This window comes from Nyctibius grandis, chromosome 12 (genome assembly GCF_013368605.1).
Source record: "Nyctibius grandis isolate bNycGra1 chromosome 12, bNycGra1.pri, whole genome shotgun sequence".
Lineage (NCBI taxonomy): Eukaryota > Metazoa > Chordata > Aves > Nyctibiiformes > Nyctibiidae > Nyctibius > Nyctibius grandis.
The window spans coordinates 11,659,026-12,235,741 of NC_090669.1; the positions used below are offsets into that span (position 1 = coordinate 11,659,026).

The window sequence follows — 576,716 nt, forward strand, 5'->3', positions numbered from 1 at the left end:
TTTGAATCACTCAGGGAATAAATGAATCACCAGTGTATTAAAAAGTCTATACAAAACTAAACATTCCAGATCTTAGAATCTTTTTTCTCTCAGTCAACCCTTCATAGATATTTTCTATTTTTCTATGTATATATTTTTTTCCTAAACATTTACTTTATAGGTAACAAAGTATTTTCTGAATATAAATAGAAAAACTCTTGTAATTTTCCAAGTGAAAAGTTCCACTGAGATTTTTATATTAAAAGCCTTAAAATCATGCAGTTTATTCCTTAGAAACAATAATCTCAAAATATTTTAGTAAGTGAATGTATTTAATATATGTGTATAAAGAGCAGGCATGACATATCTGCTCATTAAACACTAATTTTTAGGGTCAAATGAATAAAATATATATTTTAAATGAATTATTTCCTTCAAAACTTACATTGCACTTCACTTCCTTTAGGTATTGCAAACAAATATATAAACTACAGAGCATGAAGTTATTGAAAGGCATTCATGTGATTCTTTGACACAGAAATACATAGCCCTTAAACAATCATTAATGCTGTATGAGAAAATACAAATTTAAAAAAAAATGGGGAGTGTAAAGATACCAACGTGACACCAATATTAACGTTTCTCATATTTAACAGCATTTTCCTGTAATAAAGATTACAAGTAGCTGACACTACTGGAGTTCTGCACATACTCACCACAGTGACCAAAAACTTCTGTTTTAAAAGGCTTAACAAGAAAAGCAATTTATCAGTCATACCACTAAGTCTGACTACCATAACACTGTAAGCAGCTTACAGGTATTCTAAAATTAATCACCATTTTAATTCATAATCACAAGCAAGTATTTCAGCAGTCATACATTATCTGACTACACCTGTAGGTGACATAACAGTATACCCTGGCAATCTACTGTTGAATCTGTGCCCTGTCTGGCATCTACAAAATAGAGAAACCTAAAAAAATCAGGATTACCCTTGCCTTCTGGATTAGCTGCAAAGGTGAAACCCATTTTTTTTTGCTTTAAAGCATAAAGCAAACCACCACGCAGAATTCAAACAAATGTGTCAGTGAGCACTCAGGAATGTATCACCACAGATACTCGAGCTATCAATATGAAAAAAATGTTTTGTAATTACTCTGTGAAGATAGTGTGATCACTTGTAAGTTCCAACAAGTAAATGTAAGGGGAAAATTATTACTTTTCATTTCCTCATGATTTTAATTTAGACACATCTGCAGAACATTTATGCATAAGACAAATTCCTATAACTGAATACATTCAGTTCTCTCCATTTTTTCTTAAAAGTAAATACAATAAACTCTTACATACATAACAATGTATTTGCTCAGTTATCAGATGTTTGTTTATAAAGCTTTCACAGTTACCTAGCAGGTTCAACTTTAACTCACAAAACATTAATAATTTAGCTTCTGAAACTTTGTGTTACTTGCCATAAAAGACATTCACCCACATCTACAGTTCAAAAGGTTTAACATTTTATTGCAGCATTATTAAGGGTCACGATGGTAGCTCCAACCAAATTAGGAAAACAGCACTGCTATTAATTATTATTATTTACAGTATATAGTAGTAAATTAATTGGGCAATAAAAGGTACTGCTATAATTTATCAGAGTATTAAAACCTCATTCAGTGGATTTTTTTTCCTACTGAACTACTGCATTCATTATTATAAAGCAAGCTTTTTACCTTTTTACTTTAATTAGGTGACTTGGTTTTGGAGAAAGTAAAATGGAGTTCTTGTGAATATTAGTGAGAAGAGAGTAGAAGTTCTGTTATCATTAGAAAAACAAAAATTCAGGGTAAATATTTTAAGAAGATTTTCTTCATCTTACATTTATGCAATTGCAGAAAATCCACCAAAAAGATTGTTCAGGAAGTCCAACATCTAGGAAACTTAAAGAAAACCTGGACAAAAGACAAAAAATACAAAGTCCAGCTTTAAGAAAAGGAAAACAACTGGTAACCAGATAGGTTTTTCTCATCGTTACTTTTTATAATTTATGAAAAAGTATTAACTGACAATGACATTGCATTTGAGTGTCAAAAATCAATCTATTTCTGCTTCATCACTACTCTTTTAGAGAATTTTTCAGACTATTCAGACTATTACAATGGGAAAATGTAACTAATATCTGGCAAACGTTGAGATAGTAACATGTTCATTATTATTGCACAAAAAATTAATGAACTATTTTCCATTTCTTATTATTAATACTGTTTTTGGAACTACTACCTTTGTGCTAAAACTGCTAAAGCAGCCAATATGGTACAGAGATATAAAGACCTGAATTACTGAGCTCAGCACTTTTTCCTGCACAAATACATTATATGTAAGAAAAAGAATGTATTATTGCATAACATTCTTAATTGCATCTCTCCCTGCAGGACTCCATCGCAACACGGCATGTTGTATCTTTATAAAAAATATTATGTATAAGGAATTTAGAAGAGAGCTAGTAACTGATAGCCATTGCACATATAGTTACAATGCATTATGTATTTAATAACCTAAATTTTTCAGTAGACAGTGCAGATTTTTAGTAAACCTAAATGGACATTAACTCCACATGTTTACATGTAGCATGATCTTTACCTGCTCTTATAAAGTAGATAAGCTACTAGCCCTAATTACAGGTATTGTTTCCATGCTCACAAATACTGTCTAAATATCCCTTCAGTTAAAGACATATTTAGAGTTTATTGCTTTCCAGATTTGAAGTTACTTAAAAGCTGGAGAACAAGGAGGTTTTCTGAACTAGGCTTCCAGGGGAAGTGGGTGAGTTTGTTCTCAGAAAGTGCATTATCAGTGTGCTTCCTGGGGGAGAGGAACAAAAGAACATGGCATGGGAAGGGCATCTTCCTGAATGGCATCCCAAGATTGCTGTGGGGACATCGTCTCTCATTCTGATAATTCGCCAAAGGTCTATGCTATTTAGAGCATGCATGTGTAACAAGAGAAAAAACATATTTTAAAAAAAAAAAATTCTGACTTCTGCAGATAAAGTGGATCCTTCGGATTTGTGCGCAAAACCACAAAGAGACAAACTTTTCTATCCTCTAGTATAGGAAAGTTTCATTTCCATGACAGCAATTGGGAACCAGCTCTTGTTCAGTGCTTACAGGAGGACTACTTCACAGTTTTCCTGTCATCACTTTCCCCGTTACCCTTGAAACAGGCAGGGACAATCCAAACGGCACATTTGCAGTGGTCAGAATGCTGTATTGTGAATCTATGACTGTTGTGAAGCAGGTCCTTCAAATGTCATACTATCAAACACCTTTTAAGTTGGTTTCCCTTTGAAAACTCTGGCTTGGGCAGAAGGGAAGGCAACAAAGGAGGTGAAGAAGGGACGAGAACAGAGATGCTGATGGTTAGATTTGTATTGATCCTCCCAAGGTTTCTACCCACTTAGTGGAAGCCTTTCCACCATACTGTCTGCTCACCCATCTACCCTCCTTAATACAAGATATTATTACAGTATATCAGATGGAGAGAGCTTGTAAAAGCAGCTGATTTTACCTCAGTCAATGCAGAAAAAAGCCCTCATTCCCATGGTGCTGGTCTAGAGGAAAGTGTGTCAGGAATTTCACGGAATCATAAAAAAAAAGTCACTGCATCTTCCTTGACAAAAAAACAAGCTCATTAATATCAGTGGCAGTCTTACACAAATAAAGAAATTAAGAGGTAATTAGTACCCAGCGCTGGGTGTTCGCGCCCAGGTTTCCTCGCGGGGCTGCAGGGCGGGTCTCTGTGAGGAGAGGCCGCGGCTGCCGCGCGCCAAAGCAGCGCCGGTTCCCGCCGGTTCCGCCGCCGCGCGGGGCACCGCGGAGCCCGGCAGCGAGGCTGGGGGTGGCGCTGGGAAACGTGTCTGAGAAAGGGCGAAACGCTGCCCGGCGGCGAGGGGAAAGTGTGAGGGTGAGCACCGGGAGCGCCGAGCTATGGGGAGAGGTGGGGTGGAGGAGGTGCTCCAGGGGCCGGAGCAGGGATTCCCCGGCAGGAACCACGTGGGAGCACCCGGACTGCAGCCCGTGGAAGGCCCCGGGCCGGAGAAGGCAGATGTTTCCTGAAGGACCTGCTGCCCGTGGGGAGACCCACACTGAAGCTGGGGAAAAGCGTGAGGAGGAAGGAGCAGCAGAGATGAGCTGCTATTGACTGCCCACAACCTGCCATTCCCAAACCCCTGCCCTGGTTGGGGCTGGGGTGGGTAGGGGAGGTGGGAAGGAGTGAAGTTGAACCCAGGAAGAAGAGGAGGGGAGAGGAGGAAGGTGGTGTTATAATTTTGACTTTGTTTCTCACCATCCAAACCTATTTTGTTTGGCAATAAATTAATTTTCTCCAAGTCTGATTTGCCCATGCCGGTAATTGGTAAGCGATCTTCCAGTCTTTATCTTGACCCACGAGCTTTTTCATCTTATTTTCTCCCTGTCCTGTGGAGAAGGGAGATAAGAGAGCAGCTGGGTGTGCGGCTGGCTGCAGTCCAAAGTCAACCCACCACATCCCCAGGCCGATGAACACTACTGACTGGCAATTGAGGGGGCAACATGACAAAAAGGGGGGGGAAAGTTAAAGGTGGTAAATATAAAAAGGGAAATATTAGATTTATTTGAAATCTTATCCCTACCTGGATTATTGTGGACTTCAAGTTCTGCAGTCAGTCTCTGACATATTTGGATATTTTGATCACACATCCATACTGCCAATATTTATTTTAGTGACATATTTGGGCCTCTGTACTCGTTTAGTTCTATTCTCAGCACACAACTGGAACCCTAAATATAGTCCTAGTCTGTCTGTGGGTATCATGCTGAGTAGCTAAAACATGCATGCTTTACTGTAGTAACCCTTTCTTCTACTTTTGAATTGTGTAAGCACTTGAAGGATCTATACCTACAAATGCTCAATTTCTTTTATTGTGTCAAATCCTCTATATATCTATATCTATTTATAGGGAAAGATGTGAATGAAACTGTAGGGATATTTGGGAAGGTTACATAAAGAAATGTGCTTTCTAATAAACATTATATTCATCTGACAAGGATTACATATAAAACAAAAAAAAAAGGAAACTAATAAAATACTTTTTTAAAACCACAGTATTTTCAGGAGATATATGCTGACTACACCTTAGGACACCTCCAGTATGCTATACTTCTAGACATACCTTTTCCTGAGATGCATTTAGTATCACTGAAATTTATTATCAATTAGCCTCCCTTTGAACTAAATATCTTTCCATATCGCACAGTTAATTTGTGGTTACAGCTCTGCTGATGCTACCTTCAATGCCAGGCCCACCATCTTCCCCAACATACAGAAAAGTGACATTTTTTTTTCTAGACAGCTTCCCCCCTTCCCCGCCAATTTCACACCTCCGTGTCTCCTTTCCTTAAGTAACCATAAAATTCAACCAAGAATGTTCAGTAAACTTCTTGTCCATCAGTAATGATACTTCTGACTGGCTACTGAAGAGTACCAGTCCCATTCTTACACACTCCATTTGTGCAGCAGTTGTGATACTGATCTAACAGTCCACAAAAACACAGCTTTCAATGGTTACAATAACTGAGCAAAACAGGTCCATTCTGAAATTAATAATACTATCACAGGAAGATTAATTTCCTTTTGATGTTCTTCTATCAGGAACACTACTTTGATTCATTGATGTCACTGAACAAATTAGTGCAGTACATACCCAAGCAATACAATATTAAAATCGGACATTATTCTGCCGCTGATATCAAACAATAAAGTAGCAGATGGCTTTTTTTTAGAAATGGCTTTCATGTCAGAGTAAAAGGCTGCACAAACCAAAATTATTTCTTTTTCTGGAAGTTGTTCTTGTTTGGGTGCATGTCTGGATCAAAATCTTCAGTGTATGAAAATACTACATTATACGATAAAAGGTCAAACATTCAATGGTATACAGAAGATAAGAGATTTCATAACTTTTTATGTTTTGGCTCTTCAGCATCAAAGTGGCAACAAAACATAACGCTTGGTGAAAAAACACTGCCCAACTTGTGTACTTTTGGACAAAATATTTGCCAAACATTCAATTTTAACAACATTGTCTTTTTATTTACAAAATTTACTTGTAACACGTGCTACGCTTGCTCTAAAAGGAATTATCCCTTCATAACGAATTAAAAACAATGATATCTACACTGCCATCAAAACTGGGTTTGTAAGATCAAGTTCCAGTGTTCCAATGTTCTTCATTTCTACACTAAGCCTGAACTTGCTTCTCCAGTGAACTGAAGACAAATGTTAATGATTTTGTCATTTGTTTCAATGGGAGGTAAATGCAATTCAGTGTTTTCCTTCAAACGTGTCTTCCTATGATACTACCAGTGTCTTAAGGACACATTCTACCTCTCTCCATTCAGCACAGCTGCTCTCTTCAGAAATTAAGTCATGGTATTTGAATACCCAGGCTTAGGGACAAGTTTCTTTGTTGAGGAACAAACCAACCCATAGATGATACATTTCCCCCTACCAACTGCTGGTAAGCATATGTACTGTAAGGAGGAGAAAAAGACCATGTAAAAAACAATGTTGTCTGTGACTACTTTTAAATGAATGAATTAAACAAACACAAAGCACAAAGGTTTGTTTCATGTTGCGTCTAACGCTGAAAATGACAGGTAATTAAATGTAGGTTTTATACAGCTATTCTTACCCACCAGCAGATGGGTGGAACACCAGATACAGCAGAACCCTTAGAATTTCAGTTAACTACCCTTTGAATTTCAGTTGCACAGATGAGGACAGTATATGTAATGCATTTCCTGTACATCAAGTGGTCAATTCTATAGCTATAGCTTCATACAATACAGTTTGCAGGGGCTTAGGAAAACAAGCAAAATAGCACCACTTAACTTTGATCTCAGCCCATGGGAATGGGAAAGAAAGAGCAGGCAAACATACTTACTTTAGTAAAAACAGAAGAGTCAAAATATAGAAACTAAAGAAATCCATAGAATCTCTAGAAAGGAGTAATACTTCATTATTTCCTAAAAATCCACCTTAACAGAGACATAGGAGATGCTGCTAAGTGGATTAGCTGCAATACAAATCCTATTGAACAGAACAGGCCTTCTAACAACTTGCAATTTGCATTTCTCCATGGAGGACTGGTGATTAGTTTTGCATTAATTGCCACAACCTGTTAATACTATGCCAGCCAGGTTCCACCAGCAACCAGAATCACTTTATTCATTATCAATTCTTATTAGTTTTTGTATGTATTTAATGCTAACCTATCAGTCAAATTCAGTTTTCCTATTGTTCTCAATACCAGATCTTTTGAAAGCTTGGACTACTTATGAAAGAGGTTTGTGGGGGCTTGGAGAGGATTAGCCATAGTTTGTATCATCTGTCTTTGAGAAAGTATCAGCACTTGGGTTTTTTCAGTCTCGTAAACTCTGTGCCATGATGTGACCACTTGTTAAAAGGCAGACACTTAAATTCACTTAGAAAAGTGAAAACATTACAAGTAAGTAAATAACACAAAATCCAGATATTTTTAGAAGGTGCTGTATTTTTAAAGATTTTCTCTTTTGTGCAAAATGTTTAACAAATTCGTATCACTTTTCGTATATTCATCTCCAATTTCAGCAAAATCCTTTGAAGAAATAAGTATCGAACATGCACAAACATGGGATAAATTTTCAAGTTATGTTTCTGAGTTGCTGTCTCCCTTTCTCTTCCACCCACAAAACACCCTAAAAATTGTATTTACCATCATTTTTAACATAAATTATGTTTACAATATATCATGTTTAATATAGTGAAAGCTTTTAACAAGGCTAAACTAACAATGAGGTCTCCAGTTTTCAGAGTTAAAAGATCAGTTTCTTTTTTTATCAAATTAAATGAATGACCAGTAAAATTGTAGGCACAGAAAATGCATTCTGTATTCACTCTAATAGTGAAATATTTGGTTTTGCCAGCAACAGACCAAGTACTCTATTTTATGTAGAAAAGGATGTGGTTTGCTTAGTTAGTTTGGAAATAAAGTGAGTGAAAGAGTGGAAGCTTTCAAAACACAGAGAGGCACAACTTAGTGCTGTTTTCCCATAAAGCTGCAGAATGCAGGTCCTTTTCAGCTGTTAAAAGATTGAAGAATGACTTGGAGTGGAACAATAATGTCAGAAGAACAGGGAAGTGCACACTAGACAGCCATAAGAACTTCATTTGACTTGTATTGGCAATTGATTTAAATGGAATTGCAACTACCCATCAAGGTCAAGAGTGCTTTCTTGACATTAGGGACCTCTGCGTCAACTCTAAATGTACAGTGGTCATCTATTTTTTACAAACATGTTCAAATCATTATAAATCATGTTTTAGAATGATTGTTTTAATGTTCTAGGTAATGTGATTTTACCAAACAGTAGTATTGCTAACTGAACAGTTTGCAATATATTCTTTGCTATACAAATTATTCCACGAAATAATAAAACTCCCTTTATCAGACACTACATAGCTTAACCAAAAGAGACAGATCACATCAGGTCCCTTCTATTTCAGTAGAGCAATAGTACTTTTAAGACAGCGTGTTGTCATTTCAGGACAACAAGGTCTTACAACAAGGTCTCGCTTAACATTAATGCATGAACATTAGGCAAATGTTAAACTAACGCTTGAGTAAATCCTAAAATACTGGCTCCAGGTCAAAATCTCTGGAATATTCTGCAACACCTATAATAGATCCTTCTCCCACCGAAGTTGAGGACAACCTGTTTATTTGAATTTTGTATACTTACAAAGAGCCCCCACTGTGACAACTGTAATTTTCTTGTTTCTCCAACAGAATGTGTGTTTATGGTGCTTTAAAGACAAATAAGAGGCACATCTCTGCTCTTGAGATACTGAGAATCTAGGTTCCTGACCTACAGAGATGAGGGGTACCCTCTAAACCTCATTTCTGTATATTTCTAAGAAATTACTCACATTTGCTTCCATGCTAACTATGTTCAGTTGATACACATTGTAGCCTTACTTTTATTTCTGAGGTAAATATGTTTTCATGATAAAGAGCCATAAGGTTAAAATCAGAACGAAAGAAGAAAGAGGATCACAGTGAATTGCATTCCTCACAGGAATGCTGTTGTTACCTCAGTTGTTCTGCCACTTTGTCACTCACTGCATTCATACCTTTGGAAATTTTGTAACATCATCTAAATTAGCTTCAGAAACAGCGAAGTGTGACAAAGAGAAAACTACAGTAAAGATCAGAAGAAGTAAAACACCAGATCTATGCCTTACTGAAGTAATAGTATTTGTATTGGCTTTAGTAACCACTGGCACAGCCCAGACAGCATTCCTGCGTTGTAATCTCCATTTGGCTTGTGGTTTGTGATTCTCTATCTGCTTTTTAAATCTAATAACACATCATTCTGAAGCTATAATTCAACATACATTTATATTTTTGTTTATATACTTCTATACTTGTTTATATTTGTATTTCATGAGGAGTTGAAAAAGTTGTCAAGGTACAACCGGTCAACAAACAAAACAAGTGAAACATGGGTAAACAGTATAAAGGTAAACAGGTCTAAATATCATACCTTAATATAAACATAAAACCCTAAAGATTAAATAAACCCAAAACTTAAACAATCAATATAACTGTATTTTTCATTAAATTACCACTCAGTTATTTTAACTGTTACATAAGTTATCTTTAATCACTTATTTGGGACTCCTTTAGCAGCAGTTACATAAAGGGTTTCCTTCAAATCAGTTTTTGACTGATGTATAAACATATTACTAGCACTATTTTTCTCTATTAGGGTAACTACTTTTGAATGTTGTTTCTTCAACATCATTAGGTTGCACAATAGATACCTCTTTTGACTTCTAGTCCAAACTCGTGTTAGTCTTGCAGAACAGCAATACCTGAGCAGCAGTGCAACCCACTCAGCGAGATCATTGTGGAGTATTACAACATGCCAACCAGCTTCCCAGCCAGGAGTTGTTTTAGAAGTTTGTAAAAACAAATGCTTTTAACCTTTTCCTCTAGTGCCTCCTATTTTGACTAATTAGCTAATAATTATTTAGTAACCTAATAGTAATTGACAACACAGAAATGCATAATAACCATGTCCTGAAAAATGACATGAGCAATATTATATCACCCAGTATACTGGCTTTCATACAACTATTTCATTACTTGCAAGCTTCTTGGTAATGAATATGCTATTAAAAGTGTTTTTTTTTAATTTTCATGTTTCTCATGTTGTAATTCTCCAATAAATTTCTCTGACTTCCAACATAAATAAGTTTCATTATTCCTCATTATTAAAAGAAACAAACATATTCTCCTTCACTGAAAGGGTGTCATATAATTAGATGACCTTCCTACATAAAATCATGAATGAAAAAGGACCTGACAACTTGCAGGAAAATATTTAATCAGACATTAGGACATTAAATGTAGTTAGTCAAGACACAAGACATTATTGCACTAACAAATGCTTTCAGAAACAGTCTTTTACAAGAGATCAAAACAGACTTTAGTTTTACTACATCATTAGATAAGTCCCAGCTTTCCAACAATTTATCACTGATTTCTTCATTTGGTTGCTTTAAACATGCTTTTAAAACATACTTGATAACTAGTAAAAATTGTATACAATGCAAATGACATTTCAGATAAGTTTTATTGACTTAATGCTCTGGTAATAAAATTATAACAATCAGTATTATTTTGATTTATTGCAAATTTTACTTTCACCTTCAATGGACTTGGTGTATGGCAGAATTGAATGTAATGCTGCTGCCACCTCAAGGTCACTACAGGAAAGTGTGATGGTTCATTTCGGTCTACTCATATCTAATAAATAGTAGCAAGATTCAATAACTAAGAATGAACAGACTCCTTTGTTTTCATGCAGTTGTTCGATGCTCATTGTGTGCAGATTCCACATGCATATTTGCAGTGAAAATATAATTTTATGTCTCTGTGTACATGGAAGTGCATGCACAGGGAAGTGCAGGCACCTGCAGACCTGCATGCACACACAGTGCTAACTAAAGGTTAGAGAAAAAAATCTTTGGATATCAAGGAACATTCATAAAGTGAGCCCAACCATGAGGTCCTAATTTTACACAAACTCATGACAAAGAATTCAATTTAGTAAAATTGAAAAGGAAATTAAAAATTTGGTCCAGTACCTTTCCAGGGGTTTTGTTTGTTTGTTTGTTGCTTTTTTAAACTTTCAGATTAATATCACAGTAGGATGTAGAACTCCAGTTTGTCACATTTATGTTAGTATACTATATATTGAGGGAGCAAGTGCGCAATAAGTTCTGTAGCACAGATAGGAAAGTTGTGTAAATATTCTTATTTAAGGTTTTGAAGGACAAATATTTTAATGAAGAAAACCGGACAATGTATTTATTGGGTACTGTGAAACACCTGCAGTGTTGTGTGTTTGTATGGAGGCTCAGAAATCATATAAGTTTGTACTCCTAAAAGTTCTACAGGAGCATAACAGAAGCCTCACACCATCATACACATGACAAATATGTGGTCAGCTATATAAATTTTGCAAAATGTATGAAGGTTAGGTTAACGTGACTGCTACACTGAACTGACCTGAAAAATGTCACAATCTACTGCTTAAAACCCATCTCAAGCACCTATGTGTCTAGATTTAAAAACCCTACCTAATCCCATTTGGCAAAAACCAGATTGCACTTCAAGTAAAAAAGTCTGCAGGAGGAAATTAATCTATGGAACATAAGGAAAGTTGCCAGGACTAGCCAGACTATTCACTGAAGGACAGATGATTGGTCCACAGTTCCCTTTAATGATATGATAAGTACTCCAAAGCACTTGTTATTTTTTGATTTAAGTTATCCAGTTTCCATGCTGAGCAGGAAACCTTAATTCCTTTATTCTGGCCTATATTGGTAAATGATACTGCCATTAAGTCATTGATATACCAGAGTTTCACACCTGACTGGATTTACAAATTTTTGGTGGTATTATATCCTTTGGGAGTTAGCATATAGTACATATTCTAGGAGTGCTTTCTTGCACCAGAGATTAGTGTATTTTAGTCTGCAATGACTGATTTAACAAGGAGGAAAAAGTAATGCCTTTTAACTACAACTGTAAAAAAAAAAAGCAATTAAATAAATTACAGGAATATTAGCTATATCAGAACTCCAGGGAGTCCAGTTCTTTTTAGGGGATCTCCTTTTACACATGGAATATTAATTTATGTAATGTAGGATCTGATTCCAGGCTTACTGCAGCTTATCATTCACAAATGAATTCTCTTGAATGTCTAAAACACACACTGAAGACAGTCGCTGGGGCATACGTGAATGGCAAATGTAACACCTGGGATCAGTATGTACCTGCTATAATGCAACACTTCACATACAGCTAATTTCTCTTAAGAATGCAAAGGACACTTCTGTATTTTCACTGACTAACAAGAAAAAAAGAGTGGTAGTTTGCTGTCGTTATAGGAGTCTTTTGTGCATGACTCCCCTTGCTACAACTGCCAGTAATAAATCACATTCTACATTCCCTTAATTGGATTACATACCTAAGAAAGAACTGTTTGGTGTAAGAGCTGGCAAAAATATCAGTATCTATGCAAAGTAATAAAAAGGGAAAATAATAATGGGCATTAAAATATAGTACATCATGTGGCAAATCTTTATGAACTGCTAAATAATTTTTTGTCCCTGTTCTAAGTGGAGTTTCCCCATGGCCAATTCAGAAGTAAAAACCAATCCAAGCTTTCCTTATGATTTTCGCTAATTGAAAACAGATCTGTCCTCAGTACATACACACAGACCACACTGCCTTTACATTAATACAGATGTAAGAAAATAGCATATTCTCAGGGCTGGGAGAAACCCTGGGTCCTTTGAAGACAAAGGTGAAACATCTCTTAAGAATCACACCTTCTAATTTATCATTTCCCCCAATCATCTAACAATTTTTCCTGCAGTGCCCTGATTTCAGAGGATCCAATGCTCTTGATTCCATATTTTGCCTTGAAATATGAATTGAGTATGGCATGGTTTGGCTATTTTTTAAATGCGTGTTTTCAACAGCAGAACACTGGTGTTTGAAGCATTCCAAGTCATAATGCATCCTGCTACCTTCAGTCACCATTGCAAACTTGCTCCTTTTCAATACAGAATCATAAAATGACATTTTTTACATAGGCAAAAATATAGATTAAAAGAATTGTTACTTTTTTTTTTTAAGAATTTTATAAATCTTTCTCTCCTGTTTCTTCCTCCAATCCTATTCACACTCAACTACAGCTCAGATTTATCCTCTTCTGCTTCACACTCACTGCAGACCTTCCAATGAGAGACAAATATGTCCATTGTGATACTTTGACCAAGTCTGTAAAAAACATCTACTAACATACTAATAGTCATTAGGGATGTGATTTCTGGTGACATTCTTGTGTAAGATTTAATATGGAATGCAGTTAATAATTATGTTTTGCCAGTATCACTGACAGAAACTGACTGGCATGTTCTATGAAAATACAGCTGTAAGTTTTACATTTTAGAGCACCTAACAGTTAGGGTTCTCTTTGGTTCTCTCTTTTCTCCAGCTGTATAAATTCTGATGCAAAATTCTCTGCTCAACTTAGTAACACTCTCCCAAAACCACAAACATGACTTCAAAATTTTAAGGACTTTCTTACACTCAAGAGTTCTTATTCAGGTCTTTTCTCAATATCAATGAAAAGTCAGTATGTTAAAGACAGTACAATATATTCTACAGAATGGCATGAGGGCAATTTTTCAAAAAATTATATTCTCTTATTCCCGATAAAGAAATATAGATTTTTTTTTTTTCCTGTAACAAGCAATTCCAAATAAGTGACTTATGGTCAAATAACTAAGATCCAAAGGAAAGAAAGTAAGTTCGCAAATAATAGGACAGATGCTGTTAAATCATCTCTAAATTGCAATTACATATTTTAAATATATACTTACTTGCACACATAAAATTGGATTTACGTATAGCTTAGAGGTGGCCCTGAATCATAGGGTTTAAATCTGAAGTCAAACCTATATCTGCAGACCCATAAAGCTGGGGAAGAAGGGGATTCAATATAGAGATTTTTGGTCTCATTTCCTGTACAAAGTAAAGTACAAGTGATTTTAGGAGACAGAGTAAGTCATGTAAGAAAGCAGAGTCAAAGAGATCTTCCTTTAATACATAGAAAAGTATACAAATACAGTGAAAAAACTCTCATCATTTGATAACATGTCATGAAAAAATACAAAGTCTAAAGGAATGAGAGAGATTCACTGATTTGCAGTGTTAGCAGTACTAAAATAATTAAAAGATCAAGGAAAAACAAAACACAAAAAATAAGAAGTTAAAAATGTCACAGCTATTCTCTGAATATATGACATATATCAGATTTACAGCTTTTTAGCAAATACTAATAATTTAGATTTAGTAAACATATTAGTAACCATCTTCTCAAAAAATAGGAGATACGTATCTAAATTAAATTAATATAAATCAGCCCCTAGATGTCATTGTTGCAGCTGAAATATCACTTAATACAGAACTTTCCTCATTCTGTAGTAGAAAAGGCTGTGTAAAGCAAAATAAACCATCTAAGTAATATAAATTATGATCAGTTTTAATGCCTCAATGCCAAAGTACAAAGACCTCTGAGGCTGTAACAAAAAAGATAACTAACTATACAAAAGGGCTGTATAGGACATTTGGGTTCTGACAGCAGGTAAGCACAATCACCTCAAAGGACATTGCAATCTAAACCTCATAGCATAGAACATCATATACCCCTTTCACAAGGGAAGATTCTTCGTAACTCCTATCAATGTTTGCCTCAATACTAAAAACATTGACATTTCATATAGCTAACACATCCCTAATTCTATCTGCAACAGATGTACATGTTCTCTCTGTACAAAAATTTTATTATTGTTATTTTAAATCTTACAAAATTTTTGTTTTCAATATGTCGTAGCAACGAGTTCCAGAGGTTAATAACACATATATAAGGAAAAAAAAAATACTTCCTGTACCTGTTTTGAAAGTGCAACCATTCAACTTCACTGAATATCTAATTAGTCTAACAGTAGAAGTATATTTAAAGTGTAATTTATTTTCTTTATGCTATTATATATCTATCACGTTCTATTGTATTCTCTCTAAATGAAGCAATGCAGTGTTCATTCTTCCCTGTATAATTTTTCAGTACTTCTAATAATTCTTAATCCATCTGCAATATTTTCTCTCAGATTATAATATAGTCCTATTTCATAAACAAATAACACAGTATCTTTTTTTCCTATACAGTGTTCTTACCACTCTTCTCTTATTCTCTGCATTTTCATAGATTATACGCCAGGTTTGCAAACATCTGTATTTACAGGGTTAAAATGTCCCCTGTGTAAGGCCCCATTTCACAGGAAGGACTCCCAAAATGCCAGCCTGATAAATCAAAGTAGCCAATACCTATGCACCTATGTAAATATATGCAAATTCTTCCACCATTTTATGAGGAACTCCCAAAACTTTATTTTTCATGTGGTAATCAACTGTATTTTATGCACTCTGCACTTTTTTTTTCCCAGAAACAGAACAGCTATGAGCAGATAAACCTAGTATGCAAACACAGACAATATGAAACAGATTCTATCATCAAAAAAGAATGAGAAAAATAATTCCAGGCTCATGTGTTGTAGCTAGTCTATAAAGATGGCAGAAAAATTCCTAGTTGCCAACAGCGTTGCAATGCTACTGCAAATTTCACTTTTTTATGGTGGATCTACCTCATGATAGATAAAGGCCACTTCCAGGCTGACAAGACCTAAAACTGAAGTGAAATATAAAAGAAAAAAACCTACTTCTTTACGTGCCACTCAAAGTGCTCATACAGTACTCTCGGTCACTGTTTACCCAGGAAGAGGTGTACAACCCAAGGCCTCTGTTCCAACCAGTGCTCCATGCAAGATTCACTTCTGTTGTAGATAGAGCTATGAAGCAGTTTATTTAATCTCCATTTAGGAGATTCAGGACCCCCATTTATATAATACATTATAATAATGTAAAAATTATAAAGCTTTTGGAATGGTTTTGGAACAGCCAGACACGAAAGTGTAGAAAACTCATGGGCTAAACTGAATTTTTTATTGACAACTATGTAACTCATTGCTGTACAAGTCATTAATGAAAATAAGCCTAATCATTAATCTTGATGACTGAAAAGAGTTTGAGACTGAGGCCACAGAGAATAAACAGACACCTTATAGGCAAGTTACTATATGTAGATTTCTCTTATTTTAAAAGTGTACACAAAAAAGTGTATATACTTCGCATGTATTTATTTCAAGATAGCATCTTTGCTGATGTAGATCTAAATTTCCTCGGTGTTTCTAGACTATGTATTACTCTTTTAAATTAAGCTTATAATGTTTACCATAAAATTCATGCCACTGACATTCTGTACATATATACAGTAATTACAAAGCAATTTTATATAAACTTTTACAAAAACATCAACATCCTGAACATATTATGCTCAGTACAAGTGTGTCATCTCTACCACTGTGGGATAGTTGCCTTATCCAAATTTCATTTGTTTTCATGTCTCCTTCAACTTGAAAGCAATGAAAATGAAAAATATGGAAAGAACTCTGTGAATTAACAAGCCTTTCAAATTAATGTAAAAGTGTAAAATCTAAATCTGGTTTTGTTGTATAATCATACTTACACAGAGAATGAAATCTTTAACTTAGTCCAGCTTTAATTACAACAGAGAAGAATAACAGAGTGTATGGAGACCATTACTCATTATCAACCCAGTATTTTTAATCCAGACATATCAGATCCTAGCATATTTTGATTGGAAAAAGAAGGGTGAGAGTTCTGTATCCACAAGAGTGATTCAGTTGAGATAACTGGTTAATTAAACTGTGACAAATACAGAAGTGGAAACTGAGCTTTTAAAGGAACAGGGTCCAGGAAAAATAATCAAATTTCTATGAAAAGGCTCCATTTAATATGGCTGAAAAAGCTGAAACAAGCTGCTATTACTATTACTACTGCTACATTTGACATTGTGAATACCATGTAGCTTCAATTTTTTTTTAAATGAAATATATTTTAGTAGCTGTTAAGAAGATAGGTTGTATCCTTGCATTTTCCCCACAGAAATTTCTTTCAAAAAAAAAAAGTCTTACCAAAATCTTACCAAAGTTACCTTACCAAGTCACAGACTGTAGGATAAGGTTTAAAGTGTCTTAAAACTTCACACAATTGAAGAGAGTTCCATAATTCAAGGAATCAAAGTAGCCAAGTAAAATTAGAGATTAAATAATGCCTATAGAAACAGGCTAAATCCATCTCTTGAATAATACCCTATTTGCCAGTATTTCAAACACATCTCCTAGCTCTATGAAACAACATACAACTAACAAAACTCCCAGCTGTGAGAGGAAGTGAACTTGCAAAAAGTTGCTGCGTCTTTACCAGGTCGCCCCCAAATCCAGCTGTAGACCCATCCACATCAACACACTTCAAGCCCCTTTCTGGAAATGAACATTAGATTTTACTTGCCACCACCAAGCCAGGAGCCACTTCTGAAACTCATTATTCCCCTGACTTCTGTTTGTAAGAAACATCTCATAAATTCACAGCATGTAACATTTCTTGTATGTAGCTTCTAAGGTTGCCCCCAACATGCAGCGTACACTTTCCACTCCGTATTCCTGCTAACTTAAATTGTTAAACCTTCTTGTCAGTTCTCTGCAGTTTACGCTTGGAAACATTTGCATTGATTTGCCTTTTTAGACCCAAAACATGGGGGTTGTTGTGAGTTTGTTTTTTTTTTTAACTATAGATATTTACCATTTGAACACTGTGCTGAAAGAAAATACCTTTTGGGAGACTATACCGTTTCTTAAGGCGTGTTGTACTGCCTGGCTTGGCATTGGGTACTGGACTATTAACAAACTCCTGACTAACTAAGGCGAGAAGCCAGGAGAGATCACCTAAGCACAGGAGTCGCAAGGCAAACACCAATTATTTTGAGACTTTGAATAAAACCACCAGCTCAGCTGCACTGGGCCATCATGAGTAACTGTGCATTGCTGTTGGGTCTCTGCACTGAATGGAAATTTAAGTTAAGATGATGAACGTATCGATGGAGCCACCTACACTAGTGCTGCCCTCGCAAGAGGCCGGTGGCAGCGGCCTGTGGAGAGGGCCAGACGGGCACAGCCGCCCCGCGACACGGCTCCGTCTCGCCTTGGGGACGGAGCCAGCGCGGAGGCGAGGGGCCGGTGGCGGTGTGGCAGGCCAGCACGGTGCCAGCCCCACCAGCCTGGGCACCTGGCGCGACGAGCCCTCCGGCACGGAGCAGGGCCGACGCGAGCCGCGGCCATGGCAGGGCCCGCGCTCGCCTCCCTGGCAACCGCGGAGAGGGGGGCGGCAGCGCGGTGGCAGCGTCCGCTCGCCGGTCACCTGACCCGACCCGCCGGTCACGTGATACGGTCTCCATCGTCGCCATCTTGAAGCGGTGGCCAGGGGTAAGGAAAAAAATTTCTTTTTTTTCATTAAAGCTCCGGTAAAAGGCAGGGCGGGCCCTGCGCGCCGGCGGGCAGCGGCGGCGGCCCGGCGGAGGCCGGCCCGCAGGTAGGGCGCGAGGCGCGGCGGCGGGCAGGCCGGCCCCGGGGTGGCACACCGCAGCCCATGTGCGGCGCCGCGGGCGGCTGCGGCTCCCGGCGGAGCCTTCCCCGGGCCGGGCCCAGGCCGCGGCCGCCTTCTTCCCCTGCCCTCGTCACCTCACCGTCTCGCCTCCCCGGCGGGCCAGCTTCCCGCAGCTCGGCCGGCGGAGCGGCGGGCTCTGCTCCTCACGCCCCGTGTAGCACCGGGCCGCTGCTCGAGGGCCGCGCCGGCGGCACCTGCGCGGTATAAAGCGGGGGCCGCCCGGGGAGCGGCGGCAGGTGTGAGGGGGCCGGCGGAGAGCCGAGGGGTCCTGCCGGAGGCTGTCGCCGAGCCGCAGTCCCGGGGCAGGGGCTCCGCGGTCCGGGGGCGGCAGTCGGCGGCACAGAGCTCCCACGGATGGAGTTTCTGTGCCCTGGGGAGCCACGATGTGATCAGACGGGCCGCTCCGCGTTGGGCGGTTGTGCAAAGCGGTGGTTGGCTTTTCCTAGACCTGGAGGCATTTCACCCTGCCTCTGCCGTGCTGCTCGGGTCGGGGTTTGGCACAGGTGGAACGGGCAGCTCCAGCGCAGAGGCGGTTTCTTCTGGTCTGGCTCTTCCCCTTCGGGCCCTTTGTCATCCCCGGACCCCGCATTGTAATTCCTGTGCAGGTCGCGCAAAGGGTCTGTGCGGCAGAGCCGTTTGCCAGGCTGAAGTTTTATGTCGTGGGAGACTGAATCATCTTTGTTCTTAGTGAAAGCAATCGAGTTAATAAAATCCAGATATTTGTATACAATTCTTATCATCCCTCTAGAAACCAAAGTCTGCAGCAGTAAGCATTAAGCGTGCTCTAAACAAAGAATGACATAACACATATAGACCATAGTTACACATCTGATAACTTACATCAGCTACAAGCATCCTGGATAAATACATCTGAAGGTACCCTCCATTTTCATTTTTGACATAGCAATAGTATATGGCAGCATATTACTTAAATAGTCTGTCTAGGATCTTTCCTCTTAGTTTCTATGCTGCTTTCAGATTAAAAAGGTAGAGGAAATATTTGCCTATTTAGCATTACTTACAAAGTTTTAAAAGTACCGAGTATAATTTAAAGTAGCACCATGTGCTTATATTTTTCCTTAACTCATTCTCAAATTGAAAATATTTCAAGTAGACATTATTGCTTTGAGCACTTCATGTAATGGTAAATGTGCTTTCAGGGGAAAAAGCACATTTGTTTACTTTTCATAATGTTTTTTTAACATACTACAGCCAGCATGAAACAAACAGCAAAGTATTTTAGTTTAACTAAATAGGATGGGTTTCAAATAATAACCCTAAACTTCTTCTAAGTTAATATACAATTGGGGATATTACATGAAAGTATAATTTTTCCTAATCACATAGACAAGAGTTAGTCATTCAATATACTGTGCCAAACACATAATAGAAATAGAAGCAGAAAATGCACATTAAGAAATCTACTGTTTTATATTTGGAATGTTAAATACTTGGATGTTTCAGTGTAATAGTAACTCTGTGGATACATACTTTGATTCCTATTAATAAGATGATACTGAACTTGAATTAAATAAGCAGACTATTTGGTATACTCTTACCTAAAATGATACTTTTTTTGTTTTAAATATATTTATTTTTAAATTTCTATCTCCTACAATTGATCTATTATTGCAGTGCAGTATTGATCATTTTTAATCTGCTTACATAGATCCAGCTAACAGCATAAGGCCTTAAGTAGCTTAGTTTTCTAGTTATCCTGGATCCAACTGCCCTATGGCTTTATTTATATTTTATTAATTTTTCAATTTTAATATAGATTTTAGCCATTACCAAGTTTATAATCTTTAAACTAACACTGAAAAGTAATAACATTGAAGAGAGTAGTCTTGTCTTTCTTAATGATTCAGAATTGACAAATATTGCTGCATTTTCAACTTGAAATATTTTACATGAGCATATGAGGTGTGAATGATACTGACATTGCTTATATTGATAGTTCTGATGATAACCTGAATTGTAAGTTGAATGGCAAATAAAGGTAACTGGAGCAGTTCTGCCCAGAATTTTTCTGTAGTGGGAAGGGGGCACCACAGAACCCACTCTCATATGTCTGTTCATTATATTGCTATACTAAATCCGTAAGTAGAACAGAGTGGATTTCATGGGTCTTTAGGACCAGTTCTGGAAGTTCTGGTTTGGCCTGTGTATCTTTCTTGCAAAAAAAATAATCCACATGAAAGAACTTGGGATACATTTTCAAGGATGACTGATAAAAGAAATAACCGGCATCTCTTTATGTTCTAAATTTTATATATAGTATATAAAAATACATATTGTGTATAAAATATATGTGTGTATATATAGGGGAATTTGAACAGGTTATTTTTAGACATTTTTTCAGAAGTAAATGTCACTGTAAGGCTTTTTGTCCGGCTCCTCCACTCCTCACCCCACAGCTTTGTCCACATCACGAAGTATGTTTTCATGTAAATTTATACATATTGGCTTCTAATTTAACCTCCAACAATGCCACGTTATTGCCTGTGGTTTATGGTTAGATATGTTTAAAGGAAGTGTAAGTGGAAATAGTTACTGCCTTTATCTTTCCCTCAAAACAGAAAAAAATTGCTTTTCCTTACTTTAGTACCAATTGATTTTCCCTACAATTAAGGAACTGTAGAAAAAGCTACAATTAGTAGCTTTTCTAGAAAATTACATTTATAATAAGAAGTATGATTTGACATTTCAATAGTCTTTAATATAGTCATAGCAAAATGACTAATGCAAGTAAATATCAGAATTACTTTCTTTTCCTAATGTTTCAAGGAAAAAAATTGCTTCTTTTGTAAAATAATGTTGTTGCAAATTGTTGTTTGCTTTAGGAGACATCTGTGTATCAGAGTAAGTATGTTAGGAATACATTTTCATATCATATAATGGCTTTTAAACATAAATATGCCAGTTATTATTGATTGGTATGTTTTAAGTGTCTAGCATTCAAAAGTGTAGTCCTTGTGAAGAAGACGACAACAGCTGTAACAATGCCAATCAATCAGCCTATACCTGAAAAATATTTATCTTGTCTGTGTACAACTTGGAGATAGGCTGTTATAGGCTCTCTTGGAATTATTCTGTCCAGCTGTATTGACTAGCATCTATGCTATCCACTAGAAGTCCTCAAAATCTTTGGCTATTTATATAGCTATTCTGAAAGTTTTTATTAAGTCAGTGGCATTAGGCTTCCATATTCAGTAGAGGTAGAAATCTAAAGAGTACTGAGTTGTATTTTTATTATTGTGCATGTATAAACTTTAATTTTTTATAAAACCCTTTCTCCTAGGTATTATGGAAGAAGGAAGCAGTGTTGCAGTATTGATGCCAAATATTGGGGAACAGGAAGCTGTGCTGATTTCTGAAACAGTCATTGGCCCAACACTGCAGAACAGTGAAGATCAGAGAAAATGCAAAACTGATCCACTAATCCATGTTATTCAGAAACTAAGCAAAATAGTTGAAAGTGAGAAGTCACAAAGATGCCTTCTAATAGGGAAAAAACGTTCCCATCCTAATGCTTCTGCACAGTCCTTTGACGCTGATGATCTTTGTGAAATCCCAGCTAAAGCAATTGAGCTATCTGTTATTGCTACTAAAAAGACTGAAGAGTTACAAGCAGATTATTTTGTGACTGAATGTCTTCCACAAAGCAAAAAAAAGGTGACGTGCTACCAGTGTAGTCTATGTAAATTTCTATCACCTTCTCTCTTAACACTACAAGAACATATAAAACAACATGGGCAGAAAAATGAAGTGATATTAATGTGCTCAGAATGTCATTTTGCTTCCAAAAGCCAAGAAGAACTTGAATCCCACTTCCAAAATTACCATGAGAATGACGGTAAAAATAGCATCCAGACAAAAGTGCAGCAATGTGTAAATGTCGCAAGTTCATTTTTGCAAGGGCCAGTGGAAGGAAGTGTCAAATCAGAGACTGATCAGACAGGAAATCTGGAATGTAAAGATATAACTCAGTCTACTCGTATGCCTGAAATGGCTAGGAGAAAATGGTATACTTACGAGCAGTATGGCATGTACCGGTGTTTAATTTGTCGGTACACCTGTGGTCAGCAAAGAATGTTGAAAACACACGCTTGGAAACATGCAGGTGAGGTTGATTGCTCCTATCCCATCTTTGAGGAAGAAAATGAAACTACCAACTTGTCAGAGACGGTTGTAACTCACACACCTCATAGCGTGGATACAGTTGTTCTTTCTTTGGAAAACAGTGAACTTGATATCAATAGCGAACCTTCTCTTCAGCTTCAGATTTGCAATTCTGAGCAACTGTCATGTAAATCGCCAGTAGGAACAAATGTAAAAGAGGAAGAGATGTTAAATCAGTCTGTAGTGCATTGTCCTGCTACAGAGGTTTTAGAGGAGACTGTATCAGATACAGAACAGGATAATATAACTGATAGCCTACTTTCATCAGCACAGAAAATCATCAGTTGTAGTCCAAATAAAAAGGGTCACGTTAATGTAATAGTAGAGCGTTTGCCAGGTGCTGAAGAAAGTGTTTTGCAGAAGCCTTTCTTGATGAACACTGACATTGAAACAGAAACAAAATTAATCTCAGAGGAGTCCCATGTTACCTGTGAAGAACCTGATGGAGTTTATCATTCAGATGAAATTCAAGAAGTAATAGTAGGATGGAATAATACCGAGAAGAAAGATAATGAATTAAGCTCTAATAAAAACGTAACAACTGATGAAAATGTGCCTCCTGCACGAAGAAGGACAAATTCAGAGTCTTTACGACTACACTCATTAGCTGCAGAAGCTCTTGTTACAATGCCTATCAGAGCTGCAGAGCTAACAAGCTCTAGCTTCAGGACTCTGACTGGAGAAGATGCCGTGGATGCAGGTGCAGGACAGGGAGAAGCTGATGGCCCATGCATTGCTCATTCTAAAGTGGTATCCTCACTTAAGAATCCTTCAGAGGAGTTTAGTGGCTTAAACCAAAATGGATGTGCAATAGTTGAGATACAGAAAGAAAGGCCAGAGTTATCAGAAGCACCAATCAAAATGGGCATCAGTATGTCACTGCTTACTGTCATCGAAAAACTGAAGGAGAGGACAGATCAGAATGCTTCTGATGATGACATTTTGAAAGAATTACAAGACAACGCACAATGCCAAAATGCAAATGATGCAAATATTCCTGGAAGTAACCTAGTAGAATATATACCTAATGCAGATCGACCCTACCGCTGTCGCCTCTGCCATTATAGCAGTGGTAATAAGGGCTACATAAAACAACACTTGCGAGTCCATCGTCAGAGGCAGCCATACCAGTGTCCTATCTGTGAACACATTGCTGACAATAGTAAGGATTTAGAGAGCCATATGATGAACCACTGCAAAACAAGAATGTATCAGTGCAAGCAATGTGAAGAATCCTTTCATTATAAGGTAAAGTTCTTTCCTATGCCTGTCTATAATAGCTAAATAACCTGTTTTGCTACTTTTTTAATAACTGGTGATCCCTCTTTCTAACTTAATTCAGTCTGACACCCTGGCTTCATTGTCATTGCGACTGGGGATTATTGCCAGCAGCACTTTCCAAATACACAATTCAGCTATAATTATTCTGCTTTACCCACTGAAATAAACTTGCTTCCTCACATAAGTTATTTTCCTGAGAACCATCCGACAGGCATATTAATATCACGTTGTTTTTCTGCCTAGCTGTAGCAACTACAGGAAGAAATGGAAGCATCAGAGAACTTAAGGGTTGAAACTCTAAAAGAATGCTCAAACATTCACTAGTTGCGAGTGTGTGCAAAAGTAATGGTGGCATTTGGGGTAACCTGAGACACTTTGAAGCGGAAATTCTTTTCTTTTTTCCTCTGTTGTTGTGTTGGTCGGGATGTTCCGTAGAACTTGGATCTGAAAGATTACACACCAAAGCAGAACAATATACTTCTGCCATTTTTATAATTGCTATTTTAAGCTTTAGGGCCGGTGATTGTGTTCCTATGTACTCAGGTCAGGACTCAGGAATACAGAATAGATAGCATCAGTATGTAGCTGTACAGCTGAAACTCTTCTAGGCAATGGTAGTGCAAATTTTCTCACATTTACTGTTGTTTAGTCCTAGTTTGAAGTAATGTACAGGTAGGGTAGTAAAAGGTTTTCTCTCCCCTCTCCTCTCCAAGCAAGCAGAGACAAGAATAACATATTAAGTCACTAGGCAGTATGAAAATTGAGCCAATTTTCACACAAGCCATCCTCTAACCTTTAATCTAATACTAAGTATAATAATTTAGGAGGAAGAACTATTGGCCACTTGTCTATGGGAATGGGGGAAGAAGGAAATTTATTTTCTAAATAAACACAAAGCATATAATCCTCTTAGTCACTCTCATCAATCCTTTGTTATTAATTAATGTTATTTATTTGTTTTGTTTCTAGTAAGATTAAGAAGGATAATCTGTATATATGTTAACATACATTTTATAACAGTTGTCATTAAAACTTGTGTAACGTCACAAATGATTGCAATATTTGAAGTGACTAGTGTATGTTTGTGGTGTATATTTAAACGTGGGAAATTGTTTTTTCAGAGCCAACTACGAAGTCATGAAAGAGAACAACACAGTCTTCCAGATATCTTTTCAACAGCTACATCTAACAAACTAATAGTTTCCAGCGAAGCAGATGACAGAGAAGGTACTGTTTAGATTTACACTTGAAATTACAAAAAGTCACTCATAACATTACTTCTGTTTGCTGTATTTGTATACATCTGGTTTTAAGATCTCGTTCATGCTGAAATGTTTTCATGCCTGTCCATAACCTTAAATGTATGTTCTTTTCAGTGTGCAAAACTTACCATAGTCAGTTTTGAGATATCTTGCTGACAGTTATTGGCAGGTAAGACTTTTTTAGCCTCTGTAATTGGACCTTGTATTTCTTCTTATGAAAAACAACTGGTGTGGAGTATTAGCCTGAATTTTTAAGGAAAAAAAACTTTTTTTCCTTCCTTCAGTAGCTACAGTATTCTCCACATAACCTACAGTAAACAAAAGAAAGCCTTTTTCTTAAACTCACTGTGGTAATGTGGTTTCTGTCAGCATATACATACAATACCATCCATTCTGTGTTTAGAAACTTCTGTTTAATTATGGTAATGTCCAAATTGAGTCATTTGTTTTAGCCCTAGAGAGGCAAACATAAGGCATCCTAAAAATGCAACCTGTATTTGTAATAGTTGCCAGGGTAACAGTAGGTATGCATTTTCTAAATGTTTGTTTAACTGTGTATCTGCTTATAATTTAATAGTGTTTGTTTTAAAAACAACAACAACAAAAAGCCCAAACCCTTGATGTGTTAAGGTAGTGAAATAGGGGGAAAAAATAGCCAAATTTTGAAGTTTAGGAGAAAATGTGGTCTTAAAATCCTTTGAGTATCCTGGAGGCCTGATATTTATTATTGCAACTTGAATGCATCCTCTTCTCTGGTGGATTGAAGTTACTGAAAATATTTACAGCATTTTTATTCTGAAGGCAACAGTGTAATTATTAGTATTTTGCAATTTTAGAGCACTGTGGAAAAATACTAGTAATTATATCACCTGTGAACAACTGTGGGCTGAAGTATTTCCATTTTGTGCACAGAGCTGTTTTCTGTCCTAATTATGGTCTCTTGTTTGTTTAGATAGCAAAATGTGCACTGTAATAGTACTTAGATTGCAGTTGAAATTTCTGGGTTCTACTCTCACCTCTACAGCTGATCAGTGAATGCGAAAGCAATCGTTGAAATTGATGCAACTACTTGTGAAAAAAGGCACTAACCAGCATGAGCCAGGGTGTACGGCTTGAACCATTCATGATTTGTCCAAAGCAACATGGTGCAATGTCAGAATAGAATGAGATCTTAACTCTTGACTTCTGTTCTCGTAGCTCACGCTGCCTCTTTTCTGGCTTTCAGTATACAAGTTAGAAACTTAGAAGTTAATTACTCTATCAATCAGCCTCAGGTATAATGAACCCCTCCCAACTCCTTTTGCTCTCATGAATGCAGAAGGCATTGAAATTCAGGAAATTGATCTGTGGTGCTTATTACATCCCTAAGACCTGAGCCTGAGCGAGCCATCTGAAGTCAGGGGGAGACAGGAAAAGGGCTAGGGGGGCGCTGCTGGTAGTGGGAACGTTCCCCATTAAGTAGTGGGGTTCTTTCTTCAGAAGAAATAGCAAAAATGTTTTAATGGAAGTGATAGGAAATAAAACATTGTTAGTTTAGCTGGTTACAAATATCTACGAGCACAGCTTGGACTATTACTTCTGACAATGTTTTGTTTGTTTTAAACCACTATTTTAAAATATGTCATGCTATAGGAATAACTACCTTGCAGCGCCTGAAACATGTCAGATTTTGGGGAATACTGTACCTTTGGAGCTAAAGTCCTGTTAAGGTGACTGAAAATCAAGATGCCCATTTGCTTTCGAAAATGCTATGTTTTAATAAAGTGGTTTTAGAGTTTATATCTTGATCTTGTAACTTAACTTCCATGAAAGAGGAGCCCCTGTTGAAGAAAACTGCCTGCTTTCAATTTAATTACTTCAAAGATCTTTTTAAAAATATTTTTTGCTCATCATTATCATATAAAAGTATTACAGCCATGCACTTTAATTGATTGTTTACCCCACATGAAATTTAGTAATGTGGCTTGAATGAAAACACTTCTCCTTTTAAACTTTTATTAACTCATACTCTGGAATGCTTAAATTATTTCAGAACCACTTTATAATCAAATTGCAACACCACTGCAGTACAGCAATCTCTTGTCAAACAGATGTCATCCCTATAAAGCGACACAAAACAAAGAAGTTTATGGCATAGCATCTGTTTATGCGAAAGAAGCCTGAGCTGGAACAGTTTCAGTTCTTGTTTATGAAATAGTTAGTCCTAAAAGTCTCTTTATTCATCATGGTTGTACAATAAATTAAAAGGCAGCATTATGACACTGGATATGATCGGATTGTAAATGTCTAATAATGAAGGAATAGGGTAATAAGCAGCATTACAGGAGCACCTGTTACTGCTGCCAGAACAAAGATCTGTCATTTCCATGTTCACTTTTAAGAGACCTGATATCCTCCATCCAGAAAGCAAAAAAGGCCCCAAACCCACAAGAAATTAGCCAGTGAAGGGGGTGGGGGACACAACTGCTATTTTGCAACAGCGAGAGCTTGTATGATGTATTATAATTTATGTGCATTTTGTTGAAGGAATAAATATAAATTAGTGATTGGTATAAACAATTGCTCCTAAGTGTGTGCTACTGGGTGGTTAGCCACTTACAACAATGCAATAGATAATACGTTTGCATAACGCTTTAAAAATCACATTAGATACTGTTTGTTTTAAGCTGCCTGCCCAATAAAATACCAAATTCCTAACAGAAAAGACATTTGGAAGCAGTTTATTCTAAAGTTGCAGAATTTAAGATGGAAAACCCATTCAAGTAGAGCATGCAATAGCTTAACCTTCACACAACCCCTGCTCGCCAATACCTCTACAGCCCCGTAAGTGTCTCATTTGAGGTCTTCTACATAAATGTGCCTTCATAAAAGAATAATTGTAGACATATAAATTCCAGAGTCTCCAAGTAGATAATTAAAATTGTTTTGATAATTTACATTAAAGGAAGAAGAACTTAATAGATTTTACTATACGAGCATATTGTAGGAAAAATTCTGATCTATTTTGCTTTGAAGTTGATTTGCAAAGAGTACATGTTATATATTACTTCCATATTATTTTTTATAAGAATGCTAGAAGAGCGAGCACTGTGTCCTGTTTTAAAGTAAAAAATATAAAATATTTTTTCTGTTATCTTGGTACACACAGAATTATTCAAATTGTATTTCAGATTGTATTCAGATTGCTATTTTATTTTATATTACATACTATATATTCTTCAGAATAACCCTCTGGGGCAGCCCTACCTAATTACTTTGTATTTTGGGATGAAAGTTTAATAAGTGGTAATTTTCCCTTAGAGTTAAAGTTAGGTCTGTGACTGTATCCCTCAGAATAATATATCTAAAACTTTTTTTGACGTAATTCAGTGCCCACGTGTGGAAAAAGAATCAAAGTGAAAAGCTGAACTTCCATTTTGGCTGATTCATTCTACTAGTTTATTCTGCAATGTCTCCTTCAAAGCGTTTTACCATAAAAATTCTTAATTGTTGCTTTGACAATGAAAAGATTCAGTCTGTGTTACTGGAATCCAGCATCATCAAGAGGAAACTCCAGAACAAAATTATCTTTACAAAATGTGTTTAGTATTTTGAACTCAGGAGATGGAACTTTGTTTTCAAGATAAACTCTGAGTTCAGTCTGCTTGTCTCATTCCTCTCTTCTTTAGCTAAAAAGAATTGGAATTCAGGAAGTGATGAAGCAGGGGGTTTTGGTCAGTTTTTGTTACTCCAAACTGAAAAGAAGTTCATGGTATTCGGACCTAAGCAGAGATGTACCTAAAAAGTCTACTTTCCATCTTTTTGGATGGCCACTTATTTCAAATTTCAAGCTTGTCTATATTTTCAAACTGCAAGTCGTAACAGTGCCAGACAGACCCTCCTCTCAGTGTGACACAGATCCTTCAGGGCTCTTGACCTTGACAAGCCTTTAACAGGATTCTTCAGGGTTCAGAATAGAGGGAGCCCATTTGGGAAATCAGAACTTAAATTTTTCAAGGAGGGTAGTTATTTTTGGTTTGGGGAGGAGCTGGGAGGCCTGGGAAGTAGATTACCTGCTGATATTATCAGAGTTCTTAAGGCAATACCTACTAAAAAACATCCAGCTAATACACCCTTTTCTGTTCCACCTAGGATCTTCTGGTGTATCCTACTAGTAGTAAACCCCTTCACAACACAAACTAATGATTTGTTTGTGCTGGAGATGTGCTTCATATGAGCATGAAGAATTTCTGAAGTTTGTTCTTGTAAAATTTGAGCTTTACTTTGTCTCCCAGACATTATTTATTGAATTGCATTTTTATTTTGGTTTAGGGGTGTACTTTAGTGATGATCTTTACCCACCAGAGAAATTCTCTAAGGATCTCTATGAGAGTTTCTTCAAAGCTCATGTACGTAACTGAGAGTAATGGCTTGACTGTTCAGCCAGCTAATAAGAATTTGGTGTAAAGATAAAATGAACTTGAGCACCTTACTTGCACCTGGAGAAAAAAAAAAGTAGAATTACTTAGGCTAGTGAAGAGGTTAGCTGCAGAAAGAAAACCCTTTGAATTTAGGTTGATGTTTCTTTTGGCAGTAGTGCTGATCTAAACTGCTCCAACCTTGGTGTTCCTTCACGTTTCTGCTGCTCCCTCATTTGGGGAGTGCATGAAGGCTGCATGATAGGCTGGAATGGGAAAATGACCTGCATAAAAAATACCATCTCTCCTCCCAAATGTTAATATTTTAACCCAAATCAGTTCCATTATTCAGTGAGGGAGCAGGAATAGGGCTGTTTAAGTCTACACACATCTCAAAAATATTCAAACTGTGCACTTGTGGGCCCACATTTTCCTATGTTAAATTAGTCATTAGCCTCTGTCTCTGCAACCATTAATTTTTCAAGAGTCTCTTTAATTCTGGAAAGAAAAAAATTATTTTTGCTACAATTGCTTTTTATTAATTTGGAGAAGTTCCAAATCATTTCTTAACAGATCTGGTCAGTATCTATTTTTTTAAATCATCTCAGATCCTTCTGAAAGTGTGAGTGTATGTGGATGATAAAGAGGATTTAGATGCTTTGGGAGGCCTTTTGCTTTTCTATGTTTGCCGGTTTGAAACTTGTCCTTTCACACTGCCCATCTTTTCCTTTGATTTGATCCATTCTGCAAAGCAGTGAAACTGCTGGTTTCAGCAGTTTCCACACTTTATCACCTTTTGCTGTAACACAAGATTTTAACCCAACTGCAAGAAGGGAAGTGTCCGCAGAGAGAGAAAGAACGTGTTTTCCTAAAATTTTAGTAATTCCAGTGAATGGTAGGGTGAATGGAGAACAGCATGGTAAATAAACTGTACCTTTATTATCTCTATGTCCATTGCCAGTTTGCTCCAGATACTTTAAAAGTATTAAATATTTCTAGATATTTAAAAGTATTACTTTAAAATGTTAATTCATGTTTCATAATTCACTTGTGCGGAAATTATCACCTGAGAACTCCTTACAATGCTGAATGCAACTCTAAAATAATGGACTTTGTTTCACATAGGAAATAAGCCTTCAGTTCAGAAACTGTATAGATGTGATGTGTGTGACTACACAAGCACAACTTACGTTGGTGTACGAAATCACAGACGAATTCATAACTCTGATAAGCCATATAGGTAAGTGTCTCAATTATTGCTGGCTAATGCCACGTGCCTGGTTTAACTTGCTTTAACTAAAAAGGTTGCTTAATTGCTCATGCACTTTTGAAGAATTAAAGAATTTCAATTACATAATTTTACTGCAGATTTGAAGCCACACTTGCTGGTTGACTGAAACTATGTAATTAAGATTTGCTAACTTTTCCAGGATGCATCTTTTGCTATAGCAGTCAACTGCTTGTTTTCAGTTTGAAGAATTCAGATGTGGAAAGGGAAATAATGACATTGTAATATTGAACTTTGGCCAATAGTAATAATGTATTTCTCAAACTCCTTGCACACTGAAGTTCATTTTGGGTTTGCTTTATTGCAAAGTGTTCTCCATTGTCATATTGCTACTTTGTGCATCAGCTTCTACAGAGTGTGGCAAAATTCTGCCCTTTCTCTTGTTGCCAGTCCCCTCATCTTTGTTACAGGTTTCAAACAATATCAACACACTCACTTAGGATCAGATTTTATAACTTTCTACAAGGGTGTTACATGGATTTATATAGAAAATTTGATACCGAAAATCATGTGTAATACTATAGCTCAGGTCCCCAGCAGAAAAATAAATCATGCATTTTTCTGTTGGTTGCTGCATAAATTCCTGCAAATTCAATCTGTGCTCATTCAGTGTGGATCTCTGTCCCTCTCTAGTGGCTAGAAAATAGATCTGAGTTAATAGAATTTTTGAGCTAATATACTTCTGTCTTTTTAATACAAATTCTGGAAACTCAACATCTTGAAATGCTGAGCTCAGCCAGGGACTTTCTCTTTTGAATAAACAAACCCAGAAGAAGAGTTGTATTTTGATTTGTGCATTAGAATGATATCCCATAACACTAGCGAAAATATGCAAGATGTTTACTCAGAGAGCAAATGTGGAATACAAATAGATTTTTTTTTTCTCCTCAGAATCTTCCCTATTGCCATTATTTCTTACTTAGTGGGGTTGGAACAGCAGATACTGTAGAGTGTCTTGTATGTGGTAGTTTTCTGAATTGGTGTTAGCCAGCCTGTTTGATTGAGGAACCCTTGAAAATTTTCCATTGCTGATACAGACTGCTGCATACTAAATTTAAGCCTACTGTTCTGGCTTGCTTTTCTAATTATTTTTTTATAAACCTCTTAGACAAATCTGCAGACCTGGTAGGATACTTAAGCCACAGCCTAAAAACCATAAAGATCCGGTATTTATGGTATTTCTCCTTCTGAAACAAGTATTCCTTAAGCCTTTCATAGTATCAGATAGCAACCTACTATATTGCTGCCATTTTTACAGCTGTAAACATATTTTATATTTGTTTTGACAAAAGTTGCTGCAAATTAAACTGTATAGCCTCCAATGATGCATTTTTGTAGATTTGATACCTTCTGGATTTTAATACTGCACAGTTAAGTCCTTTCAAAAATAAAGTGAGTAATCCCAAAGTTAAGTATCCTGCAGTCTCAAACTGTTTCACACCATAGACCAGACTTAGTAAATATTGGACACTTACCACTTCAAAAAAAGAAACAACTAAAGTCCTAATAAATACACAGATCTTTAACTGAGCTTGATGGCTTCTGTTTCAATGTGTTATATACAGGAAGCTTGTGTGGTAGTATATTGATATTTATGAATAGCATAGTATATTTTGTGTAATACTTTGGGATCCAAATCCATGGATCTAAATCTAGATACAGACTGTTTTATGTACTGTTTTTATCCAAAGATATTGTGACAGAAGTAAAAAAATAAAAATTTAGACAGCATGATGTGACTTAGGGCACTTGAATCTACATGTGTTGATCTTGTCCCTGACTTCTGTTTCAGATAGAGTGCTCTGAAACTTAGATGTTTTATTACTAAATAGATAGTTTAGCTTTTAAAATGTCATGAGAAGCATGGCTGTTGCATTAAGTAGAACACATGTTCTTGAGGAACAAGACTCACTTCTGAATACACTATGTCCCCTGTAGCTCTTATGGTCATATTTTGCCTTTGCATAACATAGCCAAGCAACTTGCATCAGGGCTGCATCCATTCAAGTGCATCCACATCTACCTTATACTTCATGATGCTTACCAACTTCAGTAGAGGTGCTCAAGATACATGTCAGGAACAAACATAGTCCATATGCCTAGTGATTCTTGCTCAAAGGTGGAGGCTTTTTTGGGCTGCAACAGATTCTCACAGTCCAAAAATTGAAAGTTAATGTAATCACTTGGACTTCTGTAAATATTGTTAGCCTTTAACTGCAGTCTTTCCAGATACCTTTGCTGTCTCATAGATTTTTTTTTTTTGGAATAGTGTTAGCAGTTAATTGTCAGATTAGTTTACTTCTTGTTGTCTCTTTAGATGTCGAGTATGTGACTTCGCCACCACAAATATGAATAGCTTGAAATGCCATATGAGGCGCCACCCCCAGGAGCATCAGGCAGTGCAGCTAATGGAACAGTACAAGTATGTAACAGTTCTAATTTGCCAAAAGCTGGGATAGTAGTGATTTTGTTATGTTAAAATACAAAGCAGAGTTCAGATTCTCTTCTTTTCCCTTCTAGATTCATTCTTTGTTTCAGTGACTTCTTTTTTTTGAGAGAAAGAGATTTGATGTGCATTCCTAGGTGATGTTTATGCTAGCTAATTAAACATGTCCATGACCTCCCTCTGGTACAGTATTCAGATTTTTCTTTCCAGAATGGTGTGGTTGCATATAAACTGCCTATTGCAAGTAGTTTCTGGACCATGTTAATTACCAAAGCATGCCTGGAATTGTTTGGGAGACTACATGTGCCAAAACCATACCAGGGGCACTTATAACATTTAATGTTATAGATTGTTAAATTCCAGTACCCAGGAATGTTCTCTGGCTTTGTTTAACACCCTACTCTAGGCACAGCCTTTGCATATACATGTTAGAATCCAGATTGGCATCATACTGCCCTAGTTAAGAACTCGTATGAATAGTCATTATGTTTAAGTGATAAGTGTCCTTTATAGTCTGTCCACAGATATATATGGGGTTTTTATACATACATATATATATATATATATATGAGAAAGTTGGCACAAACATGTGCAATTGTTTACTACTAATTTGCAACAGAAAATCAAGAATATTCTGAACATTTCTTAGTGGAAGATTTTAAAGGCAATAGGAAGAGTTCAAATAAAACACATTCACATAAGGGTTTCTTCTCAAGAAAATCTGCTCCTACAACTTCAAAATCCTTCCACTGCATTTTTTCCCCAAAATGTTCCTAGTAGCATTAAGTTCTATTTGCTCTGCTGTCATACTTCATACAGTATTGCTGAATGCTCTTAGTATTACCGAAGATTACTGAAAATGTCCACACTTTGGTCTCTAGACCCCAAGACTGTTTCCCCAAGGAAACAGTCGTATCAAAAGCTGCAAGATAATTGTTTCCTCAGTAGATAATTTAGCATACACTTGAACAGTAAAGTTTAATAATTCAACATAGGTCAACCAGTAGGGCAAATCGTCCTATAGAATTGAAAGGGTTCTAACTACTAAACTCAATGGTAAATAATTTTGTTTCTCTGGACATGTCTTGCATATACTGTAACTATACATTAAGTATATGATCATAAAGCGTAGTCCATCAGGCTAAAAGCTGTTGAGTTTCTGTATCTGATTTGAACTGTATGCAAAGCTATCAACAGAATTTTGCTCATGATACTGTTCTCAGCAAAGTAAATCTGATTAGTAACTCACCTGAGTAAATTAATGTACTTCAAAAAATGAGACTGTAATTAAAAAGGGATAAAAACAAACACTGAACTGTCGCCTCATTCACTGTGTTACCAACCCACGGACCAAGCTGTGGTAGTGGTGCAGAAAAATCATATATAATAAGATTAGTGGAATACATGTGCTTATAGAATGGAATTGAGATTATTTGTTGATCTTTTGTGTTTTGCAAAAAAAAAATATTTTGGCCTAATTTTATCTATAAATTAACTGTAAGGTCTGCCTTTTATCTTATTTTTAATGATGCCATTATTTTGTAACAGCCTTATTAGAAATATTAAGATTCTCAACCTGAGAGTGAACTTGCCTATATTTGAAAGCATCCATTTTCTTCATAAGGCTTCAAATTAGAAGGAAAAGAGAAAAATAGAATAGTACATTCCAAATCAAGTAATCGAGAAAAGTGAGCTAGAATGACATGTCTGTTGTACCCCAGCAGGACAGAATTATCTTGCCACATAAGCAAGGTAATCTACCATGCCTTCACCTAACTTGTGAGATTTTTGCTGTTGTCCACAATATTCTGCTGAGCAGAAAGTTTCCTGTATATGAGTATTTGCAAGGCATTTAAGGACTATATCCTACTGTCATTAAGTGGTAAAACCTTACTGAATTGTAGTGTATAACACGGTTTTATGTAGACCTTCTCGTGTTTCCAGGTGATATTTCTCAAAAGGTCTTAAAAATTTACAAAAACTTACTAGTATAGTAGTCCTATTAACATACTCATCATAGTGTAACATAGCGGGATCACATTGCTTGAGCAGAAAACATCTTACTCTCATTAAGGAATGAGATAGACTGAAACACATTCCTAGCTATGATTTATTAGAACAAGGTCACCTTTGATTGATCCTGGTCTTTTCCATGTGATTTGAGAAACTGAAGACTTCCAAAGTAGCAGGTAGCTGAGCAAAATAGCTTCCTCATCCAAAAGACAAAGAGGAGAGGGTTGACATGTACCTCTCTGTTACTCATCCTTTTGGAAGAACTAATGCATTACTAAACGAATAAAAAGTAACTTAGAAATGTTTCCCTTTTTCCTTCTCCACTTTTTTTTCCCTAGATGTTCTCTCTGTGGGTATTGTATGTAGCCATCCTCCATCCCTGAAGTCCCACATGTGGAAGCATGCAAGTGACCAAAATTATAACTATGAACAAGTGAACAAGGCTATTAATGATGCAATTTCGCAAAGCAGCAGGTATGTCTGATTTACTTTCAAGCCCTACCATCTAGAATTTTCAAAGGACCCAACTTTGATCCAAACTAAAGTTCCTGTCAGAAAGCAACAACTGTATGTTTTGATATTTGTTTCAGTTTTTATTATTCTTTCAGGTTTCAAGAACAGCTTGCTGACAAAACCTTATTAGAAGGCACAGACGAAAGTACAGTACCTATACTAGGAAGTTCAGACAACTTGGTGTCTCTTACAGAGTCTATTAACCAGACTACGAATGAAATTTCAGGTTCTGATGAAAATGAAAAACCTAACTTGATGAATACCTCATGCAGTTTAGAAAAGAACTCCACTCTACCCCATCTTGGCACAGAATACTGTGTTCTTCTCTTCTGCTGCTGCATTTGTGGTTTTGAGTCTACCAACAAAGAAAATCTGCTGGATCATATGAAAGAACATGAGGGTGAAATCATAAACATCATTCTAAATAAGGACCACAGCACAACTCAGAGCACAAACTAGGTGAAGCAGTAAGTTAAAGAGAGGGTTTTCTAGAGTGAATATTTTCTTTCTTGCTAATTTTTGCCTGAGAAACTTGCTAAAGAGAAGAATTGCAAGCAAATCTTGATTTCCCATCCCGAGTCCTTGTTTCAGTAGGGGTACAATATTTTAACCAGGGACCGATGAATCATATATATAAGGAGTGGGCAATAGAACAATCCGTTTTAACCTGTTATTTCTCTATATGGTGCCAAGAATGTAGGATTATTGGGGTTTTTTCTTTTATTGTCAGGTACTAGTCAGTAATAATGCATTAGTACAGTACATTAAAACCCAAAGGTATGAAAGCTTTGTATCAATTGAAAAGCTTTTTTCTTTCTCCCTCTTTGTTGTTTTCCATGTATTTCCACAAAGAACATTTTTACCCTCTTTTTTGAAACTGGCAACAGACCAATTGAAAATTTTACAATATGATCTCATAAACCCCACTGCCTGGATTCTGGAAGGTAGGGAGAGGGGACGTGGGTGAGCGTATGTGTGTGTTTGCACACATAGGCTTTTCATTTTTCCCAATCTAATTTTAAGGCCTTACAAACTCCAAGTCGTCCTTCAACAAAGACTGCAATCCTTTCTATCGATTTAGAGCAGCAGGAGCCGAGGAGCCTAGAAGCATTTTGCTCATCACTGTTTGTCTGATTGGATCCTAACTAAAAAACTGCTATCTTTTGAATTGATAGTGTGTAAAAGATCCTTTATAATAATGACCTGCTGTTTCTTAATGGTTTTCTTGACACATTCAGCAGAACTATTTAAAAAAAAAACCGGCTTATCATATGTCACTTTTAATTTGTGACAATTACTTTGCAGTATGTATGAGCAATGTTTTTTAATGAGAATAAGATATTAACAATAATTGCAACAAAGAGATGTAGATTAAACCTAGGTAGATTCCTAAAGATGTAGGTGAGCACAAAGTAGGATTTTGAGAAATGCCTACATGCCTTGGAGTTCTTTGAAATCCCAATCGCTGTCTAAATTTCCCATTTGTCTGGCAGAGCTGTAACTGTAGAAATAATTCACTGAAAGAATAATCTTCCTGTAGAAAACATTTTTTTAAAAAAAAGGCAAACTATTTTAAGCAAAAACTGTATCCAGTCACTGGTAGAATAAATTTTACTCGTGCATATAATACGGATTCATAAAGGGAATTAGGGATTACTTTGTTTTTTAAGAAACACATAGAAATCCCTCCCTTTTAAAGTCTTTAGCTTCTAAAATTACACTGCCCTTTTTTTTTTTTTTTAACAGTTACAGGAGTTTGCAGTAAAAGACATTCATCTATGTATCAGTTTGGAATATTATTATACTGGCTAATTATCTGGCAAACTTTGTTGAGGTTATTTATAAGTTGGCTACTTAAATTGTTTGAAACGCATGCTTCAATCAAGTGAAGTAGCATTTCCAAAGAAGCCCTTAGCAGCCAGATTTAAACTTCCTAGTTTAGACATGTATTCTGCTTTTAATGAAAGGCAGCTGCACAGAAGCGTGCCTAGATCCTGACATGGGGATACAGTTACCTGATTTTTAGTAGCTTATTACTTGAAAAATTACTTACTCTTAGAAAACAGTATTTTACGGTTACCTTACTTACACATTTCTGCTAGGAGAAATAAGCTACAACTGTAAATCTAAGAAGGTGACATATGTAGTGTACAGTCTGTTGCACTGAGTAGACGTGGCAAACAGGAAAGAAAACAATAAGTCTTGTTACAACTTTGTGAAGCAGAAAAAAAATCTAAAGGCCAGGGTAGAGGCACTAAGATTCCAAGTACATTTGATGATTTTGTTTTCAAGTGATTTCCTCAATTTGACTTGTTTCTTTTGGGTTAAATATCTATTGTTTTGTTTATAAATTACATAGCAGAAGGTACACGTTTTACTTTAAAAAATTGTCAGGATATAATATCAAAGAATTTTGTGTCAGATATTTAAGATATTTTAAATACATATGTGAAATAAGTGTACATTATTTTCAGGTTAAAGTTATTTTTCATTTTCCTACAGATGATTTTACATTTCAAAAAATTTATTTACATGACCTCAAATTCAATTAGAGAGAGTAAACTTCTAATGGGATATTCAATACTGTCTTATTGACACCAATATTTACCTTCAATATAGAATTCATGTGAAAATAGTACATTATCTGGAATAGATCTCAGCTTTCTCATTCAGAGATTCCATTTGTTGAAAAAATTAAAGGTACAATGAGACCCGTAGTAATGCTAAACTACCAGTCAGTATTCACAGAAACAATATTTTGCCACATTGTTATTTTTGTGTAAGGGATAATTATTTTAAAGTTGCTCAGCTAGTGAAAGATAAAAAGGTGAAAAACTTGCATTCATAAGCTAGGAAGGAGATGGCAGTGAACTGAGACTTAAAAAGCAAGTAACCTTGAATCAAAATTAATAATTTTGGTGTATGTGCAAGCCACACTTGCAGCATTAAGTATAACGCACCAGGACTCATTGTAATGGGATTATTAAGCAGGATGCATCTATTCACAGTTGTTCCTTGCCATCTTGTTGCTTTTTTCTTTTTGACCATGTCTTCCTATAAAATAGTAGTTGCCTCTAAAAACCATTCACAATCCTAACAAATGCCAGCAAATAATTCTTTCCCATATGCACAGAGATTTTTTTTTAACTGTCTCCATGCTGTTTGCCATTAGTTACGTACTCACAGTTCCCATGGACTTTATCAGTTCTGCATGTGAATCACAGAATCACAGAATGTTAGGGATTGGAAGGGACCTCGAAAGATCATCTAGTCCAATCCCCCTGCCGGAGCAGGACCACCTAGACCATCTCACACAGGAACGCGTCCAGGTGGGTTTTGAATGTCTCCAGAGAAGGAGACTCCACAACCTCTCTGGGCAGCCTGTTCCAGTGTTTGGTCACCCTCACCGTAAAGAAGTTTTTCCTCATATTTATGTGGAACCTCCTGTGTTCCAGCTTGCACCCATTGCCCCTTGTCCTGTCAAGGGATGTCACTGAGAAGAGCCTGGCTCCATCCTCATGACACTTGCCCTTTACATATTTATAAACATTAATGAGGTCACCCCTCAGTCTCCTCTTCTCTAAGCTAAAGAGACCCAGCTCCCTCAGCCTCTCCTCATAAGGGAGATGTTCCACCCCCTTAATCATCTTTGTGGCTCTGCGCTGGACTCTCTCTAGCAGTTCCCTGTCCTTCTTGAACTGAGGGGCCCAGAACTGGACACAATATTCCAGATGCGGCCTCACCAGGGCAGAGTAGAGGGGGAGGAGAACCCCTCTCTTGACCTGCTAACCACACACCCTTCTAATACACCCCAGGATGCCATTGGCCTTCTTGGCCACAAGGGCACACTGCTGGCTCATGGTCATCCTGCTGTCCACTAGGACCCCCAGGTCCCTTTCCCCTACACTGCTCTCCAACAGGTCTGCCCCCAACTTGTACTCATACATGGGGTTGTTCCTGCCCAGATGCAGGACTCTACACTTGCCCTTGTTATATTTCATTAAATTTCTCCCCGCCCAACTCTCCAGCCTGTCCAGGTCTCTCTGAATGGCTGCGCAGCCTTCCGGTGTGTCAGCCACTCCTCCCAGTTTTGTGTCATCAGCGAACTTGCTGACAGCGCACTCTATTTCCTCATCCAAGTCATTAATGAATATATTGAATAGAACTGGTCCCAGTACTGACCCTTGAGGAACTCCGCTAGACACAGGCCTCCAACTGGACTCTGTCCCATTGACCACCACTCTCTGGCTTCTTTCCTTCAGCCAGTTCACAATCCACCTCACTACCCGATCATCCAGACCACACTTCCTCAGTTTAGCTGCGAGGATGCTGTGGGAGACCGTGTCAAACGCTTTACTGAAATCGAGATAGACCACATCCACAGCTTTACCATCATCTATCCACCGGGTTATGTCCTCATAAAAGGCTATCAAGTTGGTTAAGCATGACTTCCCCTTGGTGAAGCCATGTTGAGTGCCCCTAATGATCCCCCTATCCTTGATGTGCCTAGAGACAGCACCAAGGACAAGTTGTTCCATAGAAGTTGTTCCATGTGAAGTAATTATAGACTTAGTTTTTCTGAAAGCAAATTATTCCTCAGGTTACCTGCTTTAAAAAGCAAATGGTTGGCTTCGTTGCATGTTATGCAAGGGGTTTTATGCACATTTCAAAGTCACCAACACTGCAGTCTTCCCCTTTCTTTAAGCTTTTAAAATATTTTCAGATCTTCTGTCACAGCACCATCAGATGATCAGCTATTCACTTGCTGTTTGTTTAAATTAGATTTTATTCTGTGATATGAACTGCAACTTGCAGCTTTGTTTTAAATGCCTATACTTCTGCTAAAGAGAAAACTTCATTCATACTAAACTATACTGATAAATAGGTGCATATTTCATCTTTCCGATTTATACTTGGCCTCGAAAAATAGAGTGGGATTCAGTCAGAATGATTGTATTTTCCTCTTTCAGAAGCACTTATTTAATCATTTTTGAAAATGTACAGTTGGTGCTCAAAGTAACATTTGTTAAGATATATTTAATAGAAATTTACATTTGCATTTGATATTCATGGACATGGGTACATGTATTTTTTTAAGAAAAGGTATTGTAACACTATGGCACTGCTTTTATAGCCAAAGTATAAAAAATTTAGAAAACTGACATATAAAGACTGCAGTTAATTCTGATACTGTATCTTATTAAATAGGATGACTTTCATTTTATAAAATTATCCAGCACATTAAGCTGCATGCCTTAAGCTCTCTCTAGGATTGTGTTCCTGATAGACGACTGTTTGGAACTATGAAGCAAAGTCTGTAGTACTGCTTTAACTACCTTCTGAAATACTGTACAATGTTAGAATAATTTATTTTGCTTTACAGGAGTTTGTCACGTATTGACTTTAATATTGTATTTTGGTAATAAACTTTTTTTGTTAAACACTTTAGTCACTGTTATTTGACCTGTATGAAATGTGAATATGGAAAATTCAAACACTGAACCAGTGTTTAGAGAGATGGGAATCTGTTTAAATCAAAAGTATTTGAAATACTTTACTACCATTTCTCACTCTTGTGTCAAATTATTACAGTTTTAATACTGTTAATACAAGTTTTATAAAAGTAGCTATAGTGATGAAATATGTGACTATTAAGTCAAAATACTTGTAAGTGTGCACGCAGTTATGATGGGACAACGCTGAAGGACAGAACTGTACTTTCAAAATTCATAATGAAGCTAGTGGGAATTTTTTCCCTAACTTAAATGGAGTGAAAGCCTTATGCAGCTTTTTTCAGGTAAGTGATTGATTCTTGCTTATCCATCACATAAGCTAAAACATATCTTGCAACCTAATTTTAAATATACAATATATTTCTTGGCCTTGCTGGAGCTATTCCCATCTTTTTCAGAAAAAAGAACCCCAAATCTAACTCAATTGCTGTTGCTGGCCAAGGAGAGAAAAGAGAAAGTACCACCAGAGTACCTGTTGCTGGTATTATCATGGTTTACATTGACATAAACAGGCTATTTTATATCATTTTGTTGTTACAGTTATGGCCCTGGGCCAAATACATTGAAGTAAAAAAAAGCTGGAACTACAAATGGGTTTTAGATGCAATGCTACAGAATGCTGTGTCATGCAGCTTTTTCACATTTTCTCTAATGCAAAACCTGGGAAAAAAGTCTCTGTAGTAAGATGTGGCATCCAGGTATTATCCTATTCACTGGGCTAAAATACCTTGCTCACTTCAGCTTAATAAAGCAGAAGAGCCTCATCAGAGGTTGCTTCCCCTCATAAATAGCCTGGTCATGTGTGATCCAACTGGTGTCCCAAAGCACCTTATCTGCTGTGAAGCATGTCTTATCAGACACCTTCCCTCCTCACTAGTGCTGGCAACCGAGAGCGGGGCTGCTGCTGCCAGTAGAAAGGGCACCGTGCTTGCTAGTGAACATTACAGCTTCTGCAGAAATGGGACTGGGCACACAGCTTGTTGGGACAGAGCTGCACTGACCTAACATTTGATGGTTTTAACACTCTTGGGGATTAGGAGAAAATAGTTTAGAGCCCCGCCACACATCAGTGGGGTTTGAATAACATCTACCCAAGCTTTGGTTCTACAGAGAACAGGCTTTTAGTGGTCCCAAGTTCATTGAACATGCATAATTACTGGATTTCTAAAGCTCTTAAATGATTATGTTTTCTAAACTGTTTCCACAACTTTTTGTTTGGTGTAATTTTATTTTGCATTGGCCTTTTTACAGGTAGTGGATAAACAGAATTTCCATTATAGGAAACATCTTCCACAGCATTCCCTTTCTCAGAAATTTAAGTACATTATCTGACCTCCTTTACACAAACACGTACACACACTGAAGGTATTCTTTTCCTTTATTTGTACTGTAAAATCACTTGTATGATCTGTATACAATATGTTCATTTTAAAAAAAACATGATGTGTGATGTGATAGCGACACTATTAGTGGTAAAGAGAAGGTAGATCTAATGCCCATTGTAAAGCCCGTAATTCTTCAGTTTCCATGTTCTTAGTTTAAGCATTGCCCACAAATGTACCACCTGCCTTATTGCTCAAAAAAATAGAAGTATGTCGAGTCAGTTTGTTGCAAATTGACTTACAGTAGAAATTTTTACCTATTTGGAGAGCTTAATCAGAGGAAGAGAAAATAGTTTGTTCTAAAAAAAATACTTTGAAAACACTAAGTGTGCAAAGACAGATACTGAAAAAAAATCCTGATTTCTAATGTCAACAGCTTCAAAGCTCTGAATTACCAGGATGATTACTAGTTACACAGTTTGCTTGGCATCTCTGAGCTTGTTTTCTATGAATTTCATGCCTCTGCTCAAAATACCAACTTTGCCAATGAACCAAGGTTGTGGAATGAAAAAGACAAAAAAGTAAGTATTGCTGGTCTGTAAAATGGTGAATAGAAAAGCAACTGAATATTGTCCTGAAGAAGTGAACTCTATCCCTGCCTGTTCCACAGAATTTGTATGGATTGTAGGAAATGTGCTTTCTGTGACAGATCTGGGGAGTTTTTTTTTTCTACAATAACTAAAGACACTGCACTACACTATTTTGTAAATAAAATTTACAATAAAGAATTATTGTAAGGGTAGGTTGTAGCTGTTAATTAGAAAGAAGTCTGGTGTTGCCGTTATCTTTCTGCGACAGAGATAAAGGTCTTTTTCCCCCCCTTACAAGTTTATGCTGCAGTTGATCAAGAAATACCATGGAACTTATAACAAACTGAATACAAAATACACTTCGACTGTTTAGGATTCTAATTTAAATCAAAAAATCACTTCACATGTATCTGGAACTACATCTATTTGGAAAAAATAGCATCGCAGGGAGGTCCCATGGCAGGGCAGTTGGAACTAGATGATAACTTTAAGGTTCCTTCCAACCCAAACCATTCTATGATTCTAGGAAAAACCACTACCAATAAATGCTACGTCACTATTTTAGAAAATCTTCCACGCCGGTGTAAGCCCAGCGGGACAGCAGGACCCAGCGCCAGGCGGCAGGCGGGCGGGCCCTGCCGGCACCGCAGACCCCGCCGCACCGGTGTGAACCGCCCAGCATCACCCCCGGCCGCGCTGACAGGATTTCCCAGCCCGGCGCGGGGGCAGCCCGGGGAAGGCTCTCGCCCCGGCCCGCCGCAAGCCCGCCTTCTGAAATTTAAACTACTTAAAACGCTTTCGGAGGGACGAGTTTGATACTGGGGCGGTTTTGCCCGTCTCTGCTTTCGCAAATAACCTTGTCCCCGCCGTAGTTTTTTTCGCACACCTCGAGAGCAGCGACACACACCAAGCGCGCCCGCCGAGCCCCACAGAGGCCGGTGCCGCCCCACGCCCCGCCGCAGGGCGCGGACAGGCCGCCCCAGCCGCAGCCCGGCCCCGGCCCTCAGCCCGCCCACTCCCCACAGCCCGCAGCTCCTCCCCGCGCGGGCCTCCCCCGTCCGCCGGCGGCTGCCTGCCCACCGGCGCGCCCCTGTCCGCGGCCGAGCCCCGCGCCCCGGCTGCCGCAGCCCCTCCGCGCCGCCTCACACGGGCGAACAAAAGGCGCCGCGTCCGCCCCCGCCCCCACCCCCGCCCCTTCCCCTCCTCGCGGCGGGGCCCGGGTGGTTCCGCGCAAGTAGCGCCGGTAAGAGAAGCCGCCGCCCCGCTGCAGCGACCCGCGGCCCTCGGAGCGCCGGCAGGTATCGGCCCCGCCGGGGGGGATGCGGAGGGGAAGGGGAGGAGACGGGCGGACGGCGGGGCCGCTGCAAGCAGGCCGCACCGGGCTGGGCCGCGCAGGCCGCAGCGGGCAGCGCGGAAAGGCGGCGCTGTGTGGAGCTGCCCGCGCCACGCGGGGCCCGCCCCGGCCGCCGGGGGAGCCGCGGCCCGAGGCCCGGCCCTCCTGCCTCCCCTTCCCTCCCCTGCCCGGCCCCCGGCGCCGCTTCCCTCTTCCCCGTCGGCCCGCGGCGCCTCCGGCGCGCTCGCCCTCAGCCGCCTTCTCGCCTGTCCGCCGCGCTGCCCCGCCGCCACCGACGGCCTCGCCCCGACTCACATCGTGCCCCCGGGCCCGGCCTGCAGCCGCAGAGCCTGCCCCCGCCCCGCTGCCCCGGGCCTCACCTCACCTCGGGCAGCTGTGGGGACGGAGGCGGGACATTCCCTTCCCGGCGCCCTGTCGAGGATTTCCCCGCGTGTGCCCGCCAAAGCCGTTCCCTCCGTCATGAGGCACTGAGGAAAGCTGGCTGAGACTGGCCCTGCAGAGAAAGAGCATGGTTATGATGACCATCTTGCCTGTATTAATTAATTGTCAGGTTTTCTACAAACCAGCTATTTAAGAACATCTTAGATATATGCTCACATAGTTCCCTCCGTGTGTTTCCCCAGGCACGTGGGAAAGAGATGAAGCTAATCCACTGCTAAAGCTTTAAAACAACAAAGTTGTGGGCTAGAGGTGTATTTCTTAGAGCATTACCATTACCAGTCAGTTACACCAGTGGTAACGCAAATACCAGTGTTTGTGCTCTGGGAATGGTAGCAGACTTTTGCATTCAGGATGGGACATCATTGATTTTCAAATGCAGAATGGCAGGTTGAAGCAGTTTTATGTATGGACCATGCCTGGGAATTGACAAGGGAATGGCTAGCAGCTCTTCTGTCTTTTTTGTAATGTTCTCAAATTTTATGGTGCTTTAATAGTATAAAACGTCAAGGACTTTTTTAATGCTGTCTCTCTAGTTCTTTATAACACATATTCTCTGGCATAATTTTTCCATCTTACAGTCCCCTTTTTTGGGATTTCCTGAAAGCCAAGGTTTAAACAACTGGCTTTCTATTTTAGGTGCCCAACTAAAATACCTTAAAAGGACTATTTTTTCTTTGAAGGGCTTACACTTTTTCGAAGAAGTGGAACCTGGTGTCTGTTTTGAGTCAAGGCCCAAAAGTGAGGGCAGTCAAAGTAATGAATTGTTCTGAAAACCTATTCAAAAGTATGTAAAATTGTGAACTTTAGTCTTTACAAATTTAAGATAATGTTTTCTTAGTTTCATTTGCATTCTGAGTTGTAAGAATTTAAAAAATCTTTCATTTTTGTAAGATACACTTCAACTACAGAATAGTTCTGTAAGTCAAAGTCTCCGATGGCAGTAAAATATGGTTCTGTTTTCAGATATTTCATGTAGTATTAAGTGACTGTTTGGGTAGGAAGATGCATTGCTCATATGTGTCCATTTAGGAGTCAGACTGAAGAATAATGAATTAAAGTGACTGACAACATGACAACCGTAAGACAGAGAAGGGTTGGAAAAGGCGCAGAAGCAGCTGAAGATCAGCCTTCAGAGGAGAAGAATGTGAAGCCTGATGGGAAAATTCTGTCTGGTGGGTGATGAAAAGGGTTGTAACATTATGGCTTTTTAGTAGTGTTTAGCTTTAGGTATATGTCCTAAGCACAGGTTAGAACTAGGTATGTAACAAATACATTTTCATACTTGAATATCACCCAAATTAATTGGATGAGACAGAAGGCATGCAGATTATTGCATGTCAGTCTCATCTGTATTTTAAAATCCTAATTTAAATTGGTGAGAACAATTTTTTTTCAATTTAGTGTCAGTGACACACTATCAGATTTCATACAGCCATCGCAGATTCTCAAATGAATCACAGTTCAGTCATTGGTGACATAAAAGGATTTGAAGATCTCTGATGAGTTATACTTAAATATGAGCAGATTGCACATGAGATCTGAATTTAACTGCAAACCCTTGCTTTTTGACTATAGGACAGACTAGCTAGGTAAATTTTTAAGAGAGACATTAAGTGTCTTAATTCGAGGATCTGTGTAAGTAATGAAATACTGACAACATTTTTGTTTGGAATTGTAACTTTAGAGTTGGCAAAGTTTGTTGGGCTTGGTTTATTTACCCCCTAATATTCTATGATTCTATGATTCTATTTTAATTCACTTATTTTAAGGGATGTTTTGATCTAAATTCTGAATGTTTCTGTGTATGCAGTTTGCATAGATGAAAGGAAAGTGACATTGTTGTATATACAGAATGGGAAAGTGATCATAGTTCTCATCCAGCCCAGCCCTTAGTTCTATAATTGCATATTTGGTACCCATTACGTAGACGTCACACACAGTATGAAATAGTCATTTCAAAGATATAATTCCAGATCACTGTGATCCATATTAAGCCTTATATCAACATTAAAAAAAACCTAGGACTGTAAGTATACAATAAATCGATTGAGCTATCTAGAAATGCAACCTTTCTTTCCCATCATTCCATCTATAATCTTATTCTGATGTCAACAGGAGGTCATCTGCAATTCAAAGCATGACACCATTATCAAAGGCTGCTTTGGCCACTGTTCAGTCTCTTCGTGGGTATTTAGTGAGACTTCTGAACCTACCATGTTGCTTTTTACAAAAACCAAACAACCGCCAAAAACCAGATGGCTGTTTTAAGAAGTGTGAAGATTTTGATTTCTTACTTTGTGATCTAACAGTCATCCTGTATTGCCTTAATTAAAAAAGTTGCCCTGAAAGATATTTCAATTTAGATTTACAAATTAAAAACGGTATTTATCTAGATTTGTATAGGATCGTGGTGTTCTTAAACTATCACCAGATTTTGTCACTTAAGGCACACCTTATTTTACTTTGCATGTAAATAAAATACTCTGAGTTTGCTATATGAGAAAATAAAAACCACATCTCCCTAAAGACCAAGTGTCCTGTTACCTACAGAATGTAAACTGGAGTAGCACAGGCAATGTATAAATGAGTTTCCAAAATTCCTTTCAGTTGAATTATGTGTTTCACAATTACAATTACAGAGTGAAATATTTTTCTTCCAAGATCATACAGGTGGAAAGCTGTGGAACATACTCTCAATAACTGTTGGTGGAACTGTTGCCATCTCTCTTGGACTTCTTACTTCTGTTTATGTTGCTACACTGCATGAAAATGACCTGTGGTTTTCCAATATTAAGGTAACAGTCATTTTCATAGTTTCATCAGTGCTTTCATAGAGCATTAATGAGTGTTAGTTGAAATTTCATTTATTTATGTATTTGTGTTGTAACTTGCTCAAAATCGTAGAATATTTCATTTTTTAAAAGTCAATTTAAGAAAAGCTGTGTTTCCCTTCCCACCACTTTTTAAATACTTGATCATTTCTATAAATACCTTTCCCCAATTTTTCTTTAAAAGCATTGCTACATAGCTCCTGCCTGAGTTGTTTCTTCCAGCCATTGATCATTATCTAGAATAGTATTTCAACAATCTACTATATGCTGCTCTATAATCATGTTTCTTTTATCCAAAGCAATCCAAATCCAAACAAAAACAGTTGAAATAAACAATATGCAAAATCCTGGCACACAGTTCTTTAATTGTATTTATACTGTGATACTGTAACACAGTTTAGGCACAGTCTCTTACTATTCAATACTGATATTATATAATGTTATCCTAAATGTGCAAACCTCGAAACATGTTTCAGACATTCACCACTGTAAAACCAACCATTCCCAAGATCCAGGACTGACTAGTTTTTTCCTAGAATCATTGCATAGGAAAATAATGCAGCTGTACGCATACCTAAATTTAACCAGAGAAAATAAACAGGTGAGTCATTTTCCTTTTAGACGGGTCAAATTCACTCTGCTAGGTCTATGTATTATGTTATTCAAAGAGTATGTATATTTAATTGGAATACTTGCATTGCAATATGTCTTTCCTATACTACGCACTTTTTCTGTCCTAGAAACATTTATATCCCCATAATAAAAATAGCTGGCACTATACATATAATACTGTTTTGTACCCACTCTCATCTTTCTTTGAATATATGGATAAATTGTATACATATTGAAGGTACGCCTTAGGTTTGCCTTCTTCCAAAAGCAAGTATTGATGAATTTCACAGGTATTGTATATTTTGAAGTACAAACAGGCATGGAATTGTGGCAGCGTATGAACATAATGGATACAGCATTTTTAGTCTGTTGAACTGATACAAAGGGACACAAAGTTCACTGAGAGAAGCAAGTCTGTAGCTGCAATTAAGTTGCCCCCCAATGGATGAAATGCTCATTTTATTTGTTAATTACTTGTTTTAAGTACACTAGAATGCCATTAGATATCAAAACTGAAATAAAACCCTCTAGATATTTTTAGTCTGGATTCTGTTGTCTCTGTAGCTCACATTTCATCCTATGGAGTTGATAGGATAACTAGTAACATTGGAACATGAGCAATTTCAGCCAATTTGACGGAAAAACTCTAAAAAGCATTAAGTTCATCTACCAGTAGGTTAAAGGACAAAGAGATGCAAATATTCTCTGATCTCACATTATACCTTCTTCAGTAAGATGTGAACTCTACCAGAGAATGCATGTGGCTACAGTGCTAATTTTAAACTGATAACAACAGGAAAAGCTTTAATGAGATTTCACATATTATTAGAGATTAAATAACCAGTCGTAACACAGAGCCAAAAGTGATCAGGCTTCATACATACTACTGCTTTTTGGAGCTATGTGTTCCGTGAGTGTATAGTGGTTGTGTTTTTCATGTACTCACTGTTACATTGTTTCTAAGGGTATCTTCCCAAATCAAAGGCTGTAGCTCTAACCTGATTGGTCAGACATGTGCAATTTATTTTGTAAACACTTAGGTCCCAAGCGAGATTCAAAGGTACTTTAAAAGATTTGTTCTCAAATTATTTATTACAGCTTGAGACCAAACAGGTAGTATCCCCTGCAGTTTATTTGCAAATACAGAGAAGGTCAGGGATGAGTCAAGTCTGATCAAGTTTTCTGCGATTGTCTGCCAAGTCAGATTTCACTTCGGTTAACACAAAGATTTCCAAGGCTTTACTGTTAACTTATAGTCTAGTCTTGTTTTCTTACCAGTATGTGTAGCAGAGCATTTAGTGGCCGCAAGTGAGAACAGCAAGATAAGAAATTTAAACTATGTTTTATATGCTTTCTCTTAACTAAGCAGAGAAAGAATACATGGATGAGAGAAAGTTTAAACAAAAAACTGTTTTATGAGTAGTATGGGGAAGAGAAGACTACATATGAAGAGCCTGTGAAATTTCTGCAAAGCTGAGACAGGAAGGCTCATCCTAGCTTCTGTGAAAGAGTATATAGACATCTCTGTGTCTATACATATGAGCGGACATTGTAGTATCTCCAGATGTATGTACATGTTTTCCAGCATTTCTGAATTGGCTAATCTTATAATTACAGCACATACCATATACTAATAAAAGACAAGAACAAAATACACTATGGAACAATCCGAGATCCTCAAAAATTATGTTGAAAATAAAAGGAAAATTTGCTTTTTTTCTCTAACATTTTATAGTTTGGCCAAAGCATATATTTTTGCATAATATTAACTGAATTTTCTAGAAATTTGGAAAAGTACGTTTTATTTTAATGCATACCCTGGCACATACACTTGTAGTGATTGCCTTTCTGTAATTTCAATTGCAATTCATAGAAAGCAGTTCAGTTTTGGGTGTCTTCCAGTAATGGTTCACCCAACTAGAAAAACTGTTCTGTGATTGTTATACTGTTTACTTACTATTTTCAATATGGCTTTCAACAGTGCATGGATTTCAGCTGCTGCAGTATGTGTGAATCTTGTTCTTATTTGCTAATAAATACGCCTGCTATTATAAATTTGTCATAGTCATTGGAGAAAGATATAAAATTGTTTTCTTATCAGAAAAACTGAAAATGCAGATCTTGAAGACTGGTTTATGCTATGAAAGAGGTACATGATTGGTATTCTTTTTTTTTATTCCAAGACTTCCTGAAAGAACAACAAAAAAAAAAGAGAATACAGAATACCATGTCACATAGTCAGAAGCTGTGTTTGTGTACAGTTCCATCAGGGATCACAGAACGTTATAATCACTTATCTTGACCAAGCAGTTTTGAAGAAAAAAGTTTGAATCTCTTCTCATATACATTAAACCCCCAAAGATTTCTGTTTATGATGGTGAAAGCCAAGACAGATTTCTTATCCAAAAATCCTTTCTCAGTTTTCTGAAAACTTTCTGGCACGACACATACAAAATGGCTAGTCTATTTTCAGTGATTTTGAATAGTGGTTGGTTACTGCCCCTCAAGTATGGTATCGTTTAGGAACAGGATCTACTATGAAAGTAAGAAAATGGGGGGGGTGGGAGGAGAATTGCATCACCTCTCCTGTCAGCTGTTGTATCATTTGTTCAAATGCAACCTCTGAAGAAACTTTGAACAGGAATGAGCCAAGGCCACATAGCAAATTAATACTGTAACACAAACAGGTAAACTTCAGAGCTTTCATTTGTTCTTCATCCCTTCTGAGTGAGCGTTTAGACTACTATTACTGAATTTTCCTGTAATAAAATTGCTACTTGCAGGAAGTCAGGAATAAAAATATCAAATTTTAAATCTTTCAGACATGCAGGATAAGAATCCTAGGATTCCTTCTCTGAAGTGCTTATGTTTTCCCTTTTTACATTTTGAATGTAAAAGAAAAATGGAAAAAAGTAGGGAAACAGGTAGCCAGCTAATTAGAACTCTGCAAAGTGAATGCATAAGCCATGAAGAGAAGGGGAGCAGTCCAGTACTTTGGTGGTACTTTTCCAAAGAAGTACCTGTTGAGTTGTTATGGGGTACTCTTACTCTGGATCAAAAGTCTGATTCTGGATAGGAACCATGCCATTCTAACAGATGGGCATGAGGTTAACCAGCCAAAAGACCATGTACAAGGATTAAATACGTGTGCTAAAGGCACGATTCTCAACTCGGAACATTGATAGCAGCTGTCTATATTTATGAGTTTCCACTTGTATGGTTGAAATGATTTTCAAATCTTTCTGATCTTAATTGAACAACTAAAAATATTTTCAATTACACAAATTGTGTTTTAGTTTTGTCAAAAAAGAAAAGTAATTGGAGCTTTGCTTATGCTCTTTATCAAAAAACTCAACTCAGACTTTGGCTGCTTGCTCAGTATTCTGAATGACTTGGTTAAGGAGTTTGAGGAAACCTAAGCTCTAGAATTTTGCACTGCCCTTGAGAGGAAGTCCTCTGTATTTTGCTTTGAATGCTTAATATTATTAGGATACAGTTGCATAAATTGAAATCACATGCTACTCTACCCGTATCCTGGAGGATAGTGGTTTTTTTCCTTGGCACAGTGATAACTTCTTTGTTAAAGACTCACAAATTGAGTATACAGAAAGATAAACATGTGCCTCTTATACTGCTTACCCATAAGTCTGTATGTTTTTATTAACATAGAATACTAGGGAAAAGTATAAATTGCTGTAGAACTGGAAGTATTGTGAGTGAATAAAACAGATGTTATCTTAGCATGAACAGATGTAAAACTCACTAGTGTTGTCTCATAAAGTATAGCATTTGGTTGAATACAGCTGGTGCCAGGATTACAAATTAATCATGTTGAATGCATTTTGCTAATTAGATCCCCCTCTGTGACTACTCTCCCCCCTTAATAAATTCCAAATGTTAACATTCCTTCTTTTTCTATTCTTTCTTTTTTTTTTTCTTTTTTTTACATGCACTTAGAATCAGCCACTTTTTGGTATTAGAAACTCTTCAGTAATGATGCCATTTGAAACTAGAGCTTGTTCAAAATACCAGCATTCTCATTTTGCTAAGTGTGTGGCTTTCAGTATTTAGTGCCAATGTCAGTTTCTTCTGCTGGTATTATAATGATTTGTATGTCGTAGAGCAGCTGGAGAGTTTAATTGTGAACTTTCATTGAATCAGATGCGGTTTTATCAGTTTATTTTTCTCAGACCAAAACTAATATTGGTTCAGTTTGTCAACAGTTGACTTCAATAAAACACATGTTTTGACATAAGATTCTATACAGGGCAGTAGAGGAGGGAGGAGCATGATTTTTTTATCTAGCTTTATGTTAGCTCTGAAATAGTATCGATTCTGTTCCACCAAAAGAGATGGGATTGTATAAGAAAGATGAAAGTCTTGAGATTCTCTGCAAGGTTGCATTAACTAGAATGGCATTCATAAAAATCTCAGAAAACAGTAACATTCTGTTATTTCATTAATGTTCTTTTGTAAAGAAAGCTGAATTAATAAGATTATTTTTAGAAATCTCACTTGAATTTCTTAATGAGTTGCATACACCACATACAGGAATCACATTGGATTTTCAAACCTGGATATTAACCTTTTCTAACTTACTGCTTATGAGAGAGATTTGCTGGGATGTTTTTATATAAACTACTAAAAAGATCACTAATAATAAAACAATTTTGTATAAGATGCCTATTATTTCTCTTCAGATGATTGGTTGTTCATGCAGTCTTATTTTGTTTAAATGTGGTTGCCCAAGGCTCTGAATTTGTTAAATTTCGTTAGGTCTTCAGAATTAATGAGTTAACAAAAGGAAGTGAATTCCAAAGCAAAGATCCTGTACTGAGAGCAGTTTTCTTTAGGAGAGTTTTTGTCTTACTAGACTCCACCTGCTGCAATATCAGCTGAGAAAGAGGCATAGTTTGAAGTGTACCTAGTTTAAATAATTTGAACATTTTAAAAATAATAACTTTACCCACAACTAAAACCGAGTAAAGAATCGCTTTTCCTTTAACCTATAATTTAAGTATGGAGTGATGAACAGCTGGCTTCCTGAAAGAAATAGCATTTAATGAGTGGGTAGCAGCATACCCTGCCAGCTGAAATATCAGAGTGGCATTATGGTGCAGTCCTAAGTATAGCGTGCTGCATTAATTGAGCCTTAAGGTGGCAAAGCCATGGAACACTACGGGATATCTACATCTGGAAGAAAAGGTTAAATGCATGGAGCAAGCATATGCAGTTTTAAAGTCCAGCTGTTGGCCACTAACCCTATCTAAACATTGAATATTACAGAAAAATAGTAAAAGATCCAAAGTGTTTCCAAACAGCATCTCAGAATCACAAAAGGCATATGCAGTTCCCCAGTTAACAGAGGCATTGACACCTCAGCCATTTGCCTCTAACCCAAATTTGTCCATGTATTTTACCTTTATTTGAACTAAGTTGCATAGAATGCACAAACCCAAAGACTCAAGCCACTGTATAGGTCAGTTTCCCTGATGCAGCAAGAATTTGAGTTGAAGGCAGCTTCATATGATTGTGAAAAGTGAAATGGAAAGTTAATTTACTATTGAACTTTCACTTGCAGGAAGTTGAAAGAGAAATTTCATTCAGAACAGAATGTGGACTTTATTATTCCTACTACAAACAGATGATTCAGGCTGCTTCCATCCAGCAAGGTATTGTAAACTGTAAAGTAAGTTTTACTTCTTGTTGCCAGCTGACTTTTTTTAATATTTTTTCAAATATAGTTCAGAACAAGGAATACCATAACTGTGAAAGACAGTGTAACAATTGTACTGGAGATTCATTCTGTTCATATGCCAGGGAGCCACTAAGTTATGGACACAATAAATTTCACAATGATACATTCGTTTCTGTGCCGCACCTTCACCTTCTGATGAAGGCAATCACTTTGAGGGACAACTTTCATATCTGCTAAGGTTTCAGCCTTGCTGGTTTATTGAGTATATTACTTTCATTTTTGTTCTCCTCTTGTTTAATTTGAATTATGAGCTATTTGTGGGAAGGGGCAGATTTTTGCTGTATGCCTGGACAGTAAGTGACACAATGAGCAGCTTCCAAGGAAACCATATACAATGATGGGGTTTTCTGTGACAGTCTCATGATTTCTAGATACTTAACTGTTGCTCCCTAGCAATTTTGCTTATACTACACATTCATCAACATTAACATCACCTGTGTTCAAAGTACTGACAAGAATGGTTCTCAAGATCCAGTATGTACCACAGATTCTATGCTAGGAATGTAAGTGTAAAAATAAATGTTTTATACATTACTAAATATATAGTACTTGAATTAGCACTCTGAATCACATTCAAAGCAGGGAAACTGAAGACCTCAGACGGTCATGTTGATTCAGAGGTAATGTGATCTGAATCCTTGACTCAAAGTTTGCAGTTTTTGATGAGAGATCCTAAAATACCTTTGAAAAAGTTATTCACTGTTCAAATGAAGATGGAGGGGGAAAATGACAATCTCCTATTTCAATTTCTCTTTATCGTTAAGGTTTACATGGTTTAGTATATGACAATAAAACTGAATCTGTGAGGACAATTAACATACTTGAAAGAATGAATGTTTACCAGGAGGTGTTTCTCAGCATTCTGTATAGGATTCTTCCAATTCAGGTAGGCATTTATTTATGGCTTTAGATTGTAAGTGCATTATGAAGATTGCGCAGTGAATCATAGCTCCCCTTTTTAGTTATTTTCTAATTAGAAATATTCCTGATACCTTTTTAATTTGTAAAAGCAAAACCTAATTCATATTAAATATAATTCCCCCCCATGAGTGTTTTATGTCAACATCAGTATTCTTGTGTTTTACAGCAATACCTAGAGCCCGTTTATTTTTATATCTACACTTTGTTTGGACTTCAGGCAGTTTATGTCATTGCTCTGTATGTAACAAGCTGGCTTCTTAGCGGAACATGGCTTTCAGGGTTGTTGGCAGCTTGCTGGTATATTACAAACAGGTAAGCGAGATTAAACATTTGATCTTTCTAAAATTGTACCTCATGTCAAAGGTAAGGCATTAAACCTTCAAATGCATGATTAATTGGACAAAAAATGAAACTATAAGGCCTCTCTCCAGATTAGCCAGAAAATAGAAAAAAATGTTTAAATAATACAAAATAATTAGAAAATAATCAGAAATGGGCTGACATTGCAGACTAGGATTTTAAAGTTTCAAGAAGTTTGAGTAGAAAATTTTGGCTTTAATTGGTCTCTGAAAGTGGACTACATCTTTCAGATGTGTCTGGATCTCCAGACGATGTACCCTGTCTTCTCCAGCCTAGGATCCCTTAGGTGTTAGACGCCTGCATATATGCCTTTCAGGTCTCTGCTCACTGCCCCACACCCAACCTCCAGGGATTCCTTCAACAACCTAAGATCATCAGAAGTTCAGCTTCTCTATTCCCTTATTACTGTAGACATCTGCACTAAGACTCAGACAGAAAAAAGATGATAATTGAGCTGTTCTAGTGCTTTATCACTTGAAGAAGTCTCAGTTTGGAGAGAAAAACTAAAGAACTGGCTTTATGCCAGCAGTAAGCTACTGGCATGAAGCTAAGACTGGTGACATAGGCTGTTATCTGTAAATTAATAAATAAAAGTACAGTGTCAGTTCTATCAAAACGGTTTGATATGTTAATCAGCAGCTGCAAAGAAGTTTGTCTGCAAGCATGTCCATTACAGAATAATTACAGGTATATAGTGGTAAAACGTTTCTTTCTCCAAAGATGAAAGTAACTAAAAAATACATGCAATGTGCAGTAGTTCACATGTTTATTTCATGAGGTCATCTTTTCCATTTACAGAATCTTTGGAGCAGATTTGTTTTGTCCATCTTTCTAATAATTCATGAACAATGAAAGCTTGATATCCTGTATGCAAATAGAATAAGTATGTGGAATTGATTTGGATAAAGACTTTCTCCAGATTAAGTATATCTGAGGCTACTCAGTAACTCCATTTTAGCCATTTTTTTAATCCAGCTAAGCATGTCTCAGATGTGTTGCTTACTTTCCTTTTTAGCAAACATTTTCTCTACACAAGAAAATAGGGAATTATTTTTTCGTTTTAACTTTTAATTCAGGTTTTGTAAATGACTGTCCTTTGGGGAACTTTTACTAAATTCCGTCACATACTTTTTATGTTAGAACATTCAAAAAATGACCAGAAGTTCCTAACCAGTTTAGCAGTATTCAAATCCAATGCACTGGGATCACAGTGAAGAAATTGATACCTATTTATTCTTCTATGTGCTTTTTGCAAATGAGGTAAAATTACCTGTGGTGTGAATCACAGAATCAATGTGAAAACTCCACGTGCTGGATTTTGGGAGTGTTTTTGTTTTGAGGTTTGCTTGTTCATTTTTAAATTACACAAGCTGTGCTTCATAAGTAAGATTTAATCCATGGTATAAGTTTTTTAACAGTAAGTGAAGCTAAAGTACAACATCTGAGGTACAGAAACAATGGATCACTTGCATAACCTTCATAATGATGTTTTTTCAGAGCCAGGCATGTTGAAAAAATTAGAGTGTAGAGCCTCCATTTTTATCAATAAGTAGTTAAAATACCACAAAGATGCCTGTCATTGCAACCTCTCCATCACCAAGTTGGTGTTTTATTTGTTTTAAATTTATGAAACTGTTTGTTTTGTACAGAGTAGATACTACAAGAGTAGAATTCACCATTCCTTTAAGAGAGAACTGGGCACTACCATTCTTTGCTGTTCAGATAGCAGCCATCACATACCTGCTCAGAACTCATCTACAGCCTGTTCAAGAAGTGAGTATTTCTAACAAGTATGACACAGTAAAATTAGTATCAGAAAACTGTTTGTAAAACTTAGGACAAAATACTTAATAAGGTTTATAGCAGTGGATATATACACACACAAATCACAATGTTGAAAACATTAATCAGATGAGCCTTCTGTTAATTTAGATGTAGTTGAAATACAAAGGAATACACATGCTCAGCACTGAAAAAAAATAAAGGTAAGCTCTAAAAAGAGTACAAGACCACAGTACTGTGTATTTAAGAAAACATGGGAGTAACACAAAGTGGGCAGGAGAAAAGCTTGTAAAGCACAAGGATTAAAGATTTTCTTTTGATTTCGTTTGTTTTACAAATTTAAGAGGTTGTCCTGATCTGCAAGAATAAAAGCAATTTGGTGATACAGTTTCTTTGACAAACAGTTCTTAAGTTACTATTCCTCACTTTGATCAAATAACTGCTATTTATAGCACGTACTGCATGTTAATCTATGGGCTGAAACTGTTTGATATCTCACCCTTTTCCTGCAAGTGGTATTACAATGGTAAAATAAAGACATAAATACAAGTACCTGTAACTCTAAAAAATATTTATTATCCTCCAATCAGTTATTGCAGTTATAAAACCCCTATTGATGTTTTAAAAATTGATTTAAAATAAAACCAAATTAAGGTGGCTTTTGGTTGGTTTTATTGGGGTTTTTTGGGTGGGTTTTGTTTGGTTTGGTTTGGTTTGTTTGTTTTTTAAAGTTAAATAAAACTTCATTCCGCCCTTCTAGAGATGGACACTTATGGCTGTATTCATAGCAACGTTTCTCTTTAGCCTGACTTGGCAATTTAATCAGTTTATGATGCTGATACAAGCATTGGCATTATTCATACTGGACTGCTTTGACATGCTTCCCACAGCAAAGGTAAGATTATGTTTGGAAATAACCACATTTTTTTCTATCATAAAGCTAGGCGGTTTGGAGGTATTTTACTAACCAGTGGCCTGGATGCCCAAAGTAATACAGATTATACCCTGTGTTGCTTTGTGCTTTTAAGCAATAACAATGTATATATTGCAAGTGTGAAAATGAATAATCAACACCGTTTCTGACTTTTTTCAGCTGATTTTATTTCACTTTATGTAATTCACTTCCATAGTTTAATTTTTGCCTAGTTTTGTTTAGACACAGTTATGTTTTGACACTATTAAGGGATTGCTTTTAAACACAATCATAACAGTTGATCTAATACCACAGCTTAAGCAGGTCCTCTGGGAGTGGGCAGAAGAAAAAAAAAGTAGCACAAGAAATCTTTGCCTAAGCTGAATTTTGCTTCAAGTATTGTGCATCCTTGTTTGAAAGTTAGGTATAGGCACTGTACCACAAAGAGAAGGAAGAAGATAGACCAGATTGCTCAAGAGAAGCAGTTACCTTTCATACATTGAAATTCACCACAAAATAACAACATTGGCACTGCTGTGTTGCTGAACTCAATGAGCCAAAAAGTAAAACAAGTGTTACTAAGAAGATAAGGGATCATTTACAGTCAATCTTAGGAAATATAAATATACTGTAGAAGATGAAAACATTGTCTTTGAATTTAATGTCGCTGTGAAATTCTACCAAGATGATTTTAGCCCTTGTAAAAGCTTACACTAGTTGAAAAAGGTTCTAACTTTATTTAAAAGGAAGGTTACAGTAGGATGAAGAGTAATTCATGTTAATTTCATTTTAAATTTGAAGCAGACTTGAATGTTAGTGATTGTATTAATTTAACTGAAAATTAGTATGGTGGCTGCATATCAAAATAAATGCGGTTTATTTAATAGTTTCTAAACTCGTGATTGTATCTGCAAATGTAAGATGAAGTGAGCAATTAATGTGACTAATCAACTACCTTAAAAGCTGGCAAATTGCCAGCTTCATCCTGACTTACACTAAAATGGACTTACTGCACCACTCTTATTCATAGAATCATGGAATGTTAGGGGTTGGAAGGGACCTCTGGAGGTCATCGAGTCCAACCTCCCTGCCAGAGCAGGACCAATCTAGGGCAGGTTACACAGGAACGCATCCAGACGCATTCCATATTAATTTTCGAAAAAGCGCTACTTAAAAACTGTTGGAGTTACACCACTGCTGTAACACAAGACTGAACTCTTTGTGTCAGGTAAAATTTGTGTTTTGGTACCACTGTATCAGAAAATCAGCTGGTTTTTAGTGTTTGCATTCAGCTGAACATTCATAATAGTTTAGCATAGCTTGAAAAGGACTATACTAAACTATTATAAAAAAGTTAGAGAAATCAGCTGATATTTGGTTCCTGAGCTGCACTGAGCCATAACTCTTTAGTCTTAAAGACATTAGAGAGGCTAGAGAAACACTTCTTTGCCTAAAGAAAATACAGAACATCTTCCAAATACTAAGTAATTAATATCTTCCTCACTCTGCAATTGTTTATCTGCTCTGTTATAGCTCTGTTATAGTATAAAACAGGTATAAAATACTAACCTAACTAGTTCAGGACGTAAATATAGAAAGGATATAGTAATGGCTTTAAGTGTAATGATTTACTGACTGATGATACATTTTTTGTAGAAATTGATGTTGAAATAAATTATAAAACATATTCAAAGAAAGCAGCTATGACTGTAAAGTTTTGTAGGCATAAAAATCTCATTATTGTTACAGGTTACGTGGCTCTGTATCATTCAGATTTCTGCATTACTGCTAGTCTGTGTCCTACAGTTCTTTAATTCTATGATTCTTGGATCATTACTTATAAGTTTTAATGCTTCTGTCTTGATAGCAAGAACAATCCAGGTAGGTACCGAAATATTTTTGTAGTACTAAATTAAAGTGTGTCATATATATGTAAATGAGTACTTTATATGCATAATAATCTTAAATTACTAATACTAATTAGAGGAATTATTATAGCATAAAGCAACAAAAGTATTGCATGATCAAATAATGAATTCAATTACACTAACTGCAGCATAACCAAGCACATCAGACACCATAATTCTGTGATTGCTATTAACATTTATGATTGTGCGAACTGCAGTTTGGATCCTGCAAAAAATGCATAAATGGACTTTACGCCTGTTTCAGCAGGACTTGCCTTGGATTTATGGATCTGCCTCCAACAAAATATTCTGTGAGAACTAGGCACATGTCAAATTCAGCTTACTGAAATCTATTGTTTCATTCAAAGATTAGGATTTTTTTCCTGTATTTACAGTTCTCTTTCTGGCATTGATAACAGCCTCTAACCAGAATATATGAACTTACAGGGCCAGTCCTGCTGTCTCTCACTCGTGACCTTTTAAAATCAGGACTCTGCTTTTTATAGTTAGACAATGTCTGCACCTATTCCAGGTTGCTCAGATCTGGAGCTTTGAACTGGAAAATTGCTCAAAATCCTATCAGCTAACAGTTAGAGCCAGAAGAGAGCTTTGCCATATTTAGGTGGAAGGCCTAATGAATAGACATTCCAAAAGGCACACAATATTATTGAAATTAGGGGAATCATGGAAGACAACCACAGTTGCACTGGGTGCCAGCAGTTGTATAATTATAAGGCGGCCACCTCTGAAGGGAGGCTGTTTGGCTAGTTACAAAACTCTGCCAGATCAATACGCTGGGAAGTTTTTATGATATTGTCCTCTCAGTTTTGTGGAAGAAATATATCTTTATTCTGGATACTTGGTTATGTATGCATTTTTGCTTACATGAACCTAATACAAATTTGATCTTGATCAGGCCTAGCAAATAAGCTATTTCAAATAGTCTGGGTTGCTTTTGTTCCAAATATGTACAGATGTACTGAAATACTAATATTTTGTTACAAATACATACAAAAAAGTACTGAAGTACTATTATTTTATTCTTTCTAGAAAAACCTAAAAAAGGGTGGGTTGCTTAATAGGCTTGGGAAACTTATCCTCCACGTGCTATTAGTCTTGTGCTTGACTCTCCTAATAAATAAATTCATTAAGGTAAGCAAATAATTCGTAATATTGAAACTTCCAAAATGTATTATGTTAAAAGCTATTTGTTAACCATCTACAGTAATATCATTAAATAAAAATTGCAATGAGATTTCACTGCATTTCAGAGACTGCATTTTAGAAATGAAAGATCATTTTGCTAATCGTTTTGGTATATAGATTTTAAAACATATTCTTAAAACTTAATAAATTAGCACCAAATATTCAAATACATATTTGTAACTTGAAGCTCACCTGTAATTTTATAAGAAGTGTAGATTTATAGTGCATTCTGATACTGCTGAGCATTTGCAAAGTTTTTCATTGCATTTACTTTTCAATTAATGCCGTTAAAAATGAATACTTGTTATAAAAATTTTGTAGACCATACCATACTTTAGTTCCTTGTTGTGCACAGAGATGTCCGCAGACATTAGTGACAGTAACACTTTTTCTGCTTTTGAGTTTTAGTCTCTTCAAGAGATCTATATCAACAGATTAAAATTTAGTACGCATGGAAATTAAAAGTATCACAGTAAGATATGATAAGTCATTGAAATAAAAAATACAGCTAAAACCAACTTGTCCTGGATAATATTTATCTGTAAATAAGAAACTAACCCTAACAGATATTCTAAAAAGTAAGTAACTTGCCCTTTGGACCACAGGACCATAATTACAAACTGAATGCTTATTTGATGCGAAGCACCCTAGCTCAGACACTGCGTCACAGCTTCATTTAAATTATGTAAAACCTGTTTACTGTGTAAAGCTTATTTTTTTTTGTACTTAAAATATAATTACCTTTCTTTTTCCCCCTTTGTAGAAAATTCTTAATCTTGAGTCAGATGAACATATATTCAAATTCCTAAAAGCAAAATTTGGATTTGGGGCAACAAGGTACGATTTGGCTGCAATTTTGCTTTTTTCTGTGACTTCAGTAAGTGAAGCCTGCAGGTTGTTCTCATTTAAAATCTTGGTGATTAATCATGGATTTTTACCTCATGTTTATGTCATATATTTTCCTTCATAATAATCTGTACAACTATGGCTTTATAATTTCTTGGAAAAAAAGGAAACTTTGGTCCTTTTTGACATCAAGTTATGAAATACATGATGACAAGGATTATTCTTTTTTCTCTAGAGATTTTGATGCTAACCTGTATCTCTGCGAAGAAGCTTTTGGTTTACTACCATTAAATACTTTTTCAAGACTCTCAGATACATTACTTTTTTATGTCTACGTATTTGTTCTCTTCCTTATGACAGTAGCAGCTGTAATTGTTGCCTTTCAGAACCTCAGGTAAATTATGTTTTTAAAATAATTCACATTTTTATCAATTTTCTCTTCTTCAACAGGCTGAGGAACTGATAGTTGAATGCAGCAGCATACAGTATTACTTTCCACAGGTACTAAAGAAACAGTAGGACATATAATAGAGAGATCAGGCAAAATAAATAACTTCCTATTAAAGCTAAAAATATAAAGGATGTAATGAGACTAACCAAAGAAACTTTCTTCCCTAGATTCCTTCGAGCTCTTTTGTTTGCTGTATGTGTGGGGTTGGTTGGGTTTTTGTGGGGTAAGGAGCAGCAGGGGAAGGGTCTCTATAGAAAACAATATTAGTTTCTTGAGTTCAGCCCATTTTCCCTGTGCAAAGCACTGGCAGTCAAAGATTTCCCTGGTGGTATTCTCAAACTGCCCACAAATGAGCAAGGATAGTCTGTGCTGAGCTTCCTGTGATCTGGGTGAAGAAGCAGGAGTGGTAGACTGCAACTGTGCATCAGTACTGCCAGTTCCCATAGCTAATATGTAGGATTTGGAGGTATTTACAGAACACTAGAAGAAAATTATTACTGAACTGCTATTTAAAAAAAAAAAGTAAATGGTTCATTATAGACCTCTCAGTTTTACATTTACAACCTAGGCTAAAGTTAGAAAGGATGATATAAAACTTGATTAAGCAAAAATTCAGGGAGTGTCACATAACTAATGCCACTCATCGTAGATTTTATGGAAAACGGGATAAAAGGGGGAGAGAGAGAGGGAGAGGATCTAAGACATTCTGAAACTATGTTATGATAATTGTGAAGTCATAGTCATCTGTAAGGCATTTTGGTACTATTCAACCAGCCTCTTAAAAAACTTACTGCATCAATCAATTTTAAAAACAAACAAAAGACTCTGCAGCTCTAATTTTCTGTAATACTAAATGTAATCCCAAACATTACCCTAATTTTTAACACTGCCCCGTTATCTCAACTATCCCCGACCCAAAAGAACAGGAAGAAAACCCACACACATTTAAGCAGCTTCTTTTTTTTTGATCTGCCCTCCACATACATTCCCAAGACTAGCCACATCACGCAATAACCAGTCCTTCTCAGCACTTCTTTCCCGTAAATTTACTTCCAGTCTATGGCTTTAGTAGCATCCAGACATACCAGCACAACCCCACAAAACACAGTTAAGTTCTTCACTCTCTTCAAAAGCCCTGTGAATCCTGTGGGAGTAGCTGCTTCAAGCAATAAACCAAGCATGCCTTTCTGTAAACAATTTGATCTCGTTCTAAACCAGCTCGTTTAAACCCATTGCATTTCCAGAAAACTAGACATAAAAATAAATACCTGATGCTGCATCAAGTTGGTGCTAATCAGGCTTATTTATATCATAGATACAGGAGAAGATTGTGGAGTGATAGCAGTAGTAGTGCTCTTTAGCATCAGAAGGATTAAATGCTTTTTAAAATACAACTATATGAAGTGTGTTACAGAACTTAATATAACACTTTTTATTTCTTCTGTTTAATTAGCGGTTCAAATCAAGTCCAGGTCATGGAAAAAATGGAAGAATGCACAATAGCACTGAAGCCTGATGCTGCTTACAACTTAATTCACTCAGTTCTTTTTGGATGTCTGGCATTAAGCACAATGAGGTATATTTTTTTAAATTCTACTAAAGGCTTTTTTAGACAATTGAGTATATTTTTATAAGAGTATAAAACATGCTGAGCACAAACTGATAGGATCGTGAACCTTCTTTCTCTCCCTGGTGTGTTTCTGCTTGTAGACTGAGGCATTTCCCAAAATTCTGCCAAAAAGAATGTTTGGAAGTTTGGGAGCAGAGATGTTCTCAAAAGCACGTAGCAAAGCACAAAGTCAGTCATTTAGTCCGTTATTTCAGAGTCCTGAAAATCCAAGAAAACTATGTTCAGAATTTCTCTAACGTAACTGCTGTTATCAGCGTGGCTTAGCAGAGCTCCAGATAATCAGCAAAAACTTGTCTGTATTCTTCCAGAATGAAGTACCTCTGGACATCCCACATGTGTGTATTTGCATCTTTTGGCCTGTGCAGTACAGAAGTGTGGAAACTTACCCTGAGGTGTATTCATCTCTACACATCACAGAGGGTTAGCACTGTACTTACAGCATTTCATGAAATTTGGTTTTGATTTATATCTAAACCAAATCAAGACTCAGAATTATAAAACATCTGAAATGAATATTGTTTGTAGTCCTCTTAAACTGGACATCTCTGAAGTACATTTGTATAAATTTAGTAAGTAAAATCTATTTTCTAGTGGTTTACGTATTAATTCCATTTGAATACACTAGATGGCAACATAGATGTGGCTATGAAAAATAACCACGATTTTACTAAAAAAGTCTTAGTCACCATATTAAGAAGTCATCAGTGGTCTTGAGAAGAACTTTACAGTCTATTATACTGAATGATACAGTATTTTCCACTTTGTAGAAGATAGATTTAAGTATATAGACATAAATCCATAATTTTTGATGGGTCTGTAGTAAGGGTTTTACTTGAAAACAAAATCAGAATATGGTCTTAAAATTCAAACTTTGTAAATTCCACCACATGATAAATATGTTAGATATCAATATATTAAAAATTAAGTCTATCCAAATAAATGTATCATCAGAATAACCAATATTTTTTTGTGTGATTTCTTTTAGACGCATGTGATTAAGTATTCTATACCAATAATTACATTACTATACATTTCATACAAGGTAAGAAATTTTATTCCTCAATGTTTTGGCATTTTTTGGTTGCATGGAATTTTCCTTTTCTCACAAAGGGATGTTGTTTTATAAATAATTACATACAAGATTTGTAGCTGAATTTTAAAAAATTGGGCTAGAATACCTGAAGTGCAAGTACCTTTATGCATGTGAAATTGCATGTAAAGGATCAGTTGGGCTCATCTGATCCAAAGTAGTTGTTCATAGATACAAATGTTTGTCTGATTGTATGTGTAAGTTTACAGGCATAATTTTATGGAAATGCAAGTTGTCTGGTTTGGTTTTATCTAAGTCGCAGATAAGATGCAGATTGTTAAATTGTGTAATGATTCATTGTAGGAGCAGAAATAATCATAACGTTCTATACTGCTGTGCCTCATCTCATATGTTTTAAAGTACAGAATTGTTGAACTAGTCAAGTACTTATGTTATCTTCAGTCTGTCCCAGAAGCAAATTATTATTATGGTCAAATGTTTAAATGTAAACACATAAAACATATTTAAAATAATAACATGTACAAGATTATTGGTCTGTCAGTCTGTCATAGCAGTGAGATTTAGAACATTAATTTAAGGGGCATACCATTCTTTTAATCTGTATTTACAAAGACAGAAAATTCAGATGCTACTTTGATGGAGAAGTTATTTCTCCAATACCTAGCGTGAGATGAGAATATTTCTGTTAAAGAATTACCTTCAGAGAAACTCAAAGTGAATTTCATTATTAAAGTTAAAAAGGCAGTAGTAAAGGGTAACAGTTAAGAAAACTGCTAATAGAGCTCACTCTGGAAGTCTGTTCCCTGCTGTTTTAAAAGCAGTGAAATGAAAAGTCAAAAAAGATTGTAACAGCTTGTTTAGTAAAGTCACACTGATGTATTCCACTTAAATTTTCTTATTATTCTGCTAGAGGACTTCTTAGGATTTTTTTTTCCCATTGGTATGCTGGTTAGGGCAGTCATTTACCATTTTCATTCTCTCTGAAAATGATAGAAATAATGCAATTTCTTTTGACATGGGTGATGCCAAGAGTATAACATTCTAATAGATAGTCTAATGTGACAGATCAGCTAGCAATAATTTTCCTCCTACTCTCCATGAGCAGAGGTGAAGTTCCTAAATCCTGTCAGATTCAATTCTGAAGTCAACAGAAGTCACTGATTTTGATTGGCTTTAGATCAGTCATTAGTTGTGCTCAGTCTGCCTGAAAAGCATAATTTTTGTGTTTCTTCTAAATATGGGAAATAATTTTTATTGACATAAAAAAATATAATTTTTCAAAGTGCTCAGTGGGAATAAAGAAATACATCACCCCTCAGTATTTTTTTGCCTTAAATCAGGTCTTGCAGTTCAGCTACCGGAGGAGTGGATATCTTTGTGTGTGTATGTCTTTTATGGAAAGCTGTAAGAGTCAGTGAGCCTTCAGGAGAGCAGCCTACCTGACAGATAAAACTTGTCACCAGATTCCCTGGCAAGGGTCAGAATAAAAATTCTTACAGAGAGATCCAGAAAGTGTCTGCTGCTTCTGTGAGAATGTGTTTATATATTCTCTAAAACCTTTAGAAACAAACTGACAGTGCAGGTAGGTTTTGATAACAGAGACTTACTTATCTTTCTCCAAGTAAGAATTTATCTGTTCATGCACTGTGACTGCTCAGATTGCATGAGCAGCTTGCATATTCCCCACAAAGTTAACTGGCCATCATGGCTAGTTTTCTTGAACTAGTAGTAGGGCAATTTTGTATTTCATTATCTGTTACGGTTATGTTTGTCAGAAGAACTATTATTTACTGCCATTCCTCAAAATAGGAGTTTTATGGGATTATTAACCTAATCCTGAATAAGCTAATGAAAGCCTCTTTTGAGGGCACGTGGTTACTACAGTCCCAAATACATCACTTGAACAATAGTTTATTGACATACAAATGCAGCTACAATGATAGCTATCTTTCAGATTTCAGGTACCGATTGTTTTAAAACCTATAAGATATCTAAATGTCTATTTATGCAAGTTTTCTTCATTTGTATAGTGCAAACATCTTTTAGATAAAGTGAAAGTGATGAAGTATTTCCATGCATACTTCAGCTGTGCTGCAGATAACACAACATGTATTTAATGCAGTACTAAATATTATTTATGTTTCATTTCATACTCTTCATAGGTAGATTTCAGCTGTATCTGTGTCCATCATATTTAACTTCTCAAGAGGATAATACCCATCAGTTTGTGTTTGTATGTTAGTCGTTCCTAAATTAATTGTTGGTACTTAAAATTAGTTCCTGAGCTTCAGCAAGTCTATAGTTCCCAGTTTTGCCAAATAAGCCACCTGACAACAGGCTTCTTCTCCTGAAGACTTTGACCCCAGAGCATGTTACAAGTTGGAAACCTCTTTTACATACCACTCATTATTCTGAACAGTTTGTTACATCCCTGATATACTCCATCTATTCTATTCCTTGTGTCACAGTACACTTTTTCTCAATCTGACATATACTTGATTTACAAGACAAAGTTGTTCTCAGTGTTATTGGTCCATATTTTTGTATGCTTTACTTTTTATTTACTTTGTCATTGTTATTCTGTTGTATTTGGAACTCCTGAAGTTCCTCAGTTTTCTCTTGGCTTGACTAATTAAATGTAGCATTACCTGAAAATTTTGCTACCTCAGACTTCTCTTTTTCAATTCAGTAACAGCAAGCCCCACCACCAAAATTTTCCTCCAGTGAAAACTGTTTGTACTCACTCAAGAGTTGCAGTAGTATGACATTGTGACTTGAAAAACCTATGCATTCAGCAGGCAGCAGTGTCTTTAGATTCTCAGTACATTGCAGAGCAGGTTGGCAGCATGATCTAGAAGCAAAGCAGGGCCCATTTCCTTCTGTTTCCAGCCTGAAGGACTCCTAGCTCTCAAAATGTTTAGCTATCCAAGGTAGTTTAGTAATGAAGAGAGGAAATTTTGATTCATTATGAGCCTCTACAGTCTCATTTCACAACTGCTTAATTTATTTACTAATCTCTTGAGCGATCTTCTGAAGAGCAGAAATGTCTATTATAACACTACTGTACTTCCCAAAACTGTAAGGTTGTGATACTGCCATAACTATCTTTTAGATGTTTCTCAATCTACCAGCCCGTGTTACTTTAACAAACGTATCAAGTAAACAGTTAAACTAATAAGTATCTTAATTGGCCCAATTATATCTCCTGCTCCTCAGTCCTCCTACATAATTACAGTTTTAGTGCAAGAAAGCATATTTTTTGCTAAGTAGCTCAGCAGCATCACATTCAAATTCCTTCTGAACTCTTGGATGAATATTATCTAAATTAGATGATGTATGGCTTTTTAGATTATCATCAGGCACGTTTTCCTACACTTTTTCCTGTGACATTTCACTTTGCAAGCCAGAATCCTTATTATCTAAAGAAAGCAGGTTTGGAATAGGTTTCACCATAACATCCTCTGTAGTAAAGACTGATGCAAAGCAATCAGTTAGTCATTAACATTGTCATTATCTCTCTTAATTGTTCCCTTTTGTCCTTAAATATTCACTAGCTTAAACAAGAAGAAACCCTTAAATAAATCTTTGATCTGTTAGCTTTTTTGGGGGGAGGGTTAAGCTTTTCAGAATCAATTTCAATCCTTATTTCTCCCTTCCAGATTTGATTTATGTATTCCTTGTCTTCAGTAAATTTTAAAACGTTTCCCTCCCAATAGTCTATTGGATGTTGACATTCAGTCACACTTTTCTTTTTTGCTTCAGTGGTTCTCTTTTAATTCAAGCTTCTGAAATGTCATTAATAGCATCTACAGCACATCTAATGATTTTAACTTCTGATACAGATTTCCTACCTTTTTTTTTTGTTAGTTGTAAGTTGCCTTTCCAAACTTAATATTAATTCCTGGGGCCTTTCCTTCTTCTGTAATCACAGGCATTATTTAATGGCTTGGCTGTTACATATGGAACTGTTATATGATGCCTCTTTATCTTGTTCCTTTTCTTAAAGCTTGGTCTGTCAAGAAATAACTTAAAACATTAATATTCATCCTATAGTCCAGGGAACTGAAATGGTTTGCTTGTAAAGTAGATACAATGCACAACAGTCATATTTGGTGGCAACTTTTAGTTTCCCATCAATTTTAAGATACAAACTGATCTTAACTAAAAGAGTTCTGGAAACCTCCAGTGAGATGCACATCTCTGTGCATCTGAGAAAAGCTGTTCTTCTCAGGCTCAGCACACCAGGTAGTCTGGCAGGAGCTGCAGATCTCAAGCTCTGACCCTGTGTATTCATACTGCAATGACGGCCATCTGTCCTTCATAAGAAGGGTAGACATGCTTATGTCTTGCAACTTACCCATGAGCTGGACAAGATCAGTTGCCAGCTAAGAGTAAATAATATGTTTCAACATCCAGAACTTTTGTTCATTCTGTCTTCAATTTGTTTTCTTTTGTTTTCATTATAGTTCTGGCCAGGAATAATGGATGAACTGTCAGAGCTGAGAGAATTCTATGACCCAGACACCGTGGAGCTGATGAACTGGATTAAGTAAGAGGATTTTTTCTCTAAGTTAAATGCTATTTGTGTAGATCTAATGTTCTTAGTTATAGTGTTCCCCTTATTTGTCACAGCTCATCAGTGAGCTCTGGTGACCCATGGAGATAGTTAAGGATGAGTGGGCTGTCAAGAGGTTAGCGTATTAATGGCTGTGGAGAACAGCTATATGCAAAGTCCCCCAGACTGCTCTGCTCTGGTTCATGCTGCTGTATGTGCGTCAGGGAACCAGTTTGCTCCCATAAGTACGCATAGTTTTCCCAGCCAAAAGAGGTAAATTTGGAGGTGTCAAGCTTCTTCCATCATATTATAACTACCTCTTTATATTAGTAGACCTTTGCAGTGAGATAATTTTGTTTTTATTTTCCCCCCCCAACCTGGTGTCCTTCTCTTTTTAACTTTATAATTTTAAAAAGCTTGGATGTACAGTTGTAGGGCTGGAAAATCTGTCCTCTACAGTCTGTTTCTTGAACTTTAAAATAATTTAAATTGTTTATAGTTATTAAAATTAATCCCAACATGTGTTCTGAAGTGTAAACAAAACATTTGTAATTGAACTTGAATTTGACACAGCTAAGCACAGGTGCAAAGTCTCTTTCAGGAGTAAGAGTTTATCATTCCAACCCCACCTCATCACTTCTGCTTTCTCATAGAGGATAGGAAGGTATTTTTTTAGGTGGAAATAGTTTGGAATACTGCATGTAGAAGATCCTGAGAAAAAGGGCCAGGTAGGATATTTTTCTGGAGGACTGTGAATTTAAGGGATATGTTCTCTATTAACATACAGTAACCACTAAAAACTTTAAGGTTAGGTTCTGAACAGAGATATTTGGAACTCTTGACAAAGATTTTTAAAAAAAAAACACATCAGTTTCATGTTCTGGAGGAAAACATTTTGAAAGTAAATCTGAATTTACTACATTTAACATTGAACTATTTGAAGTATTATTTACTTGGAGCCCTGTATTTTGTTTTCGTATGCAATGAACGTCAGTGAAACCAATCGCCCAGCCTATTCTACCCATAGCAATATATTTACACTCCATAATGTTGTATTTCTTTAATCCATAAAGTAGAAGGAGTAATTTAGAAGTAAAATATATTACAAGCCTTCACTGACTTATTTTGAAAGCAGGCCATGTTTTTTTTTTCCATCATTTAGAATCTTTGCAGTCATATTGACACATTTTTGTGACTAATGTTTACCAGCCAGCTCCATTTAGCACTACTGTTGTATTAAAAGATGGTAAATGTCTGATAGTTCAGGTCTCCTGTGTACAATATATAGAGTTATATATAGACTTATACATCAACTATGCATGTGGAGTTATTCCCAGCCATGAACTGCATTTGACTGGATCCGATGAGAATTATTTTTCCTACGTTCTTAGTGCTGAGAATGCTAAACTGGTGCTTGTCCTCTTTTCATTTTAAGTCATGACAATTACAGAGGGAAATTTTCTACTTAGAATTTATTGTGTTTAGAAATATTATTCCTGTAAAGAAGAGTTAATTATCTGTGCTTTAAATACAAGAAAACAAAATTTATGGTAAGTTTCTCAAAGTGGGACAGATTTTCTTAAGTTTTGATGTGTAAGAAAAATATTTTACTAGACTAACACTTGATAGTTCTGTTGTAGTTAACGATCTGTCAAGGCTGGTGTCAGGAACTAATCATTCATTATTAAAACTTAGTATGAGAAGCTCTAATTTGTCATGTATAGCAGTGAATTAGGAATAACTTATCTGTCTTGAAGTCTCTCCACAACAAGAAAACCCTTCTATCTGCTTAGATCTAAATGCATATTAACTTGTCCAAATATACAATCTGAATAATAGCCAGCTATTAGTCTGTCCACTGTGAAGTGTCTGCAGCTGTATTTTTCACTCTTCCCCTTACTAAAATTACCATAGCATTTCCAGGAAGATATACTGGTTTATATCTTTACAATAAAGTTACTGCATAGTATTGGACTGCATCTATTGCAGAGTGCTATTTTTTACATAATGATCTTGGATATCCCAGTTTCTTGCTTCTTCCTACCCACCACCTCATTTTCTTAGCTTTTTTTTTGTTAAAAAAAAAAAAGTAGTCAAGAAGGTCCTGCCAGTGACCCAGGGATAGTTCACAGCTGTGTTCCCAGATGAGAGGTATATTAAAATTCTTAGCTTTGGTCTTTCTCCCTAAGACAACAGGAACAACATGCTCATTTGTGAGATGGGGAAGAATATCAGTAGAATGAGCAAATCAATAGCGTGAACTTCCCTACTCTGTTTACTTCTGGTAAGTGTTTAAGAAGCAATGTCTTCTGCCTTTAAAGGGGAAACCTATCTAGAATTGTGGAATATTTCATAAGCAGTTACCAAAAATCATAGAAAAACTTAGAAATCTCGGACAACAGCCAAAACAGTGGAAAAGTTTACTGAGCCTGAGATTTGGCAGAGCATAGTTGTACGTCAGCTGTATTTGAATCAGGTGTGGGGGACAAGCAGGCAAATTTTTATAATAGTGGAAACTCCACAAATTTCCAAAAAGCTCCTAAGGTTACAAAAATGGAATACCCATGTTTCAATGGTGGTTCTTTCATTTAGGAGTTTATATTAATGGCTATATTTTAATTTCAAGCCAGCTATAAATTTTAACTCTTCACTCTTACTTACATGCCTGATTTTCAAGGGTAATCACACTGAAATCAACACATATTCCAGACTTTAAAGGCAATATTACACTTTTTTTTTTATTATTGTTCTTAAATTCTTGGGCTTCTCCTTTGTCATTGACTGATTTGTCAGTAAAATTCAGGCATGAACTTGATAGTGCCTGAGAACTAGGCTTATACCAACTGTGTAGGTGCACTCCTTTATGTGATCAAAAAATGCATGCACAAAATTGAGTCTGGGACTAACAAAAAATGCATCTTGTTGCTCTTTCTTTGTGGCTGTCATTTTCCATTTTTGCAGTTTTCAGTCTTTCCAAACCAGAGGGAAAAAAAAGAACATGAGAGTTTGACTGAATATGCTTTACTGCCTATCATTTGCAGCTAAACCTGTAATATTTTAATGTAGCATTCTGCAAATAAAAAGACTTTCTTTTAAAGAAAAAAGAAAATCTAACGTGGCATATTTGAGAACACCTTTTCAGAATCTCCTTTTCTCAAACCCCTTTGCTTTGTAGACTCGTATCAACCCAGGCGCTAGTAAAGGAATAATCTGAGATTTGTCAGATTTTATGACTTTGAAAGCCAACTACAGAGCTCAACTCTGGGGGACTTTTAATAGAAATAGCCATTTTATTTCTAATGATGTCACTTATAATTGCAACATTGACATTTCTGTAGGGCTTCCTTAAAATCACCTCACAATAATTCTTTAGCAGCTTAAGAGAAAGAATTAACTACCACTTCTAGAGTCTGTGCCAGTAGTTCCTGTAAAACCCTTTTATATTTATTTATTCTTTCGTATTTATATAATTCTGTAAATTCTTAAGTGTAGGTAAAGAAAAGCTTCATACGATAAATTATAGTGCTTAGCTTACCCATTAGTTCAGCTGTAGTTAACTTGTTGAAAGCTTAGAGCTTCAAAAATAAATGAGATTATTTGTTCAAAATGCCATCAGGTCTGCTTGGAATGACATTTAAATTACATAATGTAAATCAGTTTGACCTGTAAGTCCTTGTCATTATTTAGTGACATTTCGTGCAGAATAAATTGTTTGCAGGTTGGGCAGTGTGGTATGGAGCTCGGCAGAAAGCTATAAAAACAAATTATCCTTTAATTTTATACATCATTTGTTCAGACATTTGTAAAAATTGCTTCTTTTTTCTATAATAGAGAAGTGTCACTCAGTGGTTTGAAGCACATTAACTGCCTTGGATACAACCACAGCAGTTAGTGTCTGACTCAGGTAGGAGTAGTAGAGAAAGACGCTTGCATGAAATGTAGAAGTCATCCTGTACCTGAAGACTATGGGTTGATTGTCCTGTCTCTCTCTGGTGGCTGTTCCAGAAGGGAAATGCTCAGTATCGGCCACCAGCTGAAGTTCATTAAGATGTAGTTAAGGAGGGCAGACATTGCACAAAGCTCAGCGTCACCTCCCAGCTTCCAAGTGTCTGTGCACAGCAGGGAAATCCAGTGCCAGGTTTGTGTTCTTGGCATTGCCAGTAAAGCACGGGAACAGAGTGCTGCCAGTAGCTCTGGTGGCAGCACACGTTGGTCTGGGAAATGTCTGAGCTGGGCCCAGTAAAATATGGACAGTGATGTGCTTAAGGCATATAATTTTCTAGGACTTCAAACATGTAAATCTGAGTCTCAGGGAAACATCTGCCTTCACCTGGAATACCTGATTTTGAACTCCATCCAGGACCAAGGCTTCAAAAAGCAAGGCTTGCTTTTTGAAAAGCAAGCGAGGGTCACTGCATTGCTTTTAAGGTACAGGAAGAGGAGGAAGTGCTGGTGAAACTCTTAACACCGGATAAATAAAGAATGCTCTCAGCTATATTTCACCCCTTCTGGCCAAGAGCAAATACTTTTAGAAAGGGGAGGAATTGAACCCTGCATCTTCTACATTTTTGACAAGCATTTTTACCAGTAAGTTATGGAAAAAGGCCACTACCACCATTTTCTCTAGCTTTCTTCTGCAAGCAAAGAGGCTGCAGGCCGTCTCTTGGGAATGTTTTTTTGTTGTTGTTTTCGTGTGGTTTTGCCTTTGGTACTTGTGTTTTGTTTTGTTTTTTAAGAAAGTTTGATTCTGCCAGTTTGCATTATATCAGGCTCTTTAGGAATCAGAGGTGCAGCATTGCCTCGACAAGGCCAAGTCAGGAGATGAGTACTGCAGAGCATTACAGAATTTGAAGTAATCTTGAACAAACACAGAAGCAGACTTTTCACACTAGAAGTTTCCCGGCCCAGGCATGAACACAGAAACATGTTGAAGGTGCTTTGAGAATCATAATTTTTCATTTAGGTGTCTAAGCTCTACCAAGTCCCTCTGTGAATCTAGTCCACGTTCTTTTCAGCTTAGTCTAAAGAACTGTGCTTTCCTGCAGACCCAGGGATGAGTCCTAGCTGACAGCCTGTCAGGGCCATTATATTTGCATAATATTAAATTCTAAGCAAATTCACTTCTTTTAATGAAACATTTACTTCATGACACTTGTGGCTTTGAATATTTTAAGTAAAAAATAAATTTTTAAAAGAGATTAAGTCTTTTCAGACTTTAAAATGAAACTGGTTTATAAACTGCTGAAAAACTAGTCTATCACTAAAGTTGAACTGACCTATTAAAAATACTATCTCTGTCCTTCCTAGGTGAGATTAATGTACCAGTGCAAGAATTTTTAGGAAGGCTTTGTAATTATTAATTTATTTGCTAAGCATAATCTCTTGAAAGGCAATAGTAAAATTTAATACTTGTTTCTCAACATTTTTAAGCCAATTATGGAGCTTAAAGAAGACTGAATTGACACCTGCAGTTTCAAAAGGCTCCCTAAAGTGCACCCCAAAGTGTCACAGTGTCACTACATAGGTGCCATATGTGGATTAGGCAACTATTCACATTCCTTTCTAATTTCACTTTACTTGATTTAATGTATGCTTCTTTCTGTTGTTTTAGTCTTCATAGAACTTGTCATGGTTATATGCCTGCTAAGGCTAGAAAACACTCAAGCATACTATGACCATTTTTTAATTAGCCTAATTATAGTAGTTTCTGTTGCGTGGCATTGATACTTCATCTTTCTGCTATGCCCTTCTGTTGCGTCTTTACATATATTTTAGATTGGAAACTTGTTGGGGGGAAGGTGAGCAAGAAAACCATTTTTTTATTATGGGTGTTTTAAACAATCCTGAGATACCAGGACTGTTATTTAGATAACAATTCTAGACATTGGCTTTGAATTTCAGCCGAGATTACAGTACCAATAATTGACAGCATTTCTATCTGGCATCTTCTGCACACACCCTCCTCCCCCCCTGTGTCTTGCAACTGGGGTGACTTTTTTCACATTTCTTTCCCCCAGTTGTCAGAATAGGAGGATTAAAGTCTCACATAACAAAGTTTTCATTCCAAGTGAATGGTGAATGCCAGAACAGTAAAAAGAATTTTTAGTGTTCAGATTAAATAATCCATTTTACATAGAATACCTTATACATCAGACACAAATCTAATTCACAATAAGTTTCTTGAAATATTAAAAGAATTAGGATATAGCAATTTACAAATATTCAGAGGCTATATGAACCCAAGAAATATAGGAAATGTGGAAGTAGTTTGAATTTTCACAATCGTATTTTACCTAAATTTCCTCATAGAGCATAGTAAATTTTTTATTTGCAGTTAGAGAATATTATCATGATTTATCCGCTTTGTCTTTGAAGAAAACACTTGCCTGAACAGTTTGCTCCCTAAATAGAGGAGAGGCAGAAAAATATTGTCTTTTTTTTCCTTCTGATCTGTAACAAGCAATGCAAAAATGCCCCTACAGAGACTTCCTCAGACTTATCAACATTTGTTTAGGTCAAACACTCCAAACACAGCAGTGTTTGCTGGGAGCATGCAGCTATTAGCAGGAGTCAAACTGTGCACTGGACGGACCTTAACTAATCATCCCCATTACGAGGATAAGAATCTGAGAGAGAGAACAAAACAGGTAAGAGTATTCTGGTTGTTTAAGCTAATTCTTATCCATATCAGTGGCTCCATTCCAGAAAACACATGCAGTCTCTGATGGCACATTGCAAGTGACATCATGTACTTGACTTGCTGAACTAACTTATTTTCAGATACAGTTCCAGAACTTAACTACTTCTGTGAAACTCGTACTTTGGGAATCTGCTACCTCCTTCTGGCAGCTGGTGTATGTCTGAATAACTGTACCCAGGTACTCAAGCTAGTTCTGAGTGAAGTGGCTTGGGTACTGTTGGCATTAATAGGTCCTACTGCCCAGTTGGGCTGTTAAGCCCACATGGAGCATTTCCTGATTTGCCTGATACTCCCTTCAGTTCCCAGACTAGCACATAACATTTTATACAGAAACCACCTTGAGAAACTCCACACAAAGCTGGGGAGATTGATTCAAACTATCCTTTCCTATAATTTAGACATTCTGAAAGTTTTACAGGCATCTGCCAAGGCCTTTCTGCAGACAGCAGCACCATCCAGTGTCCTTGTAGTCAGCAACAGTACTACTGATGCACCATAGCAGCCATAACATAGAAACTCCTAAGTGGCTACTGAATAAAGCATTTTTATGTATATATTTTGAAAATATTTAATTCAAATCACATGGGTTATCAATCTCAATTCTTTCTCTGGTTCAAGATCAAAGAATCATGAAAAAGCAAACAAAGAAATAGTGGTAACATAATGTGTCTTACAGCCTAGTTTTCTTCTTCTACAGATTTATCAGATCTATGCCAAGAGATCTCCTGAAGATGTTTACAGAATACTGCGATCCTTTGGCACAGACTACGTGATCCTAGAAGACAGCATTTGTTATGAAAGAAGACACAGTAGAGGCTGTCGGTTACGTGACTTACTTGATATAGCTAATGGCCATGTAAGTATTATACACAAGTTTTATAAAGAAAATACATTTTGCTTAACTTCTTTTTGAAATACAGTTACGATTTGAAGTAGCTTGGGTTATTTCCACTTTGTCATGAGTGTGGGAAGTAGAATCTAATGGAGCCTTTAGACATTCTCAAATCGCCAGATTGAACACTGCTTGCTTTTAATGGTATTTGATAATAAAAAAAGGAGGAACTCAGCCCGGGCAAAATAAGTAATCACTTCCTGATGAGCTTCAGGTTAGCAGTACACAAGTAGTGTTCCCTTTCAGAGTGTGAATCACTTCATAGCTTCAATTCCCTCAGGACCAGTGGACGGTTGTATTAGTCCATTGTGTCAGAGGAGTTTTCAAGCATTGCTGGGGCTAACATGGAACCACAGCAGACCGCATAACCCAAAGCGGATATGTACCCGTGACAAATCAGCTTCATCTATACTAGAGACGATACTATAAACCCTACTGTTTTGACCTCCCACTTGTTTCATACAGTCACTGTTAACAAATCTGGCCAGCCTGACCCTTTGAATGTATTGTCGAGGTTGTTTTTAGTTTCTTGTTACTGCCTGTAACTGTGAATTGGCTAAAGATATTTCACAAATATGTTCGATTTCATTACAGATCATGGATGGTTTGGGAGAGAATGAACCTGATTTGAAACCTTCGTTGTATCCTCGCTTCTGTGAGGAAATTAAAAAAAACCTGCCTTCTTATACCATACACTTCACTAGAGTGTTTCAAAACAAAACATTCCATGTTTACAAACTTGCTAAGCATAAATAACGTTTCCAACCATGGCGTCAAGTTCAGTATTTTAATGCTAGGACCCACATTAGAAATGCAGAAGAAGTTTATGAACATGTTACATTTGTAAGACATTTTACATTGATGGTTTCTTGTTTAACTACTGTGATTCTTATTTTTAGACAGTTTAGTTTTGATAATGTTCTTGACGTTGCCAAAATTTTCATAGATTCATAAATAAATGCTAGCAGGGACCATTTTGATTATAAAGTCTGACCTTCTGAATACCTAGGAAATAATTGCTTTCCAGTTTTACCACCACAGAATAGCTAGCCTATGAAGTCCTGCTCAGCAGTTTGGATTTCTACTATAAAATGATAGAAATTCAATGAAAGCAGGCCATGCTGCTCCTATACAGAGTATGCATTACCTTTGTGAATCCTCCAAATAGTCACAAAAACTAGGTTTTGTCTTACAATCTGATCCTCTTTGACAGATCCTTGTGCTCTTTCCGTGCCTCTTTTTTGAATTCTTTGGGAATGTATGCAGATACGAGTTTCCAAGCTTGTGAGTGTGAGTGCAGAATCAGTGAGTGCAGAATCAGCAAACAAGTTTGAAGAGTAGAACTTCAATCATTGTCCAGCATGTTTAGTGATACAGAAACATACTGTTTTATAACATAAAGCATTTAATGATGGAGTGTTATGTATTTCTAATGAGAATAAAAGTTGGAGCATGCTTGATACATGTTGCATGTTTGTATCCTCATAAAATGCTCAGAACAAACAAAAAAAACCCCAAATTTCTCAGCTTGGATTCTCACACCACTGTTTTCTGTATTTGCTTGCTGAACTACAGGGGATCCATTTTCTCCCTATGTGAATTCTAGTAGGATACCAAAATTGAACACTGCCAACCTTACAAAAGAAAAATTCATCTCTAAAATCAGCAGGAAACTTAGGTATTTAAAATATGTTCAGGTATTAGAGCTTTGCTTTACGTTATTTCAGACACAAAACTATATATTTTAGCACAAAATCATCGTGTCCTCGTTCTTTACCCTAAAAAAATAGACTACAGTTATTTTAAATTCACTTGGAAGATTCAGTGAAGACAGGCTTCAATCCTGAGAATTTTGTGGTTTGTTTGAACCCGTTGTCTTTTTACTGGCTGGAACTTTGTGAGTTGTATTGACTTTCTAAATGCTGTGTAGCTAACACATAACTTTTGCTGTGTTTTAGCACTGCTTTGGTTTTGTATTGGAATTAGAGATTAAGTCTGATTGAAAGTCTAACAGTACTCTCCAACTTTAATTAGACATCCACTAGGATCATTTCTTTCCTATGAAAAACAGAATAGTAATAATCAAGTGCCTCTAGGCCAATGTTGAATTAAAATTTGAACACCTATAAGAGTGTTTGTGGCCTGTGCAAATAACTCAGTTACAATAATTACCACTGCAATTAATTTCTAATGATGGGAAACTTAAAAGTGCTGCTGATAGCAAACTCCACATTTAATTTAATCAAGATGTGTAATGAGATTAGCTTTCACAACTGAGCTGTGTTCCAATTCCAAATGATTTAAATGTTTTCCCTTTTCAGTTGTACTAAGGTAAATTACTGAAGAGATGGAGATGGTTATGTCACATGCTCAAACAATTTTCTATTTGGTAAATACTCATTAAACAATGGTCAACATCTTTCTGCACTTCCATGCTAACACAAAAGCAAAGTGTGCTTTAATCAGAATGTATTTAAATCAAACATTGACAGTAGCTAGGTTGTTAAACTGAGCAGCTGAAACTCCTGAGTAATTTCTAGCCTGTGTCCCTTAATGAGGTTGCAGTGAGACCACTGCAGTTTAACATAATACAATAATAAAACATTTTAATCTGTATTAAAACTTTAATTAGGCCTGTAATGATGCTCACCTGTTCTTGCTGAAAGCATGGGTCAGTGAATTCCTCAATGAGTGCCTTACAGTAATTAAAAACAAGCACACATAAGGTGAAGTATGTCTGGGCTCTGTTGCCTTATTTTAAAATGTGGTTGTATCTTTCTTTAAAGGTGCAGTAACTTTCCTCTGATGGAAGGGAGAGGTTCCAAGACCCAGTGGTACCCTGGCATTGTCAGAATGTAGTTGTAGGTAACAGCTGAGACTAAGAAGTCCTGATTGTAACAGTAGTTATTTTTAAATAGACTTTTTTTTCAAAAACACAGTCTCTAATGTTGCCAAGGGAGAAATTTAACCTTTTGTAGAAACTACCAAGTGCAATTTTTTGTTTTGGTTTGTTTTTTTTAAACAAAATAGACCCCAAGCTACAGTAGGTCTTGGGAAAGCATAAAAACCAACGTCTGTCATTATCCAGAACCACTACAGGAACATAGTTTCTTCTTGCAACACAAACATCCCCCAAAGTAGCACACCAGAAATTTTGAAGTATTAGATACAAAGTATTTTGGAGATTGCTTAACTCTTGCAGTTCAGAGTCTTTAAAGCCAAGGTAGGGAGCTTGCAACACTTTTACACAATTCCAACAGGTCCTGTATCAGAACGATTCCATACTAAAGGGGAGGGTGTATTTCATTGACTGTAGTACAGCGTTCAGAAGACCAATCTCCTTAAAAATAGTGAAATAGAAAATGCCAAGGAACAAAACCACTTACCAGCTCAGAGGAAAAGCAGCACACGCATCAGCACAGCACTCAGAGAGAGGGAGCAGTTGCTTCCCTGTCCCTGATTTGAAGGCTTGCCCACCCGAGCAAAGCATGCTGGGGTGGGCTGGAGCTGCCCTGAGCCGTGGGTGCTGGCTGAGGTGTGAGGTGGAGGTGCCTCTTCAGAGAGGTGGGGTGTAAGAGTCGAAGACTTCGAGGAGGTAAGTGGTGGTTTAGTCGGCTGGTATTTTCTCTACTTCCCATGTCTTGCGGTGATCTATAGTCACTACATTAACAATGTGCAATTTTTTAAAAAATAACTTTACCTATTCCTGAACTACACCATCCTGATGTACCTTATTGCCAGATGGCTGCTGTGCCATCACTGTGTCCTTGTATTAAGCCACCCCCGGGACAACCCTCATGGCAATGCATTTACTGAAATCTTACCCATAACTAGCAACAGGAACGCACCATCATGCCCTCTTGCGTATGTTACCTGCTGTCCTCAAGGACTTTCAAGCTGTGCGGTATCAGGGGAGTTGTGGTGTGGATGACTTTTTTAAGGTCACAGAGCCAAAATGTTATCAAGTAGCCGGAATGTTTTTAGGGGAGAAAAGCCTTTGAGATCCATAAGTGTATTTTCATTTCTTGTGTCAGTGTTCTGCTGGTGAGATCTAACATAGTTATTTTATAATACGTTGTTGTAAAAAGATGTATTGACTATTGTATACTAAATAAATTGTGTAATTTGAAAATCACTTTTTTGGTTGTTTTTGTATAGGGAGGGATGGAGAAAGGTACAGGGAATCAGCTTTGTTTCAGTCCATGTGGAGGAAAGCATTTTTCAGCAGTAAGTTTTGACTTTTCTCAATCTTGTTACATTGCGTGTCTCACTGATTTTTTGAATCATCTTTGTGTTTTAACAGCTTTCTGGACTTCCTTCCTCTCTGTTACAAGTTAAGGTGCATCAGCCATGATTTTTCCCAGTCATCCCCCAGTACGCTTGAACTTTAGCAAGGTCAGTAGACTGAGGCAGTTACTCTGTTTAAGTAAATATAATTTGCTTTGACCAATAGGGATTTGCTTGTTTCCACATTGTAGCTCAAGCTTTAGTATTCTTCCTCGATGAACAGAAACATGTATTTTTTGGGAGAGAAACCTTACAGGTATCAAGTGCTGTATTTGACTTAGGAGGTCCTGATATCGGTTAGCTTTTAAACGTCTAGGCGTTGTTGCAGCAGGGAGAAGCGGGACGCGCAGAGCTGTGCGTACGACTGCCAGCGTGGCTTCCTCTCCTTTGCGGTGCCCGAGTGCAGACACGTCTTGGCATGCACAGTACTACTCTGAACATGAGTTTTTTGGGAGCATTGTCACCGATGTTAATTAGGTACCAAAGGACTTTCTGTAAGAGTCATTTAATTAATGGAATGTGATCAAAACATGGTGTGCTTGTAGAGAGGGGATTCTGGGTTCCAGAGAAGCAGGTTTCTCAAAACGCCCTCATTCATCAACAGTCACCAGCAGCGCAGTGCAAGCTCTTTATTTAAATCCCCAGGAAACGGACGTGGTTTTTATCGTTTCTAGAATTAAGAAAATGTTCAACTTTCTTCTGCTCTCCTAATCCTGCTCCTCTTGCAGCCACGGTTTCCCTTCTAAACCTGCTGGTACTAGCCAGTAGGTCAGACCTAAGGACAATCGGCTTTTGCATGGCTTGGCTACATGTTATATACTTGGAATGTTATTTTAAAAGGGGAAGACCACAAAGATTAATGTAGTTGACAGGCAGACAGATTAAATACTAATATCCACATGATTATTTAAATTTCAGACCTTTACAAATATATTATACTAAATAAAGTATTCTTACTACATGTTTGAAGTCTGTAAAGAACGTGGAAGAAGATTAGTAAAAGTACCAGATTACTGAAAATCCCACTACCTAGGGACCCAATGATTTTTTTTATTCAATTTTTTTTTTCTCCCCCCCTCACCCACTGCAAAGCTGTCTGTTGCCCAGCCAGCTGTCCCTGCTCTGGAGCACTGTCAGTGCTACACTGTGGTAAGCTTGTCTGCAGAGGTACTGAAATACTTGTATGTGTCTGTGTAAATGTGGAACAAATGAAGATATGATTTCAGAAATTGCACAGTAATTAAAAGAGCAGGATACAAATTAAAACAGCTAAATTAAGTGAACTAATTAGTAATCCCTAGCAAGAGGAACAGTAGGTTTTAATAGGGTATGACCGCCGCAAATGAGTATGTCCTAGTCCTGAGATTGGACCTATGCAAGTTCCTACAGCAGTTTTAAAATGTTTTCTGACCTTTTGTTTTATACTGTACGTTCTATAAAATGGATGGCTAACTGCAATTACATGAGCAGCTCTGAGGTTGTGGCTGTTAATATTATGTTTGTTTGTTTACAAATTAGTGCCAGAGCTGTAACAAGGATCACAGTGCGCGTCCTACTCGTCACCTTCTTCTCCACGCCTAAAATCCCAGAATAGGGACTAAGCCTATGGGTAACACAACTTCAGTAATTCTGTTGAATGTAAAGTTAAGGATTTCCTCCTTCTTAGACTAATTGTCTGTCTGTTGCAAAAACCACAGCCGTGCTGCGTGCAAGAAGCACTTCAATATCTGAGAAAAGGACTGGTCTGTGGCCCCAGCCAACTGCAGCCCTTGGGGAAACTCAGAAATGGTAACGTGTCTGTTGAGTGCGCAACTAGGGCTTGAGGCCACGCATCGATGCGAAGCAGCTGCTGCTTCCCTCAGCTTTTCAGACAGAACAGCACGCGTGACTCAGGGCTGTGGGAGTGTCTGATCAAAGCTGAGAAAGAAAGAATTCAATAGAGTCCAAGCTTTAGTCTACCTCAAATATATGCAAGGAAGAGACATCATGTACAGAAGGCTTATTTATTATTTATGCAGTGCCTTAGATACGCATGACACTTCACAGGCAAATAAAGATAGTCCTTGCCCCAAGAAGCTTACAAGCTAAACTAAATTAAAGCCAGCCAAAATGACAGCAGATCCATAATTACGGAAAGAACACAAGGTACGCAGTCAAATGACTGCTATTTGGGGAAGGAATAGGTTTTTGTGAAGTAAAATATATTTATTTCATTTTCCATATCCTGTCTGTGACTGCTGTGATCGTTAAATACAGAAGCTGACACACCTGACTCGTGAACACTGCAAGGTATTTAACCTCTGTTTCCTCACAGGTAAACGTATCAGTAACATTACAACATCACAGACTATGTACCGTCTGTGAACCAGAACCATCAGGCCTGGGTAAAAATGGCATTTCGCTTTTCCAGATGAAAACTCGGCATCACTGCAGTGTGTAACCATAAGCTGATTGTGTGCTTAAGATTTTCCAAAGTGTGTCACAAACGCACACAAGAACAAGACACTGTGTGAACATATCTCGTTCGGGAAACGTGCAAATTATTCTAGCCTGCAGAGTGCATTCACCTATTTGTTTATGTTTTTTTAATATATATATAAAAGCCAGACCTCCCAAAACAAGCTACTGATGCAACTGTAAGCAAAGCAGTTTGAATATCTTTTATAATACATTGTTTTAATGAAACAAATTCAATTATCCTAGAATCTATATGATATATTATCAGCTGATAAGATCATATATGATTTACATATTATAATAATATAAAGAAACAGCACAAAACAAGACTGTGTTCTTGCTGCACTTTACACAAGTGGTGTCAATTTAAAAAAAAAAAATCAAAATTAATTTTCTGGAGCCTTCCCTCTTCCAAATATTGTCACGTTTTAAAAAAAAAAAATCCAGCATATAAGCTGGACATTAAACAGTCTGAAAAAGGGATTTATAATGTAGAGCATAATATTCCACCCCCTGCAACCGCTGTTAAGTTTTTCCCTGTGTTTCCCTGTCCCCAGTTGATCATGATTTGCTACTAAAATGTACCTGAGGGAGGCCTGTATTATTACGCGCTGTCAGGCACAGGTTTTTGGAAAATTACCGTCTTTGAATTATTACGAGTTTTGGCAGGGTTTTGTTTATCACAGGATTTTAGTTTTACAAGTCTCAGTGGTGGGTGAAGTTCTTTTTTGGATATAGGAAAGACCTTCAGTCTTCTGCCATCCTAAAGACACGAGGTCTTCTGATGACATCCAAGGGATAGCGAGTCTTTTCTTCACTGAAAATGCATCTGTATCTCCAGGCAGCTCTTCCTGGCAAGGCAGTACTTGCCTACAGTTGTAGTTGGTCAGCGCTTCTATTAAAGCAGTCGATCTCCACCCTCTCAAATCTCATTCTTGCAATGCTTCCAGCAAAGGAGGCTTAGTAAAACAGGAGGGACAGGACTGTAGGTGCACATTACATGGTTGAGGCTGGTCCTTAGTTTAGGCTCAGTTTAGTAGCCCATTAGGAATGAGAGATTATGGTGAGCTGTGGAGTTTGCTACTGAAATTCCTAACAAGTGACCTTAGAAAACCTGGCCTTTTAATTAAGAAAAGTATTTAGTTGCAAGCAGCTGACTTGACGTGTTGTGCCTAAATTCAGTTTCTGCATTTATATGACTGCATGAAGGGATTTCATTAAGTTATAACTGAAGTTAAAGATCACCATCCACGCTGCTCATGCCTTTACCTGGATCCATGGACTCTCATCTGCACGATGTTCAGTGGGCAGGTGCTGTAACTGAGGCTCAGTCAGGGAAACAAGATGGATATAGTACAATGGGGACTTTATTTCCACAAGAAAATGTGCTTTTTTTTCTCCAAATAACTGATAAAGCTCCTACTGAAAACAGTACACACAGCACGCTTGCTTCATGCTTTGAGCACCAGCTTAGCTGAGGTACACAGGATCTCAGTCCTTCATTAAGAAATAAATATTTTTGTCACCAAGGTAAACACTGTATGTGAATGACTAAGTACCCCAAGTTCTCCCTTTATACTTTCCAGTAAGTTTATATCCCCAAACCCACATGTCCAGCATGTCCCAAGATTAGCTCCTACTACTAAATTTTTCAATTAGATGCAAAGTGTGGCTCGTGAGTGGGAATCTGACCCCCTCTCATAACAGGTTAAAAAAAAAAGGGGGCGGGGGAGTTAGTACATAGCAGGAACATGAAAAACTGTCCTTCCCCCTTGCTTCTGAAACTTTGAAAATAGTAGACTTGCTAATCTACAGGTCTTCTGCATCTGTGAGCGAGTACAGTTCACTCAGTTTCTCAAACTTTGGTCCCCACTCTCGAATGTCGTCGTACACGACACCCTCATCCAGTCCAGCGGAGCTCAGGGCACTCAGACTGCTGGCAACCGAGCCTTCTCCTTCCGTGCAAAACACCTGCAGCGAGTCGTGGGGCACAGCCTGGGGACCACAGTCAGCATCTCTGACAAGACCTGACAAGTACTGACCAAAGTCTGCGCTAGCGAAAGAGGCTTCTGTAGTCGCTGATGTTTTGGTCTGCTCCTGCACGTCCGGGGACGCATCACCAAAGAAACTGTGCAGTTTTGTTGGGTTTTCTTTCTTCTTGCAGAGGGAATAGGCTGGGCTGGTTTGAATCGACACCTGCAGTTCTGCCATGTTGTACGCATCCTGGGGTGAGAAACCATTCCCATTAAATTAATATTCTCTATAGGTCCCAAAATGTCTAGTGGAAATAAAGAAGGAACAATCCCAAAGCAGTCTGTTTGGTGTGAAGATATTTGAAATCTGGGGACAAGTCACATTTAATTTTTTTTAAATCACTGGCTTTTTTTGATCCATCACATGAGTGCCCTGACTCTTACTGCCTCTGCAGAGTCACACCACCTTTTGAATCCATGAAATGAACAGTTTCAAAAGGCAGCAATGAAGTTCCTTACCTTTTTTTAAACACAGCAAATGTCTGTGGGCCAGAAAATAATCTATTTAAATTACTCATCTATAGTATCTGCTATTTTCTTTCCAAGTTCTGGCTTAAACTGACATGTAGAAATCCTTAGAACAGCTAGCAGAAATGTTACCTGGTTTGGGTATAATCTGGTCTCCTGTAAGTGTAAACACGCCTTGTGTTCACTAGTGTATTTCTCTCCAAAACAGAAAAATGCCGAAAGGTTCTTCCACAACCAGTGCTTTAGGGCTTAAGAGGAACACATGTAGCACCTCAGTTTCTGAACAAGTCAAGTCTGAGTAACTGCTGTGAGCAGCCTCCAGAGAGAGACTGTCCATAATGAACAGTTCACATCAGGCTCTTGCAAGCCCTCAGCACCACAGCAGGAATTACCACTGAGAAGGTCAGCAGCTCCTGAGCTGTGAAACCAAAACCATCAGCTGTTAGTTCTTCACTGCTAAACTCACCCTACAAGCAGTTTTAAGTATCACTTGCTTTAAGACAAATTAAAAACAGGTAGGCACTTATCTCTGCTTAAGAAACATGCACCCTTGTGTACAGAACCTTGCAAATAATCCATCTACCAATTGCAGTAATGAATCACCAGAACAAAGGCTGAGGTCCTCAGCTACAAAGGAAAAGCATAAAATATATTTTCATTAGCATGGTTAGTCACCAGTCCCCACTTAATTGTAACGTAACACAACGATCCTTACTTGGTCTTGTTCCCCACCGCCTTCTTCATTGTAGTTGAGGATGTTTTCTCTGATGTCCTCCAAATCCTCATGATGCGCAGACACGTGGTAAACTCCTCCGTTCAGACCTTTGTGAGTCTTCCAGCGAGCCCACAAGAATACAGCGCTGAACAGAGCTGTGTAAACACAGGAGCAAAACAGAGCATCATTCAGAAACAAATAAAACCTTGATAGCCATAGGCACTGCCGGCCGGCTCAGACAGCAGCCGTTCCACCGGAGCACTGCAGCACTAGTTCACAGTCAGAGCCAAAGGTTGTAGTTTTGTGTTTCTCAGCAAGTGTTGGATTTTTGCACTCATCAATGTAGTTACAAGTGAACATCAAAGAAGAAAAGGCCTTTAAAGAGCACTTTAAAATACCCTTTGAAGTATAACTTTGAAGTTGTTAAACACATAACTCACTGAAGGACTGAATGACCCAAGTGCTGTTCAGAGACCTGTCTATTTAATGTATTGAGTTAAACTTTGTAGGAGAACATGTACACAAAGGGGTAGCACTGAAGTAACAGTGTGTTGACAGTAACAGATACAATGACACAGAAATGAAGCACAAGAAGACACTAGACCAAAGAGGAAATTACTTACACGTTTTACTAGAAAAAAAAATCAGGCACATTTTGCCTTAGCATCTATGAATTTAAACATTTTCCTTAAATGGTTAGGTGCATTTTACACACTGACAGTTGTAAAGCTTCAATATCAGATACTGAACATTGTGTAAATAGAAATGTGCGTACCACTGCGTTATCAACTCTATAAAAATTGATAAAAGCTCATAGTAAGACCTCAAACCATTGGATACCATAAGCTAACAATGCAGTGAATTAAAGAGACTAGAATCTCTTACAGAGTACGCAGCAGAGTGCAGTTCTGTGCAGTGGCATCTAGATGAGCTTGGGTCTGACACTGGTGTACCCGGAGGGCTATGCCCTGCGCTGTGTGGCTACACCCTTCAAGCCAAATCATGCCTTTGAGATGTATGCTTACCTTTCCTCCCCCCATCCCCCAAATTTACAGAATTGTGTCACACAGATTTTCATACACAGTAACTTCTTGGCAAAGTCATTTTTTAGCTGAGTGGGTTTTGAGATACTCAAGAAGTCTTTTAAATGTTCTACATCTCTCCTTCCTTTTACACTGACTGCTAATAAAAAGCCAATCCTTAAAATGAATATAGCCCATGTTCCAAGAGTGTAACAAGAGTGTAAATCAGAAGTACCCCCGCTGCAGATAGTATCTCTTCCATACAGATACCAACAGTGTAAGCTCCTGCCCGACTGTCATTAAACAGTGCTGTCACTAAGAGCATTCTATGAAGTTTATTGTTTCTTTGAGCCATAGCGTGAGGGCAGTTGCAAGCTCCAAAGTATCACTGTGCCTTTAACTGAACAAAAGGAGCTGAAGTCCCCTCTGACAGGGAGGGGTGGGAAAGGTTCATGTGATATTGAACCAACATGAAGCCACCCTGGTATTGATTTACTTACTAAGCGGTTCCATATTTCAGTTTGAAAAATATAATCGGGTGTCAGAAAAGAAGCTTTTCTAATCTATTGGAAACTTATAAATTTATAATTAAAATTGCATTAATTAATCATTTTTAAGTGCATTACCACTTTCTGAAAGCTGTGTAAGAGAAAGGGCATCTGAAATCTTAAGAACAAGGAATTTTATTAAAAATTCTCCTAACAAAAGTTAGTTGTGTGGTAATACCATGGTTAACCACATCTACTAAAACTTTCCACAAAATTCACACCACTTGGTTAAAAACAACCATTTCTAACTCATAATTTAGACCTGAAAGATTAGCAGGATTATTAGGTAAAAGTTATTGTTGTTTTTTCAGTATAAGTTCAGTCAAGTTCAAGCAGCAACACAAAGTCAGCTCACAATAAAGCTGCTCTGACACAGCAAAAAAAAAACCCCTCCTTTAACTAATGATCTCTGAGCAACTTCAGCTAATGGGGATTCCACAAGCTGTGAAAGCAGTGAGCTTCCCAGGTTACTTGCTCTTCATATTTGCACGGCAAACATAGTAGCTAGCAGAGTTTGGGAAAATGATGGTATCTCAGGTATCTACAGGTGGATGCAAAATAGTCCATAATACATTTCCATAGTCCCTCTATGACTTCTGAATGAAACTCAATGCTGTCGAAGCCATGAGAAAAATCCTATGTCCTTACTCAGGCAAACTTTTGTGAAATTTGAATAAACAAGAAGGACTCAAATGTGATCTTTCCTCACTAGTGAGATCCTTCTTTGTCCTGCCTCTTCTTTTTGAGACCCAATGCCTAAGCCTGAAGATGGCTAAGGAAGCCAAAAGCAGCTGTTAGGAGTTGTGACACAACTGGTAAGACACAAGAGACTGCTCCTGTCTGACCAAGTATTTCTACCGGACAATATATTTCTCCTAGACTGAAAAATGTGTTTTCATGCTCAGCAGTATTTTAAACAATGCTTATCTGGTAGCAATTTCCACTCTTCTGTTCGACTGAATTTGCTTCCAGTTATGCATCTGAACAGTTCCCTAGCGTTAAGTGAAAACATGCAGAAAATAAAACTGCAAAGACTTTCCATCACTCACAAACGTTGATTCACTTAGTAATATATGCACACAGGGATGAAAATTAAGTTACTGATGGAGCAGGGACCGTGGCAAAGAAATGAAGGCAGAGTCAAGTCTCCGTTAGGAAACTGAGTTTTTCAGCAGGAGGATGGTGACGACTATTCACAACAAGATGGATAAATGAGTTCACCAAAGGTAATGCAAGATGTAGTTGCCGTAACTACCTAACAGCGCCAAAAAGCAAATGCAGATGGCAAACATGGAACTAAAGCTCAGGCCAGTGTCCTTGTGAAAGATCGCCAGGGTGATTTCACAGTTACGTCCAGTATAGCCATCAGGGCAGTGACATTGGAACTTGGTTGGTGACTGCGAGATGCAGGTACCATAGTTACAGGGCCTTTTAGCACACGCAGTGTAGATGCACTGTCTGCCAGTGGCATTCTCCATGACCATGTGTCCCGGAGGGCAACTGAAAAGACGAAGGCGAAATGAAACCATTAAACTTTGCGAAAAATAGGCATGAAAGACAGCATTTAAGATCTTAGACCAGTCTTTGATGACACTCTATACACAGTTTCTGAAGTAGCTACTAAAAGTAAGTTACTTAGAATAATTACAAGATTGTAGTCTTCTCTAAAGCAGCCATACAACAAGCTCTACAACTTCAAACCCTTACGTCTGGGGCTTTCAGAACTCAGGTAGTTCCACTGGCTTCTGCAAGATTACCCATGCGGAAAATAGCTGGATTAGGGCCTGCAGTTCTGCCTAGGCAGGACAAGCTATGCTATGTTCTTTGAGTTTCCATCACAGCGAATTTCCAGAAAAAAATACAACTCTAGAAAACTCCCTTTGTGTGGACAGTGGCAGTCAGTAATGCTTAAAGCGTACATTTTCACAGCACAACTATCCTGAATTGGTGTTGTCCTAACCTCAGCCCCAGCTACCCACAAGAACTCTGAGCGTAATGATGTGGTGCTTCTGACGCAACTCATCATGATGCAAGTGGCCGGTAAGGGAAGAGCAGCCACAGCTTAAGACAGTATCAGAAGTCAGACCCTAACAAAAGCGAGCACATCTACACTGTCCAGCACGAGCTTCACAAGACAGCTAGCCGTGCTGGTGTTCCGCTCCACTCGAGCTAACGTACCGTCTTTTCCTGGTTTTCAGGGTTTACAAACATTCTGGATTTGCTGCTATTCTTTAAACATTTTCAATTAAGACAGGCAGCCGAAACTGTCACAGAACCAATGGAGATATGCTGATTTACATCAGCTAAGGGCAGTACCTAAAGGGACAGTGTTCTCTCAGTAACCTGATGCCTACGCAGGCATCTAGCTTAGTGTTTCACTGTGGTTCCACTGATTTGATGAGATGGCCAGTGGCAGCCTTCAAGTTGCACGCTTCTTCAGCACCCACCCCTTCCCACCTGAATCTGGAGGGTTTTGTGCTTTTATTTCCACCAATTACCTGCATTCATGCATCATCCACAAATCAATACAAATAAATTCCTGGTTACAAGGGTTATTCCTACAAGCCTCTGAAGAACAGCCTTCTTTGACGCCTTGGGCACTTAATACTGACACCAGCTCCTTCCCGTGAGCATCCAGAGGGATCCTGTAGTTGTTAAATCTGACATCCTTCATACAACCTGAGGCAAGGCACAAAGAGACTGTTTTAAAAGCCACTCAGCAAGAATGATTTGAAGCAGCTGTAAGATTTGGCAGTTTATGTTTAACAAAGGACCCGGGCTACCAAAGTTTAAATCTACGACTGAATTTAGGTAAACTTTCATAGCATTGTTCTCCATTTTTTGACTGAACTTGTTATAAAGTTTTCATCAAGATTCCCAGTGTTTTCCACAAGACCTGCTGCAGGCCCCTATCTGTCTGTGTTCAAGACAGGGGAACACATACCCCTTGACTATGTTTTCAATACAGAAGTCCAAATATTGTGGAAAATCTGTTATATTCTTCAATGTGTACCAGTATAAATTGTGTTTCGTTGATTTTAATTGTAGTTTACAGGTTAACTTTATAGAAGAGCAAACCCCAAATAATGGTGGAACAGCCTTGGGTCACTAATAGAAATTTTGTACTGAAGACGAGTGGCATTAATTTCGTATGCATGAGATGCCTCAGCATAAAAGCTTATACCTTGATGAATTAAGTACACTTTATAACTTCAAAGCCCTTAAAGTTTCAGCTGCTTAGCAGCAACATTAACTGTCCTAATTAAAATGAACTTCACATAGCCATTTGACTTCAATCTATTTACTTAAAAACAAATACTATTATTCCCATAAATAAAAATTCAAAATATGGTCCCTAGCTCTCAGCATAAACTTGAGTTATCGGAATACTTCTAGTGAAACAACAGAAAACAATCTTTTTCTAAACAATTTGCAATACACTTCTGCTGTAAGCTGTTTTTCTATTTAATGCATATGCATTTTATGTGTTTTCTCCTCACACTTTTGTGTTACTCGCTGAAATACTTTTCTCTGGTGAAAACATTACCACCTCGTTTCAAATGGATTTACTAGAATCCGGTTAAAGGGGTGAAAGGCATGGGAGAGAGAGGTGACAGACATACCAGGCGCATCCAACCAAGTAATGGTATGTGCCTTCCTTGTCAATATAAAAGATGTGCTGCATAACTGTGCGTTACTTACACTGTGATTTTAGGCGAAGCGTGAGCTGCCAACTGAGGACAGAGTGGAAAGCTGTTATGGGTATCTTAGCCTTACATTTCTCTATATATATTTCCTTTGTGTAACTCTTCAATTTCCAGGCTGAAAACTGATTTGTTTTTTTAACAGACATCATGACTTCATCCACTCAGTTGCCAAAAATTTAGATTGTTAGCTCTAAATCAATAAACCATTTCTAATTTTATTTAATGCTTCAACTGACTGTAAAGTCCAATAATACAAAGGCAGTGTGCATAAAGGTGATAAACCAGAGTTTGTTGTGTGCTATGCAATGCACGTCTAAAATGGAAACATTCCTTGCAGCATAGGGACAGTTGTATCTGGTAGCGAAGGACAGCTGCTGAATGGACTGGATAGAACCATGCAATGAACCAGTTCTATGTATCTAGCGCAATGAGCCATCCACAGTCCACCTGGGAGAAGCCTGTGGATCTCCAGTTACAAATACTATACACACAGTTGTGTGAAGAGGTTACCATCTTTGTTCAAAGTCCAGTAGCTAGCAGTATTTGCACATAATTCCCTGCTCTACCTTCTTCCTAGTCAGAACAGTTTAGTTGTCCCTTTTGCAAAGTGTCATGAAAGAAATTTGTTTACTTTGGGCCCTATATAAACAAGAAAGCTTCTCGCAATGTGCCCATGTAGTACCAATAAACCTTCCTTTTTACAGGTCCATATTCTGAACAGTGAGATCAAGAATTCCTCACCTTGAAAACTCTTGTTTTGATTGAACGGGTAGGTGTTTCCAAGGACCAAGCTGCTGGGGTCAATCACAATCTCTTTGTATACTCCTGCTGCTTTCAGAATTTCCCTCTTTCCACCTCCTTCATAAAGGCGAAGAGTAAATTCATTTTCATTTCTCTCCAGGGTGATATGATGCCATTCACCGTTATCAATGTGGTAGGAGGGAAGGCTTACAGAATAGTCTCCATCACCCAGATTATATGAGACCACTAAGAATCCCTGAAGAACCTTGTGCATAATTAGCAAAGCGGTAAGAGAGAAAAGTCATTACCTGACATTTTGTATTGACCTGTAACTGTCACATTACTTGAACTAAGACTTGTACGTAATCATCAATCCTAAAGCATTTGTTTAAATTTAGGGTATGTTTACACTGCACATACTGTGCAATACAAAGATACTTCAGGTGCTACTGAACTAGACAACCTAAATATGGTAGCGGTGTACGCACTGCAGTATGTAACTCACTCGGAGTAATTTTACCCCACTTCTCTCTTGGACAAATTTATGGGGTTCTTCAAATGGTTGAGTATCTGGTGTATCACTTCTACACTGACAGCTCAAACTAGCTTAGCTGAAAAGGTGACTGGTTCAGGGGTATGTATAAGATGAACAGGTTGTCATTTTGAGAGTGCTACAGGCACCTTTCTTGGCAGGGCCTGAACTATGCAGAATCGGCCACTCATGACCGCAGCTGAATAGGACACTGGGGCAGACACACTAGTCATCCTATTCTGTACAGCAAACTACACTTCTCTGTAACTGGCAATAAATTCATTTGAAATCCAATGGGATACCATGGTTGTGCAGTCAGTATCTTAAATGAAGGATCAGATCTGTAAGTGTCCATAAAACAAATTCCAAAGTTTTTGTGCTTAGCATAAGGTTTTCGGTTCTATTTCCAACCCTTAAGCTAATGTTTCTCTGGGCTAACTGTTCACTGGCATTGATTTAACTTTATGCTATTACTGCCTGGGATGCCTTGCTCACCTGTAGGGTGATGTGTTCATCCTTATTTTGAGACAACATGCTCGTGATGATGCTGTCAGGCTGCCGTGTCCTAATCATGGCTTCAAACAGCGTCCTACGGGCAGGCACACTGACGGGAAGCTGATAGCGAATGTGACTGCCTGGCCCAAATGTATATTCTCTGGCAACTAAAAGTCAGGATAAAAACCTTTAAACCATTTTGGAGGGAGAAGGAAATATTAATGTTTCCATTATTTTCATAATAAGAGTTGAAAGTAAAAGAAAAAATTGTAATGCACAGCATGGATCCATGAGACATAACTTGTCTTTTGGAACATGGCCCTTTATTTATTTCCACAGCTTCCCCATCACTCTCCCACTTCACCTTCCTCTGTCTTCCTCCTGACTTGATCCTGCTAATGCTTCTCCCTACAATGCTCACACAGGATGACAGCAGGAAAGCAGAAGCTCTGACCAAGACAAAAGAAGAGACTGCAGACAAAATTTTAAGTTCCACAACCAATTTTCACAACATGCTATTTTATAGTTGTCTTTTTGCTGCAAACTTTGGCTTCACGAGGGCTAAAGAAAAGATCCTACTATACCGAAAGCAGAGATCCTTAAGCCAACAGAGTCTCTTCCAGACACCAACAGAGCAGTAATTTCTAATTCTAGTTGTGTAGTTCTAATTCTGCACAGTAAGTGGTACTGGCACACTCACATTGAATATTTCTGAAAGTGTAAACAAATGCGAATTTAAAAAATTGTAGCGAGAACAAATAATTTTGTTCACAATTCTTTTGTCATGCAGTCTCCATTATACAGTTATTGCACAAACACCCTCAGGACTAAAGAAATGATCTGATAGTGAGAAAGTAATTTCTCAAAGGGAATTAGAAAAGAAATTGTTAAAAATCACAGGCAACTACACTGAAACATGGCTCTACACCACGTAAACATCAGAAACCACCTCAGCAATGATTACGCACAAACATTTTAAGTTTTCCGTATTATAAAATTTACCAGCCTATCAACAATGTAACAGAAAAACCAACTTCACCTTTATCACATCGATAGCCATAGTAACCCGGCAAACAATGACAAGCAAATGAGCCCCACTCTCCAAGACACCTCCCATGAATACCGCAGGAAGATGACCCCATGGTCTCACAGCTCCCATCCGTAAGTGTGCAGCCAGGGAAGCTATTCAGGGACTCTGCAGGAGACTGAAGGTCATATACCTTCAAGAGAGAATTGTATGACACCGAAATATTATTTAAGATATTTAAGAAACACTTACACTTCACTCTTACACAGAAATAGCTATACCACATAACAGTCTGTTCTTCATCTGCATTGCTTAAGATGCTAGGTTTGCTTTTTTACATTCAGATTTCAACTTATTTTATCAAGACCATATTTTGCCTTTGAATAAACTCAACTGACTATGAAAGCAAAAAGCCCCTGATATTTCCTAACAAAGCAGGCAGCTGTCATAAATATACCATTATACAGTTGCCATTCAGAAGTTCCCTGAATGTGCAAAGAAGCTTCGAAAACAGCTGCATGAAGTAGGGGATAAACAAAGGCACAGTTTCTGGCTCACAAATACATCTGCTTGTAATTGAGAAATAACTTTTCAAGGTAGTTATTCTAATTATAACAGAAAAATCCAGAATTTTCTTGTATTTTACACTGACACATACGAGCATCGAATAGATTAATTGAAGCAAAAGTTTCAGGTATAACAGAAACCTCCCAGAAATTTGATAAAGAATTTTACTCCTTTGCTAAAGCAAAATGTTGTTACACTTCTCTTACCTGAGTATCCAAGATGAAATTGCGCAAACAACCAGAAAAGTGTTTGTGTAGCAACTGTGGGTAGGAATATGGTAACGATTCTTTTACACCACCCAGCTGGAGAACATGGTTCACATTCCAATACCTTTAAAAATTATATGAATAATAAAAATAGAGGTGAATTTACCTTCAAACAGAGGCATTATATAATAAGGTGGATAAACATCTACACTGCATTCCCAAATAACACAGGCTTTGTAAAATAAGAAAAGAACGTAACTATTCTATCTACTTCTTTCTCTGAAATACAGTCAGTGTGAGCAGAAGCCGGATCTTTAAAATAAAGGGTAATTTATTTTTTAAACATGACAGTGAAGTCTATTGGGAGTTTAACTGGGGGACACTACTACAATTCAGGTATGTTTGTGTTCGAGTCAGGAACAGCTATGATATTCCAGACACCATGTTCTCCCTCAAGTAGTAACCAAGGCAGTAACCTTGGACCAAATGGAGACTCTGAGGTGTTAGTCTGCCTTAATACGTTCACCAAAGGTTGTCAGTAGAAGCCCTCAGACTTATACCAATCAGATAGTAAGACTGATTGAGGATCCAGAGTTATTGCCATTAAAAAGTCAACTAGCCTCATTTTGTGAGGTTTTCAAGAACAGGCTTACAGTGACTTGATAAATAAAGTAAAAGGAGAGAAATCCTGTGGGTAAGGGGTGGTACACAGTACCCACAAAAGCTCCAGTATTAGCCACATAGCGTTCAGAGGTTGTCATTTAGTATTGCAACACTACTCAGAGGAAGACTTGTTCCTTAAAATTTGCTTAGTGCTTTAAGGTCCAGACTTGGCCCAGAAGGTCCTAGAGAAAAACAAATGCTTTTATGCTCCTAGTCATTAAGAACTTTGCTTCAATTTGACAGGGAAAATGTTCAAAGGCCTTAGAATCAACTCAGTGAATCTCCAGAAATGTACCTTGTCCTTCGCGGAGCAGACCCAAAGACTTCGCAATTTGTACGATCTTCAGCGGACAGCCATTTGCCTACTCCTTCTATCTCTGAAACAGCAGCTGCACTGCAACGATCCAAAGTGAATCGAACGTCCTACACCAAAACAGAGGATTATTGAATTAAGAATTTCTGTAAAATTTAATAAACAAGTTATATCAAATTTTCATCTTTTTGCATACCATCAAGCAAAAAGGGTTGGGTTTGCTCCCTGTTGTTTTCCATCTTGCAATAAACAGTAAAGCCAAAATGGAACCATTTAACAAAAGAAGACACTTAACTCTGCATTTAATTTATGCTTCTGAGTAGTTTAACCACTTTCACAAGAACTGTAACTGCATTTGCAAATAAATAATCATCTGCTTTTTGTGCCTAGGTAATTGATTTCAGTATCCAAATGTGTACACTGAATGTGCAAATTACACCTAAGCCTTTATGCACATTCCACATGTGCCGCAGAGCTTAAGAAAACAGGAAAAAAGATTCCTCTGATCACAGAATATGGATTAAAACATAGGTAGATTTGGAATTCACAATGGTGTCTTCCCAAAATTCCTATTATTCATCAAATCTACAAGCACAGTTAGTATAATACATATAATTACCCAGTCTGTTTTTCCCACCCTCCTGTTTCTGCACAGACAAATGCTACTGGAAATATAAATATCCTGATGTGGAAAAAAATCCAATAACTGACCTGACCATTGGTTCTGACTTCTACTCGATGCCATCTTTTGTCTGCTACATTCAAGTGACTTGGAAACTGCAGCATCACAACACCTGAGCCATGGCTCATCTTCAGCACAGGAATACCACCAGAGAGCTCTAATACAACATGAAAAAGAAATTAAATTCAGCTATGAGAATCTTTCCATTTTGCATATTAGCAGTTAGTGAACGTACTGATTTAATGGTTATTGCTAGTCACGTAAAGTGGGGTTCACTGTAGAAATAGCTAGAATTATATTCTATTACTTCTGTTATGCAGAAATATTCATTCCATACAGTATTTATTTTTATACTTTAGATTGTGCCACTTCTTTGTCAAAACACTGGAACTAATTTCTGTTAAGCAATGTGCAATTTTATGATGTTCTAGAACAATTAACACATGCAGGTTTTACTCCCTCCCATCTCCTACTCAAATTTACAACTGCAAAACAAAGCAAAAAAAAGAGGCTAATGATTAACAATATCTGATAACATTACCATTTAATTAATTAGGAAAATATAAAATACCAACCATACTGTGCATCCTGTATATTAATTCACAAAAAATAAGCAGTAGTAACCTTTTAAATATGTGTCAACATAAAGCAATGAGTTCCACTTGTGTACAAATTTTCCTACAGTGGCATGCTGCGGCTGGATTCATCCATCAAATCACTGTCTGCTTAAAAAAAAAAGTGCAAAAATGCCCCAAGACTAAAAGCTGTTTAAGTGGATTTCTTTTCTCACCAAACTAGATAAGAATGACATGAGACTAAGACTGTATTAATCATGTAATACCTATCTTCAAAGTACCTCAATTCCTTTATAGCACTACAGTTTTCCTAGGGGGATTATTTTTTTATATATATCAATCTGTCTATTTTGTTTTCCTCTTGATTTGTACAACTCTGTGTTGGACCTAAAGCCATAGGAGCAGGCTACAAAAATAGACATCAAAATAAGTCAAACCTATTAGGAAATGTTTCAAAATATTTTCAAACCAGAAAATAAATAATCTCATAAGATGGAAAGACAGAATTCATACTCTACTACACTGTTCAAAGGCAACCCGTTCCCAAAAGACATTTAATTTTTTCACACACTATTGCAGAAGTACCTATTGCAATGAAGTTTTCCGTACTCCCAGGTTCTGGATTTGATAAAGGACCACTGTATAGTAAAAGTCCATCTGGAACCATGGTAATAAACTCCAGAGAGAGTGAGCTTTCAAAACACGGCCTGATGGGAGGAAACCATGCATAACCATTGCCATGGAAACTGTGCTTAGTCTGCTGGCATTCTGGTCCATGAAACGAAGCAGGACAAAGACATCTGAAAGAGTACAAACACAAAACATAGTCAAAATTCCCCAATGTTCAACCTTCTTTTGGTTTTACATGCAACAAATGTAGCACTTAAATCACAGTAAAAAAAATAACAGTGAAACAATAAAGATTTTAGCAGAGTCTCAGAGGTGCTTGGCAATTATTAAAATACTTTTAAGAGCACAAAGCATATTTATCCACTATACTATCTCCATCAAAAAAAGTATTTTTGAGGCCATGTTTTCGAGAATGATGAATTATTTCACTAAATAAGTAACACAGAACACTAAACATCAATTGGTGAATTTATTACAGAAGAAACTCAGGGACGTTAATTCCTAGCTAGAATAAACCAGTACACTTTCACTAAAGGAATACTAGTGCATGCCAGGTGATGCTATAATAAAGCAGGTTTCCTATCTATGGTTTCTAAAGTCCTTATTACCCATTGTTTAAACTACATTTCACTCCCCCTACATCCCTGCTGCTATCACTGATATTCACCTTTATTATTACTCTTCTGGAAAAAGAAAAAAAAAACAGAGCGCACTTCCCATTCCTTCATACTGAACTAGGTGCTCTTAAAAAATGACACCTTAATTATATCACTCTTCTTTCCCCAGGATTTTCTTTCTTACTCACACACTATTCCCACCACTTTCAGGACTACAGCACCATTCCTGGGCCGTTAGTAAAGACCCTGTTGTCATTAGGTTTACACTCCACCGCACTTGTGGGTTTTTTTGTTTCTCCTTCAGTCAGAAGCACATTTATCATTTTTTTAGACCTGTATCTTGTAAGCTCCACTCGACACTTTAAAAACAGAAGGAAAAAAAAGGAATAGAATCTGCAATACAAGCTTTCTCACCTGTAACCATTCAAAGTGTCAATACATATCCCACCATTGAGACAAGGGCTTCGAGGGTAGGAGGAACAAGACTGATGAACTCGGTCCCTAGCCGAACAGGTGCAGACTGCGGTGATGGTGGTGAGTACCGAGACAAACGACACGCTTCCAGTATCCATCACTGTTGGGATGTCACCCTCGGCGAGGTAGTTTGTACAACCGTTGCCTTCACTACAATTTGCACTCCTACATTCATCTACATTGATCTGTGAAATGTTCAATTGTAAAGCTGACTGGATCTAAGAGAAAATACAGTTTTAACACATCACTAGTCTCTTCCTAATGAATGCTTTTACTTACTTGTCAATATCTGAAAGATCTAAGCCATCATAGACCTAACAGAATGCTTTAGTTTCTTGAGTATTAGTAACATCCCTGACTATACAGGCAAGCAAAATGATTTGACGGATACAGAAAAAATTTGAAAAACTTTACAGTAGCAGTACTTCCTAAAAACTTAACCATTGACACGATTGACTGTGAACATGTTAAAGCTGTACTGGCCTACTAACATTACTTCCAAGGACCAAGGCTCTGAGAGCAGTGATACTCCACCTCCTGAGCTGTGTCGTCTCTGTCACACTTCTCTGCACCCTGATAGCAACAGGCACATTTTAGCTCAAGCCAGGATAAATACTTTCTTAGGTTCTCTCGCACATAAGGATACAGACACAGGAGAATGCAGGGCTGAGCTGCATTCAGTAATAATGTCCACAGACAGTGGCCTGACAAGACCACTTCGTACCAACTGGGATTCAGCCTACTGCTTCGTGCCCCATAAACTTGCCTTTAACATCAAACTGCCTGAAACAAAATGCAGTCAACTTGCCATACTGGATGCTGCATTCTGTTCTACATTAATCTTTGCTGGTTCATTGCTTTTATCATTAGTTGGGGTTGCACCTGAAAGATCAAATACCCAAATAAAGAGAAGAGCATCACTGTATGTATAGGTCTTTTAACGTAGTAACAGTGTCTCTGCAGTTTGCAACTGCTAATCCAAACAGACCAAAGCAGAACCAGCCGAAAGCACGAAGCAGAGAAGCTGTTCACAACACGCCTGAGGACAGTATCAGGGCTGCCATTAATTCAGACCTTCTGTACTTCAGCCAGGAGCCTACCCACTGGACTAAGGTATCAGTAAGTTTGCTCCCTGGCACAACAGATTTCTTCTTTCTACTTGTTTGGGGATTTTGCACAGGTTCAGAATTTGATTTGTATTTGGTGATTCAAACACATCAAAATGATGTGCATTTAGGGCCCAAACCTGAACGCCAGAGACCTCACTACTCTTGCAGTGGTATACACTGAGGTATACAAATGTAAAACTAACAACATGAGATCAGACTTAGACTCTCTTTATTTATACATTTAATATGTATTTTTTCAAATTACAAAATGAATGACAATTATCTTAAAAATAAGCTTTGAAAAGACCAAAACAAATAGATAAATACTAAAGCGCTTCTGTTTTTTTTCACTTGGGCAGCCATCTCAATTCACCACTGTAAGAACTCTGACCTTTATAATCAATTGTCAGTATATTCTCAAGCATCATAACATGTATTGAAAAACATGTCCCCAAAGGCATAAAATATACTTTATAACAACATGATGCATCCTGTCAATGCAGTTTCGGGTCTGCTGCTCACATCTGTCACCATTAGTGGAGAGTCTATAATGCACATCTAGACAGCTGTGTAATACTGTTACAGAAAAACATAGTGTATATAAACAACCTTGGCTCCTTTACAGTATTAGGATGGATTATTTTTCTGCTAAATAAAAATAGTTGTTGTAAAGCTATATCCCAAGGAGGTAATGCAAACATATTATTTATTTAGCAATTCAGTGAATAATTCCCATGCTAATTACTTGTTTTCTATATTTATAGTTAAACACATGTGCAAAAACTACTGGAGAAATTATCCAGCTATGATTGGTTTTCTGTAAACTAGTGGTGCTTACTCACTAGAGCTATTCATTAAATATTGAAAGGTGATACATAATTAATACAAACATATTTTTTCATTAAAATATGGGAAGCAATCCCCTCGTTACCACTTTGATGGATTCACCTGCCATATATTATGGCACACAATATTTGAAATCTATGCAATTTTCCATATTATTGTTGCAGTAATGCAATAAATATGCGAAAGAAGCAGCCCTTACACTTCACGAATACTATCTGTCTCTGGTATTTCCTATTTGGTCACTCTAGAGTCTCATAATCCACACAACTATTTAAGATACAGTAAGATGTACACAGGTGGTAAGTTAAGATACTCCCATTTGGTTCCCAGAATCAAGCAGCCCCTACCACATTCACACAAATGGAAAGTGCTGTTTCCTCTTCAGGAAATATCCACCATAAGACGTACCACATATTAAACCCAAATATGCCCCCATAGCTACAAATGACATGTCAGGAACTGCTGCCTTGTCCAGGGCAAGTTACAAGCTGAGCAGTGGCATCTTGCCTTTGTGCAAAGCAGCAGCTTCACTGTCTGTTCAGCAGCATCTGCAGGACTTCAGCAAAGCCAAAATCTGGAGGACTACAAAAAATAAAAGTGGGGCTAAGACAGACTGTGTCTGGGTAACTGAGTTAGGGCGCATGCAGGATCTGGTAAGAGAGGAGGACAGTTAGGGAACACCAGGAAGGCAAAGAAAACATTTTACATTCAAAAACTATTTCCCCTTGTAACAGTAAAGAAGTTGGGGGAGGGTGTCACTTTGTATTTAAAGTTGTCCTTTGGTGAGTCAAATACAATCACAAAATTGGTTGTCTCCATCCCACTTATCTGTTGTAACTGTTCTTCTAACCTGCATATTCCTTTCACCAGGATTTTTTTCTATGGAGTGTCATCTCTTTGTACAGTAGTATTTCCATCTGGGTGGCATCAAGCCCCTACTGTAAGTTTCTAACCACCAGCTGATGAGTTGGGTATTTCCATCAGCATCTGGAATGTCCCAAAAGCTGTAATTTTCAAGACATTCTCTGTACTACCGTACCACTTTGGCTTCTAGGGTTTCTTCTGATTTCATATTCAAAAGTCTGATAGATTACACAATGAAACACTGACTGAAGAAAACACAGGCAACAGTAGTACCATGATGGGAATGGAGAACCATCCTTCTGAGAATAAAAAGTTGTTATATTTACTGAACCAGAAGTTAGTACAACCATATAATAATTGTATGTATGGGACTAAGAAGGGAGAAAGCTTGAATTATGCACTAGCTTGACAAGTGGTTTTGTCCCATGGGAAGCAAAAAAAACCTTTTCTGTAGATCTACCATATTCTTCCACTGAGGTTTGGGATATATACCCCACAAACTCAGTATCTGGGTGAATTACATAGATGCACAATAACCCTAGAGAACATACCTCATTTTTAAATGCTGCCATCTCAGCATGCAGCTTCTCAGGTCTGTAATATGCCGAGCCGTCACGGACTGCAAATCTTACATCTGTCTGTTTTCTATCAATGTTCACCACACTGAAGACAATGACATCACTAAGCTTAGCAGGTAATATTTTTGCTAGTAATTCCTTGAACTTGCCATGGCTCGTTTTGCCGTGTTCATCTCTCCTTATGAACTCCTCTGCTGTGACATCTGAGTTTGGTATTCAAAAATAGACAAACATGAAATACTGGGAGACCACAGGTTAATTTCGCAATTTATTTCTTATTTAACAGTATGGAAACATACCAGAAAGTGCCCTACAGTGATAAGTAAATCAAACACAGATATAGTAATACCTACATCACATAATCATTCAGTTATAGAAGCAGGTGATCTAAACTCTCACCTACAAATAAAACTAACCTGATAGACGCACAGTGGCTGAGTTTTGTATGGCTTCATTTTCCAGCTCTTTGACATGGATTTGTACTGTAGATATAACATCAGGACAAACTCCATCAGAAACTCTGACTTTTAAGTTGTATATTCCTTGAGGAATGTTATCCACCATCATCAAAGAACCAGTCCTCTGATTTAGCCTGAAAGACCTAGACATAAACCTTCAATTAGGAAACCTTAATAAATCAAAATTGAGCACTTGCTTTATTCATTAATGTAAGTCAGAATGCCTTAAATGTTACTATGAAGGCTATAGGATCAAAACTTATGAGAATTAGCAAACCACCTCAGAAAAGCACCAGAACACCTTAATTCAGAAATTACAATCTGCAGAGCTTATAAAAAGATGTTTCTGCCACTCCCAAACCCCCAGACTTTCCCAAACTTGAATAAAAGCAGCGTTTAGTTGAACCACGGGGTTCAAAATAGTCATCATGGGTAGGTCTTCGAGATAACTAACAGAAAGTGACAAAACCACACAAAGTCATTCCAGATTCTCATTTATCCATCTGGAACAGAATAAGGTCTGTATGAAATCTCTGATACCATCTTCATTTGCCACCTCAAAGGGACAGTAATCAGTAATTATGGCAATATTCCATGACCACTATTCTGGAACAGTAACCTCTTAATATGGAAACAGGCCCAGGGGCTGCTGATGGACAGAAAGTTGGGCTTTAATTTTGGGCTACTTAAAGCTTTTAAACTCTCATTCACAGCAGAGACAAAAATTCATATTCATTTTCATATCTATTTTCTGTATTTCAAACAGCATACAATTATGCTATATGCCATCTCACTTTATGATATGAACAAATAATGTATAAGTAGGAATTAAGGATCCAATTGAACACTTCAATTAACAGAAAAAACTCCACTAATCTGAGTCACATTTTTTGCATGCAATTGTGAACTTAAGTTATCAATGGAGATCACCAAATTCCCTTCCACTTTTGACGAAATTATTCCATTCTGCCCTTTTAAATTTGGGATTTGTATTCAACCAACTCTAACATTTGAGAGCAAGTATTAAAAACTCTGCCTATTTTTAAATTGGATCTTACAGAATGCACATTTTTAAATAAATTAATGATGACATCTGACTAAAAATCAACATCATGGTGTGATCCTGCATTCTCCTGGAAAAAATATTTCATGCCTTAATTTCTTAATATCTAGTTACCCAAGTAAAAAAAAGAAAAAGAGCATTCAGAAGGTACCTTCCTTAATACACTCAATAACCCTGGCTTTATGCACATCCTGAACACAGAGAAATACATGGTGAGTAAAGGAATTACAGAAGCATAAATATTACTCATTTTGACACAAATACAATCCTCACTTGAGCAGTTTTCCTTCAGAGAGAAAGGTTTTATTGTCCCAGTCATCTTGATCTGGTGCAAACACTTCCCCAAGCACTGTTGTTGACCATTTTCCTGTTGACATAAATTGTAATAAATCTGCATTTAATTTTTGCTTTTCAGTGCACTTTATATTCTGCTGCATTCATTACTGCATTTATTATTTTCAGACTCCTGCTCAATTTGGTGATGGTTATGACCCAAGATTCTTAAAATAATGCATAGCCTGTCATATGATTTCTGCCAGTTCTGGAAAGGTGAGTACACTATGGATGTCACATGAAAGAAGAAAAGCTGAAAACAACACAAACCAACAGAATGTCACCGAAACACAACTCTATATAAAATTCTCAGACAAAAAAAAAATAAATAAAAACCCCCACCACATCAGGAGTTAACCCTCAGATGTTTCATTGCTACACTACTGTTTCAAATGGCTCACCAGGGGAATCCAGAAAAAGAGGGAGAGCATCTTGTGGAGTGCAGCTGGGAGAGAAGAACATGACGGAGAAAAGGAAATGGGCAAGAAGCCATCAATCTGTGCCGGTTCTTGGCCCCTTTTTTCAGGCCCCTGTGGACTGTCACAGAAGTGGAACATCCAAGCAGCTGTTCCAAAATAGCAAAAGGAGCAACTCCAGGGAAGGAGGTCTTTGAATTCCACAGCCAAGATCCAGCAACATGGGAAATTTTTAAGGTTCAGATCTGGAGCCAGTCCACCCTAGAAATTTCTTTCTCTCGTATCTATGGTAGGATCTGGTCACACCTTTTTCTAGTTTAGGCGCACTGAATTCAGCAAAAATAACTCACTGCAAAAATACCGTATCTGATATGATATCCAGATAGCACTTACCTTTGTAACTGTACACATAGACTTCCTTATGGCCAGATTCATGGCAGTTGTCATTTTCATCACCAACTGTTATAGTTAAGGTATTTGTAGAGCTCATAGCTGGAATCCCACTATCTGTTATAATTATTGGCAGATGAAACATGTTCTGCTTTTCTCTGTCAAAGGACCTCAAAGCAGTTACAGTTGCTGTGTTATTTCTGTTGTCAGTAAGAGAAAAATCCAAAGAATTCTGATAATCTGGTGGCAATGAAAATGTAAAGGGTGGCCCGTTTTCCTCACTGTCTGGATCAAATGCATGAAGCAGTTTTGATGTATGGTTCATATACACTATTTCAGGCCTCAATATATTTTCCCAAACTACAGGCATGTACGCTGCCTCAAACCTTGGTTCATTGTCATTAACATCAAGCAAGTTAATCAAAACTGTAACACTTCCAGTGTGGGCAGGTGTCCCTTGATCTGAAGCTTGTACAATTAAACTGTATTCTTGAATGACTTCGTGATCTAGTGTATTTGCCACAATCACGTGACCATATTGGTCAACCACAAACTGTCTCATAGGATCCGAATCTGACTTTATAGAATATATAATGTTTCCGTTCAAACCAGAATCCTTGTCTGTAGCTCTCACTGTGGTTACTGTAGTACCTACAGGCACATTTTCAAAGAAAGGGCTTGTCCGAATAAACTGAGAAAGGAAAACTGGGCTGTGGTCATTAGAGTCTTCCACTTCAATCAGGCACGCTGCAATGCTAGAAAATTCAAGATCTTCCACTGTAATAGTAAGATTAAACTGCCTTTCATGTGCATTCTCAAAATCCAATCTTTTTTTCAGTCGAATAGTGGCACATTGCCATTCTTTGTCATTCCCAATATAAAACTTCTGATCTGGGTCTCCCCCGATGATACTGAATATTAAGTCACCATTTTCCCCAACATCTGCATCTGTAGCACACACTTGCAGGACTTCTGAGTCGATGGCACTGTTCTCAGGAATTACTGCCTGCCACATCTTTTTTGTGAATTTAGGTACATGATCATTGACGTCTGCAATCCAGATAGTGGCAGTGCCAGTTCCTGTTAGCCCTCCCCCATCTCTTGCTTCAACAGTAAGAAAATAATTTTCAGTCCTTTCTCTGTCCAGTATTCCCCCGGCTACATAGATTGTACCAGTATTGGGATTGATATTAAACATGTCAGTACCAAACTCACTTTTTACATTCTCTGTTATCCTGTAAGTCAGGACAGCATTAAGACCTACATTTGGATCGTCATGATCAACTCCACCCATTTCCATGACTAACGTGTCTGCAGGAGAATTTTCAAAGACACTCCCGCTGCAATCATCGGGCATGCACGGGAACATGGGCGCATTGTCATTTATATCCCACACATTAATAATTACATCAGCAAATCCTGTAAGTCCTTCTCCACCTTCATCAGTAGCCAATACAACAAATCTCCACAGTGCTCTCTCTTCCCGATCCAGCCTCTTGCATGAGTAAATGCTGCCTGTCTTCTCATCTATTGTGAAAATATCAGCTGCACCATGCCCATGCAATGAGTATCTCAAATCTCCTTCATCCACATTACTATCAGGATCATTTGCCATAACCTACAAAAGTTTTGAAAACAAAGAGAAATTACAAAACATGCACTGATTGCATTATATTCTCTATGCTGCTACAGTCTAAAGGAGTCCAAGCAAAAGTATATGACATGCTATTAATATGTGCATGCTAGATGAATGGCAAATGAGAGGTGGCTGAGAGACAATTCAGGGTAGGTAAATATGCTTTGCATTACAATAACAATGTAGATATTCTAAAACTAAAATTTTTTTTTCATATTTGTAGAGGTAATTTAACTATGCTATTCCGATAGCTATTTTATGATGTTAATGATTTGCTTTTTAGGATCACAAATGATCCATCCTGCTTATCCTCCTCATTGTCTTTCTAATTATTTTTCCATGAAAGTCCATTTCTCTTCTTCCACTGACAAGAAAACTCGGTAAAACTAAATTTCACTAATATATCTGTGCTGGATTATTATTAACATAATTGTACCAGTGTAATCTCTGCCCTTTCACTGAAATATCATAACCTCTGAAACTGCGTACACTACCTGAAGTACAAAGACTGGCAACCCATCCAGTTCTTCAATTATACTTCCATAGTATTCATTGATAGAGAAAACTGGAGTCTCATCATTTTTATTCATTACATTGATGATGATAACCGCATAATCTTCCCATTTCCCGTCAGAGGCCAACAAGTGAATCTCATACATTTGTGTTTCTTCATAATCCAGTGGTTGGGCAATAAAAATGGCTCCTGTTTCTGGTTCTACATCAAGTACTCCTCCTGTGTTTCCAGCTGTCATCTGATACCGTAATTTAGCATTTGTTCCTGTCAATTACCGACAGCGTCAGAAAACACGCATTTCTTGAAGTAGATTAAAACATGGTATGTTAAGATGAAGTACAAATCATATGCTAACTGTAGTCTTTTAAAACATGCAGCTATGTCAGACTACTTACCAGTATTTTCAGTTCCGGTATGTCCAATTGTAATTTGTGGCTACGTCTTTAACAATTTACTTTATTAAGAGGACAGAAATGAAGTGCCATATATCCATCACATCAGCTACCCCGATCCAACACTATGGAGTAGATTTACAGGCAGCCTAAGTAACAAACTAATAGTTCCTTGAGTAGGTAAATCCTTCTTCAGTACAACTTAGCCACATTTGCCTCAACCTCCCTGAGTGGCTGAGGAATCAAATGCAGTCAGGATGTACTTGCACTTCACAGACATACTGACAGAACAGTTCTTTGGGACTTGTGCAACAAAACCAGTATGGTGAAGCCATAGCAAAGCCAAATTAGTAGTGCACCATGGCCAAAAGATGGAAGTCTGTACTGTTCCCTCTTCTCATTTATGAGCATTAGTTATGTACTTATTTTTACATGACTTACAGCTGAATTCCTGACTGAGCTGTAGATAACACAATATAGCTAAGACGTAACATATGCATTTAGGAAGTCTAGATTCAAATGTGAAAATGTGTACGAAGAAAAAAATTCAACAATACGACTATATTGCTCATAGAGAAAGCAAATGAATCTCACTGAAATCAAGCTTGATTCATTCCAGTTAACCAGGACATTTTTATTGGCGCCCATTTGTAAGAAAATGATGTGGCCTATAATAAATTTGTATTTGCTGACACAGAAATTATTTCCCATCATCCCACATTAATGCATTGCCTCCCGAAATAAGTTATTTGACTTATGCCTCACAGCTCCATTATAAACTAATGTTCATGCCCTATCAGTTGACACTTAAAAGAAGTTTTAAAATCGAGAGACAAAAAGACATTTTCCTTTCTAACACCACTAAATATGTCTTGGTGTGCTGAAATTAACTCATTAATATTTTAGACACAGCTATGGGGAATTCCAATACTTTACCTTCATCTTCATCATTAGCACTGACTGTAATGATAGTCGAGCCCACATCCTGGTCTTCATCCACATTTACTTCATAGACACTTTGCGTGAAGACAGGCTTGTTATCATTCACATCGCTGATAAAAATGCGCACGTAGGCCGTGTCTAGAGAGACAAGAAACAAGAGATTAAAATACTCAGCTGTGCCACTTCTGTCAGCTACAATTCCTTAAACTGTCTAGCTGCACATTAAATGAAGACGAATATGCACACAATATAGAAACAAACCCTTAGGGTTGTGGACAATATATATACCAACATTACTCAAAAGCACTTGGATATCAAATGAATGTCACATTCAATTTGTTTAAACAGATAATACGTGAATAATTGATGCTTAATACGGCAATTGTACAGTTTTTAGTCATAACTTCTTGTCCTGAAGCCATAAAAGCCTAATTTTAAGTCTTTATTTAAGCGCAGCTGTCAACTGAGAATGGGATTTTCCATCTTGAACTTTCCTGCTTCCGACTTCATAATTAATTTTGACTGAATACAGTACCATATGCACTTCTTTGAGAAACACCTCCACTATCCAAAGATCTGCATCCTACGGATAATGGGTGCATCTTTGCTAGCTAGGAAATAATCTCTGAACTCTAAATATGAAGCTCTACTTTTAATTTCAGAACAAAAAAATTGCCTGATCATCATATAAAATATCACTTCCAGCTCTGACACAACTGTTGCACATCAGTAAAAAAAAATACCCCAAACCAAAACAGACACTCTTTCACAAGTGCACTTGAAAAAAAGGAAATTAACATTTACTCTTGCATTTCAGAGCTTCTGTTTTCAGAGACCAATCCAGGTAAAATAATGCTTGTCACAGACATCTGTCTCTTACCAGAGTTTGGCTTCCCACGTTTTCCAGGTCGAGCTGATTCAGAGCCATCTACTGATGTGACTTCTAGAAGATAGGACCCCTTCTTCTCTCTATCAAACACTGAGGCAGTGTATATTGAGCCTGTCTGTGAGTCCAAGCGAAAATATGTGTAGTCTCTGCCACTGTCATGTAACAGGGAGTAAGTTATCTAAAGGATTAAAAAGGAGTTGTTAATCTACACTTTCCTGCTGTTGGATAGTTCACAACTAAATAAGTACTTAAAGAGAGAAGTAAGAGTCTTGTGTTTGAGAACTTCATCAGGGCCAAGAAAGCTGGGTAAAACTGCCAGCTTAAGCAATTTAGTTTAAAGTCAATTAACTTCCTTGTATGTTGACTGCCGATCTGTAAATTGAAATAAATTTGTCTTGTCTAATCAGTTCCTGAGTTCACTAGCTCACGTTTCCATGGTGCTTGTGCAACAGCACTCAAATTCAGCTAAAGATCCCAGGTACTAACATAATAATCACAGGTGAGCTGAATTTGTACTTGCTCAGTATCATGGACCATGTTCTAGTCTCTATTATATGTATGCTTTCGTGCATTTGACTTCAGGTTGCACTCTTGTTCTAAGGATATGCCTACTTTCGATTTTTAAAATCAATAATGAATATCTCCACTTTTGGTGTTAACTTGACATATTTTGTAAGGATTCAGTTTTCAGCACCCCCAATGATTTACAACTCACAGAGGCTTTTAACACATTCTTTTCTTCCATTAATATATCCAATAACATTTTAGGTCTATATAGACCTTTCCAAACGAGAGCATTCTATAGCAAGTTTTTCAACTGAACGACAGGTTGTATAAATATTTCTTTTTTCTGTCTCACATCTACTAGTTTTAGCTGCATTTTTCACATGGCAAGACAGAGAAATACGTAATTTACTTTATTTCATCTCATATTTCGCTATTAATCATCCCTTTTCTAGGTTGAAGGCTTCTAGTCTATTTAGCCATTGTTCATACTCCATACCTTTCATAACGGAAGATGTAGGTCCCCACTTGCTTACCTCACCATTTTGACCAAGGTCAAGGTCAGTGGCAGAGACCTGAACAACGAATGTCCCAACACCAGCTCCCTCTGTTATCGAGGCTTCATAAATAGATGAAGTGAAGAATGGGACATTGTCATTGACATCTAAAACATCAAAAAGAGCACATAGAGAGAAAACTATAAAACTTTAAAGAAAAAGGAAAAAAAATATTATGCTTATAGTATAACAACACTGAACAGCTTACACACCTGTCACATTAATATAGACTGTAGCAAATGCTGCCAGAGGAACTGCAGCAACATTCTGTGCTCGAACCCTCAGCAAAAAGCTCTTCGTTGTTTCATAATCTAGTGGCTCGGCTACCAGGATTGAAGCAGAACCATCGTGTCTGTTTGGAGTCAGATAGAAACGAACTGGCATGTTGGTCTTTGGAACAAGCCCCTCTTCTAGGTTATAAGTCACACGGGGATCACCAAGGGGAGAAGTTGCTTTGATTGTCTGCACAGTTCAAAAAGTTTGTGTAATCAACACTTTTGTAAGTACAGTAACATTTCTAAAAGCTTTTGTATATTGACTCTCACAGATCTTCAGCTCTCAACTGAAAACAGTCTCAACCCTGTGTGATACACCTCCAGGCCACAAACAGCTGCAGTCAAAGGTTACCAGACATTATATGTTTGGTTACTCTCACTGTTATCCTATAAGTGTATTTTGGAGTTACTTCATAAAGCTGTTCCGATTACTCATTCCAAGCAATTAAACTGAACGATTTTAAGTACTGTAAGCCAAATAACCACCTCAGGTAACACAGCAGCATTCAAAAAACTGGAACACCTACAGCGTTTTCCAAATGGGAAGGAAATTAAATAGTGGTTGCACACATATACATTAGAGCAAAAATGCTGGTTAACTTCAGCATTTCTGAAAGAAAACTGATAGCAGATCATTGGTCCCTACAATACACAAACCTGTTACAAAAGCTCACTGTATTTAAGCAAATAAGCAATGTTCAGTTACTCTATAGCCTTAGAGCCATAGACAGACAAACATGTCTGCCCCAACCTTACCAAAATTGATGCATCTCGTGTAGCATTCTCTGGAATAACAACTTCATAGCTGTCTCTTTCCCACTGTGGAGGCTGGTTTTTTGCACTGGTAATAGTTACCGCAAGTTCAACTTTACTGCTCCTATTACCTCCATCTGTGGCAATAATCTCTCGAATTACAGATGACCTCTGAACAGTAAAAAAGTTTTCATTACAGAGGGTTTTGATCAGGGCTCAGATAAGCGGGTCTTTTTTTCCCCAAAAAAAAGAAATGAATATGTAAAATTAAAGGCACACCTAAGAAAACCTGCACAGAAAGAAAACATCCACAACTGGAGAATACTGAGCTCCGAATACGAAGTAGGTGCAAGGTTGCTGAAAATTCTGCTATTTGCTTTACTTAAGAGTGTTGGAAAATGTTGCTATTCGTCTCAATAAACCTCAGCAAATTTCACACAAAGTTTAAAACAAAACCAAAAACACCCACTTTGTGGAGCCCCTGAGTTCTTAAAGCTTACCTATCAACAGTTTTTGTTATTAGGTCTGTAGGGTTCTTAGATTCAATAAAGAAAATATATTAAAAGGATATACCTTCACCAAAGTTTTGTGTGTCAGTTACTTAGAATTTAAATTTCAATATCAAAAATATTCTGGGTTCTTGCTCCCCTGCTTACAGTCTCAGCCCTCCAGTCCTTGGTATTAGTATGCCAAAACTAATGATATGAGAAGAACAAGTTCTCAGAGGCAGTGCTGTCAGCTGCTACTTTCCAGCTGAAAGCAGGGCTTGCTTATTCATAGTCAATGAACTCATCAGCTAAAAGCCTTAGACTCATGTTTCATTTAAACATGACATATTGATCCTTTAACGTGAAGGGGTAACATGGAGGTAAGGACAAACTCATGACCTCAGTCCCTCCTACGACATATTGAGACAGCCAGCTTAAAAAGGAAAGCAAGCACCATACCTGAGATATGGGTTGGTTCACAAACACCCAGCCTGTAGTAGGATTAATTTGTAAATAATTTGGTTTCTCATTTGCTATCGAATACGTAATGGCAGCATTTGAGCTGTAGTCATCATCATGGGCTGCAACACGAAGAAAACTGGTCCCAACTCTCGTGTCCTCTCTTAGGAAATCTAATGTAAGGAAAGGATATTTCAAACATCATTAATTCAACATTAATTCAGTAGAGTACCATGAACATCTTACTAAGAAATGAAGAAATACTAAAGTAATAATGTATGGAAGCTATAACTTTATCATCCTTGGAACAATAGCCATAAAAATCAAACTGAATATTTTAAAGAGCTGCTATCACTCCAGAGCTATGGATCGCATTTGGACTTCATATTATCACATTCATAACCTGGCATTCTTCTGTCTTGTAAGATACTAGTTTTCTTTTTGTCTTGTATTTTTACTAAGGGACTAATTGCTCTGTATGAAATATACATAAATGGAATTTTAATTTATTGCATAAAACCAGAAGGACCACATTGTCAGAAACTACCTTCTAGGATTTGCATAGTATAACTAACTGAGAATTATCAGTCTTCATTTTTTTAATGAATAATATACATGCCTCTGGGTGTTTATTCATAAACAGGAAGGTTTTTTTGAAGAATCAAGAAGGAAAGGTAAAACAACAAACAACGAAGAATGATGAAATTCAAATGGGAAAAGTATGTAATCAAAAGCTGTGACAAAAATCTATTAATCAGAAAACAAAGGATATAGTTAGTGCTCAGCATTGCGCACACACATGTTTATTACAACTTTCACATCTCTGTGTAGTACCACAGACACTTTGTATACTCAGGTAAGGAAAGATACTGACAGGCTATTGTTTCAAGGAATTTTCCCATAACAACACTCAGAAAGGCCTACGAGTCAAGACTGTACTTGTTACATTGCACATTACACAGAATAACAATTCTGTGATTAATTAAGGTAAGCGCGTCTCCGGCTGCAATCATCTAGCTGGTCACAAGACCTACTGCCAGGAAAGACAAAACCCAAAAATCTTAGACATCAGGCAAGCTCACACTCAGGGCACCGAAACTCTATCCAATGACTCTCAATTACATTCATAGTGGGTGTTTTCAAATCTGGGATCATTGTCATTTTGGTCCAGGATGATAATATTTATCTGACATATTCCAATGAGTGGTTCCGCTGCCTGATCTGTTGCTGTCACAGTTATAGAATATTCCTTCTGTTTTTCTCGATCAAATACCTGAACAGTTGTCAGAACTCCTGAAAACAAATTAAATACCAGAGAGTTAAAATACTATGCATTTAACAATATTCTACATTTAGATGCTTCTTTGTCTGTCAATACATTGAGATACAATGCAATAGGTTAAATACACCTATAATGTGAACCTCAGGTTCAAGGATCCAATCACAAGATTTAACAAATTTCAACAGCTTAAATTGTACGGCTCAGGCAGACACAAACTTCATACACATTCACATCTACACACAGTTGGACTTAAATGTAGAAAATGGAATAAGTATCAAACTAACTTTAAGAGAATGAGTTTATAAAAAATATTTCTTTTGAAGAGCAGTAAGTACAGGGTAAAGGCATGTTTCATGTCTTTTATCCTCCAAAAGTTCAGCTTGAATTTAGTTTTGGCCTTCCAAGACTTAGTCTCTTTGCCGTTTGTAATACTACTGTCATTTGGATAAACCATTTATATGCCATTAGCAATGATGCAAGATAACATGCACTTAAAATATGGTGTTTTTTTAAAATCTAGTTACAGAAACACACAAGTTATTTCACACAGCAGAACTTCCACATTTCAGGGAAAACATTAGTTCTAGTTCAGTACTGGACATGTGTGAAACTAAAGGGAGAATATTTGTTCATGCAGTTAATACAGTTTATATTTTGTCTGCTATCAAAAATCTCAGTGAAAAAGCACAAAGTCTGATTTTATTTAAGCTTTTTTTTCCATCAGTGTAATAAAATGGTTTCCATATATGCCAGTATCTGTTCTGATATTCACTTTACCTGTGTCAGGATGAATACTAAATGCTGGCAGGACACCACCTCTGTGCATCAAGCCATATTTCACTATACCATTGGCTCCTTCATCAGCATCAGTGGCCTCAACTTGCAGTACAACTGTCCCTGAAGGCTGGTTTTCCAATACAGAAGCATGTTCCTGATAATACTGACACTAAGAGAGGGAAGAAAAAAAAAAAAGAAAAATCAAGGACTTACCATGCCATTTGATTTAAAGATATACTAGAGGGAAAAAAAAAAAAAAAGGAAAAAAGATCTAGCTACACTTCCATTCACATGCACTGATGTTAATTACCTGAACCATGACTAGTTTACAGACTTCACTTGCTGTTTTGTGGTTATAGAAACAACACACAACACGAGGCCACTGAGCATCTCCAAATAATGAAAAGATTTGGAGAAAAAAGTTACAGTTGTATGTACTTCCAAATGCAAATATTTTTCTATGTTAGCAAAAGTCTTATAAAAAAAGAGGGCATACACTTGCCCAAATCACAGAATCGCTTTGGTCAAAAAGGGATTTCTACACAAAGTAACTTTGTTGAGGACAGATTACTGAGAATTGCCAAGACTGACACGAATAATCACTGATTCTTCAAAATATGCAACATTGTCCATCAGCATCTTAGCCATCTGCATCAAACTTGAAATTTTTAGACAACAGATCTTTAATATGAATTAACATTCTAAGAACATATTCAAGCATTTGTTTTTTACAGTACTTTACAAATCAAGCTATAATACTTCCATTCTTCTCTCTTTCATCAGTTCCAGACATATAACCATCAAAGCAGCCTACGTAATTTAGAAAGGTATTTTGGAATATTTTGGAAGAAGTCCACTTCATAATAGCTACACCTACCGATTCCTCCTCACATGTCACACTGAACCTCCAAAGTTATTCACTCAATCTCATCTTCTAAAATGTGAGAGATGAGATGTTGTTCAGGAAAGAGACAATACTCATAGGAGCTGTTCGGCCACAAGAGGAGAACAAACCCTGGAAGTCTTAGGGGAGGGATGGAAAAGGTGGAGAAGATAGCAGCATCAGGACTCAAAGAGAGACAAAAGCAGACCACTTCTTGAATAGCTCATCTGCTGATTCACTTGCAGTGACAATACAGTCTTAAACATTTACCACAGTCTAACACAAATGACCGAGCCTCATACATTTACCTTCTGAAAGACAGGTTTGTTATTGTTGACATCATCAATTTTCACAACAACCTGGACAGTACTTGTAAGAGAATGGGGCCCTCCAGAGGCGTTATCATCAGTAGCTGTGACATTAAGTACATACTCTGTCCCCTGCAGCTTAGGAAATGGACTTGAACGAAGTCTAACTAGCCCTGTAAAAACAACAATAGGTTGTGGTTTGCCTTTTTTTTTTTTTTAACTACATTAACTAATTACTGTTATTCTTCTCACTAGTAAGCATGACAACAAACCATTCTGGTTTACCCATTCACCAATAAACCACAAAACTGCTACAGTTTAACTATGGTGTTTTTACTACAGTCTGATATTAAAACAAAATTAATAAAGCACAATAGGTTTGTTTGTCTGCAGGTATTTCTACATAGCTAAATGAGACAACAACTACAACTCATCTGACCTGCACATATTAGCTTTAGCCTACCTGCTTCAGAAAAACAAAACAAAACAAAAAAATCCAATGAAACATTGTGCCAGATTTCTGTTTTACCTGCACCAGCCCCACCAGCAAGCCTGGCTATGTTCCTGTACCGTTATTGCAATGAAGCATGTATCACCCACCACGTCTACTGCTGTAGCAACCAATGCTAGCTCAGCTCAAACTAGTACAAGTTTACCTTCCTGCAGCACAATCACAGCAGCATTTAGCTATACAGGCATATCCTCAGAAACCTCTATTTGCTACTCTCCCAAGTCACCCAAATGATACACCTGCTGGATGGGACATAAAGGCACTGTCAGAGAAAGATGTATGGCAAATTTGCTACAAAAGCAAAAGAGACTACAGCTGTCTGAGCCCATGCAGTAAAAAGCTGTCATTCTTCCGCTCCATCATCCATCAACCACCTCTATTATTCATCAGGCATAACAGCAATTGTCACTACAACAGAGTACTGTCACAGCATCAATGTCACTCAGTTTGCTTGCAAATGTATTGCTTTAGCTGCAGCACTTATTTTTGACACATTTCCATTTTACCTTGGCATTTCTGTGACACGGGTGTATAGACTATTCCCCTGACGTAATTTCCAAAAAGAAACTGCTGCAAGCCACTGTATAAATTGGTTTATTCGGCAACAAAAGCTCAAGTGTTTTGAAAAAAAAATGCTAATGTTTCTAAAATTAAGTTTCAAAGACTATAAAAATTAATTGGTAAAAAACTATAAAGGTACATATAAATGATTATCTATATTAAAACTATGGAGCTAATCCTAGGAGATGCTATCAATCAAATGTAAAGATTCCTTGAGCACTTACAATAAAGATTTTCAGAAGCATCAGATATACTACCCCTGTAGCAATTAGACAAGTTTAAAACCCTCGTTCCTCTTCAGGTGCCAAAGTATCTTTACAAATTTAACTTTTGGAACCTACAACTCAATTTTTAAGTCAGAAAGGATAAAAGGAGCTCTCAATTCAGGATTCAACACTTGCAAGTTACCTGGAGACCATATTTTTGGGAACGTTTCAGAATCTAACATTAATAATGCAAAAACATGTTTTGCATTGAAATTAAAATTTCATGTTAAGTGAACTCTACGAAATAAAGAGAAGGAATAACTTAGGGTAGGTTACTCCTTCCTATATATTCAACGCTTGTGCTTTGAAAAGCGTAAGTTCAGATTTTGATTGCAGTTCAAAACAGGTTAAATATAAAGTAGTTTAACTGAAGTTAATTCAGTTACTTCAATCCTTCAATGAGATTTCAATTTGATTGCCTGTTTCTGTCTCAAAACATCCTCTTTGTTTTTTCAAGCAATAAATAGCAAATAAATCCTATTAATTTAAAGGGATATACCAGCCTACTCAGATGATGTGTGTTTGTGCATTTTATTTTTTTTTTTTTAAATTAGGATATCAACACTGTGGCATTTTTTCCTTTGGGGTTTTAAAAATATGCAACTGCTGCAAAGAATTTTAAAAGATGTATAACCTGGTATTTCAGAACAAATGAATTAAACTGTAAAGTATTCTCCACACATTTTTTTCCCATGCACGCAGTATTCTTGGCTAAATAACATTGCGCATGTGACTGATTTTGTCCTTAAATTAAAAATATACTTACTTAGTTCATATTTTATATGCTTTTGCATTCATTGAAATAGAACAGTGGTAGTCTCATTCTGCCTGCAAATGCATAATTTTGTGCCAGTACAACACAAGTAAAGTCGCTTAAGAAGTGTTTGCTCACACGTGCGTTATCAGGACAGACACATAAGCACGGGAAAAAAAATACCCACTTTAAACCAGTTAAAACTGAGTTAATGAAAAAGCTGCACAACGAAAACTACTCCAGTCAGAACTGCCATCCTATTGTTTTTCTCCTCACATGGCTACCTGATTACTAAGAGCACCTTTGGCTAATCGCAGCAGGAGGATGTCAAGCTTAGAGTGCGCCAACAGGCCGTGCAAACTCTTCCTCCTGCTCCCTGTGTCAGGCTGCCCATGTTCAAGGCCAGCTCTCACACGATGCAGCTGGCTAACCTTGGATCAGACAGTTGCTGTCAGAAGCCCTGTCTGTGGCCTGTGCCCCATGTCTCGGGAGCTCTGCTTAAGCTCAGGTCCTTTCCCGAGCTCCCCCAGGGTGTGCTGTACTTGGCTGTGCATCTTGCTGACCCTGACACTGCCTTGCTGGCTTGGCTTCCAAGCTTGACCTGAGACCTGCCTCATCCCTGCAAATCGGTCTGGTGACCACTGGACTGTTGGGTGAACCAGGTTTGTATCTCAGGACCTGCTCTGCTTTTCTTGCTCAGGATGGTAGTCTGTGGCTGTGACGTTCTTGCCCCTGCCTGCCTTGCTGTCACCTTGACTCCCATTTCACCTTACCCAGCAGAGTAGCCCTTTCTTGCTGCAACTTCGAAACTAGTTTCTTAGGTTAAATGTTATTCAAATCCTTGTTTGACATTTTGGAATGTCACACTTACTGTTATTAATAATAATGTTATTTATTAAGTTACTGTTTATTAAGTTACCTGTTATCTATAATAATGCTCTCTACTAAGTTACTGACTGAAAGCAAACAACGAACATGTAAGATAGGTCAACTATACAAAGCTTTTAGGGAAATGATATGATATTTTTAACGTTATAAAAGAGCCTAGAACAATTGCATCTTTGTCCTGCACTTTTTTTAATTAGGTTAGTATTAGCTTCAACAATAGCATATGCTATTCAGTTTTCATAATTGCTACCTAATGAAGACCAAATTCAAGCTGCATCATATCAGAATCAACACAACGACTGCAACAGCAAAGAGCTAACATATTATTACCTTTCTTAGGGTCAATAACAAAGTTTCCTTTTTCATTCCCAGACAGAATACTGTATGTCACACCATCTCCATCATGGTCAACAGCGTTAACTGTAGCAATTAGTGCGTTTGGGCCTGCATCTTCAGAAACAAAGCTCCTGTAGCTGTTAAAAGAAATTATGATAACACATTTATGAATTTAGACAGGAAATAATATATACAGAACTATTTTTTACAACACCTTCTGACTACCTGTACAAAAGGTACTGCAGAGACTTGTAATTTATTAATACAATTACACTGATAACATGCTGCTTTGTTAACCAGTGAAATGACTGATGATCTATCCAACCATTCATGTCTTTCTGTTGTTACCTCCCATGAATTTCCACTGCAAACTTTAAGCAGTATTGAAGCCTTGAAGCTTAGCTTCGCAACAAGACTTGGGCTAAATGCAGAATTCAGGTTTTTTTATTCTTAAAAAATGAGTTGCATGATTCAGAGAATCAAAGCAAACATTTGCTAAGTTAAAGCACTGCTCATTATATCAGACTTCCTGACACAAGCTGTCAAAATGATTTCAGCTTAGTCTTTGCACCAGCACGACTAAGATGAGAATCAGATGTGGAGGATAAGTGCATAATGTTAAGTTTTACAAAAATCTCTTCTCAAGTCCAGACAAATCACTGACATTGTAAGCTCTTAGAAGGCATTATCAGCCTAAGCTTAACACACTCTGGAGTGGAAAAGCCCCCTGCTTCAGCAAAGTCCCAAATCTTTATTATTTTATCTGACTGGATTGAGCATAGGCCAGACTAAGCATATTACAGACCTGTACAGAGTAGATATCCCAAAGCTTAGCCATAAGAATGAACTACAGCTGGCTGTATCCAACAATATAGATAAAATACCTACGTACCACTGGGTTCATGGTGCTTATGGACCCACTCTCTGTATGCTGAGAATAGGAAAAAAATCAAAGAAAAAGAAAAGGAATGCACAGAAAACCTCTCCCTTAGCTTTTGCTGTCTAGATACGTGTGTTTTCATCAAAACCTTCGTAGAGACAGCTTTTTTTCTTCCCCCAATTTAATATGCAATGAAGTAAGAGAAGTAAATAATTTTGGTTTAGCTCAGTCACAACCCTCAGGACACTCTCTTAACTCTGCATCTGGAAAGCAAATGAACAGTAATTCTGGTAATTTTGACCATGAAATATAGGGACAGAAGAGTTCGAGTGATCAGAAGAGGTTTCTCAAAAAGGAGAAAGTAAAAACTGACAAAATGAAACAGAGTGGTAGCCTTAAGCATTTCATAACTGAGATACAGAATAACCGGGATGAAAGCAAGCTTGTGGCAAGGAATCGTAAGTTTATACTGGACTGTAAATCTATTTAAAGAAAGGGCTGGAAGGACAACATCGTCATCTTGATTTGTATTAGCCTGCCACACAGCATAACATTAATTGCAAACTAGTCTCTCAACAGGACCTAATTTATGGGTTTTTTTATGAATCTATTTCACAGAAAACTTCAACTAAGTTCTATCTGAAATTCACCTTTGGGTTCAAGATTTTTTTCATAACTGGAAAGATAAAGCAAAATCAAAGCCTAGCTAACCTGGTTAAACAAAAACTGGAGATAATTTGAATTCCAGGAGCTGAATTCAATTCCAGTGCCAAACTACACATATATACAATAGCAGTTTACCTGCTATTGCATAGAGAAAAGAAAAGCTTCTTGTGAATGTTTGGTAATTTAAAATAATGTTTATTTTAATCATATTCTTCAGTAAACTTTAATAAAGATCTGGCAGGGTTTAGGTTTTTTTTTTAAACTACCTTTTCTGTTTCCAATTTGTTAGAGATGTTTACAGCATCTTTAAAACTATAACTCATCTCTGATTAAAAAATTAGGAACAGATACACGACTAACAGATACAGATAAATATTCAAGAACCCTGAATATTAATGAATGAAAAGTAGGCATCATCTGAAGACTGAGAAACTTTATCTGGTTTAGTATTTGAAAATGCATAGAGATCCAATAAGGATTTACAAAAGATCAACTTTTCCAAGCCATAGCTCTTAAGCAATGTTTAGGAAAGAAAGGAATGTACAAGATTTTGGAACCAGAGGTTACCTTTACATAAAATAAGGACTGTCAGAAAGCTTTGATGTTTTGTTAAGCTAAACCACAAGCTTAGCATCATTGAAATCTCTGCCTGGGTTTTGTCCTGAGCAGCTTCTACTTTTAAGAGTAGAAGGCTAATGCAGAAGCCAACTGGGAATCCCATTCCTAAGCGTCTAATCAAATGCAAGTTTATAGTACTTTTGACCTTGCTTCAGATGCTTCTGAGCCCCAACTATGGCAGAAAAATGCTTACTGATGCTTTAGAAGGAAAAAAAAATACAGTTTGTAGTGCATGGGACTAAGTGAAATTAAGTGACCTCCACTTACTGATATTTATCTTATGTTTTTTTATAATTCAGTGGTCATTTAGGATTCTGCCATCTAAGAATTTTTCTTTAACGATTATAAACCAGGGATGTGGACCCTTGACTCTGTCTAAGCTTAAATTGCCTAATTAAAAAGCAAAATTCCACTATGTACTCTGGATGAGGGCCGAGGACAACGCTGAGTTGCCTGCTTTTTCTGCTTGACTTCCTTTGGTGGTGGAGAGGTCCTCCTGAAATGTATAATCTGAAATTACGGCACCACCTCTTTCAGTATATATGGGAAAAAACGTAAGTGCAAGATCTGTCAAAAGAAACTGTCTAGATACTATCCCTATCTAGCTAGATACATAAGTCCCACTATACATTGAAAGTACACCTAAACCTTAAAATTAAGAACCAAACTTAAAGCTTTTTTTTTTTTATTATTTTTCCCTGGCAGTAACAGAGTCTCAGAGTCAAAAGATTATCCTGCATTTGTCAGTCTAACTCTCAAGATTTGATTGAACCGAAGCCAGTTACCATCCTGTAACGATCAGCCTTCCAACCAAAATTTAAAAAGCAACTGTAAAAGACAAAGATAACAGAGTTCTAAGAATATGTATTTACATTGTTTGGGTAAACTCAGGTGCTTCATCGTTGACATTTGAAACATGGATCCTAACAGTTGCTGTCCCTGTCTTCGGCTCTTCCCCTTTATCTACAGCCATAATTATGAACTCATAAAGATGGTTAGGTCGCTCATAGTCTAACGGTGTTGCTGGAAAAACAGTACCACGAGAAGTAATAGTAAAGTCTTGACTCAAAGTGTAATACAGTATTTCAGCATTCTCTTTTGAATCGCAGTCAGTGGCTGTCACTATTAAAAGAGAAGAGAAAGACATTATGTAGATCAGAGTTTGTGAATTGGAATGTTAAGTACTTTAACATGAGAATTAGCGTGTAGTATAAAACTGTAACAGCATTTGCCTTGGCATGTGGTGTTTGAAATAATTTAGAAAACTGTGCTATCATCTGTGCTTTTTATTGAACTACCCCTTACTTGAAAATAAGTTGCTTAAAAAAAAAAGAAAAAAAGAAGTTAAGTCTCTGGTTGAATTCAGCCACTAGATCTTGTCTTTGCTGGATTTAAAGAGCCCTGTACTACCAAGAACATATTCCCGCACACAGACGTGTAGTTTCATGTCCATCTGATCCATACTGCTGTCTTAAGACCACCCAGACAGATCACACTCTGTGTGATTAAAGATGAAATATTTACATATATTATTCAACTGATGCAAGTTAAAGTAACATGTTTGTCAGATCCTACCCATAACCTACAAAAACCTATGCTAAAAGCAGTTACCAGAATAGTAACTGACAGACTACCATTAGTACAAGATAAATCACTAAGTAGAACAGTAGGAGGTTATAAAATCCTGTTTACTAGGGAACAGCAATTTTCCTGCAGTTCAATTTCCTTTTTCCTCTCAAGATTTGTAAAAAGTTTATGTAAGGGTTGAAGACTAATATAAAGCCCTTCTACAACTGTTTAGTTGACACAAATTTGTGTTATTGCCAGGATCTGCTCATTTCTTTATAAATATTTTCAATGTAACATTTTTGTGGTTTACATAATAAAAATTTACATAATTTACAGAGCATCATCATTTAAAGCTTAAGTTATTGGTTACACTGGGAAGAAGCAAAGTCTTTTTCTCAAGCATCCAAACAAAACCTCACATACAACAGTTAAACAGTGCAAGAGGCTTTTAACACAAAAGAGCTGAATTCCCTACAGCAAGTCTACACAGGATTCTTAAATAAGACAGCTAGAGAAGGTAAGCTGATGTGTCTATAATTTCTGATCTAACATCACTCTCTTCCTTCAAAAAAAGAAATGTTGTAGGATTGCTACTATAAGCCTGCTGCTATAATATCAACCACAATTGAAGTCTTATTACTTCAAAATCCTACAAAGAAGATTTGCTTCCTTTGTTTCCCATTCCTCAAAATTGTTTGGGCTGTGGCAGTAGTAAATAATTAGGACCCAATTCTACAAGGTGCCATTTCCCTTCAGAGAGCTGCAACGACCCATGCTGGGGCAGGTAATTTTGCCTTCTGAACTGAATTCTAATTAGCGGGAGGGGGAAAAAAAAGTACTCATACTGAATGTAACAGATAGTTTTAGAAGTACTAACCTTGTAGAAGCACAGTTGTCATAGTAACTGTTTCAGGAACACCAAATTTGCTGTAAATTGACTGATGAAATTCAGGGGCACAATCATTCACATCTGTGATTACAACCAAAACCTGAATGGAAAAAAGGTGAATGTTAAACAGCAAAGTGAATCAAGGCAATGACTTCATCGCTCTAGGAACATCAGATGGAAGAATTTCCCAAAACCATCCTTGAGGTCTTCAGAAGCTACAGCACATTGGATATGCCATTTTTCTTAGATTGCTCTCTTCCTGCTGAGAACCGTTTAAATATTAGATTCCAAAATACAGGAATTGCCAAGTCCCAGTCCCCTACAGCAACATTTTCCACTCACCCTTCGTCTCCATTTATTATTTCCTATTACTGATTTGAAGGAAAATGGACTGTCTGCTTTCCAAGCATCCTTTTCCCATGATCTTATCTTCCAACACTCCCGTGATTTGTAAGACTAAAAATTCTACTGCCACACATATTACATTTTAGCAGTATAAATCTCCAAGACCAAGTTCCAAGTTCAATTACAGCAGCTTAAATCAGACTTAAATGGAACTGATTATGGTAAAACAACTAAGAAATACAATTCTGCTTCTAACATCTTTAAAAATGTTTTCTTATTCCTATGTCAAATATGAGTCCACAGTTGCCTTTTCACAATCCGAACAGTAAGGAGTGTGTTAAATTAGCCTTTATGGTGGTTCACACTGCTACACTTCAGACTGTCTGAAGTTGGTTGAGGTATTCTGCATCATAGTGCAACAGGGAGATGTATACTCCATCTACCCTTACATAGGTTCGTATAAACTGGCAGTTGCTCTCTCATAACTACTGAGGTTGTTATCAGTGGAAAGCAGGTACAAGTTAAACTACACTTAGGCTAAATGTACTTGTAAAATTATTTCATAATCCTCTTTCAAGTCATATTCTACCACTCTTCATCTTATAGTACATAAAAGGGTCAACAGAAGTTAACAGTCTCTGGTGTGCTACAGCCACTGCTTGGTACACTGACACAGTCTCTCTGTGTCCTCCCACTTGCTCCTAATTATTCTGCCTCCTGTTCCCTCCATGCTGTACATCTTATTTCCTGCAGCAGGAATGAACTGTTACATTGCATGCATTTCCTAGCTCTGTGAATCCTTGAATTCAAACAACTTAATACTTTTGCTGTCAAACAACTTTCTAAAACCCCATGAACCATCATCTTCTAGTATCTGTGAGTTTTTATTACTTTCTGTCTTTACAAGTTCACTTCGTGTTCTTGATATGAAACAAATCATTTTATGTTCTGCTTTTGTTTTAAATTGGAACAGTCTCAAATATACATCATACTTTATGAAAGTTTAGAGTAAGACAAAACCTCATGTTTGGCTTAGCCGCATCAGTTTCCGTGTCTTCCCAGATAAGGCCTAGGACCTATGATGGGATGGCATATTGATCCCTCAGAAATAGCCTCTCCAGCATCAGCAAGAATGAAGTCTAAGAGTACCTAAACCAGCCCTCAACACCTACCCATAGACAGAGAGACTTTTAAAACAGACAGCAGAATAGATAGCATGAGCTGGAGAAATGGGAGCCCCCAGTGAATCTGTAATCTGGAAAGGCTGAAGGAAAACGGAAATACATACAGACTGCCAGAACGGAACACCTACCTCAGCTGCACTACTGAACTGTTCCTCATTTTCCTCTGCTCCAACCAAAAGAAGATACTGGTGTTGGTCACTCTCATAATCCACACTCCGAGTTAAACTGATATCTCCTGTTGCCCGATCAATACTGAACAGACCACTAGGGTTAGTTAATAAACTGTAGCGCAGGGATTTATTTTGATATGATACGGCAGTGACTGTAAGAAATCTGCATTAAAAAAAAAGGACTCTCAAGCACATAATACAACATACTGAAAAATATGACAAAAATGATACGTATCAGAAATGATGGTACAATCCTGTAGGTCTGATCACAGCAATCCTCACTGAACTCAGTCATAGCTGTACCTAAATACCAAATTCAAACATTTTGTTATACAGTAGTTCTATCATCTTGAGGTTAAACAGATAAAGACAGGGTACTTGGAAGCAGAACACAGTAAGGATTAAAAACACAGGAACAGAGGATTTCATTTTTGCTGCAACTGAATTTGCCTACTCTAACGTTCTTCTACAGTGGTGATGGTTTTCAGGCAGGAAACTAAAAGATGAAGTAAGATGCAAAAGATTCATTTTAATAACAGCATGGTAAATTTGCTGCTCCAGTCATACCATTCTAAAGCTTCAACAGATAACTGCAAAAGGATAAAAGCCGGTCACTAACAGCGTGCATCTTACAGGTTATACAGGACATATGTTTTTAGCTCTTGTCTGGCACTATCTTTTTTCCACTGAAGTCCAATCTGTTTAAAGTCTTCAAGTGGGAAAAACATTGCAGTATGAAGTAAAAGAAGAAATCAAAAAATAAATATTTTAAAAGGGTTTAAAACAGAATACTAATTATTCCTCAAGTGTCTGTTGCCTTATCATGCAGGTTTCTCAGGAAAAAGAATTCTGTCTCCCAGGAGAACCCACCAACACGTATGATCCAGTGACAACTACAATCAAAAAGACAAAACTCAGTTTCTCCAAACACCTTTTTTCCCTTTGTATTTCCATGCTGCTGTCTTCTCACTTCCCTAGGTGCAATACTGAAACAATGGAAAAGGTTGCTGTAGGTCATTCTTTCACTTTAGTCTTTTTCTGTATTTTCCTACAATGTGGTCTCACAGTCAGTTTCAGCCAGTGCCAAGACCCTGTTCCTGCCAACAGGAATTATTCTGCCCTCCTTCTAACTCCCTACCCTGGCTGCATGTTCACGCCACCTCTCCTCTCCTGTCAGCACTAAAAGTCACAAGGCCGTGCTGTGAGCACGTTTAACAACCCAACTGAAAACTTTTTTTTCTTTTTTTGGCTTTGTCTTTCATCGGACCAGCCTGCCCATGCAGCTAGCATATTAGCACTAGTTGCAGACCAAAGAGAAAGATTTGGTAACACTCCTCTGCTCAGCAGCAGTCTTAAATCAGCCTACAATTGTGAAACCCCAAACCGAGAAATCCAGTGCATGACAGCAACTGTTTTCCTGCACACTTCTGTAATTGGTCCAATTTAAATATCAGAACTTTAGGATTCTACATGGATTTTCACGGCTATTTCTGGTCAACAAGTAACAGGAAACTACTTTCACTGGGTGCATTGTTTATATTCAAACCTCTTCTGACATAATAATAACCGCATTAAATACTTAATTCCTTTTGGATATTAAAGAGTAATTTGACAAACTGATTAATCAACTATCATCTTAGGTGTGCAAATCTATTTCTGAATAGTGACACAAAATAGTCATAAAGAATTTCATTATTTTTAATACTAAACATTATTGAACTCAAGATGGCAGGTAGCTGTTAGGTATTGTAGCATTTCATGGTTCTTACATTACTTTTATGCCTATGCTATTTAAGTTTATTGCAGTTTTAAAGAAAAACCTTGTTATCTACTATTAACAGTTGCTATTTTTTTTTTAAGTTAACACATCTTGGTTATTTAGACACTGTAAAACTGAACATCGTAGATTGTACAGTAAAAATACAACACCACAGATAATATAACATGAATAACAGTTGAACAGCCACACAAGGAAGACATTTACTGGACAAAAGTATTCTTGATTCAACTGGAAGGGGAAATGTTTGCCATAAGAACAAAACAGTTTAGGACAGACAGAACTGAGTATTCAGGTGCATCTATGTTACTAACATTTTCTGTGATATTTAGCTCCACATGGTTAGACAAGGATGAAAAAATAAAATGACAAGTTTTGTGGCATCTTCATTTTTGCTCAGTTTGTCACCATGACTGATGAAGACAGTAAAGACAGTCTTTTGTTTTTTTCTGATTTTCACTTGATGGAGAAGGCACTTCTCCAAATTTGACACATAAAATTAATACATTCTTTCACACCAGGATATCTTTCTTTGTGATGTAACAGTTCTAATTTGTATTCTGCATTTTGTTCAAAAATTAAGACACAATCAACATCTATTAATACTTTCCATATCATTTTAAAAAAAAATTATTCAATATCGCTTTTCTGTATAAAAGGGTGACTAAAAAAATACATCAATCAAACCGTATCTTGATCACTTCTATTAAGATATCTACATTGCTACTCACAGTATCTATTTATGATTTACAAACAATACCGAGGCTTTGGGGAGATCAAACACGAGTTAAACTGCAAACACAATCTCACCGCATTATTTTTAACTGTTACTTACGATTTTCCTTGTGGCATACTTTCAGGAACATAAACAAAGTATGATATGTTGGAGAACTGTGGTGGTCGAAATCCAGCAATTACAGAAACAGAGGCTGGAGACCCTCTGCTTCCAAGTTTATCTGCTGCTAGTACAGTCAGTAAATACTCCTTGTCCCTGACCAATGGCAAACCTGTTGTTTTAATCCAGCCAGTGTCCTTCTCAACTTCAAATCTGTCTTCACCACCTAAAAAGAACAGATGCACAAATTGTTGTCAGCAAGAACATTTTTACTTGATTAAAATTAAGATGAGAAACCAGAGTTGGTTTTGGCTTAGAATCAGCATGCACACAAAAATTCAATAGTTTTTTTAGAACTTAGAAATCAGTAATTACATTCATGATTACATTTCTAAGGTGCATTTTACTTCTCTGGACAATTATCACTCTCCTTCATCCTCCAATACTTTGCTGTTGTCTGACCCTAAATATGCCTTACCAGAAAATACCCTGCTAGAGTCCTGACCAAGAGGAACAAACTCACCTTTGGAGCGGTATTGCTACTCCCCTTCTGCTTAGGCAGTTTTGAACTATTACTGAAGTTTCTTTTAAGAGCCCCACAAAGAAAATTATTAATGAGTTCATACTAGCTTTGCAAAGCTAAAGCACAACCCAGACCCTTAAAAATTTGTTAGAAATGAACCAGAAGCACAATTACCACAAGGGAAAGGAATATTAACCCTCTCCACCCAACAAACTGTGCTCCAATACTGGTGCATCTCATAAACAGTCCACCACAGAGGTGCCGACTACTGCTGCCATTGCCACTCCCTTGCCAAAGCCCTGAGGAGTGCTGACTGTTCCAGTCCCCATCAGCCCCCAGGGGACAATCTGGGCGGGAACACAACTTTGCAGGGAGAACACACTTCAGATCTGGCAAATCCGTCCGTACCCTCAATAAAAGTTTATTTTTCTCACACACAGAGCTGAAGGCTTATGAACCTTTTGCAGAAGGAAGGGAAGATCTTTCACTAATGAAACTGAGCATAAAAGACAGAAAAGTTACAATAGTGAAGCCTAATACACAGGGAATGAGAGGGTTAAAATTTACCTTCCAAGAGAAAATATTCTATAGCTCCATGGAGCCCTTCATCTGCATCCACAGCAAGCAGTTTGTATACTTCAGTACCTCCCGCAGCTTCAGGGGAAACCACAGCCAAAAACGGGAAGGGCTCCATGACCCATTCAGGTACGTTGTCATTCACATCTGTCACAGTAAGTGACAAGTGCACCAAGTACCAATCCTTTCCTAATGGTCACAGAAAAATGAAGAAATACTTAAGACAGCTACTTAATGGCACTCAGAGTAACAGAAACATGTATCAATTCCTGATTATGTATCGACTGCAATATTGTTGGCATGTAATCCAGAAAAACTTGGGTTTTAAGGCTCCTCTGCAATTAACAGCATCCAGACACAATGGGGGGGCGGGGAATAACCAACACAAGTACTGCTGAATTGCAAGATCGAGGCAACCCATGTTACGTTCTACTAATATCTCTTTTTAGGAAAGATCACACATTCTTAAATTTTCAAAATTTAAATACATGTTTTCTGAGAAGTTTTTTTGCTGAAGAAAAAAAAATGTATCAAGAAATATATTGTTTATGCAATGATTACAGCAACTCTGAATTTTGAAAATTAAATATTTGTTGCCAAAAAATTCTAACCAATCTACCCTAACTAGTGACTTTCCTGGTTAGAAAGTTCACTGAAATCCTAATACAGTTTTCACTTCTATTAAAGATGAAATGCTGTTAAAAACAAACAAAACCCCAAAAAGAAACCACCACAGAATGGAACTATTCAATTCTCCAAAACTTGACAACAGAAGATCCTTTAAAATTGAGGAAAAAGTATTTGTTATACCTCTGCCATTATTAAATCAAGCCTTGAAGACAGTAGAGCTCCTAAACAAGTAATAAATATCAGGCAGGTATGCCTGAAAAGGTAGCAGAAAGGAAAAATGTCAGACTGAAGAAACTTCTCCGAAATCTCCAGGAATGGAGTTAAGCATTCATGTTAAAGGAGGAAAGAGTGGGAAAATACCCTGAGTGAAGAAAGTTTCTGAACACAAGACCAAAGGATAGGATTAAAATCTTCACGTTCCAAAAGAAGCAAAGCAACACAGAAGACAGAAAGCCTTTCTCTCCTCAGTAAATTTATATACACTATCAACTGAAAAAAAATGCTTCCTTCCATCACACACAGCTAGCTCAGATTTTGAAGCAACCTAGCTGGGGTAACATAAGACATAAGACTGTGACAAAGTCTGTATTTTTTTGTAACTGATAATATTTATCAGTAACACCAGGGAGCACAGTATAAATATAACTTAGGCCTTTCGGCCAGCTCTGCTCCAAGTGGACTGGCACTGGACTTGTAAAACTGAATACAGAAGCCAACTTGAGTGTTCCTGTAGTCCGTATGTGTAATGCCTCTGGCTCCAGAAAAGTGCTGTATCCACACCCGGTCTGACTCTGAAAGCAGTACAACAGCACCGACGTGGCACTATGCCCCAGCTAAGAAGCCTGGGCTGGGGAAGTGAAAGGGAAGATGGTCCAGGGAAAAACAGCTGTCTGCATTTACAACACAATTTATCCACAAGTTTAATAATGGATGTAAAGTCAGTATTTTTAAAGTTGATGGTGTTAACACTTGATTTCAGTGTGTGTTTATTATTTATACATACATAAAAACATATCTACACACACACACATTTGTTTTCAAAATAGCTTTACAGGAACTGAAACAACATAAGAAAGAGGAACATCTAAAATTATCAGTTGTAATTTAAATCTAATTAATAATACAAAGAACTTAGTATTTAAGACTCTAAGCATAAAGTGTTGCCAAAATGTCTGATCTTGTAAACAGTGTTATCTTGCTAAGCAGAAATATTCTCCCAGGAAGGTGTGCCACTTAGGCCAAACAGCTGTATTCTCTCTCCACTTCCTTAACTGCAACCTTACATCCCTCTCCAAAAAACATCCATGGTCCAACTAAAATATGTTACTTTTGTCTGATGTATGCATTTACTGATGTTATCCCTTCACTCCCACAGCAGTACTAATATATTTTTCACTCCAGTCTCCTGCAAGCTTCAGCTTTTCATGCTGAGGAACCTCTGTCTGACAGCAAGTGGCATATTTAGTACACCGCATCATAATCTGCAATCTATAAACAACCAGTAAGTGGATTGTCCTAAAGAAAACTCCTTGGTGCTGCGATTAACAAAGTCAAATGTAATTTTCTTAGTTTAGACTCCTGAGACTTAATCCATCATGACCTTTGAGTACTTTCTGTTCTTATCCAGAAAATTTTCTTAACAGAAAAATCAGCATTCATTCCAGATAATCACAATTCTTCTTAGTTAAATGTGTAAAACTGTATTAATTCATCTGAATTTTAGCACTGTAACTGGGAGTACATAGCTTTTTTTTTCCCTTTCTCTAAAGAGCAACAGAAAGTGTATTGACAGTAACTTGTTAAATCCAAATTAATTTCTTTGTAATTATATCCTGTACTCAGAATCCAATGTTCCAGGGAATACAGTATTAGCTTAAGATAGCACATATGAAAAAACGGTGGCTATAGCAAAACCAAACTTCTAATTTATCAAACAGTAAATCACAGAAGTGATCAGTTTCCTGAAAAAGAACCTTAAACAGGACTTGCACCATCACAGAACATGGATACCTACAACATGCATTTTTACGTTTTCATGGAAAAATTCTCAGTTACCATGTACATCTAAGTCTTAAAGTCTTGTGTTGTTATGTATTGCACTTCTGCAGTCAGAAGTGTTGGGAGGGCTGGTGTGAGGATGCTCAATTCAGCTTATCTGGCTGAATGTTCTTTATAACATCGCATGTGAAGCCAAAGTTTCCAAAGATAAACTCGAATCGCCTCATGACAAAAAAAGACGGAGGTGAGACTAGTGTAGCCGACACTGCTACTGCACTGTTCTCGTAGTCACTCAGGTACAATTCCCTTCAGCATTTAGACAGACTCTGCAAAAGCAGCTGCATGCCTTCTCCTCTGTATAGCACAAAAGAAGCCAGAAGGAACATCAAAAAAACATCCAAAAATCACGATGTAAAAAGCAGCAGCATGGATATTATTTCCCACTGCCAGACTAAATAGAACTGCACGTGTTTCAAAGAGGTATGTTCCATGTCAGAATGTGCGTTCCAAAAGTCCCAGGGCAGCCAGTCCAAGATACCTGAAGAGACTGCATAAGAGGGAACTTGTTAGACATTGACCTGAGTCTGAGGTTGAAATACACCACAGTGAGCCACAACAGGGTAAGTTCTAAATGAGAAGTGTCAAATGAGATCAGTGTCTGCTTGAATGCTCCAAAGATTTTAAATGAAAGGTTGTCCAAAAAGAGTAAGTGCAAAAGGGAGATGTCAGTGTCAAAATTGCCTGTCTCTTCTCAAAAGAACAGGTGCTGTGGAAGTTGTCACAAGTTTGCAAATACTCACTATTAGCTTAGTTTGCCTGGGCATACTGCAGACATAAAATAGCAAGCATTAAATCAGAAGCTGACTTAAGAACCTTTGAAAATCTGCCTCTATAATAGCAAGATCTATTGAGGATTTGAATGCCACCTCGGTAACCCTGCCAGAAGTAGAAAGATTACTGATTTTTGTCTCTCTGGAGTCTGGAAATCAATATCCTAAATCAACCCATGAACACATTCCGTTTCAAGTCTGCTAAAGTTCTTAACATGCATGTATTCCTCTATCAACAAATAAGTCACAATCAAAGAAAAACTGATTTTTATTGAACAAGTAGTAACAAACCTGGATACAAATTCCACTCTTGTCACTTACTGACTGTCAGTTCACTGAATATGCTGGTACTTAGTACATAATTATAACTGAGAAATACCTCTTGTAAGGAAACTGTGGAAAACTGCATCAGGACTGAGATTAATCCTCACATGCCCTAGCAAACTTTATTAATCAAAAACTAAAAGGACTTCGACAGGTTCCTCCTGGTACTTGTGTTTTAGTCGTTAAGAGACCTTAATCTCATTTGACATGTTGGCAAGATCAAAGCTTTCAGCAATACGTTGGTTACCTCTGAAACATCCGAATACTCTAAGAATTTTGTTAGGATAGTCAGCAGGAACTGCAAAGCACATAACTGAAGAGACAGGCGTAAGTGCCTCTCCTGACCAGAATATGTATCCACTGCATATGACCTTACAGATCTTATTGGTATGTTATCTTCTTCCATCAACCATAGGCAATCTGATTCACTAGCAAAAATACTAAATAAATCATCACGATTTTGCTTTCAGATGAAGGCGGTCTGGAGGAAAATGACTGTAAGTAAGTTTTCCCTTGACTGCATACCATATATCAAAGCAAAAACTATAACAGAAACACTAAACAGGACTGTGCTGCTCTGCACAGAGACCTACAAATGTGACCTGACAACTTGTAGAAACAACATCAGGGTGTCCAACGAAGCATGATCAGACAAGGACTTGCCAGGGGACAAGAAGTGTGATGAAGAGACTGACATGGACAATAATGTGTAATATACATATGTCTAGCAGGACAACACATTAAGAATTTCAAAGTATATGATCATGAACGTGATTTTTTTAAAACATAACTCCAAATTCTAAAGACCACAGCAAGTATTTAAAAGTTTTTCATTTGTTGCAATTATCACTACATATACATTGAAAAATGCAGTCTCTTACATTCTGTAACTGACATAGCTGCTTTCCTACAGCATAGTTGTTTTCCTACAGAATGGAGCTTAAAACAGACTTTTAACTAATTTTTAATATCGTATATAAAATTCATTTTCTCCCGTTTACGAATATGGTTTCTGCTTCAAGACAGTGGAAGGAAGGAAATTTTAGCAACATACATGCCTTGATAGTTAAGGTGTCTCAATGCCTCCTTCCATCAAAACACTCCCCCATCTGTATCTTGCAGATATATCACATGTACATCAGTATATTAATAGTAGCAGTACATTATTATGTATCTGCATTCATATATTATGATTAGTAGTAGTTTATTAGTAGTATACAAGTAATACATGTGCAGTAATATAGCTACCTTATGGAAGAAATAACATGTTACAATTCCACTCAAAATCTTAGCAGAAACAGCTTAAAACTGGTAATCCTCTGTGGATTTGGGTTAAGTCCTACAAACACATAGACAGGTTCTATTTAAATTATCTGTTCCAAATACCAGGCCTCAACAAGTGGAGATACCTGCAACTATATTCAGCGGTGCAAGTCAACGCACTACTGAGATCCTAAGTCAGGAATCTGACACAGGCTTAATTATCCCTAAAAGAATTTTCAACCTGTTTTGTAACACACTACCAGTAAGAATTTCCTCAATATTAAACACTAGATACTTGACTTTCAAGCCAGGCACACCGTAGATATCTCACACAATGTCATCCATTCAAAAAAATCCTACTAAAAGAACAGTTCTGCCAATTACATTGTTGGCATACATGTAGATTCTGCATTTGACAGATTTTCTTCCCTAGCTTCAGACAACAGAAAAATTTAAATTGCTTTCTCACAGATACTGAGCAACAAAAGATAAAACTCAAAATGGTCCTTGCTGCACATAAACATGACAGTACCATAAAACTGGAACATCTTATATTAAAAAATAGTATTTTTAAAATTCATATAGAAAATAATACTTCATATTCAAAAGGTTAAAATCATCTTTTTATTTGATCAGAAAGTATTTTTTCCTCTTTTCTTATTTTTCTTCACTACAGAAATGAATGAAAACACGTTCTGTGAGCAGATTGCTTTTCCCACATATTTGCAAACACCACTTTTATATGCCCTTTGCAATATCAAAACTAAGACCTCTCTACAGCTCTGTTTTCAATTTATATAAAAAATTAAAACTAAAACTATAAACTCTAGTCCAGAGGTTTTTCCTACTTTAGCTGTTTAATTCCCTATTAGAGTCAATTCGTGTATCATCAAAAATCCTTCTTAGGGCAGCTCATCCTGAAGTCTGCTTTTTCTCTGAGATTCTCTCCAGTTAGAATTACTGCCTTTTAACTTAGTATTACTGACAAAAGCTGCAGCACTAAAATTCATTCCCTATCACCAAAATCAATCTTCATCATCCACTGCTGAAATGTCATCACAGGTAACTATCTATAATTGCTTATTTTTCATGCCTATCTGTGGTTGAAAACTGATAAACAGAAGGATTTATTATACTGCCTTACTCTGAATTCCAACTACATTAGGTAACATTAGACATTAGCTTGCCCAAGTTTCTACTCACAGGAAATACATGGTATACCATGACTCACAATTTTAATCTTTTGGAAAAATTACATAAGCAAAATAATTACTGACTTGCTGGGAAGTTTAACCCTAGCAAAAATGCTCTAAAAGCAGCAATAAGTAACTAAAACAAACAAAGAAACAAAAAATTAGAGAAAGAGTCTCTAAAATATCCTTTTTGCAGTCTTCTGCCTGTAGGCAAACTTCTAAATCCATACTGCTAATGAAATCAGATCTCTACTAACATACTCTGCATACAAATTACACATCAACATAATCCAGCTGTTGGTTTCTACAGCAGAAGCATTTCAAAGAATGTCATATTTTACCTACATAATGTCCCTAGGTGTTACGACTTCCATCATCTTACGTTAGACTAATTTTAGCGCTATACCTGTTTAACTTTTCAATAGATATAAAAAACTCAGCTGAGGAAACTGATGTAGTAAAATCAGAATTACTGTACATCCAATAACATTCCTTCAAGTCCACAAGGTCCAAGCCATAATAGAGATAGGACTTGTGCAATATCTAAAATCTCCCTGGTTTAAGACAAAATTTACTTTTTTGAAAGGAAGTCACTTCTCCAAGAAAAAGCATGAAAATCTGTTATTCAAATGCCTTTCAGAAAACAGCAGTGAAGATCAAGGACAGTGTCTGCTGTCAGCCTCCTCGCTAGATTCCTGTTTCCAAATCTCCACAGATTCTTGTTTCCAAATCTCCACAGATTCCTGTTTCCAAATCTCCACAGATTCCTGTTTCCAAATCTCCACAGTCGGAAGGCAGACAGTGCCTCATTAAGCACAGTTGTTAAGACTGAGAAGCTTTAATAAAGGCAGAGTTAAATATATAGGAGAAAACATAACATTTTAAACTAACTATTCAAGTTAGAAAATTTCCTCTGGTGAGATACAAACCACATTTGTATAATAAACTAAACTGTTCTTATTAAAAAAAAAAAAAAACAAACCACACAACAGGAAAAATCCTTAATACCCATGTAATGTGAATACTGGGTTGCATACTTTGTCCAAAAAGCTTAGGAAAATTTCTAATAAATTAAAAACGGTGTCACAAGCTTGTAAAATAATTAATAATTTTTCACATCAAATTGAAGACATAGGGAGGGACTTAGTATTTAGAAGGAACAGAAAGCCCTCTCAAAATCATGAACCTCTAGGGGAGTCCAAGTTAAAGATTTGTCAAAATCAAAGAACATACTGAAAATTACAAGAAGTGAGCAAATATCTCAATCGGATAATGGTTTCTTTCTCCTTTAGGTTCCTCACTAGTTCTTTATGGCTCTATCAAATCCAGGTTTATCTGAAAAAACTCTTTTCTGGTGTTCACCATTAATTTTCTAGGAAAGGGTTTCAATGCAAAGTAACATGAACTAGCTAGCTCCTCTACCCTGGTATCAAAGTTGGGTTATAAAGATTCATTGGATCGCACACAGATACTGCAAACTAATAAATCCTGTCATTTCATACAGCAACTGGAAAAAAATACTCACCCACGCACCTACATTGTTACACCAAGGGTGGCAGGAAGGAGGAGAGGGCTTTAATGCTTAATCATACAGCTGACAGCAACTTTTGAATGTTACACTGGTTAAACCAGGCCTTGAAAATCATGCATTCTGAAATAGTTTGACTGCAATTTCAAATACTGTAGGTTGGAGTTGCCTCTAAATCCATGTCTTTTCACCGTGCCAAATTATAAAAGACGCTGTCAATCTGTGAAATCTGATGTATTCTCAGACTTCTGATTTCATTAGGATTATATGACCGTCTCTTCTCTCAAAAATCCAATAGATACCTCTATAAGACAAGACTTGAAAATAAAACCCTTGTATTTGTTAAAAATGTAGGCTTCTCTGCATCAGTGTAATTGATAAAACTGACAATGCCAGGCATTCTGATTTAAAACATCTGACAAGAGAATATGTACTTGACTGAACATGTCTCTACAATTGTGGAAAAATATTATACATTCCTTGAATGTACTGAGGGAAGAGGTATGGTATTATATTATTATGATTAAACAATAATGGGTGAGAAGCTAGGTTGCTCCTGGCATTTTTAGGTCATTTCAATTTATTTTTAAAAGGAGATTATGAGAGTGTTAAAAGTCTTGCAAGCCTTTAGGTCAATATTGTTATTACATTCTGCTCTACATCTATCAGCAAATTAAGTATTCAAGTTAGTATTTTTCTTTTTTGTTTTTTTTTTAAGTTGCTCCAACTTCTAAGACTTTTACCTTAAATAGACAAATGTTTTTTGAAAGCTCTGGGTTTTGTTATTTGTTTGGGTTACTGCAAGTAAAATATTTTGGGTTTGGCTGAGAGGACATTGTTGTTTTGAGGAAGCTTTGCAAATATCATACTGAGCTCTTTTAACACCTCACTCTATAACATGTCTTCATGTAAAATATCTACTGACTTAAAGTTTGGGAAGACAGGAAAAAAAAACTCATGTCCTAAGCCTCTAGCTGCAATCAGGGGAAATCTCTGTTCCCATTTTCATACCATAACATGAGATAAAAGCCACTGGTTATTGCACTCAGTCCTACTGTATGTCCTTCAAAAAACAGGACAACTATGCACAAACATTTCTCTACATTTCAGTCTGTCATGTCTCTGTTCCTTACCCTCATATGGCTTCTAAAATAGAAGTTAAAGCAAACCAGAAAACAAAAGTACAAAAGTAAAGAAAGCATCAGAGGAGCTAAATGATTGTGGCAGAGTGGATCTTAGTATAAATTACCAATTAAAAGAGAGAAAGTGATAACCATGTTATCAGGGACTTCCCGGTGTGGCATCCATCTGCTGAGAGTGGCAGACAGAAAAACCAAGCATGCCCAGATGTGAAATAATGACTACAAATTAATAATCACAACAGACATCCTTAAATAACAAAACATGTGTCTTAATAAATTATTACTGATTGCCAAAAAGCATTATCATAAGGAGAATACTTGGCTAAAGAGGTAACAGCTACCGTACCACTGTAAGATGGGAAGTTCTCTTCAAATTTTCCTTAGAATTTCTTGGGGAAAATATGGTTTGTTTCTCTGTAGCCTGCCATGTGCAAGCAAAAAAAAAAAAAAAGCCACCACAATCAGTAGCCTCACCAACACAGCCTGTTGTACTTCTTCGTATCATTGCGCACAGAAAGTCTGTTGAACTAACATTATCTGGACTGCAAACCTAAACACATGAAAGGCAGGAAATAATTATTAATTTTTATTTTTCAGGAAAAGAAATGAAAAAGAGAAACCTGACCATGGCACATCATGTATCAACATTTTTATGCATCATCAGTAAACTGAAGCCTACTTGTACTGCACAGAACTCTTGTCATTAGGGCAAGGAAAAAGCAATAAACTGGTATCTGCTGAGTGCACTGTTACTACAGGGAGAAAGGACACTAGGCTGTGAGACTTCAGACACTTCTTTGCAGCAGGGAAGAAAGATGAATCTCAGTTTCCATTTCAAACTGTACTGAGGAGTAAGCTGTCACACATAAGCCTTCCTTATTTATTTCAACCCTCTTCTGCTCTATCGCCCCCAAATGTCCTTAGCCCAAAGCTGGCACTTCCTTAACACTGACTTTTATATGCACTTCCCATTTAAAGTATAATTTTTTATGTCCATAAGATTAATCATCTAAGGCAATCAAATTTCCTATTCAAGAAATTATGACCTCTTTCATCAGAAAAAGGAAAAAAAAAAGGCGGAGTTTATGTCAGAAACACTGTATATTATTAAATACTGTATATAATTAAGTGAATCAAAAGGAAACTCTCTTCAAAATACTGAATTTATCTCCTTTTTATACAAAAACACTTTGAAGTCAAAGGAAAATTTACTGTAAGCTAAATCTCAGTCTCTCTTTTATACTGAAACCTAAACTCAAACATACCAAGAAGGTTTAAAGATATTCTGTCTACAAATTTGGACACCACACTTCTGAGACTAACTGAAAAAAAAAGAAGGTTAGGAAAAACTGAAATAAAACTATTTCATAATCAAATAAAGTGTAACGTCAGGCAGGGTATCAACATCCAATTGGAGATGTTATAAATCAGCTTTGAGGAAGATCCTATCCGTATGTTCTATAATTTACTACTTCCATCAGATTAACAAATCTGTGCTGAAATTTAGTTAGGTCTTACAAAAAAAAAAAAAAAAAAGCTTATTTCTTTTGCAGAAACTGAATGTTTGAGATGATAAACAGCCAGAAGATCTGAATAGCTTTGGTGTTCAACTCCCAGTAGTCTCACAAAGGTATTTTTAATCTGTCTGCTCGGAGTAGAAAGCATAGAGTATCAAAACACTCAGACTGAATAAACATCAACATGGTGCTCTAAAGCTTCCCTAGACATTCCCTTCTACCACGAATAAGTAACATTCCAAGCCTGTAAACACCCATAGTTGTCCCAAAAGCACACAGAATGTACGTTTCCTTTTGACTTAACAGCATGAAACCCATTGCAGTTTAACAAAACACATCTGCTGGATAATAGATGATGATTTTGACTTAAGCCCAGCTTGATGTGTAACTGTTAGCATGGCTGTAATTCATAAAAGAGGTAGTAAGAATTGTAAAAGACAAAACATCACCCAGAAGGTCCTTAATTCTTAGGGACAATCCACACAGAATCAATACAGCTAAAAGGGACTAAGGCCTCAGATAAAGTTAAAAAACAGATGATCCTTGGCTTCCAAGCATGAAAACCTTCAAGGTTTAAAATACACAGATCACTAACATTGGTGTCTCCATTCTACATGTCGATTTAAATAGGACAAATACATTTAAAATATAAGTGACTGCTATTAACTATTTGGAAGGCATGTCAAACATCACCCTTAGTAAATCCTCTGACAAGAAAAAATGAACGACAGGGGATTACAAAGCTAATGCCCACGGATGAAGTAAGGTCAAAGGAGCTTGAGATGACAGAGGGTTAGAGAGACGGGATCTTTCATGCACTTCCCCCAAGCGTTAATGGAATAATAATGGCTCCTTCTCAAATTAAATGTTAGCTCTATGTTAAAATATTAATGTATATGACAGTCTAAGAAATTTTACCTTCTCTTCACTGGGTAAAAACTTAAAATAGTATTACGTTTTTGTGAAGACTAAATAAATTGTGCCCCAATAAATGAAAGGAGATCAAATCTGAAATGCTACAGAAAATGTGAGCTTATATAACCATCACTTCTTTCCAGGCAAGGTTAACTGAAGAACATAGCTCATAGCTGGGTGATCAGTGGGGTGACTAAAGGAATTTGCTCGTCAAGGACTATGTGCCAAAAAACATGTCTCATGAAGTTAAGCCCTGAAATTTTGGAATTCCATTTAGCATCTTGTTGCTCAAACTAATGTACAAGTTTTTCCTGGTGTTTCTCTTTGGTTTGGCATTGTGGGGTTTGTTTGTTTTTTGGTTTTTGGCCAACATATTTGTAAAATTATGAAAAACATAAATATTTTTGGGGCATATTTCAATTTCATATGAGTGGTTTCAGCTTGCTTAAGATTAAATTTTCTGTCCAATGTCCAGGCAGAGCAATTTAAACTCTCAAGGTAGTCAGGGTACAGAGAATATTTTATACAAATGCATGCACGCTGCTGCTGAAATTTCAGAATTTAACTGCCAAGGAGCAGCAAGGACAAGCTGCTCTGCAGGGTAAGGTGAAATGGGAGTCAATGGTAACAGCAAGGCAGGCAGGGGCCTCACTGTCACTGAGCAAGAGGAGCAGAGCAGGTCCTGAGATACAAACCTGGTTCATCCAACAGTCCAGTGGTCACCAGACCGATTTGCAGGGATAAGGCAGGTCTCAGGTCAAGCTGGGAAGTCAAGCCAGCAAGGCAGTGTCAGGGTCAGCAAGATGCACAGCCAAGTACAGCACACCCTGGGGGAGCTCGGGAAAGGACCTGAGCTTAAGCAGAGCTCCCAAGACATGGGGCACAGGCCACAGACAGGGCTTCTGACAGCAACTGTCTGATCCAAGGTTAGCCAGCTGCATCGTGTGAGAGCTGGCCTTGAACATGGGCAGCCTGACACAGGGAGCAGGGAGCTGCAGGACCCAAGACCTGAAACTCATGACCTGACACTCCAAGACCTGACAATCATGTTGGACAGGTCAGCCCTAATCTGAAAGGTAACTTCCTACCAATTCATGAAAACTATCAGGCTTGACTGATCCGTGATCCCTTCTCTATTTCTTAAAACTGACTTCTGCCTGTTTTTAAACCTTCCTTCTAAGAACTCATGCAAGAAACTCACCTGAAGCTGAAATACAAAACAAGACACCATCTCCTCTCTTGTCCAGGACCTGGAGTTGTTACTCCTCCACAAGTACAGCAGAACCCACACCATAAAAAAGGCACTGTGCACTAGAGGTCCAGATTTTCCTGTTGCTGCTTTCCAGTAACTACTGCTTCCAGAAAACATATAAACTATGTTAAAACTAAGTCTACAAACTATCAAATGGCCACAAGGTATCCAGTGTAGAAACAGAACTCATAACATACTATTTCCTCTACAGATTGCAGTTAATTTTACTGTAGCACTAAAATACACAAAATAATTATTATTTCAAAGAATATCAAATTATGGATTTTTTTTCAGCACCTACATTTAAACAAATAAAAAAAATCCACCATGAAGTTTATAACCAAAATATGTCCAGTCACAAAGTAACTACAGCACGTAGCTGCACTGGTAATGACAATAGTGATAATAGTGACTTGTCCACATCACTGCAATTAATCTTAGAGCTCAACTGCAGCTTTGCCAAAAAACCCAAGCCTGCGTGCCGAAGAGCTGTTCACACTGCAAATGCCCCTCAAAGCTACCTCTGACGCAGGAAAATGGATACCAGCACCAAGCCTACAGTCACACCATAAGGTTCTACTAAGAAATTCTCCATGTAGTGAAGAATGGATCTGTTGCATTGCTAGTTACTTCCCATCCCAACTGGATTGAGCTAGGTTAGCTCATCCCTTCAACAAGCTGCAACTCAGAGTGAGAAAATTCTTCTTCTTCTAGGAACATGTGGGATATTATCTGGATATTGAGATGCTAAAGGTCTGGTTGCATCCGGAACAGTATTTACTTTAGCAGAATACCAGCCCTGGACACACTGCCGTGTTGACTATCCAGGACAGAATTGAGAAGAAGCAAACAGAACAGTATCCAAAATTCTATTTTAGCTGAAGAGAAAAAATGCACAAACATGCAGCCTGTTACATATCCTTTGTGCTCTTCTGAATAAAAATTAATTCAGAAACAGGACATCTCCTACACAGTCCCATTTATGAACTAAAAGGTAAGGGCTGTCACATAAACTAAGAAACGCTGCTGAATGTTGCCTTATTTCCATATACCAGTCTTTCTGCTACTATTTTGAGAATGCTCCATCAGCCAAAAAAAAAAAAAAAAATCCGTTTTTCTTCCTAGAGCTGTATTAGGACCACTTGTGCCACGATGTTTTTAAGCATTCTTTGCTCCTTTAGATAATGAAGTGCACATTACAAATTAATCATAATAAACTACACAGAAAAGATAAAAGGACAAAGAGAGTAGATTTTATAGGCTAAAGCATCTAAAAATCTTGTCTTATCCTTGATATCGCTGCCTGGGTTGAAGAAGAGACCAATGCCAGAAATAATTATTGGTTAATTTTCAATTCTCAGCTACCAGGTAGCAAGAATTAGGGGCACAGGAAATTAAAAATATATTAAAGGAATGAATATAGCTTTATACCACTTGAATATAAATCAACATATGATACCATAAGCTCTAATACCAGAAAATCATAGGTGCTGGAATATTTATAGTTATGCACAGTGTAAAATAAGCCAGCACAAATGTTGAAAGCAAAGCAAACGAACTGGAGAAAGAACCTGAACTTACACTTTTATTCACAACAAAATTCAGTGTAACCAACTCCACTCTCTAATTCATCCTGAGAGAACACTTCTGTAAATACTGGGGGTTTTTTTCCTGGAGCTTTTGCAATCTTCTGTATCTTCCTTATTTCAGATTAATTAAAACATCTAGTTTTGCTAGCCATCTTTCTCCCTCTCCTATCCCATCCTTTTGGTTATCTTTTCTCACATTACTGAAGTTTGGATTGTGAGTAAGGAAACAGATGTAACTTTCTAAAACTGTTTCAAATACCTATGTATTTCAACTCCTATAAAGTGAGAATGTAAGCATTCTGCAACTTCAAAGTTTTAAAGGTGTCGAGTCATTATTAACCTTCATCTGATGAAAAAATAGTACTGATAAAGGTGTATTTTTGAATTTAGGCTCCTTTAAACAAAGAAACTTAAAATCACTACCATCTAAAGTACACCATTTGTACTGTCCACAATTAATTGCTGTCTACCTAGTCTGTGAGAGTCAGAACCTAGTTCTACATATTTCTCAGAGATTATTATCTTACTACCTCATACTACTAGCAATAATATATCAGGCTAGTGGAAAACACTCCAAACTATTTAGTAAAACTACAAGATGGTGAAAAAAATCCCTGAAAATAAGTTAAAGTTGGTTCGTTTTTTTTTTTAACTGGGTTAGCAAGCATTGCTTTGGAAAAGAAATCTCTGGCGTGAAAGAGTGACAAGCTTTGTTCCAGGCAACCTCAGACTTCTATATTCAGACTAGATAAGAGTAAAAACCATCACAAAGGTGAGACTAGCAGTAACCCGGGGCAAGGTTAGCTACCACTTTTCTAACAACATCTTCTTGATCCTGACCGAGGGAGCTGTGCCACCAACAGAGGGCTGAAACTTGAGCTACATGACACAGTGGGTGAAGATCCCTGAAGCCTACTCAGAATGACCCGACAGATTTTGTCACTGTCTCTAAGTAATGACATCCCCTTTGTCATGTAGCATTGTTCAAGACTCAGTAGCGAAGACAGGACACAGGAAGCATTTGTGTTTTGGAAATTGGTCTATCAACCTCCTGGTTAGCAGCCAAAGCTCAAGCTGGAACACAGCGCAGAGCCAGTACAAGTGACTGATGGATACGCTACAGCGATAGGCATGACAAAAAACAAGGCAGAATAACAGAAAGATCCGAGAGTTGTTCCTCAGGTCCAGAGTGAAATGAGTTGGTGATCTAGCCTGCTTCACAGGTGGAAGTACCTATGTCACTGAAACTGTCAGCACTAACTAGAATCCCTGCAGGCATCCTCAGGGATTTAACAGACACCAAGGAATAAACTGCCTCTCACTCCTATGGGCTGCCCCTCAGTCAGAAAACAGACGAGATGAGGGAAAGGAATAGCGTGGGAAACGTTTCATCTCTCCCGCCTGCACTGCTCTGTGGTTAACAGAAGTTACTCTGAGCACCTGACTGCTGAGAAGTTAATTAAGTTTTCACAAGCACCAGAAGCCACATAATACAAAAATCTTTCTAAACTTTTCCAAGGTGAAATCAAGCCAACCAACTCACTTCTGCTGATACAGTTTTCTCCAGAATACCCACATTCTAGACAATCTTCAAAACATCATTAAAATCACAAGTAAAACAAAAACAACAAAAGACGTGGTGAATGCACACAGATATCCACCATCCGGTGAATTAAAAAGATGACAATTCAAAATAAAAAAAGAATTTTAAAAAGTAATAGATGTTATCAGCCAGGGATAAATGAAACGAGCTATTCTATTTAACTTGAGCAAGACCTGGTGAATAGTGATGACAATTTAAATCACAAATATGCCATTTTAGTGGTGCACATCAGACCCCTCAGATTTTTTTTAAAAAAAGAGTAGCCACGTAACCACAAAGGCACCAATCTTGCAAAAACTCACATCATGCTTGTGAGTCAAACATGCTTAACTTTAATAACAACTCAAAACTCAATGACTTCAGCTGCCCGCTTCAAGTTCAGCACTTACAGGACCAGAGCTACGGGAAGCATTTTAATAGAAAACACCTGCGTGTAAGCGTGGTGTATCTAATATGCTTTGTCTCAACACGTATATAACATAAGTAACACTCTTTGGTTATGCTACATATTTTCCATGCTGCTCATCAATGACTAAGAATTTTAACAGGTGAAACAGTTAAATTCTGATAACCACCTTACTGCTAAGCACTTCACGTAGTTCAGTGGATGTGGACTGTACAGCTATGTAATGCTTCTTGTCACCTACTGTGTTTTAATAATTTCCACAATGTAATTTTAATAAACTCCACAATGTAACAGCACATGACACCTGATGCTAAACCACTGTTACGTGCTTGTTGTCACTTGGGGGCTTTTTACTCCTTAAAAGACAAACCCTCCTCCAGCCTACTGAAGGGACAAGACCACTACACTGTACAACGCGGCGAGCGCAGCAGCAGCGTGTCCGCGGACGGCCCGTGTCCTCAGGCCCGCACCTACCTCGGCGCTCCTGGACGCGGACGACGAGCTCCCAGGCGGCCGCCGCCTCCCTGTCCAGGGCCGCGGCCAGCCTCACCTCGCCGCTCTCCCGCTCCACGCGCACCGGCGACTCCTCGACGGGCGGCGACACCAGCTCGAACCAGGCGGAGGCGAAGCGCGCCGGGGCCAGCGTGGCCAGGCGGCTGCCCGGGCGGGCGTCCTCGGGCAGGGAGAGCGCCCGGGGCGCGGCGGGCGGCAGCGCGGCCCGGCGGCGGCGACGGGCGGCGGCGCGGGGCGGCTGCAGGCGCGCGGCCTGCGGCAGCACCTCCAGCTCCAGGGGCTCGCTGAGCAGCGCCGGCCGCCCGCGGTCCCGCGCGTAGAGGCGCAGCGGGATGGGCGCGCGCAGGTGCAGCAGGGAGCGCACCAGCACCACGCGCCCGCTGCGCGGCACCACGAAGAAGTGGGTGCTGCGCGGGAGCGCGAAGTAGCGCAGCTCCGCGTTGGCGCCGGCGTCCGCGTCCTCGGCGCGCGCCTGCCACACCTGGGACTTGAGCGCCAGCGTCTCCTCCACGCGGAGCTGCGTGACGGCGGGGCGCGGCCCCCCCACGAAGCGCGGCGCGTTGTCGTTGTCGTCCAGCACGCGGACGGTGAGCGCGGCCAGCTCGGCGGGCGCGGCGCCGCGGGGCGCGCAGCGCTTGCAGCACAAGCCCAGGCGCAAGGAGTAGAGCGCCCGCGCCTCGCGGTCCAGCGGGCGGCTGGTGCGCAGCCAGACGCGGGCGGTGCGGGCGTGCAGCGACGCGCGGAAGTGCGCGTGGCCCTCGCCCAGCAGCTGCAGGTGCCAGCGGCGCCCCTGCACCTTGGCGCACCAGGGCTCGGGCCCCAGCCGCGTCAGGGGGATGCTCAGCCCGCGCACGCGCGTGCCCGCCGGGCGGTTCTCCGCCACGTGCCCGCCGAACGAGGGTGTCCTGCGCGGGGCGGCGCGGGCGGCGGCCAGAGCGCAGCAGAGCAGCAGGCAGCCGGCCGCGCGCCGCGCTCCGCGGGGACCCATGGCGGCTGCGAGCGGCGCTGCCGGTCGGGCGCGCTGCGCCTCCTGCCCGCCGCTCCCCGCGGCCAGTGGGCGGGCGGGGAGGGGCCGCGGCCGCGGGGCAGGGCCGGGCGCTGCGGCGGGGGCAGTCACCGCCCCGGCCCTGCCTTCTCCTTGTCCCGAGCTCACACAGCAGGAACTGCCGCGCGCGTCAGATGTGGGATGTCCCCACCGGGTTACCTACCCGCTAGCCCAGGTTACCCTTCCTCTGTCACAACCTCGCCGCTTGCTTTACCTCCTCGAGCCCCCCACCTTCCCCGGCAGCCGAGTTCTTCGTCCACTTACCCCAGGCACCGGCTCACAGGTGATGTCCCGCAGTCTGTCACATGTGTCGAACAGGCTCTCCCAGCGCTCGGGTGTCCGCTGAAAGTATTTTATTGTTAATTTCTAGATAGCTACGTATTATAAAATCCCAGTTCTGCCCTCAGCTCGTACTTGAGCAATGTCACTGGCCTAAAGTTACATCTTTCGTCACAATTAATCAGCTCCCTAATGCCTCCAGATTTGTAAAGGTAAAAGACATTGTTTTTGTGAAATGTAGCTTAACTAGCGATGTTTCTGCTAACAAACAGAAAGAAATAGAATCCAACGTTTATTTAACTGTGTTGGATTTTTGGCATAAGAGAGTAAAACTAAAAACCCAATAAAACTAAATTTCACCATTAAAGTTAACTGACTACATAAATCAAGCATGTTGCAGAAAAAGTTACTATATTAAGCAGTTCCTCTTTGAAACAGAATTGTGCTTTCAAGAATAAAGAAAAATACAATATAAAACAGGCGTCAGCTATATTTATGTAGCACATAAATCACTTATTTAATCTTAAGAATCATTCTGAGATTAAAGAAGAGCAAAAAAAAAAAAAAGATACTCTGTATTAGTCACATTATTCAAATTTTATGAGACTCTGAATAGTGGTTACTCTTCTTATAAAACAGACAGTGCATTTTCCTTATACTTTCCACCCAAGACTGTCAAAAACTTTATAAACACAATATTGTACCTTCCTGATATCCTTTCAGAGAAACTGGTTGCCTTCAGGGGGAAACAGAAATCCAGGATCAAGTAGGAAGACTATAGGAGACTCAGAATGAAAAATCCAAGTGCTCTATTACAAGAGTGATCTTCTCCAGTTCATCCTGAAAGTAATTAAGGAGATAATGCAAATTCTTAGGAGAACTTTTCCTCACAGAGTTCAAATGGCCTCGAAATCTCTGTATAAAAGCACCCTCCTCTGGGGGATGTTATCTTCAGTGCTTTTGTGGTGGCATTTTTTTTTTTGGTCTTAAAAAAAAGAAAATTTGTGAGGTCTATGGATTGTGTACAGAACAAAGGGCACTACAGATTGGGAAGGGAAGGACCCATAAGTTGGTCACAAAGATTTATATGGTTCCAGAATATAAGGAACTTCTCCAGCAGTTCCCTAACCAGTAGGATACTATGAAGAATCCACAACTAGTATTTGATCAAAACTTGATCAAACCATTTTGTGGGATCATTTTAGTGAGTTCTGTTCTCTGCATCCACTAGGATTTCTCTCTGTAAAAACCTGTGAAAATATATGAGGAACAGAACTACATTTCGAAAGGTCTTTCATTTCTGCATGAAAAATTCAACAGGCATTTTAATTAATTTAGACACAGATGTGGTTCTAACTGACTTTAGAGATGAGCCTCCTTCATGGTTTCAAATGCAGAATTCAATCTACATTATTTTAACCAGCGTGTAAACAGAAAACTCAGAGATTGCACAAAGTTTTTTTAGGAAACTAGAGACTTTATACTGTTGTTTGTTAAAAAATAAAAGGTTGTTGATTTTTATAGTTCACTGCCCTATGGTAATCACAGACAAATACTTGAGACTCTAATCCTATTACTAAGTCTGCAAATTAGTGGGAATCTAAATTGGTGCCCTGGATACTTGTACAGTCAGAATCTTTCTGACTTCAGCCCATCTCCAGAAATCCTGACTACATGGGCACTGACTTCACGATACAAGCTCCTCAGCTCTTCTACTTCACAAGTTTATTGAGACAGCAGATCTAGAGAGCATAATAAATTTTACACATCGTTTGCTTCCTTTTCCTGACTTTTCAACAGCACGCTCTGAGGTTCCGTCAGGGTTCTCTGCATGTTCAAGACCATTCTCCATTTATAGCAACACCCTCTATTTCTGCTAGCTCCAATTTTGGATTTGACAGTTAAGAAGCACCAGGTCTTGCACTAAAGCAAGAATTATTTTCTTCCTCCTGCCTTGAATTACATCTGTGCATCTTTTAATACAGTATTTACAAGTTTCCCTCTTTTTTCTCTGTAAAAGCCAGGACTTACAACTCTAAGGTACACCTACAAGCCTGGAGTACCAGGTAGGCATAGTTTCCGGAGGTCTCACATGACCAAAGATATCTAGTGGTCACACACAGCATCAAGCACAACTGACCTGCTGGTTACTGTGGTTCACCTGTGTGATGAGGTGATGGCAAGGCCAAGACAAAATCGTAATCTCTGTCAAAAATTATTAATTCATGTTTGAAAATTACTGAATTATAGTCTTTGTAACTTACTGATTTATAATATTAATGTAATTTTTTAAAGAAACATCATGCCAAGTATTTGATGCAGAATTTGCATTTTACAAATTAGATTTCCTTTAAAATATGCACAGGAAACACTCTGAGGAAAATCTTGCCTTAACCTTATGGAACTGCACTGTAAATACTGAGGCAGGAGAGAATGATGCTAATCATTCTTCCTGTTTTACATACACCTTGTAGCTGAGGGGCGGGATGGCTTAGGGAAAAGTGGCACAATTTACTTTGCTTTTGATCAAAAGGCAAATATGCCTGAAGCAGTGAATGCTCTTGACTACCGCATACTCAATAACTGGCTTTCAAGGGGGAGAAAGGGGCAGGAAGTCCCCTAGGGTCTTTTACTATAAATAACTATAAATATGTATCAATAACAGAATTAATATACACCTCTGGAAAGGTTCTGCCCTGCTCCACATCTAGACAGAAGAAGCTCCTTCTACACTATTTACTTCCCAGTCATGATTCCGCAAATGTCTTGGCACACAGCTCTGAGGATCCCACCCAAGGTGACAAGATAGTCCCTGTGCTATTTTACAGGGTTTGTACGTTGTCACTTTTTATAACAACATTTGTAGCTCCATTTTCTCAAATGCAAGTGTAAGTGATAATCCTTTCCTGTATAATTTTGCAAACTAAACCTAAATTATTCAGAAGTACAGCTGCTGTTGTCTTAATTCTTGCTAGCTCTTTATGCCGCTTTCTCACTATATTTCACAATTTTTTCTTGGCATGTAGCAGTCGAATGAGTGCAAGAAACACCTTCTGTCATGCTAAGAGCAGAATTCTTCCTCCAAAACTGAAAATCTGATTACATTTTCAATATCTTTCAGTATTTTATAACAAATACTTTCCAGTTTATTTCAACCAGCTGGAAGACCCTTTCTGCTGTTAAGCATAGTGTGCTACATACATGTCCAAGAAGGTTAGCATAAATGTTTTAATTACAATAATTTATGTAAATGGACATACTTCTTATGCAGTCAGAAACATCTCCTACATAACTGATAATCAAATTAAATGAGCTATACATACATATAAAAAAGTGAAATCTGAGGTGTGTTGAAATCAGACAATACAGTAAAAATAAATTCTCACTGAATAACACTCCAAGGGTATATGCTGTTTTCCCTGGCTGGTGCCTTACTACTCACCAAATTAATTACATTATTAATATTCTCAGTAAACAATTTGAAAATCTTTACAGAATAGCTTCTCTTAAAAATCCTAAGTTTTCACATGATAAAGTTTTTCTATTAATCAGAATTTTGACTTCTGTGACTGACACAGAGTCATTTAATTTGTTTTAATTTTGTAAGTGACTTCACACTACTCTCTAAACATCATTTTTCTCAAAACTATGGTTCCTCCCTATAACTGCCTTAATAAAACGTCTATGTGGGAAGTAGATTGCAGGAGTGTGCTCCTTAGATTTGATGGCACTACGGATTATATTCCTGCAAAACATTTGCTGTTTATCCTTTGAAATAAAATGTAACCACAAAAATGTAATGAATATTTTTTCCTTTTTTCACTCCTGTCTTTTACAATCTGAGATCTCCTCACATCTGACTCACACGTCAATGTCATTCCATTTCCAAACCTATTCTACTGTACTTTTACATTATTGCATACAAATCTTTGTAAATCCATGGCCCAGACTGGGCACAATGTTTCTCAAGACTGTATTTATTTATTTAGAGCCCACGACTGAGGCACCCATTCAGATTGTTGCATTGTAAATAATCCTTATTAGCATTAGGTGTTTGTTTATAGAATAAATTAAAGGGTAAATTTTCTATGGCTTCAGTAAACTTTGGAATAAGCATGATGTGATCATATAATAACTAATTAGATGGTTAAAATTCACTGTTAATAATTTAAGATTATGTATTTTGTTTTAACTGTTAATGTAAGTTTTTCTTCATTTCTCTCACATCAAATACTGAATTCAGTTGGGTTTTTTTTTAAGTATTACTTTTTAGAAACTGTCTTATTTCAGTTTCTGTAAGGTGGAAAAATATTGCAATGCTTATTTTGAAGGCACTGCAATGTTTGCTAATTTTCCTTTAAATTACAATGGCAATGTTTATGTGGTTAATTTTGACTAAAATTTTAATTTAGGCCGCTCAGCAAGGATTTCATCAAGCAAGGAATTCCAGTATATCTTCCAAGCAGCAGTACTAAACATAGAGTTTGCAGAGTGTTGTCATGGCCATAGGTATTTTATGTTGGTTTATTTACAGTTGCTTGGGGAAGGAGGTGTTTTGTTCATTAGTTTATTCATGCATTGCCATTCTTCTGTTATTACTACAATAGTGTCATTTTGAGGGTGATTATGAGGTTAATGTAAGCACTACTGAAAGAGACTATTGATAGTGATTAAAACCTTGTGGAAAAAAATCAGAAACATTTCTTGAGCCCTCTAGTGTTCGAAATTAAGTCTCAAAGGGCTTGGCAAGGAACCTGCTTATCAAAATTAATATCCTTGAGATTTTTACATATCCCAAATAGTACTGATAACTTTTCCTGTCACTCTACTGAATTACTAATGTACGTATAGTGCATTATTACCTGCAACCTAACTGATACTGAGCACCTTTCACAGCTGACAAATGTGTTCTTAAAGAATACAGAGTATTCCCTTTCAAAATACTATTTTTCTCCAGTCATTACAAAAATGTTATTATTTTAGTGCCAGACTGAACTATTTTTCATCCATTTAAAAAAATAAATTCTGCTAGAAGACTTCAGGAAATAATTTTTAGATTAATTTCACTACATTACATAAGTATAATAAAAAGAGAATGAATCACAGTAAGAGAGTCACAAAATGTTTCCTTTAGGGAACTGTCCTCTTTACTAAAACATTAGCCTAAATATTACATGCATGATCAGAACCTGACTTTTCAAATTCAGTAAATCATGGAGTGGATCACACATACTTAACCAATGCAATGTAACAAAAATGGACATACACCTATATATGAACATTTCCAGTTTCCTAATCTCAAAAAAACTTCCCGTTAATACTTTTCTGAAGGGTCTTGGTTCTCATATCAGCTGTCCTCTTCTTCATGCTTAGTCTTTCCATTTTGTGTCCTGTATCTTGTCTGTAATCTTTACCTGCTTATGCACCCCAACAACCTTTACACCAACAGTATATATAATAAATAACTGCTAGTACCAAATGTTGTGAGCATTCAGCAAGAATTACTTGACTTGCTAACAGCAAGACAAGACAGACAAAATCCAGCTGATAACCACTGTGTGTTATTTAGGTGAGCTCGGTATAGCTGCACCAGTCTAAGCTTATGAGACAACAACCAATCTCATGCTATTTAGCAAGGTTTGATGTGACTGATAATGGGAAGAATTACTACTATTAGTATATCAGAATATATAAGATACAGTATTTCTAGAACAATGTATATCATGTTAATAAACAGCTTGAGATGGTTGGGTATCTCAAAAGATGCTCTAAAAATATAAGAATTGTTACCACATCAGTTGTGTTTAAATCAATCAAATTTTCCTTTCAATGACATTAATTTTAACACCTGTTGAATTTGCTGATATTCATATCTGTGAAATTTGACCTCATGTCTCAGGTGGGAAAAAAAATCGTAGCCACACAATGCTATAGAAAACTTCACTACCACAACAGAACCCTATTTTTTGCCTTTTAAGCCCTCATTGGCCAAGCAACAAAGCCTAAGTTTTCAAACATCATTCAACTTAGGGGCATTCAATAGCACAGTTTGCCCTGGAAAATGATGTCTGTTGAAGTACCTCAAAACAGGATATACCAAAATAAGGGTCTTAAAATATATATTTTTAAATTATACACTATACATTTATATTTTAAAATATAGTGTATAGAGAGATTAATTAGCAATATATAACATTTTCTATTCTACACACAGTATGTTTGTTATGAAATGTAGTTAATTATATAGTACTTATATTACACATATGATATACAATATATACCAGGTTGCACTCTAGGAGATGCACAGTTATCAGAAAAGAAGTTTAAAAAAACAGAAAAAAATCTTTTTAACGCATTTCTGTTTACCATTCTTCATCAATGTAAATGACACACAGAACTCTGGGGACATATCAAATATGTATAAAACTTTCAGGAATCCACTATTTCTGCATCTTAATTAAAAGTCCTGAACACTATAAAGTAACTCGACCAGTATTGAAAAACCTGTATCCATTCTTTCATGTTTCCTCATTTAGAGCTGTCCAATTTGCAGAGGTAATGATACATACCTCTAAGCAGATGAAAAAGAAACTAGGCAGCTGAGTAGCCAAAAATTAAATACAACCAAAAGCCCTGTGCTACATGCCTCCAGTTCTTTTTTAATGAACCAAACTCTCCAGTTTTGCTTCCTGAATCTCATATTGCGTTGACAATAACTACAACGATACCTTCTCAAAACATAAAAACTCATCAACTGCCAGCTCAGTGCTAATAAACTCATTTAAAACAACTTATTAAGACTTAACCTTTAAGTGTGTTAGCAAACAATATGCAATCAAACATGCAACACAAATATCTATAAAGCTAGATGAAGTATTAGGATTACAGCAGCTTTCTCTGACTGAAGCAAAGCATATGGTGGTATAATGGAGCATGAATTTACAGCAACAGAGATGTAAAATACAGATTAAAGCTTCATCTGCGAGAACATACTGCACAGCAAAAAACCCCAACAATTTCCGCATTTTCTTTTTTTATGGCATGATGAGCAACAAATACTCTTTTGTAGAACTAGGGCTCCCTCTGCTGCTAACATGGAAGTAAAAACCAAAATCTTCCTTGAAATCTGCTACAGACATGCCCCCTGAAATAGACCTTGATTTTATATTTATCAAGTTTCTGCATTCACTGCAGGAGTTCTTAATGAAAAGTATTAATGAAACAAGCACTTGATACTTTTTGTTATTTTTTTAAAACTAGACCAGAAATATTAGGTAATATATCTTTATAGAAACCTCTATTTTTAGGAAGTTGTGACTTCTTCATCCTGGTAGAACAGCTTTTGGTGTTTAAGTTGTTTCTTTGGTTAAATTAAATCTTAAAGTATGAGTGAAAACCATACAGCCTTTACTAAGGATGTGTGACTGACCAACATTAACAGCCGAAATCTGAGATGTCAAAGTTACTTATTTAATATGATTGAAGCTATCAAGTGAGTATGTTGACAATAGTCACTTTGAATTGACATTAGAATGACTTTGTACCAAGTCTGATCACGGCCAGTACCTTCTGTCAGCTTTGTACACTCTTAGACTCCAGAGACAGGGCCAGACCTCATAGCTGAGGGGCAGGAAGCCCTATCATTTCATGCTTTTTTTAGTCCCAATTGCCAACTGTGGATTGAACTTGAAAGCAGTGGTCACAGCACAGTAAGTTATTTCTTGTGGAGTCGCAGCTGGACAGAACTTGGGGAAATGCCAGTCAATGTTGCACATGTGGGAAGCTTAACCAAATCCTCCCCCCCCGCCTTTTTTTTTTTGAGGACATCAGAGGACCTATAGGAGACACACATCCAAAGCGCTATCAATCCAAGGCCAGTGGCTATGATAACGATAGTAGACTACAAGGATAGAGATAAATGGATGTACTAAACCAATGCTGCTTCTATCAGCGTAGTAGCAGCTTACCTGGTATAACATACCCGTTCTGCACTGCATCCTCACAGACGCGGAGCCAGAGCGCAAGCAGGCCTGACCTGGCCCTGATTCGGGCTCCTTACGTCAGCAGCTCTCAAAAGAGGGGCTGTTACTTTCCCCCACTTTCTCTTCACAGCATCACCGCTGCTACAGCTACGATCACTGCGCTGGAGTGAAGGCACATGCCGGCTCACGAGCCTGAGCAGCCTGGAAATGGCAAGGAACAGGCGAGCACGTGCACCAGAAGTTTGGGCAACACTGTGAACTACTGCATGGAGCAGGGCTGGAGAGAGCTGGGGGTCAGGGTGGAGCCACCCAAATCCCCGGGGAGGATGAACACCCCCCGGCCTTGATGAACACCCCCCGGCCTTGTCCCTCGGCCCGCCCCGACGGCCCAGGCCGGGCAGGCGGCGGGCGCCTCAAGCGGGCATGAGGCGAGGCCCCGCCATCAGGAAGCCCCGCCCTCACCCGCTCGGCAGCGCGCTCGGCGGTGGATTGGTAACGCCTGGCGCGGCGGCGCAAGCGCGGTTTGGCGCGGGCGCTGCGGCTGCGCGGCCGCCCCTCAGCCATGGCGGACGAGGAGCTGGAAGCGCTGCGGCAGCAGCGGCTGGCCGAGCTGCAGGCCAAGCACGGGGTAAGGTGCCGCGGCGCCCGCCCCGCCAGTGTCCCCGATCCTCGCCGCAGGGCCGGGGCAGGCGGGCGCTCGCCGGGTGCGGCAGGGCCTGTCCCTCCGCCCGAGCCTCTCTCGGGCGTGTGTGGCGGCCGCCCCTCGGGAACGCAGGAGGGGGAACCGGAGAGAGGAGGGGGCGCGCCTCGAGGAGGCCTCTCCGTGAATAACGGCTTCGGCTGGAGGCCGGCGGGGGGGAAGCGGGAAGCGGCCCGGCCGTGCCCGGCGCTTTGGCTGGAAACGCTTGCGGCCTCGGTGACTGGCGCCCGGCGGGGGCAGTGGGGTGAGGGCCCGCCGCGCCCCCGCCTCTCCTGCTGCCTGCCTTGGGTGGTTCAGCACACAAGCGTTCCCTCCTTCGACCTTTTTTCATGCCACTCACAACTTTATGGATTTCCATCATCAGTCCTTTCAGTCATCTCTCTTTTCAGAGCTGAAGTGTATCGGTGTTGTTTCTGTGAAGGGATCTCTATGCCTATGATCAGCCGCGTTTTCTCTCTATAGTTTCTCGTTCTGTTTTCACACTTTGAAATATGACCTATAAAATTTGAGGTGCAGATTCAACATAAAGTTAATTTTTTTTCCTCTTTTTTCGTTATGTGCTTCTGAATAGTCAGTTGCCTATATTAGTCCCAAAATACTATGCTAGGATTGTGTATTTATCAACAGAGAAGAAAACAAAGTGTTACATCAAATTTTATTTGCCCTTAGTTTACTTTAATGGGTTTAAAATGCTTTTGTCTTATTGTCTGGGCTTTGGGAAAGTTTATTATCTTAGACCTGACGGGGAGGCCTTTTAACGTCCAGACCCACAACAATCTCTGGATAGATCCAGTAGCACTAGTCATCGCACTAGTTGGCATTACTGCTTTGTGAGGAAAGCACAGTATGGCATATTTATTTGCTAGGGTAGCAGATTCTTACTCTCAGGATCTCATCCATGGTCAGGCGGGTTTCGCAGGCAGGTTTAGCTTACGTTGACTGCTGGAATATTTAAATTACTGTCCTGTGTGGAATGTTTTTGGATGATCGTATTTACTCTGATCTCATTCTTTAGGATCCTTCTGGTGATCCATCGCAACAGGAAGCAAAACAGAGGTATAAATGAGAACTACTGACTTTTGGTCTTAAATCTAATAGTTTTGGACCTTTTGAGTATTTAATTTCTTTGGAATACTCACCTGATTTTTTTTTTTGTTGTTGGAAAAACCACCAACAAAGAAGCTGAAGGTCTAATCCAAGGATAGGTAAAATCTGATTGATCCAAGTGTGGCTCCCAGGCCATGACTATTTGGAGGATCTACAAGAGAGCTGTCAGGCAGTCTGAACCCCAGCTGGGTGTGAGGGTGTGGAGGAAAAGAGCAGTAGCAGCTCATTTTTGCTTTGGGACTCAGCTGAGTACAATAACTTCATGACCCTTACTGATATAACAGGATGTTTTTGGGAAGCAGCATCATTCCCACTGTCATCCGCTTCTGGAACTCAGAAACCTTGGCTTTTCAGGGTTGGTGAGAGTTGGTCATAAGAAAATCTTGAAGGCTGGCAGAACTCTTCCCAAACTGGAGTTCTGTCTGGGTGATGAGTTTGGGTTTGGCTCTGTTAGTGCAATGGGAACATGCTTTCCTAGTTGAGTTGATTTTTCTGGGACATCTATTGCAGTTAAAAAAATGAAACAGAATTATTCGTGTTAGAGCTTAGTGTGGAACCAGCGTTTAGTATTTGCACTAAGTAGAAAATTGAAAATAAGTGTTTAAAGAGCTAGACTTGGCACACAGTTAAACTTTCTATTAACTGAAATGCACAAACTAAAATTCCAGTTTTGCAAATACTTAGTCAAATACTGTAAGTATATGAAGACTTACTGAAAAATTCTGAAGAAATAATGAGGTTTGGTTCTGTCTTGCAATTGCATGGACTGTTCCTTATGCCTGCTCTACCATACACGGCCTTTGGTGAAATTCCACATGGAACTGAATGCAAAATCTCTACAGTGGGTAGTACGGCTTTTGTCTTTAAAAATGTAATAATAAACAGTAATAAGGTGTAAGTAGTGAACTCCATCTTGATTTCTTAGAAGACGTCAGCTATGTAACTTTGTTAAGGTACATAGAGCTACTCATGACAGAAAACGCTATAAAAGAAATCATGTAAACATAATATTTGAAGGGACCTCAAGAAGTCACTGACATGAATCGAAAGCCTTCTGCAGTTTGCTGTTTTGTGCGTATTATTCTATTATTCTAGGTATTTGAAATTCTACTTTTAATGTGTGGTTAATTTTTCATGACAGGGAAGCAGAGATAAGAAATACTATTTTAGCTCAAGTTCTTGATCAAGCTGCTCGTGCAAGATGTAAGTATCCAAGTCAATTTCTAATAAACTCTCATTTAGTGTACTCCAGTGCTGCGCAGATCAAGCACGTATGTGCTCGTATAGAGACTCGACTAGAAAAATATTGTTGATGGGAAGATAAAACTATTACAGCTTTTCAGTTGGTGATGTCAGTGACTGGAGGGGAGGGGTTAACTGACACCTGAATGATGTTAATCAAAATTTTTTTTTTACTTAATAGTAGGAATTGTAGTGAAAGTCAAAATTAGTTAATCTAGTTAGGAACAAATATTTAGAAGTAAGAACTATAACTATCTTATATCTTTATTTTATATAAATGAAAATGCCTTTTCAATTTATTTCATGACCCTGTCACAAAGAAGACTCTTTCATAGGGACATTTGTTATTTTTTAGTTACTAGTTGGAGGTATTTGAGTATGTTTTAAAACAAAATGAACAGAGCCTGTTTTTGTTGCAGTAAGCAATTTAGCACTTGTGAAACCAGACAAAGCAAAAGCAGTAGAGAATTATCTTATACAGATGGCAAGATTTGGACAGCTAGCTGGAAAGGTGAGTTTTTTTTCTAATTCCTTCTTGCATATATTAGTTTTCAAATGTAATTCACTAAAAAAATCTGGATGTTTTTAATATCTGTAAATTAAATAACTGGAAAAGGCAATTGACAGCTTCTAAATACTATTAGGTAATTCCATCAAACACTTTTATAAGAAGGGAAAGTGTGATTCAGTTTGATACTAAGCAACTCTCAGAATGTGTTTATATGGCTTCTCTTTTGCCTTCCTAGGTATCGGAACAAGGTTTGATAGAAATACTTGAAAAAGTGAGTCAGCAAACAGAAAAGAAAACAACGGTAAAGGTAAGCTTCATTTCCTAAATGTAATTTTGTTATAAAATAGAGCAGAAAAATTGCATGTATTCGACCATTTCAGTTCAGGGTAGAACTTAACTTTGTATTTACCACCTCTCTTACCTACACTGATAAGTACTGGGATTAAATCATAGCAGTCCTTATCAAAAGTATAATTTGCAGGTACTAGCACTGGGCTATCAGTGTTCTGCTGTGAGACAGACTGAGCTGTGTCTGTCCTGTACCATTATGTCAGACGAGGACTGGAGGGGGTGCGTTGTGATGGGGTGAATGTTCTGCTCCCATCTAACGTATTCATTGTCAAATGCGTGGAGTTGGAAAGGCTTGTTCTGTGTCGGATTTACTGCGCTCCTTCTATTTTCACTTCATATATTTCATTTTAGTTCAACAGAAGGAAAGTGTTGGATTCTGATGAAGAGGATGATTATTAATACTACTGGAAGACTGCCAAACAAAAGGCCTGGAAAAAGGCAAGATCCTGTTATCAGGCAGAATGCAAGATCTGAAAATGTTTACGCTTGTTTACTTTTTTTTTAAAATAAAAAGGCCAACAAATGTCTTGTAAAATAAATCTGATAAGGGGATTTTATAACTTAAATTTTTGTAGTATAAGAGGCCTGAGCAGTGTGGAGTTCCCTGCTGCTCTGTTAGCATGAACAGTTTGTTGCCCCTTACTCAGTTTGTAAGCTATCCTTTCAGCAACTGCACACGCTTAACTGGCTGCTGTTGGAGATGAGGAGGAGCTAAGTGGAAAGCTGGGAACAGCCACTCCCTCTAGGAGTTTAAAGCCTTACCTCCAGGCTCTAAATCACAGCAGCATTAGAAATGAGATTTCCTGAGCCCCCGAGGGAAGCCTATCCAGCAGCTTACTGGCTCTCAAGTCCTTACTGTAAATTTATAAAATAAAGTGAAGGTATCAAAGTAGCGTTTGGATCAGAGGACTTCATCAGGCAGTCTGTGTAAAGAAGTTGTAACCAGCATACAATTGAACCGTTCCCCTATGAAATAATCAAGCTATCTCAAAAAAAGCGCAAGTTAACTGTGTAATACAGCACTGTTCAGACACTTGGTATCGTATATTCTTACAACTACCTCCATTTTTTATCAAATGGCTGGAGTGTTTCTTACCTTGAAAAAAAAAGACCTTTTCCCTAAACTTTCTGCAACTCCTGCATGCATAAAGTAAAACCGAACTTGTGCTATATGTTTATTCAAAAATATGGTTATGGAACTAAGTAGGATAAATACTGTAATGTGTTGACAAACACTACCACCACAAAACCCTTTTCTGACATAATTTAACAGGAACATGTATGATCCCAGCTGCAGTGTTTTTTGGAACACAATAAAATTGTTTAAAGTGAGCACTACTGGGTGTTTTTCATCTTGTGTAACAGTTGTTATTTTTGTTTCATTTGGACTAGACTGGGAATTTTGCTTGTCTATGTGTGTAATCAGGATTACTTAATTTTAGTAATACCATGGGTGTATGCTAAATTTCTTTAGACTAATGACCCTTTACCAGTGTGAAGAGTTTCAAGCCAAGGTGTGGTGAGAGATGGTTTCAAAGTTTTCCCATTAGGGCTACAGAGACATCCTAAGGATCCATGCTTCACATTCCCATTCCGAAGTTTATCTAATTCTACTTGCAACAACATAAGCTTTATTGCCTTGCTGGTCTTCTGAAATGGCTGTTCCAGAATCTTGGTTGTCAAAATGTGAAGTAAGGCTTTGGATTTATTTTAACTTACAACCTTTTGGAGATTAAACTGGACTGTACAATAACATGCTTTGCTGACAAATTGCAACTGTCATGAACTTGACTTCAGTATATTTGCACTACAGATAGCTAGGGGAAGCTTCCAGGGGTACTCCCTTCAAATCCTATTCCAGTTTAGCCTTTGATCATAATATCTTTGAATAATAAGGTATTTTTTAATTACAAGCTTGGTTAACCATGTCAAAGGAAACGTGCAAACTATTTCATTTACCTAAATAATTTGTTAGTCATTATCTTCCCATCCAGATTATAGTGGAAGTGGCATTTAAGTGGTTTTCTTATACATACGCTATACCTCCAAAATGCCTGGAAATAAGCTTTATCCTAGACTGAACGCTGAATAAAACTGAAACATAGCTCGGTCACTTAAGTGGCATCGGGTTCACAAGGACAACTGTTCTGATACTGTAACGGAATAGAAAATTCAGGTTAACTCTAATAAATTTGTACTTTTTCTATAAAACTCTAAAGAAAAAAATATTCTCCTGTGAGATGTCTTAAAATACATATTTTGTTAAAAAATACAGTAGGCAATATGCACCAAGTCTGCATTAAGATGCCTTAGTAAGCTACTATGTTTTTTTTTTTCTTGCAAAGTTTATATTTCGGGGGGTTGGGGAGTTTTTCAAAGGCAAGTGCTACTTTTAACACTTGGCCAATTCTTAAATTTTGAACGTAAAATTAACCAATAATTATATAACCATTCATTGTACGCCTCTATGCCTTAAATCCAAAACCACGCAACCTAGTAATAATAATCCATGAATGTAGGAGGGAAGGTCATACTGAACTTCAGAGTAAATTCCAACAGATCCCTCAAGATACACATAGACAACAAGGTGAAGTCTTCACATGCCTACAAAAACAAAAGCAAGGAAATCTGCATGAAAAGACTTAACACTGAAAAAAGCACTCAAAAAACCCAGCATTTTCAAGAGTTATTTTACTGTTTTTTTCTTTCCAGTATTTGGCACAAATCCAAGGCACATTAGAAAATCAGATGAACTCATAAATTATTAGAAAAATAAACACATGACCCTCATATCTCCAAATGTCCATATGTGCACTTACTGCACATTTTACCTCTTAGATTAAAAAGTTAATTGAAAAAATCACCAGTATGTCTTCTGGGTTTGTACTTTGCCAGGCAGTTTACTAATACCGTAGTTAAAAGAAATAGAATTATTCATACAAATAGTTTATAAAATAAAATGCAAGCTGGATGTGATGAGCCCAGAATAAAAAATACCGCACTGAGAAACCTGGCTTGTGCTATTTACACATTCCCCTATCATAACCGAAACAGTAGAAAAGAAAGTCCAAATCTAAGCAGCCATCTGATGGTTACTTGCGAGTTTTTAATTCTTCAGTAATCACCACTAGGAATGGGGTTATATTTGGCCTTTTCCAACAAATGCTTACTGATGTGCGAGGTACCTTTTGTAATTGGGAGTTTCACCTTTTTAAAGAGCAGTCCAGAGCAGGCTCCTAAGCAGCAGTTTTGTCTGCAGATGTTGCCGTTGCCCACATTCAGAATCATAAATATTTGTGCATTTTTGCAGGACTTGCTTTAGAAGAAGGAAAAAAAAAAAAACAAAACAAACCCAACTTAAAAAAATGTTGTGTGTCCTTATACATGCTTGCTTCTGCATATTTTTTTTGATCAGGCTGTGAACAGGGAGTCCAATGTTTAGCTTTGTCAAGGGCTCTCTACTTTTTCCCAGTATCTTGACTCCTGTATAAGAACTTGATCTTGCAGACCCAATACAGGGGAGCATTGCAAAGAAATTAGCAAGGATTACATCCCTTCACATTAGTAGCACATATAAATCTCTAATGTGGCATCGCGGATGTTGGGGACTATTGTTTTCCCAGCTACTGAAATATACAGAAATATATACTATAATGGTTTGTAACACTACAATAAAAATAGACACATTTCAATTACCTCTGGCAATAAATACCTTGTTATCCAATATATCTTTATATATATAAATATATATATTTATATATACTTATCCAATGTAGTGATAAAAACTGAAAATGCAAAAATTATTCAAATACTTTTAAAAACAAAGTGGGTAGCTGAAGAATACAATACAGGGTTTGGTTTGGTTTACTGTTACACATATTTTTTTCAATAAGTGCTAAGCAGAATAGGAAAGTAATTTTGCTGTCTACATCTTGGTACATCCCTCTTTGTTGAGATCAGTAATGATCTGACTGTGTAGTTACCTCCAACATAAACACAGGATTCAGTCTTCGAAAGTGCTAGAAACATTCTGTCTCGGCTGAGGAGTCATCCTTGTATTCTGTTCTGAAGGCAGGCTTGCGAGCGGCACTGAATTCTTTGATATACGGTGAAGGGTTATTGAAATTAACACCACCTAGTTCCTCAGCTTTTGACATCAAATTTGCGCTTCCTTGTCAATGTTTTGAAAGCAAGTCATCACAGCAGTCTCTTGATTGTGAAATGCTTGGATTTCTAGGGCTGGATAAACTATTATCGCTGACATTCTCTGCTGAAAGTGGTACATTAACAGTGTGTCTTCGGTGCATTAATTTACTCCTGTGAGGAACTTCTATCATGTCATCATGTTTCACAAACTCACCACTGCATCCTGTGTCAATAATCTTAACTTTGCTCTGGTCCAGCGTTTCAACAGATTTTAACTTGCTTTTATCAAAGCTTTTAATTGCCAACTGTGAGGACAGAAAGATGGTACGTTAAAAGCATTGCCTACTTTCTTCATTACAAAGAAGTAAAATTGATAATTATATTCAAGAAACACTGTATTACATTAATTTCATGGTATTCTTTATACTGAGAACACAGCCAAGGATTACAAATAGCACACTTTGTAGGACAGTAATTATATTTGGTCTACATATGAGAAAACAAGAAGAGGCCAACTTGCCCCAGGCTACGCATAAATCAGTACCAGAACTGAAAAGATAATGAAGGCATTCCAAAACTTATTTTCACTGCATTGTCCCAATATCATCCTAACTCTTCTAAACATCTTTTTTAATGCAAGTCTCAAGGTATTTGAAATTAACAGCCATTTCTTTCACCATTGAGAAACGTGTAAGTAGTAACACAGACAGGCTCAACCAGGCGCTGCTGAAGGCAAAGGCAAAAACTCCCTGATTCTAGGTCTTACCTGTCAGGGAAGAGACACCCACCCTCCCCCACCCCCCTTAATGACTCTTTTCGGTCATTCCAACTACTCTTATCTTCTATTACCATATCTGCTCCTGATTCTTCCTTTTCAGAGTGGGTGGCTCTCTTCAATTACTGGCCACTCTGCAAATGTTAAAATAACTAAGAGAAAAAAGAGAATCCAAGCATGCTAATGACAGATTTTCTAAGATAAGAACTAAAGGCAAAAATTAATTACAATACCCTTTTACTGAGATAATGGCAACAATCTTCAAAAAGTTTCAGACAGAGATTATACATGTTTAAACCCACTAACAATGTAGAGCTGTGTGACTTGGAAATTCTCAAAGCCACGACAGTTGCACACGGTTACAGCGCTATATATCATGGTCACATATTAGGTTCTTGACACCTGCTGTACTTGCATGACATACTACCTTCAGCAATCCACAATTATAAAATCTAAATCCCACATTTAATTAAATAGTGGGACATTATCATTAATACTAGAAAGAATTAATAAAATATTACAGTTTCATAGCATTAATTTGGCATTCTCAAAGCTCTATGCAAATGTTAAATCTCATAGGGGCTCTATGAAATAGAGCAGTATTCCATTTTCTAGATGGAGATGAGCGGCAGAGTCTACATTTCCAAGGCTACATCAATCTAATGAGCAGCTACTGAACTAAAACTGTTTTGAAGAAAACTGTTTTGTTTTGAATAAGTTCATTTTTCTCTTGCTTTAGTATGCTGAAATGGCTCAGCAAAAGGCCCAATGAGAGTCAAAGCCAGTGTAAAGGAGGCAGAGGGAGCACATGCTCTGGGTGGAGGGCAGCATCCAACAGTCAGATTGCCGTAGGGTGCCACAGATGAATTGATTACATGTATTTGTGTCCCAGCTGGCAATGCAACGTGCAGTTTGCTATCACCCTTGCAAACAATCTCCTCCTACAAGCAGACTCATCATGCAACTCCCAGTTTTAATCTACTGAAAAATTTCTGTCTTGTAAATAGCATCTCTGCTTGGCTACAGCTCTGATAAGCTGTAGGGAGTTTTTCAAGCCTTGGTATAACCTAGACTTTGCTAGATATGACACAGAAAACAATACAGAGATGAAGCCTGCAATAAGAGGCTTAAGAGGTTTAAAAGTAAGAATGAGATGTTTAAGAAGTGTTATAGAAGCACCACTGAAGTTTGAACAATGATGAAACATTAACAATTTAGCAAACAGGTCAGAACTTTTGGGATTCACCAACCCCTACTAGTAAAAAAACTTTCCTGTTGTATGTATCTATAATAGCAGACAAAACAAACAGATTTGCTGTATTATACAAATAATTCAAGCAAGTATTTCCACTTACCTGATGCAGTAACTGATAGTCAAAATTAGGGACGCTTTTATCTCTTGTTATTGTTCTCCGTAAATGTTTTGCTCTAAAAAATATTTTAAAAAAATTAAATTTAACTACATCAATCTGTCCACAAAAGTCCGATCACAGAACATCCACGAGGTGGCATTATCTCAACACAGAAAGGCTACTCTCTGACACCACCTCAAAATGACAGCCTACTAAGTATTTCCTATATTTTATCACAGAATATACACTAACATTTAAAAAGATCAGAGGCAAAACCCAACCACTGAGTGAAGCACTGAGATAATATTTTTAAGGCAGTCTGCCTCTGAAATTCTTAATTTATGGTACACCAAGTATTAGTGCAAAAACAATGTTAAATATGTTTGCAAGCGCTCCTTCACCAGCCAGCTTTTCCCTCCTGCTGCGCACATCGCTGCTGTTCACCACCAATGAGTATGTCATGCCTAGAACATCTGTCTGGTGATATGAATGTGCATGCCTCAGAGGATTAACAGCTACTATCACATTAGTCATGTGATTTGTAACAATGCTTGACCCACTTTTGGGCTTTATTAACAGTTGTATTTCTTGTTCGCTTATGGGAAACAATAAACGTACTTCTGAGGAAGCTTCTGTGCTTACTTGTTAAATCTGTTAATTGATTGGACCAGTTGAAGTTGTCTGCTTATGGGATCGTCAGCTTTCTCACATGGCTTAGAATTCACTAAGGGTTTAAAAGAACAGGCAGCTAAAATTACAACCAAGTCACGCATAAGAATTAAAAAAACACAGTTCTGAATGAAACGTGGCATCTACTGACATTAGGTTTAAAATTTTACAGTAAAACTATTAAGAGTAATAACTTGAATCAGAATCGCAATTTATCTTTGGAAATTTTAAAGCATTTTACGTTGCAGGAGCAAGCATTCTTCATCAGATTAGCATAACTGGCCAAGCTTCTGAAGAGGCCATGGAATTCTGGACTTTGAGGCCCTTCGTTCCAATTTTTACAAACCTGAATTAGTTAACACACAGATGCTATACCACCTCTTCACTAATATTACCTACTTATGTCTTCTATTGTTCTTTTAGAACTATTCTCATAATATTTGAAAAGACTATATCAATCTTCGGCATCAGCGTACTGTGGTTAATTTTGGTTTTGTATTAATAAAACATTCACAATCTTTCCTAAGGAAGCAGAGAAGAGTTATTTTGAAAAGCCTAACTAAGACTCATGGATGCTGAAATGGGCACTCCTGCACCTTGTCCTGGTTTGGCCCTCTTCCCTAATTCCTGCTCCTGCAGCCTCACTGTCTTCTTTCCACAGTTCTGGTGGCAGCAGATCCTTTACTATGCTGAGTTGTCTTGCTCACCACAAAACTTGTTACACCCTTGCCCCAGGTTAGTTAACTATATCAGCTTGAAAATCAGTCTGAAAAACTTCTGAGCCAGCACAAGGAAGGTAGTGGATACGCAAGACCAGAAGCTGAGGCTGAGAGGGAAGAGGTGAGGATGGAGGGGGAGTAACATCATCTCTTAAGTGGCAATAAGCCATTACATCAGCTCAGCTGTACTGTTAAACTGTACCATGTGTCTCAACATATTTGCTTAGACTGCACTATATGCTGCCATTTACTGAAAGACATTCTTCTGCAAACCGTGCTTAATGGTTCAGACAGTTGCCTTTGTAGCTCTTGTTTCTGTCCCATAATATGAGAGATGGTAACTAATGAAAGAGTCACTCCCTAGCCTGCCTAGGGCAATGCAAATGACAACTAGAGGTGATTTAAATTAATCTGGTTTACTTTGCACTGAAATGGACAATTATTACATGGTTGATTATATGATGGCAAATGTGGAAGCATGTTTTTTAACTTTAAATGGTTTTGTATGTAAAATTCCCCCCCCACGCACCAAAAAAAGTGAAAACTGAGTTTGAAGTGGTCGTGAATATAATACAAAGTCTGTGGCACTTAGTTATCAGTATTGTAGGTGTTACCTGTAATAAATATGCAAAACAGTTGTCTGTTCTTTAATTACATATAAATCAATTACATAAAATATTTGATGTAGTCATACATGAATTCCTAAATCCCTTTTTATTCATACCAGTGGAAATATGACACGTACCTTTTTTTCTTATCTTGATAGCAGCATGCTGCTCACACTCCTTTGCTCTCTCTGCTGCTGCAGGTACATAGCTTGGTGCTGTTTCCAGCAACTTAATGATATTTGAATTCTTAAAGTTTCCATTTTCACCATTATTAAAGAAAAAGAAAAACATCAGTACAATTTAGTATTCTAGTCTATGCAGAGTGTGTTAATTAGTTGCTGCCAAAATGAATGTAATGAACACAAAAATCCCTCACTATAAATACAAACTTTAAATTGAATCATTTTGAGTAGGGACAAAATCAGTGTTTCACAAGTTGCACTGTACCGGAGTGATGATTTTGTAGTCTTGACCTATTAAACTGTATTATTTATGGTTAAGCTAATTTCAGTTTAAATGGTAATGCACATACTAAAATTGATTCAGTACAGAATTTTGTGGTCATTATGCTACATCTCAGAGGCTATTTAAGCACATAAAGATAGGGACCATGCATCAAACCATTTAAAGAGTGAAATAATTCTTTATAATCTAATATTACATATTATGTTATTGCTCTTAATAAAGGGGAAGGTCAGAGTTATCGATGACAAGATACAAGGTATCAGAAGGCATGAAGGGCAAAAGATGGTTGGTGGAACAAGGAAGATTGCTAGCAGTGTAACTGATTAGTGAAAGTTGTTCATTTTCCTACAATCAACATTTCCTCTGCTCTCTCTGCCATTAGTAGCATAGATTTTGATGTCATTTTCATTCACATATGTGCTGTCACTCTTTCCTGACTCATCCTTTTTGTCTAGGATAACTTATTTTAGAAACACAACAGGTTTCATATACCACAGGTATCATATTGTACATTGTACAATAAACAGGCATCTTAGTCTTTATATTATGCATAATTATTAAATACAGAAGTCTTGGCAAATATTGTTGTGACAAATAGTTGTATTTGTTTTCTTTCCTACATTATGCATATGGAACTTTAGGAAAATCTAACCTTAGAGATGAGCTTTCTGCACTCACCGGCTCAGCACAGTCTGCTGGGGTACAGTTCCTTTCGTTCCTTATGTGCGTCATCGCACCATTCTGAAGCAGCAAGTCTACCAGAGCTTCATTCTTTCCTATCACGGCCTCGTGCAGGGCTGTATTTCCTTTGGCATTAGAAAGGTTAACAGAAGCCCCATGCTGGACAGCAAAATAAAATTGAAGTTATAAAGAGAGAGTAGCATGAAATGGAGATAGTGCATTACTGTTCTGTTTTTCTCTCCTTTTATTTTCAATGTATGAATGAGAAAAATGCAATAGAAGCCTTGTACCTGTATACAAACACAGAAGGCATACGCTAGCAATCACCAGTTCAACAATAAGCCACCTGATCATATTATTTCCTCCTCTCTCATAGCCACATCATAGATCAGCTTGTTTCATTTTTGCATGTATCTACTACATATTCCAAGATTAAGAGATATTTAAAAAAACAAAACAAAAACGCAAAAAACCCTATGTGATAGAAGCATAAGCAAGAAAACCTAACACCTGCCACAAAAAAGTTCCATAAAAACAGCTAGCTGTACAATAGTAAAGTAATATTTATATAATTAAAAAAACATGAAGGGGAGGGATTGAAAGGAGTGAAATAACAAATACTCTTATTTTTCCCCAAGTAGTTTTGACAGAGAAAAGCATAACTAAAAATACTGATCCTGAGTACTGGATACGCACAGGTATCATGTAAGAAATACTATTCTGAACATTCTGTTTTCAGTGATCTTACCTGCAACAACAAGGCAGTAGTCTCATACTGACCATTCAAGCATGCATAAATTAAAGGAGTATTTCCATATATATCCTTTTTATTGTGTTTAGCGTTGTAATCCATCAGACACTTTACCACCTATTGAAAGAAGTAACAACTCTTTAATTTAAGATACCAGCTAACCACAATAATGCAGTGAAAGCCCCTCCTCCTTTTTTTTTTAAACATTTTTTTTAAATCTAGAATGAAGAAGAGATGGAAGAAAAAAGGATGGAGAAAACAAGTCTAATCTTTGCCAAACAGATGATAACCACAAGCATCTCTTCCTATCATACTAATTTTCATATTTTACCACACACTTTTAAAAAAAACCCTTAAGCAACTGAAAGGCCAGAAAATAAAACTCGAGGTATGTGAAAAACATACACAATCAATAACTTAACAAAACATCAAAACCAAACCACCACAGCAACAGTATCCTCTCCCCCTTTCTGAACTCATCAGAACACTTGAAAGGAGTTCTTTATGTTGTAAATACTCCGTGAACTAACCTTCATTAACCTACAAGTTTGAGTTGTATTTTCGTATTCTTCTTGCTTCCCTAGTGCTTTGTCTCCCCCATCACCTTCACAATTCTCTCATTTTTATTGTTTTCCTCTTGCAGTCCTCTGCTCCTTATTCTTAAAACCCTAGTTTTCCACTTTTCAGCATATTCCCACTTGCCTGTCTGAACCTGCTTTTTCATGATCATTATTTTTCCCCTCTCACTTATTCTCCCTCCCGTATTAATCTTCTCCCCTCACTAGCTCAGGCTTCTCCTTCACTGATCATGCTTCCCTAACTTCAAGTCAGGGATGAGGTTTTCTGCTACCCTTAGAGCTCCACTTGGCCCATATCTACTTAAATGAGTTGAAGATACAGTAAATATTTAATACTGTGGCTATTGAAGATACCAAGTCCATTGCATCGACAGATGTACACATCATCTCCCTGCACGGAAGGGAAAGAGAGAAAATACATAGCAAGATTCAGCTGCACAAGGCATTTTTGAAGTGTTTGATGTATGACAGTAGCTATTCACAGCACCTTCATTAAACCATTATTTCAGGTCACTTAGGAAGAAAAGGTGCCTACTGAAACTGTTTCAGTTGAAAGATTCCCCTTCTGTCTGGAGATATTAGATACTGAAAGAAAAAACAGAATCACCAAACTAATTTTCAGTGTTACTGGTTTAGTCTTGTTGATAATTTGTTGGTAATTTCACAAAACAGCTTTGTGTTCGCAGTTAAGTATTAACTAGCTTGCACTTATGAAGAGGCTCAGTTACCTGGAAGTGACCTTTCTGGCAGGCTAGATGAAGAGGAACGGCATGTTTTGCATTCTTGGCACTGATACTGGCTCCATGTTTCAACAAGAGAGAGACAAGTTCAGAGTGTCCATGCAATGCAGCCATATGCAATGGTGTAAAACCATCTTGGTTTGAAACATTTACTCCAAGTCCACTAGCAGAGATCCTTACAAATTTCTGTTGAGGAAAATACACAACAAAACTACATAAATAATCATGCTACTTTCTGTTGACCAAAAAGCGGCCAAATACCTGCTAAATACGTACAAAACAGGTAGACAGACATTACAAGAACATCTGCTACAGAGCCTAATTTGGGACCTTCATGAAAAGAGTTAGTAAACCAGAGCAGTTTGATAGTATTTCTCAACAGAACAATGAGTTTTATTTTTCTCTCGTTTCTTCCAACATGACAGCTTCATATACAGACATTCCAGGCAAAGTATTCATTATATTAAAAAGAGGCTAGAGCAGCACAGGTTGAGACAGAAATACAACTTACAGTTTTTATATAGCTGTTAGGATGCTCATATGTATGAAGAATAAGTGTTAATATTATGAGTTACTTTCATTTATAAGACATTTATGCTCTTGGAGAAACAGTACACATCTATTTTACTGCTACATGAAGCTCGAGGTAATAAGGATAAAAACTAAAATTAATTTTATTCATGTGGAAGTAACACTGGCCCAGAGAACAGACTCCCATGCCAAGTCAAGATAAGGAAACTACCTGGAAGACAGCTTACACAGCAGTCCAGAACATCATTTTTTTTACTCCTCTCGCAAACTGTGTAGGTGCCTAACATTTACAGGGGTAGACAATCTTTCATTCTGCCTATCCTCAGTGTGCTTTTAAATGTGCGCCTACCTATTACAGTGGTTAAGATTAGTTGACAAGTTCCTTCTACTTTTCATTCAGTGGGCAAGCACATTCCACAGCAAATGCCATTCCTTCCCCTGTTATCAATAAAATGAACTTCATGGTCTCAGGCTCTGGCATCTTGATCTCTGTACTCAGGGTACATGGGCACACGTTACCAGAGAATAAAGCACAGTGTGAATGTGAAGCATTTAAGGACAACTAGAATACTCTTAGCCTGCACAAAATAAACATAAGGTAGCAATGAGGAATTAAGAAGAACTTAAGTTAAGCCATCTCACATTTTCTCAGTTAAGTGATATGGATACTGTTACCTCAAAATAGCCAATAGATAGAAAATTCATACTTTGGTTTATTTTGCAATGATTTATCCAGTTATGTATACCTTCAGACATAGTAATACATTTTCTTCCTGAAAGGCAAGTAATTGGTTTTCTATTTCCAAGAAGCTGGGATCATTCCTTATTTTAATTTAAAAAAAAAAAAAGTGTATTGTAAAGCCTGATTCTCCTCTACAGTCCATGATAAATAAGGGGAAAGGAAGTCTTTGCAATTGGAAAGGAAGTCTTTGCAATTATATTTAATCTCTGAAGAGGTTTTAGATATAGCTTGTATGAAAGATGTCATGCAATTCAAAAAAGACTTTATCAGCGTTACCTTGATTATAGGATTAGCGGGTATTCCTTGCTAAACTGATTACTAACAGGTAAGTAGATACTCTGTGACAGGTAGCAATGTAAACTGTAAATCAGAACCAGGACAAACTGAGGCTTAGAAAAAGATTTTTTTTGCATTTATTCAAAACCTTAATGACAGCAGTCCACATATTCTAAAAGCAAACTGCAAAGTTTTTTCACTCCATTAGATACTGAGTAAGTCTCTGAACACTGTTCTGTATCCAAAATTTTCTATGGTTCAATTAAAAAAGAACAATTTCATGACATCAGATGAACTCTGTTAAGATCTATATATATTTAATTGCTTTTTAGAGAGAGATACAGAGGTGTTGGGCAATATGAATGCTGCTTCCCTAGAGATAAAAGTTACATTACAAGAATATAAATTATTCCTTTTACGGAATGAATATTCCAACCTTTTGTGCTGGCCCACATTTTGAGCACTGGCATAATGGATGGCAGAATTCTGGTTTTGATGCACTGACTGTGTCATCCTCATCTTCTAAGTCTTCTTCTATCCATTCCAAAAGATAACGCACCTGGCATAAAAAGCAAATCTTCCTTTATAGAGTCCAAAGGTTCCATGTCCTAATAAATTTGCATATGTAGACAAGTCACGTTTCACAAACATACACTTATGAATATCTCAGGGAGACTACACAGCTATGTCCTGGCATCAGCTGCCCACAGGCCAAATTAAAAAATCAAACATTATTGTTGACAAAGCAGCTAGAAAGTTCACCAAGTATAGCAGTGAAGTAAATTATAAATGACTTCCTGCTGCCTAATCAAGGCTTCAGTGTTCACCTATTCTCAAACCCTCCAAATCCTTTTAGCTCAGATGATTTGTGCCAGATCATATCAATGCAAGTTTTGTTTCATCTTTTGCTTTAACGAACATAAGAAGTGACAAGGATGATGACATTTAACCAACATCCAAAACTTTGCAGGGGCACTGACTTTTCTTAGGTCTGTCACTTCCCAGGAGCTTGACAGTTTCACTTTTTCCCCAATGTACAATGCCTCATTTTTGAGGAAGAGAATTATCTATCCAATTAAACAGATACAGCTAGAATAAATCCTAGGACAGCTAATAAGGGCCATATACCTGATTCTGAATGATAACATAATTGAGACAGAAAAGGGATGTTTTTCACAGGGAATATTACTTTCCCTACAAATTCCACATTGTTTTCTGGAGTAAAAAGAAATCTTCTCTCAAGCTTGTCTGTTTATGGAAGGCCAGATCAGTGAAGGTTTACTATTTGCTACATTTGTATATGTCTAAAATAAATATTACTGTCACTTCACTTCCCCCTTTCCCTGCAGACTGACCAGGACTCTCACAACTGACAGTTTCTGCATCAAAACTCAATATACTGCTGCTCTCGTTATCCAAATACGCAGCTCTCAACATACTAACACCAGTGTCTCACAAAAAATCTGAACATGCTAATCCTTTGCATACCTCTTTATAATTATAGTTGAATAGCCATTTTTTTTGGTTTAAAGGTTTTTTTGGTCAAAAGGTTCAATGTACTTTTAAGCAGACACACACTGAAGCACCTCAGGAAATTGTCCATACTCTCCCTTTGCCAGGTAACTTGTCATCTAAAACCTTCTTTACACTGCAGAGTAACACGCTTCCTGGAATATTTAGCAGAGCACTCCAGGGGCACTGTACCTGTATGCCAGACTTTTAGCTGCTCCACAAGATTAATTTTATACAACAGATTTGCTTTTTTTGTGCTGGATTTGCACATATCCATTCCACTGGAAGAGTGAAGACTAGCTGGGTGGAAGGAATTTCCAAAGAGTGCCTAATCCAATATTCTATGCTGAGACAAAGTCAATTCCTCCTTAATACCATTGACAGAAGTTTGACGAATGTCTTCTCAAATACTTTTAACAGAAGAGGTTCTGTAACCTCCCAGGTCTGTTCTAGTGTTATCCCACTCTGATAATAAAAGGGGGGGTGGTGGGGGGGTGGTGGTATTTGCTTGGTTTTTAAATCTAAGTATCTTTGTTGAAAGCTGAATGGTTCAACCATCACTAAGGAGCCATGGCGAACACCTGACCACCAAATCCAATCACTAAGAATGAAAGACCAAAAACTGACATTGAGCAGTATTGACTACTTCTACACCATACTTTACTGACTTACAGCCATAGAAAGGCTTTGTTCAAAGCAACAGACAATGGGCTAAGACAACTCTTAACAGTCTCCACCAATATTTGAGCTATACTCATTTTCTACTAATTCAGCAACCACTAAAGACGTAAAAAGTACAGTTTGAGAACCTCCCCCCAAAAAGCTGCTGCATAACTCTGAAACATATTTTGGGAATAAAGCTTAATTCTTTCTATACAGATATTCCCTCCATACTGTCCCAAAATATTTCTTTCTCGCTACAGACACAGAAAATTTACCAAAGTGGGCTAAATTTTATTTTCAAAATGTAGAATTAGTTGCCATTGAGTCAGCTAATTAAAATAACTGCCACTGATTAACTTAATTATCTCCAATCTAAAGCATACTTGGCTTATGAAGTTTGCAGGTGCTACGATGATGACAAAGGTGGATTTCTGGCTTCCTGAACAATCACAGCATACTATTTTTTTTTAAATCTTCCAGTTTCATAGCACTTTTTTTAATTCCTCCTCTTGCAAAGCTCAACTGGCTGTCACAGCGGAAATCTACAACAGCACTAATGACCCTACTGCTGCTTCTGTTCCTATGGAGACAGACCTCAGGCTGTCAGAACAAGATAAGAGTTTATAAATAACCGTGTTTTTTTTAATAGATATGCAAGCTGTAACCTTTGCCATCCAATTGGACAATTCTCTTTATTATGAACAGTTTTACATGAACTTGGGTAATGTGGAAAGTAAACCCACAAAAAATAAGGTGATTCTGTCATCTGAGTGTGTAGATTAGATTTGTGAATGCTTTTCATTGCTGATATCTGTTGAGCAGTGCTAGACACTAATTTTCCAGCAGGTTATAGCACTATATTTAATTTTCTTTAAATATTTTCATGATACAGTTTATATTTTCACAAAGTCTGTCAAAAGTTACTTGAAATACATTCCTGTTTACTACTTGCCAGGAAGATGGTAAATATCACCACTGTATGTATTGCTGCTTCTTGAAATGACTTAAGGGCTGACCTGGAAATAATTACTAAGATTAAGTTAAACTGTAAACTAGGATAATGATATTTACTTAACAATTGAACAGTTCTTTCCTCTATCAACTGATAAATTAATTTGTTTCTATCATTTAACTGGAATAAAACATGAGAGAATCAATATTAACATGGTGTGTATTTTGTGACACAGATTATCTGTTTTATTATGACTGTGTGATGCTTGATTAGCATCTGTAACTCCTGGTACATATCACCTAAACAAATTTTTCAGAACATGCATCCAGCAGAGAAACCCTGCATTCTCACATGGGTTCATGATTCTGTTCTGTGAACGTCAAAACAATTAAGAAATGCACAGCCTTATACATCTTTCCAAAGACAAAACTTCTAAATTAGATTTCTGTGTCATCTTCAATTTTTTAGTGGAATGACATTGGAAGCACGTTATTGTTCAAATTTTTAGGAATAAAGGGCAATAGTAACTAAAAAAATATGTCAAGACAGGTGGTAAGTATCACAAATTACAGAACATCATCTCTGAAACTGGTATTATTATAGCCATCAGCTATCTATTTGAAGTGAAATCCAAACTACAGGAAACTTGTATGCCCCTGAGATAACTTCTCTGTACTGACTGGTGTCACCTAAATTTCCTCTCTGTATGAAATATTTTTATAAATATTATCACAACAAACAAAATAAGAGCCCATTTTTCATCTACAGTACCTATGTACAATGCAATGAACACACAATAAGGAGCAGACAATCTTCAAAGCATTAGAGAACCTGGCAATTTAGGAATTGAAAAGCATTTGTGGATTTAAAAACACTGTATTACTGGAACACTTCCTAAGTCAAAAAAACACCAACTGTAAATCCCACCATTCAATTTCCAGAACTATGCACAGCACTGACACTCCAGCACATGCATCAGTTCACATATGGGAAAAGATGCAAGGTACTTCTGTGACACAGGAACAAGCAACTGGGAATAACACTACTTCCTATTGGATTTGCTGTCAAAAATCAGGTTTACCTGAAAACTCATCTATTCTGCCTTTTGTTGTTGTTTTGTGCTGACTGCATATCCATTACCTCAGTATACATATCCTTTTACAGTTCTGCAATGCACCATGCTCCCCATCTAACAGAACTTGACAGTGCAGCTTGAGCACATGCAAGCAAATAAATTGCTCTTTCCCACAATATTTCTTTTCAACATGCCTGCCCTGAATGGTGTTCTTCCCAAGTTCTTTGCATCTCCTAGAGGTGACTAGGCATACATTTTTAAACAGCAGGCCTTCACAAAGGAATAATTCAATTTAAAGTAATTTCGTTAGTGCAAGAGGTCATGGAAACGTCAAAATAATGGGCCTCAAGGCACTGTAGGTAAAATAATTTGGGGACACAAAGTGAATATTCTTTGTAGAAAATGAGCTGAATTTGATTAATTGTTGCTAAAGGTAGGTATTACCTAAAGTATTCTTCATGTAATATTATTTACAAATAACTTCCGCAATTTGAATGAGGTAAATTGGAATTCAGTAACATTCAACAGCCATGCTAAGACTCACCATTTCCAGATCTCCATCAGCAACTGCTCTTAGGAGTTTTTCCACCTATGTATGAAGAGAACAATTTGTTTTGTTAGTATTCTTATTAAGCTGTACACAGAATATCCTGTGTCCTTTACTAACCTCCTAAGCTCACGTGGTAGGGATGACTGCTGGCCCATTTCATACTTGTTGAGAAAGTTTTAAAGGAAAAACCTTCTTTATGAAATACAAAAGTGGTGCAAGGCCTGTGGCCACTTGATGATCTCTGACTTGCTTAGTTAAAGATAAATGGTACTTACATAAATAGAGGACATACAGTCCACACACAAACAAAGCCATGTAACCTGATAGATATTATTATGCCACTTCAGCAGCAGCTGACCATGCAACTTCTGTTGTGAACCTAACATTAAAAATCCCTACTCAAGATAAATTTCTACCCAGATAAACACTAGTACTGTTTGGACTCTAGCTGAGCTACTATATGCTACCAGAAGTACAAAGGATGCCAGGTTTTATTTTGCTATTTAAGAAACAACAGTTTAAGATGAAAAAGATGCTTTACAATTGTTCACTTCACATCTGCAGATTACCAGCTTATTCCTATGTTAAAAAACAAGTATTGCAAATCTAATTTGATTGGAAGTATGAAATTTGTTTTCTTACTTAAAATCTGAAAAATATAGATATCAAAGGGTATGCATTACCAAAAGCCAGGTCTCTTCAACTCTCAGAGAGTTATTCCAGGGGACCAGCATTAGACCAATTAAGTATGTGTATCTCAGGCTAGCTAATGCCTGAGCTGACTGCTTGGCGTAGGTATTCTCCTGCTTATGAGCTCTGCAGCAGGGAAAGAGGCAAGTAGGGGGAAGAAGAGATGGAAGGTGCTCTGCAGTATACTGATGCCATTCCCCTGACCCCTCTGATTGCTTTTGAAAGCAGGAGAATGAGAAGTACTTGTCTCCCCGCTTCTCCTCTGATTTTTCTGCTCTCATATGAAGGAGTTGATAACCTGATAGAAATGGGATAGGTGCCAGTAAAAGGGCAGGGGAGTCCATTAGTGCTATCAATAGGCAATTTGTCCGGCCTCTGCAGATTGTTGCAGTATCATTTAATAAGCTTTGTGAAAGTCTGTTTCAGCATTATAGCAAATTATTCTAGCACTGTGCCATCATCATCAAAGATGCTGCTGTGTAAAGCAAAGATGCTGCTGTGTAATCGAAGTTGTTTCAGTATTAAGAAACATCTTGCAAGTTGAAGATGTCACGGAGTAACAGCTACAGTCATATTTCAGTCTTTATCTAGAAACGACTATCTTGCCGACTGTGACAGCAGCATTTGGTAAAGCAAACAAGGAAGAATGAGATTAAAAGGAAGTTGTGTTTTACTGTGTCTTTCTTCAGGTTTTTAGCAAAAGAACAGGACACATCTACAGGTGAAAGATCAGAGGCTAGATTAAATGTCTCCATCCATTTTTATCTCTTTTTAGGAAAGCTGCTAAGTTTTATTTTATTACTACCTTTCTAATACAAGGTGAAGTTCCTTGAAGTCATGCACTAGGCACTCAAGGCAGGATTCCTCTTGCCTAACTTTTAATGTCTAAAAGGTAGCTGTCTCTAGCTGTCAGGGAGATCTAAGCTAGTAATTTAAGCTCCCTCTCTGGTAACTACAGAACAGAATGCAGTCAACAAATGACACTCAAGTGTAACTTGGGTCAAACTAAGCATGTCTGAGATTAATTCTTCTGTGGAGGTACTGATTTCTCTCCACTGACTAAGGAGGGAAAATATATGTCTACAGTTAAGACAATTGTCTTTCAGACATCTGAAGTTAGGTGAGCCGAATCCCAATCTCTACACATATATATCTAAAACGGACTATATATACTAGGGAGATCTGGACCTCTCCCATAAATTTCCCCTAATTGTATAGGATAATGTCACTGGAGAATGTAAAGGTCTTGACGATTTTCAGGATCCAGTCTTATCACTTACAATGTGCCTAACAGTAATAGCAAGTGACCCACAAGCTCTGATAATTTCTTTCCAAAAATAACAACTTATTTACAGTTCTAAAAACTGCCTCAGGCCCTAGCAGTGGAGAAGCATACAACATCTGTTATGCATCTTATAGATAATTTATTTATTAAGAATACTTAGGGCAAAGTGTCTACTACATGCATTTCCCCATCTTTCCAGTTTGCTTTCTCACTCCTCCATGGGAACAGAAGTACTTTCCTTTAAATGTAAAAATAGATGAAACAAATCTACTGCAATTCACTTGCATACTCAGTTTTTCTGTTGCTGAACAGAAATTTTGCAAGGAGTTATTAGTTCCAACAGAGGAAATTCCAAATTTACATGCCTGGCTCTTTTACTCTCTCTTTTCTAAGTTGTAAACAAGCCACGTAAAAGATATACACAATGACTGGCTCATTTCAGCGAAGAGTTTAATTCATCAGCAGCATTCATTAATAAAGATCTAACTGCATCCCCTTAATCCATGGTCTAAGCCTTGACATGTAGAAAACTGACCTTATCAGCTTCCCATTACTTCCAGCAGTATTCCCTTCAGGGAGCTCTCTCAGGATTAGGCCCTTGCCTCTTTGCTTAGTAAGAATAAGAGCAGTGAGCCCATGTGAAACTTGGCAAACAGAAATGAACTAATGCCGGATTACAGGAGAAGGTCATTAACCCCAAGAATCTAAGGTGTAAGCTGCTTGTAATCTTTTTCCCTGGTTTGAACTACAGTCTTAGCTCTTGGGTGTGGTAAATTTGTTCCTCTAAGGAAAAATAAATCCTCAACCTATGAGGTGAACGTTTACGTACATTAGACCTTATATAGAGTGCTTGACTCTACAAACAGGGAGGTACGCTCCTACATTGAGGCTCTCATAGAGTAAATGATAATGAAGTGTGAAGTAATGTTGTCCAGTCAAACTTTACATCTTTGAGTTTCTTGAACATTTTTAGAACACAGAAACTTTTTGGAAGAGAAGAACCTTTTAATAGCAGGAAAAGGAAGAATCTGAATGTAGAGGTGACATGCAGAGAAACAAAAGCCTATTCCTGAAGAAGCAGTTTAAAACAGTGTTGCAAAACATTACTCTTCTAGCTTCTTTCACTTTGCTTATTGTCAAAACTTATACCTCAGTCTTACCTCTTTATAACTATTTTTTACTTCTTCTTGCCTTGTATCAGTTGATGCTGATGACAGGCTTGAGACAGATGATCCTCTGCTGAAAGTTTCTGTTGAGCGCTGAGGAGACCTAATGGGCGACTTAAAGTTGGCAAAAAAAACCCCAACCCAAACCAGAAAAAGTTACATATCAGATTAAGCAGGTTAAACATAGGCAAAAAAAAGTTTAGCAACTTGCATTGGTTGTTACCTCAGAAGCACTCTGTCCTCTTTCAAACGTTAGATAGTTTAATTCCATCAGTGACAAAATCTGCATAAAAATATTAATAAAGAGAACTAATGTAACTCCACTTAAAGAGGAATCCACTGACTGAAACACACAAATTAGCCGACAACCTAATACTAGTAATAGATTATGACTGAGCAGATTAAAAGTACCCATTTCCAAGTTTTTGTTCTATACCACACACTGTATTCGTGCTATTAGATTTCAAATGTGACCCTTTTTCCTTGAAGGCAAGCTTTAATAGTACCAGACCACAAAATTCTATTAGCAGGGAAGCATCTACACCTCTGTGGAATTGCATCAGAAAGAAATCAGGCTAGAAGATAAAGAGGAATACCTTGGAATTTAATGCACACTGTAGGGAAGTCTCTTTCATCCGGTTTTGAATTTCTGGATTTGCCCCATTTTGCAAAAGCACTTCTATGATCCCTTGATAGCCCCAACGAGCAGCTATATGGAGAGGAGTATCTCCCTTTTCATTACCAATATCTAGTCTACAGGAATGCACATCATAGTAGACTAAAGCTTTGACGCACTGGAAAGAAAAGAAAAGCTATCAATAAATTTTAGTATTGTCTCTCAATTCATATAACGTGCAATCCTAAAAAGGTTTTTTTCATTGCTGCTCACATAATCCACTTCCTAAAGGGCAGGCTTTTATAGTTCAGTGTCATTAAACAAAGTGTTAAATAACTAAATTTGCACAATACTACTATCTTTAATGTGAATGCACAATAAAAATTGCTATGAACTACTGAATAAAGTCCTAATTTACAGTGTTAAATAGTTAGCCTCCAAATCTTCTTTACTTAGTTTTTTAAAATATGTAAGTGTAGTGCAAATTCTTATCACAGTTTAATTCCATTCCATTAGAATGTCCATTTAGTTTGTTACAAAACAATTACTTACATCCTCATGACCGTAAGTGCAGGCTAAATGAAGTGGAGTATTTCCATTATTGTCCTGAACATCAGTACTTGCCTTATAGTGCAATAAGAGAAGCTTAAAAGAAAAATAAAAATAGACATTTAAGTAACTAAAAAATTAACAGACAAACAATTGTTGCTCTGTAGATTCCTTTAGGTTTCTAGCATGATAAAGCACTTCATGAAAAACTAGCTATGTCTCTCCTGTTTCAGAGAGAACTGAAACTCTTGGCATTACAGTACTGGTTTTGCCCTACCCTAAGAACCAAATAAAAGCTGCTTCTTACATATTCAGAATTGTCATTGAAAAAATGAATCATCTACTGCAGCAAACACTGCAATAAATATACTACATGACAATTTATCCTATATTTTAAGAGCCTATGTAAGTAAAGATGCAGCTTAATTTCAAAAATACTAATTGAAGAACCTCACATATATAAAACTCAAGTACACAATAATTAATCTAGTTACACAGTCTATCCTAAACACAATGTGAAGTCATTTCATTCATTTCCATGACTGCAAGAGCAGAGATGTTAAGAGGATCTCCATTTGTATTATGTATTAGAGAGTTGTATTAATAAAATGGATTAATTATCAGGCATGCATAGCTGCCAATTGTTTGGTTATTACGAATGGCTGAAAACCTTGCAGTACAGAATAAAATATAATGCAAACTACAATGAGAAAAAATCCTCAATTCTGACAGGGTACACAGTTCTGGTAAAAGCTTCTCAGAAGACCTAAATGACAGTAACTGTAGAACAGCTTAGTAAGACTCATATATTGATTATTTAGGTTAAGTATTTATTTTTATTTCTAATTAAGCCTTTTGGTGCTTACTGTAACATTTTGATATCCCTTCTGACAGGCAAGGTGAAGTGGAGTTGAACCGTGGTAATCTGTAGCATTGACAATGGCTCCTTTGGCTACTAGTAAATCCACTAATGATGTTTGCCCTTGAAAAATAAGCAGACATTAAAAGAAAGAAGTAAACTTTGCACAAGAACATTGCTACTTTTCAAATTCAAACATGAACTATAAACAAAGATACCCTGCATTTCTGTATACTATGTTTCTATATGCTGTATATTCACTTCCTTGGTATTGTTTTTGTTGTTACTCAAGGTCAAAGCTCCAAAAAAGAACCTCCAGCTAAAAGCAAGCTATACTTATATCTTATAAGTAAGAAAAGAATAGAAAATAAAGCCATGTCACACAAAGCACTCTCCTATTTAGACTGAAGAGAATAATAAAAAAAGGAAATTATTTATTAAAGAAAACCTCACTAGGAAAATTCATACATCTTCTAATAAATGTAAGATCAACGGCCTAATGAACATTACAAGACAGGAGATGGTACAGATCTACCATGCAGAGCCAGCTGCAGGAGAGAGAAAAGATTAATTTCTCAATCTGCCAGTTCTTTAAAACAAGACTGGTTTCTGATTACACATTTTTACTTTTTTCACAGCTGAAGAAAGAACTACTGTGGTGACCACTAAGGCAAAAGTAAACAGCCAGCAAACAAACAAACAAACAACAACTTAGCCATAAGAAACTGAGCTTAAAAGAATATACAATAATTTCAGTCTGTGCCAAGATACCAGTTTCCACAGCAAATAAGCAGAAAACAATTTAATTCAAAACTCACTCTAACATGAAGCTGAAAAACATGCTAACATAAAGATAAGGCACATAAAGAGTAGAAAACACTAGTGAAGAAAACCAACAATACTCACCCCAAATAGCAGCTACATGAAGTGGTGTATATCCCCGGTCATCTCGGGAAAATGGAGTGATAATGGAAGGATCATTGAGTTTCCTTTAAAACACAATGGTTTAAAAGCATCTCAGTTACCTATGCAGCAGTGGTAAGGAGGAGAGAAAGAGAAAAATTGCCAAGGCCAAGAAAAAACTGATTTTGGAACTTTTTATCCTTTATCCTTTCACATTGACAAATTATTCTATACAGAGTTTTACATTTTGTTAAAGAGATGTGGTTTTGTCCAAGACGTGTAAGTCAGGCTCACGAGAAGCAGCATTTCACACCATGTTTAGCAAAGCACACAGAGCCTCCAACACAAAACTGGCTGCTTCCAAGGCATTCAGGATTCTCCTAATATTTCTTCTGCCTTTTCAAACCACACGAATGTACGCTCTCTACTACATCCCAAAGTGCTACCAACTTCCTCTATAACCAAAAGCAGCATACTTTCTAAAGTAAATCTTAGATGAAGACTTTTACATAGCTTTTTGTGTATTTGTGGAGATGAAAAGTGCTTACCCAGAAACTAGCTTCTCACATTTCTCACAGTAACAGAGAGGATGACACATTTTCTGTACAGTGTCCTTATCACTGTCACCTTGACTTAGTAATCGCTCTACTTCCTCCTGATTACCTGAAGCAATATGCTACAAAAAGCCAAAAGAAAGAGAATGAGGAACCAATATAAAAAGCCTCCTTTTAACAACAAAAACACACACCACACACAAAAAATAATTTACTGAAGCACAAAAACAAAAGGAACTGATTATAAAAGACGTGTATTCAAGCATTAGAAAGCAGAAATGAACAATGTCGCAGCACAAAACCCCCTAATGGGCATTCAGTATTAAAAAGAATCTGTTCTTGGCTTACTTCACTTTCCAGAAAAAATTAAAACAATTTCTATTGTTCTCTTTAGACTCAGTGACGAAATTGAGCTCCCTCTGTGCAAAAACATTTCTATAAAATTACTAATTCTCTAGCCATAAGCTGTGAACACGTATAATTAGTAGCTCTGCTTTGTGTCCTTGTATAGGCAAAATTCTTTTAGAATGACAATATGAGATTAACATATAATATGAAGTAGCTGTCAGGTGACCACATTCAAATTATTTCAGAAAATTATTTCAATTTCAAGCACTAAAAGCTGTGAGAGACAACCAGATAGTAATATCACATCTGTGCATTAAACGGGCCAATCAATACCAACATCAGTAGCGTTTCATCCTCATTTGCTTCCGTATTTCTTAACATGTGCGGAAATCCGTAAGATTATATTAACTTGGTAACATTTTGGTACAGAAATGCACTAGATTCAAAACACACTTTTAGCATCGACTAAAACACATTTCACAGTACTAACATAATTAACACTGCATTACATTTAGAAAATTGCAGAAAGGAAGGAATATGAACATGCAATATGTAAGTACATACATATTCTGCCATAAAAGTTATTAACCTTAAATAAGCAGTCTATTGGAGTAGCAGACATCTGAGACAACAAGTTCATCCTTTGTCTTAAAAGCAGCTTGTCACACAGTCTCTCAGATTCCTGAAAATAAAATATATAGATTGATTATCTATATACCTATTTACAGGCAAAAGTAAAGTACCTTAACAGTGGAATTAACTGTTAAAAATATTCAACACTGTATTTACCACTTATGAATTATCAGATGCATGTAAAACATAAATCAGTCTCACATTTAGGATTCTGAGACTTAAAAGACCGCACACCTGCTGTTCAAAGAAATAATAAGTAGGTGTTCACCAGAATAGTCCTTTACTGTAATTCTCCATGAACTAACTGAGCATTAATGTGGTTGTATGGTCTAAAGAAGAACACAGCAAAACTAGAAAAGTCATGAAAAAGACAACAAGAACTATAAGAGGTGCAATGCTGCTTTCTTACGAGGAGAAATTAAGATTCTTCACTCTGGAAAAGATTTGACTGTGCTACAGTGGTCTACAAAAATCACAAAAAAACTGAAAGAAAACATGCAAAGAATGAATATCTACTGTTTCTCAAAACAGAAGAACTCGGATGCCCAACAAAATCATCACACAGTAGGTCCGGGGAAGGTGTGGGGAGAATAGAAAGAAGAAAAAATGTTCTTTTATAATAGAACTCATTGCCATAGGATGTTGGAAAAATCAAAAGTATAAATGGACTCAAAAAGGCATTAGACAAATTCATATGAGACATGTTTACTGGTAGCTAATAAAAAAGATGACTCAGATACAACTCTGACTCAAATACTCTGCTGAACTCTCTGCTACTTGCTGGAAAATAAAAGATTGTACCAGGTGAAGCATTACTCTGTAGCAGACTCATTCATATGGTGCTTCCTACTGGTCACTTCTTGAAAATTGGAGATTGAGCTAAGCAGACGTGTAGTGCAACTCTCACATCGGTACTTCCCCTTTTTTTGAGAAATCTGAAGATACACTTCAGGATGCACTAAAGAATATATATGCTTCCAAAACCAGGTGAAAATTCTTAAGTAGAGTCAGATTTTGAAATGGCAACATTGAACCTCATATGAAATAAAACAACAATCTAAAGAAAACACTTCCTAAGAAAATAGATGGAAACACTTGCACACACTTGATTCTTATCAACCACTGCTTATGGTTGGCAGTAAATATAATTTCTTTGGATGTTATTTTTGGATAATGACTATCTCCCTAGAAATGGAAAGACTCTCAGCATCCATCAACTGAAGACTACTGCATTTAAGATAGACACAGGTGTATCAGATAACTTTGATGGTTTAGGAACCAGGCTATAGCTTCTGCAATTAAGTCTGTAAAGACCAGATATAAATGAATAAAAGAAGTCCAACTCGGCTCTTAACATTGGTAAGTCAGCATGAAGTTCAAGAAACCAGTGAACTGTAAATAAACAAGATTACTTCAACACCAAAAAGAGACTTCAGATTTTCTAGAAATTTAATCACTCAAGTTTTGAAATCAATACAGGTGCCTCTTATAAAGCTGTCTAAAAAAACCCTCCATTGTATAGCAAATAATGTAGTTAAAAACATGTTTGTGAGGTCTAGAGATAAAAGTTTGGATCTGTACTTCACAGTAAGTTGTTTGTATTTAGATATGTGAAGATGACAAATATTCACCAATCTTTTCAAACTTTAGCACTTCAGCTAAAGATACCCAAGCATATCTTTTCAGAATTACAAGGCACATAACACTAGTCTCCTTGGACAGAGTGTTCAGTGTGATCAGGAATAACTTCCCTAAGAAATATTTGATCAAAAATGTTAAAAGCTTTACTGCTGATACAAGTTGCTGATGTCTGATCAGATTTTCTAATATGAATGCTCAGACAGCTTTATACTTTCACTATGGAGAATCTAAGTAACCACTAGCAAGACCTACTGTAGTTTTAGTTCAGTCCACAGAGTATTTTACAAGAGAAGTGTTCCCCAAGTGGAATAATTATTTCAGAGAGTCACTTGAGACAGCAACCTTTATGTAGAGCTATTATCTTATTACATAAATCAGAAAAAAAGAGTCCATCCATATGTAATGAAACTACATCTCTTCAAAAGTGAAGTACAGAATGGCAGAAGAATCAGGTATTGGTTGAAGTAAGTTTGAGCCTTCAAGGACAAAACTCACTTGTACCAGCTTTACTTGCACTCCAGGAATTGAAAAAAAAAAATTGCTTTGAGTTGGACTCTCAGGTATTTTAAATCTATATTGTGTAGAAAATACACATCCAAACATTAATGATCTTTTTATCTAACACTACTCTCTATACTAGAGAAATGAAATATTTGTACCTATGAGGGTGTACCTGTATAATGACCTACACAAGGTGACTTTCACAGATTACAACTGATCACTTGGGGAAATTATCTCCACTCCCCACCCCTGCCAAGCACTTTATTAGCCTCAGTTTGTGTTCAAGTCTTCCCTTCCTGGCTTCGCCCACCTGCACTTCCTCCATGCCAACTTCATTGCCACCTACAGCTCTTTCCATACAGGAACAAAAATGCTGCCTATTCCCTAGTGGCTGGCTCTACCTCCCTACCCTATACCTTACTTCAAGCCCTCTGAACTAGAGGGTCTTACTACATATTAGCCATGCATAGGAACGTAACTAAGGTCCAATACTTATTAACTGGAATTCTAATTAAATAAGGTTGACAACTCCCACAAAATAAAACAACATCTTTCATGCTATCAGTTACATATTCCTTCCCACAACCAAAATGTCCCTCCAAGACTTGCATGACCTTGGGTGAAGGGATTTGGCAAGTGTCTCCCAAGTGCAATTTTCTTACTGACATGAGGGTGACAATATGCCCATTATCCCACAGGGTACATTAGTTCCCTGCTGAGTTTTCTTTATGTAGTTAGCTTCATTAGGGATTGGACAACAGCATTACTCAGCTGCCAGAAGCTCCATCTGAAGCCAGCTATAAAATTAAGTGTAGCCACCTGAGGGGCTTTAATGAAGCCCCAGGGCACAGCAATGTTCCTCCTCACTTAAATCCCACAAGCCCTTCCAGCACAATCTGGAAAAGGAAACCATGGGGCATCAACATGACAGCTGCTGGTGCTTTAAGCAGAAAGTTGATCTCCTTTACCAGCAAATAAAGGAAATATCTCAACTGATAAGTTCATGAAGGGAGCGCAATGCTAGCAGAAGTTCCTACCATGTTCCTCCACCTTCTCACTACCCTTTTTCATTTGCTACCTAGTTTCTTCCTCTTTATTGTGTGCCACCTTCTTCTCCCTTACCCTACACTAGAAAAAAGGGTAGTCTAGCTCTTTCCTTTTCAGCTGTGCTAGAGGGCAGGAGGTCACCCACTTCCTTGTCTTCAAGGTTCTGCTGGTTTCCATCTCATCTGAGGGTGCTGCCTTCAAGCCATGTTGACTCCTATGAAAGGCAACGTAGAAGAAAGGAGTTCCTGTTGCACGCTCGCTGCATACACATTGAAGTGAGAAAGAGGCTAGCACTCTAGGTCTGGAGCTGATCCAGCTGAGGTATGGACAGAAACACTTATTGCTTGTTCTTAAACTGGTGCAGACACTAACGTAAGCAGTATGAGAATGCCCTCATTTAGACTTCTCAAGCATGTGGTTCATCTTTCAAGACAGATGCCTCCCAAAGAAATAAATATAGTATCTTACTGGCAGTGGCACTTAAGTTATAATAACTTGACGGCGATCCCAGTATAAAAAACTGCTATCCTTAGCTATATAAGGAGGGATAGGATCAGGCATTTAATAGGAAACAGTTTTTATTCTAGAAATTTAAGAGTAGTATTTTTTTTTTTTCAGCTTGCTGGCATTGTTGTGGAAGACAATTCTACTTTGGTTCCAGACCACCAGAACTGCTATTTGTATATTGATTGTTAATGATAGCCAAGTGACTGCAGGAAGCAAAATTGTTTGGCAGGTTGTTTTACTTTTAAACTAACATTTTTATTTTTATTTTTTTTAAACATAATTCGATACAGCATTACAGACAAGAAACACCACAGTCTCCTTACATAGAGTGCCTCTTTTTTTTTTTTTAGTGTACAAAGCAAATCTATGCATGACAGGTTCATGGAAAGATTTCAGAGAAGAACAAAACCAAAAATAACAACAGGCTAAAATGTTACTATAAGTGCTGCTTCTTTAGGATTGTGCCCCAGGTTGTCCCATCCCAAGCCCTGCACACTGAGCCATTATTCTGGCCCCTGCAATTAGATTCCAGTGCTTTGTAGTTGGGCAGACTGAGACACGTTGAATTCACTCTGGTTCCAAGTTCACTCCTTTTGATTTCCACATCAGATCAGGAAAACCTAATTTTGCAACAGCAGAAAGTTTTACAGGAGCGGTAAGACTGGATTCCTTTACTAAATAAGCTACAAAGTTCTTAAATCATAGACGTTTCTAAAGTCACATCAATATCATCCTTGATTGGCCTGCAGGTATTTGACCTGATTGACAGAAGGTCTAGTTGCCCAGTAGGAAACCACTCATGCATCTGCAACCTTCCTGCCCCTGCTAGGTTAGAGATCCCGAGAGCCAGATTTGACCTTCAAACACCACCTTATCATAGTCCTGCACTCCCATTAAACTATCAACTTGGTGCAACATAGTGACCTGCACTTGCAAACACGTTGAATTTTTAAAGTATGAAGATTTACTGAATAATTCTAAGTTACGCTGCAATCTCCATTCTGCTAGCATAGCTAAGCTTTTTAAAATTACTAAAGAAAAATCTGTGTAAGCTATGCCTACTCTCAGGTACTGCATTGCTTTCACAACCATGATAGAAAGAGTACACACAGGAGATATTAAACTTACTGAAGACTCAGCTGTTGAAAATAGCGCTGACACTTTTCCTCTAATCACATGAAGAGGCAGACTTGACATTTAACTACTTCCTCAAGGAGTATACAATGAACAACAAGTATTGCTACAGATTAGACTTTATTGTAATCATTTAGATCATTTTAGCATTTGCGTCAGGTATAGTTACCTCAACTTGATTTCTTTAAGTGCAAAAAAGGAACTCTTATGTCAGCTGTTTGTATCCTCTGACTGGATTTACTCCCACAGCAGTACACAGTCCTACAAGCTTATCAAGCACACATTTTACAGACTTTAAGAGTAGCTTACTGTTGATCTGTCAGAGAGGTTGCCTTGTCGTATGTATTCTATTGCAGCCTCAATCGAGGTTAGACAGTATCCCAATTCATCCTTCACTGAACTGCAAAGCCTGAAGTTCTTTATGTAACTCAAGTTGGCCATCCTGAAATAAAAAGTTAAAGCCATGAACCACTAAAATAAGACGACACTAGCATGATATATCTTAATACTGCAGCTCATCTTAGGCAATCCAGGCAGATTAAGTGTGGGTTAAGAAAAGCTTCTAGAAAGACTGTTAGGCTAGCAACACTATGGCTGTTCTGAGCTTTATAGATGGAACAGAACTCTACTTATCTGTTAACTATACAATGAAGAGTTATTAATTGAATATAAGGAATATGAAGGACAGCAGTGGATATTGTTTCACATGTTTCAAGCATGTGAATGTTTCAAGGACCACAAGTGTGAAGTGATAGCTACAAATTAAAGGAAAAATGCTGATCTGGGATACACCAACACTAAAATTCAGTTCAGGTACAGACAGAAGGTTTAGATACACTTTTACTGATAGTGAGGAGAGATAAACACAATGGCATAGGCTAGCAGCAAGCAATTAAGCATTCAAATCTGGTTTCTCTATATGAAATGTATCAAACATCTAGAAGTTACGTAAAGGTTTCACAGCTCCAAACACAGACAAGGAAGGACCTGTCTGTATTGACATGCAGATTTGGTATAGAGATGGCCTCCCATAAAAACTTTTTTCTGGGCTGGGAATCAAAACAGCAAAGACATAGCACTTGAATTCTTGATAGGTCTTTAACTCGGTCACACCTGTAACACATTTTGTCCTACTAAAAACAGTTTTCTGCATTACATCAGCCCCTCTTACACTTTCAGTAAGTTATTACTACATTACAGTATTACATATAAGATAATATGATGGAGCTCTGTACAGCCAAAAATATAGTTACATACCAGTTTGGGATTTCTGTTTTTACAAGTAAATACAGCAAAACAGAGAGAAGATCATCTGCACACATGGTTTCCACATTAACTAAAAAAAGAATTTACATCTGATGTTAGTCATGTCATGGTTCAAATCAAGAGCAATACCTACAAATGGATTTCCACGCCCTAAGACTAATGGCCAGCTCTACCAGCAGAAAATGAATTGAGTAATCAAGGCAGCCCTTCAAATGTTCTCAATCTCCCTCTAAAACAGGCTGCCAGGAGCCGAAAAACAAATGCAGTTTGTACCATACAAATTGCAATATTTGACTAGCATCCCCTCCTTCCTATACAGAAAGAGCCAGAGCACTAGCTCAAGATTTCTGACATTCTTGAGGACAAAAACCACTCTAAAGTTGATACACTTTTCTATAACCCAGGAGTCTTCCTGAAGAAAGGAACAGATGAAGTAGTGAAAGTAAGTTCACTGTACTATTCCATTTGCTTAGTGGAAGTATCTTCTCTCTCCAAGCTAGATAAAAAAAAATATCGGGTTAAGAGGTCCATGCTTTCCTATCACAAAATCATTTCTGTAATCCATGCTAGCACTTTGAACACAGCATATAGAAGGTTTGTTTGTCCCGCACCAACACTGCATTTTGCAAAAGATGCATCTCTCAAGAGTATCAATTTCAAGATTATCGAAGAGCATAGACAGATTAGACAAGAACAATCTAGCGGTGATCCTGAATGTTTAAAATGGATCGCCCTCAATTCCTGAGAAGATGCACATGCAAGCTTCTCACATGCTCTAGCTAAAACACACGTGAGTACCCCAAACTTACCCCATGAGAAACAATGTTGAAGTGTCTACCTTGCCTCCTTTTTGCTTTGTTTAGAGACCTGCAAGGCTAATTGTGTTTAATCCACAAGTGCTATTCAAACAGCTGTTTATGTACCAAAGTGCTTTGTGTGTACTGGTTAAGAAAAAAGTTTAAAATTAAGTTATTAATTCACTAATTACTGACCTCTTTGGCTAGGAGATTGCATAATAATTTGTACCACTTTTCGTAGACAAAGTAGCTTCTGTTGAGGGGAAGTACATTTGTTCAACTGACCCAGTTCTCGCTTTGCACGTGGTATATTAAAGCTACAAAATAATTTGAAATAAATGGTTATAATACAAGAGTTCCTGTGCAGTCTGTCCAAAACCAAAGTTTTAATTTATTCAGAGCTGAAATGAAGAACGGCATTAAAATATTTCCATCTCTATTCCAAATACACTTGCATTTCTGCACCCTGTAGATGGAGAGGGAAGCATAAGAATATAAGAGCAAAGGAGATAACCATCAATGCAAAGACTGCCCTAAAATGACACTTGCAAAGCTTTACTTTTCCATCTCAAAGGAATGAAGTATAACAAAAACTTGCTATTGTCTGAAGGAAGACCCTTTTTGGCTGGCCTGATTTAAGACAGGATCTCAGTGATACTTCAAATAGTCCACAATCACCTCACCTGAATTCAGGCTTCACTCCAATGTCTTTTTGCTGCAGGTCTTGAAGGCTCCTCGTGATTTTGTTAAAAGCAGCATCCTAATCAATAAAAAGGCAACAGTGTTTTTAAAAGTATTAGATTAATTGCTAAAGATTAGTTACATCAAAAAAAAAAAACCAACAAACTTACCTCACTTGCCTCAATAGTCCCCACATATTTAAAGACTAGATCATAAATAGCATGGTGGATATACATCTATAGAAAAAAAAAATCAGTACTTTAGGAATGAAAGGGAGAGTTTAAAATAGCTTGCTAATTATCTTCCTTCATTTCAGATGCTTACTTCAACTGCTTGTTTAATCAGATTCATCTGCTCGTCCTGCTTTGCAAGCATCTTCTAGAAAAGGAAAGCCATACAAACAGCAAGAGAAAGTTAATTTATTGCTTAAGTAACACTATGTACTGTGTATTTAGTGGAATAAAAGTGTTTACCAAGTGTGAATCCCTCAAAAGATGCTGGAGACATTTGGTATAAAGTGCATTGACAGAATCCTGGCAGGGGTGGGGGAGAAAAGAAAAAAAGCATTCAGATTCAGGTTAATCTGACTTGAAGCAACAAAGCATAAATAAGCAAAGAAAGGAAATCTTCCCTGCCATAGAAGTGTGCACTATAGTAAATCTTTTAGCTAGAAAAATTGCTTTTACCTAATAGTGAAGATGTGGTAAGTCACAATTAAGAATTCTACTTTCTCCCTTCCCACCTTCCTCAAGTCTAGACTGCTCTGACATAGAAAAGCTCAATAAACACAAACATATCCAAAGCAGTGAAGGCAATTATATTTAGTAAATTAAACATCAAGAAGCAAGATACTGACTATGTAGTGGCGGAGGCTTTTCCTTTCATGTTCTTTAAATGTTCTATAGAAAGATCCTATGTATTTATCAAATCTCTCACAGTGCCTTCCCAAGAATTCTTTAACATCTTCAATATTTTTAAGAGAATAGGAGTTTGATGAAGCTGTAGATTCACCTAAAATGAAAGCCAAGAATTAACACATAGGTTTATTATGTATGTATGGTAAAGTACTTTATGTCCCTACACACACAGCCAACGTGTGCGCAATGAAACATTGAGCTTGCTATACCTTTAACTGAAAGTATTGCTTTTAATTAAAAGAATTTAATGCATCACATTTATAGTAGGCTCTCTCGCCTTTTATGTCAAGTATTTATTTGGAATAGCTAAAACTGATTTCATATGCTTTTTTACCCTGGGGTAATTTATTGCCACATACACAACTCATAATCTGAGTGCAAGTCAAGCTTGAAAGTAGAAGAAAATCAAATCAAAGTACTGACTGAATGCCCATGCAGGAAGCCAGTGTGCTCTGAGCGAGCTGTAAAAACCCCATCTTGGATTTTTACATAACCTATTCTTTATTTAGACACGCTTTCTCCGAATGGGAGAGCAAAGTTGTTCATGTAAACATTGAACAAAATCCACTTCCCTTCTGAATAAGACAACTGGATCCCTCACTTAAAATTCATACTGCTTTTCCAAAAATTTTTTTCTAGGCAAGTCTTTCATTTGCAATCAAAGGCAGCCAACTAATAATAGGCTTAGATCTCATTCATTTCAAATTACTTTTGAAATTACAAATTACCTCACTTCTGAAAGACGGCTATACAACTACGTTAAGTAATGGCCAAAAAAGGAACACCACCAGAATAATTTTTTAGTTTTAGATTAATATTTATAGAATTTAAGCCTGTATGCATGCCAGCTATTTTTTTTCCAGAACTATTTTCATACTTCCCTCACAGTACTATTTTCATACTATCCTAGTATTGCTTCACTTTGTCATCATTTTTTTCAAATAGATATATACTTAGGAAGACTAGATGTTTTTCCTTGAGAAAAAGCATATGTTTTAAGAAGCTTCTGTTCCTTTTAATTAGTAAACACAGATTGTTATAAAAACACACGAGGAAATCCTGTTACATTGAGTTTTAATATAGCCTTGCAAATAGCATTCCAGCCTTATCAAGAGCACTGTCCGTACCAGGACAAAAATTAACACATTTAACTTAAGGAGATACACCACACCAGAAGAGCTGCTACATAACTACACTATACAACCTCTAACCATTGATGAAATGATCATGAAAGAATTCACCTCTCCAGTTTTCTGTGCACCCACCTTGCATCTCAAGACCCATGTCACATTTAAGACTAAATCCCTTTTTAAGCAGTCAGCACTAAACTGAGCATTGCTAAAAAAATAATGCTGGATCAAGTATTCCACACATGATTTTTAGTGCTGAGACTGGGGCATAGACCCTACAGAATTAAGTTTCCCTGGCAGCAACTTAATACTTCTCTCCCGCAGCATACCAACATCTGCCCCAGCAGGCTAATAAATGCCAAGAGCTTTCAACCAAACCAACGTTTTTCAGAACGAAGAAAATGTATAAGAATATCAAACATACTAATTTGTTCACTGTGCAAACAAGACCACCAAGTTAACACTTCAATACATACTTGAGCTTTCTGTTTTTTCCAATGGATGAGCTATGCACAATATACTAAAGCTTTCTTCTTTTTCATTGTAAAAAGTTTCCTCAAAAAGAACAGGTACTGAGAGATGATAATTAAAACCAGTTCCTAAAATGATGAGGTTTCCTTGTATGAAGATCTCCTGAAACAACAAAAAAACAGAACAAGTGTAAAACTCTGCCAGAAGAAAGTTACTCTTTGGCTTCTGCATTGCATAGTTACATTTCCAGGGAAATAAGAGAATCTTGCAAGACAATAAAGCCCCAGATTCGAGAGACTTCGTATTCTCATGCTGTGTAGACACAGAAACAAAGACTCCCTCAGTCTACAATGGCTAGCTAAACCTTGCTTATACCTACTTTCTTTACAAGTCTAGTACTAGAGGAGCTTTCAGATAATCTCCAAGGTCTAAGTGACTATTTTAGAGCACTTTTAGTAGAAGGGAATTTGAAAAACAACTTAGAATTGGGGCCTAAATCCAGCTTCAGAAAAACACCACACATCTTGTCTACATTTCTCATGCTCAGCTTTATCTTCTCAAGCAACTCCAGTGAGGACATCTACAGTAGGAAGATCTAGATGACAGCCTACAAACAGATGCAAGATCTCAGACTGTACTGCAAGATTACACATGAAAAAAGTGTGAACATATGCAGCGTTAGCATTGGTTATCATGGCTTGCTGCTACATTAGCAAGTTTCTACTCTACTTACTGAACTGAATTAATACATCAGGCCTCAGATTCAACTTGATACCATCATAATTTCACCTTAAGCCTTGGGGAACTTGCATCTGCACACAATACAGGCAGACTACTATTTGCCTGAAAGCTAGAGAGACAGTTCTTAACTAAGTGCTAAAGGCCCTTGTGCCACACAAGAAAATCCCTAACAGCCACAAAACACAGATAAATTGACAAAGCTGCTTTACAAAAGTAGTAAGTTGAAATCAGAAGCACTGTTACCACCTGAAGAGGACAACTATTCTTGTGTACATGCCAAGATACAGCTTTTGCTAGAAAGCAGTATATCCCTGAGAACTTTGGCTTCAATGGGCAACATACTACTCTTGCCAGTTAGCTCTAACTCCTAGTTACCTCTCCTGTAACCATTAGTTCACACTATCAGTCATCAGCTGCAGTGCATCATTTATTGGAGTGTCCCAAAGCTCCATTCAGATATCAAAACAGAAATACCTTTCCATTTAAGGTCTGAAAATTTTCTTCTAGTGGCTTCAGAACATAAGATTCAAACTGGCAGGCAGAAAGGCTGTTGCTTGCAAGGCTTCCTTTGCATGGAACTAACACCTAAAAAAGGTTAGATCAAGCTTTAGAGAAAAATGCTATGTATCACCAGCTAAACACCAATAGCTTTTGCCATTTAGAGGCAAGCAATTGAATCTGGCTTATAAGCATTTACTAGCAAATGTATAGCAACTATAGGTGCTTTTGTTTAAATAAATCAAAAGGAACAGCCATTGACAGACACAGTCTGGTGATTAACCTAGAAGTTTCATTTAGTGACTTATCTGAAAAAGGATGACAGACGTAGCTGAAACAAACAATACTAAGAGAAGGAGATCAACTCTTAAGTTACTTAGCACTAGTCACCTGAATGACTTAAAATTAGGCAGCTAGTAAAAGTGAAGTATATTTTCAGACTAAAATGAAAATCCACCAGAAAAGAAAAAAAAAATCTAAGATAAGAAACATCTTGGGTTTATTGCACACCAACACATTGCCAGTTTGAGACAAATTCTTAATTAGAAAGCAACACATTATGAATACAATGAACACTGTGTACATGCTAAAAAGAAACACATCCCATTGTCAAGGAAGAGATAAGCATGAAGCAAGTGGTTCTTTCAGTACTCAGCTTTCAGAAATGGTGTTAGAATACAGACAGAACTGGTGAACAGATTTTAGCATTTCAACTGATCACATCATGATCTTAAGTAACACATTTGAAAGAATGCTGTCCAATTTAAGGCTTAATTTTATTTTCACATAACAACAACCCCTATGTTTGATGGAGTCTTCACACACCTAATTTTGGATGAAGACTAATTGCAGAATACCCAGATTAGAAGTCTTGTGGACTGGACTTTTTATTCCAGCTCAGTTTAATGGCTTTATTTTGCTATGTAAAATGCTGTCAGAAATGAGTGCTTGTCTGTCCACCAGGGATTTCAAAAGGTCAATCCGATTTTAAATTGCAAGTGGGATAATAAGTAACTTTAGTTCATAGTAAAGAAAATAAGCTTCCTGTAAGGTTTAGAAACACCACCAACTTTCACCTTTTACTACCACACAATATATCAAGAGGTCTGTATTAGTAAATAACAAGCAACTTAAACTAAAAGTTGCTCTAGTTCACTTCCAAGTTTTGTAGGCTTGCACTAATCTTTGCATGTGTCATAGCAAGTATAGGATTTAAATCCATACAGCTACTATTTAATAAGCAGCTTTTAAATGTACTTCTTTATACTTACAATACCATGGAGTTCTGCAACTTTGCTGCATAGATCAGGACGCCGCTTCTGAATGGCCAAATAAAAGGGATTTTTCAAGATATCTTCATCGTACATAGCCATATGGAATTCAGATATTCCAAGGAGAGTTTCTAAAATACATACGGGGATAGGTTAATGTATCATACATGACACCTGCTAAAGCATAATACTTGTCAATACCTAGGGGACAAGTTTGATTCCTCTTATCTAAATGGAAAAAGCAGTTTCAGGTCTTCGATGTAAGCAGCCAATGACATGCTTAACTAATAAGAAGGTAACTATAGTTACTCAGAAGTTATTCAGAAAGATTATTTTCCATTAATATACATTTCCAATTACACAGTTATCCTCATAAGGTCTCCTTAGGCCTTCCACATGTTGAAGTCTAACAACACATGATATGTTTGGACAAAACTTAGGAGAGAAGAGAAGATCTACATTATTACCACTTTGATACACAAGCTAATTTGCACTGCTAAGGTTTAAAACAAGTCAAGAAACATGAGTTAACAGCTTCTTTACAGCAGATTCTACTGCAGCACAGGACATTGATGCTTTGCAGTATGCTCATGTAAATCTTAAGACTCACCTGTGTGCGAGACACCCAGATAGTATAACAGGAACCCTTGTGTAAGGCAATCCTCAACTTTCCAGAGAAAGTTATAGGAAAGAGGTACACCAGGGAGATACGAATATCCACATCATAATTTTAAAAAATCACTGTGAAATGTCTCATTTGCAGTCATCTCTACTCCCACTCACAATGATCTGAGGTCAGGCTGATGCATAACATTTGGCAAAACAGTGAGCAAAAAAATGACTGGAGACAGAAAACCCAACCTGTAGGTATGGGAAAAAGCTATCACTACACATGTCACAGGGAAAAAATGATCTCTAGAGGTACTAGACCTTCGACTGCTTGCTTCCTCAATTCTAATTCTCTACAAAAAAAAAAAACTATGACACATCATAGACACAAGGGCAGGAAAAAACATAACAGGTCCCTTCTGGAATAACTTCCGAATTATTTTATTCAGAAGAATTGGGATTAACAGGCTTACAAGTGCTTAATTAACTAGTCTGTTCTATGTATTTTCCCCTCACTCAGCTTCCCTTAGGAATCAACAGAACTTGCATGATTTCTTCATGCAAATTCAGCTACTTGTCCTCAGAAAGGGGGAGAACAGCAGCAGAACTTATATTTGAGCAAGCCACCCTTACACAATCAGTATCTCTGTTTTCTTAAGTGTAGAATTATACCTAGCACATTATTTGCTCAGTGTGAGCTTCTTACACTTGTCCTGTAGCACTTGTAACATCTCACTACCTAATGCTGTACTGGTACTAAAAAATGCCTTTCTCTGTAGATCATGGAAGAGATATGAAACCATTGTATGGCAGTTTAATAGAGTGGAAAAACATACACCCAACTCCCACTGATTTTTAGATAGCCTTTGAGTTTCAGCTATGATGCTAACTGATCTATAGTCTGATCCCTCCTTGTAATTAGGCACAAGGAGAGCTCCCTTAGAGAGCTAAATACAAACATGATCAGCAAAAGCTCCAATTTCCACTATAAAGTTATCACCAGCTACTTATAGCTTGGACAACCTCAGCCTGAACCGCTGAAGTTGGGCAGATAACTGCCTCAAGCAGAGTTCTCCTATGGAGTTCCAGATAAAATGGTTCATCTGCTTTCAAAACATACAATAAAACTAACAGCCTTCTATGAAAGAATACTAATTAATCGGTTTCAAAACAGTGTTCTTTGGAGCACAGATCTGAAGTTTGCTAATACAAAGGGGAAGTAAATGTTTGCTCACTGACACCTTTAAAAGACTAGCCAAGTTCAGTAACTACGAGAATTAAAATCTAGAAAAGTACAGCTTTGCAGAAGATCTGTCCTACCACAATGCCTGGGTAAGCAGGATGATCACCAGTAATTCCACAGCTGGTAATTGCTATAAGCATTTCCTGGCAGGCAGCTGCAATCCAGATTCAAGCTGTGGGCTTCCTCAGCCAGTGGCAGGGGAAGGAGAAAAGGCAACACAAGCCCAGTGGCAGGTCTGCTGCAGGAACACAGGTATCTCATCACTAGTCCATAGAACATCAGGGCTAAGACAGACCTTAAGAAGCAGGACTAGTTAGCTACAAAAAAAATGTGCTTGCTGCACAGCTGGCTAGGCCACAATTCCAAGAAAGATCTTAAATGACTGCAGCTTACAGTCCAAACATGAATCAGTGATAATTTATTATAAGAAGTCAAGCACCAAGCAGTGCTGTATGTACACACACGTGCAGCCTGCAGAACAGTCTGCCACAGCAAGACTTATTTTGGAGTCCTACATCCTTTTTTGGGTGCTGCACTTCAGAGATGAACTGACTAGAAAAGAATCTGAAGTGAGAAAGGCAAGAAAGCCCTGGAAGCAGGATTCAGAACATGAAATGCAGTGATGTTGTTTATGCTGAAGAAACTGCAGGAAACAGGTAATATTTTTTTTCCCCAGATGGCTCAAGCTCTTAGTGAAGGGCATTTTTCCACATCTGTAGAAGAAATAGGCCTTGAAGAAAACAGACTCAGATGACAGATCAGAAACACCTTTCAAAAGAGAATATAAACACATGTTTTAGATTGCTTGGCAAAGCTATCAAGTCTTTCATGTTGTAAATCTAAGAACCTGTTAGACAAACCTCTACTAGAGGTGATAATGGACATAGTGAAGTTAGGAGACTAGATTATGTGGTCTCTCACAGCACTTTCCAAATCAAGCTTTTATTACTGTAGTTGGCCCACTGAGGCATCTTCATCTGCCTTTTTGTTTGGTGAATTCATGTTCAGTATCTGGTCAAGTGGTAGATGAGACTGCTATGACCCTCCCCAAGACAGTGATGGAGAAGGTATTAGCATACCACCTACTGTGTCAGGGAAAAGAGCACTGACACAAGGCCACCAAGCATGAGACTGCAGAGAGAAAACTCCAGCGCACAAGTGTTTCCAATTGCTATAGCTACAGTGCCACTTTTTCAGCTTAAAAAAAATCTTTAAGTTCAAAGAGTTCTTCCCATATTAGGGCAGAGAAGGAGAAAAGAACACATTCCACAAATTCTCCTCATCTAGAAACCTGCATCTCACCATCAAAAAAAACCTCAGCTGATAAGTTTTATCTTGAAAGGAATTAAAAACATTTCATTCCCTGGAAAAAACAGGTGGAAGAGATTTAAGGGAGATGGGGAGCTCCCACAGAAAACCTGAGCTTATGAAGCTGGCTGTCTATATGATTGATGTGGCTCTTAAATCATTGCCTGCACCTGAAAAAAAAAACCACAAGCAACTAGAGTACATTAAGAACCATTTCAGTTGACAGATCATCAAGGAATTTCAAGGAAGACCTTGAAATTATAATCCTCAGTTCCTGGTTCATGCATTACACACCACAAATAACTAGTCTTAAAACACATAGTGGCAACCATGTAGATTCTTTTACTACAGAACTACTGACAGGGTTGAATCACGCTTAATAGTTCTAGCAAGAAGTAGAAGAAACTGCATTCAAACATTGAATTCTGGCATTTTAGCTTCTGTAATGCAACTAGGATGCCATCAACATGCTGTACCCCAATAAGAATGCTAAAACTTCTATTTCACATGGGTATTTGTCACCCACCTTGAGCAGAAGCAGACTGCAAACTCTGAAATGCTCACCACATGCATGTTCCTACACAGTAGGAAATAATCACCACTAGCCAAATTAGTACTGTTTTGAGAATCACAATTCTGAATTTCCTTCCCTTTTCTCTCTCCCTTACCCCTGCATCTGCTCAGTGCTACACTGGTGGATAGCTATCATATCTGATGAAAATGTGGGTATGAAAAGAAAGGGTGGAATACTTATTAATTGAAATAGTTAAGTTACTGTATTCACTTGGACCTCCTTCACCTACCAGCATTCTTCAGAGACACAGAAGTGTGGATGTATAAACCATCAACAATTTAAGCAGTTACAGAAAAACAAAGGACCTTATACTAAACTTAAATAAATTAAGTCTACAGAATCAGAAGAGTACATTAAAGCTTCCCCAAATTTTGGCTCAGGCATTTTTGAGATTAAGACAATTTCTTTCCACCCCAAAAGTTAAATGCATCTGAAACCACTGGCTAATGCACTACTGTAATTCTAGGAACGCATTAGAATACTCCGTTGAGAGTTTGTTGGCAGAACACAACCACCAACTTCAGCCTAATTCAACCTGGAGGGAGGATGGGGGTGGCACCAGGGGGCGAATACAGACTTATTCTTCTAGTTGCACCTTGGACAGCTTTAAATTTACTAACATGAAGCAAGCAGGAAATGTAAAAAGCCTTATACACATTACCAGAACTGTTCAATGCTTAACAGGAAGCCCACTAAAAATTGTCATAAGCCATATTAGCTATGAAGTTTATTAAAATCATGCTGAGCTGTAAAGCAATACACAAGTACTAATCTTATATAAAAGGTTTAAAGGGAATCACTTAAGTGTGTGGCTTCATGCCTGTAAACACAGAAATAGCTCAAATTGCTGGAAGAACAGAAGCTAGCTGATCAGAGAGTCTAATAAGTATTGTGTTATGGTTTTTAAAAAAGCATAATCATAACCTTATAACAGCTAAATCCTTTCTAGATTAAGAGCAGAGTGATAATTCTAAAGATACAACTAATGGTACGAGGGATAGCTAAAGTGAAAAACATACCATAGAATCTAAGCAAATCATTGTTTTCTCCAACACACTGGAAATTAAGTCTTACAACCTTTGGTACTGAAAACCATGAGTAGGATTTAACTATGACAGTTTATTTTGTTATTGATGGTGTTTTCCTTGGTCAAGTGTGGTACCTTTTACAGACCTATCAGGTTTCACTTCCTTTTAAGAAGCATTTTGAAATTTAGACAAACAGCCATTAAAGCAGAAGATGTCATTGTATTTGCATTATTATTGGGCAGTTACATCACATCCACATTCAAGTTATACAGCTATTTACTCCATTCTTAGGCACACCATCTTCTGAATGTCCTGCTATACCACTATTAAAGACCTAACAACTCTAATACTAAGCTCATTCTTAAAAAGTAGTAAGAAGGTTCACCCTTCATATTTGAACAGTGTGTTTGTACCATAGTTTGATGTGGACACATTCTTACTTGTCTCAGACAGGAACATGTTGGCTTGACTCTCTACATTCACTATTTCTTTCCTCCAGAGAAAGTAATTTTAATATGAGTAGCTCATCCTTCAACAGGCAAGCTTCTCACTTTTATCAAGCCACTTCCACTGATTTTTGAGATAATCTTACATGTCATTAGCCAAGTATTAGGAACAAGCTGCATTCACCTCTTCACAGCAGAATAGAGACTAGATTCCCAATTATCAATTCTTGCAGGTTTAGAAATCCACCAGAATAACTGCAAAGAATTTTCATTCTTTGGCTTACCACTATTAAAGGTGCATTAAATTCTCAGATGGGGAGCCCTGAGCTATTCACAAGCAAGCCCTGGAACAGAGCACAGAGAGTGCTGATCAGTGAACCACATAAACAATTACAAGGAATACATGTAGAGGAAAAACATTAACAGAAAGTACAAAGTTCCCAAAGCAGCTTCTCAAACAAGGGTGCTTCCTCCCAATATTAGTAAGCTGTATTTAATGCCACCTCCCAGGCTTCCAGAGGTGTCAGCACATGCACTTTTTTGGAGGGGGGGAAGAAAACAAACTAAGGAGTTGAAATACAAGGATAAACAGTGTTTTCCTTACCCAGCACAGGCCACCCACAGAAGTACAAGGGAACTGAAGCCAGCAACCCTGTACTCCATTTACCTTAGTTCAGATTGTCCTTCGACCAGACAACTAGACAGGAATTTAATCCATTCTCTGTGCATCTCAATAGGAAAACCAAGTCCTTACCTCCTCATTGCCAGAAACTTAAACATCAGACCATTACTAGAATATCTAGTTATGAAAAACATTGTAGAATTACCCTAGTTCCCTCCTTTAGGGAGCAGAGCAAGGGTAAGGAAGGTTGGAACAAAATTCCACAGGTAAGTTCTTCTAACTAGCAAAATAAATTATTTTAACAACCACTGGTATTTTGATGCTACATAATGTGCCATACACCAGCCTGAGGTAATTAAGAGCTTCCCGACAGTAAACACCATGACACAGACATACCAGTCTGACATTCTTCCATGATATAAATTACAATTCTTACTATGGATCAAATCCTCAAGCCACTTCATCAGCAAAATGCTCAGCAGAAAGCACATCACAGAATACTTATTGAAGGAAGCTGCATAGTGGTACCAGTTATCAAGGAGAAGGAGGGGTTATGTCATTATTAATTTTCACAGTTTGCCATCCTTATTTTCCTTCCTCACCTCACAGTGGCTTCAAGCTTTCTCAGGCCACAGCATTCTACGACTGAATTCAGTATATGAGCTTACTCTGAAAGCAAGCCCATCAGGCAAAGCTTACCAACCATTTAAACAAAACAGACTTGTATTTACTTAAGATTCTACTTAAGAGTCTATTAAAATGAGGTTATAGCATTTAACAAGTAGTGATGTTCAAGAAGCATCACAGAATACTTTGCAAACATTTTTAAGGGTACTGGAATAGGAAGAATACAGTCATTAACATCTATTGCAAGAAAGCCTTTTCACAGAACCAGGAAATACATTTCTCTTCCTACTCATTATGCTGCTTCCTAATTCACTTCTAAGGCTTTTTACACTCCATCCCAATAGTTTTCCAAGGACAAAATTTTGGCTAGTCAGCATCTTGTTCAAAGTGGTATCAAGATTTGGATTTTTCAGAACATCATGCCTCTCTGACAAACTACAACTGAATTTTAAGAGTTTCCACAATCTACCTGAACTGGATAACTGCATGCAGCTGAACTTAATTTAGAACTAATCTAAATATCAGCCTCTTTCTTCCCACATGACACACGTAAAGATGTATTTAGGCATTATCTGGTACAGATTATAACTGCTGCCACCTTCAGGTTTAAGCATTCACATGTTCCTGAAACAATACCTCCTCCCTGCCCTTTTCATCTACTTTCACAGAAGCCCTTTCAAGATTCTGATGTGCCACAATGAACAGTAACTTTAGTGATATGTGGCAGACTTTAAACACAGCTACTACACACACACACACAAATATGCATAGTTAGCAATAAGCTTAACACTCAGGTCACATAGGACTCCAGATTCAAACCCAGAGCTAATCCTTTTTCCACCTGACAATGATTAAGCAATTATAAGACTTCACTTACAACCAGGTCAAAATCATCCTGTGTTTATTCCTACAAGGAAACAGGCATTATTGATTCATTGCTTCTAAGCTACCAACACACAAACTGGCAGAGAGCTACTCAGTTTACTCTGCAGCAACTGGCAATCTACAGAAGTTAAAAGGCAGTTTCTTCTACAGGTGGCAACCTGCAGCAGAAGCTACATACGACTTAGAATTAGGGCCAAAATTAAGGCAGAACAATCAAAAACAGTCAGTGGAGTACAAGCTACCAAGATACAGTAGAACAAACAGAGTCTAGACAAGACTCTTCAGGCTGGGCTCAGCACCAGAAAGCCAGTGTGCCTGGACTCTGCTCCTCAGAGTAAATAATCTTGCTCATGGCACACACTGCACTAAGGGGCAGGGGCATGATAAGGGAAAGGGTAGTGCTCCCCCTTCTCACCGGACTATGTCTTCACATCTTTTTCAAGTTACTATAGCATCACAAAGCCACTCAGTTACCCACAAACACCGAGATGTACATAATAGCATGTTATGACAAGCAACCTCTCCACAAGTCCACTTTGGCAAAGACGTATCATGTGCTAAACACAGCATGGTTAAGTTTACTATGTAGTGCTGAACATCATCAATTCTGTTCTTCTGGAAGGTTGGGATGTACAATATAAACACAGCCCAGTGTCCATCACTAATCATAATATTGTACTTCAGCACATTCACAAGGGTAGTCTGTGAAGTATCACTTCTGCTAGTAAGGAACTGGTATGTTTCCTGGACTTCCTGATGCATAATTGCTTGACTTGAGCTAAGTGCAGACACTCTGGACCACACACCAGCACCTCCCGTTGGCCTTCTCAAACACCCCGTGCGAAAGGTGAAGAGAACACGAGTGCTTTCCCCCAGCGCTGCCCTCGAGTGCCTGCGACGCTCCAGGACACCCACGAAGTCCGGCTGGAGTCCGACAGCACTGACCTCACGTAAATAACCGACGCAGCTGGGGTTAAATGAAGTTCAACAACGCGTTAAACGCTCCTGCCGCGTGGGACGGAAGGCAGGTGCCGGCGAGACCGCGGGCACTGAGAAGTGCCGGCTGCTCGTGTGGCCGCAGGTGCCTCCAGGCCGGCGGTGCCGGGTGCCCGAGTGGCCCGGGAGCGAGCACAACCTGACCCCCGCCGCCCCGCGCGGACTCGGCGGTACCGCGCCGCAGCCCGAGAGCAGGCCGCGGCCCGGGCCGGTACAGCCCCCGCCCGCCGCCCAGGCCGCGGCCGAGCCGCTCCCGCCGCGCGGCACGTGAGGGCGCGCGCGCCCTGCCCCCTGCCCGTCACGGAGGGGCGGGAGGGCACGGCCGGCACCACGTCGGCGGCGGCCCCGCGGCTCCCTAAAACAGCTCCTGCAACCGCGCACTCCCTTGGGCGCCGCGGGCAGCCGGTTCCCCCCCGCTGAGGAGCGGGCCGGGGGCGCCCGAGGCGGGAGCGCTACTCACACCGACAACATTGCCTCCCTTCCTCCCCGGCCGCGGAGAGCCGCTGGCGGCCCACCTCCCCCTCCCCGCTCCGCGCCTCGGCCAAGCCCTACCGGGATCCAGGGCGGGCCCGGCGCGGCGGCAGCACCGCACGAAGCCAATGGCCGGGCACCGGCAGGGAGCGAGCGAGGAGCCAGGCAGGCGCTGCGGGGTCAGAGCTTACGGAGGCGGAGCCTGCGAGGTCTTATAGGGCCGGGCCGGGCCGCGCCTGGGAGGCCGCGGGCGCTCCCCGCGCGGTGCAACGTGATTCCGCAGGCGCCCAGCTGGGACGAGTTAAAGGCGAGCGGCGGCGGCGGGGCAGCGGCCAGCGGGAACAGCTAGCTTCCCGGCTGTCGTTCTCGAGAGCTTTATCCTTCGTATATATATTTTTCTCCTTCCTCCTCCGTGTTTGGCACTTTTCAAAAAGCGGCGCCCGATCGCTGGAAGCCCTGGCAGCCGTTCAGCACGGTGCGGAATGAGCAGCCCCGGTCCTCCTGCACGGCGGCAGTAGCGGGCGGGGAGCGATGCTGCCTGCCCCCCGGGGCTGCCTGCAGCCCGCCCGGGTTCCCAGAGGCGCCAGCGCTGCCTGAGGAGCCGACGGGGACGTGAGGCGGGTAAGAGGGTGCTGAATGCATGCACGACCCGAAGCCAGCCCTTGCCATGTGTGCTGGTAGCATCTGGCTTGGGCAGCTCCCAGGTCCCAGCACCGGGTAATCGGGGCGGAGCGGCAGCAGGGCAGAGCGGCGGGGACGCAGCCCCGCGCCGCCGGGATCATGGTGAAGGAGGAGTGCAAAGCGCTGCTGGACGCGCTCAACAAGGTGACCGCCTGCTACCGGCACATGGTGCTGACCATCGGGGGCACCTCGGACTCCCAGAACCTGCGGGAGGAGCTCAAGAAAACTCGGCAGAAAGCCCAGGAGCTAGCGGTGGCCAACAGGAACAAGCTCACCACGGTCCTGAAGGACAAAACCGTGAGTAAGGAAGATAAAGCCGAGTTCGAGAGGCTATGGGTGATTTTCTCCACGTGCCTAGAGATCCTGGAGATCGACATGAGGAGAGCCCTGGAGCTGGGCCACGAGTTCCCACTAAACGTCCCCAAAAAGCACCTGATCCAGACGGGCATGTGTGGGGGAACCTCTGGCGTGGCTGCCAGGGCGATGAGCGTCCAGAACATGAAATACGAGGCTGAGCACAATATAGACGTGGTGGATTTGAAAGACCTCGAGAACGAAATCAACCAGGTAGGAGAGATGATGTACGAGATGGAAATGAAGGTCAGTGTCCCCCAGTGGACAGTAGAAGCTAAGCAAGACCCAGGGGCTGAACTAAAATCCACCATGAGCGTGGGCGCTTCTTCCATTGGCATGATCTCTGTGGAGGAAACTAAACCCTTCTGCGATCCCAGCAAGCTTCTAGCTGGGGTTATTTTCTCCGCTGTGCTTGTTGTTGCTATTGTCCTGGCAGTGTGTGTGGTAAGACTCTCTTAGGGTGGTGCAGGCTCTTACAAGAGCGACTCCCCTCCAGCCTGTCTTTGGAGTATTTCATGCCTCACCTTCAGTTTCAAAACGGGTCACTTGGATGAGCTGAGAATTTAAACCTAGCACTTGAAAATACACAGCAAAACTTTTGCCTCTCAATATCATAATATCCTAGAATGCACGATTTGTTTCTTCTCACTTTTTGAAGAAAAGAGATGCAAATCAGCCTGCAGAATAGGATGTCTTCACTTGCTGGACTTGTAACGGTTAACTATGAAGTATCAAGGTATTATCACTACTGGCTATACCAGGGATTTGTCTGCTATTAATAGATGACTATGCTCAGAAGCCTGTCTTTTTTGCTCTTGAATAGGCTCTGCTGTTTGCTGCTGGTCACTGTTTACAGTATTTGGGAGTAACACAAATTTGAAGGCTAACACGGGTGTTTTGTCTGACAAAGTGGACAGAATATGTTGGGGTTTTTTTCATCAAATACACAAAATGTTATTTCAGTGAGGGAAACGGGAAGGATGAAAACCCCAATAAAAGAATGTAAACAACCTCTATTTTAGATAATTTAATGGTTGGGGAGGGGGGAGGCATGGAAGAGGATGGAGAAAACAAAACAAGCCATGTTTGATACCAAATGTTGATTTAGACTGGATTGTACAGAACCCACTTGCATGGGCTGGCACAGCATACGCAAATGACTAATCGCTTTCCAAATCCAGAGAGAACACATGAGGAGCCGCATATTCAGAAAAATACTAGCAAGCCTCGTGGTTCTCACCCACACTGACCACGATTTTGTCTTCCCCTGCAGAAAAGCTGATTTTTGCCACTGGTTCAAATTTTTCTTTCAGTAGAAGCAAACAGTTTGCACTTCACAAATAACTATGAAAATAGGAGCAATGACTCTACCCACAGCAGAAGCAGAAATTTCTGAAAATAGATTTTAGCAAACAAAAATTAAGTCTAGTTAAAGCAGACCTTTCCAATAACCCAAAGAGATCCCCTCTCCTGTTACCAGGCAGGGACTCACGCCTGTATACGTACAGTCACATTTCTGCAAGCTCCTGAATTCTTTGCAGAAATCCAGACAAAGCTAAAAAATGTGTCTCAGTTTCTTATCTCATTCATGTCTGATTAATCATTTGGGAAGCCTGTAGGATTGGTCCAATTTGAGACACTGCAATTGTGGGAGGTAAATGCAAGAGCAGCATAAAACTTTCCAGTTCTTCCCTACAGAACTGTGAACGTTTAAATGCAAAATTGCAGGGACAGACACTAACTTTGCAGAGAAGCTCTATAATGTTTTGTAACAGGACCTATGCATCATGGCATTTATTGTGTAACTCTGGAAATATCTTCTATTACTGTGAATACACACTATCCGATCAAGAATGCTTGGTACATACTTTATAGTGCCACAGGTGTATGAGGCACTCCACAGGCAAATATAAAGAACTTGTAATATTGGGGTTTTATTAAGTAGTTATTCTTATGCATTGATTATTATGGACACATTATCAAAAAGTAACAATTGGACATGTTTTGTGAAGTTACTAGGCAACAATCTTCATGCTTGTTAAATAAAATTATGTTCACAACACTCAAACATCTAATGTTTTTGAGTTAAGAACTAAAAAAAACATACTTTGAAAAACTGCAGCAAACAGTTTATTCTTTAAAACTTAAGAAAACTGGATTTGGGGAGAAGTGTGTGACAAATTTGAATCTGGTCACTTGTAGGTGAGGAAAAAAATAATGTAGGTGAGGAAAAATAGTAAGTGGAGGCCTGAATTAAAGGCTATAGACTATCATTATGTTGAAGGATAATGGAGTTCTGCATATTGATCCAGTCTAGCTCCAGTCTCGTGGGAGTTCACTGTTTTATAAGACAACTCCACATTCCTTTCTATTGTATTTCATTCATTCCATAGGATGTGTTTTAAACGTAGTTAGTCTAGGTTGGTAGAGATCCCCAGCAACATTCTAACAAAGTCAAGCCTGTATTTATCGGTGCTACTGTTGCAGGCTGTCTGGATAAGGTGTAATTGGTGTGTGTTGATTTAAATGCGATCGCCTTCACAATCATATTGAGTAAACACATTTATGGAAAATACAGAAAAAGGTGCAGGAGAATGTACATATTTGGATTGCCACTGCTAGTCACTAAGGATTTGTGGGTATTTTCACTCTTTGCACTCTCGTTTTACTTAGTTCACAGGAAGGTGGATAAGGAGTTGGACTCTATTCTGTGCTTGAAAACTCCATGTTCCTTTTTAAATCAGATCATTTAACCACATGTTCTGAAAACTCAAGTAATGCAAGTCTGGTTTCTGGTGGATAAGTAAACAGTAACACCTACAGCATTCATTATCTTCTGTCTTGGTATCCTGAAGCGGGTATAGTTGGTAAACTGTAAGTTTTCAGTCAGTTGCATTTTTTGGAATTTGGATTTTTGGATACAGGACTCAAAGAATTCATATAAATAGCCTATAATTATGTAAGTCTTGCTTCATTATGAATATGCACACAATTAGTATTTAAAGGATTGGACGTTGGAAAAATAATGTATTTTCAAATCTTAAGAGAAAGCTGGCTGCAGATTTATTCATCATTAGTTTGTTCCTAAAAATCTGTATTATCTTATATTTAGGCTATCTGAAATTAATAGGTTAAGTAGAATTCTAACAGAGGATTGGCACCATCTAAATGGATAATGTTCCTGCCAGTAATCTCCTACACTCGATACAAGTGTATGCTCAATGTGACAGAGTTCAGGCACAACAGCGCACAAAACCAAAACAAGATGAAGCCACCATTGCCCAAAAGTACTGATGCTTCTTTTAAATTAAGAAATAAAGAGATGTTGTAGATTTGCAGTCTTCATTTTTTTCCCCACTGGAATGCAACTGGAAGGAGACTGGAAATTCTATTTTTGTAAGTGAAAAATGGGAAGTCAAACTTCAAAATACCCTGTATTTAAATAGCATGATGAAAATGCAAATAGTCTCATGCTGATCAGTGAATGAGAACGTTACTGTGTTTTCAGCACAAAAGAAGATGGTCATTGCTTAATTTCAATGTTGTTCTACTTCAGTTCTTTTGTCTTCATTCGCAGGATACACACATTAAATTTGCTGTATACTAAAATCTTATTCCTGACTTGAATTATACTGCTTTTGCCTGTGCGTGGGTGGTATTTTCTACACTTTGAATAATTCAGGCTTGTTACTGTCACTATTTATTTAACTTAAAATAAAGTACAGTCTTATAACTTACTGGTTGGCTTGCAACATTAATTAAAACCAAACAAAACCTGCAATATTAATACAGCTTGTCAGTAAGCTCTTCTAAACAAAAAGTTCCTATTTCAACCACAGGAATAAAAGCAACAAGCTAAGCCCTCTCATTACAGTTTTCTTTATATAAATGCACCCTTCTCAAGCTCCCGAAGTTGAATATAGTGATATCTCTTAATTTATACTGTAAGGGAATCTGCAGTCTGAAAAGTCAAGAAATCTCTGCCTTAGGAAACTGCTACAAAGGTGGTAACAGGGGTGATGTTGCCTTCAGCATTGCTTGTTCAGTGTTGTTGAGTAACGTACAGAACCGTTGGCTTGGGCAACTGAGAACTAGAGAACATATCAGACCAGACTAATGTATTAGATCCTCCCTGTGTTAGGATCCAAACTCTGCCCCCTTTCAGCCAGCAAAGCTTGCAGTTACTTTAGCAAAAGATACACACAACCTAAGGAGTGTGAAATTTGGTCCTGTGGTATTGATAGCAGCAACGATCAACAGTTGTATCAAGCTATCACAACTGAGTCTGTTAAACGCAGCAATTTGTAATTTTATTCAGGACTTCCAGTCTATCACCATAAAAACACTCTACGCTGTTTTTTAGTTTACTAAAAAAATGAACACAGAACCATAAGTGATTCTCCTTATGTTGCAAACAATGTAACATCAAACTTCAGCACTATGAATATGAAACAAAATTAGTTTAGCATTCTTCATGTAAATATGAAAATATTTTTTACGTGAATGCAATTATTCAAAAACAGACTAAATGACTGATATCTTTAGCTTTCGGATTAAACATTAAACACATGCTTATTGTTTGTAGTCTGAAAGGATTGGTTATGGGCTTTCTTTTCCTTCTTTTATAAGGTTTGTGTTGTTTATGTACATTTTCCAGAAATACCTTATATTTAAGTGCTAATGGAACTCCTAGTCAACATATTTACCCTTCACAGATTTGCATTATATAAAAAGTCATTCAGTAAGACCAGTGGATTACAGATCTCTAAGTGCTTTCTCTCAATACGATTATGTAAGTCTTTTAATGCAGGAAGAGATCTGGACAAAATAGTAGTCGACACATGAGCAGCATTTGCTATGGTAAGCATACAACAGAAGTGGGACTAAAAACAATGTCTTTCATATAAAATTATCTGCATGTGTTGAGGGAAGGACAAGAAAAGGAAGGAGATGGATGTATGTAGTAAATATGTGTTCATCTTATGTTAGCAAAGTATGCTTTGTGTTAAATATGATATAATAGCATCACAACATTAAACTATAGCTTCTCTATAAGAAGGTAGTATCTTATATCCAGTGGGACAAAGAATATAAAATATCCCCAAGCGAACTGACCACTCATTCTCTGATTATCTCAATACAGAATAAGAGTAAAAATACTTTGATTTGCTACATGTTGCTATCAATTTTACAAAAGACAACCCTTTTCTCTCTCTGTTTCACACTATAAGGGACTTTCTATTGGAAGAAGGTGGTCCCAGAAGGCTGGATTCTGTCATCCATCATGACAGCTTGCTGCTGCAGTATTGTGATGCAGTTGGAAATGTAGCATAATCAGCTACCACTGATTAAACCTGTGTAAAGGTGAAAAGTCACATGGCATTTAACCAGCATGAAGGCTCTTCTGCATCTTCTCATACAGCCAAGCACAAGCATTTCATGCTGGAATCAGCGTGACTAGAAAACATGTAGGCAAATACAAATAAAATTACAGCATCTCTGAAAATCTGTCACCCACAGAGGCTAGTTAGCAAAAGCAATTAGGTTTATTACTCAGTTCCAGTAATTTTATCAGAATATCTCCTAAGTGTCAGAATTTGAGTTCCTGAGCCTCCATAGGGTCAGATGTTTTGTTTTGTTTTGTTTGATTGAACTGTATGTTTTCTTTTATGCACTGTATTGCATGACATTATTTATCATATACTTACCAACAACGTCTCCACCAAATTAAACAAACTAACAAATCCTCTAAAAGCTAGTTCTAACTCAAGTGCACAGAAATGGAAGTCACAATCATAGTATAAATGTGTGGTCTGTTATTTTGGTCAGTTTTCCACTATGCATTAAAATAATCGCTGAAGTCTATGAATCAGTCAAGCCTGTCTCTTGCACACAAATGTTCAAAGAACATACACAGTTGAACTCACTGATGTGTCACAGCATTAAGGAATTACATAGCCTAAAACATGACTTCAAAAATCATGGGTTTTTTTGTAAGAATAGTACACGTCAGGTCATACAGCCATGTATAATTGTCTTGAGAAAAAAAAAATAAAAATTCAAATGCAATTCCTTTGTATAATCTGGAAGAATCTATATACAAATAGCATAAACCTTGGAGGAAAAACAAGTGAGAAAGGTGGAAATGAGAAAAGACAAAAGAAAATATTTAATTATTTATACCATATAAAATGACTAAGGAGTACCAGACACACCAAACATGATACTCCCTTAGCAACTTAATCTAATATGCTAATTGCATGTGTAACTTTATATATAAATACACATTTGAGTTCTGGGTCCTAGAGGGAGTAGTCTGAATCATTACTCATATAAGCCATCACTACTCAGTTTAGTGAGAAATTACATGTGTGAAGACTATTCATGTAATTAAAAGCTGCAGCATTAGAACCATAATTTTAGTTTGCATGACACATAATCCATTCTGCGTCTGTTGGAAGAAGAACATTTCCAGTTGTTAATACTATCTGTAACCTAGTTTTCTCATCTGCTTTGATTTGTTGAAATATTGTTTTTTATTAAGGTAGCTATATTTTTTATTTTTCTTTTTAGTCAATCTATATAATGGTGCTATAATCATAAACCTGCATTTCCTAGATTTCACATTTATTCACATTTTGGACACAATACTTGAAAAACTATACAGTAATATATTTACTTTTTATATTATTCGTTGAGTCTGCCTATGAGCTAAACAATCTAAAAGCTTTAGAATGTCATTTTGAAATAAGCCAGTTTAAGTAGCAGTAGACATGCTCAGTGAAATCTCTTAATTTTTTGATACTTGAGGTTGTAACAATTTCTTCAATACAGTAGACACTGCATCTGCATGGACACTGCATCTGCATGGAGACAAAGCTTTTATTGGATTAAACCATACATTAAACCAAGAACTGACTTAGCATAATCATCTCCAACTCACAGGATAGCATGTAAGCCAAATTATATTATTAAATAACGGTGGACCTTGTTTTCATCTGAAATTAATAATTACAGTGATGTGATCTGCACTGATCTGTATGTGCAAAACAATTTACGCAATGATGCGACAAAAAGGAATGAAGTCGTTCTGTTACAAAGTATTCTAATCACATGCAAAAAAACCAGAAAGCTAATTTTACAATCATTTCTATGTATCTAGTGACCTGAATCTTTTTTCTTTAAGCAAACTGATGTTTTCTTTTTCTCATAAGCATTAACTGAAGTGGAGAGAAAAATGTTGAAGTAACTTCCACATTGCTGAAATACAATCCCACTAAGAATTATTAGCAGTGCAGTAATGTTATGGTGTTTCATTTGATGTAGCTTCTGCATCACTTCAGAAGGGTTTATTTTTCAATACAGCACAATCTGGTTTTGAAAACAATCAAATAGAAAAAGTATTTGGGGTCCATGAGGTTAACAACTGTATGTTCTGGCATAAAAGAAGCATGAAAGGCAGTGGAATTCTTAATTTTTTAGCAAAAATACTTTTTTTTTTTTTTTATAAACCATTTAATCTGGAGAGGACCTCTGATTCTTCAGCCTTCTCTTACCGAGTGTCACACATATCTCTAGCTAATTCTTGCTATGGGGAGACTTTTCTCCAAACTGAAGTCTCCTGTATTCCCAGCCTACATACTGGCTGTTGAAGCATAATTAACACAACATATTGAAGAAAGAAGTAATCGCAAGTTGGAGATGAAGAAAATAAACATGCTTTATAGACAACCTTACATCTAGTTTGGCTTTAAGACATTTTCTATATTCATTTGAGCTATCTCCAGCAAGTTAGCTATAGCTTTGAGAGAGCAGATACATGCACACTCAGAGCACTTAGCTTTTGCCTTTCTTAGTAGGAAACTGGAAGGGGGTAAAACATCGCTTTGCATCCTTGATCTTTGCTCACAGAGTTTCTGAGTGTTCACCCTCAGAACCTCCTGCCACCTCCAGTCCTGATAACTGGGTCAATTAAAGACTCATATGCTCCTGGATTTTGCATGAGATGACTTCAGCTTTGTCATGAACATATACTGAACTCTTTGTAAGACAAAACTGCAAGGAAACTTTAAAATTGCCATCAATAGGGTGAATAAGCTGACCCTTGGGTAAGGAATGTCATCTTTGCTAGGGGGAAGAGGTGCCTTACATACCCCAGGACTGTGTGGAAAAATGCAGCAACTGGAATAGAGAATAATGTTTGCCTTAACTTGCACTTGGCTGTCTTTGGTCCCAAAGGACTGCTCAGATGCTGAGAACCGTCATGAACAATATTATAACCACATAACTATTTCTCCACCGACAGTCCTGGTATTCTGGTATGTGTTTGAGGTTACAAACAGCAGCGTGTATGCCAGCCACACATTCAGTTTCCACTCCCCATGCAAGAATGCCTATGAAATTAGATCTGCTACATTTAATACCAGTGGATACCAGTGAAACCAGAGGAATTGTTTTCCAGGACATTCCTGCTTTACATATTAGCACTTGTGAGGCTTTAGATTGTGCTAGATAAAAAAAATAAAAAAAACATTCCATTTAGAAACGTAAGATAACAAAATAATCTGCACTGTTCTCTATTATCAGATTTTCCTAACGAAGTTCTGAAATAATGTTCCAGGGATATCAGAGGTTGCATTTTTGCCATAGTAAGACAGTTTTGTATATGTGCTGGTATTACAACTGATTTGAAAATTATGCCGTTCATTATTGGTACTTGAGTACTTTCTACTTAAAATGCTTTTATGCTGAAATGATCTGACATAATGGACCCTAAATCTTTTTGATCAGCCATCAAGCTCATTGGACATTACATCTTGAAAAACCTCAGTAGTTTATTAATATCTCACCAGTAAAGCAGCTTGTAGGCAAAGCACATTGCTAACAAGATGTATACTTAACACAGTAAAATAGGTAACTATACTGAGTGCAAAAGGCAAACAAATACGAGGTGAACATCATGATTTTAGGTTCAAAATGCCTTCTACTAGGAAACAGGCATACCAGTGGACCTTATGCTTCCATTGCCCAAGATGGTAATCACTGATGAGCAGATTACACTAGTACACAAAAGGAGGCTAGGGTTACAAGATGTCCTGGTTTTGCTTGTGTATTTGGTCATGAGGAAGGAAAGGAGAGGGAGGGCAGACTTCTATATTGTCCGGCTATACCACAGCTGGTGTTCTGCCCGTTTTAGTATTATCACCTGGCTGGCTGACCTATTCTCTGCCGACTGCAGCCTAGCAGCAGGATGAACTTACGTCCTAGCTGTGTCTGTGTAGATCTCAACTGAATTTTCGATTTTGTCAATTGACATATTCCGGCAACCCACTGGTTTAATTGCCTCTAAACATCATTCAGTTACAGTGAGCCACATCTCACAGGCATTAAATACATGCTCAAATAGAAAATAAAATGGAGAAGTTGTCAGAAGCATGTGCAGGTACGTGGGTATTTGCCAAACAGAATCTAGCAAGAGAGGATTATGAATAGGAGGAGGATTCTCCATGTTACATGCAAATTACATTCTTACAGAATTTCTCAACCTGTGTCATCAGCTTTCTTCTGCTTAAACTCCTTACAAAGTCAAAAAAAAGATCTATGATTAAGTTGAAGAATCAAATGTTAGCAAAATAAAATAAAATGTTTCCTAAAGTGAAATGTCTGTTCAAAGGACTTTTTAAAGGTTTTGCTATCTTGCCTGCATATATCTTTTTTTTTTTCAGGTAACAAGGTACTTAAAAGCCTCAAAACAGAAGAGCTCTGTAACAAAAATTAATTAAAATTCTACACACTCCTCCCCTTTGAAGTCTATGAGAACAAATTCAAACAACTTGGAGCATGACATGTTTAATTAAAGACCTAAAATTACTTTTGTTATCAACATGCCTTGATGTGGAATTGAGATAAGATTTCTCTGGGGCCAGCTGGCAGATCAGCAGCAGTATTGATTACAACTCAGAGTCCTCAGTTCCTGACCCTGTGCCGATTCCCGTAACTACAGTCCCTTCAGCAGTACTCAGGAAGACTTTGGGGTCCAAAGTAGCCATTCAACATTTACATCTTGTCATGCTGTAAATACAGTCAGTGCTATGAAATCTCAGGAAGTGAAAACTACTTCAAGCTGTAGTTTTTCAAGTACATTGAAAGCCATCGCCTCGTTTCTCTAAGCCATTTGCCCTGTGCCTGTAAACCCTCTGTATTTCCTTAAGCTTTTGCCCTTAGAGGTCACTACTTACCGGCTTAAGGCTGATCGGGTGTGAAGCATTACTGACTGTTTCTGACAGGGCTCCATCCCACCACACGTCTCTGGGCGGGCCAAGCACCGGCTGACGGTCGCGGCCCGCCGGGCTTTCCCAACCGCTGCCTGCGGTTGCAGTGGCTCCTCCGGGCGGCCAGGCGGCGGTGGCGCCGGGCGGCCCCGCAGCGCGATCGCGGCCACGGCCACGGCCGCCGCCTCCTCCACCCCTCAAGATGAACTCGCGGCTGCGGCACTGGAGGGAAGCGGCTACGCTGCTGCTGGCGGCGGGCACGCCGGCGCGGTTGCCGCGCTCCCCGCTCGGCCCCTTTGACTACGAGCTGCTGCTGCTGCAGCGGAGCTCCCGCAGCGGCTTCGTGCCCAGCGCCCACGTCTTCCCGGGGGGCCTGGTGGAGGCGGCGGATTTCTCCGCTGACTGGCTGGGGCTGCTGCCCGCCTCGCCTCAGTGCGGGCTGCGCCTCGTAAGGCCGCCGCCTCTCGGCAGCAGCCGGGCCCCGCTCTTCGCCACCGACCGGGAGCAGCTGGGCTCGCCGTTGCCGGGGGAAGTCGCCTTCCGCATCTGCGCTATCAGGGAAACTTTCGAGGAGGCGGGAATCCTGCTGCTGGTGCCAGGGCGCGGGCCGGCGGCGGGCAGCGGGCCGGCCCCCCCGCTGCCAGCGGAGCGCTTGCCCCCCGCCGCGGAGCTGAGCGAGTGGCGGCGCCGGGTGCAGGAGGACCCGGCCTCCTTCTTGCAGCTGTGCCGGCACCTGGGCTGCGTCCCCAATATTTGGGCGCTGCAGGAGTGGAGCAACTGGCTGACCCCCGTCGGCAGGGCCGGTCGCGGCGGCCGGCGCTATGACACGGCTTTCTACGTGTGCTGCCTGGAGAAGCGGCCGGCCCGCACCTCGCAGGACAACCAAGAGGTGACAGCCTTCCTGGTAAGCGCGCCTCCGGCCCCGCCGCAGAGGAGGTGCCGGGGCTTCGCCGCGCCAGTATTCCGGTGGCAACAGGCATGAGAGCCCCTACTCTGCCCCACGCAGCGCTGCTCCTGCCTCGGAGAAACCGCCGAGCCGCTGGCCTGTTTCCAGTACACATCGAGTAGTCGAACAAAGGTCTAGCTCTCTAGCCGTCCTGATAACGTTCCCTTAAGGTGTGAGAAAAGGGGAGGGAGTTTTCATCTCCACCGTAATCCTCTCTCTTGTACATCTCTCCTAGTCGGTAAATGCCACGGCCCCCTTTCAACAATCGTGCCGCTGTAACTGCTGGCAGAAGGGGGTGTTTCTTGAAGGTCATTTTACACTAAGTTTTATGGCATAGGATGTGTGTCACGTCAGATCATTTTCACCTTGAATTACTGTACCTTTCAAAGGTGGATGCCAATCACTTTTCATACGTTCATTCATGCAGTATCAAGGGAGTATTGCTGTCATACCCTTAACATTCACTATGCTTGGGAAGACCCATGTGGTATATACAGTGTTCCAGAGCTGCTAGTAATTTTTCTCTTCTGTAGTTACTTGGAATATCTTAAGTAACATATAAACTTGTTGAAATAGTGTATTATTTAAACGATTTTTGGAGCTATATTGATTTTTTTACTTTTTTTTTTTAATTGAAGGGGGTAAAAGTAAAAAACTTCGTGAAAAAAACCTCTTAAAGACAGCTCAGGGTCAGGTACATTAGGTTCTAACTTTTCCTGAATTCTGAAAAGTTTCAAAGGAAGTTAGAAGTAGATGAGAAACCAGACAGTTCTGTAAAAGTTTACCTAACAATTTTGGTATTACTGATTTTTCTATATTTATTTTTTTAACAGCTCTTGCTACAGAAATATAAAAGTACCTGAGGTCTTGTCTTCGAAGAAGTTCATGTTTGTTATAATTTTGTTAGTAACAGCATAAATCTACTGCAAATGCTTATGCACATATTTGCATTATCAAATTCACCATTTGAGATGAAATGAAGATTAATAGTTTAAACATACAGAACAACACAGTGTGTAAGCATGAATACCTGGGTGTTCATCCTCTGGAAACAATGCATACAGGAAGCAGATGTTTAGAGGTACTTTTAATTCTTGAAGTATCAGTAGCAACACCTGTTAACCAAGTTCACATTGAGTTTAAGGTTTTCTCTTGGTTTCAGTAGACTTTTAGTCAGGCCTCAAGTCTCAATTTTAGTTTCCAAACTTGCCATGCCTACATGTAAAATAAAAACTTCTTTATTTTTACACAAAAAGAGGAATTTTTATAGATTGCTTTTATTATGGGTTTTTTTTTCAATTTTTAAAAATTTCTTTTTGTTCTTTTGATTTTGGTATAGATTATACACAGGTTTTATTGCTTTCAGAAAATTTGGACTGTGTCAAGCCCTTTTTTCTGTAAAGACTTCCTTGCTCTAATTGCTTTTAAAGTTACTGATACTTTCTACCTGCTCATGAAACTCTTATTTCAAGGCTTGTTTTCATCTCACAGTGGTCATCACCTCCAGATGCCATTGAACGCTTTAAATCTCAAGAAATACGGTTTCCTCCACCTCAGTTCTATGAATTGTGTAGGCTGTGCAACTTCTCTTCACTCTGTGAGTTACACAAGTTCAGTTCTGATCGAGCTCTAGAAGGGTGTGAACGCTGGATGCCTGTGATGTTAACTGCTGCAGATGGCTACATTCAGCTATTGCCAGGTAAGAAAACAGATGGAGGTTCTTTTAAATATATAAAAGTTTGGGAATTGATACATGCTCAAGCCACATGACATAAACCAGCCTATAACAGTAAGGAAAATATTCTTTTAAGTCAAGTTACTACACACTCTTTCTACTGTTTGGCTTCCTTCTTTGATACAGTTCATAATGGCTACTGCCAGAGACAAGCTACTGAATCAGCATAGTTTTATTTTTGTACTTACTCATAATTTCATTGTCTCATATAGTTGCAATTAATATGTTTGTTTATGAAGAAATTCTAGCATTTCAACTATTTTTTTTTAATCTGAAGGATGTATTAGAACTCCTATTTAGTCCTGTTCATTGGGAATTCTCATTTACTTCAGTTATCTGTTTTTAAGTGGATCAAGCATACCTGCAGTATCAGTCTTCATAATTGTAGTGATAGGGCAGCAATCTAAAGATACAGTAATTCATTTTCCTCCTACCCTTTCTCCTACTTAAGTATCTCTCATCTCATAATTATGTACATGTTTGCCTTCTTAAGAAAAGCTGCATCTGCTATTTATTATTTTCTGCTTTTTTAGCTTGCTTTTCATTATGCTTTCTCCTGTCTTTTGTCACAATTGACCTCTAGAATGTCTGTATTTGTGGTATATTAGCACTCTTGCACAAGAGTAACATGCATTTATATGGAAAAACACTGTTTTCTTCAACAAACAGAACAAAATAACAGTTTCTATTCTTAGTCTTACTATAGCCTATCTTTATACACTTGGAAAAGTATTTGTCTTGTTCTCCACCTATTATATAAACTCATATCTGACCAGGCTGTGATTATAGCATATTAGTATTATCAGGAACACTGAAACACTCAAATCAATACCTCGAATGCGCGCTGCTGTGTCACTGACAGATGCTTCAGAAATTTATGGCTGTACCTTTAAATCTGAAGATATTTAGACGCAATTTACTTTCGTATTGTGAAATACATTCCCACTGAGTTTCACATCCTGATAAATATTAAAAAATTGCTAGTGTCACTCAATCAAAAGGCTGAAAAATAAGTTAGGCAATGTATAACTAGAACTTTTTTCTGCCCCCAGGAGATGAGTTATATCCAGAAGATCCAGATTATACAGGAGAAAAGAAAGTAAACATGTCAACAGATAAGAAGGTTGAAGATCTCATGAAAGAGGGTAGTGTATTTCACAGGATAGTAATAAAAAACATCAACAATCTTGCTGTCTATGTTAATATTCAAGCAAAATATAAACATATGAATCCATTGATGATAAACTCTGATTGTTCAGATTACAATAGCCGATTATAGCATCTGTTTGGTTTAAAGTGAGAATATTTTTAATTACGTACATCTTCACTGTGGGTTTGGACCTTTCTAACTATTGCCAAATAGTCAGGAAAGTATTCCTTTGTCCTGCCAAAGCATTTTGTGTGTGTGTCGTTTTGAGATTTATGTGTACCTAATTCTTTAAGTCTTTGACACAGCACAGTTATGCCAGTTATGATGTTTAGAGGCTACTGAAAATTTAACATAACCATCAAATTAATTACTGATTAACTTAAATGTGATTTGATGGTAATTATACTGAGCCATTACCACATTATTCTACTTACATACTAATCGCAGAATATGCTGCAATGCTGGTCTGTTGGGTCACACAGGTCCTCTTCTCACTTAAAATTTAAGTACGTATTATGTTCAGAGCAAGTATGTTCAAGTTGAAGAATTCTTTTTCTATACTTCTCAAAGTTATCCGTTAGACAACTGTAATGTGTGTCTAGGAATGCATGAAATCTCCCATTCCATATCTGCTGACATCTAGTCTATTCTCTCTTTCATTTTTGGGAAAACCAGTGTATATGTGTATATATACATTTATTAGCTAAAAGTATAAACTTAATGTTTACATTCGATATACCTAAATCCTTTCTACTAATGGTAAATTATTCAAAACTTTTAAAAGGTAGAGATAATTTAGACAAACTAAGTCATATATCAGACTGAGTGTATTCTCAACATTCTTTTTATTCATGATAATTTTTATCTTCAAGTTATTAGCAATTTAAAAAATAGAAAAATAAATTGTTTAGCTCCAAAAAGATAACCAACAACTTCAGGGAATAATGTACTACCTTGGAAACACCCACTTCCATATTTCAACATCCCACATTTTGCTTCTCAACTACTTTACTAAATATATCTGAGATTTAAGAACTTCAGAGGAAGGACTGCCTCTTGTTTTATATTCCCGTTTGTTTGGTCTTTTTTGTGCAATAAGTGGAGTAAATGGAGCAGCAATGCAAGTTCTTGTTTATCTGGAAGAAGAATGAATGATGACTTGAGATTAGCCAGTAAAGTTGTTCAGAAAGCTTTGTTTCAGCTTTTGTTCTGTATTTCAATTAAAATCTTCTGCAATATTTTCATTAAATTGAATTGGTTTGTAGCATTCATTCGGATTGGAAAAAAAATGTGTGTCTCCTCTCTCTGAACATGCTCAGACTGTTCTTGGTTTTGCAGACCGTGTTGAAATGTGTATATCTCTGCTAAACATGGATCATGTGAAGCAGTGTATTATGTTTACTGTATATTATGCAGTATAGTATCTCCTTCAGAATATTCTGGCTAACTCTTCTGAACATGAAGACAACAGGAAAATTAACAAAGTGTAGAGTAGAGCAAGCAAAGAAAGTATTCTGTATTGCTGTCTTACATGTTTTTAGCTCTTTGAGATTAACACTGGCCGCTGTAGTACTAGGAAGACAAGAGGTAAAGGCATGCTTATGATCGTATTTGTGGTGTCTTGGCTTCAAAGTGATTCCGTTATTTATTTGTAATGGGCAAAGTAAGTAATCTGAGTGACTGCTAGGCTGTTTTACAAGTTACAATGAGAAGATACACAAATCTAACAAGATACAGCATTGATAAATATGTGGTATTGCTCGGGCTCTCTTTTTCACCTTCTGCGTAGAACCAAGATTCCTTATTTTGAGCTGGTATACAGCTGGTCTCTTGCCTTCCTTGCCTGATTTCTTACACAGCAGAATCAAGAGCTTTTGTACATTAAGAAAAACAACCTTAAAGAGCCACCAGCTCTCTTCTGCTCCTTTATCACTGAGGGCAGTTTCCCAGGGACTCCGATCCACCAGTTTCTTAAACAACTGAAAGTTCACTCTCCTGAAATTCCAGGTCTTCCTTTTACTCTTCATCTGGCCCATATTCCTCGAGATCATGAATTCAAATATACAAAACAATATATACATAAAAATACAAAAAATAAAGAAATTATGTAATCTGCAACTGCTTTGATTTTGCAGTATTTTCTTTCATAGTTGCTGGAGAGCTTCCTTGATGATTTTTTTATTGTTCTGTACCTTATGGTTGTTCTACCAGTTTACTTTTGTGGTAGAAAGTAGCTATTAGGAGAAAATATTTTTAGGGAAGAAATGATTCAGCAACCTAGATACAGATTAGATTCTTACAGAAGTTTTTACACACCTGCGTGTTGCTGTACCTTATGCCTTTAATTCTAATAAGTTTTGCTGTGTGTCAAAACCAGTTAATTAAATACTAAAACCATATCTTAAGTGAACAGTCTGCCTCTCCATCTTTCATTGTCTCCTGTAACTTTTTTTTCCACCCACACAAGCAAAATGGTCCAGTAGGGGGAGCTTGAAGGACAAAGGACAAAAAAGTAACCAAAAAAAAAAAACCCAAAAAAGTAACAAAAATATACTATTTTACATAGAAAGTGATGACAATCGTTAAATGCAAGCATAAATGGTTTACAATACACATAAATAGTGTTTAATATTGTTAAAAATATTAATGATTAAAGCTGTAGTTTCAAAATATTGAGCCACTCTCAAGTATGGGCTTCTGCCTGAAGAAGTGGGCTTTATTTCCCAACTGCATGTTCCATCACTTTCTCTTGGGCTGGCACCCTGTCTATACAGCCTTGTGCAAAATTAAATCAGGCCTGAAAAGCTTTCTTCTTTAAAGCCTGAAAGGACAGTATACAACAGAATGAACTTAAAAAATGTAAAAAAAAAAAAAATAGCTGCTTTATCAGAGAGCTTGAGATGCTAGCATGAAGTAACATGTTCTTTAAGGCCTAAATGTTATGTGACATTTACAACAGCTGTTTCCTGTTGTGGATATGTATATATTTAAGTAGCACAGCTGAACTCCAATACAGAACTGCCAGGTGCTCTTTCTCCCCCCCTACCCAATCTCACACACCTCTCAATACGCTCCACTTCAGCCTTTGCGGCCTCTGGGAAAAGCACGTGCCGCAGCAGCCGCGGCTGTTCCCGCCTCACGGTGCGGGGCGCGGCCCTCCCCCGGGCAGCACCGCCACAGGAGCCGCCCCAGCCCGCCGCCTTCCCGCTCTTGGCCGGCCCTTTCCCGCCTCAGATGCTATCGGTGCTGCACGGGGAGTCTGGCTCCTCCGAGCCCGGGGCAGGAACAGCACAAAGGCGAGACCCTCGCTTAAGGCTCGATTACCACAACGATACACATAAAGAGCCAAGCATACGCCCTTCCAGCGCTCTAACCCCGCGCCGACGACGCGCCCCCCCCCCCGCCGCCAACCGCCCGACATCGCCTCAGCGCGGTACAGCACATGCGCAGCAAGCGCCCAAGTGTAGCGCGCGCCCTCGCGTACGCGTGCGCACTGCGCGGAGCAGCGCGTGGAGGCGGGAGGGCGGGCTGCTTCTGGGAGCTTCTGAGGAGAGCGGCGTGGCCAGCGTGTGGGGCTGTGACGGTGTCGGTGACTAAGGTTAGGGGGTTTATTTTTATGAGGAAGAGCATGAAACTAAGGCAGAATGTGAAGGGAGCTGGGGGGGTAAAGCAGAAAACATCGTTTCTTAAGAGTCTAACCTTCTGTTGGGGCCTTCTTCCCTTGCACTGTGCCTGTTAGACGTGGGTTTTTTAGATGGAGTAAGACTGACTAGAAACATTTTATTAGGCACCTCCTTCCAGTGTGAATTCCTTTAAGTGGTAAGCTAGGTGCTGCAGCGATGATATTGTGATGTGCTGGTTTGTGCCAAAATGAAATGCAAATACTTCAGTCTATAGGGAGCTTATTCCATTGTAATTCCTAGATATTCATATGTACCATTGCAGATAAATGGCATATGAAATACTGGTAAAAATCTTTATTATGTTAAATTGTTTGCTGAGGTTGGGACTCTTCTTTTGTGTTGTTGGTTTGGTTTTTTTTTTAATGATGTAGGTATTTCCCTCTGGTGTTTCTGTCCATTTGGTCATGTCGATAGATTGTAGTAGCCCTTGTCTTCAATCAGCCTGTTTCTGTTGGCCTTTGAATGTAACATAAGCAGCTATATACTGTCAGTAGGCTGAGAATAACAGGTATGTTTTGGTGTACTAAAAATTGATGTGCTTGTAGGTAAATAAGCATGGATGGCAAATCTTAATCAGTCTTTAATGTAGTGCCTTATTAAGAAGGCTTGTTTGAACCCTCTGGTATGTGTAAATCAGTTGCCTAGACTAATACTCCTGAGACAAGCAGCAAAAATCTATAGGTTTGCTTTATGTGTACACTCTTTAGATATGCTTCAAAACAAATGATGGCTTTGAAGATAGTGAATCAAACATTTGTTGTTCTTTTACAGTAGTGTTGAGGAAGACTCTAGCTGAGAAACATGGAAGTCTTGGTATTAGAGGTATGCTGGCATTTTTTAAAGTCTAAAGCATTGCTGTTTGTTTATTTCAGTGCAACTCTGTGAAAGTCAGGTTTGCATATAAGATGATGCCTCTATTTCCATTCAGCAGCAATTTTTTACTCATGTGGGGTCATATATGGATTATATGTGTTTTGTTATTCCTTTTAGGTGTTTATATTGGTTTTATCTCAAAAGAGGTCAGTAGGGATGCAGCTAAAATGTAAAATGGAAGATGTGCAACATAAAGAGTGTAGTATAGTACTAGATTCTACTGAATTTCACAAGAGATCATGAAAAAATCATTTTCCTGGAATACAGCTGACCCCACCTGACCAAAGGGATGTTCCATACCATATGATGTCACACTCAGCAGTAAAAGCTGTGGGGAAGGAGGAGGAAAGAGGGACTCTGCAGTTATGGAATTTATCTTCCCAAGTCACCATTACACATGATGAAGCCCTGTTTTTCTGGAAATGGTTAAACAAGTGTGTGCCAATGGGAAACAGCGAATGCATTCCTTATTTTGCTTTGCTTGCATGCCCAGCTTTTGCTTTACCTATTCAGCTGTTTTTGTATCAACCTATGAGTTTTCTCTTTTCACGTTTACCCTTCCAATTCTCTCAATCATCCCACTGCAGGGGAGTGAGGGAGCAGCTGTGTGGTGTTTAGCTGCCTACTGGGCTTAACCCACAACAGCTGAGGACCCAAATCAACTGAAAAACTGGGATATAAAGGTTTACAAAGGCTGAGCTGAAAGCTATGACCCTGTTCTAAAGAAGCTGACTGTCTTGTAGACTCTCTGAGCATGAAGAGAAGTTCATTGGTGGGGTTTGTTGTGTGTCTTGCATTTTTTTTATACATACTTCTTGAAGACAATATGGAAGTAAAAAGGTTTATGTCTTTGCACTTTACCCACTGTTTGGGTTAACCAACTTGTTAGACAATGCTATTACCTTTCATGCATGCTATTAATTGCAGTGCTAAAGAAACTTGCAAGCTGAGAAGTCATTTAATGAACTAATGGTCTGAAGTTGAAAGATGTTCTGCTTGTTAACATTCTGTATGCTAAGTATCAGTCCCCATAATTTCTAAGATGCCTCACTGTAAGATTTTAAGTTTTGTGCTTACATTTGCTGCTCAGATGTTCTTAAAAACATCCTGTCATTTTAGCAGGAGCTAATGGTATTTGTTATTGTTATCTACCCCTTACCCCAGGTTGAAGATCCAAGTTGCTTTTGGGTTACTATGAAAGGATGTGGGCCTTGCATAGTCGATGAAATAGAATATAAAAACCTGAATGCTGAAATGAATGAGTTCTATGGCATGTTATATAAAGATGTGAATGCACTAAAACCTATAGTGATAAAAGAAGACCAGGTAAAATCATTGCTATATTGTGTAGATAGAAATAATCTGATATTTGCATTGATTTGGGGGTGAAGTATCCGAGATATGCATTAATCTTTTTTTAATACTGCTATGCAGAAAAGTAGATTATGGCATCTATACGGGTTATATCTTCTTATCTGTAAACTTTGTAGCTACATAAGCTGCAATGCTTGTGTTTTAAAAAGAAAATTGTGGGCTGTATAATAAATACTGTATTTTTGCCTCTAAAAAAAGCTTTGAGTGTAATTCGCTCCATTTACAAAACCTGCTGTCTTGTTCTTTTTTTTTTTCTTTCTTTTTCAGATTTGTGTGGTTTTCAGTGAGGAACTCAAATGCTGGTGTAGAGCGGTTATTAAGTCTTCCATGTCCTGTACAGATAATTATCAAACGGAATGTTTTCTTGTGGATTATGGCAAATACATTTTTGTTAAATCAGAGGAGTAAGTGTTTGGATTTTTTGACACTGTCACTGAAATGTATTTGTTAGTTAATGCATACAAATACTATGAATATTTATTTAAGTTGATAGTGGCAAGGCTTTGGTTTAATTGAGGTGTGGGTTGTGTCCACAAGAAACTGCTAGCCATATGATAGGCCCTTGCAAGTGTGGGTGCAAACCGGTCTTTGTTTTGTGAATTTTAAAGATGCTTTCTATTGTAGGTTTTGTTTTTTAAAGATTTGGAATTAAAATAATGGCAGTTTGTTATGACTGAAATGTATGATTGCCAGTTAACATTATATATACTTTCCTCCCTTATTAAGTGGTTATACATTAAAAATTTAAAAAATTATAACTAGTGAATATCATTTGCAAAGCTTATATGGAAGCAGGGTTTCACTTACTGAACCAGCTTTTTGGCATCAAGACACAAATACATGGGCTTTTTCCCCACTGCAGTTTACTAGCTTGTTTACTTTACTAAGAGCTGACAGTCTGTCTTGGCATGGTGCAAAAAAGGTGAGTTTTCACAGGTTCCCAGTTTTTAATAAAATCACTATGAAACCTGCTCTTTCTAAAATCTTAAAAAATGTGTTTTAAAAAATAACTGTTCCAGCTCTTAGCTAGATTTAAAGTTCATTTTTCTAATAAAATATGCAACTTTAAGTACAAGAAGCTTTACCAAATGTTTTTTTTTTCAGTATTCCACAAAATTAAGAAAGGTTATTTAAAGTATTTTAAAATAAATCTGAAGTTAAATAATGCTTTTACATTGAATGTTGCTGTATTGGAAAGCAATTTGACAGTGACCTGAGTTTAAAATATGTTCAACTAGAAGTAAATGTGTGATTTACTGCTTTTTCATTGTAAAATAAGAATTTGAACAAAAGTGGTAAATATATGAATCTTAAAAGCTTGCTATACAGTGCCTTCCTGGTTATTAAAAGTCACCAACCAAGTCAGGTGTAAAGGGTAAGATTAACACTCTAGTGATAGCTTTATAAAGAATAAATTCTTCTTAGGAAAATGAGTACAAATGCAAATTAGTGTATTTATTAGATATCCTTCTTGCCGATGTTAGTCATACCTAGTTTCTCACACAGAAGTAATAATTGCAAAATGGAATATGCAGTGCCAGGTGTCATATGTGGTAGTATGAGGGCTAAATATCAGGAAAAGACTTCAAACTTCAGTGGCGAAGGATCAGAAAGATTTGGAGTAAATAGGAAGTATATTCATATCTGGAGTGAATCTGTTCACTAATTGCTCCTGGTAGCACCTTTCTTGGAGAGAAGTACAAAACAATGGTTCCAAGGGTGTTTTAGAAGCGGGAACCAAACTTCTGGAAGAACTGTGTTGTCAATTCAGGGAAACGGAAGGATGCGTGTGAGACCAGTGACTTCTGGAGAATAAAATCTGCTCTGTAAAATGCAATATTTCTGCTTTGTTTTTAAGTATGCGAGTTGCAGTGGAAACATTTATGCAGGTCCCATATAGAGCAAAAAAGTGTCGACTGTATCGCACAAAGCCATTGACGTTGCATGTCGACTTGTGTGAGAATACTTCAAAAATGATGTAAGTGAAGTTTAATAAATGTATTCTGTTCATTAATTTCTTAAGTGTGAAGTTTTATTGTGGAGGTTTTTTTAGAAGATATTATATTTCAAGAACATAGGAAATCAGATTTGGAAAACTTTCGGTTTCAGAGGAGCAGTTCTTAAATGGAACTGCTTCCTTAGTGATTCTTCCTTAATGATTTGGGTTTTATTATTCACCTGTTTGAATCTTTTGATATTTATTTTAAAACCTTTGGACGTTCAGACAAGTTTCTGGCAGTTCTTGCCCTTTATCTGTCATCTCAGAGCTGTGTTTCTTGACTCCTAGCATATGAACTTTTTTACTAATCTGTCCTTCTGTGGTTTTTCTTACAGATGCTCATCTTACTTCTGATACCTCTTTTTTTTTTTTTTTTTTTTTGGTAGATACATGCTTAGCTGAACTAAAGTTCTATAGCTGTTGACAGGTAGCTTTGTTTTTCCCCATTCTGTCTCTTTTCTTGAAATATTTTGGGTTCCTGATGTGCTTTTGTTATATTCATGTCAGTTTTTTCTCACTGCAGTTTTGAAGCACTTGAATAAGGTTTTCACTAGGGTCTGGTGGTAAAGAAAAATACTTTTGTATCATTGAGTTCCAGGATGCTATTGTCAAAGCTCCTGCCAACTTGAGAGGGACATAATTAGATCACTGGGGAATGTGGCTCCACAGCAGGAAAGCTGGTTTGTGTCATTAAAGAGTATTCAAAACTACATATGGTCAAGCAGTTTGGTTTTTTTATTCTCTTGTTTGGAGGAAGAAATTAGTATTTGACTTCCAATATTCTGACAGAACAAATTATTAGCATAGTTTGGATAGGAATAGCATACATCTTGAGTGGGCCATAATTGTGAATTATCAAAAAAGTACTAGATTGTCATATTTTGTTTATAGTGCTCTTCAGTTGATTCTTCTTTATTTTATACTTCAAGTTGCAGAAAATGGTAAACAGTGAACATGATTTTCTGGTACAGACCTTTCAGTCTTCAGCACTTCAGTATTTATTAAGTGCTTGTTCAAAATTGCTCAATACCTATTTAATTAATATGTTTATAAGTGGATTCTTACTTTAGTTTTGGTTATTCTGTTGTATTTATAACAATCATGTTTTATGTTAGATGTAAGCCATCATACCTTGACAAAACAATGTCCAACGTCCAGTAATTGATCAGTTCATTTTATTGATGAGCTGAAACAGTATTATCAAGACTGAAGTTACATTCTAAGTAGTAAGATTCTGCTGATGTGTCTGGTTGGTGCACTTAAGATCTGACATGACTTGAAATAATTTCTTTACATGTGTTCAAAGTTTTTTTCTAACACTACCATTTTAATTTTTGATGATGTGAAGTAACTGGTTGTGTTTGTTTTCCTAGACCAGCCAAAAGATGGGATTTTGCTGCTATTAAGTATTTTCAAAACCTTCTCAAAGGTAAATAAGATATCCTGCCGAAAATCAGATTTGGCACTTCTATTTTAGGAAAAATAAACTGTTAGGGAGATGATGTAGTACTTGTGTTTGTTTTATTATATTTAAGAATGTTTTATATATGAAAAATAAAGAGAAAGGAGCTACATAAGTGTTTTTTTTTTTTTTGTATGGAATGACTATAAAGCAAATTTATTTGTGTAGCTGCATCTTGAGTACTGTAGACTTCTATGCTGCATAAATTTTGATAGTTGACTAGATGGTATCTGGCTCTTGGACAGGCTAAATAAGGTAGCACAGGCTGAATAAGGGGTTAGTAGGGAGCAATAACAACATTGACTTTAATTTCATAGATGTTCCCAGAGTGTACCATAACTAGTAGTACGTACTTTTTTTAATTGCTAGCACATCATTAGTGGATGCAGAAGTAGTGCTTCAGAATTTACTAACGGCCTTTGCCAGCTATGTTTGCTTGAATGAAGAGCCTAACTAAGCTATACAAATGTGCAAATAGAACTTCTTTCAAGAAAAGTAAATGTCAAGTTTGGAAAATGTGCATTTGTACTACAGATTGTCAGAGGCTAAAAGATAAACTAAGGCTTCTAGTGTAGAATTTAGACTAATTTGTGTGGAGAGGTCATTAATCTGTTTTGGCTCTCAGTCTTCCTTCAAAGACTAAGGGCAACTTCATTTTTGTAACTTCAAGTTTGTATTGCCTTGTTACTTTCTTTTTAATGTAAAAGTTACTACATTTGTACTAGCTTCTCTAAAGAAATAGATTACACATCTAATTGTGATTTCTAGTTTTGTCTGTCTTGGAAAATACAAGTGAAAAATACTGATAATTTGATAAGGGTTTAATTTTTTTTACTTGTTCTTGTGTTTATTACTACATTTAGCAGCTACCCAAACGACAGCCCAGTTATGTGCTGTAGAAGATAACACATTTGATATTTTTCTTTATGTGACAACAAAAGATGAAAAGGTAAGGTACTTTTATATCTACAAACCTGTTTGTGGACTTTGCTGTGTAAGTTATAACTTTGTGATTACTTTAAGACTGAAAAGCATTACTTGCAAGTGAGTTTTGTAATTTCTGTCAGATACAGTAGACGCTAAATCATTAACTTATTAGAGGTTTTGTTTTATATTTCTGTTGCTTGTAAACTTCTGGAGGAATTCCAAGAGGTAGAAAACCCATTTTTCTTTATGTGAACCTCTTTTTGGAAGGTATTGACAAGCAAGTGAAATCCAGCTGGTACTTCAAATGGACAACTGTAGATTATTTAGTGCACTTCTGCACCTTTTTGGGGTATCATAAAAGATGTTTCAATAAGGCAGTTGCATAGTGTTATAAAAATAAATAGAAGTTCACACTTACTTTTGCATAAGACTAAGTCCTCAAATCTTTGGTGGGGGGAAAAAAACACAACTAGTTCCACTTGCTAAGATGTGTAACTTGTGCTAAACCTCTGCTGTAGCTACTGTCAGACTTAAGCAGCCGTATGGTAGATACAGGTGAATTTGTTTGAATGCTACTTCTACTTGGGGTGTTTTACCAAGGCTTTTAACGCTGGTGGTGTGGTCTTCGCCGTAGACAATAACTTTGAAGGTACGTGTTAATTGGAATATATTCTCTCGGTTCAGAATCCCTGTTGGCAATAGTGTCACTGATCTCTGAGCCACTCTTAAATGAAGTTTAAGAAATTTTAGGTTTAGTATTACTTTTTTTCTGCCAGATTTTGATGCACTATGAATCAAAAAGAAATAAACCAGCTTGACTTACCAGCAGGGCTTTTTAATTTTTAGGGCTCATAGAAAAAGTTGAGTACAGAATTTTACACAGAAGCATGAAGCTGACAACTAGTTAATACCTGGTTAGGGAACATACAGGAAGACATGACTGACTTGCCTTAATTTTCCTCAGAAAGCATTTGCTGATACTGCTTATGTCTTACTGCTGTTGTTTAAAGCTTCAAATAAATTCTAAACAAGCATGTGGTGGTGTAGCTTATTGCTTGTTGATACTGGTCAATAAATATCTTGGGTTTCTAGATATGCGTTAATGACGATCTTGTCTCGAAGAACTTTGCTCATTTTGAGGAAGCTGAAGAGAATACGGGGAGTTCTGCAGATTGTCAGGAGAACCAAACATCATTAAATGTTGAGTCTCTTCCAGTGAAAAATGTTAATCCTGCGCTTGCTTTCAGGCCAGTGCTGTTTCAGTTATCAACAAACATTGAAACAGGTGGGGACCATATGTGTTGGAAACAATCATACATACAAGGCATCATGTGTCTTTAATAGGATATATGGAACGTGAACTTACTGTCTCAGTTTGAATCCAACAATTGGATCAAATTGTATCCTTCTAACAAATGGTGCTTGTTTATAAGACTTTAGAAAGACCAATCAAATCATCAGATGCAGGAATACTGTAAAGCTTTTCGTACTATGTAAGACAAAGGCTTGAGGTGAGTTACACAGGCATTTATTGATATGCTTAATGGCATTAGATATTATTGAAATTAATTGTGGCATTGATCAATGATGCATTACTGTTTTTTTGAGTTTGAAGGGATTTATTTGGACAGAGGTGCTCTTAAAACTAGTGTTTACCATGAGTTGTCTCATTTGTAGTGATTCAAGTCTTTCTTTTTAGAAATATGCAACTTTTAATTCTCCATCCTTGTTCTCTCAGTTCATCTGCATAGTTATCTTTATGTAAAGATAACTGGTTTTTTTGGTAGTTCTTTTTGCCATTAGGAAATGATACAAGCAACTAAACAAGTCAGTCGCAACCCACTGTAAATAAAAATACTGACTTTTTATGTGTTCAGATAATCAGAAATTGTTTCTGCATTTTTTTTACTTACCTTTCTAGGTCTTGCTGTTTCCAGTTCCTTTCCGGAAGAGACATACCAAAGGTCAAGCACAGATCTAAATGAAAATACTGCATCTGTGAGTATTATATTTTGTATTAAATTGTCAAAGATGAACTAAATTAAACATACGTAGGACAGATTAGGAATACTGTAATAATCTAGCTTGTTCTTCAATGTAACATAGATCTAGGGAACTGCACTAATTCTTGGTATAGTTAAAAAAGAACATTCTACTTCAGTTTCTGTTTTTAGATTGCAGAAAGCTTTAAAAAAACTTATTACAGTCCTTGAAAAGGTTGTGCTTTCTCTTGCACTCCTTTGCTATAGTTTTATGAGGACGACAGCTGCCTATACTACACATTTTTCTGAATATATAAAAATGTAAATTTTGATGTTTCCCTGAAAACAAAATAGTCCTTATACTGTACCATGGTAAACATTCATTGGAGTCTCTTCTTATTTGTTGAGTCATCTAATACTTTAAATGTCTAATCTGGTTTTATGCTATTTTCTCATTTTTGCTTGCTGTTCTCTCCTGAAACACTTTCAGAAGATCAGCACTCATTCTTGAGTGTTGAATTGTGTACTGAGCTGCACAGTTGGCACTATTACAATGTCCATGGGAGGAAAGGGAAATGAAGCTGAGCCAGCCAGCAAAGTTGGTGGTGCCTCTGTGAAAACATATATAAGAAAAGGCAAAAAATGCAAGGGAGGGAACAACAAAAAAAGAGAGGCAATGCCAAGGTCAGAGGAGTAGGAGGTGCTCCATGCCAGAGCAGGTGTACCTGAAGGGACTGCAGGCTGTGGAGGACCCACACTGGAGCAGAGAAGAGGAGCAACAGAGAGAAGCTGCTATGTTCTGACCGCAGTCCCTGCCTTGCGCTGCGCATTGCCTCAATGGTGGGACTGAATGTAACCTGCATTGGTTGAAGGGGGGAGGAGAGGAGTCTGGAGTGAAGTTGAGCCTGGGAATGGGGGAGGAAGGGTGTTTTTCTGAGGTGTGTAAATGTTTATTTCTTTTTGTTTCCTGGTAACCAAATCAGTACCCATATATATTAATTGGCAACAAATTAAGTTAACCTAAAGTTGAGACTGATTTGCCTGCCTCAGTAATTGTTAAGTAACAACTCTGTCTCTGTTTTGACCCATGAATCTTCTTGCTCACTCTCCCTATTTTTCTCGCCCATCCCTCTGGAAGGGGAGAGTGAGTGAGCAAGTGGCTCTGTGGGTGCTTGGCTGTGAGCCGAGGCAAACCCACCGAAGCAAATTTTACTAGCCGTCTTTTTTTAAATTTTATTTTGATTTTGTTATGTAACTGAGTGCTAGCTGTACACAAACATCTTCTGCATTCTCTTGAGTGGCTTAAGACCATTGTGTTAAGACAATCTTGATAAATCTTTCTTTAAGAAATATTGAGTATTTGTATCACCACTGGTATGTGTAACTTACCAGTATGTATGACTCATATTTAAAATGTATTTACAATTTCCTTGGCTACATTTCATCAAAATACCATTTTTTAAATACAATTAATGCTTTTGAGTCATATGTAAGCTAAAAACGTTTTCTTGAGTATTGCCTTTGTCATCTCTTGGTCATATGGTTTCAGAGTTTTCAGAATGTTGGTGAAGAAAGAAACTTTGTCTTTCTTAGCAAGAAAATTGAGCCATCGTCAGTTCTGGAAACAGCACCACTTTTTGAAGGTCTGAAAAAGGTAATGCTAATGTATATTACAGTGAATATCTTTTTAAGGCTAGTATCATACCCCAACTTTGGATACTAAATATTATGGTAATACCTAATTTTGATTGAGGAATGTCTAGGACTTGTTCATGTGGTTGAATAAATGAAGCTTCAGAGAGATGCTAAGAGTTGTACACATTTCTTCTGGTATATCGACCACTGCCACAAGTCACGAGATTTGAATTTTAATATAATAATTACACTCCTCAGTCCAGAAGAACCTTTTCATATTGCATGTTAAGGACATTTATTATGTAGTTGATCAAAAGCTTTTAAATCACTCAGTGTTGTGTTTTGTTTTGTTCTGTTAGTGTTTAAGTACACAGTTTTCATGTGGAACTCTTTATTTCTCTTTCTGTAGGAACTTACTCGGAAAAAATTTTTAGGCCCTAGCTTCACAGAATCTTACTGTTGGCCGCCAGTAGCTCAAGGATGTGATGTAGTTGCCATCTCGTATCAGGGAAATGATCCTATTTTATATATTCCACCACTTCTTACATTTCTGCAGTACAAAAGTTGCTACAAAGCCTTGCCAAGCAGGACTGGAGTATGTATATATTAGAGTATTAACATGTTTTCTGTTCTAAAGTGCAGATGTAGAATAATAATTCAAAAGATGGTGGATGTTTAGAGTGTATACATTTAATGTGATCTTAGTGTATCTTAATGATGCTTGCCAGTTTATGTAAGCCCTCTGCTTAGAGGCTTACTGCATGAATGTGGGAATCTAAAACTTATTTACCAAGGAACATCTAACAAGTGGTTAGTGTCATATCACTTTCATACTTGATGAAGCTTTGTTTTTAAGGGGATAGTATGCAGTCATTAAATTAAAATTTTTATCAGCTGTTTAAAATACTGATAACCTGATATACGGTTCCTTGGGTCTGTAACATCTGCATTTAGGAGGTGATACCTTATGAAAAGCTTCAGTTTTGAAGTTCTTAAAGGCCTGTGTTGCAGATCTTGTTTTTGCCCTAAATGCTGAAGTAGTACAATTCTTAAGATTCTGAACTCTTGTCTAATGCTAAAGGGTAAAATTTTGTACTTATTTATGTAGCCGCTAGCACTTATTTTATGTCCTGGGTGGAAGAAGGCAGAACTTGCTTTTGAGCTACTGAAAATGTACAAGAGGTGCTCCAGACATCTTTATCCCATGTTGATGACACTTGGGCAGAACAAAGAAGCAGTGAGAAGTGTGAAAATACGAGGATGTAAGAATACTTTCTGTCTTCTTAGTTATGCTTGAAAACAACGTGGGCTGCCTAAATTGTGAAAGAAGCAATTTATAAGTCTTAAGTTTTTTTGTTCTATAAAGTGATAATTCTATTTCTTTAATGCTATAACTCTGTAGTGATGCATGAAGCTTCAGTAGTGCTGTTTAACAGTGAACGGTATTAAAGCTGTTTGAACATCTACATGTTCAGCATGTTTTTTGTAAGCTCTATAACAGTTAATTTTGAGCCAAATTAGCGGTAGGGATTTGCTGAAGGTCATGCTGAATTAGAATTAATTGTGGACTTCCTTGATGTAGAACCAGATTTTTATAATATCTTTTCTTGATACGTGAGCATCATTCGCTGGACAGAGGTAGTGGGTCTGTCAGGGTTGGAGTTAATTCTCTTCATAGTCTGTGCGGTGGTGTGTTTTGGATTTGTAACTGGAACAGTGGGGATAACACACGAGTGTTTTGGCTCTTGCTGAGCATCACTTGCACGGCATCAACAGTCCACACCACTACTTTCATCATCATTCTTCCAAAAACATTTCAATAAGACATTACAGTTTTAAGTTCAGCAGTGGTCGTCATTCTTCAGTTCTCAGCAGAGCTAAAAAATAACTTCTGTAAAACTCCTTTTTTCCCCTGACCTGACAGAAGCAGTAGTTCCATTCCTATGATAGAAGCAAATTTCTCCTTTAAAGCATCTAGCAGAAGAAGACACGCACACACATGTATATGTATGTATATATACGTGTGCAGATCTAAGCTACAATGTGTGCTTTACTCCATTTTTAAAACTGAACTTTTCTAAAGGCTGCTCTTGCCCGTAGTTAAATATTTACCTTCTGTCTATCTTGTTCTGAAGTTCTTATCTTTACTTCCATTACCTTACTGGAAAATGAAATGGCATCCTGCTTTGTAAACTTGTTAATGTTCAGACCTTTCACTCTTTCAAAAACTCATTTTTACTCTCTCAGGTCTTGAAGAGACGCAGGGGTAGAAAAATACAAGCAAACTAAAAATGACTGTTGACCAGAAGTCAGAAAACAGAGTTCAGTGTTCTTTATTTTTAAAAAAAAAAATAAAAATTTTAAAAAACCCAGCCAGAGCCAACCAAAAAAACCTCCCAACTTCAAGATGATGCATCTGAAATGCAAATGTGGCCTTTGCCACATTTGCCACATGGAACTACCATGTCCTGTGGTGCCTTACTCTTTCAAGTTATAAGTTAACGGTAACAGTCTTTTCTTCCTCCTTGTAGGTGAAGTAATTGTGACTACACCGTACAGCCTCCTGAGACTGTTTGAACATCACCGTTCATTATTTTGTAGACTTTGCCATCTTGTTCTTGATGAGATTGACGTACTGTTCTCGGACGCTGCTGAACAGGTAAATGGCTTATATGTTCAGATGGTAAAATGCTGTTCCAGTTCCACGTGTGTCTTGAACAGTGGCACCTACTGAAAAAAAACCTTCCTGAACCCCAGTGGTAGAGTTGAGAAGAAAACAGAATTTAAAAAATCATGTCTCTGTACTTCTGGCAGAATGAAACACTGGAAAAGTGGAGTTGTAATCTATTAAATCTGACTTTCCCTGCCTTTTTTTTTTTTTTAAAAAAAAAATCTGAGAGCTTGGTCTTGTCCTGTTCTGCGCTACTACTCCATTATGCTGTCTTCCTTTGCTGTGGATAGTTTTCCAAGGCGTTTTTTTCAGGTTGGTAGCAGTATATTCAGTGTAGGGGTCTTTAATCTGCTTTAAAGACTTGCATCGTCTGTCTGTAAGGAACTTTCTTTTCCCTCTTATCAGTGCTGATCGAACAGCTTCAGTTCAAGAACAGTCTTTTATTGTTAAGCTCCTCAGTCTTTGTAGAATGAAAGGCAGAAGTGAACGATCAAATAGTCTTGGAAGCAATCATAAAAACTTTCCTTGGGCCTTAATGATAGTGAAGGCAAAAGGAGAAGCTGATCCCAACTCAAAGAATCTTGGAAGAGCAAGAACATTAAGTTCGGTGTTGACAAGGACATATATATTGTATCAGTTTTAAAATTATGACTTACAACTCAAGTTTGAGAAAATTCCATATTTTTTATTGCTGTTTCGAGGCTTCATAGGACAATACTTTCTGTTAGTATTACAGCATATTACATCATTATGCAAAAAACAGCTTACACACCTTTTTTCACTCTCATAGATTTTCTTTTTTTAATCACTAACTTCTTAATATTATCTGTTTAAAATTTGGTGATAAGACTAAAAGGCCATGTTTCTAACTCTGGGAAGCTAGAGAAACTTCTCAATGGAGATAGACTTGCCCAGTTTGCTATTTGTGAAGCTGTTGCATGTGCCTTGTAGGAGCAAATCTCAAGTCATAAATTAGATGAAATGTCATCTTTATCCAGTGGGACATTCCTTCTTTCTGTTCAGGCTGTTCTTTCTGTTGTGTTCCTGTACTTCTTGAGACAGAGTGCAGGTATACCTTAGGAAGATAGTGGGAAAGGTAGTTTGTAAAACACTGTGTGTGTATCTGCTATTTTTGTAGGATCTTCTCAGCTTCTCAAAAGCATCAGTCTTGACTAGAAAAAAGATGTTCTTTCCGATGGAAGTGATCATTTTATAATGATTGGACTATTGTAGCTCTTCTAAAGCATTATGTTATGGAAATGTTAAAAAATATTGCTGCTGTGGGTAGGTTTAGTGCAAGGTGAAGAGAGAACTCTTAGAATTGTATGAGAGCCCTAGAATACTTCTTAGTATGGTAGTGCTCTGCCAGAAATCCTGATGTTGTTCCACAACTGGACTGCTTGTCACTTATATAAGGTGATGTCATCAGGAATGTATTCATTCTGTCTTAGTGATTTTTATTTTTTTATAAATGATTTTATGGCACCTCTTCTTTTTTTTTTTTTTAGGTAAATTGCTCTGTTGGCAGTTTGGGCTTATCTTCTACTTACCTCCTAGTTTTTACTGACTGCTTCTCACCTCTTGGATCTGCTTTTGCCTAGGCTTAATATTTTTCAGATTTGAACAGGTCCTTTCTCTGAGATTTCCATCTTCTCTGGGCAGAATCCTGCATTATGATCCTGTGTGCATGCACATGCTGTTCCTTCACACTGTCCTGTCACTTTCTTCTTGCATCAGAAGTCGTTAGTAGGATAAAAGTGCACAAACCAAACACTGGTTTGGGATGTGAAATTTGTGGTTTGCTGTGGTGGTCTTTTTCTGACTGGAAAAAAAATGTGCTGAAACTGTTTTTTTCACCGCTGCTACATACTCATTGGAATAGGATAAGAGGATAGAAAAAACTTTTTTTTCTTTATAGGTTTTTACTATATTAGATTATTACAAGAAAGCCGTTATTACTGAAGAGCGGGAGTATTCACCGCATCAGATTATTGCTGTTGGAACTCATTGGCATAAACATATAGCACAGTTGATAAAGGAGTTCTTGAATGATCCTTACATTGTGATAACAGCTATGGAAGAAGCTCCCATCTGTGGAAATGTGCAACAGGTAAAAATTTGGGGATGATGTCACTATTTGTTTACTAAGATAGCTTGCTGTTTGTACTGGTCAAGGTTAGTATATGTGGCTGCTGATTGTTTATTTTAAGTGAGTAGTGCTACAGTCCTCACTCAGACTGTCCAGGTGCACCTCCCACATATGAACTGAGGTGACTCTTCGAAGACTTGGGCAAGTTAATCACTGAATGAGCTGAAGGTCTTTTACCTTGCTCTGTGGGACTGAGGTAAAGATATTTCCTCAAGTATTTCATTGTTAGTGTAAATGAATCTGAATTCTATGTGAAGTATTTGCAAATGGTATAGTTTGTGACCAGAATTTTATCAGAGTGATTTTGCAGTTGCTGTGAATGGCAGAACTGCAAGGTAAGTTATCCCAAGACAGAGCTAGTAAAATACTTGTTTTTACTGCCGTGTGCCACACAATACAGAACTTAATTGGACCTAAAATTTCCAGGAAGTTATTACATGTTCTTAGGTGTCTTCTCATTTCATGTCCAGTCAATGTGGTGTAACCCTTAAGAATAATACAAAATGTTGTAAGTATGATCTGAATTCTTCTGTGTCTTAAAATGTAATAATTTGGGGATTGAGAGTGCTGGGATGTCTCTAAGACTAGACAATCTGAGCATGACACGAAACTGAAAAGAACAGTTCTTATGAGAAGTCTAATTAATGGTTTGGCAGGACTGATAATGTTTTGACGCTTTAGTTTTGAGCGTTTCAGGTAGTGCAGTATGCTTTTGGAGTGTGAAGCTTTTTTACTGGTACATGAAAATGCCAAACTTAGATTGATAAATCACCTGAAATTAAACGAATGAAAAATCTTAATGTAGGATTTTGATTATATGTTGGATTTTAATTATGCTTCTGGAAGCTGTCCTAAATGCGTACCTTTTGTGAGAGTTTTATCTTCTGTAAGTTTAACAGAAGACCTACCACTTACTGGAGCTACCATTTACTGGATTCTCTTTGGTATTATATCACACTGCTTAGTGCTTATTAAAAGGAAGAATTATATAGTAAAATATGTATAGATGACATGAATTATCAGCCCTCTGCTTTGTGTCTACTTCGAGGTAGTGCAACTTTGCACAAACAGTGAGAGAATTGCTGTGCTCCTCAAAATACTGGATTTTACCCAGAATAATCTTCAGAAGGTGCTGGTATTCACTAATTCAGTAAATGAAGCAGAAATGGTTCATGAGGTAAGAAAGTATTTAAATTTATATAGATAAGTGCTTTTTTAATTGTTAAGGTATGACAAACTAAAATATCTTGGCTTCTGAGAATAAAGGAGGAGTGTGAATTTGGAAGTTAATTATTTCTGCTAAAAATAGCCTCAGCCCCATTCTCCTGCCAACTAGAAAAAAGCCTGACCGACAGGAACGTCTGGCATAGAATGCATTAATTACTGAATTCTTAACTGTATTCTGTCTGTCAGGTTGGAACTTAGAGTTGAATCAAACTGGCTTTTTTCCAGTAAAAGTGCTGTCAGGTTTTTTTTAATTTTATTTTTTACTGTTTCCAGGAGTGGTATGCGAGGAGAAAACTTAAGCCACCATATTAAGAGGTTCTATTCTGTTGCTTTCTACTCTGGAGTAGTTGAAATTGTAGAAGGCTGTTTCTCTGACTTGAAAGAAACATTTTCTGTCATCCTGTGAAAGTCTGCCAGAATTTAGTTAAGCTTCAAGTCATAGGGCATGGGAGGAAGGTAGCATTCTTAATGAGTATTTTCTTAAAAACTGACATAGAACTGCTTCAAAATTATCTGCAATAGAACATACTCCAGTTTCCCACCTTTTTTTCTGGGATTGCATACTCGGCATTTCAGAGGTGGAGACCGAGGAGGAGTTTTCCTGCAATAGTTCTTTCTTCAGATATTACAACAATGAATATATATAACAACATAGCAATAGAAAAATCTCTTCTGTGCTTTCATTATCTCTTTGCTGGTCCTCCAACAGTGTGAGGTAAGAGGAGTGCAATCTGATTTGACTGGGGCAGCAAGAGATAGAAGCAGTTCTGTTAAGCCTGGATAGGGTGATGGGGATAATATTTCTAAAGGAGGCAAGCATGAGGATGTTAGAATTAAAACCTTTAGTCATAGCTTCAAGAATGGGATAGCAAAAGGATGTGTGACTGGATTGTTCAGATGTCACAGGAAGAGATATGACAGTCCTGAAACATGGAAATGCCTTCCCTTCCAGAAGCTGGAATAGATCCTGTGATATTTAAAGGATTCTTCTTATGTAAATGTTAGTGTATCTGGAATGTTTAATCTTTGACGATTGTTAATAGAAGCAAACCTAGTTTTATCTTGTGACTTTCTAACATGTTTTCCTTGAATAGTTTAGGGTTAATTTCTTCAAGCGTATCAAAACTAACCCCACCACCACTTAGAGGAAGTGTTTGATGCTAAAGAAGCGTTGAAGCTTTTTGTAATAATCCTTGTGTACACCGACTTCAAATAGCTTAAATGGCCTACAAAAATATTTTAAGTGTTAACTTAGTTCACTAGATGTGCCAGTTTACCAAATAACCAAGACTTTCGTAGTGATTAATTTGTGAGCCTTGGACTTGACAAATACATAAAACCTTTTGAGAATACTACATTCATGCAAGTTAAGTATGGGTAGATTGGTGATGGGTTTTTAGTGCTTTTTCTGAGAGACTGAAACTTGGGCCTGCATGTTGTTAAATGATGGAATCAACTTAGAATAGAGAGGACAACTTAGTAGTGGGAAAGGCTTCAAATGGAATTTGTACTTTCTTAAGCATCTGTTTAATGTATTGATCCATAGGAACCTGAGCGTTATTAGTTTTCTTTTTATACAGGAAATCAATAAGCTTAATCTCCATAATCTCAATTTTAATGTTTTTTTTTTCCATGTAAGCAATGGAAATTTCACTAATTCTTTCCCTTGGGTCTCTTTCCAGTATCTAAGGTATGCGAGATACTAATAAGATATACTATTTATTAGAGTTTGTTAGAGCAGTTATTGCTGTATTGGAAGAATGTATAACTTTTTACTTTGTCATCCAGGCACTGAAGAGCAATTCAGTATTTTCCTTGAAAATACATAAAGAGAGCAAGTTTAATTTCAAGTATATCTTAGAGCAGTGGACAAAAAAGTATAGTTCTGGCACTCATGTTGTGTTAGGTGAGTATTTTCTTTCTGTCTAGTTGTGATTATATCTTCATGGTGACTCATGTTCTACACTAACTACTTACACTAAGTTATCTCATTGCTTCCACAGGGTCAGTTCTCTATGAATTCTTTCTAGTTATCCCTTTACTTATTAGAGTTACAGCTAGCTCTTTTTTTTTCTTTTTCTGTTTTTCTTGTTCCTGGGTCCCAGGGTTAACTGCTGTGAGGGAGAACCTTATTACAGGAACAAAAAGGAGGGGTTTTTGATGCATTAGTTAAAATAACTACTGGTACTTTCAGAGAATTTCCATTATTTCATAATTTTCTCTTACTATAGAGGCTATTTTCAGTTTGAAATAATTTAGAAACTCCAAAGATTTTTTGTAATCGTTTCCCATATGTTCTGGTAGAATTTTATTTTTCAAGTTATTTGCAGTAGCAAAGACTTACCCAGTTTCAAACTTATTTTTTTCCATTTTGTACGTCAAAAGCAAGAAGATTGACTTAATTACATCTGTTTTGTAGGTTCATACAAAGGTGTTAGCAATCCTGCATTACTTCAAGTGTTTTCTGTTGTACTCTTGTGAAGTACTTGGCTGTGGGCAATTCTGTTTATTCTGTAATATTGATATGAGATATAAAATTATACTAGGTTATTAGAGACTAACATGAAACGCTGTTTCTGCCATATGCTTATGAAGTGGATTGACTGAAGAAATATAATGCCTTATATAAGTGTATTGGGAAAAGACCTTTTTCTTAACAATTAAGTCAATGGATGCAGAGAAAGAAACAGCTATTGCTAATGTGATGTAATATACTTCACATGCTTTGAGGTATTACAGTTATCTTATATGTGTGTATAAAACATGTGCTTAGTTTTAACAGATGACTGCATGCAGTCTTTGGGAATTAGAGATGCAACTTGCGTGATACATTTTGGTTTTCCTAGTCGAAGGATCTTTGGTCAGCGTCTACACAGCATGTCTGAAAACTTCTGTACTGTGATAAAGGTTTGAGTAAATCTTTAACAAGTTAATACTACATTTGATTATTGAGTGGTGGATACATAAAAGCTTTTAAAAAATACTTTTTTTTAGGATTCTTCTGTAGATCAGGAATATACAAAGGCAAGGTCAGTCGTTCTGCTGACAGAAAACCGTGAAAGTCATTCACTTGGGTTCCTGCGCTATTTGCAGCATGCAGAAGCTGAAATACCACCAGAACTGCATGATCTTACTGCCAAGATGCTAGAAGCTGAAGAAGAAAAGAAATCTTCAAGGCCACTGTGTGCCTATCTTAAAACACTTGGGATTTGCAAGTAAGGATATACCAAGTTTTCTTGACACCTATACTGATGCAGGAAGGCATTGTATGCCCTGAATGATGACTGATTCTACTTCCTTGATGAATTTTCCTGTTGGATACTTTTGTTCAAATCATGTTTTGCTCATGATTTTTTTTCTGTTCGCTGTTGCATCTGTTTCACTCTTCTTAGGTACTTTTATGGAAACAAAAATATTAATGTTTTTATGGAGACCAGTCATACATAATCTGACATAGTAGCATAATTCACTATAACTCCTGCCTAGATAGACTTGAGGGAACTTTAAGCCATTGTTTTGATTAGTATTCTAAACATAATTGCACAAAGCTTGTGCTTTACTCTCTCCCCTGTTGTCTCCTGCCCTCCAGAGCGGGTAAGTAGATGATGACTTCTCTGAGCTGTGTGTAACTGGATTGTAAGTAGTGCCTGAAGGATGAAGATAAAGTGTTCTCAGGTATCACTTCTAGTGTAGATAACTGTTGTTGCAAGTAACAAAAACTTCAATGCTAGTGTTTTACTCTGACAGAAGTTTTCTGGTGTGTTTTGTTTTGTTGTACAAGCTTTCCCACCAAGAACGTTTTGGCTGTTTCTGTCTAGCCCCCAGAGTCAGTGGTGTTATTTGAGGCAGAAGTTGAATATTGAGTGTTGATGAAATTTTAGTTTTTAAAGTTGTTTTGAGTCATATCAAAATAGTTTACAACTGAAAACAAAGGGCTTTTTTATAAAACCATTTTTTTAATATGTAGGAATAGAACAGTGTGTCCGGATCGTCATCAAATTAATTTACAAATAGATGTGCCCCAGAATCTACCAGATAAAATTACACAAACGCCTGGATGTGTGACAGTAAGTTGTTATTATTTACCTTGGTTTTGGGTACCAAGATGACAGGTCTTAAATAGCTACTTAGCATATTACTTATTTTTTTCGTATTACATTAATATTACTGTAGTATGTATACTGTATCTCTTGGATATTTGTTGTTTCTTAGCTTTTTTCCTCTCTCCCTTGCATAAATAAGTGTGCCAGATTTTCCCTTACTGCTTAGCTTGAGTTGAAATTGGGTGATTCTGAGTTTACCTCAGATTTTCTTCTGCATTGAAGGTTCCCATTCTATGGGAAGAGGGCTTATATTCTGTTTATTCCTTCCCTCCATAAACTGAGACCATATACCAAAATTAACAAAGGTTAAAGTTCCCATAAACTTCAATTATATGTATTGTAGAGGAAACAAAATCTTTTGAAGAGAAGTTGAACTGGAAGATGATGCATGTTTTGTTGGAAATGAGGATTTTTTTCCTTAGCTGACGTGTTCGTGCAAACGAGCATATTCTGGCCCCGTCATTTGAAACTAATATTTTCATTTCCAATATCCACAGAAAATGGGATACAGCTCTTCCCTTCTAAATGGAGCAAGTATTTCCTACTAAGATACCAATGCTTTTTGAAAACCGTTTTGAATACACAGTGCTGTTTTATTGAACTTTTTCGGGTTTTTCAATAGTTTTACAGTCATGAAACCTTCATGGTTATTGGGTTGACTTTGCTACAGTGGTTCTTCACATTCCAGTAACAGTTTGTATCTCCAGCTCCCTTCACCTGGCTTTTCAGTTCTTTCTATACTGGAGCGTCTTCCCATACAGCGGTATTGTACAGTCTCTCTCTTGTCTCCTTGTTGGATGATGTTTGCTGAGAGCAAGTGTGTAGACATTGGTGATTACTTCCAAATTTTGCACTTGAGTCTAAGAAGTGCTGGATGCCTTCCATTTGGATGAGCTGCTTCTGCCTTCTTCCTGTCCTGTCTTTTGCTGTATTCCTGTGCCTTCAGGTCATGCAGTTAATAGGTGTTATCCGTTCCCAAAAGTCGCAGGTTGCGAGAATAGAAAATAAGGAGAGCTGGGTGGATTCTTTGGTGTCACTCCATTTCTGCCTTATAAATAAGCTTTTATTAGTAGTTGTGAGTTCAAACCCTTTGACAACCTACGTATATCCGGTTTTAGTGCCTGATACCGGAACAAGTTTCATGACAGTCGTATTAGAAACTTGCACTTACTTATGGTGAACTCAAGACAGCAGTTGTGGCCTCTTCTGTTTCCTCGTCTACTTCTGCCTCTGCTGACTGCAGAGCCTGGGTGTCTATCTTATAAATCAGCTATCACTTTGATAAATATTCACTTTCTTTTTTGTTTGGAACCCAGTATAATGTTTCCTTCCTTTAAGAACCTCAAGTTGCATTGTGATTTTTTTTTTTTTTAATGATTTTTATTAAGTGGAAATTACCTTTCTGGTCCTCTTACTATCCTGTCTGGCCTCATGCACCCAGCTGTATCTCAGTACTTCTGCCCGGCATGATGCTTTGGATGGAGTGCACCCAGCATTTTATGCATTGGTGTTGATAGTAGTATATTCATAGTTTTTCATTTAAGTTATTATAGTGCAAAAGGAGCGAAGACCGCATGCTTCCCCAGTCAGTTCTTCTAAAACTCACTGTAAGGTTGGAGAACTCTTAGAATTAAGCTTGAATGGTGTGGAATGCCTTTGTGGTTAGTAGCTTAGCAGTTAATGGTATAGTTCACTGGTGTTCATTGATGTGGAATACTCCTGAGACCTAGCAGTTCTTGCTCTATAAATTCCTGTCCACTGTTGACTGGACTATGGGCAGTTAGTATTAATTCATAATTCATGAATCATAAGATTAATTCATAATCTTATTCATAACTCATAGTCTTCTGAAATGTGTGTATGCAGCAGCATCTCTGTCACCTCTTGGGGCTGGAAAGAGGTAGGTGATCTTGAATATGAAAACTTCCATGTCATTAATTTAAGAAATAATCCAGTCCTTTTTTCTAATGTATTTTATGCTTTCAGATACTGCCTCTCCACATTGTAAATGCAACAAACTACTTCGGTCGAATAGTAGATAAACAAAAGGATCAATATACAATCCTTGCTGAAGAAATGAATGAGTATTTTAAGAAACCTGGTAATAAACTTACTGTTAAAAACGTGGAGAAGCTAGCATTTTACGGATTATGTGAGAACGCACTTTTTCACAGGTAAAAATGTTGTTGGTTTTTTAAATTTTTCACGTGCACTTTTTTACACAAAGTAATTTAAAACTTTCACTGTTCAGTTAAAAAAAAAAAAGTCAACCCATCCCAGAAACCAGAAAAAAATCACTGCGATTCAAATAATTCTTTAAAAAGCTATCACGTACTCTCTAAGTTGCCGAATGGAAAACAGAATGACTACCCACATGCACACACGCAGTTAGATATTTTGCTATAAAAATATCGTGTTTTTTTTAAACAAGAGTAAATTAAAAAAGTTTTTACAACTGATGATATGAATAATAATTGTTTTCTCTCCTACTGTATGAAGGGTACAGGTGGTAGAGATTTTCCCAAAAGAGGACGAAAAAGTGTTCCTTAGTGTCAAAATTAAATATATAGATGAAGGCAGAACAAGTCAAGTTCAGAACTATCAACTGCTTCACTTACCTGCAAGGTTTCAGTGTCTACCACCTCAGGCTGTGGAATTTATAGTTTGCAGAGTGAAACCCATTGACAATGAAATTGAATGGAAGCCAGAGGTAATAGTTACCAGGTTTTTCATGGTATTTCCTTTAAGGTCTTTAATTTCTCTCTGTGTGTTATTTTCTGCAAGAAAACAGTCATGGACTGCAAATTTAGTTATCAAATTCCATTGCTTATTAGTATTACCAATAAATGTGCTATTGGGCCAGATTCTAAGAAGTCGGTTTTCTTGTTTGTTTTCCTACAAAATAATAAAGTGAAATTTATGGGATTTTCTTCTCTATGATTTAAATGGCTTTTTCCAGCACAAGTTACTACTGCTTTTGGTCTGTGGGGAGTAACAGCAGAAGGGTAGCCTCTGTAAATTGACCTGTGTTTGAGTATTCTTCCATTAAGGAAGCTCCTTCCTTAAAGGCTAATACTATTTTAACATACAGTAAAGTTGGAATATTTCAGTGTACTCAAAACTGTTTTTATTTATTGAATACCCTTTTCTTTGTTAAGCTCAGAAGATTGTTTCATTAGAATTAAAATAACTGTAAAGTTCTGTTGATATACCTCTCAAGTGCAGTGAATTTTTTTTTTCCTAGGTAACCCATTATATTGATAAAAAAATTAAAGGAAAACTACATGAAGCAAAAATAGTGCATACCTTGGGAAATACAGCTTGGGTTGACCCAGTGGTAGGTATAGAACTGTGGCATTACAGAATATTTGTATCTAAGCTCCTTTATAACAAGAGCACCCATTCTTCTCTTTCCTTCTGTCCGTTCCTATTTTAATTTTATTCTACGTGGTATTCGCGTAATATCGTTGGTTAATTTACCATGATGGTGTCTGAGCACTGGAACAGGGCGTTCAGAGGTTGTAGAGTCTCCGTCCTTGGAGATACTCAGACACCGTCAGGACATTGTCCTGGGTAGCTGAATCTAGGTGACCCTGCTTGAGCAAGGGGGTTGGATGAGGTGACTTCCAGAGGCCCCTTCCAACCTCAACCATTCTGTGATAAATAACTTATGCTTGTATATAGATGGAATACATGGCTGAGTAAAACTTGAACTTTAAATCTGGAGAGCTGAATATGCACCAGTAACAAAGCACTACATTAATTATAAATGTCAACCAGACTATTCCAAAAAGTTAATAACAAAAGTATATTTTGGAAATACTAGTTTTCAGGGGTTTGTCTTGTAAAATCAATTCTGTAGTTTGTCACACATTCCTCTGAAAGAATGAAACTTTGATCCTTCAGGATTGTTTGCTGATATCCAAGACCTCTTATACAAGACTTAATTTATTCTGTTGATATTTCTAAGTCTTCGCTGTCTTTTACGGTTCTTGCACTGGTTTAGAGGTGGTTTTAGTCTAAATTTTTCTGCAAATGAAAAAAATACTTTTAAGCTTTTTTCCTTAGTTTTCTTGATCACAATAGGAATAGTAGGTGCTCTTGTTCTTGGATTTTTTTACAATTTTACTTACACTAACATCTAGAAGACTTCTTGGTCTTGGGGAGTGTTAATGCATAGTGCTCTGAGTTTTTCTTCATATACTGAGTTTCTTTCTGTCAGCATTCAAAAGAGGACCTGTAACCATCAATTGGATATAAAGGCTTTGATTCTGACCTTTCAGATATTAATATATATTTTCTCATTGTAGTAATCTCAGACATGTGATGAAATTGCTTTAATTATTGGTTCTTTCAGAGTTGACTTTTTAGGTTTTCCTGAACTTGAAGTGTTACAAGTTCAGTGCCATGTTTGTCTTGTTCTTCTGTCAGTTCCCTGGCCTGTAGGAAAGGCAGTACTGGCCTGAACCAAGTATTCCAGTTGGTAGTGCTGACTGGAAGGTAATAGCCAGGGAAAACTTAGAGAGTATGTTGTCCATGCAATGATGTTTCCTCTGAGTATTCTCCTACCCTCCCAAAACTTTGTGGGTAGGAGATTGCCTTAGAGGTGTGTTTTACTTGGAAGTTTTTTTGGAAGGCAGGAATCTATTCTGACAGTTAACATCAAACGACAAAAAAATCAGGTGTCTTTTAAGCCTTTACTAATGATATGAACAAGCTAGTTGTGTTTTTATTATGTCTGTTAAATAACTTCATTTTATGAGCAAGGAGTTCTGCGAAGAATTGTTACGAAAGGTAGCTCACAAGTTGAGGGGATTTTAGGGTTTTTTTTTTGTGGCCTGGACAAGTTCATCAGAAAAGCATCCCTATATCTCAGGATTGTGATGTGCCTCTTGTGGCTGCTTGGTCCTGCCAGAGTACAGTAAGTTATTCCTGTGCTTTGGAATGTACTCTGCTATGTTTTCCATCTGACCATTCAGTCAGCTGAAAAATAAAGTGGAAAGAGAAAATGGTCTGGAAGTAATTCTCTTTAGTAATTCTCTTTCCCAGATGGCATATCTCAGCCTTTCTCTGATTTCTATGCTTTCGGTTTTGTTTAGGGTTTTTCTTACCGTGCCCCCCCCCCAGCAGTTTTATTGTTATTTGGGTCTAGAAGTTATTCTAATTATGTGGTATGTATTTTGGCTGTAATTTGTGTAACCAGGGCTAGGATTGTTTACTTCATTGCCGTCTCGGTTCTCTTAGATGGGACTAGCTACTAGTTACTTGAGCCGTTATCACAATGAAAAAGATGGTGATACTTTGAAAACAATTAAACGTGGGTAGGTTCTTGTTTGAAAATCAGAGAAAAAGAATTGGTTACAGGTATAAATGAATGGGGGTATGTTTAAAGTTTTACTTAAAGAACAGCTTAGAGTTGGAGAGAGACCATTTATGAACTGTGGTTTCCATTCAGTATGTTTTGTAATTCAAGGTCCAGGTTACCAGGCTTTCAGTTTTGAAGATATCCATCAATGAATACAACATTCGATCTGAGATTTTGTCTACGGGTCTGGGAACTGACAATCCAGAACATATAACACAACTTCAGAAGTTGTGCGGACTCATGAAAGTATTGGATCATGCAAAGAACTTGGAGCCTTCGTAAGTGTTTACTAATTTTTTTCAGCATATACTTCACTAGGAAAAAAAATTTAAGTGGATATTTTCATGATTAATATCACTGAATGTGATTTTCATTTAAACACAGAGACGATAGTGTTTGTCATATATCTGCTTTCCTTTAACTATTCTTTAGCCACATAACCATATCATGAAAAAAAAATACCAATTTTAGAAAATGTTAAACTAGTATTTGATGCAGATAGCCAAGTTTATCATAAAAATATGGACTCTGAATTAAAATTCTGTTATCTTTTATTATGATCAGTGGCTTTTTTGAATGCTTACCAGTTAGGACAGTAGAGCATATTGTTGGTGTTTGTACAACTGCGGAGTTCAAGCTGGAAAATTTAAACAGTTGACTTTAAAAGGATTATGGCCATACACTTACTATGGCTACATGATGGTTTTTGCAGTAACAGCGCTGTATGCCTTTTTTTTTTTTTTTTTTTTTTTCCTTGCCTTGTAAGCTTTTAGAACTGAGTAAATACTGTATGTGGTGGAAGGGCACATCTTGCTGTGGTCTGTCCCAGATCCTAGGAGCCTTGATTTAAAATGCTTAGGAGGAAGACATCTGTGGCTTTTTTTTTTTTGTTCTGGCCTTTGTGTGGCACATTGTTCAGGAGTTTCTTTAGCCACTTATTCTTCAGTTTGGAGAACCATCATTGAAAATCTAATTTTAATGCTTTTCTCTGACCAACTAAGTTTTTTTAATATTTACAAGGAAGAGAGAAATCTCACGTATCTTCTTTCAGAGAGTAAATATTGCTTCATAAACAAAAAAGGTCCCTGGCATACCAGTACAGGACTGGACTGTATGTGTTGTCTCAGAGCTGAGCAGGGTAATTAGGCCTTTTGTTTCTGTGACTTAGGTAGTCAACAAGATGAGGAAGCCTAACCCCCTCAATAGTCCATTTCCATCTTAGATTGAGGTTCCTGCATTTCTATCTAGAACTGTTCCAGAGTTTAATTTTAACAAAAGGATTTGCGTTTGCCCATATTTTGTTCAACCTTAAAAATCAGTATTTGAGAACAGTGTTTGTACCGTTGATGCTTGGAAGGTGTTTTTTTCGGGTTTTATTCCTTACGGAGGACTGTCAGGCTCTGAGGTTTCTGCTACCTCAAGCACAACCTTTTTAAATTTATTTCTTGTTTCATGCTGTTACTGAGCAGGAAGGTTGATAACCTCCTAATGGTCACCAGAGCATGCAATGCCAGAGACGAGACAACTTTATTGTGGTGCTGTGCGCAACAGTTCCAGCTCAAATATCAGTAATACAACTGCTTGGATTACTTCTTGCATATTCACTGAGCCTGATACTACTGTTGAAACATTCAGAACTGACTGTGGTCTTTTCTAGTGAGGTACTAGTTAAAGAAAGGGGACTCAAAGAGCTCCTGTAAGGTGAAGTTGGCCAAGTAACTTCACTTGTGTTTTTTGCAGCGATATCTTCTCCCTCTTGCAGAATATGCATAGTAACATGTTGGTTATGCAGATTTTGGATGCTTCATTGCAGATTTAAATTTTATAAAAGAAATTTATACTACTCAGTATGTGGCAGATCACTTTGCTTGCCCTTAATGCTAGTTCAACAAGCATTATGTATTACTCTGATTTTTGTCTAGGATTTGTGCGTGCGGTGTGGTAGTCTCTTACCTACTGTCCTTCATGGCTATGAGTATGGCTCATTACTTAACAGATACCCATAATACTTATCCTGTTTTTCTCGAGCTGTGGTAATAGCCTCAAAGAATTGTTTAGTTGGAATTCTTTGGAAAAAGCTGAAGAGTGTTTTTTAAAGGTGGAAGTGGTTAAAGGTATCGCTCCTTTAAATTGAAATTTACTTTAATCTTACTAATTCACTTCCAAAGTAATTAACGTAAGCTGTGTCAATTCTGTGGCTGCATAGGTATTTAATACAAAATCTTCACTATGGTTTAATTTAAAAGTATTTATTTATGCAGACTGAAACATCAGGTGATGGCTTACTAGACTGGATTCAGTCTTCATGCCACTAGATGTTCGCAGGTAATGGAAAAAAGTATTTTTCATTTGGACAGATGACGTAGTGTTTCAAAAATTATTCAGCGCTGTGTCCTTTTTTAATAATGTTTTGACAGAGACTTCCTCAGCTGTTGCAGAACAGAGGGTCGTGGTGCCTATCTCTGAGCTGTCAAGTAGACTGAGTCTGTTGCTGTGTTCCTGAATCTTGACTCCAGCTAGTGCAGCCCCTAGCTGTACAGCTGGAAAGCCAGAGATCTCTTCCTAATAAGTGAAGAACCTAGTGTTCTGGAATTTTTACTTTTTCCAAGTCAGAATGAAATATGACCAAAAAGCCCCCAAACCTACTGGAATTCTTTGTGAAAGGGAATCATTTTCTTATCTAGGTCTGTTGCACACAGTAAGACAAAGAGTTTGGGGTTGGTTTTTTTTTTTAATGATACAAAGGAAAGCCTGGTACCATCAGATTTTTGAATGTTCTCCTAATTTGGATTTCTGTATAAATGCTTCTTACTGAGGTACTGAAGTTCAGCAACTCTATGGTGAGATTTACAGTTTGCTAGAAATGCATTTTATTGTTTTTTTTTAATGTATTAGAATTAAAAACTTAAAAGGATTTCCAACTATGATTAGGAATCCTTTAAATATTAAACATATTTAAAACCTTTCTTTTATAAATATCTTTTTCTGTGTTCAGAAGCAAAAAGGAGGATACAGCTGGTCCAGAGAATGCGTCCAATCCACAGAATATGTCAATAGAAGAAAATTCTACTGAAAACTGTAATTCTTCTGAAATGACTTTTGGGAATCATCAGTGTGGTAAACGTCTTCATTATTTCCAAAAATTTTAAAACTTTAATTAAAGTTAGGCGCTTAAATGTCAACCTAAAAGTCATTTTACCAAATGCAGACTTCTCTGAGTATACAGAATAGCACCATATAGCTAATGTTTACAATAAGCTACAAATACTTTATAGTTAGCAGCCTGGAGATGCTGTGAGAGTAAGCTATATTAATATAGCTGTGTGAGTATTTGGGAAATATTGTGTCCTCGAGAGACGCAGAATTGTTTGGCACTGAATGGAATGTGTGAGCAGGAAATCTCTCCTGTAGAGAGGATGAGCATTGTTGTCAAAGGCCATAGGGTTTAAGGAAGTTGAAATCTGTTGAAAAATGAGGTGAATAACAGCATTGTTCTCTGGGAGGTATTTTTTCTGCCCTGAGATTCAGGGTGGTAAAAAATGGCTGTGTTTTTTTTTTTTTTTTCTTTTTAGTGCTTAAATTCACACTGCTCTGTTCAGTCAGTAGAGGCTTAAAAGCACACGGTTTTGTCAGTTATAGAAGGGGGACAAAGGATGATCTGGCAGCAGTTGGCACACAAGTTTGGAGCAATGAAAGCTGAGTGATTTAAAAAGTTGCAGCAGACAAAAGTCAGATAAGATCCTGGAGTGCTTATTGTGGAAGGCTTCTTTTCCTGATGTAGCAGAGTGACTGTAATGCCATGTTTCAGGCTGTGGTGGTAACATCAATATTAGTTGTTTCATCCCTGAAACTCTTAGTCATTTTCTAAAATGACATGTTTCAGGTTTCAAATAAATAATGTCCTGAAACTGGAAAAGCTTTTAGCTGACCTTGGAAACTGTGCATTTTTGGTGTTTTTTTTTAAATTTTTCTTACACCAACTATAATACTCTTTTCAGTTAAAAGTTTCAATTGAATTATTAACTTTATGAAATCTCTCCAAATAGGAAGTACCCAGTATAAATGCCAAATACAGTCTTGCAGTAGTAATTTGATTGCTAGGAAGTTTTTTATGATGGTACTGGGGTATTCTGGAAGTATCTAGTTTCCATAGTATAGATAAGTATAAAATATCTTTCTGGATTTCTTATTTTTAGATGGTGTAGCTCAAACTAAGGAAGCAGAAGACTCTACCCTGCATCAGCGTGAATGGTACAAAAATTCAGTGTGATTTGTTCCTATGCTTCTTTGTTTTATGTGAACTGCCAAACAGGACAGTCATCGTAACTGAGGTTATTTGTTTTGTGGGTAAATAGGAATAATACAGGTAGAAGTATTCTGTTAGATCACTGTTGAGCTTGAGAGATTGCTGTTGCTGTTAGATATATATGTATATACACACATCATCTTGTGATCCCTTAAGTAATTTAAATTGCTCTTTTGCTTACTTCTGGAAGCTAACTTTTATCTGTTGAAGTTACATAATCTTTGATTAGACACCATAGTACTAGGAAGTGAATGAAAACAAACACTTTTTCAGCTCAGTCCATGGGTATAAGATACCAGCTCTGACTCACACTTGTCTGAATTATATTTTAACCAAAGACTGTCCTGTTTGAGGTCTAAATCCTACCCATCTGTCTCTGCGTGTTGGTATTTAATGAGATGAATCAGTTTTGTGTCTCTCCCCTTAATGTGATTCTGTTCTTTGTTTGAAAGTGGATCCATTATCTGTATTCCTCTGTGGACAGGAAAATTGCTGTTGATATATAATTTGAGAAGCATGCAGTAGAAATGAATGCTAGGTTTGTTTGTGATGATGAGTATGCTGAGGGATGTCTGAGGTGTGCTTTGTGGGGAAAGTCAGCAGACAGTGGATCCTGAGAAGATTTCTTACATGCTTTGGGACTAGGCAGTGCTTTCCTTTGATGGCTTATTCTTTTTCTTCTGCCTATTAATGCTAGTTATGGGTGACTAACATTTTCTTGTGCAAGTACCAGAAGTATTTTGTATTTTAGTCTATTGGAAAAGTTCTTGGTAGAGTGACTGAATCCACATGTATCTCCTTCTGCAGCTTGGCTAGCACAGTTTAAGATCTTCTCCATTATGTAATACATGTTGAGGTATGGCTTAGCAGTTAAATTAATGAGGGTTTGGATATGACTGAGGGTATGATAAGGGAAAGTAGCCTGAATGAGTGGATATTGCAGTCTGCTAATAGGATTTATTTTTCACTGGTTAAAACCTTTTGGCATTTGGAGGAGGTTTGAGGCATAATGGCTGTAGAATAAGCAGTTGAAAACCTTGATGAGAAATGTGTATTTGTGTCTATGGTCAGTTGAAAAGTTTACTTCGTCTTTCAGAAGTTGGTCTTGCTGTTACCTTTTTCTTTGTCATTTCAAGATTAGACTATTATAGCATTCTTAAATGAGGCAGTAAGTTTGATTCCTTTGATACTCAAAGTTAATGGAATGTGTCTCCCCTCTTAAACTAGTAGCTGTTCTCCTCCAAAGGCTGAGAATCGCAGTGCTTTTGTAGTAAGCTTGGCTGACATCTGTCACGTGCTTTGCTGACACTGCTATTCAGTGTCAGATGTAACCTAATGGGAAAATTGTGGCTCTGTGTGAGACAGCTTGTCTAAAACTCAGGTTTTTTCTGTTTTGGAAAAAAACTAATTAAACTTCCTTTATTTTAGCTTTTATCCAGAAATAAAATGGTTTCAAAATGAAGATACTGTTACAGTGAGGGTAAAAATAGCAAGTATAGCTGACTGGAAATGTGAGTTCTCTAAAGAGAAGGTGGTTTTCAGGTAGGTTTAAGAAATTTAAGTATAATAAACATGGTGTTTGACTGTCAGCTTGCATTTAATTTTTTTAAACTTTTTTATGATGTAGTGCCGGTTCAGGACACAAACTTTATTTGGCTGACATGGAGCTGCATCAATATATACTTGCAGAAAAGTCTACATGTGTGATTAAGGATAAAGAAGCTATTATTGTTCTCGTGAAAGAGAAAAAGGGAGTGTGGTGCAAATTACTGAAGAGCAAGGTGAAGTGGAAATTAATTTGAGAATTATTGAATATTCTGAACATATACACTGTGCATCAGTGCAGATATTTCAAGCAATGTTTTTGTCAACAGAATCATCACGTGTCTCTTGATTTTGAACACTGGGAAGATTTTGAAGATAAAAGCCCTTTTCCAGTTGGTAAGGAATGAACGAGTCGGTGTTTATAATGCATAAAATTATTAGCATCCTCTTTTTTGCATAGGTTTTATCTGAAATACTCATGTATTTCAGATATGTGGTACTTGCTCAACTTCTCTGAAAACAGATGAGAGGACTTCTAATAGCAAACTATAGGCAGCAGGGTATTTTTGTATCAGAATAGCACAGACAAAAAGCAGTTTGAAGTAGTTTTCAGTGTTTTGGTCTAATTTGTAGTCTAAAGTGTGGTTTTCTGTTATTTTGGGTTTTGTTTTGTTTTAATACCACTACGTATTTGTTGTGAAGCTCTTGTTTTTTCTTGCTTTATAGATGTTATACTTTGTTAATTACTTCTAGGTATCAAGAAATTACATTGCACTGATGCAGTAACCGAAGATTTAGTTGACTCCTCAGAAGACAGTGAAACAGAAAGTGATGAGTAACTTGGAGACAGATCTTTTTCCTCTGATAAGAATTATGCTTCAAAGTAGTGTCTCTTGCATAAATATTTCCACTGAAATTGATAAAACTAAACATACAGGTTGTAGAACTGTCCTTCATTTTAGGAGAAAAATAGTGAACAAAGTCCTTGCCTTTGGGCGCTGAGAATCTGAAGAAATACTCCATAGAAGAACATTATGTATGTTTTCCACTGCCTTCACTTAAAAATTGTTGGCTTTAATGATGATGTGCACATATGTACGTGGGCCGTCCAAACAATAAAATCTAAAGATTAAACTTGGGTTGTGAAGTAGTTACAGAGCTTCTAGTTGACTTAGCTGAGTGAATTTCCTGTGTTAGCAATAGTTAGTAAGTTTTGAAGTTCCACAAATTCTGGTCATCTGTCAGTTGCTTCTGCCAGATTCCTCATATTCATACAGTATCAGTTTGTTGGTAGTCATCGTGTTTGTCAGTTCTGCATCAAGAAATTATGCCTCAACTCCAATGGCAATTTTTGTTACTTGATTGGAAATATGTTGACTTACAGTGCAGCTCACTGTAGTAACTGACTGCTGTACAGCTTTTGTGGAATGAGCACTGTGATCGTAGATTCAGTATTTGTTTTCAGTTGGACATTTCCACTTTTCGTGAATGCTCTTATTTCATTCCCTCTCGTTTATGTAAAACTCTTTTCTCCTTTGCAAATGAACAATAAAATCTTGTCTGTTTAGCACTAAAGCTTTGCCTTTTAATAGACAATCTTTCAGTAAGTAATTTTTCACTGTTACATTTTTGCACATCTGGAACATCTTGCAGTGAAGTAATAAGGTAAAAGATACTTATGATAAATTAATATGGTATAGATATCTTTGCATCTGTAGATTTTAAAGCACATTAGTTTCGCCAGCATAACTACATGGTGATTTATAATAGAGACTTAAGTTTACAGACTTATTTTAAGAAGCCTAAAATTTTGTTGTATTCTTGAGTAGGGGATTATTCTTTCAAGAAACACTGAGATGCCTTTACTTCAAGAATGGGAGGAGGACTGATTAATATGTTTACACTGACAGCTACAGTTTTTCTAATATTAGCATACAAGAAAGCTGCTTCTTTCTGAATATTTAAGACTATTGATGATGCAAGTGAAAAACTGCCATGTGGAAGTGTTGTTAATGTATGGTTAAAAAAAAATAAGTGCTGTTGGGAACCTGCCTACAACCGAGCTTAATTATAACCTTCACCTGAGTACAGGTACTTGCAAAGCTGTAATTGTTGTAAAAGTACTTAAGGAAATAACTAATGTAACTGTATTTTGGTCTTGCTCTGCATTGTGATGCAAACAGAAGACTCTCAAATCACCTAATTGAAAAGAGAGTGATGGGGCAGGATGTTTTCCTTCCCCTATTTTGTTCTTCATTGACTTGTAAGGTGACTTTTTGGCTGGTAGATAAAATCTAGTGGGTTATTTAATAGAAATATCTGTAATTTTTGTTTTAAAAGCAAGACATCTTATATAAGGTAGAAGCAAAAGCTGGGTTTAGCCATACATTCTTAGCAGCTGCCAAGAGCCATTTTATAAAGAACAGTGTAAAAAATGTAGCAATACATTCTAAGAATATTCTCTTGGACTCAAGCAATTTTTGATCCCGGTCTTCATGAGGAAAAGGTTTTCTGTGGACTTCTTACTTGAAGTAGTTCAGTTGCATTTTGGAACTTATGTCAACTTCTAACATTTCTCCTGCACTAAGGAATTCAGTAGTCAACATATTTTATGAAGAAATATCTTTTCTGTATTTTGAAGCCATCTCTGCTCTGTCTGCCTGAAATCCTCTACCCTCAAGATGTAATAGGAACAGTTTGCTTTTCCCATTCGCTTGTCACTTGAGACTCTGCCTTGTGGACTGCTGTCATCGTTTTTCCCCTCATAACCCAATCAAGTATCTCTATTTCAGCCTTCAGAGTAGGTAGTCATTCCTTACACAAAAGTATACTATTCCTTTGGTCTTTCCCTGAACCTTATAGTTCTGTTAGAAGTGATGTTTTTACCAACTGGGGTGGGGGAACAGCAGTTGTAATAGTGTGACTGGGACCAAACACTGTGGCAAGCAGGCACTTCATATGTAATGACATAATTACAATTTTGTTTTGTTCTCCATTGCTACCTTCAGTCATTCTTAACCTTCTTTTTGCTTTTGTTTTACCCTGATCGCACACGGAGCTCATAATTTCATGGATCTAGCTATAATCACAAAACCTCCTTCAAATGAATCAGAACCCATCATTTTTATATGTACCTTTGGGATTCCTTTTACATGTAGGTAGACGCAAAATGAAATGTAGAGGAACTTAAGTTTTATTTATTTTGTTGTAGCTGCAGGTTGATAGAAATAGCATCTTTAGTTGAATTTGCTAGGCTAGAGTTACTATGAACTTAGGATCTTAAGCCAGTTGCTTAATATTCTTATGTTATATATTTAGGATGAATGTGCTTAGAAGTTGTTGAAAAGACTTGTGCTTTCAGTAGAAACTGTCTTTCTCAAATTAATCAGTGTAAAACACCAACAAGTATATAGTACTGACAAGGGAATATAGTAGTAAAGAATGTTTCCTAGAATCCATAAGTTTCTTGGGCAGGGAAAATAAAAGCTGCTTATGTCTGTATGTTAACGTAGTATCTATTTTCTGTATTTTATTTTCATCAGCTACCAAATGGAGTGTTTCTAGGATGATGAAGTTATCTCTGTAAAGTCACATTCACACTGAGGATAATTTCTGTGTCATTTACTTGCTGTTCTATAACTTAGATGGTGTTGGAGAAACCAGATGCCTGAGAAATTAAGCTTTAATTGATTATCTTGTTTGTTTTTTTTTAATTAAATCAGCCTCTTCTCTTCCTGTCAACTGTGCTTTCCATTTTTACTTGATTCCTACTTCCTCAGGCTTTGCTTTTGGGATATCTAGCGTTTGGTAGAGAAACTGTAAATGGAGTTAATCTGGTTTTACGTTATTTCTGTCCTTTCTGTGTGGCCTGTTGAATGGGATGCTGTAAATGATAGCTGCTTTGTTCTTTCAGCAGTGTGATCAAGAACTCTTCACAGTGTTGCTGGTAAGTTTTGCCATCTTCATAATTGAAAAGTTCCTCTTTTTTATTTTGAGTAATTTTAATGAAAAAAACCAAGATACCATAACATTAGCAAACAATGAAAACAGCTCTGCTGGATACTGTAATCTGGCGTGGAAATCTTTTATTCTTGTATTTAACATTTTTCAAGTACTAAAGTGTTGCAAAAATAACACACTGGTATGAACATAACAATTTAGAAAGTATAAACGTGTGCCAAACTAACTTGAATTTTCTTCAACCAGTATAGCACCTAAAAACAACCTGGTACATATGAAATATTTATTCAGTAACTTCCTCTGCTGGAACAACTTCCAAAAGCATCTGAAGGTGCATAGTGATGGGCTCTGAGGAAAAAAAGTTATTGTTAGAAGCTTTATGAGACAACAGTATTTCTGTTCAGACTTACACTATTTTTCTAAGTGAGAAAATTATCCTTGTGAGTAGTTGTCTGTCTTTTCTGTATTCATATCTCAAATTTTAAAAATAAGGGGTGGGGAATAAAAACAATCTTAAGATCCAAGCTACAACATTCCAGGGTTTTCTGAGCTTGCTCTTAGTAGAGTGCAATGCTTCTAATTTCATAATTGCATAATATTTAATAATCCTGGGGGGCAGGAGAGACAGATGGTGGATTTTTTTTTTTTAATGTCTGTAGAACTACTAATTCTGTCCTCTTCAGCTGGTTTAACTTTCCCTTTTAGAAATGTCTGTGTATCCTGTTTTCCCCAAGATAATTGCAAAGAGTGTCTTTTAAGAGTATACAAAATCACTTTATAAATCATTACACTGGGTTCTTGCAGCTTTTGCTTTACTCAGCAGCACTGTGATTGTTTTTGGTCTTAATGCTGTTAACATTTTCTTTAGTAAGTATAGTAGAATTGATAACCTGAGCTAAAAGCACAGTATTTTGTGGCGTAAGAACTGCTAATCTTTAGTTAATGGCTAAAGCAATGTTTTGAAATATGGACAACCAAGAAACTAACTTTACAGATAATATAGTTCTGTTCATTTTAAAAGTCAGGTTCTTCATGCTACTACAGTGATGTATTGCTTTTTTGTGAATTAAGTTTTGTTTTTCCTGAAGTCAGACATCACTTTTTTTTCACAGGAAGGAGTAAAATACAATCTTGAATAAAGCTCACTATATGCCCCTCACTATATGTCTGGAAAATTGCCTGCCTTTGCACCCCACTCATATGATTTAGATGGGATGGACCATATCACAAGCTTCATTACGGTAATTAATCTAAAGCTTAGCAATGCTCTGTTGAATTTGGAGCTGGCTGGCTGAGGTATACTTACTTGATATTTTTTGGGGCCAGTTGAATTTAAAATGAACAAAAAGTACATAAACTATAAGTCCACTAAGCATAAATAAAACACAGTACAGATAGGCCAAATCAGGTGCACTGATGATTGGTGCCAGTACCAGTAAAATGGAGACTAATGTCACTATGACTGGAATGATGATGGGCACCTGCAAGATACAAAGCAGAAAATTACTTGTTGATTCTTTTGCTGTTCTTACAGAAGTTGCATATACGAAAGAAGGATATTTTTATTGCCTTATGCAGTTATTCCTTTTAAAATTTCTGGAATTAGCTGGGGCAATTGGAAGAGTAACAAGAATATGGATAGGGAAAAGTCTTCCGCTAAATCATTGACCAAGATCTCTTTGTATTGCAAATTGCAGTGTAAAAATTTGCATTTTAATGAATCTGGGACCTGACTCCAGTGCAATGACCTGGGGTCTTATTTCGGGTACTCTTTCCGTGGTAGTCTGCTGACTGCAGTTTCCCATCCCTGAAAATCTCTCTTGTGCCTGTGGTCTGTGCAAGTAAAAGTAAAGATTGTGTAATCTTTCCCAGTCCTTATGAGCTTAGTCCTAGTGCAAAACTGGAACAAAGAGAAGAACTAGAAACAAATGGCTAGGTTTCAGGTAAGGGGAAAAAACAAACAAACAAACAAGGAGTCTGCCTGAGAATGTTGTTTAAATATCCAAATATTTAGGATGAGTTCATGTTTCAGTATTTATGGGAGTGGAGCAAAAGCCATACTGAATGGTGAACTTACCCTGATTGGTCTCCTGAGTTCCTTTCTTGTAAACCTCATAACAATGAGTGCAAGTACAGTTAAACCATAAAATATCCAGACTGCAAAACTAAAATAATTTATGAGTGTGTCAATGTCACCAGGGATAGTGTATATAATAGCAATGGCCCCCTAAAAACGAAAACAAAAATTAGTATAGTCCATTATAAAAGAAGGTTGTGTCAGTATGGGCATATGTTTACAGTGTTCCAGAGTGTGATCTGTGAATGCTTTTGGTTAAACACTTGGGTGTAAATGTATTGCAGCACCTTTAAAGATAGTGCCCACATCCTGCCAACATGAGTTTATTTTTGTGTGCAACCTTAATACCATTTTAAGTCAAAAGACTTTAAATTTGTATGTGTTAATCTGTTTTGTTGTTGACTGTGTATCTTGGAGGAAGTGATGATACTAAATATATTTTTAGGTTACTAAAGTGACTGGGAGTCGACAGAGCAATTGAATTTTGAATTTCTCTTGGTTTACTTTGAATATAAGATAAATGGGGAAAATATATAAAAAAAACAAGGTATTCTAGAGCTGTTTTAAAATATATTTACTGAAGAGTTTGTTTTTTTTTTTCAGTGAGATGTAAATGCATTCTTACAGGGAGGAAATAAGGTAGTGACAGGTTGCTTTCAGGCGTCCTGTGAAGTAAAGGATTTGCCTAATACTAATCATTCATTTAACTTTTTAATTTGTTTTCATGCTGTGGATTCTTAAAAACATTTTGATTTTACAATCCAGTTCTGGAATGAAACTGTTCAAATTGAGAAGTTGGGGGGTTTTATATAGTCTTTTTTCCTATGTATTTAGCAATTTTCTTGTCTGGATAGTCAAAGGTATGTGTCAAGACTGCTGACAAGAAACTGTGAAAGCATGTATTACTGGAGAATTTTTGTTGATAATTTTTCTATACTTAGGATATATACTTACGTGAAAGATGATAGCAGGTGCTGGTGTTAAACGCTTAATGCTAATGTAAGATAGCACCTTTAGCATGTGCCCTTCACGACCTGCAACATAAACAAGTCTGACAAAACAAAAACAAGGCAATCTAGTCAGTGTGGCACCTAGACTTTAAGTGGCATTACTAAAAAAAATAAATGGAGTACCATTCATTTTCAGGGTTGTTTTATCGTGTGGCTACATCTGACTATAATTTCATTAGTATTTCCTTTGATATGCAATGGGATTAGAGGAATATCGTAGTAGACTGAAATAAGGGAAATCACCACTATTTAAAGCAGTGAACTTGAAACTAATTCTGAACCAGTATTAAAGCAGTGAACTTGAAACGAATTTTAGAATCATTAGTTTGCACATTTAACTTAAAATTATTTTGAGAAAAAAAGTTAGCTACTGTGTCCCTTTTAATTAAATATTTCCATTTTAATTTGCTTCATATAAAAAAAGCTACATTGGCAACCTTCTGCCGAAAAATGGATCTTTACAGCCCGTTCAGATGGATTTGAAATTTAGAATATTTTTAAATAGTAAATGGAAGTGTTGAACAACTGATAGAAAGGAATAGCTTTGCTTTCCAATTCTTATCTTTATCATTACTTGTGTAGTCATGTTCTTACTGTAATTTTTTTAACTGTTAACTTCTTAGCTTTAAACTTGATGAGAGATGAAAAAAAACCTTTGTGCTATGCCTCCTTTGAATTAAGAATAAGAGACCTTCTTTTTTAATTTTTGAAACCTTGATAGCCCCTGCTTCTTTTTGAAAATTAAACAATATAGCTAGATTTGTAGGTATTTTAATTACATTTTGTACGCTGTGTAGATACATAAATGTATATATACATTTTTCCATCCTTTAAAAATTTTCGTTTTAAGATACTTAGAATGGGAGCTTACCTGCCTGCAGTAAAACAGGACCCGTTGGCAGATCCAATTGTAGAAAAGGCCACAAAGAGAGGAACTATCCAAGAGGCTGGATAAAGGACTCTATCTCCGAATGTCTGGGATATGGGATTAAAATGAGTAATTTTTGTCATTTTAACTACTATTTGGTACATTCAGTAATGTGGGAGCCTCTTTAAAAGTACACTAAATGGGTATCTAAGGTAAGTTACCAATAAAAACATGTTGTATATTTTGTGTAGTTACTAAAGAATGCTTTGTCAAATGAAGACTTGGATTAATTCATGAACCACTCTATGAAGAGTGGAATATTGCTGTCAAGGTGTTTGAGATGCAGCATCTGTAGGAAACATGGGGAGACAGATGTAGAAAATACACAGAAATTAAATTCTATTAAAGACACCTGGTTTGGGGATGTGTCTGCAAAACCAAAAGAAAGATAGCATTGCAGCAGAGAGCCACACATACACAAGATGGTTTCAACCTTATATAGAGGGAGTAACACTACTAGTGACGGCATGGTAACCTAAGCCGTGCAGGTGAACAAGTAAAGGACAAACTTGCTAAGGTTTTTACCTGTGCCATGGTGTATTAGTTGTTACTACAGGATGGATTAGATCTCGTGTAGGTACGTTGACCTACTGTAAATGAATTTGAATTAAAACTCTTTTGACATGTATGTTTGGGGTTTTTAGTTGTGGGGTGGTTAACTTTTTTTTAGTAAGTCAAGCATAAAGAGTTCTGGTTTTGCACAAGTGTAACATCAGTGTTGTTTCTTTGTCCAGTAGTAGGACGCGCTCATCAGTGTTAAGCCAGAAGTCTACTTACAGATGCATAGACCTCTTTATAGTGTGCTTCTCCTTTTGCTGTTTGCTTTGCTGCCTTTGTACTGCTCAGCGGCAGTTCTGAGATTCTGTTGTTAATTTAGTCTGACAAGTTTAGTGCTAGCTGATGTGTGTTGTTCACAGGTTGTAAGTTTAGTAGTATACTGAAGAGGACTAGTTTTTAAGCAAGATATAACTTGATACATGTTGCTGTGCCTGTCGGTGCAAGCAAGATGGAGTTCTACATTTTAAAAAGATTATATTTTTTAACATTTTAAAGTATTTCTACATTCTTCACTGTGCTACATTGCATTTTGCATGCATGTCACATACTGTTTGTTTTCCCCAAAAACTGACATTAGGCAAAATTGCTGCATGACCTTTCAACAGCTGTTTCAGAGACAAGTGTCTCGCAGAAAATTTACCACGTGGAACTGAAGGGATAGATGTGTGTGTTAAGATTTTAGAAATTTATGTAATCTTTAATTTTGTCTGTAATAGTATGTCTTGCAATAATGTAAAAAGGATATTTCTTAGCTTTGTTAAGAAAAAAAAGCAAGAGTCAGGAGGAAGTGAATATGGACTACTTGCTGTTATCTCCAGAACGACACACTCTGATACTGCCATTTTGCACGTCCTTGTTTCTCAGAAATATTGGAAACTGAAAAGGGCAAAGCGGCAGGTGTTACTTCTCCTTCCATCTTTTTGGTGCTTATGGAAAACAGTCAACCTCTGAGCTGCAGTGTTTACAAAATGTTAGCTGAAGACTGCATTACTTTTGCTTGCCTTTTTTTTTTTTTTAACTTGGGATATGACAGAACTACTGTTTAAATTAAGCAGTACTGAAATAAATTTTATATTAAGAAATGACAGTAGATAACGGGGAAAGAGGTGACATTGACAGCTTAGAAATTAATTGTACCTTAAGAAAAGTTACAGGTTCCTTTTTGCTCATGTTAACGCTGAAGATACTTGAATGCACACAGCCTTCTTCAGATGCTCTATTACAAAATAAAGTGGCTTACCACAGCAACTGCCTGGGACTGCAGGAGTTCTGTTGAAGTCATTACGGTGAAATATGAAATGTTTATCAGAACGTAACAAACTGTAACCAAGGGGATTCCAATAATTATAGATAGCGGTAGATTTCTAAAGAATGCAAAAGTAAGACTCCATCAGCATTGCTATATCACTGGTAGAGCTGTCATAGTAAACTGTGGACTCTTACTTTTCCCCGTATGCTCTTTAGGTGTATTTACATTTCTTTACTGTAGAGCCATGGAAATCAGGATTTTTAAAAAGGAAAAATAGAACTTTATGCAAACTTATGAAGCCTATAATAGATGCTAATTAGCTCTCTCTGTTAGTACTCAAACCTTGAATAACCATTGCTTTTAAAATCAAACCAAAACACATGCCTGCCTCTACAAAAATATTAAATGTTTGATTTCTGTTGTTAGAAACACTGCTTTCCTACATAGTTTTACCTGTAAGGATTTTTAAGTTCTTCTGTGATGTAATTGAGTTGATTCCTGGAAGGAGAAGCATTCATACAATGTTATTAGCAGTCAGGTGTTGAAATACTAGTATATGATAGTCAGGTGTTATTTCTTGTGGTGTTGTTTTTTTACCTTTTCAGTTAAAAAACAAACAAAAAACTTTATGGTACAACTAATCTGTTAAGTGATAAAACTGCAGGACAAAAAATTATGTGATCTTCTTATCCAAATGTCAGCTTCTTGATTCACCATCTTTTCCTCCATTATCTTTTCCTCCTCACAGTTTTAGAAGTATCTCTGAGATTTTGAAATGAGATTGTCTTAGTTCTTGGATAAAATATCCCAGAATAACAAAAATTTGGCAGACACATCTCAAATTTACATGATCGCCTTTGAACTTCAAGCTTTGCAATATCTGAGTCTTTTCAAATAAAAGCACAGGCTTCAGGACTGAAGCAAGTCTGCTAATGTTTCACAATTGTTCTGTAAGTCATATTGTCTAGAAAACTGGCATGAAAACCTTTTTAAGGATTACACCTATCAGAATTATAACTTCCAAATACTCATTTTTACAAGCATGTAGACCAGATTGAAACAAGATTTTTACTCATCGAGTTCTTGAAAATGTGAGGAGGAGTTGGTATATACAGTTCAACAGGCTAATTTTCAATTTAAAATAATTTAGGCACCAGCTTCCCTGCCCCCTTAAAAAATCTAGGTGAGTATCTGAATTAGCAGGCTTACATGCCTGAGGTGAGACACTCAGGCTTGGAAATAGAACCTGAAAGATTAATCCATTTAAACATAAATTCAGTTTTAAGCATCTAAATAGGACTTGCTTTGTTGTAAGTTAAGATTTATATTCTTAATTCCTTCCAAAATACAGATCTATATGCAAACTTTTACAGTTTGAACATTTAAGAACAGTGTTAATGGATCAGACCTTGATTTGTGCCAACAGAGCCATAGACCAATTGACATTTCCTTTAGTTTCAGGAAATAAAACGTGTAAACTATTTTCTGGACTGTGGCAGAGATAAAGTTTAAATGTTCCTGCCAGTAAATAAGTTTATTCTTACGAAAATAATTCTGGAAAGCACTCTTCTAAGTATTAAATATAAATGCTCTACATAGAACATAAATGTAAACCTAAATCCATCCATATTTGTGATTATTTTCAAACGTAGTGTTTTCTTAAATCTAAAATGGTAGATAATAATGGATAAACAGATGTGGAGATTTAAAATTGAAAGCTGCTCAGGGAAGAAGACGTCAATGTTTTTATATTAATTCCAGATGAAACCAAGTAAGAAAAAATTTGAAAGTTGAACCTTAGGAATTCTGACATGTAGTGTGGTGGTTTTGTTTTTTTACATCCTGTACTAATCAAACATCGCTATGTGTTTCACAAGAAATGGGATTTGATGGGGTAATCCATAGGGGCTCTGGGAAGGCTATTTTGCTTAACATAATGGATTAAACTGTTATATTCTTCTCATTACCACAGTATCTCAGCATCTTCAGCAGCAAAGCAGTAGCCCTTTCAGGATCTGATATAATTTCTTTCCCTAATAAACAGTAACTTGAGGATTTGGGGTTTTTGTTTTTATTTTTTTAAACCATACTGGTGCTCTTTTTCCAGCATTCATTAAGAGATTCTTAATAACAAGTCAGATGTTAACTTTTTCACATCACATCTTTGAGTTCTACAGGGAGAGTAAATAACTTAAAGGCTGCTAAACTGTAACTGTTAACACTAGTAAAGATACCTTACCATCCATCATACGCCCAGAGTCCATTATAAAATGCCAAACCGATAGCACTAACAGAAATTTTACTGTCCTTGAAAGAATCCTTGAAGTTCTCAGTTTTTCCTGCAAATAACATGTAGATTACTGATCAGTGTTGAAATTAATTCCTTTAATCCGCACCAGATGAAGAAACATTCCAACATGTTTCATGTTTTGAAATATCTCACTTTTAAAATCAATTCAAACTGATTTTTGTTAATTGATCTGTAGTGTTGCATTTCCTAACCCCCCTTCTCTAAAAGAAAATACCATTGTTCCCAAGAGATCTGGAACTAAAACACTGAATAAAGAGAGGCTTGTTGTGCTACTTCTGTTAGTGGTAAATTTTTAGATGGTCATAATAGAAGCTAAAATAATTTTTGCAAGTAAAGTATATTTAATTACCTTGTGCAAGGAGAACAATTCCACTTACAACAATGATTGTGACAATGATCATTTTAGCAGCTGTGAGAAAATTCTGGAGATAGCTTCCCAGCTTCACACTCAGTGAATTCACTGTTGTAATTGTCACTAAAATAAATAAATTCATATTTCTGCATTAAATTTGTCAGAATTGAAAGAAAAGTTGCCTCTTAAAACCTTCCTCCTCCTTATTTACTGTACTGCTTTTTCCTCCCACTGTTTGTCTATATTATTCATATAGTTTTTTAGCATACTATGTTTGGATAACAGTGCAGAAAAACAGTTTTCTGAATTAGATTTTGATAGTATCTTTAACAAAAAAAAAATATATTCAAGTTGCACAGCATTCTGATAAATAAATAATATCTCGACACTTATTTTTTCTTCCTTTTCTGCTAGAGAGAAGCATTCATTACACAGCTGTGTCTGTCTTAGGAAAAAAAAAAAAAGAAACTTAGACTAGGAACAAACCATTTTCAAACCTATCCTTTTTATGTGTTGTTGCATTAGTTGTGGGAAGGACTCACTGTACTGTTCTGTTTCTTTCAGTGTAGGATTGCTTCCTGTTGTCTTCATGAACATTAACATACTGAAGTCTATTGTGCTGAAATATATTCGTTGATGGGGCTGAACGGAAATCGCTACACAATTATGGATCTTGTCTCTTAAAATGAATCTTACCAATAGCAGCTGCTGCAAGACACTTGATGACAACTTGGGGTGGATCACAACCCGGATAAAAAGGAGCTGATGCATATTCGGCAAAGCTGAGACAAATGATTGCAAATGAACTGGGTTTTGTGACAAGTAAGCTTGTCCAAGAAAACAAAAATGCTGGAATTGGGCCAAATGCCTCCATAAGGTAAGGATATTCTCCCCCAGATTTTGTGATCATTGTACCAAGCTCAGCAAAACAAAGTGCCCCTGAATAACAAGAAAAGCATTTATTATTGGTTTAGTTCATACACTTCTTTAAGCTATGGCTGGCTAGAACAGATTATCACTTTTTAATAGGTAGAAAAGTTAAGGAAATGGATAGATACAATGCATCATTACTTTCTTCATGTTTCTGTACATTTTACTGTATATGCAAAATAAATTTTTAATTACCTGTGAGCAACTGGAAAAAATACACTGAAACTATTAAGTTACAGTCCAGAATTTACTACTATGGGTGTTTAAGACCAGCAAATAAAGTACAAACATTCTGACTTCATATTAGATTTCTGTTTAAGAAACTAACACTATAAGAAGTATCTAAGTGACAACTGCACTGTCTGACCTGCCTTTTGGAAACTTGAAAAAATAGACTTGGTGCACAATTTTGAAGTAAAATGTCTGCTAAGCTCAGCTTTAAAGTACAATGATACTTCTAGATTTATTGCTGTAGCTGGCATCTTCCGTAAAGGTTTTTGCGTATGGTGTGTACCTGACATGTTGCCCAAAGAATTCCTTTTTGTTTTACTTCTTGAAATATTTGAAGTGCTTAGTGATAAATTTTCAGATAATAGAATTAGATATACGCAATTACACAAGTAGAAAAATAGCAGAAGTACTGAGCTCACTGCCAGTAAATTTCAGATTTTGCCTGTGATTTAAGTAGAAAAGTATTCTTTTTATTACAGTTAGTGGATGGAGTAAGCAAAACTAAAACTTGCTTTCAAAATGAACTGAAAATGTGCTTTACAATTTTAAAAACTTAATTTATCTTTTATAAACAGCAGATCTTTTAAATTTTTGCCTGAGTACTGCTACACTCATCAGGATATGATTGACTTTGGTCTAGGTGCTCTTAGCTAATTTGTGAAATGAGAGTAGTATGCAGGAACAGTAGATACGAAGATTTAAGCAAAGATTCAAATTCTTTGTTGACTCGTTTACCTAATGTTGCAAGAACTCCACAGGCTGCCCAGATGGTTAAACAAGGACCCACAGCTCCAATATTGGCAAGTACTGACTTTGGAGAAACAAAGATACCAGAGCCAATACTTGTACCAACAATCATACAGATTCCACTGATGAGGCCCACCTTGAAATAAAAGGAGACACTTTGGTAAAGTAATTTCTAACAATTCAGTAATTATTTTTTGACATAATTATAGTAATTGTCATTACTGACTTTTTTTTTCCCAGCTTTCGACCTATAGCTTCTACAAAGTAATATATTAAACTACGTGAAATTTCTCTTTTCTTTTCAAGATGCATACAACCTGTGGTGTACTCCTGCTGTTTCCAAAAGTACAGTTATTTGGACTTTCTCTGCCTATTTATTAAACCATCCTTTGGATTATGTGGGTCTCAAATCTAACTTCGTACAGGTGAACATCCCCTTTCCACTCTTTGATTAAACACTGAAATTCTTTTATGAGCACTTGAGGAATTCTGAATTTTCTAAGCTTCAAAAATTTGCTTTCTTGCATGGAGTCTCTTTTTTTCTTTTTTTTTTTTTCCTTCCTTCCAGCAGTTGTTTTCCTCTCCTTGCTTTAGGTATTTGTGCACAGGAATTATCTTGATACTGCTAGGTGGTGAAAAGATCATGTTGTTCTGACTTTGTAGTGACCTACGTGTTACATGAAACTACTAAAACTTGAGGCATGTCCTGCTAAAAAAAACAGTGGCATAGGCTACTTAAATTTTCATGTTAGTTATGGCTGGTCTAATAACATCAGTATCTTGCCAGTCTTGGCACCAAACATATAGAGAATCTTTTTCCAGGTTACTTAAACTTAAGGAGGAATCCCCCTCCCTCCTGAGAGCAAGTGGCACATCTGCTTTCCAAAGCATCTGTAATTTTCTGGAGGAGACAAATTGTCACTTGTCTTTCTGTACCAGTGGCTATTTTATGGCCATAAACACTAACAAACTTTCAGAAGCAATGAGCTGAACAAGCCACTTCAGCCTCTGAGAAGTACATGTGGAAAGAAACAGTAAAGTTTATGAACTGTTTCACTTGATCAGCTTTGAAGTTATCAGATATAAAAATAACTCAAAGACTTAAAACCCCCATGTTCTCCCTTTTTAACTGTGTTTATATCAGAGCTATTTAACTAGTAATTAGCAGTTTCCTAAAATGTAAACCAACTGCACTGTCAAGATATTAGTGCATCAGTGCTAAATTGGGACACAATTGCAGTTTTAGTATGATGATGCATATGCACAGGTACCCCCCTACTGCCTCCCTCTGCTAGCTCCTCACACACATGTGGACTGAGGAAGGGAGGGGGGAAGTTTTGCCTGCTTTTGTAGGTTCATCGTTTGGGGTTCATGACTCTGAATGGATTGACCGTCTTCTTTTCCATTGTGCTCTCCTTTTCTTCTCCTTAAGCTTTCTTCACCCATTTGGTTTACTTGTTGAAATCTCTAAGAAAATAAAAACGAAATTATCAGTCTAGCATATTAATGTTTGCTTGAGCTTTGCTGATATATATGGGTCCAGAATAGTGTTGTTAAATTTTGCCAGAAAGCATAAACACACACACACACGCACACTCACAAAGGACTTCCATCTAACTACCTACTTGGAGGTTAAATCGAAGAGGTGGTAAGTCTACTTCACCTGATCGATCTGACTGGCTGTGGATTTTCCTCATACCCACCTGGCAGTGAATGTCTTTCTGTCTTCTTTCTCGGGTTACATCCAGTTGAGAGGATCTTACTGGAACAATCTAGGGTTTATACCTAGTCCCTCCTTTGAATTCCTCCAGAGGTCCAGACAGATTTCTCCCAAATCTCTCCAAATCTTTCTCCCAAAAGCTAGTCTGTTTTCTTATCTAGGAGACCTTCTTTCTGATCTCTGCTAAATTAGGCCTTCTCTCAGTTCTTTGGAGATGCAACTATCTGCTAAACCAAGTGTTGTCTCCTGTAATTGTCTAATTAGCAGCTCTTTGCCTCAGAAAGAGTCACCAGTCTTTTCCATGTTGACTCAGGGTGAATGTCTTCCACTTGAACATTTTGTTGTGTTTAGAATTAGAATAGAAACAGTTTGTTTTCAAAGTTAAATTTAGACTTGTGATTTTTTTGTGAGGATTTTGCTTGTTTCCCGTAGTATTGAAATAAAATACAACCTGAGATAGTGGAGGAAGTTGGTCAGGTTAGGTCCTGATTCTTAATAGTCGATTGAGTCAGAAGTCTCTTCTCCCCTCAGACCTTACAGCTATGATTACTAGAATCTGAATGATGAAGATCATTTTGCAGTTATACAGACTAATTCAGGAATGCTTCGTGTTTAGGCAGCTTAGCTAGTATCCAGTGATTCTTGGCTACAAGAATTGTAGCATTTTAAATTGACAGAAGACCTATCTCAGTACTGCTGGTCTTCAGAAACATTTAGGCTATAAAGACATCCGGTTTATGTTTTGAATTAAAGTTTTTTAAAAGCAATCATCATGAATCCAACTTTTAAGATTAAACCTACAACAGAAAATTGCCCACGTAAGGAATGCAGGGCTTGGGTCACTGAATTTTATTCTAGCTTTGTGCCCAACTTCTCTCTTTAAAGTCTTATATTTAAGATGTTTTAATCATCATCATTTAGCAATTCATGCTTTCACTTACCTTATTTATTTATATTTGTTTGGTGTTAATTAGGCTCCAGGAATCTTTGTATAGTGTATTTCTTTATTTCTCCTGTTAGATTTACCAGCCAGTTAGACAGCAAGACATGTCCATGTCTGAAACCAGAATACGCAGAAGCAGCAGCAGCTTAAGTACAGAGGTTATAAAAGGTAATCATTAAACCCATTCTCAGCCAAGAAGCTTTGAGATAGGAGCCACAGGTAAACCAATAGTCCAATTAGTTTATCTTTAAAAAAAAAAAGTCTTTGTTCCATTCGTGAGAATGTTTGTCCAGTACCTAAGTAGTATATTACATAGTGAGAGTGAACCATAATTTGAGGAGTCTACTTTGATGATTTTCTATCAAGCAATTTCTAATTTAGAAATACTTCAGAAGGATAGCCTTGAAGTAATTGTCATATTATGGTTGCATTAAAAACATCTATCCAGATGTTAGCTGCATCCTATAAAAATAGCCGATGTTTTTATCTTGAGAAGGTAGAGAGGTGTGAGCAGAAATCTCTCCTTTGTTTTTCATTAACCTGAATGCAGCTGAGTGGACAGCCTGTGTTCCCTTTACTTGCAGTTCCAATTAATTTTTCATTTTTGTAAATGTTTAAAAATCTTGCTTTAGTAAAAAATGTCATTCTCTATTTCTATACAGTTGTATATCCAGGAAAAAGGTATTGTTGTCCTGAATGCTGAAATAAGGTAGCTTCTTTCATTCTAGCTAGTCATCCCTAAAATACTTGCAAAAAAACCCCTTAATCATGTTTCACTTCATTGTTTTTGGCAATGCAATTGTATGGCTCCTTTCCTGCAAGACATCCAAACCAGTAAGTCCTGATCAACCTGATCTAACTTCAGCTGACTTTTTTCAATAAACATCTACTGTTAAAAGCTAAAAGATGTAGTGATATTAGTCACTGATGTTAAGATTTGTTATCTTGTTAAGATAATGCCTCATGAACAACAGTAGTAGAGAATTGGAACAAAGACCAAATTGTTGGACCTAAGTATCAACAAAACTGTATCCTAACATGATTTGACAGTTGTTTTTCTTTTTTTAACCTTCTGTTTAAGCATGCAGGCTTGATCAACAGGAATTCCTTTTGTAATGTTGATGTAAATCTGTGACTAAAAAGAGACTCTAAGAAAATCTGAAACAGACTTACATTGGTTGATATTTGCCACGTTTTGTGATGTTGAGCCAGACTCTGTGCTGTGAATGTCTTTCTCAAAGATTGAGATTGCAAAGTAATGTCAGTACTGAAAATAAAACCAAAGCTGTATTTTTTTTTTTACTCTTTTTCTGTCCTTGTTTTTCTTGTTTAATTCTCACAGAAACAGGGTTAAGCTTCAAGCGCAGCTCTTCCATCTTAACTAATTTATTGTTCAAAAATTACCATCTGAATGATGGTTGGACAAAAGTTTTTTTTCCTACAGATAAAGACTATAAAGTCTTATTACAGTCCTACTACAAGCATATGAAAAGCCAGATATCAACAACTTATTCTTTTTTCTGTATCTTTTACAAGGACTTTAAAGTATTTTTCATGGTAATTTTGATGTAGGATTAAATAAACTAATGTTTTTATGTCCATCAATTGCAGATGCCTAGTTTGATATCAGATATTATGTAATGTAGTTCTACGTTCTCTATAGCTGATAATTTTGAAATTAAGATTTATAATCTTTTTACCATTTCTATGTTTTTCCTGAAATGCCACAGAGACTATTGAAATAGCTAATGCAAAAAGAAAAAAGGGGAGGAATCGTAGGGCTTTGTCCCTCAAAATGAAGTAGTACCCTGGAATTTCCAGGCCTACAGAAAAAAAGGGGGGAAAAAAACTTACGTAATTTTGATGAAAAGATAATGGAGTATATGATTTAATTCCATGTTAAGTATTAGGAATTTTTTTAGACTTAGTGTAGGTAGTCTTTGCATTTTTTGTGTGGAAGTATATTCTACACGGCTCGTGATGTTTTCAGATGTCTTTCCTTTCTAATCAGATCTATACTCTATTTTGTTTCTTCAGATACAATAAAGGCAACTTTGAAAATACGTCGTTTGAGCTTTTGCCTAAGCAACCAGTTTCTTTAGTCAGCATGGAATGTGTATCTGGAGAATTCCCATCTGTTGAATAGGTGTGTCAAGTCTCTGCCAGTGACTTGACCTTAACTGGCCTGTGTTACCATATAAAAATGGAAAAGTATCTTCATTTATTGTCTAGTTTTGTTTTAGGGGTTAATCTTCTTGGGATGCTATAAACTTGTTAAAGGATTTGCAATTTTACCAGCAATCCTTCTTTTCCTCAGCCACTTAAGGAAAAAATAAACATTGAGTTCAAGGATTCTGCTGTTATTTTCTTCATGGACAAGAGAAATGGCATTTTACAGCCATGGGAAAAGACTCCTTCCCTCTCAAATGTATACATAGATGAAGAGATCAAGGAGTTCAAATTCCAAGGGGCTGCAGAAGCAAACACTCTGTGGGCTGGTCCTGTCTAAACAGTGTAGTTTGAACCTTTTCCAATGCTATTTACCAATTAAATTGTAAAAAGTAATTTGCAACTTTAATTCGGGAAATAGCAAGGGCATGGTATATAAAGACACCTTTTATTATCATTAGTCACTAATAATAAAGGTTAATGTTTGTTAGGGTTGGTATTTATTGCTTGCAGTAATGCACATGTTTTGCTTTGACCAATACTTAAGCAAATGGTAAGGATCATCCTAACTTGCAGATTTTAATTGTAGCTTTGCAGTATCTCAGAATGGGGACTTTCCATTCTAACCTTGCTACTTCACGGGTTACTTAATTTTAATCGGAGGACCACTCTGTTTACTTGCACTTGCTCTTCTTTGAGTCCTACCATTAATAGATGTGCTGTAAGAAGTGATCTTGCTCTGTCATCTTTAAATGCATTTTAATTTTTTTCTGAGTAATTGCAGGCATGCTGCAAGTGGAATATAAGAAAACAGTCTTTTTTTAATAGCTGTGTCGATGCTGGGTTATGCTGCTGGATTGCAAGATCTTTGCATCTTGTAGGAGTCAATAGGAAAGATTAGACGACTATGTAGTTCTTAATGCCCGTGTGGTTTTTAAGTACCTGCATTTTTTTTTTTTCCTACTTAGTTCTTCCTTACAGCCTAGTTGGTTTTGCCCCTGGGACAAATACGGCTGTTGAAAAGATCTTCAGGTTTGCTAAAGGTTTTGCACTAGACCTGCCTGAACAGTGCACATTTCTTAGTATGACAAAGATCTTCTTTTTATGTTTTTTTTAAGCACAGCTGTTCAGAGACTCTTCATAAACTTGTAAATGCTGGGTGTGTTGTTCTATCCAAAAGATCACAAAAAATCAAGGAGTCTCTCCTTAAGGGTATTCTAAAGGAATTTTTATGGCCTCTGAAGAAAATTAGCTTGACTATATCGAATTAGGTTTTTTTCAGAGCTTTCAGGAGCCAAAGTTTTTAACAGTGTTTCAGAGCCTGATCAGAATTCATGATTTCCCTAATATACAGCCGGCTCCTCTTCTTTTGCCTTTTGAGGAACGAGCACCTCGCTTTGATCTCCTTTTTGAGTCCAAAATTCAGGTTGCATTCCACCGGTCTTTCATCAAGGAGGGATTACCAGATAACATTGGCTTTGGAAGATTGCATCTCTAGTGTGCCCATTTCTAGCTGAGGAAGAAAGCGGTGAATACTGAGGCAGTCCGTAGGGGTTACGATGTTCTGTGCTACCTAATTCTGAAGTCTCAGTTTAATTTTAAATTTACCAAAACCAGACATCTGATATGTAAACTAACTTCTAAGTACTACAATATGAGATCTTTAGATATTTAATATATGAATGAGTGTTTATGTAGGTATGTTGAAATTAATTTAGTACAGGAAAAAAAATCAGAGCTAAAAAAACCTGGAGATCTCACTCGCTGAGAAACCACAATTTTAAAGAAGCCTTCAAAGTGCATCTGCTCTTCTAGATTCAAGCTGATTGATGCTGTAGAATTTTTACTATATTTATTTACATTAGATTTGCAGAGTAGGACGAGTGCTCAGAGCTCTCCTAAATGGAAGAGCTGTGCCTGGCCAGCCAAGGGTTTTAGTCCCAGAGGAAAAGCTTAGACCTCCTGATTGCAGTGTGCCAGTATAGCGGCATGAATTTTTCATGGTGAAGAATCTTAGGAGGCTCTCTTCTGAGCTGTTGAAGAGCAATGTTCTGGCTAGAAAGATAACAGCATCTTTCTAGCTTAAAAATAGAGGAAGAGAAAAAGAAAACAGCTGGGTTTAAATGACTTCTAAAGGTGGGGGGGGGGGGGGCGCAGAATTTTCGAATAGGCTAGAAATTAGAAAATGAATGACCCTTAGTTCACAGGACATTAGGATATACTTATTTTAGTGTGTCTGCTGAGTGTCAGAATCTCCCTGCTATTTACTTAACATCTGAAGCACGGAGTATGCTGTACTCTGCTCTGACAACCGAGTAAGAAGTAATGCCAGTACATTTTAACAGTAGTTGGAAAATGCATTGGAACTACTGATGTTCATTCTAGACTCTCCAGCAGTTTGTTTTGGTTTTGGGAAGGTGGTGGCAGCAGTGTTTGCTTTTTGAATTTATAATCACATTATTTAATCCAAATGTTTTTCTAGGGAAAATGATGTTCAGTTATTATGGACAGAATATGCTCTGTAAATTCAGCAATGAAACTTTAATGTGACTGCAGTTCCACAAATTCTGAATTGTTTTCTCATTTTCTTGATAGGAATTGAAGAACACTCCATGTTTTTGTGTTGTTTTGTGAAAGGAGGCTGAAACAACTTCATTGGTTCAGTTTACAGACTGGAAGATACTGTAAATGGAAGGAAGGTGCAGTGTATCAGAATCAGTACGCTCTGTCAGCAGTGGTTGAGGTAAAATAGTAAGTTGCTAACGTCAGGTGGGTAACAGAAAAAAGATAAATTGGCATGGGTAGAGTTTTTGTAGTAGAATAAAACTGCCGAATCATTTCTTTAATATAGTGTCTATATTTAGTATAATATCTGTGAAACAAGGCAAAGTAACATGCTTGGAAAATCTCAGTAAGTGCTGGGCATTTTAGGTGTAGTTTTCGTCAATACCAAGTGTAGTTTTCATGTGCTAACCAAGCTCATTTACTTGATTATGCAAAATTCCAACACATTCACACTTGAGTGTTTGGAACTTGTTTCTAAATACAAGGTGATGATTTACTTGGAACAGGATAGTTAACTCTTCATTTTGGCACTTTAAAGGTGCATAAAGTTGTTACCTGTGCAAGTAGGAAGAGTATTCTGTTTGTTTCTTTGTAGTACAATAGTAAATAGCTATGACACTGGACTATAAAGGAATGAGTTGCAGGGAGTATGAATTTAACAGTAATTCTGTCAAAATAAACTGGTTTTATTTCTCAAAGTAATAAGCCAAGTGGATGCAGAAGAAACAGTAAAACATATGTCAGTTTTGGAAGGGCTTTTATTGGTGACTTTCTTTATATTCTCACCAGCAAACCGTGGCGACGAGGTCTAAAAAAATTTTTTTTTTTTTTTTTTTTAAATCTGTAGTAGAGTAGATGAAGAACTAACTTTAAAACTTGGGAAGAAAGAAGCAGGGGCTCACTGTCAGGCTGGGAAAAGGTTTGTTCTGTAGGAGTGTGTCCTGGGTCTGGTCTGTTCTGTAGTTGTATTTATGTTGCAGCTGACAGAAGATTCTGTGAATGTGCAGATTTGTGAGCAGTACAAAGTAGGGAGGATGCTGTAATAGAGTGGGCTGGTGAAAGGCGAGAATGTAGTGCCCAAAGAAGTTAAAAGGATTCCTTTGTTATACACCGTTAATGAAAGATCAAACCAGCATCTGCCAGTAGTGGCCCAGTAAATCCTCCTGTAAGGGTATTTTTCAGTGATACTAGATTTTCTGTAGTGTGCTGAAAACTACACCAAGCATGGGAGAGAAATCGGAACAAATGTACCAGCTTCATAAGACATAATAGTTTGAATCATGAAAAGCTTTCGTGGTTCCTTAATTATTGCATGTAGAAAACATCCTGAAAGCTTTGAATTCACTCTTGTGACCATCGAGCAGAATTCACAGTATGTGCTAAGTGATTTCTATGCAAATCTTGCCAGCTGGAGAGAGAAAAGAAGACCTTTGTTTGTCTGTTTGATTGCTGCAGGAGGTACAGGCTTCAAAGGTTTGTAATATCCATATAATGTCCACAAAGTACACGGGAGTACTTTGGAGTTCAGGTAACAAGTTCTACATGAATGTGTGTGACAGAAGCTCTGCAGCCTCTGTCAGCTCCAGGATTGTGAGTTTCTTAGGGCAGTTGTTTTACGGTTCAGATTGCACCTTTGGTTCTTTTTTTCGGTGCTGTTTTCTTCCATGAACTTTTTTGTTCCATGAACTTCATCCCATTACTTAGTTTGGCTTGGTTCAAAGGTTACTTGAAGTAATTTTTTTCCATCCTTGGTGTTAACAGAAAAGTGAAGAATGATTACAAGTTTTGTTTCTTCCTTGGTTTTCACACACTAGTTAGAGAAGAAATCTGTAACTTTGTGTTTCCCAGAAGCTCCCCCTAAAGATGAGCCTGCAGTAACTGTTGCCAGGTGATTAGCTTTCTTGTGGTTTAGTGCTATTGTGCTTTTGTATGTAGTAGCAGGAGTGGAAACAATTAAATTGGTCAATGGCTTGTGTTGTATAATATTAGGGCTAGGGAGTTTAACAAAATTGTAGTGGGGGAAGTCTTTCACTCTGTGGAGAAAAGGTAAGGTAACCAGATCCTAGTAGTTAGTTGGGAGTCAGCTGCAGCTGTGTCTAATACTGTAAGAGATAACTAAGAATTAGAAATGTAAATATATTATCTATAGTAAAATGCCCTGTATTGTTTACTTTTTATTCTTTTGCATTGTTTACTTTCATTATTTATTTCTCAGCTGAAGCAAGGTGAATGTGGAGCTTTCTGTTGTGTTCGTACAGGTTACTTGAACAGCCTTTTGCAGGTGCTGGCAGAAGGATTTTACCATGAGTCAGCTGGTGCCTGATAAATGTCAATGGAAAAACAGTAGGCAGCAGGTGTGAGCGCCTAGGGAGCACTTCTTCTCTAAGTAAAAGCCCAACATCCATTGCAACCAGAACAACTTCAAAAATTTGCAAAGATGGTAAGATCACACAAGATCAGTTACTGCCTCGATATTGTAACCCTTGCCCATTTTGCATGCTTTTTCATACTCTCATTTTTTATAGCAGTATGCTGTTTAGGTGCTGTTCATATCTTCTAAGCATATCTTGTATAAAGAGGTGCTCAGTGTACTGGAATCTGATGGCTTTGGTCTTAAAGACCATTTAATGATTTATGACCATTGTCATAATCTCTGTTCATAAGGATCACAGACTTTTTCAGGGCAACTTCTCTGAAAACTAAAGCTTCATATATGAAGTTTGAAAAAGAGCTGAATTCCTACTACTTCTGAAAATGTTTATGGTTACAGTTCATGTATGTCAGAGCAGGGTGACAGCAATCCCTAGTAAGAGTCCTGTTGTTTATGCACTGTACAACTATGTCAAAGACATCAAATACAGTTTTCTCCTGATTTGGTACTTTATCACACAAGGAGTTTAACATTATGAAAACCTTTGTTTCCCTTCGGTAGGGACATGCAGGTTTATTTTGAATGAATAGGAGTTCCTTTAGCTGCTTTTAGTCAGCTTTTGCATCAGAAAAAAAAAATGTTTGCAGTGATGGTGAAAAGTGCATCTGGTTCCTAGCAAATGTAGTGCTGTGAAATGCATCTTTCTTTGCTGAAGGTTTCTCTGACAAATGTGGTTTTTACAACGGCCTTTTGAAATACTTTATATCACCTGTAGGTTTTGGCATGCTAATGTAGAATTGTTTACACTGGCTAATTACAAGGAAGCACTAGTTTTTGTGTCTGTGCTAAATAGTTCTAGTTAGAACTATTTCTTTAGGCTTACGGAGCTATCCCTGGTACATTGCTAAAATGCAGGGCATAAGAATTAACATTCAACTACTTTTTGTAGTGCTGTCTTGATCCCCTGTCCTTTTTACTGTGTTATTTTAGATTATATAGGCTAACAAGTTTTTTCATACCAAAATCTGAGAAATAAGTGTTTGTGCTTCTTCTCAGAAGATGATTAAAATCATAATGCCAGTGGGGAGGAGAACTAGTAAGTATTAAATAGTGTTCAGAATACTTGCATGTATGTGTGTGCAAAATGATTACCACAGTGAAGATGGAAAAATTCAGATAGACCCATCTTTATAGTGAAAGTGGTGCCTTTCTTTTCACCTTTGATCTTCGGACCACAACTAATCCTTAATTAAACATTAGATTGACTTAGATTGGACTATGTGACACCATTCCCTTACAATAATCTGATACTGTTTTAAAGGGAAGAACACGTACCAGCAACTGTTTTTATTGCTTCAGGTCTCATCCTAACTTATCCTGTTTGCTTCTAACTTCTGGAGCACCTCTCTTTCCTATCTTCCTGATGAGTACTGCAACAGAGCAAGAAGAGTGTGACTGTGGAGAAGAATCACTGTGCACAAGGTAGCAGTGTGTTTGAATCGGGTTTTTAATATAGCTACAAAAGGCAAAGGTAAGGAAGGTAGTTGTCTCTGACAGCTGAAGTGAAACGGTGTGATACTGTCTTGCCTGGTCACCTCTCATGAAGGCTGTGGTGGCCATACCCGAGAGCTGCTGGTCACTCTAGTCTTTAACTGTTATTTCACACTACGATGAGATGTATCTATTTCTTTAGACTTGTCTGCCTGATACCCCTTTATTTAATCTGTCCATTTTTCCTGCCCCTTTGATAAAGTTAAATGAATTTCTGTTTGTATCAATATCTTACTTGACTGGAACTCAATTTGAAGTATGTTATAGACTAGACTTGCCAGCACTGGCATCTGATTCGCTGATTACGTTCTTTTGGTGTTAAAATGTTGTTTCATAGGCAGTGCATCTTTATGGAATTAATTTGTACTGAGAAACCAATACCAGAGGAGAATGTTGTCTGTTCATTCCAAAGGGATGGATCTTGTACGTGCATGATAGCATGTATTTGGTATTAATAAACAAAAAAAAAGGTTTCAATTTTCCATATTCTAACCTAACCCATTTAAAGGTATTTTTTTTTCTGATTTTGGATGGAACGAAAGTATTCTGTAATTTGTTTTAGTTACCTGACCTGAATCAGGATTCTTTCTGCTGGATAAATGCCTGTGTTCTATGGCAATATAGAGAGAAAAGTATATTCAATCTGTGAAAAGTATATAAAGTATTTTCAGTCTGTGAAATAAAAGGTCTCTGTATTGGAACAGTTAAGTTCCAGCCTATCTATCTGTCATTCTCTGCATTGGTTACGTTGCATCTTTTTGTGGTTCATGATGGGTTTATTTGCCTAATCCAAATTGTAATAAAATCTAACATAGCAACAGTGTTTATGGGCCTGTTAACCTAAGGACAGGCTGAAGGACCTTTTTTCCCAGTGGCAGAAAAAAGCAGTTCTACTGAAGAGAGAGCAGCATGTTAACTGGGCGCAGTTCTGGTAGCTAAAGGAGCGAGGTGTTCTCTGGCCAGCTGTCACCGTTCTGTACAGCTCCAGTCACCGTTCCCAAGCAGTGCCAAACCTTCTGTCGGGCGGTGGTGGGTCAGAGCCCGCCGAGGTGCAGCTTCACCGGACAGCAGTTCATGCCACAGTGAGGCTGTTGAACTGCGTGACACATGGGTTGGGCCCTGCCTGGGAGAGGGCACTGCATTCTGCTCTGTTTGGAGAGCCTGGGAATCCAGCGTGAACAAACTTTTTTTCCACCATGTAACTTTTCACTTTTCTAACACCCATTTTCAAATAGCGTGTAACTGCGTATCATCTGATCCGTAAGGGTAAGTTGGAGAAGTGCTCAGTGCTTCCTAACCATGCTCGGTGCTGGCATCAGGAGCTTAGCACCTTCCTTGGGTGGCATTTTCAAGCAGTTGACTTCCAGATTGTGTGTGGGGGTTCAGGGGGAGTATATGTTATGAATTAAAAATGCATGTAATTTAAAAAAATTTTTTTTTAAATGTACTGATAAACTCCCTGTAGTAATTCCGTGTGGGGCTTAGTTATATAATGCAGTTAAATTCGCCTTAATTGCACCTCCTAGATTGCCTCTGTTTTCAATATTCTGAAGCTGGGATGAGTCAGTAACTGCCACCATATACAAAATGCCTCCAACTGGGATGGTTTCCAGTGGCTCATTTGTTTTTTTTTCTGGTGGTCAAGAAAATTATTTTGTTTTTATTTTTAACTGCTTCTTACGCATAGAAGTGATGGTGATCAGCCTTTAAGTGCTTTACTTACCTTTTTGAGACATTGGATTTTTGTTTGAATATTTTCAGTAGTGGTGTTGCCTGCTAGGCAATCTTAACTCTCAAAATTATCAACTTTGTTAGTAATTTCAGTGGGATTATTGTTTTTTTTTCCTTAGTGTTTAAATGTTGTGTTTTAATAAAAAATGAAATATTCTTTTGAAAAAAATCAAATGTGTGTAATGCCTCTCTTTTGTTTATTTTCTAATCCTAAAATCGGTGGTCTGCAGTAAACATTATTTCATGTACTTTTTGTACATAGAAGCATACTAAAAACAAGTGTTTTAATGCAAGATGAAAAACATCTGGAGCCTAAGATTTATCTTTCATCTGAAAGAGATTAAGGGAGGACCAATTCTTTTTCTTTTAGCTGTTTATGAAGTAGAAAATGTGTTTCTTTCCTGTCAGAAGGAACTGGAGAGAAGTACCTGTCTAATAATTCTATTTGTACGATACTTGACACTTGCAAATGTGTTTGTTTTTGTTAATCTGAAACAATTCCAGGATTTTACTGCCCAAGAATGCTAAATGGGTGATATGGACATATGTATTTAACATAGCTTTTAATAGGATTTTTTGGTATGCCAAAGAAGTGGTCCTGAGCCACAAAAGGACTTTTTCATCCATGGGACATCCGTGTTTTCTCAGATTTCTTGCAAATGCTGTGGAAACTGAGTATGGATAATCTCCTAGGGATTTGATTAAATGTTAGCTCATTTAAAGTTTAACAATGTTTTAATAATATGCAAATGAAAAAGCATGTGTAGCACTTCTGAACAGAGTGTTAAGAGTGTCACTGTCAAGGTGCTGCCCTTTGAACCATATAATAAAGCCTACTCTAAAATGGAGCTCTGAAAATGGGGAGCAGATGTGGCCGAAGTGTTAATTCTAAGACATTCCCAGTTTACTTCAGTGGAAGAACAGTAATGCCAATATGGAGAGAGTTTGGAAAATCTCACTTCTATTTCTAAGGAATTACCAAGATGACAGTGGTTTTTTTCCCTGTGAAGGTGTTTATTTTTACAAAATCTTGAGATATATTAAAAAATAATGCTGGGTGCACTATTGTGAAAAATCAACAATTACGAAAGACAATACAAATACACGTCATAATCATCTAAAGGCTGGCACTGCTGCAGAGAATGCCCTGGGGAAAAAAAAGTGGCTTCTGAAGCTACTGAATCTGAAGTGGGATGAACGGAACCATCAGGAGGCGAGTTGCGTCCTCTGCTGGCATCTCGTCCCCTTTGTGAAACTATGGAAGGACCTTGCTGATGCCTGGGCTCCTATAAAGATCCTTAGAGGTCTCAGATGAGATGCATAAGGCATCTTTATTCTTGCCACTGAGATTCTTGTGGAATTTAGTTTTTAGTAGGGGATGAAGGTTTCACATCACAATAGCTAAAATCATGTCCATAAACTAGGTCCTTCTGAGAGATTTCATCTACGTGTGGCTCATGCGCTGTGACAGTATTCCACATGTTGCTCTTCCCCAGGGATTTATGTAAGAGTTCTCTCATTCTCCTGTTTTCTTTGGATGTGGATTCCCAAATGATGTCAAGTTCCCCCTCCACTTTCCTAGAAAAAAATGAAGAGAAATCCTAATTTTAAAAACACTTTTCAGCGGTACATAATTATGGTATGTGCATGAGCAAATTATACACTGCTTGTATTTAGATGCTTGAAATTATCTGACTGAAATTTGTTCCTATTTTGTTTTTTAAAAAGCCCACTAAATGTAATGCTAGAGAGGATATGATCAGGAAAGAAAAGATTTGGACCTATGTAATAAGTTGGATTAAGTTCACAAAAAAGAGCAGCGCATGTGAGATCCAGATGTCGTGACTGCCACTGTCCCCTGAATCAGGATCCGTCGTGACCGCAGTTCCGCTTCCTGCGACAGGTATGTCTGTGACGCGTGCCCCTTCTGCCCGGTGCCCGGCGTTCTGCGTCTCTCCACTCAGGGGCCGAAACTGTCCGATCAAACCGAGGGTTAGACTTTGTGCTGAGCTAGTGCCTCTTTGCGCAGGTCAGACAGAAGGGGTGTAAACTTTTTTGGGGGGGAGGGAGGCAAAGATAGTAAAGGACAGTCCTTGTGGCATTATAACCTTATGGGCCAATTTCTCTGACTGCCCAAGCATAAATGAATGAATTATTTAATGTTTTCTCAAGGAAAATGTTATTTTTCAAACATGGCAGCTAACATCAGTTAATAACGCAGCGTATTTCAGCTGCAGACTTTTTAGAAGTTATATTTGGTCAAGGCTATGTTCCCAACTTTCTTCTGACTCGCTTCCAGTATATGTCAAAACAGAAAATAATCAGGAAAACAAGATTATTTGGAAAGCAAAACTGTTGCATGGAAAATGAGCACACAAATCTTCATGCTATAGACTTCTCTAACAGTCACTTTAAGCCGTGACCTGAAGCACTTGATAGAGCTAGCCCTTTACACAAACTCTCCTGAACACCAGGTTCTAAAAATGAGAAACAAATCAATGCAAAACATAAATGTGTTGAGATCAAATGCTCTCAGGCTACATTTCTGGCAAAAGAAAATATATAATCAGTACTTCTTGGAGAGCCCTTTGTGATCTATTGAGAAGCAATTTCTCATTTTTGAAACACCAAAACTGTAGATGACTTTGTTCCCACAGAGTATACTTCTCCTTGAGCCAGCAGTAAATATCTAATGCTACCAGTTACTCCGTATACGCTTTACAAAAGCACTTACTGTTATCCTCAGCTCACGCTTCAGGGTGTTGTAGAAATTTTCACATAAATTGTTATGGAAGTTCTCATGAATTAAGACTAGAATAATAAATATAAGTCAATCTAATAAACACAGGTGGGCTTTCACAATCCATGAATATTGTTCTCAAAGCTCCTTGTGTAATCCTGACCTACGACTGAACAAATCATCAATCAAAGCTTAATGAGTAGCTAAGCAGGAGTAGGCCTAGAAGTATTACCTTCTGATGCCTTCAGTAAAAGGGATGTATGGTTAACTTTTCTTTACTTTAAAAGAAATATAGGATACTTAGAAATAAGCATTAATAGAAATAAAGTTCTAAATAGACTTTAGCTATTTTAGGTTAATACTTAGGAGACACTGGCAGTGGAAACCAGACTCTGGTCAGCCCGGATCAAGACGGGACGCTGATTACAGCAAGAACATTAAGGATGGGGTGTCGACCGGAGCCGGAGTGGAACCAGAACGTAAAGATCAGCTAAGCAATGGAAAAGAATGGACTTTTGTGGACTCCTGACAATGGACTTTTGTGGACTCTTGATGAAGGAAGAAAGAGGAATTGAAATAGTTAGTGGATTTTTAACAGAAGCTCGTGAGAAGTTTGTGATGTAACTACATATTAGTTTCTATATAAACTGCTAGTGAATTTGAGTCAGGTACCAGTCACTGCAGTGGTGGTCCAACTCTGAGTTGCTTCGATAAAGAATCAGCAAACCTAGAGACCCAGGCTCTGCCAATTTTCTTTAACAAGGGGATGTGAGGCACAAAAAGTAAAATTACGTGATTGAACTCCCCCAATCTGTCCTGAGTTTCACCCATTGGTTGACTGTGGCCCTTTGTATTGTAATCTTGGAAGATTTTCAGCATCTTGTTTTGTTTTGAAATCAACTTTTATGCCTTGATAGGGACAAGCTCCTGTTCTCTGTTGCCACTTCTCTCAATTGCAGTCTGCATGCAGTGTGCACAGCACTCTTATGTTCTTCTATTCATAAACAAGAGCTTAATCTGGTTTACCCTTATTGTAGTGCAGAACATCACCCAGGCTTTATTTCATCTGCTAATTTCTAAAACCAAGACTTTTTTTTTTTAATAAAAAGATTGTTTCATTGTTAATGCTTCAAAAGGTATTTTTTTTGAGCAGGGAAGGATGGAGTTAAGAGTAGCTGTTCAGCATTTTCAGTACAGCTAAAACATGGGTGAGAAAAGACACCCAGAATATACCATATGAGGCTCTGATGAAAAGCAAGAGCTTGCAGCTGTGTGCAGTTGCCTCCCCCCAACTTTTCCCCATCAGACCTGCCTGGATTGCTGCTGCCTGGGACTGACTGACCTTTTCTGCTGCAGCACTTCATCGAGGGTTTCCTGTTTGTCTTGCAGCAGACACTGGAGGTGCTTCACTTCTTCCTCGTATCGAGCAGTCTTCCCGGCAAATTCCTTCTCCTGCTCAGTCAGTTTGAGACTGATATCTCCAAGCTTCCCAGATGCTTTCTTTTTATATACCTGTAAGGGTTAAAGATAATATGAAAAATGTGATTATAGAAGAAATAAGGATAACTCACTACCAACAAAAGAAATAGCTAGAGATACTAATTTACAGTTTAATCTTTACATCAGTGCTGCCTTGCTTAAATATATCAGGTAGGTTGCATTATGGTTTTTTTACCTATTTGTTAATTGAAGGTATTACACTTGTACGTTGTTCTAAATACAAAACCAGTGTACAGCGAATGCCATACCATATGTTTGGTTTATGAGCGAAAAGAATTAGCTGCAAAAAATGGGTTTGTTTTCCAAGATGCAAAGCAATACTTTATAGCCTGTTGCTTACCACTTGTCCAACAGTCATAGTTATCAATGCATACCGTGAAAAAGCGTTTGCGTTTTGCTAGTTCTTTAATCTTAACATTAAGAGGAAGAAAAGAGTGGCTTTGTGTTTTAAAATATCTTGCTGCTTCACGTATTAGTTCCTTCTGTTCAGTGAAGCACATTTTATGCTTATTGGCCGCAATAACCAAATATATTGATCTAATCTCAAAAACAATAAAACATTTTTGTACAAAGTGATTTTGCTTTCCGAAATAACTTCCCCATTAAATTACACCAGGACACCAGGAATTGAAAAATACAGCTTGCGTATTGTTACACGTTTCTACATGCTGCTGCTCTCGACAGAAACAACAGGTATTATCCAATATTAGCTTTTTTCTCATGATTACAAACAGAAGGCTTAAACTGTTAATTGTATCTGCAGAATGCGATGTTTGATACTGGCTATAAGACAGAGTTTTGAGATGGAAGCACCTCCTTTAATAAAACTGCAAACTATTTAATGAAGCTTTGAAAATACTGCTATTTATGTTTTGCTAATATGAAGTTTTATCGAAGGTGTTAACCACTAAGGTTATATCTTCATCTGAATCAGAGCAGAAAGTTTGACTAGGCCTTTTGGAGGAAGGAGGGAAAAAGAAGGCATTTTTAAGTATGTGCTGCAAGCTCCGTCATCCTTTACACAGACTGTTTCCCTTTTAGCTCTTGTAAAATGTGTAATGTTGGGAGTTTCATTTTCTGCAGGTAACAGGATAGTGCTTAATAATAACATTTACCTAGAATGTTAATCATTCAATATTTAAGGCTGACTGCAATAGTTTTTTTCCTTAGCTTTTCCCTGTCAGTTCTAAGAAAAGAATTAGAAGCCTGCAAGTTAACCAGTCACATCACTCAACTTTTTAGATTCCCAGAGAAGTCTTCAAAATGCAGAGTTAGATGCTTGCACTTGTAGTGCTATGGGGGATAAAAGTAAACACGTTCCTTCTGAGCAGAGGGCTGCTTAGAGCCAGCCTAGAGGCAGGGCAGAGCACAGGAAAGCAGCTGAACTTTCACCTCTGTCAGTAAATGCCTCTTCCAGCTCCAGACCCGAAACCTGAAATGCTCTCTTTAGGGCAGGTGCCTATAATTATTTCAGAGAACTAGAGAGAGCTGCCTCTCTTCTAACAGATAAAAGGCTGATAAAGAAAGCAGTCAATGGTATTGGTGAAATCCATTTTTTTATCTAGTGATCATTGTTATCCAGCTAGCAGGAAGTCTGTGTTTTAAGCTGCACTCTGCAAGAGATGGATGGTTCAAGCCTGTGGCTCCTATATATCCCATAGCTGCCTCAGTTGGCTTGGCACACCTGCTCTTCATTTGCCAACTGAAGCTGTGTCACATGTGTGGAATGGCTGCAAAATCAATGGGGCACAAAGGCCAAAAGTGCACCATTTTCTGACCAAATGATTAGGGCATGAAACTAGGTATGAGGGACACATAGTTCTGATCTTGCTCCTACAATTGATTATAGCTAAGTCTATTTCAAATGCATAAGCTGGCTCAGCAGAACTTCAGCAGGATGGGTGAAGAGTGCCCAGACTGCTCCATACTCGCCTGTGGGCGCCAGGCCAGGTCGGGTGGTTCTGGGCACACTGACACGCGCAGCTGCTGGCACTTACAGATCCCTCATAGCAGGCTACTACCTTTGAATCGTTCAAGACAACCTCCTATTAATTCTCCTCTGAAGTGAAGCAGGTAGCAGTAAACAGATTGGTGGCGACAACAATTTTCAGGAAGAGGGTGATAACACGTAGCTGGAAGTGGTAGTATTTTCCTCTAGAGCTGAAAAGGGCAGTCTGCCCAAGGTCGTGGCATCACAGGTATATCGTTAGCACCCAAGATGAGGAATGATCATGGATGCAGCTGCTGATACTGAAGAGGACATAATTTACACTCTTCTAACGTAGTTTGAAGAAGGTATACTCCTGGGCACCGTAATTCTTTTACACCTCATGTACTAAATTATAAACTGGAAATTGGAGAATAACAGAGAGCCAACAAAACATTATTTGTACAAACATAGGCTGCTGGCCACGATACATGTAATGACCTGGTCCCAAGATCCTTGTTGAGGCAACAAAGCTACTTTCTGTCAATCATACATTGTTCTTCTCCTGTCCTTTACCAGTAAAAATTAGTATCGCCCCTTCCAAAAGAGATCAGTCAGTGTGCTATAATTCTGATCCTGACAGGATAGCCCTGTAATGGGAATCCTGATGAAATTTTTACTGGGCGCTACGGAACATAGACTAGATTTATGGTCCATTAAGGGTTTGTTTCCGTTTCTTAACACCTCTATTCTCTCACCTCTATTTAGTCTCTGTGAAAAGGATGGGGACAAAATCACAGAATTTTGTAGAAATTTAGAAATGTAGAAACTTATATTCAAAAGCCAACAAAATAAAGAAAATGTTCATCTGTAATTGTGGTGTTATGTGCCACAGTAAATGAGCTTCCTTATTTGCAGATTGATATTGGCACACAGATGAAGGGTAAATAGTTAGGAAATCAACTGAAAAGGGAAAAGCTGTTTATGCTTGAGAAACTTTAAAACTGTGTATCCAAAGGTATGAGACAGTTGTGTGTGTACATGGCCTGCTTTGACAAAAAGTGATCTAGTACTAGATAAACAGAACTGACTTTCTATTTTAGACACATAAGATAAAACTGACACAAGAAAAGGAAATTGAAATTTCTTTTACTTGAGTCTTACTTTATTCATGAGCTCCATGAACACAAAACACTTTGCAAACTAAGCCAATATTGTGAAATAAATTTAAAGCTGGAATTATCTTGAAATTTAATAGCTCACTAGAGAAATGACTTTATACAGGATATTTCCCTATTCTTATCTTACTCTGTTCTTTAACCTATTCTTATCTTATTCTGTTTCTTTAACCTATTTATTCTTAACCTATTCATATCTTAATTCTCTTCTCCTACCCTGAAGAGGGGTATGATGTAGTATTCTATTCCCATATATAACAGAACATGCATAAATACAGGAGAAGCCTTGAGTTTACTTGTTTATAATCTTCCCCCTGGTTTTCGAACTTGTAGGTTGAACTTGCCAAATTTTAAAGGTCTCTATAACCAGGAAGGCTTGGAACTGCTTTTTCAGAAACTGTGATTTTGCCTGGTACTAGCAAGCTTTTGGGAGCTGAGGGAAGATTTGGTAATGCTGAATTTCCATTTTCCAAGTAACGAAGCAAGTGGCTTAGTTTTATTAATTTTATGAAACAGAGCGCTGCTACAGTGGTAGGACAGATGAATAACCCAAATATTGGGCTGTAGCATCAAGGCAACATTTAGGAAATACTTGCTCTTGTTACATTGCAGGTTTATCCTAAAAGGTTCAAAAGACTTGAAGTTTGAAAGGTACTTAAATGTGCTAATGCTAAATGTTTACTCTTAATTCCATTGCTTTATAACATACCACTACTCTCCTGGCAGCGATTGTCTAACCTCTTCCTCAAGCTCTAGTAACAAAGTAACTTGCTAAAATATGATATATGCAGTTTCTGCTACCTCAAGGTAGACTGCAGAAGTGGTTAGTTAATACTTTGAAGAAAAAAAAATCCATTAAAAATACATAAATTTAGTGATCAGCTGTCATGTGCAATCTCTTATTTTAGAGATTACACATTGATAGCAGCAATCAAATCAAATCTGTAGTTGTTATCATACAACTGAAAGGTGGTTAAAAACAAAACAACCAAACACAAAAAAACCCCAATTCCACTCCTGTTAGGAATCGTAATTCTGCAAAATCCTGATGTAGAAGAAGTGACTTTTTAGTTTGCTGTTGTGACAAAATTGAGGCTTTGACCTAACTCATCACTTTGGTATCTAGTTAGTAATTTGGAATTTTCTACATACAATGTTAAGGTGATTCTTGTTTCTCTGCAAACTATTTTGGCTACCAAGTGTACTTTAGAGGGGCTTAGTGTGGTCATTTGTTCTTATTCAGAAATTGTCGATCTAAATTTGTTATTTGGCTTGGAACCCCCCAAAAAATATTCTAGCAGGAACCTAGCACTACTTTTTTTAAAGAAGAATCTTTGAGTTCATAAAACTGCTGTGTATGCTTAAAAGATTTTCCTTTAGGATCTTTACCTGTGCATGGTTGTTCTTTTTAGAATGTTTAAGGAACCAACACACAAAACTTAAAAAACTAAAATAATCATCCTTGAAGAACAGCATACAGGGAAAAAAAAGGTACAAGTATATAAGTTGGTTTGTGGTTTTTTTTTGTTTTTTTTTTTTTTAAAGGGCTCCTGCCTTTGCTCAACTCTGGAAATAGGTAGGGGAATTAATAAAGCTTCTATTTAGACAAGTGGATTACCTGACTGGAGATGTTTAAGAAATTAAGGTGTTTTCAGCAAAGAAATAAGTGATACTACCTTTTAGCAAAGTTCAATTAATACAATAACCAAGCAGTAGCTGATATTTTAAGGTGATTTGTGACTGTTTTAAGTCCTCTGCTTTACTGACAAAGATTAAGAACAAAAGAGTTTTGCAAGTAGATTAGTCTTACTTTTGCTAAATAGAAACAGCAATATTTAAGAATTTATTTACAGGCTGTTTTTTCTAATTTCCTTTAACAGTTGATAGGTTAAGAAGGATTTTTTAATTTTATTTGCTTTTGCACTTAAAATTCACAGCATGTACTGCGTGTAAATATTCTTAATTTTATGCAAGACTTTTCTCTATCCCTTACAGTAGTCACAGATCTATTAAATTGCAGAAAATCTGTATTTAAGAAGAATACAAGCCACTGTCTTTGTAGGGAAGATGTTTTCTAAATTTAGATACGAATGACAGTGAAAAATGGCTAAAAACTTTTTATAGCTGTATTAGTATAATTAGAGAATTCTTTTATGGTATTTTTTAATGCATTTTGGTATTCTATGAAGGGTTCCTTACAAATTCTAGCTATTTTTCAGCTTAGTGCTCTCCCTTTACATCTACAATTTGGTTTATTTTCTTTGTTGCTAGTTCCTGGGCTGTGTTGATCCTTACAAGGAAAGCACAGAAGGAGCTGGTCTATGTAGGAGTAGCAGCATAGGTCTTGACTGAAAAACTGCAATGTATGGAGACTCTGCTTTAGGGTAAACTGCACAAACTTGAATTAGTACAAAACAGTTTTTGAAACTAATATACCTTACTTTCTATAGATAGAAACAAATATGCTAGATATCCTGCTCCTTCCTTTTTTTTCAGTTTACAGTAAAAGCAATTATTGTTGCACCAAAGATGTTAAAACATCACAGTTTCAAATGTATTTCATGCTATACGCTGTTATCCTGCAATTACGCACTATGCTTTGTATTCGTTTAGACAGTTGTAAAGATAACCTATAATGTATTCTCTAGTTAGGCTAGATGTTTGAACAGCCTCTGCATTTCTAAACCTCCTCCCCTACGGCCATATATAGTACTTGAGGTTAACTGTACACTCAAGATACGTTTTTCTTTTTTTATTCTTCCAAATCTAATTGTAATGGACTTCAAGTTGAAGCATTACTACAGCCTCAGAAAAGTAGGAGAGAGAATAATTGGGCTACACTAGAGAGCAAAAATGAAATACAAATTAAGTACAATTTTTAATTATTTTTAGAACTAGTCATAATTCTCCAGGTAATGATGTAAACGCAATGATCTGGCAGACATGCCATGTACAAATATAATGAAAAAAGATATTTGTGAAAACTATAATGATGATCTATTTTGCTTTTTAAAAAGTCTTTATAAAATAATCCATGTCTTTCATAAAAACACTGACACAGATGAACTACTGACTTTTCTCATTTAAAAAAGCCAAAACATTTTACATAATACTTAGATTAGAAATACTGCTTACCTTAACTTTTTCTTCCAATCTTCCTAAGCGTAGACTGCCTTCTACTATTTTGTTGAGAGCACCATGATTCTCATTTTCCAAATGTTTGACCTGTGAACATATAGTATACATAACTCAAAGTAATCATTATTTTAGACAGGGCAGACAACATACATACAGTGAGGAAGACGAAGCTATTCTGTTTTAAGCTCCAATAGTCTGAAGAACCAAGATGGAAAAAGAATCCTGGAAATTATTCTAATAATGGCTAATCAATAATTTGAAAACTGCCTGCTCTCACTAGCAAAGCTATACCTTGAAACAGTTTTATTCTGAAAGGATCATAGCTACTGGTACTGTAAACCCAACTAATTCTGCGTATTTTTCTACAGATGTAGAAAGTTCACAAAGTTTTGTGAAATGGTTTCCAGGACCAACGTGAAGACAGAGTACCAATATGTAAAACTGAAATTGTGTCCAAGATCTTGTAAAGGGAACAAAGTGTACCGATAAATAAGCCCAGTAACTTCCATGCCAGACACTTCCACTAAACAGAAGTTGTTCCAAAACTCTCAACCAGCCTGTCAAAATGACTGCTCACCTAAAGGGAGCAATAATGTGCATGTGCTTCCACAGTAGAAGGTCCATACAGATCACTTCAAGGATAATAGTTTACCTTTAGATTCAGAAACGCATATTAAAAATTTATGATTGCGTGCTATTTTTCAGTACATGTAGCTTCAACAATTGAAGCCGATCTCTAAAATCAGATTAAAAAATTCTGTTAAACTTGATATATACCATTGCAGACCCTAATGCTGATGTGAGTGAAGGCTTAATTATGTTATCTCCAAAAATTAGGGTAGTTGCTTTTAACCACTCTTCTAGAAAATAATCTTCCGCTGCTCCTGTCCTATTTACAAAACTCTATTGAAATAGCTAAATCCTTAAACTGAAATTATAGCTCACTCTCTTGATAATGCAAATTAACAATAAGTTGTGCTACTAGGATGATATTGTGTGAAATATCAATTAAGTCATTAATTATTTAAAGGTAATTACCAAAAACATGTGATGATCACGTTCCTGAGCTGTCTTCTCCACCAAACCAATAAGGTTTGTTAGATAGTGATGGGCTGCAACTTCTTTTTCTGTTGCTTCCTCCAACTGCAGTATCAAAAGACCGATTTTCTTCTTTAATCTCCTATAAAATTAACAGAAAAAGGAAAATCTTCAGATTGGGAATTAATAATGGCATTAAAAGAACTTGCACTGCATGTGGCAAATCAACTTGTACAAGTCTCAAACAATCAAATATACTGTTAAAGATGCATTGGCTCAAAATATTTGCAATGCTGAAAGTCTCATTTCCCACTTTTTGGGGCTGTTTTTCTTTACAATATGTTGTGTAAATAACAACAGTAACAATGATACAAAAGAACAATTTGTGCAATGGCCACAACCTCATATTTCTTAAGAAATATAACAGTAATATTGTTTTTACTTTTTAAAGTATTGTGAGCCCAACTCTGAACCACTTGGGTGCGTAAGAAGGTCTTCAAATAGTGTAATACCTCTTTTTTAGGTGAGTACACAAATGATTAATTGGTATAGCTAACTACTAGCATTAAAGATATATTCTTAATTTGCATCTAGACATAGAAAAGTGTACATGAGAACATAAAGTAACTTTGCTAAGCTTTTTATGACCAGGCCTTTAAATGTGACAAAGATATGTTCAGTAAACATGTTTTTCAGTAATGGGTAGAAATTACACACTGTGGGATGTCAGACAATGTTTTTATAGACATTTCTGCTGTTATTTTTAGAAATATAAGCATTTCTACGTAAGAAAATGAGAATGTGATATTACCTGTTTGTCTTTTGTGTCATTTCCATCTCAGTTTCCAGAATCTTGTTGTCAGCCATGAACTTATTTTTCTCTAAAAGCAGAGTCTTGTTTTGAGCTTGCAGTGATGCTATCTTTCCCATGAGATCTTCCACCTCACAGCGCTTTTTATCCTGTTCCTGTTGTAAACAGCTGCAAAAAACACGAGCGTAGAACAGGCATCGTGTGTAGACCTGGTTTACTGAAAAGCTAAGTTACAGTAACATACCCATGTTGAAGGTATGAAAAAGATACATTGAGAATGCTTAATGTTCCATGGTGACAACAGAGAGGTATTACAATCTCATGACATATCAAATCATGAATGAAGCATAATACAAACAAAATTATTCAAATAATTCATACTGACTGCACTTGAAATAGAATTTAAATTATAAAAATATCCTGTGTGGTCCAAATGTATTCCCTTCCTCATTTTTTTTTCAAAGAAATTACTAGCAATGCCAAAAAAAGGTCTGAGAACTTCTCAGGAAGGCACTGTACCAAGAAACAGTAACTTGCACTATCCTAGGCTTTCAAGCAAAATAAATTTGCAGGATGTCTTTAGAAAAACATTACTTTACAGACTGTGCTGCATGACTGCACTTCTGTGTTGTGTTGTTTTGTGTTATTTCCATGTTGTAAAGACTGGAGAAACGTAGTATTTTTAGTTTAGAATTTCAGGATCCTTCAGACATTTTCCCAAAGATGGGAACAAAAGAATGAGAATATTTTATATACAGTGTTGATAGAAGTAACTAGGATTGGCAAAAATTCTATTTTTAATGCCTCCTCTTCTACTATTAAAAAAGGTACATTTAGCAGTACATACTCTGCGGTAGAAACACTTCTACTGATGTCTCTAGAGCTGGGATTTCCTTCTGTAGTTTTGAAATATTTCTTTACCTTTCTTTGTACTTTGGTAGTTACCTTCAGAGATTACCAGCATAAGTTTCCACTCGCCTCCTTCCTAAAGAGTGATGCGTACACAGATCTGTTCATGTGAATGCTTTGTAGAATTGTTTCTCTGTGCGCTGTATGTAAACTTGTACCTTTTTAAATCATTCACCAAAGCAAAGTGCTCCTCTGCTGCTATTCTGCTATCCAGTTTGGCTTTCAGGTCTTCACAAGCAGAACGCAAAGCTTCCAGCTGCTTCTGGTACTCTGCTATCCCTCCTTCTTGACTGCGTATCTTATCTTCTAAGATTATTATCTGTTTGGTCAATTTTGAGGCTTTTGGAAGGGGAAAAAAAAACAAACATAGGTACAGCAAAATTAATTCAATCACCCAGTGAAACTCCAACTAAACCAGCCATATGTTAATTCCTAGTTGATCATCGTATTATGTAACAGAGGATTTGTCAGTTTGTTTTGTATTTTAACAGTTTGGATTTTTTTTTGCTGTCTCAAGCAGTTTATTTTGGCAAAGTGCCAAAACTTCAAGACTACCTCTTTTCAGGGCTATAAGGTATTTGCTCATTGAAACGTCATTTTACTCTGAAAAATCCTCTGATTCAGATTTTACTAATTCCAGAAAATAACCTAAAATGGAACATGACTTTTGTGGCCCAGTAGATAGGACACACATCTAGAGACTGCCTAATTTCTGTTCACTGATCTCTGAGTTTTTCCTGTAGTATGTATTTCAGTCACGGCATATACTGCCAAAACAGTTGTAGGAACTGAATGGAAGATTAGGGCTCCTGTTTCCTCGTGAGAACTCCAGCAATAGATGAAAAAATCTGTCAGTATTTACTAGTGATGTTCTGACAACTCACACCAGATCAAGCTATTTTGAGATTTGGAAAAGGGAACACCTGATTTTGGGGTATTGTCTGGCCTTTGGCCTGGTACATGATGAGTTGTTATCTTCTAAACTCAGGTGGCTATAGAGAGATAAAACTCTAAACAAAAAACTCAGAAACTTTGAAAGCAGAAAGGAAAGTATTTATGGACTTAGGTGGCAGATGAATAAAAAATTTCAGAATTGGAGTTTTGCTATATAGGTTCACTTAAGGAAACTATTCTCATCAGCAACTTATGTTAATTGCACATAATTAAATATTTTTCAGAACATCCTAATCTGTGAATTAAGATTCAATCTTGCTTTTTAAAATTCATTATGAAATGTTGCTTTCAGTTTTGGGACTTTAAACTATAACATGCTTGTTCTTTTTCTAATATCCAGTCAGAAGGCTGGATATATACATTTCTAATATCCAGTCAAGAAATATCCAGAGGAATCTGCCAATGCAAAAAATAACTATCAGCAGAAAAATGAATCTTGGTCAAGAAATAATATTTACAAGCAACACAAGGAATATCAAGTGTTCTGAATTCAAGCAAATACAAACCTCTGATAAAACAGCAATAGATAACAGATTATTACTTGAAGATGCATGTAAATTTAAGCAGTATCAAATTACAAAAGTGTAAATTCAAATACTGTTACTTGTGATATAATTATCTATATTTTATTAACTGATAAACATTGGTTACAAAGCAGAAAATGAAAAAAACCTACAAATTCTAAACTGGACATTTAAATAAGCAAATAATACCTCACAAATACCAACCTGTAAAGTTTAAAGTGCTCTTAAATTATGAAAATGAGTGTATTGCTGTTTAACAGTTCTTCTCACTTTTTCAGAGGAAGCACATCAAAATGGAGTATGCAGTATAGTGTCAATAGGTGATACTGACATTGCTTTTCAGTATCGGTTGATATCCAGAGCTTGATCTCATATTAGTGTTACTGGCAGTCAGTGATGCTTTGTAGGCATATATGAACTTGCAAAAAAACCCCGAAACAACCACCGAAACAACCAAAAAAAAACCATAAACAAACAACCAACCAAACCTGTAACAGTCAAGCACTTTACCTTCTTTAACATGTTGTCTGTGACTATCTTTTGCTTTAGCTTGTTGAAGTTCAAGTTGCTCCATCAACAGTCCATTTTCTTCCAAGACCAGCTTGGCCTGACTTTGCAGCTGCTGCCTGCAATGACAACTGGCTTATAAATAATTCAAATATTAACTTATGTCCAAAGAAAAAACATAACTGACTTCCCACAGTGTAAACTTATAAAATCATATTTGAACCTCTTTAAAAAACAAATTAAAAACCCTCATTGAAAGCAATGTCAGAACCCAGGGTAAGCTTGTTAGAGACATGAACTCACAACCTTCAATATGTAAATTATTTTAAATAATATTTAAAATCTTTGACTAACTACAGCAAAAATTCCCTACAGAAAAAAGGAAAAATATGTATGTGTGAATTAAAATCATAGCATCACAGAACGGCTGAGGTTGGAAGGGACCTCTGGAAGTCATCTGGTCCAACTCCCCTGCTCAAGCAGGGGCACCTAGAGCCAACTGCCCAGGACCATGTCCTGATGACTTTTGAATATCTCTACGGATGGAGACTCCACAACCTCTCTGGACAGCCTGTTGCAGTGCTCACAGTGAAAAACTGTTTCCTTAGGTTCAGAAGGAACCTCTTGTGTTTCGGTTTATGCCCATCAGCTCTTGTCCTGTCACAGGGCACCACTGAAAAGAGCCTGGCTCTGTCTTTACACCCTCACTTCAGGCATTTATACACAGCCTAAATGTGAGCCTCCTGAGCCTTCTCTTCCCTAGGTGAAACAGTCCCATCCCATCTCTCTCAGACTTCTCTCATATGAGAGTATTATTAAAGCTACATAATGGTGCCAGATGACTTGGGAGACAGCTACGTAACTAGTGACTGAATGAAACTTGTTTTCAAAACATGATAAATTCTTGGATAGGATTTGGATCTACTTGGCTTTGATCTCTGGAAAAATATTGCCAGGGTGTTTTACGGGCCTGTAAAGAAGATGGGGGTTTAAACTGATCTATCCTGAGCAGAGAACTTAACTCTCTGCTTTATAACTAGTATTAATTCTACTTTCAAGAAAACCAATACCAGTCTTTCTCTTGTTAACAAAAGCTTTAGAAACTATTTGCTGTTCTAATAAGAGCTTAAAAAGTTGATAAGTATTAGCCAGAATGCAAGTAGAAATCCAGTACAAGTGTCAGATGATATCACATCAATTTAAACTCAAGAATTGTCATCCATCAGTCAGCAAGAGTAGCCTAAACCCAAACAAAGTGTACCAAAATAAACTGGTACCAAGGATTTCTGATGACAGTAACTAACACAACATATATCTACTTTTCTCATGTGTGGCCTGACCTAGATAAAAATGCATCCTATTGTGTATAGATCTGGATACGGACAATTTCCCCTACCATCAAATCATATTCTGACTAAAATTTAAGCTGAACCATACAGCTAACAATTGTTGTATGGCAGCTGAAAAATATAGTCTTAAACAGTCTACCCTGACGATTTTTGCAAACACAGAAATGGAAGTCAGCTTACACTTGTATCCATGAAAATCTCTGTAGCCAGGAGCTTGTAAGTTTAGCTGACTTATTTAATTTACTGAGAGAATTACTGCAGTGGGCATAGGAGAAGGAAGCAAATGCACATCAGCCACTTACAAATTGGTTAATAGCTAAAATAGAGTTCATATTGTTTAACCACTTAAGACTCTGCATGTTTTCATCTGAATGGATAAATATGAAATGAAAACTGAATGACAAAATACATTGGTTATTTGTGACAAGGAAGGTCAGTGCTGATGTAAGATGCGGAGCAAAAGTTTGGTAATCTGACATCCCTACCTTGCTGAAAACAAGTTTTCATTTCATATTTACTTCTGTGCCTACAGAAAGCAACATTGTCCTTTCTCAGCCTTTGTTTTGGTAAATGAGAAAGGCCAATCTGTCTAAACTCCAAATAAAAGAAGCCCTCCATTTCCTTGACTACACCACAAACCCTTTCAGCTTTGTTTCTCTGTACTTAAATATGGATGACTGGGACTCTCCAGGGTTTTCCATATAATGGTGGTGTTATTGCCCAACCTCTACCAGAAGGACCTGTTCTAACATACCCCAGGACGATACTGCCTTTTTTTTTCTTTACAGCTGTTGCCCTAGAAAGCTAACAATCATCTTGCAATGAACCAGTACAACCAGCCTCTTCTCCATCTCAGTTACCAACTGATGAATGCCTGACTTAGGTAAATTGTTATTAAGCCTCACATGTATTTTATACTACTTAATTTCATTATGTTTGCATTGTTTCATTTCTCAAGAACATAAAATTTTCTAATGCCATATTCCAATACCGTTTTACATTAATGAAAAACTGAGGTCATTGGCACATTCCTACTATTACTAGAAGTGTGAAAGTTAAGTATGTAACCTGCAAGGTCTGGGACAGAATTACATGGGCTTCAGGTGCAAAACTGCACATTCACTATTTTATCTTTACTCCAAAATAATTTCAGGCATTGCAGATCAGCATTGTTGCAAGAAGACATATTCATGACCCTATTAACTCTTGAGCAAAACTTAATTGCTTGAGGGGAACAAAATTTTTCCTTAAGATCTGTAATCTTAAGAGTTTGCATGCAACAAGCAAAACAATGAGTAGCTTTTAAATTAATTTCTAGTAATATAACTTGCCATTCTGTAGGGGTAATAAAGTTGTTTTTATTTAATTGCTCATGCAGGTCTTCATTCTCCTTCACCAACTCTTCAACTCGTACTTTAAAATTCTTCATATCCTCCTGGAAGACAAAGGACTCCACATACAATTCTTTAGAGGTAAGTATTTTGTTTTAATTTTTACATCGACAAAAACTTTTACAAATATACATGCCTGGGTGCCTTCTAATTCTTCTTTTAACAGCATATTATCTCACTACTCACTCATCTTTAATTCAGATGGGCATACTTAACTTCTAAATTGCTTCATCAATCTAGTAATATTTGATTCAAAATAATACAGATATTTGATTTGTGCAACATTTTTGCAAGTGTCATTCGAATTAAGCAAGTTGTAGATCCTTAAAATATGGATTTAAAAAACTGAATTCTGGAAATTACTAGATGATACTATACATTTTCAGTATGAATGACGTGAATTTGAATATGGTACGACAATACAGTGAATTTACAGTAATATAAACCCCGTAGTGTTTTCTACTCATTTTATGGCTTAATTTTTTGAAGGAAATAAATTATTTTGAAAAGCTATGGCAGTTCTGCTCTGAAGCAAATCACCATTTTTCAAAGATTCGGTGACAAAAAAATTTCCTAAGAGCAAAAAGAGTACCCATTCCGTAATACCCATTCCTTAAATAACTAGAAATAAATATTCTTCTACCACAAAATCCACAGGCCTGTAAGTGGAAGAGCAGCTATACAGGGCACTGCATCCGCATTATGAATGACAATAGCAAATTCTTTCTACCACTGTCTGTGTTCATGGTTTACTCTACTCAGAGAGCACAATTCTTGTAGATCTCAGTGTAGTGCCTGCTTCTACATCTGAACAGGCTGACAAAAACGAGCAAGCCAATTAGGATAAGATAGCACAATAACTGTGCATGGAAAAGTAAAACAAAGTCACTTTTAATTTTAGGCAGAAAACAGCTTTGACAAATCCCTTTAAAAAATTTCAGTAATTTACTTCTGCTTTAGTGTAGAAGTGTATTTTCTTTAAACAGCAACTTGCCTCATGTTCAAGATTTAAATCTTCCTTTTCTCTTATTCTGTCTTCATATGCCAACAGAAGAGGTGACAAATACTTCATATCCAACTTAAAAAAAAAATCAATCCATATAAATCAATTAAAAATAATAATCTCATCAATATTTTTTACTACTTCTCCTGCTATATATTGCTATTTTTAAAAGCTATTAAGGTTTTTTGTATATGCTTTGCAGACAAAAGTGTAGGACTCATACAACATGCAGACCACTGTATGCAAAATGATGTTGCAGAAGCACTTAATAGTGCCGTCTTAGGAGCAAGCTTTGGAAAGGACAAGGCTGGATGCTATACTTGCACACTTCACTAAAAAGCAGTTATTACTTATCAGTATATGTAATGCAGCAGAATGTGGATGCAAATTAATACAAAACCAAACTGAAACACTACAGTGAATACAGTTGATAAATTTAGCCCAGATTCATTAGTAAGCAGGAAAGGAATTTTTACACTCTCAAACCTGCATCTTTAAAACTAAATACATACATATGTGATTCTTGGATATTACAGCTAGAAAGACAGAGCAGAAGGAGGACTTTCCTATTTCTGTATAGTTCTGAATAACAATGAGGAAGGAAAATTTAAGATCTGGTTAGCATTTCAAGGAGAAATTGTTTCACATATTACAAATGCATTCAATTTCACAGACTCTTTGCCTTCTCCTTGCCAGAAGTTCATAGGCTACTAGCTGACCCACGACCATTCCTACCACCAGAATCACTGAAATATGCTATTTTCTTTTAGCATAATCTTAAAAATAATCACAACAGAAGATTAACAATTAAGGAGATTAACAATTAAACAATAGGCCTTGTCTATATGCTAGACAATACTAAGAGAAGATGGTATTTATGATTCTCAGGGTAACGGTACTTAATCTGCAATCAGTAGTTCAAAGTTGGTGATTGTATGCCGTTTGTAGCTTAGTGTAAATTCAACTGGAGCTGCACGGATTCATTGCAAAGTTCTGCCCTACATCTTTTTATGCAACAAACATAAATGTTCATAATATTCTATTAGTACGTTGATAGTTCAGCAGAGTAACTAAATAATATCCTGAATATTTTGGTTCCAGTAAAGAAATTCTACTACTTTACTTAGAAAGGAATGAACAGGTAAGTGAAAATATTATTTTACTTACCAGCCATGGTGGTGGTGGTCCTTTCATGGGTAAACTTTTCAGTTTTAGATGCTAAAGTAGATTTTTAAAAAGATACTGAAATTATTTCCTGCTTTTGAAGCTCCAACCAGTGTCCACTGCAGTCACAACTATTACCCCAAACAAGCTTATGTTTCTAATTACATGTGTTGCATATGGTATGTAAACACACCCAACAAAGTCAACAAAACTGTAAGTTCAATATCTTACTAATATAGGAGAAAGTTTAACTTCTTAAAGTTAGACTTAACAATAAATGTCTATTTTAAATTTCAGAAAAAGCCTATGCCATTTGTAGACATTGTGGCAAATATGGAGAAAATAGTCTTAAGAACTCGAAGATGAATGAAAAGACAATGGAACATTTCAGTACAAACTGCATTTATAACCAAGATTCTCACCTCTTCTTGGGACAATGGCCTGAATTTAGTTTGATAGCGACTTAATTCTACATTTAAACGATGGACTGTTAGTTTCAAAGCATCATTTTCATCTACCAGTTCTTGTGCTTGTTGTCTGATAGAAAGCAATTCTGTAGCCTCCTCTATTAAAACAAATATCCAACAAGAAAGATCAATCAAAATTCAAGAAATGTTCACAATAATGTGTTAATTGTAAGGAAAAATAAAACAAAACACTAAGCTTGAATCATAAGAGAACTTCTCTCAAAATACTGTAATGGAATAATCCCATGAAAAATTACTCTCAATAAACCATTAGATTTCAAACAACCAAGTAATTTTTTTCCATGATCATGTAAGTATTCCTTGACAAAATTTCTATAAGTGTAGAAAATACTGTTCAGAAACTACTTCTGCATAGATACTTGCTCAAATAAATGAGTGGAAACCTACTACTGCAGGAATAGGTTGTAAGAAATTAGAAAAATCAAACAAGATAACTACAGAATAGCTTACATTGAAAGAATGTTTCTCCCACCTTCTCTATGTGACTCCTCTGCAGCTTCTTTAAGTGTTCTGTTTTCTTGTTCTAGTCTCTTCAGCTTTAATTGCTGTTCTTCCATTTGCTGTTTTGTTCCCTCAAATTGTTGGACCATAGCCTGGTATGCCTTGTTCAGAGACCAGTTTTCTTGTTTTAGTTTTCTGAACTTTTCTTTAATCATATTTTCTCGTGCTTGCCTTGCCCGAATAGACACATCTGTAATGCCACAGTACAATGTATTTAAATGTTACTCAGACTTGAATATGAGTTGCAGCAAATTACAATCCATTTTTTCTAATATTAGCATTATGTATAAATGATACTTTAGAAGATAGAAATCAGCTCATGGCTCCCAGAAGATAAGGCCAGAGAGAATGAAAAAAGTGGATCTGGAAAGAGAGCAGAGTGGCTGCAAGTTCCCATCTTTTCTCTCGGACACTGAAAATACTGCTTCCTTAAAGGGCAAAGAAAGTGTCAGCAGATCTCCCTCTCCCTAGCACAGGTGCCTAGAGAGGTGAGAGAGAAATATCTACTACAGTAAGCAAAGCGTATGTGCCCTGCATGGACTAGTCAGTCCTCTTGCCCCCTTCTTATTTTAATCACCTGTGTAATGAAAGCTTTACCCTCCTTCCCACTGAACAGGCTTCAATGATCTGTTACTGAATATGTTACTTAACAGTCCTTACAAAAGTAAAATTTTAGATCATCTACAAAATCGTGGATATATTGTTGCATCAGTAATAATGGATCGCAGTTTCAAATTTTTCTTTTCATCTGCATGGGCTAAACAGCTTACCTATTAAAACGAAGGCTGAGATTTCACCCTTACCGTCAAACTTAAGAGCCAGCATAATCTAATAGCACACAGGCGTGAATATAACTTAGTACAGAACAGTTCCTTAGTGTAGGATATATATGAAACCCAAGAACTGGTTTGGAAATGCAGAGCTATCTGTTATTGATGACATAGAACAGCTTCATGCGTTTAGTAATATTTCAGGCACTTACGGTCACTGTTAACTTCCTGTGAGAAGGCGTAAGATACTTGACAGCACAGAAATAGACAAAACTCCATGAACTTGTGATAGGCACACACCCGTGCATGCGACACACAACGTTCAGAGGTGCTGTGCCTGGAACTGTTACATGGATGCACTAACATACAAGTAAGGCGCTAGCTGAAGGTAGACCACATATCTCATATCACTGTATGTTTATCACTTCAGTTGCGATGGGGTACTTAATAATGGTGACATCCTCTAGCATAGATGAAACTTAAGGGATTGGAGAGTTCCAGTATGACTTTAATTTCATTACATCGTTTCACAATCATTTACTTAAGACTTCAAAAGTCACTCAGATTGGAAAAGAAACGCAAGCCTAAAACACCTAACATAAAAAGCCTGGAACCATTGTTTTTCTACATATCACAGAGCACTCAGCACTTTCATCTCCTGTACAGGAGAAATACTTTTCTTTTTTCCCCTCCACAAATTAGGCTTAGAGAATATAAGCAGGAAAATGGGTTTTTTTTGGATACATATGCATACTACTAAAATAAAGATGTGTAGTAAAGTCATAGAAAAATCAGAAGTACCTGGGGATGGTGGAGGCTTTTCACGTATCAGATTTTCAGTTAATGATTTTTCTTCCTAGCACAGAAATAAAAAATGAGACACTTTGCTTTAACAGTTACCCTTTCTGAAGTACTCTGAACAGCATCACTGTTGGAGAACTTAAGAAACAGAACTTTTGAAGCCATTTCTTTTATATCAACAAAATTTAAGGTTGGATGCACTACTGACAATATACAACTTGTCATTTACCCATCCTGACATCGTTTTGTCACTTATCACTGCCATCAGTCACTTGTGGACACTTGAAACTTAATATTTTCTTTAGTTGTCAGAGATGTACAGTTCTCAAAACAATTTTATGGCTGACATAAAAGTTACATAAACATAAAATTTCTTGACCAAACAGGATAGATATTGCTCCCATTTGTTAGTTTGTATAAAACATGACTTTAGAATAGTCAATTATGATATGAACTGTCAGGCCCTAACTGGGAATCAGCGAATAAATTAAAACGTAAAATGTTCTTCAACAAAGTTGAAGAACTTTGTTATCCCTTTGCTGGTTAAAAAAAAAAGTACCTTTTTTTACATTTTCAGAAGGTTCTTTCATCAGGAAAGAACTACAGGCTGAATTTATACTAATGTATTTACTTGAGGTGAATATGATCGATATACAAACTTTCTCCATGTTTTTATGAAACAGCAGTGAAGTTCTGTAAGGATATGATGCCATGTAATTTAACATGCCAAGACACTGATGACTAAGTGAGTCAAAACTCAGGAACAATTTCAAAAGAAAATATATGTGGTCAAGAACTTGAAGAAAAAAGTTATGTTAATGATGGAAGAACTGGCAGTTTTTTGTAAATAATATTCCAGCAAGCTGATCTGAGAAACTAAACTTCTGGGTATTCTTTTTCAAGCTTAGGAAAGCAGTCAGATGGACCCAGCTGGAAAACTAGATAAAAATCTGGTGAAGCCAGGCTCCAAATTTGAGAATTATCAGTAAGAGCTATCTCTTACTATAACACAATGTCTCCCACTCTGAGCTGCTTTCTTTTGCATGAGGAACAACAAAAGATATATTAAAAAAATAAACAAACAAAAAACCCACAAAAAAAAAAAAAAACACACCTCACCAACTTTTGTTTGGCCTGTTTACCTATATAGTGGTATTTTTCAACAGGAATGATTAGCCATTCTTGTACTCCAAAAGAAAAAGATTTCCTAGTGGCAATGAATTAGTTTTCTTTTAACTGACTGTAAACTATCAGCTCTTTATAACACCCTTTTTTACAAAATGCATCACAAATTAACTTACATGAAAGTCTTACCTTTAAATTCAAGCCAAGATGTTGGTCTTCTGTTAAAGAAAAACAGATCTTTCAGTCAATTAAAAACAAAAGTATTTGTAAGCCCATAAATTATAAGGGTTCATATAGATAGGTAAGTACATATATTAGATACTGCAAATAAATGTAAGAAAGTCCTCCCAAAAACACAAATTAGATCACTGGCTTTCCATTATCTCTTTCATGGTGTATCAGGATACTGATGTGACACCTTACTTTACCTCACACTGTATAGATGCAACTATGGAAGAAATGAAGTTGTATTGTTGTCTTCCACTATTCTTTTACAATTTGACTAAAGGACAAATGAAATATTTTCATTGATTTTACTGGGCTTGAATCCTATTGGAGCTCTGAAGAAGGCAAGTGCAAATTTGACAGCTTCCAAGATCTGCAGCACTTACTATGTAGAAGAGGGATTAGAAACATTTTATATATCCTATTCTTTCCAGTTTAATGCATCCACTTCCCAAATGGTTTTATCAAAGCAATCCATTCTTTGTAGATATTGTTCTCTATGAAGCTTTTCAAATAACTCCACTGAAATAATATTGAAACAACACTGGGATCCAACATGAATAAAACTTAGAAAGAAAAGATTTTTTTTAAACGGACTGAGTTCTGCTTTCTCTTTCCTATCCAATAGCTACTAGAGTGCTGCCATCCTCTGTAAAAACTGCATTTCACAGCTCTGGAACAAATTCTTATTTCCTGTTTTCCTGATTTTAAAATAGTGGGCAAGATAATTATACAACAGAACTCCTATGCAGGTAGATTGGTCTTGCTGTCTTGGCATATTTTTTTCTCCACAATATCCTATTGTTACAAGAAAATAGCCTAATGACAAGGTCCAGTTATGAACCAAATGTCCCTGATCTGATCAAATTACTTATTGAAAAAAAATTATTTGTGAAGCTTAACAGTTCAGAGCTTAGGGTGATAACCTGAGACTGAAGGTGATGTTCAGCTCTCTATTCTGTCAGAACCTTCCTGTGTGACCTGATGTACAATTTTAAGGCCCAGACCTCAAGACAGCAAGAACGATACAACTTCTGTAGAAAAGATAAAACAATCCCAGTATCGTGCCATTTGATTACCAAAAAAAGTTCTTATGATGATTTTCAGACATGACATTTTTTTATCCAAGAAAAATGACTAATTAGAAGTATTTTCTTCTATCTCTTAGGGGTTTTTTTTTAACATTGGTATTTTCTACTGTTTTCCATTTTTTGAGCACAGTGACACTCCAGTAGTTTCCAGAGTATAAACTGGATTGATTCTGGCACATATATCAACAGAAACATAGTAGAGAATTAATGTACTAAACAAGACAAAGAGTTCACAAAACTTTTTTTTCCCCCCTCTTTTTACACTGGCTGATAGCGGATGTTTAGGAGTTTCAGTTATACAATGAATACAGACCAATAATCTTCCCTCATTATACAGATTTTTAATTTCCTCTAACTACTAGAAATGGCCAAGTATTTAGCAGCATTTCTTTCACTGCCCTTTTTTCAAAAAAAAAAAGGAACATATCGTTATCATATAGTATTAAATTTATCCTATTCAAATATTATTTTTCCCCATGATATTAAAAGGTACAGCATTTTGGCTAAAGTTAAGTTTATTTACCTTTTATTTGCACGTTTGACCTATCCTCCAGCACCTTGAACTCAGTTTCATGAGAAGGCTCCTCTTTCTTGTCAGCATTAGTACCAGGAGATGGTGAACACTCTTCCTATGTAAAAATAAGACAAGCCTATCTAAATCATGGTAACACTGTTAAAATAGCCCACATGTCTTGACAGCCGTATGAAAACTTTAGTGTACTAATGTCCCAGTCACATTTGGAGTTGTACTCCATGATTTTACAATAATAAATGATAAGATATACTTTTTTGTTATGTATACATTAAAAAAAAATTTTTTTTTGGTTTTGTATACTTTTTGAGGGTTCTATGTAAATAAAATCTAAACCTTACAATGATCAGCAGGAGGTAGGAAACTATGATAGTCATTTAGTTCACAGAGCCAATACTCCCTGTCACCTTATTCAGTCACAAGAGTTTGTGAAATTATCCTACATTTGCTTGTTCTGTGTGGTATCTAAGCTTGCTCTCTTAATAAAAGATCAACCATTTATCTACTATATCACAGCACTGAGATTCATGAATAATTTCTGACATTGTTTTCACTGTTTTTCCCCTGTTGATCACATGCCAGTGTCCCACATACTCCACTCACTTTTGTTTTCTTCCTTTCCTCTTACTACTTACTCTTCACTTTGGTGTGTTTTCTGATTTATTTCACATACATAGCATTTTATTGCCTCTTTACTACTCAGTTACTTCTTCCTGTTTGTTAAATTTTTACATAATTTTGGACACAGATGCAAACTGAACTTTAAATGTGCCTTGGGAGTATTAAGCTGCTCATTCCTGGTTAAGACAATCCAAACCTATAACATAGAAAAATCCACTGGTCTTCAGGACAATAAAGTAATTTATTTTGTTTGATTCTGAATCTCCTTGTCACTATATAGGTCTCTGCTCATTAGCACAATACTGAATGAATAACTAAGCTTTCACTATTTGTAAAAGTAAAGTTCCTAGTGCTTTTAACAAATAATCTACTATATAAGCATCACACTCAACGTAAAATATAGGTCATTTTACAAGACTAAATTATGCACAATACCAGTGTTTTCCTACTAAGAAAAGGTTCCTAATAATCAGAGATATGGACTCTGTGAGGATCAACAAATAAACCTAACTCATGCAGGAGTAAATGAACCACAAAAAGAAGCATGCGGAATACAAATTGAATAAATGTCTATAGAGTAAGAAGAGAATGAAAAGCCTTAGAAATAGTTACTATTTGCATTAATATATTAAAACACGGTAAAGGAATTAATGGATTTGAAAATCCTACCTTTTTTTTTTTGCAGGGAACAGCATAAATAGCATTGGTGCTAAGGCCTTCTTCCCTTTTCTCATTACTCTGACAGCTGGACTCTGCCTCTTTATCAGCATCTGAAAGATGGGTATCCATGTCCTCATCCCCACAATAATTGCCTGATATTTCCAGGGGCTGTACAGGAGATCTGTCACCACCACCAAGTTTCCAATTGGGCCTGGAAGCAGAAAGCAGTTTAAAGCCTGTTTCAGTGTTGCTTACTCTTCAAAAAAAATAAACACTAGTAAATAAGAACCATCAGTCTTGGAATATACACAAGTCCAAAAAGCCAACACGGAAATCTAAGCTTCTGTCAGCTGCAAACAAGGAATCTAGCCTATGTGTATGCTTTAAAATAGACGACTAAAACTGGAGCTACGTTTTCTTCTCTATCATACAGGAAATGCCAGATTAGAGATAGAAGGTTGCTAACTCTACCGAAAGAAGAGCCTGAAATAATTATTTAGCACAAAGGAAGTATCTGACATGTAATTCAGATGATTCCTCAGTGATTAACTGTTTGTATAATTGATCGTCATTTGGCAGAAATAATACATGTTTTTACTTGTGACTGCAGTACAATCCAAATCTCCCTCTCTGAAGATTGTATGCGTGACATCACTTTATGAGAAATGAAATAAGGACTGTAGACACTTCAGACCCAATTTATGATGTGAGAAAAAAGTAAGTGGCTATAACACCAGGAGTTGAATTAGTTTGCTGTAATTCTTCGGTAAAATTATATAGTTGACAGATTCTGTTTCTAATATAAGATACCAAAACAGAAAGTACACACTACCCCATTCCGAGCTCTGTGACTGTCGCATATGGTTCAAAGTGTTCTTGTTCCACATAGGCGGCATCACTTTCAGAAAGTGATTGCTGCCGAGGCTGAGGAATAGCAACAGTGCGCCCTGTTAGTGTTGTTGCAAGGATAGCTGCTGCTAGAGCAGATCTGGAAGAAAACAGAATAAAGCAATGAAACGATACTGATGTCTTCTCTGTGGTCCACATATTACATTTTTTTTCCATTGCAAAATGTCTTTGCTATTTAAGCAAAACAAAAAGTTCACAGTTAACAAGCATAAACGCCACTGAAAGTGCTAAGGGACTAGTCATAAACTATGAGCAGCTCCCAAAGTAAAGCACAAAACTGAGCAAGCTATCGTAACGCAGCTATCTAAGAGTAAACTACAATACCTATCAGTTTTTCCAAATCACATGCATGAAAATAAGGGAATATATGGAGTTACGTTCCCAAAACTGACATCGATAATTTACATACTTAGCATTCACTTTAACCATAACAATACTGCTTGGTATTGTGTTGAAAACATGTTCCCTGTTCTGCTATTTTGTCCTCTAGTTTCCATTATTCCCTACTCTGAACCTGTTATTTATGATTCTGAAGCTGTTGTTAAATGCTGGCGCACTGCAAACTAGGGCAAGCATAAGTAGATCGAAGTGCCTATTTGTGGGATGCTGCAGAGTATAGAGACGGGTAAAATGAAGCGGAAAAAACAAGTAGGAACAAAGATTAAAGGAGAGAAAGGGTGAGCACTGTAACAGCAGTGACAACAGCTGAAGGTCAAAAAGGAAGAAATGAACTAGGATTAAGTAGGAATGTTACAGACACTAGAAAGACCATAGAAAAAACTGGAATTGAACTAAACATAGAAAAAACATAGAAGAAAAATAAATTTGTATTTTCTCTTTATGTAACTTGCTTATATAGATAATTCAAATCTAATCCAACATGGTTTTACATGCCAGTTTTTAAAGTCCCTGCTTTTTTTAAAATATGCAATAAAATGGCATGTTAGTAATGTTTAATTTATGCTTTTCTAATGAGTTCAAGTTTCCTGACTCATGGTACTAGTACTGCTACAGTCCTATACTCTACTCTAGCAGCCAAATTAAAAATGGCCTTAACTTTAAACAGTCCATTTGTCTTTAATTGACTCAGATTTATAATAAGTTTTTATTTAATAAGATTTATAATTCGTTATGGTCATTGTCCTAATGATTTAGCATGCTAAGGAGTGGGAGAAAAATATGTATCTGTCTTTAAAGTTCAAAGAAGGGAACTGTCCCAATTAAAAATATATTCGATTTATGAAAAGGTTTATGTAAATACTGCAGCAAGGGCATGCAATTCTTCTAATCATGCTTTTCTAGTATGCTATTGTAGTAGACGAAACAAAAAAAATAACTCAAAACGTACCTGGGCCTTTCTGGAGAAGGGTTTGGACTACGAGGGGGAGGGGTGCGGGGAACTGCAGATTTAGGAGCTATGGTAGCAGCAGGGATCAGGCCATGAGCTATATGTTTCTAAACAATTTAAAATAAAATTAGTTGACAATGACTTTAAGGATCACAATGAAAAAAATACAGAATCGAACATGCACATAAACTAACAATGCAAAATAATATAAAAGGGGAAGAACAATCACATGCAATTAATGTAAACAGAAGGCTTGAAATGGTTCCAAGTTTAACTTTTTAACATGTATGAACAGCTGCTAATGAAGTTAGAAATGTAATTTACATAAGACCCATGAATGTAGGTTCTCCACCCACTATATCTGAGTCTGCAAAAACAGAATTTTAACTTGAAGTCAAGTTTTTTTCTTGTGTATTTACAAGAAAAAGGTAGTACTAGAAATTAACTTTTTTTCAAAATCTCTGAACCCTGCTTCAGAGTAACAATATTAGTCCCTTTCTTGCAGAAAGAGTCTGTCAGTCAGAAATAATCCTCAGTCACAGCAGTATGAGATAAAAGAAAAAACTATTACTAAACAAATCTTGCAGTCAAAGGTTCAACCTGAATAAAAAAACTATCCTAATGTGTTTTTATCAGCAAACCCAACAATTTTTTTAAAAGGATAAAATTAAATACCAGCTCAGAAAAACTGGGACCAGAGTTCCCTACAAACAGTACTTTGTACGGAATCAAATAATGGTTGAGGTTGGAAGAGAGCTCTGGAGATTGTCTAGTCCAAGTCTCTGCTTAAAGCAGGGTCAACTAGAGAAGGCTGCTTGGCATCCTGTCCAATGAAGTTTTGAGTATCTGCAAGGGTGGCGACTCCATGACCTCCCTGAGCAACCTGTTTCAGCGCTGGATCCAGCCTCACAGTATTTTTTTATTATTATTAAGTTTAATTTTCTGTGTTTGAACTTGTGCCCATTGCCTCTTGTCCTCTCTCGAGGCATCAGAAAATACTACGATGTCATAATAAAGCCCATCATCTTCAGACAGATGTTACTGTAACAGGCTAAGTTTCTGCTATTTCTGCTACAGAGATTTTTTTTTTTTTGCAATTATTCTTTGTCTTCTCCAACGGGATAATGAACAGGTGAACTGGGAAATATTGCTGCCTTTACAGAAAGTCGCATCAAATAACTAAATGGTGCATTACAAAGACTGTCTTTTTACTCGGTCTTATCTTGCAACTGCACCGCTCCCTAATTCTGGCAGTCAGGCTGGCAGGGACCATTTTGTTCACTAAAGGCTGTTGACGGTGTATGTCTTACTGTAATTACCAGGGAATACAGCTGTGGTAAAAGGATGCCTGCTGTCATCCCACAGTAAAAGACAACACAAGATCAATACTTTATTTTCATTGCAGTATTACAAAAGCCTTCAACTACTTCAAGTACATTAAAAGATAACACCCGCACCGTTGCTGACAATCATACAACCCTTGGCTGCTCTAAGCTTTCATATGAACTCTTATCAGTTCCCTTTACGGCAGCGAACGCAGCTTCCAGGATCACCTCAGCAAGCGCTGGAAGCGAGCGAGCTGCCCTTCCCCTGCGGGGGCTCCAGCCGCCCCAGCACCCAGCGGCCTCCCTGGAGGGGAAGGGCGCCGGGAGCACCGCCCCCGCCCCGCCACAGCCGGGTGTTTCTGGAGAGAGAGACAGGCCCGGGACTGAGGGAAGGGAGCGCACCAGCGCCCGGGCTCCGGACACCTCCTTTTCTTTGCTTAGGTTTTATTTTACTCCCCGTTTTTCACTTCAGTCAAACTGCTCAGCGATCGCCGGCGCCAACGGCAGGCCGCAACCGCCTTCCGCGGCGGCCTCCGCTCGTCCCGCCCGGGCGCGGCCCCCGCCTCCCCGCTGGCCCCGCTTCACGGGGACGGAGACCCGCCCTGGACGGGGCGATACTCACGAAGGAGCCCTTCCGGCCTCTCCTGAAAAAAAACGCCATAGGGACCGGGTAGCGGACGGGTCTCTGCCACCGCCGCCCGACTACTTTCTCCGCGCTTCGGACGCTTCCCCCGTCGCGACCCGCCTGCTAACAACAGCGCGGCGGATTTGCTGCGGCTTTGCGCTCCCCCAATCAGCACGCGTCTTACTCCCTCCTCCTCCGGCCTTAGCAACCTACCAGTGGCGAGGCCCGCCCCATCCCGCCTCCTCATTCGCTCACGGACGGCAGAGCTCTCGCTCCCTATTTGCGGCCGCCGCTGTCAGGCAGGCGCGCGCTCTGAGGCGGGCTGTTCGTCTGGCCGCTGTGAGGCGAGGCCTCTCCCGAGGCGGTGGTGGGGCCTCCTCCCCGGCAGCGCTCCGCCGCGTCCTGCGCGGCCTCCGGAGGAGAGGCTGCGACCCCGGAAGGTCGGGGCGCCCGGGACGGAGCTCAGCCTCTTCTGGGCAGGTCAGCGGTGGGCCCGCGGCCGCCCCTGGGGCCGTGCCCCGCTCCTTTCAGGCCGGGCTGCAGGATGGGGCTCAGGGTGGCGGTGTTTGCGGTGGTATCGGCTCGTCTGTGGCTCTTCTCCTTAAACTGTGCCTTAGCCTCAGAGGCTTCCGTTTCTCCCTAAAGTCAGAACACCGCATAAAGCTGGCAAACCTGAAAATAATCTCTCCCGGCAGCTACCTTCTAATAATCTGTCTGGCGACTTCTGCCGGCTGAGGGCTGGAGGTGCCTCTGGAGTCAGCTTTGTAGTTGGAGCAGACTGTCTCCCAGCAAGGGTGGATGAAGGCATAGAAAAAGCGATGTGGTTTTTTTATCATCTGTGTGTCTTAATTCAGGCGTTTTTCAGACTGACTGGCAAAGTTGGGAGTAGGACTTGCAAGCCAAGAGCCTCTATTCAAGTAAACAGAGTTGCTTACCAATTTTGATATGTTAACCATAACTGTAAGGTAGCTTTGGGGAGGAGATAGTGTATCTTCCAGAGTATTACATCTTATAAATTTTAATCATAAAATTAAGTTTGGAACAGGTTTATGAAATGTGTTAATATTTCTTCCACAATCATTTCTAGGGTGTAGCTGTAGTGAAGCAAAGATTTAAAGGAGGTCTGATGACAACAAAAGCAAATCCTGTGACAGCAGGATCTATAGTTGTCCCTTATGGGCATGTGATTGGAAATGAGAAGTGGAGAGGGTCAGAGATTGCCAAAAGGCTACAAGGTAAGCACAAACAAATTGGAAGAGGAAAAACAATTCAGGCAAAGCATTCCCCTCTGTCGCCCAGTATTGTTGAGATTGGCTGGAATATGCTTTACTCTGTGCCTGGCTGATCCCATATTTGTGGTACAGCCTATGTTACCAGGCTGAAAATTCCCGTTTGTCTGTCATGTATCTATGTGATCAGTTCTGTCATATTTGCATAGCGGCTGAGCACTACAGAGAAGAAGTAGAAGTGTCTGCTTTTTGGGAACCACAACAGTGGGGCTATTGTGAATATGCATCTCCACTGAAGTTCCTTAAATTTACAGAGATACTGGGACTATACTGTCATCTGTTGGCACAGCAAACTAAATTAAGATGATCCTTTCAGAACAGCATGTGATGTTTTCACTCAAGTCCAGAGTTTACTGAGAAGCTATAGCGCTTTCAAATCTGTAGTTTGGAAGCACTATGAATTGGCATTACTAAAGGCATCACACAGTGCTTCGCATTGCTTGTACCAGTTTTGCTTAAAGTGAAGAAAGGCTTTTAAAGAATACCAAGTTCGTTGTCAAGTCATTAGGATTATTGACACACTAGGAATATTGTGCTGTGAAGTAATTATTAGTGTATATATACTTAACTACTGTATTATTTGTTTTAACAATCTCATCTTAAGGGAAAATTAGACTCATCTTTGAAGACTGCTTGGGACTTGTGGATTTTCATCTTTCAAACAGAACTTGCATTTTATATATTTCTGAAGCAGATTTGGTTGCAGGGGATGAATTCAAACGAAGATTGGTTCGGTTTAGAAATGTAAGTACTACATAAAGAGAAAAGGAAAAGTTTTAAATTGGTATTTGTTTATTCCATGCTTCTGAAAACATTCTTCTTGTGTTATTTTTCAATTCTAGTGGAGCCAAAGTTTTGGGATAATTTCCACCTGAAAACTGAAAAATTACGCAGCTGTGTAATAACACTGTATTAAACCTCAGTACTGTTGCTGAAAATTCTGTTCTTCCTCTGATTTGCTTTCAGGCAGCTCATACTTGACCGAAGTTTGCTCTGTGTTGCATTGCATCAGCTTGTCATTAACAAGGTCTTGTCTTCTTGTTTCCCTTCAATACAGGCCAGCAGTCTTGGGGGAATTGTAATTGTAGAGAAAACCCAAATAAGTGATCAGTACTTCTTAGCACTACAAAAGCTTGTTGTGCTAGAACTTGGAATGGTGTTGCTTCCTGTGACGAATCAAGGAGAAGCTTCTCAACTTATTACTCAGCTGGTAAGTTTCTATGTTAGTGGACAAACATTTATTAAAATACGGGACATGAGGAGAATTACCTGTTTTCCCACAATCATCACTCATTTCAGAAAGAATACCTGGGATCTTAAGGGAACGCAACATATTTTGTTATTTGAATGTAAGGAACAAATATCCTGCAACAGTAATATGGTAGTATAGTTCAGTGGAAAGAAGGTTCATTTGGGAACAAAGAAAAAAGTTGAAAAAAGAATATGATACTGGAATTTTTTTAATGCGATCTTGCACTGAGGTGCCACTGGATAGCATTAGGCAATCCTCACTTAGGTTCTCTGTCAAAACTGACTTGAGATTTTGCTTTGTCGCAAGCTGGGGTAACTGTTCTTATGTTGTTTCTCTTTTCCTTTATCCTTTTTCTGATTGCATCAAAAAGATTACAAAATCATTGTTTTAATTCATGGTTGGTATTAAGAAACTGTTGGTTTCCTAGTGAGACTTTGTGGATCTGCATCAAAACCCTTCATAAGGGTGCACGCTTTAGGAGGGAGCTTGTTTTTAAAACTTCCTAGGGATTGCATTGAACTCTTTTGGGGTAAAAGTGCAGAGCTCCGGCAGAGGGCACTCGGTGTCACCATGCTTTTGTTCTGCTTCAGGTCCGCGAACAAAGTAAGGATCACAACAGTAACCCCTTTCTTCGTAAACAGTGTTCTCAGCTGGCAGAGCCATCCCTGTTTCGAACGGTGCAACAAATTCCGGGAGTTGGGAAAACAAAAGCTCTGCTTTTACTGCAACAGTTTGGAAGTATCCACCGGCTTTGTAACGCATCTGTCAAAGAGCTTGAGCTAGTAGTTGGACAAACGGTAGCACAACAAATTTACACTTTTTTATGTTCCTGACATGCATGTGTAGTGCTGTTTTGGAAAACAAAGACTGTTTGTTTGTTTGTTTCTTGTGAATTAAAAAATTTTGTTTTTAATAATCACTTCTTATGGTAATTTCTATAATCCTGGTAACAACTGGAGGGTGTTGACAAATTGTCTAGATATTACTTTGCTGCTGCTTCTTTACAGCTGTTCTGCTCATGTAGATTGAGCTGTGAAAATTACCTTGGAAAGACAGCTGTGAAGTGTTTTGGATCTATCACTTTGTGCAGAAAACTGGGAGAAAGCTGTCTTTTTCAGCATCCATAGAAAAAAATGGAAAAGCGTATTTACTTTTGTCTTCCAGAAATAAACACCTTGTTAGGATGTGGGTGGTGTTATCTTCTTAGTAACTGGAAATGTGAGTTAGTGCTTTAAAAAAGTTAGCATATGTTGCTTTATAGTAATATCTTTGATTTATAACTTTTTGGAGTTCCTTTGGAAAGTGCTACTGGAATACATCTTTGACTGCACACTAACTTATTTCTCTGGTTCCTTTTTCAGTTCACAGGGCCTTATCAAATTTATTCTCTTGTGTCTAATATCTAAAATCTTGGTTAATTCATATTGTGCTTTTGAATATAGGTTGGGATAATAATCAATTACAATATAATTTTGACATATTATCAATTATAATGTATTAATTATAATATCAATTATGCTATAATATATGCTACAAAGAAAACAGTATAGAAAGCTTTGATCAAAATTCATAATTCATCCTGGTCTTCCAGTATTAATCTTTTCAAAAGTTATTTGTAAAGAGGAGGATTGGTTTTCCTGACATCTTGTATTATATTTTAAATTTTATTCTTATCCTATTTAGTAAGGGTAAAATTGCCTTTTGCCTTATGTACCCATTAAGGAGGAGTGTGAAAACCTTCTTTCATACTACTTGGGTTTTGGATCACAGCAGGAAGGCAGTTGAGCAGGATTTTGAACTCACTTTGTAAACTAAATAAAGTGCATAATAGAACCTTGGCACTTCTGTAACCACTCATCTCATCCACCAGTTAGCGTGGACAGCAGATAGACCTGTTAAGGAATCAATATAAATTACTTGGGATGAAAATACACTTATAATTTGGGCATAAATATTTAATTTACTGAATAAACATCAGAATTTCCAGAACTAAAGAACAAGATACTACTTTCTTAAAACTAGGGAATGCTGAAGCTTCTTTATAAATCTGTTTAGATTTTATTCCCTTTCTCTGCCTTTGTCACTTTGCTATGGAGGCTGGATTTCACGTTTTCATAATTTTATTGATGTTTCAAGGCAAACACCTTTTTACTACTTCAAATGGCCATCTGCTCAGTGCATTAGATAAAGTTCAATGAAAGTTGTAACAGTTAGTACTAATGGAGTTATAGGCTGAACTACTAATCTATTGCAAACGTTTATTTTTAGGGCCTTATCGTAGCCCCACACATCCTTGTGGATAGAAACTTGTTACAAATATTCCTGTGGTCTGAGCAAGAATGTAACTTACTGTGAAATTAATACTTGCCTTAAGTTAGCTGTTGGCTCCCACTCAGTGTAGAATGAGTCTTCAGTTAGCTGACAGAAAATAGTGTATTTGTATGGCACTTGAGAAGCCCAAATTTTGACTTGAATTGGGGTGGGAGTGAGGTGGTTAAATAAAAAAAGACCCTGACCCCAACCTTTCCTTAAGGACTAGTAAGTGTGATGATGGGGATGGAAAGGCAGTTAGTCATGCAGCTAAGGGGGAAGATGTTTGCAGGAAGACTATCATAGTGGGCTAAGAGAAATGAAGAGCTGGAAGGGTGATGCATGTGACTTTGCTAAAGATTTCATTAGCTGGATAGTAATTTTTTAGCTATACGTGCAAAGTAAATCTCTTCTGTATGGAACATTGTGTGGCAGGGTCTCGCAACTATATGACTGCTGCTGCTTGTGTGTGTAAAAGAAGTGCTACTACCAATACATATGGAGAATAACTACTAAGGATAGGTGAGTCACAAGTAATTTACAACTTTTTTTTTATGTAACAAAGAGCAAACACTCTTTGTAAGGAAGCAAGTTTTAGACTATAATTTGTAAGTTCCTGTATTATACAATATAAACTTTTAAGAACAGTTCCTTAGATCTTTGTAAGCAACATTACAGAAACATGCAAGAGGTGTGCCAGCAGTAGTGAAACCCTGTAAAATTATGCCATATCATCCAAGCTGTAACAGAATCAAAAAGCTACTACTAAATGGCAGTATCTGATTTTTATTCTTAAATAAGTATCATCAACATATTTACACTTATTACATAAGAAACTAAAAAGAAATGACAACTTTAAAGTTTACACCCAGACGCACTTTCCCCTTATTTTGTTTTGAGTATCAAACAGCATATATCTACTCTGTAGATGGCAATGTTAACTAACACTACAGTGTTAGCAGTTTTCAATTAACTTCAATTTCAGAAAAGAGAAGAATCTCAAAGAAATGCTCACACAGTAATTTTTTTGTCTCCCTCCTTAATATATATAGCCAATACTTGCTCATAAATTGTTCCTAGGGGAGGAGGAGGATTTTATGTCTATTTGTTTGTTTGGGTTTTTTTGTTATTTAGTGTGATAGTAAATAAATATCTGCCACTTAGACTCACAAGCACTTCTTTTCTCATTTTAAAGCATCACTACAATTTATGTACTCTTCATCAATATACTGGAATATGTCAGTTTTGTGATTTGTTCCACAGCTGTCAATTTTACCAAGACTAATGAGATACAAGTCTTATGGTAAGTAGGTTAAATAATTTGAAGTTTGGAATAAAGCCTGTTTTTACCAACTGAATCAGCAGGCATTTGAAATGTAACCTAGCACAGAAAAAGAGCAGAGTAAAAGCCTTTTGTAGTTCAAAAGATCTTTTGACTTTCAAGCCTTCTAATTCTCTTCCAGAATTAAATTAACTATTCAGTAGAATACACCTTGTACTCTCAGAAAGAGAATGTCTATGCATAAAAACCACAACTCTATGACACTGCCCCTGGGCACAAGGCTAGTTTCTCTGAATAACGTTATTCTCTCTTGCCTGTGGTTTGTTAAGATAACTCTTTAAAGTAGTGTTAAGTGATTTATTATTGACTCTAAACTTTTACAGAAAAATCATCCTTTAATGTGTCCCCTATTGTTTTGCATGCAGCATCAGGTTTGTAATAAATAACTCCCATCTATCATAGTTATAAAAAATTAGTCATTATACTGTATTTGGAAATTCCAAAGGAATCCAGTCCTCATGTAAGCAACTTTATCATCTACACCTTGTTATTGCATACCTCCCAAACCACTTCATCCTAACCTTCAAATACTTAAGTTTTACAGTTCTTGCCAGCCTCTGACCTTCATAGTGGCTCAATACACAGTAAATGAAGTCAATGGCATTTGTCTGAATTTATATATATAAAGATAAAATTGATCAATTTTTTTATATACATTTTAAAGTAAAATGTCACGTTAGCAGATCCTTCTGAAAGATTCAGTACAATGAACTTTCCGTATTCAGAAGTGTGAAGGGAGAAAGCTTCTTCTTAATCTGAGAACTTCCAGCCACAGCTGAAGGAAGGCAGAGGGTGCTTGCAGCTTTCTGTCTATTTTTAGTTCCCCAGCTTAGAAAAGGCAGTTTCAGTGGGGCTTTCTTGGTCTGATCAATCTTATCCTCTTCCATGGCTAAACAGATTAAGGAGTATGTCTTCTGCATTCCCACAGAGTAAGTTGCACTCTTATTATGCTGTAGGAAAAAGAAAAGCATTATAAGAATCAGTCAGCCAAAATGGGTCAAAATTTTGGAGATAACAAAAGGTTACTGTGCAAATAGTTTTCCAAGGCAGACTACAGTAAGCTTTCTGCGCTAATGAGATACCAACTGAACACAAGGCCCTTCAGAGTGCTGCGATTCTGGTATTTTGCCCATGTAGACCCAACGGTATACTGTGCAAACGGTAAAGGGACTCGTGAATCTTTTCCACGAGTCGTGTTACAGCTAGCATTTACTGGCTTCTACCATAACTGTAAGATATATATACACTAACCTCTCTACAAACCTTAAGTGTGTAGTTCTTCCACAAATCTCTGAAGGGGAGTCTTTTTGCTGTCTTTGGACAGGTTCCATGTTGATTGCAACTATGACAACAAGAGGTACCGTAGGACATTCTTTTGGGATACCTGAAAGGCACAGCCTTCTCTGTCTTATCTTAGCTGTGCCCTTAAGCAATTTGATTATATTCTAGCCTTTTGTTTCCAGTAGCAGCTTGGAAGGGCAGGTGTGCAATTCCTTATTTTCAATAAGGAAAATCAACTTCTTAAACAAAACAAGAAAACCTAACAGCAGTAAGAGCACCTTGATCACTTCTAAGGCAACAATACTTCAGTGCCAAAGCTTGCCAGAGAATGGTAGAAACATGAAGCAGTGGATTTAGCTGAACTACAGGTTCTCTCACACTACAAATAAGTTATTTAGAGCTTAACATTTTTTAATCTTGTGATCATTTTTCCTTAGTCTAAAGCTTCTATAGCAGCTTAGTAACTGACTAGACAGTTAAAAGTCCACCAAAAGAAAAAATACATACATTAATCCATGAACTAATACAAAAGTCACGGATCATTTATGTTAACAGTGCATAGAAAATAAGCATGTGGGCTTGGATGTTCTATTTCATTCCATTATTGTTTCATTGTGGCTTTTCCAATGCTGAACAGGGTAGTATTTTCATCCTCTGGGACAAGTTAGGGGAAAATAAAATATGCTGTGGAATTTATAATGCAATTAATCTAAGTAGCTCCACTACAAGAAAACCCACCCCCCAACCATTCTTATGCACACAGACTCTACTTTAGCTTGCTAACCCATGATGATTTAAACAGACTGTTTAAAACTGAACACATGCCTGAATGGTTTCTATATTTACTGGTGGAGCAGGATATCTGACTACATGAAAGTAACCATTAATCAGGGACCGAAGCCAGGAAAGTGAAAAAACTCTCACATATCCAGTCTGCAGAACATATTTGCCTCATTACATACCATAGATGCCACTGTATCCTGGCAACTGATAACCTCAATCTCAATGGGCTGCTCTCCCACGCTTTTGAATTTTTCCAGCACCTCGTTCACTCCAAGCCACTTGCAATCCACCCCACCAACTGAAACAATGTAGTCACCTTCTTTTAGGCCCATCGACTGTCAAAAAATTTTGCACAGGTTATTATCTGCAATTATAAAGATGTGTAAAATGTTTTTGTCATCATACAGTATCTGCCCTAAAGGCATTTCCCTCTCAGATGCTATAAAACCATTGTCTAGCCAGACACGTGGAACAAAAGTGTATACGTAGCACAGAAACATGCAACTTCTTCAAGTACACAAATTACCTATTTGGGTTACCATTGATAAATGTGATTCTGGCATACTCAAAATGTTGGCTGTTTCTATGTCCTTCTCACTTTTCTCCTTACATAAGTGAAACCTGTTTTGTGCTACCCTGTTATCCCCCATGAGATATTTTCTCCAGTTTTTATTTCTATTTCTTCAGTATTTTTATTTGTAATTCTGTAGTTGCTTCTGCCTTTCCTGTAACTAAACAGTGCTCATCACTGTATGCTGCTTTATCCCTTTGTTTTTTCCCCCAAAAGAACATGTTAGAAGCCAATAATATGTTATTTCCCCTCTTTTTCCTTGGGCATATGCTGCTACCTTGCCTTCCCTTCCTGATTCTCATCCTCATTGTTATTGCTACGTTCTAAAGTCTTTATCCCTTCTAACTTCCTGAATAAGATGGGGAATAACATTTGTGTTTATTATGTGGGACTTTTTATCTATTAAGTGTGAACAGAGGAAGAAAGCAACTCCAGTTTAATGTTATGTCAGGGATATGGATACTCTAACATCTAAGGTGTATATAGCACTGAAAATGTGTTCAGATTATATGAACTGATGCATAGTAGAACTCAATAAATACTCCATACACCAGTATGAACAAGCCTAAAGTTACATGTAAAAGATTGTAACGCTAGAGTCTGGAGATAAATTGTTAATATTGCACCAGTGTACTTACTGCTGCAGAACAAACTGGATCAAGACAATAAATCTGTACTGGCGAACCTCCTTTAAGACTGAATCCTAGCTCTCCTGCTTCATGGTGGATGCGAATGGTATGTGGAGCCGTCCATCTCTGCTTGGCTGAGAACACCGTCAGTGGGCCCTGGAGGTAACATAGCAGCAGGAACATTAGTGGATTACTGTCATTCATAAGTAAGCATTTCTATTTTTTTAAGTTATAATGCTTTAAGCTCATCTTATGTAGGTTTTACTCAGGTTAACTTCCAGCTACTTCCATTGAAATGAACAGTGAGATTTATCCCAGAAGTTTAAGCTGTCCCCTGAAGTGCTCAGCCCTACTTCATGACTGTTCAGGTGATATTTCAAACAGAGTGGGATGAGAGCAACTGCCAAGTTGTTCTGAGATCTCTGTTAGGGTGTGCAGAATCTTTTGACTGCAGCAGGCTCTAAGGTCCTACATTACTCCATTTTGGAGGAGATAGATAAATTGATTCATGAAACGTATATTTTGATCCTAACTGCAACTCCCAAACTCTTTGCCCAGAGATACACACAGAACCACCTGAAAGACTGGCTTTGTAGCATGCAACATTACACATTCTGCGTGCCCATTTCCATGTACTACATGTTTCTCCCCACCTTTAAGTTGTAGGCAATTATCCATTGAAACCTGATGGGACTTCTGTGAAGGTAATCAAGAATGAATGCTGTGCAAAGCCATATACAAATGGCACTTTTGTTCTTTGCTAGTCTCAAGCTGACTTATACCTCTGAAACTAGGAGTGATATCACCCAGAACTTCTGAAAAAAACCTAGTTACTACAGGATCGGTTTTGCAGGCTAAAATACTTGTGTCCCTTCTCTCACAATAGAGTGAATTTATACTTGCTAGCAAAATGACAGAGGTTGGTTGGCATTAGCATGTTACGTACCAGCCTGTGAAATAAGTCTTTAACTTTCACTTTGGAAAACTGAGGAGCGATTGTTTCTATTTTATGCTCTGTTTTAGCTAAAACAAAAAGAAAAACAAATTAATTTTCTCTCAAGTGTTAGTTAAAAGACATACAAATTTATTTTTCTTGCATTCTAAGCTAGATAGCAATTTCTCCTAAATTCTTACTAGGCTGTAGAAAAACGCATTTTTGTGGAAATTTTTAAGACAAATATCTGAATCGCCTTAAAAATATCTTCACAGTATCAATACAGAAAACTTGAAACAATACATCCAAGCAAAACTGTTATTCTCCTCTTTAGTTTATTTTTCTTTGAGAAATGTTTAAAACCAGCACTCATCTTTTCCCACTGCTTCCAAAGAGGAAAGAGTTGGATGAGCTGGACTAAGGTAGGAGGAAGCAATAGCATGAATTAACAACTTAGACCAGTATGAGTTGTGCTACAAGAAGCAGTTATTAGTTTTCCCCTGTATGATTTTAGCTTTTAAAATTTCCCTATTTTTTCTAGCTCACAAGATAGTCACTGAAAAAAGCTGAATTCTAAAGAATAACCAGTTATCTACCCCAGAAAATCATGTGGCCAGAGACAGAAACACTGTCAAGCAGCTGTAACAAAATTAATTTATCTGTGATTGAGGAAACATATAAGGAATCTGAACTCAAATGTACAGTATGTAACTTGTACATTATTTACGTTGTGTATGGATGCGTATTATATACGTATACATATATATAAAATAAAGGCATATCCCCCTGAAAGCATATACATGTATGGTTAGATACCCTTTATTTCTAGCTGTGTACACTTACGAAGGATATCTGGAGCCTGTATTAGACTGAGAAAGTCATCTTCCATCTCTTGCTGAGCATATTTGAGAAGTGAGCGCTTATGTGCAGCTGTCAGAACCTCCTGCAGAACATCAATGTTTCTAAGCTTTTTGCACAGACCACAGACTCTTAGAGCTTCTTCATGGTAAACAATGGCTTTGCGTAAATGTGCTTTCCCTGAAAAAAATGAGAAACTGTTGGTTGTCATCCATAGACAATACATACAAGGTAATTTTCAAATTGTATCTAGCAGCTGTGTGAAAGTGGCAGTTACCTAATTGTTTTCTCTGAACTTTGTCCTTCAAAATGGTGAGAACCATCAGTCCTTCTGGCATGTAGTCATACAACTGGGACAAGGCTTTCTCCTGCTGATCTTCATCATCACCGGACTGCACTATAATAATTGATATAGGACATTAATCATTTCACATTTCTTGGTGCCTTGTTCTTTTAGGTGTATTGTTGTGTAGTTATTACTACCTTCTCTCCAAATGCAGTCAAATATTTTTATACATATATATTAATGGGAATTTCAAGTTTTTAGGACTTCTATCAGTTTTATCATCTGCAATATGCAAGTAATGCTTATATGCCAGAACATATTGACAAGAATTGAACGATTTAATAGCATATAATGGATATAGTATTTATTTTGTTTCTGCAAAAGTTAGTTTATTGAACTTTTACATTCTTCTGTAAAGGACAAAAAAGCACAGCCTCATATCTGAAGGGAAAATGGCCATAAATTAACATATATTGAAACCCCAAAGTTCCTGGCTCCTAATCTTTTTCACAGACCAAATTATAACTGTTTGTGTTTATTATTGTTATTTATATGAATATATAGAAAATGTACGATTCTTACATTCATGGTCACACAGAATGGTGGCAATGAAGTAATGTGCCAGAGCTTTGTAATGGTCTGACTTTATTTGTGCCAGTTTAGACCAGGAATAGGGAATATTCTCTTTCACTGGTTCCTGATTCATTGCAGAATTAACCAGCATGTAAACCTCTCCCACCTAAAATAAAGCACAGAATTAAGTATGAGAATTTAACATTAGTTATTAGGAGCTCAAGTAAGGGATATTATATTCAGCCTTAAGATAATTTCACATGCATCATATCAAAGAGGGGTGGAGATGGTTAGAAAGGATTGGAAATAAGTTTTGAGAAAATTTGAAATTCCATCTCTGATTTTTCCGTTACAAGAAAAGTGAATCAATTTTGTCCAAGAACAGATGGACTAAGTCAGTCAATCTATATGGCTTCAGTTTTCAATAAAAACACCATATAATACATGGGTTTTAGTTTACAAATACATCTCATTGGGTTAATTCAGCTGAGAAAAAGAGTGAAGCATATTACTTATACAGTAGGTTTGTGCTTCACTTCTGAAACTGCAGAGTCATATCTAGCCTTAAGTTTGTGTGCACTATAGTTAAAACTGGGTACTATCCCTTATGCAGAGGAAATAAAACAGCTTTTCAAGCAGTGAATGCTGCTTTAATGGATCAAACAACTCTAACTGACAGAATCCAAAAATCTTTGCCCTACAGCTGATCAATCTTCCAGATAAGTCAGGGTGGCTTTACAGGGTTGGTAGGAAAGGCTTTGCCCATTTATCTAGTATGGAACCAATTATATATCTGCTACTCTGAAATGGTTCAGAAAGCATATCCCTATCTTGTTGGCATAGTCAATTTTTGATGTCAACAACCTCAATCAAGTATGAACACTACCTTCTGGGGCACAGCCTGCCTCCTCACTTTTCAGGCAAGTCCCAAGACAGCTCTGCAGCCACCAACCTAACTGTGCTCATCAGGGCCCTTCCCCCGGTTACAATTTAGTTATTCTTTTGGACTTAAGCTTTTTAGGTTTGCATAACCTCCAGCTGCTGGGAAATAAGACAAGTTGTATTCAATACTTAACCGAGAACTACGCAAACAACCCTGTCCCTTTGTATGTTGTTCTGTGGACAAGGTCTGTACTGTTTGAAAGAGCAGTATGATAAATAGCTCATAAAAACCCTGCGGCAAGTTCACTGCCCAAGTGTTCCAGAATGTTTCTATTAAACTTCATGAATTATGAATTTAAAAAAATAAAATCATAACAGTTCTAAAATAATGACATTTAAATTGCAGCTATTCATGTTTTAATCTTCTGATTCTCATTGTAGCTTGTGAGCTGTCCCTTGTTACATTTGATGTTCAGTAATGGTTGTTAACATTTAGGTTTAATAAATTCTGTTACTAGAGGCTGTAGCTAGTAACACAGCACTGTAAACAGTTATTTTAAAGACTAAATTTTAAGTCTCATATTTTACCTTGGCAACTTCCTGTGTCATTTTCACTAGTGTGAAAAACTCATTGCGTATTCCAGGAAGACCAATCTGCTCAAAAACACACTCTTGAGCTTGTGCAAGCATCATTTTTACTAGTACGTTCAGCATAGCTGGGCTCATATCATAACTTGGTGTGTGAGTAAAGGTCTCCTTTAAGTAGCTTAGGACTCCTGAAATTACAAAATAGTCTTGTCAGCATTACAAAGAGAGAAACAAGTGAACTTAATTCTAGCATGTACCGTAATAATTAAGATTGAAAGCATACTTTCTAGTATTGCACTACAGCAATCTGAAGGGATTCTTAGTACACATGAAATTAAACTGACCTACAGCTTTTGCTTTGCATTCCCATCAAACATCTCCAGGCACAGTTCTCAAAATTACAGTTCAGAGGAGCAACAGAAGCTGCAGGTTTTAAGGGCGATACCTTCAGATTTGCTTATAACAGTTCTTGTAATTAACCATAAAGCTGTGCTGAAGTGAATGTGACTTGTATATGGGAGTGGTAGGCTAGTGCTTATACACAGGACAAGGAAGAAAAAAAAAATCTATGCAGCTATAAGGAGGTGAGAGTAGAACCCTTGGATGGAAGGAAAAAACACAAACTTATAAACTTAATTAATTATGAATCTCCTTTTCAGATGCTGCTAAATGCATTGTGTGTCCCAATGAAAGCTCAGTTCTATCCCTGTAAGTAAACTAGAATAGTATATTTAATAGGTTAAAATTAGATTCTGCTCTAGACATTTGGTTCCACCAACATATGAATAGTTTCTATCATTCATCAAATTAAAAACAAACACTAACTATAGTGCAAATATTAAGTAACAGTTTCACGGATGGAAGCGTAACCTTCAGCACGCACGTCATCCAACTGGTTTAGTGAGTTCTACTAGCCTGATAATTGCTGCTACTACTACAAAAGTGTAATGATAAGACCTCTGCTTTTTAAGTGTCCCAGGTTCTGTAATCTTACTTCTTGCCAGTACGTTCAGTTCTGGCCATGTTGTGCTATATTTTCCTACCACCAGTTTCTGAGATTTTTCATTTTCTGTGTTATACTTGTATCTTTTGACTTATTAATATGCCCTTACACAAATTTGAATTATGGCCATCTCTCCCAAGTACTCATGGAGTGCCCTACTGAAAGGAACTGAAAGTAGGGGGAGGATTTTTTTTCCTTCTTAAAATATTTCTGCTTATGTGGTAAGCACATACACACTGAGAGTTATGTTGAGGATAAACTCTGTGTAACGTTTTCCGTTCAGCACAGAGAAACGGTTGATACATGCTCTATATCATGTCTCTACCACCCTAATGAACACTGTTACGGAGCCATGCACAGGTACAATGAAATGCCTCCTGAGCACATTGCTTTGGGGCCCAGCAAAGGTACTGTGGTAGCAAATGATGCATTTCAGTGTGTGAATTAATTCTGTTCTGCAAATACGTTGAAATGAAAATTAGTGATTTTTTTTATTTGCAAAATGGAAGGAGCAGCAGCAAAATGGAGAAATTTCTCAAGAATTGAAATTTCTTTTGGATGCAATACAAAGGTTGAAAAACAATTTATTTAATAAATGCATAAAGAAATACTATCAAATTTTTTTTGATAGCTGTGTATTCAAAAAAAGGGGTTTTATGACAATCCAACACTGTAGTCCACAGTTTGTAGCTGATAAAGCTACCCATACAGTGGAAACCAATAGCCACAGATTGTTAATGGAGAAATAAATCTTACAGTACATATTAATTATGTCTTTAAGCATTAAGTGTAGCACAGATGACATTTACAAAAAATCAGAAAATCTACTTGGAAAACAAAACAAAACAAAAGCTTCTATTACATGTTAGTTAAAGGGATATGATTCCCTTTATTAGAATTTGTATTTTTCCTCACTTGGGACAGAGATTGATTGAGTATTTTGAACCTGTTTGCCTTTGGAATCTATGGAAAATATGTAGTCAACTTCCAATGAATTGCAAATTTCAACAGAGAACACAGTAAGATTAATTTTGAAGAGAGCATATGGAAACTAGGTTTTAAGCCCTTTATCAACCCTGTAAATTGTTTCTTGTACAGATTTTACACCAATGTAATATCACTGAGGTAAAAGCAACTATGGTGGTGAAACAGAGAATGAACAATGAAGCAGTTAACGTTAGGGCTATTACTTGGACCTTTGAACTGCAGTTCATTAATCGTTAACCACAGTATTCACTGTCTTTATCTGCATGTTCAGACTACAGTTCCAAGTTTTCAATTACAGCATCTCAGCTCTTCACTAGGCTTCTTGAATTTCCCTATTCCTCCTTTTTTGTGTAATGAAGTCAGTGGGAAATGCAGAAGTCTGCAGGATGTCAGGATGAGATTAGGAACATTTGCATAAAGACCTTCCACCTTCCCAATATTTTAAAATTTGTACCTGCAGCTCTCTGAAAAGCATCAACAGCATTTTCAAGTCCAGCCTGGGTCTGACGATTGCATCTTGTTCCAATCTGGGTGTAGAGGGCTCCAATGTTGAATAAAATACTAGCTTTTTCAAGCAACAGATTTTGCTGACACACAGGGACACCTGTGAAGGAATCATACCTTGGGAAACAAATATTAGAAGAAGTGTTAAGGTTAGCAGAGTCCATTGAAACAACAGATATTTTCATTCTGTTTTTCTAAGAGAGCAGTGGAATTCTTAACAATTGTTCTGCTAGAGTGAAAATGAAGGTGAATAGAAATACCATTATGTACTGTGAGGATGATCTAGATACTGCAAGCCAGAGAAGGGCTTTATTTGAAGCTTAGTTTTCAGCAGGTTTTACAGCAGTGCCTCCAAAAGCGTATTATATCTAACTCAAAAGTGCGTATAAAACATCACAGAGGCTGAGAGTATACTGGGAAGTATCCATATGTGCTGCTATGTTCTTGTACTTAAATGTTGCCAAAGATCAACTATTGGCATGGTCAGATTCTTTATAGCTTGTATTTTAAAGTTGCTGTTTGCAATTATGACTAGAAATTTAACAGTTCCTCTTAGTTGCACGGTAGTCATCTTTTTTTCATAATTAAAAAAAATTTCTGAAGTCAGAGTCAAACTTAGCTCATAGGTGTAGTAAACACTCCACTATAATAAATGGAGTCACTCCTCCTCTCTTCTGGCCCAAATGGACGTCTTAACAAATCGAAGGAGGGGAATTAAGGTCTGACCCATTCCCAGTCTGCTTCGTGCACCAAGGTTCAGAGTCCAGAAAACATCTGCAGTTGTCCAAAATGAAAGATCATTTTCTCTCTTTTTCCCTTGTGCTAACCTGTAGCCTAAATGTTAATCTAGCCAATGGCTTCACTCTAAGCATGAAAAGAGTGTATTGTATTCAGGTTTACTCTTAACACTGAAAAAAAAATTGACAACACACACTTCAGGGGGTGGGGGGGAGAAACACACAGATATGCTTCCAATCAAACAGAAGACAGTTAATGATTAACAGTGTTCTGAAAAAAAAAAAGACAAAAGACAAACATGAACTACACACTTACCATGTAAATAAAACTCCCATGTGCCTGGTGGGTGGGAAAAATCTGTTTTCTACATAACCAAGTTGAAGGAAATAGCTTATCAACATCTCAATGCCAGCTTCATCTCGGCTAGGAGTGCGGCAGGCCTTAAAATACAATAGATTAAAATAAAGTGTTTTCTGTTGAGTTACAGGATGAATACTGAAACACCAAGGATAAAGGTCTGCTTCCTTTGGATTTCTGCATGTCATAGAAATGTGTGGAATGTGAGAACAGTAAGCTTAAGGCCATACGGATGCATACCAAGTAAGAGTTTTTCAGCTGCACAGAAGTAGCACATAACCTTCAAGGAAGCAAAGAGGATCTGTTTGGCAAGTCTCAGAGTTAATTAAGGAAGCAAAAGGGATTTGTTTGGCAAGTCTCAGAGTTAATTAAATAAAGATTGTAGGTATTTTATGAAAGCTACAAAGAAAGTTTATGTTTCCAGTATAATACAGGAAACAAACAACAGTTAGAAATAACCACTATTCTACTACAATGTTTTGCCAGATGAATTCACTTCAACACTCTTCCTGCTTAATTTAAAATACTTTAAAGTAAAAAAAGTAGGTAAGACAAATCTTAGATTTACAGGATTTAGAAGTTGTGTCAATAGCCCAATCACTTTTCATAACTTCATCCTTTTCTTCACTTGTTCTTTACTTAGATTGTAAAGCTCTTGGACAATGGAGAGTCATGTTCCGTATCTCAGAAACGAAGTCAAGAAAAAGATGGTAAGTTATAAGTAATAGTGGCATATTCTGATTCCATACAAATGTTATTATTTACAACTGTAAATTAAAAGACCTCATGGTATGCCATACTTGAACTTACTTGTCTCAGATCCATAAGATCTGCTATTTCATCTTCATACTCAGAACTGTCTTCACTATAATGTTCCAGAATAAAGTCCTAAAAAAAAGGTACAAAAATGGAATATCTAAAATGAACTTTTAATAATTTTTTTTCTGCAGTTGCAAACAGTACAAAATTGATTCAGTTGTGATTTGCATGGTGTCTACTCCCTTCCAGTCAACAGTACAGTAACACATAGCAACGAGACTACAAAAAGATAATAGAACTAATAATTTGATTTGATATCTGAGACAAGAAATTTCAGTCTAATGTAAAGGAACCAAACACCTATTACATCAACTTCATTGTGTTTTAAAACAACAACACTTAGTGGTTTTGAAAGAGACAAATGAACCCTGTTAGTTAAAATAACAAGGGAATCAAGTGACCATAAAAAACTTGTTAACAGAAAGAGACTGCCAAACTCTTGTCAGCTATATTAGGGCAATTCCACTTAAATTAGCAAAGCTGCAATGGCATAAAGTGGTACCACAGTCTGACCATGGAGATTAACCTACAGAAGTAAAAGCAGAGACAAATGCTAAGTGATATAAGATGGTTTACCATGAGATAAAATCTACATTGCACAATACACAGTAGTCCAAAAAAACCAGAAGGTGGCTCAAATAACCAGCAAAGTGTATTAGCCAGCAAGCAAGCAGTGTTAATGCTGCAACATGGCTTCCCAACTGAGCTAGCTTGGTTAGTGCAAGTTGGAGTATCACTGCATTATGCTAAGTAAAACCTTCATTACTACTTCCTTTCACACTTAAGAGTAGTAATCAATAGTCCTACTGGAACCAAAAACGGCAGAAGGAATTTTTATTCTCTTTGGTTTAACTCTTACTGTCTCCAAAGTGGGATTTCTTACCTTCTGTCTCCTTGTCCTAGTTAGATATGAGCAATAACACAAACAATTGGTGGTTAATTTTTAACACATTGTGATCTCAGTTTTAGGGCAAATAAAAAATAATTTGTACATAAATTACTTCTGCTTCTTTAAACAAATCTGAAGTGGAAGTTATTTCTGTTAACCATTCTGAAAAGTGTCTCTGAAATTTACCTTGAGAGGGAGTGTAAAGTCTACTTCTTTGGTTTCCTTCAGGCCAAGAGGTACCAAGGGGACGCTGAAAGTCTCTCTATGGAGAAAACAAAAAGATTCAGAAATATTTGTTTTCTGTTTGTTTATTGATAAGATAATTCCTTTTGTTTCATTTCATGACAGGAAGTTTGTATGCTGAGGGGTGTTCAGGTAAAAGGTACATAGTTTATAGCAGTTCTTGCCCAAGAAAGTCTGCTTAATGGCCTGTGACTCCTCAAGAAGATAGTGAAGAAAGGTACTTTCTGTGCTTTTTTTTAATTGAGTCTATTTTTCCTTCAAGGAAAGAAAAGGAGTCTCTCAAAGGCTGGCTTACTGCAATTTATCTGAACCTTTATACACCTGCACAAGTTATATGGACAGAAAACTGCTCCACAGCTGCTAGATCTGCCACGGTAAGAGCTATGGTAACTATCAATAGTTATCATCAGTATTTTAAATGCTACCAATGGTTTCATATGTAGAACTGATATGTGTCTAACACAGGCAAAAGCAGGGCCAAGTATACCAACTTTAACAGTGAAAGGTCTAAGACTAGGAAGTCTGAGAACTACTTAGTTCCTAGACAATGCTAGGTGTTAACCTCTAAACAAGTCAACCTCTAAAATACCAAAGTACAATAAGGATGAGAACTGTGACTTAAAAAAAAAATCTGATCCTCAAGAGAATACACATCTGTATCACAGACCTAAGCCCAGACCATATTAATAAACAACACTAACTAATAAGACTATTATGAATTAAAGAGCACCATTTATCCCTCAAAAGCTACATATATCGCTCTTCCACTAAGCATTTTACCCAATTATAAAAAAGAAATATCAGAATTGCTTCCAGATACATAGCTTGTTGAGTAGCTTTAACAGATCAGTATTGGGCAATTATAAGGTTTATCTGATATTTTCATCTTTCCTGAAAACAACTGATTGACTGTCAATTGTCATTGTTTAGAGCGTTCCATTACCAACTACAAAATCCCACAGGTGTGATTCATTTATGGTCTTATCAGAAAAGCCAGCAAAATCACTTTCTTATTGGTGAAAATTCCATGCCAGGAAGGTGGGAATGCAGGAATGCAGCTTCCTCAGCAGAGGAAGAGTCCTTAAACTGGTTGGCATGATGCAGAAAGTGGGCCTGCTAGCTTGAAAAGGACTGCCAGGATACAGGGCCAAAACACCACTGGAGGTAGTGCAAATGATCTGATTTCTGATGAGACTTTTAGAAGAAACCACAAGACTTCTACAACAGTTCGTATCAAAACTTTTCCCCCCAAAAGAAGTGAGACACATGCAAAAGAAGCCCTAACGTACTGATTTAATGAATTCTAGTACCACCCACAGTTCCTGTAGACACCAGCATTTGTCATTCAAAGGAACTGAATTTCTATTTTTTTAAGTTTCTAAGGTGCCACACCCATGGAGTCAACATCATGAGGGCACTGAACAGTTAGGGAGGTGATCCTGGATTTCCAGAACAGAGTGGAAATAGCATCATGCTTCTCAATCTAGCTGAGATGTGCGTAACTACTGGGAAAGACAACCCTTCAGATTGGTGTAACACAATACAGTGTAACCCAGTAATGTGGGTGTGACCTTATGTTGATGACTATATGCACAATAGATTCAAGAGCAACTATTAATAGTTATTTGTGATTAAAGGCTGGACAGCAGTTAAAGAGGGAGTGAATTATTTTAGCTGATGGAACATAAAAAGCATTTAGAGCTTAGAATGAACAGCATCAGAAAGCTAAAACACCATTCAAAACAGACTGGAGAAGCAGGATCAGGAAAGAATAAACACATACTACTGTCCAGCTGCAAGGCTTCTACCTGCCTTGGGGCCTGACCTACTGCTCACCCTTCATTGAGAATATTCTTTAGCTAGAAGAAGGAATAGTACTTCTAGAGTCTTGTGCTCATTTCCACAGCCATAATTTTCATATTGCTCTCTATGCTCACATGCATCTACGAAGACTGGTAAATCTTGAAAAAAAAACATTTTCCTATCAAATAGTTGTCAAAGCTTGCCGTGGGGGTGGAGGGCAGGAACTTCAGCACAAGTTTCTTTTTGAGAAAAAAAAAAAAAGTAGATATTTTGCATCAGGTCAGCATTCAGTTGAAAGATTACCCACTGGAAATGTGCTTATTCTCTCTAAATTAAGAATTCCTTGTTGTCTACCTGGAAGTTAACACCTAACTGGGAATAGTGCTAAGAGGGACCCAAAATTATACCCACTTCATATGAATCCCTTCAATTTGTGTCTTGAGCTGATAATCAAATAGTAAACATTTAGTTTTAGGAGGAACAACACATCTAACAGATACAGAAATCATTGCAGTATTCAGGCAATGAATAATCTTTAACTTTGAAGTTTTATCTTTGAGGAATCCATTGCAATTTGAAGTTTAGTGTGCTCTTTAAAGCTGGAAAAATATCTCAGAAAAATTCCAAATTCATCTAATAAAAATTTCTCTGGTTTAGCCAGCTAATTTATGGATTTCTATCACTGAAGTGCACACCTTAGAGATTACCTCAAGTCTGCTTTGAGCTCCAAATCAGTGTTGTACTTCTATCCAGCTAAAGAGAGGACTGTTGTACGCACTGCATTTGAGAACAGATATCATATCACTAGGTTTGCTCCCTCCAGAATGCACTGAACCAATTAGCCATGCTAGCACTGGAAATTCTGCTAGGTGCCATGTGTCTCCCCATACAGCCCCAAGAGCTTTCAATTCTCGCAGTACTCTCCTCCACAAAAGAACTCCGTATCTAAGGATTAGTGGTACATACCTTTCCTGTGAAAGACAAATACGCAGACTAACCCTTAGTCAACAAATCTACCATCAAATATGTTCTCTTCCTATCGAGCTCTCTGTTCTTTCACGTGATTATTGTCCAGCGTTCACATTCACCTAGAAACAATTTTGTTTCCAAGGGTAAACAGAAGATCTGTTAATAATTGAGTAACTTAGCTTTATACTTACTCCGTATTTTGATAAACTTCTACTGAGATATTAAGTCCTTCCAATTCCTCCTTTAAGATCTGCAGGTCTGAGTTTACGAAACTCAGTTCCAGTAGAACCTGCTCTCGTACTTTGTTGTTGGTGGTTGCTCTGCAGAAAGAGACATAATTCTTTTATTGCTGAGGAAAAAGTTTTGTGTACATAAGCTTGGCTGACCCCCTTGCTAGCATTCTCAGCATTTTTAAGATTTTTTTTATCTCCTTAAAAGACGATACAAGACCTCAGTTTCAGAATTTATTAGGTTTTTCTGTCAAGAGAGAGCCTGGGGTAGTTTCCAGGTAACAGCATGCAGACATATAGAAGGTTTGCTATGTGCTACATTTTTTTATGTGATTAAGGGTCAGGCTTATTTTCAGATACTTTAACCAACAAAACTAAAGCGTCTTAAACAGAATCACTATCCTATTTTTGGATTATGGGATCTTTTCCTAGAAGAAGATATGAGGGTGGAGGGGGGGGGGAGCTAGGAGATATTTTTTCAAAAGCGACTTCCCCACTTCATAATTGAATAATGATCTGTTGAGACTTCTGATCTTAAGAATAAAAGAAAACAACTTTCCCATAAAACTGTTACTACAGAATGTTTTACAACCAAATATACAGGTAGAAAGATATTTCTTTTTAATACATTACAATTTTCTCTATAATTTTATTTTGTCAGATGCAAATAGGATTTTTTTGTTTGCTTGCTTCCTTTGCCATTGATATGTTTACATGACAACACTTGGAACTGCTAGCACAGTGGATGTTAGTATTTAGCTCCCCCCCGAGCCTTTCTGTGTGATTTCTTATTTGTGTATTTCAGAATATTCTATCACTATTTCTAACCTGATTCTCCATACAGTATTACTGTTTTCAAGGGACTTAAAGTATTATCTATAACCACAGACATGAGTTTAAGATAAAAAGCCTTGATCCATATCCAGGCTTAAGATATTGTACCACTCTATTAGATAGTCCAAATCATTAGACAATAACGAACTTAAGTTTGCACTATTTTGCATTTACCTTTATTTCAAAACAAAATTCACCTTCATAAATATTTATGAACAACCCCCTCACACATCTAGGCTCCACTTGGAACAATCCTCCAGTTTTATGGAGCACTTTGGTGAAGAACTAGGCCAAAATTCCAAGGCTAAAATTCTAAGCTTGTACTTCATATTATAAATATGCGTTATCTGTGAATTTTCTATGCTGTACTTTACTGAATACCCGAGATTGCTTAAATTAAGCGATGTTAACATCTTCTGCCTGCATAAGCCAAGCTGGACACAAATATTAGGGGGGAGTGGATCTTCTTTGATAAAGGCAGCACCACACAGATAACTGGGCAAGCTTTGATGCTAGCAGCAATTCAATTACAATGTTACTAAGGCTCCACCTTTGGTCTAGCTTACTGTCCTCAACAGGAGGGATTCTAGTATCTTTTTCAGAAACCTCAATGTTCCATCCAGGTGAACTTCTCTAGAACGGCTATACTGCTCTCAATGTCCATGCCTATTTAGAGTTAATTTGATTACCTTTTCACGTTTTTGCACTGTAGACATACTTTGTAATGACAAACAGCAAAAGAGAGCAACAGGGGCAATGTGATATCCTTGAGATCCACATAACTCTACTCTGAATTCAGTTTTAACTCAGAACTTCCAGAACAAAAGACAATGAAAAGGAGAGAGTGACTTTCAGAAGTTCTAAAAACAAAAGCCTTTGCACTACATGGATCATTTGTTTCAAGCCTAGCGTTTACTTTCAGCCAAAAGTAAAGAAACTCGCATTTCCAGTTTTTTTTCTCAAGTCCTATTGCAGGAGGCTCCTTGGTTTGCTTCTTTTAGAACTTGATCAAATGCAAATAGAATCTGAAAACATAAAGCTTATTTATTTATGTTTTTCCTTAAGGAGACTGTAGATACATCTGGTCATGTAAACTATATAGTGGTCAGATTACTTTTAAAATTGCTTCTTTCAAAGATCTAGCAAGTTTTAATAGTCTCACAGGTGTAAATTAATTTTAGATTTTTAATAACTTAAAAATAAGTCTGATCCTCTACTCTGTAAATAGGCTTAGTTCACACTCTTGTCAATAGCAGCTTCAGTATTTCAGCAGTTAATACTAGTATCAGGAGCCAAACTTTAGGACATCTTTAGGTTGAATGTTAAGAGTAACCAGTGTTCACATTAGATATTACTCATCTCTTTAGCCTTTCCAAAACACTCCCGAGTTGGCATGCAGAAACATCTACTGAATGAACAGTGTTCAGCTTCAAAAGTGGATATAAGAATTTTGCTATGTATACAAAAGGTAGCAAAAGACCCTAAGTCTTACTCCTTAAGTCAATGACCAGGAAACAAAGCAAAATTAGGTCAATCACAGAGGCTAAAACTACATTAGATTTGGACCTATCACCTTTCTTGCCAAGAGTGGAGATAAAGGCAGGTGACAGGCAAAGGGCAACCTATCAATTAATGGTAAGTTTAAGAAAAGTTAATTTATCCAAGCATTTTCACTTCTCTAAGGGAAGTATATTGACCAGATTTTTGTTCTTGGAGACCCATTGTTGCTCCAGTTGCAGAGAAACAGACACTATAGGAGGCTATTGCAGATGAGCATTGGGGAAATTTTCAGTTCTTCTTTGTAACAGAGGGATTGATTGTTTGAAAGCTACAGGGCTGTTTGCTAAGCAGTTAATCACAGGATGTAATAGCCTCAAGACAGGGTCAACATAAGGCTATTCCTATGGGGACAGCCACATAAGACACTGTGTCTTTAAAAAAAATTGGTGGACAAAATATAATAAAGGGCAAAGTCTCTTCCAGTTACCTCAAACTGTAGGAGAATTTGGTGGCAACTGTAACCCAGCTCAAATTAGATGCACGCTACCCTGCTACTCCTATATCACTATTACATGGAATAAATAAGGCAACTGATGGTCCTTTCCACTGTGGAGCACAGATCTAAAGGATCTTGGAAAACGCAACAGCATAGTGACCATACCTTTATTTGATTTAAAGTGTAAAAAGGACTCATTACAATATTCAGCAAGGTTCACTTGCCATTACCACTAGCAATAAAGCTGATCAAACAGAGCAACTTAAGATAGTCTAACATTCAGCTCATTTGCTACAACATAGCAGCTTTGCAAGTGCACTTTAGAGCTACAGCATTAAAAAAAACCTCAGGGAGATTCACAAAGCATCCAGCAGTAATTTATGCAGCATGTTAGGGGCAGTTAGGCAGGTTGGGAAAAAGCAATAGCTAAGAGACTTTTCAAAAATTTAAAAAAAAAAAATTGTTGCTCAGGCAAGAGAACTAGGAAGTCATGACACATACCTTAAAAGATTTTCAGCACCAGCTCTCATTCTTACTGCTCTTAAGATCTGTTGGTTTAGGATAGCTCTTTGATTTTGCAGTTTGCTTCGACCAGTCTCAGCAAGAGGATTACATCCCTAGAATTAAGGAAACAAGTTTTTTTGTTGCTGTTGGAAGAGACTGAAAAGGGAGTAACGCTGAATTTGAATGAACTTTAATAGCATGGGTTCTATATGAGTACAAATTAACTCCATTGACATCAATGATGAATAACTGACAGTGTTTCTTTTCTCAAATTTGGTCATTAAAAGCGGAAAAGACCATGACTAAAGTATTTGACATTAAAATCCAGGCAGAAAATATTTGTTTTATGCTTATGTACATGTGTGAGCCAGTCTGTTCTCCCCTAAAAATCTTTTGAAGCTATTTTCCAATTACAACCAAATTTGACGGAGTTATTAAGTTTCCACGGGTTTCACAAAAACAGTACCTGGCAAGGCAGTAATTCCAATCAAAGCTTCTGCTTTACCTTTGCATAATATCAGAGTTCCATACTGGGATGTACACAGCCTTAAAATACAAACTCAATCAAAAACAGGCTTTGGTGGCACCACTGCTCATAGTTTTAAGAACCTTTCTAAGGACGTCTCCTCTTGTTCCTTCTGGTGCTCAGCCCTGCAGTACAATTCCAACCCCTCCTTCCCTAGGTTCCTCTCTTTACATCTCAAACTTATTTTTGGTACAATACTGCTTATCTGCACAGCTCTTCTTCACACCCAGGAAACGCTCTTCCATCTCTAAGTCTACCTTGCCCTAACCTTTAGCACCTTTGCATATTGCACCAAAAACGTGAAATATGAATAAGCTTTATAAGTTATTTCATCTGTATACATTCACAGTGCCAGATGCAATGATTTATCTGCTCATTAGTTTTTCTTGTTATGTGTTGGCCAAACAAATATTATATATTGATAGCTCAGCATCAAGTAAGAGGGGAAATGGAATAACAGAGCTTGACAGGGTAAGATGATTATACCTTCAGATACTCATCAAATTAAGCCCTTAAAAAGTAAAGCATGAAATCCAGAATTCACAAGAATGCTCCTGTGTATGTGCATACCTTACACAAGCACAAGACTCAAACTACTGCAGCCTGTGTTTGAGCAGGACTGAGCCATTGTATTCTAGTGAGTACTGCTAAGCTAAAACTGTTACAGATTATAGGACTGCATGTTTTTCTGCTTTTTTTGAGAGAAACACAATCTTAACACCTTTTTAAAATAGGTTAGAAGTTTCACTTCTACTTTTTTATTCTTTGCCCCTGCTCCCCCCCCCTTTTTTAAAGTATCAAATGTCTTTGAATATTAATACTCATTTATAGCCAACCAGCACATCCCTGCAGCCTTAACTACTGATTCTGAAGCAAAGACGACCACTCTGTTTCAAGGCTTACCCTTAAATAAAGCATGTCCTTTTGAGTGGCCTTGCTGGGTATCATTACAAAGATTATCAGGGTCCTACTGGACCGTGCATTACACAAAGAGGAGGCTCAGATCTTTCTGATACAAGTCTTCCCTCAAGTACTCCAGCCACTAAATTATGCACTATTTTGGACCTCTCCCTCTTAGTTTTGACTAGAAAAAATTGGTTTTGATATAACAGTATTTAAAAGTCTCTCAACAAGCTCTAATTATGAGTGGTCAGGCAACAACATACCAGCACAACAAAGCAAGTATTTAAACAGAACATAAAGTTCTAATCATCTACTTTGAAGTTCAGTTCTTATTTGGGTTGGCAAGTGAAAGCAAACTGACTTGACAACAGAGAAATGAGCTGATCAATCCAGGTTACACTAGTTCAACTGAGAAAGCACATAGCCTAATATTGTTAACTTTAAATCTCTAGTTAGAAAAGTTTGTAACAAATAGGTAAAATGACGGGAAGCTTGTGTAAACATCTTCAGAAGCACTGTTCGCCAGATAACTTGAAAAAACATGCCACATTAAATTACTCTCATTGCAGAAATGTTTCTGCATTGAAATACCAAATACAGTAGAAGCCTGAAACTTGGGTGCGCGGTATATACTCTCTCCGTTGAGAAAGCACTGGCAGCAACCACAATAAAAGCGCATAGAAGACTAACTTCTTACTGGACAGGACATGCACATGTAGCAAACTCATTCATTTATGTCAGATTAAAAGTAGTCCTTCAACCATCAAACACTTTATGCTCCTTTAAACCCATCTATACACAGAGACACAAGCAAGGCACACTTAAAGGTACAACATGGTCTTGTATCCATAAGTTGCTTTCTGCGCCTAGCCTGTTTCTTTTTCTGGCCTGCCACTGTTTTCCCTACCTTGCTTTTTTTTCACTTTGTGTTGTATAATCTGTCTCTTCTACTAGTATTCAAAGTCTTGTCTCCTTATGTTCTATCCATGCCATTTTTCATTTGAACCTTGCCAATTACTTCTTGCATTTTGCATTCAGTTTGAATACTTGATTCTCATCTTGGACCTGTCATCTCTATATCCCTGTATAGGTCAGAGACGCTTCCTTCCAACTTCTTTCTCAATCACTTAGTCGAAGCATCCTTCCTAAACGTATCCTTGCCTGGCCTTTGTCTTCATTTTCTCTGTAAAGCTGCAGCTTCTTTCCAGAACTCCCTGCCCTTCCTGTGTGCCAAACAAGTTTCATTACATCATTCAAATACTTCTTTACAGCTCCACTTCTGGGAAATTTTTCAGGAAGATCAACTGCCCAATTCCCAAGCCCATGAAACTGAGTAGAAGTGGTGTGTTTATTTCGGTGGACCTTTGATCAAGCTCCAGCCCAGAAATCAAACAAACTCCCACTGAACGATGAGTGCAAAACTGCAATGATCTTAAACTCTGTGCAAAGAGAAAAAGTGGCAGAGATGTTTCCCTGCATTTCAGGACCAGCCACTAATCTCTATATGAAGCTTTAATGCAAAAATAGCCCTGGGGCCTAAGAGGACAAGGCACTGACAGACTGAGGTATCTGTATCACCTCCAGTGTGCCTGGAAGTGCTGCACTTTTGTTTCGTTGATGAAAGGCTTCTTGTGGATAGAGGAGTCTCTTTTCAGGATAGTCTCTCCTGCTGCAAGCATATACCTCCCCTTTACTTCTCAAGGCCTATAATGAACTCGTATTTTACCTTTTGGGAAACGTTGCTTTTTACATCTCCTGCACAGGGGAGGGGGACACTCAGCTAGTTTGTGTTCATTTGCAGGCTTAAACTCTTTGTTGTAATCAGGCTGCCAGAAAACTGATGGGTAGAAGTCTGCATAGAGGACAGTGAAAACAACCAGTATCCGAAAAAAAAATATTGGAAATACACAATCTGGGGAAGATTCCCCCTTGTGTAAAGCACAAATTCTGTGTACCAAAAAGTTATTTAGCAGGCAGGTCCAAGAAAGTGCCTAATTTTGTTTTCCTCCATGTAGAAGATCCCTTTCCCAGACAGCATTTGTACTTGGTTCACATTTGGACAATCCCAAGAATGTTAATGTTCAGTTCATTACAATATCTGGCAGACAAACTTCCCAGCAGTTTCCACACCTACTGTTTCATTTCTTGTCAACAGGATGCTAGATGCTTCATTTAATTACTGTTTATTTCTTCCCCAAGCCAACTTGGAGAGTGAACTGGGTATTATCCTGGCTTATACACTATCAGTAAAATTATTAATTAAATAGCAACAGAAGAATGGTTTTTACTAAGGAAGTTGCAAAAATAACAAAGAATGGAGTATGATTTAAGCTTTTATTGCACTCATTTTTTGGGGAAAAAAGGCAAGTAAATTCAGTAACTCTGTTGTGAAGACAATTCAAATAGTAAACTCAGCTATCAGTTTTAGAGCCTTTTTTTCCCCTCAGAGCACAGCTGCACTTCATAAAGAAGTGTTTAAAGTGCTTAAATATTATCCTTAGCTCCTGAACCAATAAAAGCTTTTTAAAACCTAAAGTTCAGTTAGCTAGTTACTTTATTTCTTCCTGCTTGGTTGAGTAGCAGTGTTGAACTTCAGAATCAGGAAGCTGGTATGTTTTTAATATATCATTATCAATCAGAGGCAAGACCTGCCCAAGAGTTATAGATTCTTGCCATATGTTATTTATGTACCTAGTCAGGTAGCATCTTGAAAGAAACCCGACACTGATATCAGATAAACAAACATGCACCTCCTGATGAAGGCTGGCCTGTGCAGGGCCTGCATGTTTGACAGCAACCTCTGACTAACTAATGGGGCGTGCTGACAGATTCCAATGCGATTGCTGCTCATCTCTTGTTAGAACTAATGCCTGAGCTTAGGCGGCAGGATATCCCACTGGGTGTTATTTTTAAGTTTATAAACATTATCCCACACACGCTTATTTGGCAAACAGTTGTATTATAAATGCCTGTGGGATCTCAGTGTGACGCTGCCTCTGTCAGACCAGGCACAGCCAGCTCAACAGCAGGAGCTCAAGCAGAGCTAGGAAGCGACTGGCTGACTGTTCAGGACTCACGTGGGATTTTGGGGAGATTTTATTCTACAGATTATGTAGGGGCAGAGAGGGTAGCTAGGCAAGCCTGTAGTCAGGTACTGCACGTTAACTATGGATGGACAGTATCTTGCCTCTGTACAAGGCACCAGTGCTTACCTCCCATCTGGAGGAGCCTTAAAATCCCCCAGTCTAAGGGGTATAGGCAGTATCTTTGTGGTTTTCCAAGTTTAGGCTCTAGGCCTTGAGAAATTACCTACTACAGAGGGAATATAGCTGTGAAAAGTATGGGTCCCAAATAAAGAAGCAGTTGTATTTAATTCGGATGCCAGGAAGTTCTTTTTTCAAGACAGAAGTATGTTTTATTATCAGAAATCCAGTTGTGATGGATACAAAAATCATGACTGTTTGCCAAACGATGTATAATCGCAGTAAGCATTTGATATTAACATAAATATGATTTATAAAGTAGTGGTTTGAAGTTTTAAGATGAGCCACACACTGTCTGAAGGTGACACAGAGTTGAAACTGGGTGTGCCTTCTTACTTAAAATAAAACATTCCTTTCCAGCCAGTGCAACCTGTGCTGCTTGTCAAGCCCAGTAGTATACGCAAATGGCTGTATCCTCCAGATATTTAAATGTGTATGTAATTTAACTTATGCACATAACTTCTTTGGTAATAGCAATTGCAGTAAACAGCATGATTCACACCAGTATTTCTAGAACTGATCCTAAGTCCTGGTAAATTATTATTTCCTTACCTTCTTCTGCTATTATATATAATTAGAGTTTCTCTATGCATGTTTCTACAGTTCAATTTTGAAATTTTAGCTATATACTGCAAGTCTTTCAATAGCAGAAGAAAGTGGTGGGGGAGGGAGGGGGAAGATCTGGTCTTCCAGAGCCTGGTCTACTTGTGCCACAAACAAGTATTTTACAGTTCTAAGTGCCTGGCCTCAAAGATTGATATAAAGTTTTAGAACTAATTATTGTATTAAATTCCAAATATGTATTTTTTTACGTAATATTCCATCTTGTCACACAGCTCACTAAGCAAAATTAAAATTAATATTGTGTCAAGATGTCTCTCTCTTGACTAACCAAGTTTCAGATGATTCTTAGTTTCACATGAAGGCCTACTTTCAGTTTTAGGTTTTATGAGTTTGTATATAATGAGTGGATATGGCATGACGAGGGGTATGAATCATTGCAGCATTGTTTCTGTCCCACCAGACAAGTGGAAAGAGAACAAACAGGCAAATAAATATTCCTCTGTCAATGCTAATGTTGATGGTTGCCTGGCTACTAATGACTAGAAAGAGCTAAACCCCAGTGGAAGCACAGGTGTAGCAGGTTGGTAAACTGATACATTAACCACAGTTTGGGGGGCAGTCCTGCAGAAGAAACCCCAAAAGCTAAGGAGGGGAAGGAGAGAGAGTTAATTAGGGAAGTGCTGATTCACTAGCTGGTTACCATACCTATCATCATTTTCATCCTGGTGCTTCATTTATAGAACTGTTTTCTGTTTTTAACCTTTTCCCCTGACAGGGAGTACTAATATATACTGTCTTTCCTTCTGAATCACCAGCTTGGTCTATATGATAAGTATCTAGCCTCACAGATGAAATCAAAGCTTTAAGAAAGGGAAGAGGAAAGAAAATAAGCATATTAATTAAGCTAGCTGTCCTACTGCTCTGCCTCTATGTAGCACAAAGGACTGCTATCCAAAACAACCAAAGTGAAGATGGGATGCTTAGTGCTGTACCATCAGATGCTTGGAGATCTACAGAAAGCTAACATTGGAAAATGAACTATGGCTTTTTCTTATTTATTGCAGCTTCGTGACTGATTAGGGAATTTGAAAAGTTACAGTCTGTGTAAGGTGTTACAAAGCAGTAAACCAAAGATACAGAGAAAAGAACTTGCTAGATAGCTCTTCCTTGCTCTGCTCCTAACCACCCCCCCCAAAAAAAAAAACAAACCTAAAACCAGGGCAGGCATAGCCCTACTAATAGATCACCACACAAGCATTGGATCCTGTGACTGGATGAGTACTACTTTATAAGTATCCTCAGTTCTGCATATTGGCGTGTTTTGGGGATATTTACTTCGTGAAAACTTACTGGTTAAGTGGGGTGGCGTTCTGTAATGAAAAAGGAAAAGAAAAAAAAAGAAGGGGAGAACAGCTTGAAAAAAGAGAGCTGTTTCTCCCACAATAATTCAAAAGCCACTAAAAAAACAGGAAGAGGTCTGAGAGACCAAGCAATCCACAGAACCATGGCAGGCTTAAAGAGTAACTTCCCCAGAGGTGGGAAAAACATCTTGCATAAGCAAAGCAGCACACTAGGACAGACCTGCTTTAATTACTATCAGTCTGTTGAAAAACCCTTCCTGTCTAAATGCCTTGCTCTACTTTTAAAACAAATTGTTCTTTGCTCTTATCATTAGTTTTGTCATTATTTTCTGCTGACCACAGACTCTTTCATAGGTAAGAAAGACTGGGGGCAGAATTTGGATGGATGTGCAGGATACGCATGGCTGGTTCACAGGTTGCTGCCAGTAATAGTGAAAGAATGTGGCACTCTGCACAAGAGGAGGTCGAGGCACCAGGCTGACGGTCCAAGAGCACTCGCACCACCCAGGAGTACAGGTACAGTTTGCCCTGGCAACGTACCATGGAATATACTGAACTAAGCTATCCGCATGTGATGGTTGAGATAAAACAGTAGCAGAACCCGTTTCCTGGTGCATTATTTTCCCAGAAAGTAAAAAGTTCTAGACAGAATCTCCATCTTCTTTTCGATGCAAAGTAAGGTGCTTTGCTATATCGTCTTCAGAACACCAGCAAGGATTTTTTTGTGTTTGTTTGTTTTGATTTTAAAACTAAAATCCTTCTCACAAGTTCGGTTGCAGCTAATCAAATGGTTAAAGACAGTTGTTTTGGAGGGGAGATATAAGGGGAAGGGAATATGGGCAACATTGACGGAGTTGCATATAGCCTGTGTGGCTGCACAGGTACTTTCCTTAAAACTAGTTATTTAAAAAAAAAAAAAAAATCTGAGCCAGCTCAAAGCATCTTATAGGTTTAAGCAAAGTTTAATTTGGCCTGTATAAATATGACAGGCCTTTGCCATGGTGAAAAAATGAGATAATGGACAGAGATGGGGTAAGGGAAAGAGGAAAAGGTCCCTACAGAGCAGCTGTGACATAACTGGAAGGGAATGGAAGGAGGGAGTCTGAGGAACGGTGTAAGCGGACTGCAGAAGCTGCCACCCATCACATCTCAGACTCACCTGGCAGTGTCACGGCAAGCCTAACTTTCTAGTGTGGCAATAGAAGTCAAAGCAGGAAACAGGACTGTGCATCTGTTTCCCCATTTCTGGTCATGGCCCTTTACATAGAGCTAGTCATAGTTTTACAGGGCCTCCTCCCTACAGGAAAAAAAAAAAGCTAAACAAGAATTAAGTAAATAAGTTGTTTTACATATTGTATCTTGGGGATACTGAGGGTTGTTTTCTGGTATGCTGTATTTAAGACTTCAAAAAGCATATTACACAAAAGGGCACTGTACAAATTTGAGCATACTTCCCACACTAATCCATTCATCCAAAGAAAATATCAAGAGTCTAAAACAAATAGATATTGTATGAACTGCTCAATTTTTCTCAATTATAAAATTTCACTGCGCACAATATTCTTGCAAAGTATGGAAGGGAACCTTGTTGTGTAAACAGTGCTTGGAAGCTCTTTTGTGAGCAGGACTGATAGAAAGCAAGTGCTCTCACCTTGGTCCACAGCTTATACAATAAAAAGCTCAATTAAGTAAATGTCTTTTGATCTAAAAATACAAGGACTAGCCTTAGGAATTGATGTGATTCTGCACCAGCAAAACTGGTAAACGAGCCCTCGCATCCTTTCAGGAAAACAAGTAGTGTGATTTAAAAAGGGAGGGGAAAGCGATATAAAGGAACTCTGGGTGGGGGTGAGACCCATGGACACATATGAACAGCTCAATCAGTAGTTTCAGTTACATGAAACCACCTAGCATTCCATTCAGATGAACAAGTAAGGCCTAAGGATACTGTGTCCAAAGTACCTCCTTGGGTTCACAGCTTGTATCTGTTCAAGATTCCAGGAGCGGGATTGTTTTGGATTGGTTTTTTTTTTTTTCCCTCTCCTCCCTTGTCCTAGAACTACTGAGTCAGACTGAAAGCTCTGATCTTTGAGACCATTCAACTAACGTATAACAAGGAGTACTGGTTTCCTGCTTACATGTAACTTCTAGGGACAGAAGGCTTTGAGCATCTAGCCTGATCTGAAGTTTACAACTATAATAAAGGCACTTATGAGCTGGATGAACCTTTCAAAGATCTGAGTGAACAGAGGGAAGAATGTTCCACTGCCACACTGGCTCACCCAGATTTATTTGCTATCACATTAATATCCATTTTCTACATAAGTAATTCAGAAGTGGGAAAGATGCTCATGATTAGGTATAAAATTGACCTTACAGTATTTTCATGTATGAGAAAAACTTAATTCCAGTCCAAGATATGGGGTCTATGCTGTTTCAGTGAATTTAACCCTAACACACAACAATTTTATTGAAAATAAACTCAGTCCTTTGGCAATTATGAGTGCAGAAGATACACTCCTCCTGTAACTTATGAAGCACAATCTAATTTAATGAATTTGACAAGTTCGTGAGAAGTCAACTTTTTTTACTAACATGCCTCAAGCCAGCCTATGAACATCCCATACTATAGAAAACATAGCTGTGAACACTCTAAATAATTACAACTTTGCCACACTTTGTGATTTCCTGCTATGGACTACTGAGAAAGACATGATTACTCACCAAATATTATAGTAGGACTACTCAAATGAAGAAACCAGACAAGATTTGGTCAAAGTTTTGTTTCAGTCTGTCTAGTTATTTATACGGCAGTACCGATTCCTTGCAGCATGGCTGGCACGGGTAAAACTTCGTGCTTTTCAGCTGCAAACGGTTCCTCTGCTAAAGGGCAATATTGTTGCTTAAGCTCCTGCAGGCTTATGAATTTGGTAAATACTGGGGGCAAAAACCAGACAGCCTGTAAAGAGGGCAACAGAGCAAAGCTTATGTGCCTGCCTACACTGTAATCCAGGTGATAGCTGAAGTGCATCGTAGGGCCATTATTGTGCAGAGGTGAGCAGCAACAACCTGATGTATGAGGCTTTTTTTCTCCTCCATAGAATAAACAGTTTATGGCCTCGGATCCAGAATCTACACCACAACCCCCCTCTACCTACACCCCTATTTGAAGCCCAGCAACAAAAGTCACAGGTACGGAGAACTTAAAAACAGCGAGGGATGGCTGAATCAAAGCTCCCCGAAAACGGCCCTTACTGCCCTTCACCTCCGGTGAAGTTCACAGAAGCCCACGGGGCTGCATTACAGGCGATGCTTAACTGTAATTACTGTTGTGCAGAAAGAATTCAGGTGCAGGTTATGGCATAAGCCGCCCACTCAGTCTGAAAAGTAATTAGGGCAGATGTTCATTAAAAACTTCCTAACGAGTCTGTTAACTTCACCGCCTTATGCCAGTAAACTTTCTTACAGGTACACAAGGCAATTTACTAGAGAGCGAGCGAGGGGACGCGGCGAGGAGCGAACAGGGAAGAGCGCAGCAGAAAAAAACGAAAGGTGGCATTTCACTCATTTTGTAGAGGTACGAGTGCTCCTGCCCTGCAAGGTGCAGCCTGGCCCAGGGACAGCGGGGGGTCGCGCCGGCTGCGGCCGCCCGGGCCCCCGCGGAGCGCACCGCCCGCCCGCGCCACCGCCCGCGCAACGCGCCCCCCGCAGCCGCAGCCCGGCTCCGGTCGCGCCCCTGCCGCCGGGCGGGCAGAGGCGCTCAGCCAGAGCCGAGGGCCCCATCTCGCCTCCTTCCCCCGCGCAGAGGCAGCTCCCCGCTGCCGAGGGACGGCGCTCACGACGCTCCGCCGGGAGAAAGCATCCCGCGAGCGGCGGGCAGGGGACCGCCAAGCCCCGAGTGGCCGCGGCTGCCCCGGGCACACAGCCCCCGAGCCTCCCACCTTCCGAAAGTAGCCGTCGGCCGACGGCTCCGCCGGCTGGCAGCCGCGGGGCGGCAGGGCGTCTGTCATCTCCGGGCGCGCCAGCCGTCCCTCCGCTGCTGCTGCGAGGCGAGCGCTCCTGCGGGGAGCCGCGACCCTGCGGGAAATGTCGCCGCTGCCCCACGGCGCCGCCCGGCTCCGCCTCCGGGGGTGGCGGGGAGGAGCTGCCCCGCCCCACAGCGCTGCCCCTCCGCCGCCACGGCCGCGCTGGCGGGTGGCCCGGGCGAGGTCCGTGCGGCGACCCCCGGGCTGCTCCCCGTGGAAGCCCCACGGCCGGGCAGCGCCCGGCGGGGTGGGCGAGGCGCCCCTCGTCCGGGGACAGGCGGTGGCTGTGACTGACTGGAAGTGGCCCGGCGCCCCGGCTGCGCTCCGCTGAAGCGCGGCGGAGGCTGGCTGGCCGGCCCCGAGGGACCGCTCGCCTCTTGCCGCTTCCCCACGGCCTCCCCCTGCCGCCGTGCCCGCCGGCGGCACCCCCTCCGGCACCATGGGGCAGCCGCCAGCTTTCCCCGGGCCCGGTGCCCGGCTCGGGGAGATAAGGTTTCCCGCGGGTGGCTGCCCTTGAGCGCGGCGGCTGTTCCTCCGGAAGGGGGGCTCCCCAAACCCGGGGGTGCCCATCGCAGCCGGGAGGATTACCAGGGCGATGCCCAGGGCCCGCACGGCCACATCGCGTCTCAGCGATGGGCTTTGTGGTGCAAGTGGGCCTGCCGGCACGGCTCGCATGCCCGGCCTCCCCCCCCGGCCCGCGGGGGGCCCGAGCTCCCGCACCCTTATCTGGGGGAGGGCAGGAGCCCGGGGGAGATCCCGGAGCCCGGGGAGCCGGAGGGGCTCCGGCCCTGGCCCCTAATAAGAACAACAGTATCTCGGTGAAAGGCAGGGCTGGCCCCGGCTCCGGGAAAGTGCTGTGGGTCGAACCTCAGCATTGCAAAAATCTGCAGTGTCCGCACTGAAAACCTCGTCTTTGAAATGTTCCATCGTGTAACCGGTTTCGCAAATGTTGTTATTGGATGCTCGTGTAAGGAAATAGCCAGTATTGGTTCCTATTACTAGCCAGGCCTAACCTACAGAGTTATGTGGGCATTTAGCATTCAAAGATGCAATACAGCAAAATACTTAAATCGATAGTACCAAACCTGGCTTCCCCCCCTCCCTTCTTTTGTCTTCTTTCATCTTTCTTAGAAGTCTGGTGTAGTTGTGTCAGGAAAAAATCTGCAGAGACAATGTTTCTTTATCAAAGGAAAAATATCTTTGGAATTACATCTTAACTGAAACTTTCTTTGAAAACGCCGCTGTCTCCAGAGAGTTATGCAGAGCAGTCCAGTTAAACTGTGTGTCTACTGCCTGTTTTTAAGGAAGAAGACTGGAGTCAGCAACTCAGAAATTGGGACCCAAAGATCTGCTGCAGTCTCTCTTGAAGTCAGCTGAATTTTGCTCTTTCCGATTTTGTTCACTCTTGCCCCGGTACTTTTCCCTTTTTTTCAATAATTCTAAAGGTACTGGATGAATGTATCCAATTATACGTTAAGTAGAAATAAGTAGAAGTGGGAAAGTAGTTTAACTTGCTCCAATTCCTATTTAGAGGGTATAAAAAATGTTTTAAATTATTTTGATGCTATTAGAAAATGTACTTACCTTCCAAATTAAAAAGGATTTTAAAATTTAAATCTTGCGAGATCAGTGTAAAACTCCAATGCAATGCATATAAATTATTTTAAGTTAGTATAAATGAGAGATAAATTAGTAATTTGCCAGCATAGGCTATGCTGATACAGTCTGGCAATTAAAACAGTATTAATGTGACCATCTTGGGAGTTTGCGCTGCTTTCACTGGATTTATTGAAAACTGATCTTATTGAAAGGCTACAGCTATTACTTCAAATAAAGTCCTAAGAGTTTGTAGCCAGGCCAAAGGGTCAGGCAGTTAACTATTATCACAGTTATGTGTAAAACACAAATTTGCAAAAGTTTCTGCGCAGTGCAATACCAAAGATGATAACTTCTAACATATCTTGGTGACAAAATGCAGCCTTTCTTTGTTGCTGGTGGATTCTTTGAATAAAATAAAGTCAGCAGTGCTACACACACCACATTTCTACAGCAAATTCAAGAGACTCCAAGATAGCTCTTGCAGGCTTCCTCCCCCATCTTTAGTGTCCTGGCTGTATCGCCCAACACTCCCACAGCTGCCAGATTAGACTGTGCCTTCCCCTCACTTGGATAAAGTTACTTCATCATGACTGCATTAGGACTGATATCATATTTCTTAAGTAAGTCACTGTAAATTTTGTCTGCATAATGTGAATGTGCTTTTTTGCAAAAGGCACACGTTGATTGTATGGTCTCAGTACTAGGGCTGAGCTGTGTAATGACAGGGTAGGAGTCCTCCCTGACCCTGGAATGTAAATTGCAGCTTAGAACATTCCGAAACCTGATTTACCCTCAAAAACACATGTCCCTGCTCTTCTCACCAGTTGGTTAAACATCTTGTCTCCAGTAGCTTTTTCGTTGCTATTAGAATTCCTAAATAGAGGTGGGTTCATACCACAGACTTTCTCCGTTTCTCACAATTATATTAATCAGAAGGTTTGGTTTGCTGCGTTGTAAAGATTGAGTAATAACAGGCTAGGAGTCTGGAACACATGCACTCAGAAAAAGGGGTGTGTAGATGTAGATCTTTGGTTGATATTTATCTTTCATGTTAGAAGAGAGTAAATTCAATGATCCAATGCACTGGACATAGCAGTAGCTCTGAGAAAGCATCGAATGGTTAGGAATTTGCATCCAAAGAAGATCAGTATGTTGTGCTTAAAGCACTGAAATTGAAGCAATGAATCTTATCGCTGCATCAAATCTCTCTGTTTTACAGAATTCAGTGCTATCTGGCTTTGTGCAACTTCAGGCGATCACCAGCCAGGTGATCCAAACAATGACTTCGCTGAAAACAGGCACAGAATGGCAGATCTTCAGTTGTCCCACATTTTGTCCCACAGTAGCATAGGTAAGAGGGACCAGAATTTGGATAGCCTTACCGCAGACACACGATAGTATATATGATGTATATGTACTTCTACACATTATGTGCCCTATTTCTGTTATGTGTGTGTCACTCCACTTGCTCCGTCAATCCTGTCCTTCTCCCCCTCCCCCATCTTGAAAAAATATGTGAATATATGAAATTCTGTCTTTAGTCTTCTCTTTGGCCACTAGGAAACGGTCTTGGTTAGGGAAATTCATTTCCTGCTGGGATGTGGGTTGATGCACTGTTACATACTGAAGATATGAATCTGCTTTGACTTAGTAAAGACAGGTGCTGCTCTCTGGAAAGAGAATGTTTCTTTTTTTGTGGTTTTTACAGACCTTGCGGCTACGGGATGGTAACAGGTGCCTCAAAGACAGCTTTTGTCCCAGAGAGACACAGAGGCTTATCAGCACAAGCACGTTAGAATGATACTGTATGAAGGCAGAAGTATTCATCATCTCCTGCTGTTTCTCAAGGTAGATTCCTGAATTCTGAACCTGACACATGTTTACACATTTCTTCTCCTTTTGTTGGTGGCTTTGAATATTGAACTTCTGTTTCAAGAGGAAAGACAAAAAGATTTTGTCAGTAACCCTGATGGCTTATAGCTTTACGGTCAATGAATTCAACTCCAGCGAGTTAGTTAAGTTATTATCATCCTTCATTTCTGAAGACTGCAGTTCTTAACAAGCAAATGTCTGGCTACTGTAGGGAAGTTTTAGGTGAGGAGAGAGGAAAACGGATCATAGGTTGATATTCCCCCCACACACTGCTTCCAAATATGTATTTGGGGGTAAGAAAGAGATTGAGAATGGCAAAAACAGGGCATGGGGGCACAGTAGCAGTGGTGATGTGAATCTGCTTTGAGACTGTTACAAGTTTACAAGATGTAAGATATTTTCAAGTTAGAAAAGTTTGAGAGTAAAGAATGGGAAGGTGTTCTCATACACAAAAGTTGTTCTTCTGCATTTTATGGCAGATGGATTGAAAAGTGACCAGACAGGAACTGCAAGTAAGAAGTGCCAGTAGAAGGTTTCTCCACCAATAAATTTACTGACTGATAGCAAAATGGTATAAAAATGGTACACAAACTCAGTACAAGGGCTTTGGATGGCCATGATATGATTGGCTGTAGGCACAGCATTTCACTGCTGCTGCTTCAAGTTAACAGTGAGGGGCATGTGTTAACTGCAGCTTTATCTTCACTGAAAAAAAAATCCCATTTACTGTTGAATAGCTAATATGCTTTGCCTATTCTACCGTGAGATCATATTGGAAACAAGACATTGCTGTTTCAGTGGGAATTAGGAACAGTAAGGCCAAATATGGGCAAAATCATCACCACTTTTCCCAGATAATGCCTTGTCTTTAGCTGGTATCCATAGAAAAAAATCTGTGTACTTAAAGACAATATTTGTTCTCTTTTTTTTTTGTTCGTTGTTTTTAAAAATGAAAATTAGCATTTTGTAGAAGCTAAAACAATGCCTCAGGGTCTCTACTTCATGTGTTTGTTTCATCAACTGATACAGTAGCCATGTGTTGGTAGGAAGAATATTCGGGGGGATATTCCACTGAATGCAAGATAAGGCAAAGGTGAAGTCAAGCTCTCTGTCTCTTTTTGCTGTGTTTTGAAAAATAAAAGGTAGTGTATTTAATATCGTATTTTTATACTTCCCGTGCTTATGTTTTCCCTTTAGCATGTTTTTAACACTCCTGTAAATGAATCAAATTTTTGCTTCCTCCTTTCATATATCGATTGTGCTGCTTTTAGTCTGAAGTTCCAGTGACTTACATAACTTAAAACTAATCAACAAGAAGTTATCTATTTGAGAAACTGGTTTCAAAGAACAGAACAAAAGATATAGGAAGACGCTTTTACGGTCAACCTTCTCAATGCACTAATTCAAAAACAGATGTTGAAAATTTATTGGAAAACTAAAGCCTGAAGTCCGTTTATGGCTTAGGGGCTCAATTTCATCCCCTCGCCAAATATTACTGGCAAGTATTTGAGCTTTCATTCAAAAATGTTGATTTTTTTTTTCGCCAGCCAAATGACTATAAAAACTTCACTTTAAACATAAGCTATCCAGACCTACTAATATTTTAGTTTCATTACAATTATCAAAAGACACTGGAATTACTGTCTGGTTTAACAGCTCCAAATAGCAATTTTCACCTGGTTTAACAATTGTAAACAGGAGATAGAGAAGGAAACACCACTGGGATGCAAAAGTAATTCTAATCTGATAAAAGCCTTAAAGGGAAAAAACCTTAAGTATTTGATTACCCCAACTCTTTGAACATAACAGACAAGACACTCAAAAGATTTTCTGTTAACATTGTGCAAAAAAGGTTTATTTAAGCCTGTGTGTTAAATCAAAGTCACATAGAACTGACTGTTCAGGAACAAAGAGAAACAGCAACTATGTTAACAACTCTTTTTGCCACTGTATGTTGTAGCTAACTGCTTACTAATTAGTAATGATGAGAAAAGATAATGCATGTAGATAAATGTCTGTGGCTTCTACTATATTGTTTTCAAGTGAATGAGAGACCTAAATTAAACAGAGTACTCTCTATTTGCATGGAACCATGTAAATATTTCCTGTGGAAACCTGAAACCACATGAAACTCAGGTAGTTTCACTTTGAAAGAAACCAGTTCTGTGTATACAAACACACACAAATACTGGATTAGAGAATATGCTACTGAACTTGCAGAAGCCTTATCTGTTAAGGGCAGGAATCTCTTGAGACTGTGCTGTGATTTATTTTCAAGGATTTAAAGAAACTGGTGATACTTGCTTACAAAAGTTGTGGCTTAATAGAATCTATCTTCAGCACAAAATTAAGTGTGTTTTGTTTGGGTTTGCTGTCGCTTGGGGTTTTCTGTTTGTTTGTTTTTTAAATTTATTCTATATTTTGCTTGACGTGAATCTGAGTATTAAGGTAGAAAGTAAGCTTGGCAACTCAAATTAATCAAAAGCGACATATTAGTTTCTCATGGATAACACTGTGAAAAGCCACAAAATTAAAATCCAAATTTTGAACACTTGGGTCTTACCGGTGAATACTTACTGCTTCTTATGTGGTCTTTGTATAAAATATACTCAGTGAAAGTTTCTCTCGTGATGCAAGACTCCCCAAAGAGGTGCAGAGATACCTCAAAGTGTAGAGGGATAAAGCTTTTAGTAAAGGTTTGAATGCAGAGACTTCTGCACTGATTCCTGTGCACGTTCTTTCTAAATAGCTTGGTAGAACAACGTGTTTAACCAGACTTTGCCGTGTATCTGCTAAAGACTGTAATTCAGCCCTGTAAAGACTGTAAATCCACACCTCCCTTGGTCATATTGATTCAGGGTGGAGCTCGCCTTACACCTTGATTCAGATAAAATGTTTCACAGCATTTTTGCTGTCCTTTTTCTAGCCCTTAGCCCGGATGTGTTTAGCGAGCGGGCCTGATCTGGCGCATTAGATGTTTCGAGGTAGTTGACCTCGTTGATTATCAAGTGTTGGGACATTTTCTAGCATTATTAATTTTTAAAGACATCCCACCAAGTTTCCGACTACTGATCTGGAGCAGCACACGGCAGCACTTTCCTCATTTCCTCGGAGTTCTCCGGCCTGAAGGGGCCGGCCGGAGCCACGGCAAGTGCCGGGTGTTGTAACCTCCTGGAGGGACCCGCGCAGCCAGGGCAGGCTCCGGCCACCGCCCGGCCCGGCCCGCCCCGCCCCGCCCCGCTTTACCGCAGCTCCCCGCAGGAAACACCCTCCGCGACGGGGACCGGGAGGCGTCCTTGCTGCCGCTGTGGGCTCGGGGCCGGCGGGGAGCACACGCGGGCCCTGCGGGGAGCCGCTCCCCCCGCCCCCGGGCCCGCCCCAGCGCTGGCGGCCGCGCTCCGCCTCCCGCGCGTGACGCAGGTTTGTCCTGCGCGAGCCACCGTCGCGGCAAGATGGCGGCGGCGGAGGCCAGTGACAGCGATGAGGAGGATCTGGTGAGCTATGGGAGCGCGCTGCAGCCCCTGCAGGAGGGTAAGGGACCCCGGGGAGCTCTCCTGCTCCTCGGTACCTCCGTCTCGCGTTGCGGCGGGCGCTGGGGAGCAGCGCGGGCTGGGGGGCAGCCTGGCGCCAGGCGCCGCGGCCCTGGGTCTGGGTGTCCCAGAGGCGCGGCCCGGCCCGGCAGCCCGGTTCGGTTCGGTCCTGTCGGGGGCTGCTGTCCGCCCCCTTACGACCTTCACTTTGGGAAAGCTGTGGCTTGTGAGCCCAGCGCAGACCTGCTGCCGTGGGGCCTAGGGGCTGCCTTGGCAGCCGTGCTGGCCTGCGAGAGGGGTGCTGGCACCGGCCCAGGGCGAGCGGCCACGGGGTAAAGCGGCCCGGGGACGGAAAGCAGGCTGCCCGCGACGGGAGTGTAAAAAGGTCCTCTCAGCATTACACCGGCTTTCCGGCATGCGGGGGTGGGCCTGGGGTACCCCAGGGTTTGTGCCGGCACTGTTCTGGTTGGAGCTGGGGGCCTGTCTGTCTTTCTGTCCTTTCCCCAAGTCTCAAAAAAAAGTAGAGTTCAAATATAACAGCTCGAGTGTATGCAATTATACTAATGTGAACGTCCTACGCTTATATTTTTGAGATGGTCTCAGCGTTGTCCAAGGACTTCTGTACAGCTGTAACTCCTGAGTCTGTGCCACTTCACTCATAGAAACGTTGTTTAAAAGGTGCAAATGTTTATGTCAAAGTCAATAGCTTTTGCGTTTTGTTTCAGTTTTGCTACTTCTGATGTGGTGTAATTTCTCAAGATAATTACCTAAGTGATGAAATCCTGTCAGGGTCTTGCCTACTTAACAACTAAAAGTGTCCTTTCACAGGAAAAAAAAATATTCTCAGAACTTGTTAGAATTTAGGGTTTCTGTTTGAAGACTTCATGCTTTTACTTTAGTAGTGTACATCGACAGTGTATACGAATATTTAAAGTAGGATGGGGCTAAATGTAAACAGCTGATGCTTTCCACTTCAGGGTGGCTACTATTTGATCCAGTTCTTAATGGCAAGGAAGAAATGGTGTCTGGATTAAGTGGAGTGTCCATTCTTTTTGCAGTGTTGTGACTTAGTTTCTGATTTATCTGATTGTAGGTGAACGTATTAAAAAGCCAGTTCCTCTTCAAGAACAGACTGTTAAAGATGCAAAGGGACGGTATCAGCGTTTCCATGGAGCGTTTACTGGTGGTTTCTCAGCTGGTTACTTTAACACGGTTGGCACAAAGGAAGGTTAGATATTTTTCTGTCTTCTGAGAAGGGTTAATTGATTACCATAATTTAATGTTAGTGAAAACAAAAAACTGTCATTAAGCATTTTTTTCCCTGCTTTTCATTATACTGTAAACAGTTGAAACAGTATTGTTGAAGATATTTCCCCTTGAGTTTTTGGACTGCAGTTTTATGGATGTTCCCTTGATGTACCTTAAGGTGTACGGTTGAAATGTTTGAATTGTTTTCAAATACTATGTTGCAGTTTACAGTACCTTATGTAGATATTTACTTTCTTTAAAGGATGGACTCCTTCAGCTTTTGTATCATCACGACAGAATAGAGCAGACAGAACCATTCTTGGACCAGAAGACTTCATGGATGAAGAGGTAAATTTAGAAAGGAATACAAATCTTTTGGAAGTAGTTGCCATGACAGCAGGTTTTTCAGGCAATTAAATCTTCTGGAGAACTTAAATAGCAAAAATGGAAGTAACTTTAAAATGACTTCTTGTATACAGCATTACACTGCTAGGTCCTATAGGATGTTTCATAGATTCACTTAGGAAGCTCTTGTAATCTCAATATTAAAAAAAAACCAAACAACAGAACTCAGCCCTTTCACTTTCTCTGTGAGAAAATACAAACACTTTTGAAACTGTTTAAAATATGACCGTTCAAGTTATTGAAAAAGCAACTGTATAAATGGCTTGAAAAATTACAGTAAGTAAGCATTTGAGGGAAACATATTTTTAATCTAAATTTTCCATTTTCTCTATATTTTCCAGGATCTTAGTGAATTTGGGATAGCACCAAAAGATATTACAACCACAGATGATTTTGCATCCAAAGCTAAAGACAGAATAAAAGAGAAAGCTAGGCAGATTGCAGGAGCAGTTGCTGCCATTCCAGGAACCACCGCATTTGATGATTTAATAGGACCAGCAAAGTAAGTAAATCTAAGTAAACGTTAACCAAACAATTCCTTTCACTTAGAAGTGTTGTATTGGTTAGAAAAGTAATGTTTGACCACAGTAATCCATGAAAGAGACTGGAAGATCTGCAGTGTTACACTTTGAGTGGCTTCCACCTGGATTTTTGTTTCCTATGTGCGGACTTGCACCAGGTAAACATTTACAAACTGGGATGTAGTGTATATGGAAATGTTGATACATTCAGATTTGATTTTAAAGTGGGGTATAAAAACATAATTTCAAATGGTATATATGTATATTATTTTTCAAATGTTAAAAATGTGGTTTGAGGTAATTTTTTTTCCTTTTGTTTTCTTCTTAGAATAACAATTGGGGTTGAACTGTTACGAAAAATGGGCTGGAAAGAAGGACAAGGAATTGGACCGCGAGTCAAAAGAAAGCCGCGTAGGCAGAAACCTGGTAAGTTCAGTGAAGTTCTTGAACTCATTCATAGAAAGTTAGCATTCATAGACTGATCAGAAAGTTCATTTTAAAGCCTCCTTTTATTAGGTCTGTTTCTTTAGAATTTTATTAGAGAACTGTAATTTAATATGGTGCTATTATGTCTCTTACAGACCCTGCAGTGAAAGTATATGGTTGTGCGTTACCACCTGGACTGTCTGAGGGTTCTGAGGTATTGAACAGGCAAAAGTTGTTTGTTGACTTATGTAAGAATGTGTGCTACCACACTTTTAAAAAACTTTTCATGTCTTTGAACAGAATTTTAACATGCAGTTTCAAGTTTTGTTAGAAGTATTCATAAATATTTATTATGCATATTATGAAAAAAGGTTTTAATGTAACTGAATATATTCTTTTGCTGCCTAAGTGGTGTAGTTCATACATATTTTCGTATATAATTTAGGAAATGCAAACTTGCCTAGTCTCATGTTAACTAAATGATGTAAAAGCTCCATATACAAAATTTTTAGTCATATTTGCTGTTACATACTTTGTTTTGGACAAGGATGAAGAGGATGAATACCAGCCAGAGAATGTGACATTTGCACCAAAAGATGTAATGCCTGTAGATTTGACTCCAAAAGAGAATGTCCATGGACTTGGCTATAAGGGTTTGGACCCCTCACAAGCTTTGTTTGGTGTATCTGGAAGAGAACACCTGAATCTTTTCGCAGGTGGTTCTGAAGATGCAAGCAATTTCCTGGGTGATCTGAGACACAGTAAAGGAAGAAAACTAGGTATTACAGGTCAGGTAAGGACATTTTTTAACACATTTTATTATTAGTGCAGTAATATCTAAATAAATTTTGATTTTTCTTCTGTGGAAGGCACCTAGTCATTGTAGGGTTATTGTAAGAAATCTTAAGTGTGGTTTGAGTACAGTTTTTTTTTTGTTTTTTTACTTAATGTGAACATGTGGGCAAATCCTTAGAACTCTTAAATGCCTTCACTTAGCAATATTGTTAAAGAGAACTATATAAAGTACCTCACTCTGAATAGTTGGGTGGAGAAAATTCTTGTGTTACTTTGACTAGAGAAAGTTGATAATCAGTATATTTTTTGTTTACTTTTTTTTTGGTCAATTTTACTGAATCCTTTCAGTAATGTTGAATCTGTCAGGTTTTACTTCCCTCCATGGTATTTGTAGTTCTTATACAGAAGCACTATCAATTTATATTTCTGTGAGTTATACTTGTTTAATTTTCATGCCAACTTACATTTTTTTGATTTTGAGAACTTAACCTGTTCTTAGACCACAAATGTTACCTTGTGGGATTAGGCTGCTGTCCTCATCATATACAGACCAAAGTCACTGTCCTTCCCTGCCAAGGGAGTGCAATATGTTTGCTTTTGTGTTCAGTGAGTTGTTGGGTTGTTTTTTCCCCTAATTGTTAGCACTTTTATTTGTGAAGCTGTACATTTTTCCTAGTACATATAGGTATACTGGACATCTTGGATAGATATACATGTATATGTGTTCTGGCATGTGACTTAAAGGTATTATTTTTACACTTTTGAATTCTCATTATTTTTATTTAAAATATATTTTAGGCTTTTGGTGTAGGAGCTTTAGAGGAAGAAGATGATGATATTTATGCAACTGAAACACTGTCAAAATATGATACAGTCCTAAAAGATGAGGAACCTGGAGATGGCTTGTATGGCTGGACAGCGCCTAAGCAGTATAAATCCAAAAAAAGTAAGAACTGTAGTTCTATCTAAAGAGCTAGTGTAATTTGTGTTTGGGGGAAAAAATATGACATGAGAGGTCTCTGTTTACCAAATATTTTAGTTTTCAGTGGACTGGTATCTTCTAGCTCTGATATCTGAAACTTCATCTAGTCTTCCTTCTATATTGAAGTGTCCAAATCTGGAAATAATTTTCAAAACCCTCCACTAATCCCAGTGTAGTTTAAACCCTCAAATTATATTTTTAAAAGGACAATATGTTCTGCTCTGCGAGATACAGCATTCAGCTTCACTGAAGGAGACAAATGGTTATGAATCATGGCTACAAAATATGACCCGATACTTGCAAAGATAATTTTTTTTTTTTAATGTATACTTGTGTATTTTCAAATAACACTTGTAAATTTTATCTTGGTACCACTTTTTTAAGTGCATGAAATACTGTAGTGATTTGTACAGTACCTGTTGATGTTAGTTGCACACAATTGATGGCACTCATGGTGTTAGCTATGCACAGTAGTGGTACTCTTGCCTCACTATTAGCCATGTTCATCTTACAGCAATCTCTCTGGTAGTAGTTTTTTAGCTGTATAATACTAATCCAGATTCGGAACCCTTAATTTTAAATGAAAGGCAGTGAAGACCAAGAACTACAGTTATGCTCCATAAATATATTGCAAAATGGAAAATATTCAGAAAAAAATGCTTTTTACCACACATGCATGTTTTAAATATTGACCAACTCTATGGTCATTTTGTAGGGTCTGAAAGAGATGTTAAATATATAGGCAAAATCTTGGATGGATTTTCCTTGGCATCAAAATCATCAACTCCAAGCAAGGTAAGCGGATATTGATACTTTTGTATTAAGAATAACATCAGCAAATTGACTTGTGAGCTGCATGGACTTTACTGTTGCTCAACGTTTTTTATCTTCTTAGAAATAGAAGTTCTGGTCAGCAATAAAGATTGCTGAATGAGCAAAATTATAGCGTTGTAGGCTATTCAATACAAATCTAAAATTTGACAGACTACAGGATGAATTTAAACTTTGCCTGTGTACTGCCTTTGAGTGAATGCCTTCCACACTATCCTCTGCTATTTGGCGTAAAGTTGGAAGAATGGTTTGATTTAAATTTGAAATAAAAATATGTACACCTTTTGCTTCTAGGTCTTCCAGATGTAACATTAATTTTTCTGTAAAAATCAGGCCCCATGCTTCACCCACTTCACTATTTTGGTGACAAGTTAATTTGTTAGCCCTATTATCAGGTTTGCATAATTTATGCCATATATATTTGCATAAATTAGAACGTCACACAGACTTGTGTGACATGGTCCTCTTTCTAATGAAGAAAAAGGAAGAACATCTGTGTGGCATATAAAATTGCATCATATAGGAGACACAGGGATAACCTTTGAAGTAACAGCTTGAATGAAGAAAGGGAGGGAAAAGGACTTTGAAAGTTATTAAACTACAGTAAGCGCAGAAGTACTCAATAATGCAATTAATTAATTAAATCATGTGACTTCTGTTTTTAAGAAATTAATTACTAAGCAATACCAAGAGCATTTTCTCAAATAAAAGCAATGCATATTAAGATTTTTGTTAATTTGGCTGCAGCTTGAGGTGCATGTTTTCCTATTTTTCATAATCGTTACATATGAACAATGTAAGAGTTTGTTCCCAAAGTTTCTATTATGATGCCACTTACTGACTGGGTCTAAAAGAATCAGTAGCTTGTAGTATCTGTTTCTACTGCTAAGATGTAAATTGAGGAATTTTTAGATTGAGATGACTTTTTCTGAAACACATTTGTAAGTGTTAAATACAAAGTTGTATCTCTTTCTTAGTGGATTTTTGTTTTGTTGTCCCCCCGCCAAGATTTATCCACCACCTGACCTGCCACGAAATTACAGACCAGTCCATTACTTTCGACCTGTGATAGAAGCGGGGAGTGAAAACTACCATTTACGGAAGGCATTAGAGGAATCGACTGGAAGACTTGAGAGTGATACGACACAACAAAGCAGGCATGCTTTGAATGCATCTCAGAGGAGGGAACGACTCGGAGAGACTGGTCTAAAAGGTATTGATATATGTGACCACACCTTTGCTTGTGTTTCAGGTCCCCTGTTTTTTTCCATAACAGTATACATTTGGTCTAGCCTTCGATACAATTTTCTAATACAAAAATATTAAATCTAGTTGGATTATCTAGAGTACCTTGTAATTGTTCAGTTTTATTTCAACAGATGAGTTGTTGTGTTTTAATTTATTTAAATCTTTTAAAGAGAAAAGTATGTGTGGGATTGTGTTTTGTTGTGTTGTGGGTCTTTTTTTTTTTTAATTATGGCCTTATTATGAATTCAGAATATAGTAGGCTGTGAGGGTGTTTTTTTTTCCTGTAAAAGGAGGTTTCACTGAAATACATGCAAATTCACTAAAAAGGTAGTTTGTAAATGTGGTTCGCATTTGTATCTATGGTAGTAAAGTTTACAAAGTAGTATGTGAATATGTGGTAAATAGCATAAAATATGTAACAGTGGCCAATTTTTCATCTGCTATCTCTGCCATTATATTGTTTATTAATGCTTAAGAGCATTTTCTCTGAATGTATATGCATAGTGGTAGGCTTTTTTCCTCCACTAACATGACAGAAATAGTTGTAGTAATTTTTCATTTCTATCTCTTACTACTTTTTTTTGGGTTTAGGTCCAGCTCCTTCTGTTTTGGAATATCTGTCTGAGAAAGATAGAGAAAGACTCAAAGAAGTGAAACAAGCATCTGAACAACAAATGAAAGCAAAGATGTTGCCTCAGCCGTCACGAAATAGCAGATTCCAGCCAGCTTCCCCAGATGCTGCTTTTCACAAATGGCAAATGTTGGGGGGACAGTTAGCAAATGCTGGTTCTAGTGACTTCAAACCATTTGCAAGAAATCCAGAAAAACAAAAAAGATACGAAAGTTTTGTGAAAAGTCTTAAACAAGGAGAAAAAGGTAACTGAAGAGATTAATCCTGACATTTTAATTTTTCTCTGGAAAAATATTTTTTCTTTTTTTTTTTTTTTCCTTTTTCATCCTGTTGCATTTTATGTTCGCTATGAGTTCTCTTTCTGAATTCCACAGCATTTCTCCCTCTACTTCTTTTTAGGGCCAATATGAAAAGAAATTTTTACTGATACTTAATTGTGTTGACTTCAGGAAAACTGCTCAGTAATTTAAGTGTCAGCAAGTCTTGATTTTAGGTATTATATTTCATACTTTTGTGCTGTAGCAGAAGTGAAGTTCTCCAGGATGTTCTACTTGATTCCCTGTATTTCTGGGTTTCCCTTCTTTCATTTGCCAAAGTAGACTTCAGCTTTGACCACACCTTAAACTATGCATGGAACAAGCACTTTCATTTAGTTTGTTTCTCTTAGAGAAATAAAACTGACAGATCCTGTAAAGGCAGAAAGATTATCAGGTTACAGCAGAATGGCAATTTTTTGCCTTTTCCCACACAAGACAGGAAAAATGGAAAGAAAACCCATACCCTGCACTTCTGGGGGAGATAAGAACCCTAAAGGGAATGAAGTAGTTCACACTTGTCAAAGCTATTATTAATATCCTTTGGATACACAAACTGCTGCTGTCACTTACATTCTTAGAAAAATGTGTGGCTGTAAAATCATAGCATACTTGCAGAGCTCTTAACTCAAAACCAAAAAAACCCAACCCCCTTCATCTGCTCTCTTCATACTGTTTCAGTCTCCTTCAATTTTGTTTAGGTGTTTGCTATTAGATGGTACCGTGGTGTATCTCACATTAAACCAGGCACTTATGATGCCTTGTGGTGAGTTCCCCAGTACTGTGATTTTTCTGTAAGGCATAAAAAGCTGAAATCTGATCTAGGGAGATCAGTAGCAGCAGGCGAATCTAGATGATTGTCTTAAAACAAACCAACCCTTACTTTTTTATTTTAAAATTTTAAAGTACGAAGGGGCTATCAGGGAAGAAGAAAAAGGGCACCAGTAAAGTTTTGCAGAGGAAAGGGTGTAGCGTCAGGTAGAAAACCTGGGTTTGTTATTTTAGGATTTTTTTAAATAATCCTTTTCACTATATGAAAAAAGATTTCCTGGTCAGTAGCCTCTTCTGCTTGCCGCATCGGGACAGACTACTTGAACTTTGAACCTACCTCCATTCAGGACTGTAAGAATCTGCTTGTAAGAGTGTCTTTGCTTGGCTGGTGTTGTTTCCTGTTCCTTCTGGGAGCAAATGTGAACCCATTGCTGTAAAAAGGGCCTGTATTGTTTACAAAACCTGTGTCCAAATTCTATATTTATCAGTGGGCACTTCATATACCATAAAGCCTCTTGAAGTAACCAAAGCCTGGCCAGGCTTGCTCACTGGTAAACTTTTTCATTCTGTTTCAGTTATTTGATAAAGCTTTGAATTATACTCTTTGTTTTAAACACCTATTAAGTACATTAAGTATTTTGAACATTCCTTAGAGGTCAATGAGTAAGGAGTCAGCATTACAAGGAAAATTATTTAAAATATCTATCTTGCATTTGGCAAATGCTGTCATTCTTGCTATCTTGAAAAAACTACCTCCGCTTATCAAGGAATAAAACAGCTGAGATTAATACTATCCTAATAACTAAATACTCATTAAATACTTGCAAGGGTATTTGCTTATTATCTTATTTTTTGTTTGAAAAGCATCAGACCTGAGGAAGCTGTAGTCTCTGCTAAGCATTTCTCTCCTTACCTTATAGTAGATACATTGGAGCATTATTTAGACCCGAATATGACAGAATGGGAGCGAGGAAGAGAACAAGAGGAGTTCTTCCGTGCAGCAATGTTCTACAAATCCTCAAATTCAACCCTGTCATCCAGGTTTACCCGGGCCAAATATGAAGATGATGTTGACAAAGTTGAAGTTCCTCGGGACCAAGAGGTATATTCTGTTCACAGTCTTTTAGTACATTGAAGCTGCAGTTGCTGCCTTAACCCTGACTTTCAAAATTCTTTTTCTTTAAAGCTCTTTTGTAGACACGATGTCCATGTTTTGTTGCCCTTCTGTTTAGCAAGCTTTTGAAAACACTGCATACAAAGTAGTCATTTGTTAAACTACACTTAAATATTTATGTTTCTCTTCTGTTCTTAAGTCTTACAACAGTAATAGTCAATTCAGTAAGTTGTTACTTATTTAGCAGCTGTAAATGTTTGACTTTTTCAGAATAATATTGATGATAAGGAAACTGCTGTGAAGATGAAGATGTTTGGCAAACTCACAAGAGACAAGTTTGAATGGCATCCTGAAAAACTGTTGTGTAAAAGATTTAATGTTCCTGATCCATATCCTGAGTAAGATGATTGATCCTGATATTTTTAACACTTTTTGAAAATTCTGAGTTTTTCATATGCTTGTGGAAAATCTTGGCTTGATGTTTTCTTTTTGTGTCATAATAGATGTAATATAGAACTGCCTAATGTTTTTATTTGCCTCATTAAACATGGTGACCTCTGATAAAATAGTATGCATTTTAAGGACTACTGTAGGTATTTCAGCTTGGAGATAGTTTGAGGCCTTTTCTGTGTTGCAAACAATAATCAACAAATATTTTAATTTTCCTCTAGTTCTTCCATTGTTGGGTTACCAAAAGTGAAACGAGATAAGTATTCTGTGTTTAATTTCTTAACTGTGCCTGAGCCCACCACATCTGTAACTCAAGCAACAAGTGAAAAAATCCAGCAGAGTAACAGTCTCACCAGTAAGTTTGTTGTGACTTTTTTCGTTTAGCTATAAATGAGATAACAGTATAGAAGAAGTATATCTTTGTCATGGAGAACTTATCCACCTTATTTTTTTTTTTAATTTAAAAAATCCAAACAAACAAACAAAGAAATTGACAATTAATTCAGTGAAATAAAAACTGAAGTCAGTGATATTATGCTAATTTCTTCTACCTAGAAGACCTTTATAAGTCAGATACTCATTAGAAAGATTTTTAAAATGTCAGACTATACTGAAGAAGCAGAGTAATTTAAAATCAAGTAGGCCATGAAATGCAGCATAATTTGGCATGCAACTGATTTGAATGTTTGGGACGTTTTTAGAACCAAAGAAACCTTCAAGATGGGATGTGTCAGATAAAGAGAAGGAGAAAAAAGATTCTATCAGTGAATTCATTAGTCTTGCTAGATCAAAAGCTGATGTTCAGCAGCAGCCACCAGTGCCAGCAACAGAAGAATGTGGAACTGGGCCGAGTGAAACTCTTCCCACTGATGTGAGTTTACAACGGTGTTTGAACTTAAAGGGGAATAGCTGTAAACCTTTACAACCCCAAAATAAGGTTGGGTAATATAAGAATTGATTTAATACAGATCAGTTTGCAGAAGAGCCAACTCAGGGTAAGCAAAGACATGAGATTGTACTTTGAAGAATTTTGAGGTTATAACTCTGGGATGTAAAACATTGCGTAGAATCATAGAATGGTTTGGGTTGGAAGGGACCTTAAAAGATCATCTAGTTCCAACCCCCCTGCCACGGGCAGGGACACCTTTCCACTAGAAATGTGGAATGTTGACAGCATACGAGGGCAGCAAGTATGACTATACTTGAAGTAGCAACTTAAGAAAAAAAGTAGCTCAGCAGTCCCTCACACCCACTTTGCTCACAGGCAGAGAATATATTTTTTTTTTCTGCTTTGAACAGAGGAGGGTGCATAGTTTTGGGAATAAAGGTGATGTTTTCCTTTTGCTTAAATTTGGTAGTGTATAATTGAAGTTTGAATTAATGAATTAAAATTTGTAATACTTGGGGATCTATTCTCAGCTGTCTGTGTAGCACAAATCGCACTACCCTTTACAGGACGTTGACTTAGTTTAGCAGCGTTTCTTGAGTTTTACTATTTTGGACTAGCAGTTCCTAAGATTGTATATTTCACAGCTATTGTGATATTTGGGTGCTTTGTTAAACACATGTCAGCATGTTTGAAGTTGTTACTTACCACATTGTTAGTTTCTTTAGTGTTTAAATACAGTTTGTTATGATGCTGTTTTGCAGGTAGCTGATGAAGATAAGGACCAGGAAGAAGAAAGCAGACCATCCATGGACTTATTTAAGGCCATCTTTGTGAGTTCCTCAGATGAAAAATCATCTTCCTCTGAAGAAGAGAGTGATGAAGAAGAGCAACCAACTACTTCGGTAATACATTCAGAAACCACCAAGCAAGCTGATCTACCAGACAGTTCTTCATCTAATGTACAAGGTAGTACTTAATGGATGTTCATTTTTATAAGTACCTTGTAAAAGCTTCATTTATGAATCAAATACGCTAGGACTGCTAGGACAGTGCTGTGCTCTTGTGCAGATCATCTGGCTTTGATGGAGCTGGGCATGTAGAAAATGTGAATACATCAATGAATAAGGCCTTGCATGTTACAGTGTTATTTATGTTGCCATGTGTCTTGCGTAGATTTTACAAGCAAACTGCCCTATGGAATATGTTTTAAACAGTGAGGGGGAACAAAACAACTAATGTTAGAGCATACTTCACTGAGAAATACAGGGAAACTTTTATACCTGTGATAAATTGTAAGATAGATCGATAAAATATGGCTGTTGTGTGGTGGATATTTGACAAATTCAAAAAATAAATAACCTGCATTTCTTTGATAATTAAATTCACTCTCTAAGTACTGACATTCCAGTAAAATATAATGTTGAAAGAATTTCACTAAGACATCAAAAAGTTGCATTTTATTTGTATTCTAGTTATAAAAGTTGCCAGAATACTTCCACAAGAGAGGGAGAAGACCAAGCTTTTACTCTAGTTGATAAAATTTAATAAGCAAGCTGTAAAAAGTTCCCATATTTTCAGGACATCATTAAATTAACAAAATGTACAATATACTTAGCTTACAATGGAAATACTTTGTCCACTTACTGTCACAGTTTGTTCTGTTAACATCTAACTTTTAGTGTTTATTAACTTTATACATCTTGTGGAGTCTTTTATTCATTCTAAGTAGTGGAAAAGAGGTACTGTGTTACTAAATGAAAGGAAACGCATACACTGATATTAATTTAATTAGTAATTGTATAGTGTAAAAGGTCAATTTTGATTAAAAAGAAAAAAAAACCCAGTATGTTGACATGTTTCAGAATGTCCAGTTGGCCAAAGGATTCCACAGAGATACAGGATGCTGATCAATTTGCTTTTTTAAAGGTTTTTAGAAAGCCGCCTTTAACTTTCTTCAGCACTTATTGGAAGAAGTGCTACTTTATTTGCCTTGCAAATAAAGACATTTTTGTTTTTTTCATAGAGAACGTGGCTGCTACAACTGATCCTGGCGTTTCTTTGTTGCCTACTTCAAAGCAGGAACTGGATGCAACAGAGGAATTTGGACCAAAGTTGCCTCCAGCTTTTTCTTCTGGTGGGTTCTGTAGACTTCTAGTGTGTAAATTCTGCACACTGAAGTTGTGATGCTGTGATCCACTAGCAGGAACCTCTTTGCTTATATACCAATTTTGCTGTAGCTCTATAGAGGCAATGATAAAAAATCGTTGTGAAAATATAGGACCAGCCTTGCAGTTTTTTTAATAACAGATTGCAAAGGCATTTAATAATAGTAGGAAAGTTGCAGTTAGGAGTTTTAGACATTTCATTTCCATTTGAAAGCTTAGGGTTTGGGTTTTTTTTAAACTATCATATTGGATTAAAAGTCATATAGAATGTAATAATAAAATTACCCTTTTTTTGTCTTTTTTGTTTCTTTGTTTCTGCATTTGCTTTGCACTTTAGGCCCTACTTGGCAACAAGAACCACTGGTGCCAGCAAGTTTTCCTGGGCCTAGTAGGAAAGAAAAACATAGGAAGAACAGAGAGAAACACAAGACTAAGAAAGAACACAAACACAAAAAAGAAAAGGTATTTAATTTAAATAAACAGTTGATTGATTCTTTGATCTGCCAGTCAAAATATTTTATTATTTATGCTATGTTGTAGAAAATAGATATACTGGCACTAGAACTTGAGCAACTGAGTTTCTCAGGTGTCTTGAAACCTGAACTTCAGAACAGAAAATCATTCAACTAGGGTGCTGCTTTTTCCATAAATACAGTGGGACTATAGATACAGTATTGCGGGTAGTTTAATGTTGTATGCTGAAGGTGTCAGGCATATTCTGGGAACTGCATATAATTCATGGCTTGTATACAAATAATAGTAACGAAATTTCTATTTTATGGGGGGTGAGTGCTTGGGATGAAGTGAGTGGTTTTGGTATATATTTTTTAGTTCAGTCTGAGTAGTGGAAAAGAGTAATTGTTAAGTGTTCTGTTTCAGTTAAGGTTGGAGGCTACACTGAAATCAACTTTTTGCTGTTGTTGCCTTTCAGAAAAACCCAAGTCTTTCACAATGAAATAAGGGATTATTTCTCTTCTTTTTACAGAAAAAGAAACATAAGAAACAGAAAAACAAAGGAAAACAAAAGAATAAAAAATCAGAAAAAGACAGCAGCTCAGACACTGCAGATAGCAGTGACAGCCTTAGTGATATGGATACCACAGGCTTGTCACCCAAAGAACTTCTAAGAAGGTAAACAGAAAGTTTACTTAAACACTTGCAAATTTTGCAGTGAATGACAAATCATAAATTTAGGTTTTGGTTATTCTAGTGAACCTATCTGCAGCAAATATGGATCAGCCAGTCTCTTTATGAATATAAAATACTGCTCAGGTTTTTTAATAAAGTGAGGAAAGATTACAAATATTAGGCATCTTAATCTAGAGGGTAATTAATTTCAGGATATAAGCCTCTTAAGGTAAAGGGCACTAAATACACAACTCTGCTAGTTAATGGAGGTTATAGTTAAAGATGACTGGTATTTTTGGAAGGTGTTTTGAATGGGAATTAAAATGAACAAGTGCAGGTGGTGATTCATATTTCCATTACTTTGTCTGCTTCTCTCTACTTGGAAACATTGGAAGCAACATTGTCTGCTTCAGAATGTTTTGATTCTGCTTTGGTTTGTTGATAATTAGTGAAAGATCCGATTCAAATAAATCCATTGTGTGGCATTGATGCTTAAGGTAATTCTGCACTTGAGCAAGGAGCAATTAAGCAAGGAGAACAATGCTCTAGTCATCTAAGTGTCTGCTAAATTTAGACTGTACTGTTACATTTTTATAAACTAGAGACTTGAACATAGTGCCAACAGAAATGTGAAAATTGAAAAAGAACAATTTGCAATTTCATTTTGCTCACACACTTGAAGTACAAACAAAAGTAACCATCTCTAGTTCAGATCATAGACAACTTTAAGTGCCTCCCATGTGGAACAGTCACTGCGTTGGCTTCTGTTTAGCATCTCTTATTAGCTGAAGGAGAGGTCTCAAGGTGTTTGAAATACCACATCCAGCTGGCCTAATGGCAAAATGAGTGGGGTCTAGGTATTTAGTGGAACAGACACGTACCAATGGAAGGGTTGGCACTTGAAAGGACTCTGCCTTCCGTTCCTTTGGAACTGAGCTTCAGTTTTGTATTTCTTACTAAAAACCCAAACTACTTCTCCTTTGATTTCTAAATAGCTAAAATATGTTTATGCATTTTGCACAAAATAGACTTTGTACAAACAGTTATTCTGGAAGTCTTCACATTTGCATGTCTCTGTATCACTGAGGAAATGTTTTTATCTCACATAACTTGGATCTTTCAAACTAAGGTTTAAGAAACTGCTCAAGTAATTCAATGTTCTTAATTTTGCATTTTACTGTTCGGTTTGACCTCTTTTTCTTTTTCCCTTTTAGATTAAAACAACTTCAGTATTGAAGAGGTAGCTTGCTTTCTTCAGTGCTGTGTGACTTGACCTCAGATTTTTGATCTCCTCCATGATGGTAGATCAATCATGTATAATTTGGAGCACTGTAGATACTGTATTCATATTGAATTTGTTTGAAAGTAAATGTGCATATGTTTAATTTGTGATGTTTCATATGTTCAAAATGTATGGATTATGGAATGTTGAAAAGACCCCTTTCTGGGCAGCATAATCTGAAATTCTGCAGGCTCTGTTTTAATTAATATGAAACAACATATTTTAATAAACTTAAGTACTAAAAATCATTTTTGTATGGTAAGTCATTGCCTGGGACCTCCAAAATGCTGGAGAGTAAATTTCAGTCTGAATTAAGTTAGGAAGCTAAAAACTAAAGCAACGTAAAACTTGTATTGAGTGCGAGTATTTTTAATGAGTCTAACGCAGAATTTCACATTGCAGTTTTGCAGTATCTGGCTGTACTTGGAGTTATTTTTTCATCTCCAAATTGTATATAGCATTTACCATAGCAGATCTAAAACAATAAACTGTCACTTTGACACAAATTATTGAGTAATGTACTAGAAAATTAGTGCTGTAATTATAATCTGCCTTATTTTATGTAGTTACAATGAAAACTGTTTATACCACTTTTCTGTTTGTTTCATGCAGTACATTTAAAAAACAATTGTCATCTTGTAGAATTATTTTAATATAAGCTATGAAATAATACTGAACTGGTTTAGAATGATCAGGCTCTTAAAACAGATCTATGGAACTTCTCTTTCCAGGTGCACAGGGAAACCAAAAGAATATTCCTGCTTGAAATTATGAACGAAAGCCTTAACTGAAGGCTGACAGTTCTTTGAGGCCTGATTTAATGTATTTTTCAGTATCTACAGCTTTGTGACAGCTCTTGATGAGAGCCAAGTGATAGAATAGTCTTGTGTTGACACACAGATGGTGTGGGGTTTAAATGTAAAGTCGACAAGAAAACCCGAGTGGTGAAGGAGAAATAAGAAATTGGGCCTTGAGGTGGCCGCCGTTCAGGAAAAAAATAAACACGACACCTGCATTGCGCGGTGGGTGCTCGGAGTCTGACCCCCGTTAAAGCGTCTGAGCTGCTTGGGCGCGCGCGGTAACGCACCGCGGTGGGGAGGAACCCGCGTCCGCGCCCCTTCCGCGGCGGCGGCCGAGGGCGCCGGCTGAGCCCGAGCGCGCAGCGCCGCTCTCCCGCCGCGGGGCGGCCCCCGCCGCCTGAGGGAGCGCGCGGGGAGCGCGGTGCGCGCGGGGCCCGATGGCGGCGGGGAGCAGCCGGGGGGACCCCTTGGCCCTGGGGCTGCCGCCGGAGCCTTCCCCGGCAGAGGGTCGCTGGGGCGACCGTGAGCCGACGGCGCAGGTAGGCCGGGGAGGGAGGGAGGGCTGGGGCAGGCCGGGCTCGTTGCGCGGGAGTAGTCGGGCTGTAACTATAGTTACAGCGCTGCTGAAAGCTGAGGGTTGACAAGCTCTGTCCCCTTATGTGTGGTTAATGCTCGTGGCGGCTGTTTTTTGTTAGCTCTGTTCACACAAACACATGCTGGACAGTCATGAGCTAACTCCCAAATGAGTGAAGAAAAGCTTTTTCAAAATATCTTCGGCAAAATTTGGAACGGTCTTGGAGAAAATGTGTGGCATAAGAGCTTGATGTGCTGCCCTTTGGTGGGCCAGAATCAAGGAAACAAGCGTTTGAAAGACTTGAGCGAGACTTAATGAGATTTAAAGATAAATATTACTTTTAATGAGAGAAAGAAGTGGGAAACCAAACCAAACCTCCTTCCTTTCCAGAAAAATACAAATAAAATCCACATCACTCAACCTTTCTTTCTCAACCAGATTTGGTAAATCTGCTCCAGGCCAGTACCAAGAAAAGGATGTGAGCCCTTCTCAGACAAGTGGAACTTAAAATATTCTTCTCCGGTTCTTGCTTTCATACTCCCCCTCGTGGACTAAACTGTCAAAAATAATTTAGAGGAAAAGTATTCCTAAACTTTGCTCTGTTCCTTTACAGATCCAATTTAAAATTCTGAGAGGACACAGTGATACTGTGAGCTCCTGCCATTTTTGCTTTGAAGACACAAAAATACTTTCATGCTCTTATGATAGAACAGTGAAGCTCTGGGTATGTTATGAATGTAACAACAACAAATTAAAAAAAAAATCTTATAGCTGAAATCAAACAAGGAATGTTATACAGGCATGAAGACTGAATCATCAAGGCGCCTCCTGAAGATATTTTACTGAAGTTTAAAAATAGCAACTGTAAATGTTTTTGCAGTCACAGATAAATAGTAAAACTCCTCTTTCGTACTCCAAACACATTCTTTGACATTAAAGGATGACTCTTGTAAGCATATGTAGCATACACTGAATCAGAGCTCTAGTTTATTAATATTTTAAAACTAAGTTGACACACAAAGCTTACTCTTTTTCTGCTGAAAGTTCCTTTTTCTGACTTGTTTATGTATGTTGCTCTTTTTGGAGAAGAAGAAGAAGTTAGGGATCACACAGTTGTTATCAGCATGGCCATGGTGTTTTCATACTTGTCACTTGCTTTTTCTTTTTATTTAAGTCTTGATTTGCACCCTTCATTTTCCTGTTCCTCCAAGTTTTGTGTAGTTAGCTGGGGTTTCTCTAAAATTCAAGCCACCCTGGGCAGGGCAACGGCGAGATCTGAACTGGAGAAGTATACAGATTCTGGGTGATTAAATCTAAGTTTAGTCTAAAAGATAGCCTGGAAACATAGTTATGCAAGCCCTTGAATTTTATGCAAGCAAATGACAATGTAGCTGTGCTAAATAGATTACAGGCGTTGAGATCTGGCATATATTAAACAGTCAATGACTTGATTCAAGAATTGGTAAAGAGTTGTAGTAATGCCTTAATATGATATGAATACAGATGAGAGAATTTATAAAGGATCTGAAGTGTTGGCTTACCAATGCAGTACTAGGTTTCTACCATAATCCAAACCTTTTTTCCAATGTATTGAAAAAACCACAAGAATCCTAAAAGTGTAAAAAGTCCAGGCAATTTTTGGGTTAGCACCATTATGTTATGTAAGAGCTGTGGAGGGCTAGATCCAAGAAATCAGGAATTCTAGAATGAAGAGTCTTGTCTTTTAATGATCAGTTCCAAAGTAAATAAATGTGGAAATCTTAAGCAAATATTTTAGATAGGAGAAATAAAAACAAGTATCTCAGTGTTTTAGTCATGACATTTACAGTTTAGTAACTGTCAGATTGACAGTTCCAAACTTTCCTGCTTTGTCTGAACTCAGAACTGGAACTTCTATTTTTCTGTCTTTAGCAAAATGTTTTTCAGCTGTCCTACCTGTAAGTAAACTGAAATCGAGACCTGAAAATAAGAAGATAATCCATATATTTTTTTAAGCACAGTAGATCTATGAATGTTCTTTTTGCTGGAAAGGCTATAATGTGCCACTTGCCTGAAGTGTGGAAGGGTTCATCTGTCTAAGAAATTTTATCTTTGTAATTTTTAATCTAAGCAAAATTTATTCAACACTTGTTGAGCAATACTGATTTTTCAGAATCTATCTAAAAGTATTTGCACTGAGTATTGGGAACTTTCTGATAGCAATGTATAGGCAAGATTATGTTAATTTATTTTGGTAATATTAATTTTGTCTGGGCAAGCATAATTTCCTCCTCTGCAGGAACAGATGAAGCAGTTAGAATTCAGGAGAGTACAGAGGACTTGGTTGCAGGGGGCTAGGCCAGCCCTGACGATTTCACTTTGGGGTTCTCTTTTTTTTTTTTTTTTTTTCTTTTGAAAGAGTAGATACCAAATGACTGAGTGTGCTGAGAGCACATTTGAAGTTCCTCTTGAGAACAGACAGTATCTCACTGACAGTCTGCACATCGTTTGGATAACAAAGATTAATGGGGTGCACAGCAGACAAAGACTACATAAGTCTAGAAGGGCAGTTGTGACTGCAAGGCTTTTTTGATTCAGAAAAACAGAACAAGAGCATATGGTAACTTTGATCTATATTTTTTTAATTCAGTCTTAGAGACATTCCTAATGATTCTAGTGTCAGTTGTTAGGCCTGTAGTGCATTGACACACGTTCAGAAAATAAGGGAAACAAAGAAAAATAAATTTACTTTCACTCCAGTTTTGTCTGTTATCGAGAGCTGCCAAGTTAGCAGGACAGCTCCTTCAAGCGAAAGTCCTCGTAAGGAAGGAGCACAAGATCTGAGACTTGACAGTTGATGTTAAAAAGGGGAGTAGTAGTCAGGTGAAAGATTTTATTCTCATATTGAAGACAAATGGAAGAACACATATGCAATGAAGGCAGTTTTTGTTGCCTGCTTCCAGCCTGATTCTGAAACCTCTTGATGCTTACGCAAACACAAATCTAATTGAAGCAATCATGGAAATAGAAGATTATTTACCTAGATGAAGGTATGATGACTAATCCTGTGATACTTTGATCTTTGAGTTGCTCTGCATGTCAGCAGTCCTGGATTTTTTTGTTTTGATGTTTACAGTCAGGCACCATGATCCATTTGTAAAACTTGATTCATGTTTTTATTTGTATTACTAAAGAACTTCAAGGCTCTATTCATGAGTTAGGACTGCACTATGCTTTGAACATTATACAGGTATGACAAAAAGATAGTTCCTTCCTGAAATCACTTAAAACTCTCTGTGTAACAGACTATGTAGATAGAAGATGATGAAGAAATATAACAGCCTCAAGTTGCACCAGGAGAGGTTTAGATTGCATATTGGGAAACATTTATTCACTGAAAGGGTTATCAAGCATTGGAACAGGCTGCCCAGGGAAGTGGTGGAGTCACCATCCCTGGAGGTATTTAAAAGACGTGTAGACTGGCACTTAAGGACATGGTTTAGTGGTGGACTCGGCAGTGTTAGGTTAACTGTTGGACTCGATGATCTTAAAGCTCTTTTCCAACCTAAATGATTCTGTGATAAACGAACTGATAATGCAGTATGGGTCATCATCTCAGTACTTCAGCCATCTGTTGATTGCTCTTGTAGGAATCACAAAACTGATATTTAAGTGTGATTTTGTATTATGAGAGGGATTTCCAGTTCTTTATAGGTCACTCTTCAAAACATGAATTACAGCAAAGGGGGACTCATAAATTTTGAAAGTGTAACAATTGAGTGACAAAGGCTGGCATCAAAGGTAGGGCAGAAGGGAAATGATGTCTGGGGATAAATCACAGAGAGCTTTGTATTTGAAGACAAGAGCCTTATATTTGTGACTGAGAATGAGGAATCAATGAAGGAACACAAGCAGAGGGAATGACATAATACAGACAGTACAGGGAAATCTGTGGAAGAGCATTGCACATGGATACGAGCAGGGGAGGCTGCACTTGTGCAGAAAATGATGTTGCAGTAATTGATATAGGGATAGCAGGCCTTGAGAGTGTGAGTTTTAACTATGTGAATGAAAATGGAAAGCCATATATTAGTTTATGAAGAAAGGCTTGCCAGGGTTTAGGTATGGACATGGATGTGAGAGTTAAGGAGAACTCTTATTTCTGGTGAAAAGTATTATAATGGAAAGGAGATAAATAGAAGTCTGTGTGCAATAGATGAAGAACTCTGTTTCAGTCAGTCTTGAAATGAAAAGAAGGAACAGAGAGTCTGAGATTGTAAGAGTAACTAAAGTAAGACTAACTTTACTGATCTCACTAGGTTTATTTTCCCTTATTTTGTGATGCTTTGTATTTTTTTTACAATTTAGCAAAGCACTTCCTAATCAAACTCATTTGAATTTATTCAAGGATGTTGAGAAATGCTTTCCTATTCAAATTTTTGAAGAACACACTGCCCCGGTTTCTGAGTGCAACTTGACTCCTGATGACAGAAGGTGACCATTTGGTATCTTAATTTATTTTTAAAAAAGGTGATTTTTTTTATGATTTCAAGGTTCAATTTCATTGCACGTGGAAACATTTAGTACAAAATTTAGAACAAATAAGTTACTTTTTCAGTCCTTCCTATGGTTTTCTAACTTTTACTACATCAAAGTCAAACTTCTTTTGCTTACTTTTGTGCTCCGTGACAAGTCATTCTGTCATAGTTTTGTCTTACAACTCCCTTCCTCCATACATTCCTCCTACTTCTCTCCATCCTTCACTTTCATTTATGCTGTCCATACTCTGCTAGCAGACTGGTTACTGCCAGACTCCTTCATCCACATGAACTACCATAAATCTCACCTTGTTCTCACCTGCAATTTGTACAGGAGCTCTTAAATCTTTTCTGTTTTGCATATGATGTCTGCTGAATTCAACAGGAATCTTTTTATTGTCTTAAATGCATGTTGGAATAGTCTGATAGATTAGGGCCTGTTTTAGGGCAAAGGACTTGTCTAATTCTGTTTCTGAGTTACACAGGGCTGGAAGTCTATCTTTGCCATATGGTCTGAAAGGGGTATAGAAATATCTGTCACTTGTATAAAAGAACATCATTGAATTAGCCAAGGTTCAGGGGTTCATCTGTCAGTGAGATTTATACCTTCATAAAAGTTCTCCTCTGTCTGTGTTGTTTATTAATATTCTATAGCCTTTCCATTAAGCCTGTCTTGTCAATTAAAGAAGAAATGCATCTTAATCCAGTGTCAATCTGTGAACACAATAATTAAAACAACTGCAGCATATATTAACATTCAGTTAAGTAGGTCATGCAGTGCCTCCGGGGGTACTATTCCTGGCATATTTTATCATTAAGTTGTAGTTTAAATCAGTTTTTATCAGATCGTAGAGTTGACTGATTAGTGTTTTGATCACTGAATAGTACTCATGCCACACTGCCTATTGCAATTGTTTATATTTTTGAAAATTGCTAAACAGCAAGTGAAATACCATTGTGTACAGCCCTGGAAACCACTTTCCAATCAAAAATGCTACTAGTTCATAAACTTCACGTGCTCTTTTGCGTTACGCATTTCCATTTAGGAGCAGAGATTGTGTTGGTTGCAGGAAGTATATATATATGGAGAAAACAAAAATATTTTAATAATATAATTTTATTTTTAGGTGTTAGAATGTTAATGCATTGAGTTTCTTAGGCAAAATGTGTAAAAGTGACAGTTTATGAACGTTATCAAAACAAAAAGCCACAATGGTACTAAAAACACTTGTCACATCCAGTATCTTTCAATATAAACATTACTTTAGATATTTGGGAATATTTTAATAAAACTGTGTGAGGGAAAATTTTTTGACCTCCTATTTAATGGAAACCTGCCAGTTTTAGTAAACTTTATTGAATAGCTTTGTTGTCTAATGTGGCTTTGTGTTTGTGCAAAGCAGCATTTGTGGTAGAAGATTACCCAGCAACATCACCACTGAAAATCCAAAAAACCCTACTGACAAGAACACTTCACATTCATTAAAGAAAAGACATCATAATGGCTTTAAAATTATTCTAATGTTAGAAAAAAATAAATGTCTTGTAATGGATGAAATTAAATCGAGTTGACTGCACTGAAAGTTACATACATGACATTGTTATTACTAGTTTCTATCTGAAATATAAATATTTTCATATTATAAGTATAATACCTTTTTTCACCTAAGATATGCAATAATTTTTGCTGTAGCCTTTAAAAATCTATTTTAAATTAGCGTGTGTGAGGATGTCAAATCATTGTCAGAATTAAATGTTGTCATTTTTTAAATACCTTTTAAGTGAAAACATTGATTGCAGTTTTCATTAACATAATTTTTAGAGTGGTAACATCATCATATGATCACACTGTCAAGACTTGGGATATGGAAACAGGAAAAATACTTGTATGTATCCTTTTTAATACATCTTGCAGAAGGTACAACTGTAAAATTCATATTTATTGCTTTGTTATTGATAAATACGAAAATACAACATTCTTTGATAGCACAATACAATATAGTTAGAGTAGGTAGGCTTGTTTTTTAGTCCTAGTTTTGGTATTTTTGGATAGTTGCTTGATCTTAGGTAAGTCTCTTGATGAACATGTCTCAGTTATTTCAAATACAAATGGGTATGATAATAATAACCTGTCTCAGAAGATACATTTAAGATTGTTTAAGTTAACGTTAGGATTTGAACAGGGTGGCCTTGTCTAATTTTAAGTTTATTGCTAATGCAAAAATAGAAAAATTGGATATAAAGACCTCTGTCAGCTTTTACCAAAACAAAGTAACATCAAAAGCCTTCTTTCTGAATCTGCTTACAGATTGTAGAAAGTCTGCTGTACAACTCTCTCTAACACTAACATGTTTCTAAAACCTTTTATTTTCTCTTTAGTGGACAGTAGAACATGAAGGCATTGTAACTTCATGTAATATTTCTTGTGATGGTAGATATGTGGTATCTGGTTCAGAAAAAGATAATACCATATATGTTTTTGATGCAATAAGTGCAACAGTAGTGGCACATATCCAAGGTAAGACCTACAACTTTTACATCTTGTTTATGCAGCTCTTGAGGTTTTTTTGTTTCTTAAAAAATATGAGAAAATTAATTAATTCGGTTCAGTTCAAATATCCTTACTTGAGAAAGGCAGAAGAAACTTATCTGTAAGACATTAAATGCAGTATTTTTCAGAATAGGCTTATAAAAAGGAGATAATGGGCCAAAATTAGACCAACAGTGATCCTTTCTTGAACGGTAATTTCCCTTTGAAGGTAATTTCACTAGTGAGACCTCAGTCCCATGAGGCTTCCACTCAGGACTACAGGTAAGGGTGACTACAGTTTGCCATTCCTGCAGAATCAGCTTCTGAATATATGAGCAGTCTTACAAATGTTAAATTAGCCTGTGGTTAACATGCTGCTGTGAATCAGAGCCTAATGGTAAAATAATTTGGATTTAAAAATAAAAAGTGCAACAATTCTTTATTAGAACTGTCTCTGTTAGGTGACACTATCAGGACATATTTTGTTTACATTATTTTAATGGAGCAATTTGCATTCTTGAAGTATAATTACCTCCTTAAGTGCTCCCTAAGAGTCTGAGCAGTTAACTGTCATTGGCATTATGGGGCCACACTTCCAGACTTATTTTCAGGAATGGAGCAGAGAAATAAGATACTACAGGGCAGCATGTGAATTTATGTTAACTATGTATGTTGAGTGCCTGGGTACAGGTTCGTAGTTCGTACTATCTGCAGTAACTATGAGGCCTCTCTTTCACTGAGAGGTAGGTGAGGAGGTGTCCTAGCCAGTGAAATAGCAATTTTAAAATTACAGTGTTTTGGAAATAGACTGATGCGTAGATGCTATGAGTAGTTCTGCCTTTCAGACCTGTGTTCTGAGATCCAGACGTAATGATTCAAAATAACCAATAGTCTCACTTTATGTTTTTTGTATAGGTCATCACAAAAGTACAATCACAAGATGTTGTTTTGACCCTGATAACCAAAGAGTGACTTCAGTATCGTATGATAAGACCATAAAGCTATGGGATATGATAACACGATCCACCTCAATTACAATTAATGAGTAAGAAACAATACTGTAGTTAATTATCCATGGCATTATTTGCATCTTTCACAATTATCAGTGAGATTTATGCTAAGATTTGTACTAGAGAAAATGAACAATAATTGTTGAACTAAATAAAGTAATACTCAAGCAAATGACATATATAGAAAGTGTGAATAAAATGGTCCACTCAAGCTTCCTGCTGTAAATAATTGAAAAATTTTATTTTGATAACTGTAAGCATTTCTAGTGCTGTTTTTTTAGAGCTTCTAGGTTCTCAGGTATATATAGAGGCAGAAGATAGCATTTGCAATATGGTACTGTAGTGTAAACTTATTGTTCTGATTCCACTAATTAGGAAAAATGTATAATCATTGATGAATAAGGAAATAAAATATTACCTAGAATAGTGAAGTCTTTAAAAACATTATGGAGTGAAGCAAAAATAATACAGAGGAAAAGGAGAAAATATATCTAGATGTTGGGAATTGATAATTAATCATGACTTCTTACAGAATATTTTGTGATAATTAGGTTTTGCACTGCAACCAGATCACCTTAGCCCTTTACAAAATTCATGGGCCTTAGAGCAACCACAGGTTGATCTACTTTGCTCCTAATGAGCTCCAGTAAGACCTCACAGAGTTCCAAACAATCTGTTCTGTTGCCTCACTGTGTTAGTCATTAGAAAGATTTTCCTAAAGTGGACTATTTTGGCTACAGCTTAAGCTCACATGTTTCTATTTAGATCCACTTCAGACATGGAGATCTGATTATTCCCTTGTTTTCTTCTACAATTTAAATGTATATCCAAGAACTTCTATTGTATCTGCCAAGTCATCTTTTCAGTAGATTAAACCATCCTTATTCATTTAATATTTAATTATATCCTATTTTACTGATCATTCTTGTTGTTCATCTCCGAGATCTTTCCAGTTGGTCCACATTTTTCTTGAATTATATGGCCCCATAATGTAAACAGTATTCCCTGTAACTGGAAAAAAATAGAAATTAATTACTATTACATGCTTCTCTGTGGATGTGCTTCTGTTCATGCATCCTGGGATGAGATTTACTCTTTTTTTGACAGCATGATGGTGAAGAGGAGTCAGTATTTGTTGCATGCTTTTTTCGCAGAACTGTGATGTAGTCCTTTGTTCCCACCCCTTTATGTGCACTTCATTATTTGTATGTTACTACAGAATGTCAGACTTGACAAAATTGACCTGATGAGGCAGCACGCATATTAGGTAATGGATTAAACACTGTAAGACTCCTACAAACTTCAATGATGACAGCAGTGTTTCCTATAGAGACTGTTATAATCCTTTTATTTTCTTGATAATTTCTTCAATTTGTGAAGATAATTTTGAATTTTAATCTTCCTTGTATAACTGCAGACTCTCTTTGGCTTCATTTCGTATCTGTACTCTTTATCTCGTTATCTACATTGTTAATGGAAATATGAAATAGGACTGGATTCAGGACAGATGCTGTGGACCTCAGCTCACTATGTACTTTCATTTCCACAGTGAACCAATTATGGCCACTCTCAGTAGAGAGATCGTTTTTCCAGATCATTTTTCCTTATATGCTTTTGGAGAAGGTCATGCTCAGTGCCAGAAGCCTTGCTCAGTATGGTCTTGTGAGCCTTCACATGCTAAACTCTTTTTATCTCTCACTGAAGTCAGTAATACAGTAAAAACATTATGTCAATTTAGGATATTGTTGTCATTTTAAGAAGGAAGTATGCAACAATAGAGATGTCAAATAAACAGTTAAAAATATCAATGGCTTTAAATAAACTCAACCAATTTAGCTTTGAATTCTTAAAACAATAATCAGAGAGAGAGTCTGCCTTTAAGCACTGTAATAAAATTGTCTTTGAGGGATTAGGAATTACTTTGGATGGGAAATTCAATCTGGAACATTGTAATGTTTCTTTTAAATTGCAGTGACTACAGCATTGTTTCCTGTAAGAGATGCCCACAATCCTTTCCCCACTGTAGATTTCAGGATACACTAGAGTCCTCAGCCAGTTTTGGAACATCCAGATTTCTTTTCTGATGGGTATCACTGCTTCCAAAATTAGACTTTAATCTAGAATTGTTTAATCTTTTTCGTCTGAATATTTGAGTTGAAATTTACATGTAGATGCATGCTATTTATTTAATGAGAAATGTGTGGGGTTTTTTGGTAATTTACTTTTAGTAAAATGTGGTTGTGTTGTAGCTGCTGAACAATTTCTTGTTAAGCTGCGTTCAATGAAAAAAAAAATAGCTGGTCACTTGTCACTTAACAGCTAGCGTTCAATCCTGCAAAATGACCTAATACAGTAAGGGATTTAAGCCTGTGCTGGCTGTGAGGTTGTAAGCAGCTCCAGAGACTTTACAGAAGTATTCACATGGTTAAAATTCAAAGTATGCTTATGATGCTTTACTGGAGGGAGACAGGGTGCTCAATGTTGCAGGAGGCTCTTTGAGAGGTTTGTAATGGTTACAAAAGCTCACTCTGCCTGTGTTTTTCATCTGTGTTTCAGGGGACACAGCAATGCTATCTCAGATTGCTGCTTTACCTCTGATGGTCACTACTTGTGCACAGCATCCTGGGACAAAAGCTTAAAAATATGGGATATAAAGACAGAAGAATTTCAGTGTCTTGAACCCGTTTCCTTGAACCAAGGACATGAGGGTTCTGTTAGTTCCTGCCTTTTTAGCCAAGATGGTGAGTTATCTTAATACTAATGCATTATGTATCTCAATACTTGTACATAGGACATCTCAGATAAACCACGAGTGACCACTCTAATCATGTAGGTAATTAATTCATCATTTCCAAGGTAACATGTTTAATTATGAGAAAATGATGTCCATGTAAGTAAGTAAATTGAAGTTGATGGTCTGTGTTCTGTCTTAACCAGGCAACTGAAACACTTGCTTAATTGATATACCCATCAAGAGATGTAATAAAAAGATTATCAAGGAGTAAAAGGACAATACTATGTTAGAAGATTAATTTAGCACTTGCAGATATTCTCCTAACATTAGTTAGTTGAAAAAGCGTGTTCGGTAAATACTGTACTGACCTGTAATAATGTGTATGTCTCTGTTAGTGCCCCCAAAAGTAATGTTACTTCACAGCCCAAACAACATATGCTAGTAATGTACTTCTGAAACACTTCGTGGATGTTCTCAGCTACACTGATGGAACACATAAACTACCATGTTCAAATTAGATATTTACGAGTTATAGCAAGACAATTTGGCACCTGGAACTTGATGTCTCCTTGATGCTTGGATGAATAGGAGGAGAACAGGAGGAAGAAACAGACTCCCCACTTTTACCAATGTCTGAGTGGAGGTAGTGGGGAGCTATTTCTTACTGCCCTAGTTCCATTACTTTCACTAGATCATAGACAACTCCTAGTCCCTCCACAACATGAAATTCATGTTACTGCAAACTGCTACTGCACTGAAACAGCTACTCTTCACTGGGATGGACTAATATGAATTTCTGTACCTTGTGATCTAATTGTCTGTTTTGTTTTGCAACTTCACATCTGAATACTCCAGTAAAGGAGACTCCTGAACTTCTGACAGCAGTTTAATCTGCAGTCATATCCAAACAGGGCCACCTGAGTTAGGCAACTCAAATAAATAAATAGCAGCTCTGTGGAGAAAAATGTACCTGTGGCTTGAAGACATACAAATGCAGATAGGACTGTGAATACTGGAATCTGAAAGCATGCTTTCCACATGAAACTCTACTTTTTTGGTTTTATTCACAGTTGACCTAACAATTCTGAAAGCATTCTCTATAGTTTAGTTTTTAAACAAGGTATCGCCTTAATTTTCTGAGTCAACAGAATTTGCATGTATGTTTTTTTTCCACTCAGCTGTGTTTGCCAAATTTATGTATTAATATTTACAAAATTAAGAACATTAATAAGTAGCTGAAAGGAACTTCTGCTATCTTGTTAAGGCATGACTAATAGCTCATTATTTATTTTTTTTATAAAGTCTGACTCACTGTTAGAAGGAGCCTCTTTTATTAGTCTGTATGAAAAAGCAAAGATAAAATATAGTATTCTGATTTTACATTTCAGCATCACTTGTTGTGTCTGGCGGATATGACAAAACTATAACTATATGGGATATGGATGCAGGCTATAAAAAGCTAAGATTAAAGGTACTGAGGTCTTACTTGGTAACTAGTTTGATGAGAAGGTGTAAAATGTAATCCTGGCTTAAAAGCATTGTATATTTCATTATCTGACAAATACCCTTGCCTGTGCTTTTTAGATACAGGCAGGAATATATCCTGGATTTGTATGATTTAATTTCCTAGAACAGTATGTTCTTAGGCAATTACCTACAAAGATATTACCTTTGTCAAGTCAGTTGTTAATAAGCTATTACATTGCTCTTTTTATGAACAAGTTAATTTAAGGATTATATTGAATGGAGTTGTACCTGTGTTTTAGGAGAGAGTTTCTTCTAGCCAGTAACACGAGCCTGGATAGTGCATATATTCATTTTGAAATGCCATACTCTTGTGTATCTGTATGTTTACATGCTCTTATGTCCACAGAAAACAGTACATTAAAAGGGAAGCATCAAAAAAAATGTAAATATCGGTGTTGATGTTGTCCAGCTTAGCTCAGTCCCTAGGTTACATAGTTCACATTACTGCTTATAGTGATGGGGATGTGGTCCAACATGTTACAGTACTTTTCAGGATGGACAATTCTGTAAATGAGGTAGCTATTCAGTATTTAGCTACCCCTGCTTACAGCTAGGCCTCCTTTTTTCTTCCATATCCTACCTAAAATTTGAGGCAGTAAGTAATACCTGCATAAAATAAAAAAAAAGTCTAACTCTCAACAATTTTTTTTTTGTGCCATGATGGCTTTATTTTTTGCAAATGTACGATCTTGTATTATGATACCTTTAATTCATTTCTTATTTTAGTGGAAACAATCCACAAGACTTGAACTAATGATAAGATCTGTGTCAAAGAAAACAATTAACAGTATTCCTAAAGTTAAGTGCATGCATTTTGCAAATATTACTTTCACAGAAGTCAAGCAATCAGAGTTCAGATTTGCAACCTTGGCTCTTTCCTATCTTATGAAAATATTATTTTAATGGACTTTTTTTTTTTTACTTACTGCATACACTATTCAAGGCTTAGTTAAAACACTCATGAACAAACACACCTGGAAGATCTCAGAAAAGAACACTTTCCTTCAAAACCTTGGGCTTAAAAATAGCTTTCAACTGCTGTCATGTTCAAGATAGTATCTTCATATAGGAGAGCTCATGAGCCTGTGCCTCACACCCATTACCTTAAATGTAAGCTTACCTACCCTTCAGAACTGGAACTGTACTGATTTAACCTTTTGAGCAGCAACAGTACACATTCTCCACCGGCATCGGTGCTGTACATAAAATACAGCTACTGCAAATTTCCCAGTTCACAGCAATCACTGTAAGTAACTCAGTTTCCCATAAAAAAGAAGGCATCTGTTTAAATGCTAATATCTTCGTAACTATGGAGAATTCCAGTTTAGTATACGTGCCTTGGTATAATTATATTCTGGGCTCATAACTAAATTTAAAAACATGTTTTATAGATTCTGCTATAAAAACCACGTTTTATGTATGCACGTTTGACTACTTCTCTGTGCTGGAAAAAGATATGTTCATCTTTTTATTGTATTTCTCAGGTGTGGCATTTGCCTATCAACATGACACCATGCCTTCCTAAACTCTAGGAATTTTATCTGTTAATACCATTTATGTTTGAATAACCTCCCTAGCTGGAGTAAATAATTCATTTTAGATTTTAACCTGTTTCTATTCCTACGCCAGCTCTGTGCTGTTAACCTCAAGTCAGCTGTGCTGCTGTTGTCAGAACGAGGATATCCGATACAGCTGCTTGACGTGGCCTGCTTTCAGAACTGGTTTCCTTCCTTTAAAGCGGGGGGGAAGTTGCTATCTGTTCCCACAGCTCTTCCCTCTATTATCACATGATAAACATCCTCAAGATTTTTTAGGTAATGAGTATTAGAAGTCAGCTCCCTCTTTACAGTTCTTTAGTGAACTGTTTAAAATATAGAAAAGACCTATGCTTAAATGGAGCTTAAACTCATGCTCACACTGTGTAGCTCTCATTCTTCTGAGTGCTACAACTGGTGGTCTGCTTGCCAGAGACGGTAACAGCCACTGTTTTCAGGTATGTGTAGGAAAGTATAGTTGCTTCATAGCAACATTTTTTCTTGACTAGACATGAGGCAGTCTAGATAAGAATTTTCTTACTGCATTAAAAAATGGATTTACGGTACAAATAGTTGTTTTTATTATGATGTTAACTTTTTTTCCTTGTGTTATAGTTAAATGTTGCTTTACTGTAGGGTCATTGGGACTGGGTGACAGATGTTGCAATTAGCAAAAACAAGAAATGGATTCTTTCAGCCTCAAAGGTAATCACTAATTCCAGATGTAGTTTCAGGAGCTAACTTATAAATGGAGGTGAAGATTTCATCCCTTTTTTTCAGCTTTTTTTTAATTAAATTTAACAATTTCATCCAAAAGTAGCTCATAAAGTGCTCATAAAAGTGCTATGTTGTAATCAGTATTTACCTCAAGCAATTACAGAAAATCTTTAAAAGAATTTTGTAATTATGTTTATTTTTGGTTATTTTACAATGTGTAGGCAGTCTAAGATCACTAAAGATTGTTTCAAAAGACATGATATTTAAATGTGAGAGAGTTTAGCTCTCATATTGGGAGGGCTCATCTGATGAGATTTCATCCTTATGGAAATTATGTAAATCGCTCTTTTGGTAATATGCACATGCATCAAAATAATTGGATCTTTTTCTCAGGATTCTACTTTGAGATTGTGGAATATTGAAAAGATAGATCCTGTTCCTTCAGTGATAGAAACCAGAAAAGGAAGAGGCTCAAAAATTGCTCAGGTTCTATCACACTGTTTTTTTAACCACACCTCATACTTTATTCAGAAAGAAAATTTGAATGTTAAAGGAAAGCTGTCAGATTTCTAGGCTGAAAACACAAATTGATTGTGTTTGTTCTCTCTTTACAAAAATTGTATTAATATTTAATCTAAAATTATTGTGTTGTACGAATTTTCCTTTCATTTTTTATTTTTCTTTCTAAGTGTCCTTTAGTCAGATAATGGTCAGATAAAAAAAAGTAAACAAAAAAAGCCCCCAGTGATAATCACCAAGACAAACCAGCTAAAAACTGGATACCCATCAAGCTATCCAAAAAGTAAAGTATGATACTGTATTAGTTGAAAAAAAAAAAAAATCAGAGTTCACATGAAATATAGTTTTATTCAGGAAAAAAACTCCATTCATCACAGGAATGGATTTTGAGCAGCACTGTCTGTGTCAAGTTTACAACAGTTATATGCACCCAGTGCATCTCAAAAATCAGGTCTAGATATATGTGTGTATATATAGCTGTACCTTGAGTGAAATAATGCATGTTTGTCACAGATGATTAACTGAAATGCCTTTCTTTTTGTTATATTTACATCAGTGTGAAAAATGTGAAAAACCTTTCTTGCACCTGCAACGTAGTGACTCTGAAACAATATCCAAGTGTGTATTCTGTCGTCTGTCTTCTCCAGTGAGAAAAATTTTGCCATTGCCACCTGTTTCTCCTGATGTTTAAATTAATCTAGCAGTCTCAGGATGTTAACACGTTTAAATGTAAGTATAAATGGAGTGTCTGTACATCTTTGTCATACACATATAAAGCTAAGACTTTCCCCTAACCTTGCTCTACCATAGTATTCTGTATGAAGAATAATAAAATACATTGTACTAATCCATTGAACAGCTGTGACGTATCAGGTAAAGAATAAAATCCCCAGGAGCAGAAATCTTATTTATGCTGCATGGTACTAGACAATAAAATTACTTACTTGTCCTTTGGGAAATTTTAAGCCATTTTAAATGAATACACTAGTTCCAAGTTCAATTTACTAAAGAAAATATGTGGATATGTACATTATTGACAGGTTTCCTTCCATTCCTTAGATAAACCGTTCTTCTTTACTATGGCAAACAAAGAATCTTTGTTGTCAGTGGACATCAGAAGGAGTTTTGTGAGTAAAACCATGAATAAGACCATGAATTTTTTTTCTAACTTGTTGCCATACCCCTTCCAAAAATTTTGTAAAGGAGCTTTCAGGCATTGGGAGTAAGTTGTGGTTCATGTCTGACATGATGCCGCACAAATTAGTTCTGTGTAATAAAGGTGCCCTCCAACAAGGAGCGTGGTATTTTTTCTGCCCTTTCTTAGGAGCAACCCTGAGAGGATTATATCTATTCAGTGTATGTGAGAATGTCAATTAATAAAAGATTAAGTGTTTTAAAATGTTTGGAAGCCTTATGCCTAAAAACCAGCGTTTTCACCCTTTTCAACATTTCTTTCTAAAAGGAGCTTGAAGTGGGTAAAATAGTTGGAACTGGGCACGTGACAGCCTGGAATGCAGTTAAGCTGTAGAATACAAAGAAACCTAAGTAGTTAGATTTTTTTTTTTCCTTCTTTAAATTATGTGCATTGTGTAGCAACAATTACACTTGAATCCAAGGTTAAATGAAAAATATTTCTAGGGAATAGTATGTTTTGTACAGATTTATGGTTTTGAATAAGTATTAGGTGATAAGTAGTATTATTTATTAATTAAATATTATTGTTTTGTTAGAGGCTGAAAGAGAAAGTTGTGCCTGTGCTCCTGATGTTTCTTTTTTTAAAACAGATCACATAAAATATGCATGTTTTATAGCTGAATTAATTTGGCTTTAATGTAGTTAGTAATACTGAACTAATTTCTGTATGTTAGAAAAGATTAGTCTTAGAATAATTAATGTTATATTAGAATGGAGAGTGTTCTTTGTTTCTTTCTTTACCCTTTTCAGATGGAAAAATCAAAGCTCCAATTTTTTCCACTGAAACACGAAAAAAAGCAGTTGCTCTATAGCAGCTTGGTTCATTTTGCATTAGTAATGTGAGTAGGTTGGATGTTTTCTTTTGAATTAATCCTCTATTTCCCGAATTAAGAAAAAAAATGAAAAATGAATTCTTACATTCTGGTTTTAATAAAATCAGTAAGTTTTATTACTTATTGCTGTTTTCTGTCCATTACCATCACCTGTTTAATGCTTGAGTGCCAGGTGAGTCACCTTGTCTTCAGCCCTGAACCGATCTCACCTGCAAGCAGTAGGCTCATATTTGTATGCAGCGTAGGTTTTGAGGAGAATGTGATAATTATGGACAATTCATAAGCTGGAGATCTATCTGCATTTTTTTCTGGCTCTTGTACCCCTGTAGTTTGACTAATTCATTCAGTCCCCGTTCTTACCTAATGGGAAACTCGTAAGACTGTTTTAGACCAAGTCAGTGTGGCTACCCTTCTGTAGGAGTTATCTGAAGAGTAACACCTATAATTTGGCTGTAAATATGCCTTAGATGCCTGTTAAATTGCCAAAGCAATCTCTACGCTTTGCAGATCCTGATTACGCTCCAGGCCTGTAATCAGGTCTATCCATGAAGATGATCCTTTCCCAATAACCTTGGGTTGCGGGCCAGGCTCCATGTTCCTTCATGGCTCATTCCTACCTGGTAGCACCATGCGTTTCTTGGCGTGGCACATCCTCCTTTGCTGCCCTGTGCAGGTGACAGGCCACAGGGCTGGGCCCTGAGGGAAGGCATTTTACTGGTGGCAGCATCAGTTCTGTGAGAAGAATTCTAGTTGGCTCTGTGGAGGACTACCCCAATCACTGTTTCTGATTATTTAGCTCATACAAACATACGTGTGTTTGGTCAGGCACTCTAGTGTTACATGTGTGCACAGAGCATAGAGCACGTAAGCAGTCTGTGCACATGCATATTGTGGTTTAATTTTTGCATCATTATAGACGATTGCAGCACGTAATTGAGGCCCGACCTTCCCTTGGTATCTCCTGCCGTGGGCCTTGGGCAGTCGAGGCCCTGTGGGACAAGGCAGGACGGGAGCCTAGCCGTAAGCAGTCTTGCCCCAATGTTCTTTTGAAATGCTGGCATTTGTGTGTTTTCCTTCAGTGTTTACGTGAGTTGTGCCAGAACAAAAGCTGACGCGTGTGTGCGATCACAGCCCCGCACAGAGAAGTGCCCTCGCAGCGCGGTGCCCGCGGCCGTTCTTTTCCCGGCTGCTCACAGCTGCAGCACAAGGCGCTCTTCGCCCCCTGAGCCGCAGCTGCGTGTCTGAACCTTGGCAGGAGCTGAGCTGGCAGCGGGCTCGGCCCCCGATCCTGCCGGCCTGCGAGGGCGGTTCCGCGGGCAGCGGGGCCGGGCCGGCTGCGGCGGCGGTACGGGCAAGCTACCGGGGCACCGAAGGGGCTGCCGCGCCCGGAGCCGGGGCGCTGCCGGCCGATGTATTGGGGCCGCGCGGAGGCTGAGCTTATCGCCCGGCGCCGTGGCTTAGTTGGTTAAAGCGCCTGTCTAGTAAACAGGAGATCCTGGGTTCGAATCCCAGCGGTGCCTGCGCGGGGTAGGGCCTATTTTTTGCCCGCGGGTGCGGTTTTACTGCCGGGCGCTACGGGAGCGGGACGGGGCTGCGCGGGGGCCGCCCCTGTCGCCGGGAAGGGACGGGGCGCCGGGCGGCAGCGGTGCTGCCATGGGGAGCCAGAAACCCCGTCACAGATATAAAAATCAAGATGTCGCAATTCAGGCAGCGCGTGGCACGCGCATTGCCCGCCCCCGCAGGGCACCGCGCAGGGCAGGGGAGGTTGCAGCCCCCCACCCCGAGACAATGCCTCTCAAATTTGTTCGGGTTTTTTTTCTTCAAAACATCAATCACCTCTCAGATCACATAACTTTCTAGCACTTCTGTATCAGATTTCTAGGATGGTCTGCATACTTACATGGGAAATAATACTTTAAACCAATATTTAAGCAATTTAATTCAATTGAGTGAACTGTGGCATTTTTTTTTTTGCATAGATTCAATGATATATATATAAATACATCATATAGGTTGCTTGTTTTGGCTCATACTTACATATTTCAAATAAGTATTCAGGAAATCCCTTCATCTCAGTACTGAGTTTTCACTGTCTGCCCAGAGGGTATAGGTGAAGGGCCTGCTGTGCTGGACAGTTTGCTGTATTTTTATTTAGGTAACAACATTAATAAGAAATTCAACAACGTGAAATTCACTTAGATGTGACTGTTCCGCTGACGGTAACGATATCTCAGTGTTCAATTATTTCCAAGATTTGCCAACAGCCTTTTCCTTGCAGAGGGGCTTTGGATACTTTCAGACTGTAATATGTCAGCCTAAAAAGGTCTAAGTCCATCTGCTTTCTTCATTCACTTTTTCCAACCTTTTGCACTACATTTTGTCCTTTGTGTACCATTGCAAGGAGGAAGAATAAGTGCTGTCTACAGAGCATGTAAAATTCAACTGTCTCCTAAAAGGTCGAGTTTTTTGGAGTGTCCCGAAACAGGGAATACGGGTAGATTCCAGTTCACAAATGGAAGTGGTGCCTGTGCCTGTTGAAATGGGTCTTGATTTTGGCTGAGTGCTACATCACCTCACGCATTTTCCTTGCAGGAGTAGTCAGCTGGGCTGTTCAGTCAGTCCAGCTAACTTCAGTGAAACTATTGCCATACAAAAGTGTTTGCAGGATTAAGGCCTTTAGCTGTTCTTCTGTTACAGGTAATATTTAGTTCCTAAGTTGAGAGCTAGAGCGAGAAACCCAAGAAACATACTCATCAATGGGATGGTGTAAAGTGTTTTAATGCATGTGATAAAATAACCCTCTCTGTTAAAATGTCAGAATACTAGTCATGCCAAAAAGATTCTATATTATTTATAATGTGAAATTCTACATAGGTAGGTTTCTAAGGTAGTTTTAAACTACTAAACAAATCACTAACACTTAAGCTAAATGTGCGTGTTGAGTGTGTATGGTTTTTTGGTTTTGTTTTTTCTTTCACATTTACATGTGGGAATAGGCCAGATGAAGGCCACTTAAATCTAAAGTAAGATTGTAGTTACAGATTTGTCAATAGTGTTAAAACTCAATTAAAGCTTGTATGTGGTTTGCCAGGTTGCAGGTAGTAACAGCTGTCTTTTTATAAATATCTGCATTTTTATCTTTAATGTGATCTGAATAAGCCTCCTTCTCCTGCTCCTCACCCAAATGTCACACCATCACATCAATAACCAGTGAAATAAAGCAGTTGTACTCTGTGTATAATCATGTCATTAATTGCTCTAAAATACAGCAAGTCGTGCTTATAGACCCCCTGGCCGTTATACTACTGGTATTTGCAATTTTGTATTTGAAAATACACATATAATCGAGCGTCACCTGTTCCCAACAAGCGAGAGAGCCTGGTTAGACTGGCCCTGCGCATCGAGAGACCTGTGCTTTGCTCCTCAGCTGTTGTTTGGCTTTGGACACACTGCTCTTAACTTTTGATCTCTTTTGCCATCTGCAAAATTATAATAATACTTACTGATCTCTCAGAGTTGCTGGGAGAGTTAATTAATGTTGTATGAAGCACTTTGAGCTTTTGGATAAAATCAATATTATTAAAGCCATGTTTTTCTTCTCAGTAATCTCAGTCTTTCTGCAGTTAGGTCATGCTGGTACTAAGCCTCTTCAATAGAGCTGGCAAAGTTTACAGATGCATTTGGACTGTTTCTGGGAAAAGGGGCCTGACTGACTTCATCTCATTGATGGAGTACAAAATCAACTTGCAAACAAAACTTTTGAAGGGTTTAAATAAACGTGTTCCTTAAAAATTAAGTGTGTCAGACTGTTTTAGTCTTCTTGTTGAAGGTGCTTATATGCTACTCAGGTTATTTTATGCTTACCTACAGAAATATATGTAATACATGTTTTTACAGGCCAGTATTTTTATGTCAAGATACTTTTCCTTTTTTTAATCTCTCAAAATATTCAACATTTTACATGAAGGTGTGTGATTATTGTATCAATATAGGATTGATATTGCCTGAGAAGAGGTAAGTGTAATAGGTAGCTTACAATGAGTATTTAGAAAATACTTTGAAATGTTTCTAATCGTAAAAAATGCTATTTTTTTATGTCAAACCCAAACCAAATGGCCACAATCTCTAAGAAAGAAGGATGTGTGCCATATTTCTTATGACTCATTCCCATAATGACTGCCTTCTTCAAATGGAACAAATTAACACCTGGTAAAGACAGGGAATCCTTGCAAGTTAAGTATGATAAACTATATCCTTTTGTAAAAGAGTATTATAGGAGCTCACGTATGACCCTGAACAATTCATGCAATAGACACAAATCCCTAAAAGTATCAATTAACAGAATATAAAAATGATGTGAAATGGTGAACTGAAAAGCCAGTGTCTGACATTTTAAAGAATTCTCAAAAGTGGCAGGAATTGGTCCAGAAGATCTTTTAACTCCTGTTGCGACTAATAATTTTCTTAGGAGTTTCATAACCAGCTTGTTCTGTGAAATTGTATCCAGAACTTTTCACAGTCATGATGACTCCTTGCTACTGACTCCATGAAGCTGAGTATGTTAAGCGTCACTTAATATAAGAAAATAACTGTACTCAAATTGATTCAGACCAAAGGTGCATCTAGCCCAGTCTCCTCTCTGTAACCATGGCCAATAGCACATATCTAGGGCAGAACATAAGCACAGGGCAAACATGCAGTGATATTTTGCCAGAATACCCTACCAGCCTCTGGTCATTTCCAGCTCAGGGTCTTGAACTCTCACATATAGACCTGATCAAATTTAATTCTTCATTCTCCGTGTCTCTGAATAGGAAAAAGTGAAGTGACTCCTGCAGGCAGATGTGCATATTGGAGACATCTTTATCATAGGGACAGTTGCCTAAAGAAGGAAAATATTAGAGGCAGTCAAATGTTTAGTGGCTTTTTATTGCAGCAGTGACTATAGGCTCAGGGGAAGATATCTTCCAGTTTGCCTGTGAGCAGGCATTGCTGCCTTCACGTTATTCACAAAGATTTGGGTGAAAACATTTGATGAAAACATCGAGTGAAGCCACATTGCCTGTTAACCCCAGTTTGTAAGACTGCCCTTTCGTATTTCCTGACACGCTGTTCTGTGATGTGTCATGCTTCGACAGGCATGTCCAGTTACATGGTGTCATGCCTGTATAATGTGATGAGATGTATGTGTCATGAAAGCATTTGCCAGAGCGTAATATGTCAGCTCTGAACTTTGGGGTGGAGGGGAACTGTTTGGGATACTGTAGTCTGCATATTGGAAAACAAAGACATTTTCCAGTTATTGCTTTGCTGCTTGTAGAAAATATTGGGATGGATGGTTTAATTTGTAAGTGATTTGCAGAAATGATACCTGTTACTTGTAGGCTTGTTGTAAGTTTTTCATTGTCTGTTCTTACAAAATAACCAATGACATTAAAGTGTCTTATTGAGAAAAAAGCGACTTGCCCCCATCACCCAGCAGATCAGTCCCTCATGTGTATTCCACTGTTGATATTTACAGTGCAGGCCTTTATGGAGATAGAACTGGCCTGTCAGCTTAGAGATAGATATCCCATAGAGTGTCACTTAAAAAACAGAAAACACAACAGAGGGCAGCAGCAAAGAGAGTAGGAGACTGGCACTGAGCAATTTAGGTTCTTCCAATTTAGAACCTGCGTTGCTCCATTCTTCAGTCAACCCAGCTTGTAAGTACACCTGAATAGAAAAAAAATGTTTTTGAAAGCTCAGCAGTATTTCAGTTCAGAATGAAAATGAAGATTCTTCAAGCAGGGAGACAGGTTAGCTAGAAAATTGCAAGTTGTGCTTTCCTGCAGCAAAATGGAGAATTTTTCATCCAAAAGGCTGAAATCCATAGCCACAAAATGTGGGGTTCTGTGGGACCAGTGGGAGGAATGAGGCAGTTTTGGAGATGTTCTTTGACCACTCTGAAAAATATTATTTAATTAGCTACGCTTGGCTCATGTTCAGAAGTGTACTTTCTTGAAGGTGTTTTCACTTCTCATGTTTTAAATGTACATTGCCTATCTTAGCGATTTGGATTTGTTTTACTAGATGGTGAAGCCATTACAATTCAGTTTATTTTCAGCTTAACCTTCTGTTTCTGTTCCAATAGGATATAAATGGATAACAAATGTGTATACATAAAAATTAATTTTTATATCTTCTTTTTGTGTACGAGTAATATAGATTTGAAAACCATGCAGCCTGACATCACAGGAGACCCACGTCCTAAGTGTGATCCAGGTGGTATGAAGATGGGCTTTGCAGTAAGAAATACATGCATGTAAAAATGTTGCCTAAAACTCTGTTACATGTATATAGCCTTATTGTTCATTTTGAGAGCTATTTTAAGAACAATTACCTTGAGCCAAAGGCAAGTGTTGAAATAAAATCTACAATGTTAAGGCCTCCTTCATGTAACATTCCTTTTCGGCCAAAGAGCCTTCCAGTCCTCAAATGAGTTGAAATTTGGTATATTTTGAAGGCATTTAGTAATGGCTGTGGTCTCTGCTCAGTCTCTGTACATCTCTCTCATTATGGTTGAGGTAGTGAGGTGCAGACGTTGCAAACGGACCTGTGGAACCTGCAGCACTATCCCTGCAGGTGACTGCTTTGCTCTGGGTTCATCTACATGAGCCTTGTTCCAGGACACTGCCTTTCTAGTCCTGGAGACATAAGATTGCACAGATTGCACAGGCACTACTAACGTGGTTGTGGGAACTTCTGTTTCAGGCATTGGAAGGGCCAGCATGCAAGTTATAACGCATTCAGCAACAACAGAAAAGACAGCAACTTATCTCTGTTTTAAGTCATTTGAAAGATAACGCCTGAGGTATATGAAACAGGGAGGCATCTGTCTTTCCTTTTTGCAACAGGTCTTTTCTTTCCTTCAAAAAACTACAGCTAAGCTATAATTAAGGTTTAAATATACAAGGATATTTTCAATATCGGTGAGGTAATCAAGAATTGACCTCACTGACATCAATGGCAAAACTCCCACTGACTGTGCTGTAGTCATGTTTTCATTCAATAAAAAGATAATAAAGAATCTGATTCATAATAAAGGGAGGAAAAGATGAATCAACGCAAGCTGTGTGGGTAGAGTTTTTCCTGTGTTGTTAACTGTGCAGTGCCATCAAAACAACAAGGTCTGTCCTTATCTGCTGTAGTGTTTATGATTATTCTTTACTTACATGTGACTAAACACAATTAGCCCTCACGTTACTCCTGCCAAAGCGTGTGTTGAGCTCTCGTCAATGGAAACTGCTGAGTTCTGAGTTTTTCTGAAAACCTCTTGATAATATTTTAACACAAGAAGTATTTTGAAATTTTCATCTGAATTACAGCTTTTTTATGACATAAAGGTTGATTAGGTATTGTTTCTAGATTATTTTTTTAAGCAAATGTCCTTTTTAGTATGTATACATTAAAAATCTTTCTCTTTTTCTCCTGGGGTAGCAAAATGTAATGGTCGAATCTATCGTATGAGGAAATATGACCATTTATACCTATAATTTCATTTGACATATCTCACTGAATGAACATACTAGAATGTCATAGCCCAGAAATAATTTATTACAGTGGCCCTAATTATTATGGATTTGAGTTAATATTTGGAAAAATGTCTGATATAAACTATTCAATTAATTTTGTGTGTTTGTTTCTGATGAATTATATTATATATGGTGCTTTTCTGTTAGAATAAATATTTACTGTCAGTAACAGAAATTGTCAAATAATATGTTAAGTCAGTTCTCTTTGGCCAGCCCTAAGTGGCTATTATTTTCAGTACTAGATTTTTTTTAATTAACATTTTAATTTGCATGTCATTTTCACATAAAACAGAATCACTCCTTTTCTTCCCTGGTATGGGTTGTGCACTTTTAGTCACTGTTTCTCATGGTCATTTGGATTATCTTTGTATAATAAATATGCATTGATGCATTATCTTAATTGAGCAGAGTACCAATATCCTATTATTTCCCTACCTTTAAAGCAACCCAAACCCAATCTTTGTACAGTATTATCTATATTAGCTGAGTTCTAAAGTTTGTTCTTTTGTTTTCTAGTAGAATATCCTTTAAAGTGTAAGAGCTGTGTGTCCTTGATCACTATAACTGCACATGAGTGTGACGAAGGTTGGGATTATGCAGACTGTTTAGGTACCATTATCACATGACATCCTTTTCTTTTCCCTGAGAAAATGTATCCAAGATATTTCTAGCAAATTCTTTAAATGAAACTAAAGTATGTAAGGTTTGCATATTGAATGGGGAAAAAAAAAAAAGCTCAAGATTTTTACTTCCTGACTCTTAACCAGCTGAAAAGGTGGACAGGTCTCTGTGTCCTTCAGTTCTTTGACTACACAGAAAAATAAACCTTTCGGTGAGTAGTTAACTTGGGGCACTTGGTCAAAATGAGTGTACCGCCTTGGTTGCCATGGCCAAAATCTGCCCCTGTTCTAAGACGGCAAGAACAGGGTGAACTTTGTGTGCTCCTTTAGTATTGTTTCCCATGAGGTCAATTGCCATCTCTTCTGGCAGTCTCTCTGGCTGCAGTTTGTGGAAACAGAACCTGGAAGATTAGGGGAAATTAATGAATTAGTAGTTGCAAACACAAATTTGGAATGATGAGAGCCCAAGGCTGCTATGAGATATGCTATGCATATCTCTTAAAAAGGTACTAGTAAGACCCATAACACTGTAGTTTAAGATTCAGTGGTCCAAATTCGGTGTTACATGACTAGAAGAGAAGGATTTAGTCACTTCTTTTGATACCATCTTGCTGAATCTCTGACTTAATAATTTCCAAATTATTTCACATAAATTGATTAGGGGGTTGGACTAGATGATCTCCAGAGGTCCCTTCCAACCCTAACCATTCTGTGATTCTGTGATTATGCAGCTGCTGCTGGTTTCCGTATTTCAGCAACTCTGAACGTGGGGCCCTCAGGAGAGCATAAAAATAGATTTGGGGCTGTCTTGGCACCACTGGCTTTAGGCCTGCCTGACACTGATCGTAGCTAATTTGGTTGCAGAGCTCTTGGTTGGTGCTGTACAATCTGAAATTGATCCAGCTCTTTGCGTCTGTTCTTCCCTGGGAAGAACTTCAAGAAGAATATTCAGTAATGAACACTGGAGTGAAAACTGCCGTAAGGAAGACAGCATACTTTATTCAGTAAATACAAATATTTCTGAAACAAAGTTTTATTGTGGTAATATTAAAATTGTGAATGGTTGCACATCAAGATTTATGTATCGCTCATGTTTTTTGCGTTAACTTTTTGTCCCCTGAACTCTAGACGTTACAGAGCTCTGCAGAAATTCTAACGAGCCCTTCTGTGCTGGAATGCATCAAGTAAATTGCCCGCAAATACAGCTAGACTTTTGTCGAGCTAAATGTGGGCACTGCAGTGAGTAATTGCAATTGTTTCCAACTGGGATTACTGTACTTTCAGTAAATCCGTAGACATGGGATGAAATATTTAAAATTGCTTGGCAGTTAAATATTTGCTAGTGTGCCTTGCTTTTGAGAAATAGGAAAACTTTGTGATTCATACCTCTGTGTCATTGCAATCAATGGGCACTGCTTTGCCATTGAGTTCAGTGAATGTAGGACTGAGAACAAATGAACTAATCAGAGTACAAAAGTTCTTTGCAATGGGGGAGACAAGAAGAATTGAATCTGTGATTGCTACACCTGTGGCTGTGGAAATGGATCAATGCCATGTTGGTAATGAAACAATAGTATTAAATATTATCTCTTTGGATCACTATTTTTTTTCAAGCCAGTACAATGCCATTTTTATGGACATAACTACCACTATTTTTCTGTAGTTAGAGCAGAAGAGCATTGCATAAGTAAGATAAAATAAATAACAATTATCATAATTACTTTCATTTATGAAAGATGACAAGTTACTGTAGAGAATAACATTTTAAAATGCATAGGTTTTCCTAAGTTGCACAAAAATTATACATGAGCTGCCATATTTTTAGTACTCGACAACATGAATGCATAAAAATATTTTTGTTCATTTGTTCCAAGATGGTCTGTGAATAATGATAGATTCATAAAAGCTAGTTACAGTGAACTCCCAAAGCAACTGGTTGGTTGAGTTAGTAACTGAAAAATCAACACAACTTGTCAATAAATTATTCTGACAAAGTGAATACAATTTAAGTGTAAATAAATACTTACTCTTTTATTCAAATAGGTTTTAAAACTGGTTTAATCTTCACAGCACCTCCCCAGACATGGACAAACCAAAGAATATGCTGCCATGGGAAACAGTGCTATAATGAAGGATATTTGAACACTGATAACTGTAAATGCATATGCCAGTCTGTGTGTCTTGGGAATTTCTGTGGTATGTATATTGCATTACCCTGAACTCCTCTCAAATCTGTACAAGATCAAAGTACTTTTCTGTTGGCTACTTTTAATTTAGAATTAGTGACCCTGCTGGTTCTGTCTACTAGCTTGACTGCTTTCTGTTTAAGAGAATTCATATGTGTAATATATAAATATGGAGAAACCCATGTATAAATTGGTTTTTATTATTGTTGCCTGTTGCAGTATTCTCCTCCCCCCCTGCCACCAGCCCCTTTGGAACATCTGTTTACTTTTGAGATTTCCCAGACTGAGAACTCTGTACAGAAATAATATATTTGGGAAAGGTAAAATTACCTTCACATAATTCTGATTTTAACTAGGTATCATTTTGTAACATTCCTGTTCATCTGCCTACTACTCCAGATACTGGTAGATATTATCTTAAGTTTTGTTCTATTGCAGTTTTTTTCAATGTTATTTCCTTATTTTTATTTAAAATAATATTTTTTCATTTATTTAGTTCGCATCTCTATCTGGCACCTTCATCTCCCACTCAATTCAGGGAATAACTGGAACGTTTTGACAGCCACATAAATATTCTGGGAAGGGGTGACATCGTGGGGCACTAGTGCATGCAGCCATGCTACTGTTGCCCTCAAGGATAAATAAACAAATGTCAGCTCAGGGGAGTACCATTGATCCTGTGTGAGAGGTTGATGCATATGAAAAGAGGATCTCTGATGACTCTACCTTCAGAAAAAAAGGAAGTGCAAGGGCAAGAATTTTCTCACAGTTTACTTGACTCTTCTTTCAATTTTTGACAAATATTTTACTGCCTCTGTTTGGCATTGTATTTACATATGATGTTGTATTATAACAATGTATACAGTTACAGAGTCCAGGTCTTAAATCGCATGAAGGATTTCTCAAAAATCTCTTGAAAGCTTTGTGAAAACAAGTACCTATGCTCTCTTAAAACAGTTTTGATCACTAAGTATCCTCATACTCTTTCTTTCTTTTTCTTTTTCTTTTCTTTTTTTTCTCTCCAGGCATACTCACAGACTATGTGTGTATGAATCCCCAGGGCTGCTGCATTGTTCATTCAGCTACCTTCTTATCATGTGGTTCTTACACAATAGTTGCAATGATTTTCCCTTCACATTCTTCAGCCCATTTACCACAGGCTCTTCATTTATTTACATGCTTTGGTCAGAACACACAACTGGCGTTCCTAGCTCTGCTGTGCAGACTGAGTCATAGTTAAAGGGTATATTGGATTATGGGGTTTCCTTTATGCAAAAGAAAATCTGACTTTTCATGGTTTTAAGGTCCATTGGAGGTTGAAGCAGCTTTGATTTTTCTGCATATCTCTAACATTAGTTTTGTTCCATGGTTTATGCTTATCCTTTTTTTTGTTTGTTTTCTTCACCTCTTTCAGTAACATGGTCTGAATTAGCATGCTTATTTGTCAAAATGTTATTCTGTTTTATATTAATCAGATAGAGTTCACCTCCATGCTTCAGACAGCTTTTACTTTTTAGAGATTTTGTACACTGTTCAATACTAAAAAATAGCCTAAGCAGCAAGGAACAGAGATGAAATCATTACACCTCCAGGGCAGCTGTAATTTCTTATCTGCAGCTACTAGCCCACCGTCCCTGATGACATGCTTCCAGTTTTTGTTTGGGACACTGAGTGTTTATACAATAAATACCTATTCTTGCCCTTGCTGCTAACAGTTGGTAGAATCACTGAGGTGCCAGAGAGACAGTGTTTGTTTATTCAGTGTGACACAGGAAAGAGAGCAGAGCTTTTCGTATCATGGAAACACACCTCATGACTTAGGAGCGATGGACTCAACGTGCCCTGTACCCCTTTCATGGCAAGTATTGGCACACAGTCTGCATAATGATCTAACGTTCACGTGAGCACATGCTGGTATTTCTGTTTCCTGGTGCTTTAAACTTGCTTTGACTTTCAGTAAGCTAGCTGAACAGATTATTGTCCTAATGAGCCAGTACATTGTCATCCTTATGTCCTTGTTAACACAATACTATGAGTCTGGCTGTATTATCCCTGTGAAAAATAGGGAGAATTTTCTAGGTGAGGTCATGTGTTCCTTTAGATCCTTTCTCATTCTTCCTGTGGAACAGCCTCACTGATGCATAGTTCCAAATTTTTGCTCTGTTTTCTGTCTATGCATGTTAAGAAGAGCTTTGCAATCATTTGGGGAATAAGCTGTAATTTGCTCTTTTATGAACCCAGAAATCACTGTGCTATGAATATGTATTGAGAACTTAGAGAAAAAAATGTGGAAGAATTGTTAGTGATAATGATTTTAGCTGGTTCCAAGGAAACTCTCATACTGTAAAATCATTAGGACCTTTAAAACTATGTGAGGTATTGCAGTGACTAAGAAGTGCAATGCTTTGTGCAGAATGGGTTTAACAGAAATTCATACTCAAAACCATGCCACTGGAACTTTAAAAATATAACTATAGTAGACAAATAAGGGAAATGAAGCCATAAATCAGTGTTAGCGGCAACCCCTGGGAGAGGTGGAACACAAATTACATTCTCTAGGACTAAATAAAGCCTCTAAAGAAGTGTCTGGGCCAAATTTTAATGAAAAAGAGTAGCCATGGCATCTACATTTTAGGTATTGGTAACACAATGAGCAATAGAAAAAGAAAGAAAAATTACTTAATTGTCAATGAAACATGAGAAGCCTGGTTATCCTTACCAGTTCAGGAGGAAAAGCACAACAGAGGGTAATTGGATGCAAATAAAATGGCAGTCTATAATAAGTACACTGGATAGTATAGACTAGAACTACACTCAGTTTACAGTGCAATTGCTGCAGTGCTCAGAGGCCAGTTCAGAATTGCACTGTGGGTATTGCAGTGATTTTTTTACCCCAGCGCTTGCAGGTGGCACTGGCAGAGCACCAGCTCTGAGGTACTTGCCGCACCATTCCTCAAATGTCAGCTGGCTGAACGTCACGGTCTGGCTAACATATCAGTTTGAAGCCTTTGCACAAGTTTCCCAGACGTAAGAATGAATGGAAGACAGCTCTAAATATTATTAGTGTTCCCAACCAATGGCTAATGCTGCACCAGTGCATTTTCTAGGCTGGCAGTGGGAACACTACAGGGTGGCGTGACAGGGGAGCTGCTCTGCAGCCTCCCCATCTGCGTTGCAGTTGTGTCCAGCCCTTCTCCACACAGTACAAAAGCCAGTCACTGAACGCATTTGATGGTGTCTGTTCAGTCTTAATTGCATGTTTTGCTTTTCCACGCATGCTCAATTTTAGATATGCCTGATTGCATGCAACACCTTATTTAATTTCTATTCTTTTTTTTTTTTTTTAACCAGAATTGGAGGCTGGAAGCACATTCCTGAGCAACCCCGTGTGGCTATTTTCATCTGCTCTGATAACAATATGCATACTGAGCAAAGAAACTATTTGTTCTCTCCCTAGGAGATAGTTTTAATGCACGTTCACTGTGCTCATCCTGTCACTTAGAGAAGCTTTCGTGTTTCTAATTCCAATCTGTTCGATCTGCTTAAGTTCTAAAATAAGTCTGTAGTAATTCATGCATCTAGTGTATGTCAGGCTAAGAATGTATTGATAGTTTGTTTCATTGATAGTTTGTTTCATTTTCTTCTGTAGCAAAGAAGTAAAGTAATAAAGACAACTTCAGGCCTTACTGAGCACATTATTTCCCTGAATTTCTGTGTGTGGAGGGGAATCTGAAAACACATTCATGCACCTGAAACGTGCTTCAGCCTTATTTTGGCATTGCTCTTCTATCATTCACAAGCAGAAGAGACTCGCTTCTGAGTTACCTTAGCCCTCATTTACCAACGATTTTGCATGCCAAGGAGAGTAGTAAATCCTTTAATGACTCCAGCTACCAGAGAGAGTAAGCCCCTAACAGAACCAAAGCATAAAATGATTTATCATAAACTAAATTAAGTCACCCAAACTCAGCTCATGAATAGATGTGAAGGAACGGGCAGAAGAGAGAAATCAATTTAGCATCTTAGTAGATCAGGGGACTTACTATTGTCTTGCAGTGCTTTTCCAGTACACAGATAATAAAAACTAGCATCACCACAGTTTAAATCAATCCAAATACAGTTATTAAATAATAAAGTCACAGGGGAGGTAGGAGGTGTGGTGTGGTGTTGAAATAGCCTTTTTCTGTGGAGTCACAAGTGAAATAAATGTGTAGGAACTCATTGTACTTGTGTAAGCTGCAGAACCTCTGTGCAACGTAGCGGGACTGGGAAGGTGCTCAAAGGATCCCAGGAACCAGAGCCAGGGAGCGTGCTGCAGGCAAGGAGGTGTGTGTATGGGCAGGTGATAGAAGAGAGCCTCAGGAAACAATTGACATAACTGCTGGCATAAAACAGCGCTATGAGATTATACTTTTAAAGCTGAATCACGCTGAAAATATTTAAAGGCAAAAAGAAGTGAAACGATGCTGGTCTTGGCCTGGCTTTTTGTCTTTCAGGTGTCCAAAATGACTTGCTGTCCAGTGGAACTTATTGATAAAGTGCAGCTTAACAATTTTGATAAGGAGCCCTGATAAACTTCCTCAAATTATTTCTGTAAGGGTTAGAAACAAAGACCATTCTAATCTTCCTCTGTAATTATGCTGCATGTTTCAAAACTCTGATCTTGGTAACACTGTCAAATAAAAACGAGACCTAATTTACTTAATCGAGCAAGTTCTGTAGACCTTCAGTTTTGTTAAGAGCTAAGTTACAAGTATAAAAAAAAAATAAGATGCAATTAATGCTGCCTTGGTAGTAGTTACAAAGACAACTGAACCCATTCAGGAGAGAATGATTTTATTTTATTTTTCAAGCAATTACCCTAAGGTAGTTGCTACTCATGATCTGGTGTGCTTGATACAAATTCAGGATTTCATTTGAACATTCAGAGTGTCATAGAGGAGTATCATGGCTTTGTACTCTCTTTGGAAAAATGCTTATACATTGGTGATCTTATGACAGTATTTCTTCATCAAACAATTTGGATTCACTTTCCTGTAATACCAAGTTGTTTATATTTATTCCCATCACGTTTCATAAAATGAATGTGAATTGCAACGAGGTTTTTCAGCTCTTTGTAGAATACATGAATAACAAATTCCTAAAGAAGAGTAAGGAAAGCAGTTCACTGTGAGGTTTAGTAATGATCTATAATGGATCAAGACAGGAATAGCGTTAAATTTGGTGCAGCAAAGTACCCTTGAGAATTTTCTTCCCTTTCAGGGAGAGTGTAGTTGTCACTAAATGTAAACCTTATTAAATCCAGGCAGATAGTGTTGTACGGTGGTGCAATATGAACCCTTGTAAAAATAAAACTGGCGGTAAACTTATCAGAACTTTATTTTGGTGGTGTTACATGATTATTATGTGATCCAATTCTGTCAGAAGCATTAAAATGAATGAACGTGCCTATAGCTCCAGCATATATAACGTATAACTTCTATTAATGAAATTTCCTAGAGCCATGTCCGTATCACATGTTCTGAAATGGGATGTGAAGGCTTGACACTCAGCTTGCAATGATGGTTTAGCTTGGTGCAACTCTTCTAAAGTAATTTTTAAATTATCTGCAATTATCCTGAAGTAGAGCACCTAGAATGGGTTCTGCTGGTTATGTTTTCAAGGTGTTTGTGTGGTTGTTGTCATATGATCATGAATTCCCCTATGCCAGTAGCTGCTGGAGCATATGTATATGTAATTTCATTTATAATTTTCTAATTCATACATATATTTCTGTGAACACAAAAGCGTGTGACTGAAAATCAGGACTCAGAATTCTAAGTTAGTCTTACATGAACACTGAAGTTATCAGAATAATTCTTAAACTGAGTGGGTTTATCTTAACAACAAGTTAGTGGCATGGATAGAATCTGCTAAAAAAGAATGTGCATCTGTTGCTTTGCTTTCAGTCCGATATAGTCTGCTGTTTTAGTGAGATGCAAGGATATTATTTAATGGAAATGAGAGATGCACTTTACTCATAATTATCATAAAAAGGGTTAATGTGGAATGTAGAGGTGCCTAGATACATTATTTTATTACAATAATAGACTCACTGAGGAAAAACTCTTTTATGACACATTCCATTATTACTGTTACAGACCCATAATTTGAAGATTACTGCTCAAAAACCCAGACAAAATGATTTTACAATCATGGGCCCGTTAAAGGTTTAAGAATTGTCTGGTTAGATTACGAAGAATTTAGTTGTGGAAAATGTTGTGTGATTTATTATGCTACTTAAAAAGTGCACAGACACATACTTGTAAAGCAGGCTGCGTCTGCAGGACAGCCAGGTCCCCTCTGTGCTGCGTGCAGGGCCTTCTCACCTATGGCTAAACTTCATTTGTATTGATCCGCTTATTATTTCTGCATCCTTAGCATAGTAGAAGTATTTATTTTAACATCCAGTTCTCTCATCCCAAGTAGACAAGACGTGATACTATTGATCCTCAGGCCAATCATCCATTAGGCATCCATTAAGATCCAGAGTGATAGACAAATGTGAATTACAATTATTATAATTCCATCAAAGGGCTGCTACGATAAGGCAGAAGTCTGTAGCTCAGCGAGGATAAGGATCACCTGAACCCCCGAGATATTACTGTAGCCACACTTTACATTGTTGAAATAAAAAGCCCTAAAGCAGTATCTCAGTGTGCTGAGAGATGTCCTTTGGTGAACTGTGGTGCTTCCAGGCATTAAAGCCCTTAGCCCGCTGTTTCACCATTCTGCCAGAGTTTTTCACTATCAAATAAGAATCAGCAAAAGAGAACCTGAGTCTGTGCTTTGACTTTAATGTGCTTTCTACGTCCAACCCGATCTGCTTCCCGTAGACGTTCCAGAAAGCATCTGTCATCACCATTGCCCTAAAATAGTGTCAGCCTGGCCTGGCATTTTCTCATCCATTTCTACCTTTTCTTTCTTACCTGGTGTTTCCTTTCCCATGTTATAATTTGGCCCTTTTCTCTATTTCCCTGACCAAATCTGACTCTGAAGCTTTTTGCTGAGTGGATTAATTTTAAACAAGATACAGTGCCATGGGAGTAGCTCTGTTGAATGGTTTTGTTGTAGACACATTTGAAAGTATTTGTTTAACTGAGCTGTGTGTTTAAAATTACACTCACGAGCTGATGAGCAAATGAGGATCGTAGTTCTAATTAATATTTTTAAACTGCATGGCACCCCAGGCAAATTAAGTATGCTTTTCTTTCATATTTTAACCATATAAACAGACATTTAGAATTGTGCAGCTGTTTTCCTTGATGGGGCACACATAATTAACAAATATCTGAAATACCTGTCCGAATGTGTACCTGGGTGTGCATCCAATGGGCCTTTGGTATGAGAGCCCTGATGATGCACACAGCTGGGTGAGTTGCCCGTAAAGCCAGCTCCCCCTACAGCCATGTGCTTCCCTCCCCGCATCCACTTTTGTTAGTACACAAGCTTATTGGCATTCTTGCACGTGCTTATTTTTAACCCGTTTTTGGGGCAGTACCTGATCTAAACCTGACTCCTAGATGACAATTGAAAGGTTGAAACAGGACAATATAGCATGACAACTGTAATTTATGTTGTTGCATCTCTTGAGTGAGAATCTGACTCATGGTGTGTGTGCTGCTAAAAGGTGATGTTCACTGTTAGCAAACGCCTCAGCTTTACCTCAGCATCCCAGCTCCTCTTACTGCTGTCTCTCACTTTTCTTATTCTTCCCCAGGAACGTTGCCCATGTGATACATTACATTACTCCACCAAGTCTGGTCAGAGTGAAGAGCTGAACCTGGGCCCATCGATGACAGAGTAATTGAGTCCCTGGTTTTATAACTGAATTGCCCCTACCACAGCTCGCCCTGGAGAGCGTGCCAGCCACGGCTGGAGAGTTCGTGTGCGTGTGCCATTAGCACAGTTAGACCCAAACCCCTTAAATATGAATTTTACTTGGGAATTGCATCTCTTTCATGGGAAACTGGGTACAGTAACGGATGTTATTGTGATGTTGATTTCACCAATCAATATTTAATTTAGTGATTGGAGAGTTTCTGTTGTAAGTACCCACAGACTGCACATCTGGTGTCTCTCTTGTGATACAGCCACAGAATGCGAAGATGCAATTTTTTTAAAGCATGTAGGGAAATTTTTCTGTGTTTATAGTGAAATGCAGCAAGATCCCATCTTTGCCCTGGAGGATTAAACTGTGCCCTGTAGCACAGCACTCATTTGTGTAGTTTAAGAAGAGGTGCTGTCACGGAGCTTTGTATTTTTGTTGGTATCTGTAGCTGAATTAAACTGCTGCTCGGTTGTCAAAGCATTGCAGCAGTGCCATCAGGGCTTTGCTCCTTGGTAGAGAGAAGCTGTGCCACCAACAGAGGAGCTGGTCCTGGTTTTCTGGGAGAGGATGTGAGCACCTGCAAATGGGAAAACAAGGAAAGGTTCAGGAAATACCTGAGGTAGAGCTGGTTCATTTTAGCAGTTCCTGACCTGAACAAAGTTATCTTTCATCTTTTGCTGTTTTGCTCATGAATTTCCCAGTTAACTTTGTCATCTTGCTGCTTGTTGTAAACACGTGAGTCTTTGTCCATTTTCAGTGGAACAGGATGGTTTCACGTCGGCTATATTGATCCAAATTGTGTTGACTTGCTGTGGATACGTAGCCCTGTTGGTATGACCAGATTACTTCAGTTTCACACTCGGCAGGGCCTGGAAGGATCTGGGTCCCATCCCTTGGGGTGAGTGACCTGCAGTGTGCAGGGAGTGGAGAGCTACAGGGACAGACGAATTTCTGGGGAGGCTCTTCTCCCTGTGCACATTACCGATGACATCTGATTTAAAGCCCTCAACGCGTTCACCTTCGCGAGCTGCGGAGGAGGCAGCTCCAGCAGGCGCTTTCCCGAGCCCCCGCTGCCGCCCACGGGCCCGCAGCACGGCTCCAGCGGGAACGCTGGCAGGAAAGGACGCACCGGCTCGGCTGGGCCGAGGAGGCTCCCCTAGACCGGCTGCGGCGGCCGGGGGCCAGCTCCGCCCGCCCCCGCGCTGCGGGGGGGGGGGGGCGGCGGGCCGCGGCGGCGCTGGGCGCGGCCTCCCTCCCGGCGGAGGGGCAGCCCCCGCGGGGCGCGGCTCTGCTGGCCCCTGCCCGGCGCGGGTGCCGGGGCGCGCAATGGCCGCGGGCCCCGCGGCGGAGGGGGCCGGGGCGCGGCGGGAGCGTGGCGCCCCGTGCCTGACAGGAAGCCCGGCGCCCTGGCGGGCTCGGCCGTCGCCTTCCCTTCCGCCCCGGGCCGCGCTCCGCCTGCGCCGCCCGCCGGCCCCTCAGGTGTGCGGAGCGGGGCGGCGCTCCCCTCGCCCTCCGGCCCGGCCGCCGCAGCTGCACGGCGGGCCTGTCACGTGGGGCGGCGGAGCGGCGGCGGCGGCGGCGGCGCTGCGGTCTGTCCTTTTCCACCTGCCCCGGAGCGGGGAGCGCGGGCCAGCCATGGGGCTGCGGCGGCAGGGACCCGCGCCACTCCCGGCCCCCCGGCCTGCGGGGGCACCGCGGGCTGGCCGCGCCGCCGGCTCCCGCGGCTCGGCGTAGAGGCGAGGCGCGCGCGGTGCTGCCGTGGTTCCCCCCGCGCTGAAGGGCAGGCGGCGGCGACCCGCCATGGAGAAGGCATCGGCCGCGGAGCTCCGGCAGGGCGCGCTGGTGCCGCTAACCGCCATCTGCCTGGGTGAGTGCCGGCCCGGCCGCTCCCCGCGCCGCGGGCCATGTCCGGGCACGGCGGGCGGGGGGGCGCGGGCACCTGCGGCGGGGCTGCTGAGCCCCCTCGTCTGCTGCGGGAAGTTACGGGAGGAGGAGGGGGGGAGCGGGACGGGACGACGACACACCAAACCGGGTCGGCGGATCCCCATCTTGCCAGCCCCCTCCCGCTTTCTAACTGGGCGGCGCGGCCGCGGGTCCCGCAGGGCGCTTGTCCGGGTCGCCGAGCCCGGCCGCTGCCCGGCGGCGGGGCGGCCGAGCGGAGTTCTGCCCGGTCCCTGCGGAAACCAGCCTTCTGCCCTTGGCTTTGAAACCACTACCGCAGCGCGCATAGCGCTTAGGGGCGCGGGGGGGAAAGTTCGGACATCATCGGTGCCTTCTCCGGGCTTCCAGCCCTCGTGAGACGCGGGGCGGGCGGGCAGCGGCTCCCGCGGCGGTTAAGAAACGGCCCGCGGTGCCGGCCCGGCTCTCGGACGCGTCCCTCGCCCGCCTGTCACTTCTCGGAGCGGCGGGGTGGAAGAACGTTCCCCCCCCCACGTTTCTCAGCCATATTCTACTCTCCTCCCTGCCTTCTGCTTGAAGCGATCGCTCTCCGCTCGGCTTCGCAGCAGGTGTTAAGTTATGGCAACGTGATGAAGCGTGTTACTGGTTTCCAGTCTGTCAGCCCCTCCTGTCAGGGAAGGTGGTTTTTTGTTAGAAGCGTTGACGCCTGCGACCAGAACGAGCGAGCGAAAGGCCCTGTGTATTTAACAGGGGCACGTAGAAATTGGGAGTTATTAAAGCTGACCGCTCCATCCCTGCGTGCTGCCGAGGCTCTGACGGAGCAGCGGTGTCTGGAGCACCGCGCGCAGCGTAGGGTGCTGGGGCTGCTTGAGCTCTCCTGGCTGTCACTTGGTAAATTGTTACAGCTCCTCGGACTAGCGTGTGCTAAAACCACAGCTGTTTGCTAATAAAGTGGATTAGAGTTCATTTTTAATAATCCCAAATGACAGCGTTCATTACATAAATGATCAGAAATGAGTATGTGTGGCCAGACTGCTTGTTCTATTTCTGTAAAAGGGTTGTGTTTTTAACAGCAGCGCTTGCCTAGGAAAATGTAGGAAGTTAAAGTTTAAAAGCTGCTCTGGTTACTTCAGATGTATCTATTTTAATTAACGGAAGTGCAATGTAAAAAGCTGTCTAAACTACAAAACAGCTTGAACATCCGTTCTAGCTAGTACAACATTTTTTTTGCAGAGACTTAAAGGGATGTCAGAGATGTGCACAGCGGGAGGATAATGCCTGCTGCATTGTTTATTTAAAGTTAAAGATACAAGTTTCTGCCATACCTCTGAATTTCTTGAGGAGTTTTTTGTGGCCCAGTCAGACCTTTGTTGAAGCTTTTGTTATTTAACAGAAATAGATCAGTTATTATTAAAATAACTAATAACATAATAAAAGATTATGTAAACTCCAGAGTACAAGTGAGACCACTTCTGCTGTTTAGGTGTGGGTAATGCCAGGTTGAAAGTTTAGCAGATTTCTGCTTTCTATGACTTCTAGAATTTCACTGTCTGGCTCTTCTTTTCAGCTGGAATGTTTCATTCCTATTCCTTGCACAGCTGACAGTAGTGGAAGTTGAGAAACATGAGAGGTGGGAAGCTTGTCAGGTATTCTGCTTCGGTGAACTCATAAGAATATAATGCTGCTGCTTTAACTGTTTTTGTGTTTTACTTCCTGCTTGTCGGTCCTTGCCTTTTGTCCTTATTTTTGTTCTTGTTTCTTGCCATTCTTTTCTTTTGCTTTTTATTTTCCCATAGGCTGTATGTGGTGTTTGGTGTCTGTACCAATGCACTGCCACTGACCATTGCTGTATGTGACTTTGTCTGTAAGCTGCTGCTCCAAAGACTGGAACTGGATTTGTTTCAACAGTTTTTCCATGGGGCCGTTTTGTTTCTCATTCTTGAGAAATTCTGGAGGACATAGAAAGTTATCAAATAGGAAGTAATCAAAACAGCGAAGCTGATGTCTCTCCTTCTGGCTGTGGGAAAAGCCTGGCAGCTGTCATTCGGTTTGGAGGTGCCAAGATGTAAATTTCCCTTTTGATCCAAATAACCGCTTTCCCAGCTGAAAACCTCCCCCTGAGAATTACTTAGCTATCCAAATGAATGGCATAGTAAGTTTCCTACATGGAGTTCAAGCCAGCTGAACCGCTTCTGTTTTTTCTGGCTTTCCCATAACTCTGCGCAACAGTTAAGAAAAAGAGCATCTAGAAAACTTCCTCATCTACCCCTAATCTTTCACCTGGTTTTATTTTGGCAAGGTTTTGTTTTGACAAGAGACAAGAAAACCAGCAGGGAATGGCTGTTCTTTCTTTTGGGCCTCTTGACACTTTTGACAGCTGAATGCTTCAGAAAATGCAGGTTTACAGTGCTCTTGTGGTTTGATTTGACGGTCTTGAGTGAGACTGAGAGTGAGGAAAGCAGATACTGGAAACTGCAATCTTACTCATTCACAGGGGAAAGTACCTGATGTGAAACTTAGACTTTATTTTAAAGAACTGTTCTTGACCGCTGAGTACTTAGTGTGAAAGAGTTTAAAATGAAGCAAACAACTTGCAACAGCAGCCAGTAGATGTTTTCCATTTGCAGAGGTAAAAGCATTTTTGGGGGTTGCTGTCTTAGGTATCTGGCAGGCCTGGTGTGCAGAGCTGCCTGTAACTCTGTCCTGGTAGCAACCTAGGGCTGGCTGTTTAACGGTCCTCAGAAGAAAGTAACGTGGTTCTGAGTCAGCTAATTCCACTCTTATCACGCCCCTTGTCTTCGTGCTACTTATTTCCATTTAAAGGGCGTAGGGGCCCCTCATCAGCCATGCGAGGGAACCTCTGCTTGGGAGCTTGTGTGCTGTTGTGGCCATCGGGAAGGTTTGGGTAGGAAACGCGAAAAAAGATTGTAGAATGGTAGTACAGCCCCAGATGTTTCCATACAATGCATCTTCAAACACTCCTTCTAGTTGTGGTGGTAATAGTTATGCACAGTATATTCATGTACTTTCTTTGGAGTGAAACAAAACATTTTAATTTTCATGAAATTAAATTTGTGACTTAATCACTGGTTAATTTCTTCTCAGTCTACAGTGACTGTATTACTATGGTTACAGGAATGCGGTGCTTTAATGCCGTGTGAGAAGATGTTGTGTCGCGGTTACTGCTGTGATCCAAGGTTTGTCACAGACGTATGTGCTGCTCTGTCACAGAGCAAGAGTTAACGGAGCTGAGCCGTTTCCCGGTACGGGACAGTGGGGTTGCTCCTAGGTACGTTTCCTGACCTATCTGAGCAAGCTAGTGCCATGAAACAAAGGAAATAATTACGTGGCACATTGTTATGATCATATAACAAATGTTACTGTGCATTAATTATGTAATAAAATCAGTGCTGTTAAGGTCCTTTGAACATTGTGTTAATGCTTATTAACACAAATCTGCAGCTCGGGCCTGTTTCTTCTCAAGCCACAGCATATGTACACTGCCGTTTAGCTGCCCTCCTTCCCTTGTGCGTCACTAAGAGCTCAATCCTGCAGCCACTTAGGAGGAGTGAGAGGTCGCTGCCCTTGCCTTTGTGGTGGTACCCCGAAGTCCTCTGCGATGGGTGACGCCAAGAGCAGTTGTTCTCTCTGGTGTGCGGGGCCTGGCCTGAGCCTGAGGTCCGTGGCAGTCTGCGCCTGCCAAAATCGCTGTCTGCATTTAGCTGTTGGAGCTCTGGCTTCAGGAAGGAGAAAGTCCAAGCCGTGGACATCCAGACACAAGTTGGGGAGGGACTGCTGTAGGTACCTGGACTGCTGCAGTTTGGTGGTAGTTCACATCCACCACTGGATGAAAACTGTGACTGGGCTCAAATGGGCAAGCTAAGGTATCATTTTTAGCTTTTCTATTTCCACCCCTTCAGTGCTAGGTACTTTTTTCCTGTTGTGCTGGTTTAAGTTATACCAGAAGGTGGTGGGGGCAAGGGTCATTGTTTTGTGACGTGTTTGGACAGTGTCGAAGACAATGGAGGCCCACGCTCCGACGTGCTACTCTGAGACATAAATAGTGCTAATTGTCAGCAGCTTCCCAAATGACTGTTGGGAACAGGGATGGTTTCTCTTCCTCTCTTCTATTGTTCATTTTTTAATGATGTTTTTTACTAAATGCTTGCCAACAAATAGACTATGAAAAGATTTAGGACTTAACATGTGCAAAATAAAGCCAAAGTGAGTGCTTGAGCTGGGGTGTAGTAAATTAAGGTTTCGTAACCTTTTAAACCTTTCAAATTCTTTTAAACATTTGTCATTTTATTAATAGTCTGTCTTCCTAGATTATAGGACACTGCTAAAATGAGAGCAGGTAGTGAAATACGCTGTAATTGTTAGGGAAGTGCTTTAAAGAATATATGGCGAAGCTAATATGGAAGGACATGTTAACGCTGACCTCTGGAGCAGCAGTGACACGGGACAAATTTTTTTGGGCAATAACTTCTCTTACCAGGTCACTCTAACGGTATATACTGTGAGAGGAGAATTCTGAGAAAGTGAAGAGTACTTGGAAACTAATTTGTAAGTCAGACGTGTGTTGCAAGCACCGCCTCATCCTGTTTTGATTTTACCAGTGGACCTTCTTGAAAACTTCATTGCCTTTCATTAGTCACGGTAATCATGTTAGCTTTAGCAGTTAGTTTTCAAGGTGACATTTACCTGAGAGGAACAAACTTTGCTTTATGCAGAGGAGACATATTTAAAGATAATAATCTCATTAGTTATTTTCCAGCATTTAAGCAGGTAAAGTGACTAGCTGTGATGGTGGACGTTTTAGTGTAATTGTTCCTATGTATTCCCCAATTAAAAAAAATCCTGCAGAAGACAACCTAGAATAGATTGGCAGATTGTTTCTTTTGGTAGCATATTTGACAGATGTGAAACTAACATTGCGTATTGACTTTTTTATCGCTACAGTGAAGGATAATAGTTGATTACATGACTTACTTGTGTAGATAAGCAAAGTTTTTGTTGGAACGCTGCAATGCATTTATATTAACACACCAGCAAACACCTAGAAATGGTTAACTACTGACTGCCACCCTGTGCCGCTGGAACCTGTACCAACATTATTTTTCTGTCTTTACACAGTGAATCTCTTCCTGACTGGGAAAATAGAAAGTGCTGTTACCTCATTAGGTAAGATGTACTTTTTTTATTTGTATTTACTGTTCTTTTGAGTTGTTAAAAGACATGTTTTAACAAAACAGTATGACCTTTGTTTGAGAGAGAGTAACAATGACATTTTGGGAAGTTTAGGATTTCTAAGTCTTCCTGGGGTTATAGACTCCATCAGTGTCACTGTGCTAGGCAAAAAATCGTAAGCTTGAGGCTAAGGTCATATACGTGCTGATGTGTTCTGGGGAAAACTCTAGGAAATGTGCCTGGGAATATCAAGCCAGGGACAGTGGCCCATTCCCGGGGGAGCTAAAGCAAGAATGTTAAAAATGTCTCATGAATGTCAAAGTGGAAATTCAACCAGAATCGCAGCACTTAGTGTAATTTCCTTCTCTATTGCAGTACTGTGACTTACTGACATTACGGGAACATTGCAATCAGGATCCTCTTAGTGATAAGGGCCCTCTTGTGCCTGTCAATCCACAGTCATGTTGGTAGGCATACCTTATATCCAGAGAGGTTGCGGCTTAAATTAAAACAGAAGAGCCAGATAAGGGAAATGGGAGGAAAGGAAATGGGAAAACATGAAAATAGTTCTGAGGCAGTGGGCTGATTAATGTGGGAGCTTGAGCGTTCAAGTCGGCACGGGGGTTTGAGAGAAGGTTTAAGTCAGGAAAAGACAGTAATTTTAGGATTAGGTAACTTCCTTAAATTTAGCTTTGGGGAAGCGTGGATGAACCATATAGGATGTGTTGTTTGGAACATATTATTTCCATTCTTTCATTGGAAAAAATCCAGAATGTCGTCTGTGTCTTAGTCTGTTCTGCGTGGATGGTTCTTTGGCTTTTGATGGAGTTTGCCATCCATTGGCTGTATGGTATACAAGTTTACAAAGTGTAACTTGAGTAATTATATAGTGTCTGGCCTAGACTGGTGATACTGTCTTGGCCTGAAATATATAATGCTTCATCCAGTTGACTCTGCTGCTTTCTAATGCTGTTCTTTTGCTAGAAACAGAGTTGTAACATCAGGCTTTTATTCTTTCAAGTATGCTGAAAACCTCAGAATACTGTAGCCTTCATGTTTTCTTGTCTTGATACAGTTTTGAGTTACTTTGTCTCCTGACAGCATAAGTGGAGCGGAGAAGAAAAATGATCATAAAAGGTCGTTGCAATAGTGTGATCCATGTGTAGCTTCTCTCTTACCTGTGTGTTGGAGGATCGCAGGTTGGGATAGTGCAGTCGTAGGGCAGATGACCCTGCCAGGAATCATCTTGCAGGAGATGTTCCTTAGGAGCCCTGACAAAAGTTGGGAGGAATGCTTGCTGTCCTAAACACGTCCTGACAAAGCAGCTTATTACAGAGTTGGTCTGTGTGATAAGGTACAGCGCGGTTTCTTTTCAGAAAGCAAGTAGTAGCAGAAATACCAAGTTCTGGAGAGCGCAGGTCGAGCCACCATCTCGGCTGTATTTGTACAACGACTTTAAGCCAGAAACGCTGCTGCTGCTGACAGGGAGCAGTCCTTCCCCGTGCCCCCTTTCCTCAGGCTCGCAGTGAGCCAGTTCAGCCTGTTGATCCAGCGGAGCGCGAGCTCAGATTTTGTCAGATCAGTGAGTTGAACCCTTGGGCTGTGCCTTTGCTGGTTCTGGTATCCACGGCAGAAGCAGCCTGCTGGAGACTGGATAAAGCAAAGAGGAGCCTTAAGTCCTTTTTTCTCCACAGGCATAAGGGATCTGCATTAAGCAATGTGTGCAAGCCCTCCTTGAGGGAGCATTTGGAGAACTTGGGGAGAGTGTCCTGCTGACCCTGACATAGCGACTGAGGAAGCGTGTGTAGCCACGTGCTCTGTTTTCAGAGAAGGTTCCTTGTGGCAGGTGTAAACCATCCTTTATCCCAGAGCAGATGGTTGGGATGTGTCCCTTGGGACCGGGGCAGACCCCAGGGCATTGCAGAAGAGTGTGAAACTGCAGGATTTGTTTTCTGCTGGGGTCATCTGAAAATTCATTCCTGCACAGCTTAGTGCCCCCAGCGCTGTCCTCTGGTGGAGCTTGATGTCTGTTCTGTTACAGTCACTTTTGCAAAATAGGAGTAATATTATTCATGTAAAGTTTTGGAAACTTTCTTGCAAGTATTTGTGGCATATTTAACTGGCAGGGGGAATTTACTGCTGTTTACAGCAGAAGAAATCAATTTTATTATTAAAGAAAAGAATCTCATTAAGATTTATGCCTGCTTGACAGAAACTCTCTGAACTCAAATCTCTTCTGGCATTTGTTTTAAGTTTTTTTTTAATCTATAAAAAATTCATTATTGTATGTCTTCAGAATTCATTTTTTTTTTAAAAGCACCATCTCAGTAAGATTTTTGGTTGGTTGGTTTGCCAGTCCAGGGATTGGTATTCTCTTACATTTCTTCAGTAATCCTAAAAGTGGAAAATGTAAGCTGTTTGGGGTTTTTAGTAAATTGGGTTTTCACTTTTCTTCTGGATTTGTGCAGAAGGGCTGCAGAAAAAGAGTTACAGGCCAGCTGTTGAAAAAATGTTGTCACTGCTCTTCTCGTGTGTGTTGCTGATGATAAGGCCTTCAGAATCCAGGACTGTACCTTTCTATTTAGAGACTTCGCTTTCCTTTAGATGTTTTGGCAATTTGAAAAGGCTTTTGTTTATTTTCCTTAAGGAATCACACTGTCACGCCGAAGCCCAGCTTAATAACACAATACTTAACGCATGCATGGGATTCTGCGAACTTCATGGACAGGAGCTGAGGAGGGAAGTGGGGCCCCTTTATTGACACTGAAACCCCAACAGTACGAAATTGTGCCCTTGTGCGGTTTTTCTGTTTTGTTGCCAGCATTGAAGACTCTATTTAGTACAGGTTTTTCTTTCAAAATTCATGTAAGTGAAATAACAGCTGCTGAAAGCAGCGCTTGGATACTTCACCTTGTCTGCCACGCAGTGCCCAAGGAGTAGAGAGACAGATGACTGGTTAGGAAGGAGATCTATTGATTTATTGCAAATACGATAGTAATGAACATTGTTGGGAAATAAAAGGCATCAGAAGCGTAAGGCTTACTTGAGGTTTGGGTAAACACGATAGTAGTTTTTTGGGAGGCAGTGGGGTGGTGTCCAGTTTGTCACAATAGTGGACTGTGGACATATCCTTAAAATAGTGTAATTTTGTTTTGGCAATATGAGTTCAGATTAGTGGTCCATTCACATCGGGAGCCTTTGTAAGAGCAAAGCAGTTGTCCTTTTAGTTTTGAGTCGGGCAACTCCGAAATGCTCACTGTGTGTCGGAGGGGTAAAGCTATGGGCGAGTACTGAGCAACAATGACCATGGCCAGATGAATGGGATATAGTGTCAGTGCAGCCCTTACCTTGCTTATGTCCTTAGATTTTCACAGCTAGAATTTTTCTGTTAAAATGGGAAATCTTTTTCTTTTGTCTGTTCTTCTTTCCATGCCCCATGTTTGTAGCAGATGTGCAGTGTTAAATAAGAAAAAGCATTTTTCACTGAGAACCTGAACTGTTGTGTTACATCAGATCCACTGCTTACAAATTAGGAAACTGTATGTTACTGCAGCAGAAAAGATGCTAGTGATGTTTCTTCAAAAAAGCTGGGAAACTTCAAGTAACTATGGCTCAGGATCTTTGTAAATACTTCCTAAAACTGAGAAACAGGTATTTGGGAGAATAATAGCTCTGCTTAACTGCATTGATGAATGCGGGAGTGGAAGCGCTCAGGCGTTCAGCAGCACGTCAATGGGACTTCCTCAGAATGGAAACTAAAACACGCTTTGTGTAATTATGGTTCTGTTCTCTGTTCTAATGTGTATAGTGTGAATAAGGGATATTAATCCTTTATTCCAGATCCAATCCAATACCAGAACAGTATTTGGTACAAGTGGAACAGAAATATTTGCAGAGCTGTTGCTGGAAGCCTCTGGATAGTGCTGTCTGGTGTATTTGCTCTCTGCTTTGTGCGTTCTGTTTCCTTCCCGTTGAGAAGTTTTAGTAATCTGGCAGTTACGAAATGCAGTCCTTCCAGCTGCTTTTATGTGGTTGCTAGCTCAAGGTCCTCTTATGCTGCTGTGATACGTTGATGCAGTGACAAGTGTGTGGAAGAGCACATTAAAGACCTGAACAAACTGAGAACTGGAGTTGAAAAGTCCTGTGGATCTTGCATGTGATTTTATAATTCTGTAATTGCATCTTCACCTCAATATTTTGCCAGCATCTGGTGTGGAGCCTCTCTGGTTTTACAAATGTGATAACAAAAATGTTTTGTAACTGCTTTACTGAAAAATATTTGTTTGGAAAATAGATGTTTTCCTGTATTTATGTATTCTGTATGCTTTTGTGGCCTTTGAAACTGGCAGGAATTATATGCTATGTTTCAGTGGAATGCCCTGCTTGGAGAGTAAAAACAATGGCTTTTAATATGTTTTGCCTCAGGTAAGTTACTCACCTCATGCTTTTTATATTCCTGTGGCTCTGACTTCAGAAGTGCTTACGGTGAACAAACAGAATAGTGCCAGGCACGGGTTTACTGGTGGGGGGACACTGGAGCCTGGCCCCAGCCCCAGCCCCAGGCAGGAGCTCTCAGGCAGCCCTGCCACCTGCATTGATTGGAGCCAGGCAGCTTTGCCAGCACTTCTTCACCTTGTCCCTCCAGTGCAGCTACATCTGGTCCCGGCTGTGAGCGGAAAATGGTGCATTTATGTGACTGCATTTCAAGCAATACTGTAAATCTGTGATTTATAACACAGTATATTTGGACGCGTGTGCGTTTGAGGGAACTTGAGGTATGGGCAACCTTTTGTTTCCTTGCCACCTTTATAAGCTACGAGAAAGTAAGCTGCTGTAAAAAATTGGAATATTCAGCTGCAATCCACAAGTCACACTCTAGATAGTAATTTGTTTTAAAAATAGTTTTGAAAATATTTTTGGAGAATGTTCAGAATAGCTTTTGCATTACATAGAGTTTCCCCTCTTGTAGACTGCTGAGAGTACATTTTCCCATCAGAACAGCTTTCCCACTTGTCCTTGGAACATTTCGCTTTCATTTTTGAATTGCTTAATTACAAATTACAAGTATTTGATGTAGCCTTAATTGGCCTGCTGTTTTCCATAGGAAGATCAGAAAGTGCTTTGAAAATACTGAGCTTTATTTAGCCCTGTTTGCTCCTTTCCCTGTCTGGAAAATTTCTCCTATCTATGGGAGTTCAGAAGGAATTTAGAGTACTTAGTAACGTTCAATGAAAACATTTGACATCGGAGTCCAGTTTACTTTTTTTTGTTGGGCATTTTTTTTAACCATTACAAATGCTTCAGGTCTGTCGTATGGTTAGGAGAATAAACAACATGCCCAGGAACATGTTACGACAAAATAATCCCCTACTTTACACTGAATATGGATCTTCTTCAGTTGCTGGGTGATGTACCCAGGCTTTGGGAAGCTGGTAAGAAGGATTTCTGTATTGCATCCTCTTGGCAGATCCATGCAGTAATATTGATTGTAGCCTTTGGTAGATTCATACAAGGTTATTGATTGATCCTACATTGAAATGCAGGTTATGCTTACCTACACTTAGAGCGGGTGTCTTAATTAAAACCGGGGCAGCGAAGAAAGCAGTAGGAGGATAAAACTGTTGACTCTCATTTGTCTGCAATCCCCAGAAACTGATGAAAGCTCTTGTAGCTAATGTGAATTGTTGATTAGGCAAAACATTAACAATAATATTTTTTCCCCCTTATTAACAGCTGCTTGCAGTGGAGAACTGGAACAGCACACAGAGAGACGAGGAGTCATCTATAGTCCTTCTTGGCCATTGAACTATCCTCCAGCTGTAAACTGCTGCTGGTACATTCAAGGAGATCGTGGAGACATGATAACAATTAGGTATGGTTTGATATTCCGTGGAGATAAAGGATTGCTTTGCTGAAATGAAACAAAATGTGAGTTCTTATCTGATACACCAATATGAGGCTCTTTGTCAGAGCTATTGAATGGTTGAAGGAAGCTGAAGTTGATCACACTGGAGCATGGTTGCAGGTTGGGCACCTCTCTCATTTTAGAAATATTCCGCTGTGTCTTGTTTTAGGCTACTTCTAACATCCATTATTATATATGCAAGTCACTTGTAGTCTTTTAATATATTTTTCTTCACAATACCTGTGTGAGATTTCATCCGCCTCTGATAGATGAGGAGGTGGGAAACAGTGATACGTTTACTCACATTAAATAGTCCCCCTTCTCTTCATTGCTTATAAATAGGAATAGGTGAAGGCTATAAAACCTGGAACAGCCTCAGTGGGATATGTAAAATTCTTAGAGCAAAAATAGCTTTTTCTGTAATGTCTTGAAATGGTACTATGTTTAATTGACAGTTGAAGATAATCATTGCTTATTGTTACTTATTAACCAAAAGACACATGCTTTTCTGCTTAATATTTATTTCCAACAAAATTAAATAATAGTTAGCATTTGTGGCACAATTTCTGCTCATTCTATAAAAATACTATTCAGAAAAGACTAGAATATATTACAGATGGTTTGTTAAGAGTGTTTAGGCTACAATATCAGCATACTGCAAACGTGCTTAATTTCTCTGGGCTAATCATAGTATCCTTCTCAAACCAAGAATTTCTTATTGAAAAAAAAAGAAGACCTGGGAAAGATTTTTTTGTTTGGTTTTTAGTACTGTTGTATTTGACACCATCTGCTCATTCTTTGCTCAGCTGCTTAAAAGGACTGCAAACCTCTTCAACTGCAGATGCTCAGCAATTAAAAACAAATCTGCCACAGATGGAATAATAGGAGGGCTCCACCATCCGTAGTTCAAAATAGGAACTACTCATCAAAAGTGAGGAAGTAGATACCTGCCAGCATTTGAGATACATAAATAGAAACATGCTTTTAAACCCCATTAAATTGTATTGGACTTGGGGAATTTGTTTCAAAGCAGAGATTGTTGGAAACTCTGAAGCAGCATACAAATGAGACGCAGGACTTGGCTCTGGAGAATAGTACTGCAGTTTATGCTGTGAAAACGTCTCAGAGCTCCCAGTTAGAATTAGGATTCTCTTTTGCAAGTATGAGTGTAACAGAGACTAAAGAAATAAATGAAAGTAAGATGAGGAAACTGGTAATAATGTGTGTATACAGTTTAGACGTGTGCATAGCAATATGATTTGAAAGATTTCTTCTTAATGGGTTTGTTTTCTATCACTGCCGTATCCTGCCCTCCTATGCACATGCAAACAATGGGAGCTGTGTGTTTACATCCTAGGCAGTCGTGTTGTGGTGTTACATTTCTGACTGTAAACGTACTTGGAATGACTCACTCCAGTGTATGAAATGCAAAATGTTACAGCATCAGAGGATTTCTTTAGGTTGTAGCCCTCATAATGCCAAGGACATAAAAGAAGCAGCTGACTTGCCCCGGCTAGCGTGATATAGGCAAACTGGGAAAGAGGGTTCAAATACGAACATTTTTTCCTCTTAACAGTTGAGTATGCTGCTTGTCCTAACAGTGTGCTGATAAGGGCATAAAAGAGTAGCTTTTTTAATTTTCCTGGGAAAATCAAACATAGTTCTTGTGATAACATCTGGATTTTGAAAGGTTTAAAAAACCCCCACCTCCTTTGTGTTATGTTACGCTGAATGCATTTCCTTTTGATCTTGAATTCTCATTGACAGTCAGACAGCAATGTTATATAAGCCTCACATTTGAGATACAGCAGGAGTCATTAAGGGATAAAATTGCAATTGAAAGTAGTTTTGATTTCTAAAACATTTGCAGTCGGTGGTAATTTTTTATAAACCTATTATTCAGCAGCTTTCAATAGAACAGTGCCCAGATCTGCATGTGGATGTAAGATGCTGGCTCCTGTGGGCATGTCCTTTAGAAGCTTTGTCTTAATATCTGCCTTTCATGTATGTGTGTTGATTTTCTTCATATCCTCACATGTTCATGCTTATTGTTTTGCTTTATAGTTTACTTTTTAGAAATCCTTGGGGGAGACTTCGCAAGAACAGGAAATATGTGTTCTTTGTGCTTATACCTTTCTGTTAATTATGCACATTTCAGTACTTTCTTCTAAGTTTGTGTGTCTGGTGGAATGGTGCTGTTGAGACCTGGGAACAAGTATGTAGCTACTGTTTTCCAGGACTCTGTTGTGTTACTTCAGATTCAGGTAATCAGTCTGTTAGTTACTGTTTTGGAAACTGCTTGATTTTTCCTTCTATTTTTATGCCTGTTTTCACAGAGGACTACATAAAAATCCTGTAAGATCAGATAAAGATGTCATATGTGGTAACTGTACCATCCTTTACGGGCTTTGTATGTGTATGTTTCCTCATATGTGAGAAAAAGATCAAAATTGTTGCTGTTTAGCAGTTGCTGTTGCGTGATGGTTGTAATTAACCTGACGTGGGCAGAGTATAAATGGATTGTGTTTTATTATAGGAATTTATGGGATTGAGAGTAAAATGTTCTCCATGTTCAGAATTCAAGATAAGAGTATTGAAAATTTATCTGTTTAGTGATCCACTCAAGCTGTCTCTTACTGATTGAGGTGGGGGGGAATCACCTTTATTGGCTTTCACTTGAGTGATTCATGTCATTGTCTTTGCAAAAAGAAATTTTCAGATACCATCTGAGTTTCAATTTCTGAGTAAAACTGTGGCCTGTTCGTGTAAAGGCTTGCTGGTCTGTAATTGTATGAAGAATTAAAGGGACTGCTTCATAGTCTTATTTACCAAGCTCACAGTGTTTCAGAACTTGGCATTAATTGGAAAAAACTCATAATAGCCATTTATTTCATTCAGTTGCATGTGCTCAGCTTTTGGAAACACAGCCCCTGTGTCTCTGGCCGAAGGTTACACAGTTAGCTGGCACTCGGGAGCTGGGAGTAGAATGGAGCTTTCCTGGCTTCCAGGTCCTTGTGCTTCAGTGGTTAAGCCTAAGTTTTTAATGAGCCAATTAAGTCATCAGTTGTTCACAGTCTGCACTTGCTGTGAGAGGTTGGCAAATAGAAGTAACTTTTCTTGCTTAATTGGCTGGTCTGTTTTATTTTGGGACTGTGCTCTACTGATCTACCCATAATATTTAATCTCCAATTTTTTAATGAGTTTAGAGGGACAAATTGGACATTTATTTTTTTATTTATTTACTAATTACTTTCATTCATATTTTACATCTGCTGAGCTTCCAACAGTTTACCCTTTTTTTGTTCGTTTTCCTCATCATCCCATGTTTGCTCTTTTCCAGTTATTAAGAATGCTTTTTTTTTTTTTGCTTTAATCTGTAGTTGATCGTGCTTAAATTACCGAGAGGGTTGTAGGGAATTCCCTACATTATTTATAGAACTACCTTTTTTTCTAGCTGCTGCTGCTCCTTTCAGTGCAGATGGCAAAAAGCTTAGCTCTGCTAAGCATGTTTTGCAGGTAGCACATTTTTTTCATATTTTCAGAGTGTAGATGAGTATTTATGATAAACTGGTTTAATGAAGTTCTTCCAGCAACATAGAAATACTTGACAGTAAATAGGAAAATATCATTGTAGGCTACTGTTGCTTCACTTCAGTAATTTTACAGGCAAGATCTGATACATGACCGATCCTGTAATTTTCTGTAAGCTCCTGGAGTCCTGCTCAGTCTTGGAGGTAACCTTGTTTCGGTATCATATCACTGAAAGAAAAATCAGATGATTTTACCTATTTCTGAAGAATTCTGTAAAAACAGATTTAGTCAGTTCACATTGAGTTGTTCTGATCCTCAGAGTTTGAGTGCTTCCAGTGGTTAATAGACTATTCTTGTACTTTTGTATAAAATTAGGATATTTTTTTAAAGGGATTTGCTGCAGAAGAGGTATTCCAAAAGCAAGACAACTGGAGTTAGTGCTTGTGAATAGCATCTTTCAGAAGAAACAAAACCTGCAAAATTTGGTCCAATAATTTTGATCCTTTACACCAGTCTCCTCCTCTGTTCCTGTGTTGGAGATCACAGGTAACAGTGAGAACAGCCTAAGGGACAAAGCATTTTAAAGGATGTTCTGTGCGTTAGCGATGTGTTCTGTACTTTGTTAATATTGCAGTTCTAAGTGCTCGAAATACCAACGTTTGACTCCTGCAGTGTTGTGCCTGAGTGCTCCTCCTCTCCCTGCCCTCTGAACCAGGCTGTGTGCTCTGGTCGTGGAGAGGAAAAAAAGCCCGGAGGAAAGATGAGTTCTCTTTCCCTTCGTCATCGAGCACTGAGACGCCAGAGCAGAGGAGTGTTGCCCTATAAGTGAAGCTCGTGGGTGGAGGGGGCTGTCTGCATCACATGGAGCAGATGCGGTGCGGTGGGAAGGCTGTAGTTGAGGGGTGCAAGGGCTGGAGTTTAGTGCCACTGCGCACTGGAGCTTGCACGGTAGGATGGACCTCTGGGTCCACAGCCCACTCCTTCAGACTCGTGCTTTGCTGGAGGGGATTAGTGACTGAACCGACCCTTCTTTTACTCTTCCTCCCAAACCCTGTGCTCCCCTGCCCAAGATGTTTAAAAGCCGTGTGAGATATGGATGACGTTATCCATTAGTACTCTCTGTTTCGGTATGACTTGATTCTGTTGCTTGTTTTAATCACAGAAAATGACATGGGTTTTGGATATAAAGGGCCTGAGACCTCAAGAACCGTAACTACAGGCTTCATTCAGTACTTTTCCAAAGACTGTAAGATGTTTGTACAGTCTTAGAAGCCGTAGGAGCCCAAGACTTTGCCCCTTATTTCCACTGCATACCCTCAATCTTTTAACCACTGGGCTAATCCTTTTGACAGAAAAATTTGCATTCCAGTTTGAAAAAGTTCAGTGGAATAAGTAAATGTCCCTGCGCTCTATTTTGTGGGTAGCAGGATTAAATTATTCTTCAGAAGACTGTAACAACAGCAGTGCTAGATCAAATTACAGATGATGAAAGAAGTGAAGTAGCAGAGGTTGAACGCACTATTCAGGACTCTTAGATAAAATAAATCAATGGGCTATTTAATGTCAGATTAGTACCTTGTTGTTCCAAACGCATTATAAAGCGAAAACCAATTTTATATATTTATATGCGCATACATACGTATACACGTTGTTTTGTATTTCTTTACAAAGGAGTGTTTTTTGTGGTGAGGTTGGTTGATGGCTTGTTCAAATATATCATGCATTTGGTCTTGAGTAAAAATCACCATCGATTTAAATGGGGCAAAATTTGCTTCCGTTGGAGATAATATAACTTAAAAGGATGCTGGAGTGGAGTGACAATGCCTTAACCAAAGCAAAATTTGTTCAAAATATGTCTTGATTAGCTTGTATGAGGTAGAACATAATTGCTTTGACTTTGCTTTTGCCCTTAGAAGAAGAAATTTTATAACTGCTGTGGTATCTTATTATATATAAAACATTACATCAGAACTAGAATATCTGTATTTCAGAGAAATTTTGTTTATTCACTGGTGTTTGAACCTCCTAGGCACCTGTGATTAAGATGCTCATTGTTTTTGAAAAAAAGTTCATTCTTCTGCCTACCTGTATTGCCCTTTTTTGAATACCAAGGCATTTGTTTCAGGGAGGCTGTTAAAGAGGATTCTTTCTTGCAAGTCTGCTCTGCCTCATCACCCCTGTACTCGGTTTTGTGGCTAAAGCTTGGATTTCTTAGTGGAGAAGTGTGGGATTCTGCTCTGAATCTATTTCAGATCCACAGCTGACACTCAGGAAAATGAGTTATTGTCTGTATGCCTGTGCTTCTGCTTTGGAAGGTGGAACTAAAGTTCCTTCCTCTTCTACACCCTTTATAATAAACCAAAAAAAGCCCTTTATTAGCATGTACAATACTATATTCTCAAGGTGCAAGTAGAGTATATTGTTAATAATAAACAAATGCAGGCTCTCCAGAGGTATCGCTGTCATCTGCAAAAGAGTTTGTAAACAAGGAATGTGCGTGTAGCTGACTCTTCTGTACTCTTCCTTTGTGTGAATCTTAAAAGTGTTAAACCTTCCCCCCCTGCCCCATGAAAGAAATGCATTTTAACGTAAGGTGCAGACAGCTTATATAGGCAAATTCTCCCCTGGGCGTGTGCAGTCTGTGTTGTATAACAACACTATGGGTGGATTATTTACCTGATTGATAGACAAAAGCAGCTCTTTTCACCAGAGTGGGGAAAAGGAGTGACTGTGGGACTCGGCCGGAGTGCTGGGAACTAGGTGGGATAGGAGAACAAATTGTTTAACTCCACTCTTTAGGGTTGGTCCTGGTGCATCTAAAATAACTATAGAAGCAAGAGAGCAAAAGATTCAGTAAATGATCTTATTTGTATCGCACAAGCAGAAATTTTTCTAGCCATTTCTCCCCACCGCCCCTTCCCAGTTCCAAGTTTCCATTTCTTGATTCAGTGACTGTTCCCTTTTCTTAAAAATTTTTGTTGTTGGGCAGATAGATATTTCTTATACTTATCCCGACAGTCTTTATGACAAGAAAACCCTACAAACAGTCCTCCAAGTAGATGATAGAAACCCTTGTTGATGACTGGTGCCAAAATGAGTTGCAGAGAGCAAAACCAATGTGGTAGCTCAGTGATGCTGTCTCATGTCTCTTGCAACAGACTTGATGTGGGTGCCCATAGTTTCACTGATGCTTTGTATAATTCCTTTTCATGCTGTAGTGCCTGTTCATACACTTTCTTGGTCATTAAAAAGTTTTTTGTGGAACACTGAGGACAGAGATACTCTTTAGTTTACCTTTGCATGGCTGAATACTTAAATCTTTTCATTCTGACTGCATGGTCGTCTAAAACTTCCTTGCAAAATATGCTGGTTTCAGAAGCTTGATGAGATGGCTTATAGCAAAGAATTAGGTGCTGTGGGAATATTTCTTCTCAACTGGGAAGACACATAGAGCATGGTGGGAGAAAAAGAGTTAGAAAAGAGAAAGGACATATTTCTGGGTGAATTGTCCTTGCCTGCACATATGTTGTTGGACATCTCTTGATTTCCATTTTAGCTGAACACTTTCAGTGCTCTGTTACTTCTCATTCTCTTGCTGATAATTTTTTTTTTCTGGAGAGTTATTAAGCTGGTGTGTTTGGCTGAACCTACAGGTGTGTGTAGGCTGGGTCTCCTGCTTAAATGAATTGACTAGTTTACATAGTTGCTGCTCTTTCCCTTTCACCTTCAAACGCCAAGATCTGGCAGGCATTGACAGCCTTTTGTAAATACACAGTTATATCAGAAAATTATCTTTCTGTTTATCTTTTTCAAAAATTCATCTTTTATGTTTGTGAAAAGCCCTTTGTGGAAGGAGGTCTGTATTTCATAGCTTTTCGGCCTTTCTGAAACTTCTGTCTAGTTATTTGTATGGAGTATGCACAAACTTCTACCAAGTTAATTTGGTGAAGCTGAGTTACATGAAAGAGCACCAAAATTCATTTCTAAGTGTCCTGAACAATGTGCCGTTTCCTAATGAGTGTGCTTCTATGTGCAATGCTATTGTTATTGCAGATTACTGAATGCAAATATAACCTTTTTCATCACACTGAACAAATACCCTGTATGGTTTCTGAGCTACAGGGTAGGGAGAGTTACCTGGTTGTGTTCAGTGTTCTGCAAACCATTGGGGCACCTCTTTGCTCTAGTTAAGCTGCTATTGAATAATCACTGGGCTTGGGTCAGCGGAAGGGCTGGAGGTTTGACTGTAAAAGGTTGCAGGCTGTTTGCATTTGCATTCCCAGAAAGGGAATATTTTAGTCTTTGAATTAAAAAATATCAGTGTTAGACTTTAGGTTCCATTTCCACCCCTTGCAGTCCTCTTCTCTTCTTCCCCTATTCCTGCCTATCCATATCTTGAAGACTTGTTTTTTGTCTCTCATATTTATCCCTTTAGGGTTCTTTTTACTGTTCCCTATTGTTCTTTTTCCAAGACTCTCCCCTCTCATCCCATAGTTTCACGGCTTTTAACGTTGGGAAAGACTGATGAAATTAATCTACCTTCTGTATAATGTATTCTGGAATTTTGCTTTTACTCATATCTGTGTTTTAGGAATCAGTTTTGTGTAAGGACTCGAGTAAAAGAGGAATCATCCTTTCAGCTTTTGGAGCTACTTGGCATGCTGTTTATACCTCTGAGATGGGTGTCTTTCCAAATTGGGGGAATTTGAGTGCTCTGTTGATATATACTCACGATACTGTAGGTGTTTCATTATCTTTGAATGTGATCTCTTTATGTCAGCACTGCTTGGTGCAGAAAGTCAACTGTTACAGTCTGTTTTTTCTCTGGCTTTGTTCCAGATGCATGTCCTCTTTGTAACTTACGTTTTCTTTTGTTCCTGATAGTTTTAAGAACTTTGATTTGGAAGACTCTCAGAAGTGTGCAGTAGACTGGTTGATGATTGGCCCCTCTTCCAAGAGGGAGGAGTACAAAGTGTGTGGATCTTCCATACCTCCGTCTTTCATCTCTGCAAGGGACCATGTTTGGATATTTTTTCACTCAGATGCATCAAGCTCAGGACAGGCTCAGGGATTTCGCCTTTCTTATATTAGAGGTAAAACCTTACAGTTTTGTTGGCTTCACTTATACTCTCTCTGGTAAAAGTTGAAGATGGTAGTTTTTTTTGTTGACAGGAGTCTTGGGCCAGTCTTGATGACTGTAAGGTCTTAGCATGGTAACACTGTTCTTATTTCCACTTGGCTTTTTAACAGTATTCGTGCAGTGTACTCGCCTGACTTGTGACATGCAGTGTAGTAGACGTTAAAAAAGTGACAGCAGATACTTCCAAAAGTTTTCATACTGACTTTTTTCTCCTTGCCCTCTTTCACAGGAAAGATAGGTCAGGCTGTGTGCCAGTCCGATGAATTCCATTGTGCAAATGGGAAGTGTATTCCCAGTACTTGGAAGTGTAATTCCATGGATGAGTGTGGTGATAACTCGGACGAGAGAAACTGCACTGTCCCTCCAACAGAGCCTCCATCCAGCATCTGTCCCTCAGGAATGTTCCAGTGCAGTGCAGCCCACTCCACCAAGTGCTTGTCGAACGAACTGAGATGTAATTCAGTTAAGGACTGCAGTGATGGTTCGGACGAAGAGAATTGTCCTGATCTTTCCTGTGGCAAAAGGCTGGGTAATTTTTATGGATCTTTTGCCTCCCCAGACTTATTCCGTGCTGATCACAGCAGATCAGACCTTCGTTGCACGTGGTATGTGGACACACAAGATAATCGACATGTTCTGTTGCAGCTTGATTTGCAGTTAGGCTACAATGACTATGTAAAGGTGTATGATGGCATCAGAGAGAGAGGTGATAAATTAATGCAGACATTTTCATACCACAACAATAGGCATTCGGTGAGCGTGGAGTCGTCAAAGGGCCAGCTTACTGTCTCATATCACGCCCACTCCAAGAGCACTGGCCATGGGTTCAATGCAACCTATCAGGTGAAAGGCTATTGCCTTCCTTGGGAACACCCTTGTGGAAGTGATGAGGAGTGTTTCACAGATAAGCAGCATTGTGATGGCTGGTGGCACTGTCCAAATGGCAAGGATGAGGAGAACTGTCCTGCTTGCCAGAAGAACGAATACCCATGTGAAGGAAACAGTGGGCTTTGTTACTCAATACTTGACCGCTGTAATAACCAAAAGAACTGCCCAGATGGCTCGGATGAAAAAAACTGCTTTACTTGCCAGCCAGGAAACTTCCATTGTGGTACAAATCTGTGCATCTTTGAGACTTGGCGCTGCGACGGCCAAGAAGACTGCCAGGATGGAAGTGATGAACATAACTGCCTGGTGATCGTTCCCAGAAAGGTCATCACAGCTGCTCTGATCGGAAGTCTCGTGTGTGGCTTGCTGCTGGTGATAGCACTGGGTTGTGCATTTAAATTATATTCTCTGAGGACCAGGGAATACAGGTAAGCGTCTTGCGTTTATGATGCTTTAATAGCTGTGGGTTTTTTTCCCCTTTTATTTAAAGGAAAAAAGTTGATTGTTAGCCAGAGAATTTGGAATATACTGTGAAATCAATCCAAGGAATTGATGACAATTAGATAGCAGTCACTTTTAGGCTGAGAGAATAGTAAAGATTTTCAGAAGTAGTGAGGGGAATGTCAGCTCTTCTGTGATCTATGAGAAATACACTTTTATTATGTAGCCTGGCAGAACCTGTATCTAACTTAAATCAAAACTGTTTTGAGCCGTTTCCTCTCCCCACTCCTCCCCCTGCAACAAACCCCTTGCCCTTGCCAAAAATTGAATGCTGAGCTGTTACAGCGAAGTCTTTGCTGAATCTGAAGTGAATAGCCCCAACCCCTCCCCAAATACTCTAGTTCTCAGTTCTGCTAAAAGTGATGTCCTGCAGTGGTGGGGCCTGTTCTAGGCAGGCCTTGTTTACCTCCACTGCTCCCATCGGTGTGAGCTGTGCCCCTTTCCCCTGGTCCTGTATGCCCTGCTGTATGGATAGCATGTGTGTTTCTGTGCCTGTGTGTTGTATGTTTGTGTAAGCGTGGCTCTGCCCTTTGGGAGAGAGTCGTAAGGGACTTTCTGAGGCCCGTCCCTTGTCGTATGCACCAGCTCTGTGCCATGCTGCTGCCACCGTTTGTGTTCTCAGCACAGTATGCTTTCCATTCTCTCCGATCAAATCTGCATGATTAAGGAGCTGGAAAACGCCCGCCGTGCTATGCTGGGAACCTCAGTGCTTCAGTTCTGGCAGGACAGCCGAAGCTGTCCGCAGCTGCAAGCTGCCCCTGTTTTGTGATTGTTTCCAGTCCTTAATGTTGACTTTTCCAAAAATAACCTTTGGGCCCTTGCTGAACAAGTTACCTCTGTTACTGGAGTAAGCTGGCCAACTGAGAAAACTTCAGTTGCCACAGAGTCCAGCCTGAGACTGCAGGAGAGAGTTTGCTGATTTGATTCACTGATGCTTATACCCTGTACTCTTATTCCTTTTGTTTATTTTAGCATCCTGATAAGATTTTCACGGAGCCTCGTTGAAGGTTTGCATTTTTGCTGCTAGCGTGAAGCCCTCTGCGCTGCTTTTATACATTAATGTGAGGGGGGCAGGACAAACTGTTACTTCTCTTCCTTGTTTTCCCTCTGGTTCTGTTCCCAGAGCATTTGAGACCCAGATGACGCGACTTGAGGCAGAGTTTGTGCGGCGGGAAGCTCCACCTTCCTACGGGCAGCTGATTGCACAAGGACTTATCCCCCCAGTTGAAGACTTCCCTGTGTACAATGCATCACAAGTATGGAGACATGAATGCCAATGAACCTATCAGCAGCCAAACTACTATAAATTAGATAGAATCAATTTGGAACTGTATTCTTTCAGTAGCTGTGCTAATTATATGGAAGTCACATAACAACGTGTATGTTTTACTTGGAGCTGAAGAACCACAGTTACGCATCTTGGTGCTGTGGGTAGTTTTGAACACATTAAATGTGTTTGCTAGGGAACAGCAGTGAGATAAGCACATGCTGTTTTGCTGTACATCAAGGCAGAATGAACAGAGACAGAGAGAAAGGTCAGAAAGTAAATAGAAAAAAAAGGCTTTTCAAGCTGAAACTGTAAATGTGCCTGAAGCGATAAGAAAGTAAGGTCTCTAGCAGTATTTTTGGGAAATTCTGGGATTATTTTTATTTACAAACACATTACACTGGGAAGCCATTAAGTCATTCTTCTATTTCATTGCTGAGGTTGCAAAAATCTCCTATGCCCCATCAAAAGTATTCAACTGTGATGCAGTTCCTAGTGTGATAAAGCTCTTGTAGTTTGTTACTCGAGTGGAGAAGTAGTTTGCCTTGGCCTTTTTTTCCCTGGTGTTGCCCTTAGCTTTTGAGGATCCTCTGCTATTGCTCATGACAGAGGACTCAGTGGTCTGCAGTCTGGTTCTTTAGTGGTGGTCTGATCGTGTGAGTGGAGCATCTTCCTGGGCAGACAAGTAGATCTTAAGCTCATAAAGGAAACACTCTAAGGGACACTTTTGATACAGGCAGAGCTGTCTTTGGCATTCTTAAATAGTACATTAGAAAATATGTATTTAACAAGGAAGTGTAGGGATCAAGTCTGAGAATTCTGGTAAGGTGGAGATATTAGTGGAAAGAGCAGGGTTTAGGAGAAGTCTGTTGAGTATGTGTGAAATCATAGTTTGTTACGTATGTGTTATAGGCTTCTGTGCTGCAGAACATTCGAACAGCCATGAGGAGGCAGATGAGAAGACACTCGTCAAGACGGAGCTCGTCTCGGCGGCGATTGGGCAGGCTCTGGAACAGACTTTTCCACAGACCTCGGGTGAGAGGACAGATCCCGCTCCTGACGCCCGCCCGCACTTCACAGACTACACTGGGTGATGGAATCATCAACCGTGCTGATGGGACTACTGGGAGTCCTCCACCTTCCCCCGAAGGACCTAGTTTAGAGGCAAATGCCCATGGCCAAGCCAGGGGCCTAGAAGAAGCTGGATGTAGCAGCTTGCAGCCAGAGACTGAAATCACAGAGCCATCGCCTTCGAATGTTTTACCGAATACTTGCACAGCAGCACACGCAGAGCCTGAGGCTGGACGCGCTGATAAATGTTTAGATGCCGAGACCTCTGGCAGTGAGCTTAAGCAGTCCAGTAAAGTGGATTCAGGAAAGGCTTTCAGAGATCCTTTATCTGAAGGTGTTACAGAAACGATCCATGGAGGGTCAGTGTCCAGGAGGACTGTCCCAGAGGATAGTAGTTTAAGTAGAAGTCATCCGCTGAGTGAAGAGCCATGTAGGTTACCCTTAAAAAAGTGGGAGTCTGCTTATTCAGACAGCCCTATGAATGTTCGTATCCAGGTGGATGGACCAAACCGATGTTGCCCTAACTCATACCGGGAGGAGCCTTTGGGTATTCATGCGGCTTGTTGCCATTCTGTGGAAGTGCCAATGTTAGAGTCCTCTACCGCCCTCTCTGAAGTCAGTACCAGTGATGATGAATCTTTACTTGTTTGCTAATAAAAATTTTTGGTTTGGCCCTGCAAATTTTGTAACTTCATTGTTTATATGACAGTGCACTTTGATGATAGGTGGTATGTCTGTGCTCTCAACTTTGTCTCTTAAAACCAGTGTGCTTTAATCCCACAGGGAGTACAGTACAAGACTAAATGGGACAAGTTTTTGTCTTCGTTGCTATTCCTGAAACTCCAGTGGGGCAGAAGTAGGCCAGTATGCAATGTCAGGGGCTAGGAGAGCAAGAATGCAGTTCGGAGGTATCTCCACCCTCTCGTATTTCTTCTGTGCATTTATTCACTCTGCATTCAGGGAATTAGTGTTTCTTTGCTTTTCAAGTGGTCTTACTGAAACTAGAGCGAACTCTGTTGGAACCTGGGGCAGGCACCAGTCATTGTAACTATGAGTATTAAACTAGAAATAACATTGTTGTCTTTTTAGATATCGTAATTTAATTAAAATTTAATAATTTTAATTACAAATACTTGAAATAGAATCCTTTGTAGCTTTCTCTTTATCGAAATTGCTCACTTCCTTTGTTCCCTTCAGAAATGTTGTGATGGCCGTATGTACCGTGAAGCATCCACTAAAACCAAAGTTTCTGTATCAAATACCCAGAATGATGCCAGGTGTCTTATCTGCTACAGCTCTGTGGTAAGAGACGAGCAGTGTTCAGTGGAGGCGGAGTGTATGGAACCCCAGTTGCAGCAATATTTCTTTTTTGTGTTCATAGTGATGTTGTGAAGGTTGAAGAATTGTTTGCTTTCTCCCCACCCACTTTTTCCCCTCCTCTCTTCTGTCTTAAGGGACTTCTATGATTATACCACTTTGGATGTGTCCTGAAGGATACTGAGGCTCCACAGCTCCTGTTGGCTGCAGTGGGAAGCACTGAGCACTTGGTAACTGTTGGGATCAGACTTCTGTTTTATTTTGAAATAAAATCTGCTTCACAAGTTTGCTTGTAAATCTGCTACCTAGGTGCAGATATATAAATCGGGGGTTTTTATTTTTTATTTTTAGAGGATGCTATTTTGTTTCCTTTTTTTCTTTTAAGAACTGAAATAGATCAGTGCTGTTTTCAAAGCAGACACTGTGTGGATTGTACAACACTTCAGTGTAAACTGGTGCCTTTTTGGTTTATACCATTTAATTAGAAGCAAGCAAGTTATTTACCTGGAAGAAGGGTGACATTAACGAGGAGTGACTCGGTGCAGAATGGCAGAGCGTTAGTTACCCTGTGATAGCTTGGTCCTGTTGTGATGGCTGGGGCATTGGCGGGGCTCCCCCACGCTCTAGCAAGGGCTCTGCTTCAGTTCCCCTGTGATGCAGTGACAAACTAAAATGCTTTATATAGGAATTAACAAGGAAGTTGATGCTGCAGTTCTGTAAATACCCGAGTGCTCTGAAGCCTGTTTATTGCTGTAGGAGTTCAAGTTGCCCAAAGTTATTAACTGAACATGTAAAATTGAGGTGGACTTCGGCATTTGTGAACCTGGGCTCTGCTGTCCACAGGACCCTCCTGGCTGTAAAGGCAAACAGGCTTCTGCAGTGAACAGTTCAGTTTACATCAAAGTGTCAAAGATGTTTTTTCCTTTAAATGGCCTGTATTTTGCCCTGGATATTTTACTAGGACTCCGTTTGGGAGTGCCTTAAAAAGAACAAGGAATAGGACTTTGTCTTTGCTGAAATGTAACATGGAAGAATTAAATTGAAGTGATTTTTTTTTCCTCTTCAGTTGCAAATTGGTTTCATACTGTGCATTCCAGAGGCGGAAGATGCAAACTGCTTAAGGGCATTAATAGCAAGAAGGGCTTGTGGCAAAATGCTAACAAGTAAAGAGTCATAGTTACATAAAATAAATAGTGCTCACTCGTTTTTTCCAAGTGCTTTTGTGACCAGAATTCATTTCATCAAAGGAAATGTAGTTTTGAAAGAGATCTTGCTTTCATAGCATTTGTAAACATTTTAGGTACATTCCACCTTTGCAAGGCCATGTACTGTACTCATTACACTGCCAGAGTTGTTTGCATCGAGGGTGACAGGTTTTAGTGTTTCTTTTTTTTTTGTTCTAAAGGTAGTTTTCAATATGTAGAATTGTACGTGTAAAGTAGTTAACTATAATTGGGAGGAAGGTTATATTTCAAGGTTAATATTGTGCAGATATGAAGGACCTTAGAAATAAGTGTATATTTAATTCTGTTACAGAAATGTATTTCTGTAATAAAATAATGTTGATCATACTATGCCTTAAACTATCACCACTGTAAGGCTCTTAAAGTTGAAATATGTACTTTAGAATACAGCTATATTTTGGGAACAACCCTGAACAGCTAACACTGTATTTTATTTTAAGATGTGTAACTTCACATAATTTCTTACATATACATATTTAGTGTACTGATCCATTTGGTAACTCAGTGGAAATTTCATTGAGAAGGTTTTATGTTTAGAAACTTAAATCCAGGTTAATGAAAATTTGATGCTTGAAGTGTACAGAAATGTTCACAGCCCTCACTACTGGAATTTATAGCCTTGCATCAAGAGATAGAAGCCTGGTGCTCTTTGTAAGCGTCTCACTTTTGTATTCTGCAAGACAGTATTCTCTCCCAGCTCCCCCAGCTCGTTCCTTGGAGGCAAGAGTCACAAATTTACTGTTAATTTTGCAAAATATTAAAAAAAAAAAAAAAAAAAAGTGGGAAAATGCTGCTATGCCAGACATGTGAACAGAAAGGTCTCATTGTTACGTTTCTTTGCTCAGTGGAAAATACCACTCTTCAATGACAATACAACCTAAAAGTAATCAGCTAATAAGCTTGTTAAAATTTTTGTTAATAATGCTTTTCTGCACTCTTTAAAGATTTTTGTAGACAGAAGGGAAACAAAGTATTTAAGATAGCTTTTTTCTTTCTTTTTTTTTTTTTTTTTTTAAAGATACAAAACTCCCCTGTCCAAGCAGCCAAGAAGACCCTCCCTAAAAAAAAAAAATCTCTGAATAGAGCAGACTACCTACACTGGTTTAAGAAGGATGGATGCTCATAGGCAGCATTAAGGGAGAAGCGACCCCCTGATGTTTCTCTTACTGCTGTTACAACATGCGGAATATTTCTGTTTGAAGTTCTGGCACCTTCCAGCTTGTGTATGACTCTCTAACATCCCTTAAATGTACTTGTTTTCCTTTTCTGTTCTCTCATTTGTTGTTTTTTTGTTTGTTTACATGTTGTATATATTAATTTAGATACAATGTTTTACCATAACGTATGTACAGGTGTATGGTTCAGGTATGGCATCATGGTTGCCAGTGTCTGGTGGTTCCTGGACAACGATACTAAGCAAGTAAGATGCTGGGCATCATCATACTTTGCTCATGCTTTGGATCTCTTAATTTTTAATAAAATTTCACATGCCCAGAGACTGGGTTTCTGACTGTCACTCTAACACCAAAGATCGAGGGTGCCTAAATTGTACTGCCACAGCCTTTCTTTGACTCTGACTGCATATGCCAACCCACAGCTCGATGTGTTGACGTGAATATGAAGGGTGGGGGTTTGTTTGGTTTGGTTTTTGGTTTGGGTGGTTTGGTTGTTTTTTTTTTTTTACTATCTGCTTTTTCTGGTAGCTGAAGCTGTGGAGGTGCATCACGTTTTTAAGATAGTACATGTGAAATCTTACCACTAGCAGTTCAGTGTTGCATACAACTGCCTTTAAAAGGCATGTATGCATATACCCCAAATAACAAAAAGAAGCCCTGAAGCGTATGACGCTTTAGGTGGTTTAAAAAAGAAAATTTTCTGAAGTACAGCCTCTCATTCCCGTTGCTGAGGGCAATGCTTGTTTTGCTGATGCTTCTCCTTCCCAGCCTGTGCTTTGGAGGGCACTGCTGGCAATATCCTGCTGTTTTTTGGCAGAAGGTGGAGGCTGAGTTATTTTGTGTTGACAGAGATTTACTCTACAGACTTTGAAATGTTTATCTGTATTGAAGAGAATTGGACAGACTTTATGGTCATCCAGATTTATTTGTAGCCATGAAGGATGGGAGGACACGGCTTGATGCAGAGGAATAATGCCTCCTAACCTAGTAGAAGGAGTGTTTGCTTTGCTTCAACATGAAGTGCTGATTCAGCTGTGATGAGAGTGGCAGAAGCAGTAATACTGCAAACTGTATCCCGATGTGAGGCCGAAATGAATATAGCCCATAAAATGGAGTAATAAAGGATACCTGTGCGTTTGAAGCAGAGTTCGACAGTCTGTCCAGCACAACAGGTACATCTTATGACAAACCAGGGAGCTAACTTGAAAAGCCGTGAGGGAATTACGTATTTTTTAATCAGACCTTTCTCAGAGGGAGAATAACTGCTTTTACTTATTTCAGGATTTTTGATCTTTGCAGGAAACTGAGTTTTAATCTCCCAGGCAGGCGTTAGGGTAAGTCCAGTACAAATGGCCTGTGACCTGAACTCACAGGTGGCAAACCCCATCTCCTCTCTCTTGTCAAGCTGTTACCCTCGCAAACTGTTCAATAAGCCATCCTCCCCTTTCAGTTGCCGACTCTTGTGCTCCTGGCTGCAGGGTTTACACAGTGACCAAGGCTGACATGAGTGGTAGAGGTTTATGTTTTATTTCCCTCTTCATTCTATATGTTTCCTGCCTTACGATGCCATCTTGGTCTCCCTATCTTATATCACTCTCTTTTACTTTAGGACTTTAAGACAAATTTCTTTTTGGCCTCTCTGCCTCTCTTGGCCACTTTCTAAGCCTTTTCCTTGGATTTTTGTTTTTCATGTATCCAAGCGCAGAAGTTTCTCGCTGAAGTTAGGGCACCAGTGAGAAGCCTTGAGGAACAAGGGGGAGAGGTTTAAAAAGCCAAAGAGGCTTTGCCTGTATTCACAACTGGAGTCGGAGGTGGTGACCCAGGTGGGTGCATCCTCCCGAGACAGGGCACACCCATCCGAACTCTAAAGCTTTAGAAAAACAAATTCCAGCAAGATTTACCCTTCTTTTTTTTTTAAAAAACATTTTCATTTATGATGTGTACTTCAGTATCTCATAAAACCTCTCAGCAGCTGAATAATTGCTAACTTCATGTCACTCAGTGCTTGGCACAAAGGGGCTGGAAAGCAAACGGGGTTTGTTTTCAAGGTTTCAAGAATTCACGAGAGACTGAAACATGAGAAATACCTTGACAAAGGCCTCTGAAAATGAAGCGTGGGACAGTATGTTTGCTGGGGGTTGTTTGTTTGTTTGTTCATTTGTTTGCTTCCCCCTCAAAGATGAGTCATTTTATTTAGCTTCAGCTAAATGTGTCTAAGCACGTTTGCTTTCACAGCATTGGCTTGTTCACGGAAATGGCTCAGTGCCGGGCTGCCCAGCCCTGTACAGCTCCTTGCCAGGTGATGGTGGTGGTCTTGTGGAGCTACCAGCTCTGGTCCCGTGATCGAAGGCTGAGTCAGGGTTGCACTTTGAGAAGTGATTGAGTGCGACTAATGAAATTTTGTCTGCGTATTTTTGGATGCCATTTTCTGTAAAGATGCTGCCAACTCAAATGTAGTATTAAATACACTGTGACTCATCGGTCCTAAGTTGGGTGAAAGCTCTGACCTGATATGAGTCTCTGTCCATGACCCTGCTGAGATCAAACTCTTCTGGTTTATGTACTGATGTGAACTGACAACAACCACTTTCTTACTAAAATTAAAATACTTGAGAGTGGCTGGACCAGCAGCAGCAGCTCTGCCTTGTTCTCCCTGTGCTTCCCCCTGGTGCCCACCCAGCTCCTCTCCCTCCCGAATGCCATCGTGTGCGGGACAGGGCCTGTCTTCCCTGTCTCTGTTTTGCACAGTGCGTAGCGCAGTGACGTCATGATCTGTTGCTCCTTCTCTCCGTACTGTGATAGTGCAGATAAGAATAATCCAATACATCTTTCATTGACTTTGCAGGGTGTAAAGCTGACTTAAAGGTGATACTTTTGGTAATATTTGCATTATCTTGTTTTCCCTCTGAAATTCTCCAAATGCTGTATTATTGCCAGCACTAAAAGAATAAACAACACAGAGTATTTTCCTGCATTATAGCCTCTAATATTTTAAGCTACATAAATATAATAGCATATAATATATATTCTTAAATAGTATTGCACTGATTTTGAAGCTTTGTTTAAACTCCTTTCTTTTGGTAACAACTTGCTTGTCTGTATCAAATATCACAATATTCTTGACATACTGTAGTGTCAGCTGTCTCAGGGTTTTCCTGTTGTTCAGCGGGCTTTAAAATACTCATGTCTCCTTGGGGCCTGTTGCTTCACTTTTTGGAAAAATCACACAGGGTTGAGCATCCTGCTAAATTTCATTTAGCATATGAATTTATCTTTCTAGTTCTGTACATTGATTTCTATGGTTAGAAATCGTATACATCAGGAACTAACTTTTGCAAAGTCTTTGAAAAATAATATATGTTGTGTTGGGAGCACAGATGAAGCTGTTCCTGAAAATAAGACGTCATGGAACAGGTTTTGGGGATTGGTATGTAATTCGAAGATGAGCTCTACTCAACCATACTGTTTTAAGGCCAAATGTTGATTATTTTAAAGCATGGCAGTATAATCAAGGAAAATTTGAGCCGAATCCAGTTAACAACCATGAAGCAATTGGTCCTTTAATTTTGCTTTTGATTTTCTTAGACAATAGCCAAGGAAAGCCTTGGTACCAGTTACAGAACCATTATGATTATTATTATTATTATTGTTATTATTATTGCTGCTACTACCTTTCTCATTACCATACAGACTTGTCTCAAGAGCTGCAAAGTTCCGTGCTGGCTGATTTCCATACCTTAATTATTTAAACAAACAAACATAAAACCACACCAAAACTTAGCAATTCTGAAAGCAGTCATTATTGCTGGTGCTATAATGCATTTAATTTTCCCACTAGAGAATAAAGTTACTGAAAAAATTAATCTGTTGGAAATTATACTGCAGAAAGTGGATTTTGAACTATGGAAAATAAGACTCAGCCGTGAGAGCCTCTGACATGGGTTAAGTGTTCAGGTGGTGCTTAGCTAGTAGAAATAGGGGAGGTGTGCTGTGATTTTTTTTTTTTTTTTTTTTAAGAAAAGCAAGCTGAAAATATATGATTTTCATTAGCAAACTTTATATATTTGTAACATTATTTAAAACGTGGAATCTCTCTTTACATGTGTGCATACGTACACACAAATCCACACCTTTTTCTTTAGCTAAATATATATTTTAATCTCTTACGATTAGCAGCTTTATACAAAGATAAGAGTGTAAGTTGTGTTTCTTTTTAGTGTCTACCATCTGAAAGTTCAGAGAGAGATGGACAGATATTTAAAAATAAAAATACTTCTGAATAATGAATTGTGTTGGAAAGATACATTCCTTGAGCTTGCTCCTTCTTTTGAGTCTAATCTTTAATCTTTGTAGAGCGTGTGGTACTTGACAAACTAAGAGATAATGAAGCCTTTATTTTTGTACCAGGGTCTGTAATACATAGAAAGATACTTTTAAAATTAAATTCACATGGCTCTTACCAAGGCTACTGAAGGTTTTGTTTTCAAAAGTTGCAAAAGAATAGTAGCGATTCAAAATATTGCCCAGAGGTGTTCTCGCATTTTGCATTTTCAAAAGATTCTTTGGTGTGAAAGTGGCCATATTGCTACAGCAGCAAATCTCTATATATTAATTAAATACGTGAACTAGATTTTTTCCCTAGTGTTTGCCACAAATAAATTATGCAAAACACTTTCTAAAGAGCATCTGATGTGAGAATGATTTAGGCTTGTTACTTGGCTGAGCAGAGCTGAAATGGGGAACTTGTCTCTGAAGCGACGTGGCATCACCTGACACTTCAGTAAAAAGGAGACATGTTGGGCTTCGCTCCCGTTTCCCTCAAGTTCCCACGGCTGAGCCCGCTGCCAACCCCTCCACATCCCCGTCCTTGCCCCGTTGGCACCTGGATCGTGCTGAGCTTCACGCAAGGGTTCCCGGGCGGTGCAATGAGCTCTGTCCCCATCCGGGATACAGGAACCCGGCTCCGCCTTTGCAAAAATGCTGCAAAATTGAGCTACTCGAGATTTTGTCGCTACTTCTGTATTTTTTTTTCTCTGTGTCACCGAATGATGTCTGAACAGTCAAGGGGGCTGTTGATTTGGTACCCTGTACTCCGGGGTCTGCCCAGGCTGGTCAGTGTTCAGGGCGATGACCCTGCCCGTGGTGGGGCCGGCTGTGCTGGTGCTGGGTGCTCGGATGGGCACGTTTTGTTCTTGCAGGTCTGTGGAATGATGAGCTTTTGGATTGTAAGTTTGAAACCTCATGTGTTCCGTGGGGATTCACCCCACCCAGGGGCAGCAACTGGAATGTTCCTGCTGGGATGGGTGTCCAGGGTCTCCTCGCTTTCGCTTGGTTTCTCCACTTTGATTTTGTGTTGGGAGCTGCCCTACTTTTGAAATGCTGGAATTTGTATGTCTCTGATGGATCCTCATGGCGGCTAAAATCAGTATTCCAGAGCTGTATCTGTGCTGCTTTCCCTTGCTGAGCAAGTGTGTTGCCAGAAAAAAACAACCAGTGCCTTATTTTATATTTTATTTTTTTCTTTTTTTTTCCCCTCTTTTTTTTTCTTTTTTCTTTAGGGAAAAACTAAAAGCTACAGATGCCATAAACGGGGTAGCTCATTTTATGGGCTTCACTATTGGAGCTCTAAAAACATTTTTTTTTTTTTTTTACAGAAAAATTTTTTGCAAAAATCAGCATGTAAACAGAAGCCACTCCAGCCTCGGAGGCCGCGTCTTATTTCCTCAGGGCCATCTTGCTCGCCGGTGGCCGAGAGCGGGCCGAAGGTGCCTCTTCCTCCTCGGCAACTTCCCCCTGAGGGTAGACCACAAAACACAGCTTCTGTCCCCAGCACGTCATGGACTCTGCGAAGAGCAAACGTCCGGGTGGTTAATGGGGGGATGCTCAAGCTCTTCTGAACAAAAGCGGGACGATGCAACGCGTGAACGAATGTGCATCGTCCCACCGGGGCTGCTCAGCCCTGCTGCACGGCCCCCCGCCCCTCCACCCCTTGGCATCTCCAGCTCGGCCACAAGACAGCGGTTGTGAAGCAGGGGCAGGTGAAGCCTGGGCACCTTTAGCCCTCACAGAGCTGCCCGGCGCCAGCCCTCCTGGCACCGCGTCAGCCCTGCAGCAGCGGTGGGCACCGCTGGTCTTGGGGAGCTGTCGGCAGTGGAGCCCCACCACAGCTGGTGGAAACCCTCCGGTCAGAGCGCAGGGCCTGGCTTGCTGCTTTGAAAGTCCTCACCTCGGAGCAAAACAACTAAAAGCCAAACACAACCCAAACATAAAAGACTTAGGTGCAGTTTTAATTTTACGTGAGTAATAAAGTAAGGCTTTGTTATCCTTTGAGTATGAAATAATTCATCGTGCCACGTGGGGCTTGTGCAGTGGGACATGCTGGTGGCACAGCAGGAGGGAAGCAGGGCAGGAGGGAGGCAAAGCGCTCAGCCATTTATTAGTCCTTTTGTGATAGCTCATTTAGTCTTCATGTGCTTGAAGTGATAGCCCTGTGCAAGTGCCCCAGGACAGGCCACTGTCAGCGAGCGGAGCGGGCGGGGAGATGCCCGGGGGTATGAAAGGAGGCAAATGCACCCAGGAGCGAGAAAAGCAGCTGCTCAAAGGCAAGTGCTGTCCGGCCACGAAACCGCTGCTGAAGCCAGAGCCGCGTCCTGCCCAGGGGCTGCCTGTGACCGAGAGCGGCGGTGGGGCTCGCGTGGGTGGCTGCCCGGCTGTTTTTGTGCCGGTGCGGCAGAGGTTAAGCAGATCCCCGGGGACCTGAGCGCGACCAGCGGCCCCCAGAGCGCAGCGAGGCCCCGCGGCGCTGGCTTACCTATGAGCCTATTTACACACTTTGGTTTATTTCTCCAGTAGACTCCGAGAAAAAACACTGGCACTCCAGTTAAAATGATGATGAGTCCAACTCCGCAGACAACCGGCTCGGAGTATAAGCTGAAGATCAGCAGAAATGCCCAAAACGCCAGGTAAGTGATGGGGACGAGGAGGTTCACCTGGCAGGAGAGAGCAGAGCAGAGCACGACTGTGCAGAGCAACAGCAGTGGCTGACCGGTGGTGGGGGGCTGTGGGGGCCTGCAGGACCCCATTCCCTCCACCGCTGTCATCCTCTCTGCTCATCCCAGCAAGTTCACAAGGGATCTGCCTGTGTATCCTGTTTTTACACTAATGGCACTTTGGGGCGTGGTTTGGGACCTTAAAGCATTACTGCTACATCAAAAATAAACCGTTCTTCAAAAGAAGAGAATGGAGGGCTTGGTGTGCCCGTCCCACCCTTCTCGTCGCTATTGCGACCAAGAGATTTAGCTCTAACATTGTCACCTTGATAGGTCTGAAGATTTTGGGTTTCTTCCAGCGTAACACGATCAGGCCTATAATTGTCACTCCATAGCAGAGGTAGTTAATAAATGACACGTAGTTGATTAGCGTGTACGTGTCTCCAACAAGCATGATGACAAGAGTGGCCAAACACTGAAAAGAGAGAAGCATGGTCTTACTTGGGTCATTACTAGAAAAAGTAGCTGAAAAGCAATAAAACCAAGCAAAAAACCCATAAAAGCAGTTAAACTCCTGTTTATGGCCCTCACTGGGTGTCTGCTCCCCTCTGCAGTTCGATGTGTTACCCCTGAGCTGTGCCCCCAGGGCTGGGGCTGAGCGGGGCTTCGGGGTTACCCGGAGCATGCCGAAGCCCGAGACCAGCGGGTCTGTTTATAACCACCCCAGGGTGCTGGCAGAGGTGGCTCTGCTGCCCGTGGCCAGGAAGGGCTGGGAGCACTGGCAGAGCTCCCCGTGGCCGCACTCACCAGTTTCTGTTGTGTGTTTTAAAAGCTATTGAAGCCTCTAGTGAGGATTTCTGATAAAAGCAGGATTTCTGCAGCCTAACGCGTTGTGGTCAGTGCACTATCATGTTGTTGCGGGTGCCCTGTACATCATAAAGAATGAGAGCTTTGCCCTTTCCCCCCACCAGCCCACAGCTCATGCTGCAGATGACTGGCATCATTAATCTTTTGAGCATTACTCGTGTTTGGAAACTGGCAGATGGATGGTGGAAATTTCCACGCCTACGCTTGCTTGTTCGCACTGTATTTCTGCGTAACTCTGTAAAGCCAGGAGTGCCAGCTTGGGGGCCAGGGAGGTTGGTCCTCGGGTCCCGCACCCCTGCCCGTTGGTACCTCAGGAGCTGAGCTGAGCCCCTGCCTGCACCACGTACCGGTCCTACGAATGTTGTGTGCTGGTGGCCAGGGCCTGAAGGAAACTGAATATCCAAATCCCTCCAGAGAACGCTCAGGATTTGGGGCTGTTACTCCAGGCTCTCTTTTTGCTTATGTCCCCTTTTCTTAATTAGCTGTTTCAATAGCAAAGCCCTCTCGGGAGGGAGGGCTTCGGCACCACCAGCACCTGGAGTTACGCTCCACCGCAATCAAAAGACCCTTTGGTCCCTCTGCACCCCTGCTCAAAGCCTCGCAGGCTTGGCAGGGGATTTCACCGTGTTGAGCGGTCTCACCACAAAATGGATTTAAAATAGGACAGTGATTTGTGTCATTAGGGTCGTGTAACATGCTCCCTGCTTTCCTCGGGCAGGCACACGGTGTCGTACGCACACACGACCGTCTCCTGCCACTGATGGCTGGCCGCTCCCTGCTGCCTTGCAAAAAAACCCCAGCCTGTTTATTTTACATTCAGCTTGGCCCCTTGATTTTTGAAAGGATTAGTAAAAACACGGCTCTCACTGGTAATGTTAAAAAGGCCTTTCTCCAGGTACAAAGAAACCTTTCTCCATGCGAAGAGCGAGGTGTGATTCATGGGAAAGGAAAAGGGAACCTGATGTATTAATGAGGTTTGCCTGAAGTCTGACCCAGTTTGCTATTGTAGCTGCCTACACTACATTATTTTTATATTTCTCTTTGTTAAGAAATTAATATTTCCTAGCAGCATTTGATATACCCTGAGCTGCATTAAAATGCCTTCAAGCGATGAACTGACATGCAGCGTTGGCTCTGTGATTTGCGCTGTAGTTCAAGGCGGGGGGGGCTGGTGTGCGCCTGATGGATCAGCCAGCTTGGCCCAGGCAGCCCGCTCGTGTAGGGGCTGTTTCACAGCAAATAGCCTCTGAAACTCAGTGTGTTTCTTCCAGCGTAGTGTGTTATTTCAGCCGATGCATTTTCAAGAACAAATGAGTTCTGCTTCGTCGGCACCAGGGGAGCCGAACTGCCTGGTGGGAGCCTGTGATGGGGCCAGTGCTCTCCGGCTGCCCAGGCAGGGCAGATCGTGGGCAGTTTACCCTGAAACCCTGCACGGGCAACGCATGAGGTGTTTGTGGTGAGGCACTAAGCCCCAGGAATGCCATAAAGCCTCAGCTAGACGGGTAATTTGTCACAAAAGTGGAATGTGCAGGAGGCTTATTTGGTGAAATTTGGTCTGGGTATAGTGTGCCAGAATTGCTGTGAGAGCCAAGAGACACATAAATGTGCAGCTTCCTAGTGCATCTGGGGTCAAACCCTCGCTGTTTTGATATCGGTGGCAAATCTGCAGTTGGCAGCAGTTGATGCAGCCGAGATTTCAAGCAAATGCCCTTTGGGGAATGCCCTTGCTTGGGCCACGCAGCCAGGGACGGCAGCACCAGGAATCATTTCCCTCTTCAACATCTACACCACAGTAAAACCCATCACATGTTCTAGCTTCACTATTGGTAAAAGCGTATAAAGTGCTTTGTTTCAAATAATAACTTCTGTAAGCCACTAGTATCGTGGACATTCATGCTGTATAAAAACTTAGAGAAATCTTCCCATGGGAGCACACCAGCAACCTGACCAGCCCCAAACCCTCCCAACACTTGGCCCATTGGTTTCTGGTCTTTGCAGGTGACCTCTTGTCTGCCTGATGTACTGTTCAGCAGATGCTTTATTCAGGGCCACTGTAATCATTGTCCCTGCTTAATTTTTTGGCCCACACCAAAGAAATACCCCTGGTCCTCAGAGCACTGTCCAGTCATCCCTCACAAGATGTCTTGCTCATTGAGAGTAAGTAACTTTTGGAGCACTTTGTCTTCTCCCTGGGACCCACCATGCCTCTGGCTTTGGTGGCGGGATATAAACCAGCCCTGCTTGAATGGGATTCACAGTGACCATGGGGATTTCCAAATGTTTGTGGAGAGCAGGCAAAATTGGTCAAAAGAGCTTGTCTTTTCTTAAATGAATTATCTCTGTTTCAAAAGCCAATCTCTGTCTCTGCTGTGGGTAGGACAAGTGGTAACGGGCTTATACTGCAGCTCAAGTTAGGTATGAGGGAAACCCTCCAAGCATCATGGATGGTTGGGAGTGGGAGAGATTATTTCGGAGGCTGAAGGCTGCTCCTCTCTGGGGCCATTGGAGCTGCTCAGCCAACACCCAGCAGCAGCACTCCAGGCCTGCTCGCTTCTCCTCCTCTGGGGTAAAATGGCTTCTCAAGGATTTTTCCAGCTCTCCCCTGTATGATTCAGTATTTCTAAGAGCAGTTTGTAGGGCGACAGGGCAGGGACGGTAAAACTTACACAAACGAGCAGGGCGGGGATGGGCGTGCAGTGCTTGACGTGGATCATGGCGAGCAAACTCGGCAAATGGCCTTCGCGGGCGCCGGAGAAACATAGCCTGGAAATAAGAACAGTAATGCTGAATCCACTGGGTGTACAGCAGCCTCTTCAATATCTAGCCATGTAACACCTCTAATCTCAACCACCTGCATCGGTCTTGGCATGGAAGGGAGCTGCGGCCAGTGTGTGCTGGGCTGCGACTGGGAAGCCCACTAGAGACTGCCTGCGTAACCTGGCGTAAGTTATTTGAACTAGATCCTTCATGACACGAGGCCTGTAACAGCTAATGTCATCTGTGAAACGGATTGCTCTGAGATAGCAAATTATCTCTGAGGAGGAGGACTGAAATCTGTTCAGTTCCTGCCTGCTGACCATCATCGCCTCCTTACCCAGGGTGGGATGAATACTGTGAAGATTGTGAGGTGATCAGCCATACATAGCCAAGGCATAAAAAACCCCTCATAGATAATATTTCCAGTGTCAAAAGGGGTTTGGATAAGGTTTAACATGCCTTCAGATTTCATTTTTAAGTGTTTAACCTGTTACATATGCACTCAGATTTGTTGCATCTCATGATATTCATGAAAGTGCTGAGACAAATAACTTTCCCAAGGTACTTAAGACTTGGATTGTTTCCTCAAAAAAACATTTATAACTTTTAAATTAAGTTCAGATAGGTCAACTAACATAAATAGTCCTTACAGATTCTGGTCCCATTACCAGAAGTATGCATGCAAAGTATCTTGTCTGAAAGGAGTTTTTTCCAGCACAGGAATGAGAATGTCTCTAACTGGGAACAGCACCAGGCCCTAAAACTCCTCTTTGAGCAAAGCACAGTTCAGCTTGTAGCTACTGGAGCTGTATTGATGTAAAGTGACTTTGGTTCCACGCTAAAGCTGCATTCACATCTTACTGTGAATGATTCCACATCTACAGACACTTTCAGTAGCTTGTAAGGATTATTTTGCAAGAGATTCCGCGATTCAATATTATATTTGCTGATTCAAAACAGAGCAATTCATAACTGAATGTATCCAACATGCCCAACAACGACCTCATGCTCTACAACATCCAAAATGTCTAGCTAGCATTTCTTTAGCAAATTAAATTAAAACAGCCCCTCCCCATATTAGATAACGTTCATAAAATTGTACTCCATCTAACCTTGATGAGGTAAAAAGGTATCCATTTATTCCTCCAAATGTAGATAGGGCCACTGAGACTGGCATAACCCAGGAAAAATAGCCCAGTAACTTTTCACCAAAAGTCTAAAGCAACAGAAGGCAGAGAAACTGAAATATACTGCAAAGCACAGAACCGAAATCAAAGTGTATTTTAGACATCCAGGGAATGGTTTACTTACTACCGCCACAGCGTTGGAGGACAAGAGCTCTTGGGGTGACATGGCAGTGAAATATGCAATGTTGGTGAACGTATACACAAATGTCACCAATGGGATGGATATGAATATGGCACGAGGTAGGTTCCTAATAAAAGAATTAGGAGGGTAGATAAGAAATTACAGTCATGCACAGCGAGACCACAACAACCGTGTACGGCCCGGGGGACATCACCCAGCTGTGGGTTCATCAGCAGTTTCTTTGGAGAGGAGCCGCGCTTCCACTGGCTCTTTGAGCCGCTGCAGGTTGGAGAAGGCTGGAAGTGCTATGAAACGCCACGTCTGCAGAGGGGAGCTCCGTGGGGCAAAACCACCACATGCTCCCTTTGGGCCGTTGGTTGGGATTGAGGCAGCATGTTGCTGAAAAATGAAATAACCATTTCTCAATAGCCCTGGGTACAGGCACCCGTGGTGGAATAAAATGCCTTGTTTTGCTTTGCCTTCACCTGCTCTGGAAAGGAACGGGATCCAGAGACCTCTTTAGAGGTGGATACTTGAACCGTTCTATATCTAACACAATAACGCATTTTTCTCAGAGTCAGATTTGGAAAAAAGTTTTTTAAAAAAGTATTTAACCTTTGTGATTTTGAACAGATTTAGTAAAAATGGGAAGTCTTTTTGGTTATCCGATTACTTCTTTATATTTTAGTTTTCCCTTAGAGGCTGCAAAAATAATAAATAAAAGTCCATCCTTTTTATTTCTCAACTGAGGCCATATTTGCCTTATTTAAGTCATAACTTTTCATTATTCAGCTTTGAAATTGTGGTGGTCCATCAAAATGTTGGTGTTTTATTGAGGGAACACATTACCACACTTTCTTTATTCCTGCCAAGATCTCTGGACATTCACTTTACCACCACTGGTGTGAAGGCGTGTGCAAAGCCACTGGTAAGGCTGCAGCTTTAATTAATTTCCATCCAGGCTGTGTAACAGCTTAAACTTCTCCTTGTTTAATTGCTGTGTGCGTTGAATGCCCAGAAATAACTAACGCTCCAAGAGCTGCTCTTGGCGTTCGTCATTCTGCTTCATCAGCTCAGAAATGCTGAAAAGTTTGAGCTTTGCTTTACTAAACTAAAATTACTTTCCCTCCAGCTTTGCCAGCCTGCTTGTGATAAATCATTTCCAAGCCCCTTCCCGTACCCAGGACCAGCAGTGACCCGATGTTGGTCGCCCCGGCGGGCAAGTGCCTGCGGCCGCGCTGGGGTAGGGAGTGCTGCCCTCACCGCACAATGGCTCTCTGACCTTCTCTTTCAGGTGTCTGTGGAAGATCCCCTTTGGGTGAAAAAACCAAGTGTCTTCCCATGTGATTCCACATTTTTCCAGTAGCAGTGAATCTCCCTATTAATTCCTATTAATCTCCCTATTGATGAGTGCGGCATCTCATCAATGGTTAATTTCTGCAGTAGAAGCACTGTATGATTTGATAGTGCTGTAAAGATAAACTTTATCGATAGGCTAGTTTGATCCAGTTAATGCCTTGTGCAATATATTCTTAATTTCAGTGTTTCTTTAACTTGCCTGCTATCTGTTCTAAACAAAAAATCTCTCTCTCCTTTAGAAAGACCGGTCCCATAGACCTGCACTAACACTGCCGCAGCTTATTAAATTAATAATATTACCAGATGGCTCCAATGTCTCAGAACTTCACGAAAATGTGGATGGCATGGAAATGGGTACTTGCCTGCGGGGATCAACCAGTTCTTCTGTTACATAGTTCAAGAAGTTCCAGCCACTGAACGCAAACGACCCTTGAAGAAAAGCTAACGCTAAATGCCCCACCGATGGAGTCATCCAAAAATTGAATGCGTTGCTTGGTGTCAGCTCTTCATAGCTTCCTGCACAGAGAGCGCAAGCAAGAGGTTAAGCCACCCCTAGAGAGGTGCTACCTACCAGAGACACCGGGAAATAGGTAAACTTTGGGGTTTTATTCTTTTATTTTTTTATTGGATTTGGGAATTCACGCTCTTCATGTTCTAGAGGTCACCATGGGCTGACGTTGTACTTGCAGTGCTTTCTGCAGGACGGTGTCCTGGGGAGGCAGCTTGGGCTGTACGCACGGGCATCCCTTGCTCCCTCTGTGCCGTGGCGCCCGTGTCACCACCGTGACTCATGGGACCGACCTGCACTGTCTGAGGATGGCTCCTTGACGGGGCTAATTCCTACCTGTTCTTAACGTGGTTTTCTTTTACAAGAGTTTGGTGGTGTTTAGTAGAAATACTGAAAAATAAAATGTCTATGGGGCTGGAAGGTTTGTCAAGATTGTGGGACTATTTCCACCAAGAAAGCAAGTTTTCTGCTCTCTGTAAATGTCATATTTCATCTTCCTTTATATGACTCATCATATACATGATAAAAACATTGTGAGCCTTTTGTGCTCCCTGCTTTCCATTAAGTTGGTGAATCAGCAAGACTCTTTTTGACCTATTTTTAATCTTTTAAGTGACTTTTTGTAGGAAATTGGACTAGTGCCCAAAATGAAGCGGCTGTCCTCCTGCGCAGAGCCCAGCATCACTTATTCATTTTACACCCAGAGCACTTCAAATTTAAGGAACATGCAACAGATTAAAAAATTTCAGTAACTATTCTGCAATGTCTTCAGCTGCCCTCCTTTATCCTATCAAAACCGACAAGGCGGGACGGAAGGGGACTTGTTTAAGGGGATACAGCTGATTTCTCTGTTGTGCCATCCTTTCCACGGCAGTGTGAGTATACAGCCCTGCGGCTCAGCTAAACCCAGCGCTCCTTCGGGTCAGTTTGTAAGGAGGAAACAGTGCAATAAGTGGGAAAAATCAAGTCTATCAACAGTACCATACCCGTGTTAGAGCTGTCTCACAGAGTACCTTTAAAGATCTGTATGAAGCCCACAATAATGATAAGGGCCAAGGCTAGAAGTTTTCCTGCCGTAAATATATCCTGAATGCGCGTTGCCCATCGAACGCTGGAGCTGTTCACCCAGGTCAGGAGGACTGGAGAGCAAAAGGCTGAATTCAGTGAAATGAAATTACGTTTATTTAAGAACACACAGTCAAAGCATTGAAAAACACAGACTGATGCGCATGTTCCCGCGGGGAGCTCTAGCGTGGCCGGGAGCGAGGGTGAGGAGGAGCGTTGCCTTTCCCCAGGAGACTCCCCGCTGCAGGGGCATCCCTGGCAGCCAGCAGCTTTCCCCCCTCGGGCACTGCTGGTGGGGGCTCCCCCCAGCTCTAGTAACTGTGCCTGAGCAGTGCTCAGCGTGCTGGGATCGGCCGCCTCCTCACGGAAACGGTGAACGTCTCCGGTGCCCACAGATCTGGTTTGCTTTTGCCGGCTCCGTAAGTGATTAACTCAGAGCCGGTGGGGTGCTGCGCTTCCTACATGCTTGCATTTGTGAACGTAAAAGAAGACTGGAAAGGGCCCAAATGGTGGTGGGTAATCCGTGCTGGTGGGTCCCCCGTGCCAGGTGGCCCTGCAGGGAGCACAGCACTGCCCCATCCCACAAGCTCACCTGCCGCCACTTCACCGGGGACCTGCAGGGATTTGGGCGCCATCATGCCCGCTCCAGCCCACTGTGCTTGCTGTGGGCAAGTGGGAAGGGACTGAATATCCCACACCAGTCCTGGTGCCTGTCCTGGGACCTCCCCGCTTGGCTTTCGGGTTGTGGCCGTGACCCCAGCCTGGCTGGAGCGGCCCCTCGAGCCGTCCCACGCAAAACAGAGGCAAGCTTTGTGTGCGCACGACAAGCAAATACTCACGTAAACACACCATGGAGAGGATCCTGGAGGCATTATAGGGGGGAATACAGTTAGGGAAGACGGGCTGGAGGACATAGTTTGAGAAGGTCAGTGAGATGACAGCCAGACTGGTTGGGTACATGATAAGGACCGCGCTCCAGAGCAGCAGAAACCTGAAAAGACAAGAAAAAAGCACAAGAAGCAGTGCTGGGGGTGTGCTAGACAAGGTAACGCACGCTCAGCTGTGCTGTGCTTCGGGACGGCTCCCGAGGCATTGGGACCAAGCACCTTCCTCCCGGTCACACCTAACAGTCACCTACTTATGCCTCTCCTCATCCCTTTTCCCACGTTCCCAGCGCAATGTGCGTTTTAAATCAAACATTTTAAAGCAAATCAGAGTTTAGGGACGTATGGAAGAGTGAGGATTATGCCTAGTGGGCATGCTTTGATTTAGCTCTGTACATCAAAGTGAAATCATCTCTGTCGCTCCTGGGCTGACATGTTACTGCAGCAGATGCCAGCCTTGGCATTGAAGGCATCTCTGAAAGGTTTTGGCAGGGCCCTCAGCTGTGGGCCAGCTGCAGTCTCGGGGCTGCCACCCCACAGTCATTGGGGGATTTCTTGTCATCATCCAGGTTGGCTCTGTGACCTGGGCCAGTGCAGCTTAGTGCTGCAGTATCTGCGATCGCCCACCTGGGGCCCACCTGGGCTGTTATCTGCTTCCAGCTGCAGCTGATTGCACCGAATGAGGTACCTCTGCAAATATAACATGTGAGATATTTTGGTTTCTCACTCTGTGAAAAGGAAAAAAAAATACTTCTCTTATAAAAGCAGCAGTGGATCTAGTTAGTGTTTTAAAATATTTGAAGTGTTATTATTTCTGTAGTGAGAAGCAGTCACTGCAAGAAAGTGAAATCCTTCTTGCCACGTACACACACAGATACACACACATTAATTCATCCACATACGTGCACAAGTGTAATGTGCAGGGATGTCCAGCACAAATGAGGATCAGAAATTGTATTTCCAAAGAAGATAGTATAATTTCTAGATTACATGGGTTGCTCTTTTAAAGGCTGCTCCCTCCCAGCATGCTGCCTGCTGCCAGCCCCTTAAATCTGGCAGAGCTGGGGAGATCCCACCTGTGGTGTTAACCTGGTGGGAGGGAAGGCTGCTTGCTGTGTGCTCCTCAGGCCAAGACGGTGAGTGTTTCTCAGTCCCATCCTTTACTTTGCCTGGTTGTTTTTGAGAAATATGGGGCAATCTGATACTTCCTTTTTCTTATTAACTACTAGAGAATTAGTTTGGTAAACTGGTATGATGCAAGAGCTGCTTACCTTCCCAAATGGCACTCTTGTTTTTAAAACCCAGGGCTTTCTTTTTTTGTTGTGTGACTCCTTTTTTTTTTTTTTTTTTTTCCCCTATTTTTTAACATTTTCATTGTGGTTCAGAGCAGTTTTCTTCAGTAACTGCTCTATGCTACTTGGTGCTGAGGGTGGTGTACCCACTTTGGGGTAGATCTGCAGGCAGGAGCCTGAGTGTTGGGCAAGTTAAGCCCCCAACACACGGACCTGCTGGGTTAAATCACTGAAGACTAAATATGACTTGAAGACTGCAATAATAATTTGCTGATAGGGTTGGGATGCTGGTGGTGCTGAGCGAGGTCGAGTTCAGTCCTCGTTGCTCCTGCACCAGCCCCAGCTGTGTGTGTCTGGCAGGGATCAGGCCATGGGCTCTGGTGGGCAGAGGCCACCAGCAATTCCCCATTGCATTTATCTTAACCCGTGCGCTTTACATAGACAGAGAATTGTGTTCAGCTAAAAATGCTCAGTGGGGAGAATGACTCTGAAAACAGTATTTCAGGCAAAACCAGCCCTTGCTTCTATGTTGTAATATAGAGCACATTACAGTTGGTGTTGGTTTAATGGGAATGTGAATAATTCAACAGATTTCTGACAGTCAATTTGTTTCATGCTGAATTGAAATACACACAGGACTGATAACACCAATTAAAGTAAATGCAGAACTTTAGCAGAGGGTGACAAAGTTGCACTGTCAAGCAGGAAGCTCCAGTGAAAGATGGCTTTAAAGTAAGAAGGAAGCTTGCCTAAGGCGTAGGCCCCCTTTTATCTTGTTTTTCCAGGTAAGTTGTAACCAAAGCCTGGTTCTGAGAAAAAGATACCCATGCTGGTCACCCAGATCATGTCCACGTCCCTGAACACCCAGCTGTCAGGGCTGGGTCTGCACGGCTGAGCACTTGCCTGGCTCTTGTGGTGCTGTCAGCGGCTGCTGGGCAGGGTCAGGAGCCGGAGGTCCGGCCAGTTGTGGGTGGCTGTTCTGGTGTTAAATCACTCGTGGGGAGGTGGCGTTTGCTGTGGCTGGCAGGTGGGAATTAATCCTGATATGATTACCTGATACTCCCAGTCTTCTAGGAAGTCTTTGCGTTTAAAGCACAAACTCTTATCATCTGTTGTGTAGGAAGAGTTAAGAGTGCGATTTCCTTAGCAAAGAACAACTGTTCCAGATCAGCTATAATTAAAGTGACACAGGGCTGAAATTTCCTGCAGACGTAACTGAGTTTCAGATGTCCTCGCTATTACAGTGCACACAATCTGACAAACCAAGGTGCAAGCCGAAGGGCTGGAGGTTTGCTTTCTGCCCTGGGCGGCCAGGCAGAGGGAGTATAACCAGCCCCAGGAGCCCAAAGTCCAGCCTGAAGCAGGGAAGTGTCATCATGGCACAGGTGAGGTTACTTTGCCTGGCTCTTCAAATGGGAATTGGGGGAATTACTGTTACAAGGGCTGAGCTGGGGCACTGAGTATGTCAGGAGCTGAGCCCTATCTGATAAGCCTTCACAGTTACTCAGTAATTTATAGCAGTACAGGAACCAGAGAAGTTAAATCTTCTCTCATTTCTGACTACGAAATTATCAGAGCTTTAGAAAAAGGCTGAATGTAGAGAAAAAGGAAGATGTATCTGATCTCATGATTTGTTTTTTTCTTTATTTTCTTCCTTTTCTGAATGTTGGAGTTTGTGTGGGAAATCCAAGCTCCTGCATGCGCTAATGGCAAAAGGGACAGTAAAACAACCTTACTGTCTGAGGTTATTCTTCTGAGCAATCCGTGGTCAGGCATAACGAGTGTCAATGGCTGCTACCTGGAAGACTTCTGCTGTGGTTTTTGTTGTTGAGTCTGATCCAAAGCCCATTGCAGTCAATGGCTATCCTCCCATCAATGTGCATGTGCATTAGGTAATGTCTCTAATTAGATTATTTTTTTCCCCATTTTAGAAACACACTGGAATAAGTGACAATCTGTGGTGGGACATGCTGCTTTTGTGAAGGTGTGGCATTCGTGTGGAAGTGCCAGTCATCCCTGGATCAAAACTGATTTTTTTGCAGATATCTCTGCATACTAATTTCCTCACCCGTGAAAAGAAATGAACAGCATGGTTTGATCTGGCCTCTAGTAGTCTAGTGGAGTTGATGAAATTGCTTCTAAGACATGTATTTGGGATGTGCCTGTACTCCCAAGAGGATCTCATGTTAGATATAAAATATCATAGTCAGAGCAGCCTGTGAAAATATGAAATTAGAGTGTACCCTACTTGTGCGTCATTAACAAAAGAAAACGTTTTGAAATAGGTGCTATAGTACAGATCACCTTATAATGGCAGAAGCTGAACTGGTTTAAGAAAGTTTGAGCTAGTTTGAATATCATTAATATTATCCTAGATTGCTGAAAGAATTATTGCCTCTGGAAACTTCAGATATTTGCAACGACGGCGACAAAAAGGAAACATAGAAGTATATTTGAAGCATGTTTTACTTGTAGCTTGGAGTGACACTTATCAAAGCTTTGGTTTAGAGCTCTTTCCTGATTCCAGTACTATTGATTTTTAGTAAGGACATATGCCCAGTTGTCAGCCACTGCTGTTGAAGCAGCTACGTTAGTTGCAATGTTATTGCTGAGCATTTAGAAGTTGTATTTATCAGAAATGCACTAGTGGGTTTTTTATGAAGCTGAATTTATTCATTGTCTTCTGCAAGAATACATATTAAGTGTATTATTTACTACTTTGGGTAATATTCTTTTTATGACCTGTAAAGACATGCAAGCCCATCTGCCCGTAAGATGAGCTGTGCTCAGACGGCTCCAGCAGCACAGGCTGGGTCCCATTCGGGCAGTTAATGTGCTCACACACAAATGCTATTTAAAACCAAGACAAATTCTAAAGGAAGATGAAAGCGGGAAGTCTGCTCTCTGGTACCAGAGCAGAGCCCAGGGTGACAGGAGCCCTCCCTCACCTCTTCCCTCTCCCCTGGCTGGTGCTGCTGGGGAGGGTCCCCTCTGCAGGGTACTGCCACCCCCACTGCTTCCAGCAGCACTTCATCCACTGTCCTTCAGCTGTACTCGGACTCGGAGCAGGGCTGCTGCTTTGCAGCCAGAGCTTCTGCCAGCTCAGGAGATGGCCCTGTCCTGCCTCCTTCTCTTTTATTCCATTCGCCTCCTTCATCACACCTATCAGCATTACAATTTTTTTTTTTTTCTTTTACGCAACCAACTACCAGTGCTGCCAGGCACAGAAGCTGGGGTATGTAGTACTCCGATGGCTGTTAGGATCAACAGCCTATGTACTTTGTTCCTTAGCCCTATGCAGGAAAACATAATAAACGGGGAGGATTTTGAGGGGCAGGGGCAATACAACAGAAGTGAAGAGGAAATGTTGTGGCCCGGGTGGGTATGGCACATGCTCCTATAATAAACATCTTCGTGTGAATAGACCAAACCATCCAGATTTGCCATTGGTAAAATCCTTTGGCAGATGCACTGAAGCTTTGTGTGCTGAATTTGATATTCTTTGCTGTAGAAGGATTAAATCAGAAGAGAAAACTGAACTTCTGGAGAAGCAGTGTTTTTTTTTCCTTGGCAGAGGCGTGGTGCAGACTCCCAAAGGGCGCCTTCAGCTCGGAGCCCCATGTGCAAGTGCCAGTGGGGGAACGGGTGCTTCTGAAGTGGAAAACTGAAGGTGCTTGTGAGAGTTCCCCAAAGCTGCAGGCTTTAGGTGGTGGCACAGCAAAGTGCAGCAGGACGCAAGCCCAGCCTGGCTTTACTGGAAAATATGACTGAGCTTGCCCTTTTTACACCAAAACCTACCTGGAGGCTTCTTGCCTTAGGCAGCCCTTTGTTATACTTACAACACCCTTTATTTTCTTGGGAGAAAAGGTAATGTCTCTTTGCAAAGCAGGAACGGGAGCAGTGCTTCCCTGCAGGTGATGAGGTTGTGCTTTTTTGATATTGCTTGTGCATAGCAAGGCTGGAAACCAAGCGAGCTGCTGACGTAGCAGAGCTCCGCGCTTTGGGAGGTGGGATGGTTGCTCTGTCCCCAGGTAAATGCTGGGCAGTGATCGATCAATGGGCGTGTGGTTTGTTAGAGCAATTGCATGGCCTGGTGCTTTCTGGTACCATGCAAACTCTCTGAACGCAGCACAGAGAGTGAGCTGAGGAACAGCTAAAGCCCGGTTTAGTTGTACTTGATATCTAATTACTTTCTTTTTCTCCCCTGGAAAGCATAATTCATTTGGTTTTGTGAAACTCTGATGGTTTCTGGCTTCTCTCATAGTGATATTCCTGGGATAGCACTTGCGACCACTTGTGCAGTTTTATGCTCTTCCATTCCTCACGGTCTTTGCTTGCAGACCCCGTTCCTGGGAGCAGGCGATGGGGGAAGCTGCTGACCACCTGCCGCAGTGTCCCGGGACAGTGGGGGCTTTGCTGTGCAGCTCCTGCTCACCGTCAGAGAACAAACCTCAGTGAAGACAAGTTGAGATTTTGGTTAACCAAGGCAGTGTTGCTGTTACTTCAGTCCATGCTGCGACGCCAGTGTAATTTTCTATGCAGGGTGGGACAGCGCTCAGAGGAGCGATTCCTCTGACTGAAGTAACACAGACTTTCATGAGAATTAGTATAAGGCAATGGCTTAAGTCTGACAAGCATCAGACAACTACCTTGTCTCCTAGTGTGTTTGCTGATGCTGGCTGTACCCAGCACCTGGGCGGCACTGAGCCAAGGCAGGCACGAGCAAGGGGACAGCCCATGGGACAGGGGACAGCCTGCTTGTGTTATGCCTGGGCCGATTTACTCTAGCTCAGCAGCCAGCTCAACTGCTACAAGCTTGTTTTCCATCTCAAATGAAAAGAAATAGTCTTTTATTTTTTCATTCTTCTTTCTCTAGTTTGCAGTTATGGTGCTTATTTTATTTTTCACACACACATTGCATGCCCCCTCTACTTGCAAATGACCTAGCTGGCCAGAAAGTTTCGGTGCTTCCCTAGTGAGCTGTGAGTACGGGCTGATGGCTTAATTTTTCTTGTTGAATACACAATAAATATAGTAAAATACAAATTATGACCTCTTCTCACTTGTCCCTTCCTCTCTTAGCCACACTACTCTGTTCATGGTATTTGCAAAGAGAAATCACTCCCTGAGTTAGCATTTCCCCCCTCTTTGAATTTACAACACTTATTTTGTACAGTAGCAGTGAGGCAGTGCTGCAAGGAGGCACCCGCACCTGGGACACTTCTGTGGGCAAATCCCTTTCTCCAGCAAATTTCTGTATGAAGATCTTGCAATGTAATGCCATAGAAATATTTGCTGCCTTCTGCACCGACAGTTAAAGGAGAACTTTGGTAAGTAACTCCAGTCTGGCTTCCCCGCTGCATGAAGCTCCTCAATGACGCAGGAATGTCACTTGGACACAGCATCATTTACAGCGTCGTCCTTTCCTGTCATGGATTTTATTGAGTCAGAGAGGAAAGTGAAAGCGTCTGTAGCTCTGTGTAGGGGTGATTTGGTATTTCTAATGAGAACAGAAAGAACAGCTTTGCAGAAGCATTTTATTGACAAACGTTTCCTGTCTCTTCCAAGTCAGATGTCTTTTCCACGCTTAATATACTTAGTATAAACGTGTTTTCAAATTGCTTTATAGAGATTAGGGTACTTACCCAGCTAACCCACCAAAAATCTCTGTGACGTAGGAATAATCCCCTCCTGATTTGGGGATAGTGACTCCCAGTTCAGCGTAACACAGCGAGCCAAGGGCAGCCACCCCGCCACCAAGCACCCAAATAATGAGAGCGAGTCCCACCGAGCCGCTGTGCTCCAAAACTCCTTTTGGCGAAATAAAGATCCCAGAACCAATGATATTACCTGGAAAGGACAAAAGGTTTGCAATGAGGTAGAAGAAAGTGAGAAATGCACTTTTCTTTTTTTTTTTTAAAAAAAAAAGGCAAACCAACCCACAGTCCTCACCCCACCAAACAAGAACCCGCCACCAAACCCTCTCTTCTGGATTTTGCATGATTGTATTTTATCTGATTGCATCCTGGGGAAAGCGTTGCCATTTATCAGCAATCAAGGACCATAAGTGCATGCTCAGCTCTGCCAAAGCACGGAAAGACTCGGGTGAGCACCTGTGTTTGCACGAAGCAGTTTTGTGGCACAAACTGAGATAGCTGCTGTCACCCACCATGTCCAAGTATTTTATCGAAACGAGTTAAAAGCATCTTTGTAATGAAGATTTTAATCTCCTCCTGCAAAGAATCTAAACAAGATAAGGCCCATCTTTGCGGGGCTGGGAAGTCAAAAGCCTCTCCGCAGCATTATCTATAATGTAGGGGCCAAGAGGTGCTCTTGCCACCAGGGCAGGTTTAAGACTGTGCTTGAAAAGTCATCTCAAAGTCTTGAATACTAGAAACTAATTAACGTTTTATATTTGCAATACCTGTGCTGCTTTGTCATTGCCCGTAGGTTTTAAAGGGATATTGTGGAGTGACTGAAATATAGGACAATGTGGACTTTGTCCTACTGATTTTGTTGAATTAGCATGTGCGCCAAAGTAGTGCTGGGTGTAGAAGGGGAGTGCTGGATATCACAGATGCTGTTTGTTTGCATGGGGCCAGGATATGATTGTCCTACTAGACCAGCAGGAACAACTCTGTAAGAGGTACTTCATAGCTGCTCAGGGTCTGGAAGGAGAGATTTTTTTTTTTTTTTTTTTTGTCAGTCTTGGGACTTTTTGAGCGATACTTTAATAGCACTCCTTTTCTCAAAAGGATGTGAAGATCCTGCTCTTGTAGGACTGCTGAGTGCTTTCTTCTTTTATGAGTTAGTATTAAAATCCTCACTGACACAGCTGAGTTTCAGTTTGTGCTGTTAAACAGCATTTCTTATCAGTGCAGACACGAAAATAAAATATGGGATACCAGTTGTTAATGATGTATTGTCATCTAAACCAGCTTCTCGGCAGCCTTTGAACCTGTGTATCATCAAACTTAGGCTCTCTTCCTCCTCTCTGCTTTATAAATGCTTTTCAGCTTGCAATGTATAGCAAACTCCCTAAATACGTCCAGTTATGCCAAATCTTTCTGCATTTGGCTTCAATTCTGTCCTCGCATTTCTAAATCAGCTTCTGGAAGTGTGGCTCATCCAGCCAGTCTGCCCTGGCTGTGCTTGCACGTAGCTGTGTGTTTGCAGCATGCGTGTTGAAGCAGATCTGTGGTTTGAAATGAAATGAAGGTAGAAAATAGACAACTCCGGCAACCGATAAGCAGGCGGCAGCTTCCCGGCAAGAGCGGGCGAGTGGGAGGCCATGGGGCAGCCCTGCCGCTGCCCAGTCCCAGCCAGATTGCCCAGAGGGTTTCGGGCTCCTCTGAGCAATGGGCTGCTTGTGGCATGAGAGTCTCGCCCTGGTGAAGCCATTCCCTGAGTATTAAAGCGTTAGTATAGCACTGCAATGGCGAACCATAGAATCTGACTAAATACAATAATATGTAATGCAATAAAGATGCATTCTTGGGATGGGGTGCTGGGCCTTTTCTGTTTGCTGGCGTGCCAGCTTGTGAAGGGGCACTGCTGTGTACGAGGGCTGTGTTGGTGTAAAAGCTGGCTTTTCAATATTACAACTGAACCACGTTACGAAGCACCTCCAGGCAGCTCAATCAGCTAAGGCTGGCCAAAGGCAGCAGTAAGGAAATATTGGTACAGATTAAAGAAACTGATGCAGACCCCCCGCAAGTTGTGAAATCGGTTTAAAAAGGCATGACATTGAAAAAACATTTTTTTCAAACTTCTATTTTCAATTTGTAAGCTTTGTGGCTGGCCATGTTCCCCTGTGTGAGAGGGCACAGGCAGGCCAGAGGAATTTTCCTTTTAGATGAGAGTTGAGGGTCACAGCTGCCATTTTAGGAAATACACTGAGCAGCACCAATATTTTCATAATGCCTTTAAAGCAACATTATTACATCTTATGCCGACCCTGCAAGCCATGTAAAAAGGAAAAAAGATTTAGTAGTGTATTGTTCAAGGGCTCAGCAAGTGACTTCTGTAGCTGGCTCTGCGACAGTGCTCAACCTGCTCCCCTGTGTCCGTGATGCAGAGGAGATTAAGCCAGAAATAACTGGCTTAAATGGTGATGAAGGAGATTGAGGGTAAAGCTTGGAAAAATCTTGGCAGTGTTAAGATCTTTAGCCATGGAGGGAATCCCTGGGGAAGACCGAGGCATCTCCCACCCGAGACCTCCTGCTGCAGGTGGGATAGACATCCTCTGGGACCAGAAGCACTTTCTGTGCGTTAAAAAAAAAAAATCAGTTCAGGGATGTGGATGTTATCAAAACTAGATCATACTAGAATAACAGTAAAATTAAATATAGCTATCCCTTAGCTGAACCAGCACAGGGAGCCCTAACCACTGCTACAGCATTAATTACAGCAGCTTGGGCTGAAGGAATGGGTTTTGATGCAGATGAGTCGCACGATATTATTCATAGCACTAATAGATTTGTTCTGGGTCTTCCCTAATGGGAAGCTACACGGCTGGAGTGGAGTGGAGTGGTGAAAGCTTTCGAGAAGATAGATGAGGAGTTAATGTATTGCTAAAGCATACATAATACTTGATAAAATTTATGAGGCTTTTTGGTTGTAGGTTCTCCTGCCGGCTGGAGCATTGCAACATATTTAAAACAAACAAGCTTTTCTGGAAGACTGGTTGTGCCCTGTTCAGGAACTGTAACAAATCTTGAATTTAAGCTGAAAAAGAAATACCTGCCTTAGGAGTTTAAAAACTGTCTTGACAAAGTCTCTGGCGCTGCTGTGTGCTGCCATTGTAACAGTTATACTCGTGCATATGGAGGAAGGCCCTAAGTTACAAAGGACCCTTGAAACGATCCTCCACCTGCCAGCATAGATGCCTGGGTGTATCTATTTTTCACAGATCAATGCACCTGAAAATACTGCAGTTTGGGACGAGCCAGTGGTATTTTGAGGAGCATACTGAATTTAGGACATACCTCTTTTCACCACAATAGATCTGTAGGTTTTAATTGCCTCTTTGGGATGGGACAGTACTCATTCCTGTTCTGGCAACCCCAGTACTGAACAAATAGGAATTGCCCAAAGACAGAATAACCCATAAATGAGTCCCCTGGCTCCTCTCACACTGTCTCCTCCTGCTCAGTGCTCTCTCTTACCTTAGCTCAGGTTTGCTGCTATTTTTGGCAGCCAACAGCAGATGCAAATACTCATCCTTTCAGCAAGCTCTCAGTGAGAGCTTCCACCCCCGCACTCTGTCACCTTTTCTCTGTGTCAGTATGTGGAGAAAGGATAAAATCCAAACACAGCGTAGCACCCCCGAAACTGAGTTTGTTTCCGTGCTGGCCCAAGCCCACTCCCCTGGCATGTGAAAATGTTGGTCTGTTGGGGTTTTGGTGTTTGGTGTTTTTTTTTTTTTTTTTTTTTAATTATTAGCAGAAAAAGATACTCACTTGCTCAGCCCTCTCAAAATCCTGACCTTAAAAAAGTATCAGTTTTCCGCAGGACAGAAGCTGTTCTCGACCCAGCACTGTGTTGTGTAGCACCAATGAACCTGGAAAAGATATCCTGCAAAAATACGCACCTCTGGAATGAAATCCTCTTTCTGCTCTAGTCAGTTGAGAGTTTGTAAAAGAGATATTTGACAGCCTTAAACTTGCCAAATTCTGAGAATTTATTTATTTACTTTTTTGCTTATTCACAGAAACAATGGTCTGTGATATGGGCAAGGAGAAAGGTAGACCTCAGAGCTACGCCCACTTGATGTTAAAGAAAAGCCTTTTTGTTCTTAACTGAGAGAAACTGGCCCATAAAATTGCTTAGGAGCTGCTCATTGGTGTGAAAAGATGAGCCTGGCAGGACTGCCAGAGCCAGCAAGACCTGGGGTGATCTGCTCCCACACTGCTAGCCGCACTCATCCCCTCACCCCTGGGCTGCTCTTGCTCCGCTGCGCAGCGCTGCCGGGATGTGTTACGTGACCAGAGAGGTGAAAAGACATAGCCATTTCTTTTTTTTTTTCTTTTCTATTTTTTTTCCTTTCGCTTTTTTCTAGGATATGGAAATCTCTCTCAATAATGTCCAAAAACTCCTGTGACACTGATTAAGATCTTAAAAATGGTATATTTCAGGCTATTTTATTTGCTTTCTGTGTTTTGTAAAATTTTTTTGAAATTTTCCTAAAAAACTTATGAGGATTAGAAACATACTTCTTAAACAAAAGCTGAGGGTCTTGTGGAATAACATCACTTCAAGAGTTATTGTGTATGGGGGGAGCAAGGCCACAAACACCTAAAAGATTATAAAATGATATGCTGTATGTGGGAAAGAGTGCATATTGTGGCAACTGACTATGGTGAGACAATAGGATGCAGATAATAGAAGAAAAAAATCCTATGACGTAAGAATTTATGCCTCTTTAATTCTTTTTAATATTGAACAAATCTTTTCCCAGCTGCACTTTGTACGCAGCGCTGTAACCCACTGCTGGGGAGTTGTGTTTGACACTGGAGCTCAGCCTGTCCTCTGTGAGCCGCGCTCACAGCCCAAATGGCCGGGGCGGCTGCGGCCCAGTGCGCTTCCCGGTGCCACCGAGCCCGCTGGAGGTCGGACGGACCCAAACCCGGTGTTGTAACACGGCAGTGAACTGGGTGTGAAGTGAGTTCAGTCTGCTGTCAGCCACGCTCCATCTCCACCGACTTAATGGCAGTGGGTTCCATACCAGGTTGTTGATGAACACAATGCCAAAACCCCTGTCCTCCCCAACTTCCAGTCCTTTATCAAATTATATTTGGGATCTTTTGTGCTTGTAACTTCGACATTGAGACCTGGCCCTGGGATGGGTTTTCCAGACCAGCCGCTCACACATGCCGCGTGCGGTTTTGCTTGTAGGTCAGCGCCCTCGCGTAGAGCTAAAACATTCGGGAATCGTGGTACCAACACGAAAATTAGGGCACGGGGCTTTACGGAAAAATCCAGTGTTTTCCGTTCGCCTCTGGCTTTTGAACTATGAGAGTGCATTTGGGGTCAGGTTTTGATGTTTTTCAGTGTAACTACAGGGGTTGAAACTAATCTTTTAAACAAAAGCTGAATCCTCATGAAAACACTTCAAAAACTGCACTTCGAAGGAAAACACTAAATATCACCATGCCTGTGAGAAAATAAAGGGACATGGTAATATTTTGCTTATTCACTTAGCATGCAAAGTCCTTAGGGCATCTTTTATTTATCTGCAGCACACAATTCACACAAACTGTAAAAATAATGGATCTTGCAGCCTGTTGAAAGTATTCAGCAGTTCTTTAGGACAGGCCTTACTGATTGTATTTAGAAACCATATTTCTGATAAAACTAAGCAATTTCCTGTGTGGTTAGCAAAGAAAAATCTCACTCGTGCCTTTTTACTGCTTGTGCATTTCATTAAAGATCTATGTTACACATCTGAAATTCTGAATGGGTCTGTAATATGGACTAGGAATTTGTCTAAGCAGCTCTTTCCCCTACAGAGTGAAATATTAACAAAAAAATTCTGTGCCTTTTATTTTTTTTGGCTGCAGTCAGGTAAATCCCTTTGTGACTAGTTGTTCAGTGAAGGATTACAGCAGGCAATGTTTCTGAAAAACTGTGTATGGTTCATGAGCATAAATCCTGCCAGGCTCCAGCTCCCATCGAGTGCTGTTTATTGTCCTCAGGGGATGGTACTCCAAAGCTTGAGGTGGGTCACCCAGCGCCTGGGGGCATGTTGCAGGTAATGACAGGGGGAGGATGCGATGTTCGAAGGCATCCTCTGGCAGATAGCAGTGGCAGAGGGAAAGCCTGCGTTACCTGGGCGTCCCGCTTCCTTCAGTGTCACTGCGGAGATGTGTCCCGTGTTTATTGAATCAGAGTAGGAATTAGGAAGAGAGTAGTCAAACAGTCGTCAGAATCATCAAGGATTGTATCCTCAACTGTATATCAGGTGTTTCATTGCTGCAGTTGTAACAGATGGTCTGAGTATGTGTCTGGGTATCATGGCTATGAAGGGCAAGTCCAGCATCCTTTCTCCAGGCCAATGTGGGGAATGTAACCCATTTGTCATTTTTTTTATGAAACTGTAGACAATGAGATTTTTTTTTTTTAAAATGAAATGTTTGAGGCCAACCTGGTTTCAGTTACATCTTTCTTTTGATATATTGGTATACTGTATCCTCCACAGTAGGTAACAGACAGTTTTCACTGATAGCTGTGAACAGAAGAATAACCAAAAATCTACTCATCCTCTCAGGACTCCCACATCTAAGTAGACGTTGTTCAGGCCAACAGGATGACACTCTGTGTCATTGCTTAAAATAGCTCTCTTATAAACAAGTGCTGAAGCTTTGCATCCTGCCTGGGAGTTAATAAATAAATATATCTTATTTGAGTACGAAATATTATAAAGATTTGAGATTAAGCTTTTTTTGTTGTTGTTGTTAAACAGTAGTCAAAAGGAATCGTGCTTTACAAATTGTTTAAATCCAAATTAAATATGAGGTGGATTATGTCAATAATGGTGATGATGTAACTCATTGTGGATATTTATTTATACACTTATTTAGCAGAAAACTGCTAAACTAAGCAGCCTCCAGTCCAGCTAATTGTCAGTTACTAATTGGCTCGCAGGAGTTAAGCACTCTTAACTGAGGACACGAGTGACTGCTTTGGATTGTCACTGCCTGTTTGTGAACTCTGGGCATGACCCACCTACAAAACGAGCCAGGAAGTAATGTGCGTAGCTCATAATTTTGGTGCTAACTGGAAATCTTGTGGCAGCACAGGCAGTCCCACCACCTCTATTTATTTCCCGTCAACAAACTTGCCATTCTCTGCCCTGGCTGCCCTCAGGCTCTGCTGTGACCCACGCGCCGGCACTGCTGGGAGCGTGACGGCTGCTGTGCACCGAAGCTGTGCCGCAGCACCGAACGGGATGGACAGGCACAAGGTGCTGCTTGGCCTTTGCCCTGCTCCTCTCCAGCTTATTAACAGAAGGGCAGCATTTAATACAAGAGATTATAAGTGCCTTCCCCCCACCTTTAAAATACAAAGGGTAAATGAAGCTCTGAATCAACAAAGCAGTCAGGCTTAAAAAATTAGTAGGATGTAGGGACTCTGCTGAATTAAAACCAGCAAACACTCCAAGTGTGTTTTCTTAACCTTTAGTCAAGCATGAATTTAGGCTATGTGGCAGTGTTTTAGATATTTCATGTAATGGCCTTGAACTTCTTTGCTTTTAAATAGCATTCAGAAAACTCTTAATGAAGAATGGATGAATAATAAAAGAATCTATAGAGCTTGGCATTAAAGTAATAGTCATTTAATTTCATATGTGAGTAAAAAATATAACTACTGTTCCAGTGGAAAATGAATTATGTCTCCTTTGCTAATATGCTTTTAAAGGAAAAACTGAAAAATGGCTATAAAAATAACACTGATATAATTTAATGTCTACAGGGATTGGTATTTAACAAAATTAAATTATCTTAAAATCTGACTTCAGTTCAAATATTTATGTTGAAATTCCTAGCAAGTAAGAACATGACTGGTCATTACAAACTCTAATTCCAGCATTCCAAGTGGATTTTACTGGGCTAAGAATTTATAATCTGATTATGCTACACCCAACTTTAAAGATTTAAAAAATTAGGCTACTTAAAATACTGACAAAAGCGTTTTCTTTAACCTGTCATAGACTTATAAAGAAGGTATTTGCCTCTTGAGCACTAACATACAGGCGTAGTCCATGAGGACCTGAAGAACCAGGTTTTTCTAACAGTGGAGGTGTGGTTAGAACAGAAAACTGTGCGATGGAAAGTAGATGTTTCAGGCATAACTTCACCAATAATAACTGATGCGGTCTTACAGAGGGTGTGATTGTCCGAGTACTAGGGTTAGATTTTGCTGTTGCATAAGACGCTACGGGGATTTGCCAATCACTTTAATACTTATGTATTAAAATGTAGTATCTCTATATTAAAATGAGCCGCAGCACCCTCACAAGGATGCTGGCAATTTATAGTATTGCCTTGTACCGACTAGAATGCTTAGTAAGCCAGGCTCGGTTTCCTGCAAAACTGCCTCACTTAAGCAAAACAAACAACAAAAATCCCTTAATGAATGTAAAACTCCATAAAACACGGCCGGGTGTCCCACCCGCCCCCGTTCCCTGGAAACTGGGGGGTAGCGCTGCAGGGGCAGGAAGGGCTGTCATCTGGGGCCATTTGAAAAGTTATTTAAATAAGTAGTAAGCTGCATGTTTGGCTCTGGCTTAAGCTGTTTAATAACAACTACTAGTTCGGAATGACTTTCCACCAGCAGTGGAAAGCAGCAGAGACAGTGGGACTACAGTACTTTGCTGTTCGGCTGAAGTCTGCTGCTCACCATGCGAGGCTGACCATGCCCAGACCAGTAGTAGCCCAATCTCTGCCAAGGTACCCAGAAGCTTAAAAACAGAAAGATGTGGCGGTTTAAAACTTCTGCCTTTCTGAAAGCGGATGCTCTTTTATCTCCTCTCTGTAAAATCAGTGATAATTTGTCAATTCCTTTTCTTCTACAGAAGAAGGATAATCAAGACAAACTTAATCAAGAAGGCTTTTAAGCCTGTTTTGATAACATGTTTGTCACAAAATAATCTGCTGCTTGAGTAACATTCAAAGATTATGTTGGCAGATGCTGACCGTACTTGTAGAAAGGCACATCTTTACTGTAAATGACCTCACTGCAAAAGATATGATGTGGAATATTATCACTATAGTACTTGAGTCAAATGCAAATGCTCCCTTAACTGAAAACAGCACTGGAAACTCTGATCCCATTCTCTGGCTTGCAAGCACTGTGATCTCCTGAGTACACACATGGACACACACTGGGTATGACAGATTAATTTACAAATCTGCATGTTCAAAATTGCAGGGTCCAGTTTAGCACCTGGAATGAGAGATGGTTGTCCCCATCAGTCAGTGTTGGTCCTCACCTGCGTAATGCCTCCCTGCGCTGGAGACCAAACATTTAGATGACGTGCAGAGGACAGACCTGTGCTAAGGCAGATAAATGGTGAGGAGATGCTGGGATCGGGCCTCTTAGGAGTACATGAAATAATAAAGGAGAAGACGAATGTCTGCTAGTGCATGGTTTTATTCAGTTTTATTTGAGTAACGCTGCTGCAATGTGTTTGTATCAAAGGAGAAGTTAAAGCCTATATGATAGGATTTTTGTTGTTGTTCTAAACTGAGAACTCCTTTTATTCTGCTAATCCTTTCAGCGGCTGCAGGCTCTGTCTACTCTTTTCGGGCACACAGTCCACTGCTTTATTTCCTGCTCCTCTGTTCTGACTCTTGTACTTGGTCTGATTTCTCCACTTCCTTAACTTCTGACTTGTTCTCCTCTTCTCTTGCCAGTGTTGGGATATGTGGGCTGCATTTCATTACCAGGGAGAGCAAACCTCAGCCTCCCATGCCCTTCGCTACACGCTGCAACGATAAGGCAGAAATATTGGGAAAAGCATTCTCCTGGGGACTAGGTGGCATTTTCCTGGGGATATTCTCAAAGGAGTAACACTGAGTGAGCTCCAGCACGCTGCCGCACTGTAAGCAGCCTATGCAGTAGTAGGGCTGTGTGTCCAGGCAGGGATTACTACCAGCCACCTCTGCTGAGTTTCATATTGCACCTTCCTTTCCTGCCTTCTTCCCTGGCACCAGGGACCTTGCGCAGGGTTTACGGCAGGGCAATGCTGCCAGGTGAAAATGAGGGGCCCCAACAGAGAGCTGTGGAGCAGACCCTTTTGGTGGGTCCCACGGCATCACCACTGGCAGCAGCACAGGGGGCTGCAGGGAACAGGGGCTCAAACTACCCCTTTGACTGTGGGATGTACAAAGGAGCTACTGTGACCCTTGAAGCCAAGCACTCCTGTGGCATTAAAGAAGGCTTCAACCCTTCCACTAGTTTCCAAAGAGAAACTGAATGCTAAACCTATGTGGAAGGCTGTAAGAGGGATGTAGATGAAACCCCTCTGATGTTCCTAAAATACTTGGGTTGCTCTGGTAAGAAAGTGCAGCACTGCACACTGCTCTCTATAGATAGTGCAGTTTTATGCTGTATTAGTCCTTGTTATGTCTGACATCTGTTTTCTGTGGTCTCTGGACCTCAATATCCTCCTGACCTGGAGTTTTACCTGCAAATGGCAGAAATGTCATTAAATCCCCCGATGCAGAAATGGGCAGTTCCTAATGCCCTGCCCTGCATGCATGCTGGAGGAGGTGGGGGTCTTCTCTAGGACACCGTGTGACTCACTACTACCAGATAAATCCTGATTTCAAGGAAAGCAGCTGATAGTGGAGCAAGGTCCCCCTATAGCAGCTTAAGAAGCAGATGCCAGCCCATGCAGCTGATTTAACGTTTGTCTATTAGCTGAGAAATCCTGCAAGTGACAGCTGCGCCACTGGGATGGCACTACTGGTGCTCTCTGCACCTGCAGTGATTTTCAGTATTTATCAAGAAGAAAAGCAACTACAAAACGCTGCTCTAAAACTCCCCAACTTAGCTTTAGTAACAGCCAAGAGTTCAGCTGTGTCGAGGAGTGCTGTGGGTCACACAAGGACAGTATGACAGATACAGCTTTTTGACAGCCCAGACTCTTCAGCCCTACTCATGCCAATGGCAGGGACCCTCACACCATTTTTTAAGCATTTTTCTTTTTTTTTTTTCTCCTTCTAGCTCTACTCTTCTTGCTCATTGTGACTGAGCATGGTAAACAGATTACTTGAACAGTCTGGAAAATTTATTAGCAACTGCTGCCCAGTAGGAAAGTCTCTTCCTGTCCATGCCTGGAAGCTGTCAGTATCTTCATTTGCCTCATTGGAAAGATGCAATAAAATGGCTGTATGCAATTTCAAAAGTCACACAGTACACTAATACAAGTTCGCAGAAGCATCTTTTTTTGTTAGATGCACCTAGGCTCTAGTGGAAGAAACCAGCCTGGAAGCTGGCACCGTCTTGACCCTCACCCTGCTCCCCAGCCGCTGTGGCACCTTCCTGCTTAACTCGCACAGCATCACTCGGCAGCTTTTTGCTGGGAAAAAATGTTCCTCCTTTAATATGTGTACATTCAGCACAGCAAATGCTGCAAAGTAAAACTTTATCTCTGCATGCATTGGGGCCCTTTCAACCCCCAGCCATGGCTACCAAGAACCCATATGTGTGCTGTGTTTGCCCCAGGGCTCCACAGCAGCAAAGGGACACGAGGGGACTCACAGGGCAGCATTACAGGAAGGAGCAGGTCTGGAGAAAAGACGCAGCTTGAACTGTAAATAAGGCAAAACTTAATTCTCATTCTTGCCTCTTTTTCTCTCAAATTATCAGGTTTTATGCATCCTGCGATGAGCCCTGCAAAAGTGCGCTCAGGCCAGCTGGTCAATTTTTTGACCACGCTTATGTAGCTTCTGCAAACCTGTGACAATATTATAACCTGGGATCCATGAAGAAGAGCATCTCTAAACTAGACATCACCTGATCCTTAATCTCTGAAGGGGTATCATGGGAATTTAAGCATGTTAAACTTTAAGGTAAAGCTTAGTCTTCAATATTGTCCTGAACAGTAAAGGAGTTAAATGCTGACAGTGCCTTCCTGAATTGAAATTCTGGGTAATACATATTTAAAACAAAACAATATGAAAATAGCAGTAACAGCCATCCAAATACACCGACTGTTGTGTTATAGCTCAGGTTACATTACCGGGAAGAAAGATTGATTAAGATTCTCCCATAAGCTCTACTGCCACTGCCTGGGATCTTACACAAACCTTATTTTGGATGCAGATGTAAACAAGACATGAGCTCTTTAGCAAGGCTCGTTGCTCTTGCAGGTTTCACAGCTCCTTGATCGGAAATCATTCAAGCTCTCAAGTTTACATTCTTCTGGTGGTAAATTTGTGTTAGCAAATTCTGGTGTAGTTAGTTTTACCTCTATCAGCGTGGTATCATTACATCTCTACATGGCTTTGTCTCTGTTTTAGCAAAGAATACAAAGATATGCTTATGTTTCACTATGGTCAATGAGCTGAGGTGGAATTTAAAAGCAAAAAAGGGTATTTATGTTTCCTGGGGTGTGCACAGCTATTGCACAATGATATTTGATTTAAAGCTCGCACCTAATTTTAAGTGCACTTTAATAACTATCTCAACCTGAGTTTAAATGAGATTTACAAATACCTATCAGCTTAGTAGACGCTTCTACAGGCATCAATTACAATGCCATGTTGCTGTCCTTGTGTATTTAGAGATTGGTGCTGACTTGAATCTTGACTTTATTTATTTTTAAATCTTTTATTTATTTATGTTTAAAGAATACATTTAGATAATTTTACCAACAAGAACTAGAAACTTATTGATTTCCAAAAGAAATGTCAGCTTTTCTTGAAGCTGTTAAATATCTATGATCTGGGAATTTAAAGAAAATGCCAGACCTGTTGTTATACGATCTCAAGAGTTAGCAACATTACTATGTAATTTTCTTTTGTGCATAGGAATCCTGTATTAGCAAATACTGCAACTATCTCTTGAAATTAAGTATCTTCAGAATTGGTAGACTTCATGTTGCTCATTGATGTATTTATATATCAAGTTTGTCTAAATGGATACTGTATAAAAATCTCATCTAAAAATGTCACTCCTTCCTCCTGGATAGAAAAACTTGGTTACAGAATATCTTGAGTACACAGAAACATGGAATTAAGTTTGTTAATCTGTATTTCGCAGGATTAGCTCAGACCTGAATACCCCTGCTCTTGCAACGTACAGGACCCTGGTTAAGATACACTTTCTGTTCTAGTTCTGCCACAGACTGGAGATGTTTGACTTGTTTTAGGTAACCAGGAAAGAAGAAAAACAAGACAATAGACCTCTGTTTGAAGTAGGTTCTCTATAAATGTCAGTGTGCGAGGCTGGTCCTCTATAACTTTAATTAACGAGAACAGCTTACAGTTGTCCCCATTGCTCTCCACTGTGCCGTGCAACCTGAACACAGTAGGGTCCATTCACACCCAGCTTCCCTGCGGTACGACTGCCAGCCTCGCTCTGTTATGTGGGTAATAATGGACTAATGTGCTTTGTACCTACCTGATTTAATTTCATTTAGGGCCTGATCCTATAAGGCAGTGAAGTCCTCAGCTCTCGTTGACTTTAGTAGGATTTTAGGGACTCGGGACCTGTTAAGAAAAGGGTCTTTAATCTCCCATTGGGAGCCTGAGTGTGCGAAGGGGAGCTATTCCTTCTGTACGCACTTGTAATACATACAGGATTTGGGTACCTTTTGTAATAGTCTGCTTAAATCTTAATGCGTTGCTAGGGAACTGGCCGTGTCCACAACCAACAAAACACGTAGACGTTGTGTCCTACTGGCCTTTGGCAGAGTTTACCTTAAGAAATGGCTTTACTGCAACAAGATCTACTAGCAGTAGTACAAAAAAAATAGTTCGTCAGCTTTTTTTTTAATTACAAATATTTTAATTCTATCATACAAATAGAAATCCCTTCCAAGCTGAAGGCTAGGCATGTGAGGACACCACCCAGAATCAAATACTTCCTTCCCTTATTGTTTAAAATATTGATTCAGCTATTTTTTTAGTTTACTTGAGTCTAAAAGTACAGTGTTTGGAAGCTTAACAAGCTTGGATACTTTCTGCTCTCTTGTACTAACTAATGCTATTACTATTTTCAAGACACTTACAAAAAGAGCTGATTATTTGTTTCCAAAGTGTACGGCTTTTCAAGTTTTCAGACTGCATTTACGAGTATCAGAAATGATGAAACTTTTGTGTTTAGGGAGTCCTAGAATGCCATTTCTGAAATGGTTTCATCTCGCTTTCATAGACATCAGAACTGTCCGCGTTGTTTTAAATTAGTGATAAAACAAGGCTTGAAACCCCAACTACCACAGAAATAAGTCTGCTATCAGAACAGGACAAAATATGGGCAGAGAAAAAAAAGTCATGGGGAAATGGAAATGAAATATAGTCTGAGATGACCTCCCTAAAAACAAGCAAGCAAACCCTGTTCTGTTAAGCTCTCAGGAGAGCTGCTAAAGAATTTTGAAATAATCAGAGAAGGAACTCAACCCCTCATTTTCATTTTTCTTGGTCCATTCCTTGCAGCTCCCTAAGAAAAACTGATCCCTTGGGTGTTTTGTACAAAAGGACGAATTTTTATGATATAAAAGCACACAGCTTAAAGCTGTAAATCGTCATATTGCTTGGCAGTCATTATCTTCAGGATTATGGAGAAGCACATATTGATCCTTTCCAAGGCATGTGTTGGCAGGGAGGCAAGGAACACTCTTCTGGATTCACCAACTTTCCTTGTGGAGCCCGAGCAGGAGCCCTCTCCCAGCACAACATGGGACTATTACACGTGCCAATAGTTTTTTCTCCTTGTCTCGTGGGGGTTGTACAATGTAACAGCAAAAAGATGGAAGACACTTGGGAACTACAAGAGACCAGCCAACTAATGATGCTTTCTCTTGTCAGACCTGTAACTTATTACGTCGTGCACGTCATGAACTTGTATTCAAGTGCAATGACCTTTTTGCAAAACTGCTCAAGCTATAGAGAGGGCGTTTCAGTATTCAGAGCTCAACTTCTTTCCTCCACCGTCTGAATGCATCACTATACTTAGAAACTTTTTTCTAGCCTCACTGCTCTTCCCTGTGTGATTATCTGACACAGAGTTAAAGTAGCATAATCAACATGTCTGTGAGTTGTCCAGTGTCACAGATGAACTAGAGGTTTTGTGATGGGCAGCCTTGTGACATTCATTGTCATCATCGTATAATATCAGGGATTTTAGTTCTCTGACCCAGTGTATTCAATAGAATGAGATTCTCCTTAACTTGATGTTTCCTGGCTTTTGTAACTGTAAATAAGGTCCTTATATTGTTCAAACATAATTTTGGTATATTATATTAAGATGTTTGGCCTGATCTGGATTATGCGGCTCCATGTAACTGATGAAAGAACTATTGTTTTTCACAGCAGAAAAACTGCCACTCATCCAGATCACTGACCTATTTCTTGGAGTCAGAAGTAACCTTTCTGAAGTCTTGCTGATTTTTAATGCTATGTTTTACACTATTAATCTTGAAGCCTTATGTTTGAAGTGTGATTACAACAGTACTTAAGGATCAGATCAAAAATTTCAACTTAATTTTCAGATGCAGAAAGATTTTCTTTTTCTGTAAGTTTTGGTACTATTCTAAATAAAGTGTTAAATGAGTCGGAGCAATTCAGCCACAGGGGTTATTCCATTACTCAATGATACAGAAATTCCTCAGGCTTAAACATTGCCAGTATATTTCCCTTCACCTTTCTTTCTCTGAGATGTAGTGGAATTTGTCTCTATTGTCTGAAAGAGATGATGAACCATGTCCAGGAGCAAGAATTTAATCTGCTCACCCTAACACTAGATTGGGCCATTCATTACCCTGAAATTAGAAAAACAGAATCTACAAGTTCCTGAGGATGGGAACAATTTGTAGACAACCACTCCTCTAATCTTGCTTTTCAGCCCTGACTTGCAGATGCCAGTGCCAGAAGAACACATCAGGAGAATAAACTAATACTGCATAAAGAGATTTTGTGGAGGCTGGCATGTGAAGAAATGTATTTACCATTATAAATGGCTTTCCTCTGCAGAGCAGGGCTTGCATATTCTCTATGCTTTCTCCCTGTACAGCAAGGGATACAGGCATTTAGAAAGGAATTAGGATGCTGAGATGCTCAGTCCATGCTGGATTGCTGGCTCCCTGCTCTTTGCCATGCAACACCTGCTAAAGCACTCTTTGGGAGACTTCTGGGTTTTTCAGGACCAGCAGAAAAAACATCACCATTAGGATGTTTTATATTTGGGACACTTTGGTACTGACAAATGCCTTCTCATTTTATCATGCTGCAATCAAGATGACAAAAAAGTGTGGCAGCTAATAGAAGCTCTCCCCTGTAGCCCAACAAAAAACAGGGTCTTGAAAGGAAAAGTCTGGCACACAAAAAGCTCCAAACACAAAAAAGCTAAACCTCTACCAAACCATTTCTGCTTCTTGTGAGCCTGCCAAAGCAGAACAGACTTTCTCAACAGACAAGGCTACATTATGCTAGAAGGAAATGAGCTGCAAGGCACAGGAAAAGAGAAAGCAAGTGGAGATTTATGGCACTGCTGAAAGCAGGCACTGTACTGCCAGATCAGGAGTAAGACACTACCAAAGGATGCTACCTTTGTTTTTTCATCTATCAATGAAGAAGGAGAGTTTCTGTTGCAGGGTATCTAAACTACTGACATCCATTGCAGAAAGCTCATTGCTTCAGCCTTCTGGCCAGAGTCATTGCATCCCAATCAGAATTTTCTAATTTTTTTAAAAGTTAAGAAGGCAAAAAAGAACAACTAGCAAAACCAACCCAAACCAAAACCACCAGTCAATGAATACCTGACAGTTAACAACCTGGAAACAGAACTGTGTCACAAACGTTGCAAGTTTTGCTCAAGTATCACTGACTTTTAATAAAGTACAAATTGAGTTTTTTGCAAAAGATCTTCATTATGCCCTACTGCTGTTCCTGAAGATCATATGGGAAGGATTTGTTCATGTTGATGTTTTTTACTTTGTGGTTTTTTTTTTTTCCTGCTGTTTTAGCTCTTGCTCTTCGTACTGTACCTGAGGGACTTCACATGCTGAATTCTCCTGGATACAGACTGCAGCAGAAAGGCACATCTGTGGACAAACAAAACTGTTTTCTATGCCCAGACTCAATTAAGAAAAATATAAAGTTAAGGCTTTTTTCTTTTTTTCTTTTTTTTTTTTTTTTCTCTGCAAGGTATCTCTAATTAGAGCTCCTTTTTGCCTTCCTCTGTAAATTCAGTCTCAGAGGTAAGCCGCTAGCCCAGAGAAGCTGCAGGATCTCCCTGGGTTTTTACCAAGCTAATTTGAACTTTGCCATTGTTTTTACTTGCAAGTGAAACAGCAGCTTGTTTTCAGCTCCCTGAACTCAGGTGAAAGACTACCCCAAACGATCCTGATGGGTAACTGTATGTTGGCACAGCCTCAAAGAACACAGTATCACCCCTAAAACGTATCACGCCATAAATGTAACTTGCACGACGCATTCTGGATGGGCATCCCCAGGTTTCTTTCTTTCAAAATGTAGGGTCTGATATTTTTCTGTAGTATGTGCCTCTCTTTCATACTGGGTACCATACCAAATTACGGACACCTATCAGCTTTTATGTACATATGGAACCTGAACATGTAATTTTCAGTGGTTATGAACCTAAGCCTAAACCTCTGGGCTGTATGGAAAAAATTTTCACAAGTGCCTCAAAAGTGTCTTTGTGGTTTCTCGCTACTAAGGAAGACATGCCATTCATGTTGAACAAAAATTTACTCCTGCCTTTATTTAACCATAATTTGCACTTATAAGAGGACAAGATGTTGAATTACATTTCCCTACAGTCCAGAGCTAGATCCTGAATTATTGTCCTGAAAAAAAATCAGTCATGTATGCGTAACTACTTTGTGTGCTATGTCAGCAAGTTCTATGTGGAACTGAATGCTCAAAATACTAGTTAGCAAGGTGTGTAACAGAGATAAAGAAAACACTTTATTTTTAGAAACACTTTTTTTTTGAGAGAGAGAACCACTGAAGTAATCTGTATTACTGTCACAAGTCAGTGAACAAAAGTGTGTCCTGAAACTTCAGCTAGCTATAAAAGTGAAATGCTCTCACACAGATTCAGAGAGGGAGAAGAGTCTTGCTGCAACACCATCATTTTCTGTGACCCCAGGTATGATGACGGAAATTGGAAAAAATCACCTAGATGTGTGGGCGTTTTTCTTCTTTTTCACACATCTCTTTCTGCTGCACTCCTGTAACTTAGGTACTACTCCAGTGAAGTTCATTGGGGCTGTCTAGGAATGATCTCCTGATGATTTGATACATTACTTGATAAAGAGATGGATCTGATGGGTGCCGGTTGATTCAATGATCAATAACCAGTCTCCTTAAGCAATGGTGGCATATGCAACATGATCAGAGGGGATTCACCAAGCTGGCATTAATGCCTATCCATTTCCACTTAAGTTATTTTTTTATAATGAAAAACATGAGTATGAAGGCTCTTCCCAGTTCCATGTGTTCTCCTTTCCCAAGCTAGCAGCTTGCTGAATCCTGTAGTAGATTTCCGTCTATAAAGACCCTCTGTGGGATTTAGGGCATGTTAGAATGGCAAGAGACATAGCATCAAAGGCGTCTGGTAAATAGTTTTCTGTTTGCAAGGAGGAAAAATCACATCCAGTGCAGTTATACCTCTGAACTTGATGTTATCTTGGAGTGCTGCCCTTGGAAGTGATATTTATGAAAATTTGCCTATAGATGCATACGCAATTGCTAGTAAATAAGTACAATGCCAGGCAGGTATAATCACAACCAAGGAAATTTATTTGGTCATTCCCTTGATGGATTATCGTGATGTGGTCAGTAATTTGCACTACATATTAGGACAATCCTGACATAAGGAAGCATCTCCAATATAAGGGGGCATTTCAGCTTGCATGCATTCTTTTGAGACCATCCATAACGTGACTGACTGACATCAGCTATGGAAGGGGTGTGTGTGCTGTTTTCTGGGTGATGTGAACAGACAAATTCCAGAAACCTACTTCCAGAAGTAGCGATAACTGAACATATCGCTTGCTGGCCATCTGATAACAGTTTTGATACTATCATTGGACTTGAATCGGGAACCTGTTTACAGGGGATCTTAGACCAAGCTTGTGTGTGAGTAGAATAAGCACTGCAAGCATTTTTTAAGCAACCCAAAGTCAGCTGACACAGATAACTTGACCACCTATGCTCAGCAAAATAAGGAGATATATTTAGTTTTAGCTGACATTTTATTGCGGCTCAATCTGTAGGTCTTCTAATGGGTCTGACAGCCTGACATAAAATCATTCGCATGTATACAACAAACTTCATAATGTGAGTGTGACCCTATGGCTACTTTCATGCAGTTTTACAAGCTGCATAAACAAATGTTTTAAGAGATGTTTAACTTTTTTTTATACAGATCAAGTAGTTTTATATAAAACAAACCCAAACATCTCTTGTTAAATGCCTTGTTAAATACATGCAATCTGTGTATACAGTTGCATGTACATTTCTAATGTAAGAATGGTGAATTTTATTATTCAGACCAAAGTATCAGGCCGGTATCAGACTTTAATCAGGCTGCTGTTTCTAATTCTTGTACTATTCTAAAGAGCAGTGGAATGTGGCAGAAACTACACAGAGCCAAGTCATAGAGCTTCTTAGTTTTTCATCTACATAGGCAAAACTGATTTAAGGCACTAAATAAGCATTTCTCTACATAGCTAATATGCCTGTGCTTATAGAAAATGCTTACAGAAAAGATACACGTGCAATAATCTTAATTACACATATAGCTCTACAAATAAGATATAAAGCCGGCTATGTAGAAAGTGCATAAAATAACTGTTGAATTAGATATGGCAGTTTTCTGTGTCTGCTAAATAAATACTAATTGGGTTTTCAAGCAATTAGATAGTATCTGTAAGTTATTATTTAGTAGATAATAAAGCACATGTGTTACTACTTTTTAAGCTGTATTACTTCATCTGAGTATTGGAAAGCTTAATTTGCAGTGTAATTGAGTACATTAGAAGATCATTAATAGCTGGAGCCCGTGAGAGATTTCTTTTCACTGTACGTAACCATGTTTAACACAGAGCAGTTTGGGTGTTCATACAGCAAGTCTCTGGCACTTTCCAAAATTCTGTGGCAGAGATGAATTGCCAGAAAGATTTGTTACTACTACTAAACAGTGTTCAGCTTTACAGTCATTAAGTATCAGTCTCTTTTTAGCATAAAAACAAAAACGTTTTGTATTTAGTATGTGCATTTACGTTAGAATACCCCAAAGAGGTGTCTTCTGCCTCAACATCAAACAACCTTTGGAAACAGCTTTCTTCTCTAAGTAGGCGTGTTTGCATGCAAAAAATGAAGAAATAAATAAAGTAACAAAGGATAGTCTTATGTGTTGTGAGAAAGCTAGGCTGCTGGGAGAAATCAGGAGACCATCCTATGGGGTGGATATAAGACAGGCATATTATATGCCTAATTCGATGTCCTTTGTTCTGCTATTTTTTTCTGAATATTTTCTGTTAGATGAACTGGTATTTCTCAGGGCAAAGCCTTTCAAACCTCTATAAAGAGATGATAAAAATTTGAAAGGATGTTTTTGTGAATGTATTAAGATGGTATAGCGATTGACAAATATCTTAGTTGTAGAAGTAGTAAGAAAATTGTCCTACAATTCAGGACATGGAAAGAAGACAGAAAAGGAACATCTGCTTTGCGGGGAATTAGCACGGGCCATGGGAGCTGCAGGGCAGCTGGCAGCATGGCAGGATGAGGGCTGCCTCTGCCCTCCCGTAACAGTCACTGCTCCCTGAACCAGTACGTGCCCCACGTTCCCAGGGCAGACTGAGCATCTCCTTAGCTCCAACAGCCAGAAGCCTGTAATGTTTAAGCTGGATGAAGTGACGTACCTGCATCTAGAGGTAGTTTTTATTTCCTCAGATGCGACTATGAAATATTGACAGACCCTGACATTATTGGAATACTCTCAAATATACCAGATAACAGTGTTCATACCTCCCAGCCTTCTCTTTCACTTCATTTCATTATGCTAGGGAGCACAAAGATGACAATCTGATATTTTTTTTTCCTTCCAACTACAAATCATATAATGCTTTATTTTAAACAGTCAGAGTTAGTGTATAGAAGGCAACCACATTTACAGTATTTTCCAAATACTCCCTTTTGTTTCCTCTTCCTGTTACTAATTACTAGAAGATTGTCATTCTCTATATCCATCCTGCAGCATCAAACTTTTATTTGATAATGCAAAAATATCCTCTTACATTTTCTGTATCTGCGGCACTTTTATACACTATTTGCATAAAGATAACCTACAAGAACATTTACAGAAAAATAAGAGCATAATCTTCTTTTAGCTCCATGCAGAGCAAGAAGAGGTTTTTTTTTTTCCAAAGGTGATTTCTTTTTCCTTGGTGTTGTCAGGAAATATGACTTTGCCACGGGACACACCAGAGTCTGATGTCTAAACCCTTGAAGGAAAAAGGGTTTCCCTCCTCCACCCAGACACGGGAAATCCATTATGACGGTTGACATGAGTCCTAGTCTGTCATCTGTTCAAAAGGGTATGACACTGACTGCACCCATTTTTTTTCCCCACAATCAATCATTTGGAAAGAAGTCTTCCCCCTATCTTAAATTTTATCACACAGAAAATTTGTGATGTAACAGGTTGCCTAATACCAATTCAGATCAAGTAGTTTAGTTTTTTGCTGAAAGGGTCTTAAATAGCATTTCTCTTGTTTAACTCAATAATGGCTGGCAAGCAGATTTGGTATAATTTACAGTGTCCTCTAATTATAGGCTGTCATGTTTTATGTAGTGACATCTACGAAGCTATACTATACTCTTACTATATATTACTTTGTTACTCAAGACTTTGTGATATATGATGTAATTTCACCCATGTGCACACAAACAAATCAAACCCAAAAATAGGATCCTAGGGTTGTTTTTCAAACTACTTTTATCTAAATATGGGGGAATTTGCAGCAGATTGTTTAGGCTCTATTTGGCAACGCAGTTGACCTTCTCTAATACTTAAACTGCTTGACAGTACTAGACTTTATTATAAATGTCATTGTTTTTCCCTACTCAAATGTCTTTGATTAGATGAGAGGCTGTTTCACAAGATTCACTTTGTACAAGAGATATATATATATGTGTTCTGCTTGCACCATGTTACAAATGAGTCTGGTTGATGAAAGGTTGACTGGGAAGGGATCTGAGAGAGCAGGGTAGCAGTCTTGAGATACAATTATCTAATACCAGGACTAACAAATGACATAGATACCATAAATTTTTCCCATGGCCAGCAGCAACTCGGGCGATACCAAATGCTGTAAGTACCTTACTTACAGCACTGTGCCTTGTTGAATACCCACAAGTATCCCACTCTTATGCAAGGACATCTGTGCTGCACTGAGATCCAGAAGCTAGATTTTCCCCCTTAAATATGCCAAAGGATTCAATGTAAAGGTATGTCTGTATACCTAGAACACATCTTCCCATAAACTGCAGTTATAGCTGCCCCTTAGATTTTAGTATTTCACTATGGGAATGGAATGAAATGAAGTATTTTCCTTTTATTTAATAGCCTCGCCCATGATGCAAGAGATCCTGTTCAATGGCATTACAAATTTCTCCCTCTCTTTTTTTTTTTTTTTTTTTGCAAGACCCTATCCACCTAAATGGGGCATAAGGGCTAACAACACAAAACTGCAGTAGGATAGTATGATAACCTATAGGGAGTATGCAGTAATGTCCTCTTCCTCAAGCTTGGGGACACCATTTGCACACAGACAATGGGGTGTCCCAGCCAATTCTGCTACTGCACAGCATATTCCCGTGGACGCGGCAGCTCCTGTCGTGCCCATTGCCATCTCCCCGTGCTGTCACAGACCTTGCCCCAACTGTCGCTGCAAGTCTCTCCAAGAGCTCATGGAGCAGAAGGCAATGGCTGGGTCTTCTCACGGCGTTTTGAGGCTCACTAGGTATGTACAGGCTGCTTGTATTCGTCTGGGGAGCTGCTCCTTCCCCAGGCTTGCCCCCACTCCTCTGCCCAGACACCGCGGTGACAGAGCACGCCGAGGGCAGGTGCTGCGCGCACCCTGCCCCCATCTATCAGTTTAGACGCTACTGGGGGAGAAGCGTGAAGCAGGCTCGGCCCCGCTCGCTGACAAACGCGGACGGCTGAAGGTTTGTCGGAAAAGGCACCGGGCGGCAGCGGCCGGGAGCCCCCGAGCCGGCGCGGGCAGCGGACAGCGCATCGCCGCCAGCTCCCGCGGGCCCGCGGTGTCCGGCGGCTGGCCGAAAGCGCCGGCTGCCACCCGCACTTTGAAGAACCCCCCAGTCTCAGATAAAAGAATCAACTTTAGTTTTAGCCTTAGAAAGAAGAGCGCGTAAGCCTTAACAGCTCAAAAGGCCACCAGGAAAACGCTTTAGAAAACCTCCCGATTTGGCGTTGAGCTGAGCGGCCGGGGCCGAGAGGGCTTCACCCGTGTTTTGTCGGTACCTCAGGAAGGACCGTGCCTCACAGGCGCTAACGAAACGCCGTCCCGTCCGCCGCTCTCTCCCTCCACCCATCTCACCGCTAGCCGAGATGCGCCGTCCCATGCAGCATCCCCGGTAGCCTTCCTGGTAGCGGTAACGGGTGGGGAGCTGGCGCCCCGGTACACCTGCCCGCGGTGCTGTGCCTCGCCGCACCGCCGCTACTCGCCGCGCCGGCCGGCCCCGAGCCCCCGCCCCAGCGCGGGGCGCCGCCGAGCGGGACGAGCTGCGGGACGGGCTGCCCGCGGGCGGGACGGCACCGGGCGGAGGCGGCGGCGCGGGCCCTTACCGATGATGATGGCACAGGCGCTGACCAGCCCGATCTCCTTCTTCAGCGCCACCCGCTCGCGGCCGCCGGGCGCGCCGCGCTGCTGCCCGCCGGCCATCGCTGCCCCCGCCGCTCTGCCCCGCTGCCGCCGCCGCGCGCATGCGCCGCCCCCGGCCCGGGTAGGGGGCGGAGGGGGGTGCTGGGAGGGGGTGTCCGAGCTGGGGGCGCGCGGCGGCGGCGGGAAGGGGCGCGAGGCTGTCGCCGCCTCTCTGAGGCGAGGCGCGTGCGGGGAGCGGGCCGAGGGTCCCCGTCGCGCAAGGGTGGGATGCACCGCGCCCACAAGAGAGAAGCAGCAACATGTTTTATTGAGGTAAAAATAATAATTTGACAGAGTTCAATAAATTCGATGGAATTTAACGTGATTTAACAGCGGTTTACCACGGTTCAATAAGTTTGATGGCAAGGTTCACCTTATTAATTACTGCGTCGAAGAAACATACGAAGGAAAATTGAGTTAGACTCGAGTTAGGGTGATTCAGAGACCGGAGACACAGAAGGATATGGAAGACCATCCCGTTGAGTCCTGAGGTTCAGAGTGGACCCCCTCGCTTTCTAAAGTCCTGATGGAGCTGAGGTGCGGCTAGGTCCAGTCTTAGGCTCAGACTTGGACAGCAGTTTATGTCTAATGGAATTATCTATACAAAGTTTATAATAATTAATATCTAATAACTACATGGATTAGTAAGGTTTCATTAGTATTAACTCAGCATGCGATCAGTCTCTTACCAAAGATCTGCCGTTGGTAGAAGGTCTCTCTGCCTCAAGGAGCAGCCTTGAGAGGTGGCCCAGCTCAAGGGGAGATCACTGCCATGCAGCCAGGCTGCTTAGCCAGGAGAGCTCAAAAAAGGCTCACCTAGGCTGTCATATTTATGGAATAAAGTGGTTGGCTTGTAGCGAAATTACATGCTATGGGAGAAGTATGCATGACACCCCTTGTACCCACAACTTTCTTTGTTCTTTGATAAATGAGTCTTGGAAAAGCCACCTGCTATTCATGTGTCAATTGCATGATCAGTGTTCCAAGCTCATACGCATTGATGACTCTACTCTTTTGTGGGTTTTCAGAGAACAGATTGAAACTAGAGTTCTTGGCCTGGCTACAGCTCGGACCTTTACCTCCTTTGAGCCTGTACCAAACTACTGTTAGTTTGGTTAAGGGGTCAAGTGCATGTCACACCCCCCACGGTCCCTTGCAGGGTGACAGTGCCCAGGGAGGGCTGTGGGTCACACGAGGTGCGTGTGCCAGGTATGACAGCCACCTCTGAGAAACTTACAAATGTGTCCCCTGAGGAGCAGCAGGGAACAACTGCAGTAACACCAAAGTTAGCACAGTTTGGAATAAGTGCTAAGCCTCAAATGACCAATTTGGTCACTTGGTTTGTCAGGCAGCAGGATCTGCCCCAATGCCCAGGTAGCCTGCGTGCCCACAGCTCATTTTGGATGACTTTTATGATCAACCAGCCTAACTCTGTGTATGGCTCACGTTCACAGTGCCATCTCCACATGAATCTTCTCAGTGGTGGTTCACATACTGTTGTGCTTTATTAGTTGTGGTAGTGCAATAATTTAAAGGAAAAAACATTTTGTCACTTGTAATCACTACTGACAGTATGTGGCCAAGCAAGTATAGTTAAAATCAACAGGGCAATGCCCAAATGCTGACTGGTTTGTTTCTGCCTTTTCTTTTCTTGTTAGTTTATTCTCTCCTCCTTCCCACTTCGTTTCAAACCTCTCTGAAAAGGGTTAAAATCCCCAGCCCCTGTATGCACCAGCTCCATTTGCACCTGTTGGTGCTGAGGAGCCTGCAGCTGAGGGCGTTTCCCACCAGTCCTCCCAGCTGCCCCAGGTGCTTTGCTGGGCAGGCAGCGAGCTGTTGATAACTGCAGCTGGAGTCATCTGTTGAGAAGCTAAAGGAACTAATAAATATTTCCTTTCCCCCCACAGGGGATGGAGTATAAATGTTGGTGTACTTCATTGCAGGAAGAAAATAGGAATACCAAGGTAAATGTAAAGAAATAATGTTATGTAGTAATTCACAAATCTTTTGCTCTGTGAGCAAACTGCCTTCATAAGAGTTTCAGTGGATGATGTTTCCTCTGCTCTCAGATGAAATCAGAAAATTAAACTGTAGCTTGGGAATCTGGGCTATTCCCTCAGGCTGTAACAGCCAAGGGTTTATTCGTGGAAATTCCTGGTTTATTCCTTGTTTGTAAGTCAAGATGAACACCTTCCTGAGAGCAGTTCTGCATTCAGAGAGGATCCCCATGTGGGTAACCTGTTCTGAAAGTGCACAGGGTAGAAAATTTTTATAAGAAGATTATGTGTTATCTGGGAGGTGTGGGAAAGAGATAGTGTGCATCAGTGGGGCAATCAATGCAGTAATGGAAATTGGACATGGTGGGGTGGTATCAATAGGAGAAGGAAGGTCTGGTCCTTCACCTCAGTGAAGGAAAGTGGGAAGTTTCTGTGGTGACGTCAGTCTGATTTTGTTTGATTTTAGAAGGAAAAGTAAGACCTGAAAACTGGCAAGTCGTTTGAGGAAATCGGTGGACTATTCTTCCAAAGCTGATAATTGTAAGTGATTTTACTTTATAAAGCTGCTTTATACTGCTTCTGTTATAGAAAGGTTTATTGATTTTCAGAGGCTGAGGCTTGTTTTCTAAATTGATCTATCGCTCTGTGGAATTCTTGTTTCTAAACGAACTGCCTCACTAACTACTTCTAAAATGTCCTTTTATTGAATTACTATGTACTTTTTATATGGAAACATTTTACAAGAAGACTTTCTTTCTGAACTATGTAAACAGTACTACTGTTTTCCTTTTAAAGACAGGGAAACACGAAGACTAGAAACGAAGTTTCAGATGTTCAAAAGTAACCTGATATTTTAGATATTTCTTCTAGGTGGTTTAAATGATTGTTTCAGAGCTATATTTTCCATTGGTAGCAATTCAACTAATTTCTAGTACCTCTGAAAGTCTCTATGTGCTAGTCTTATGTGGACATTATGATTAGCTCCATGGAAGTTGTCTATGACAGTCTATTTCTTTAGTAAAAGTTAAAAAAATAGATTGAACTTCATCAAAAAAGTACAAAAATCAAGAACTGTGGGAGTGAATGGTGTTGCTAACTTTGTTACTAACTGTATTGCTGAGTTCTAAGAGCCTAATGAAGTTTAGGATCAATTAACCTTTACATAACAACCACAGAATCTGTTAAATGAATAACCACTTAGAAGGATAACATTGCACTTGGTTTCCTTTGCTGTGGTAGAAATGTTGGTTTGCTCTGAAATATGTGTATAATCTTTGTGGTATTGCGTGGAAGATAAAAATCCCAGTCAGGCGTGTTACACTGATTAGTGAGGAACAGTGCAGGATGATGAAAAAGAATACTAGAATTCAATTAACTCTAATAATCATCTTCAACTCAACTGTGCAGTAGCTGCAGGATTTTTTTTTTTTAAGTCTGGCCAATTTAGGGGGCTTTGCCAAGCAAAATGCTAAGTATTTATACATGTATGTATTCTGCCTGCTGATATGAATACTTTGTACTTTAATTGTTTCTCCTTGCTGAAAGCCACAAGGCACAACTGTGTGACTTTACTTATATGTTTTCAAGTATTTTACTGATAATAAGAAAGGAAAAACCTAACAGAAAAGCACCAGAAACCTCTCCTTAGGAGAGGCAGCCAACAAACCATTAAAACTGAGAAAAGCAGAGGAACCTTAAGAGCATTCTGTCTTCCTATCTGGTTTGACATCAGGTGCATTTTGAAACAGGCTAAAAGAACAGTGCTGGTGCAGGAGAACTGTGGGCTGAAATCCTAGCTTCGTCCCAGGAAAACCTTTCGCAGCAGGAACACTAATGAACTGGCACGTCTGATTGTGGCTCAGCAATGCCAGGATATTGTATATTACACCTTACAGTTTCAGCACCAGATCCTATTTTGTGAGTTTCATCCTTGAGGGCAGCATCCATGCCCTTGCCTTTGTGTGTGGCTGTTCCCAGACGGAACAGGCAGCCTTTGTGGCTGGGCAGTGTGTGCTCCCTGGGCCACGGTAGAGGCCTCTGATAGGGGAGACCCAACCCCTAAGCTCCCCACCCAAGTAGGGATCTTACAAATGTTTATTTGAAGGGACCTGTACCCTTGCCCTGGGAGATGAAGATAAAGGTATATGATTGTCTCTTTCTCAAGATGCATAGCATTATTTTGGTACATGCTTCTTTGTGGTACCTCTGCCAGAATTTCTTCCTAGATTCCATTGATTTACTGATTCTTTTCCCAGTGTGTGTATAATAAATGACTTCCCTTTTGAAAGTTTCAAGTGTTCTACTATCTCTGAAGGAGTAAGCAGGTGGCTGTTTACAACATGAGCTTTTGATATGCCCACATCTGTGGCAAAACATGGGAGTGTAAAACAGCAGTGGGCCAGAAACCTGTTGGAAAAGACAGCAGTGACAAAGGTTGCCCACATTAACTGCCAAAAAATGCTCTCTTTTTTTTTTTTTTTTTTTTTTTTTTTTCCCCAAGACTGAGAGCCTGCCTGCTTCACTGTGTTTTTTGCATGAGGGTGAAGAGAGGACTTTTCTCCTTTTGTGGTAGTGTTGGCTGCTTATTTAGGTTGTATATTCTGTCCTATTGTTAATATAGTTCCAAAATGAGCAAGTCAGAGGGCATGTACATTCTAATTAGTAGTTATCTGAGACAGCTCTCAGAGCAAAGACTTCTTTTAAGCTGTTTTGGATCTAAACATACTGTATCTACTTGAATGACGAAATGTTAGTAAGCAAAAAAGCCAAAGTTCTTTGTAGGAAGGCAATTGCTGCATAGCAACTGCACAGAGAGGATGCAATGAAGCTTGCATGTATTCTCTTTTGTTGCTATTTTTGTCCTCATTTTCTCCATGTTCTGAAGTGTACAGAAGTTATTAAAGTTGATGGAACACATTATTTCATTCATTGATACTTAAGCTCTAAAAAAAAAAGAGAAGCAAATGATGCAGTTTGTTTTTGTATTTTGGGAGGAAACAATAAAGGGAATTTAATGTGCATTTACGAAGGGATGATGTGACTGAGTTTTCAAATGAATATGGTCTTTAATGTATGTGAAGCATATGGGAAGAGAGCAAGGTTAAAGAAATATAAAGACTCTCCATGATAATAGATGTTCTTTCCAGTCCCACTCCGTTTTTGTATCCATCTAAAGAAATTTCTGTTGTCTTAAAAGATAACCAACCCTACAAAACTGAAACATACCACATTTTTTAAAACATAATTCAATTTTGAATTTAATCGGGTCACCATAAACAACAGCTGGGAAATAGTTACTTGGAAGGATAAACTATCTTGTAGTGTATCTTTAAATAAAGCGGTGGGCTGACTAGTTTAGCAAAAGGAAATTTGGGGAGAAATGGAATTGTAAAGTGATTCTTAATTGCTAATAAACTTGAGAGTAAGGTTTGCCATGTTGAATAGTGTCTGGGGAAAGCCTGTTATGCCCCTGTAAAATATGGGACACTCTGGTCTGAACCATCCTTATGGATGTGCTCTGGGCCAAGCCCATGTTATAGGGATTTGGCCAGCTTCACCAGCCCCACAGCTGATGGCTGACTTGGCACTGTGGGGTCCTACTGCAATAGGATTGCTGTTACTCTCTGCTTTGTCACCTTTCTGTAGTAGTACAGAAACTTGTAGGGCACTAGGATTAATAGCAAGCATACAGGCAGGAAAAAGGCCCATTTACTGGGAGGTGACATCAGTGGGAGGGAACCATATGAAGCCTTTCCACTTTAATGTGAATGAGTCCAAACAGGCAACCCTAAATGTAGCCAGGTGCAGGTGCATCAGTTACTTATTGAAAGCATTCCATTCTCCATCACCTTGCTCTGTCATGTTCAGTCTCCGTATGATAAAGGTGGAAAAAATGCTGTTCTTTGTATTTCTGGTAATGTGATATCGTACCTCTGTGTTTTCAGAAAGCAGTAGTAGAGGAAGCTGCATTAGTATGTGTGACTCCCCAGTACCTAAACAAGAAAATGGGGGATGTACTTTTGAAAAGGGAAGGCAGAATCTTTTCCTCTAATCCAATAAAGGGGGAAGTTGTCCAGAGTGGCTTTTTTTGGGTAGCTACTCTTCCCTGCAATAATGGCAACAGGAAAGAGATTCCTCCAAGTATGGAACAGTTCTGGAATAGGTCAAAGAGGTTAATTAGCTCATGCAAACTAGCTAAGTATCTGAACCAGGTAAAAGTAATTCCTATGATTAAATATAATCCTAATAATTTGTTGCTTATGTTTCTGTCATTCTCCTTGATTATTACAAATTTCATTCACAACAAATGTTATTTATAAACAATGTCCTTTTATGTTTGTACCTTGCCAAATGATAACGTGAGAGCTGAGTAAGCAGAATGTGTGAGCCATTCTCTAGCAATGGGTATGGAAAATTCTTCACGCTCTCCACTGCCTTGCCCTAGCAAAGCACTGCTCTCCAGGACAATTTAAACACAGCATGCAAAGGGGTAAGTGGAGTTCTTCACTGATCCATAAGGGTTAGTGTGGGTGCTGGGAACGCAGGGCTATGTATGGAAATCCAGCAACCATCGTTAACCAAAGATGTCCTGTGGCATACAGTAAGGCAGTGGGAAGTCTGTGTTTATAATAAAACATTTGATTATCTCTTGCTTCAAGTTTTTGGGAAGACTCCCTTTCACATCACTAAGTGGCAGGAATGTAACCAAGAGCTGGAGTCAGCAAGTACATGATCTTCAGGCTTACAACAGTGCCTTCTGAGTGGGCTGAGCTTTAAGAGTATGTTCCAGGCTTGCTGAATGGGGACCTGGATGAGATAATTGGAAAAACAGGCTGCGAGTCAGGTCTTCTATGAAGCTCTCTGGTCTGAGTTACTTCTGACAATGAAGTGTATCTTCCGAATTCTGTAATGTATTGCGTTTGTTAGGCATTGGGAAGAGCCTTAGTAGGTAAGGCTGACTGATGCCACTCTTTCATGGTCCTCTGCAAGATCTGGGAACTTCAATCCCTTGGTTTAGGAAGCTCAGGCGATTCTTCAGGCAGTATCACTGTGTTTCGAGCTCCTCTAGGAGGAATGTGGGTCTTGTACACAGCAGAGGCTTGCCTAGTGTTAAGAACTCCTTCCACAGCCTCTATAAAGGGCAGTATTTTGGCAATGTACAGAAAAGTCAGGGCCAGATACTTCACTGCACTTACAGCTCCCTTTGAGCAGCAGGCTTTTATCTGTAGATTCTGGTGACCAGGATGTTTGCTGCCTTTTAGGTCAATTATTCATCAGGTATGAACTGTTGGACACTTATATATCTGTGTAAAAACTCTATTTCTAAATTTCCACCCATATCAAGTGGGCCATTGTATATTTAAATTGCATCACCCCTTCAAAGATATTTCATGACAGCTTATAAGTAGATGAGTGTGAGTAGATTACATAAAGTGCTATTTGTAGACTGTTAATGAGTGAGGTTTCTAGAGCCAGGGTTATTGAAAGAACCTAGTTTCAGTTAAGCACTGGTACAATTGGTGTGTTATCAGAGTACACTGAAATGCAGTGGTGAAAGGGACCTGAAAGGACGATCAATTTCAGAACCAGCATTTGTTTTTAAAGATCTCTGACAACACTGTAATATTTCACCACTATAACAACTAAAAAGCTTTCCTTGAATCACTAATCTAAATTTTCTTTGTTGTGATTAACTTAATTCTATCTTTTCTGCCTCAGTGGTCACTGGGAAACTGTCTCTTATCTTTTCTATACTATGCATTGGTTTATCAGTTTGCTAGAATACTTCTTTTAGTCTCCTCATTCATAGTTTGCAAACACCCCTGATTTCTTCTTTTTTTTTTTTTTTTTCCCCTCCAAGAACATGCTTTCTAAACCCTGTTCTTATTGCTGTCATCAGGACTGGCTTCAATTTCGGAAGATGGCGTCTTAAGTCGGGCGTATTATTGAAGCTAATGAATAACAACTGCTAACTGGGTTGGAATAGTCACCTCCACTTCTTACAAGTGACATTTCTCCCAGCTTGGGACTTTTTTGTGTGCGTGAGACATGGTTGTGCTTTTGACTTAGGCTTTTAGCTTGAGGTTCACCATAACCTGTTTCACATCCTTTTCAGAAGGAAAAGTACCACTAGGTCCTTTTCCCTCTGCATTGCTACCTACCGTGTCCTTTCTTATTCTGCATCTCTGTGCTAGATCCCTTCTTTCTTCTTGCACAACTTGTTCAGCTGAATATCATCATCCTGACTTTACACCGCTTCACCAGTCAGCTGAGATAATCTTGAATTTTATTCCTCACTTCTGCATTTGCAATTGCTCTCAGCTTGGTGCACCTGTGAATTCTTAGTCTTGGTTTGGTCACTCAAAATGAATATATTGATCCCTGGATAGATTCCAGGGGACCAACCTTGAAATTTTTTTCTGTTTTCTCAGTGCATTGTGAACAATTACCTCAACAGGGGTAGGGTTTGTTGTTTTTTTTTTTTTTTAAAAAAAGCAGTACACAGGTAACATGACAGTTGTCACTTGGCTCTTATTTCATATTATCTTGCTTATGAACAGGACACGTTGGGCAGAGTTAAAAGCACTAATTTAAAGGAAATTAGTTCATATCACCACTTCCCCTTTATCTACTGAGACAAAGTTCCCTACCGGCCATGAAAACCACGACTCGAATCATCCCTCCGTTCTGTGAACTCTTGTCATCCTCCGAGAAGCCCAGTAGATGGCACTCTGGATCTGTAACTCAGTATTTGAAAGTAAATGTGATCACAATTGCCTCCTGTGCTGATTAACTACTTGTTTCTCAAAGTTTGACATCTAAGCTTAAGACTAAAATTACTGTAGTAGTAAAAGTCTTGTTGAAGTGGTTTTGGTTTCACGTTGTCACTAAAAAAAACCTTAATAATCCTTTAGTGTAAGCCTTTACAAAGCACAATTTTATACAGTATGCCATGGAGGGAGTGAGCCATCTTTGTGATGGTGGCTGGAACATGTTCCAGTGTTGGCTGTGTGATACGCTTGTGTATCCGTGCCCGATGCGTGAAGAAACAAAATAGGAAGAACAAAGGACCAGGGATCGTTCTGCCATGTGTTCTTCCAGTCTGAGTATGGCCCAATTGTAATTTAGATGAAGGGATGGAGGTTGTTCTTGGATCAGGTCAACCATTATTGCCATGATCCATAGGTCACGGAAAAGGTATAGTCTGTTTTAAAGACTTCAGCTAACTAGTTCTGCTGATGGCATTAGCTCTGGAATTCTGTTTCTGATTGTGTTGAAGTCACCTGAAACCATACCTACTGCTTAATTTTGATAGCATCATGTGGCCACAGTTGGGGTCTGCTGGCTATGCTCTTGCTGAGTGCTCTGTAGGCTCCTGCAATGGTTTGGGGAGTGGAGCCTGGACCCTGCTTTCTCTGGGGGCCTCAAGGCATGGCTGTGTGTCTGTGTCAGTGTGCTGTGGGCCTGCACTCGAGGTGCTGGGGCAGAGCAACTCTCTGCTTATGGGGGAAAGTCAGCTGCCAGAGGAAATCTCCAGGCTGCTAGTCCAAAGATTTACCACTGAGACACAATGGAACAGACTGCTGCCTCCTGCTTTTTTGAATACTGTCTTCCTGATAATTGATTGTGTCAAGACAAAGCCGGTGGTGTTTAACCTAACCTGTCTTGGCTTTGCCTTCAAAGGGACTAATACTTAGGATGCCAGTTAGCTCCATTCATCCAGGATTTTGGAGCTCCCTCTCAACTCTTCCTGACCTGTGAGCACTCCTGAGTCTTCCAGGACAAAATAAAACAAGTTAGCTGAGCCACCTGGCAGTGGTTTGAACCAACTTGTTTGACTTTGCCCTAGAACTGCCTAGAAGTGCTTACACAGCCAGTTACTGGGTCTCACCTGGAAGGTGTTAACTAACAGCTGAGAAACAGAAACGAACAGCTTTCTAAATGGCCTGTGAACTGTATGCCCTGGGTGAGAGGCTTTACATTAGCCTGTTGGCTTTCCCTCGAAGAGACAAGTTGTGCTCCTATGGCCTGTTCCAGTGGAGGGGTGCTATAAGAAGCTGTCATGTCTCAGCTGCTAGCTAGTGTATTTTCCTGCAAAGGTTTGTTCACTGCATGTGCAGCACTGATGGGATTGCTGTGCCTGAAGGTGTCCAATGGAGCCACACAATGTGCCTCACAGGGGTGATGTGAGTGGCTTGGGTTGAAGACTCCATTGTAGAACCTTATTTTGTTGTGTACTTCAGAGAATGGGGAAGCTAGTTTGGCACACCAGGTTGTCTAACAGTCTTTGAAATACAAAAAAGCCTTTTTCCCTTTCCTTTTAGTAAGCTGGTACATGTGTTATGTCATGGAATAGTAAGGAAATGATAACATTTCTTATCTGTACAATATTATAGTTTTTGAGAAGAATAACAAAGTTGAAACATGCATCATGCTCTTCACTTAATGTATTGGTGAATATTTGCATGGAGAAACACAAATAAAATAGATTATCCTGTTATCCAGGAGCTCATCTATATGCAAGATGAAGAGCTGTCTTACAGACAGAAATGTGTATTTGGTTTAAGTGCATTGTGCTTAGAGTTCATGCACATCCCCTCCAGTACTTACCTATTAAAAGACCTCACAGAAACTACACTGTAAACCCGCTGGAATAATTTTTAATAAATAATTTTCTCTGGTAAACAGGGAAAACAGAGCTGCAAGGAGGTTAAAATCTGGGCTTGGCTTCCCCACTAATGACAAACTTAGGCCCCAAAATTTGCTGAGACAGAGATGACAGGCTCTCGCAAGTACATCAGGTCATCCACCCACCCCTCCTTTCTGGTTGCTGCAGGGTACAGGTGCACTCAGACAGAAAGGACTGGGTTGCTTTTGAGCTTTGCTCACACACAAGGCAGAGCAAGAGCATGGATGGTGCATATACCTGTCCCACTCAAATGCACTAGAACAGCACCACCAAACCTTTCTTTTCTCACACTGCTTGAAGAGTGTGGACTGTAAGAGTACTGCAGCAGTATTGGTGGTTTTCTTTCAGTACTGGGTGGCCATTTATAACCTGCCAGCCTTGGATAGTTCCCTGTCAAAACAATTTGTGTTTAAAGAAAAGCTGCATGGGAGCAGGGATGCTACAGGTAGGTAGGATTGCCAGTGAGGCCATTCACTCACATCTACTATGTGCCTGAGCCCAGGAAACAGCAAATAATGCTCAGACACTGGCGCTTAATGTGATCTTGGAGAAATTTCTTACCTCTCTGGACTTGGTCACCTATCTCTAAAACAGATGTTTCCTTCCCGTTGCAATCTGCCTGGAAACTTGTAGTCTTATATATTATATTATCCTTTGATATTATCACTGGTGGGCTTTTTCAAGTGGAGGAGGGACGGGATGTCTTTTCTTTGTTAGGCTTTGACAGTATTATCACAGGGGTGGGGGATTTGCTGCGCAGTGCATTATCCCAAGCATTTTTGATGATAGCATCAGATTTTTCTCCTACTTGCCCTTTTCCCTTGAAAGGGGTTAGGCTCTTTGGGTGTTGCCTGACAAAATTCAGGAGGTGGGTGGGTGAATGTGATGAGATTTTCTGGCTGCACCTCTCTATAAGGTTACAGAGAGTGCAGAGGGCCCTCAATCCAAACAGGGATCAGCCTGCACAAATGCAAATAGAAGCAGAAGATTCTCCAAGGCAGCATGTTTCTTCTTTCTGGAGCAACTTGGCAATAGAGAAGGAGATTATGTTGGAAAGCAGCTGGGCTGTTCTCTGTGTGTGTGCATTTGGCCAATCATCCTTCATGTGAACACATCAATCTTTTAGAAAGATGCAGTTTAAGCCAGGTGTTGGTATTCACTTGCTGTCTGCACATCACAATAAGGAAATGCAAGGGGAATTTGTAAGCTAGTGAAAGGCTGTGTCTCTAACAGAGAGGAGGACCAGAATCTAGAGCTCATTCTTTGCTTGTAATCTCACTGATCTCTCTCTTTCCTTCTGTATGTTCACACAACAAATATTGCTGCAGGATGCCCTCATGACCCACAGCTCACCCTAACTTCAGTGGCTTCTTTCTGCCTCCCTTCAGTACTCTGCCCAATGTCCTTTCTTGACCTTCTGCATATGTGCTTACATGCCTCCTGACCGTCCTTATCCTCCTTTCAAACTTGGAAGATGTGGACAGACAGACATACCTATAGCATGACTGCAAACCCTCATTTTCTTGGGAAATCTTGCTCAAAAGAGTGAAGTGTCCAACTGCAGCCAGTTCTAAAGCACTGAGGTGCAGAAGTCCAGCACTACATGGCATGTAGCATTGAAAATAATAATAACCTAGACCTTGTATCACATGTGGAACTATAGGACAGCAGACTGTTCAGCAAGTGCTCTTAATGAAATGTGCTTAAGTGCTTTGTTGAACTTGAACCACAGTCAGCCTGTGGCACATGGAATATTTTCAGCTGGAAAGTCTGAAATTGTTCAGTCAAGTCCTGTATTGTTTCAGGAACAGCTCAGACAAATTGGTGTTTTTCTACCTGAGTTGTTGGCCATTCAAGCTGAGCTCAAAGCAAATCTTTGGGGCTTTGGGGAAGCCAGTGACGAATCAAAGAATCTTGTTTAACTTGGCTATGGCTGAATGCTGCACTTCCTTGTGAGGCTTGGTATACTCCTATGATGCACAAACAACATCTGCTTCTCTTCACTGACAGTTCCTAAGATGATCTCTTGAAGGAAAGGGAGCAAGCATAATTTTCTGAAATGCTGGTGATTCTCAGTGGAGCAATTGCAGGTGTGTGCAGAAGACCAAAGCCAGGTGTGCTGGCTGAACACCTGCATGCTGCCATGGCTGAATACATCTGCTTGACCTATTTCTCATTGCTTACCCAGCATTGATTGCTGGTGGTACCATGTGGTGCATGGATTTCGGGGTGCTCAGCCTCCTGAAGTCTAAAGGGCAGGTTAAATACTCTGCAAGGACTAACAACCAATGTGTATCTAGGTGTTCTTTCTGGTACCTGATGTTAAGTACTACCAATACTTAACAGCATCTAAAGGCTAGCACTTTCACTTCTGCTGGTGTCTAGTCACAGTATTTTCTGTCTTCATGTACACAACTCTTGTCTGTTCCTCCCAGTGTACCCACCATGCCTCATGCACATTTTACCTTATGTGGACAGAGCATACATGGACCTGGGTAGTAGTTTTATTTGACTAGGGGCTTCCTGTAAATGGCAACCAGAGGGCCTAGCCCACCCCTGTGGCACAAGCTTTTAAAGTCCCATTATTGCTCTGAATCACACCTTTGTCTCCACACCCTGAGTCATATATTAAAATAAAACTGTGGGAAATAATAAAACCCAGTTATATGAATGTGTTTTTTATTATAAGAGTTCTTAAATTTTTTTTTATTACTGCTTTGAGGCCAACTCATCATCTTTTGTTATGTTCATTATAAAAGGCTTTGCTTCAATCCCTGTTAACTTGAAGGGAAAGGAACACAGTGCACAGGGAGAGGAGCAGTTCCTTGCTGGCATCCATTCCCTTGTCCTCAGCATGCCTCACAGTCTTTACCACAGCTGCTCTACAAGAGCCCTCTGGGGTAGGTGATGTTACAGGGGAGGTTGACCAGGCAAGTTCGCAGAGGACGACTCACAGAGCAGGGGGTCAGATCGAGTTCTCTTTAAGTCTCATACCTAGCACTCTAGCTCATGGCCTCTATTGTTCCAGGTGCTCCTAATATGAGCTACTGTCCTTTGTCAAGCAGATATGAAATAGTTTTCAGCTTTGCCGATGTCATGCCTGCTTTATCCCCAGCAGAGTGAGAAGTCTTTCTCAGTCACAAAGAGGTAGAAGAAGAGATTGGAGAGGAGGAAAAAAAAAAGAAAGTAGGAGGTGGAAGGCTTATTCATATTTTCTAAACAGAAAAGTAGATTGTTCCCATTTAAAAAGGAATAATCTGCAAGACCATGTTTTTGTTAAGTATTTAGGTTCTGTAGATTGGGGAATGGGTGGAGCCCTTTTCTTCCTAGGGCTTTGTAAATTAAAGTGTTTGTATCTTGACTGAAGCTTGGGAAATTCCTTTTCATCTTCAGTTTTAGATCACACTTGTTGACCACACCAGTACCAGAACTCCTTGCTCAAAAACTAGTATGTCATCCATGCCATTTTCTCTGACCTTAAAAAGTAGCTGAACGTACAGAAAGTAACTGAGTCCTGGACCAATGCTCCACTGGCATCATACCAAAATAAAATAATTCCTCTGTGCACCTCTGGCTACAGTTTCCAACCCCTTTTTTTTTTTCTTTTCATGTGTCTCTGCTTCCTCAGATAGTAGCACAAGCCTTAGCCTGCGCTCTAGGAATAGTATGATATTCAAGATTTTCCTCTATTGCAGGGCATGCTACTTTCTGCCATCTGTGTCACACACTTATCTAGATCATCTGAATTTCTTTTGGCTTTTAGAAGAGCAGGCACTTCTGAGACTAGAGCCTGAAGCTCTGATGGAGCAGGTGAGTCAGAAGTTGGCTTCCTAGTTACTCCATGGGGAGAGGGTACTAAAATCTTCGTTACAGTTTTACTGTAGCTTTTTTTCTGAAGCTTCTTATAGAGGCACTACTCAAAAGATTTTTTTTTTATTTTATTTTTTTTTTTTTTATGATGTGGGCTGCCGATCATCTAAAATTCTGCTGCCACTAAACTTACAGTTAATAGAGCACCCAACAACTGTCTGGTGTTAAGGACTTGCAGTGGGGATTGACTTCCCAGTAGTCTTTTTATATATATACTTCTGTCTGTTTCTGGATATGTATTAAATAATTGTCCATCATCAGAAATGCATTAAATGTTCCCTGACTGACCATCCACAAATCATTTAAATAGCATTGTTCTGGTTTATTGAATGTCTTTTGTGACATTTATTATTGTCTGCTTAATAAACCATGCAGGATCTAAAATTGTGGCAAGTCCAGTTGATCTCTGAGGATGACATATATTTTTAAATGATTTTTACCTATAGACTCATTAAATCATGAGACATTTTCTACTTCACTGCTAGGAAATAAGTAGAAGTTCCTGCCAGGTAACCAAAAACGCAACAGACCAAGAAATGCTGGCTCTTGAAAGACACAATAGATCAACAGGATAGCTCTGTGTGGACCAAATGCCTGGAAACTGGGCATCATCTGAAAATAATATATACAATGGTTGAAACCTCTGGGCACAGCTGTGAAATCCCTGCAGGTATTTTACTGCCCATTCCTCAGTAATTCAAGTGACTTTTGTAAGGCTAACACCTGGAGAGCTCCCATGGAAATGATAACTAATGACAGGTAGAAATAGAGATGTGGAGAAGCATGTTACAAAGGCTTCACAAAAGCTCCTAATCCATGAGATCTAGCATATACTATTGAGGATACTGAATAATGGATTTGTTCACTGTACAAATATAAAGCTCGTTACAGGCACCTTTCACTAACTGTGGCATTCTGAAACTATTCGTCCAGGCTCTAACGTCCACTCTTTTGGTATTGAGTTATTGTACTAGGATATATTATCAAACTGAAATACTGGCTGCTTCATTCTTTCTGTTTCTGTGGTTTGTCAGAGCTTCTGCATTTCTGAAAAGAAGTGTATTTTTAAGAGAAGAAAACGATAGCTTTGAACCTGGGTGTTTCCCCATGGGGTAGCTGTTCATGGTCCTTATGGTTTTGTGAGTAATCGGTCTTGTCCTGGGCACTCAGTATCTAACATTTTGCATGCAGTGAGTTGGTGAATGACTTATATCCATGGCAGTGGTGCCTGCGGGTAGGTAGAACTGGGAAATTCAGTTCTTATAAATCTATAAAAATAGCTAAGAGGTGTAATGTACTGTAAAGCTGCCACATTAACATGCACTGGGCTGTCTTTTCATTGTTTTGATATGCAGCAACTGTTTTATGGCTGTCTCAGAAGGTGTTATAAAGCTTTGTTTCAACATGGATAATATTCCAAATCCAAATTTTTCTTCATTTTTATGTGGTTTCAGAAAACTAAAATTAACTAGAGTGCATTTGCATTTACCCTGCTTGTCACAATTACAAGGCAGGTGCAGAAATAATGAGAGTTGGTTTCATTTAATAGCAAAGATTCAGCAATTTTTGTCCTATCCAACTGCCTATTTTTTTTCCATGTAAGTGAATTGAGAACCAGAGCTTGAGATGCACAATCACTAGCTTCAGTTGCTTGGCCTTTCTTGCCTCTCTTTCCCCACATCTCCACAGAGTCTCTCAGGAGATCTAGTATAAGTCAACTAACACTGAGAAGCACACATGCAAAAGTGTGTCAATCCCCAAAGCAAATAGGAGAAAAGTGGCCAGGTGTGTGTTGTAAGGTGACAAACACCAGTGCTGCTTTACTCCTGAGACAGCACCCCAAGAGGTGTTTGACAGTTAGTGATGCCTGTGCTCTGACTCTCCCCTTTTATTTTGCCTTTGTTCCCCTGCAAACAAGCTCTTGGATTGCTCCTTCCACCCCCATGCTGTCTTTTCCTTCCTCCTCCTCCATCCCTTTCAATGGAAGGGACTCTCTTGTTGACTTCATGACTGACATTCATTGTTCTCTTCCTCATGCTTTCCATCATCTTCCTGATGAGCAGGGCAGGAAGAGGTGGAAAAACCCTGAGGGTACTGAAGCCATGAAAAAAGTTCAGTGTGAAGAGAGGTTAAGAAAATAGAGGTTCCAACAGACAGCTGGCTTAACATTATGCGTGTATTTCCTGTCTTCTTGTACTCTTTATTGTCAAACATATTTCTGGTGCTTAAAATAATATTAAGTTTACCTTTCAGGTAGGAAATGCCTTCTGAGGTACAGTTTTCGTATGACTGAGGTTGTGTGAGAACCAAATAAATTCAATGTCCAAAGCAAATCACACTCAGTGTTTTGCTAAAGATGGCAAATGTTTATGTGCATTTAGCTGGTACTTTACCTTGTTGGAGAAATAAAACTGAGGAGGTTTGGATCCAGATGTAGTTAGCTGTTAAAGGGAATTACTCTAATGGTAGTAATGGAGTCCAGGAACTTTGCCCAATTTCTGTTCGTTCCCTTTCTGGTTACTGGAAATCTGCTCAACTATCTTTCTCAGCATTAAAATGGGGATCATCATATGCTTTTCTTTTCTTGTGGGGAATATGACATCTATGCCAAGGCGATTCTGGAAAGATAGCTGAAAATGAGCAAACCACCTTGGAAATTACCACCTGCAGGTGATGCAGGCTGATGTGATGTCAGTAATGGCTATTTTGTGCATCTGCACTGTATGAGCTTGTTACATTAGAAAATATCAAACAAAATACTTTTGAGATTGACAGAGAAGACAATATAATCTCATTGCTTTTAACTGTCTTTTCTTTATGTTTGTACAGTGTGTATATATAGGTGATAAATTTTGCTTTTACACTGTACCAGCAGACTGCCACTCTGACTGAGAAGTATCATCGAAACAGTGTTGATGTGGAGAAGAGGGATGAGTTCTGAACAGAGATTAAGTGATGGGCATTAGAAATTAGTCTTAAAATCTTCTACAGTATAGGTAATCCTAATTAATAACTGCATTTCAATTTTAGTGGTAATAACAAATCACCCTGATTATCTTGAGTGGTAATGCACAAATAGGCATATTTTGCCAGAACTCTGGAACTGTGATGACAGGAACCATAAAAGTCTCTTTGTAGATGGACTGAATTTGATTCTGTGTGCTAGGTTCTGCGCCTTACGATGCTTCTGTGCATCTCCTCCTGGGATGGTGAGAGAAGGGCTGGCCTATTCCTCTCTTCTGGCTGCATGTACCACAGACTGCGGACAAAATTAGTAGGAGAGGCAAAAGAGACATTGCACTCATTCTTTTCCCTCAGAAGCGTGCTAAGGTCAGAGGTTTGCTATGCGAGACAGCTTGCATTCTTTTCCTGCACTCTTCCAAGGATGTCTTTAAAATAAACAAACAAACAAAAACCCCAAACAAAAACCCAACCCTTCCCCCCGAAAAAACCTCCACATTTGCCCAAAGCAGGCCTATTTCTATTTTCTGTGTGTATGAAACGGTGGTTTCATTGTTGATAATGCAGCTGAATAAAGTCTACCTGCTTTACATTAGGGTAATAAAGTGTTTATTCCTTCCTGGTAACTCGGAATCCTAGTGGAATTTCATCTGCTTTTGCATGGCTCTTCACCAGAATCAACCTTTCTCCTGCATGTCCCTTGGAGAGGGGATAATATGGGGAAAGCACATTCAAGGTTAGTATTTTCTATCTTTTTTTTCTTCAAACATTGTTTTTAACCTGATTCTTATACAGGAGCACACCATAGTCAGAAAATCTGCTTTCCTTAAAAGGCAAGTGCAGATAAAGTGTGCTTATAGGAGAGCAATTTTAACTCTTCTAGTACTGGCCCTATTGCAAGATTTGCAGAGGAGAATATAGACCTTCAATGTCTTAATTTTCCAAAGCTTTAGTGTTGTAAAAATTGCAAAAATGTTCAGCTCACTCAGTTTGCTTGAATTTACTTTCACTTTTGGGATTTCTCAGTTACTGTGGATCACATGTACTAGTGAAGGTGTTTGGTTTTGTTTTTAACTTGTCAGCAGCACCTTTGAGGGAAAGTTCAGCATGTAAAAAGTTTTAAATGCTAGAAGAAATTCCAATAAAGAATTGGTAGGTGAATGTAAACATGAATGGAAGAATTACTGCTCAGAATTTTGAAGTATAAAAAAAAAACCCCAGATGCGATTAACTTGAAACTGTTTTGAGACAGTTGAATGCCAGTGAGGGTTCTGATTCAGTCAATGGTGCTTAATGCCATGAGATGCTGGGAAACTAAGCATTAAACTCAGTAAGATGTCTTTGGAGGACTGGGCCCGAAATATGATTCTCTGGTTTCATCTTGAGCTGTGGGTGAGTAGGTGTATACTGTATGACAGTAAGGTTGCTGTAGTAATTATTCATTAGCTTTAAATAACAGGGTAATTATGAAGGTAAAATTCATATACCCCAACACACCCTTTTTTTGCTAGCTTTTCAATTTCTGAAGAATGCCTACAGCCCTCTGCTTTGTGTCGTAAAATAGGGCACTGCGCCTAGTTGTACGAGGTTGTTTCTTTGCTTTTTGCATGCTCCTTGCAAGAACGTGAACTGGGGTGAAAAGGTGATGTGAATCTGGGAGGCAGGCACTCTAAGAGAATAAAAACACAGTTTCTCCTATTCCTCCAAGGATAACGAATGTTGCTCTGGTGCCCATAAACACAGGTATACTGCACACAGGACTGGTTTCTCCCTGAAAATGCTTGAATTACCTGTTTTTTCAATTTCTGTTCACTTCTATTCTGGTGCAAAAAGCAGCTAACACAACAGAGGTGAAGAGGACAAGTGGCAATATGTTGGGAGGACAGGACCCAGTCTGGTAATCTATATCCTAGATATTTGACCGTCAGGTACTTTTGAGTGGTGTGGCACGGCCAGTGAACTTGTGTTACATAGGCAGAATGGGCAGAGTTTGAATGCTTCTGGATAAAAGTTCAGAACCAGGAATCAGTTTATCTCGTGTGGATTGAACCTAATTCACTACATTCAGAATCTCATAATGAAGTCCACAAAAATTACACTATCCTTTTACCTGAAATTGGGGACTGTTGCACATAGTAGGCTGTGGTTATGCTCCACACGTTCTGTGTAGCAGCTCTGATTTACTGGATTCGTGAAGGGCTGCTACAGTGCATGGGGCAGGGAGCCCGACAGGCGATGTGTGCTGTAGAGCACCGCGACCTGGACGCGCAGCAGGCGAAAGGTCCTCTGCACCCCTGTGCTCCTGTGCATAACCACAGACTAACACAGCCTTGTTCTACACTTCCTGTGCCGCAAACCCCATAACGCTGCATTAAACACCAAGGCCTTCACCTAGTGAAAGGGGTGGATGATTTGGCAAGGGCTACGTACGTGCTCAGCAGTGCTCTCCCAGCTAGCTTGTCAAGGATAGGTTGCTGCTGCCAGTTTCTCTTACTGAAGTTGTTCGGTTTTGCTGTCCTTCATCCAGCCGAGTGCTGCAACCATTGGCTAAGGGTTCGTTCTGTGTTTCTTGCACTATGAGCATCATATTGTGATGCTCAGTGGAACACAATAGAGCTTATGCCTAGAAAGGCATATATAGCTCAGGCCCTCACACAGGATATGATACATGTGCCAGATGCCTTACATTGCAGATAAATTCTCAGTACACTGTTGGAACAGAAGGGTCACCAACAGTACCATACTTGTCTCTGTTCAAATGTGCCTTCTTCAAGGTCCAAGGTCTGGTAGGTGTGCTCTAGGATCTGAGAGTGAGCCTTCCAAATGTAACAAGAGGATGCTGAGTTTGTGATCCCAGGTATATCTTAGATGTGAGACTAAGCCTAGTGCTCTTTCAAATGAGATGTTTTTTCACCACTTGATAGTACTTGCGACTCAGTAGCAGTGGTGAGGAGCAGAGTACTAATAATGAAGAAGCGCTAATAAAGTTTGGATCCAGTCGCCTGATGTGTTAGGCAAGCACCTAAGACCTTGTGTGGAAATAGCTTATCGCATTTTTCTGTTCTAGTGGAGAGGATGTGAGCAAAGATTGTAGTCTAAAAAGACCCATGTGGACCATGATACTGGTGTGTTCTGAACTTGAGAGTTGAAATAGTTCTCATGTGGTAACAGGCAGGTGCAATTTCCATAGCAACTGAAATGCTGAGGAGACTGGAGAGATGGACAGACTTGTGGTAAGGGAAGAAACAAATTGTCAGAAACTTGAACTTTTGGAAGAAAACTGACCCTACCTTGGGAAGTATGGAGTATAGAGAGCAGATCTGTGAGACCAACCATTTGAAAACAAAATGGTTGTTAGACAGCTAATTCTTGGAGTCTAATAGAGGCTTTTCAACAGTGTTCAACTTTGTTGCTGTAGTGTCTGGCTACTCTAGCCCTGCACTAGGGGCCCCTTTTATTATTCTGAGATATCCTATTATGTTGTAAAATCTGGTTTTAAGGAAAAGCTGAAAAAGAGTGATATGTCAGCTGTTGGATATATTTATGGGCAATAAATGGTCTTCATGTTAAAAAACCCTGAAACAAATCCACACCCCGCCCCAACCCAAACCCCAACAAAAAGTCCCTTTGCATTGTCACTGAATTAAAAAATTAACAGTAAGAGTCTAGGCCTGGAAGGAAAGGGTGTGCTTCTATCCAAGCAGCCTGGGCAGGGTGACTCCTTTTTCAAATCCTGAGCATTTTGTTAGTAGAGCCCTATCTTTGCCTGCTTCTATACATCCTCTTGCTCTTTGTCCTCAAAGCAGCACTGTTATTTTTAAACACCCTGGCAGCTTGGAAAAAATATCTTATTAGGCTCTTCCAGTAACTATCCCACTCTGCCCACCTGCTCCACTGTGCCCTCCAGCAGAAATGGAGCGCACTCGACCATGAAGTGTGATGTGTAGCTGTGTAGAGGGCTGGGCAATGACTTGGTGTTTGATATCACAAGAGTATTTGAGACCTTACTGAAATAAGGTTGGGGTCTCTGTAAGAAATATACTAAATAAACAGTGCTTTACACAATAGGAAAATGAAAACTGATACAGAAGTAATTATAACAGATAATCTGTGGTAGTGTAGTTGTTTGCATTAGACCAAATATAGTAGCTAAGCTGTACACAAAATGCTATGAGGAAAAATAGGTCAAAAACACATACACCCTTTTATTGCACAATACTGTAAGCTGTATGTGTTTGTGAGATATAAATATATACATTGCTTTCATACATATGCCTTGGACCTCCCACTGTATCATTTCACAAATAGAATTTGTAAGTGCCTATTGTATTGAGCCTTTGGTTATTTTTATTTCATAACACTAACATGGGCTTTTTTCCAGTAGTATTCATCTGAGAACATCTGAGAGCTGAGCAGCTCTTTAAGGGAAGCATGTTTACCTGTATTAGTGGATTACTTAGCCAATGGCCTCTGGTCCCATCACAAATTTTGCATCCTAGCATCATAGAAACACAAAATCATTTTGAGAGTCACGTAAACACTTCAAACACGACTTCTGAGTCCTAGAGACTGAGGCCTTTACATTTGCAAAGTAAATCTTCACCTCGCTTTGAATGCTGGTGACCATGGTGGACAATCACAAATGCAGTCTTCTTCACAGGAACTATCAGTGCTCAGCATCTCTGAAAGATTGAGAGGTTAGGTGTCTCAGGCAGGATACCGTGAACTAATACTTCTGTGGATCTTAGCCTCACATTGATCAAATTTAGCCCTGATCCTTATAGACTGTTGAGGTATCAGGCAGGAACAGGACCTTTTCTCGTTACCTTTCAGTGCTCTGTGTTAACCACGGAGTCATTCTTCTTGTGTTGCTCTAATGAAATGGTTGACATGTCAATCCATCACTTCAGAGGTTAATGGCTACATGGAAAATAATATAACAGGCCCTTGTGGCAAAGCAGGAACCCTGTCATGCTATTTCCTTTCTGATCACCTCAGTTTTGACAACTGACATGGAAAAGAAAAAAAAAAAGAAGCTTTTTGTATCTTGATTTCTCTCAGTGACATTTGTCAGTGAACCTAGGATTTTTCCAGTGGAGTGAATCCTTTTTTTTTGTTCCTTTTCCTTTTTCCTTGTCTCTTCATTTTTAAAAAAGAATCAGTATGTGGAAGTTTGAATTATTTTGTAGATGGAAGTGAATAAAAATTGGATTACAGACTCTGAGAAAACCAGGATTGTAAAAGCAGGACTCTCATAAAATGAGTGTCTGCTTATTAAACAGGATTAGCTCTGTCATACAAGTGTTCAGGTGTAGCAAGCACAAGCAGAAAACAAGCAATTTTCTCACTTTTAGAGAATGGTATCCTGTCCTATTCCTTGTGGTGTCCTGTGCCAGCACTACATTACAGTTTCAGTTAAAAGCTGTATACTTAAAAATAAAAAAATAAACCCCTCACCCCCTGTCCCCCTGCCTCATGTAGCGACTGAACAAAATTGCAAAATATTTTAAACAGGAAAAGCTGCTGCTAGAGTGAAGAAAAAAAAAAAGAGGAAGGTTTTATTGCTAAATTAGGAAGTGGAAGTTCATACGAAAGACCTTTTCCTCAGGAAAAGATTGGTAAATGTGAGGCAAGGTGATCTGCTATTGCAATATAGCAGCTCTTGGCACTCTGTCTCTCACAGTTCTTCCAGTATCACATTTTATCTGTGTACGTCATGTACCTGGTACTCAAACAATAATAGCAAAGAATGAGGTTCTACATGATGGTCTGGGCAGGAAGTGAGGATTCTGCAGCAGCAATGTATTTGGCATTAGTGACAGCTAAGGATTATCAGCTGTTTTTAGCTCTATGTTTTTTTGGTCTCCCCTTTCCCTTCTCAGGGGACCAGGAACAATATACAGGAGTCTGTATCATATTTTGCAGTCAAGATGTGTTCTATGCAGATAATAATTCATGATGAATGTATCAATGTTTATTTAAAAAGTTTTTCTGAAACATTTTAGGGGTAAACAGCAATGGTATAAAAATCACATAATTTCCCATTCTTCTTCTTTATCTTCTCACAATGTGACTTAGAGTTATTAAAGCATGTTTCCCCAAATCAGGACTTATATATTTATCGTAAAGCTTAACAGATTATTGGTACAGTAGTTTGTCATCTGTTTTTTTGTGCATTAGTTTACTTGTTCATTCCAGAATGTATGCTAAGGATCTTCTGTTAATGATTCCAGCTACTCAGTTTAATTAATTACAGTTTGCTCAAAACCCACATGAAATAACTGGTCTCCAACCCCAAAAAAATTAGGAAGAAAGAAAAAAAACAAACATCCTTATGCTCATGGGTTATATGGGTGAGATCCAGGAGTTCAGATAGCAGATGCTAAAAGACATTTCTTTGTGGAAAAGGAGGCTTAGCCAGAAATTATTTAATACTTTTCCATTCTTTCTTCTCGGAGGCATGCAACAAAAGGACAAGGTCAATGGTCGCACGTTGTAACAAGAAACACTTGAACTAGATATGAGGAAAAGTTTTTTTGTGGTGTTTTTTTTGGTTTGTTTTTTTTTTTTTTTTTTTTTTACAAGGAGGGTGGTCCAACACTGGAACAGGTTGCCCAAAGAAATTGCAGAGTCTCCACTCTTGGGGGTGTTCAAAAGCTGAGCTTTGACCAACCTGCTCTAGTTGGCCCTGTGCTGAGCATGGGCGTTGGACTAGGGGCCTTCAAAGCTCCCTTCCAATCTCAGCTATTCCATGATCTACATGTGGTTCTGTATATTGTAGCTCCATAAATGACTTATTATAGGCCAGCTTTTTCAATACTGTGACACAAAAGTAGATGTGTTTTCCACTCCCTAGGATAAGTGATTTCTCTATGAAGAAATGGGTGAATTCAGTGTACATACTTTTAAACAGACTCAGTCCTGTGTGTGTTATGTATTTCAAGTATTTTAAGCATAATGATTTGTCCTGTCTATAGTTATTCCCTTGATCTTGTCTTTTTATGGATGCTTACAATCAGATTTATAGTTTTCTATCCTGTTTTCCTTGATATATGAAGGCCCAAGAGTGTTAAACTGTATTTAAACACTGCCAGTTTCAGTCATTTGGCCAGTGGGAGTTATGTATGGTATAGGACTATGAAATTTGAATTTTCTTTGTGAATTAGTCATAGCTTTCTCCCCATTTCCCAAACGTCCACATCTGTGTACCAAATTCTTTATGAAGATCAATTATATTTTGAATGACATTGTTGAAACCAAGGTATCAGCATTCAGAATGGTTGGTTCTTGTAGATGATGTCTTTTCCTTGATGACCTGCAAATAATTGCTGTGATTATGATATTTGCTAATAATTTTCAGATAATAGATCTGAGGCACATTTATCAAATTTCACTGGTTGAAAAAGGCTTTTTCCTACATTATAATTATTTAATAAGCTAAGAAAAAAGACTGAAAAAAATCTGCTCTTTGGCAGATGTTACATCTCTTGTAATGTGAAATGTTATTCTAATACTTTAGAAAGTGTTTATCTTTGGTCTAAGCAATTATCTGATTGGCACCTTCTTTCTTTTTCATCCCCTACTATCTTCTCTCTTGTCTGGCTTCTTCAGTTTCCCTCCTTCTTTCCTGAGAACTGAATAATTAAAAAGAAAAAGTCTCATTAAAATACAGTTAGTTAAATATGTATATTTTAACAATTATTTCTAATGGAAAACTCTACTTGTGATGGCTGCTGCTATTATATATATTTTGAAATCATTCTAGGTTTGAAAATGCGTCTTGGTGGACAGACAAAACCTTTCCTTTGCAGAGGTAATTTCTATCCTGACAGTGCTTGATTCAACACGCTTAGACTATGTATGAGATGGAAAACTGGGGAATAGAGAAGCATATGTAGAGCCTGAAGAAAATAGTCAGTTATTAAAACAATTTAGCTTACCATTAATCTCACAATTTTTGAATATAAATAGGTTGTTCTTCCCTTTGCCTCATCTCTCATTTTATTATAGCAGAAAACCTGTTGCTAAACAAAATAGACAGGGTAGCCTAGCAGATAAAACAGAACTAGAAACCAGGATCTTGATTTTTGGTCTGACTCTACCAATGACAAGCTGTATCATCCTGTGCAACTTAGCAAAACTCTGAGTCTCACTTACCGCTTTGTAAATGTCATATAACTACATAGGATGCTGAGAGGTTTAATTAGAATTAATTTTAGTCTTTCAAGTACTTTGTGTTTCTCAGATGAAACGTGCTGTGCAAGTGTGAAGGATAATTATTATGTTGCGTCTGTTTTTCTGATACATTATTATTATTCTTTTATTAACCATGTTTTGAAAAAAACCTCACAGTACTTACTGGTTTTCGGGTTTGTTTGTATGGTTTAAAGTTAGTCCCTATGAGCACAGTAAGTAATTAAACTAATATTGGCATTGAGATGTGGGTTTTTTCATTTGAGAATGTTAATGGCTATTAGTAAATTGTCACAAAATGTCTGGCTGTTTTGATACTTTGAGCACCTTGAATCATGCACTTAAGTGTAAGACGGGTCATACTGTTTTTAAATGTAGTGAAGTAGCCAAGCAATAACAGCCTGCAAAGTCTCTGTTGATAGCTTCCTTGTAGCTGGTCAGGCTTGACCCAGGTGGCATTAGGGAGCAATCGTTCAGAAAATTGTCCTAGCAATCGGTGCCTGGTGCCTCCTTAACTGTTTGCCAGTCTTGTCAGGAGCTGAGCATACCTTATGCAACAGGCCACTGCCTGTTTCTCCATTTTTTTCAACTGAAACACTGAAGTCTGGGGAAAGATGAGATACCAGGGGTTGACACGTAGCACATGGAAGCACGCTGTCTTGCTGGATAGGAGATAACTGTGTTGTTTCCAGATGGAATTGCTGCTACACGAGAAATAAAAATAACTGATTGTAGCAGAAACTCCTTGTCCCAAGGACATAATAATTTAGAAAGTGTTGAGTTATAAACTGTGCTTGTACTTTAACATGGATTTGAGCATGTGATTGGGCTTTTCTTGTAGCTGAGCATTCATGAGCATTAAATAGAAAGGCAGTATTAACAAATAAGATCAGATCATTTTGGGATAATGAACTTCTTTCAATAAGGTTATTGTTTTATAGGCAGGTCACACTCTTTGTCCTCACTTGCCATGTACTATAAAGTGCAACCGTACAGTTATTCTAACACACAGGACTCCTGTGTTAATTGCAATGAGATAAACATATCTGAAGAGGCCGTCTCTTCCAGTCAAGGCCACAGATGTGATGAAGCTGACTTAGCTGTTAGACATACTGTCTGGAAAACTGCTTATGCTGCTTTGGCGCCCTCCCATTCTAAAGTAGGTTAGAGCATAAAAATAAAAAGGAGATGAATGGGTTTATGCCATTCTTACACTTTATAAGTACAGTATGCAGGTGATTGTAGGTGTACCACAATGCTACCTAAGCAAAACACAGACCTAGCTCATCCACCAAAGCTGCGTTTTTGCCCTGCTTTAGTAAAACCACTCTTGAGCAAAGTCTTTAGCAGTGGCAGTCTTGCTGGTATAGTTGTCTCTTCTGTGTCTGTCCTAAGTATTAAGTACCATTTGATGATCCTGACTGATGTAGGATAGGATTGGCCAATGTGGGCTTTGTCAACTTTATGCAATAGACTTCTTTGCTAGCATAGACCAGATACTAACTTCAAGATTCCAAACTTACACAAAAAGTGCTTCTTAAATGCTAATCCAGTCCTGATTAAGATCTGTTAACACGGGAACTCCAGGCTGATAGCAAAGGGCCATGTGCTAGTTGGCTGTTCACCTGCAAGTTCGCATCTTGTCTTTGGCTTACCTGGCAACTTGTGTATTTGTAGGATAGGATGCCAAATAAAAGAGTGCACACATTTTGTAATGCTTGTTAGCTAAAAAACGTTATTTGATGTACTTTGTTATTATCAGGAGGAGTGGTGCTGTACTGGAATGTTCTCAGAGCAGGGAATAGGCACGGATACATCTGATGATCCCAGCAGTTCCTTGTTTCTCCCTTGCTATCTGTGTCAGCCTGTGATGCCTGTGTTAACATGTAGGATTTGATATCTGAAGTCATGTCACAAACTAAACATTGATTGTGCTGTAATGTCTGATGCACACTTGGGTGCCTGCGGTCTAGTGGTTCTGGCACCATACTGGGCAGACAGCAGTTTGCTGTCTGGCACATCTCTGTTGCCCTTTGAGAAATAACTGATCATGGATATGAATCTAGCTGAGCCATTAACAGAGAGACTACCAGGTCTGTGAAGAGACTGACAGACTGAAAGGGAATGCAGATGGGTACTACACATTTGCAAGTGTTTATTATTTAAAGTCTGTGACTGGGAAATATATAGAATGAAAGGGTCAGAGAAAGACAGTGTGCCTTGCTGGCTTTGCCTTTTAGATTTTAGGATCAAAAAGAAAGAAGGAGGAATATGTCACATTGCAGGTAATTAAGGATTCATCAGGAAATAAGGAACACTTGGTCCCTCTCATAGCTTTGAGGACAAAAGGTGAAGGGTATCTGGTATAATATCTTCCATATGTGGCATGCTAATTGGAGGGATAGAAATGAGGTATTTGGAAAGCTGAATCTAAGCTCTTATAAATGGAAATTGCATTTGCTTAATGAGTTTGCTGGTAGGCTCACTGCTTTACACTTGGAAAATAAGAAAAGGTTTTTGATTATATGTTTGTAAATTAGGGCTAACCTACTTGTCGAGTTAGCCCTAAAGATTTAATAACCTATAAGTGAAGAATTATGTTTTTTCTTTCCGTATAAATATTCAGGATTTGAATGATGGTTCCTAATCGATGAGTATCTTCTCTTTACTAATGCCTAGGAGTTGCTGTAAATGTAGTCTAGGCTGTTGGCATTTTAGTCCAAGTCTTTCCAGAGTTTTGAAAACCTCACTTTTGTTTCTCAGACCTTAGAAAAGTGTGGGGTTTATTCTGATTAGGTATAGCTTTGTTTTTGAGGACGAAAAGGCATCCCTACCACTTGGTTTTGATAGACATCCTCTCGCCCAGACAAAATGGTTCTCTGTGTCCCAGTGAGTCGCGCCAGAACAAACACCTTCTGGGCAGTTATGCCCTGCAAATTTACGAGTTCGTCTCGGGTGGAGAGGACGGGGTTTGTCTATGAAGGGCTGTAACGTGAGAAACGTCGAGAGGCGGAGTTGCGCGTTGTTCCCGCTAGATGGCAATTAAACCCCAGCGCATCAATCCGGCTGGTGAAGCTCGCCGCAGCCTTCAACTCTTGCAGCTTACTTCAAAGTGTTAAAAGCTGGGCTTTTGAGTAAGACTTCAGGATATCTGTATTTTCCTTGGAGTAGAGCATGCAATAATTTCCTTATGACAAAGGAAATATTGTTAAAGCTCAACCGAATTTTGGATTGCACATTTGGATTCATACATGTCTTGGCAGTTTTGGGAGGGATGTATTTGGTTTCTGTGCTGTAGAACCCCCACATCCTTGGGGAAGGGGAGTAGTAGAGTCAACAGCAAGTAGGAGAGGTCTTGGCAAGGTGGCTTCTTGGAAATTTGCTGCCAGGAAGCCAGAAGAGCCCGAATGAGGCAGGCAAGTAGAGCCCGATCCAAAGCCTGCTGAAGTTAATGGGAGTATCTCGGGCTTATGCATTTTTCCTGTTTCCAGGTAAATCTACCAAATGAGTTTGTCCTCTTCAGCATTCTGCTTTGTATGCATTACATCATTTACTGCAATTGCTAGCATACTAGGTATAAATGCACGTCTGTATTACTTATAATGAAGATATGGCATTCACGTGCTCTGTATGAATAACTTACAGGAACACATGTGAGGTAATTGAATTGTTTTTCTATTTTTCCCTAATTAGAGTTTGAAACAATATAATTTTCTCACATGTGTGTTGGAGAGTATAATTTCTTTTGAATGAAAGGGAGTGGCACCTTTTATCCTGACTTTTGTCTCAATATATTTCAGTTAAAGTTCTAATTAAATGTAGAATGTCACATATTGGACTGCCCTAGCATACACCCAGAGACCTTAATAACAGCTGGTCCTGGACATACAAAGCGTCATAGCTAGCAGAATTCAGGCAAAAGCTACTATGGAGTTAGTCTTGCTTCTATATTTAAAGTTGCTCCAGTACTGGCAATACTCATCTCAGAGATAACTAATGTAAAATACTGGAAATGACTCTGTGCTTTATAATCAGGAAAAAATTCCCCATAGATTCAGTGGGAATTCTGCCTGGGTAAACCCACAGGTTTGTGTGCATTGTGAGATTGCATGCAAAGGAAGATTGTCCCTATAAACTAAATTTATGGCCTGATTAATCTTTTTTTAGATTTTTTTTTTTTAATGTAAATAGCTTCTCTGATTACGCCACTACTTTATGCTTATTTGAGCAACTTTAAATAGATAAGGAAATATGAGTTTTAATCTGTGCCTGGTGCCCCAGTGTAATTGAAACTCCCCTTTGTTGCAGGAGTGCTGGCTATAACCACTGTAATGCAGTAAAACGTCTGTCGGATATTCTTGCAGAATTCTGGTTTTGTCTGTCAAAGTTTATTCTCCCTATTCACACAATGTTAGTGTAATTTTTTACAGTTATTTTAAAAGATACACTTAATCCTTTCATTACAGAAGCACAGCATATGAAAAATGGAAGATTAGTACTTTCCCGATTTTCATACTAGTAAGTCACAGTTGGATTCAGATAGCTTTATACTAGTTTTATACAGAGCTGAGACATTTGTGATTGCAGAAGGACACTAATTTCCTAATGGCTGTCACTGACTGCTACACAGAGAAAAGTTTTCATGTTTTTCAGTTTAGTTGAGTTGATGTTGCATCCCTGAAAGGCTCAGTTTACTTTTACAAGATGTTGTGCTGAGGAAGTAAAGAAGTTCCCTGTTTGCATGGATGGGTGACGTAGCTGTCTTTTACCATAAAGACAGGCGAGTTTGTCTGTCCCCATCTCTTCTCAGCCAATTGTTAATACGCTCCAGGTAGATCCTTTTGTATTCTAGGCTAGGCATCCCCACTTACCCTTTCAGTTCTCTCACCCTCTAGTTGAACTTCTATGCCACTTTTTTCAGCATAGTGGACAGGATCAAGGAATTGATCAATTTGCAAGGGATCATAGCTGGATTAATTTGGGAGGGAAGTGCAAGACTTGGTGTTCATGTGGGTACTTAGTGAGATGGGGGAAACTGTTGATTTGAGTCCTTTGACGACAGCTTTCAGACTTGGAGGGTAGATTCAGGTAGGAATGTAGTTCTTAGGCAGTGATGGCTTAATGCCCTATGTGGAGCAGTGCAGGGCTGTACAGTAGTACCAAGGCTACTGCTGAACAAGCTAGTTTGGATACGGGAAACAGTATAATTGTATTAGTGCATTGTTCCTGTGGGACAGCCTACTATTCTTCTGATGAGGTTAAACCAGCCTAGGCAGAGCATGAAGTGAACACATTTCTATCATGTCTGGTACCTGAGCTCAGTCACTGAGAGCTTGTTTATGTCTCTCCAAGTGGCTTTGCACCCTGTCTTGTGGGGGTATCCTCCAGTATGTGGCCCGTGGAGGGAGCAGAGCCCTGTATCGGCTATAAGTGGAGGGCACTGGGTCTCCAGCAGGGATACGTAGGCAGGTGGTTCAGTGGGCCCATATAGAGCAGGAGCTGTGAATTCATAGCTCAAACCACCTTCCTGAGGATAGGTGCTAGCTCCTGTTCTTTCAAAGAATTAAGTAGAAATAATTTGTTTTAAAAGTTGATTTTACCCGCTTTTGTATATAATAGTCCAGCCGTTTAATGAGGAAGCCAACGTTCAGAGCCTCCTCAGGTAGGAGAGTCTCCAGCTTGCATCTTCCTCCTCCCAGGGTCAGCTGCCTGTAAGAAGGAATACAAGATTGTATGAGAGAGAGTGAGTGCAATGGAGGGAATGAATCTGTTGGTTGTGACTAGAGAATTCAGCAGAAATCAGAGTCCAGTCCTGATTCCAAACAGTTCCCAGGTGAGCTCTCTGAGCACCTGGCTAAGGAGGCATGTTCATGTTGGCTTCTCTCTCTTTCTTTTCTGGTCCAGTGAATTCTGAATTCCTTTCTGCACATGAGCACTTCAATAGAGTGTACATTGCTCTCTGACTGCATTCTGAGAGAGTGGGGTCTTCTGATTGCTGTCAGGCATGGCTGAGACCATCTGACAAGTCAAGAGTCTTCAGTGAGCAGGCACTGAATTCTTGCATCCTGATCCAGGTTAGCAGTTGTATAGGTGCTGAGCAGAACTCAAGGGACAAGATGATATGGTAAAAATTAAGGGTTCCTCTGTAATTAGGACATATCCAGATGAGGTATCAGGTTTTTGTATCAGTTTTGTAGTAAGGTACTTATCTTCCTCCTAAATGGTACTGTAAAATGCCTGCATCTTTCATGAGAGTTAATCCTTGGATCCCTACACATTTTTGTAAATTAAGTGGCCTGTTATTCAGAATGCCTGTATCTACTGCTTTGATTTACTTCAGTTGCATTAGAATATGCACATGACACAAAATACCTTATACTTTCAACTTAGTTATTGCAAAGTCTTGAGTGACAGGCTATTGGTAGAGTTGTCCCATGTCAAAAAGGAAGTGTGAAAAAATACAAGATGATAGTGCAATCCCTGAATATTGACTGTCAGTATCCCGAGAGTATATCTCCAATTCCTGTACATGACAGCATGTTAACATTGTTCCACTGGTGCTTAAGGATAAATTTTATAGGATTTCTTGTAGTGTCTGAACTGGTTTGAGACTCTACAGAACTGAAACATGCAGAATAAGTTAGTGTGAGACTTCTTTACTCTGAATGAGGTGCTATGACAGATCCTACAAATAAAACACGGAAGGTTTCATTTTGCTGGCAACATGAGATCTGAGCAGAGCAAAGGCCTTACAGAATAGTGTGATAACCGCTGGAGAATCCTTGGTCAGAGAGGACCAATGTGCTGATTCATGCTCTGGCACTCAGAGTGATTGTGCTGTTTGTTTGGAATCACTTCATTGTATCAGCGGAACGGAGGTGAAAAAGTCTAGGAATTCATTCTGGCTCTTCATTAGACTTCATGACTCCTGGCTGTATTTTACATTGCAGTATCTTTCTGCTGCCAGAGAAGGTTTGAAAGAACCATGTGGCAATGTTCCCTGCCAGGAGTGAGCCTGATAGTAGATTGCTGGTGGGCTTCTATCCCATCTCCTCAAAAACACAGATGACCTTCACTTCCCCTTTCTTTAGTAATTCCAGGCAAGTTAATGGTTGCTACTGGAGGTTAATTAAAAGGTGGAAAGATGCCCAGAGAATGGAAGGAATGTAGTCCTGGTGAATAAGTCATGGAACAGGAAATGTGAGAAGACCTGGGTTTCAGTACCAGCTCTTCTGCAGAGCTGGTATCTGTTTGCTGTCTGGCTTATTGCTTGTCTATGAAACAAAGCTAGAAGTTTTGCCTCTGCTTTGGAGTATTTGACATTTGTGGATGAAAAGGTCTACGTAACTGTTAAGCAAATCTTATAAATTGCTTTTGATATTGTGGGACCATCTCACTTCAAATATAAGCTCTGAAAGTCCATAAAAAAATCTTCACTGTTCAGGTGAAATTATTTGGGAATGAGTAGCAGGATTTCAGGTGCAGTGAAGCAATATTACAGTGCTGCAGTATTTCAGTTCCTCAATCTTTGTATGAGGAGAGGACTTAATTTTGAAAATTGCCAGGGGTTGCCAGACAGCAGAAACAAACGAAAACATTATTACAATTAATGGAGGTAACATTATTAAAAGTAATGGGCAATATGATTGTACAACTAGTACTTATGTATTTATCCTAAGTAGCGTCTTTTTTGCTGAGGGGTGGTGAGGGAAGGCGTAATGGTGCAGCAGCTAGTTAGAAAGGTGCTTTTCTGAGTGTTTTGTCTGATAGTGAAAGCAAAAGCTGCACGTAACACCCAAGGTGTGAGAGGATGAGTTCCAAGCTGGTCTGCTGTATTGGTGTGTTCCAGAAGCAGTTTTAATGGATATCTGCTATAGTTCTGCTAGGAAAGAGTTCCAGCTCTGCTCAAATTATATATATAGCATGAAGATATATTTTAGTAAGCTCATCTTCTGTTTATTTAACCACAGAGATACGGTTTACTTTTGCTTGACAGTCAGCTGTTAGCTATCTTTGCTGACATGGGTTATCCCATTTGAGATGTTTGGGGTTTTTTTCATTGTTTGGTTTGTTCAGCTTTAAAATCTTTTATGCTCAAATTACCTTAAGGAAAGCATTAAGACAGGAAGTAAATAAATCCCAAGTGCCATGAATTCTGTGATGCATCCTCCAAATCCCAGATGTCAGGAGGAAAGAGATCAGCCATGAGTGTTTGTATATGAGCATTCAAACATATAAGGATAGGTCTCTTTCCTGTTGACTTTGTTGTTTTCCAGTTAAAGGTTTTCTGGTTGGTATCCTGGAGCAGACAAAGGGCTAAGTATGACAAGGAGAGCAGGCTATTCCTTCTTAGCAGCTTGGAGCTGCTATGTCACATCAGTCCTGTGACTGCTGGGTCAAGGAGGAGGCTCTTGAGATCTGGTGCTAGCATGTCCCATACCATCTGAGCACTGTTTTATCTTTCCTTCTCTCTGAAGATTTTCCATCACTTCTGACAGGGCATGAACCTGTTGAAGTTCCAGTTGAGGACCAATGTGAGATAAACATCCTCTGAGAACCATGTTACTAGATCCCTGTTGTTCTCAACCTGTACTGCTGATTTTCCTTTGTCCCAGTGAAAAGAATCCACACCAAGTCAGTCTGTCTTGTCTTGAACTAGGTTTCCTAGGGCAGCTGCAATTTAGTATTACTTTTTGGCATCCTTCACCTCCAACTTGAAAAGAGTATGTCTAGTGTTTAATTTTTTTTTTTAAGCTTTTGAGACTTGCCTAGATTGAAAGGTGATAACAACTGAGTGTTGCTAAGGCAATTTCCTTTGTTTTAAATACTCATTTTCCTCTTTCACAGTAAATCCCTGAAAATTCAGTTTGACATTAGAGTGAAGAAACACATTAAAAATTCAGTAGTTTAATAGTGCATGCAATAAATAAACTAAAGCAGATATACCGCTGAATTTCTTATGCAATCATTGAGTGACAGTATACGAATTGGGTACTGTATATATCTTTGTGTACCTGTCTATGCAAGTACCTTTATGGTACCTGTCCCTGCAAGTAATCTTATCCATATGCAGTATTTGCATATGCCAATTTGTTCTTTGCACAGAAAGCATTCTTCACTGTCTGGAAATTTTGCCCAAATTGTACTCTCACTTTTAATGCTTTCATTAAAGATGGTGGAAGAGTGAAAGGTAAAGAATTGCTCCAGGAATTCATATTCAGAAAATAAATTAAGATACAGACCAACCTGATTTTTTGTGGAAGTGTTAGGAGAAAAGAAAATCTCAACTATGAAAATCTGAAGGCAAGAAGCATGTGTATTCAGGAAGATAATGCTGCTCTGCTGTGAAAGATACACATCTAGCCAGCTGGAGAATGAAACTGTTGCCAGTGCCAGTAGTGTGAGGACAGGGGACAGATCTCAGCTAGCAGGGCTGGACTGTTCCAACATGTTCAGTGTGTCTGCACCTTCTTCAGTAACACAGCACTTGCCTTTGCTGGCTTCTTTCTCAGTGTGTACGATACCCTCCAGGCCAGTCCCTGACAGACATACAGCCGGACTGAACTGGACAGTCAGCAGCAGAAAGCATCGACAAAAAGGATCCTATTCCGCAGAGGAGACAACAGCAATTGTGATGTTGCAGAAGGTGACCCAAATGTGTCTCATGACTTCTGTGCTCTTGAGATTTATCTGCCCTTATTTAAAAATCACTAGTGATAAAATCCCAAAAGGGCGGATGACAAAAATCAGATGACTGGTGTTCTTGCAGGGGTGATTTATGGCCTGATCTGCTTGTATAGATCATGTATTGCTTAGCCAGCACGATGTCTGATTTCAGTGGTACAGGCAAGAAGGGTTAATGTCACCCTTTGGCAATGGTGTGTTTCTTAAATCCCACATAAGGTCCATTTAGAGAGGTTTCAGTGAGACATCAGCGGTGCGTAAGACCTGCCAAGAGTTTTGCGCTGGAGGAGTATGGGTTGGCAGGATCAGCCCTAACACGTTAAGTGCTGTTTATGATATTATTATTGCTTTGTGAATTCATTTCCCGCAGAGACAGACTGGAGATGCAATGTTCAGATTCAAACTTCCTCTATGCTCTGGGGTATCAGCTCCATGGTTTAGATTTGGGCCCGTGTCAAACTTCTTGTTATTAACAGCAATACTCAGTATTGTGTTTATAGACTATACTATAAAATGTATGAAGAATGCAAACAGTTGATTTTCATGAAAAGGCTAGGAAGATGTTATTTTCAAGAATAAAGGGAACATAATCACCCTTCATAGGTAAGATATGTTATTTACACTAGGGGGATTCATGTCAGTACATTTTAAGTAAGTTGCTTGGCTGAACCTCTTATCTAGCTGCCAAGAACGGAAGTGAGAGAGAAGAGCCAGTGAGAATTATTGGACTATACACTCCAAACTTACATCATGTAAACATTTATAACATAACTTTTATTTTCAGCATTGACCATTCTGGTGGGGGCCTCTTTGTTGCTTTATTGATGGCAGACTGCTTTTGATGGCACTTTTTGGGTTATTTGTGAGGATGCAGCAAGCCAACAGGCCTGGAACTACACAATATTTGCAATACGTACAGTGAAAACTTCTAGTCATCCCTTTTTCTCTCCAGGTTCCCAGCCACAGCCAGCTGCTTGGGTTTAAGCACTTCCTTATGCCCCTGTTGTTAATGCTGACTTGCAGTGACCAGTGGTTCCACCCTGCTTTCTCAGCATATAGTGGTGAAATCAATATTCATGCATGAGAGGGAGAGAAAGAGGCTGACTTTTCCATTATTCTGTAGTCTCACAGTTACAAAAAAGGATATAAATTCCAAGTATGTTATTTTCCATTGAAGAATGACAACAGATAACAATTTGCAGTATACCTGGTGACATTGACCTTGGGACAGGAAACAGTCTTTCATTACAGTCCAGCCTCCTGCTGGTATCAGTAGTGCTTTTCTCTGTCATGGTATCAAGATATGTTCTTCCCAAATCACTTAAGTTCATGTTGAGAATGAAATGCATAATTCAGACAAGTTACTTGTTTCTTTCAGATGCATGTTGTCTGTAAAACAACACACAGCAATGCAGAGCAGTGGGGAAGAGTAGAGTAATTCAGGTTTCCTCCTTCACGCAGTTTTCAGATTTCTGATGGTGCTACAAGTATCTGACCCAGTGCAATTGTGTGGGTGAACTCCATAAGTTTTTCTTAGCATTTGTTGCCGTTCATCCGTTTGTACCATTTAGGCTGTAGCCACAGCTCAGTTTATATGCGAGTTTTGTTTGTTGTTGTTATTTTTAGAGCCCCTTAATGCTCCTCACTGACCCTTTTATAAGCTATAACTTTTGCTCACACTCCATAAGTCAGGGAGTCTTTAGTAAAAGAGCCTATCAAGAAAAAAATCTGGGATGCTTTCCAGGGAAAGGCATGTATAATAGAGAATTCTGGCAGGTTTTCATCTGGCACTAATTTATTATTTCAAGCTGGCTTGCTCTTTAGACTATAATAAACAGTATTTTACATCTAACAAATCACTTTTAATATCTCTGACCTTGACAATGGGTATCTAGTATGGGTTTAAAAGAAAAAACTCTAACCAGAAATGCAGTGGGTCACAAACTGATGTAATCATGGTTCTTCTTTCAGATTCAGCATTTCTAGTGAAACAAAAGATATGTGGAAGAATAGGTTGTTTTAATAGAGACATCTACTATCTCCAGCTATGCCATATATGCTATGTTTTGGAGAGTACAGTCTTTGTTTAGTCTAAAAGGATTTAAATGATGTAATCATGGAAGAAGATACTGGAATCAATGAAGTGAAGGCAGTTTTGCTGAAGTCAGGAGGCTGCTGTTTGTGTACCCTTAAGAATACAAAGAAATATTGTATCAACACACTTAAACTGTTTAGATGGAAGTTCCATTCATTCTTAAGTTGCTTATTATCTCAAAGAGAAAAGGACTGTTCTTCCTTTTATTAAAAAGCACACATAAACCCCCAAAAGAGAACAGTGTCAAAAGGTTCTCTGCACCAATGGGACATGCTGTCTTTCTCTTTCAGGAGCTAGGGAGTTGTTTGTCAGGTCCCTGGATGGGGGAAAGGATGAGAAGTTGAAATACATCTTGATTAAAGGGCAGCAGAAGGCTGCTTGCTTCATGATCTCAGCAACAGTTTGACTCTTCGACCCTTTCCTGTTCCTTACTACTAAGTGTACCCCTTGAATACTTAAGATATATTGAAACATGATACTGGTCACTAGACAGAGGATTTAAATCTTTTTCTAGTTCACATAATCTGCATTTTTAAGTTCTAAACCAATTAGGGTAAATGTAGCACAGGTAGATGCTTTGCTTAATTTATAAGCAGTCGCTACACATGCACACACACATACACAGAGCCACACAAAAAGTGAGTCAGTTTACATTGCATTTCAGATTATCTTAATCACTTTATTGATAAAAGAAAGCTGTGAGCCCTAGCTAGTTATGACCATTCAAGTCGTAAAGAAATGACTTCTTGTTTGTGTAATACTATTAGTAAACCTGCTCCCAGGAATGCAAACCCACTGTTTCTCTTAATAGCCTGCACCTGACTTCAAAGCTCACTGAAATTAAGCTTATTAGTTGTACTCATGTTGTTGTTATGCAGACACCTGTTCAATGCTAGTTCTTGTACTCTTCCCTCCCCCTGCTTTTTTCTTTCTTCCTTCCCTTCTCCAACCCTTAAGGTGAAACTTGGCTCTGCTGTGAACTCTTTTCATTTCAAAAGTTAGGAATTGCTAGTTCTGTTTCTGTCCTGCACTGCTGGTATTTTTCTAGGGCATGAAGATGGGAAGTGGTTCCCAAAAGAAATGGTAAATGTTTATTGCAGAATATTAGGCAGCCCTTTCTATATGTTAATGCTTTAGTGATTAGATCAGTTTGGTATTGCTTCTCCTTAGCATTTCCTTCCAATAGCTTATGTGTGTGTGTGTGCATGTGTATTTAAAATATATGTTTGCAAAGATGTTTTTGATACAAAACCTGAATGACATAAGAAGGTATCCTTGGTTTATTATCCTGGAGGATAAATAGAGCTTTCTAACAGTGTAAATTTAAGGCTTTCTGGATGTGCTATGATGAGATTTTAAGAAGACAAGAAAAGAGAATTTGTGACAGTTGGTAATAGCTTTCCAACTATTAACCATTTTCTACTTAACCTGTATAACAGAGGGGAACTAGCTGACCTTTTCAAGCTCTGATCATAGGGGCCCCAAAAGTTTTGCTTGTGCAACTCTATAGTCGGCTACGTGTGCACAATATGAAAACACTCGAAGAATTTAAAGAACATCGTATTATGTTTTTTTAATGGGGATGTTGGATAAATCCTGTGTGTCTCATTCATGCACATGCTCCTTTGAAACCAGGAGATTGATTGTATGAGCAGAAATTGGTTGAATGTATACAAAATGTCATGTAAATTTACAGTGTTAAATAGAGGAATTAGAATAATTGTAAAATACGCAGACATCCAGTCATGTTGGGTAGCCCCAGTTTGGTCATTGTAGCAAAGAAATTAACTTTCTGTCTCAGCTATTGAGCTAAAGTCAAATGCTTGTAGTATGTGAATGCAGAGAAAAAAAATAGCTTTTTAAAGAAACAGTTTTTAGCTAAAAATGTGCCAGATGTTCAGACTAAAATACCAGTTATCCAATTTTCTTCTGAAAAGTTAATCTCCTCTTATATTTAAACCATGCTGTGTTATGTGAGGTTACGCTGGAGTACAACATGAAGGGATGGAGCATGCCATATTGTCAGCGATACAATGGAATAGCTTACATTTGAATGGAGAAACACATTTTCAGATTTCTTGCCAGGAAGATTTGCACATTTTATGTTTCATTGGGAAAGTCGACCAGATTTCACAAGCCATGCTGTTGAAGAACAAATTAACACTGACTGGGGCCAATGCCATAATATCTTTCCTCAAAGTACAGCCTACATATTAATTAACATTTGTAAAGCACTTTGAGGTGCTGGATGAAAGGCAGCATAGAGTACAAAGTTGTTGCTATGATTAATTAGTTATCACATTGGACATGTGAAGTGCTATATTAGTGTGTTGCAGACTATTATTTATTAATTGTTGCTTTTGCCTGTGGCCTTCTCTGTTCCATCCTTTACCTACTGTGTTATTGCCCTTATTAATCACTCTTTTTGGGCTGGAAGGGAATGCTTTGACCTGTACGGCAAAGGCCATAGACTTTCATCAAGCAATAACTGCAGGAAACCAGTATCTTCTAGTTAGGTACCAAGACATCTGACCTTGATGTAAAGACTTCAGTACCACATCCCTAGCAACTTGGTTAATCACCTGCACTATTAAAAATTCATGGCGTGTATTTTGCCTGTCTAAAACTTCTGCTTGCTTTGTGTCCTGTTATGTGTTTGTCTGTAGTTCTACTGTAATATCCAGTTAAAATATAAGAAGTAAATTTTCCTGTTTTTCAAGTGGGTCCCCATGTGAATGCAACTGGTCATCGGGGGATAATAATCTACTTTGTGCATATGAGATTGGATCTCATTGCTAAGAACAGGGAGCATGTTCATTGAAATATGGCCCATTCTCATGACCCTTGATCTCCACACTGGAAAACCTCTCAGTAGCTCAGTTCAGCATGGTTTTTTGGCTTTTCAGGAAACTAGATTATGAATAGAAAATCCCAGCCTATGCTCCCATTAGGCCTATAGCTTTTCTGAAATGAGCTTCGGCAGAAACCAAATCCTGAGTGTGGCCTGGTGTTTTCAGGGCTATGAAGCAAATACTGCTACTTGTTTTGTCTGGTGTCACTGGAAGCTGAGAATGGGCACTTGCTTCCTTTTATCTCTTACTTATTTCTGTGGTTTGAACAACCAAAATAAAAAACCTGTACACACTGTCTAAAATCATTACTCCAAAAAAAAAAAAAATAATTGGGCTGGAAAGGTCCTTTTGTTGCCTTTCCTCCTTCAAGATAGAATCAGATGTGCCTAAAACTTTCAGAGACACACTTCTATAAATGATCTCAAAGGAGCTCCGGTGCCCCCAGGCCACCCCGTTCCTCTGTTACTTTATGTTAGAGAGCCCTAGCTAATAGTGAGCAGCAACATTGCGTGATACTTGTCCAAGCAGAAACCTTTTACATACCTGAAAACTCCTTATGTAGTACTTGATTTTCTCTTGTTTGGAGACAGCTTTAGTTCTTTCGTTTTGTCTGCACAAATCACGATTTCTAGCTCCCTGAGTGTTACAGTCGCTGAATTCCCCGCTTGCTTCACTTCTGAGCAGAGAGCTCTAGCTAAGGCTACCAGTAGCCCAGGGGGAGGAAGTAACTTTGTCTTCTATGCATAATGCTCCTTCTCACTTCTCAACCTGATGATTGCTTACTTTGCAACAGCAGAGCACTGTTCAGACTTCCCTTCAGCCTGCTCTTCACCAGGCTTTCTCTTCTGTGTCTAACAGTCATCGTCACATGTCACCCATCTTGTCCTTCTGGAGTTCATGACAGCTGCAAAATATTAATTGAAGATGCTGTGTAACAGTAAGCCTCTCTTGAATAACAGCTTCATTTTCTAATGTTTTTGCCCAACACAAACGGAGATAGAAAAAATTTCCTTGTGGTAGTGAGTGCTTGGCAGACTGTGGCAGCAATGGGTGTAAAAGTCTTAAATTTACACAGCATTTTTTTGTCTTAAGCAATTTATCATTACTGTATTGGGTCATTTGACTTCTGCATTTATTTAGAGTTAAAAAGAGCAATTCGAACAGTGGTATTTTTATAAAAAAGGGGATCCATAAACTAGATTTTCTGTAAGAATGGCTGTCTCATTGCCTTTGACTATGCCAGTTCCTGACAATTGACAGAAAAGGTATGGTTTTATTTTTCTCCTGTTGATAAATCAGTATTACCAATTTGCTTAGGATTTCACAGTAAATATACATTCCCAGTAAACAGATGAGTAAAGGACAAGTACTGAGTTCTGTCATGGACATATTGCATTATAGATACACACTAAAATTAATAGTGGCTGAATTATTTGTTCAGTACGGGTTAATTTTTATAGTTTACACTATGAATTTATCTTAAAAATAACTTATGCTAAGTAATTGTAATACTACCTAATGTCTACTGTAGTTGGAGCTGAAAATAGGAAAGCTTAATGAAGTATTATTAATTTGTATTATTTGAAATAAACTTATTTTAATTAGATTAAAAAGAAAACATAGCAAAAGCAAAAATCCATTAGTGTCAACGGTACGAAAAACCCTTACATTTTGATAAAGATTTTAATAACGTTGTCACAAAAACTTGTTTCTTGAAAGAAAAGATGGAATAAAGTTGTTTCCTGTTTTTTAAGCTCGATTAAGGGTAAAGTTCCATTGGAAGAAAACAACACTGATTCAGTACTGCAGAAATGCTACTTTCAAATTGTCTAAATGGACTGCAGCTGACAGTCAAAGGAGTCCGTGTGCCTGCTATGGTCACTATGTCAGCACCAGATATGAAGTATGGGGGCTGTAGCAGACTTGCTTTTTCTGGATTCTCTTAAATCTCTACTGCACTAAGGGTGGGCTTCCATTGCCCAGTCATTCCTTACCTGTTCCTATCCACTCTTTGGCCCACCAAAGAAACCCTAAGAGAGCTTAATTTAATTAAGAAATTATTTATGGTTAGTGTCTGATAGGCCTCTGCCAATACTTACTTCCTTTAATAAACACGTCCTTCATTACATGTCATGTGTGCACACTCAAGACTGATGAACCTTTAAGGACCATTGAAACCTTTCTACACAGACCCCTCAGTGTATGCTCCTCTTCATAGAGGTACTGAAGGTCACCAAATCCGTTGCCTTTTTTGCCTGCTCTGATTTGAAGGCTTTTCCAAAGTCTGATTGCTCTGATAATTAGAAATGGTCTTTCAAGTATCAGCTGACATTATTCCAGGCCAGTTTATGTTCATTTGTCAATGAGCAAACACTGTTTATGTGTTTAAATGGGTTTTCGTTCTTTAGTGCTTACTCCTGTGGCTGTACTCATAAACAATGATTTTGTCCCCTCTTTGCTTTTGACAACCAAGCCAGCTATTTTGGTTTAATTTCTGTGAGGCTTTCTCTTTGCTCCTTTTGTCCTTGTGACCTTCTCTGCGCACACATCCAAGTTTCAAATGATATCTTGAACAAGAGGGACTGGAAACTTTAGAGTTTTTTACATGGCACTGATGTTTTCCTAACTGCTGGAAGAGCCCTTCCCAATCCATTCTGGAAGTATTGTTGCCATTTTAATTTTGGCATTATGGCACTGCTTCATAATAATTCCATGGGCCAGGTCCTAATCTTTGTTGTTGCAACTGATGAACTCCTAATTTATTGCAGTTCTTTGGTTATAAACCAAGTACCACATGCCAGGCCTTTTGTGACTTCCAGACACAAGATTTTTATAGTAGCTATTCTGTGGCTTGAGGAAGTAAAATGGAAAAATAGAATATACCAACTCTCAAAGACTTATCTGAGGCATGAAGATCGTGTCACTTATGCTCCGTGTTCCTAGAAATTACTGGAATACATTATGATGATGCTGTCTCACGTGTGCCAGGCAATTAATACGCTACACTACACTGCATATTTTAAAATATTTTCTTTACAAGTATCTTTTTTGTTTGCAAATTACTGTGGCCTTTTTTGAATACATTGCTCTCCATAGGTGAAAGCTACTTACCTAACCTACAAGTTTTCAACAAGCTGTGACTGTGCCTTGTGTGTGTATAAGTCAATAGCAGAGATCTATATAGAATACAGATTTATATATACAGAGTATCATTAGAGAGAATATGACATGGAGGGGAGTAGTACAAAGATTTTTACTGGCATCTGCTTGATAACATTGGTATTACTCACTCTTCACTACTTATGAGACTGTGTGGCTCTCCCAAGTTCGTGCTGATAAAGCAGTCACCATTCCATAGTATCTGGTAATTACTGTGTCTACGCCAGGTACTATAAATACAGACAGAGAAGAGAAAAAAACAATGCAGTGCTAAAAGTTTAAACAATGGCATAATTAATTAGTTGCAATTGATGAATTTGATCATGCCTACAAACACCTTTAATTCCTTAAAAGCTGTTACACAGACAGATGTAAAAGCTCAACCTGTGGAAATGGAGAAAATTCTCGGATTGCCTCACCCTTGCATATATCTTCAAAAGCTATTTCTAATCTTGCACAGGCTGTTAATGTGGAGATAGTAGCAGTTATGAAACCTGGGCTAGATTCCAGATATGTTGTATCAAAGTGTAGAATGAAAAGGAAATCAATAGTCACTCTTCAAGGAAAGTTATGCCAGAGTTGTCCAGTATGATCTAGATTAATCAAAGCCATAACAGCTTTTTTTCATTAGTAGAACATTAACAAGTAAACAACATTCCTGTTTTGTTATTTAGTTATACTAACCTTTTTCAACAGCTAGGCCCAGTGATAAGTTTGGATTTTCTCTGTTTATAGAAAACTAGTACATCAGCAGATAATAGTTCAACTCAATATTTATGGAGTGCTGGCTTTGTGGAAATGGAGGAAACTGGAAGTTATTACTAGAAGAGTTCATTAAAATGTAAACAGGAGTGAGAAGACAGCATTGACAATATTTATAGATTTAAAAAAATATTTATATATTTATTCATCTATTTATTTATTTTTGCTGTTGTCTGGTTATACAACAATGTCATGGCTATGGCGTGAAAGTGGGAATTGTCTTGGGCCGAAGCTTTTCTGCTGACCCCTTGAAAGGAGGTGAATGGCAGCAGTGTGTAACATCTCTGATTCAGTGATACATGGGTGTACGGATGTGATGTAACACATCACAGCGTCTGCTTGAACAGGACCTGTTTTCTGATTAGGATATATATCTTTATCAAAATTAGAACTGTTCTATTCTTGTGATATCTGCTGTGGTACTTTAAAGAAGTTATGACAATGGAGAGGCTGGATGATGTATTTTGTAAATGACTGGGAGAGTTCCTATCAAGTTGAACAGTTTAAGGTTACTTTGATTGAATTGACTAATAGCTCGTGTTTTCTGAATACCAAATAGATAAGTATATTTTAGCTATTAGGTAAGCCTAACAATACATATATCAGAAGATGACAAAATACTTGGTCCATAACAGTGCAAAAAAAAAAAATAAAAGGAACAATAGTTGTTCTACAGAGTTTATCTGAATAAGTGAGAAGATCTTATTCATAATTAGACAGTAAGCCATATGTATTTTAGCTATTGTTTTTAAAATTAACTTCCTCTTTGAGTTGTGTTGCTCAAGCTTTTGTGAGGAAGGATTTGAAGGAGCAGAAGATGGCAGAACAGCACAGATAAGCAAGAAGAGGGAAAATAAAACTGTTCTTAGTATAAGGGGGCAGCATGAAAGTGACAAGGCAAAGACTGGGAAAGGTGTGAGACTCATTTAGTTGATTCAGAAGTTTGTGTGTTCTTAAACAGAATTGAAGCATGAAATGTGATGTCTGGCATTCTGTATTAAAATACTTGTAAGATATCTCAAGATTACATTTTTCCAAGTAAGACAAATGCAAAAGTTTCAGCTTGCTCAGTGTTAAAGTAGAGCTCCTCTCTGCTTTTATAAGAATTTCAAAAGTCCTGTAGTACTTTCCATCTGTGGCAAGGTTTGCCTTGGTGCAAGTGGCTAAGAGCTTTGAACCCCATCTGCTGAATGCTTCCTGAGACAGGGAGTTCTTGCCCCAGGATTCTAGAGCTTGCAGCATTTCTTTGGTATTCTTTGTATACAGCTTTCAAAGTGCTTTTGGATGAAAAGTACTATGCAAATACGAAAGATTAATAATTAAGATTGTGTTAATGTGTAGTAATTGTGCATAATGCTGTGCACCACAGGAATCCCTCTTTTGGGCTGTCTGACTGGTCTATCTTTTTTTTTAAAGATACAGGTTAATTATGAGATTCATAACCATAGCTGTGCAATTATCACAGGATAGGTAATCCTATTGACATGCATAAAAATGATTTAATGAATTGCAATGACTTTTGGCTTATTTAACCTGTCACAAAAACTCAACACAAATCTCATGTTTCATAAGTTTGTAACTTCCCATGGGTCACCACAGAAGTAACATGAATATAGCGTACTGCGAAGGGCTCAGACCATTCCTCAGCTGTGTGGTTGTTACTGGTCATGTTAATGTGCTGTTAGACCACTCTGATGTTTCAAGAGAGGCCATTAAAACACATTAAGGATAAATAACTAGAAAAATCCCAGTTTTCTACTGGTGATGTAAGAGAAGCAAGAGATGGTTTAAAGCAATACATGAGCTATATATTTTACATTTGCTATATTCTGTAACACAGCTAACTTGAAGTCCTGAAGACATTATTATGTTTACTTTGCACACAGAAGCTCCACTGTGATAAAGACATAAATATCCATGCTCTCATACGACTGGTTCCCTTGAACTACCTGGGCTGCTCATGTGCATAAGGCTGAATGGGGTTGGGTCCTCAGCATGTTCCTCAGTCCCTTAGTTGAAGTGCTCTTAATTATTAGATAGACAACCGTACTTTTACCCTGAGAGTCACGACTGGCTCAACGTATCCTTTGAGTACTTTTCAGGTAAACTGAAGTGTATTAAAAAAACCCCAGAAGAACTCCTATAAGTCAGCGTGGCTCAGGATTGAACTAAGTTAGAAATACTAGGTGTATTGTTTTTATCCGCATTAGGAACTGAAAAAGTCGGCCAAAAACGTAAAGAAGATCCTGAAGTTAACCAACTAAAGTGTTTTCTGAGTGATATTTCACTGCAAAGTCCCTGAATGATTTTACTGTTGCAATTACTGACACTGAATGATTTCAAACTTAGGTATGGATGAAGAATAAGATGAATGAATGAAATCATGCTTGCATCTGCCTAACTAGTTTTCTTTTATTTTGTAAAAGAGAAACTATATATTTTTATACACAGTTGTGAGGGAATAACTGAGCAGTACTGAAGAACCTGCTTAACCTAAGTGTGTGTTCACAGCTTGAACAGAGTTTATGCAGATATCTTCAGATCTGGTTCAGGATCAAAGCAAACCCTGGTAACACCAGCACAGACTGAAACAAGGGAGGAACAAGAGAGTGTTGCCAAGAGAGAAAATCTGAATTCTGGCAATTCTGAATCTTATATGTAGGTGGAAGATGGTAGATAAGAAGAAGGCGTGGTAGAAATTGAGTCCTCCTACTCCTCTAAAACAGTGGAAGAAGTCATGTGTCATGTACTCTGGATGCCTGCAGTGCCAGAAAGAATAGGGCAGGGTTAGCTCTTCCTCTTTGTCACTTATTTTTCCTTTTTCAGCTTTCTTGCCTTTGATTTTGGCTGTTCTTTGCAGCTTCCCCACTGCTGATGCCTGAATTCTCCTGAAACTTCCTGTGTCTCACAGCGAAAAGACCACTGTTTCTGTTCCTGTCTCTGTTTTGGATCTGTACAAGAAATCGAGCTAAACAATGATAGTGATAATGATGGTAATAATAATTCCTGCAAACCATTAAATTACAGTTTTCCTTTACCAAATTGAAAATGACATGAATTGTTGCTGTTTGTCAGGTGAAATTCTCATTTTGTTTCAAACATTCCGAACAGATTTTTTGTAAGCTTTTATTTTATCCAGTTACCCAGCAGTTTAAAAAGTTGCTCTGGATTACAGATGTTTCATTCCCATTCTGCCTGAGATAATTTGAAACAATATCTTCTAAGAAAGCACATAGCTGCCCTCACTGGGATGTAGCCTGGGCTCCCTTGATTGTTCTCAATCTATCCTTTGGTCACTGTTCCACTTTGCAGAAATTCTTAATTACCCACTATTCAGCAACTTCAATCTTTTCATCCATCTTGTCAACAATCAGGTAATGGAGTAATTTTCTCCTTGCTCCCTCACCCTTCACACATGCTGAATAAAAGTATTTCATACAAAGTGAAACAGCATTAACATGAGAGACTGCTCCATCCCTCCCTCCCTGCTCAGTACACCCCTCTGAATGCCCTAGGGCAAGGCACTTCCAGAAATGTTGGTTCAGATGCCATCAGCCAGAAAATGCAACTGATCCCACACAACCTAAGTGAGCATGCTAACGGCCAACCTTTTGGCAATAGGGGCTAGAAGCTACCACTTCCTTAAGCAGTTTTGTGAATCTGCTCCCCCTCTGCCCCTGCTAATTCTCTCCAAATGAAACCAGTTGACCACTTAACAGTTTCGGGATGACTAAAGCAGCATTTCACAGTAAATTGACCCTCCTCCACTCTACTGCTGACCTTCTTCCTTTGTGGCATTTTTTTTTCTCCAGCATGACTCTCTGTTCTTTCTTCCTCCTCTTTATATTCCCTTTTCCTGTCTACGTTCCCATTTGTGTGCTCTTTTGAGTTGCCTGTCGACCCCTTCTTTCCAATGTGACTCTGCTTTTTTCTTTGAAGTTCCCACTTCCATGGCCCAAGTCACTAGGACACACAGCTCTTCAGGTTTGGACCATAATACCCGAGATCTCTCCAAATGAACACCTTTAGTGATAGGAAACATTCTGTGTATGCCACTTAGCGGTTATATTCACCTGGGAAGAGCATTCGCCTGTCATGACTGCACTGTTTTGCATTTAGCTAACATCACATCTGCCTGGCTCTGTGATGGTAGTGTAGTAATAGTACCCTCAGTGGCTCTGCGGTGTTGTACTTGGACATGGATTCTGTGAGGAAGATGCAGCTTGGCATCTAAGTCCTTCCATTGTCTTCTCCAGAGTGGTTCATGGCGAATACTGTCAAATAACTTCAGTATATTAATAAGAACAAACAAAGGTACCACAAGGTCATCTTCCTTTTCAACACTGGTTGTTCGGGTTGCCCAGACCTATCTCTGCTTCAAGTGTGTTATAGTGAAAAGCGATCCTCATGCTGTCAGAGCAATAGATATGAATGCACTCCCCCAAAGTAACTAATTCTTGGGTTCTTAGGTTCAGCTTGAGCAAGGAAATAGCTAATACTGTAGTCTGAGCTTGCTCTGGTGCTGAGCTGTTGCAGCCCCTGGGTTATCTACGGCCATGCTTGTGTATGCAGAGAATCTTGTGACTTTGCAGTGAATGAAGGATGCACGTGTTGGGCCCACAGTATTTTTAAAAGATACATTCCCTCTTCTCCCTGCTCATTCCCTACACGCACTGAGAAACGTACAACTCAGCAGTCGCTCTGCATTTCAGTGTGTTCAGGTGCTGTACTCATGAATGATTAGATACTTAACACCAGTTGGCAATACAGAGTGGGGCATAAAAATGATCTGAGACTTTCCAGTTCTTTTCTGAATTGTCTTTAAAAAGTTGTTGTAAAATTGGTTCTAGATTTGGACTTTGGAGATCAAGGGTAAAACATATCTTTTTTAAGCTCACAGTTACGCTGTGGTTTTGGAAAACGAAACAAAAGCAAAGGATCTGTTTGAAAATGTTCTCCTTTAATCTGTGCCAGCAGTAAGGGATCAATACCATCTTGTTCCAATCAAGAAGAACAAATATCTTGCTACTGATGTATAAGCTGATCTTGCAATGATACCCTCCCATCTACAGCACATGTAGATGTTAAAGGTGAACAAGCAGAGCTCAAGTCTGCTAGAATTACTCTATCCATTTCATTAACTCCTATAGGCTGGGATTATTTTTCTTTTGTTTTTGAACACAGTCCAAAACAATAGGGTCTATTTCATAATATGTGCTATCAGAATACAAACATGAATGAGTAGAATTAAGAATTTGTTTGGCTTTCTTAGCTTTCTAGGTACCCTAACCACCAATCTATTTTGAAGGAAATTACCAAAGTTGAGGTGAGAATTTTACTGAATCATAGAGATTTCCTTTTTCCCTTGGTGTCAAGTGTCCAGGCTTTCTCACTCTTATAGGTTTGAAAGTTTAAGTTTTACTGGCTAACAAAATACCATTAGATTTAACACATTTCACATGCCTCACTTCCACATGACATTGAGAGGACTGGAATCTTAAAACTAATATATAAATGAGCACAATTTCTGGGGAAAGCAGATTTGGGATGCACTTTTTTTCTGGCAAAAGTATGCCTGTCCTCTTTTGACATATACTGTGCGTAAATCGCATATTTGTCTTAAACGAGTAAGAAAAGGCCATTTTAAATACAAGATCGAAACACACAGAAGGAGCTTTAGACTTCAGTTGCTATTTCCCTTATCTGTTGCACAACTAAAATAATGACATGAAATTATTTAGCAGTCTGTGATTACTACAAACAATGGAAGGAGATTGTTTATCTGCTTGTTTCTGCAATGAAATGTGAATGCTATGCATCTGACTACTCTGATGTTAACAGCTATGAAATCATTTCTCCCTTAGTCTGTTCAAGTCATTTACTGACTAAGGGAAATTTTTCTAGTTTAAAATTTCAGCTTTTTTCCCAGTTTAAAAATCATAAATCTCTCTGATCAAATTTATGACCAGTTAATAGTTTTTCATTCAACAGGAACAAAAAATACAGAAGTAACTTGTATGATTTTTAGTGACTGCTGCTGTCCCTGAAGATTCTGCCTCAGCTCCTTTGCCTGTACCTTGTCTCTGTCAATGGCCAGAAGCAGATGCTGAGGGAAGAGAGAAAATGCAGGCAAACACAGGTGTTACCCCACAGATCCCCTCCTGCCTCCAGCTGTTTGCAGCTCAGCAGCTTCCACCATTCTCCCCTTGGGAGCTCTCCTCCAGAATTAATGCCACACACTGCAGTCTCTAGCCCTCTTCTTCAAAGCTCAGTCAGCTGTGAATTCTGATATATATAAATTGAAAGCCATAATTGGGCAATTTTCACGTATTAGTGATCCCAAATGAGACGAGTGTAATTTTAATGAGCTTGATCTAGTTAGCACTCATGGAATGCTCCTGGGATGTTTCTAGTATCCTGGTATAATCTGATGACCATTGAGAGGAAGAGTTTGATGCATGGACAGACTTACCAGGCATGGTAAAGACACAGATACTAGCTAGGTCCTCATCTCTCTTTTGTTTAAACTTTTTCCACCATCTCAATTCTACCACTGAAGGAAAGTGAAAACGTAACAATTCCCTGCAAGCAAATGAAGGCAAACACATTTGATTGCAATAAGGCAAACAAATTTCAGGCAGGGTGTTTCTGTAAGCCAGTGCTCCGGCAGACCATATGAGAGTCGTCTTCCTCTATCTTTTTTTTTTTTTCATTTTTCTCTGTTAGTTCCACTCGTCAGTGAAAGAAGATGAGGATTCGGGTGGTGGTGATGGGCATTTCAATAGGTGCATCATAGGCCTTGCTGCAGTAGGAAGATAGTCAACTGATGTGCGTGATGCTGCAGTAGGAAGACAGTCAACTGATGTGCGTGATACTTCAGAGCAGGAGTTGCAGTCTGGGCAAAAGGTGCATCAGGGTGAGGGGAGCTCTTTGTAAGACTGTCTTTGTTTCACCCAGATTTTGAGCTCCTGCAGCTGCTGGTGTATATAGATCTGAGGCACACTGAGGCCCAGAATCTGCACAGAGACTTGCAACTTGCAGATATGATCTTCTATTCACTGCCATGGGATTTGCAAGGGAAGTAGCAGAGGGTGGCTTAGTCCCATCTTGTACTAAGTATGTGCTGCCAAGGGGAGAATGGAGGACAAGCATCTGTCTCTCTAAGCCAAGAGATTATGTCCTGGCTATCTGCATTTAATCAAAGTTCAGCATTGCTTGAAACGGAAAAAACCCCTTCGTGCCAGGGAGATAGTGTCATATCTCCTGGTACGTATCTGATCCTACTGTTAGGTCCCTTGGTTTTTGTTTCAAATTGTTAATGAAATCAAAGCATATCCTGGGCCTATCCAGGGAGTGGCTTAGTTTGTGTAGCTGAAGAACAATCACAAGACAATTTTCTAAAAACAATAGGAGATGAAAGAGGAAGTTTAAACCACTTCCCAATTGAGAAAACACAATTCTGCTGATTCACATCTGTGCAGAATGATAGGTTTTTTCTTTTGCCCAGTCGTTCTCAGATTGCCAAGATTATATTAATATGAGAGTGCAATAGGACACTCCCAGATGTAAAGCCTAGTAATAAAACACAAATTCTTTAACTATAATTATCTCTTCTAGTTTCATCTTAGGTTTCAGTTTTTAGCTTCCCTTCCTGCCATATACTTTATACAAATACCCTGGTATTGAAGGATGCTTCGGCAGAAAAACCACATTTACTGATGCACCACAGATTCTGAAAGGGTGTATCAACAATAGCATGGATATCATTCATAGTTCAGGCATTCACCCTGTGCAGGATGTGTATGCGTAACTGGAATAAACTGTTAGCTAGGTAAATTGAACATTGCCACTGTGAACAAACAGAGGGATGTTATGGACTTTATAAGTTAGCTTGAGTCCTTCATAAAAGCAACTGCTGGCCAACCCTTGCCCTTTTAACCTAAGGAGACAGGTCACAAAAAGAGAGTTCAAGATGTAATGAAAGCAGCACTTTCTGTACAAGATATATCCTCCATAAAAGAGGAACTTCGGACATTTTCGCTGTCCAGTTTCATAATACTGAAGAAGATGAGAAAAATATTTCAAATATATCTGACCTATATAAAGGAACTGAGATGATATATAAGCTTTTAAGTAACATTAATTGACCACTTAGGATTCATTGTGTGTAGTTTGGAAGGAAACACAATCACATACATTGTGATTTGCCTTCGTTGAATTCAAAAGTAAAAATCCTGTTCACTCTACAGGGCACTGTTATTTAGTTTGAATGAAGTGCTTGCTCAGCTCCTGCTATGACTAGTGCAGTACTGAGAAACAACACAGAAAAAAAACATGTACTGTATGCCCTGTTTGCCAGGAACGATGAGAGTCTGACAAGGAGCAGCTGAGTTACTTCAGCAATGGTGGTAGTCTCCAAGCAGGACAAAGTACCTCTCAAATTTCCTCTGAGTAAGTAAGACGCTCTCTTGTATAGACACTCTCTTGATCATCTCTCATGTTTTTCATGCTCATTTAAGTAGGAGTTAAGCCACTCTTCCATAGCTGACAGAGCATAAGCTCATAGTAATGGCTGTTATTTTGCACAGGTGTCATAAACAGAGTCTAGGATTAACGGCATAGTGCAGTTTCCTGAGTCACTAGATAGTCCTTTGACTTTTCCACAAACATATTGTGGGTGAGAATGGCCATAGACCTTGATCCTGTCCCTAGATATGTCCTCTGTCTCTTATGTGCTTCCACAATAGAACAGGTGCGTTTGGCTTTCTCTTAGCACAGTGGGAACATAGGAAGAAGAGTGACAGGATGGACCCTCACTGTAGTGCTCAGGATGACATTAGGGGAATCTGCTTCCAGTCGAAGAGACCAGACAAACTAGGCTTACATCCAAACAGACCAAATGTATAAAGCTTCAAAGTGATTGCTGGCTGTCATTAATATTCTAGCTTTAGCTTAATGAATCACTATTTTTTGCTGAAAGTCAGGGCTATTTTCACAAATGGATAATGACAGTAATCATTTGTTAAAAAACAGTTACTTAAATTTCTCATTCTTTACTGGGCACTCAAGTTCTTAAAAGATACTATTTTTGAGAATTTTTCTGGTTTTATTCAAATTATGACATAAGTTAGAAAAAAATCTTAATTATTTGTCCATCTACCTCTTCATTATACTGAAAAAAGCAGGTTTTATAGCTTAATACTCTGCTATTTCTGTAGCTGTTAGCTTTTAAATAGCTCCATATGCAGTGTGCTTGACTTGCACCTCATTGCACATGGTAGCTATCTGCATGGATGCTGATTAGAAGAAATACAGGCTGTGACCTATCCATTAAGATCTTTGTTTGCAAGTGTGTATATGCCTCAGCTGTTTTTTGTTTTTTAAAAAAAATAGTTGCGAATTAGTTGAAATGGGTTAAAAATCAAAAGGTCTTAATATGAAAACTGGTCTTTTAAAATATGAACTTTTTAATCTCTTACTTTCTGTTTTCTTTTCCCGTTATACCATGACTGCAGAGATGTGGAATCAAAAGGGAGTAGGAGTGCTCAGAAATTAAGCAATGGAAAAGTTGAGAAAACCAAAGTGATTGATTGGGTTTAAATATTTAAATTGTAAATAATTCTATTGTAAGTTTAAGTAAAATACTATATTTAAATTAGCTGATAATTTTTTGACATTTTAAAATAAACTCTTACTCGTGTGCATATAGTATTTTAAAAGGATTATTTTAACATAGCACTATTATCAAATTTGACACCTATATGGACAGTGTCATTGAACATCAGAACATCTCAGCAATTACTGAAAATCTATAGAGACTGAAAGATGGGGCTGGAATAGTCCTTTCTAAGAAACAGATTTGAAAGCCATTGTATTGGTTTCCATGGGGACTAGCAACAAAAATATTGGCAATGAACCTATCGGGGGAGTTTATGGGAAACACATGATATAATGGACATAACTTCCTTTCTTTTTTTTTTTTTTTTTTTAATATTTGCAAAAGCTAAGCATAAAAATACACATTTCATGAGTGAAAAAATGAAAGAAAGAGTTTGCATTTATTTTAAGTTACGTTATTTGACCAAAAAGAGTTCAACAGTCACTGCAGGAGCTTGAGAGTTTGTAAAGCTGCTACTTTTTGTAGGCGTTTCTTAATATAGCTGTCACAGCTAATATTAATGTTGAGGGTAAACATGAATCAGATTATGCAGCAGAGAATAAAAGTCTTCACTAACTTGCAACAGTTCATTCAGAAAGTTTTTTTTTCTTTTTTTTTTTTTCATATCAATAGGAATTACAGTAAATCTCCAAGATGTGTAATATTACAACCCTGGAATATTATACAAGCTTGTAAATTCTTATACCCAATACTCGGAATAAAAGACCAGTTGTATTGTTAGTTACTACTGTGCACTCAGCACAAACTGTCTGTGTTTAAATGCTGCCAGATTGTACAGTATTGTGACATAAATAGGGCCAAATTTAAGGTACAGCTTTTACAAAACTAAGATTTGGGAATACTTAATTCTCCAGGAGTTCTGTAGAAGTTGAAGGAGCCAAAATAATTTCTGGCAACTTAGATTCATCCTGACATAGAAATGATGTCATTAGCTTGAGTCCTGGGAGAGATTCTGTGCTCCATGCTCTACTATTCCTGAGATTCCTTTACAGATAGCAGTTGTGCAGAGAGCCAGGAAAACACAGTTTAGAACAACTTGAGTCCTCCTTTTGCCTCAAAGTATGTGTCTTTCTGAGGATATACATACATGTCACAGATGTTAACAAAAATTTTTAATGCAAAAGGCTATTTGCAGGACCCTTTGAAGGTTTTCAGTATGTGTGTACCTTTTCTGTATCTCTATGCTTCATTATCCAGGCATTATTCTTTCTTTATTGACTGAATTCCTGCATAAGAATCAGGGTTGCTGCTAGCCCTTACTGTCCCTTTTCCTTCCCAGTGCTTATCAAAGCTAATGAGTCCTGTGCAATTTGAGTTGAAAGGTGGGAAGTGTCCTAGTGACTCAGTTGGTCTCCTCCTACAGCCAGACTTCATCCAAATCCCAGGAGTGAAAATCAACAGCTGATCTGAGGAGGCAGAGGTGCAAATCCTGCACCTTTTCCTGTGAGATGGCTGTTCTGTGTGACGGTTCGGTGTTTTTATAGCCTATCTCACCTAATGCTAGTATTAGCAGACTAGCCCTAACCTAACTACTAATTTGTGTGGCATTAGGGTAGAATATTTTATTTTATGAGAGTCTTTCAATATGGTATCCCAAAAATATTATCTGAAATTTGTTGTATATTTTATTGTTAGTGAAATTTTATGTTGTTGTATGCTTATTGTAGAAGAAGGTGTTTTGTTTTTTTGTTTTGTTTTGGTTTTTACTGAATAAGAAGATATAATTTTGCCAGTGAAATTCTTTGGGTAGATACCCTGGTTTAAAATAGGATTTTTATTTACTTTTTATTAAAACTGCTTGGATATGTTTTGGCTCTTATGAAGGTCTTCCAGACTGACAGAGCAGGACAATGCAGGCATTGTCCATGCCACTGCCCATCCCATTTGCACCTCACCCGTGTTGGGAAAGGCTGCCAGTCAGTAAGGGACTCTTGCACCCAGTGAAACCTCAGAGTGACAGTGTTTTTCAAACTGGCCCCAAAGTCTGTGACTGAATAGTGGCTTGGTGAGAGAGATGCTCAGGAGGATCCAAGCTCAGCAACACAGAGGTTCACAATATTTTTAAGGAGCTTGTTCTATCTGAGCAATTGAACTAGAGTAACCTTAGCTCGCTCAGTGTTTATACAGCACCAACACCCCTGGAGACAACTCTGTGTGTATCTATGAATATCTACTTATAATAGTAATATAAAGTCCAAAGCTTTTGAGTTTGGATAATGAGATTGTTTTTCTTACGCAGCTAGTGAGATACAGTAGTGGATAATCTCTTCTATTATGGCATGGATTCCCATGCTTGCTCTTAAACTCTTTGGCAATACTGCTCTTAACAGGCTCTGACTACCTAACTGGAGTGTCTGAGCTGGAAGGCAGTTGACTTCTCAGAGGAAAGAAAGAGCCTACTGCAAGACGTGACTCCAACTTACAGGAGGTTGAATTGTCCGTAGATACGTCTCTTTCTTGTCACTGTTTTTTTTAATGTCTCCATTTTAGAATGACTCTTCATAGTGAAAGCAGAGCTAGAGGAGTTGAAAAGTCTGGGCTTTAATCCTAATGGTTTCCTGTTTGGACAAATCACTTGTCCTGTGTGCATTTCATTCTGCTTTTTGGTTTTCTGCCTTGTTTTCTCATTTATCAGTAGTGCATGTTTATCTCTGAAGGGTACTGTTCAAAGTGTGAAGAAATTTCAGTTTCTCAGATGAAAGATCCTATATAATCTTAAAGGACTGTATTTAGCAGTTAATAAAGTCTACAGTTAGACAGGAAAACAACTTTATTTAAACTTTTGTATGTGCAGTTTCATATAGCTATTGTAAGCCCTACATTTAAAACAAAGGGAATGTCTTAGTTACTTTGCCATGGATTTTGTCTGAATCTGGTCAAATCCGAAATGGTAAGCGAGCTACGAACACCTAGGTTTTTGCATCTCAGCTTTCCAAGCTTCTGTTATCTGCAAACTGAAGCTGTAATTCTCTAAATAGAAGTGCTTTGTGTTACTGTGTGGTCTGGAAACTGTAAAAACTGTGCAGTATTTCAACCTTCTTGTGAAGACGCAGTGAAAACACTTGAAACCCTAGTAAAATTTCTTCTTATGATCTGCTCTTTGTTCTCCACCTCAGACTTTAGTTCTCAGATTTTCATCTCAGGCAGTAAGTCCTGCTGTCCTTACATGCACTCTGTCCAGGACGAATTCCTACTCACAGCAATGGTCCTTTTGCTTGCAGAAAGGATGAGGGACGAAGTGTTAAAGCCACGAGAGGTCTGGTTTGCAATGAGATTTTTATGGATCCTGGCACTCTGTGACAGCAGATCACACTGCAGATGCATATTCTGCATCTTACAGTTGTACGGTAATTTAACAAAGGTCACAGTAAGTTTGGCAGTGAGATTGTTGTCATTGCTTAGGTGATATGCTGTATCTCTCTGCACACCCCAGTTCTTCAGGAATCCTAGCTTTCCCTTGACTAAGGTTCTAGGACTGGAGAGAAACAGAATAAAAATGCTGAAGAATGCCTGAGCCTTGGTTAAGAACAGTGCAATGTACATTAACTTTCTGGTCTAAGCCAGGAGAGGGAGCTAACTTTCTAGCCATCACAACTGGCACACTGCGCTGGAGGAGGTTTTTTCACAGCTGATATCCCATGTCTGACTGATTATTCACATATGCTGTCCCCGAAGGAGAGTCGTCTTGGGAGTGCAAAACCACCCTCTCAGAACATTGGTTACCTCTGTTCAGTGCAGTAAATATAATTACATGACATATTCTTGACAGAGGAGTATTTATTGTTAATGTACTTTACTATAATTCAAACACTGTTATGTATTGTTTGCTCTCTTTCCCTCCTCTTCTGCCTTTTGCCTATTAAGGAATATTAACAGGATCTGAATTTAATAGTTTCTCCACTGCAGTAAATGCTGCTCCCTGTTGCACTGCGGGAAAGCAGGGCAGTAATGCTCTGCGGCATGGCAGCGGGCATGTTTGCAAGCTCCTACGCTTGTAGCTTGCTGCCAGCCTTGGTTAGTGTCCTGTGCGCAGGGTGAAATGTGCATGAAGTGTGCTTACACCAGCCCCCTTCCAGCGAAGGAAACTGGAAAGCAGCTTTTGGAGTCCAGCTAAAAGAGCGTGTCCACGCTGCTAGGCCCTCCTGCTCTGTGCCTTTTCACAAACGCCTCCCTGCAAAGCTTCTGCCTTAGTCAGATGTCACTGCAGCATCCAGACGAGGCTGACACAGGACAAAAATGTCCCTATTTGTTAAAATAAGTTAATGAGTTAGAGAGGAGCACAAAAGAAAGAAGGGAGATGGGCTGGTGTGTTTTATGGACCCACAGAGGGGAAATGTGCAGGCAATTGTACAGAACATCTGCCTTTGGGCTGTCCTGGGGAGTCCCGTGCTACAGGCATGTGCGTTGTGCTCGTCCATCTCCCACAGCCACATGTCCCTAAAAATGGGAAAGCGTGAGGCTGACCTCAGTGCCTTGGCATGTCAGGGCACTCTGTGTGGCGCTGGCCTAGGCACTCATCTCTGGCCTTGGTACCCTGGTCCTCTCCTGGGCAAGGAATACCTGCTGAGTCAGCAATCCCATGGCTGTCTTAGTCTCTCTCCATCTCTCTTTCTCCTCTATTGCTGTTGGGCTCTTTTTCTCTCTCTGTGTCTTCTCTCTCTGACACAAGTTTTAAGCTGTAATTGTTAAGCAGAAAAATGGAAAATGGAAAGAAAACTAAAGCATTGGGCTTTGTTGTGTTTGGATTACTTGATGGCTTTGATTAATAATAATTAGTTTTAATTTAACCTTGTGATTTTGGGTTCTTGAGGTTGAAGAAAATTTGGACTGGGAAGAGTAGCTCTGAAGCACTCTATTTGCTCTCTGCACAGAGCCCAGCATCTCTGAAGGCATAAACAACTGAGGGGAGAGCAGATGGAATCATTTTTCTGTGATAGTTATTTTAATACAAGGGAACATGGGGAAATTAATATGGAAAGTAAAAAATCAATTTACCACATTTAAAATGAACCGAACATAAAAGTTCAAGAGAAAGGGAAAGAACTTTTTAAGCCTTTGAACATTTTTCATGTTTGTTTCACAATAGGCTGATGTTAGTAAACAAGTAAAACCAAAGGCAAGAGAAATTCTCTCATGTTATCTAGCAAGAAATTTTCATCCAGTTTAACGAGGAGTAGGTAAACACTATGGGCTTGAATATAGCAGGTGTGCGTAAGTTAAGTTGCTAACATAACCTTGAGCTATCTGTGGTGAGAAAATAATATGGGGAGCCATCAGTGCTCTTGATGTCTTGAAACGGTCTGACTTGTGACAGTAGTCAGCTCGAAAACACATCCCGTGTCACTGGAAAATACCCAGTAATACTTTAATAGTCCTCTTGAAAACTGTGTCCATGAAGAATGGCCCTTTAAAGCTTAGGGGAGTTAATTGCAGCAAACAGTTTATTGAGCTAATTAGGCCACTTTTTCTGTAAATTTTCCACAAAGATTGAGCATTTTGCTGAATTATTTATTTGGAATTATTTGATGAATAGGACGTGCAAATATATTTCAACCTCAAGAACTATCTGCCATGGCTATTACCTTAGAACTCACTTTTCACACTCTGTAATTAGCTAGATAAGTCATGTGGGTTTGTTTTGCTGTGGTTGGATGTCTCCCAGTTTTATAGTTTTCAAGAAAGCTGGGCATATACTGAAGTGAATACATTTTGCCTGAGTTGATTGTTCAAATTCCAGAGAGTAAAACATTTAAATTAGAAGAGTAGAACAAAGAAATAAGCCTATCTTGTTTACTGTCATAATGTTCGGTGCACAGCTGTAGATCAGGGACGTCCGCTGACCGCTGTTGTAGGTATCCTTTGTTGTACAGACCAGAACAATTCCTCCTCCAATTAGAATGTTGTACTTTGCAATTATTTTATCACATGCATCTGTTTCGTGAAGCCAACATTAATTGTTTGTCACGTTATGCTGGAGTTTGTGAAAGATGTCCTTTGCTGGGGAGCTTTTTTCCAAGTGAGGAACAGTAACGAAACCTGTTTATTATGAGAGTGTGACTGTAAGAACTGTCTAATACTGGAAATCCATGACCACCAGTGCCATCGCAAGGCTGCCGCTGGTATGCGATGCTGGTTGGTTTGAGCAAGGTAGCAGAGTCTGGCCCAGGCTGTTAGCCTGTGCTGCTGTCCCCCACACGGCACTGGGGATACGCTTTTGTACCCCTTTTGAAAATCTGCGCCTTAGTGCTTAGCAGCGGTACTAACCAGAATTTACCAGATTTCACTGGCAGTGTCACTACCTCGGTATTCTGGCCGCTGCATCATAGCTATGAGGCTAAATGGGTATTTTCTCAATTATTCAGTCGCATAACTGGCCCTTTAAATTAGGCAATAGGATTCCAGACACCAGTTATGGCAAAAACGCACTATGTTCATCTCTATTATCTCTGTTATTTAAGGCTTTCAGAAAACCACTAACCTTAACTCCTACACTCAAACAAGCACACACTAGCACACAGAGTTAAGCCAACTTTTTAACTCCCAGTCATTAAGGATGTCAAAACATTCTGATATATGATATAAACTCATTATGACTGGATTTTGTTTTTATTAATGTAAGGGTTAGGTTGTGAAGAACAGAAGATTTTTTAAAAGCCTCTTACTCCTTAGAGACAATGTGATTTGGTGGTTTAACATTGTAAGATTTTAAAGGGCTTGTTAAGCTCTAATCAGAGCACGTTAAGCACTAACATTTTTAAAGTGCATAATAAGACCTAAACATTTTAATAGCATACTAACTTGTAACATAAACCAAACACAGTCCCAGTGTTGTCTTTTTCCTAGTGTTTTTCCTATAACAAGTTCAAGCAAGTAACCAATACTTTTAACAACTATTAGAAAGTTGAGGTTTTTTGGTTGTCCTTCCTGTTTTAAAAAAAAAAAAAAGCCAGGAATTTTCTGTATAAGAAACTTTGGAGTGAAATTTTAAAATTAATGCAGGAAAATTTGCTTTGAGGGTTCCTGTTGTGAAATGTTAAGAAATAGAGTATGCAGCTAGAGAAAAGGATTGTTTTCAGTGAAATGATGTTTTGTACTGGGAAAGCGGTTTTACTTGAGAAGTTTTACTCAGATCTGATAATTTTGGAGTCATCTGTGAACAAGAACTGTGGGATGAGCTCTTGCCAGGGATAAAGGTTCATGGAAAATCTGTGGGGGATTTTTTATTTTTATTTTTTTTTTTAATGTAATCTCTTGCATGTGATTCTGGAAAAGAGGTACAAGTTCATTGATACCGTGGCCCAGCAATTTCCTTTGAGAAAAAAAATAAAAGGAAAGTACAACGTAGCCTGTGAGCGTCTCTTCTTAATTGGTTTGGAACCTCTTGATGAGTGATTCCAGGCGCACCTTCCCTCCAGGGAGCTGAGCGCACCACCTCTGCAACTATCCCAGCCCCTCCCAGGTTATGGCAAGGCATCTGAGCCACCTTTTGGACCTTCATCTTCCCCATGGTATTGTGAGGGGAAGTTGTGGCTCAATTGTTTCAGCTCAAGCTTGATTGCAGCTGCTCCTGTTTTCCTATAGAGGCTGTGATCCCGATGCCTTCTGTGGTGGTGGCAGGAGGAGGATGGCAGTGCCTTTGGAAAGCAGTTTATAAAATGAGTTTGGAGTCAGCTGGGTGAAGCTGACTCAGAGCTGTCCACACGGTACTCGACCAATAGTGGGCTACAGTGTCCCTTGATGTGGACAGTCACAATGATGTGGAAATATACCTGTGGATTTGATCAATAAGCTGTTGCATCCATGTAATTGCCTCTGCATTACTATCCCATTAACATGAGAGGATGAGGCACCCTAACGCAGTGGCCTGAAGATGAACACAGAGTTGTACGTTACTACTGCTGTCACTCCAGCTCAGGCAGTGCCTCTCTGTGGCTCCATCTGGCAGGCAGTGAGCAGGCTGCTTGGAGTGTGGGCCAAGGACGTACTGAAACCTCAGCACAGCTTTGGCAAACGCAGATCAGCTCCAGTCTAGGTCCGGACAGGTAAAGAATCCCACAGTAGCTCCATCTTAAGAACTGGCATATGTTTGCTCTTTATAGAAAATGCTTCCTTTATTGTAACTCCAACAGGGCAGCTTCTGGACTAGGACATTTTGTGATGCGAGGAGGGCTGCTGCGGGGATAAAAAGGCCTTCCAAAGTGAGCACAAGGCTCTGCTGCACATGCACAGCAGGGCCTTAACTCCCCTGGGGATTTTTCTCCAGCAGCTGGGAAAAGCTGTGCAATGCAATAGCAGCAAGGGGCTTGTCTGCAAGAGAACCGTGTTCGGGTCGAATCTAGTGTGCAAAGAAACTAAACAAGTGATGTGGATTTTGCCTCGTGTCTGGGGACTGTTAAACAAAAAGGCATTCTTGTATTAGTGTGTTTGTCTGTTTGTTTATTTATCACATGTAGTAGTGGGAAGTAGTTAAAATAAAACATAAACCCCCATCCTTTTTCTGGAATAAGAGTGACCACAGGGATGAAGAAGTAATTCTAATATAACTATAGAGGTTTAACTACACCCGTGTGAGAGTACCATGTAACTGGGAAAGCGTTCCTGTGAAGACAAGCTCCAGTTGGGGAGAGAGAAAATCTTAAGTTGCTGTAGACCTCATCCAGAGAAATAACTCTCTGTAATCTCAGACTAATTCTTTATTTTTAGTAAATAACTTGAGTCAATAAAAGGAAAGGGCTTCATGTTTGCATGAACTGTACTCTGGCATGAGCATGACCGATGTCCTGCAAAAAGTGGGACACCTGAGGGGGGATGAACCAGAGCTGAGGATGTGTTGCTGTACTGATGCAGTTGTAGCCCGTGGTTTGGGGAATGATGCAGAGGATGTTCTTCAGGCCTCTAGCTCTTTGGCAAATCGAAGAACAGAGAGGAAAAACAGTGCAGAAAGTCTGCCCAGAAAGAGAGCTCTGGTGACACCTTGGGCTACATCGAGGAGGGTCTGGCTTTCCATTCTGTTTCTCCCCAAATCCTTTCCTCAAACCTGTCAGTTTTGCCTGTATTTGTCAAAAAGAAAAAAAAAAAAGATATTTGAGTCTTAGTTTGGCTGTGGCTCCCTTGTGAGATTCAAATATTACAGTTTAGACTAATGTGGCTGGGGACTACCAGCCTAGGATCCCTTGGTGCAAGGTAGATCTTTGTTTGGACAGATTCACCTACGTATTTGTTCTGCTGCTCCTGTTGTCCTGCCAGGGGAGGAGGAAGAGGAGGTGGCGTGCTGTAAGGGACTCTGCTCTGCACTGAGTCTTGTTTGGCAGAGGGTCACCTGTGTTAGTGGCACCACAGAAAAGCACCAGCTGGGCAACTTGAGTCATCAAGGATCAGCACTGACTGATGGCTAAAGGGAACTGATAAAGCACTGACAAGGGAGTGGCATGCTGATTTCCTAAGTGCCACTTCTGAAATGTGATAAAATCTGCACTGCATGTTCATCCTCATCGTTTGTCACTTTATGTTCTGAAGAAGTGTCAGTGTGGAGCAGTGTTTATTATCTTCATGTCTCTGGAAAGGAGCCATGTCATTCCAGAATCACAGAATGGTTGCATAGGAAGGGACTTGTAGAGGTCATCTTATATAAATCCTCTGCTCAAGCAGGGTCACCTAAAGTAGGTTTCCCAGGACCATGTCCAGACATCTTTTGAGTATTGCCAAGGATGGATATTCCACAACTTCTCTGGGCAGCCTGTTACCTATTATGAAAAACATCTGAGCCATACCCTGTCCTCTGGCAGCGGCTTAGTACGCAATATGTTGTTACACCAGCAGCCACAGTTCATCTAAGTGCTGTGACCTGGTGGCTGGAAGGATGGCACTCTTCATATCAGCATTAACCAATGGCAGCATTACATTGCTGCTGCTCAGCTTTCCCCATGTGAGCAGTTTTTTAAAGCAGGTGTGTTTTTCCCAATTACTTTTTTGTTTTTAAGGAAAATGTCTGACCTATGCTAGGATGGCATTTGTAGACTCATTCTTGAGATCATCAAATGCTTGTAGATCATCTCTGTGTGACTGTAGGCCTGCTTTGGTGATTTACTCTGTAGCCAAAACCTTAAAGGATGAAGCACACAGGGTCTAGGTTCTCTGGCATCTTAATTTAGCATGTTACACATGTGAATGCCAAGCAATTTACCATACTTCATGGCTTCTGAGAAACTGCATTTTTGGTTTAGAGGAAGACTTGGGATAGACTATGCAAAGACTATAATCGGTAGACTATGCGAAGTGTATTTGTTTTAACGGTGGGAGATGTGGCTGCCTGAGAAAAGGGAGTCTCAGTTGTGAAGAAGTATTTGTGAGTTCCTGGGAAAGAAGGCTTAAAAAGGGAGAGTGTGAAAGTTTAGAAAAAACCCGTTTGAAAACCCAGCTGCTTTCTATATGGTGTACGCCACCCTGAGATAATAATATTTCTAAGCTGCTAAGTTGAGTGGAGTACCTGGAGCACTTTTAAAGTCCATAAAAGCCATCTAAGAAAATGCTTTACGTGAACTCTATAGGGACTGTGGAATATATTGCACATGCTGCATGTAGCTGGATTAACTGTACTCTTGAGGATGAGGCAATCTTACATGTTCATAGCCCTTCTTATTTCAGTAGGAGTATTTGTGGATGCTGAATGCTCAGTCTGTGTTTTGACAAGTATTGCTTCTATCTCATTGCATAGTTGCCTGCAGGTTACAGGTACTGTTTTTGTGGAATGCAATGGATATGTCTAGCAGAGAATAAAGGCTCACACACTCTTCCGCTTGTATGCTGAGCTGACTGGGTAGGAGTACAAACACATTAGCACAGTACTAAGCCCAAGCTAATATACCTGCCTCATCAGCAAGGCTTATCAACTCAGATTCAGGGCTGTGCTGAAGTCTATGTGGCTTCTAAAGTTCAGATAATGTCTGGTCAGCAAGGAGAACTGGCAGAAAATTCTCATGCCTGTTAATCTATGAAGACATCTCCTGTGGATTAAAGACATTAGGAGACTGGAGAAGTGTTATTGAGACAATGTTTGGGAGGCTTTTTTGTTTGAAATCTAATTATTTTATTTAAAATATGAGAACACGTTTTAGGGCATTTGATCAACTTGACTGCAAGAAATGGTGAAAAGGAAAAACATGCAGAGGGGGAAGACATAATAACAAAAGGTTTGCCAGATGTTCGTAAATTCTAAATTTTGAAAAGACCTATGTAATTTTCTTGCATAAATATCTTCAGGAACCCAGTAGTTTGACCTAGCTTGGCACAGACTTGAAAACTTTCAGTGGTGGAAATGAAATTGAGATATGATTACTTTTTAACAACATGCATGTTTTCAATTTATTAGTATAGATAAAAATCACTCTTGGGTAGTTATTAAATTTGGCAAAGTAATCTTAACCTTTACAGGCATCATTTACAGAGATGAAAGCATGTGGTCCAGGAAAAAAGTGAGGAGAGTGTGGCATGATATTAAATGCTGAAACTTATACACTAACTTAAAAGCACATTTCACACCAGGTTAAAGGGAAGGTTTGAATCTCTTCCAGTATGCTTAAACATATAAAGCCTTTTGACAGAAAGAGTTGATGGGTAGAGATGGAAGAGCATCATAGCTCCTAATTTGCATCAGTAGGTTGCTTCTTTTATAAAATGCGAGTTTAGGTGAAGTACGCTCCTTTTCAGGTAATGTATAGAATTGTAACAGCTTTTAAATGGAGCACAAGATCTCTTTTTTTCTTGGAACAAAAATATTGATGTGAAATTCAAAACTCCTTTCAGATGCCTGCTGGGCTGGCAGGATGTCAAGTTGTTTGGCTTGATTCTCTTTCGCTCCCTTCACATTGTTTACAGACAACATACTCAACTCCAACTGACTGTATTTAAATATCAACTAATTATGTGCAAGAGGATTTGGAAAAGGGCACCACACTAAAGAGTCTCCATGTCTTAGACTGGTCAGGAATAGACCTTGCTGCAGGCAAATCACAAAGTACTGTCCTAAGCAAAGTGTGTGGGACAGAGAGAGCGAGAGAGAGAAAGGGGATAGGAAGAGACAAAAAAAATGCTTTCAGCCAGTGCTTTCTGGCATCTGATTAGAACTGAGAAAGTGGGTGACTCCCAGCTTCTGCCTCAAGTTGTATATGCTGTGAAAGGTCTTCTCAATGCACCATGTTTGCTGAACTCAATGAGGAGGGGGCACTTCCCACAAGGTGCATTTTAGTCAGAGTACATCAATACTGCGCTGCCAACCTGGATCTCAGCTGGATTCATGACTTAGTCCCTTTGGTATCCCTATAAGAGTTTCTGAATTTAGGTATCAGGGTGGTTTAAGCACAAATTTTGCTGAAGTGTGTGCCTGTCTTAGCCCAGATTTGCCTGTAACATGGACTGGAACTTGTGCACCTTATAGTGAGACTAAATCATTCAAAGGCTCTTAGTCCTGCAATGCCTTTGCCGTGGTATTCTTGGAAGACAGGCAAGTTCTCCTGCAACTGGGCCAGCTGTCTGGAAAGGAGTCCTAAAGCATCTCAGCCCGAAGTGCCACAAGATATGATCTCAGACACAGCTAACTGAAATCGAAAGGGTCAAGTGTTGTATGGTTTTTGAGAGGAGGGGCTCACATCTACACTAAGTAGTGTTGTTCACATAAATACCTGGGTAGGTCAGCCATGGAAGTGATGGTGCATGGAAGCTCATGGGAGATTCTTGGCCACTTATAGGTTAAGAGTTATTGTGTAAACTTTGATGGTGCAGCCACCACAGAGTAGGCTAACCCAGACAGAGGTTTTCTTTTGCTGTCAGACAAAGAACTATTGATATTCTTGAATTTTTAAAATATATAAAGCTTTCTCTCACTTACAGCATTCTCTTTCTTTTGGTTATATACCTTTTCTTGTCAAATTTCGTTGAAATAAGTAAAGTGATACAAAAGGTAAGTAACTGGAAGTCTGTCAGGCTTTTATCTTCTCTTACCGATGTGATGTGGAGTTTTGCCTACACAAAGATGACGAGTGACTGTGACCTGGATTTTAATGCTTTATCCAGAAAATTCACTCAGCTTTGCACAGATGCATATCAGATTCTTTAATTGTTTGGAAAAAAAAAAATTTTTTTTTAAAAAAAAAAAATCTGTGTCCAATAGTTCATATGCTTAAAAAGAATATGTGATAGGGGAGGGGAAATAGAAGAGTTGGATCCTGTTATGACTAAGGAAATTTTCTTCGGAAGCCTCATCTACTGAATGTGCTTATCTGTTTTCAGGAAGTACAATGTGGTTAGTTTACAGTCTATTATGCAAAGTTGCATGCAGTGTGTTAATGATATTGGTAATTTAGTAACTACGTTCTGCACTAATTAGTAAAGCTGAATATCGTATTGCTCATCCTGGATCACTTTCAATGCTGCTGCATATTTTTTCAGTCTGTTTTAGCTCTTGTCATTAAAGCATGTACGTACAAGCCAACATACCTTGTGAACTTTGGAAAGAAACTCAAAGCCCCCAGTGTTTTATTATGTCTGTCATACTAAGCAAGAAAACAATCTGGTGGTTTGATAAAGAGATTATTGTGGAAGGACAGCTTCTGTGGTTTAGGGAATAGAACTGACTAGAATCCTTTTCCATCACCTGTGTTAAATGTAGGGTAAAGGACAATGCTCTGTGTTGGGAATATAGCTGAGAGAGAAGATTTTGACACAGTGAATCTAATTATACCCTCACAACTAAATGTTTTGGTCAGAGGTAGGTAAAATTAAGGGTCACACACTATAAGATCTGTCATGTTTATTCCTGTTGAATATTTTTTTTGGTGTTACCATCTGCAACAAATTTTCAAAAATGAAGCGTACCTGTCTTCTGTGAAGTGACTGAGTGCGAAAGTATGGAAAAGGGTTAGTATTACAGTAAGAAAAAGCAGCTATTTGGAAATAGTCTTACCTCAATATTAGATATACAAACTAGTGTTAAATTTGTTATGTGTTGAGTTCTCTCAAGACCACTGTGAAATGCAGATGTGTTAGCAGTTAGACATCTTTTGGGAGATGGATGGATGCTTCACTTAAAGAGCTAAGAAGAGACCTCTTGCCTGTTCCAACAGCTTGAATATTAATCTAGACTCCCCAGCCTTTTATAAAGTGCATTGGACAATCTAGTGTAAGGATTGAACAGCCCTCTGGGAGGAACCGGAGAAGCAGAGAGAAGACTTGAATTGACATTTCAGATTAACAAACCAAACTGGATCGCACAGAGACTTTGAAATACTTACTCAGCGTGTAGCGATATGCATAGGAAAAACACATCAACTTCATTGGTTCTGAACTAGTTACTACCACTTGGGTAGAGATTTGGAGGTTTTCTTAACTAATTCTGTAACAATGATGGCTTCAGGGTTCAGGAGCAGTTAAAAAAGTAAATAAAATATTCAAATTTAGGGGAGCAGAATAGAGAATGCATCAGAATATACTGTTATGTCACTGTTTATGTCCTTGATACATCCACATTTTGAACACTGCGCAGCGTTCACTCTCATCTCAGGGGGCAGAGAACGGTTTTCATACACAGGAGAACCAAAGTGGCTAGGAATTAAGCAGCCTGGTTGAGTAAGAGGCAAATGAGGTCCCGAGTGGCCTGTAGAGGTGATTAGGGGATACCAGTTAGTGTTGCAGAATGTGACATCAAATTAATTATCAAGGGGTATGTTCAAAGCAAACAGAAAGGGGTTTAGCACAATATGAAACCCATTGATATGAATTGTGGTAAATGCCAAAAGCTGACGGGTTTAAAAAGTATGAGAGAAATTTACAGAGGGAAAATCCATCAAAGGCTATTAAGCAGAAGGATACAGCTATGGTTAGGAAGCTGGAGCAGTTTCTGTAGGCTGGGAGACTGTACTGGGGAAATATCACTGTGTGTTACTCAGCAATGCTGGAGCCTGGATACAGGACCTTGGTTTGATCCAGTAATGTTTTTCTCACATCTCTAATGAAATGACCAGTTCCGGATCTGCCTCAAATTTGTTGATACTGAACCAGCCAATGGTACTGTACAAATAGGGAGCACTGACAAGACTGTATCAATATCTAAGCTGTGTGGAAGCAGTTACTGCTTAAAAAAAATTCTATAGAAAGTAAACACCCTTGCTGTCATCTGCTAGACTGGAGTCTCCCCTGCGATATTATAAATAAATAATATTTGTCTGCTGATAGTGGAGATGAGCTGACTGGACATGCATTTTTCAAGAGCAAATATGAGATGTTAATTTGATATATATATAAAAAAAAAAAAAAAGATTGCAGCTAAACAGGAAGGTGACTTGGTCAACACAAGTTCATATGCTGCCTGGGAGCACTGACTGATAGGCTTGTCTGTATTCTTCAGTATTTGTGGGGTAATCAGTTGTATGAATTTCTCCAAATATCTTTGTATTAGAAGATAACATTTTTTTTCTTTCTACATAACTTTATCTGTGTTGTTTGGCCTCTTCAATGAGACTGTTCATTTCCATGGTGTTAAAAGAAACCAGGTGTCTGGAAAGACAGAGATCTTAGTTCTTTTATCTCCCATTATATCTATTGCTTTGAGTGGATAAAAACTGAAAATGGTTCCACCTGAACAATTATTAATGCACTTCTGCTGTATTTATTGACATTCACAACTGGTGTAGTGCTTCAGAACTTCAGTACTATTAGGATCAAATTCAAGCTCCAGTAGAGCTGGAGAAATGTATTTTGCATTTGACCATCTTTTTCCTGAGCATAAATACAATGAAATTGTAAAAAAAAATTAAAAAATGAAATCCCAAAGATTTCCCCTGATACAAGGGAATTCGGTGTGAAACGGTGTCGCACAAAATGACTACTGCTGGTGTATGGCTCAAGGTTAAACAGTCATTTAATTTTATCTTGTATAATAAGTTACCAGATAGCAGTTAATAATTGAAGAGAATCCCATATTTCGTAGTAAAAGGCTTCTATATTAAAATAAAAAAAAATAAGAAAAAAGTAGAAATAGCTTCTGAGAAAATTAGTGCATCTTTTCCTTTGACCCATGAATACATAAAACTTTTGATTCCATATGTATAAAATCCATGGAACAGTTAAGAGACCCATTAGGAAAAGGAAATAATGAACAGAATAATGCAATAGAGTCCTCTGTGTGGCTAAGCCTTAAGCAACGCAGTTCAGTGGGGACTTCACTGAGGGAAAGCTGGGCTGGCCCCTAGTGAAATCCATGGCAGTTTTTCAGGCAGTCTTGTAATTCCCTCCCCCACAAAACTGGTATAACTCAGTTATGTTTCACACTTGCTGAACAGAAAGGCAGACAGCTTTGTTGGAACTGATGATGTTTTTCACAGAAGCCTTCTCAGTGAGTTTTCATGGTATAAAAATAGGAGTGGGACCATACTCAGCAGGCTCAAGCTCTATCCTGAAAATAATAGGATCTAGCTGTTGTCTGGGGCATGAGGGCTCTGGGTTCATTCACCTGCTGAAGTGCTTGGCATCCTCATCTGAAAATCCCTGACCTAGCTCCCAGTGCCCAGTTCATACTGCCCTTCAAGGAGTTGGCAGAAAAGTGAGGAGATACAATTTACCCTTTACCCTGCTCTCCATGCCTCAGGGATGCTCAAGGGAGCCTCCATATGTATCCTCCTTGCTCCTACAGTGTCTTTTCCACGACTAGAAGAGTGTTGGGACAGTCTGTATTCTGCTGAAACCTTTGGCACCATCTCTTCCTTTGTCCTCCTGCTCTGGCTGCTGCTCAGTAAGTCCTGCCGAGCACTCTGAAATGTGCAATGGATGTATTTCCCTCTGCTTCACTTGACAAAACCCGTTCCCCTACTGTAGAAGAGGCCTGTCTTGTATTTGCTAATGGGGTCCTTCAAAGAGGGTAAGCATCATGTTTTTACCTGTTTTCAAAACAGGTGAATAAATCCAGCTTCTGGCAGATTCTAAATATCTGTAAGTGATTTTTCATATCAGAGTTGTTCCTGAGTTTTGGGCTTTTTTTTCTTCACACAAATATATCTGTTCCAGTAAAAATGTCATCAGATCCAGGGTGGGGTAAAGCAAGAGGAAGAGCTCCACCCAAGCTTAGTGGTTAGGACACTCATCTGAGATGTGGGAGATCCAGATTCAAGACAGTGTTTTCCTGGTTCAGAGTGGGGGCTTGAACCTGAGTATCCCACAGATCAATGAATGCTCTTACTGCTGACTATTGAGTTGGGGATGCAGGGCTTGGTCTCCCAGGATACTTGAGAGGTTTTGTTTTTATTTTGTATTGTGTTGAAAACAAATTTCAAACACTGAAATTATTTTGCTTGAAATGGAATAGCTCTTCTCCAGCCAGCCCTAATTCCCTACATGGCAAACTCAGCCAGGGGTCTAAGAAGCAGACTTTTGCCATGGCTTTGGAAATGAACATCTGGAGGCTGAGCCATAATTGAGCCATTGTACATTACATGAATGTACTTTGAACCGTGTGGATGGGTGTGCAAGCAAAACCAGTCAGATGCTTGCCTACTGCACATAGACATCACTCCAACCAAATGCCAAATGTTCATGGACCAGAGGTTGCTCCCAGAGCACTTAGCATGTGGATAAATAGAAGAATTAGGGCAGTTTTTCTACACTGCAAATAATATTAAGATACTATTTCTTGTGGCTTCCTGCCCCTTTCTTCTTTCTCTGCATTAATTTCATTCATAGAGGTGGAAATTATCTGCAGCGCTTTGAGACACAAGCGTCCTTAAATGGCCATTTAAGCAGCTTTGCTTGATGCTTTCAGGCTAGCCAACAAATAACATAAAGAGCTGATTGAGAGGTTACGTGTGTGTGGAAGCTAAAAGCAAGCTCGTTGAACAAATACAGATACTACCACTTCTGTGAAAATTTGATCTTTTATGAAGTCTGTTTAATGTCAGACAATGTGGTTCCTTCTTTAAAAAAAAATAAAATCCTGTTTCATCCTGGTGTATCCAGGCATTTTGGTATATCTAGGCAACATATCGTCACTTCAGACAAGTTTTCTCACAACTTATGACTACTGATATTTTTTTTTTTTTTCCCCACAATGAAGGAAGAATTCTACATTACCTCTACTGAAAAACAAACTTGCATGAGCCTGTAATTACACCTGGAGTATTTTCTAAAGAAAAACTTTCTGGTTTGGAACTAAGTTAGATTTTGCTGAGCTAACACTCCACAGTTTAATGTATGTATTTTCAGTATTTGGTTAGTATTTAGTAAGAGAAACTGTTTTGGTTTCTGAAAAATTGTAAGAGATTCCAGGTAAAGAGAAAAGAAATTATAATGTGATGAGAGACATTGAGAAAGCACATATAACTTTATGTTTGTTAAGCTGAACTATAGAAACTGAGTGACTACTTACGTAATAGATCTAGACTCAGCTGGGGAATGGTAATCCGTGCCTGTTTATCTTGAAGATCTATCACTTTTAATGAAGGATAATAGCACTGGCAACAGCCACATACGTGCCTGGAAAAAGGCCACGTGTGTAGGTGCAAAAATTTGCCTTGCCTTGGGCAAATACACTTGAAAAATTGAATGCTGTGGTTATAGGTTGGGTTGGCAGAATCGTGAAAAAAAAAACCACCAAACAATATAAATATCTTGTCAATTATAATGCTGTATCTCTTTAACCCTTTGATTTGTTTTTTCCTAATTTTTTATTGTGCACACCACAGTCATTTTCTGAGTGACATATTGAAATTACAGCCAATTTGAACAACTAAAACTGTCTCCTGGTACTATCTCATTTTTATGCTGCTGAAGTTGAGTCTATGCTTGTGCTGGAAGCTGTTTATCATTCGCACTATTGGAGGCAGCACCTGAAACCCCACTGTGCCAGGGGCTCGGCAGAGGTTGTGCAAAATGTTTGTGGCAGGACGTGAGTCTGACTGGACAGCTGTGCTGTCCTTCCTTGCTGAGAGCACGGGCACTAAGCCTTGTGATGGCTAGAGCAAACAGCCTTGAGGAAACAAAAGGAGAGACAGACACTTGTCAACAGCAACTAACCTAAGGAGCCTCTGATGAGAGGCACCTCCCAGACTGGTTCCACACCACCTCATTAGCACCATGTGATCATGAGGCCTCTGAGCACATCTGTGGCTGTTCAGCCCCTCCATTAGTAGCTATGTGGGTACCTGTCTGATGAGATGCTAAAACATGAATAGAGAGGGAGGACTGATGGTGAGCATGAGGCTATGGCCTCCAATGGCCAGCAGACCGACTCCTGAAACTTCCAACAGCGAGGTTTTGCAAGGTGATGCAGCTGGGTCCTTTGCTTCATCACACATATTTTCCCAGTCGAAAGGAGACAAGGGACATCTGGCTGCTCTATGCATTTAAACTCTGTAGTCCTGATCTTGCAAAGAGACTATTTCTTTTACTGTCTTCAGTGGAGTTGCTGCCAGTTTTGCTGCTGATTTTGACCAAAGTACCTGCCATCTCAGTTTTCTGCATTGACCTTCTATTACTGGTTAAATTCTTAATTCAGACCAGAGAAATCTCCCACATGGCAAACAAGGTGCAGTGAGTGTCCATCCTGCATTAGGCCTGTCTTCCACTCATTGCAGTGATCTCAATCCATTGGCCCATGTGCAGCATGCAGCATGTGGGCTGCTCTGCAAGCCCAGTGACCAGCTGCACCCGAGCTACAAGGTGACACGGGTGAGTGTGGCCACTGTCCTGTACTGCGGCTGGTGATGGGGCCCCCAGAGGGTGGGCACCTGCAAGATTCTCTCTTGTCCCACATCAGTCTCCATGGTCGCATAACATAGCACACAAGTCCTGCTGCTGTGGGCCAGAAGATGTTTAAGTGCTTAAGGTTTGATTGCCTTGTATGTGTCAGTTTTCTGTCACAGGGATTTCCTCTGGCTGTAGCTAGATTGATGCTCTAATATCCAGGAAGGCTTTTCTTTCCAAAGCTACCCTGTTCTATGCCCATCTGAAAAGCAAGTGTTTTTTTTTGCCTCCTAAACCAAATAAACTGCTAAAGCTCCAGATCAAGTCTGAGTGTTTTAACAGCAGGCATTGAGAAAGAGGCTCTGTGAGCCTGTTTGCCTTGAGAGGACAATGTCCCCAACTGGGCTATTTCACATCTGATACGCTGCGGCAAGGGTTTCCTGTGACAAAATTTTCATCCATGCTGGGAGGACAGACAGAGATACACGATGAGAGGTGTAGCCTATCCAGGATGTCTGCCTACATTTGAGATGTGTTTTAAGCAGTTTCCAGATCAAGTTTCTCATTTGCAGTTGAACATATGTTGCTTTTCAACCTTTCTTCTTTTTGTCTCACTTACTGCACTTTTCTATGGAAAGACCACGTAGAGAGATCATACTTGTTCTTAATATACCCTTTTCAGGATGAAAAAAATGCCATTTTCTGAGGATTACTGCTTATTTCTTCTGTTAGAGGTATCTCTGGCAGCATCCATATTTTTTCTTTCAGTAAGGACAGCTCATCTGATAATCGGTCCAAAATACTGCCTGTGACAATGGCAGGTGAAAGATAGCTGTATACTTGGTTTGCTTTTTTGCATATCTGTATTTGAGACAGCTAATAATTAATTATCTATATCTAAGAAAGCTACTTTTTGCAGAGCGATGTGAGAACTAAACACAACATTTGTTAGCATGTGGTTTTAGAGGGAAGAATTTCTTTTGTGTGTGCTTCTTCTATAAGCCAGAGCAGTAGAAAGCTTTTCCATTCAAGAGCCTCTGTAAGTACATTGTATTTAAGAAGGTTTTGTTTTTGTAAGATGGTTAATTATTTTTATTTAAAAAATACATAAGCAATTTAGCTGGGTTATTTAAAATCCATTTGCTTTCATTATAGTAGATATTTAGTTCCTTGCTATTTACAATGTATTTTTCAAAATTGTTTTCTCCTTTCTATCTCCTTGCCAGCTGGATCTTTATTCTACCATTGCTAGCTGCCTTTTTTTCCTGCCAAAATCTGAAACAATTTTAAATTATATTAAAATGGTTTAAAATTAGACTATATGAGCATAATTTGGAAAATGTGTTATATTGACTCACCCTAATGAGACAGGCCTATTTTTTTAGATACATTGGGTATATTGTAATATTTTATCTGACTGTCAATAACTCAATAAAGTAAAGAAAAGGGGGATGAAAACAAAAAATTCTCCAGCGGAGCAGAAAAAAATCAGAATAGTGTAAGTATGGGAACAATTAGGCGCTGATTTTGCATTATTTTTGCACCTAAACATTACTCATTAGGATTTCAACTCAGAGTGGAGATTTCCATTCCTTAACACAAACCAAGGAGCTATACTCATGCATTCAGAACTGTTTACAAAAGTGGACTAATAAGAGAAAACAGCTTTATCATTGTGGTTTTCCTTGTGGTCAGCATCTGCACGAGAGAAGGAAGGGTATGAAGGAAGGGTAGTCACATTTCAACAAAAAGACAACAGAGCAAATCCTGCTCTGTTAGGTAGGTGTAAGGCCATAGCTAACTGCTGATTTTAAATGAGTAGTTACAGAATCATACCGCTGTATACAGAAAAGAGGATTTGGCACTGTATCAATCAAATTATCCCAGGGAGGTGGGAAAAAAAGCAACGTACTGTTTGTGCTTGCAGATTTAATCTGCTCTTGCAAGGCATGTCCTGCAAGAGAGAGTCTTGGGGATAAATCTTCCTATGCGACTCTCAGCTCACTGAAGCAAGATTTACACCCCTCTAGCTGATCCAAGGGTTGTGTTCCAACTGCCAGGCCCTGAGCAACCTCCTCATTATTTTCCAGCATGGGTTTATGCATCAGTTTGCCATTACCTGAGCTAACATTATTAGATGCATATTGTTCTGGATAACCTGAATCATGACATGTATATGGATAGCAATGACCTAGGATCATACAACTGCTGCTCTGGCCCCTCCTCAAAGGGTCCTTGGGTCAAAAGATGAGGAACTAAATGTAAGAGTCAGGAATGAGACAATTCTGTGGCCCTTGCAGTATGGACTGTATGGAGTCCCACCCATTTCTAGTAAAGGGCACCGCAGAAACCCTCTGTCTTGAATGCAGTCCTGCACTGAGCTGAAGTCACCTCTGCTAACCAAAAGGTCTGGTGGTTCCAGTGATGCTTGCATGACAGGTATCGGTGAGAAGTGAGGCCCTTTGCAAGCTCCTGTTCGGATGAGTTTGTACGTGAGTGAAGGCCTGGGGTGCTTAGTGGGGCAGCTTAGTAGGTCCTACTGCCTTACGTCACCCACAGAGTGGTGTGCACACATTACAGGGCCAGTATCAGGGCACAGCAGCTTCTTCCTGAGTTTGGCGGCTGTGCTCTTCCTTTGTGTGCGCTGTGATGGGCTTGCATGATCAATATAGAAGTATTGATACAAGCAAAATGTCTGCCATTGCAAAACATTAAATTGCATTATACTAGATCTTTTGGATAAATAATTTGCAATATTCTTTTACCCAAAGGGCCCTGTCTTGAGCTCTTTTACCTAGCTTAGATTCCCACTGACATTGAAATAAAAGTTGAAGCAACTGTGTTTGGACACATTACAAAGAAAACATATGTATCCAGTTTGCTCAACATGGGTGTCTGAAGAAATGTTAAAAGGTGTCCAAGATGCAAATGTTTGTTTATGAAACACTCAGGAGAATTTCACAATGGCATAAAAGAGCAACCTAATTTTCCATTTGAACCCTTGTACATCAGATATATGCGGTGTGGATATCCACTTGGCACCTGTCCTGTCATCTTATTCCCACTGACTGCTGCTTCACAAGATTAGCGTGACAGCAGAGCCTCTTAACCCGCAGCATCATGACTGCCTTGTGCTAATCCAGGTGTGGGTTCCTCCTGAGAGAGGTGTTTCACTGGCTGTACTGCCCCAGCTGTGTTCAGCACCAGTGCTTATGGAGCGGTATGGAAAGCACAGGCTAGCTGATACATTGGGTTGATTTTCATGTGGATCGGTTCCCAGATCTGGCTCCCTGTGCAGTCACGCAAGGATTAGTGCTTGCACAAGGGAAGAGCAATGGTCAGACCTACCCCTTGCACAGCAGCCCTCACTTAGAGCAGCTTGAACCTACCATGATGTTGGCTCAGTGACAGTGCAGGTAATGCTTCGATACAATGCATGGAACTAGGTTTTAGCACCATGAGTGCATGCAGGCTTCCCAAGGTACCAAGAGGTGGTTTCCACTCTGAAGACAAGAATTCATCAGTGTAACTTCCTGCAAAGTGTCCAAAGAGAACACGATGGCTTTCTCATTCCACCCTAACTTTTCCCCATTGCTAAGCTCAGGGTAGTGACCAAAAGGCTGGGAAGCAGCTGTCTGCAAACTTCATATAAATTCTTGTAGTTCTTTGCCATGTTGTAGGATAACTATTTCTTAGTTTATCTCAGTTCTTTTTTGGAATGTGAATCTAATTGCAAAACTATGATACTGCACTTCAGCATGTATTGCAGAGTTTCCGGGATCACGGGTAGCTGCAAACTTTCACTTCATGCCAGTGTACTGCACTCTAATGGGTGAACTTTCTAAACTCAATGTTCTGAAAGCATGGAGGTATTTTGAAATACACCCCCAGCGGATAAAAATAATCCTCTAGTATTTTACTCCCAGTTAACCTTTTGATGAGAGAGGGATTGGAGTTAGACAGTAAAGCTGAAAGTCCAGTTAATTTCAGTGGGACTATTCATGGAATAGCTCCTCTTCTGTGTTAATGAATCAGAATCTGCCCCTGAGTAAATAATCTCTAAGTTCAACATCCGTGAACAGGGAATATACAGAAAAGAGCCATAAATACTACACAGTCACAGGTCAAGGCAAGTGAACATTTTGTGGTGGTGGCACTGTTACTGAACTGTAGCTGACGTCCTAAGCTTGTGGATGCGCCAAGGCAGGAGTTCAGGTATTCTGTAGGCCGGCTAATTTTTTAGCTTTAGGCTGAGAAATAGTTTCTTTCCCTGTCCCAACCCCTCTTGTGGGATAGCCACTATTTAATTAGTGGCTCAGTCACTATTTAATGTTTCAATGCAAAGTTGAACAGTAGCTCCCAACAGGGCTGAGAAAGCCCTTCCTCCAGTGCTTGTGGGGTAGCAGGTATGTCCCTCAATTACAGAAGGGAATTAAACCTATTTCCCTTCCACACTGCCATTCTGGGTGAATACTGTAACCACTGAGCTGTTGGTGAAGATGCGGGATGAAGGCAATAGTTTTGTAAGAGGAAGGTGACCATGTTCTGTGGGGAGACCGCTTTGTTTGCAGGAAGCACTCAGTTTGCTTACTTGCTTGAGTAGTGTAGGAAGATGCCGGCAGCTCCTGTGAGTCTGCTGCTTGGAGCTGGGTCTTGCCTGTGCCCACACCAGGCACGTTAGCAGGGGGCATTCAGCCCAAAAGCAGCTGGGACTTTGGTGCTTATGGCCTCCAGGCAGTGAGTTCCATCAAACATATCATTAGAATAAGATCTGGTGGATCAAACAGAGAATTTCCTGACCCTAATAAAATGAAAATAAAAACCCTATATTAAATACATCCCTGATTCAGCTACTAATCAAATAGATTTACCACCAACTTACTGTGCAAGTATATATCTCAGTGCCAATACTGTGTAGACATCTGAGAAATTGGTGCAAAATTGAGTTCTAGATCCCCGTGTAGGCAGAAGGCTAAACTCTCTTCTTGTTGACCTGATTGATGTTTGCTAATGACAGCTTAGAGGCTTGGTCGTGTTTCAGTATAATTTGAAAAAACTTTTTTATTTTTAAAACTCTCATATGAGATGTCAAAGACTCTCTTCTAGGGACGTTCAGCCATGTCACTGACTTGAGCAGGAGCTCATACATGAGTATACTTTTGAAGGACCAGATCCTGAGCTGGCATGTATTTGCAGGTAGATGTTGAACCCCACTGTTTCATTAAGCTTGTCAATGCTTATCCAGTGTGACCTCCAGTGAACTGGAAACTGGGGTGGGAACCTCCCAAGAATGGGTTTTCCCAGGAGCACTTTTGGCCTTTTGGATTCCAGTGGAGTCTGAAAATGTTAGAAGCAGAGCTGGTCTTCTTGTCTTGGGACAACCCAGGGGTTTGTTTTGGTAAGTTGGCAGTAGGAGGTGAAGATGAAAAAAGAATTACAAGGGACATGGTGAGAAATCAGTCCTGTAAAGATGGGTGAGCCCTTTTTTCTCTGCCAGTTTGCTGCCCCTGCTATTTAATGCAAAATCTTCCTGACAAGTCTTCTGTTTGGTGGGGAAGTCAGGATCATGGAAGTGCTTTGCTGGGCTCCTAATTCCCCTAGCTGTCCTGGTGTTGATATGACACCTGATGTACCAGAGCAGCATGACAGTTAAGATCAGCATCCACCAGCAGATAATACCAGGAAAGATTGTATTTCCTATTCTAATCAAATATGGTATCACTGATATCTGATGACAACTGCTTTCTTTTTAATAATTCCCACCGTGAAAGCCTTGAATACTCAGTTATAGTTGCATTCCTGGAATCATTTATTCTCTGCATAGAGATGCAGTAAGATGTTTGCTTCAGTTAAGCTGAGACTGAACTGTGCCCCAGGGAGTCAACCAGCCAGCTACTGAATCTTTATCAAACTGATGTGGATGGCCCTCATCCCTGGTAGGGAGATCGAATACCCCTCACAGGAACACGATATTCTTTCAGCATCACAGTGTAATCTGGAGCATGCATTGGCTTGCTGGCTGGGCACGAAGGAGGGGAACCCTGCAGCCCATTACCTCTGCTCCCACCAGCTGCGGCAGTGAGGCTGTGCTGCAGGTTCCATGGAGTGTGGGGATGTATTATGACAGCTGCAGAACATGAGCAAGGGGAAGAAAAAGGGTTGTCTCCAGGCAAACATGTCCTGATTTACAACAGAACTATATTTATGTTAGTCGTAACCACATTATTCAATGTAATTGGGGTCAAGAATTGAATGCATCTAAAAGAATGCAAAAAATAGTTTCAAAATTCCTATTATAAATAAAGACCTGGTTTAGAGGTTTTGTGAGAACTCCAGAAGTTGAAAGGGTAGCAAAACCCCAGTGTTTTCCAAAAGACAATGCCAGAAAAACCACATGAAAATTCCTCTCAGTGGAGACTGCTTGCTTTTTTTTTTTTTTTGGTGCTTGTCAGTATCTCATGCTGCCCTCACTGTCATTTTATTTCATGCTATTTCAGTGCAAGCTGACCAGTTCAGTATTGGTGCATTGTAATACCAGTCAAGAGCAGGGACTTGCTCTTCGTTGTTGCCAGGATTGAATTTCCTTGCCCTCACTATGCCCCAAGGTATTAGCAGTTGTCAGTCAAACAAAGCGATGGCAGTACCCTCCAGTCTTACGCTGTGTTTGTTAGATTTTCTGCTGGGAAATGTATGTATTTCCCCCTGGCTGCGTTTTGGAAGGCTGGCCCCTGGGCTGAGGCACTATGTTCTGCTCTGCTTTACATTTATGTGCTACCTGAGGGCAACATTTGTCTGAAGAGTTGCTACTGTTTGCCTAATTTTTTTGCGTCTTGCTGCTTTGCTTATGCTCTGTCTGGTAGGATAATACTGAGCCCATAGTGAAAGCTGTGCCTGGGCACAACTTTTGAGACATGAATTTTGCTGTGTTTAGCTCTGTCTAAAAGGATATTTTTCCCATCAATGAGAGCTCTCCTGACTTGTTTCTCTTCATAGTTTTTAAGCAGATATGGAGTCTCCCCCCCTTCCCCAAGTCTTCTCTTTCCACTTACTTCTGTTTTCTTCTTCCATGGTACTCTGAAGAAATATTGACAAATATTTCTCTGCAATTGACTTTTTATGGCTTTGTTGCCATAATTAAAGAAGTTGCCTTCATTTTGACAAAGAAAATCAGAATGTGGCTTTTAAGCTATAGTAATGCTGACATTTTCTATTACAGTTAACCTTTGCTCTTCAGTTAAAGCTGTATCTCAGACCTAAGCCAAGGGTCATAGATAAAACATCCCTAGGTTTTTTCCACCTCTTAAACTGAGTTGCATCAGTGAACCATTAACTTAGTAGATTATTTACTGTTACCTTTATGGAAGAAATGCATACTGTATTTTTCCTGCATTGCTCAGGTTTGATTTATGTATGGCGTCAGTTCTATAGGTTCCTCACTGAGGCAGGGCCTTCATACCATAGCAAAGTAAACAGGCAGCTGAAACTTGACTGAACAGTAGTCAAAACTTCACATACTTTTGTCCTCATACCTTTTCTGTTTAACATGCAGCATTAACAGTCCTGGTTTGCACTGGGGAAAAACTAATTACAGCAACGTTAGACTCAGATAAGTGTTAGCCTCAAGTTAAACTGCAAAGGCCAGGATCCGAGCTGTGCCCAGATCCTACGGGAAGCCATAGCCAATTAATTATAGCTCCCTGATCTGAGGACAGGTTACAAGCTGGCCCCAGCACTGATTAGAGCAATATTAGAGAAGAGAGTACAGCATCTTGGGGGTTGCTCTAATCAGGACCAGCTGCTGGTGGCCATTGGGGCCTGCCAGAGCATGGCTAGTGTTGGACTACACCCCTCTGTGCCCTTGCTGTGGCCTTGCAGGGGGCTGCAGAAGCTGGTTGCGCCAACTCTCTGGCAGGATAAAATATCCAGGCTGAAAACGAGTGAGTTCTTTCAAAGGAGGCAGCATACGGAAGTGGAGAAGCTGTGGGCTGACTAAATCTTCATCCTCCCATTGGGCAGCTCAGTAGGAAGAGAAAACAGGAGACATCCGCTGGTAGTGACCAGCTTTTCTGCTCTCTGACTAGCAAAAGTCAGGAGCCTTCCTGGCATGATGATTTTCCACTTCCTCCCAGTCTCACCAAGCCTATCTTTGAGAGTCAGATTTTCCAGTAATTTTTGTGAGGTGGACTTCCCTATTTCTTCTCCTTCACGCTTCTCTTTGCTGTTGCCAAGCGTTATCTCCCCTCCCAGCATGTTGGAGCTCCCCAAAGTAAAGGGAGTGGAGTGTGAGGAAACCAAGGGATTTGTCTGACTCAGCTTCATTTGGTCTTTCAATCAATTGAGAAACAAATGTGATATCCCCCTCCACTCCTCCTTGACTGGGCCCATGCGTGTAGGTCAGACATCTGGAGCTGGATTTTCCAATGGTTAGGAAAGAGCTTAATCCTTAAGAGGAGATTTGTAGGGAGGCGTGGAATAAAAGGGATAGGTTCTCAATGCCCTTACATTGAGAGCCAGGAGAGAGGTGATTCACCGAGCTCTGCTAGTAGCCTTCTACAGATGTCTTAAAGGAGGCCAGAGCTCCTAGAGAAGGGCAGTACAAGCCAGCTACGGATGCTTCTATGCTACTTACATTGACTTCAGCTGATTTCTTGGCAAAGCTGGGCTTACTGATGCTTTCATTCTGTATTGTGGGGAATGATAGGCTTAATCTATTTTGACAAGCAAGCTTAGATCTGCGGAGAATTGCTGCTTTGCTAATGGGGATAGCTGGCTCTGTCAGTGGTGTTAGGGGTGCAGGGTAGGAGCTTTACTCTGCTGCTTTGTAGCACATGGTCTGATGACCCTGCAGAGGCTCTGCGTGCTCTGAGCATCCCCAAAGGGCTCCAGTCCCAGCTGCTTTCAGAAGCAGATTCCACATGGCAGTGGACAAATCTGGGAACAGCACTGCCAGCTGCTATCTTGCTACATCTAGCATGCCAAAAGTGGCACAGTTTCTGGGGGCAGAGGGGAAAGAGAGGACAAACAGAGAAAATATTGGGATCTCACTGTTTTCCTCCCACACGCAGCTGCCTTAAGCACATGGCTACTGTGCATTGTGCAGCACTGTTCAGCTTGAGCCTGGGGTGTCCAGCTGTGTCAGGGCTGCCACTGCTCTGTCTTTGAGCACCAGATTATACTACAGACCCCAGAGGCTGGTGGCAAGCTAAACTTGGGCTGCTTTCCTTCCAACGCCCAAGAGTACACCACCCTCTTGGACACAGATCCAAGATTTCACATCTCCTCAGCTGTGATGTTTTCTTGCCCTCTGGTCTTTGACTAGATGGTGCTGCCCAGACCACTCAGCATCTGAGTAGTGGCTCGTGCCCTTATACCCTCCAAACATCCTAGTATCCCTTGAGTGCTCAGGACACATAGTACCCCCTGTGCAGAGCCCACCTCTCTCATCCTGCACTGTCAGGACATAGGCACGCACAGGTAGAACACCCCTTCCCATGTCCTGCAACCTGTGTCAGCATTTCCAGGCCCCCTTCCAGCAGTGCCCACCATCCCCACCCCTCTGCCACTCCCCATCTGCCACTTTTGGCACTGTCCAAATGCAGTGCAGCCCCAGATGCTCCTTCCAGACAGCTTAAGAAAGTTGAATGGAAGTTTATAATCTGAGGCTAACTCACAGTGTACTGTAGGCATTTCCTTTCCCCACCCCCTCCAAAGGAGTATATTGGTATCTGCACCTGGCTGTATGGGAGAAGACCTGCTCTCAAATCCCAGTCCCCTTTGGGCACGCTGAGTTGTGCACGGAGATGTTGTAGTAGGTGAGGCAGAGGAAACTGGCTGAGAAGGGAAAACAGCTCTTCAAGTGCGTGAGACCCTCATTCAATACAGCTTGTTCCTAGCCAAACTCAAAGGTCCAATTCATTGAATGGATGTAACACCCTTCTCTTTTTTTTCTTTCACAACCAAGATAGTCTTCACTCAATTTAAAACAGCCTATATCAGTGAATCTTAATCTAGTTGGGTGCCACAGTAAATTAAGTTAGGTGAATTTTAAGTAGCCTTAAAAGCACTCACTGAATCAGCTTTAAACTCATTTTAATTAGACCAGTGTGTCTTTGTGAGTGGTTGATGCATTTTGGTCCCAGCCGTGCCATGATTCTGTGCTTCAGCCCTGACCTTGCCCTAGCTGTTCTTGTTTGTCCCTTTTTAAAGACTCCTCTAGATGTAGCACTGTGTAGTGCAGCATGGCTTACAGTAAGGTCGTAGAAGACACAGTTCAGTCCTATCCTTCACGCTCAGAGTGTTGTTCATAATCAGTGTCAAGATAACAATCTGCTAGTGTTTTTCCAAAGGAATGAAGCTATAATTTTCCTCTGCATGACTTTAGCTCTGAAGAGGAGTTTGTTTTGCCCCTTATTACAATAGACGATTGCAGCATTGAGCAATATGATGAAAACTTTGAGGTTAAGTAAGGTCAGGAAGAGAAAGCCCATATGGCCTTAAATGTGCTTCACAGGTGAATTTTAAGTACATTTTTCCTTCTCGGGAAGACACAAAGAATTTAATTCTGCTTTTCTTATGGCTTAAACCTTCCCATTATTTCCATTATTATTGTTTTATATTTTCTTCTATTCTGTGCCTCAGTGTGTGCATTATTTTTAATTGCTGTCTGCTCTCTCTTGTAAGCATAGAATGGCACGAAAAACTCTTCAGCTGTAGGACAGGACTGAGAGATGCAGTAAAAGTAACATAGAATCATAGAATATTTTGGGTTGGAAGGGACCTTAAAGATCATCTAGTTCCAACTCCCCTGCTGTGGGGGGAATGCATCTGCATTGCTAGCTCTGTTCATGGTGGTACTGTGCTCTGACAGCTCAGTTTCCTGGGGTGTATGTGTAAAAAGTCCTTGAGGCTCCAGGGTATCTCCTGGGAGAAAGGCAAACTAGTCTTTGGGCCATTCTTCTTGTGCAGGATTCATGATATGGCCTAGTTTTTTTTCAGAATTTTTCTTCCAGAATTTTATAAAGGGAGAACATTTGTTTTCAGGAAATTAAATGTTTCTTGTTGACCCTCACCTCCCACAGATGATTAGACTGATTGTATTAATCACTCAGACTCTGCAGACAGCAAACTTTGGCTGTGTACCATGAAGAAGCAAACTTATGCTCTTTAAAGCTCCTCCTTATTATATTCATTGGCATTCAAGAGAGTGCAGACTTAAATCTGTATTGAAAATGTGGAGGCTAAAATTCTGAACACAGCATTTTTCTTCGGTGGGTTTAGATCTACTCTCATTTATAACCTAGCAGTTTCAATGAAATAAGTAGATTTTACCCTACAGGAAAAAACACAGAGATTCAGGATTTCCACAGAATTCAGTCCTCTGTAGTTTTTGCTCTAGGGACCACAGTGATCTCTCTCCATGTCAAAGCCAGGAGCAGTGCACATCACCCTTCAAATACCTACTGTCATAAAACAAATGCCATTCTTCCTCCTGGAGGCCAGTGAGTACCAGTGGTTTTAAGCTTTCCCCCTCTGCTGCAGTTTCTGTAGGTTTTCCTCTGTGAAAACTTCATCATTTCTAAGCTCGCCATTTCTCTCAGTCACTCACTGTCTGTCTTTAAAAATAGTTTCACTTATGCATTGCTCAATCAATGCTATTCTTATATTCTTCTATTTTTGGAGCTGGAATTTTAGACCTGTGAGATGGCTCTGAGTAGTGGCCATTGCTAAGAACCTCAAGATCCTCAGAAATGGAGAGCAATTGGAGAGACTCCTCTTCTGTTTGCGTTTGCTCTGCCTGCCAGACCTTGCAATGGGTGAGCTCACTCGTGCCCCAAAAGCAGGCTTAGGTCAGGTGTTAAAGGCTGAGCACCAGCACTGGAGCCATGCCAAATCACCTGAAAATGTTGGCCTGGATTTTTCAATGTGTAGGTATGTTTTTCTATTAGCTTCCTTTTTTCCTAGGCTTGAAACTGGAAATATGGCAGAGGAAGTAGTTGAATGTAAATGGGATGGTGGGAAGCCTCAAACTGTTTGTGTAAAGGGCACCCAGCTTGTCTGTGCCTGCTGTGGGAGGCATGTATGCAGGTTGAAGACTTGAATGCAAATGTCTGGTTAGCATGCAGGATGGGCATGAATGAAGTGCGTGCACTTCTATGCGTGTCTACTGGTGCTCCTAGTCCCAGGGGTCGCGTCATTTAAAGTTTAAAATGGTTAATAATGTTTTCTGTTTTATTTTGGTGTAAATAAGGAAGTGCAGTGCACAGCCATCTTTACAGTCAGCCATTTTCATTTCCCCTTTTTTTTCTGATCTGCCCTTGGACACGAGAACTCCTGTGAGCGCATGCAGCTCAAGAAGAAATCCATGGTCACTTCAGAAGTCATATGAGTCATTTAGTTGACCAGATTTTACTGGAAGACACTGTTCTGATTTCGGTAACAGAAGTATGCAAATAATGGAAATAATACAGATTTGAAATGTTCGCTTTTTAATATGATTAACAGCAAGATCCATTTTTTACTATTACTTTCACACAATACTTTCAAGTAATTCTTTGCAGTTCCTTAATTTTCACATTTCACTGCAAATTTTTTGCAATAGCTCTGCTACGATTACATTTGAAATCAGCATGTCAGACAATGGTCGAATTACATCAATTATAGTAGAGAAAGTAATGACTCTAGATGCAGTGATGAAGGGTAGAGTAGGAAATAGTGCTGAAAGCTAAACTGCACCACAGCTGGTGCAGCAAGGCGACTGCTCAGTTATAGAACAGTTGAAAATAATGCTTAGAAAAGATGTGTTCAGTGATTGAATCCCCTTCACTGTGTTATTTTAGAGCTAAAGTAATGGACCCCCATATGTGGAATGCTTTTGCACAGGATAGGTTGTGCCTCATTTTAGTGAGATCTGCAAAACAGGTGTTTATCCTCTACTGCTGATACTGAAGAGCAACCTGCCCTTAGGATACAGGCCAATGACCCTTCATTTAGAGTCAGAGGTCCCAGGCAGGAGAAGGGGAAGTGAGGTCATGAAAAATGACCAACACTTGACTTGAATTCCAGTGAATTTGGCTGCATTAGCATAATACTTCCTTTGAGAGAAAGTATGTAACATCTTTGCAATGTGTTGGACTTTCCAGTGGCATCTAGTTGCACAAGATGAGATCTACTGCTTATCTCCTAGTAGCATTAATGTATTGCTAAGAGCATGACTCCTTCAGTTCATTTACTAGAGGGCCAGAGTTTTTAAGTTAAAAATCAGGGGTTCAAACCCAGTGAATAAACCATCTGGTCTTTCCTCGGGAGAGCGCATGAATAATCAATGATGTTAATCATGTGAGCAGATGCTGAAGGATTAGATTTTTTTTCTCCAGCAGTATAAAGATTCCTTATTAGCATGGCAAAGTGGTTTTATAATGCCTTTCTCAGCTCTCAGAATGATATGAATCATTCTTCCCATGCATGGTGAGCATACCTGCTTATGGGGGCTGTCTCAGTATTGTGCCTATTGAACACCCCATTGACTTTCGCCTGTTAAAGTATGTGCACGGTAGTTGTGATGTTTCTCAGCTTCTGGTAATTCTGGGCTGACTTCACTGGAGTTGAACTAAATCAAATCCTGACCATATTTCTCTCTGTATGCATTGTAATAATCTCTTCCTCCTCCGTTTGCCTGTCATGCGTCCTTGCAGTCTCCGGCCACTGGCCTCAGCTACCTTAGAGCTCATTTATCGCAGTTTCACAGCTCACTGACAGGCTGGGTGCAGCAGCAGACTGAGAAAATGTGGCAAAACTCAGAAGAGAGAAACAAGCTTTAGTTGATGAGTTTCTTTAATAAATTTAAGATCAAATATAGTTAAGAAGACTCAACCTATTGGCAGGACAACCCATGCGGAAGATACTAGTCACCAAAATAATTTGCCAGCTTCTAGTCTTTTGGTAACAAAACCAGATCTATCAGCTTCTGACTAAACTGGCAATAATCAATAAATAACACAAGGCTGAACGTGGCTACATAGTGACTTTCACAAGGATGGAAAGTGCAGTTTTTCTTAAAAATGTTTTTATTTTCTTTTCAATGTTTTACATGCATTTTCTTCATCAGTCTGGGTCCAGAACGCTCTGTTAAGAGGTCCAAATGAATGGCGCATCTAAAAAAGGTGCTTGTTAACTTTTACAGGGTCTTAAAAATATTCTTAAAGCAGTAGCCACTGATAAGCAGGACCTACACAAATGAAGTATAGACCGGTGTTTAAAGCTGCACTGTTTATGTTCCCATTGATTACGCAGCCCATTCAAATCTATAAAAGATCTACGTTCATTAGCCGTTGCTGTCTGAAGTTAACCACAGTAGCCCGAACTTCAGATTCCAGAAGTCAAACCACAGTCAGACTTGAGAACAGAAAGTACAATACATAGAGAGGGATTTTGAAATGCTGTTTTAGTGAACTTTTCATAGCAGTGAAAATGATGTAACCATTTAAGGAGTTTGAGGTACAGTATGTCAGTTGCTGAAATGCTTAAAAATAAGCCACAGCACACTCGTTTTCAGACTGGGAAATCGAAGTGCAGAAAAGTGAAATGACTTGGCTGGGGAAGCACAGTAGCCTCTAGCAGGTCAGGACCATATCCCGGTTGTCCAAAGCCCAGTGCTGGTGTTAATCAGTAAGGCCTGCTGCTTTCTGTGCAGCATTATGTCTTGTATAATAATTGCAGTGTGTTGTCATTTTTCTGCTTTTTCTCAACTGGAAGGGCTGTAAGAAATAGCTGTTTCGCTCGCTAGGTGACAGTTTTCCTTACTTCTCACTAGCAGAGATGAGTTACCAGAAGTGCCCTACAGAGAGAACAGTACTTGCTGCTGGGAAGTTACACTTTCAAGTGTCCAAGCCCAAAACCACAATGTACTATTTGCTTTAGACAGTCATGCGATAACGTGTTTCTCTCTGTTGTAAGCTGTTAAAAATAAAACAAGGATGCAGAAAATAAATGTTAGAAGAGACGGAGTGCCCTGACTTTCCACAGAGCTAAAACAGCAGGGTGGCAGCCCTTGGAGCCGAACAAAAGTGTAATTAGGGGAGTGATTTATTTTTGCCCAGATTTAAAGAAATCATCACACAATTTCCCTACCTTTTAAAAATTATTTTTTAGATCAGCCCTGTTCTGAGTGTCATGTTGGATGTTGACATGTGACTAGGAAGCAGCTATGCAAAACTATATCTGCTTGGCTCATGTCTCCTGTTTACCACCTAACTTCTGGTCAGGTTGAAAACTGAGGTTACAGTGGGCGCTGTATCACTGGGCTTGATCTGCAGATTCTTCAGGGCAGGAGTACTGAATTCATTGTAATTCAAATGAAGTAGGGTGATTAAGGGCAACTGATGAGGAGCCATGGCTTTATCTGTATTATGGCACACTTCATGTGACAGTTACCATCCTGGACAATTACATACTAAAAGCACTGATTTCTTCAGCTGAAGTCTGGTGATCCAAGCAGCTGCTGTGAAAGACTTCTTCCATCTGTGTGCTGGAAATAGGGAGGAGAGATGGGCAGAGGCAAGGGACATAAAAGGTACATTTTCCCCAGGATTAAAACAGTTCCTCTTTGAGTGTTGTAAAATAAATCATGTCTAGTGCTGGTTCCCAATAAGAACGTAATACAATGAATGGTTGTCAGTAATTTGAAATAGGAATAATTGTCACTAATTACCTCCTGACTCCAGCATAGAACCTGTCTCCTCAGGATAACAGCTGTACGCTGTAGGTACTGTTTGTTTTGCATATTGAAAGTACTCCTCCAGAAACGGGCACGTTACCTCCTCCTTGCGGGGTTTATATGAACGTGTTTCCAAGGCAAGTGACTGAAAAGCATCTAGTTCCAAAGCA

General features: G+C 38.9%; 16 protein-coding genes and 1 non-coding gene across 37 annotated transcripts; 11 read left to right on the forward strand and 6 right to left on the reverse strand.

Annotated features, from left to right (window-relative positions):
• The first annotated feature begins 18,535 nt into the window (after positions 1–18,535).
• On the forward strand, positions 18,536–38,547 carry ZNF507 (zinc finger protein 507). The gene is given in 7 exon segments (XM_068411275.1): positions 18,536–18,595; positions 22,078–24,206; positions 25,361–25,466; positions 31,024–31,138; positions 35,984–36,002; positions 36,004–36,119; positions 36,254–38,547. Coding segments are annotated over 6 exon segments (2,844 nt in total). The 5' UTR covers positions 18,536–18,595; positions 22,078–22,082; the 3' UTR covers positions 36,618–38,547.
• Positions 38,548–44,755: 6,208 nt separating this feature from the next.
• On the forward strand, positions 44,756–86,798 carry DPY19L3 (dpy-19 like C-mannosyltransferase 3). Of its 7 annotated transcripts, XR_011049070.1 has the most exons (24): positions 44,756–44,881; positions 46,408–46,550; positions 48,040–48,173; positions 54,403–54,493; positions 55,344–55,465; positions 55,667–55,812; positions 57,510–57,633; positions 58,403–58,537; positions 60,305–60,436; positions 61,513–61,614; positions 62,432–62,505; positions 62,750–62,908; positions 64,419–64,541; positions 64,904–65,015; positions 65,581–65,637; positions 70,113–70,195; positions 76,716–76,848; positions 77,599–77,757; positions 79,007–79,077; positions 80,580–81,388; positions 81,952–82,020; positions 82,097–82,188; positions 84,337–84,369; positions 86,353–86,798. XR_011049070.1 is itself a non-coding variant. In XM_068411224.1 (20 exons), exons 2-20 carry the CDS (start codon positions 46,448–46,450, stop codon positions 80,650–80,652), a joined length of 2,133 nt encoding a protein of 710 aa, XP_068267325.1. In that variant the 5' UTR covers positions 44,756–44,881; positions 46,408–46,447; the 3' UTR covers positions 80,653–81,928. The 7 variants fall into 7 exon arrangements, 5 of the variants coding, with proteins under 5 accessions (XP_068267325.1, XP_068267326.1, XP_068267323.1 ...); XR_011049071.1 differs by lacking the exon at positions 81,952–82,020; XM_068411224.1 differs by lacking the exons at positions 81,952–82,020; positions 82,097–82,188; positions 84,337–84,369; positions 86,353–86,798 and having other exon boundaries at positions 80,580–81,928.
• Positions 86,313–148,307, reverse strand: LOC137669234 (neural-cadherin-like). Its single transcript, XM_068411221.1, has 33 exons — positions 147,281–148,307; positions 130,608–130,805; positions 129,518–129,743; positions 126,864–127,068; positions 125,195–125,306; positions 123,621–123,870; positions 120,579–120,721; positions 117,269–117,441; positions 116,078–116,246; positions 115,141–115,311; positions 114,019–114,191; positions 113,075–113,242; positions 112,256–112,505; positions 112,023–112,150; positions 110,974–111,160; positions 110,088–110,231; positions 108,740–109,023; positions 106,613–108,227; positions 105,744–105,837; positions 104,366–104,550; positions 103,923–104,152; positions 100,493–100,770; positions 99,417–99,631; positions 98,286–98,413; positions 97,557–97,684; positions 96,599–96,722; positions 95,838–96,018; positions 94,799–94,965; positions 93,772–94,036; positions 91,822–92,002; positions 90,579–90,823; positions 87,754–87,908; positions 86,313–86,760 (listed from the first exon to the last, which is right to left on the reverse strand). The coding sequence occupies exons 1-33, from the start codon at positions 148,305–148,307 to the stop codon at positions 86,347–86,349; spliced, it is 8,613 nt and encodes a 2,870-aa protein (XP_068267322.1). The 3' UTR covers positions 86,313–86,346.
• Positions 148,308–157,157: 8,850 nt separating this feature from the next.
• On the forward strand, positions 157,158–161,868 carry PDCD5 (programmed cell death 5). Its single transcript, XM_068411262.1, has 6 exons — positions 157,158–157,253; positions 158,341–158,381; positions 159,574–159,635; positions 160,094–160,185; positions 160,421–160,492; positions 160,888–161,868. The coding sequence occupies exons 1-6, from the start codon at positions 157,188–157,190 to the stop codon at positions 160,933–160,935; spliced, it is 381 nt and encodes a 126-aa protein (XP_068267363.1). The 5' UTR covers positions 157,158–157,187; the 3' UTR covers positions 160,936–161,868.
• Positions 161,869–163,251: 1,383 nt separating this feature from the next.
• ANKRD27 (ankyrin repeat domain 27) lies at positions 163,252–218,685 on the reverse strand. Of its 7 annotated transcripts, XR_011049068.1 has the most exons (30): positions 207,417–207,493; positions 198,527–198,657; positions 197,232–197,342; positions 196,022–196,178; positions 194,355–194,509; positions 193,972–194,031; positions 193,823–193,876; positions 193,669–193,734; positions 193,501–193,577; positions 193,013–193,134; positions 192,012–192,090; positions 191,064–191,196; positions 185,881–185,973; positions 184,938–185,065; positions 184,393–184,475; positions 183,494–183,609; positions 182,631–182,723; positions 182,059–182,256; positions 181,686–181,745; positions 181,457–181,576; positions 178,316–178,360; positions 174,006–174,128; positions 172,009–172,206; positions 170,700–170,819; positions 169,949–170,110; positions 168,943–169,051; positions 167,452–167,533; positions 166,813–166,885; positions 164,520–164,987; positions 163,252–163,852 (listed from the first exon to the last, which is right to left on the reverse strand). XR_011049068.1 is itself a non-coding variant. In XM_068411184.1 (29 exons), exons 2-29 carry the CDS (start codon positions 198,626–198,628, stop codon positions 164,712–164,714), a joined length of 3,195 nt encoding a protein of 1,064 aa, XP_068267285.1. In that variant the 5' UTR covers positions 198,629–198,657; positions 218,609–218,685; the 3' UTR covers positions 163,252–164,711. The 7 variants fall into 7 exon arrangements, 6 of the variants coding, with proteins under 6 accessions (XP_068267285.1, XP_068267288.1, XP_068267284.1 ...); XM_068411184.1 differs by lacking the exon at positions 207,417–207,493 and adding an exon at positions 218,609–218,685 and having other exon boundaries at positions 163,252–164,987; XM_068411187.1 differs by having other exon boundaries at positions 163,252–164,987; positions 207,417–207,515.
• RGS9BP (regulator of G protein signaling 9 binding protein) lies at positions 207,177–209,380 on the forward strand. Its single transcript, XM_068411188.1, has one exon. The coding sequence runs from the start codon at positions 208,116–208,118 to the stop codon at positions 208,827–208,829; it is 714 nt and encodes a 237-aa protein (XP_068267289.1). The 5' UTR covers positions 207,177–208,115; the 3' UTR covers positions 208,830–209,380.
• Positions 218,686–218,838: 153 nt separating the features above from the next.
• Positions 218,839–224,887, forward strand: NUDT19 (nudix hydrolase 19). The gene is made up of 3 exons (XM_068411285.1): positions 218,839–219,545; positions 221,079–221,286; positions 222,375–224,887. Exons 1-3 carry the CDS (start codon positions 218,844–218,846, stop codon positions 222,599–222,601), a joined length of 1,137 nt encoding a protein of 378 aa, XP_068267386.1. The 5' UTR covers positions 218,839–218,843; the 3' UTR covers positions 222,602–224,887.
• Positions 224,888–226,956: 2,069 nt separating this feature from the next.
• TDRD12 (tudor domain containing 12) lies at positions 226,957–258,612 on the forward strand. Its single transcript, XM_068411498.1, has 28 exons — positions 226,957–226,977; positions 228,193–228,354; positions 228,670–228,806; positions 230,261–230,380; positions 231,775–231,830; positions 232,727–232,812; positions 233,883–234,075; positions 234,712–234,788; positions 236,322–236,426; positions 236,817–237,002; positions 237,516–237,669; positions 238,939–239,066; positions 240,997–241,188; positions 242,276–242,404; positions 244,243–244,360; positions 245,228–245,361; positions 245,449–245,669; positions 246,422–246,521; positions 248,544–248,731; positions 249,057–249,267; positions 249,802–249,894; positions 252,031–252,200; positions 254,918–255,039; positions 256,119–256,173; positions 257,657–257,770; positions 257,856–258,009; positions 258,103–258,169; positions 258,527–258,612. Exons 1-28 carry the CDS (start codon positions 226,957–226,959, stop codon positions 258,610–258,612), a joined length of 3,579 nt encoding a protein of 1,192 aa, XP_068267599.1.
• A 3,404-nt stretch (positions 258,613–262,016) lies between these two features.
• Positions 262,017–273,572, reverse strand: SLC7A9 (solute carrier family 7 member 9). Its single transcript, XM_068411499.1, has 12 exons — positions 273,468–273,572; positions 272,115–272,262; positions 270,915–271,157; positions 270,216–270,341; positions 269,795–269,894; positions 268,009–268,053; positions 267,547–267,670; positions 265,692–265,795; positions 264,765–264,861; positions 263,811–263,960; positions 263,040–263,214; positions 262,017–262,081 (listed from the first exon to the last, which is right to left on the reverse strand). The coding sequence occupies exons 1-12, from the start codon at positions 273,570–273,572 to the stop codon at positions 262,017–262,019; spliced, it is 1,482 nt and encodes a 493-aa protein (XP_068267600.1).
• Positions 273,573–286,193: 12,621 nt separating this feature from the next.
• On the reverse strand, positions 286,194–316,431 carry CEP89 (centrosomal protein 89). Its single transcript, XM_068411320.1, has 19 exons — positions 316,328–316,431; positions 314,381–314,487; positions 312,956–313,111; positions 312,133–312,334; positions 310,834–310,939; positions 309,184–309,212; positions 307,870–307,924; positions 306,270–306,488; positions 305,732–305,874; positions 305,313–305,363; positions 304,137–304,220; positions 303,079–303,186; positions 300,406–300,517; positions 298,576–298,756; positions 297,509–297,676; positions 296,698–296,839; positions 295,657–295,746; positions 289,259–289,428; positions 286,194–286,754 (listed from the first exon to the last, which is right to left on the reverse strand). The coding sequence occupies exons 1-19, from the start codon at positions 316,364–316,366 to the stop codon at positions 286,538–286,540; spliced, it is 2,379 nt and encodes a 792-aa protein (XP_068267421.1). The 5' UTR covers positions 316,367–316,431; the 3' UTR covers positions 286,194–286,537.
• Positions 316,432–317,425: 994 nt separating this feature from the next.
• On the forward strand, positions 317,426–319,704 carry FAAP24 (FA core complex associated protein 24). Its single transcript, XM_068411322.1, has 4 exons — positions 317,426–317,565; positions 318,224–318,363; positions 318,677–318,829; positions 319,462–319,704. Exons 1-4 carry the CDS (start codon positions 317,457–317,459, stop codon positions 319,702–319,704), a joined length of 645 nt encoding a protein of 214 aa, XP_068267423.1. The 5' UTR covers positions 317,426–317,456.
• A 3,517-nt stretch (positions 319,705–323,221) lies between these two features.
• RHPN2 (rhophilin Rho GTPase binding protein 2) lies at positions 323,222–352,411 on the reverse strand. Its single transcript, XM_068411321.1, has 15 exons — positions 352,343–352,411; positions 341,782–341,897; positions 338,412–338,540; positions 335,392–335,467; positions 334,308–334,385; positions 333,456–333,580; positions 332,353–332,519; positions 329,909–330,096; positions 328,448–328,604; positions 327,857–327,976; positions 327,565–327,759; positions 326,734–326,810; positions 325,797–325,943; positions 324,767–324,922; positions 323,222–323,473 (listed from the first exon to the last, which is right to left on the reverse strand). The coding sequence occupies exons 1-15, from the start codon at positions 352,409–352,411 to the stop codon at positions 323,222–323,224; spliced, it is 2,052 nt and encodes a 683-aa protein (XP_068267422.1).
• A 6,926-nt stretch (positions 352,412–359,337) lies between these two features.
• On the forward strand, positions 359,338–374,875 carry GPATCH1 (G-patch domain containing 1). Of its 5 annotated transcripts, none has more exons than XM_068411256.1 (20): positions 359,338–359,428; positions 360,521–360,655; positions 360,938–361,023; positions 361,422–361,582; positions 361,930–362,027; positions 362,183–362,241; positions 362,575–362,820; positions 363,621–363,768; positions 364,520–364,599; positions 365,644–365,848; positions 366,475–366,759; positions 368,520–368,701; positions 368,984–369,111; positions 369,385–369,518; positions 369,865–370,034; positions 370,814–371,018; positions 372,076–372,186; positions 372,555–372,679; positions 373,203–373,348; positions 374,560–374,875. In XM_068411256.1, exons 1-20 carry the CDS (start codon positions 359,350–359,352, stop codon positions 374,579–374,581), a joined length of 2,805 nt encoding a protein of 934 aa, XP_068267357.1. In that variant the 5' UTR covers positions 359,338–359,349; the 3' UTR covers positions 374,582–374,875. The 5 variants fall into 5 exon arrangements, with proteins under 5 accessions (XP_068267357.1, XP_068267358.1, XP_068267362.1 ...); XM_068411257.1 differs by having other exon boundaries at positions 368,523–368,701; XM_068411259.1 differs by having other exon boundaries at positions 359,349–359,391.
• Positions 374,876–375,864: 989 nt separating this feature from the next.
• Positions 375,865–391,781, forward strand: WDR88 (WD repeat domain 88). The gene is made up of 11 exons (XM_068411650.1): positions 375,865–375,966; positions 376,615–376,725; positions 380,389–380,474; positions 382,341–382,404; positions 382,898–383,036; positions 383,964–384,093; positions 386,615–386,799; positions 388,181–388,263; positions 390,491–390,559; positions 390,965–391,057; positions 391,647–391,781. Exons 1-11 carry the CDS (start codon positions 375,865–375,867, stop codon positions 391,779–391,781), a joined length of 1,197 nt encoding a protein of 398 aa, XP_068267751.1.
• Positions 391,782–394,563: 2,782 nt separating this feature from the next.
• Positions 394,564–394,637, forward strand: TRNAT-AGU (transfer RNA threonine (anticodon AGU)). Its single transcript has one exon. It is a non-coding gene; the product is annotated as a tRNA-Thr (tRNA).
• An 18,422-nt stretch (positions 394,638–413,059) lies between these two features.
• LRP3 (LDL receptor related protein 3) lies at positions 413,060–440,818 on the forward strand. Of its 5 annotated transcripts, none has more exons than XR_011049111.1 (9): positions 413,060–413,234; positions 418,403–418,450; positions 424,190–424,328; positions 432,777–432,985; positions 433,262–434,348; positions 435,545–435,677; positions 436,601–437,374; positions 438,214–438,306; positions 440,339–440,818. XR_011049111.1 is itself a non-coding variant. In XM_068411665.1 (9 exons), exons 2-9 carry the CDS (start codon positions 414,890–414,892, stop codon positions 438,149–438,151), a joined length of 2,592 nt encoding a protein of 863 aa, XP_068267766.1. In that variant the 5' UTR covers positions 413,170–413,234; positions 414,834–414,889; the 3' UTR covers positions 438,152–438,207. The 5 variants fall into 5 exon arrangements, 4 of the variants coding, with proteins under 4 accessions (XP_068267768.1, XP_068267765.1, XP_068267767.1 ...); XM_068411665.1 differs by lacking the exons at positions 438,214–438,306; positions 440,339–440,818 and adding exons at positions 414,834–414,896; positions 437,957–438,207 and having other exon boundaries at positions 413,170–413,234; XM_068411667.1 differs by having other exon boundaries at positions 438,214–440,818.
• Positions 440,819–446,210: 5,392 nt separating this feature from the next.
• On the reverse strand, positions 446,211–487,216 carry SLC7A10 (solute carrier family 7 member 10). Its single transcript, XM_068411671.1, has 11 exons — positions 487,096–487,216; positions 463,170–463,374; positions 456,188–456,339; positions 455,297–455,422; positions 454,138–454,291; positions 452,420–452,543; positions 452,221–452,324; positions 451,018–451,114; positions 447,810–447,959; positions 447,307–447,484; positions 446,211–446,338 (listed from the first exon to the last, which is right to left on the reverse strand). The coding sequence occupies exons 1-11, from the start codon at positions 487,190–487,192 to the stop codon at positions 446,211–446,213; spliced, it is 1,515 nt and encodes a 504-aa protein (XP_068267772.1). The 5' UTR covers positions 487,193–487,216.
• Positions 487,217–576,716: the final 89,500 nt, after the last annotated feature.

What these genes read in the sequence shown, in the direction of transcription:
- DPY19L3 (XM_068411222.1), top strand. Translation starts at nt 46,448, where the DNA reads ATGACAACCGTAAGACAGAGAAGGGTTGGAAAAGGCGCAGAAGCAGCT. An exon ending in TGCTGGTATATTACAAACAG is followed by an intron (nt 55,813 to 57,509) that starts GTAAGCGAGATT and finishes TGTTTTGTACAG; the next exon opens with AGTAGATACTACAAGAGTAG. An exon ending in GTTGCCTTTCAGAACCTCAG is followed by an intron (nt 62,909 to 64,418) that starts GTAAATTATGTT and finishes CTGTTTAATTAG; the next exon opens with CGGTTCAAATCAAGTCCAGG.
- LOC137669234 (XM_068411221.1), bottom strand. Translation starts at nt 148,307, where the DNA reads ATGGGTCCCCGCGGAGCGCGGCGCGCGGCCGGCTGCCTGCTGCTCTGC. An exon ending in TAGTATTCATCCTGACACAG is followed by an intron (nt 115,312 to 116,077) that starts GTAAAGTGAATA and finishes ATTTGTTTTCAG; the next exon opens with GAGTTCTGACAACTGTTCAG. An exon ending in GACACTTTGAATGGTTACAG is followed by an intron (nt 99,632 to 100,492) that starts GTGAGAAAGCTT and finishes GTACTCTTTCAG; the next exon opens with ATGTCTTTGTCCTGCTTCGT.
- PDCD5 (XM_068411262.1), top strand. Translation starts at nt 157,188, where the DNA reads ATGGCGGACGAGGAGCTGGAAGCGCTGCGGCAGCAGCGGCTGGCCGAG. An exon ending in AGCTGCAGGCCAAGCACGGG is followed by an intron (nt 157,254 to 158,340) that starts GTAAGGTGCCGC and finishes CTCATTCTTTAG; the next exon opens with GATCCTTCTGGTGATCCATC. An exon ending in TCAAGCTGCTCGTGCAAGAT is followed by an intron (nt 159,636 to 160,093) that starts GTAAGTATCCAA and finishes TTTTTGTTGCAG; the next exon opens with TAAGCAATTTAGCACTTGTG.
- ANKRD27 (XM_068411184.1), bottom strand. Translation starts at nt 198,628, where the DNA reads ATGGCTATGTACGATGAAGATATCTTGAAAAATCCCTTTTATTTGGCC. An exon ending in TGTGAGAAGCTAGTTTCTGG is followed by an intron (nt 184,476 to 184,937) that starts GTAAGCACTTTT and finishes TGTGTTTTAAAG; the next exon opens with GAAACTCAATGATCCTTCCA. An exon ending in CTGATGGAGATCTGGAAATG is followed by an intron (nt 174,129 to 178,315) that starts GTGAGTCTTAGC and finishes TTTTTATGCCAG; the next exon opens with GTGCGTTATCTTTTGGAATG.
- RGS9BP (XM_068411188.1), top strand. Translation starts at nt 208,116, where the DNA reads ATGGTGAAGGAGGAGTGCAAAGCGCTGCTGGACGCGCTCAACAAGGTG.
- NUDT19 (XM_068411285.1), top strand. Translation starts at nt 218,844, where the DNA reads ATGAACTCGCGGCTGCGGCACTGGAGGGAAGCGGCTACGCTGCTGCTG. An exon ending in AAGAGGTGACAGCCTTCCTG is followed by an intron (nt 219,546 to 221,078) that starts GTAAGCGCGCCT and finishes TTCATCTCACAG; the next exon opens with TGGTCATCACCTCCAGATGC. An exon ending in CTACATTCAGCTATTGCCAG is followed by an intron (nt 221,287 to 222,374) that starts GTAAGAAAACAG and finishes TTCTGCCCCCAG; the next exon opens with GAGATGAGTTATATCCAGAA.
- TDRD12 (XM_068411498.1), top strand. Translation starts at nt 226,957, where the DNA reads ATGGAAGTCTTGGTATTAGAG. An exon ending in TGGAAGTCTTGGTATTAGAG is followed by an intron (nt 226,978 to 228,192) that starts GTATGCTGGCAT and finishes CCCTTACCCCAG; the next exon opens with GTTGAAGATCCAAGTTGCTT. An exon ending in AAGCAGAAATGGTTCATGAG is followed by an intron (nt 242,405 to 244,242) that starts GTAAGAAAGTAT and finishes TTTGTCATCCAG; the next exon opens with GCACTGAAGAGCAATTCAGT.
- SLC7A9 (XM_068411499.1), bottom strand. Translation starts at nt 273,572, where the DNA reads ATGGGTGAAGAAAGCTTAAGGAGAAGAAAAGGAGAGCACAATGGAAAA. An exon ending in CGATGAACCTACAAAAGCAG is followed by an intron (nt 272,263 to 273,467) that starts GCAAAACTTCCC and finishes TTTTATTTCAAG; the next exon opens with GTGGGCCTCATCAGTGGAAT. An exon ending in AATTGTTCTCCTTGCACAAG is followed by an intron (nt 269,895 to 270,215) that starts GTAATTAAATAT and finishes TGTTATTTGCAG; the next exon opens with GAAAAACTGAGAACTTCAAG.
- CEP89 (XM_068411320.1), bottom strand. Translation starts at nt 316,366, where the DNA reads ATGGCGTTTTTTTTCAGGAGAGGCCGGAAGGGCTCCTTC. An exon ending in AAAGCCTCCACCATCCCCAG is followed by an intron (nt 306,489 to 307,869) that starts GTACTTCTGATT and finishes GTGGCATTACAG; the next exon opens with ATGTGTCTATTCGGGCAAGG. An exon ending in GACCACCACCACCATGGCTG is followed by an intron (nt 304,221 to 305,312) that starts GTAAGTAAAATA and finishes TTTTTTTTTAAG; the next exon opens with TTGGATATGAAGTATTTGTC.
- FAAP24 (XM_068411322.1), top strand. Translation starts at nt 317,457, where the DNA reads ATGACAACAAAAGCAAATCCTGTGACAGCAGGATCTATAGTTGTCCCT. An exon ending in GATTGGTTCGGTTTAGAAAT is followed by an intron (nt 318,364 to 318,676) that starts GTAAGTACTACA and finishes CCTTCAATACAG; the next exon opens with GCCAGCAGTCTTGGGGGAAT. An exon ending in CTCAACTTATTACTCAGCTG is followed by an intron (nt 318,830 to 319,461) that starts GTAAGTTTCTAT and finishes GTTCTGCTTCAG; the next exon opens with GTCCGCGAACAAAGTAAGGA.
- RHPN2 (XM_068411321.1), bottom strand. Translation starts at nt 352,411, where the DNA reads ATGACAGACGCCCTGCCGCCCCGCGGCTGCCAGCCGGCGGAGCCGTCG. An exon ending in TGACACAGGAAGTTGCCAAG is followed by an intron (nt 328,605 to 329,908) that starts GTAAAATATGAG and finishes GCTTTATTTTAG; the next exon opens with GTGGGAGAGGTTTACATGCT. An exon ending in AGGATACAGTGGCATCTATG is followed by an intron (nt 323,474 to 324,766) that starts GTATGTAATGAG and finishes TTTTTCCTACAG; the next exon opens with CATAATAAGAGTGCAACTTA.
- GPATCH1 (XM_068411256.1), top strand. Translation starts at nt 359,350, where the DNA reads ATGGCGGCGGCGGAGGCCAGTGACAGCGATGAGGAGGATCTGGTGAGC. An exon ending in CACGGTTGGCACAAAGGAAG is followed by an intron (nt 360,656 to 360,937) that starts GTTAGATATTTT and finishes CTTTCTTTAAAG; the next exon opens with GATGGACTCCTTCAGCTTTT. An exon ending in GCAGTATAAATCCAAAAAAA is followed by an intron (nt 363,769 to 364,519) that starts GTAAGAACTGTA and finishes GTCATTTTGTAG; the next exon opens with GGTCTGAAAGAGATGTTAAA.
- WDR88 (XM_068411650.1), top strand. Translation starts at nt 375,865, where the DNA reads ATGGCGGCGGGGAGCAGCCGGGGGGACCCCTTGGCCCTGGGGCTGCCG. An exon ending in TGGAAACAGGAAAAATACTT is followed by an intron (nt 382,405 to 382,897) that starts GTATGTATCCTT and finishes TTTTCTCTTTAG; the next exon opens with TGGACAGTAGAACATGAAGG. An exon ending in GAGGCTCAAAAATTGCTCAG is followed by an intron (nt 391,058 to 391,646) that starts GTTCTATCACAC and finishes TATTTACATCAG; the next exon opens with TGTGAAAAATGTGAAAAACC.
- LRP3 (XM_068411664.1), top strand. Translation starts at nt 413,168, where the DNA reads ATGGAGAAGGCATCGGCCGCGGAGCTCCGGCAGGGCGCGCTGGTGCCG. An exon ending in GCTAACCGCCATCTGCCTGG is followed by an intron (nt 413,235 to 418,402) that starts GTGAGTGCCGGC and finishes GTCTTTACACAG; the next exon opens with TGAATCTCTTCCTGACTGGG. An exon ending in CCTCTACCGCCCTCTCTGAA is followed by an intron (nt 437,375 to 437,956) that starts GTCAGTACCAGT and finishes TGTTCCCTTCAG; the next exon opens with AAATGTTGTGATGGCCGTAT.
- SLC7A10 (XM_068411671.1), bottom strand. Translation starts at nt 487,192, where the DNA reads ATGGCCGGCGGGCAGCAGCGCGGCGCGCCCGGCGGCCGCGAGCGGGTG. An exon ending in CCTCTCCATGGTGTGTTTAC is followed by an intron (nt 455,423 to 456,187) that starts GTGAGTATTTGC and finishes TTTGCTCTCCAG; the next exon opens with TCCTCCTGACCTGGGTGAAC. An exon ending in CCTCCAACGCTGTGGCGGTA is followed by an intron (nt 452,325 to 452,419) that starts GTAAGTAAACCA and finishes CTGTTGCTTTAG; the next exon opens with ACTTTTGGTGAAAAGTTACT.